The sequence below is a fragment of the Chiloscyllium plagiosum genome, unplaced genomic scaffold (genome assembly GCF_037043375.1).
Source record: "Chiloscyllium plagiosum isolate Xiang-an unplaced genomic scaffold, Cpla_swu_hap1 HiC_scaffold_15, whole genome shotgun sequence".
NCBI lineage: Eukaryota > Metazoa > Chordata > Chondrichthyes > Orectolobiformes > Hemiscylliidae > Chiloscyllium > Chiloscyllium plagiosum.
In genome coordinates, this window is record NW_028270153.1 from 6,191,755 (window position 1) to 6,768,470 (window position 576,716).

Consider the following 576,716-nt stretch of genomic DNA (forward strand, 5'->3'; position numbering starts at 1 on the left):
ACACATTTTCAGCTCTGATCTCCAGCATCTGCAGTCCTCACTTTCTCCTAGTCTGACACTCAACTTGTTAAAAGAGTCTAAATTCTTTAGTGACTGCTGCATGGCCCACCTGAAAACTTTAGCCCACTTTGGTTTTATAAAGAACAATTTGTTGAGCTGTGCACCCTAACCTGACCTTAAATTTGGATGTTTTCCACATGTTTTTCATATTTTTCTCTCCTGGTTTGATGACCTCCCATCTTTTAGTTTTCCCTTTGCCTGTAGTAGGAATGAAGCACAATTTCTGACTGTCACTCCATTCTCTTCCCTTTTGTTTGATTTCAAATTTTTCTCTATCCCATCCTTTCCACCTTATTGATGAGTTTAATAATATTGACACCTCTTTTTGTCCTTTCTACTGGTTCTGGTTGAAATGTTGCTCCATGACACAATTCTTTCCAATCCTGATAATTGATGTGAGTTGCAGAGAAATGGAACTCCTCTTTCCTACATTCCTTCAATCATATGATCTGTTTATCTCCAGGTTAATTTGCATGTAGTTCAGATATCTTAAGAGGTCATGTTCTTTACAGGAGCACCTGGTTCCTGGAGATCTCCAAACAGGACCCACTTGCCTCCCCTTCCCAATCTTATTGCTTCCAATATGGTCCTCATTACTTCTGCCACTTCAAGATGCCACTCAGCATGACATCTCCTGGGTAACAGCCTTTGTGGGAGTCCTAAACAGACAAACATGAGGTTGGAAGAACACAGCAAGTCAAGCAGCATCGGGAGGTGGAGAAGTCGATGTTTTGCGTGTAACCCTTCTTCTGGATCCTAATGAAGGGTCTCAACGTGAAATGTCTACTTCTCCACCTCCTGATGCTGCCTGGCTTGCTGTGTTCTTCCAGCCTCATGATTGTCTGCATTAGATTCCAGCATCTGCATTTTTTAAAAACTCTAACCTGTTGCTACTAGCCTCTCTTATCAAATTCCCAACAGCGACCATATCATATTTCTTCTCTTCTTTTCTCACTCGGTTGAACAGTTTCCTGCCTCCAGACAATCTAATCGTCTCTCTGAAAATGACCCAAGTTTGGAGCAAACTGTACAGATCTGACTCCCACCTGCTTTTTTATCAGTGTCTCCAAACTGCACTGCGAGTCAGAGAGATGTTGGACAGACATATCATACAGATTTTGTATTAATTGCAAAATTATTCTTTATTCAAAAGAAGTCTTCATTTTCATTTGTTGGTACTAAAGCAGTCTGTATTGGCTTTGTGTATCAAAAGAAAAAAAATTTGGAATTTGACATTTCCTGTAGGTGGCATGGTGTCTCAGTGGTTAGCACTGCTGCCTCACAGCAGCAGGAACCCAGGTTCGATTCCAGCCTTGGGTGACTGTCTGTGTGGAGTTTGCACATTCTCCCTTGTATCTGCGTGGATTCCTCCAGGTGCTTCGGTTTCCTCCCACAGTCCCAAGATGTGTAGGTTAGGGTGGATTGGCCATGGGAGATTACCCAGAGTGTTCAGAGATGTGCAGGCTAGGTGGACTATCCATGGGGAATGTAGAGTTACAGGGATTCGGTGGGGCCCTCTTTGGAGGGTCAGTATGAAATCGAAGGGCTGAATGGCCTGTTTCTACACTAGGGATTCTAACAGCAGTTGCAAAAAGTAAAGGCATTTCTTACTCGGGCAGGGGACTATGTACGTACATTGAGACAATGAGAAGGTCTGGATACTGAAAGGAGCCTGGTTATACCTCAGCAAGAGGACCTCAGGCAGTGGCCATTCCCCACTGCTCCTTGGTGGCTGCTAGCCCAAACTTCAGTGCGTCCCTCAGCACATAGTCCTGGACCTTACAATGGCAGTATATGCAAACAAAGAAACCATGTTAATGCCCGGAATCTGATCTGACTCTAAATTAGAGAGCACAGGCAGTTCACGTTGAGTTTCTCCAGCATCCTGTGGGTTTGCTTCTAGCAGTGCCCTTTATTTTCAGGCACCTGCACACACTGGACCCCCCTCTCTGTCAGCACTGAGGGTGTCCATACACCCCAGCTGCAGCAGCTCACTACCACCTCTGCAGGGCAATTAAGGAAGGGCGATAAATGCTGGCCTGGCCAGCAACAGCCAGGTGCCCCGACACAGCCTTCTCTGCGAAAAAACTCTCCACTTCACCCCCCCCCCACTTCACCCCCTCCACTTCACCCTCCCCCCACTTCACCCCCCCCCACTTCACCCCCTCCACTTCACCCTCCCCTCCACTTCACCCCCCTCCACTTCATCCCCCTCCACTTCACCCTCCCCCCACTTCACCCTCCCCTCCACTTCACCCCCCCACTTCACAACCCCCACTTCATCCCCCCTCCACTTCACCCCCCCACTTCACCCCCTCCACTTCACCCCCCCACTTCACCCCCTCCACTTCACCGCCCCACTTCACCCCCCCCACTTCACCCCCTCCACTTCACCCCCGCCTCCACTTCACCCCCTCCACTTCACCCCCCTGTCCACTTCACCCCCCCCCGTCCACTTCACCCCCTCCACTTCCCCCGCCCATCAACTTCACCCCCCCACTTCACCCCCCCACCCCCCTCCACTTCTCCCCCTCCACTTCACCTCCCCCCTCCACTTCACCCCCCCTCTTCCCTCACCTCATCCTGTTCCCAGATCCCATCCCTCTTCCTGTCTCCTGCTCCGTTCAACCCTTCCTTATGAACACCTCAGCAGGTTTGTAGCATACCCGGTCTGGGGCAGTGGCTGCACTGATAGACTTCCTCTCTGTGCTGCCCGATTCGCTGGTTCTCTCCAGCGGCTCACAGTTTGGCTTGTCCCGGCGTTAGCAGCCGGACCTCCCCCCTCCCCACCCACCACCCCCTCCTCCCCAGGAGCTGTCAATCAGAGGGGATGGGGCAGAGACCGGCTGCTCGCTGCCTCGGGAGTTACTGGTTTATCTGGATCCAGATTACTACCAGGAGCTGAGAGCAAGGGCGAGGAGGGAGCTATGGCCATGATCAGGGCCCTGGGGCTGCTGGTAATCTCCCAGCTCCTGCTAAAGGCCGGAGCCCAGGTAAGGTCCGACTGACTCAACCGGTTACATTAGGGAGCCTCTGCTGGGAAAGGGGACAACAGGGAGGGGCAGTGGAGGGGCAAATCCACTCAGGGACCGCCTGACCCCAGAGGAGATCCTTCACCTTAAACAGCCCACCTGTACCTGAATCCATCTGGATCTGTATCCACCTGGATCTGCAGGTGGACTCTGAGTAGGTTTACTTCTGGGCTTTAAGGGGCAGATCCGCCCGGGTGCTGGGGTGGGGAGGGGGGAGTGTGGGAGAGGAGATGGGTTGATGTTGATTTTCCCCCACTTTCACCCCGCTCAGGGTCCCGGAGGGGTTTGCTGTCTTGTTGGGACGGTATTAGTTTCACTGCGCTGTTTCCCCAGTCCCTGCGATGGGTGAGGACTCGGGATGGTTTTCCAGGGCAGACTGGGCGTGTGTGTGTGTGTCTCTCTCTCTTTTTGTCTTGTCTGTGTGTCTCTCTCTATGTGTGTGTCTCTGTGCCTGTCTCTCTCTCTCTGTCTCTCTGTGATTGTGTATGTGCCTGTGTATGTCTCTCTGTGACTGTATCTCTCTGTGACTGTACGTCTGTGTTTCTCTGTGACTGTGTCCCTCTGTGCCTGTGTGTCTCTCTGTCTCTGTCTCTCCTCTCTGTGACTGTATGTGTATGTGACTGTGTTTCTCTGTGTGACTGTGTCTCTGTGACTGTCTCTATGTGACTGTCCCTCTTTCTCTCTCTCTGTGACAGTGTGTGTCTCTCTCTCTGTGTCTCTGCCTGTGTGTGTGTGTGTGTGTGTCTCTGTGTCTCTGCCTGTGTGTGTGTCTCTCTGTGTCTCTGCCTGTGTGTGTGTGTCTCTCTCTCTCTCTGTGTCTCTGCCTGTGTGTGTGTGTGTCTCTCTGTGTCTCTGCCTGTGTGTGTGTCCCTCTCTGTGTCTCTGCCTGTGTGTGTGTCCCTCTCTGTGTCTCTGCCTGTGTGTGTGTGTGTGTGTCTCACTCGGACAATGCCTGCTTTGTTGCCGGGGTCCCTGCTTCCTCTCGCTGTCGGAATGTGAACCATTCGGTCTGACCGCATCCCCCACCCCCGGGGGCTGCTCAGACACACAGCCCCGGGCTCCAGGGTGTTAGGCATCAGAACCTCCAAAACCCATGCACCGGGCCACACCGGGAGGAGGTGTGGGTGTGTGTGTGTGTGTGGGGGGGGGGGGGGGGGGTGATCTGTTGTTAGAAGGATGTCCTTCAGCCGGTCGTGCCTGGGGCTAGCCCATCAGCGGTTTCCCGAGCCCCGCTCTCCGTGTTCATCACTTCGCATTTCAGAGTTCGCTGAAATCGGTTCGCTGCTGAGGCTCCAGGGAGAGGGATGGAATGGGGATAGTGATTTGGGATTGGATAGGGATAGGGACACGGATGTGGAAGGGGACATGGGAATGGGGAAGGGGAACAGGCATGGGGAAGGGGACAGGGATGGGGACAGAGACATGGGGATGGGGAAGGGGACAGGGATGGGGAAGGGGACAGGGATGGAGACAGACATGGGGAAGGGGACAGGGATGGAGACAGAGACATGGGGATGGGGAAGGGGACAGGGATGGGGAAGGGGACAGGGATGGAGACAGACATGGGGAAGGGGACAGGGATGGAGACAGAGACATGGGGATGGGGAAGGGGACAGGGATGGGGAAGGGGACAGGGATGGGGACAGGGTCTTTACCCGAACCTGTGGGTGACAGGCGAGGAGCGGGGCTCTGGGGGGGAGAGGGGTGGCATGTCGCAGGAAATCCCCGGGATCCGCCGCGGTTTCTTGTGGGAGGGACACGGTGAGTTTGGAGGGGGTCAGAAACACTGAGGGAATACCCCCTTCCCCCACCCCCACAGCGGGTGGGAAACCTATTGGCTTATGGTATTGCTCATGGTGTTTTTTTGGCGATCAATTCTTTCCATTAAAATCGGAATCGCTCATTTTCCTCCATTGACACCCCCTCCCCCCAAAGCCCCGAGCTGACCCCCCCCCCAACTCCGATACCGGACCCACGAGTCGCAGATACCGAGTCCGATACCTCCCCGATATCCAGTCCTCAAGTCCCGTGATACCCAGCCCGATATCCCGCCGGAACCCTCCAACACCCAGCCCGGCAGCCCCTCGATATCATCTCGATACCCGAGAGCAGCCGACACTGAGCCCGAAATGTCCCGATAGTCAGTCTGCGATATCCAACTCGATATCCTGCCCGGGATCCCTGCGATACTCAGATCGATGCCTCTCCGATAACCTACGATATTCAGATCGATACCTCTCCGATACCCTGCGATATTCAGATCGATACCTCTCCGATACCCTGCCCGGGTGATCCCCGATATCCTGCCTTGAATCCCCGATACCAATCCCGGTGAGTTTCCGATACCCAGTTTCAGGAGGTCTCGATACTCAGCTCTGGGAACATCGCGATCCTCCCCTCCCGATTCCAACCGCGGGGCACATACGGGGGGAGGAGTGGGGGTCTCCGGCTGGACAGAAAGACTTTGCCCACTCCGCCCGCCCCCCCCCCCCCCCCCATCACTGAGCCCGTCCCCCAGGGCAGTGTGGAATCTTGCTGTGCATTGTAAGTGGAGGCTGCTTCCAGGGTGTGGGAAGGGTCCTTCCCCGTACCTTGGTTCCTGTTGATTTTCCTTTCACCTTCTCATTGCCCAGGAGCTGATTGTAGAACCTTTCGGACCGAGTGGGCCCGCGGGACCCCCGGGCAAGGACGGGATTGATGTGAGTAATTGGGAGAGTGAGAGAGAGGGATGGGACTGAGGGAACCGAGTCCCCCTTCACCCGCTGCCGATTTTTAAAAATTATTTGTTTTTTAAAAACTATCAAATAGAACAGACCTGTGACAAACTACAGAGAGAAGAAAAAAGTAATACGTTTCACGGTCCGGAGTGTTGTGCCCCGGGAGAGGATCGATGAAGTTGTTTTGAGAGGTTGCAAAGTTAGAGTTCCGTATGAACTGATAGATGTGCCTGGTTTGGAGGGTGGTTGGGGGGAGGGAAGGGGAGAGATGTAATGACAGTTGTCCACCTACAGGAGTCGCTTACCACCAGGGCAACCCCCATTTACCCCGTCCTCCTAGTCTTGAGGGGGTAACTCAAATTAACACTGCAAAATGCCCCAAAAGAGGGAAGCAGTTTGATTGCAGTAAGGGGGTGGAATCACTCTCAGAATGTAAGTAAAAGGGCAGCTGGAGATTAGACAGAACCTTCCACACTCAACAGGACTGCGGCTATCACCCAAAGGTAGACCCAACTCAGTCTTAATGTCTTCAAATAACTGAGCAATCACACCACCATGGGATGGAGGATTTCAATGTCCACCACCAAGAGTGGCTCAGCAGCAGCCCTGCTGATCGAGCTGGTCAGGTCCTAAAGGACATCGTTGCTGGGCTGGGTCTGTGGCAGGTGGGGAGGGAACCAACAAGAGGAACATATTTGACCTCATCCTTACCAATCTGACAACTGCAGATGTATCTGTCCATGACAGTATCGGTAAGAGTGACTACCACACAGTCCTTGTGGAGATAAAGTCCCACTTTCACACTGAGAATACCTTTCACTGTTCTGTGTGGCACTATCACCGTGCTAAACAGGACAGACATTTTTGTATGACAAACCAGGACAGGACTTGCACGGTTAATTGTAGAGCCCTCTGGAGTGTTGTCATAGACACTGAGCAGTGCAAGTACATAATCCCTGGAAAGTGGCATCACAGGTAGGCAGAGTGAAGAAAGCATTGGGCATGCTTGCCTTCATAGGTCAGAGCACTGAGAACAGGAGGTAAGACCTCATGTTACAGCTGTGCAAAACATTGCTAAGGCCACATTTGGAGTACTGCAAGCAATTCTGATTACCCTGCTATAGGAAGGATGTTATCAAACTGGAAGAGGCGCATAAAAGATTTCCAAGGACGTTACTGAGACTGGAAAGTTGGAATTATATGGGGAGGCTGGGATTTCTTTTCCCCTGGAGGAGTTACAGAGATTAATAAAATGAACATTTCAAAGAAATTTGGACAGGGACAAGGATAAGGAAAGTTTAGAGGGATATAGGCCAAATACTGGCATGTGAAACTAGTTCAGTTTAGGAAATATGGTCAGCATGGATGAGTTGGGCTGAAGGGTCTGATTCCTGCTGTATGACTCTAAGACTATTACTTCGAACAGATCTAGCAACTCAAGACTGGGCATCGATGAGGTGCTGTGGCCCATCAACAGCAGCAGAACTGTGCTCCAGCACAATCTGTAACCTCATGGCCTGGCATATTCCCCACTCAACCATTGCCACCAAGCCAGGAGATCGACCCTGGTTCAATGGAGAGTGCAGGAGGGTTGTCAGGAGCAGCACCAGGTATACCTGAAAGTGAGGTGTCAACCTGGTGAAGCTACCAAACAGGACTACTTGCATATCAAGCAGCTAGTGATAGTCAGCCCTAAGCAATCCCAGAACCAATGGATCAGATCTAAGCTCTGCAGTCCTGCGACATCGAGTTGGTCAATTAAATGGGGATGGACAATTAAACAACTCATTGGAGGAGGAGGCTCCACAAATATCCCCATCCTCAATGATGGAAGAGCCCAACACATCAGTGCAAAAGATAAGCCCAAAGCATTCACAGCAATATTCAGCCGGAAGTGTTAAGTGGGATGATCCATCCCGGCCTCCTCCAGTGGTCCCCAACATTACAGATACTAGTCTTTAGACAATTCAATTCACTCCACATGGTATCAAGAAATAGTTGGAGACACAGGATACTGTCGAAGAGTGTGATGCTGGAAAAGCACAGCCGGTCGGGAACATCTAAGGAGCTGGAGAATCTACGTTTCAGGCAGAAGCATGAAGAGCTTATGCTCGAAACATCGATTCTCCTGCTGTTTGGATACTGCCTGACCTGCTGTGCTTTTCCAGCATCACACTCTTCAACTCTGATCTCCAGCATCTGCAGTCCTCATTTTCTCCAATACTAGATACTGCAAAGGCTATGGACGCTGACAATATTCCAGCAATAGTAATGAAGACTTGTCCTCCAGAACTTGCTGCTCCCCTAGTCAAGCTCTTCCAGTACAGGTACAACGTTGACATCTCTCTGACAATGTAGAAAATTGCCCAAAAAGCAGGACAAATCCAACATGGCCAATTACTGCCCCATCAATCTACTCTCAATTATCAGTAAAGTGATGGAAGGTGTCATCAACAGCGCTATCAAGCAGCACCTGCTCAGCAATAACCTGCTCAGTGACGCCCAGTTTGGGGTCCACCAGAGCCACTCAGCTCCTGACCTCATTACAGCCTTGGTTCAAACATAGAGAAAAGAGCTGAATTCCAGAGGGGAGGGGAGAGTGACAGCCCTTGACATCAAGGCTGCATTCGATCAAGTGTGACAATAAGGAGCCCAAGCAAAACTGGAATCAGAAGTGGGGATGTTCGCTGATGATTGCACAGTATTCAGCACCATTTGTGACTCCTCAGCTACTGAAGCAGTCTGTGTCCAAATGCAACAAGATCTGGACAATATCCAGGCTTGGGCTGATAAGTGGCAAGTAACATTCACGCCACACAAATGCCACGCTATGACCATCACCAAAAGACGATCTAACTACAACTCATTGATATTCAATGGCATTACCATTACTAAATCCCCTACTGTCAACATCCACAGGATTACTTTTGATTAGAAACTCAGTTGGACTCACCACAATAAGCAGGTCAGAGGCTAGGAATACTGCAGCAAGTAACTCAACTCCTGACTCTCCAAAGTCTGTTGACCATCTACAAGGCACAAATCAGTAGTATGATGGAATAACCCCCATTTACCTGGTTAGATGCAGCTCATATACAACATAAAGAAGCTTGACACCATCCAGGTCAAAGCAGCCTATTTGATTGGCATCACATCCACAAGTATCCAGTCCCTCCACCACCGATACTCAGAAGCAGCAGTGTGTACTATCCACAAGGTATTCTTGTAGAAATTCATCAAAGATCCTTAGAAAGCACCTACCAAACCCATGACCACTTCCACCTCAAAGGGCAAGGGCAGAAGACATATGGGAACAGCATCACTCCCTGCAAGTTCCCCTCCAAGCCATTCACCATCCTGACTCAGAAATACTGTAAGTAATCTAATCTAATTAATCTAATCTATATCGCCGTTCCTTCAGTGTCACTGGGTACAAACTCCTGCAAGTTCCCTCTGTAATAGCATTGTGGGTCTACCTACAGCACAGTGGGTTAAGAAGGCAGCTCAACACCACCTTCTCAAGGGCAACCAGGGATGGACAATAAATGCTGGCCTAGCCAGCAACACCCACATGCTGCAAATGAATTTTTAAGAATTCCTTAAATTCACAATCATCCCAGTGAGGAATTATTTCCTGATCTCAGCTCAAAATGAGAAACTGCCATGGTTCAGTGGGTGAGTCGAGGTAAGCCCAGCAACCAATTAATCAGAGAGTCAGTGAGCACTGAAAAGGCCTTTTAGGCCCATTGAACCTGTACCATCTTATCGACACTAACCCCACTTTCCAGAACATGGTCCATAGCTTTGAATGTCATTAAATTTCAAGGGCTTATCCACATACATTTTGAAGGTTATGAGGCATCCTGCCTCTCATTCAGTGCAGTCAAATTTCATTAAAGGAGATAACTGGTGATAGTTTAACCTGAGGGTCAGCACATTCCAGGTGAAGGGAAAGGTTGAGAAGGAGAGTCCTTCATGGTAACTTCAGGCAATGCTGTTAGCATCACGAACCAGTCATCCAGCCAACTGAGCTAGCCAACTCACCAACAGCATGGGTTCAATTACTGCACCAGCCGAGGACTCACCTTCTCAAACCTGCCTGAGGTTTGGTGACCCTCAGGTTAAGCTCACCTCCAGCCACCTCTCTCTAATAAGAGAGCAGCGCTATGGTTCTCTGGGATTATGGTGATTCTACCTTTAGCTAGGTGCTGTAAAATTGCCATCCATTTTCTTTTTGTTTGCAAGAGAGGAGTACCATTAAAGTTGGCAGGTTTAGTGATGGGACATTCGAGTTATGCTGAGCAATGTCTTTTCCCAAAACTCAGCTCCTGCATTCTGGATTTCCCAGCCAAGGGAAACATGGTCTCGGTGTCTGCCCTGTCACACCCCTCAAGACTTTCAGTGAGGTCACCTTTTGTTCTTTGAAACTCCACGGCGTATAGTCCTCATCTCTTCAATCCGAAAGTGCAGTCATACCCAGTTATTCTTTCTTCATGAACTGGTCATAAAATGGAGGCTAGTGAAGATTGAATGAATGAGTGAATGAATTGAATGAGCTTTATTGTCACATATACTCAATGAGTGCAGCACCATCTTTAGTTACAAGACCTTAGAGATTAGAGTAACAGAATGTCCAGCATTGCAAAAAAAGAAGTTCAGAACAACGGTCTTCCAAACCAGACCACACTGCACGTAGCCTCCAGTCCACACCGGGCCCTGGCTTCAGACTGTGCCAGGCTTCACCTTAAGGATGATGAGGTTGGGAGATTGCTCCAGGCTGTTATGCTGAGCTGAGGACACCCTGGGAGGCTGCTACACCAGGCTGGGAGTTGCTGCGGGCCAGGAATCATCGCCAGAGACTGGGAGTTGTTGCCAGAGGCTGGGAATCGTTGGAGACCAGGAGAGAAGAAGAAAAAACCCAATAAGAGTAAATAAAGGAGAAGAAGAATATGCAGGGTGGATGACCTCTAACTGGAGCGTCCTACCCTGCCACCATCTTGAAAATCCGATTGGATCAATATTGAATGAGAATGAGCACAAACCATGACCTTGCTTTTCTCAAAAATTATATCCATTCCAATGAAATCTGGTGTCTATAATACTCAAATGCCTTAATCTAATCTCGAGTTTTTAATTTATTGAAAACACTCCCTCAAGACCAAATATTTTCAAGTTAAAATTCCAGTCACCCACTTCTGGCCCTGGGAATCTTCAAATTCCAAGTTGGACTTGAATGTGTATAATCTGCAATAAACGTCAAATCCCCTTCACAACTTGCCAAACCCATCAGCTTGAATGGTATTCCCTTGTGAGTAAAAGACAATACTTTGCATTCTTATAGCCCCTAACTCGAGGTTGGAAGCCTCACAAACTTTCAAAGGTATTTTGATGAGCCCTTGAAAATTCATAACATTCAGATCAATAGAAAGTGGGATAAGTGTAGTTGGTGGGTACAGACTAGATGGGCCAAAGGGCCTCATGGGGCTGTATGAGAATGACTAACTGGTTGCTTGGGCTTACACAGACTCACCTATTTAACCTCAGTGTGGGAAAACATTCAGAAATGATAACCTGAAACAAAACTGGCTGTCACTTGAACAAATGCAGATGAATTAAAGAGGCTATGTTCAAGATAAATTATATTTCACAAGTTTGATAGATTTTTCAGGTGAGGTGACAGAGGGAGTTGATGAGAGTAGTAGAGTTAATGTCATATATGAGGACTTTCAAACAATGTTTGATGAAGTGAGATTGAACAGACAGGTGTGTGTGTGTGTGTTGAAGCCCAAAGAATAAGAAAGATAGAAGCCTTATACTGCAGATGCTAGAAGTCTGAAATAAATACAGAGAGTGCTGGAGGAAGGGAGGCGATAGCCTAGTAAATTATCATCAGGTTATTAACCCAGTGAGCCAGGGAATGTTGTAGGGACCTGGGTTTGAATCCTGCCACAGCAGACAGTGATAGTTGAATTCAATAAAAACCTGTCTAGTTTACTAATGTCCTGTAGGGAAGGAAATTGCCACCCTTACCTGGTCTGACCGACATGTGATTGCAGTGACCCACAGCAATGTAATTGACTCTCAACAGCCCTCTGGGTGGCCATGATGGAGCTGCTGTTGCTGGACTGGGGTGGACAAGTTCAGAGGTCACATGACACCAGGTTTATTTGAAATCTCCTCTGAAAGCTTGTGACTTCAGGCCCTCTGGGTAATTAAGGATGGGCAATAAATGCTGGCCTAGCCAGTGATGCCCACATCCTGTGAAGGAATTAAAGAAACTCAGGGGGTCTGGTAGCATCTGTGGAGAAAGGAACAACATTAATGTTTTGAGACAAATGACTATAACTTCAGAACAGCAACATATGCTTTTGACAGAGGGAGAGGGAGAGCAAGAGAGCAGATGGCGTAGAGGTCCCATGCAGGTGACAAAAGGATTGTTAATAGTGTGTGAAACAGAAAAAGATATATAAAAAAGGTATGAAAGTGAAAAGGTGTGAAAAAGAGAAAATGGGTCCTGTCTGCTAAGGACAAAATAAACAGGACACAAACAAGGTAACCCATGGCACCAGTACTGGGGAAGGAGGGAACTGTTCCAATGAGTTTGGGCTCCACTTGGATCATGCTGGGTCCAGAGTCCTGGTGAATTGCATATCCATGGCTAGAAACTAAATAGTTTTGGGGGGTGGGGTGCAGTATTGTGGTGGTGGTAAGTTCGTTGCCTGGTAAATGATGGCAAAATTACATTGGGGGAGGGCTCAGCAGAGGTTATTAAAGTTTCCAGAACAAGTAACAGCACAGAGAGTGTGGGAAGGGTCAGGAATTTAACTTCAGGCACAGCAGGTATTGGGTCAACCATGAGGAAGGGAGCAGTCAACACAGGACTGAGGGCATTCTACCTAAATACACACAGTATACGAAACAAGGTAAAGGAGTTTGTAGCGCAGATTGGAATTGGCAGGTATGATTTTGTAGGGATCACAGAGACATGGCTGCAAGGGGACCAGGGTTGGGAACTAAATATCCAAGGATACACATCCTATTGAAAAGACAGGCAGATGTTCGGGGTGGGGGAGGCTGGTGGTGTGGGGGGGGCTTGCCTTGTTAGTAAGAAATGAATTATATTGTTAGCAAGAAGTGATATTGAGTTGGAAGGCATAGAATCTGTGTGGGTAAAGTTGAGGAACCATAAAGGGATAAAGACCCTGATGGGAGTTATGTACAGGCCTCCACGATGGCACAGTGGTTAGCACTGCTGCCTCACAGAGACCTGGGTTCAATTCCCGCCTCAGGCAACTGTCTGTGTGGAGTTTGCACATTCTCCCTGTGTCTGCGTGGGTTTCCTCCGGGTGCTCCGGTTTCCTCCCACAGTCCAAAAAATGTGCAGGTCAGGTGAATTGCTAAATTGCCCCTAGTGTTAGGTGTAGGGAAATGGGTCTGGGTGGGTTGCTCTTCGGAAGGTCGGTGTGGACTTGTTGGGCCGAAGGGCCTCTTTCCACATTGTAAGTAATCTAATCTAATAGTACTCAGGATTTGGGGAAGAAAATCAATCAGGAGATAGAAAAGGCATGTAAGAAAGGCACTATTACTATAAGTACAGTAGACTTCAATGTGCAGGTGGACTGGGAAAATCAGATGCTTGTAGATCTTGGGAAAAGGAATTTCTAAATATCTACAAGATGTTTCTTTGGAGCAGTTTGTGGTAGAGCCCACGAGGGAATGGGCAATTCTGGGTTTGGTGATGTGTATTGAGGCAGACCTGTTTAGGGGAAGGAACCCAGAGGGGGCAGTGACCATAATATGATTGGATTCACCCTACTGGTTGAGAGAGAGAAGCTGGAATCAGATGTGACAGTGTTACAATGGAGTAAGGGGAACTATAAAGACATGAGTGAGGAGCTGGCCAGAGTTGATTGGAAGGGGAGCTGAGTAGGGAAGGCAGTGGGGCAGCAATGGCAGGAGTTTCTGGGGGTAATTCGGGAGGCATGGCAGAAATTCATCCCAAGGAAGTAGAAACCTCCTAAGGGGAAGATGAGGTGACCGTGGCTGACAAGGGATGTCAGGGACAAGATAAAAGCAAAAGAGAAAGCTGACAAGCCTACAGGTGGATAAATATCCGGGACCAGATGGACTGCACCCAGAATTCTGAAGGAGATCACTGAGGAGATTGAAGAGGCATTGGTGATGATCTTTCAGGGATCATTGGAGCCAGAGAGGGTGCCAGAGGACTAAAATATGGCTAATGTAACACCCCTGTTTAAAAAGGCAGTAATACTGAAGACTGGGAACTATAGGCTGGTTAACCTGACCTCAGTTGTTTATAAGACATTAGAATGATTAAGGATGAGATTGCGGAGTACTTGGAATTGCATGGTAAAATAAGGCTGAGTCAGCATAGTTTTGTCAAGGAGAGCTTATTGCCTGACAAATCTGTTAGAATTCTTTAAGGAGGTAGCAAGCAAATTAGACAAATGAGACAAATATGATTTATTTGGATTTTCAGAAGGTCTTTGACAAGGTGCAGGAGGCTAATAAATAAGATAACAGCACACAGTGTTTGAGCAAAATACTGACATGGATGGAGGTTTGGCTGACTGGCAGAGGGTAGAGAGTGGGGATAAAGCGGTGTTTTTCAGGATGGCAGCCAGTGACTAGTGGAGTTCTGCAGGGGTCAGTGTTGCAACCCTAATATTCATATTAACGATCTGGATGAAGGATCTGAGGACATTGTTACTATGTTTGTGGATGATATAAAGAAAGGTTGAGGGACAAGTTATGTTGAGGAAGCAGGGAGGCTGCAGAAGGACTTGGTCAGACTGGGAGAGTGGGCAAAGGAGAGGCAGATGGAATACAATGTAGGAAAGTGTGAGGTTGTGCACTTTGATAGGAGGAAGAGAGGCATAGACTATTTTATAATTGGTAAAGGCTTTATAAATCTGAAGCACAAAGACACTTGAGGGTCATAGTTCAGGATTCTCTTAAGGTTAACATGCAGATTCAGTTGGTGGTTAGGAAGGCAAATGCAATGTTGGCATTAACTTCAAGAGCAGAGAAGAACTGTTGAGGCTGTATAAAGCTCTGGTCAGACTGCATTTGGAATATTGGGAGTAGTTTTGGGCCCTGTATCTAAGGAAGGATGTGCTGGCCTTGGTGGGGGTCCGGAGGAGGTTTATAAGCATGATCTGGGATAAAGGGTTTGTCATATGAGGAGCGGTTGAGGACTCTGGGTCTGTACTTGATGGGATTTAGAAAGGTGAGGTGGGATCTGATCGAAACTTACAGAATACTGAGAGGCTGAGATAGAGTGGATGTGGAGATGATATTTCCACTTGTAGGAGAGACTAGGATCTGAGGGCACAGCCTCAGAGTGAAATGATGACCCTTCAGAAGAGCGGTGGGGAGGAATCTCTTCAGGTAGTGAATCTATGAAACTCATTGCCTCAGAGGGCTGTGGAGGCCAAGTCATTGAGTTTCTTTAAGACAGAGATACAGAGGTACCTCTATTATCTGGCATTCAATTATCTGAATTTCGGATTATCCAGCAAGATTGCAAGGTCCCGATGCTTGGCTACACTGTTATCCAGCATTCAATTATCCAGAATTTGATTAACTGACCAAAATACTCCCCACCTGTGTCATTTGGATAATCAAGGTTCCTCTGTAGATAGGTTCTTGATTGGTAAAGGAGTTAAGGGTTACAGAGAGAAAGCAGGAGAATAGAGTTGAGAATGATATCAGCCGTGGTTGAATAACAGAGCACGCTCAAGGGGCCAAATGGTATAAATCTGCTCCTATATCGTATAGTCTTATGGTCTAAGGTGAGGGTTGTGTGGAGGAGGATGGGAGCCTGTGGTGAAGGACAATGCAAAAGAAATGGGGAGCCATCATGCGGTCAATTTCTGAAGTCATGTCATAAAAAATATAGTAACAACATTGATGTGAAATAGATTGAGTGATAGGAAATAATTGTTCATAAGAGGGAAGGAAGGTATATCATGGGTTCCCTGGAGGTCAGCATTGTCTTGATCCACATAAATGTTCTAATAAAGGCTCCAGAACTGGACCCAAAATGTTAACTCTGTTTCTCTCCATATATGCTGCCAGACTCTCTGAACTTCTCCAGCAATTTCTGTTTTGTTCATGTCTAAATCAATGTGTGCTGTGCATAACTGCTAAGTCAGTAGCTGATACAAAATCTGAAAGTGTTGTGAACTGAGATAGTGATAAATTTCAAAAGGATATAGACAGTTTGATCAAAGGTACGAACTGAGGAAGCTTAATGCAGAGAAATGTGAAGTGATCCATTCTGTCAGGAGGAATAAGGAAAGGCAATATAAAATCAAATTTACAAATCCAAGGATAAAGGCAAATTACTGAGGATGCTGGAATCTGAAATCAAAAGAGAAAATGCTGGAAAATCTCAGCAGGTCTGGCAGCATCTGTAAGGAGAGAAAAGAGCTGACGTTTCGAGTCTAACTGACCCTTTGTCAAAGCTTTGTCAAAGGGTCAGTTAGACTCGAAACGTCAGCTCTTTTCCCTCCTCACAGATGCTGCCAGACCTGCTGAGATTTTCCAGCATTTTCTCTTTTGGTTACAAATCCAAAGGATGCTGGAGCAGGGATAACTGGGTAAATATGTTCACAAATTGGTGAAGGAGCAGGACAAGGAAATGATTCAAATAACATTTGGGATCCTGGATTCTCTGAGTCATGGAGTACACAGGAACACAGGGATAACAGTAGAACATTCAGCCCCTCAAGTCGGCTGCACCATTCACCGAGATCACACCAGATCTTCTAACTCAGTGGCATGTTGTCTCAAACACTTGGTATCCCTTGATGTCTTTAATTTGTACGAATCGGTTGATCTCAGTCTTGAACATACTCAGTATCTGAGCCTTTACAGGCTCCTAGGGTAGAGAATTACAATGATTCATTACCCACTGACTGAAAAAAGACTCCAACCTTATTCCTAAATGGCCTGCCCCTCATTTTGAGACTGCATGCCCTGGTTATAGACACCCCCACACTTCCCCATTGTAGCCAGGATAAACATCCTTCTGCATTTTCCCTGTCAAACTCTGTAAGAATGCTGTATGTTTCAATAAGATCATGTCTCATTTTTCTCAACTCTAGAGAATCTGACCCAGTACCCAGTCTCCTCAATCTCTCCTCTATAGGACAGTCCCACTATCTCCTAGGATCAGCCTGGTGAAACCATCCTTCCTTTTGTAAGAGACAAAAACTGTACTGAATACTGCAGGTGCAGTCTCAAGCAGGATCTATGCAGTTGCAGCAAGACATAGAGTCATGGAGTCATCCAGCCCAGAAACAGGCCCTTCGGTCCAACCATGCTGGTCATAATCCCAAACTAAACTAGCCCCACCTGTCTGTGCTTGATCCAATAACAGGTCTGTTATTAGAGAGGAACAGTTAGTTTCTCAGATAAGAGGAGAGCAGATTAAGGAGGGAAGTCATTCATAGTAACCTCAGCTGCTATGGGAATTGAGCCCATACTGGAGCAGGGGGGAATTCCTGCAGTATAAACCAGCTGTTCGGTCAACTGAGTGAGTCAACCCCAATGCCAAGAATGAAAAGGTTGGGCAGGAGGGTCTTCTACTCGCTGGAGCTTGGAAGAAGAGGCAACTTGATTGAAGCAGATACCAAGGGGCCTGTCGAAAGGTTGGTTCCTCTTGTAGGAGAATCTAGAATCTGGGATCACCATGAAAAATAAGTTTTAAGACAAAGATGATGTGAAATATTTCTCTTCTCATGAAATGCTTCTCTTTGAAACTCTATTTGGAAACATGGCAAAGTCACGACCAGGTGACAAGCCCCACCTGCTAAATAGCAGGTTTAGAATGACCATACCCTGAGTGGTCCTTGTTAAACAGGGTCTGTACAAACCCAGTCTGTCCACCATTGGAGTCTCAGTGAAAATTCTTTACACACTTGCAGAGTGACACAGACAAACTGCACATTACCAAACTGTGTCCAGTCTCCAGACTAAATGGCAGATTAATCACCGGTGAACTGTGGAAGCTGGATCACTGAGTATATCCAAAGCTGTGGTAGACGGTTTTTTCAATGTATGAGCAAGTTGCGAGTTAAAGGGAAAGGTCATTATTAGATTGACCATGAGCTTAGTGAATGGCGGAGCAGGTTTGAGAGGCCGAATGGCCTACTCCTAATTAGTACGTTGTTGTGATATTAAGAAAGTAATGTGGGATGAACTGAGGTGGTCAGGAACCTCTCCTCAACCCACCAACATTGAAAGGGTTAAAGCTGCCCTGCGTTTCATGATAAAAATGGATTGCTCCCAGTTCACACGTTAATATTGTGTGAATTCCACCCAGCTGGCATCTCTGCAGGATTCCGTACCTCTGGCAACAGTCCAGTGTATAGCCCTGTTCAAAATCAGAGGCACAAACACAAAACCTGACTGTGTATGAAGCCTCACACAGGAGCCAAGGAAATAGGGAGGAGGCTTGGGAAGGGGGATTATTCAGAGTGTTCAAAGAGCCTCCTCCTGTCATTTCTACAGGTATTTTTCTTGAATTATAGCTCCTTGGGAGAGAACATCCTTCAATCATTGATGGAATATAACAGCTAAGCCACGCTAATAGTACAGTGAATACCACTGACAGCTGATTATTTCATGTTGGCCTTGTAAGTGCTCACCTAATAAATGGAGTGACTCGTAGTAAGTTATTGATGGGCAAGCAACACAGAACCAGAACCTAGATTTTGAGTTTTAATGTGACAAGTCTGTGTTTCCTTCTAGTTCATTCTGCTTTATTTGAAGAGTTCATGGAAGGGAAGTTATAATGTTCCTAGTTGAGTCTCACTGCGAAATTCCTATTTGCAAAATAGACCTTTTGAAGTAGTCTTGTTTATTCTGGAAAGCTCATATTCAACTTCCCCTCCTCTGTGTGAAAGAAATACTCTCTGTTCTGAGAGTACAAGGGCCATACTTTAATGGGTAATTCCAGGCACGGTGCAGTCTGCAGCAGACCAGAACAGAACCGTGCAGTGGGGAGCTGGGGATTAACCACAATCCCACAGCTGTGTCACGGACGATCATCAGTAATCTGCTGATCACAAGAACAACAACGAACTGAGAGAGAATTATCCGCAAAGACTGAGACAGTCTGGGCAGTTTTCTCTGGAAAACAGGAGACTGAGGAGCGATGTGTTCTATGTCTTTTAAATGACCAAGGTATGAAATGGCCAGATGAGGAGAAGGTGTGGCAGTGACTGAAACCAAGGAGCTGGAGATACTTGAAATCATTAATAAAGAATTTTTATCCAGAGACTGATGAGAATGTGGAACTAGCACAGGGGGTGGGTTGAAATGAATAATACCTTTTCATTCAGTCCTGGACAATGATTATGATCGGCATTTCTGAACTTTCTAATGAAGTCAGTTAACAGCCGGAGATCCACCTTCCTGTGGACCTGGAGTCACATATAGAAGACAGGCAAGGACAGCAGATTCAGTAGTTGTTAGACATTAGTGAAACCAATGTTTATTTTTAATGACAATTTCATAGTTACTAATTCAGGTTTTTTGTTAATTGATTTAATTTAAATTCCACCAGCTCCCACGACGGGATTTGAATACACACACACCCGCGCATGCATGCACAAACACGCTCACATGTGCACACATACACCCTCATGCACACGCACACACACAAACTCACACGTGCACACATACACACACTCACATGCACAGACACTCACAAACACATATGCACAAAAACACACCACTAATTCCCACATAGATGTGGCTAAGGGGAATGTAGAGACATATTTAAGTGAAAGTTTGATAAACACATGAAGGAGAAAGGTCTGGAAGGATATAGTGATAGTGCGAGATGAGGGGAAACAGGATGAGGCTTGTGTGAGAATAGACACAAATATGGATGGTCCGTATTTTGTACATATCTACATGTTTTTAACATAATCCAGTTAAGCTTGTTTTGTTGGGTAGTTAGTAGCCAGCTTTTAAAAACACTATGGAGCTGTGAAAGACCATTGCTTGGTTACTCATTGTGAGAGAGATTCCCACTTGAACAGAAAAGTGTTTGTTAGCCCAGTGATGAACCAGTTTATGATCCCTATGGTTTGCAGATTGAGTATTTGTGATACTGATATAATTGAGAAGATGTGATGTGATGGAGCGATTACAAACCAAACAGACTTTGGAGAAGCTAAGAAACTGATAAGCAGTAATGACTTGCATTTATATAACACATTTAAGACAGTAAAACCAGCTAAGGCACCTTCGGAAGCAAAACACAACCCCAGTCCTGGTAGGGAGACATTAGAACTGGTGACCACCTCCACAATTAGTAAAGAAACACACAAAATCAGAAATTTCTACAAAAACTCAGCAAATTTGGCAGCATCTGTGGAGAGAGGAGCAGAGTTCACATTTTGAGTCCTGTCGCCCTTTGGGGAAATGGATCTCAATGAGGAATGCTTTGACTCAAAGAAACACAAATAAGAAACACATCTGTGTTCCTGTGCATGTTATGGAAGACTGTATTCTGAGCAATGCTCACAGAGGAAGTCAAAGAGATCATCTGATGCAGAGCTCTGCCTGGAATCTGCTGGTGTAATTGGGGTGTGTGGCAGGTCTAAAGCAATGAGATGGGAACCTCCAAATAGCTGCCTCCTAAAGCAACCACGATGTTAGACTGTTAGAGTCGGAGAAAGTGAGGACTGCAGATGTTGGAAATCAGAGTCAAAAAGTGTAAAGCTGGAAAAGCACAGAAGGTCAGGCAGCGGCCAAGAAGCAGGAGAGTTGACATTTTGGGCAGAAGCCTGCTAGAGGGCTTATGCCTGAAATGTTGACTCTCCTGCTCCCCAAATGCTGCCTGACCTGCTGTGCTTTTCCAGCACCACCCTTTTTGACAAACTGTTAGACAGCAGATAAGTCAGAGGCTTGTAGAACTCAAGAAGGTCCAGAGATTGGGGGGGGGCGGGGCTGGGGGTGGGGCGGCACAGGGATATTCAGAAACAGGGTGAGAATTTTCAAATGAAGACCTTGTTTGACCAGAAGCCAATGTGGGTCAGCGAAGGGAGGGCTGAAGGGAGAGAGAAATATGGAGTGAGTAAGAATGCAGGCACCAAGCTTTGGATTACATCAAATTTATGACCAGTTTAATGTGGTAGGCTGTCCATGAGAATAGGCGAAAGTGAGGACTGCAGATGCTGGAGATCAGAATCAAGATTGGAGTGATGCTGGAAAAGCACAGCACGTCAGACAGCATCTGAGGAGTAGAAAAGTTGACATTTTGGGCAGAAGCCCTTCATCAGGAATGTTTAGATCTAACATCGACTTGGGTCAGGGTTCCAGCTGTAGATGAGCTAAGGTTAGAGGCAGAGCTAGACAATCTGACAGGGATGGAAATAACCAGAATTTGTGTGGCTGGAGTATGTAGCCAGACTCCCTCTCCTCGGGTTCAAATATGTCACCAAGGTTTCGTTGTCCAACATAGTTCTCACCAGAAGGTTTCCATATTTTCCGTAACAGTTAGTTAATCGTGTGTAATATGATGTCTTTGTGGGGCTTGATTAGCTCAGTTGGCTGTACAGTTGGTCTGCAATGCTAATGTCATGGGTTCATTTCCCACACTGTCTGAAGTAACCAGGCTGTGACAGATTGGACATGAGAAAGGGATGACGATATCTAGGGCCAGGCCAGGGTGGGGGTAACAGGCAGACAGCTGATACTGTCCAGGAGTTTTCAAACTTTGTGCACTGGAGTTTTCGGATAGAGTGCACTGTGTTTTATTTTGCTGCACTATCATGCAGTCTGACTGTAGTAGTGGCTCCCTGTTCCATGGTGAGGAAATGACCTACATTTATAGAGAACACAGAACATAGAACATAGAAAAGTACAGCACAGAACAGGCCCTTCGGCCTACACTGTTATGCCGAGGATTAATCCTAATTAAAATAAAATAACCTTACCTATGCACCTCTCAATTCACTGCTATCCATGTGCATGTCCAACAGGCGCTTAAATGTCCCTAATGACTCTACTCCCATCACCACTGCTGGCAACACATTCCATGCAGCCACAACTTTTTACAGTCAACCAAGCTCCTTTTGAGATATCGTCATTGGAGCAGCCACTTTTATCCACCGCATGGTCCTACACACAGCAAGGAACTAACCAACTGGATAGTCTGCTTTCAGAGTTTCGGTTGCAGGAGTCAAGGCACTGAGATGGGAATGTTTCCTTCGATGGGAGAGAAGCAGAGTGGGCAGGATCTTGCTTTAACATTAGAATGATAAATTACAGATTGGCCTCTGCGAAGTGATGATAAAAAAGATTGATTCTAACTGTTGTCAGCCTGAGTTCCTTGAAATTCTAACAGATGATGGCAACAAAGGGACCTGATCGCTTGATCTCGAATTGTACTCCACAGGAGGGTTTCAGCTGTTTGACCAGTTACAGATTTCAGAGGGGAAATCTAAAATAATGCAACAACACTGATCACCTGCTGGTAATATAAGGTCTGTTAAGAATGTTGAAGGATGTTAGACAAGTGTTCGAAAACAAACTGAATGAAGCAGACTTACAAATGGCACCTCCAGTAGTGCAGCATTGCCTCAACACTGCACTCGGAACTTTGGTCGAGACTTTGTGCACAAATCTCTGGAGTGGGATTGGAGCCTGCACCTTCTGCCACAGAGCTGAGGGATCTACACAAACAGCTGAGGGATCGACCCACTGAGCTGAGGAATCTACCCACTGAGCCGAGGGATCCGCCAATTGAGCTGAGGGATCCACCCACTGAGCTGAGGGATCCACCCACTGAGTTGAGTGATCTATCCACTGACATGAGGGATCTACTCACTGAGCTGAGGGATTTACCCACTGAACTGGGGGTTACCAACTGAGATGAGGGATCCACCCAGTGAGCTGTAAGGATCAACCCACAGACTTGAGGAATCTACCCACAGAGCCAAGGGACCTACCCACAGAGCTGAGGGGTCTACCCACCGGCTGGGGACTTACACATTGAGCTGAGGAATCTATTCACCAAACTGAAGGATCTACATATTGAGCTGAGGAATTTACCCACTGAGTCACGGGATCTACCAATTGAGCTGAGGGATCTACCCACTGAGCTGAGAGATTTACCTGCTGAGCTGAGGGATCCACCCACCGAGCTGAGGGATTTACCCACCGAACTGAGGGATCTACATATTGAGCTATGGAATTTATCTACTGAGTTGAGGGATCTACCCACTGAGCTGAAGGATCTACCCACTGAGCTGAAGGATCTACCCACTGAGCTGAAGGATCTACCCAGTGAGCTGAAGGATCTACCCATGGCTGACATGTTTCTCAACTCCATCCTCCTGCCTTCTCCCTATAATCTTTGATCCGCCCCTTACTACTCATCCACAGACTCCCCATCCTCAACATCCTGGATTTGCCAGAATTGAGCAGAAATCCAACTGAACCAGCTACATAACTACCTGGACTACTCTGCAGTTAGTGATTCACAGACCGACTCTCCAAAGCAGTTCCATCATCGACAAGGCACCTGTCCAAGGTATGAAGAAATAGACTCCATATATCTGGAAGGGGGAAACTGCAACAGGACTCAAATCATTCACCTGACACCCCATCCCCAACCTTTCAACAATTACACTGCAGCAACACATCAAGGCTCCAGAGACAGCACCTTCCAAACACATGACCCCATCCATTTGGAAGGGCAAGGTACATGGAGGAACACCACATGCCAGTTCCCCTCCAAGCCACTCACCATTCTGACTTGGAAATATATCTTTCAGCATCACTGGGTCAAAATCCTGGAATTCCCTCCGTAAGGGGCATTGTGGTTCTACCTACAGCACAGGGACTGCAGCGGGTCAAGAAGGCAGCTCCCGCCCACCTTCTCAAGGGGCAACTAGGGACAGGCAATAAATACTGGCCCAGCCAGCGACACTGATGTCCCACATCCCAATACAAAATAAAGGAAACACTTGAGTTCTGAGCTGTGAACTCCCACAGCCTGGTGACACATCCTACAGGTAGAAGCCCTACAGTGTGGAAGCAGGTGTTTTGGTCCATCAAGTCCACACCAACCCTCCAAAGAGCATCCCACCCAGACCCCCTATCCTGTTCCTGTAACCCTGCACTTCCCAGGGCTAACTCACTAGCCTGTACAACCCTGGATACTACGGGCAATTTAGCATGGCCAATCCATCTAACTTGCATATTGAGTCAGAGAGATATACAGGACAGAACCAGACCCTTCAGTCCAACTCATCCATGCCAGCCAGATTTCCTAGATAAATTTAGTCCCATTTGCCAGCATTTGGCCCATATCCCTCTGAACCCTTCCTATTCATATACCTATCCAGATGCCTTTTAAATGCTGTAATTGTACCAGCCTCCACCACTTCCTCTGGCAGCTCATTTCATACACGCATCACCCTCTGTGTGAAAATGTTGCCCCTTAGGTCCCTTTTATATCTTTCCTCTCTCATCCTAACCTATGCCCTCTAGTTCTGGACTCCCTCATCCCAGGGAAAAGATTTATAAGGATGTTGCCAGGGTTGGAGGGTTTCAGCTATAGGGAGAGGCTGAATAGGCTGGGGCTGTTTTCCCTGGAGCGTTGGAGGCTGAGGGGTGACCTCAGAGAGGTTTATAAAATCATGAGGGATAGGATAAATAGACAGGGTCTTTTTTCCCAGGGTGAGGGAGTCCAGAACTAGAGGGCATAGGTTTAAGATGAGAGGAGAAAGGACCTGAGGGGTAATATTTTCACACAGAGGGTGGTGCATGTATGGAATGAGCTGCCAGAGGAAGTGGTGGAGGCTGGTTCAATTACAACATTTAAAAGGCATCTGGATGGGTGTATGAACAGGAAGGGTTTGGAGGGATATGGGCCAATGCTGGCAAATGGGATTAAGTCAGATTGGGATGTCTTGGTATAGTTGAGTTGGAAGGATCTGTTTCTGTGCTGTATGACGAGGCCTTTGATATAAAGTAATTGGTGCACCTCATTCTCTCATCTATATATCAGTACACACCAAGGGACACATCTTCCTGTGCTACTTGAAAAAACTGGATTCAAGTTTGTGAAAGGCAGATGATCTGGCCCCACAGTTGTTCAGAGGAGAAGCTCTTTGCAGGTGAGGCCAGCACTTGTTGTCCATTAGATTAGATTAGATTAGATTAGGTTACAGTGTGGAAACAGGCCCTTCGGCCCAATAGGTCCACACCGACACGCCGAAGCGAAACCCACCCATACCCCTACATTTACCCCTTACCTAACACTATGGGAAATTTAGTATGGCCAATTCACCTGACCCTGCACATCTTTGGACTGTGGGAGGAAACCGGAGCACCCGGAGGAAACCCACGCAGACACGGGGAGAATGTGCAAACTCCACACAGTCAGTCGCCTGAGGCGGGAATTGAACCCGGGTCTCTGGCGCTGTGAGGCAGCAGTGCTAACCACTGTGCCACCGTGCCGCCCATTGCTCATTGCCTTTCGATTGAGTGCCTTGCCAGAGCTGGTCAGATGCCAGTTAAGAGTAAACTGCATTGCTGTGGGTCTAGAGTCATGTGTAGGCCAAACCAGATAAAAGAGAGGATTTTCCTTCATGAAGGGAGATTATTGAACTGGATCGGTTTTCGATGACAATCAGCAGAAATTTACACCATCATGTCATTTCCCCTGTTTCAATAGCAAATTTTATTCATTGAATTTAAATTCCACCAGCTGTGATGGAGGGATTTCAACCCACCCTCCCAGATTATTAGCCTCCAAAATCCCCATTAAGTGACATTATCACTATGCTGCCATCTCCTCACTGCAATCTATAAACTTTCTATCCATCGTCACATCACGATATCCAAATCCTAACACTTAGAGAGCCAATATTTATCTCTGAACCAACAACACTAAGGCAAACAATCATTCAGGAGCACCGCGCTTGAGTGTTGCTGAAAAAAGACACACTTTGTTGAAGTTTTTCATCTTGTCATCTTCAGGATGTTTGAAAGAATGACCAAAGTAAATGTGAATGCTTCAGTAAAATGTGTCTTTTTCCAGCTATCACTAAAACAGATGAACTAATTATTTCTTTTTGGGATCTTGTTGTGCTGAATAGGCCACTGAGTTTCTTTCCCCGCGTTAGTATTCATTAATTCCTTGTCCAACATCCATCAGGAGGCTGGAGTGGTAATGTTTGCTATTCAGAGCAGGTATTAATACTGGTTGGAGTGACTCTGTACTTTATTCCTCCTTTTCTTTTGCATAAAATTCTCTTTAGCCAATTGCCTGCTTCTAGTCTAACAAGGTGTATTTTATATGCCTCAAAATTATACAGAGAAGACACTAGTTTCTATATTTGTAAAGCTTTATTTATAGTGCTTTAAAAAGTCAAGTCCTTCCTTCTGCTGTCTCCCAGCTCCTTCTGCAATTCGTTTACCATCCCTGGAGTCCACACCCAGGATTAACCAATCAAGCCCAGTGTGCATCAATAAGCCATCCTGACACCCTCTCCTGATCCATTTTCCTAATCATTCTGGCTTTCAGGAAATGGAGGAGTTTTCCAGCATTGTGAATGATTATTTCACCCAGAAAGACTATTCCTTGGTCTGGGAGAATCACTGAGGAGGAATGTTCTGGAGAAAGTCCAGGGTCATGAAATTAAGAAAATGGAGCACAGAAACGATGTGCAAGTCGCTGTGGAACATCTCCCCTTCTGTTTTGGAGTGTGTGGATGGTTTGGTTAAATAGATGGGCATGCGTTGTCACTTAAAGAGACTACCTTGCCCACCAGTCACTTGGAAACTCATGCAACCTGGAGTAATATCATAAATGATTTCCCTTCGATGGCATATTGTAATATGGAGGGAGCCTAATAATTCATTATTAAGGTTATTCGTCATTTCCATTTTTTGTGCCAAAATCCCAATTTGATCTGATTTGATTTGATTTATTATTGTCACATGTACCTAGGTACAGTGGAAAGTTTTGTTTTGTGTGCAGTACAGACAGATCATACAGAGTACATCAGGGTAAGAAAACAGAGCAATGAATGCAATGTTACAGCTACAGAGAAGGCGCACAAAGAACGAGATCAACATTAGATTTAATGTTTGAGAGGCCCATTCAGAAGTCTAATAACAGTGGGGAAGAAGCTGTTACTGAATCTGTTGTACGTGCATACAAACATTTATATCATCTGCTGCTGGAAGAGGGTGGAAGAGAGTATAACTGGGTGGAACCTCAAGTCCTGTTCACCTATCTCCCTTCTGCTTGCTGACCTACATTGGCCCCCAGCCCAGTAATGGCTGGATTTTAAAACTGGTCCTTGTTTTCCAAATCCCTCTGAGGCCTGTCTCCTATCTGTCTCTGTGCTTCGCTGAGCTCTGAAACCCACCACAATCTCTGCATTCCTCTGAATCAGGCCTCCTGCACACTCCTGATTTGAATTGTCCCATTGTTGGTGGCTGTATTTCCAGCTGTCTTCACCCAAAGCTCTGAGGGACCTAGGTGTCCTTGTACACTAGTTGCTGAAGGTAGGCAAGTAGATACAGCAGGCAGTAAAGAAGGCAAATGGGATGTTGGCCTTCATTGCGAGAGGTTTCGAGTCCAGGAGCAGGGATGTGTTGTTGCAATTATACAGGGCCTTGGTGAGGCCACAACTAGAATATCACGTGCAGTTTTGGTCTCCTTTTCTGAGGAAGGATGCTCTCGCTCTCAAGGAAGTACAGCGAGGATTTCCCAGGCTGATTCCAGGGATGGTGGAACTGATGGATGAGAAGAGATTGACTCATTAGGCTTCTTTTCACTGGAATTCAGATGAATGAGGAGGGATCTCATGGAGACTTATAACATTCTAACAGGACTAGACAGGGTAGATGCAGGAAGGATGTTCCCGGTGGTGGGTTCCAGAACCAGGGGTCACAGTCTGAGGATTCAGGGGAGACCATTTAGGACGGAGATAAGGAGACATTTATTCACCTAAAGTGTGGAGAGCCTGTGGAATTCATTACCACAGGAAGTAGTTGATGCCAAAACATTGAATGTCTTCAAGAGGTAGCTAGATATAGCACTTGGGGCAAATGGGACCAAAGGTTATGGGGAGAAAGCAGGATTAGGTTATTGAGTTGGACAGGTAAAAACAATGACTGCAGATGCTGGAAACCAGATTTCTGGATCAGTGGTGCTGGAAGAGCACAGCAGTTCAGGCAGCATCCAAGGAGCTTCAATCAGCCATGATCGTGATGAATGGTGGAGCAGGCTCGAAGGGCCGAATGGCCTCCTCCTGCTCCTTTTTTCTATTTTTCTATGTTTCTATGTTTGTTTTCGTAAACTTCACCACCTCTGTACCTAACTCTATCAATCTCAATCAAGTCAAGATCCAGTCTCCATGATCTTATGAGGGACAGGGTGCCAGAAAGCCTTTGAGTAAAGATATGCTCATCTGTTGCATCAGGATCAAGAGTGGGATCATTATAAAAAGAGACACATACCTGCAGGGAGTTTCACTGACAATCCCCAAAAATCCAAAGCATAAACAAAATCCCTGTTTAAAATTCTCCAATATATTATACAGAGTTACAAACAAATCCAGAGTGTTCACCAAAGAAAAAAGTTCTTTCTTTATCTAGTGAATGGTTAGAATTTGGAACTCACTTTGGGGTAGATAGTGTAGATGCTTTCAGAAGGAAACTGGATAAGTCCATGAGAGAAGAGGAATTAAAAAGGGAAACTGAAATGTTGGGAGGTGGTCAATGGAATAGGAGGAGGCCCAAGTGGAGGATAAACAGTGGTACAGGGTAGTTGGGCTGAATGGCCAGGTTTAATGCTGTACATTCCAGCTAATGAAGACTTCCTTTGGTATTCACTATCTGTACGTTCTCATTGCAGAATTTTAAAAATTTAATTAAAAAGTATTAAATTTAAATAAGGGCAATTACGAAAGCTTGAAAGCAGAGCTGGCTAAAGTGGGTTGGCAAATTAGGTTAAAGGTCGGCTCAATACAGGTGCAATGACAGACATTAAAGGGGTTATTTCAGAACACACAGAACAGATACACATTCCAAAGAGAAAGAAAATTTTCAAATAGGGACCCATCACCTTGGTTAAACAAGAAACGTTAAAGATTATATTGAACTAAATGGAGTTTAAAATCAGAATCCGGACAAATATGAGGTGATGCATTTTGCAAAGGTCAAGTGCAGGTGGAAATTATACAATGAATAGCAGAACCCTTAGGGGTATTGATATGCAGAGGGAGCTGGGTGTGCAGGTCCACAGATCACTGGAGGTGGCAGTGCATGTAGATAAGGTAGCAAAAAAAGGCATATGGCAGGCTTGCCTTCTTTGGAAGGGGCATTGTGTATAACGATAGGCAAGTTATGCTGCAGCTTTATAGAACTTTAATTAGGCCACACTTGGAATATTGCGTACAGTTCTGGTCATCACACTACCAGAAGGTGTGGATGCTTTGGAGAGGGTACAGAAAAGGTTTAGGAGAAAGTGAGGACTGCAGATGCTGGAGATCAGAGTCGAGAGTGTGGTGCTGGAAAAGCACAGCAGGTCAGGCAGCATCTGAGGAGCAGGGGAATTAATGTTTTGGGCTTGATTCCTGATGAAAGGCTTATGCCCGAAACATTGATTCTCCTGCTCCTCGGATGCTGCCTGACCTGCTGTGCTTTTCCTGCACCACATTCACAACTAGAGAAAAGGTTTTCAAAGTCTGTGAGAAGATTTGTAGCTCGGGTGCTCATTGTTGTGGTTCTGTTCGCCGAGCTGGGAATTTGTGTTGCAGACGTTTCGTCCCCTGTCTAGGTGACATCCTCAGTGCTTGGGAGCCTCCTGTGAAGCGCTTCTGTGATCTTTCCTCCGGCATTTGTAGTGGTTTGAATCTGCCGCTTCCGGTTGTCAGTTCCAGCTGTCCATTGCAGTGGTCGGTATATTGGGTCCAGGTCGATGTACTTATTGATTGAACCTGTGGATGAGTGCCATGCCTCTAGGAATTCCCTGGCTGTTCTCTGTTTGGCCTCTAGGAATTCCCTGGCTGTTCATATATTTGGTTGTCACCCAGAGATGGGTGACAACCAAATATATGAACAAATCAACGGCATACCCATGGGCTCACCCATCTCTGGTCTCATAGCAGAAGGATAATGCAAAGATTAGAACAGTCTTACCGCAAATTCAACCCAAACTCTGGGATCAGATATGTGGATGACGCCTTTGTAAACATTAAAAACACAGAAATAGAAAACACACACCGGATCATCAACGCCACACTCTCAGGAATCAGATTCACTAGAGAGGAAGAAAATGACAACCAACTCCCATTCCTAGACGTGATGGTACAGAGAACACCGAACGGAGAATTCACCACAAAGGTATACAGGAAAGCCCCACACACAGATCAAGTCCTGAACTACGAAAGCAACCACCCCAATACACACAAAAGAGGTTGCATCAAAACACTGTTCAAAAGGGCCACAACACACTGCAGTACACCAGAACTGCAAAAAGAGGAAGAAGAACACCTATACAACGTATTCGCCAAAAACAGATACCCCCGCAATTTCATCAACAGATGCCTAAGGGAAAGACAACGGAATGAGGACATGCCACAACCCAAAGGACTAGCCACATTACCATACATCAAGAGCATTTTCGAACTGACAGCCAGACTACTGCGACCACTAGGACTCCTAACAGCACACAAACCAACAGCCACTCTCAGACAACAACTCACCAGAACGAAGGACCCATTACCCAGCATGAGCAAAACCAATGTAGTGTACAAAATCCCATGCAAGGACTGCACAAAACACTACATAGGACAAACAGGAAGACAGCTAACGATCCGCATCCATGAACACCAACTAGCCACGGAACGACACGGCCAGCTATCCTTCGTAGCCACATATGCAGATGACAAGCAACATGAATTCGACTGGGACAACACTACTATTACAGGACAAGCCAAACAGAGAACAGCCAGGGAATTCCTAGAGGCATGGCATTCATCCACAGGTTCAATTAATAAGCACATTGACCTGGACCCAATATACCGACCACTGCAGCGGACAGCTGGAACTGACAACCGGAAGCGGCAGGGACAAACCACTACAAATGCCGGAGGAAACATCACAGAAGCGCTTCACAGGAGGCTCCCAAGCACTGAGGATGTCACCTAGACAGGGGACGAAACGTCTGCAACACAAATTCCCAGCTCAGCGAACAGAACCACAACATAGAAAAGGTTTATTAGGATGTTCCCTGGTATGGGGGATTTTAGCAATGAAGAAAGTTGGATAGACTGGGTGTGTTTTCACTGGAATGCAGGAGACTGAGGGACGACCTGATGGGAGTTTATAAGACTGTGAACGGCATGGATGGAGTGGAAAGGATGAGGTTTTTTCCCAGGGTGGAGGGGTCAATTACTAGGGGACACAGGTTCAAGGTGCCGAGGGGTGTTTATAAGAGATGTGCAAGGCAAGTTTTTCCCACAAAGGGTGGTGAGTGCCTGGAACATGCTGCCAGAGGAAGGGGTGGAAGCAGACACAATAGCAGTATTCAAGAAGCACCGGGACAAATACATGAATAGGAAGGGAATAGAGGGATAGGCATCCTGTAAGGGAAGACAGTTTTAGTATGGAGGGGCAAAATGTGTCAGCACAGGCTTAGAGGGCCGAAGGGCCTGTTCCTGTGCTGTAATGTTCTTTGTTCTTTGTTTTTCGTAAAAGAAAAAAGAAGCATCTAATTGTGAAAAGACATGTGGCAGTTCAGAAGGTTGGACAGAATATGGATAAAGCAAAGATAACCACAAAAAAGAGAGAAAAATCAAATATGAGAGAAAGCTAACCAGAAATAAAAGAATGATTGTAAAAGTTTCTATAATTATTTAAAGAAGAAGAGTTAACAAAGTAACCATTGGTCCTTTGGAAACTGAGACTGGGGAACTCATGATGGAAAATAAGGAAATAGTGAATGAATCGTACAGGTATTTTTTATCAGTCTTCACTATAAAGATACTGTGGAGGTGCTGGTGTTGGACTAGGATGGACAAAGTCAAAAGTCAGATGATACCAGGTTATAGTCCAACAGGTTCATTTATCATCACCAATTTTTGGAGCACTGCTCCTTCATCAGGTGGAGTGATTTCAAATAAACCTGTTGGACTATAACCTGATGTTGTCTGACTTCTGACTGGCACTATGTCGGATTAAATTAACATCCTAGAATCGATTATAAATTAGAAAATGGAAAGAAGGGAGGAAGAAGTGTAAATTGTCAGAGCTGCAGGCTGGGTCCTGATGTTCCTAGGGCCATAAAAGAAGTGACTAGTGAGGTAGTTGATACAATGGCTTTCACTTTCCACATCTCACTTGATTCGGGGATGGTCCCTAAACGAAAGTGAAAGGTAACTCATTTAGTCAAAAAGCCAGGGAGAAAGGAAACAGGAAACTGTAGACCAGTTAGCTTTTGTCAAAGGGAAAATGTTAGAAGCTATTACCAAATAAATTAAAACAGGGCACTATATCCACATGGGGATATGTTCAAGATAATCTGGAAGAGTCAACATGGTTTTAAGAACAGGAAATCACATTTGACCAATAGATTGAAGTTCTTTGAGAAAATAGCACATGGGGAACCAGTGGATGTCCTAAGATTTCCAGAAGGTGTTTGATAAGGTTCCACATAAAAAAATTACTGTGGAAGCTTGCACAAGTGGTAATATATTGACATGAATAGAAGATTCAAGATTAGAGTGGTGCTGGAAAAGCACAGCAGGTCAGCCAGCATCTGAGGAGCAGGAAAATCGACGTTTTGGGCAAAAGTCCTTCATCAGGAAATAGAAGATTGGCTGGTTAACACTAAGCAGAGAGTGAGTCTTTTTCAGATTGGTAAGATGTCACGAGTGGTATACCACAGGGATCAGTGCCATGTCCTCAACTCTTTACAGTTTATGAAAATGATATTGGTGAAGTGACAGAGGTACGGTTGCTAAATTCGCTGCTGACAAAGATAGATAGGAAAGGAGGTTGTGAGAAGGACGCAAGGAGGCTACAAAGAAGATATTGTTTGGCTGAGAGAGTGGACAAAGATGGGGTAAATGGAATATAATGTGGGGAAAATGTCAAATTGTCCATTTCAGCAGGAAGAATAAAAAGAAGCATGTTATCTAAATAATGAGAGGTTACAGAGTTCTGAGATCAGAGCGATCTGGGTCCTTGTGCATGAATCACAAAAGGTCAGTCCATAGGTACAGCAAGTAATTGGGAAAGTTAATATTACAGTCTATCGTGGGGGTGGTTCAATACAATAGTATCATGCATCAGTTATACAGGAAATGGTGAGACCACATCTGGAGCACAGTGTACAGTATTAGTCTCCTCATTTAAGGAAGAATATATATATAATTAGTGGAGGCAGATCAGTAAACCTTTACTGGACAAATAGCTGGAATGAGCAGATAGTTTTATGAGGAAACATTGGAGAGACTCGGCATGTAAATGCTGTAGTTTGGAAGCATAAGAGGTAACGGATTGAAATGTGTAAAATCCTGAGGGGACCTTGACAAAGTCAGTGTGGAACTGATGTCTCCTCTATGGAAGAATCAGGAACTACAGGTTTCTAGTTTAATAATGAGGGGGTCACCATCTGAACTGAAATTAACCAAAAGAAAAGTTCTGGCAGACCGTCTAGAGTGCGTGTTACTGAAAAGGTGGTGGAAGCGGGTCCCTGGGTGTTTTTACACAGGAAGCCAGGTTGCAGTCCAACAAGTTTGTTTGAAAATACAAGCTTGTGATTTCAAATAAACCTGTCGGACTATAACCTGGTGTTGTGTAACTTCTGAGACTTAGTCCTCCTCAGTCCAACACTGGCGTCTCCACACCATGGATATTTCGAAGGCTGAGGAAGGGGAGATTCCCGCTAGGCAAAGGGAGTGGCATGTTAAGCAGGAAGGTGGATTGGAGGTTACAGTCTTCCTGAAGCACGTGTGTGGGGCTGAATGGCCTCCTCCTGTTCCTGATTCTCGCCGGTTTGTAATAAAGTTCAATGTTTCCACCTGGAACTGACGCTTGTTTCTTTTCTGGTGAACAGGGTGAGCCGGGACCAGCGGGTTTGCCAGGCCCTCCGGTAAGTTTTGGTCCATTGGTTTGAATAATTCAGAGAGCAGAGCCACCGAGCTGTGCATACTCGTGGCAGCTTGTCATTCCATGGCCCTGTCTGCTCTGATGTTCCTCTTCTTTCTCCTCAGGGTGTACCAGGGGAACCAGGAGACCCCGGGAGTCCTGGACCTCCTGGCCTTGCTGGCCTTCCAGGAATCGATGTGAGTCAAGCCTTTTAGGTTCTCACCTACTTCTTGATTTCTAAACCCACAGCGTGTTGTAAACAATCAAATCTCCACTCTCCCTGCATTTCCCCCAAATATCATAAAGGCCTGCACAACAAAGGGAGTGCATTTGGAGTATAGGCGCTACAGCAATGTAAGGAAACATAGCACACACTTTGCTAACAGGGAGATCCCAGAAACAGTAATTGGGATTCATGTGAATTAGGAACAGGAGGAGGCCATTCACCATTCAATAAAGTCCTTGATCTGAGAGTAATCTCAGCTTCCCATTTCTGTCTAACACCGACACCCTTTGCCTCCCTTGTCAGTCAGGACTCCACCTATCTCGGTCTTAGACCCCACCTTCATCATTCTCTGGGGCTACACCGCAGATCAGCCACGATATCATTGAATGGCAGAACAGGCTCGAGGGGCTGAATGGCCTACTGCTTTTCCTATGGAAGAGAGTTTTAACACCCAGGACTCTCTGAGTGAAACAGAATTCTCATTGTTGCCATCTCCAAAGAGATGACCCCTCATTTTAAACCGGGTCCCGGTTCCTTGTCTCTCCCACGAGGGGAAATGTCCACTCAGCATCCACCCTGTAAGGTCCTCTCTAGATCTTATACATCTCAAAGCGATCCTGTTCCTCAAACCATGAGGAAGAGGAGACTGGATCCCTGGTAAGCGAGAGCTGAGAGGTTACTGGGGGAAGGTGGGAATGGGAGAGAATCAGCTCAGCTCTGATCTTGTCGAGTTCAGATGTACGTTCAAGAAAGATAGTACCGTTGGCAGTGCAGCACCCCACATTGTCACCCTGGAGAGTCTTGTACTTATAATCATAGAATCCCTACAGTGTGGAAACAGGCCATTTGGCCCAACAAGTTCACACTCACCCTCTGAAGAGGCTTCTACAGTAGCCCCAGAGAATGATGAAGGTGGGGTCTAAAACCGAGATAGGTGGAGTCCTGACTAACAAGGGAGGCAAAGGGTGTCGGTGTTAGACAGGAATGGGAAGCTGAGATTACTTCCTGAGATCAAGGACGTTATTGAATGGTGAATGGCCTCCTCCTGTTCCTAATTCACATGAATCCCAATTACTGTTTCTGGGATCTCCCTGTTAGAAGGTAGAAGAGGCTTCTACCTCCTGCCCAAAATCCACAAACCTGACTGCCCCAGCCGACCCATTGTCTCCGCCTGCTCCTGCCTCACCGAACTCATCTCTGCATACCTCAACACGGTCCTGTCCCCCTTAGTCCAAGAACTCCCCACCTACGTTCGGGACACCACCCATGCCCTCCACCTCCTCCATGATTTTCGCTTCCCCGGTCCCCAACGCCTTATCTTCACCATGGACCTCCAGTCCCTGTACATCTCCATCCCCCTTCACGAAGGACTTAAAGCCCTCCACTTCTTCCTTTCCCGCCGTACCAACCAGTACCATTCCACTGACACCCTCCTTCGACTGACTGAACTGGTCCTCACCCTGAACAACTTCTCTTTCCAATCCTCCCACTTCCTCCAAACGAAAGGAGTAGCCATGGGCACCCGCATGGGCCCCAGCTATGCCTGCCTCTTCGCAGGATATGTGGAACAGTCCATCTACCGCAACTACACTGGCCCGACCCCCCACCTTTTCCTCCGCTACATCGATGACTGTATTGGCGCAGCCTCGTGCTCCCACGAGGAGGTTGAACAGTTCATCCACTTCACCAACACCTTCCACCCCGACCTCAAATTCACCTGGACAGTCTCAGATTCCTCCCTCCCCTTCCTCGACCTTTCTATTTCTATCTCAGGCGACCGAATCAACACGGACATCTACTACAAACCGACTGACTCCCACAGCTACCTGGACTACACCTCTTCCCACCCTGCCCCCTGTAAAAACGCCATCCCATTCTCCCAATTCCTTTGACTCCGCCGCATCTGCTCCCAGGAGGACCAGTTCCAAAAACGTACAACCCAGATGGCCTCCTTCTTCAAGGACCGCAATTTCCCCCCCAACGTGGTCGACGATGCCCTCCACCGCATCTCTTCCACTTCCCGCTCCTCCGCCCTTGAGCCCCGCCCCTCCAACCGCCACCAGGACAGAACCCCACTGGTCCTCACCTACCACCCCACCAATCTCCATGTACAGCGTATCATCCGCCGTCATTTCCGCCACCTCCAAACGGACCCCACCACCAAGGATATATTTCCCTCCCCTCCCCTATCAGCGTTCCGTAAAGACCACTCCCTCCGTGACTCCCTCGTCAGATCCACACCCCCCACCAACCCAACCTCCACTCCCGGCACCTTCCCCTGCAACCCCAGGAAGTGCAAAACTTGTGCCCACACCTCCCCCCTTACTTCCCTCCAAGGCCCCAAAGGAAACTTCCATATCTGCCACAAATTCACCTGCACCTCCACACACATCATCTATTGCATCCGCTGCACCCGATGTGGCCTCCTCTATATTGGGGAGACAGGCCGACTACTTGCGGAGCGTTTCAGAGAACACCTCTGGGACACCCGGACCAACCAACCCAACCACTCCGTGGCTCAACACTTCAACTCCCCCTCCCACTCCACCAAGGATATGCAGGTCTTTGGACTCCTCCATCGCCAGACCACAACAACACGACGGTTGGAGGAAGAGCGCCTCATCTTCCGCCTAGGAACCCTCCAACCACAAGGGATGAACTCGGATTTCACCAGTTTCCTCATTTCCCCTCCCCCCACCTTGTCTCAGTCAAATCCCTCAAACTCAGCACCACCTTCCTAACCTGCAATCTTCTTCCTGACCTCTCTGCCCCCACCCCACTCTGACCTATCACCCTCACCTTGACCTCTTTCCACCTATCGCATTTCCAACGCCCCTCCCCCAAGTCCCTCCTCCCTACCTTTTATCTTAGCCTGCTGGACAAACTTTCCTCATTCCTGAAGAAGGGCTTATGCCCGAAACGTCGATTCTCCTGTTCCCTGGATGCTGCCTGATCTGCTGCGCTGTTCCAGCAACACATTTTCAGCTCTGATCTCCAGCATCTGCAGACCTCACTTTCTCCTCTGAAGAGTAACCTACCCAGACTCATTCCCCTACCCTATTACTCTACATCTCCCCTGAGTAATGCACTTACCCTTCACATCCCTGAACACTGTGGGCAATTTCCCATGGCCAATCCATTTAACCTTCACATCCCTGAACACTGTGGGGCAATTTAGCATGACCAATCCACCCTAACCTGCACATCTTTGGACTGTGGGAGGAAACCGGAGGAAACCCATGTAGATAGAACATAGAACATAGAACAGTACAGCACAGAGCAGGCCCTTCAGCCCACGATGTTGTGCCGACCATTGATCCTCATGTATACACCCTCAAGTTTCTGTGACCATATGCATGTCCAGTAGTCTCTTAAATGTTCCCAATGACCTTGCTTCCACAACTGCTGCTGGCAACGCATTCCATGCTCTCACAACTCTCTGTGTAAAGAACCCGCCTCTGACATCGCCTCTATACATTCCTCCAACGAGCTTAAAGCTATGACCCCTCGTGTTAGCCATTTCTGCCCTCGGAAATAGTCTCTGGCTATCGTCTCTATCTATGCCTCTCATTATCTTATACACCTCAATTAGGTCCCCTCTCCTCCTCCTCCTTTTCTTCAATGAAAAAAGTCTGAGCTCAGTCAACCTCTCTTCATAAGATAAGCCCTCCAGTCCAGGCAGCATCCTGGTAAACCTCCTCTGAACCCTCTCCAAAGCATCCACATCTTCCCTATAATAGGGCGACCAGAACTGGACGCAGTATTCCAAGTGCGGTCTAACCAAAGTTTTATAGAGCTGCAACAAGATCTCACGACTCTTAAACTCAATCCCCCTGTTAATGAAAGCCAAAATACCATATGCTTTCTTAACAACCCTGTCCACTTGGGTAGCCATTTTAAGGGATCTATGTACCTGCACACCAAGATCCCTCTGTTCCTCCACACTGCCAAGAATCCTATCCTTAATCCTGTACTCAGCTTTCAAATTCGACCTTCCAAAATGCATCACCTCGCATCACCCAGGTTAAACTCCATCTGCCACCTCTCAGCCCATCTCAGCATCCTGTCAATGTCCCACTGCAGCCTACAACAGCCCTCTATACTGTCAATGACACCTCCAACCTTTGTGTCGTCTGCAAACTTGCTGACCCATCCTTCAATCCCCTCATCCAAGTCATTAATAAAAATTACAAACAGTACAGGCCCAAGGACAGAGCCCTGTGGAACACCACTCTCCACTGACTTCCAGGCAGAATATTTTTCTTCTACTACCACTCGCTGTCTTCTGTTGGCCAGCCAATTCTGTATCCAGACAGCTAAGTTCCCCTGTATCCCATTCCTCCTGACCTTCTGAATGAGCCTACCATGGGGAACCTTATCAAATGCCTTGCTGAAGTCCATAAATGCCTTGCTGAAGTTAGCATTGCTTCCCCACAACACCAGGGACCCGGGTTCGATTCCAGCCTCAGATGACTGTCTGTGTGGAGTTTGTTCCTTGTGTTTGTGTAGATTTCCTGCGGATGCTGTGGTTCCCTCCCACTGTCTAAGATACGGGGAGAATGTGTAAACTCCACACAGACAGTCACACAAGGCTGGAATCGAACCTGGGTCCCTGCTGCTGTGAGGCAGCAGTGTTAACCACTGAGCCACTGTGCCACCCAACTATCTCCTGGTGGATTTGATACAGACAATAAAATGTAACATTTTCTCTTGCTGGTGGAGTCTAAGACAAAGGTGCGTAAGCTACAGATCCAGGTGTAGAGGGGTGAGGTTACCTCTCTTCATACAAAGGCCAATGGAAGTGTGGTATTCTCTCTCGAACAGAAAAACAAAGCTCGTTTAATTAATTGATGGATATTTGCTGGACAAAGGAATAAAAAGATATGAAGCTGTGGGGTGGCATGCTGGCTCAGCGGTTAGCATTGCTTCCCCACAACACCAGGGACCCGGGTTCGATTCCAGCCTCAGATAACTGTCTGTGTGGAGTTTGTTCCTTGTGTTTGTGAGGATTTCCTGCGGATGCTGTGGTTCCCTCCCATGGTCTAAGGATGTGCAGTTTAGGTGGATTGGGAAATTACCCACTAGTGTCCAGGGATGAGCAGTTTAGTTGTTGGAAATGCAGGTTTACCAGGATGGGTCTGGGTGGGGTGCTGTTCACAGGGGCAGTGTGTTCTCAGTGGGCTGAATGGTCTGCTTCCACTGTAGGGATTCTATAATTCTCAGCCTGGAGTGCACCTGACGAAGGGGCAGTGCTATGAAAGCTTGTGGTTTCAAATAAACCTGTTGGACTAAAAACTGGTGTGTGACAGTGAATGCAGACTGTGAGTGGAGCATATAACTGGGGATGTCACAAGGTATTGGGGACAACCTACCCCACCTCGGACAAGAAATACACAAAGTTATCGAGAACATCAGAGACCAACCCTGCAACTTCAGTGTCTGGGATTGCCACAGTTAGAGAGAGTGATTGTTCCTCCAGCTCAATGGGGAGCTGCTGCTCAGTGACTGTGTGTTATTTAATGACTCTCTCTGCTGACTCTCACTTCCTGTGAAGGCTCATTAATGAGACGAGGGTGGACGGTTCTTAATCAGATTAGAGCAGAGCTAGTGTTGAAGCAACAAACTTTACTGGGCAGAAACAAGTCAAAGCAGTGAACGCTGGAATTAAACCATACGCCAGCAAGAAACAGCTGGATGATTTGGGTTGAGGTCTGTAAGACCATAGCACATAGGAACAGGAGGAGGCCATTCAACCCCTTGAGTCTAATCTGCCATTCAACAGGATCATGGCTGATTTAACATTTCTCATGTCCACTTTCCTGCCCTTTCCCCTGAATTCACTGACTGATCAAGAATCTGTCTCAGCCTTAAATGTACACCAGGACTCTGCCCCACCCCCACCCCCCCACTCCAACTCTCTGTGGCAAGAAGTTCCAAAGACACACAACCCTTTGAGAGAAGAAATTCCTCCTCATCTCAATCTTAAATTGGTGCCCCTTTATTCTGAGACTATACTCTCTGGTCGTAATCTGTCCCATGAGGGGAAACATCCTCTCAGCATTGACCCTACCAAGCCTCTTCAGAATCCGATATGTTTCAATAAGATCACCTCTCATTCTTCTGAACTCCAAGGAGTAGAGTCCCAACCTGTTTCACCTTTGCTCATAAGACAATCCCTCCGTACCGAGGGTCATCCTAGTGAACCTTCTCTGAACTGCCTCCAGTGAAACAATATCTTTCCTTAAATAAGGGACCAACGCTGCTCTCAGTGCTCCAGATGTGGTCTCACCAGCCCCTTGTACAGTTACAGTAAGACTTCCCTTCTCTTATACTCCAAACCGCTTGAAATAAGGCCCAACATTCCACGACCGTTCCTGATTACCTGCTGCCCCTGTGTGCTGGCTTTCTGTGTTTCGTGCACAAGTCCCCCCAAGACCCTTTGTGTTGCACATTTCTGTTGTTTCTCCCGGTTTAATTTGTTCTTTTGTTCTTCTTTCCAAAATGAACAACTTTGCGTTTTCCGACATTTTATTCCACTTGCAAAATTATTGCAAAATTAATCTCTCAATATCTCCTTGTAAACTGTTTGTATCCCTCTCACAACCTATTTCCATCTATTTACTGTCGTCTGCAAATTTAACTGAAGTCCATTCCCTTCCTTCCTCCCAATCATTAGTATATATTGTAAACAGTTGTGATCCCAGCACTGATCCCTGTGGAACCCACTGGTCACAGGTCGATAAACCTGAAAAAAAGACCCTTATGCCCACTCAGTGTTTCCTGTCCATGAGCCAATTCTATGCATTAAAAGAATGCTGGAAATCTCCGTTTGGGAGGTGGGAGGTGGTGACATAATGGAACTATCACTGATAATCCAGGATCCCATGATAATGTTCTGGGGACCTGGGTTTGAATCTCAGCATAGCAGTTAGTGCAATCTGAATTCAATAAAAATCTGGAATTATAGGAAAATAATCTAATACTAGCTGATATCAATGGTTCTTTCAGCCTTTTCGGGAAGGAAATCTGCTATCCTTACCTAGTCTGGTCTAAATGTAACCTCCAGACCCACAGCAACGTCTTTAACTGCTCTCTGGCAATAAATGCTGGATTAGCTAGTGATGCCCACAATGAATAAAAAAGTACATATTATCAAAAAGAACTTCATTCTACAGTACCTTTCCTGATATCAGGATGTCGCAAAATGCTACATCTATTCATGAGGCATGCAGTTGTAACTTTCCACCTCTAGCACATCAGGACAAACACAAGAATGCCAAATTTCAAATCTCTTTGAAATTTGGTATTCTTGCAGCTGTTCTGATCTGTGCAAAACGGAAAGCTTCAATACTATTTCCCTTTCAGTAGCAACACCCAGGTTCTGGGCAGTTTTCTGTTTTCATTGTATTCATTAAGAGTTTAATATTACTATCAGAGCATTAGGAATATTCTTCTACTCTTCTTTGAAATAACAAGCAACATAAAATCTTTTACATTCAGGTTAGTTGGGCCTCAGTTTAACAACTCTGCTGAAAGCTGGGTCCTCCAACAGTGCAGCAATCCCTTTGTATGGCTCAGAGAGGGTCAGCCAAGTTTGCACACTCAGGGCTCTGGAGTGAAACTTTAAATCCACAACTTCCTGACGATGATATGACTGGGCAGTGACTGAGCCAACAGGCAACAGCCAGAATTTAATCACCTGGGCGGAAATGTAAAACTTTGTTAACAAAGTCAATCCCACACACAAATACTCTCTCTCACACACACAGACTCTCTCTCTCACTCTCTCTCTCTCACACACACACATATTCACTCTCGCTCACACATACTCTCTCTCACACGCACACACTCATTCACACTCTCTCAGACTTACACAGACACATTCTTTCACACACACACACTGTCTCACATACACTCATACTCTCTCACACGCACTCATACTCTCTCACACTCTATCTCATATACACGCATCACACACACTCACTCATACTCTCTTACTCACACACTCACACACATACTCACATGAACAAATTCTGCTAACACACACACTCACACTCATGCACATGCATACACACTCATTCGCAGTTGCACACACTCACATGTTCAAACACATACTTACACAAAGACACTAACACATACACAAACACAGTAACACACACACAAACACACACGAACACAGGCATGTGCACACAAACACATCACTCACACTCATACTAACACACACATAACCTCACACATGCACACTCACTCACTCACACAAACACACACACTAGCACACATTCTCACTAACATATGGATTCAATGCCTACTCACATGAAGTTAAAAATCACACAACACCAGGTTATAGTCCAACAGGTTTAATTGGAAGCACACTAGCTTTCAGAGCGTTGCTCCTTCATCAGGTGGTTGTGGACAATGCAGCAACCACCTGATAAAGGAGCGTCGCTCCGAAAGCTAGTGTGCTTCCAATTAAACCTGTTGGACTATAACCTGGTGTTGTGTGATTTTTAAATTTGTACACCCCAGTCCAACACCGGCATCTCCACATCATGACTGCTCACATGAAGGCACACTCAACACATACACTCTCTCTCTCTCTCTCACACACACACACACACACACACCACACACGCACACACACAGAGACACACACACGCGCATGCACACACACACACACACACATACCACACACACGCACACACATACCACACACACGCACACACACACCACACACACACGCACAGACACACACGCATACGCACACATACCACACACAAACCACACACACACACACACACACTCAGATTACAGAGTGACTCTTCACCCTGTTACTGCAGCAGTCTGCAACTGTATAAGGAATCATCTTGAATTCCCGCTCAGCAGATCCGTGAAGGTTTTTGTGTATAGTGTTCCTCACTGAGCTATCGTGAAACACAGACTGACAATCACACCAGGTAGCATACTTACAAGACTATGGGTGCTTGTCAGACTACACTTTCCTTAACACAACGTACCTTGTGCTAATCCGCCTGAGGCCATTAGTCTAGAGGGAGTTGAGAGGCCACTTTACAAATCTGGGTACACCAGATAAAGGTTGGGTCAACTGTGATGCCATACACAGTCAAATAGCTACCCTGATATAAGACTCTTTGAATAAGGTACTGGAGTGGCACAAAGACAAAGAATCAAGGTCCAATCTGATTGACATTTAGCTCTGATCCTTCTTTCTTCGTTGATTTGGGTTGCAATGCCATTCCAAATATCTGTAAAAATCTCTAACTCATTATTTATTAACTTGGGAAAATTAAGCGAACAGCAAGGACCGATAGACAGGAGTCCACAAAGGATGAGCATGGCCTATGGGATAAATCCCCATCTTTACCCGATATATTGCCATCTATTAGTCTGATGAAATAATTCCAAATCAAGAAGCAGAATCTTGAAGTTGGAGCTATTTTGTCCATGGATTCCCCTGCAAAACCCCCAACTCCTGTAGCTACTTTCACTACAGTTCTTCACACCCCACATCCTGCAAGGACTCCAACCCATTCTCCCAGTTCCATCGCCTATGTTGTATTTGGATAATGCCACCTTCCAAAACAGCACTGCTGACCAGGCTTCCTTTTTCCATTATGGTGGTTTCCTGCCCACTGCGGTTGGCAGGGCCTTCAACTGTATCTGACCTATCACCCGCTCTTACACCCTTGCCCCTTCCCATCACTCACAACAGTGTGATCAGGTCCCCCTTGTCCTCACTTCTCATCCCACCAACCGTCACATTCAATGGATCATTCTCTGCCATTTCAGACAACTCCAGCAGAATGCCACCACCAAACACATCTTTCCTTCACACCCTCATCTGCATTTCACAGGGATCGTTCCCTCCAGGTCACCCTAGTCCATTCCTCGATGACCACCAACACCATCCCCCCCCTTCCCATGTAAAAGCAGAAGGTGAAACCCCTGTCCCTTCCCCTCCTCCCTGTTCACCATCCAACAGCCTAAACAGGCTTTCCAGGTGAAGCAGCATTTCCCCTGGACCTCCTCCCAATCTTGTGGATTGTATTAACTGCAACCAATGTGGCCTCCTCTACATTGGAGAAAGTGAGGACTGCAGATGCTGGAGATCAGACCTGAAGAAGGGCTCATGCCCGAAACGTCGATTCTCCTGCTCCTTGGATGCTACCTGACCTGCTGCGCTTTTCCAGCAACACATTTTCAGCTCTACACTGGAGAAACCAAACACAGACTGGGTGACCACTTTGCAGAACACCCCCGTTCTATGCGTAAGCAGGGCCCTGACCTTCCCACAGCATCCTGCTCACATGCCCCACGTGTCTGTCCTTGTATGCTGCGGTGTTCCAGTGAATCCCAGCACAAACTGGAGGAACAATATCTCAGCTTCAGACCAGGCACTTTACAACCTTCTGGGCTTAACATGGAGATCGACACCTTCAAATTGTGAACCCATTCCCATTCCTTCCATCTCTTTTAGCTTTCCTTGTTCTATTCTCTGTCATGATGTCCTCTCTCTCCCCTCACCCCCACTCCAGTGGGACAGTCTGTCCTTTCCAATCTGACAGTTAGACACACCATTGCTCTGCTGTTCTCAAATTCCAATCATTTAGTTTGAACTATCAACATCCTTTCTCCTCCAGAACCCCTTCACTGCCCCCATGCCCCTCCTCCAGATATTGCAGAAACGCTGTCCCCTCCACACTTCACTCCGAGCCTGATGTAGAGTCATCTCGCTTGCTCTCACTCCATGGATGTTTCACATCAGCTCTGAATATGGCTGATATGTTTCTCAACCCCATTCTCCTGCCTTCTCTCCGTAACCCCTTCATCCCATTACTCGTCAAGATCCTATCTATCTCTGCCTTGACCTCCCAGCCCTCTGCAGTAATGAGTTCCACAGTGTCACCACCCTCTGGCTGAAGAAATTCCTCCTCATCTCACTCCAAAGGTCGTCCCTTCACTCTGAGGCTGTGCCCACGGGTCCTAGTCTCTCCTACTTGTGGAACCATCTTCTCCATATCCACTCTGTGATAGTTTCAATGGGGTCCCTCATCCTTCTAAACTCTATTGAGTCCTTCTGGTATTCCAAATAGATCATGTCCATTGGCTCCCTTTTGTCTAACCTGCTCGCTATCTCCTCAAAGAATTCTACGGGATTTGACAGGCATGATCTCTCCGTGACAAAGTCGTGCTGACTCTGCCCTGTGCACTTCCAGCGCTCCACATGCTTATCCTTAATAACGGAGTGGAAAGGGGCTGAATGGCCTACTCCTGTGCCTCTGTGGGGGTGGCTGTTCTTGGGGGCATTGAGCCAAACTAACAGCTTGTTTTGTTTCAACAGGGTCTGCCTGGTCCGGATGGAACTGCTGGTGCTGATGGAGCCCTTGGTGAAAGGGTGGGTTCCAGCGAAGATTGTTAAGTCTCCAAGTGGTTTGGAGACTGAGCTCCAAATGGCATTGGGGGGAGGGGAGAGGGTCCGGAAGAGATTCTGACTATGACGGGGGGTAGCTGGTGGTTCAGGAGGGGTGGGAGAGGAAATATTTATGGGGGGAGCAAGAGGTTCTGAATGCCTGTAGTTTTATTTCGAGCTTCCTTGCTTCACTCTGATTGAGATGTTCCATAGTTTGTTTTAGAGGATTATTTGAACTACACTCCCTCTCTCCTCGTGGATCTGCCCACTTGGGAATGATCCTTCGGTGGAAGGGCCAGGGTAAATCCCGCTTTAATGGGTGGGGTTCAGAACTATGTGTGGCAGAGAGGTGAATAGAGGAGTTTGCTTAAATCTGCAGGAGCCTTTGTAAAAACCACATTTAATTTTCAGCTGAGTGTCATCAGGAGAGCTGCACTGGGAGGGGGCAGACTGCGAGCCTGGGAGGAATGAGAGGCTGTGAGGGGTGGGGGTGAACTGGAAGAGGGCGGGGGAATATGACAGGGTGGGAAGTAGTGAGTGAGGGGTTGGGAGTCAAAGTGGAACAAGGGAAGCAGTGAAGAATGAGACGGCTGTGCAGGAAGATAGACAGAGAGAAGGCTGAGAGTGGGAGGGGGTAGGTATCAGGATAGAAAGGCTGTCGGAGAGAGCTGGGTGGATGTTGTGGGGAAGATCATCTTGACCAAGAGATAAGGCTCATTCATTAATTCACTGAAGATAGCTCTGAGGTCTCGACAGCTCGTTCTGTATTTACTTGGATGGAATCAACTGATCCAGACGTATTTCCAGAATAGAGAAAGGCCAATCATCTTTCTGTAGGGAGAGAAAAGCCCTTTGAGGATTAATAGGCCCCTGGAAAATGATAAACAAGACGCAGTTTCCAGTGCGGAATTCCAAGACTGCAGCCATTATCTCTGGCCAATCTTCTGCTACCTCAGCAGTGACCCTCCGACAGTGCGGTGCTCCCTCAGCACTGAACCTCTGACAGTGCAACGTTCCCTCAGCACTGACCCTCCGACAGTGCGGCACTCCCTCAGCACTGAACCTCTGACAGTGCAGTGCTCCCTCAGCACTGACCCTCCGACAGTGCGGTGCTCCCTCAGCACTGAACCTCTGACAGTGCAACGCTCCCTCAGCACTGACCCTCCGACAGTGCGGCACTCCCTCAGCACTGAACCTCTGACAGTGCAGTGCTCCCTCAGCACTGACCCTCCGACAGTGCGGTGCTCCCTCAGCACTGAACCTCTGACAGTGCAACGCACCCTCAGCACTGACCCTCCGACAGTGTGGCACTCCCTCAGCACTGACCCTCCGACAGTGCAGTGCTCCCTCAGTACTGACCCTCCGACAGTGTGGCATTCCCTCAGCACCGATCCTCTGACAGTGTGGCATTCCCTCAGTACTGACCCTCCAACAATGCGGCACTCCCTCAGCACTGACTCTCCGACAGTGCGGCACTCCCTCAGCACTGACCCTCCGACAATGCGGCACTCCCTCAGTACTGACCCTCCGACAGTGCGGAACTCCCTCAGTACTGACCTTCTGACAGTGCGGCACTCCCTCAGCACTGACCCTCCGACAGTGCAGCACTCCCTCAGCACTGACCCTCCAGCAGTGTGGCACTCCCTCAGCACTGACCCTCTGACAGTGCAGCACTCCCTCAGCGCTGACCCTCCGACAGTGCGGCACTCACTCAGCACTGACCCTCCAGCAGTGCGGCACTCCCTCAGCACTGACCCTCTGACAGTGCAGCACTCCCTCAGCACTGACCCTCTGACAGTGCAGCACTCCCTCAGCACTGACCCTCCAACAGTGCGGCACTCACTCAGCACTGACCCTCCAATAGTGTGGTGCACTGTTTGAAAACTGTAAGTAACCACCATTCATCAAGGTGGAATATGTCTGAGTCAGGGATGCCATGCCCTGGTGCTGTATTGTAGTATTGGGTTATACGATGATAAATATTTTCTATTTTGTTCACAGGGAGACCCCGGACCACCAGGACCACCAGGCGTGTCCAGATTAACAGTGAGTAAACATCTCACCAAGAAAGCATTTTGACACTGTATTCTGCATTGATGCATCTTGACTTTTTCTCAACACATAAATTCTAACGCTTGGAGTGATAACCAGCAGAATTTGTCAATATTGTGTATTTGGGCTTATTCATGTTGAATCTATTTGAGGAAACCTCATTGTGAAAGAGAAAATAGCAGATTAAGAACATAACAGTTTTGTGTGTGACCTCTCACCATCTCCTCCTCTCATGTCTCTCTTTAAGAATGTTACAGCTCTCTAAACTGGCAATGTGAATCTGTGTGTTGCGTTGGAGCATTACCTGTTCCAAATCTAAACCCTGGGGTGTGCTGGACAGGGGAGTTATGACAGGCTTGTCTCAGCTCTCCCCAGGCCACACTCAACGTGTTTATTTTTTAAAAAGGGTTCTTTAACAGCTGAATACTTGGCTTCTTCAGAAATGCCAGTTATGCTTTCATAAAGATTTATCCTTCAGCATCTGAATAACAGCACTGCAGTCACGCTCACACAGAGTTCCTCAGGCTCAGATTGCAATTACAGACAGAGCATGTGATTCTGAGTTCTTTCTTAAACCCCAGGTCAGAGGTTGAAATAATGCAGGGCTGTAATTGTTTTTGGAAGCAAAGAAAAGATTCCAGTCAAGAAACAGAAGTGGAACCCTGTCACAGTTCCTCAGGTAGAGGGTTCAAGGCTGGTTTGAGTGTCCTGTACGTGTGCTTTAGGAATTTCGGGTCTTTTCTGCTCTGGGTATCGATGCAGCTGTCCCAGAATCTTGTTCAAACGCACATCAGAAACTGTCTCTGTCGTGTCAGCTTGTTAAACACAGAAATAGTTTCTGGTGCTTTGCTCATTGTCCAACGCTGAAGATCGATGTCACTGATCCACAAATCATCTTGATAAAACACTACAGCCTTTCACACGCCTTCCTTCGAGATTCCGAATTTGGACGTTAGGAGGTTGTCCAGCATTCTGAAATAAAAACAGAAATGCAGCAGGTCTGGAGGCATTTGTGGAGAGGAACAGAATGAATGTTTTGAGTCCAGTTGAACTGTTCTGCAGGATTGAAAATGCAGACTTTTTCATTAGTTGGAGAAATGTGGCCTCGTCAAGATTTGTCCAGATATGAAAATTAACCCAATGGTCTTATACTTCGATAATTTAGCAAAGAGGGAAATGAAAGGTCACCTGACCTCTCAACTCCATTTTGTGTTACGTGAAAGTGACCATTTAGTATCACATGTATTTTTACAAAGCAAAAATGGAAATGTTTGATAAGACACCATGTCATGGCAACTAAGTTAATGACAGGAGTCATAAATAAGAAGAAAAAAGTGAAAGTTCATCACAGTTCATTTAACAGCTCCTGGTTTCAAGGTATGCTGGGAAACCGAGCTGAGACCAGTATGCCAGGCCGGGCTGAGACCACCACACAGGGCTGGACTGAGACCAATACACAGGGCTGGGCCGAGACCAATACTCAGGGCTGGGCCGAGACCAATACACATGGCTGGGCCGAGACCAATACACAGGGCTGGGCCGAGACCAATACTCAGGGCTGGGCCGAGACCAATACACAGGGCTGGACCGAGACCAATACACAGGGCTGGGCCGAGACCAATACACAGGGCTGGGCCGAGACCAATACACATGGCTGGACCGAGACCAATACACAGGGCTGGACCGAGACCAATACACAGGGTCGGGCCAAGACCAATACACAGTGCTGGACCGAGACCAATACACAGGGCTGGACCGAGACCAATACACAGTGCTGGACCGAGACAAATACACAGGGTTGGGCCAAGACCAATACACAGTGCTGGACCGAGACCAATACACAGGGTCGGGCCAAGACCAATACACAATGCTGGACCGAGACCAATACACAGTGCTGGACCGAGACCAATACACAGGGCTGGGCCGAGACCAATACACAGGGTCGGGCCAAGACCAATACACAGGGCTGGGCCGAGACCAATACACAGGGCTGGGCCGAGACCAATACACAGTGCTGGGCCAAGACCAATACACAGGGCTGGACCGAGACCATTACACAGGGCTGGGCCGAGACCAATACACAGGGCTGGACCAAGACCAATACACAAGGCTGGGCCGAGACCAATACACAGGGCTGGGCCGAGACCAATACACAGTGCTGGACCGAGACCAATACACAGGGTTGGGCCAAGACCAATACACAGTGCTGGACCGAGACCAATACACAGGGTCGGGCCAAGACCAATACACAATGCTGGACCGAGACTAATACACAGTGCTGGACCGAGACCAATACACAGGGCTGGGCCGAGACCAATACACAGGGTCGGGCCAAGACCAATACACAGGGCTGGGCCGAGACCAATACACAGGGCTGGGCCGAGACCAATACACAGGGCTGGGCCGAGACCAATACACAGGGCTGGGCCGAGACAAATACACAGTGCTGGACCGAGACCAATACACAGTGCTGGACCGAGACCAATACACAGGGCTGGGCCAAGACCAATACACAGGGCTGGACCGAGACCAATACACAGGGCTGGGCCGAGACCAATACACAGGGCTGGACCGAGACCAATACACAGGGTCGGGCCAAGACCAATACACAATGCTGGTCCAAGACCAATACACAATGCTGGACCGAGACCAATACACAGTGCTGGACCGAGACCAATACACAAGGCTGGGCCGAGACCAATACACAGGGTCGGACCAAGACCAATACACAATGCTGGACCGAGACCAATACACAATGCTGGACCGAGACCAATACACAGGGCTGGGCCGAGACCAATACACAGGGTCGGGCCAAGACAAATACACAATGCTGGACCGAGACCAATACACAGTGCTGGACCGAGACCAGTACACAGGGCTGGACCGAGACCAATAGATTAGATTAGATTAGATTACATACAGTGTGGAAACAGGCCCTTCGGCCCAACAAGTCCACACCGCCCCGCTGAAGCGCAACCCACCCATACCCCTACATTTACCCCTTACCTAACACTACGGGCAATTTAGCATGGCCAATTCACCTGCACATCTTTGGACTGTGTGAGGAAACCGGAGCACCCAGAGGAAACCCACGCAGACACGGGGAGAACGTGCAAACTCCACACAGTCAGTCGCCTGAGGCGGGAATTGAACCCGGGTCTCTGGCGCTGTGAGGCAGCAGTGCTAACCACTGTGCCACCGTGCCGCCCACCAAAGTGCTGAGACCAATACACAGGGCTGGGCCGAGACCAATACACAGGGTTGGGCCGAGACCAATACTCAGGGCTGGGCCGAGACCAATACACAGGGCTGGACCGAGACCAATACACAGGGCTGGGCCGAGACCAATACACAGGGCTGGGCCGAGACCAATACACATGGCTGGACCGAGACCAATACACAATGCTGGACCGAGACCAATACACAGTGCTGGACCGAGACCAATACACAGGGCTGGGCCGAGACCAGTACACAGGGCTGGGCCGAGACCAATACACAGGGCTGGGCCGAGACCAATACACAGGGCTGGACTGAGACCAATACACAGGGCTGGGCCGAGACCAATACACAGGGCTGGGCCGAGACCAATACACAGGGCTGGACCGAGACCAATACACAGGGTCGGGCCAAGACCAATACACAGTGCTGGACCGAGACCAATACACAGGGCTGGACCGAGACCAATACACAGGGTTGGGCCAAGACCAATACACAATTCTGGACCGAGACCTCCACACATGGCCAGGCCGAGACCAGCACTCAGTGCCGGGCCGAGGCCAATACACAGTGTTGGACCAAGACCAGCACACAGCGCCGGACTGAGACCAATACACAGGACCGGGCCGAGACCAATACACAGGGTATGGCCGAGACCACCACACAGTGCCAGGCCGAGACCAGTACACAGGGCCGGGCCGAGACCAATACATAGGGTATGGCCGAGACCACCACACAGTGCCAGGCCGAGACCAGTACACAGGCCCAGGCGAGACCAGCACACCATGCTGGGCCAAGACCAGCAAACAGGGCTGGACCGAGACCACCACACCGTGCTGGGCCGAGACCAGCACATTGGGCCGGGCCAAAACCACCACCCCGAGACAAGACCACCACACTGGGCCATTGTGAAGCAAGGACAAGACCTCCATGTTGGGCCAAGACCACCACGCCAGGCTGAGTCCATCGCACCAGGCTGAGACCACCCCTTCTGGACAAGGCTGCCACACCGGGAGAATGCCCCGCCTGGCACTGGGCTCATACCATCTTGCCAGGCTGTTGGATGCCACCTCATCGCTAGGCCTGGGCTGGGAGAAGACCCATTCTGCTGAAGTTGTTTAAAGAAGGTAAGATACTGTAATAAACAGAATTATTAAAAACAAGCATCAAAAGAGAAACAAGTAAAGCAGATGAAGTAGAGGAGCTCCGACTCCTGGGCTGAAGATCCCACACACTACTCTGCTACTCCTTCAGTGATGTTGGTTGAAGGCTAAACATTGACCAGAACAGTAAGGAGTTGTGCTCTGGGATTTTTGAGAGTATGTGGCTGCTCTGTTTAACAATGTCATCTTAAAGGAGGTACATGTGACGGTGCAGTACCTCCTCAGCACGGCCCTGTGAGTGTGACTCCAGATTACACACTCACTGCTACAGAGAGAGACTTAAACACACGGAGTTTTAAAATTGGAAATGGATACACTAGAGCTGACTTCGTCTGAACAGTTCTCTGTGGCAGTTCTTAAATGTGGAGCAGCGTGAAATCAAATGGAATCTGAGACTAGATTCCTGAAGGTCTAACTGAGAATGGTCGGGACTGAACCAGCCTTAAATTCTTCCCACGGGGCAAGGGAGAGCCCAGGCTGGTTTCCTGTCCTTAATCAATCCCTGCTGAGCTGTGCTGGAAGGTGAGGTTAGCTGGAGGTAAGTTCTGCCTTCGTTGTGAAGCCTGCCACGGTACATTAGTCACCCTTTGGGCTCTCACGTGAAGGGTAAAGTGAGAGGCAGGAGGTGACAGGAGACACTGTGTCAGTAATATTGAGGAACAAGGTGTCAGTAATATTGTGGTATATCAGCAATCAGTTATACTGGGAGACACTGTGTCAGTAACATTTCGTTTGTGGTTCACTAGACCGTAAATAGAACATGAGGTAGACAGAGGGTAGGGGAAAGTGAGGACTGCAGATGCTGGAGATCAGAGTTGAAAAATGTGGTGCTGGAAAAGCACAGCGGGCCAGGCAGCATCCGAGGAGCAGGAGTATCGACGTTTCAGGCATAAGCCCTTCTTCAGGAATGAGGCTGGTGTGCCAAGCGGGCTGAGATAAAGGGTAGAGGGGGGGAGCGGGAATTTGGGGGAGGGGCGCTGGGAATACGATAGGTGGAAGGAGGTGAGGGTGAGGGTGATAGGCCGGAGAGGGGGTGGGGGCAGATGATCGGGAAGAAGATTGCAGGTCAAGAGGGCGGTGCTGAATCCCAGGGTTGGGACTGAGATAAGGTGGAGGGAGGGGAAATGAGGAAGCTGGAGAAATCTACATTTATCCCGTGTGGTTGGAAGGTTCCTAGGCGGAAGATGAGGTGCTCTTCCTCCAGGCGTCGTGTGGTCAGGGTCTGGTGATGGAGGAGGCCAAGGACCTGCATGTCCTTGGCGGAGAGGGAGGGGGATTTAAAGTGTTCAGCCACGGGGTGGTTGGGTTGATTGGTGCGGGTGCCCTTGAACCCTGCCCCTCCAATCGCCACCAGGACAGAACCCCACTGGTCGTCACCTACCACCCCACCAACCTCCGGATACATCGTATCATCCTCCGTCATTTCCGCCACCTCCAAACAGACCCCACCACCAGGGATATATTTCCCTCCCCACCCCTATCAGCATTCTGGAGAGACGACTCCCTCCGCGACTCCTTCGTCAGGTCCACACCCCCCACCAACCCAATCTCCACTCCCGGCACCTTCCCCTGCAACCGCAAGAAGTGCAAAACTTGCACCCACACCTCCCCCCTCACCTCCCTCCAAGGCCCCAATGGATCCTTCCATATCCGTCACAAATTCACCTGCACCTCCACACACATCATTTACTGCATCCGCTGCACACGATGTGGCCTCGTCTACATTGGGGAGACAGGCCGCCTACTTGCGGAACATTTCAGGGAACACCTCTGGGACACCCGCACCAACCAACCCAACCACCCCGTGGCTGAACACTTTAACTCCCCCTCTCTCTCCGCCAAGGACATGCAGGTCCTTGGCCTCCTCCATCGCCAGACCCTGACCACACGACGCCTGGAGGAAGAGCACCTCATCTTCCGCCAAGGAACCTTCCAACCACACGGGATAAATGTAGATTTTTCCAGCTTCCTCATTTCCCCTCCCTCCACCTTATCTCAGTCCCAACCCTCAGATTCAGCACCGCCCTCTTGACCTGCTATCTTCTTCCCGACCATCTGCCCCCATCCCCTCTCCGGTCTATCACCCTCACCCTCACCTCCTTCCACCTATCGTATTCCCAGCACCCCTCCTCCAAATTCCCGCTCCCTACCCTTTATCTCAGCCCGCTTGGCACAGAAAGTAGACAGAGGGTAAACCTGAACAGGGAATACTTTATTATATGTCCCATTAGCTCCACAGTTAGTTTTATACTGTCCCTGTAGCTCCCACCTCTGACCCCCACCTCTTAAAGGGCAACCCACACATCCAGCAACATACAGAAAGCCCCACCCCCTTTATTTCAATGCTCCCCTTAACATTGGCTGGAGCAGTGGGGTGTGCCCGAGGTGGAGTCATGGTGATGGAGGGGGCTTTGGGCAAGTGCAGTACCCAGCAGTATCGATGCCACCTGCATTGGCAAAATCCAGTGAGAACTCAGTGGTGAGGGCGTCGCTGGAGGCAATTTGGCATCAAAGCTTGATAACTTTCATTCTAGCTGCGGGGGGCGGTGAAAGGAACACATGCCCGACCACCAGGCCCATGCCCGATGGTGGGGCACTTAACAAGAAGGTTTGTAAAAGTGGACACTTTTTCTTTACTTTTTGTTCTTCCACCTTTGTATTCTATGTTTGGGTTTATGTTGTTGTGTTCAAGATGGAGCTAGAGAGTGGGGACACTATACAACAGTTTTCATTGTGTTTTGTAACAAGATACATGTGACAACAAATGAATGTAATCAAATATATATGTCTAACAGCTGTAATGATTATAGCAGCATTGGAGCTAACATTATATATTGTCAGGAACATTTACAAAAAAAAACACAGGGAAGAAGAAATCGATCCTTCCATAATCCACGCTGATATTGTCAGCTTCTTGGGGGTGGTGTCTCCTTATCTCAGGAATCTTTTCCGGTGCAGCTCCCCGGGTTTCGGGAAGTTCCTGTTGTTCTGCAGGTCCATCTCTCTCTGATTGGCAGTTGTTGCTCTGTAACGTTGCTGCTGCTGTCTCCCTCATGGATACAACCCTGGCTCACAGACACATGACCCAGTCACGACCCCCAACCCTGTCTGGGACTGGATCGGTATTCTGAGGGACCTACCCCCCCGCTGGTCCCCATGTCCCTCCAGACCAGGTCACCCCCAGTCTGCATTGTACCTCACAACGGTCTTTTTTTGGAGCCACCACCAACGCTGGGTTCCATTTCCCCTAGGTCTATAATTCCAGGCCAACACAGTCTCTCCTCTTTGGAACACCCTCGACCTTCTGATCATCTATCCTTCTTACTCTCACTGTACCACCTCTGTGGTCTCTTGCAGTAAATGAAACGTGGTTCTCGGTTGGCGGTTGAACATTAAGGACGCAGACGAGCACTGCGTCACTGTGTGTAGTGTGTTCCTGTATGCATTGAGGAACTTGTTGATTCACCGTCCTAGTGAACCTGCCCTGTGTGAGCCCTTTAAAACCTGCTCCAGGATTTGTACAAGTCTCTCCAGCCAGATGTTTGTCACAGGGTGACACTGAGCCAATGTCATGTAGCTGGTTCCGTGACTTTCCAGATGCTGCTCGAATTCGTGTGCCACAAACTGTGGACCATTGTCACTCATGGCCTGTTCAGGGTTCCTGAACTCATCAAATCCTGCAACCAGTCGGCCTATTGTTGTTCCTGCTGGTACTGACTTCAGGTCTTCAGGGTAGCCAGTACAGGGCTCCACAATCACAAGCGATATCTGTCCCTCTACCAGTCCCACAAGACTGACATGTGTCCGCTGCCATGGTGACTGAGGCCATTGAAGGGGCAACAACAATGGCACCTTCCTTAATAATGCACAGGCTTCCCATGATCCCACTCTCTCCTCATTCAATCACCAATGCTCCTGGCTATCTCTTTCCTTCACACCACTCTGGGGTGCCTTGGGTGCACTTTCCTCTGAATGGGAGAGTGATAACAATCTCACTCCCCACATTAAACACCGACCGATATGGACATCTCCCACCCCTGGACGGGGAAGTGAGTAATTCTGGGTGGTTTCCATCATTGGGCTCTTCTCTTTCAGGACCAAGGTTCAAACCCCAGTTGTTCTGACTAGTGTTTAGGATCTGATTTGTTCACACAGGCACCTTGCCTTCCCAGGAAATGTACATAATTTTCAGATTCCAGCCAGGAACATCCTTATTTCCTGAGCGTGGTAACCTCAGTAAAGCATCTAATTGCTATACTCCTCTCCCTGTCACTATCTGAACCAGTGGATAAAGCCAGGGCCCATCTCTGCCAATGTGCTGCCCCCATTGATGGGGTTGGGGGTGTAACCCCAAAAATGGAGGTTCGGGGCCTTTGGTCAGTCAGTAGCACAAAATGTCTGGTGGAAAAGAAATGGGAGAGCTTCTTAATACCGAACACAATGCCCAATCCTTCCTTTTCCACTTCTCCTCCTTCTGCGTTAGTGACCTCAGTGTGAATTCAATGGGCCTTTCCTTTCCGTTCAGTAAGGTGTACAGTGCTAACCCCATCAGGCAAGGCATCACACACTAACTGGAGTGACAGCTTCAGGTCACAACGCATTAACACTTGCCACCTTTCTAGAGCTTGCTTCCCTTCCCAGTAAACTTCCTCACATTCCTGGGTCCACTTCCATGGCTGCCCTTCCCACGGCAACTAATGCAGGGGTTTTAGCATGGTTGCCATTGTAATTTACTCTCTCAAGAACAATCTCAGTTGTGGCATATTTTCAGGTGTCGGCCCCTTCACGACAGGCTCTATTTCCCAGGCACCTTGTGTAGTCCCTCACCATCCCAGGTAATCGATGGAGTCTTTAAAACTGTTGTATTTCTACTTTTTACTTGCATTCCCGCAAGGGTTTCTCCTCTTCAGAGGATCCAATATCTAAACTATTGCCCAGATAACCTTGGATTCCTGGTGATCCATTCAGGGTTTGGTCTAAGGTTCTCTGGAACATAGCCAGTGCTGGCATGATGCCAAAAGGAAGCCATTTGGAGTCGAACTGTCCCCTGTGTGCGTCACTGTCATCAGTGGAAGCCGAGACAGCCCCCATCTGAGGTAGGCCTGAGACTGATCCAGTTTTGGGAATTTCTTGCCCCCCGTCACTGAATGGGTCCTCAATGAGTGGAAGTGGGTAGTGATCCACACTCAGGCCTGTGTGGTTTGACTGTGACCTTAAAATCACCACAAGTCCTAACCGTTCCACCTGGGAGTGGCCCATTCACCGGTGATTACTGGATCCAGCATTCCCAGGTTCAGCAGCCATTCCTGTTCTGCTTCCCCTTTAGGCCGGATGGTGTACAGTACTGGATACACCTTCAGACTCCTTAGAAGACCCCGCTGCTTCAACCAATTTCTGCTGTTTTCATTTTCCCCAGAGTTCCCTTGAAGACATCTTTCTGCCTGTCCAAATTCTGTCACAAACTGGTTTTTGAATCTGCCAGCCGAGTGCCCACACTCCAATCTTCTGTCACCAGGGGTGTCTGAATAATGCAGGGTAGTTGTCTTCATTATGTACAGTGACAATTTGGCACACTGGTCCCTTCACTGGATTTTACCCTTGCTTTCAGTGAGAGCCCTTGTTCCGTGTATGTTCACAGTGTAAACGTTGCAGGTTTCAGTGGCAGAGTCTTTAGATTTTCCCGATATATTGATTCAGGAATCAGCGACATCGCTGTGCCTGTATCTCCTTCCATCTTTACTCTCTTACCCTGTAATAGGGGCGGAACCCAGTAACAATTAGCTTCACCCTGTACTAACAGGATATTTAACTGAAACTCAGCTGATTCAGGGCCTTCAGCATCTCTCACAGAGCCCCAGTCTACCCCCTGGCTACCCGCATGTACCTTAAACCTTGTCTTCGGGGTGCTTTCTCTCTGATCCCCTTCACTTGTTTGGGTCATACCCAGCAATGTTGGGCGATATGACCCACTCCCTTACATCAGCGGTACTGAGCTTCACAAATCCAACACAATGCCTCCTTGTGGCCCCTCATGCCACATTGGCAATATTCTACAGCTGGTACTACACTCTGCCAGATTTCTGCTAATCAACGCACCCGGGCATCATCTATCAACCACGTTGTTCTGCTGGTCAGCTCCATCAAGGTGGCAGTTTTGAAAGACAGCTCTGTCCTTCTTTGTAACTCCGATTAGATGGTTTTGTGTACGGAGCCACAAACCAAACAGTCCCACAAGGCATCTTGGAGGAATTCGCTATGTTCCAATAATCTCGATGGCAAAGTGGCTCAGTGGTTAGCAGGGACCCAGGTTCGATTCCACTCTCGGGCGACTGTCTGTGTGGAGTTTGCACATTCTCCCCGTGTCTGTGTGGGTTTCCTCTGGGTGCTCCAGTTTCATCCTACGATCCAAAAATGCGCTGGTTAGGTGAATTGGCCATGCTAAATTACCTATACTGTTCAGGGATATGTAGGTTAGATGCATTAGTCAGGGGTAAATGTAAATAGGGTAAGGGGAATGGGTCAGGGTGGGCTACTCTTTGGAGGGTTTGTGTGGACCTTTTGGGCTGAAGGGCGTGTTTCCACACTGTAGGGATTCTAGGAAGGATGATGGATGCTAGGAACTTCATTCAGACAGCCACAGATTGGATGATGGACTCTCCCATTTATGAAAATGGCAATGTTCCATGATCATTTATGTTTTTGGTGCTGAATAACTCCCTGGCATTTCACTTAGTTCTTGGAATGTCATCTCCACAGGGTTCCCTGGTTGCACTGGACACCTTGAAACTCGGAAGATCTTATTCCCAATGGTACTTAAGAAAGCCAGTACCATTCTGTCTCAGTCATCTTATTCACCTTAAAATACACATCAAAATGTTTGATGTGCAGTGTCCAACATTCAGTCTCATCTGGATGTAGGTTTGCTCACTGAGCTGGAAGGTTTGGTTTCAGATGTTTTGTCATCATACTAGGTAACATCATCAATGAGAATCTGGACGAAGCACTGATGGCATGGCCCACTTTCTGTTTATATGTTCGGGTTTCCTTGAGTTGGTGATGTCATTTCCTGTGGACATCACCAACCCAAGGAAACCTAAACACATAAATAGAAAGTGGGCTACACCACCAGTGCTTCATCCAGATTCTCACTGAAGATGTTACAAAGTATAGTGACGAAATGTCTGAGAACGAACCTTCCAGCTCAGCGAGCAAACCTACGTCCAGAACCTCAAACTGAGCTACAAATCTTCGCAAAACTCGATTCAGTCTCTTCACCAAATGCTCCCATTGCGGTAAATTGGCCAGCCGTGGTTTTTCCGCCGCTCGGGTCTAGTAACCATTTGCAGCCTGGGTCTCTTCAGTGAATACTGTCTGCTCCAACCACTCCCTCACTGGCTGTGCTGACATACTGTCCTTCCCTGTTGTTAACTGCAGCCCAAGTCCCTGCACAATCACTTCCCTCAACATTAACTCCACAATATCACACCGTTCTCGGAGTCCAGGCAAAGCCTATTGTACTAACAAAAAGAAACAGTGTTCACACACACTTAGAAACCAATCCCACCCTCATCACCAGGTAGTACGTTTGTGATTCACTAGAACAGTAATAAACTAAAGGCAGGCAGAGGGTACACTTGAGCGAGGAATGTTTTTTGTGCATCCTGTCAGCTCCATGGTCAGTTTTAGACTGTGACCCCTCCCCTACCCCCCAACTCCTGCATTTGTGTCACCTGACCTGCTCTCTTAAACAGCAACACATACCCAACTACATGCACAACACAAGGTGTCAGTAATATCCTGGCACATAATGTCAGTGACACTGTGGAAAACCAAGTCAGTAACTTTGTAGACACAGTGTCACTTGTATGGTGGGACTCCATGTCAGTAATATTGGGGAACATGATGCCAGGAATATTCTGGATCATAATGTCAGTAATCCTGTTGGATATGATGTCAGTAATAATACTGACCATAACATAATTAATATTGTGCAACATTCAGTAACATTGTCAAAAATCTAGTCAGTAATATTGGGAATATGATGACAGTGGGACAAAGTGAGGGCTGCAGATGCTGGAGACCAGAGTTGAAAAATGTGTTGCTGGAAAAACACAGCAGGCCAGGCAGCATCCGAGGAGCAGGAGAATCGACGTTTCGGGCATAAGCCCTTCTTCAGGAAACGTCGATTCTCCTGCTCCTCGGATGCTGCCTGGCCTGCTGGGTTTTTCCAGCACCACATTTTTCAAATATGATGACAGTAATAATATGTAGTGCTGTATCAATAATAATGTCAGTAATAGCATGCAGCATGATTTCAGTAATATTGTGAAGCAAGTTGTCAGTAACTTTGTGGACAATGACATCATTAACATTGTGGAACACTGTGGCAGTAATATTGTGGAATATGATATGAGAAATATGGTGGGACATGAATTGATTAATATTGTGAAACGTGGTATTAATGTGACTGCAAAATAAAACTGGAGCACCTGGCAGACACAGGGAGAACTTGCATACTTTGCACAGACAGTCACTCAGGCCTGGAATCAAACCCAGGTTCCTGGAACTGTGAGACAGCAGCACTCACTACTGCATCACCAGGCCATCACGTCAGTAATAGTGTGGGACATGATGTCGGTGATAGTGGGGAACACTGTGTCAGTAAGGTTGTGATACACAATGTCGGTAATATGGTGGAACATGATGTGAGTAATATTCTGGGACATGATATCAGTCATACTGTGGAAACAAAGTGCCATTAATATTGTGAGGCATGGTGCCAATAAAACTGTGGATATAGTTAAAAATCACATGACACCATATTATAGTCCAACAGGTTTATTTGAAAGTACTACCTTTACTACCTGATGACTACCTACCTGATGAAGAAGCAGTGCTCTGAAAGCTAGTGCTTCCAAATAAACCTGTTGGACTATAACCTGGTATTGTGTGATTTTTAACACTATCTACCCCAGTCCAACACCAGCCCCTCCACATCAATAATATTGTGGGGTGTGGTTTCAGTAATATTGTGGAACTTGAGGTCAGTGATATTATAGAATATGATGTCAGTAATGTTAATAAGGTGGAGCATGATGTCAGTAATATTGTGTAACATAGTGACAAAAACATTGTGAAGCATGGTGTCAGTAATGTTATTATTTAAGGTGTCAGTAATATTGTGAAACATGCTGTTAGTAATATTGTGGAGCATGGTGAGAGTAATATTATGATACATGGCATCAGTAATATTGTGAAGCACGGTGACAGTAATATTGTGAAGCATGGCGAGAGTAATACATAGTGACAGTAATATGACAATAAAGGATAAAAAGCTCTGACTATCCATTCTATCCATCCTGCTCATAATTTTATAAACTTCTATCAGGTCACCCTCTCATCCTTTGATGTTCAAGTGAAAATTAACCAAGCTTGTCCAATCTTTCTTCGTAACTGATACCCTCCAAACCAGGCAACATGCTGGTAAACTGTTTCAGTGCTCTCACCAAACCCTCCACGTCCTTCTGGTTGTGTGGCAAACAGAACCACATGCAACTTTCCAAACGGGGCCTAACTATAGTCCTATACAGCTGCAAGAGAACTTGCCATACCCTGACCAAAGAAGGCGAACATCCATCACTACCTTATGCACTTGTGTTGTCACTTTCAGGGAACTGACCCCTTTATGGCCACATTCTTCTGAATATTAATGTACTAATGTTCTGCCATTTACTGTTTACTTCCCTCTTGCTTAGGGTCTTTATAAGTGCACCACCTTGCATTTGTTCATAATAAATTCCTTCTGCTATTTCTCTGCCCAAGTCTATATCCTGCTGTATCCTCTGGCAATCCTTCTCACTATCCACAGCCTCCCCCAGTCTTTGTGTCATCCACAAACTTACTAATCAGAGCACCTACAACCTTCTCCAAATCATTAAAAACAACAAGAGTCCCAGCACTGATCCCTGTGGAACATCATGATCACAGATCTCCAGTCTGAAAAACATCCTTCCACTGCTCCTCTCTGTTTTTTCAAGACTCAGCCAGTGTTGTATCTATCTTAATAACTTACCACAGATCCCATGTGACTTAACCTGTTATATCCGCCTTGTCAAAGGCCTTGCTAACATCTCTATGGACAACATCTACCACCTTGCCCTCATCAATCATTTTTGTCACTTCCTCAAAAAATTGAAAACAGCCCTCCTCCAGCACTGAGCCATGCTGCATATCATTAATAACTCCATATTTTTCCAATAGTGAGCAATTCCTGTCCCTAAGAACCATCTCCAATAATTTCCCTATCGCTGACATAAGACTTAACAGTGTGTAATTTCCTTAATTATACTTGTTATCTTTCTTAAATGAAGGAACAACATTGGCTATTCTCCAGTGCTCTGGAACCTCTCCTATGACTAAAGAGGAGACAAAGATTTCGTGCAATGGCCCAGCAATTTTCCCCCAACCTCGCTCAGCATTCTGGGATTGATCATTTCAGGTCCAGGGGTCTTGTCCATCTTCCTGCTTTATAAAGAAAACCTAACACCTCCTTTCCTATATCGATGTGCCCTAGAATATCAACACACTCCTTCTGAGACTCACCATCCACCATGTTCTTCTCCTTTGTGAATAATGATGTGAAGTATTTGTTAAGGACCTCACCCACTTCCTCCAGCTCCTTGAATAAACTCCCTCCTCTGTCCTCAAGTGAATCTACCCTTTCCCTAGCTACCCTCTTGCTCTTTATATTTGTGGAAATGCCTTGAGATTTTCTTTAATCCTTTTTGCAAACTATATTTCATTTCCCTTTTTAAATCTCCTAACTCCTCTTTGAGTGTTTTCCTGCTTTCTCTGTATTCTTCGAGAGCTCTGCCTTCATTTCCCTTTTGCTTTTTGACTAAAATCTCTCAATTTCTTTGTCATCCAAGATTCCTTAATTCTCACAGGAACATACTGCCCCTGAACTTTAATCAATTGGCCAGGTGTGGATTTACCCTCAACATTTCTGATCTACATTCCCCAGTTCCTGTCTAATATTGTGGTTGTTTAGCACTTTCATCCACTCATCCTTATCCATAAGTAACTGAAGAGTTTCAGAACTATGGTCACTGTTCCTGAAATGCTCCCTGACTGAAACTCAGTCATCTGACTGGGCTCATTTCCCAATTCCAGGGGGAATGGTATGGCCCCTTCTAGAGATGGAAGATTTACATATTGTTTCAAAAGACCAACCTGGACACACCTAACAAATTTCACCTCCCCATCCAAGCCCTTAGCACTAAGGAAGTCCCAGACAATATAGGGGAAGTTAAAATCACCCAACTCAAGAAGCCTGTTGTTTTCACATTTTTCCATAATCTGTCCACATATCTCTCATATCGCTCCTCTACCACCTGTTGGTTCTTGGGAGTCCTATAGTACAATCCCATCAAAGTGTTTGCACATTTCCTATTCCCGAGCTATACCCAAATGGCCTTACGGATAAGCCCTCCAAGGTGTCCTCTCTCTGTACAGCTGTGATATTCTCCCTAGCATGTAACACGTTCCCTCAACTCTTTTACATCCTTCTGTATCTAGCCTGAGACAGCTAAATCCTGGAATGTCAAGGTGCCAGCCCTGTCCGTCTCTCATCCAAGTCTCTGTAATATATCTACAAAATCATTGTTCCACGTATTAATGTAAGCTGCAAGTTTATCCACTTTACCACTAGAACACTAGAACAAATGCACTTGAGAGGTCCAGCAACCTCTCCCTCTCTGTTCTTCCTCTTAGTCTTACTGGCTTTAGCCTCGGATGTTTACTTGCTGACCTACTGTTCTGGTTGGAGAAAGTGAGGTCTGCAGATGCTGGAGATCAAAGTTGAAACTTTATTGCTGGAACAGCACAGCAGGTCAGGCAGCATCCAGGGAACAGGAGATTCGACGTTTCGGGCACAGGCCCTTCTTCAGGAATGAAGAAGGGCCTGTGCCCGAAACGTCGAATCTCCTGTTCCCTGGATGCTGCCTGACCTGCTGTGCTGTTCCAGCAATAAAGTTTCAACTACTGTTCTGGTTGCCAACCCACTGCCACTCCTTTCAAGTGGCACTAGCAAACTTCACTGCCAGGATATTGGTGCTCCTCGAGTTTAGGTGCAATCCATTCTCCTTGTACAACTCCCACCTGCCCAGGAAGACATCCCAATGATCCACGTACCTGAAGGCCTTCCAACTCTTCAGCCACGTATTTAACTGTACTATCGTCCTATTTCCTCACCTCACTTGCACGTGCTACACTAAGTAATCCTGGGATTATAACCACCGAGGTCCTGCTTTTCCTACCTGAACTCCATTAGCAGGATCTCATTTCTCTTTTTGCTTATATTGTTGGTACCAATATGGACCACAACCTCTGGCTGCTCAACCTCACACTTCAAGACATCCTGTACTCAGAGCTATTCTTGACCCTGACACCAGGGAGGCAAAACTCAATCCTGGAGTCCCCCTTGCAGCCACAGAAATGCCTATCTGTATCCCTGACTATAGGGTCCTTATCATCGTTTACTACTCATCCTCACTTGATAGAATCCCTACAGTGTGGAAGTAGGCTATTTGGTGTATTGAGTCCACGTTGACCCTCTGAAGAGCATCCCACCCAGACCCCTTCCCTATCCTTGTAACCCTGCATTTCCAGCCTGCACATCTCTGGATACTATGGGCAACTTAGCATGGTCAATTCACCTAACCTGTACATCTTTGGGCTGTGAGAGGAAACACAAGCAGGCACAAGGAAAATGTGCAAACTCTACACAGTCACCCGAGGATGGCATGTCAGCTGGGACCCTGGTGCTGTGAGGCAACAGTGCTCAGCATTGAGCACCACTCGACCCTCCCTGTTGTGGAACAGAGGCAGTTGTGCTGCCACTGACCTGGCTGCTGCCTGAGACCCTATTTTAGGATGTTCCTGTTTGAGAAGGGAATGATCACGTTTTCTGTCTGTGTGACCAGCTTGCTAAATGTCCTATCTATGACATCCTCAGACTCATGGATTCTCCACAGTGAGTCCATCCGCATTCCTGGTGCTCCATTCAAAATATCAGGAGCTGCAGCTGAATATACTTTCTGTACACTTAGTCCATGGACGTCTCTCTGATTTCCCACATATTGCAGGAGGCAGATTCCGTGGAGCTGAGTTCTTCTGCCATTGTGAATCCTATCGACTAATTCAACCTTATCCACTGTAGACAATAATTCAGGAACTGATCACACACCTAAACCAGTAGTCACCAAACTCAGGTCTCTCACTCTCTCTGTCCATTCCTCACAAAATACAATGAAAAAAGTAAGTACCTTATCTCTCTGTGGACACTGTTCACTCAGTCTGCAAACCCTGCTTCCTGAGCAGGAAAGCCTTTGTCACTGTTTGAGCCATAAGATCACCTCCGGAGCAGCAACGTTAGCCTCAGCTCCTGGATCCACACACCCTCCCCCACCTCAGGTATTTATCCTGTTGTTTATCCCCAGGTTCACTGGTGTCAGTAATATTGTGCAACTTGGGTTGAGTAATATTGTGGAGTATGGTGTCAGTAACATTGTGGAGCATGATATCAGCATTATTGTGGAACAGAGATGAGGGTGGATGGAGAACATTTCCAAAGAAATGGAATAATGGAAGTGGAATAACTGGATCATTAGAATTTGCTCATTGTTGTGTTTCTCTTTCTTGATTCACAGGAGCCGGGGAGGATTGGCGATCCGGTAAGCAGTGTTTCATTTCCTGTGGCTCTCACTAGGCAGAGATTGCAGGGTTAACAGCTGTAGGTTACATCCTATTCAAGACAAAAGAGCGATTAGTTCTGTGTCACACAGGCGCAATATTTATCACCTAGAATCACCAACAGGCCTTAGCTCCACTGATAGTATTCCCAGCTCATCTTCCCCTCACCCCCCCCACCGATTACATACCCTCCCACTCCTTCGTCCCTCATGTCTTTATCCAGCTTGCCCTTAACTGCAAATTATTCTGCACTGCAAACATTTTCAACTATCTGGAACTTTCCAACCCTGTCAGTCAATGAATCTACAAGATGGCAATGCCAGGAGTTTATGCTCAACTTCAGGAGTGGAGGTGGGGGCAGGGGAGCTGCAGATAAAGAGAGCTTCACCTGACGAAGGGGCAGCACTCAGAAAGCTTGTGATTTTCAAATAAACCACTATAACCTGGTGTCCTGTGACTTCTGACTTTGTCCACCCCAGTTCAACATCGGCACCTCCACATTATCATTGTAGTGAAGGCTGATACAAAATACCTGTTCAGTTCTGCAGCTCCCCTACCCCACCTCCATTCCTGAAGAAGAGCATTACCATCTTGTAGATTCATTGACTGCCATTTCCATTCTGAATTTCCAAATTTCATTTCTGTAAGTTCAGTGTTCACTTTGTTAATTCTTCTCTTTTTAAAATAATTATACAAACTCTTAGTATCTATTTTATTTTCTGGCTAGCTTTCTCTTATACTCCAATTTTCCCTTTTTAGCAATTTGTTTGGGTCATTCTTTGCTATCTTTACACCTTCTGATGTGGTACCTATCTTTTCACAATGATATGCTTTTTCCTTAGGTTTGATATAATCTTTAACATTTCCTCATTAACCACGATGATGGGCCCATATTCGGAGCTTTTCTTAATCCTGGGGTTATATCTCTTCTGTGTGTGTTGAAATATCCTTTATTTGTCCCTGCATCTCCATTGTGATTCCTTTAACCTAATTTGCCAGTTCACTTTAGACAGCTCTGTTTTCATGCCCTCATAAATCCCCTTATTTAAATATTTTAAAATGGTGTTAGAACCACTCCTCTCTCTCTCAAACTGAGTATAAAATCCAATCATATTTTGTCCCTGCTACCTAGGGTAGTATTCCTGATCAAATCATTAATCAATCCTATCTCACTGCACAACACTAAGTCTAGTACATCTTGCCCTCCAGTTAGCTCTGAACAGGCTAACCACAAACATCACATTATACACATCAGTTTCTTGTGTGAGAACACTAGCTCACCAGCTATTCAGCTGCTTCAGTCTCTTCATTGTTGCTTAGAAATGCAGTATAGATTTTTACAGTATAGAAGGAGGTCATTCGGTCCACTGTATCTATTTTACTCAGATTCTTCCCATATTCCTTGAAGCCGTTTGCCAACATACAGTGTTTGTTAATCCAGAGTTCAAGGCCAAAGTTCTGAAGGAATGGGTTCAAATCCCCACATGGCAGCTGCTGGAATTTTGAATTAAATTACTAATTCTTCAATCAAAAACTAATCTCCATGATGCTGACCATGCAGTTACCATGAATTGTTATGGTTAACAATCACACAGCACCAGGTTATACTCCGAAAGGTTTATTTGGAAGTGCAAGCTTTCAGAGCGTTGCTCCTTCATCAGGAAGCTCCGAAATCTTGTACATCCAAATAAACCTGTTGAAGCATAACCTGGTGTGGGATTTTTAACCTTGTCCACCCTATTCCAACACTGACACCTCCACATCATTAATTGTTATAAAAACTCAATGATTCAGGAATGAGGCAAGGAAATTTGTTATCCTTCACTGGTCTGGCCTATCTTGGCTGCAGACCCACAGCAGTACAGTTGACTTTCACATGGAGTTTTCTTAAAGCATTTAAAAAACAGATGAGGGTGTTGCTGGGTAGACTAGCACTTATTGTCCATCCCTAATTGCCCAAGAGTCAACCACATTGGTGTGGGTCTGGAGTCACACTTGGGCCAGAGCAGGTAAGGAGGGCAGTTTCCTTGAAGTATATCTGTGAACCAAATGGAATTTTCTGACAATGAGTTCATGGTCATTGTTAGCTTCTTAATTCCAGATTTATGTTGAATTCAAATTCTGCCATCTGCTACAGCAGATTTGATCCCACATGGCCAGAACATTACCTGGGTTCTTGGCTTAACACTTTGGTGATAACAATACTAGGTAGCCATCATCCCTTGCAATCCATTGGGCCTGACAAGTCAAAATTGGACCTTGGCTGTGGTTGAAAGAATGGATTTCAGTCCAGTACTTCACAACGAGAGAACAGATAGCCATGAAACTGAATGAGTTTGCCGGAACAAGAGACACGTTCCTGAGTAAGTCTCTTTCCTGATGTCCCGAATGGATTTAGAACGGCATTATGAGAGGGGTGTTCGGGAATGAAATTAATTGGGCATACTGTGGAGAATCGTTGTACTGAGCTTTCTCATCAATGCACCTGAGTGTGGTCTGACTTGAGTTATTTGCCTGTAACCTCCATAGGGGTCTCAAGGAGATGTTGGACTGCCAGGTGCCCAGGGCCCACAAGGACAACGGGTAAGTCAGCAACATCATAGAACATACAGTAACAGTTCACACATTCTCAATATCACAGAGTGTACAGTAACAGTTCACTCATTCTCAATATCACAGAACATACAGTAACAGTCCACACATTCTCAATATCACAGAACATACAGTAACAGTTCACACTTTCTCAATATCACAGAACGTAGAGTAACAGTTACTCTACATTCTATGATATTGAGAAAGTGTAAACTTTTACTGTATTTTCTGTGATATTGAGAATGTGTGGACTGTTATGGTATGCTCTCTGATATTGAGAATGTGTGAACTGTTACTGTACACTCTGTGATATTGAGAATGTGTGAACTGTTCCTCTACGTTCTATGATATTGAGAATGTGTGAACAGTTACTGTATGTTGTATGATATTGAGAATGTGCGAACCGTTACGGTATGTTCTATGATATTGAGAATCTGTGGACTGTTACTGTACGTTCTGTGATATTGAGAAAGTGTGAACTGTTACTGTATTTTCTGTGATATTGAGAATGTGTGGACTGTTACGGTATGCTCTCTGATATTGAGAATGTGTGGACTGTTACTGTATGTTCTATGATATTGACAATGTGTGAACTGTTACTGTACGTTCTGTAATATCGAGAATGTGTGAATTGTCACTGTATGTTCATTATATTGAGAAAGTGTGAACTGTTACTGTATGTTCTATGATAATGCGAATGTGTAAGTTGTTACTGTATGTTCTGTGATATCGAGAATGTGTGAATTGTTACGGTATGTTCTGTGATATTGAGAATGTGTGAACTGTTACTGTATTGTCTGTAATACTGAGAATGTGTGAACTGTTACTGTATGTTCTATGATATTGAGAATGTGTGAACTGCTACTCTACGTTCTGTGATACTGAGAATGTGTGAACTGTTCTGTATGTTCTGTGATACTGAGAATGTGTGAACTGCTACTGTACGTTCTGTGATACTGAGAATGTGTGAACTGGTACTGTAAGTTCTATGATATTGAGAATGAGTGATCTGTTACTGTACATTGTATGATATTGAGAATGTGTGAACTGTTACGGTATGTTTTATGATATTGAGAATGTGTGGACTGTTACTGTACGTTCTGTGATATTGAGAATGTGTGAACCGTTACGTTATGTTCTCTGATATTGAGAAAGTGTGAACTGTTACTGTACATTCTATGATATTGAGAAAGTGTAAACCTTTACTGTATTTTCTGTGGTATTGAGAATGCGTGGACTGTTACTGTATGTTCTATGATATTGAGAATGTGTGAACTGTTCCTCTACATTCTATGATATTGAGAATGTGTGAACTGTTACTGTACACTCTGTGATATTGAGAATGTGTGAACTGTTACTGTACATTCTATGATATTGAGAAAGTGTAACCTGTTCCTGTATTTTCTGTGATATTGAGAATGTGTGAACTGTTACTGTATGTTCTGTGATATTGAGAATGTGTGAACTGTTACTGTACACTCTGTGATATTGAGAATGTGTGGACTGTTACTGTATGTTCTGTGATATTGAGAATGTGTGAACTGTTACTCTATGTTCTATGATATTGAGAATGTGTGGACTGTTACTGTATGTTCTGTGATATTGAGAATGTGTGAACTGTTACTGTATGTTCTGTGATATTGAGAATGTGTGGACTGTTACTGTATGTTCTGTGATATTGAGAATGTGTGAACTGTTACTCTACGTTCTGTGATACTGAGAATGTGTGAACTGTTCTGTATGTTCTGTGATACTGAGAATGTGTGAACTGCTACTGTACGTTCTGTGATACTGAGAATGTGTGAACTGTTACTGTATGTTCTGTGATATTGAGAATGTGTGAACTGTTACTGTATGTTCTGTGATATTGAGAATGTGTGAACTGTTACTGTACGTTCTATGATATTGACAATGTGAGAACTGTTACTGTACATTCTGTAATATCGAGAATGTGTGAATTGTCACTGTATGTTCATTATATTGAGAAAGTGTGAACTGTTACTGTATGTTCTATGATAATGCGAATGTGTAAGTTGTTACTGTATGTTCTGTGATATCGAGAATGTGTGGACTGTTACTGTACGTTCTGTGATATTGAGAATGTTTGAACCGTTACGTTATGTTCTCTGATATTCAGAAAGTGTGAACTGTTACTGTACAGAACATCACAGAACATACAGTAACAGTTCACACATTCTCAACATCATAGAACGTAGAGGAACAGGTCACACATTCTCAATATCACAGAACATACAGTAACAGTTCACACATTCTCAATATCAGAGAGCATACCGTAACAGTCCACACATTCTCAATATCACAGAAAATACAGTAACAGTTCACACTTTCTCAATATCACAGAACGTACAGTAACAGTCCACAGATTCTCAATATCATAGAACATACCATAACGGTTCGCACATTCTCAATATCATACAACATACAGTAACTGTTCACACATTCTCAATATCATAGAACGTAGAGGAACAGTTCACACATTCTCAATATCACAGAGTGTACAGTAACAGTTCACACATTCTCAATATCAGAGAGCATACCATAACAGTCCACACATTCTCAATATCACAGAAAATACAGTAAAAGTTTACACTTTCTCAATATCATACAACATACAGTAACCGTTCACACATTCTCAATATCATAGAATGTACAGTAACAGTTAATACATTCTTAATATCACAGAACATACCGAACAATTCACACATTCTCGATATCACAGAACATACAGTAACAACTTACACATTCGCATTATCATAGAACATACAGTAACAGTTCACACATTCCCAATATCATAGAATGTACAGTAACAGTTCACACTTTCTCAATATAATGAACATAAAGTGACAATTCACACATTCTCGATATTACAGAACGTACAGTAACAGTTCAAACCTTGTTAATATCACACAACATACAGTAACAGATCACACATGCTCAATATCATAGAACGTACAGTAACAGTTCACACATTCTCAATATCACAGAACATACAGTAACAGTTCACACATTCTCAATATCATAGAATGTACAGTAACAGATCACTCATTCTCAATATCATAGAACATAGAGGAACAGTTCACACATTCTCAATATCACAGAGTGTACAGTAACAGTTCACACATTCTCAATATCATAGAATGTACAGAACAGATCACTCATTCTCAATATCATAGAACTTACAGTAACAGTTCACACATTCTCAGTATCACAGAACGTACAGTAGCAGTTCACACATTCTCAATATCATAGAACATAGAGTAACAGTTCACACATTCTCAGTATCACAGAAAATACAGCAACAGTTCACACATTCTCAATGTCATGGAACATGCAGGAACTGTTCACACATTCTCAGTATCGTAGAATGCAGAGTAACAGCTCACACATTCTCAGTATCACAGAACATACAGTAAAAGTTCACACTTTCTCAATACCACAGAACGTACAGTAACAGCTCACACATTCTCAATATCAGAGAACGTACAGTAACAGCTCACACATTCTCAGTATCACAGAACATACACTAATAGTTCACACATTCTCAATATCACAGAAAATACACTTACAGTTCACACTTTCTCAATATCATAGAATGTACCGTAACAGTTCACACATTCTCAGTATCATAGAATGCAAAGTTGCAGTTCATATTCTCAATATCATAGAACATACAGTAACAGTTCACACATTCTCAATATCACAGAGTGTACAGTAACAGTTCACACATTCTCAATATCACAGAATGTAGAGTAACAGATCACACATTTTCAATATCACAGAGCGTACAGTAACAGTTCACACTTTCTCATTATCACAGAGCGTACAGTAACAGTTCACACATTCTCAATATCACAGAACACACAGTAACAGTTCACACATTCTCAATATCGTAGAACATACAGTAACAGTTCACACATTTGCGATATAACTGAACATCAAGTAACAGTTCACAGATTCTCAATATCATAGAATGTACAGTAACAGTTCACACATTCTCAATATCATAGAACTTACAGTAACAGTTCACACATTCTCAGTATAACAGAACATACAGTAACAGTTCATACTTTCGCAATATCACAGAGCGCACAGTAACAGTTCACACATTCTCAATATCCCAGAACACACAGTAACAGTTCACACATTCTCAATATCATAGAACACACAGTAACAGTTCACACATTCTTAATATCATAGAACTTACAGTAACAGTTCACACATTCTCAGTATCACAGAACATACAGTAACAGTTCACACATTCTCAATATCATAGAACATACATTACCAGTTCATACATTCTAAAAATCATATTATGTACAGTGACAGTTCACACATTCTCAATATCATACAACATACAGTAACAGTTCACATGTTCTCAATACCACAGAGTGTACAGTAATAGTTCACACATCCTTAGCATCATAGACTGCACAGTAACAGTTCACACATTCTCAGTATCACAGAACATACAGTAAAAGTTCACACTTTCTCAATACCACAGAACGTACAGTAACAGCTCACACATTCTCAATATCAGAGAACGTACAGTAACAGCTCACACATTCTCAGTATCACAGAGTGTACAGTAACAGTTCACACATTCTCAATATCACAGAACATACAGTAACAGTCCACACATTCTCAATATCACAGAACATACAGTAACAGTTCACACTTTCTCAATATCACAGAACGTAGAGTAACAGTTACTCTACATTCTATGATATTGAGAAAGTGTAAACTTTTACTGTATTTTCTGTGATATTGAGAATGTGTGGACTGTTATGGTATGCTCTCTGATATTGAGAATGTGTGAACTGTTACTGTACACTCTGTGATATTGAGAATGTGTGAACTGTTCCTCTACGTTCTATGATATTGAGAATGTGTGAACAGTTACTGTATGTTGTATGATATTGAGAATGTGCGAACCGTTACGGTATGTTCTATGATATTGAGAATCTGTGGACTGTTACTGTACGTTCTGTGATATTGAGAAAGTGTGAACTGTTACTGTATTTTCTGTGATATTGAGAATGTGTGGACTGTTACGGTATGCTCTCTGATATTGAGAATGTGTGGACTGTTACTGTATGTTCTATGATATTGACAATGTGTGAACTGTTACTGTACGTTCTGTAATATCGAGAATGTGTGAATTGTCACTGTATGTTCATTATATTGAGAAAGTGTGAACTGTTACTGTATGTTCTATGATAATGCGAATGTGTAAGTTGTTACTGTATGTTCTGTGATATCGAGAATGTGTGAATTGTTACGGTATGTTCTGTGATATTGAGAATGTGTGAACTGTTACTGTATTGTCTGTAATACTGAGAATGTGTGAACTGTTACTGTATGTTCTATGATATTGAGAATGTGTGAACTGCTACTCTACGTTCTGTGATACTGAGAATGTGTGAACTGTTCTGTATGTTCTGTGATACTGAGAATGTGTGAACTGCTACTGTACGTTCTGTGATACTGAGAATGTGTGAACTGGTACTGTAAGTTCTATGATATTGAGAATGAGTGATCTGTTACTGTACATTGTATGATATTGAGAATGTGTGAACTGTTACGGTATGTTTTATGATATTGAGAATGTGTGGACTGTTACTGTACGTTCTGTGATATTGAGAATGTGTGAACCGTTACGTTATGTTCTCTGATATTGAGAAAGTGTGAACTGTTACTGTACATTCTATGATATTGAGAAAGTGTAAACCTTTACTGTATTTTCTGTGGTATTGAGAATGCGTGGACTGTTACTGTATGTTCTATGATATTGAGAATGTGTGAACTGTTCCTCTACATTCTATGATATTGAGAATGTGTGAACTGTTACTGTACACTCTGTGATATTGAGAATGTGTGAACTGTTACTGTACATTCTATGATATTGAGAAAGTGTAACCTGTTCCTGTATTTTCTGTGATATTGAGAATGTGTGAACTGTTACTGTATGTTCTGTGATATTGAGAATGTGTGAACTGTTACTGTACACTCTGTGATATTGAGAATGTGTGGACTGTTACTGTATGTTCTGTGATATTGAGAATGTGTGAACTGTTACTCTATGTTCTATGATATTGAGAATGTGCGGACTGTTACTGTATGTTCTGTGATATTGAGAATGTGTGAACTGTTACTGTATGTTCTGTGATATTGAGAATGTGTGGACTGTTACTGTATGTTCTGTGATATTGAGAATGTGTGAACTGTTACTCTACGTTCTGTGATACTGAGAATGTGTGAACTGTTCTGTATGTTCTGTGATACTGAGAATGTGTGAACTGCTACTGTACGTTCTGTGATACTGAGAATGTGTGAACTGTTACTGTATGTTCTGTGATATTGAGAATGTGTGAACTGTTACTGTACGTTCTATGATATTGACAATGTGAGAACTGTTACTGTACGTTCTGTAATATCGAGAATGTGTGAATTGTCACTGTATGTTCATTATATTGAGAAAGTGTGAACTGTTACTGTATGTTCTATGATAATGCGAATGTGTAAGTTGTTACTGTATGTTCTGTGATATCGAGAATGTGTGGACTGTTACTGTACGTTCTGTGATATTGAGAATGTTTGAACCGTTACGTTATGTTCTCTGATATTGAGAAAGTGTGAACTGTTACTGTACAGAACATCACAGAACATACAGTAACAGTTCACACATTCTCAACATCATAGAACGTAGAGGAACAGGTCACACATTCTCAATATCACAGAACATACAGTAACAGTTCACACATTCTCAATATCAGAGAGCATACCGTAACAGTCCACACATTCTCAATATCACAGAAAATACAGTAACAGTTCACACTTTCTCAATATCACAGAACGTACAGTAACAGTCCACAGATTCTCAATATCATAGAACATACCATAACGGTTCGCACATTCTCAATATCATACAACATACAGTAACTGTTCACACATTCTCAATATCATAGAACGTAGAGGAACAGTTCACACATTCTCAATATCACAGAGTGTACAGTAACAGTTCACACATTCTCAATATCAGAGAGCATACCATAACAGTCCACACATTCTCAATATCACAGAAAATACAGTAAAAGTTTACACTTTCTCAATATCATACAACATACAGTAACCGTTCACACATTCTCAATATCATAGAATGTACAGTAACAGTTAATACATTCTTAATATCACAGAACATACCGAACAATTCACACATTCTCGATATCACAGAACATACAGTAACAACTTACACATTCGCATTATCATAGAACATACAGTAACAGTTCACACATTCCCAATATCATAGAATGTACAGTAACAGTTCACACTTTCTCAATATAATGAACATAAAGTGACAATTCACACATTCTCGATATTACAGAACGTACAGTAACAGTTCAAACCTTGTTAATATCACACAACATACAGTAACAGATCACACATGCTCAATATCATAGAACGTACAGTAACAGTTCACACATTCTCAATATCACAGAACATACAGTAACAGTTCACACATTCTCAATATCATAGAATGTACAGTAACAGATCACTCATTCTCAATATCATAGAACATAGAGGAACAGTTCACACATTCTCAATATCACAGAGTGTACAGTAACAGTTCACACATTCTCAATATCATAGAATGTACAGAACAGATCACTCATTCTCAATATCATAGAACTTACAGTAACAGTTCACACATTCTCAGTATCACAGAACGTACAGTAGCAGTTCACACATTCTCAATATCATAGAACATAGAGTAACAGTTCACACATTCTCAGTATCACAGAAAATACAGCAACAGTTCACACATTCTCAATGTCATGGAACATGCAGGAACTGTTCACACATTCTCAGTATCGTAGAATGCAGAGTAACAGCTCACACATTCTCAGTATCACAGAACATACAGTAAAAGTTCACACTTTCTCAATACCACAGAACGTACAGCAACAGCTCACACATTCTCAATATCAGAGAACGTACAGTAACAGCTCACACATTCTCAGTATCACAGAACATACACTAATAGTTCACACATTCTCAATATCACAGAAAATACACTTACAGTTCACACTTTCTCAATATCATAGAATGTACCGTAACAGTTCACACATTCTCAGTATCATAGAATGCAAAGTTGCAGTTCATATTCTCAATATCATAGAACATACAGTAACAGTTCACACATTCTCAATATCACAGAATGTAGAGTAACAGATCACACATTTTCAATATCACAGAGCGTACAGTAACAGTTCACACTTTCTCATTATCACAGAGCGTACAGTAACAGTTCACACATTCTCAATATCACAGAACACACAGTAACAGTTCACACATTCTCAATATCGTAGAACATACAGTAACAGTTCACACATTTGCGATATAACTGAACATCAAGTAACAGTTCACAGATTCTCAATATCATAGAATGTACAGTAACAGTTCACACATTCTCAATATCATAGAACTTACAGTAACAGTTCACACATTCTCAGTATAACAGAACATACAGTAACAGTTCATACTTTCGCAATATCACAGAGCGCACAGTAACAGTTCACACATTCTCAATATCCCAGAACACACAGTAACAGTTCACACATTCTCAATATCATAGAACACACAGTAACAGTTCACACATTCTTAATATCATAGAACTTACAGTAACAGTTCACACATTCTCAGTATCACAGAACATACAGTAACAGTTCACACATTCTCAATATCATAGAACATACATTACCAGTTCATACATTCTAAAAATCATATTATGTACAGTGACAGTTCACACATTCTCAATATCATACAACATACAGTAACAGTTCACATGTTCTCAATACCACAGAGTGTACAGTAATAGTTCACACATCCTTAGCATCATAGACTGCACAGTAACAGTTCACACATTCTCAGTATCACAGAACATACAGTAAAAGTTCACACTTTCTCAATACCACAGAACGTACAGTAACAGCTCACACATTCTCAATATCAGAGAACGTACAGTAACAGCTCACACATTCTCAGTATCACAGAGTGTACAGTAACAGTTCACACATTCTCAATATCACAGAAAATACAGTAACAGTTCACACTTTCTCAATTTCATAGAATGTACAGTAACAACTCACACATTCCCAATATCATAGAACGTACAGGAACAGTTCACACTTTCTCAGTATTAAAGAAAATACAGTAACAGTTCACACATTCTCAATATCACAGAGTGTACAGTAACAGTTCACACATTCTCAATATTACAGAAAATACAGTAACAGTTCACACATTCTCAATATCATAGAACGTACAGCAAACATCTCACACATTCTCAATATCATAGAACTTACAGTAACAGTTCACACATTCTCAGTATCACAGAAAATACAGTAACAGTTCACACATTCTCAGTATCATAGAATGTACAGTTAGAGATCACTCATTCTCAATCTCATAGAACATACAGTAACAGTTCACACATTCTCAATATCACAGAACGTACAGTAGCAGTTCACACATTCTCAATATCATAGAACATACAGTAACAGTTCACACATTCTCAGTATCACAGAAAATACAGCAACAGTTCACACATTCTCAATGTCATGGAACATGCAGGAACTGTTCACACATTCTCAGTATCGTAGAATGCAGAGTAACAGCTCACACATTCTCAGTATCACAGAACATACAGTAAAAGTTCACACTTTCTCAATACCACAGAACGTACAGTAACAGCTCACACATTCTCAATATCAGAGAACGTACAGTAACAGCTCACACATTCTCAGTATCACAGAACATACACTAATAGTTCACACATTCTCAATATCACAGAAAATACACTTACAGTTCACACTTTCTCAATATCATAGAATGTACCGTAACAGTTCACACATTCTCAGGATCATAGAATGCAAAGTTGCAGTTCATATTCTCAATATCATAGAACATACAGTAACAGTTCACACATTCTCAATATCACAGAGTGTACAGTAACAGTTCACACATTCTCAATATCACAGAATGTAGAGTAACAGATCACACATTCTCAATATCACAGAGCGTACAGTAACAGCACACAGATTCTCAGTATCACAGAGCGTACAGTAACAGTTCACACTTTCTCATTATCACAGAGCGTACAGTAACAGTTCACACATTCTCAATATCACAGAACACACAGTAACAGTTCACACATTCTCAATATCGTAGAATATACAGTAACAGTTCACACATTTGCGATATAACTGAACATCAAGTAACAGTTCACAGATTCTCAATATCATAGAATGTACAGTAACAGTTCACACATTCTCAATATCATAGAACTTACAGTAACAGTTCACACATTCTCAGTATAACAGAACATACAGTAACAGTTCATACTTTCGCAATATCACAGAGCGCACAGTAACAGTTCACACATTCTCAATATCCCAGAACACACAGTAACAGTTCACACATTCTCGATATCATAGAACACACAGTAACAGTTCACACATTCTTAATATCATAGAACTTACAGTAACAGTTCACACATTCTCAGTATCACAGAACATACAGTAACAGTTCACACATTCTCAATATCATAGAACATACATTACCAGTTCATACATTCTAAAAATCATATTATGTACAGTGACAGTTCACACATTCTCAATATCATACAACATACAGTAACAGTTCACATGTTCTCAATACCACAGAGTGTACAGTAATAGTTCACACATCCTTAGCATCATAGACTGCACAGTAACAGTTCACACATTCTCAGTATCACAGAACATACAGTAAAAGTTCACACTTTCTCAATACCACAGAACGTACAGTAACAGCTCACACATTCTCAATATCAGAGAACGGACAGTAACAGCTCACACATTCTCAGTATCACAGAGTGTACAGTAACAGTTCACACATTCTCAATATCACAGAAAATACAGTAACAGTTCACACTTTCTCAATTTCATAGAATGTACAGTAACAACTCACACATTCTCAGTATCACAGAATGTACAGTAACAATTCACACATTCCCAATATCATAGAACGTACAGGAACAGTTCACACTTTCTCAGTATTAAAGAAAATACAGTAACAGTTCACACATTCTCAATATCACAGAGTGTACAGTAACAGTTCACACATTCTCAATATCATAGAACTTACAGTAACAGTTCACACATTCTCAGTATCACAGAAAATACAGTAACAGTTCACACATTCTCAGTATCATAGAATGTACAGTTAGAGATCACTCATTCTCAATCTCATAGAACATACAGTAACAGTTCACACATTCTCAATATCACAGAACGTACAGTAGCAGTTCACACATTCTCAATATCATAGAACATACAGTAACAGTTCACACATTCTCAGTATCACAGAAAATACAGCAACAGTTCACACATTCTCAATGTCATGGAACATGCAGGAACTGTTCACACATTCTCAGTATCGTAGAATGCAGAGTAACAGCTCACACATTCTCAGTATCACAGAACATACAGTAAAAGTTCACACTTTCTCAATACCACAGAACGTACAGTAACAGCTCACACATTCTCAATATCAGAGAACGTACAGTAACAGCTCACACATTCTCAGTATCACAGAACATACACTAATAGTTCACACATTCTCAATATCACAGAAAATACACTTACAGTTCACACTTTCTCAATATCATAGAATGTACCGTAACAGTTCACACATTCTCAGTATCATAGAATGCAAAGTTGCAGTTCATATTCTCAATATCATAGAACATACAGTAACAGTTCACACATTCTTAATATCACAGAGTGTACAGTAACAGTTCACACATTCTCAATATCACAGAATGTAGAGTAACAGATCACACATTCTCAATATCACAGAGCGTACAGTAACAGCACACAGATTCTCAGTATCACAGAGCGTACAGTAACAGTTCACACTTTCTCATTATCACAGAGCGTACAGTAACAGTTCACACATTCTCAATATCACAGAACACACAGTAACAGTTCACACATTCTCAATATCGTAGAACATACAGTAACAGTTCACACATTTGCGATATAACTGAACATCAAGTAACAGTTCACAGATTCTCAATATCATAGAATGTACAGTAACAGTTCACACATTCTCAATATCATAGAACTTACAGTAACAGTTCACACATTCTCAGTATAACAGAACATACAGTAACAGTTCATACTTTCGCAATATCACAGAGCGCACAGTAACAGTTCACACATTCTCAATATCCCAGAACACACAGTAACAGTTCACACATTCTCGATATCATAGAACACACAGTAACAGTTCACACATTCTTAATATCATAGAACTCACAGTAACAGTTCACACATTCTCAGTATCACAGAACATACAGTAACAGTTCACACATTCTCAATATCATAGAACATACATTACCAGTTCATACATTCTAAAAATCATATTATGTACAGTGACAGTTCACACATTCTCAATATCATACAACATACAGTAACAGTTCACATGTTCTCAATACCACAGAGTGTACAGTAATAGTTCACACATCCTTAGCATCATAGACTGCACAGTAACAGTTCACACATTCTCAGTATCACAGAACATACAGTAAAAGTTCACACTTTCTCAATACCACAGAACGTACAGTAACAGCTCACACATTCTCAATATCAGAGAACAGACAGTAACAGCTCACACATTCTCAGTATCACAGAGTGTACAGTAACAGTTCACACATTCTCAATATCACAGAAAATACAGTAACAGTTCACACTTTCTCAATTTCATAGAATGTACAGTAACAACTCACACAATCTCAGTATCACAGAATGTACAGTAACAATTCACACATTCCCAATATCATAGAACGTACAGGAACAGTTCACACTTTCTCAGTATTAAAGAAAATACAGTAACAGTTCACACATTCTCAATATCACAGAGTGTACAGTAACAGTTCACACATTCTCAATATTACAGAAAATACAGTAACAGTTCACACATTCTCAATATCATAGAATGTACAGTAACAGATCACTCATTCTCAATATCATAGAACATACATTAACAGTTCACACTTTCTCAATACCACAGAACATACAGTAACAGCTCACACATTCTCAATATCGGAGAACATACAGTAACAGCTCACACATTCTCAATATTACAGAAAATACAGTAACAGTTCACACATTCTCAATATCATAGAACGTACAGCAAACATCTCACACATTCTCAATATCATAGAACTTACAGTAACAGTTCACACATTCTCAGTATCACAGAAAATACAGTAACAGTTCACACATTCTCAGTATCATAGAATGTACAGTTAGAGATCACTCATTCTCAATCTCATAGAACATACAGTAACAGTTCACACATTCTCAATATCACAGTAAATACAGTAACAGTTAACATATTCTCAGTATCACAGAACGTAAAGTAACAATTCACACATTCTCAATATCATAGAACTTACAGTAACAGTTCACACATTCTCAATATCATAGAATGTACAGTAACAGATCACTCATTCTCAATATCATAGAACATACATTAACAGTTCACACTTTCTCAATACCACAGAACGTACAGTAACAGCTCACACATTCTCAATATCAGAGAACGTACAGTAACAGCTCACACATTCTCAGTATCACAGAACATTCAGTAATAGTTCACACATTCTCAATATCACAGAAAATACAGTAACAGTTCACACATTCTCAATATCGTAGAACATACAGTAACAGTTCACACTTTCTTAGTATTAAAGAAAATACAGTAACAGTTCACACATTCTCAATATCACAGAGTGTACAGTAACATTTCACACATTCTCAATATTACAGAAAATACAGTAACAGTTCACACATTCTCAATATCATAGAACGTACAGTAACAGCTCACACATTCTCAGTATCACAGAGTGTACAGTAACAGTTCACACATTCTCAATATCACAGAAAATACAGTAACAGTTCACACATTCCCAATATCATAGAACATACAGTAACAGTTCACACTTTCTCAGTATTAAAGAAAAGACAGTAACAGTTCACACATTCTCAATATCACAGAGTGTACCGTAACATTTCACACATTCTCAATATTACAGAAAATACAGGAACAGTTCACACATTCTCAATATCATAGAACGTACAGCAAACATCTCACACATTCTCAATATCGTAGAACTTACAGTAACGGTTCACACAATCTCAGTATCACAGAAAATACAGTAACAGTTCACACATTCTCAGTATCATAGAATGTACAGTTAGAGATCACTCATTCTCAATATCATAGAACATACAGTAACAGTTCACACATTCTCAGTATCATAGAATGTACAGTTAGAGATCACTCATTCTCAATATCATAGAACATACAGTAACAGTTCACGCATTTTCAATATCACAGTAAATACAGTAACAGTTAACATATTCTCAGTATCACAGAACGTAAAATAACAATTCACACATTCTCAATATCATAGAACTTTCAGTAACAGTTCACACATTCACACTATCACAGAATGTACAGAAACAGTTCACACATTCTCAATATCATAGAACTTACAGTAACAGTTCACACATTCTCAATATCATAGAATGTACAGTAACAGATCACTCATTCTCAATATCATAGAACATACATTAACAGTTCACACTTTCTCAATACCACAGAACGTACAGTAACAGCTCATACTTTCTCAATACCACAGAACGTACAGTAACAGCTCACACATTCTCAATATCATAGAACTTACAGTAACAGCTCACACATTCTCAGTATCACAGAGTGTACAGTAACAGTTCACACATTCTCAATATCACAGAAAATACAGTAACAGTTCACGCTTTCTCAATATCATAGAATGTACAGTAACAGCTCACACATTCTCAATATCACAGAACTTACAGTAACAGCTCACACATTCTCAGTATCACAAGATGTACAGTAACAATTCACACATTCCCAATATCATAGAACATACAGTAACAGTTCACACTTTCTCAGTATTAAAGAAAATACAGTAACAGTTCACACATTCTCAATATCACAGAGTGTACAGTAACATTTCACACATTCTCAATATTACAGAAAATACAGTAACAGTTCACACTTTCTCAATATCACAGAATGTACGGTAACAGTTCTCACATTCTCAATATCATAGAACTTACCATAACAGTTCTCACATTCTCAATATCATAGAACATACAGTAACAGTTCACACTTTCTCAATATAATAGAACTTACAGTAACTGTTATCACATTCTCAATATCATATAACGTACAGGAACAGTTCACACATTCTCAATATCATGGAACATACAGGAGCAGTTCTCACATTCTCTGTACCACAGAATGCACAGTAACAGTTCACACATTCTCAATATCATTGAACATACAGTAACTGTTATGACATTCTCAATATCATATAACGTAGAGTAAAAGTTCACACTTTCTCAATATCACATAACATCCAGTAACAATTCACACATTCTCAATATCATAGAACATACAGCAAACAGCTCACACATTCTCAATATCATAGAACTTACAGTAACAGTTCACACATTCTCAGTATCACAGAATGTACAGAAACAGTTCACACATTCTCAATATCATAGAACTTACAGTAACAGTTCACGCATTCTCAATATCATAGAACATACAGTATCAGTTCACACATTCTCAATATCACAGAAAATACAGTAACAGTAAACATATTCTCAGTATCACAGAACGTAAAGTAACAATTCAAACATTCTCAATATCATAGAACTTTCAGTAACAGTTCACACATTCGCAGTATCACAGAATGTACAGAAACAGTTCACACATTCTCAATATCATAGAACTTACAGTAACAGTTCACGCATTCTCAATATCATAGAATGTACAGTAACAGATCACTCATTCTCAATATCATAGAAGATACAATCACAGTTCACACATTCTCAATATCACAGAATGTACAGTTACAGTTCACACATTCTCAATATCATAGAACATACAGTCACAGTTCACACATTCTCAATATCATAGAATATACAGTAATAGATCACTCATTCTCAATATCATAGAACTTACAGTAACAGTTCACACATTCTCAATATCACAGAGCGTACAGTAACAATTCACAGATTTCCAATATCATAGAACGTACAGAAACAGTTCACAGATTCTCAGTATCACAGAACGTACAATAACAGTTCACTCATTCTCAATATCATAAAACGTACAGTAACAGTTCACACATTCTCAATATCATAGAATGTACAATAACAGTCCACACATTCTCAATTTCATAGAGCATACAGTAACAGTTCACACATTCTCAATATCATAGAACATACAGTAATAGTTCACATATTCTCAATATCACAGAACACACAGTAACAGTCCACACAATCTCGATATCATAGAACATACAGTAACAGTTCTCACTTTCTCAATATCACAGAACATAGAGTAAGAGTTCACACTTTCTCATTATCATAGAGTGTACATTAACAGTTCACGCATTCCCAATATCATAGAACGTGCAGAAACAGTTCACAGATTCTCAGTATCACAGAACGTACAATAACAGTTCACTCATTCTCAATATCATATAACGTACAGTAACATTTCACACATTCTCGATATCATAGAACATACAGTAACAGTTCACACATTCTCGATATCACAGAATATCCAGGAACAGTTCACGCTTTCTCAATATCATAGACCGTACAGTAACAGTTCACACATTCTCAATATCATAGAAGATACAGTAACAGTTCACACATGCTCAATATCATAGAACATACAGTAACTGTTATCACATTCTCAATATCACAGAACATACAGTAACAGATCACACATTCTCAATATCATATGACATACAGTAACAGTTCACACATTCTCAATATCATTGAACACACAGTAACTGTTATGACATTCTCAATATCATATAACGTAGAGTAAAAGTTCACACTTTCTCAATATCACATAACATCCAGTAACAATTCACACATTCTCAACATCATAGAACATACAGTAACAGTTCACACATTCTCAATATCATAGAACTTACAGTAACAGTTCACACATTCTCAGTATCACAGAAAATACAGTAACAGTTCACACATTCTCAGTATCATAGAATGTACAGTTAGAGATCACTCATTCTCAACATCATAGAACATACAGTAACAGTTCACACATTCTCAATTTCACAGAAAATACAGTAACAGTTAACATATTCTCAGTATCACAGAACGTAAAGTAACAATTCACACATTCTCAATATCATAAAACTTTCAGTAACAGTTCACACATTTGCAGTGTCACAGAATGTACAGAAACAGTTCATACAGTCTCAATATCATAGAACTTACAGTAACAGTTCACACATTCTCAATATCATAGAATGTACAGTAACAGATCACTCATTCTCAATATCATAGAAGATACAATCACAGTTCACACGTTCTCAAGATCACAGCACGTACAGTTACAGTTCACACATTCTCAATATCATAGAACATACAGTCAGAGTTCACTCATTCTCAATATCTTAGAATGTACAGTAGTAGATCACTCATTCTCAATATCATAGAACTTACAGTAACAGTTCACACATTCTCAATATCACAGAGCGTACAGTAACAATTCACACATTTCCAATATCATAGAACGTACAGAAACAATTCACAGATTCTCAGTGTCACAGAACGTACAATAACAGTTCACTCATTCTCAATATCATAAAATGTGCAGTAAAAGTTCACACATTCTCAATATCATAGAATGTACAATAACAGTCCACACATTCTCAATTTCATAGAGCATACAGTAACAGTTCACACATTCTCAATATCATCGAACATATAGTAATAGTTCACATATTCTCAATATCACAGAACACACAGTAACAGTACACACATTCTCAATATCATAGAATGTACAGTAACAGTTCACACATTCTCAATATCACAGAGCGTACAGTAACAGTTCACACATTCTCAATATCATAGAACATACAGTATCAGTTCACACATTTGCAATATAACAGAACATCAAGTAACAGTTCACACATTCCCAATATCATAGAACGTACAGTAACAGTTCACACATTCTCAGTATCACAGAACATACAGTAACAGTTCACGCTTTTGCAATATCACAGAGCGCACATTAACAATTGACACATTCTCAATATCGCAGAACATACAGTAACAGTTCACACATTCTCGATATCATAGAACATACAGTAACAGTTCACACATTCTTGATATCACAGAGTATACAGTAACATTTCACACATTCTCAATATCATAGAACGTACATTAACAGTTCACACATTCTCAATATCATAGAATGTACAGTGACAGTTCACACATTCTCAATATCATACAACATACAGTAACAGTTTACATGTTCTCAATATGACAGAGTGTACAGTAATAGTTCACACATCCTCAGCATCATAGAATGCAGAGTAACAGTTCACACATTCTCAATATCATAGAACTTACAGTAACAGTTCACACATTCTCGATATCACAGAACATCCAGTACCAGTTCACACTTTTTCGATATCACAGAGTGTACAGTAACAGTTCACACATTCTCAATATCATAGAACGTACATTAACAGTTCACACATTCTCAAAATTATATTATGTACAGTGACAGTTCACACATTCTCCATATCATACAACATACAGTAACAGTTCACATGTTCTCAATATCACAGAACGTACAGTAACAGCTCACACATTCTCAATATCAAAGCGCGTACAGTAACAGCTCACACATTCTCAGTATCGCAGAACATACAGTAACAGTTCATACATTCTGAATATCACAGAAAATACAGTAACAGTTCACACTTTCTCAATATCATAGAATGTACAGTAACAGCTCACACATTCTCAATATCACAGAACTTACAGTAACAGCTCACGCATTCTCAGTATCACAGAATGTACAGTAACAATTCACACATTCCCAATATCATAGAACGTACAGTAACAGTTCACACTTTCTCAGTATTAAAGAAAATACAGTAACAGTTCACACATTCTCAATATCACAGAGTGTACAGTAACAGTTCACACATTCTCAATATTACAGAAAAAACAGTAACAGTTCACACTTTCTCAATATCATAGAATGTACAGTAGCAGATCACACATTCCCAATATCACAGAACGTAAAGTAACGGTTCACACATTCTCAGTATCACAGAATGTCAGTTCACACATTCCCAATATCATAGAACCTACAGTAACAGTTCACACTTTCTCAGTATTAAAGTAAATACAGTAACAGTTCTCACATTCTCAATATCACAGAGTGTATAGTAACAGTTCACACATTCTCAATATTACAGAAAATACAGTAACAGTTCACACTTTCTCAATATCATAGAATGTACAGTAACAGATCACACATTCTCAATATCATAGAACATACAGTAATAGTTCACACATTCTCAACATAATAGAACTAACAGTAACAGTTCACACTTTCTCATTATCATAGAGTGTACATTAACAGTTCACGCATTCCCAATATCATAGAGCGTGCAGAAACAGTTCACAGATTCTCAGTATCACAGAACGTACAATAACAGTTCACTCATTCTCAATATCATATAACGTACAGTAACATTTCACACATTCTCGATATCATAGAACATACAGTTACAGTTCACACATTCTCAATATCATAGAACTTACAGTCACAGTTCACACATTCTCAATATCATAGAATATACAGTAATAGATCACTCATTCTCAATATCATAGAACTTACAGTAACAGTTCACACATTCTCAATATCACAGAAACAGTTCACAGATTCTCAGTATCACAGAACGTACAATAACAGTTCACTCATTCTCAATATCATAAAACGTACAGTAACAGTTCACACATTCTCAATATCATAGAATGTACAATAACAGTCCACACATTCTCAATTTCATAGAGCAAACAGTAACAGTTCACACATTCTCAATATCATAGAACATACAGTAATAGTTCACATATTCTCAACATCACAGAACACACAGTAACAGTCCACACAATCTCGATATCATAGAACATGCAGTAACAGTTCTCACTTTCTCAATATCACAGAACATAGAGTAAGAGTTCACACTTTCTCATTATCATAGAGTGTACATTAACAGTTCACGCATTCCCAATATCATAGAACGTGCAGAAACAGTTCACAGATTCTCAGTATCACAGAACATACAATAACAGTTCACTCATTCTCAATATCATATAACGTACAGTAACATTTCACACATTCTCGATATCATAGAACATACAGTAACAGTTCACACATTCTCGATATCACAGAATATCCAGGAACAGTTCACGCTTTCTCAATATCATAGACCATACAGTAACAGTTCACACATTCTCAATATCATAGAATATACAGTAATAGATCACTCATTCTCAATATCATAGAACTTACAGTAACAGTTCACACATTCTCAAAATCACAGAAACAGTTCACAGATTCTCAGTATCACAGAACGTACAATAACAGTTCACTCATTCTCAATATCATAAAACGTACAGTAACAGTTCACACATTCTCAATATCATAGAATGTACAATAACAGTCCACACATTCTCAATTTCATAGAGCATACAGTAACAGTTCACACATTCTCAATATCATAGAACATACAGTAATAGTTCACATATTCTCAATATCACAGAACACACAGTAACAGTCCACACAATCTCGATATCATAGAACATACAGTAACAGTTCTCACTTTCTCAATATCACAGAACATAGAGTAAGAGTTCACACTTTCTCATTATCATAGAGTGTACATTAACAGTTCACGCATTCCCAATATCATAGAAAGTGCAGAAACAGTTCACAGATTCTCAGTATCACAGAACGTACAATAACAGTTCACTCATTCTCAATATCATATAACGTACAGTAACATTTCACACATTCTCGATATCATAGAACATACAGTAACAGTTCACACATTCTCGATATCACAGAATATCCAGGAACAGTTCACACTTTCTCAATATCATAGACCGTACAGTAACAGTTCACACATTCTCAATATCATAGAAGATACAGTAACAGTTCACACATGCTCAATATCATAGAACATACAGTAACTGTTATCACATTCTCAATATCACAGAACGTACAGTAACAGATCACACATTCTCAATATCATATGACATACAGTAACAGTTCACACATTCTCAATATCATACAATGTTCAGTAACAGTTCACACATTCTCAGTATCACAGAAAATACAGTAAGAGTTCACACATTCTCAGTATCATAGAATGTACAGTTAGAGATCACTCATTCTCAACATCATAGAACATACAGTAACAGTTCACACATTCTCAATTTCACAGAAAATACAGTAACAGTTAACATATTCTCAGTATCACAGAACGTAAAGTAACAATTCACACATTCTCAATATCATAGAACTTTCAGTAACAGTTCACACATTCGCAGTATCACAGAATGTACAGAAACAGTTCATACAGTCTCAATATCATAGAACTTACAGTAACAGCTCACACATTCTCAATATCATAGAATGTACAGTAACAGATCACTCATTCTCAATATCATAGAAGATACAATCACAGTTCACACGTTCTCAAGATCACAGCACGTACAGTTACAGTTCACACATTCTCAATATCATAGAACATACAGTCAGAGTTCACTCATTCTCAATATCTTAGAATGTACAGTAACAGTTCACACATTCTCAATATCATAGAATGTACAATAACAGTCCACACATTCTCAATTTCATAGAGCATACAGTAACAGTTCACACATTCTCAATATCATAGAACATACAGTAATAGTTCACATATTCTCAATATCACAGAACACACAGTAACAGTCCACACAATCTCGATATCATAAAATGTGCAGTAACAGTTCACACATTCTCAATATCATAGAATGTACAATAACAGTCCACACATTCTCAATTTCATAGAGCATACAGTAACAGTTCACACATTCTCAATATCATCGAACATATAGTAATAGTTCATATATTCTCAATATCACAGAGCGTACAGTAACAGTTCACACATTCTCAATATCATAGAACATACAGTATCAGTTCACACATTTGCAATATAACAGAACATCAAGTAACAGTTCACACATTCCCAATATCATAGAACGTACAGTAACAGTTCACACATTCTCAGTATCACAGAACATACAGTAACAGTTCACGCTTTTGCAATATCACAGAGCGCACAGTAACAGTTCACACATTCTCAATATCGCAGAACACACAGTAACAGTTCACACATTCTCGATATCATAGAACATACAGTAACAGTTCACACATTCTCGATACCACAGAACATCCAGTACCAGTTCACACTTTCTTGATATCACAGAGTATACAGTAACATTTCACACATTCTCAATATCATAGAACGTACATTAACAGTTCACACATTCTCAATATCATAGAATGTACAGTGACAGTTCACACATTCTCAATATCATACAACATACAGTAACAGTTTACATGTTCTCAATATGACAGAGTGTACAGTAATAGTTCACACATCCTCAGCATCATAGAATGCAGAGTAACAGTTCACACATTCTCAATATCATAGAACTTACAGTAACAGTTCACACATTCTCGATATCACAGAACATCCAGTACCAGTTCACACTTTTTCGATATCACAGAGTGTACAGTAACAGTTCACACATTCTCAATATCATAGAACGTACATTAACAGTTCACACATTCTCAAAATTATATTATGTACAGTGACAGTTCACACATTCTCCATATCATACAACATACAGTAACAGTTCACATGTTCTCAATATCACAGAACGTACAGTAACAGCTCACACATTCTCAATATCAAAGCGCGTACAGTAACAGCTCACACATTCTCAGTATCGCAGAACATACAGTAACAGTTCATACATTCTGAATATCACAGAAAATACAGTAACAGTTCACACTTTCTCAATATCATAGAATGTACAGTAACAGCTCACACATTCTCAATATCACAGAACTTACAGTAACAGCTCACACATTCTCAGTATCACAGAATGTACAGTAACAATTCAAACATTCCCAATATCATAGAACGTACAGTAACAGTTCACACTTTCTCAGTATTAAAGAAAATACAGTAACAATTCACACATTCTCAATATCACAGAGTGTACAGTAACAGTTCACACATTCTCAATATTACAGAAAATACAGTAACAGTTCACACTTTCTCAATATCATAGAATGTACAGTAGCAGATCACACATTCCCAATATCACAGAACGTAAAGTAACGGTTCACACATTCTCAGTATCACAGAATGTCAGTTCACACATTCCCAAAATCATAGAACCTACAGTAACAGTTCACACTTTCTCAGTATTACAGAAAATACAGTAACAGTTCACACTTTCTCAATATCATAGAATGTACAGTAACAGATCACACATTCTCAATATCATAGAACATACAGTAATAGTTCACACATTCTCAACATAATAGAACTAACAGTAACAGTTCACACATTCGCAGTATCACAGAATGTACAGAAACAGTTCACACATTCTCAATATCATAGAACTTACAGTCACAGTTCACACATTCTCAATATCATAGAATATACAGTAATAGATCACTCATTCTCAATATCATAGAACTTACAGTAACAGTTCACACATTCTCAATATCACAGAGCGTACAGTAACAATTCACAGATTTCCAATATCATAGAACGTACAGAAACAGTTCACAGATTCTCAGTATCACAGAACGTACAATAACAGTTCACTCATTCTCAATATCATAAAACGTACAGTAACAGTTCACACATTCTCAATATCATAGAATGTACAATAACAGTCCACACATTCTCAATTTCATAGAGCATACAGTAACAGTTCACACATTCTCAATATCATAGAACATACAGTAATAGTTCACATATTCTCAATATCACAGAACACACAGTAACAGTCCACACAATCTCGATATCATAGAACATACAGTAACAGTTCTCACTTTCTCAATATCACAGAACATAGAGTAAGAGTTCACACTTTCTCATTATCATAGAGTGTACATTAACAGTTCACGCATTCCCAATATCATAGAACGTGCAGAAACAGTTCACAGATTCTCAGTATCACAGAACGTACAATAACAGTTCACTCATTCTCAATATCATATAACGTACAGTAACATTTCACACATTCTCGATATCATAGAACATACTGTAACAGTTCACACATTCTCGATATCACAGAATATCCAGGAACAGTTCACACTTTCTCAATATCATAGACCGTACAGTAACAGTTCACACATTCTCAATATCATAGAAGATACAGTAACAGTTCACACATGCTCAATATCATAGAACATACAGTAACTGTTATCACATTCTCAATATCACAGAACGTACAGTAACAGATCACACATTCTCAATATCATATGACATACAGTAACAGTTCACACATTCTCAATATCATACAATGTTCAGTAACAGTTCACACATTCTCAGTATCACAGAAAATACAGTAAGAGTTCACACATTCTCAGTATCATAGAATGTACAGTTAGAGATCACTCATTCTCAACATCATAGAACATACAGTAACAGTTCACACATTCTCAATTTCACAGAAAATACAGAAACAGTTAACATATTCTCAGTATCACAGAATGTAAAGTAACAATTCACACATTCTCAATATCATAGAACTTTCAGTAACAGTTCACACATTCGCAGTATCACAGAATGTACAGAAACAGTTCATACAGTCTCAATATCATAGAACTTACAGTAACAGTTCACACATTCTCAATATCATAGAATGTACAGTAACAGATCACTCATTCTCAATATCATAGAAGATACAATCACAGTTCACACGTTCTCAAGATCACAGCACGTACAGTTACAGTTCACACATTCTCAATATCATAGAACATACAGTCAGAGTTCACTCATTCTCAATATCTTAGAATGTACAGTAATAGATCACTCATTCTCAATATCATAGAACTTACAGTAACAGTTCACACATTCTCAATATCACAGAGCGTCCAGTAACAATTCACACATTTCCAATATCATAGAACGTACAGAAACAATTCACAGATTCTCAGTATCACAGAACGTACAATAACAGTTCACTCATTCTCAATATCATAGAATGTACAATAACAGTCCACACATTCTCAATTTCATAGAGCATACAGTAACAGTTCACACATTCTCAATATCATCGAACATATAGTAATAGTTCATATATTCTCAATATCACAGAACACACAGTAACAGTACACACATTCTCAATATCATAGAATGTACAGTAACAGTTCACACATTGTCAATATCACAGAGCGTACAGTAACAGTTCACACATTCTCAATATCATAGAACATACAGTACCAGTTCACACATTTGCAATATAACAGAACATCAAGTAACAGTTCACACATTCCCAATATCATAGAACTTACAGTAACAGTTCACACATTCTCAATATCATAGAACGTACATTAACAGTTCACACATTCTCAAAATTATATTATGTACAGTGACAGTTCACACATTCTCCATATCATACAACATACAGTAACAGTTCACATGTTCTCAATATCACAGAACGTACAGTAACAGCTCACACATTCTCAATATCAAAGCGCGTACAGTAACAGCTCACACATTCTCAGTATCGCAGAACATACAGTAACAGTTCATACATTCTGAATATCACAGAAAATACAGTAACAGTTCACACATTCTCAATATCACAGAACTTACAGTAACAGCTCACACATTCTCAGTATCACAGAATGTACAGTAACAATTCACACATTCCCAATATCATAGAACGTACAGTAACAGTTCACACTTTCTCAGTATTAAAGCAAATACAGTAACAGTTCACACATTCTCGATATCACAGAGTGTACAGTAACAGTTCACACATTCTCAATATTACAGAAAATACAGTAACAGTTCACACTTTCTCAATATCATAGAATGTACAGTAACAGATCACACATTCTCAATATCATAGAACATACAGTAATAGTTCACACATTCTCAACATAATAGAACTAACAGTAACAGTTCACACATTCGCAATATCGTAGAACATACAGGAGCAGTTCTCACATTCTCTGTACCACAGAATGCACAGTAACAGTTCACGCATTCTCAATATCATAGAATGTACAGTAACAGATCACTCATTCTCAATATCATAGAAGATACAATCACAGTTCACACATTCTCAATATCACAGAATGTACAGTTACAGTTCACACATTCTCAATATCATAGAACTTACAGTCACAGTTCACACATTCTCAATATCATAGAATATACAGTAATAGGTCACTCATTCTCAATGTCATAGAACTTACAGTAACAGTTCACACATTCTCAATATCACAGAGCGTACAGTAACAATTCACAGATTTCCAATATCATAGAACGTACAGAAACAGTTCACAGATTCTCAGTATCACAGAACGTACAATAACAGTTCACTCATTCTCAATATCATAAAACGTACAGTAACAGTTCACACATTCTCAATATCACAGAGTGTACAGTAACAGTTCACACATTCTCAATATTACAGAAAAAACAGTAACAGTTCACACTTTCTCAATATCATAGAATGTACAGTAGCAGATCACACATTCCCAATATCACAGAACGTAAAGTAACGGTTCACACATTCTCAGTATCACAGAATGTCAGTTCACACATTCCCAATATCATAGAACCTACAGTAACAGTTCACACTTTCTCAGTATTAAAGTAAATACAGTAACAGTTCTCACATTCTCAATATCACAGAGTGTATAGTAACAGTTCACACATTCTCAATATTACAGAAAATACAGTAACAGTTCACACTTTCTCAATATCATAGAATGTACAGTAACAGATCACACATTCTCAATATCATAGAACATACAGTAATAGTTCACACATTCTCAACATAATAGAACTAACAGTAACAGTTCACACTTTCTCATTATCATAGAGTGTACATTAACAGTTCACGCATTCCCAATATCATAGAGCGTGCAGAAACAGTTCACAGATTCTCAGTATCACAGAACGTACAATAACAGTTCACTCATTCTCAATATCATATAACGTACAGTAACATTTCACACATTCTCGATATCATAGAACATACAGTTACAGTTCACACATTCTCAATATCATAGAACTTACAGTCACAGTTCACACATTCTCAATATCATAGAATATACAGTAATAGATCACTCATTCTCAATATCATAGAACTTACAGTAACAGTTCACACATTCTCAATATCACAGAAACAGTTCACAGATTCTCAGTATCACAGAACGTACAATAACAGTTCACTCATTCTCAATATCATAAAACGTACAGTAACAGTTCACACATTCTCAATATCATAGAATGTACAATAACAGTCCACACATTCTCAATTTCATAGAGCAAACAGTAACAGTTCACACATTCTCAATATCATAGAACATACAGTAATAGTTCACATATTCTCAACATCACAGAACACACAGTAACAGTCCACACAATCTCGATATCATAGAACATGCAGTAACAGTTCTCACTTTCTCAATATCACAGAACATAGAGTAAGAGTTCACACTTTCTCATTATCATAGAGTGTACATTAACAGTTCACGCATTCCCAATATCATAGAACGTGCAGAAACAGTTCACAGATTCTCAGTATCACAGAACATACAATAACAGTTCACTCATTCTCAATATCATATAACGTACAGTAACATTTCACACATTCTCGATATCATAGAACATACAGTAACAGTTCACACATTCTCGATATCACAGAATATCCAGGAACAGTTCACGCTTTCTCAATATCATAGACCATACAGTAACAGTTCACACATTCTCAATATCATAGAATATACAGTAATAGATCACTCATTCTCAATATCATAGAACTTACAGTAACAGTTCACACATTCTCAAAATCACAGAAACAGTTCACAGATTCTCAGTATCACAGAACGTACAATAACAGTTCACTCATTCTCAATATCATAAAACGTACAGTAACAGTTCACACATTCTCAATATCATAGAATGTACAATAACAGTCCACACATTCTCAATTTCATAGAGCATACAGTAACAGTTCACACATTCTCAATATCATAGAACATACAGTAATAGTTCACATATTCTCAATATCACAGAACACACAGTAACAGTCCACACAATCTCGATATCATAGAACATACAGTAACAGTTCTCACTTTCTCAATATCACAGAACATAGAGTAAGAGTTCACACTTTCTCATTATCATAGAGTGTACATTAACAGTTCACGCATTCCCAATATCATAGAAAGTGCAGAAACAGTTCACAGATTCTCAGTATCACAGAACGTACAATAACAGTTCACTCATTCTCAATATCATATAACGTACAGTAACATTTCACACATTCTCGATATCATAGAACATACTGTAACAGTTCACACATTCTCGATATCACAGAATATCCAGGAACAGTTCACACTTTCTCAATATCATAGACCGTACAGTAACAGTTCACACATTCTCAATATCATAGAAGATACAGTAACAGTTCACACATGCTCAATATCATAGAACATACAGTAACTGTTATCACATTCTCAATATCACAGAACGTACAGTAACAGATCACACATTCTCAATATCATATGACATACAGTAACAGTTCACACATTCTCAATATCATACAATGTTCAGTAACAGTTCACACATTCTCAGTATCACAGAAAATACAGTAAGAGTTCACACATTCTCAGTATCATAGAATGTACAGTTAGAGATCACTCATTCTCAACATCATAGAACATACAGTAACAGTTCACACATTCTCAATTTCACAGAAAATACAGTAACAGTTAACATATTCTCAGTATCACAGAACGTAAAGTAACAATTCACACATTCTCAATATCATAGAACTTTCAGTAACAGTTCACACATTCGCAGTATCACAGAATGTACAGAAACAGTTCATACAGTCTCAATATCATAGAACTTACAGTAACAGTTCACACATTCTCAATATCATAGAATGTACAGTAACAGATCACTCATTCTCAATATCATAGAAGATACAATCACAGTTCACACGTTCTCAAGATCACAGCACGTACAGTTACAGTTCACACATTCTCAATATCATAGAACATACAGTCAGAGTTCACTCATTCTCAATATCTTAGAATGTACAGTAACAGTTCACACATTCTCAATATCATAGAATGTACAATAACAGTCCACACATTCTCAATTTCATAGAGCATACAGTAACAGTTCACACATTCTCAATATCATAGAACATACAGTAATAGTTCACATATTCTCAATATCACAGAACACACAGTAACAGTCCACACAATCTCGATATCATAAAATGTGCAGTAACAGTTCACACATTCTCAATATCATAGAATGTACAATAACAGTCCACACATTCTCAATTTCATAGAGCATACAGTAACAGTTCACACATTCTCAATATCATCGAACATATAGTAATAGTTCATATATTCTCAATATCACAGAGCGTACAGTAACAGTTCACACATTCTCAATATCATAGAACATACAGTATCAGTTCACACATTTGCAATATAACAGAACATCAAGTAACAGTTCACACATTCCCAATATCATAGAACGTACAGTAACAGTTCACACATTCTCAGTATCACAGAACATACAGTAACAGTTCACGCTTTTGCAATATCACAGAGCGCACAGTAACAGTTCACACATTCTCAATATCGCAGAACACACAGTAACAGTTCACACATTCTCGATATCATAGAACATACAGTAACAGTTCACACATTCTCGATACCACAGAACATCCAGTACCAGTTCACACTTTCTTGATATCAAAGAGTATACAGTAACATTTCACACATTCTCAATATCATAGAACGTACATTAACAGTTCACACATTCTCAATATCATAGAATGTACAGTGACAGTTCACACATTCTCAATATCATACAACATACAGTAACAGTTTACATGTTCTCAATATGACAGAGTGTACAGTAATAGTTCACACATCCTCAGCATCATAGAATGCAGAGTAACAGTTCACACATTCTCAATATCATAGAACTTACAGTAACAGTTCACACATTCTCGATATCACAGAACATCCAGTACCAGTTCACACTTTTTCGATATCACAGAGTGTACAGTAACAGTTCACACATTCTCAATATCATAGAACGTACATTAACAGTTCACACATTCTCAAAATTATATTATGTACAGTGACAGTTCACACATTCTCCATATCATACAACATACAGTAACAGTTCACATGTTCTCAATATCACAGAACGTACAGTAACAGCTCACACATTCTCAATATCAAAGCGCGTACAGTAACAGCTCACACATTCTCAGTATCGCAGAACATACAGTAACAGTTCATACATTCTGAATATCACAGAAAATACAGTAACAGTTCACACTTTCTCAATATCATAGAATGTACAGTAACAGCTCACACATTCTCAATATCACAGAACTTACAGTAACAGCTCACACATTCTCAGTATCACAGAATGTACAGTAACAATTCAAACATTCCCAATATCATAGAACGTACAGTAACAGTTCACACTTTCTCAGTATTAAAGAAAATACAGTAACAATTCACACATTCTCAATATCACAGAGTGTACAGTAACAGTTCACACATTCTCAATATTACAGAAAATACAGTAACAGTTCACACTTTCTCAATATCATAGAATGTACAGTAGCAGATCACACATTCCCAATATCACAGAACGTAAAGTAACGGTTCACACATTCTCAGTATCACAGAATGTCAGTTCACACATTCCCAAAATCATAGAACCTACAGTAACAGTTCACACTTTCTCAGTATTACAGAAAATACAGTAACAGTTCACACTTTCTCAATATCATAGAATGTACAGTAACAGATCACACATTCTCAATATCATAGAACATACAGTAATAGTTCACACATTCTCAACATAATAGAACTAACAGTAACAGTTCACACATTCGCAGTATCACAGAATGTACAGAAACAGTTCACACATTCTCAATATCATAGAACTTACAGTCACAGTTCACACATTCTCAATATCATAGAATATACAGTAATAGATCACTCATTCTCAATATCATAGAACTTACAGTAACAGTTCACACATTCTCAATATCACAGAGCGTACAGTAACAATTCACAGATTTCCAATATCATAGAACGTACAGAAACAGTTCACAGATTCTCAGTATCACAGAACGTACAATAACAGTTCACTCATTCTCAATATCATAAAACGTACAGTAACAGTTCACACATTCTCAATATCATAGAATGTACAATAACAGTCCACACATTCTCAATTTCATAGAGCATACAGTAACAGTTCACACATTCTCAATATCATAGAACATACAGTAATAGTTCACATATTCTCAATATCACAGAACACACAGTAACAGTCCACACAATCTCGATATCATAGAACATACAGTAACAGTTCTCACTTTCTCAATATCACAGAACATAGAGTAAGAGTTCACACTTTCTCATTATCATAGAGTGTACATTAACAGTTCACGCATTCCCAATATCATAGAACGTGCAGAAACAGTTCACAGATTCTCAGTATCACAGAACGTACAATAACAGTTCACTCATTCTCAATATCATATAACGTACAGTAACATTTCACACATTCTCGATATCATAGAACATACTGTAACAGTTCACACATTCTCGATATCACAGAATATCCAGGAACAGTTCACACTTTCTCAATATCATAGACCGTACAGTAACAGTTCACACATTCTCAATATCATAGAAGATACAGTAACAGTTCACACATGCTCAATATCATAGAACATACAGTAACTGTTATCACATTCTCAATATCACAGAACGTACAGTAACAGATCACACATTCTCAATATCATATGACATACAGTAACAGTTCACACATTCTCAATATCATACAATGTTCAGTAACAGTTCACACATTCTCAGTATCACAGAAAATACAGTAAGAGTTCACACATTCTCAGTATCATAGAATGTACAGTTAGAGATCACTCATTCTCAACATCATAGAACATACAGTAACAGTTCACACATTCTCAATTTCACAGAAAATACAGAAACAGTTAACATATTCTCAGTATCACAGAATGTAAAGTAACAATTCACACATTCTCAATATCATAGAACTTTCAGTAACAGTTCACACATTCGCAGTATCACAGAATGTACAGAAACAGTTCATACAGTCTCAATATCATAGAACTTACAGTAACAGTTCACACATTCTCAATATCATAGAATGTACAGTAACAGATCACTCATTCTCAATATCATAGAAGATACAATCACAGTTCACACGTTCTCAAGATCACAGCACGTACAGTTACAGTTCACACATTCTCAATATCATAGAACATACAGTCAGAGTTCACTCATTCTCAATATCTTAGAATGTACAGTAATAGATCACTCATTCTCAATATCATAGAACTTACAGTAACAGTTCACACATTCTCAATATCACAGAGCGTCCAGTAACAATTCACACATTTCCAATATCATAGAACGTACAGAAACAATTCACAGATTCTCAGTATCACAGAACGTACAATAACAGTTCACTCATTCTCAATATCATAGAATGTACAATAACAGTCCACACATTCTCAATTTCATAGAGCATACAGTAACAGTTCACACATTCTCAATATCATCGAACATATAGTAATAGTTCATATATTCTCAATATCACAGAACACACAGTAACAGTACACACATTCTCAATATCATAGAATGTACAGTAACAGTTCACACATTGTCAATATCACAGAGCGTACAGTAACAGTTCACACATTCTCAATATCATAGAACATACAGTATCAGTTCACACATTTGCAATATAACAGAACATCAAGTAACAGTTCACACATTCCCAATATCATAGAACTTACAGTAACAGTTCACACATTCTCGATATCACAGAACATCCAGTACCAGTTCACACTTTTTCGATATCACAGAGTGTACAGTAACAGTTCACACATTCTCAATATCATAGAACGTACATTAACAGTTCACACATTCTCAAAATTATATTATGTACAGTGACAGTTCACACATTCTCCATATCATACAACATACAGTAACAGTTCACATGTTCTCAATATCACAGAACGTACAGTAACAGCTCACACATTCTCAATATCAAAGCGCGTACAGTAACAGCTCACACATTCTCAGTATCGCAGAACATACAGTAACAGTTCATACATTCTGAATATCACAGAAAATACAGTAACAGTTCACACATTCTCAATATCACAGAACTTACAGTAACAGCTCACACATTCTCAGTATCACAGAATGTACAGTAACAATTCACACATTCCCAATATCATAGAATGTACAGTAACAGTTCACACTTTCTCAGTATTAAAGCAAATACAGTAACAGTTCACACATTCTCGATATCACAGAGTGTACAGTAACAGTTCACACATTCTCAATATTACAGAAAATACAGTAACAGTTCACACTTTCTCAATATCATAGAATGTACAGTAACAGATCACACATTCTCAATATCATAGAACATACAGTAATAGTTCACACATTCTCAACATAATAGAACTAACAGTAACAGTTCACACATTCGCAATATCGTAGAACATACAGGAGCAGTTCTCACATTCTCTGTACCACAGAATGCACAGTAACAGTTCACGCATTCTCAATATCATAGAATGTACAGTAACAGATCACTCATTCTCAATATCATAGAAGATACAATCACAGTTCACACATTCTCAATATCACAGAATGTACAGTTACAGTTCACACATTCTCAATATCATAGAACTTACAGTCACAGTTCACACATTCTCAATATCATAGAATATACAGTAATAGGTCACTCATTCTCAATGTCATAGAACTTACAGTAACAGTTCACACATTCTCAATATCACAGAGCGTACAGTAACAATTCACAGATTTCCAATATCATAGAACGTACAGAAACAGTTCACAGATTCTCAGTATCACAGAACGTACAATAACAGTTCACTCATTCTCAATATCATAAAACGTACAGTAACAGTTCACACATTCTCAATATCATAGAATTTTCAGTAACAGTTCATACATTCTCAATTTCATAGAGCATACAGTAACAGTTCACACATTCTCAATATCACAGAGCGTACAGTAACAATTCACAGATTTCCAATATCATAGAACGTACAGAAACAGTTCACAGATTCTCAGTATCACAGAACGTCCAATAACAGTTCACTCATTCTCAATATCATAAAACGTACAGTAACAGTTCACACATTCTCAATATCATAGAACTTTCAGTAACAGTTCACACATTCTCAATATCATAGAATGTACTTTAACAGTCCACACATTCTCAATTTCATAGAGCATACAGTAACAGTTCACACATTCTCAATATCATAGAACATACAGTAATAGTTCACATATTCTCAATATCACAGAACACACAGTAACAGTCCACACAATCTCGATATCATAGAACACACAGTAACAGTTCTCACTTTCTCAATATCACAGAACATAGAGTAAGAGTTCACACTTTCTCATTATCATAGAGTGTACATTAACAGTTCACGCATTCCCAATATCATAGAACGTGCAGAAACAGTTCACAGATTCTCAGTATCACAGAACGTACAATAACAGTTCACTCATTCTCAATATCATATAACGTACAGTAACATTTCACACATTCTCGATATCTTAGAACATACAGTAACAGTTCACACATTCTCGATATCACAGAATATCCAGGAACAGTTCACACTTTCTCAATATCATAGACCGTACAGTAACAGTTCACACATTCTCAATATCATAGAAGATACAGTAACAGTTCACACATGCTCAATATCATAGAACATACAGTAACTGTTATCACATTCTCAATATCACAGAACGTACAGTAACAGATCACACATTCTCAATATCATATGACATACAGTAACAGTTCACACATTCTCAATATCATACAATGTTCAGTAACAGTTCACACATTCTCAGTATCACAGAAAATACAGTAAGAGTTCACACATTCTCAGTATCATAGAATGTACAGTAACAGTTCACACATTCTCAATTTCACAGAAAATACAGTAACAGTTAACATATTCTCAGTATCACAGAACGTAAAGTAACAATTCACACATTCTCAATATCATAGAACTTTCAGTAACAGTTCACACATTCTCAGTATCACAGAATGTACAGTAACAGTTCACACATTCTCAATATCATAGAATGTACAGTAACAGATCACTCATTCTCAATATCATAGAAGATACAATCACAGTTCACACGTTCTCAAGATCACAGCACGTACAGTTACAGTTCACACATTCTCAATATCATAGAACATACAGTCAGAGTTCACTCATTCTCAATATCTTAGAATGTACAGTAATAGATCACTCATTCTCAATATCATAGAACTTACAGTAACAGTTCACACATTCTCAATATCACAGAGCGTACAGTAACAATTCACACATTTCCAATATCATAGAACGTACAGAAACAATTCACAGATTCTCAGTATCACAGAACGTACAATAACAGTTCACTCATTCTCAATATCATAAAATGTGCAGTAACAGTTCACACATTCTCAATATCATAGAATGTACAATAACAGTCCACACATTCTCAATTTCATAGAGCATACAGTAACAGTTCACACATTCTCAATATCATCGAACATATAGTAATAGTTCACATATTCTCAATATCACAGAACACACAGTAACAGTACACACATTCTCAATATCATAGAATGTACAGTAACAGTTCACACATTCTCAATATCACAGAGCGTACAGTAACAGTTCACACATTCTCAATATCATAGAACATACAGGATCAGTTCACACATTTGCAATATAACAGAACATCAAGTAACAGTTCACACATTCTCGATATCATAGAACATACAGTAACAGTTCACACATTCTCGATACCACAGAACATCCAGTACCAGTTCACACTTTCTTGATATCACAGAGTATACAGTAACATTTCACACATTCTCAATATCATAGAACGTACATTAACAGTTCACACATTCTCAATATCATAGAATGTACAGTGACAGTTCACACATTCTCAATATCATACAACATACAGTAACAGTTTACATGTTCTCAATATGACAGAGTGTACAGTAATAGTTCACACATCCTCAGCATCATAGAATGCAGAGTAACAGTTCACACATTCTTAATATCATAGAACTTACAGTAACAGTTCACACATTCTCGATATCACAGAACATCCAGTACCAGTTCACACTTTTTCGATATCACAGAGTGTACAGTAACAGTTCACACATTCTCAATATCATAGAACGTACATTAACAGTTCACACATTCTCAAAATTATATTATGTACAGTGACAGTTCAAACATTCTCAATATCATACAACATACAGTAACAGTTCACATGTTCTCAATATCACAGAACGTACAGTAACAGCTCACACATTCTCAATATCAAAGCGTGTACAGTAACAGCTCACACATTCTCAGTATCGCAGAACATACAGTAACAGTTCATACATTCTGAATATCACAGAAAATACAGTAACAGTTCACACTTTCTCAATATCATAGAATGTACAGTAACAGCTCACACATTCTCAATATCACAGAACTTACAGTAACAGCTCACACATTCTCAGTATCACAGAATGTACAGTAACAATTCACACATTCTCAATATCATAGAACGTACAGTAACAGTTCACACTTTCTCAGTATTAAAGAAAATACAGTAACAGTTCACACATTCTCAATATCACAGAGTGTACAGTAACAGTTCACACATTCTCAATATTACAGAAAAAACAGTAACAGTTCACACTTTCTCAATATCATAGAATGTACAGTAGCAGATCACACATTCCCAATATCACAGAACGTAAAGTAACGGTTCACACATTCTCAGTATCACAGAATGTCAGTTCACACATTCCCAATATCATAGAACCTACAGTAACAGTTCACACTTTCTCAGTATTAAAGAAAATACAGTAACAGTTCACACATTCTCAATATCACAGAACACACAGTAACAGTCCACACAATCTCGATATCATAGAACATACAGTAACAGTTCTCACTTTCTCAATATCACAGAACTTAGAGGAAGAGTTCACACTTTCTCATTATCATAGCGCGTTCATTAACAGTTCACACATTCCCAATATCATAGAACGTGCAGAAACAGTTCACAGATTCTCAGTATCACAGAACGTACAATAACAGTTCACTCATTCTCAATATCATATAATGTACAGGAAGAGTTCACACGTTTTCAATATCATAGAATGTACAATAACAGTCCACACATTCTCAATTTCATAGAGCATACAGTAACAGTTCACACATTCTCAGTAACATAGAACATACAGTAATCGTTCACATATTCTCAATATCACAGAACACACAGTTACAGTTCACACATTCTCAATATCATAGAATGTACAGTAACAGTTCACAGATTCTCAATATCACAGAACATCCAGTAACAGTTCACACCTTCTCGATATCATAGAACATACAGTAACAGTTCACAAATTCTCAATATCACAAAACATACACTAACAGTTCACACTTTCTCAATATCATAGAACATACAGTAACAGTTCACACATTCCCAATGTCATAGAATGTACATTAATAGATCACATATTCTCAGTATCACAGAAAATACAGTAACAGTTCACACATTCTCAGTATCATAGAACATACAGCAACAGTTCACACATTCTCAATATCACAGAACATAGAGTAACAGTTCACACATTCTCAATATCACTGAAAATACAGTAACAGATCACACATTCTCAGTATCATAGAACATACAGTAACAGTTCACACATTCTCAATGTCTCAGAAAATACAGTAGCACTTTACACTTTCTCAATATCATAGAAGGTACAGTAACAGTTCACACATGCTCAATATCATAAAACATACAGTAACTGTTATCACATTCTCAATATCATATAACATACAGTAACAGTTCACACATTGTCAATATCATACAATGTTCAGTAACAGTTCACACTTTCTCAATATCATAGAATGTACAATAACAGTCCACACATTCTCAATTTCATAGAGCATACAGTAACAGTTCACACATTCTCAGTAACATAGAACATACAGTAATCGTTCACATATTCTCAATATCACAGAACACACAGTTACAGTTCACACATTCTCAATATCATAGAACGTACAGTAACAGTTCACACATTCCCAATATCATAGAACCTACAGTAACAGTTCACACTTTCTCAGTATTAAAGTAAATACAGTAACAGTTCTCACATTCTCAATATCACAGAGTGTATAGTAACAGTTCACACATTCTCAATATTACAGAAAATACAGTAACAGTTCACACTTTCTCAATATCATAGAATGTACAGTAACAGATCACACATTCTCAATATCATAGAACATACAGTAATAGTTCACACATTCTCAACATAATAGAACTAACAGTAACAGTTCACACATTCGCGATATCGTAGAACATACAGGAGCAGTTCTCACATTCTCTGTACCACAGAATGCACAGTAACAGTTCACGCATTCTCAATATCATAGAATGTACAGTAACAGATCACTCATTCTCAATATCATAGAAGATACAATCACAGTTCACACATTCTCAATATCACAGAATGTACAGTTACAGTTCACATTTTCTCAATATCATAGAACGTACAGTCACAGTTCACACATTCTCAATATCATAGAATATACAGTAATAGATCACTCATTCTCAATATCATAGAACTTACAGTAACAGTTCACACATTCTCAATATCACAGAGCGTACAGTAACAATTCACAGATTTCCAATATCATAGAACGTACAGAAACAGTTCACAGATTCTCAGTATCACAGAACGTACAATAACAGTTCACTCATTCTCAATATCATAAAACGTACAGTAACAGTTCACACATTCTCAATATCATAGAACTTTCAGTAACAGTTCATACATTCTCAATTTCATAGAGCATACAGTAACAGTTCACACATTCTCGATATCATAGAACATACAGTAACAGTTCTCACTTTCTCAATATCACAGAACATAGAGTAAGAGTTCACACTTTCTCATTATCGTAGAGTGTACATTAACAGTTCATGCATTCCCAATATCATAGAACGTGCAGAAACAGTTCACAGATTCTCAGTATCACAGAACGTACAATAACAGTTCACTCATTCTCAATATCATATAACGTACAGTAACATTTCACACATTCTCGATATCATAGAACATACAGTAACAGTTCACACATTCTCAATATCACAGAATATCCAGGAACAGTTCACACTTTCTCAATATCATAGACCGTACAGTAACAGTTCACACATTCTCAATATCATAGAAGATACAGTAACAGTTCACACATGCTCAATATCATAGAACATACAGTAACTGTTATCACATTCTCAATATCACAGAACGTACAGTAACAGATCACACATTCTCAATATCATATGACATACAGTAACAGTTCACACATTCTCAATATCATACAATGTTCAGTAACAGTTCACACATTCTCAGTATCACAGAAAATACAGTAAGAGTTCACACATTCTCAGTATCATAGAATGTACAGTTAGAGATCACTCATTCTCAACATCATAGAACATACAGTAACAGTTCACACATTCTCAATTTCATAGAAAATACAGTAACAGTTAACATATTCTCAGTATCACAGAACGTAAAGTAACAATTCACACATTCTCAATATCATAGAACTTTCAGTAACAGTTCACACATTCGCAGTATCACAGAATGTACAGAAACAGTTCATACAGTCTCAATATCATAGAACTTACAGTAACAGTTCACACATTCTCAATATCATAGAATGTACAGTAACAGATCACTCATTCTCAATATCATAGAAGATACAATCACAGTTCACACGTTCTCAAGATCACAGCACGTACAGTTACAGTTCACACATTCTCAATATCATAGAACATACAGTCAGAGTTCACTCATTCTCAATATCTTAGAATGTACAGTAATAGATCACTCATTCTCAATATCATAGAACTTATAGTAACAGTTCACACATTCTCAATATCACAGAGCGTACAGTAACAATTCACACATTTCCAATATCATAGAACGTACAGAAACAATTCACAGATTCTCAGTATCACAGAATGTACAATAACAGTTCACTCATTCTCAATATCATAAAATGTGCAGTAACAGTTCACGCATTCTCAATATCATAGAATGTACAATAACAGTCCACACATTCTCAATTTCATAGAGCATACAGTAACAGTTCACACATTCTCAATATCATCGAACATATAGTAATAGTTCACATATTCTCAATATCACAGAACACACAGTAACAGTACACACATTCTCAATATCATAGAATGTACAGTAACAGTTCACACATTCTCAATATCACAGAGCGTACAGTAACAGTTCACACATTCTCAATATCATAGAACATACAGTATCAGTTCACACATTTGCAATATAACAGAACATCAAGTAACAGTTCACACATTCCCAATATCATAGAACGTACAGTAACAGTTCACACATTCTCAGTATCACAGAACATACAGTAACAGTTCACGCTTTTGCAATATCACAGAGCGCACAGTAACAGTTCACACATTCTCAATATCGCAGAACACACAGTAACAGTTCACACATTCTCGATATCATAGAACATACAGTAACAGTTCACACATTCTCGATACCACAGAACATCCAGTACCAGTTCACACTTTCTTGATATCACAGAGTATACAGTAACATTTCACACATTCTCAATATCATAGAACGTACATTAACAGTTCACACATTCTCAATATCATAGAATGTACAGTGACAATTCACACATTCTCAATATCATACAACATACAGTAACAGTTTACATGTTCTCAATATGACTGAGTGTACAGTAATAGTTCACACATCCTCAGCATCATAGAATGCAGAGTAACAGTTCACACATTCTCAATATCATAGAACTTACAGTAACAGTTCACACATTCTCAATATCATAGAACGTACATTAACAGTTCACACATTCTCAAAATTATATTATGTACAGTGACAGTTCAAACATTCTCAATATCATACAACATACAGTAACAGTTCACATGTTCTCAATATCACAGAACGTACAGTAACAGCTCACACATTCTCAATATCAAAGCGCGTACAGTAACAGCTCACACATTCTCAGTATCGCAGAACATACAGTAACAGTTCATACATTCTGAATATCACAGAAAATACAGTAACAGTTCACACTTTCTCAATATCATAGAATGTACAGTAACAGCTCACACATTCTCAATATCACAGAACTTACAGTAACAGCTCACACATTCTCAGTATCACAGAATGTACAGTAACAATTCACACATTCTCAATATCATAGAACGTACAGTAACAGTTCACACTTTCTCAGTATTAAAGAAAATACAGTAACAGTTCACACATTCTCAATATCACAGAGTGTACAGTAACAGTTCACACATTCTCAATATTACAGAAAAAACAGTAACAGTTCACACTTTCTCAATATCATAGAATGTACAGTAGCAGATCACACATTCCCAATATCACAGAACGTAAAGTAACGGTTCACACATTCTCAGTATCACAGAATGTCAGTTCACACATTCCCAATATCATAGAACCTACAGTAACAGTTCACACTTTCTCAGTATTAAAGAAAATACAGTAACAGTTCACACATTCTCAATATCACAGAACACACAGTAACAGTCCACACAATCTCGATATCATAGAACATACAGTAACAGTTCTCACTTTCTCAATATCACAGAACTTAGAGGAAGAGTTCACACTTTCTCATTATCATAGCGCGTTCATTAACAGTTCACACATTCCCAATATCATAGAACGTGCAGAAACAGTTCACAGATTCTCAGTATCACAGAACGTACAATAACAGTTCACTCATTCTCAATATCATATAATGTACAGGAAGAGTTCACACGTTTTCAATATCATAGAATGTACAATAACAGTCCACACATTCTCAATTTCATAGAGCATACAGTAACAGTTCACACATTCTCAGTAACATAGAACATACAGTAATCGTTCACATATTCTCAATATCACAGAACACACAGTTACAGTTCACACATTCTCAATATCATAGAATGTACAGTAACAGTTCACAGATTCTCAATATCACAGAACATCCAGTAACAGTTCACACCTTCTCGATATCATAGAACATACAGTAACAGTTCACAAATTCTCAATATCACAAAACATACACTAACAGTTCACACTTTCTCAATATCATAGAACATACAGTAACAGTTCACACATTCCCAATGTCATAGAATGTACATTAATAGATCACATATTCTCAGTATCACAGAAAATACAGTAACAGTTCACACATTCTCAGTATCATAGAACATACAGCAACAGTTCACACATTCTCAATATCACAGAACATAGAGTAACAGTTCACACATTCTCAATATCACTGAAAATACAGTAACAGATCACACATTCTCAGTATCATAGAACACACAGTAACAGTTCACACATTCTCAATGTCTCAGAAAATACAGTAGCACTTTACACTTTCTCAATATCATAGAAGGTACAGTAACAGTTCACACATGCTCAATATCATAAAACATACAGTAACTGTTATCACATTCTCAATATCATATAACATACAGTAACAGTTCACACATTGTGAATATAATACAATGTTCAGTAACAGTTCACACTTTCTCAATATCATAGAATGTACAATAACAGTCCACACATTCTCAATTTCATAGAGCATACAGTAACAGTTCACACATTCTCAGTAACATAGAACATACAGTAATCGTTCACATATTCTCAATATCACAGAACACACAGTTACAGTTCACACATTCTCAATATCATAGAATGTACAGTAACAGTTCACACATTCTCAGTATCACAGAACATACAGTAACAGTTCACGCTTTTGCAATATCACAGAGCGCACAGTAACAGTTCACACATTCTCAATATCGCAGAACACACAGTAACAGTTCACACATTCTCGATATCATAGAACATACAGTAACAGTTCACACATTCTCGATACCACAGAACATCCAGTACCAGTTCACACTTTCTTGATATCACAGAGTATACAGTAACATTTCACACATTCTCAATATCATAGAACGTACATTAACAGTTCACACATTCTCAATATCATAGAATGTACAGTGACAGTTCACACATTCTCAATATCATACAACATACAGTAACAGTTTACATGTTCTCAATATGACAGAGTGTACAGTAATAGTTCACACATCCTCAGCATCATAGAATGCAGAGTAACAGTTCACACATTCTCGATATCACAGAACATCCAGTACCAGTTCACACTTTTTCGATATCACAGAGTGTACAGTAACATTTCACACATTCTCAATATCATAGAACGTACATTAACAGTTCACACATTCTCAAAATTATATTATGTACAGTGACAGTTCACACATTCTCCATATCATACAACATACAGTAACAGTTCACATGTTCTCAATATCACAGAACGTACAGTAACAGCTCACACATTCTCAATATCAAAGCGCGTACAGTAACAGCTCACACATTCTCAGTATCGCAGAACATACAGTAACAGTTCATACATTCTGAATATCACAGAAAATACAGTAACAGTTCACACTTTCTCAATATCATAGAATGTACAGTAACAGCTCACACATTCTCAATATCACAGAACTTACAGTAACAGCTCACGCATTCTCAGTATCACAGAATGTACAGTAACAATTCACACATTCCCAATATCATAGAACGTACAGTAACAGTTCACACTTTCTCAGTATTAAAGAAAATACAGTAACAGTTCACACATTCTCAATATCACAGAGTGTACAGTAACAGTTCACACATTCTCAATATTACAGAAAAAACAGTAACAGTTCACACTTTCTCAATATCATAGAATGTACAGTAGCAGATCACACATTCCCAATATCACAGAACGTAAAGTAACGGTTCACACATTCTCAGTATCACAGAATGTCAGTTCACACATTCCCAATATCATAGAACCTACAGTAACAGTTCACACTTTCTCAGTATTAAAGTAAATACAGTAACAGTTCTCACATTCTCAATATCACAGAGTGTATAGTAACAGTTCACACATTCTCAATATTACAGAAAATACAGTAACAGTTCACACTTTCTCAATATCATAGAATGTACAGTAACAGATCACACATTCTCAATATCATAGAACATACAGTAATAGTTCACACATTCTCAACATAATAGAACTAACAGTAACAGTTCACACATTCGCAATATCGTAGAACATACAGGAGCAGTTCTCACATTCTCTGTACCACAGAATGCACAGTAACAGTTCACGCATTCTCAATATCATAGAATGTACAGTAACAGATCACTCATTCTCAATATCATAGAAGATACAATCACAGTTCACACATTCTCAATATCACAGAATGTACAGTTACAGTTCACACATTCTCAATATCATAGAACTTACAGTCACAGTTCACACATTCTCAACATCATAGAATATACAGTAATAGGTCACTCATTCTCAATATCATAGAACTTACAGTAACAGTTCACACATTCTCAATATCACAGAGCGTACAGTAACAATTCACAGATTTCCAATATCATAGAACGTACAGAAACAGTTCACAGATTCTCAGTATCACAGAACGTACAATAACAGTTCACTCATTCTCAATATCATAAAACGTACAGTAACAGTTCACACATTCTCAATATCATAGAATTTTCAGTAACAGTTCATACATTCTCAATTTCATAGAGCATACAGTAACAATTCACACATTCTCAATATCACAGAGCGTACAGTAACAATTCACAGATTTCCAATATCATAGAACGTACAGTAACATTTCACACATTCTCAATATCATAGAACTTTCAGTAACAGTTCACACATTCTCAATATCATAGAATGTACTTTAACAGTCCACACATTCTCAATTTCATAGAGCATACAGTAACAGTTCACACATTCTCAATATCATAGAACATACAGTAATAGTTCACATATTCTCAATATCACAGAACACACAGTAACAGTCCACACAATCTCGATATCATAGAACATACAGTAACAGTTCTCACTTTCTCAATATCACAGAACATAGAGTAAGAGTTCACACTTTCTCATTATCATAGAGTGTACATTAACAGTTCACGCATTCCCAATATCATAGAACGTGCAGAAACAGTTCACAGATTCTCAGTATCACAGAACGTACAATAACAGTTCACTCATTCTCAATATCATATAACGTACAGTAACATTTCACACATTCTCGATATCATAGAACATACTGTAACAGTTCACACATTCTCGATATCACAGAATATCCAGGAACAGTTCACACTTTCTCAATATCATAGACCGTACAGTAACAGTTCACACATTCTCAATATCATAGAAGATACAGTAACAGTTCACACATGCTCAATATCATAGAACATACAGTAACTGTTATCACATTCTCAATATCACAGAACGTACAGTAACAGATCACACATTCTCAATATCATATGACATACAGTAACAGTTCACACATTCTCAATATCATACAATGTTCAGTAACAGTTCACACATTCTCAGTATCACAGAAAATACAGTAAGAGTTCACACATTCTCAGTATCATAGAATGTACAGTTAGAGATCACTCATTCTCAACATCATAGAACATACAGTAACAGTTCACACATTCTCAATTTCACAGAAAATACAGTAACAGTTAACATATTCTCAGTATCACAGAACGTAAAGTAACAATTCACTCATTCTCAATATCATAGAACTTTCAGTAACAGTTCACACATTCGCAGTATCACAGAATGTACAGAAACAGTTCATACAGTCTCAATATCATAGAACTTACAGTAACAGTTCACACATTCTCAATATCATAGAATGTACAGTAACAGATCACTCATTCTCAATATCATAGAAGATACAATCACAGTTCACACGTTCTCAAGATCACAGCACGTACAGTTACAGTTCACACATTCTCAATATCATAGAACATACAGTCAGAGTTCATTCATTCTCAATATCTTAGAATGTACAGTAATAGATCACTCATTCTCAATATCATAGAACTTACAGTAACAGTTCACACATTCTCAATATCACAGAGCGTACAGTAACAATTCACACATTTCCAATATCATAGAACGTACAGAAACAATTCACAGATTCTCAGTATCACAGAATGTACAATAACAGTTCACTCATTCTCAATATCATAAAATGTGCAGTAACAGTTCACACATTCTCAATATCATAGAATGTACAATAACAGTCCACACATTCTCAATATCACAGAACGTACAGTAACAGATCACACATTCTCAATATCATATGACATACAGTAACAGTTCACACATTCTCAATATCATACAATGTTCAGTAACAGTTCACACATTCTCAGTATCACAGAAAATACAGTAAGAGTTCACACATTCTCAGTATCATAGAATGTACAGTTAGAGATCACTCATTCTCAACATCATAGAACATACAGTAACAGTTCACACATTCTCAATTTCACAGAAAATACAGTAACAGTTAACATATTCTCAGTATCACAGAACGTAAAGTAACAATTCACACATTCTCAATATCATAGAACTTTCAGTAACAGTTCACACATTCGCAGTATCACAGAATGTACAGAAACAGTTCATACAGTCTCAATATCATAGAACTTACAGTAACAGTTCACACATTCTCAATATCATAGAATGTACAGTAACAGATCACTCATTCTCAATATCATAGAAGATACAATCACAGTTCACACGTTCTCAAGATCACAGCACGTACAGTTACAGTTCACACATTCTCAATATCATAGAACATACAGTCAGAGTTCACTCATTCTCAATATCTTAGAATGTACAGTAATAGATCACTCATTCTCAATATCATAGAACTTACAGTAACAGTTCACACATTCTCAATATCATAGAACGTACAGAAACAATTCACAGATTCTCAGTATCACAGAACGTACAATAACAGTTCACTCATTCTCAATATCATAAAATGTGCAGTAACAGTTCACACATTCTCAATATCATAGAATGTACAATAACAGTCCACACATTCTCAATTTCATAGAGCATACAGTAACAGTTCACACATTCTCAATATCATCGAACATATAGTAATAGTTCACATATTCTCAATATCACAGAACACACAGTAACAGTACACACATTCTCAATATCATAGAATGTACAGTAACAGTTCACACATTCTCAATATCACAGAGCGTACAGTAACAGTTCACACATTCTCAATATCATAGAACATACAGGATCAGTTCACACATTTGCAATATAACAGAACATCAAGTAACAGTTCACACATTCCCAAGATCATAGAACGTACAGTAACAGTTCACACATTCTCAGTACCACAGAACATTCAGTAACAGTTCACGCTTTTGCAATATCACAGAGCGCACAGTAACAGTTCACACATTCTCAATATCGCAGAACACACAGTAACAGTTCACACATTCTCGATATCATAGAACATACAGTAACAGTTCACACATTCTCGATACCACAGAACATCCAGTACCAGTTCACACTTTCTTGATATCACAGAGTATACAGTAACATTTCACACATTCTCAATATCATAGAACGTACATTAACAGTTCACACATTCTCAATATCATAGAATGTACAGTGACAGTTCACACATTCTCAATATCATACAACATACAGTAACAGTTTACATGTTCTCAATATGACTGAGTGTACAGTAATAGTTCACACATCCTCAGCATCATAGAATGCAGAGTAACAGTTCACACATTCTCAATATCATAGAACTTACAGTAACAGTTCACACATTCTCGATATCACAGAACATCCAGTACCAGTTCACACTTTTTCGATATCACAGAGTGTACAGTAACAGTTCACACATTCTCAATATCATAGAACGTACATTAACAGTTCACACATTCTCAAAATTATATTATGTACAGTGACAGTTCAAACATTCTCAATATCATACAACATACAGTAACAGTTCACATGTTCTCAATATCACAGAGCGTACAGTAACAGCTCACACATTCTCAATATCAAAGCGCGTACAGTAACAGCTCACACATTCTCAGTATCGCAGAACATACAGTAACAGTTCATACATTCTGAATATCACAGAAAATACAGTAACAGTTCACACTTTCTCAATATCATAGAATGTACAGTAACAGCTCACACATTCTCAATATCACAGAACTTACAGTAACAGCTCACACATTCTCAGTATCACAGAATGTACAGTAACAATTCACACATTCTCAATATCATAGAACGTACAGTAACAGTTCACACTTTCTCAGTATTAAAGAAAATACAGTAACAGTTCACACATTCTCAATATCACAGAGTGTACAGTAACAGTTCACACATTCTCAATATTACAGAAAAAACAGTAACAGTTCACACTTTCTCAATATCATAGAATGTACAGTAGCAGATCACACATTCCCAATATCACAGAACGTAAAGTAACGGTTCACACATTCTCAGTATCACAGAATGTCAGTTCACACATTCCCAATATCATAGAACCTACAGTAACAGTTCACACTTTCTCAGTATTAAAGTAAATACAGTAACAGTTCACACATTCTCAATATCACAGAACACACAGTAACAGTCCACACAATCTCGATATCATAGAACATACAGTAACAGTTCTCACTTTCTCAATATCACAGAACTTAGAGGAAGAGTTCACACTTTCTCATTATCATAGCGCGTTCATTAACAGTTCACACATTCCCAATATCATAGAACGTGCAGAAACAGTTCACAGATTCTCAGTATCACAGAACGTACAATAACAGTTCACTCATTCTCAATATCATATAATGTACAGGAAGAGTTCACACGTTTTCAATATCATAGAATGTACAATAACAGTCCACACATTCTCAATTTCATAGAGCATACAGTAACAGTTCACACATTCTCAGTAACATAGAACATACAGTAATCGTTCACATATTCTCAATATCACAGAACACACAGTTACAGTTCACACATTCTCAATATCATAGAATGTACAGTAACAGTTCACAGATTCTCAATATCACAGAACATCCAGTAACAGTTCACACCTTCTCGATATCATAGAACATACAGTAACAGTTCACAAATTCTCAATATCACAAAACATACACTAACAGTTCACACTTTCTCAATATCATAGAACATACAGTAACAGTTCACACATTCCCAATGTCATAGAATGTACATTAATAGATCACATATTCTCAGTATCACAGAAAATACAGTAACAGTTCACACATTCTCAGTATCATAGAACATACAGCAACAGTTCACACATTCTCAATATCACAGAACATAGAGTAACAGTTCACACATTCTCAATATCACTGAAAATACAGTAACAGATCACACATTCTCAGTATCATAGAACACACAGTAACAGTTCACACATTCTCAATGTCTCAGAAAATACAGTAGCACTTTACACTTTCTCAATATCATAGAAGGTACAGTAACAGTTCACACATGCTCAATATCATAAAACATACAGTAACTGTTATCACATTCTCAATATCATATAACATACAGTAACAGTTCACACATTGTGAATATAATACAATGTTCAGTAACAGTTCACACTTTCTCAATATCATAGAATGTACAATAACAGTCCACACATTCTCAATTTCATAGAGCATACAGTAACAGTTCACACATTCTCAGTAACATAGAACATACAGTAATCGTTCACATATTCTCAATATCACAGAACACACAGTTACAGTTCACACATTCTCAATATCATAGAATGTACAGTAACAGTTCACACATTCTCAGTATCACAGAACATACAGTAACAGTTCACGCTTTTGCAATATCACAGAGCGCACAGTAACAGTTCACACATTCTCAATATCGCAGAACACACAGTAACAGTTCACACATTCTCGATATCATAGAACATACAGTAACAGTTCACACATTCTCGATACCACAGAACATCCAGTACCAGTTCACACTTTCTTGATATCACAGAGTATACAGTAACATTTCACACATTCTCAATATCATAGAACGTACATTAACAGTTCACACATTCTCAATATCATAGAATGTACAGTGACAGTTCACACATTCTCAATATCATACAACATACAGTAACAGTTTACATGTTCTCAATATGACAGAGTGTACAGTAATAGTTCACACATCCTCAGCATCATAGAATGCAGAGTAACAGTTCACACATTCTCGATATCACAGAACATCCAGTACCAGTTCACACTTTTTCGATATCACAGAGTGTACAGTAACAGTTCACACATTCTCAATATCATAGAACGTACATTAACAGTTCACACATTCTCAAAATTATATTATGTACAGTGACAGTTCACACATTCTCCATATCATACAACATACAGTAACAGTTCACATGTTCTCAATATCACAGAACGTACAGTAACAGCTCACACATTCTCAATATCAAAGCGCGTACAGTAACAGCTCACACATTCTCAGTATCGCAGAACATACAGTAACAGTTCATACATTCTGAATATCACAGAAAATACAGTAACAGTTCACACTTTCTCAATATCATAGAATGTACAGTAACAGCTCACACATTCTCAATATCACAGAACTTACAGTAACAGCTCACGCATTCTCAGTATCACAGAATGTACAGTAACAATTCACACATTCCCAATATCATAGAACGTACAGTAACAGTTCACACTTTCTCAGTATTAAAGAAAATACAGTAACAGTTCACACATTCTCAATATCACAGAGTGTACAGTAACAGTTCACACATTCTCAATATTACAGAAAAAACAGTAACAGTTCACACTTTCTCAATATCATAGAATGTACAGTAGCAGATCACACATTCCCAATATCACAGAACGTAAAGTAACGGTTCACACATTCTCAGTATCACAGAATGTCAGTTCACACATTCCCAATATCATAGAACCTACAGTAACAGTTCACACTTTCTCAGTATTAAAGTAAATACAGTAACAGTTCTCACATTCTCAATATCACAGAGTGTATAGTAACAGTTCACACATTCTCAATATTACAGAAAATACAGTAACAGTTCACACTTTCTCAATATCATAGAATGTACAGTAACAGATCACACATTCTCAATATCATAGAACATACAGTAATAGTTCACACATTCTCAACATAATAGAACTAACAGTAACAGTTCACACATTCGCAATATCGTAGAACATACAGGAGCAGTTCTCACATTCTCTGTACCACAGAATGCACAGTAACAGTTCACGCATTCTCAATATCATAGAATGTACAGTAACAGATCACTCATTCTCAATATCATAGAAGATACAATCACAGTTCACACATTCTCAATATCACAGAATGTACAGTTACAGTTCACACATTCTCAATATCATAGAACTTACAGTCACAGTTCACACATTCTCAACATCATAGAATATACAGTAATAGGTCACTCATTCTCAATATCATAGAACTTACAGTAACAGTTCACACATTCTCAATATCACAGAGCGTACAGTAACAATTCACAGATTTCCAATATCATAGAACGTACAGAAACAGTTCACAGATTCTCAGTATCACAGAACGTACAATAACAGTTCACTCATTCTCAATATCATAAAACGTACAGTAACAGTTCACACATTCTCAATATCATAGAATTTTCAGTAACAGTTCATACATTCTCAATTTCATAGAGCATACAGTAACAGTTCACACATTCTCAATATCACAGAGCGTACAGTAACAATTCACAGATTTCCAATATCATAGAACGTACAGTAACATTTCACACATTCTCAATATCATAGAACTTTCAGTAACAGTTCACACATTCTCAATATCATAGAATGTACTTTAACAGTCCACACATTCTCAATTTCATAGAGCATACAGTAACAGTTCACACATTCTCAATATCATAGAACATACAGTAATAGTTCACATATTCTCAATATCACAGAACACACAGTAACAGTCCACACAATCTCGATATCATAGAACATACAGTAACAGTTCTCACTTTCTCAATATCACAGAACATAGAGTAAGAGTTCACACTTTCTCATTATCATAGAGTGTACATTAACAGTTCACGCATTCCCAATATCATAGAACGTGCAGAAACAGTTCACAGATTCTCAGTATCACAGAACGTACAATAACAGTTCACTCATTCTCAATATCATATAACGTACAGTAACATTTCACACATTCTCGATATCATAGAACATACTGTAACAGTTCACACATTCTCGATATCACAGAATATCCAGGAACAGTTCACACTTTCTCAATATCATAGACCGTACAGTAACAGTTCACACATTCTCAATATCATAGAAGATACAGTAACAGTTCACACATGCTCAATATCATAGAACATACAGTAACTGTTATCACATTCTCAATATCACAGAGCGTACAGTAACAATTCACACATTTCCAATATCATAGAACGTACAGAAACAATTCACAGATTCTCAGTATCACAGAACGTACAATAACAGTTCACTCATTCTCAATATCATAAAATGTGCAGTAACAGTTCACACATTCTCAATATCATAGAATGTACAATAACAGTCCACACATTCTCAATATCACAGAACGTACAGTAACAGATCACACATTCTCAATATCATATGACATACAGTAACAGTTCACACATTCTCAATATCATACAATGTTCAGTAACAGTTCACACATTCTCAGTATCACAGAAAATACAGTAAGAGTTCACACATTCTCAGTATCATAGAATGTACAGTTAGAGATCACTCATTCTCAACATCATAGAACATACAGTAACAGTTCACACATTCTCAATTTCACAGAAAATACAGTAACAGTTAACATATTCTCAGTATCACAGAACGTAAAGTAACAATTCACACATTCTCAATATCATAGAACTTTCAGTAACAGTTCACACATTCGCAGTATCACAGAATGTACAGAAACAGTTCATACAGTCTCAATATCATAGAACTTACAGTAACAGTTCACACATTCTCAATATCATAGAATGTACAGTAACAGATCACTCATTCTCAATATCATAGAAGATACAATCACAGTTCACACGTTCTCAAGATCACAGCACGTACAGTTACAGTTCACACATTCTCAATATCATAGAACATACAGTCAGAGTTCACTCATTCTCAATATCTTAGAATGTACAGTAATAGATCACTCATTCTCAATATCATAGAACTTACAGTAACAGTTCACACATTCTCAATATCACAGAGCGTACAGTAACAATTCACACATTTCCAATATCATAGAACGTACAGAAACAATTCACAGATTCTCAGTATCACAGAACGTACAATAACAGTTCACTCATTCTCAATATCATAAAATGTGCAGTAACAGTTCACACATTCTCAATATCATAGAATGTACAATAACAGTCCACACATTCTCAATTTCATAGAGCATACAGTAACAGTTCACACATTCTCAATATCATCGAACATATAGTAATAGTTCACATATTCTCAATATCACAGAACACACAGTAACAGTACACACATTCTCAATATCATAGAATGTACAGTAACAGTTCACACATTCTCAATATCACAGAGCGTACAGTAACAGTTCACACATTCTCAATATCATAGAACATACAGGATCAGTTCACACATTTGCAATATAACAGAACATCAAGTAACAGTTCACACATTCCCAAGATCATAGAACGTACAGTAACAGTTCACACATTCTCAGTACCACAGAACATTCAGTAACAGTTCACGCTTTTGCAATATCACAGAGCGCACAGTAACAGTTCACACATTCTCAATATCGCAGAACACACAGTAACAGTTCACACATTCTCGATATCATAGAACATACAGTAACAGTTCACACATTCTCGATACCACAGAACATCCAGTACCAGTTCACACTTTCTTGATATCACAGAGTATACAGTAACATTTCACACATTCTCAATATCATAGAACGTACATTAACAGTTCACACATTCTCAATATCATAGAATGTACAGTGACAGTTCACACATTCTCAATATCATACAACATACAGTAACAGTTTACATGTTCTCAATATGACTGAGTGTACAGTAATAGTTCACACATCCTCAGCATCATAGAATGCAGAGTAACAGTTCACACATTCTCAATATCATAGAACTTACAGTAACAGTTCACACATTCTCGATATCACAGAACATCCAGTACCAGTTCACACTTTTTCGATATCACAGAGTGTACAGTAACAGTTCACACATTCTCAATATCATAGAACGTACATTAACAGTTCACACATTCTCAAAATTATATTATGTACAGTGACAGTTCAAACATTCTCAATATCATACAACATACAGTAACAGTTCACATGTTCTCAATATCACAGAGCGTACAGTAACAGCTCACACATTCTCAATATCAAAGCGCGTACAGTAACAGCTCACACATTCTCAGTATCGCAGAACATACAGTAACAGTTCATACATTCTGAATATCACAGAAAATACAGTAACAGTTCACACTTTCTCAATATCATAGAATGTACAGTAACAGCTCACACATTCTCAATATCACAGAACTTACAGTAACAGCTCACACATTCTCAGTATCACAGAATGTACAGTAACAATTCACACATTCTCAATATCATAGAACGTACAGTAACAGTTCACACTTTCTCAGTATTAAAGAAAATACAGTAACAGTTCACACATTCTCAATATCACAGAGTGTACAGTAACAGTTCACACATTCTCAATATTACAGAAAAAACAGTAACAGTTCACACTTTCTCAATATCATAGAATGTACAGTAGCAGATCACACATTCCCAATATCACAGAACGTAAAGTAACGGTTCACACATTCTCAGTATCACAGAATGTCAGTTCACACATTCCCAATATCATAGAACCTACAGTAACAGTTCACACTTTCTCAGTATTAAAGTAAATACAGTAACAGTTCACACATTCTCAATATCACAGAACACACAGTAACAGTCCACACAATCTCGATATCATAGAACATACAGTAACAGTTCTCACTTTCTCAATATCACAGAACTTAGAGGAAGAGTTCACACTTTCTCATTATCATAGCGCGTTCATTAACAGTTCACACATTCCCAATATCATAGAACGTGCAGAAACAGTTCACAGATTCTCAGTATCACAGAACGTACAATAACAGTTCACTCATTCTCAATATCATATAATGTACAGGAAGAGTTCACACGTTTTCAATATCATAGAATGTACAATAACAGTCCACACATTCTCAATTTCATAGAGCATACAGTAACAGTTCACACATTCTCAGTAACATAGAACATACAGTAATCGTTCACATATTCTCAATATCACAGAACACACAGTTACAGTTCACACATTCTCAATATCATAGAATGTACAGTAACAGTTCACAGATTCTCAATATCACAGAACATCCAGTAACAGTTCACACCTTCTCGATATCATAGAACATACAGTAACAGTTCACAAATTCTCAATATCACAAAACATACACTAACAGTTCACACTTTCTCAATATCATAGAACATACAGTAACAGTTCACACATTCCCAATGTCATAGAATGTACATTAATAGATCACATATTCTCAGTATCACAGAAAATACAGTAACAGTTCACACATTCTCAGTATCATAGAACATACAGCAACAGTTCACACATTCTCAATATCACAGAACATAGAGTAACAGTTCACACATTCTCAATATCACTGAAAATACAGTAACAGATCACACATTCTCAGTATCATAGAACACACAGTAACAGTTCACACATTCTCAATGTCTCAGAAAATACAGTAGCACTTTACACTTTCTCAATATCATAGAAGGTACAGTAACAGTTCACACATGCTCAATATCATAAAACATACAGTAACTGTTATCACATTCTCAATATCATATAACATACAGTAACAGTTCACACATTGTCAATATCATACAATGTTCAGTAACAGTTCACACTTTCTCAATATCATAGAACGTACAGTAACAGTTCACACATTCTCAACAGCATAGAACATACAGTAACAGTTCACAAATTCTCAATATCACAAAACATACAGTAGCAGTTCACACATTCTCAGTACCATAGAATGCACAGTAACAGTTCACACTTTCTCAGTATCATAGAACAGACAGTAGCAGTTCACACATTCACCGTATCAGAGCACGTACAGTAACAGTTCACACATTCCCAATATCATAGAATGTACAGTAACAGTTTACAGATTCTCAGTATCACAGAACGTACAGTAACAGTTCACCCATTCTCGATATCATAAAACATACCGTAGCAGTTCACACATTGTCACAATCATAGAATGCACAGTAACAGTTCACACATTCTTAATATCACAGAGCGTACAGTAACTGCTCACACATTCTCAGTATCACAGAACATACAGTAACAGTTCACACATTCTCAATATCACAGAATTTAGAGTAACAGTTCACTCTTTCTCAATATCATAGAACATACAGTAGCAGTACACATATTCTCAGTGCCATAGGATGCACACTAACAGTGCACACATTCTCAATATCATAGAACATACAGTAACAGTTCACACATTCTCAATATCACAGTGCGTACAGTAACAGTTCACACATTCTCAATATCATAGTGCGTACAGTAACAGTTCACACATTCTCAATATCATAGAACATACAGTAACAGTTCACACATTCTCAATATCACAGTGCGTACAGTAACAGTTCACACATTCTCAATATCATAGAACATACAGTAACAGTTCACACATTCTCAATATCATAGAACATACAGTAGCAGTACACATATTCTCAGTACCATAGAATGCACACTAAGAGTGCACACATTCTCAATATCATAGAACATACAGTTACAGTTCACATTCTCAATATCACAGAATGTAGAGTAACAGCTCACATATTCTCAATATCATAGAGCATACAGTAACAGTTCACAAATTCTCAAGATCACAGAAAACACATTAACAGTTCACACATTCTGAATATCATAGAACATACAGTAACCGTTCACACATTTTCGATATAACAGAACATCCAGTAACAGTTCACAGATTCTCAATATCATAGAACGTACAGTAACAGTTCACACACTCTTAATAGCATAGAACTTACAGTAACAGTTCACACATTCTCAGTATCACAGAACATACAGTAACAGCTCACACTTTCTCAATATCACAGAATATCCAGGAAAAGGTCACACTTTCTCAATATCATAGACGGTACATTAACAGTTCACACATTCTCAATATCATAGAATGTACAGTAATAGTTCACACATTCACAAAAATCTCAGAACATACAGTAATAGTTCACACTTTCTCAATATCATAGAATGAACAGTAACAGTTCACACTTTCTCAATAGCATAGAACATACAGTAACACTTCACACATTCCCAATATCATAGAATGTACAGTAACAGTTCACAGATTCTCAATATCACAGAACATCCAGTAACAGTTCACACCTTCTCGATATCATAGAACATACAGTAACAGTTCGCAAATTCTCAATATCGCAAAACATATAGTATCAGTTCACACTTTCTCAATATCATAGAACATACAGTAACAGTTCACACATTCCCAATGTCATAGAATGTACAGTAATAGATCACATATTCTCAGTATCACAGAAAATACAGTAACAGTTCACACATTCTCAGTATCATAGAACATACAGCAACAGTTCACACATTCTCAATATAACAGAACATAGAGTAACAGTTCACACATTCTCAATATCACTGAAAATACAGTAACAGATCACACATTCTCAGTATCATAGAACATACAGTAACAGTTCACATATTCCCAATGTCACAGAAAATACAGTAACACTTTACACTTTCTCAATATCATAGAAGGTACAGTAACAGTTCACACATGCTCAATATCATAGAACATACAGTAACTGTTATCACATTCTCAATATCATATAACATACAGCAACAGTTCACACATTGTCAATATCATACAATGTTCAGTAACAGTTCACACTTTCTCAATATCATAGAACGTACAGTAACAGTTCACACATTCTCAACAGCATAGAACATACAGTAACAATTCACACATTCTCAATATCATAGAACATACAGTAGCAGTTCACACATTCTCAGTACCATAGAATGCACAGTAACCGTTCACACTTTCTCAGTATCATAGAACAGACAGTAGCAGTTCACACATTCACCGTATCAGAGCACGTACAGTAACAGTTCACACACTCTCAATAGCATAGAACGTACAGTAACAGTTCACAGATTCTCAGTATCACAGAACGTACAGTAACAGTTCACCCATTCTCGATATCATAAAACATACCGTAGCAGTTCACACATTGTCACAATCATAGAATGCGCAGTAACAGTTCACACATTCTTAATATCACAGAGCATACAGTAACTGCTCACACATTCTCAGTATCACAGAACATACAGTAACAGTTCACACATTCTCAATATCACAGAACTTAGAGTAACAGTTCACTCTTTCTCAATATCATAGAACATACAGTAGCAGTACACATATTCTCAGTACCATAGAATGCACACTAACAGTGCACACATTCTCAATATCATAGAACATACAGTAACAGTTCACACATTCTCAATATCACAGTGCGTACAGTAACAGTTCACACATTCTCAATATCACAGTGCGTACAGTAACAGTTCGCACACTCTCAATAGCATAGAACTTACAGTAACAGTTCACACATTCTCAGTATCACAGAACATACAGTAACAGCTCACACTTTCTCAATATCACAGAGCGTACAGTAACATTTCACACATTCTCGATATCATAGAACATACAGTAGCAGTTCACACATTCTCGATATCACAGAATATCCAGGAACAGTTCACACTTTCTCAATATCATAGACCGTACAGTAACAGTTCAGACATTCTCAATATCATAGAATGCACAATAACAGTTCACACTTTCTCAATAACATAGAGCGTACAGTAACAGTTCACACATTCTCAATATCATATCACGTACAGTAACAATTAACACATTCTCAATATCATCGAATGTATAGTAACAGTTCACACATTCACAATATCACAGAACATACTGTAACACTTCACACATTCTCAATATCACAGAAATTACAGTATCAGTTCACACATTCACAAAAATCACAGAACATATAGTAACAGTTCACACTTTCTCAATATCATAGAATGTACAGTAACAGTTCACACATTCTGAATATCACAGAACGTACAGTACCAGATCACACATTCTCAATATCATAGAACTTCCAGTAACAGCTCACACATTCTCAGTATCACAGAACATACAGCAACAGTTCACACTTTCTCAATATCACAGAGTGTACAGTAACAGTTCCCACGTTCTCAATATCATAGAATGTACAGTAACAGATCACACATTCTCAATATCATAGAACTTACAGTAACAGTTCACACATTCTCTGTATCACAGAATGTAAAGTAACAGATCACACATTCCCAATATCATAGAACGTACAGTAACAGTTCACACTTTCTCTGTATCACAGAAAATACAGTAACAGTTCACACATTCCCATTATCATAGAACGTACAGTAACAGTTCACACTTTCTCAGTATCACAGAAAATACAGTAACAGTTCACACATTACCATTATCATAGAACGTACAGTAATTGTTCACATTTTCTCAGTATCACAGAACATACAGTAACGGTTCACACATTCTCAATATCATAGAGTGTTCAGTTACTGTTCACACTTTCTCAATATCATAGAATGTACAGTAACTGATCACACATTCTCAATATCATAGAATGTACAGTAACAGTTCACACAATCTCAGTATCACAGAATGTACAGTAACAATTCACACATTCCCAATATCATAAAACGTACAGTAACAATTCACACTTTCTCAATATCACAGAATGTACAGTAACAGTTCATACATTCTAAGTATCACCAAGCATCCAGTAACAGTAACAGTTCACTCATTCTCAATATCATATCACGTACAGTAACAATTAACACATTCTCAATATCATCGAATGTATAGTAACAGTTCACACATTCACAATATCACAGAACATACTGTAACACTTCATACATTCTCAATATCACAGAAATTACAGTATCAGTTCACACATTCACAAAAATCACAGAACATATGGTAACAGTTCACACTTTCTCAATATCATTGAATGTACAGTAACAGTTCACACATTCTGAATATCACAGAACGTACAGTACCAGATCACACATTCTCAATATCATAGAACTTCCAGTAACAGCTCACAGATTCTCAGTATCACAGAACATACAGCAACAGTTCACACATTCCCATTATCATAGAACGTACAGTAACAGTTCAGACATTCTCAATATCAGAGAATGCACAGTAACAGTTCGCACTTTCTCAATAACATAGAGCGTACAGTAACAGTTCACTCATTCTCAATATCATAGAACATACAGTAACAGTTCAAACATTTTCAATATCATAGAACGTACAGTGACAGTTCACACATTCTCAATATCATAGAACATACAGGAGCACTTCACACATTCTCAATATCATAGAATGCACAATAACAGTTCACACTTTTTCAATAACATAGAGTGTACAGTTACAGTTCACACATTCTCAATATCAGAGAATGCACAGTAACAGTTCGCACTTTCTCAATAACATAGAGCGTACAGTAACATTCACTCATTCTCAATATCATAGAACATACAGTAACAGTTCACACATTCTCAATATCATAGAACATACAGTACTGTTCACACATTCTCGATATAACAGAACATCCAGTACCAGTTCACACTTTCTCGATATCACAGAGTGTACAGTAACAGTTCACTCATTCTCAATATCATATCACGTACAGTAACAATTAACACATTCTCAATATCATCGAATGTATAGTAACAGTTCACACATTCACAATATCACAGAACATACTGTAACACTTCATACATTCTCAATATCACAGAAATTACAGTATCAGTTCACACATTCACAAAAATCACAGAACATATGGTAACAGTTCACACTTTCTCAATATCATTGAATGTACAGTAACAGTTCACACATTCTGAATATCACAGAACGTACAGTACCAGATCACACATTCTCAATATCATAGAACTTCCAGTAACAGCTCACAGATTCTCAGTATCACAGAACATACAGCAACAGTTCACACATTCCCATTATCATAGAACGTACAGTAACAGTTCAGACATTCTCAATATCAGAGAATGCACAGTAACAGTTCGCACTTTCTCAATAACATAGAGCGTACAGTAACAGTTCACTCATTCTCAATATCATAGAACATACAGTAACAGTTCAAACATTTTCAATATCATAGAACGTACAGTGACAGTTCACACATTCTCAATATCATAGAACATACAGGAGCACTTCACACATTCTCAATATCATAGAATGCACAATAACAGTTCACACTTTTTCAATAACATAGAGTGTACAGTTACAGTTCACACATTCTCAATATCAGAGAATGCACAGTAACAGTTCGCACTTTCTCAATAACATAGAGCGTACAGTAACATTCACTCATTCTCAATATCATAGAACATACAGTAACAGTTCACACATTCTCAATATCATAGAACATACAGTACTGTTCACACATTCTCGATATAACAGAACATCCAGTACCAGTTCACACTTTCTCGATATCACAGAGTGTACAGTAACAGTTCACTCATTCTCAATATCATATCACGTACAGTAACAATTAACACATTCTCAATATCATAGAATGTATAATAACAGTTCACAGATTCTCAATATCATAGAATGTACAGTAACAGTTCACACTTTCTCAATATCATAGAATGTACAGTAACAGTTCACACATTCTGAATATCACAGAACGTACAGTACCAGATCACACATTCTCAATATCATAGAACTTCCAGTAATAGCTCACACATTATCAGTATCACAGAACATACAGCAACAGTTCACACTTTCTCAATATCATAGAACATACAGTAACAGTTCACACATTCTCAATATCACAGAGCACACAGTAACAGTTCACACATTCTCGATATCATAGAACATACAGTAACAGTTCACACATTCTCGATATCACAGAACATCCAGTATCAGTTCACACTTCCTCGATATCACAGAGAGTACAGTAACAGTTCACTCATTCTCAATATCATATCACGTACAGTAACAATTAACACATTCTCAATATCATCGAATGTATAGTAACAGTTCACACATTCACAATATCACAGAACATACTGTAACACTTCACACATTCTCAATATCACAGAAATTACAGTATCAGTTCACACATTCACAAAAATCACAGAACATATAGTAACAGTTCACACTTTCTCAATATCATAGAATGTATAGTAACAGTTCACACATTCTGAATATCACAGAACGTACAGTACCAGATCACACATTCTCAATATCATAGAACTTCCAGTAACAGCTCACACATTATCTGTATCACAGAACATACAGCAACAGTTCACACTTTCTCAATATCACAGAGTGTACAGTAACAGCTCACACATTCTCAATATCAGAGCGTGTACAGTAACAGCTCACGTACTCTCAGTATCACAGAACAGACAGTAACAATTCACACATTCTCAATATCACAGAAAATACAGTAACAGTTCCCACGTTCTCAATATCATAGAATGTACAGTAACAGATCACACATTCTCAATATCATAGAACTTTCAGTAACAGTTCACACATTCTCTGTATCACAGAATGTAAAGTAACAGATCACACATTCCCAATATCATAGAACGTACAGTAACAGTTCACACTTTCTCTGTATCACAGAAAATACAGTAACAGTTCACACATTCCCATTATCATAGAACGTACAGTAACAGTTCACACTTTCTCAGTATCACAGAAAATACAGTAACAGTTCACACATTACCATTATCATAGAACGTACAGTAATTGTTCACATTTTCTCAGTATCACAGAACATACAGTAACGGTTCACACATTCTCAATATCATAGAGTGTTCAGTTACTGTTCACACTTTCTCAATATCATAGAATGTACAGTAACTGATCACACATTCTCAATATCATAGAATGTACAGTAACAGTTCACACAATCTCAGTATCACAGAATGTACAGTAACAATTCACACATTCCCAATATCATAAAACGTACAGTAACAATTCACACTTTCTCAATATCACAGAATGTACAGTAACAGTTCATACATTCTAAGTATCACCAAGCATCCAGTAACAGTAACAGTTCACTCATTCTCAATATCATATCACGTACAGTAACAATTAACACATTCTCAATATCATCGAATGTATAGTAACAGTTCACACATTCACAATATCACAGAACATACTGTAACACTTCATACATTCTCAATATCACAGAAATTACAGTATCAGTTCACACATTCACAAAAATCACAGAACATATGGTAACAGTTCACACTTTCTCAATATCATTGAATGTACAGTAACAGTTCACACATTCTGAATATCACAGAACGTACAGTACCAGATCACACATTCTCAATATCATAGAACTTCCAGTAACAGCTCACAGATTCTCAGTATCACAGAACATACAGCAACAGTTCACACATTCCCATTATCATAGAATGTACAGTAACAGTTCAGACATTCTCAATATCAGAGAATGCACAGTAACAGTTCGCACTTTCTCAATAACATAGAGCGTACAGTAACAGTTCACTCATTCTCAATATCATAGAACATACAGTAACAGTTCAAACATTTTCAATATCATAGAACGTACAGTGACAGTTCACACATTCTCAATATCATAGAACATACAGGAGCACTTCACACATTCTCAATATCATAGAATGCACAATAACAGTTCACACTTTTTCAATAACATAGAGTGTACAGTTACAGTTCACACATTCTCAATATCAGAGAATGCACAGTAACAGTTCGCACTTTCTCAATAACATAGAGCGTACAGTAACATTCACTCATTCTCAATATCATAGAACATACAGTAACAGTTCACACATTCTCAATATCATAGAACATACAGTACTGTTCACACATTCTCGATATAACAGAACATCCAGTACCAGTTCACACTTTCTCGATATCACAGAGTGTACAGTAACAGTTCACTCATTCTCAATATCATATCACGTACAGTAACAATTAACACATTCTCAATATCATAGAATGTATAATAACAGTTCACAGATTCTCAATATCATAGAATGTACAGTAACAGTTCACACTTTCTCAATATCATAGAATGTACAGTAACAGTTCACACATTCTGAATATCACAGAACGTACAGTACCAGATCACACATTCTCAATATCATAGAACTTCCAGTAATAGCTCACACATTATCAGTATCACAGAACATACAGCAACAGTTCACACTTTCTCAATATCATAGAACATACAGTAACAGTTCACACATTCTCAATATCACAGAGCACACAGTAACAGTTCACACATTCTCGATATCATAGAACATACAGTAACAGTTCACACATTCTCGATATCACAGAACATCCAGTATCAGTTCACACTTTCTCGATATCACAGAGAGTACAGTAACAGTTCACTCATTCTCAATATCATATCACGTACAGTAACAATTAACACATTCTCAATATCATCGAATGTATAGTAACAGTTCACACATTCACAATATCACAGAACATACTGTAACACTTCACACATTCTCAATATCACAGAAATTACAGTATCAGTTCACACATTCACAAAAATCACAGAACATATAGTAACAGTTCACACTTTCTCAATATCATAGAATGTATAGTAACAGTTCACACATTCTGAATATCACAGAACGTACAGTACCAGATCACACATTCTCAATATCATAGAACTTCCAGTAACAGCTCACACATTATCTGTATCACAGAACATACAGCAACAGTTCACACTTTCTCAATATCACAGAGTGTACAGTAACAGCTCACACATTCTCAATATCAGAGCGTGTACAGTAACAGCTCACGTACTCTCAGTATCACAGAACAGACAGTAACAATTCACACATTCTCAATATCACAGAAAATACAGTAACAGTTCCCACGTTCTCAATATCATAGAATGTACAGTAACAGATCACACATTCTCAATATCATAGAACTTTCAGTAACAGTTCACACATTCTCTGTATCACAGAATGTAAAGTAACAGATCACACATTCCCAATATCATAGAACGTACAGTAACAGTTCACACTTTCTCTGTATCACAGAAAATACAGTAACAGTTCACACATTCCCATTATCATAGAACGTACAGTAACAGTTCACACTTTCTCAGTATCACAGAAAATACAGTAACAGTTCACACATTACCATTATCATAGAACGTACAGTAATTGTTCACATTTTCTCAGTATCACAGAACATACAGTAACGGTTCACACATTCTCAATATCATAGAGTGTTCAGTTACAGTTCACACTTTCTCAATATCATAGAATGTACAGTAACTGATCACACATTCTCAATATCATAGAATGTACAGTAACAGTTCACACAATCTCAGTATCACAGAATGTACAGTAACAATTCACACATTCCCAATATCATACAACGTACAGTAACAATTCACACTTTCTCAATATCACAGAATGTACAGTAACAGTTCATACATTCAAAGTATCACCAAGCATCCAGTAACAGTAACAGTTCACACTTTCTCAACATCATAGAAAATACAGTAACATTTCATACATTCTCAGTATCACAGAACGTACAGTAACAGATCACTCAACCTCAATATCATAGAACATACAGCAACAGTTCACACATTTTCAATATCACAGAACATACAGTACAATTTCACACATTCTCAATATCACAGAATGTATAGTAACAGTTCACACATTGTCAATATCACAGAGTTTACAGTAACAGTTCACACATTCCCAATATTATAGAACGTTCAGAAACAGTTCATAGATTCTCAGTAACAGTTCACTCATTCTCAATATCATATCACGTACAGTAACAATTAACACATTCTCAATGTCATAGAATGTATAGTAACAGTTCACACTTTCTCAATATCACAGAGTGTACAGTAACAGTTCACACATTCTCAATATCACAGAAATTACAGTATCAGTTCACACATTCACATAAATCACAGAACATACAGTAACAGTTCACACTTTCTCAATATCATAGAATGTACAGTAACAGTACACACATTCTCAACATCACAGGACATACAGTAACAGTTCACACATTCTCAAGATCATAGAACATACAGTAACTGTTATCACATTCTCAATTTCACAGAATCTATAGAAACAGTTCACTCATTCTCAGTATCATATAATGTACAGTACCAGTTCACACATTCTCAGTATCATAGAATGCACAGTAACAGTTCACACATTCTCAATATCACAGAGTGTACAGTAACAGTTCACACATTCTCAATATCACAGAAATTACAGTATCAGTTCACACATTCACATAAATCACAGAACATACAGTAACAGTTCACACATTCTCAAGATCATAGAACATACAGAAACTGTTATCACATTCTCAATATCACAGAATCTATAGAAACAGTTCACTCATTCTCAGTATCAAATAATGTACAGTAATAGTTCACACATTCTCAGTATCACAGAATGTACAGTAACAGTTCACACATTCTCAATATCACAGAACGTACAGTAACAGTTCACACTTTCTCAATATCACAGAAAGTACAGTAACAGTTCACACTTTCTCAATATCGCAGAACATACAGTTACAGTTCACACATTCTCCATATCATAGAACATACAGTAGCAGTTCACACATTCTCAGGATCACAGAATGCACAGTAACAGTTCACAAATTCTCAATGTCATAGAACACACAGTAACAGCTCACACATTCTCAATATCAGAGCGTGTACAGTAACAGCTCATACATTCTCAGTATCACAGAATATACAGTAACAATTCACACATTCTCAATATCACAGAAAATACAGTAATAGTTCCCACATTCTCAATATCATAGAATGTATAGTAACAGATCACACATTCTCAATATCACAGAGTTTACAGTAACAGTTCACACATTCTCAATATCACAGAAAATACAGTAATAGTTCCCACATTCTCAATATCATAGAATGTATAGTAACAGATCACACATTCTCAATATCACAGAGCGTACAGTAACAGTTCACACTTTCTCAATATCATAGAACATACAGTAACAGTTCACACTTTCTCAATATCACAGAACATGCAGTAACAGTTCACACTTTCTCAATATCATAGAACATACAATAACAGTTCGCACTTTCTCAATATCACAGAGCGTACAGTAACAGTTCACACATTCTCAATATCACAGAAAATTCAGTAACAGTTCACACATTCTCAATATTACACAACACACAGTAACATTTCACACTTTCTCAATATCACAGAACATACAGTAACAGTTCACACTTTCTCAATGTCACAGAACATACAGTAACTGTTACCAGAGTCTCAATATCACAGAATCTACAGGAGCAGTTCACACTTTATCAATATCATATAACTTACAGTAACAGTTCACACATTCTCAGTATCATAGAATGCACAGTAACAGTGCAGATATTCTCGATACCAAAGAACATACAATAACAGTTCACACATTCTCAATATCACAGCACATACAGTAACAGTACACACTTTCTAAATATCATAGAATGTACAGTGAAAGTTCACACTTTCTCATTATCACATAACATACAGTAACAGTTCACATTCTCAATATCACATAATGTACAGTAACAGATCACACATTCTCAATATCACAGAGCGTACTGTAACAGCTCACACTTTCTCGGTATCACAGAACATACAGTAACAGTTCACACATTCTCAATACTTCAGAGTGTGCATTAACATTTCACACATTCTCAGTATCATAGAATGCACAGTAACAGTGCAGACATTCTCAGTATCACAGAACATACAGCAACAGTTGACACTTTCTCAATATCATCGAATGTACAGTAACAGTTCACACATTCTCAATATCATAGAACATACAGTAACAGTTCACACTTTGTCAATATCACAGAACGTAAAGTAACAATTCACACTTTCTCAATATCATAGAACACACAGAAGCAGTTCACTCATTCTCAGGATCATAGAATGCACAGTAACAGTTCACACTTTCTCAATATCATCGAACATAAAGTAGCAGTTCACACATTCGCAGTATCATAGAATGTACAGTAACAGTTCACAAATTCTCAATGTCATAGAACATACAGTAACAGTTCACACATTCTCAATACTACAGAGTGTGCATTAACATTTCACACATTCTCAGTATCATAGAATGCACAGTAACAGTTCACACTTTCTCAATATCATAGAACATGCAGTAGCAGTTCACACATTCGCAGTATCATAGAATGTACAGTAACAGTTCACAAATTCTCAATGTCATAGAACATACAGTAACAGTTCACACATTCTCAATACTACAGAGTGTGCATTAACATTTCACACATTCTCAGTATCATAGAATGCACAGTAACAGCTGACACATTCTCAGTATCATGTAACATACAGTAACAGTTCACATTCTCAATATCACAGAATGTATAGTAACAGTTCACACTTTCTCAATATCGTAGACCGTACAGTAACAGTTCACACTTTCTCAATATCATAGAGCATACAGTCACAGTTCACACATTCTCAATATCATAGAACTTACAAAACAGTTCACACATTCTCAATATCACAGAAAATTCAGTAACAGTTCACACATTCACAGTATCACAGAACATACAGTAACAGTTCGCACATTCTCAATATCACAGAACGTAGAGTAACAGTTCACACTTTCTCAATATCGTAGACCGTACAGTAACAGTTCACACTTTCTCAATATCATAGAGCATACAGTCACAGTTCACACATTCTCAATATCATAGAACTTACAAAACAGTTCACACATTCTCAATATCACAGAAAATTCAGTAACAGTTCACACATTCACAGTATCACAGAACATACAGTAACAGTTCACACTTTCTCAATACCATAGAATGTACAGTAACAGTTCACACATTCTCAATATCACAGCACATACAGTAACAGTTCACACTTTCTCAATATCATAGAATGTACAGTAACAGTTCACACTTTCTCAATATCATAGAACATGCAGTAGCAGTTCACACATTCGCAGTATCATAGAATGCACAGTAACAGTTCACAAATTCTCAATATCATAGAAAATACAGTAACAGTTCACACATTCTCAACATCATTGAACGTACAGTGACAGTTCACACATTCTCAGTATCATAGAATTCACAGTAACAGCTCACACATTCTCAGTATCACATGACATACAGTGACAGTTCGCTTTCTCAATATCACAGAACGTACAGTAACAGATCACGCATTCTCAATATCACAGAGCGTACTGTAACAGCTCACACTTTCTCGGTATCACAGAACATACAGGAACAGTTCACACATTCTCAATACTACAGAGTGTGCATTAACATTTCACACATTCTCAGTATCATAGAATGCACAGCAACAGCTCACACATTCTCAATATCACAGAACATACAACAACAATTCACACTTTCTCAATATCATAGAACATACAGTAACAGTTCACACTTTCTCAATATCACAGAACATGCAGTAACAGTTCACACTTTCTCAATATCATAGAACATACAATAACAGTTCGCACTTTCTCAATATCACAGAAAATTCAGTAACAGTTCACACATTCTCAATATTACACAACACACAGTAACATTTCACACTTTCTCAATATCACAGAACATACAATAACAGTTCACACTTTCTCAATATCACAGAACATACAGTAACTGTTATCAGAGTCTCAATATCACAGAATCTACAGGAGCAGTTCACACTTTATCAATATCATATAACTTACAGTAACAGTTCACACATTCTCAGTATCATAGAATGCACAGTTACAGTTCACACATTCTCAACATCATAGAACGTTCAGTAACAGATCACACCTTCTCAATATCACAGAACATACAGTAACAGTTCACACTTTCTCAATATCATGGAACATACAGTAACTGTTATCCCAGTCTCAGTATCACAGAATCTACAGGAACACTTCACACTTTCTCAATATCATATAACTTACAGTAACAGTTCACACATACTCAATATCACAGAACGTTCAGTAACAGATCACACTTTCTCAATATCATAGAACATACAGTAACTGTTATCACAGTCTCAGTATCACAGAATCTACAGGAACAGTTCACACTTTCTCAATATGATATAACTTACAGTAACAGTTCACACATTCTCAATATCATAGAATGTACAGTAATAGTTCACACATTCTCAATATCACAGAACGTTCAGTAACAGATCACACATTCTCAATATCACAGAGTGTACAGTAACAGTTCACACTTTCTCAATATCATAGAACATACAGTAACTGTTATCACAGTCTCAATATCATAGAACATACAGTAACAGTTCACACATTCTCAATATCACAGAGTGTGCAGTAACAGTTCACACATTCTCAAAATCACAGAACGTACAGTAACAGATCACACATTCTCAATATCACAGAGCTTACAGTATCACCTCACACATTCCCAGTATCACAGAGCGTACAGTGACAGTTCACACTTTCTCAATAAGACAGAGCGTACAGTAAGAGATCACACATTCTCAATATCACAGAAAACACTAACAGTTCACACATTCTCGATATAATAGAACATACAGTAACAGTTCACACATTCTCGATATCACAGAACATCCAGTAACAGTTCACACTTTCTCAATATCATAGAACGTACTGTAACAGTTCACACTTTCTCATTGCATAGAACTTACAAAAACAGTTCTCACATTCTGAGTATCAGAGAACATAAAGTAACAGTTCACACTTTCTCGATATCACAGTGCGTACAATAACAGTTCACACATTCTCGATATCATAGAACATACAGTAACTGTTCACACATTCTCGATATCACAGAACATCCAGCAACAGTTCACATTTTCTCAATATCATATAATGTACAGTAGCAGTTCACACATTCTCAATATCATAGAACATACAGAAGCAGTTCACACATTCTCAGTACCACAGAATGCACAATAACAGTTCACAAATTCTCAATGTCATCGAACATACAGTAACTGCTCACACATTCTCAATGTCATAGAACATACAGTAACTGTTCACACATTCTCAATACTACAGAGTGTGCATTAACATTTCACACATTCTCAGTATCATAGAATGCACAGTAACAGCTCACACATTCTCAGTATCACAGAACATACATTAACAGTTCACATTCTCAATATCACAGAATGTACAGTAACAGATCACACATTCTCAATATCACAGAACGTTGAGTAACAGTTCACACTTTCTCAATATCATAGAGCGTACAGTAACAATTCACACTTTCTCAATATCATGGAGTGTACAGTAACAGTTCACACATTCTCAATATCATAGAATGTACAGTAACAGTTCACACATTCTCAACATCATAGAACGTACAGGAGCAGTTCACACATTCTCAGTATCATAGAATGTACAGTAACAGTGCAGACATTCTCAATATCACAGAGTGTACAGTAACAGTTCACACATTCTCAATATCACAGAACATACAGTAACAGTTCACACGTTCCCAACATCATTCACACATTCTCAATATCACAGAACATACAGTAACAGTTCACACATTCCCAATATCATGCAACATACAGTAACAGTTCACACATTCTCAATATCACAGAAAATTCAGTAACCGTTCACACATTCACAATATCACAGAACATACAGTAACAGTTCACACTTTCTCAATATCATAGAATGTACAGTAACAGTTCACACTTTCTCAATATCACAGAACGCAAAATAACAGTTCACACTTTCTCAATATCATAGAACATACAGTAACAGTTCACACTTTCTTAATATCACAGAATCTACAGTAACAGTTCACACTTTCTCAATATCACAGAACGCAAAATAACAGTTCACACTTTCTCAATATCATAGAACATACAGTAACAGTTCACACTTTCTTAATATCACAGAATCTACAGGAACAGTTCACACTTTCTCAATATCATATAACTTACAGTAGCAGTTCACACATTCTCAATATCATAGAATGTACAGTAATAGTTCACACATACTCAATATCACAGAACGTTCAGTAACAGATCACACTTTTTCAATATCATAGAACATACAGTAACTGTTATCACAGTCTCAGTATCACAGAACGTTCAGTAACAGATCACACTTTCTCAATATCATAGAACATACAGTAACAGTTCACACATTCTCAATATCATGGAATGTACAGTAATAGTTCACACATTCCCAATTTCACAGGACATTCAGTAACAGATCACACATTCTCAATATCACAGAGCGTGCAGTAACAGCTCACGCATTCTCAGTATCACAGAAGGTACAGTAACCGTTCGCACTTTCTCAATATCACAGAGCGTCCAGGAACAGTTCACACATTCTCAATATCACAGAATACACAGTAACATTTCACACTTTCTCAATATCATAGAACATACAGTAACAGTTCACACATTCTCCATATCATACAACATAGAGTAGCATTTCTCACATTCTCAGTACCATTGAATGCACAGTAACAGTTCACTCTTTCTCAATATCATTGAACATACTGTCGCAGTTCAGACATTCACAGTATCATTGAATGCACAGTAACAGCTCACAAATTCTCAATGTCATATAATATACAGTAACAGTTCACACATTCTCATGATCACAGAATGTACAGTAACAGCTCTCACATTCTCAGTATCACAGAACATACAGTAACAGTTCACACATTCTCCATATCACAGAACGTAGAGTAACAGTTCACACTTTCTCAATATCTGAGAGCGAACAGTAACAGTTCACAGTTTCTCAATATCATAGAACATACAGTGTCAGTTCACACATTCTCAATATCAGAGAATGCACAGTAACAGTTCACACTTTCTCAATATCGTGGAACATACAGCAGCAGTTCACACATTCTCAGTATCATAGAACGCACAATAACAGTTCACAAATTCTCAATGTCATAGAACATACAGTAACTGTTCACAAATTCTCAATGTCATAGAACATACAGTAACTGTTCACACATTCTCAATACTACAGAGTGTGCATTAACATTTCACACATTCTCAGTATCATAGAATGCACAGTAACAGCTCACAAATTCTCAGTATCACAGAACATACAGTAACAGTTCACACGTTCCCAATATCATTCACACATTCTCAATATCACAGAACATACAGTAACAGTTCACACATTCCCAATATCATACAACATACAGTAACAGTTCACACATTCTCAATATCACAGAAAATTCAGTAACCGTTCACGCATTCACAATATCACAGAACATACAGTAACAGTTCACACTTTCTCAATATCATAGAATGTACAGTAACAGTTCATACATTCTCAATATCATAACACATACAGTAACAGTTCACACTTTCTCAATATCATAGAATGTACAGTAACAGTTCACACTTTCTCAATATCACAGAACGCAAAATAACAGTTCACACTTTCTCAATATCATAGAACATACAGTAACAGTTCACACTTTCTCAATATCACAGAACATACGGTAACAGTTCACACTTTCTCAATATCATAGAACAAATAGTAACTGTTATCACAGTCTCAATATCACAGAATCTGCAGGAACAGTTCACACTTTCTCAATATCACATAACTTACAGTAACAGTTCACACAATCTCAATATCATAGAATGTACAGTGACAGTTCACACTTTCTCATTATCACACAACATACAGTAACAGTTCACATTCTCAATATCACATAATGTACAGTAACTCATCACACATTCTCAATATCACAGAGCGTACTGTAACAGCTCACACTTTCTCGGTATCACAGAACATACAGTAACAGTTCACACATTGTCAATACTACAGAGTGTGCATTAACATTTCACACATTCTCAGTATCATAGAATGCACTGTAACAGTGCAGACATTCTCAGTATCACAGAACATACAGCAACAGTTGACACTTTCTTAATATCATCGAATATACAGTAATAGTTCACACATTCTCAATATCACAGAACATACAGTAACAGTTCACACTTTCTCAATATCATAGAACATACAGTAACTGTTATCACAGTCTCAGTATCACAGAATCCACAGGAACAGTTCACACTTTCTCAATATCATATAACTTACAGTAACAGTTCACACATACTCAATATCACAGAACGTTCAGTAACAGATCACACTTTCTCAATATCATAGAACATACAGTAACTGTTATCACAGTCTCAGTATCACAGAATCTACAGGAACAGTTCACACTTTCTCAATATCATATAACTTACAGTAACAATTCACACATTCTCAATATCACAGAACGTTCAGTAACAGATCACACATTCTCAATTTCACAGAGCGTGCAGTAACAGCTCACGCATTCTCAGTATCACAGAGGGTACAGTAACCGTTCGCACTTTCTCAATATCACAGAGCGTACAGGAACAGTTCACACATTCTCAATATCACAGAACACACAGTAACATTTCACACTTTCTCAATATCATAGAACATACAGTAACAGTTCACACATTCTCCATATCATACAACATAGAGTAGCATTTCTCACATTCTCAGTACCATTGAATGCACAGTAACAGTTCACTCTTTCTCAATATCATTGAACATACTGTCGCAGTTCAGACATTCTCAGTATCATTGAATGCACAGTAACAGCTCACAAATTCTCAATGTCATAGAATATACAGTAACAGTTCACACATTCTATGATCACAGAATGCACAGTAACAGATCACACATTCTCTATATCATAGAATGTACAGTAACAGCTCACACATTCTCAGTATCACAGAACATACAGTAACAGTTCACACATTCTCCATATCACAGAACATAGAGTAACAGTTCACACTTTCTCAATATCTGAGAGCAAACAGTAACAGTTCACAGTTTCTCAATATCATAGAACGTACAGTGTCAGTTCACACATTCTCAATATCAGAGAATGCACAGTAACAGTTCGCACATTTTCAATATCATAGAACATATATTAGCAGTTCACACATTCTCAGTATCACAGAATGTACAGTAACATTTCAATCATTCTCTGTATCATGGAATGCACAGTTACAGTTCGCACATTCTCAATATCATAGAACATACAGTAACAGTTCACACATTTTCAATATCACAGAGTGTGCAGTAACAGTTCACACATTCTCAAAATCACAGAACGTACAGTAACAGATCACACATTCTCAATATCACAGAGCTTACAGTAACACCCCACACATTCTCAGTATCACAGAGCGTACAGTGACAGTTCGCACTTTCTCAATATCACAGAGCGTACAGTAAGAGATCACACATTCTCAATATCACAGAAAACACAGTAAAAGTTCACACATTCTCGATATAATAGAACATACAGTAACAGTTCACACATTCTCGATATCACAGAACATCCAGTAACAGGTCACACTTTCTCAATATCATAGAACGTACTGTAACAGTTCACACTTTCTCAATGTCATAGAACTTACAAAAACAGTTCTCACATTCTGAGTATCACAGAGCATAAAGTAACAGTTCACACTTTCTCGATATCACAGTGCGTACAGTAACAGTTCACACATTCTCGATATCATAGAACATACAGTAACTGTTTCACACATTCTCGATATCACAGAACATCTAGCAACAGTTCACATTTTCTCAATATCATATAATGTACAGTAGCAGTTCACACATTCTTAATATCATAGAACATACAGAAGCAGTTCACACATTCTCCGTACCATAGAATGCACAGTAACAGTTCACACTTTCTCAATATCGTGGAACATACAACAGCAGTTCACACATTCTCAGTATCATAGAATGCACAATAACAGTTCACAAATTCTCAATGTCATAGAACATACAGTAACTGTTCCCACATTCTCAATGTCATAGAACATACAGTAACTGTTCACACATTCTCAACACTACAGAGTGTGCATTAACATTTCACACATTCTCAGTATCATAGAATGCACAGTAACAGCTCACACATTCTCAGTATCATAGAACATACATTAACAGTTCACATTCTCAATATCACAGAATGTACAGTAACAGATCACACATTCTCAATATCACAGAACGTTGAGTAACAGTTCACACTTTCTCAATATCATAGAGCGTACAGTAACAATTCACACTTTCTCAATATCATGGAGTGTACAGTAACAGTTCACACATTCTCAATATCATAGAATGTACAGTAACAGTTCACACATTCTCAACATCATAGAACGTACAGGAGCAGTTCACACATTCTCAGTATCATAGAATGTACAGTAACAGTGCAGACATTCTCAATATCACAGAGTGTACAGTAACAGTTCACACATTCTCAATATCACAGAACATACAGTAACAGTTCACACGTTCCCAATATCATTCACACATTCTCAATATCACAGAACATACAGTAACAGTTCACACATTCCCAATATCATACAACATACAGTAACAGTTCACACATTCTCAATATCACAGAAAATTCAGTAACCGTTCACACATTCATAATATCACAGAACATACAGTAACAGTTCACACTTTCTCAATATCATAGAATGTACAGTAACAGTTCATACATTCTCAATATCACAGCACATACAGTAACAGTTCACACTTTCTCAATATTATAGAATGTACAGTAACAGTTCACACTTTCTCAATATGACAGAACGCAAAATAACAGTTCACACTTTCTCAATATCATAGAACATACAGTAACTGTTATCACAGTCTCAATATCACTGAATCTACAGGAACTGTTCACACTTTCTCAATATCACATAACTTACAGTAACAGTTCACACATTCTCAATATCATAGAATGTACAGTGACAGTTCACACTTTCTCATTATCACATAACATACAGTAACAGTTCACATTCTCAATATCACATAATATACAGTAACAGATCACACATTCTCAATATCATAGTGCGTACTGTAACAGCTCACACTTTCTTGGTATGGCAGAACATACAGTAACAGTTCACACATTCTCAATACTACAGAGTGTGCATTAACATTTCACACATTCTCAGTATCATAGAATGCACAGTAACAGTGCAGACATTCTCAGTATCACAGAACATACAGCAACAGTTGATACTTTCTCAATATCATCGAATATACAGTAACAGTTCACACATTCTCAATATCATAGAACATACAGTAACAGTTCACAATTTGTCAATATCTGTATCACAGAACATAAAGTAACAGTTCACACTTTCTCAATATCATAGAACACACAGAAGCAGTTCACTCATTCTCAGTATCATAGAATGCACAGTAACAGTTCACACTTTCTCAATATCATCGAACATAAAGTAGCAGTTCACACATTCTCAGTGTCATAGAATGCACAGTAACAGTTCACACTTTCTCAATATCATAGAAAATGCAGTAGCAGTTCACACATTCGCAGTATCATAGAATGTACAGTAACAGTTCACACTTTCTCATTAACACATAACATACAGTAACAGTTCACACATTCTCAATATCAGAGAATGTACAGTAACAGATCACACATTCTAAATATCACAGAGCGTACTGTAACAGCTCACACTTTCTCGGTATCACAGAACATACAGTAACAGTTCACACATTCTCAATACTACAGAGTGTGCATTAACATTTCACACATTCTCAGTATCATAGAATGCACAGTAACAGTGCAGACATTCTCAGTATCACAGAACATACAGCAACAGTTGATACTTTCTCAATATCATCGAATGTACAGTAACAGTTCACACATTCTCAATATCATAGAACATACAGGAACAGTTCACACTTTCTCAATATCTGTATCACAGAACATAAAGTAACAGTTCACACTTTCTCAATATCATAGAACACACAGAAGCAGTTCACTCATTCTCAGTATCATAGAATGCACATTAACAGTTCACACTTTCTCAATATCATAGAGCATACAGTCACAGTTCACACATTCTCAATATCATAGAACTTACAATAACAGTTCACACATTCTCAATATCACAGAAAATTCAGTAACAGTTCACACATTCACAATATCACAGAACATACAGTAACAGTTCACACTTTCTCAATACCATAGAATGTACAGTAACAGTTCACACATTCTCAATATCACAGCACATACAGTAACAGTTCACACTTTCTCAATATCATAGAATGTACGGTAACAGTTCACACATTCTCAATATCATAGAACATGCAGTAGCAGTTCACACATTCGCAGTTTCATAGAATGCACAGTAACAGTTCACAAATTCTCAATGTCAAAGAACATACAGTTACAGTTCACATATTCTCAATACTACAGAGTGTGCATTAACATTTCACACATTCTCAGTATCATAGAATTCACAGTAACAGCTCACACATTCTCAGTATCACATGACATACAGTGACAGTTCGCTTTCTCAATATCACAGAACGTACAGTAACAGATCACGCATTCTCAATATCACAGAGTGTACTGTAACAGCTCACACTTTCTCGGTATCACAGAACATACAGGAACAGTTCACACATTCTCAATACTACAGAGTGTGCATTAACATTTCACACATTCTCAGTATCATAGAATGCACAGCAACAGCTCACACATTCTCAATATCACAGAACATACAGCAACAATTCACACTTTCTCAATATCATAGAGCATACAGTAACAATTCACACATTCTCAATATCATAGAAAATACAGTAACAGTTCACACATTCTCAACATCATAGAATGTACAGTAACAGTTCACACATTCTCAATATCACAGAGTGTACAGTAATAGTTCACACATTCTCAATATCACAGAACGTTCAGTAACAGATCACACTTTCTCAATATCATAGAACATACAGTAACTGTTATCACAGTCTCAATATCACAGAATCTACAGGAACAGTTCACAGTTTCTCAATATCATATAACTTACAGTAGCAGTTCACACATTCTCAATATCATAGAATGTACAGTAATAGTTCACACATACTCAATATCACAGAACGTTCAGTAACAGTTCACACTTTCTCAATATGATAGAACATACAGTAACTGTTATCACAGTCTCAGTATCACAGAATCTACAGGAACAGTTCACAGTTTCTCAATATCATATAACTTACAGTAGCAGTTCACACATTCTCAATATCATAGAATGTGCAGTAATAGTTCACACATACTCAATATCACAGAACATACAGTAACAGTTCACACTTTCTCAATATCATAGAACATACAGTAACTGTTATCACAGTCTCAGTATCACAGAATCTACAGGAACAGTTCACACTTTCTCAATATCATATAACTTACAGTAACAGTTCACACATTCTCAATATCATAGAATGTACAGTAATAGTTCACACATTCTCAATATCACAGAACGTTTAGTAACAGATCACACATTCTCAATATCACAGAGCGTGCAGTAACAGCTCACGCATTCGCAGTATCACAGAGGGCACAGTAACCGTTTGCACTTTCTCAATATCACAGAGCGTACAGTAACAGTTCACACATTCTCCATATCACAGAACGTAGAGTAACAGTTCACACTTTCTCAATATCTGAGAGCGAACAGTAACAGTTCACAGTTTCTCAATATCATAGAACGTACAGTGTCAGTTCACACATTCTCAATATCAGAGAATGCACAGGAACAGTTCGCACATTTTCAATATCATAGAACATATATTAGCAGTTCACACATTCTCAGTATCACAGAATGTACAGTAACATTTCAATCATTCTCTGTATCATTGAATGCACAGTTACAGTTCACACATTCTCAATATCATAGAACATACAGTAACAGATCACACATTCTCAATATCACAGAGCGTGCAGGAACAGTTCACACATTCTCAAAATCACAGAACGTACAGTAACAGATCACACATTCTCAATATCACAGAGCTGACAGTAACACCTCACACATTCTCAGTATCACAGAGCGTACAGTGACAGTTCGCACTTTCTCAATATCACAGAGCGTACAGTAAGAGATCACACATTCTCAATATCACAGCAAACACAGTAACAGTTCACACATTCTCGATATAATAGAACATACAGTAACAGTTCACACATTCTCGATATCACAGAACATCCAGTCACAGGTCACACTTTCTCAATATCATAGAACGTACTGTAACAGTTCACACTTTCTCAATGTCATAGAACTTACAAAAACAGTTCTCACATTCTGAGTATCACAGAGCATAAACTATCAGTTCACACTTTCTCGATATCACAGTGCGTACAGTAACAGTTCACACATTCTCGATATCATAGAACATACAGTAACTGTTCACACATTCTCGATATCACAGAACATCTAGCAACAGTTCATATTTTCTCAATATCATATAATGTACAGTAGCAGTTCACACATTCTTAATATCATAGAACATACAGAAGCAGTTCACACATTCTCAGTACCATAGAATGCACAGTAACAGTTCACACTTTCTCAATATCGTGGAACATACAGCAGCAGTTCACACATTCTCAGTATCATAGAATGCACAATAACAGTTCACAAATTCTCAATGTCATAGAACATACAGTAACTGTTCACACATTCTCAATGTCATAGAACATACAGTAACTGTTCACACATTCTCAATACTACAGAGTGTGCATTAACATTTCACACATTCTCAGTATCATAGAATGCACAGTAACAGCTCACACATTCTCAGTATCACAGAACATACATTAACAGTTCACATTCTCAATATCACAGAATGTACAGTAACAGATCACACATTCTCAATATCACAGAACGTTGAGTAACAGTTCACACTTTCTCAATATCATAGAGCGTAGAGTAACAATTCACACTTTCTCAATATCATGGAGTGTACAGTAACAATTCACACATTCTCAATATCATAGAAAATACAGTAACAGTTCACACATTCTCAACATCATAGAATGTACAGTAACAGTTCACACATTCTCAATATCACAGAGTGTACAGTAATAGTTCACACATTCTCAATATCACAGAACGTTCAGTAACAGATCACACCTTCTCAATATCACAGAACATACAGTAACAGTTCACACTTTCTCAATATCATAGAACATACAGTAACTGTTATCACAGTCTCAATATCACAGAATCTACAGGAACAGTTCACACTTTCTCAATATCATATAACTTACAGTAACAGTTCACACATTCTCAATATCATAGAATGTACAGTAATAGTTCACACATACTCAATATCACAGAACGTTCAGTAACAGATCACACTTTTTCAATATCATAGAACATACAGTAACTGTTATCACAGTCTCAGTATCACAGAATCTACAGGAACAGTTCACACTTTCTCAATATCATATAACTTACAGTAACAGTTCACACATTCTCAATATCATGGAATGTACAGTAATAGTTCACACATTCCCAATATCACAGGACGTTCAGTAACAGATCACACATTCTCAATATCACAGAGCGTGCAGTAACAGCTCACGCATTCTCAGTATCACAGAAGGAACAGTAACCGCTCGCACTTTCTCAATATCACAGAGCGTCCAGGAACAGTTCACACATTCTCAATATCACAGAACACACAGTAACATTTCACACTTTCTCAATATCATAGAACATACAGTAACAGTTCACACATTCTCCATATCATACAACATAGAGTAGCATTTCTCACATTCTCAGTACCATTGAATGCACAGTAACAGTTCACTCTTTCTCAATATCATTGAACATACTGTCGCAGTTCAGACATTCTCAGTATCATTGAATGCACAGTAACAGCTCACAAATTCTCAATGTCATATAATATACAGTAACTGTTCACACATTCTCATGATCACAGAATGTACAGTAACAGCTCTCACATTCTCAGTATCACAGAACATACAGTAACAGTTCACACATTCTCCATATCACAGAACGTAGAGTAACAGTTCACACTTTCTCAATATCTGAGAGCGAACAGTAACAGTTCACAGTTTCTCAATATCATAGAACGTACAGTGTCAGTTCACACATTCTCAATATCAGAGAATGCACAGTAACAGTTCACACTTTCTCAATATCGTGGAACATACAGCAGCAGTTCACACATTCTCAGTATCATAGAATGCACAATAACAGTTCACAAATTCTCAATGTCATAGAACATACAGTAACTGTTCACACATTCTCAATGTCATAGAACATACAGTAACTGTTCACACATTCTCAATACTACAGAGTGTGCATTAACATTTCACACATTCTCAGTATCATAGAATGCACAGTAACAGCTCACACATTCTCAGTATCACAGAACATACATTAACAGTTCCAATTCTCAATATCACAGATCATACAGTAACAGTTCACACGTTCCCAATATCATTCACACATTCTCAATATCACAGAACATACAGTAACAGTTCACACATTCCCAATATCATACAACATACAGTAACAGTTCACACATTCTCAATATCACAGAAAATTCAGTAACCGTTCCCACATTCACAATATCACAGAACATACAGTAACAGTTCACACTTTCTCAATATCATAGAATGTACAGTAACAGTTCATACATTCTCAAAATCATAGCACATACAGTAACAGTTCACACTTTCTCGATATCACAGTGCGTACAGTAACAGTTCACACTTTCTCAATATCACAGAACGCAAAATAACAGTTCACACTTTCACAATATCATAGAACATACAGTAACAGTTCACACTTTCTCAATATCACAGAACATACAGTAACAGTTCACACTTTCTCAATATCATAGAACATACAGTAACTGTTATCACAGTCTCAATATCACAGAATCTACAGGAACAGTTCACACTTTCTCAATATCACATAACTTACAGTAACAGTTCACACATTCTCAATATCATAGAATGTACAGTGACAGTTCACACTTTCTCATTATCACATAACATACAGTAACAGTTCACATTCTCAATATCACATAATGTACAGTAACAGATCACACATTCTCAATATCACAGAGCGTACTGTAACAGCTCACACTTTCTCGGTATCACAGAACATACAGTAACAGTTCACACATTGTCAATACTACAGAGTGTGCATTAACATTTCACAAATTCTCAGTGTCATAGAATGCACAGTAACAGTGCAGACATTCTCAGTATCACAGAACATACAGCAACAGTTGACACTTTCTTAATATCATCGAATGTACAGTAATAGTTCACACATTCTCAATATCACAGAACGTTCAGTAACAGATCACACCTTCTCAATATCACAGAACATACAGTAACAGTTCACACTTTCTCAATATCATAGAACATACAATAACTGTTATCACAGTCTCAGTATCACAGAATCTACAGGAAAAGTTCACACTTTCTCAATATCATATAACTTACAGTAACAGTTCACACATACTCAATATCACAGAACGTTCAGTAACAGCTCACGCATTCTCAGTATCACAGAGGGTACAGTAACCGTTCGCACTTTCTCAATATCACAGAGCGTACAGGAACAGTTCACACATTCTCAATATCACAGAACACACAGTAACATTTCACACTTTCTCAATATCATAGAACATACAGTAACAGTTCACACATTCTCCATATCATACAACATAGAGTAGCATTTCTCACATTCTCAGTACCATTGAATGCACAGTAACAGTTCACTCTTTCTCAATATCATTGAACATACTGCCGCAGTTCACACATTCTCAGTACCATAGAATGCACAGTAACAGTTCACACTTTCTCAATATCGTGGAACATACAGCAGCAGTTCACACATTCTCAGTATCATAGAATGCACAATAACAGTTCACAAATTCTCAATGTCATAGAACATACAGTAACTGTTCACACATTCTCAATGTCATAGAACATACAGTAACTGTTCACACATTCTCAATACTACAGAGTGTGCATTAACATTTCACACATTCTCAGTATCATAGAATGCACAGTAACAGCTCACACATTCTCAGTATCACAGAACATACATTAACAGTTCACATTCTCAATATCACAGAATGTACAGTAACAGATCACACATTCTCAATATCACAGAACGTTGAGTAACAGTTCACACTTTCTCAATATCATAGAGCGTACTGTAACAATTCACACTTTCTCAATATCATGGAGTGTACAGTAACAGTTCACACATTCTCAATATCATAGAATGTACAGTAACAGTTCACACATTCTCAACATCATAGAACGTACAGGAGCAGTTCACACATTCTCAGTATCATAGAATGTACAGTAACAGTGCAGACATTCTCAATATCACAGAGTGTACAGTAACAGTTCACACATTCTCAATATCACAGAACATACAGTAACAGTTCACACGTTCCCAATATCATTCACACATTCTCAATATCACAGAACATACAGTAACAGTTCACACATTCCCAATATCATACAACATACAGTAACAGTTCACACATTCTCAATATCACAGAAAATTCAGTAACCGTTCACACATTCTCAATATCACAGAAAATTCAGTAACCGTTCACGCATTCATAATATCACAGAACATACAGTAACAGTTCACACTTTCTCAATATCATAGAATGTACAGTAACAGTTAATACATTCTCAATATCACAGCACATACAGTAACAGTTCACACTTTCTCAATATCATAGAATGTACAGTAACAGTTCACACTTTCTCAATATCACAGAACGCAAAATAACAGTTCACACTTTCTCAATATCATAGAACATACAGTAACTGTTATCACAGTCTCAATATCACTGAATCTACTGGAACTGTTCACACTTTCTCAATATCACATAACTTACAGTAACAGATCACACATTCTCAATATCACAGTGCGTACTGTAACAGCTCACACTTTCTCGGTATCACAGAACATACAGTAACAGTTCACACATTCTCAATACTACAGAGTGTGCATTAACATTTCACACATTCTCAGTATCATAGAATGCACAGTAACAGTGCAGACATTCTCAGTATCACAGAACATACAGCAACAGTTGATACTTTCTCAATATCATCGAATGTACAGTAACAGTTCACACATTCTCAATATCATAGAACATACAGTAACAGTTCACACTTTGTCAATATCTGTATCACAGAACATAAAGTAACAGTTCACACTTTCTCAATATCATAGAACACACAGAAGCAGTTCACTCATTCTCAGTATCATAGAATGCACAGTAACAGTTCACACTTTCTCAATATCATCGAACATAAAGTAGCAGTTCACACATTCTCAGTATCATAGAATGCACAGTAACAGTTCACACTTTCTCAATATCATAGAACATGCAGTAGCAGTTCACACATTCGCAGTATCATAGAATGTACAGTAACAGTTTAGAAATTCTCAATGTCATAGAACATACAGTAACAGTTCACACATTCTCAATACTGCAGAGTGTGCATTAACATTTAACACATTCTCAGTATCATAGAATGCACAGTAACAGCTCACACATTCTCAGTATCATGTAACATACAGTAACAGTTCACATTCTCAATATCACAGAATGTACAGTAACAGATCACACATTCTCTGTATCACAGAACATACAGTAACAGTTCGCACATTCTCAATATCACAGAACGTAGAGTAACAGTTCACACTTTCTCAATATCGTAGAGCGTACAGTAACAATTCACACTTTCTCAATATCATAGAGCATACAGTCACAGTTCACACATTCTCAATATCATAGAACTTACAATAACAGTTCACACTTTCTCAATATCACAGAAAATTCAGTAACAGTTCACACATTCACAATATCACAGAACATACAGTAACAGTTCACACTTTCTCAATACCATAGAATGTACAGTAACAGTTCACACATTCTCAATATCATAGAACATACAGTAACAGTTCATACTTTCTCAATATCATAGAATGTACAGTAACAGTTCACACTTTCTCAATATCATAGAACATGCAGTAGCAGTTCACACATTCGCAGTATCATAGAATGCACAGTAACAGTTCACAAATTCTCAATGTCATAGAACATACAGTTACTGTTCACACATTCTCAATACTACAGAGTGTGCATTAACATTTCACACATTCTCAGTATCATAGAATTCACAGTAACAGCTCACACATTCTCAGTATCACATGACATACAGTGACAGTTCGCTTTCTCAATATCACAGAACGTACAGTAACAGATCACGCATTCTCAATATCACAGAGGGTACTGTAACAGCTCACTTTCTCAGTATCACAGAACATACAGGAACAGTTCACACATTCTCAATACTACAGAGTGTGCATTAACATTTCACACATTCTCAGTATCATAGAATGCACAGCAACAGCTCACACATTCTCAATATCACAGAACATACAGCAACAATTCACACTTTCTCAATATCATAGAGCGTACAGTAACAATTCACACATTCTCAATATCATAGAAAATACAGTAACAGTTCACACATTCTCAACATCATAGAATGTACAGTAACAGTTCACACATTCTCAATATCACAGAGTGTACAGTAATAATTCACACATTCTCAATATCACAGAACGTTCAGTAACAGATCACACATTCTCAATATCACCGAACATACAGTAACAGTTCACACTTTCTCAATATCATAGAACATACAGTAACTGTTATCACAGTCTCAATATCATACAACATGGAGTAGCATTTTACACATTCTCAGTATCATAGAATGCACAGTAACAGTTCACTCTTTCTCAATATCATTGAACATACTGTCGCAGTTCAGACATTCTCAGTATCATTCAATGCACAGTAACAGTTCACAAATTCTCAATGTCATAGAACATATAGTGACAGTTCACCCATTCTCAGTACTACAGAGTGTGCATTAACAGTTCACACATTCTCAGTATCATAGAATGCACAGTAACCGTTCACACATTCTCGATATCACACAACACACAGTAACATTTCACACTTTCTCAATATCATAGAACATACAGTAACAGTTCACACATTCTCCATATCATACAACATAGAGTAGCATTTCTCACATTCTCAGTACCATTGAATGCACAGTAACAGTTCACTCTTTCTCAATATCATTGAACATACTGTCGCAGTTCAGACATTCTCAGTATCATTGAATGCACAGTAACAGCTCACAAATTCTCTGGTGCGGCCGCATCTGGAATATTGTGTGCAGTTTTGGTCGCCATACTATAGGAAGGATGTGGAGGCACTGGAACGGGTGCAGAGGAGGTTTACCTGGATGTTGCCTGGTATGGAAGGAAGATCGTATGAGGAAAGACTGAGACACTTGGGGCTGTTTTCATTAGAGAAAAGAAGGTTTAGGGGTGACTTGATTGAGGTGTACAAGATGATTAGGGGGTTAGATCGGGTTGACAGTGTGAACCTTTTCCCGCGTATGGAGTCGGGTATTACAAGGGGGCATAGCTTTAAATTAAGGGGGGGTAGATATAGGACTGAAGTTAGGGGTAGGTTCTTCACTCAGCGAGTCGTAAGTTCATGGAATGCCCTGCCAGTAGCAGTGGTGGACTCTCCCTCTTTATGGGCATTTAAGCGGGCATTGGATAGGTATATGGAGGATAGTGGGTTAGTATAGGTTAGGTGGGCTTGGATCGACGCAACATCGAGGGCCAAAGGGCCTGTACTGCGCTGTATTCTTCTATGTTCTATGTTCTATGTTCTAATTCTCAATGTCATAGAATATACAGTAACAGTTCACACATTCTCATGATCACAGAATGCACAGTAACAGATCACACATTCTCTATATCATAGAATGTACAGTAACAGCTCACACATTCTCAGTATCACAGAACATACAGTAACAGTTCACACATTCTCCATATCACAGAACGTAGAGTAACAGTTCACACTTTCTCAATATCTGAGAGCGAACAGTAACAGTTCACAGTTTCTCAATATCATAGAACGTACAGTGTCAGTTCACACATTCTCAATATCAGAGAATGCACAGTAACAGTTCGCACATTTTCAATATCATAGAACATATATTAGCAGTTCACACATTCTCAGTATCACAGAATGTACAGTAACATTTCAATCATTCTCTGTATCATTGAATGCAGTTACAGTTCACACATTCTCAATATCATAGAACATACAGTAACAGTTCACACATTCTCAATATCACAGAGGGTGCAGTAACAGTTCACACATTCTCAAAATCACAGAACGTACAGTATCAGATCACACATTCTCAATATCACAGAGCTTACAGTAACACCTCACACATTCTCAGTATCACTGAGCGTACAGTGACAGTTCGCACTTTCTCAATATCACAGAGTGTACAGTAAGAGATCACACATTCTCAATATCACAGAAAACACAGTAACAGTTCACACATTCTCGATATAATAGAACATACAGTAACAGTTCACACATTCTCGGTATCACAGAACATCCAGTAACAGGTCACACTTTCTCAATATCATAGAATGTACTGTAACAGTTCACACTTTCTCAATGTCATAGAACTTACAAAAACAGTTCTCACATTCTGAGTATCACAGAGCATAAAGTAACAGTTCACACTTTCTCGATATCACAGTGCGTACAGTAACAGTTCACACATTCTCGATATCATAGAACATACAGTAACTGTTCACACATTCTCGATATCACAGAACATCTAGCAACAGTTCACATTTTCTCAATATCATATAATGTACAGTAGCAGTTCACACATTCTCAATATCATAGAACATACAGAAGCAGTTCACACATTCTCAGTACCATAGAATGCACAGTAACAGTTCACACTTTCTCAATATCGTGGAACATACAGCAGCAGTTCACACATTCTCAGTATCATAGAATGCACAATAACAGTTCACAAATTCTCAATGTCAGAGAACATACAGTAACTGTTCACACATTCTCAATGTCATAGAACATACAGTAACTGTTCACACATTCTCAATACTACAGAGTGTGCATTAATTTTTCACACATTCTCAGTATCATAGAATGCACAGTAACAGCTCACACATTCTCAGTATCACAGAACATACATTAACAGTTCACATTCTCAATATCACAGAATGTACAGTAACAGATCACACATTCTCAATATCACAGAACGTTGAGTAACAGTTCACACTTTCTCAATATCATAGAGCGTACTGTAACAATTCACACTTTCTCAATATCATGGAGTGTACAGTAACAGTTCACACATTCTCAATATCATAGAATGTACAGTAACAGTTCACACATTCTCAACATCATAGAACGTACAGGAGCAGTTCACACATTCTCAGTATCATAGAATGTACAGTAACAGTGCAGACATTCTCAATATCACAGAGTGTACAGTAACAGTTCACACATTCTCAATATCACAGAACATACAGTAACAGTTCACACGTTCCCAATATCATTCACACATTCTCAATATCACAGAACATACAGTAACAGTTCACACATTCCCAATATCATACAACATACAGTAACAGTTCACACATTCTCAATATCACAGAAAATTCAGTAACCGTTCACACATTCACAATATCACAGAACATACAGTAACAGTTCACACTTTCTCAATATCATAGAATGTACAGTAACAATTCATACATTCTCAATATCATAGCACATACAAGAACAGTTCACACTTTCTCAATATCATAGAATGTACAGTAACCGTTCACACTTTCTCAATATCACAGAACGCAAAATAACAGTTCACACTTTCTCAATATCATAGAACATACAGTAACAGTTCACACTTTCTCAATATCACAGAACATACAGTAACAGTTCACACTTTCTCAATATCATAGAACATACAGTAACTGTTATCACAGTCTCAATATCACAGAATCTACAGGAACAGTTCACACTTTCTCAATATCACATAACTTACAGTAACAGTTCACATTCTCAATATCACATAATGTACAGTAACAGATCACACATTCTCAATATCACAGAGCGTACTGTAACAGCTCACACTTTCTCGGTATCACACAACGTACAGTAACAGTTCACACATTCTCAATACTACAGAGTGTGCATTAACATTTCACACATTCTCAGTATCATAGAATGCACAGTAGCAGTGCAGACATTCTCAGTATCACAGAACATACAGCAACAGTTGACACTTTCTCAATATCATCGAATGTACAGTAACAGTTCACACATTCTCAATATCATAGAACATACAGTAACAGTTCACACTTTGTCAATATCACAGAACATAAAGTAACAGTTCACACTTTCTCAATATCATCGCACATAAAGTAGCAGTTCACACATTCGCAGTATCATAGAATGTACAGTAACAGTTCACAAATTCTCAATGTCATAGAACATACAGTAACAGTTCACACATTCTCAATACTACAGAGTGTGCATTAACATTTCACACATTCTCAGTATCATAGAATGCACAGTAACAGCTCACACATTCTCAGTATCATGTAACATACAGTAACAGTTCACATTCTCAATATCACAGAATGTACAGTATCAGATCACACATTCTCTGTATCACAGAACATACAGTAACAGTTCGCACATTCTCAATATCACAGAACGTAGAGTAACAGTTCACACTTTCTCAATATCGTAGAGCGTACAGTAACAATTCACACTTTCTCAATATCATAGAGCATACAGTCACAGTTTACACATTCTCAATATCATAGAACATATAATAACAGTTCACACATTCTCAATATCACAGAAAATTCAGTAACAGTTCACACATTCACAATATCACAGAACATACAGTAACAGTTCACACTTTCTCAATACCATAGAATGTACAGTAACAGTTCACACATTCTCAATATCACAGCACATACAGTAACAGTTCACACTTTCTCAATATCATAGAATGTACAGTAACAGTTCACACTTTCTCAATATCATAGAACATGCAGTAGCAGTTCACACATTCGCAGTATCATAGAATGCACAGTAACAGTTCACAAATTCTCAATGTCATAGAACATACAGTTACTGTTCACACATTCTCAATACTACAGAGTGTGCATTAACATTTCACACATTCTCAGTATCATAGAATTCACAGTAACAGCTCACACATTCTCAGTATCACATGACATACAGTGACAGTTCGCTTTCTCAATATCACAGAATGTACAGTAACAGATCACGCATTCTCAATATCACAGAGCGTACTGTAACAGCTCACACTTTCTCGGTATCACAGAACATACAGGAACAGTTCACACATTCTCAATACTACAGAGTGTGCATTAACATTTCACACATTCTCAGTACCATAGAATGCACAGTAACAGTGCAGACATTCTCAGTATCACAGAACATACAGTAACAGTTCACACATTCTAAATATCACAGAACATACAGCAACAGTTCACACTTTCTCAATATCATAGAGCGTACAGTAACAATTCACACATTCTCAATATCATGGAAAATACTGTAACAGTTCACACATTCTCAACATCATAGAACGTACAGTGACAGTTCACACATTCTCAATATCAGAGAATGCACAGTAACAGTTCACACTTTCTCAATATCATGGAACATACAGTAGCAGTTCACACATTCTCAGTACCATAGAATGCACAGTAACAGTTCACATATTCTCAAAGTCATAGAACATACATTAACATTTCACACATTCTCAATACTACAGAGTGTGCATTAACATATCACACATTCTCCGTATCATAGTATGCACAGTAACAGCTCACACATTCTCAGTATCACATAACATACAGGAACAGTTCACATTCTCAATATCACAGAATGTACAGTAACAGATCACACATTCTTAATATCACAGAACGTAGAGTAACAGTTCACACATTCTCCATATCATCGAGCGTAAAGTAACAGTTCACACATTCTCAATATCATAGAAATTACAGTAACAGTTCACACATTCTCAATATCATAGAACGTACAGTAACAGTTCACACATTCTCAATATGATAGAACATACTGTTGCAGTTCACACATTCTCAACATCATAGAACGTACAGTGACAGTTCACACATTCTCAATATCAGAGAATGCACAGTAATAATTCACACATTCTCAATATCATGGAACATACAGTAGCAGTTCACACATTCTCAGTATCACAGAATGTACAGTAACATTTCAATCATTCTCTGTATCATGGAATGCACAGTTACAGTTCACACATTCTCAATATCATAGAACATACAGTAACATTTCACACATTCTCAATATCACAGAGTGTGCAGTAACAGTTCACACATTCTCAAAATCACAGAACGTACAGTAACAGATCACACATTCTCAATATCACAGAGCTTACAGTAACACCTCACACATTCCCAGTATCACAGAGCATACAGTGACAGTTCGCACTTTCTCAATATCACAGAGCGGACAGTAAGAGATCACACATTCTCAATATCACAGAAAACACAGTAACAGTTCACACATTCTCGATATAATAGAACATATAGCAACAGTTCACACATTCTCGATATCACAGAACATCCAGTAACAGGTCACACTTTCTCAATATCATAGAACGTACTGTAACAGTTCACACTTTCTCAATGTCATAGAACTTACAAAAACAGTTCTCACATTCTGAGTATCACAGAACATACAGTAACAGTTCACACATTCTCCATATCATAGAACATACAGTAACAGTTCACACATTCTCGATATCATAGAACATACAGTAACTGTTCACACATTCTCGATATCACAGAACATCCAGCAACAGTTCACATTTTCTCAATATCATATAATGTACAGAAGCAGTTCACACATTCTCAGTACCACAGAATGCACAGTAACAGTTCACACTTTCTCAATATCGTGGAACATACAGCAGCAGTTCACACATTCTCAGTATCATAGAATGCACAATAACAGTTCACAAATTCTCAATGTCATAGAACATACAGTAACTGTTCACACATTCTCAATGTCATAGAACATACAGTAACTGTTCACACATTCTCAACACTACAGAGTGTGCATTAACATTTCACACATTCTCAGTATCATAGAATGCACAGTAACAGCTCACACATTCTCAGTATCACAGAACATACATTAACAGTTCACATTCTCAATATCACAGAATGTACAGTAACAGATCACACATTCTCAATATCACAGAACGTTGAGTAACAGTTCACACTTTCTCAATATCATAGAGCGTACTGTAACAATTCACACTTTCTCAATATCATGGAGTGTACAGTAACAGTTCACACATTCTCAATATCATAGAATGTACAGTAACAGTTCACACATTCTCAACATCATAGAACGTACAGGAGCTGTTCACACATTCTCAGTATCATAGAATGTACAGTAACATTGCAGACATTCTCAATATCACAGAGTGTACAGTAACAGTTCACACATTCTCAATATCACAGAACATACAGTAACAGTTCACACGTTCCCAATATCATTCACACATTCTCAATATCACAGAACATACAGTAACAGTTCACACATTCCCAATATCATACAACATACAGTAACAGTTCACACATTCTCAATATCACAGAAAATTCAGTAACCGTTCACACATTCACAATATCACAGAACATACAGTAACAGTTCACACTTTCACAATATCATAGAATGTACAGTAACTGTTCATACATTCTCAATATCATAGCACATACAGTAACAGTTCACACTTTCTCAATATCATAGAATGTACAGTAACAGTTCACACTTTCTCAATATCACAGAACGCAAAATAACAGTTCACACTTTCTCAATATCATAGAACATACAGTAACTGTTATCACAGCCTCAATATCACAGAATCTACAGGATCAGTTCACACTTTCTCAATATCACATAACTTACAGTAACAGTTCACACATTCTCAATATCATAGAATGTACAGTGACAGTTCACACTTTCTCATTATCACATAACATACAGTAACAGTTCACATTCTCAATATCACATAATGTACACTAACAGATCACACATTCTCAATATCACAGAGCGTACTGTAACAGCTCACACTTTCTCGGTATCACACAACATACAGTAACAGTTCACACATTCTCAATACTACAGAGTGTGCATTAACATTTCACACATTCTCAGTATCATAGAATGCACAGTAACAGTGCAGACATTCTCAGTATCACAGAACATACAGCAACAGTTGATACATTCTCAATATCATCGAATGTACAGTAACAGTTCACACATTCTCAATATCATAGAACATACAGTAACAGTTCACACTTTGTCAATATCACAGAACATAAAGTAACAGTTCACACTTTCTCAATATCATAGAACACACAGAAGCAGTTCACTCATTCTCAGTATCATAGAATGCACAGTAACAGTTCACACTTTCTCAATATCATCGAACATAAAGTAGCAGTTCACACATTCTCAGTATCATAGAATGCACAGTAACAGTTCACACTTTCTCAATATCATCGAACATAAAGTAGCAGTTCACACATTCTCAGTATCATAGAATGCACAGTAACAGTTCACACTTTCTCAATATCATAGAACATGCAGTAGCAGTTCACACATTCGCAGTATCATAGAATGTACAGTAACAGTTCAGAAATTCTCAATGTCATAGAACATACAGTAACTGTTCACACATTCTCAATACTACAGAGTGTGCATTAACATTTCACACATTCTCAGTATCATAGAATGCACAGTAACAGCTGACACATTCTCAGTATCATGTAACATACAGTAACAGTTCACATTCTCAATATCACAGAATGTACAGTAACAGATCACACATTCTCTGTATCACAGAACATACAGTAACAGTTCGCACATTCTCAATATCACAGAACGTAGAGTAACAGTTCACACTTTCTCAATATCGTAGAGCGTACAGTAACAATTCACACTTTCTCAATATCATAGAGCATACAGTCACAGTTTACACATTCTCAATATCATAGAACTTACAATAACAGTTCACACATTCTCAATATCACAGAAAATTCAGTAACAGTTCACGCATTCACAATATCACAGAACATACAGTAACAGTTCACACTTTCTCAATACCATAGAATGTACAGTAACAGATCACACATTCTCAATATCACAGCACATACAGTAACAGTTCACACTTTCTCAATATCATAGAATGTACAGTAACAGTTCACACTTTCTCAATATCATAGAACATGCAGTAGCAGTTCACACATTCGCAGTATCATAGAATGCACAGTAACAGTTCACAAATTCTCAATGTCATAGAACATACAGTTACAGTTCACACATTCTCAATACTACAGAGTGTGCATTAACATTTCACACATTCTCAGTATCATAGAATTCACAGTAACAGCTCACACATTCTCAGTATCACATGACATACAGTGACAGTTCGCTTTCTCAATATCACAGAATGTACAGTAACAGTTCGCACTTTCTCAATATCACAGAGCGTACAGTAAGAGATCACACATTCTCAATATCACAGAAAACACAGTAACAGTTCACACATTCTCGATATAATAGAACATACAGTAACAGTTCACACATTCTCGATATCACAGAACATCCAGTCACAGGTCACACTTTCTCAATTTCATAGAACGTACTGTAACAGTTCACACTTTCTCAATGTCATAGAAGTTACAAAAACAGTTCTCACATTCTGAGTATCACAGAACATAAAGTAACAGTTCACACTTTCTCAATATCACAGTGCGTACAGTAACAGTTCACACATTCTCGATATCATTATACATACAGTAACTGTTCACACATTCTCGATATCACAGAACATCCAGCAGCCGTTCATACTTTCTCAATATCATAGAATGTACAGTAACAGTTTACACCTTCTCAATATCAGAGCGCGTACAGGAACAGTTCACAGTTTCTCAATATCATAAAATGTACAGTAATAGTTCACACATACTCAATATCACAGAACGTTCAGTAACAGATCACACTTTCTCAATATCATAGAACATACAGTAACTGTTATTACAGTCTCAGTATCACAGAATCTACAGGAACAGTTCACACTTTCTCAATATCATATAACTTACAGTAACAGTTCACACATCCTCAATATCATAGAATGTAGAGTAATAGTTCACACATTCTCAATATCACAGAACGTTCAGTAACAGATCACACATTCTCAATATCACAGAGCGTGCAGTAACAGCTCACGCATTCTCAGTATCACAGAGGGTACAGTAACCGTTCGCACTTTCTCAATATCACAGAGCGTACAGGAACAGTTCACACATTCTCAATATCACAGAACACACGGTACCATTTCACACTGTCTCAATATCATAGAACATACAGTAACAGTTCACACATTCTCCATATCACACAACATAGAGTAGCATTTCTCACATTCTCAGTACCATTGAATGCACAGTAACAGTTCACTCTTTCTGAATATCATTGAACATACTGTCGCAGTTCAGACATTCTCAGTATCATTGAATGCACAGTAACAGCTCACAAATTCTCAATGTCATAGAATATACAGTAACAGTTCACACATTCTCATGATCACAGAATGCACAGTAACAGATCACACATTCTCTATATCATAGAATGTACAGTAACAGCTCACACATTCTCAGTATCACAGAACATACAGTAACAGTTCACACATTCTCCATATCACAGAACGTAGAGTAACAGTTCACACTTTCTCAATATCTGAGTGCGAACAGTAACAGTTCACAGTTTCTCAATATCATAGAACGTACAGTGTCAGTTCACACATTCTCAATATCAGAGAATGCACAGTAACAGTTCGCACATTTTCAATATCACAGAACATATATTAGCAGTTCACACATTCTCAGTATCACAGAATGTACAGTAACATTTCAATCATTCTCTGTATCATGGAATGCACAGTTACAGTTCACACATTCTCAATATCATAGAACATACAGTAACAGTTCACACATTCTCAATATCACAGAGTGTGCAGTAACAGTTCACACATTCTCAAAATCACAGAACGTACAGTAACAGATCACACATTCTCAATATCACAGAGCTTACAGTAACACCTCAGACATTCTCAGTATCACAGAGCGTACAGTGACAGTTCGCACTTTCTCAATATCACAGAGCGTACAGTAAGAGATCACACATTCTCAATATCACAGAAAACACAGTAACAGTTCACACATTCTCGATATAATAGAACATACAGTAACAGTTCACACATTCTCGATATCACAGAACATCCAGTCACAGGTCACACTTTCTCAATATCATAGAACGTACTGTAACAGTTCACACTTTCTCAATGTCATAGAACTTACAAAAACAGTTCTCACATTCTGAGTATCACTGAACATAAAGTAACAGTTCACACTTTCTCGATATCACAGTGCGTACAGTAACAGTTCACACATTCTCGATATCATAGAACATACAGTAACTGTTCACACATTCTTGATATCACAGAACATCCAGCAACAGTTCACATTTTCTCAATATCATATAATGTACAGTAGCAGTTCACACATTCTCAATATCATAGAACATACAGAAGCAGTTCACACATTCTCAGTACCATAGAATGCACAGTAACAGTTCACACTTTCTCAATATCGTGGAACATACAGCAGCAGTTCACACATTCTCAGTATCATAGAATGCACAATAACAGTTCACAAATTCTCAATGTCAGAGAACATACAGTAACTGTTCACACATTCTCAATGTCATAGAACATACAGTAACTGTTCACACATTCTCAATACTACAGAGTGTGCATTAATTTTTCACACATTCTCAGTATCATAGAATGCACAGTAACAGCTCACACATTCTCAGTATCACAGAACATACATTAACAGTTCACATTCTCAATATCACAGAATGTACAGTAACAGATCACACATTCTCAATATCACAGAACGTTGAGTAACAGTTCACACTTTCTCAATATCATAGAGCATACTGTAACAATTCACACTTTCTCAATATCATGGAGTGTACAGTAACAGTTCACACATTCTCAATATCATAGAATGTACAGTAACAGTTCACACATTCTCAACATCATAGAACGTACACGAGCAGTTCACACATTCTCAGTATCATAGAATGTACAGTAACAGTGCAGACATTCTCAATATCACAGAGTGTACAGTAACAGTTCAAACATTCTCAATATCACAGAACATACAGTAACAGTTCACACGTTCCCAATATCATTCACACATTCTCAATATCACAGAACATACAGTAACAGTTCACACATTCCCAATATCATACAACATACAGTAACAGTTCACACATTCTCAATATCACAGAAAATTCAGTAACCGTTCACACATTCACAATATCACAGAACATACAGTAACAGTTCACACTTTCTCAATATCATAGAATGTACAGTAACAGTTCATACATTCTCAATATCATAGCACATACAGTAACAGTTCACACTTTCTCAATATCATAGAATGTACAGTAACAGTTCACACTTTCTCAATATCACAGAATGCAAAATAACAGTTCACACTTTCTCAATATCATAGAACATACAGTAACAGTTCACACTTTCTCAATATCACAGAACATACAGTAACAGTTCACACTTTCTCAATATCATAGAACATACAGTAACTGTTATCACAGTCTCAATATCACATAACATACAGTAACAGTTCACATTCTCAATATCACATAATGTACAGTAACAGATCACACATTCTCAATATCACAGAGCGTACTGTAACAGCTCACACTTTTTCGGTATCACACAACATACAGTAACAGTTCACACATTCTCAATACTACAGAGTGTGCATTAACATTTCACACATTCTCAGTATCATAGAATGCACAGTAACAGTGCAGACATTCTCAGTATCACAGAACATACAGCAACAGTTGACACTTTCTCAATATCATCGAATGTACAGTAACAGTTCACACATTCTCAATATCACAGAACATAAAGTAACAGTTCACACTTTCTCAATATCATAGAACACACAGAAGCAGTTCACTCATTCTCAGTATCATAGAATGCACAGTAACAGTTCACACTTTCTCAATATCATCGAACATAAAGTAGCAGTTCACACATTCTCAGTATCATAGAATGCACTGTAACAGTTCACACTTTCTCAATATCATAGAACATGCAGTAGCAGTTCACACATTCGCAGTATCATAGAATGTACAGTAACAGTTCACACTTTCTCAATGTCATAGAACATACAGTAACAGTTCACACATTCTCAATACTACAGAGTATGCATTAACATTTCACACATTCTCAGTATCATAGAATGCACAGTAACAGCTCACACATTCTCAGTATCACAGAACATACAGTAACAGTTCACATTCTCAATATCATAGAATGTACAGTAACAGCTCACACATTCTCAGTATCACAGAACATACAGTAATAGTTCACACATTCTCAGTATCACAGAATGTAGAGTAACAGTTCACACTTTCTCAATATCTTAGAGCGTACAGTAACAGTTCACAGTTTCTCAATATCATAGAACGTACAGTGTCAGTTCACACATTCTCAGTATCAGAGAATGCACAGTAACAGTTCGCACATTTTCAATATCATAGAACATATAGTAGCAGTTCACACATTCTCAGTATCACAGAGTGTACGATAACATTTCAATCATTCTCTGTATCATGGTATGTACAGTAACAGTTCACACATTCTCAATATCACAGAGTGTGCAGTAACAGTTCACACATATTCAAAATCACAGAACGAACAGTAACAGATCACACATTATCAATATCACAGAGCTTACAATAACACCTCACACATTCTCAATATCACAGAGAGTACAGTAACAGTTCACACATTCTCAGTATCACAGAGCGTACAGTGACAGTTCGCACTTTCTCAATATCACAGAGCGTACAGTAAGAGATCACACATTCTCAATATCGCAGAAAACACAGTAACAGTTCACTCATTCTAAATATAATAGAACATACAGTAACAGTTCACACATTCTGGATATCACAGAACATCCAGTAACAGGTGACACTCTCAATATCATAGAACGTACTGTAACAGTTCACACTTTCTCAATGTCATAGAACTTACAAAAACAGTTCTCACATTCTGAGTATCACAGAACATAAAGTAACAGTTCACACTTTCTCAATATCACAGTGCGTACAGTAACAGTTCACACATTCTCGATATCATTATACATACAGTAACTGTTCACACATTCTCGATATCACAGAACATCCAGCAGCCGTTCATACTTTCTCAATATCATAGAATGTACAGTAACAGTTTACACCTTCTCAATATCATAGAATGCACAATAACAGTTCACAAATTCTCAATGTCATAGAACATACAGTAACTGTTCACACATTCTCAATACTACAGAGTGTGCATTAACATTTCACACATTCTCAGTATCATAGAATGCACAGCAACAGCTCACACATTCTCAGTATCACAGAACATACATTAACAGTTCACATTCTCAATATAACAGAATGTACAGTAACAGATCACACATTCTCAATATCACAGAACGTTGAGTAACAGTTCATACTTTCTCAATATCATAGAGCGTACAGTAACAATTCACACTTTCTCAATATCATGGAGCGTACAGTAACAGTTCACACATTCTCAATATCATAGAATGTACAGTAACAATTCACACATTCTCAACATCATAGAACATACAGGCGCAGTTCACATATTCTCAGTATCATAGAATGTACAGTAACAGTGCAGACATTCTCAATATCATAGAACATACAGTAACAGTTCACACATTCTCAATATCACAGAACATACAGTAACAGTTCACACATTCCCAATATCATAGAACATACAGTAACAGTTCACACATTCTCAATACTACAGAGTGTGCATTAACATTTCACACATTCTCAGTATCATAGAATGCACAGTAACAGTGCAGACATTCTCCGTATCACAGAACATACAACAACAGTTGATACATTCTCAATATCATCGAATGTACAGTAACAGTTCACGCATTCTCAATATCATAGAACATACAGTAACAGTTCACACTTTGTCAATATCACAGAACATAAACTAACAATTCACACTTTCTCAATATCATAGAACACACAGAAGCAGTTCACTCATTCTCAGTATCATAGAATGCACAGTAACAGTTCACACTTTCTCAATATCATAGAACATGCAGTAGCAGTTCACACATTCTCAGTATCATAGAATGTACAGTAACAGTTCACACATTCTCAATATCAGAGAATGCACAGTAACAGTTCACACATTCTCAATATCATGGAACATACAGTAGCGGTTCACACATTCTCAGTACCATAGAATGCACAGTAACAGTTCACACATTCTCAATATCACAGAACATACAGTAACAGTTCACACATTCCCAATATCATAGAACATACAGTAACAGTTCACACATTCTCAATATCACAGAAATTTCAGTAACAGTTCACACATTCTCAATATCACAGAACATACAGTAACAGTTCACACTTTCTCAACATCATAGAACGTACAGTGACAGTTCACACATTCTCAATATCAGAGAATGCACAGTAACAGTTCACACATTCTCAATATCATGGAACATACAGTAGCGGTTCACACATTCTCAGTACCATAGAATGCACAGTAACAGTTCACACATTCTCAATATCACAGAACATACAGTAACAGTTCACACATTCCCAATATCATAGAACATACAGTAACAGTTCACACATTCTCAATATCACAGAAATTTCAGTAACAGTTCACACATTCTCAATATCACAGAACATACAGTAACAGTTCACACTTTCTCAATATCATAGAATGTACAGTAACAGTTCATACATTCTCAATATCATAGCACATACAGTTACAGTTCACACTTTCTCAATATCATAGAATGTACAGTAACAGTTCACACTTTCTCAATATCACAGAACGTAAAGTAACAGTTCACACTTTCTCAATATCATAGAATGTACAGTAACAGTTCACACATTCTCATTATCATAGAACATACAGTACCAGTTCACACATTCTCAATATCATACAACATACAGTAGCAGTTCACACATTCTCAGTATCATAGAATGCACAGTAACAGTTCACACTTTCTCAATATCATAGAACATGCAGTAGCAGTTCACACATTCTCAGTATCATAGAATGGACAGTCACAGTTCACACATTCTCAGTATCACATAACATACAGTAACAGTTCACATTCTCAATATCAGAGAATGTACAGTAACAGATCACACATTCTAAATATCACAGAGCGTACTGTAACAGCTCAAACTTTCTTGGTATGACAGAACATACAGTAACAGTTCACACATTCTCAATATCACATAATGTACAGTAACAGATCACACATTCTCAATATCACAGAGCGTACTGTAACAGCTCACACTTTCTCGGTATCACACAACATACAGTAACAGTTCACACATTCTCAATACTACAGAGTGTGCATTAACATTTCACACATTCTCAGTATCATAGAATGCACAGTAACAGAGCAGACATTCTCAGTATCACAGAACATACAGCAACGGTTGATACATTCTCAATATCATCGAATGTACAGTAACAGTTCACACATTCTCAATATCATAGAACATACAGTAACAGTTCACACTTTGTCAATATCACAGAACATAAAGTAACAATTCACACTTTCTCAATATCATAGAACACACAGAAGCAGTTCACTCATTCTCAGTATCATAGAATGCACAGTAACAGTTCACACTTTCTCAATATCATCGAACATAAAGTAGCAGTTCACACATTCTCAGTATCATAGAATGCACAGTAACAGTTCACACTTTCTCAATATCATAGAACATGCAGTAGCAGTTCACACATTCTCAGTATCATAGAATGGACAGTTACAGTTCACACATTCTCAGTATCACATAACATACAGTAACAGTTCACATTCTCAATATCAGAGAATGTACAGTAACAGATCACACATTCTAAATATCACAGAGCGTACTGTAACAGCTCAAACTTTCTCGGTATGACAGAACATACAGTAACAGTTCACACATTCTCAATATGACAGAATATACAGCAACAGTTCACACATTCTCAACACCATAGAACGCACAGTGAAAATTCACACATTCTCAATATCAGTGAATGCACACTAACAGTTCACACATTCTCAATATCATAGAACATACAGTAACAGTGCAGACATTCTCAGTATCACAGAACATACAGTAACAGTTCACACATTCTCAGTATCATAGAATGTACAGTAACAGTGCAGACATTCTCAATATCATAGAACATACAGTAGCAGTTCAACATTCCCAATATCACAGAAAATTCAGTAACAGTTCACACATTCACAATATCACAGAAAATTCAGTAACAGTTCACACATTCACAATATCACAGAACATACAGTAACAGTTCACACTTTCTCAATATCATAGAATGTACAGTAACAGTTTAAACATTCGCAATATCACAGCACATACAGTAACAGTTCACACTTTCTCAATATCAGAGAATGTACAGTATCAGTTCACACTTTCTCAATATCACAGAACGTAAAGTAACAGTTCACACTTTCTCAATATCATAGAATGTACAGTAACAGTTCACATATTCTCAATATCATAGAACATACAGTACCAGTTCACGCATTCTCAATATCATAGAACATACAGTAGCAGTTCACACATTCTCAGTATCATAGAATGCACAGTAACAGTTAACACTTTCTCAATATCATAGAATGTACAGTAACAGTTCACACTTTCACAATATCACAGAAAATTCAGTAACAGTTCACACATTCACAATATCACAGAACATACAGTAACAATTCACACATTCTCAATATCATAGAAAATACAGTAACAGTTCACACATTCTCAACATCATAGAACGTACAGTGACAGTTCACACATTCTCAATGTCATAGAACGTACAGTAACAGTTCACACATTCTCAATATCATAGAACATACAGTAGTAGTTCACACATTCTCAGTATCATGGAATGCACAGTAACAGTTCACACTTTCTCAATATCATAGAAAATGCAGTAGCAATATCATAGAACATACTGTTGCAGTTCACACATTCTCAGTATCATAGAATGCACAGTAACAGTGTAGACATTCTCAGTATCACAGAACATACAGTAACAGTTCCCACATTCTCAATATCACAGAACATACAGCAACAATTCACACTTTTTCAATATCATAGAGCGTACAGTAACAGTTCACACATTCTCAACATCATAGAACGTACAGTAACAGTTCACACATTCTCAATATCATGAAACATACAGTAGCAGGTCACACATTCTCAGTATCATAGAATGCACAGTAACAGTGCAGACATTCTCAACATCATCGAACATACAGTAACAGTTCACGCATTTCCAATATCACAGAACGTAGAGTAACAGTTCACAAATTCTCAGTATCATAGTATGCACAGTTACAGTTCACACATTCTCAACATCAGAGAACTTACAGTAACAGTTCACACTTTCTCAATATCACAGAACGTAAAGTAACAGTTGACACTTTCTCAATATCATAGAACGTACAGTACCAGTTCACACATTCTCAATATCATAGAACATACAGTAGCAGTTCACACATTCTCAGTATCATAGAATGCACAGTAGCAGTTAACACTTTCTCAATATCATAGAACATGCAGTAGCAGTTCACACATTCACAGTATCATAGAATGCACAGTCACAGTTCACACTTTCTCAATATCATAGAATGTACAGTAACAGTTCACAATTTCTCAATATCACAGAACGTAAAGTAACAGTTCACACTTTCTCAATATCATAGAACGTACAGTAACAGTTCACACATTCTCAATGTCATAGAACGTACAGTAACAGTTCACACATTCTCAATATCATAGAACATACAGTAGTAGTTCACACATTCTCAGTATCATGGAATGCACAGTAACAGTTCACACTTTCTCAATATCATAGCACATACAGTTACAGTTCACACTTTCTCAATATCATGGAATGCACAGTAACAGTTCACACTTTCTCAATATCATAGAATGTACAGTAACAGCTCACACTTTCTCGGTATCACACAACATACAGTAACAGTTCACACATTCTCAATACTACAGAGTGTGCATTAACATTTCACACATTCTCAGTATCATAGAATGCACAGTAACAGAGCAGACATTCTCAGTATCACAGAACATACAGCAACGGTTGATACATTCTCAATATCATCGAATGTACAGTAACAGTTCACACATTCTCAATATCATAGAACATACAGTAACAGTTCACACTTTGTCAATATCACAGAACATAAAGTAACAATTCACACTTTCTCAATATCATAGAACACACAGAAGCAGTTCACTCATTCTCAGTATCATAGAATGCACAGTAACAGTTCACACTTTCTCAATATCATAGAATGTACAGTAACAGTTTACACATTCTCAATATCACAGCACATACAGTAACAGTTCACACTTTCTCAATATCAGAGAATGTACAGTATCAGTTCACACTTTCTCAATATCACAGAACGTAAAGTAACAGTTCACACTTTCTCAATATCATAGAATGTACAGTAACAGTTCACATATTCTCAATATCATAGAACATACAGTACCAGTTCACGCATTCTCAATATCATAGAACATACAGTAGCAGTTCACACATTCTCAGTATCATAGAATGCACAGTAACAGTTAACACTTTCTCAATATCATAGAATGTACAGTAACAGTTCACACTTTCACAATATCACAGAAAATTCAGTAACAGTTCACACATTCACAATATCACAGAACATACAGTAACAATTCACACATTCTCAATATCATAGAAAATACAGTAACAGTTCACACATTCTCAACATCATAGAACGTACAGTGACAGTTCACACATTCTCAATGTCATAGAACGTACAGTAACAGTTCACACATTCTCAATATCATAGAACATACAGTAGTAGTTCACACATTCTCAGTATCATGGAATGCACAGTAACAGTTCACACTTTCTCAATATCATAGAAAATGCAGTAGCAATATCATAGAACATACTGTTGCAGTTCACACATTCTCAGTATCATAGAATGCACAGTAACAGTGTAGACATTCTCAGTATCACAGAACATACAGTAACAGTTCCCACATTCTCAATATCACAGAACATACAGCAACAATTCACACTTTTTCAATATCATAGAGCGTACAGTAACAGTTCACACATTCTCAACATCATAGAACGTACAGTAACAGTTCACACATTCTCAATATCATGAAACATACAGTAGCAGGTCACACATTCTCAGTATCATAGAATGCACAGTAACAGTGCAGACATTCTCAACATCATCGAACATACAGTAACAGTTCACGCATTTCCAATATCACAGAACGTAGAGTAACAGTTCACAAATTCTCAGTATCATAGTATGCACAGTTACAGTTCACACATTCTCAACATCAGAGAACTTACAGTAACAGTTCACACTTTCTCAATATCACAGAACGTAAAGTAACAGTTGACACTTTCTCAATATCATAGAACGTACAGTACCAGTTCACACATTCTCAATATCATAGAACATACAGTAGCAGTTCACACATTCTCAGTATCATAGAATGCACAGTAGCAGTTAACACTTTCTCAATATCATAGAACATGCAGTAGCAGTTCACACATTCACAGTATCATAGAATGCACAGTCACAGTTCACACTTTCTCAATATCATAGAATGTACAGTAACAGTTCACAATTTCTCAATATCACAGAACGTAAAGTAACAGTTCACACTTTCTCAATATCATAGAACGTACAGTAACAGTTCACACATTCTCAATGTCATAGAACGTACAGTAACAGTTCACACATTCTCAATATCATAGAACATACAGTAGTAGTTCACACATTCTCAGTATCATGGAATGCACAGTAACAGTTCACACTTTCTCAATATCATAGCACATACAGTTACAGTTCACACTTTCTCAATATCATGGAATGCACAGTAACAGTTCACACTTTCTCAATATCATAGAATGTACAGTAACAGCTCACACTTTCTCGGTATCACACAACATACAGTAATAGTTCACACATTCTCAATACTACAGAGTGTGCATTAACATTTCACACATTCTCAGTATCATAGAATGCACAGTAACAGAGCAGACATTCTCAGTATCACAGAACATACAGCAACGGTTGATACATTCTCAATATCATCGAATGTACAGTAACAGTTCACACATTCTCAATATCATAGAACATACAGTAACAGTTCACACTTTGTCAATATCACAGAACATAAAGTAACAATTCACACTTTCTCAATATCATAGAACACACAGAAGCAGTTCACTCATTCTCAGTATCATAGAATGCACAGTAACAGTTCACACTTTCTCAATATCATAGAATGTACAGTAACAGTTTACACATTCTCAATATCACAGCACATACAGTAACAGTTCACACTTTCTCAATATCAGAGAATGTACAGTATCAGTTCACACTTTCTCAATATCACAGAACGTAAAGTAACAGTTCACACTTTCTCAATATCATAGAATGTACAGTAACAGTTCACATATTCTCAATATCATAGAACATACAGTACCAGTTCACGCATTCTCAATATCATAGAACATACAGTAGCAGTTCACACATTCTCAGTATCATAGAATGCACAGTAACAGTTAACACTTTCTCAATATCATAGAATGTACAGTAACAGTTCACACTTTCACAATATCACAGAAAATTCAGTAACAGTTCACACATTCACAATATCACAGAACATACAGTAACAATTCACACATTCTCAATATCATAGAAAATACAGTAACAGTTCACACATTCTCAACATCATAGAACGTACAGTGACAGTTCACACATTCTCAATGTCATAGAACGTACAGTAACAGTTCACACATTCTCAATATCATAGAACATACAGTAGTAGTTCACACATTCTCAGTATCATGGAATGCACAGTAACAGTTCACACTTTCTCAATATCATAGAAAATGCAGTAGCAATATCATAGAACATACTGTTGCAGTTCACACATTCTCAGTATCATAGAATGCACAGTAACAGTGTAGACATTCTCAGTATCACAGAACATACAGTAACAGTTCCCACATTCTCAATATCACAGAACATACAGCAACAATTCACACTTTTTCAATATCATAGAGCGTACAGTAACAGTTCACACATTCTCAACATCATAGAACGTACAGTAACAGTTCACACATTCTCAATATCATGAAACATACAGTAGCAGGTCACACATTCTCAGTATCATAGAATGCACAGTAACAGTGCAGACATTCTCAACATCATCGAACATACAGTAACAGTTCACGCATTTCCAATATCACAGAACGTAGAGTAACAGTTCACAAATTCTCAGTATCATGGAATGCACAGTAACAGTTCACACTTTCTCAATATCATAGAAAATGCAGTAGCAATTCACACATTCTCAGTACCATAGAATGCACAGTAACAGTGCAGACATTCTCAGTATCACAGAACATACAGTAACAGTTCACACATTCTAAATATCACAGAACATACAGCAACAGTTCACACTTTCTCAATATCATAGAGCGTACAGTAACAATTCACACATTCTCAATATCATGGAAAATACAGTAACAGTTCACACATTCTCAACATCATAGAACGTACAGTGACAGTTCACACATTCTCAATATCAGAGACTGCACAGTAACAGTTCACACATTCTCAATATCATGGAACATACAGTAGCGGTTCACACATTCTCAGTACCATAGAATGCACAGTAACAGTTCACACATTCTCAATATCACAGAACATACAGTAACAGTTCACACATTCCCAATATCATAGAACATACAGTAACAGTTCACACATTCTCAATATCACAGAAATGTCAGTAACAGTTCACACATTCTCAATATCACAGAACATACAGTAACAGTTCACACTTTCTCAATATCATAGAATGTACAGTAACAGTTCATACATTCTCAATATCATAGCACATACAGTTACAGTTCACACTTTCTCAATATCATAGAATGTACAGTAACAGTTCACACTTTCTCAATATCACAGAACGTAATGTAACAGTTCACACTTTCTCAATATCATAGAATGTACAGTAACAGTTCACACATTCTCATTATCATAGAACATACAGTACCAGTTCACACATTCTCAATATCATACAACATACAGTAGCAGTTCACACATTCTCAGTATCATAGAATGCACAGTAACAGTTCACACTTTCTCAATATCATAGAACATGCAGTAGCAGTTCACACATTCTCAGTATCATAGAATGGACAGTCACAGTTCACACATTCTCAGTATCACATAACATACAGTAACAGTTCACATTCTCAATATCAGAGAATGTACAGTAACAGATCACACATTCTAAATATCACAGAGCGTACTGTAACAGCTCAAACTTTCTTGGTATGGCAGAACATACAGTAACAGTTCACACATTCTCAATATCACATAATGTACAGTAACAGATCACACATTCTCAATATCACAGAGCGTACTGTAACAGCTCACACTTTCTCGGTATCACACAACATACAGTAACAGTTCACACATTCTCAATACTACAGAGTGTGCATTAACATTTCACACATTCTCAGTATCATAGAATGCACAGTAACAGTGCAGACATTCTCAGTATCACAGAACATACAGCAACGGTTGATACATTCTCAATATCATCGAATGTACAGTAACAGTTCACACATTCTCAATATCATAGAACATACAGTAACAGTTCACACTTTGTCAATATCACAGAACATAAAGTAACAATTCACACTTTCTCAATATCATAGAACACACAGAAGCAGTTCACTCATTCTCAGTATCATAGAATGCACAGTAACAGTTCACACTTTCTCAATATCATTGAACATAAAGTAGCAGTTCACACATTCTCAGTATCATAGAATGCACAGTAACAGTTCACACTTTCTCAATATCATAGAACATGCAGTAGCAGTTCACACATTCTCAGTATCATAGAATGGACAGTTACAGTTCACACATTCTCAGTATCACATAACATACAGTAACAGTTCACATTCTCAATATCAGAGAATGTACAGTAACAGATCACACATTCTAAATCTCACAGAGCGTACTGTAACAGCTCAAACTTTCTCGGTATGACAGAACATACAGTAACAGTTCACACATTCTCAATATGACAGAATATACAGCAACAGTTCACACATTCTCAACACCATAGAACGCACAGTGAAAATTCACACATTCTCAATATCAGTGAATGCACACTAACAGTTCACACATTCTCAATATCATAGAACATACAGTAACAGTGCAGACATTCTCAGTATCACAGAACATACAGTAACAGTTCACACATTCTCAGTATCATAGAATGTACAGTAACAGTGCAGACATTCTCAATATCATAGAACATACAGTAGCAGTTCAACATTCCCAATATCACAGAAAATTCAGTAACAGTTCACACATTCACAATATCACAGAAAATTCAGTAACAGTTCACACATTCACAATATCACAGAACATACAGTAACAGTTCACACTTTCTCAATATCATAGAATGTACAGTAACAGTTTACACATTCTCAATATCACAGCACATACAGTAACAGTTCACACTTTCTCAATATCAGAGAATGTACAGTATCAGTTCACACTTTCTCAATATCACAGAATGTAAAGTAACAGTTCACACTTTCTCAATATCATAGAATGTACAGTAACAGTTCACATATTCTCAATATCATAGAACATACAGTACCAGTTCACGCATTCTCAATATCATAGAACATACAGTAGCAGTTCACACATTCTCAGTATCATAGAATGCACAGTAACAGTTAACACTTTCTCAATATCATAGAATGTACAGTAACAGTTCACACTTTCACAATATCACAGAAAATTCAGTAACAGTTCACACATTCACAATATCACAGAACATACAGTAACAATTCACACATTCTCAATATCATAGAAAATACAGTAACAGTTCACACATTCTCAACATCATAGAACGTACAGTGACAGTTCACACATTCTCAATGTCATAGAACGTACAGTAACAGTTCACACATTCTCAATATCATAGAACATACAGTAGTAGTTCACACATTCTCAGTATCATGGAATGCACAGTAACAGTTCACACTTTCTCAATATCATAGAAAATGCAGTAGCAATATCATAGAACATACTGTTGCAGTTCACACATTCTCAGTATCATAGAATGCACAGTAACAGTGTAGACATTCTCAGTATCACAGAACATACAGTAACAGTTCCCACATTCTCAATATCACAGAACATACAGCAACAATTCACACTTTTTCAATATCATAGAGCGTACAGTAACAGTTCACACATTCTCAACATCATAGAACGTACAGTAACAGTTCACACATTCTCAATATCATGAAACATACAGTAGCAGGTCACACATTCTCAGTATCATAGAATGCACAGTAACAGTGCAGACATTCTCAACATCATCGAACATACAGTAACAGTTCACGCATTTCCAATATCACAGAACGTAGAGTAACAGTTCACAAATTCTCAGTATCATAGTATGCACAGTTACAGTTCACACATTCTCAACATCAGAGAACTTACAGTAACAGTTCACACTTTCTCAATATCACAGAACGTAAAGTAACAGTTGACACTTTCTCAATATCATAGAACGTACAGTAACAGTTCACACATTCTCAATATCATAGAACATACAGTACCAGTTCACACATTCTCAATATCATAGAACATACAGTAGCAGTTCACACATTCTCAGTATCATAGAATGCACAGTAGCAGTTAACACTTTCTCAATATCATAGAACATGCAGTAGCAGTTCACACATTCTCAGTATCATAGAATGCACAGTCACAGTTCACACTTTCTCAATATCATAGAATGTACAGTAACAGTTCACACTTTCTCAATATCACAGAACGTAAAGTAACAGTTCACACTTTCTCAATAACATAGAACGTACAGTAACAGTGCACACATTCTCAATGTCATAGAACATACAGTAGCAGTTCACAATTTCTCAATATCACAGAACGTAAAGTAACAGTTCACACTTTCTCAATATCATAGAACGTACAGTAACAGTTCACACATTCTCAATGTCATAGAACGTACAGTAACAGTTCACACATTCTCAATATCATAGAACATACAGTAGTAGTTCACACATTCTCAGTATCATGGAATGCACAGTAACAGTTCACACTTTCTCAATATCATAGAAAATGCAGTAGCAATTCACACATTCTCAGTACCATAGAATGCACAGTAACAGTGCAGACATTCTCAGTATCACAGAACATACAGTAACAGTTCACACATTCTAAATATCACAGAACATACAGCAACAGTTCACACTTTCTCAATATCATAGAGCGTACAGTAACAATTCACACATTCTCAATATCATGGAAAATACAGTAACAGTTCACACATTCTCAACATCATAGAACGTACAGTGACAGTTCACACATTCTCAATATCAGAGAATGCACAGTAACAGTTCACACATTCTCAATATCATGGAACATACAGTAGCAGTTCACACATTCTCAGTACCATAGAATGCACAGTAACAGTTCACATATTCTCAATGTCATAGAACATACATTAACATTTCACACATTCTCAATACTACAGAGTGTGCATTAACATATCACACATTCTCAGTATCATAGAATGCACAGTAACAGCTCACACATTCTCAGTATCACATAACATACAGTAACAGTTCACATTCTCAATATCACAGAATGTACAGTAACAGATCACACATTCTTAATATCACAGAACGTAGAGTAACAGTTCAGACATTCTCCATATCTTAGAGCATAAAGTAACAGTTCACACATTCTCAATATCACAGAAATTACAGTAACAGTTCACACATTCTCAATATCATAGAACGTACAGTAACAGTTCACACATTCTCAATATCATAGAACATACTGTTGCAGTTCACACATTCTCAACATCATAGAACGTACAGTGACAGTTCACACATTCTCAATATCAGAGAATGCACAGTAATAATTCACACATTCTCAATATCATGGAACATACAGTAGCAGTTCACACATTCTCAGTATCATAGAATGCACAGTAACAGTTCACACATTCTCAACATCATAGAACGTACAGTGACAGTTCACACAATCGCAGTATCAGAGAGTGCACTGTAACAGTTCACACATTCTCAATATCATGGAACATACAGTAACAGCTCACACATTCTCAGTATCACAGAGGGTACAGTAACAGTTCACACTTTCTCAATATCACAGAGTCTACAGTAACAGTTCACACTTCCTCAATATCATAGAACATACAGCAACAGTTCACACATTCTCAATATCATAGAACATACAGTAACTGTTATCACAGTCTCAATATCACAGAATCTACAGGAACAGTTCACACATTCTCAATATCATATAACATACAGTAACAGTTCACACTTTCTCAACATCATAGATCGTACAGTAACAGTTCGCACATTCTCAATATCATACAACATAGAGTAGCATTTCACACATTCTCAGTATCATAGAATGCACCGTAACAGTTCACTCTTTCTCAATATCTTAGAACATACTGTCGCAGTTCACACATTCTCAGTATCATTGAATGCACAGTAACAGTTCACAAATTCTCAATGTCATAGAACTTACAGTAACAGTTCACACATTCTCAGTATCACAGATTGTGCAGTAACAGTTCACACATTCTCAATATCACAGAACACACAGTAACAGTTCACACATTCTCAATAGCACAGAACATTCAGTAACAGATCACATATTCTCAATATCACAGAGCGTACATTAACAGCTCACACATTCTCAGTATCACAGAGGGTACAGTAACAGTTCACTCATTCTCAATATCATATAACGTAAAGTAACAGCTCACACATTCTCAATATCATTGAATGTAAAGCAACAGTTCACACATTCTCAATATCACAGAACATTCAGTAACAGATCACATATTCTCAATATCACAGACCGTACAGTAACAGCTCACACATTCTCAGTATCACAGAGGGTACAGTAACAGTTCACTTTCTCAATATCACAGAGTCTACAGTAACAGTTCACACTTCCTCAATATCATAGAACATACAGTAACAGTTCACACATTCTCAATATCATAGAACATACAGTAACTGTTATCACAGTCTCAATATCACAGAATCTGCAGGAACAGTTCACACATTCTCAATATCATATAACTTAGAGTAACGGTTCACACATTCTCAATATTATAGAATGTACAGTAACAGTTCACACATTCTCAATATCATAGAACGTACAGTAGCAGTTCACACATTCTCAATATCATAGAACATACAGTAACAGTTCACACATTCTCCATATCATACAACATAGAGTAGCATTTCACACATTCTCAGTATCATAGAATGCACAGTAACAGTTCACTCTTTCTCAATATCTCAGAACATACTGTCGCAGTTCACACATTCTCAGTATCATTGAATGCACCGTAACAGTTCACAAATTCTCAATGTCATAGAACTTACAGTAACAGTTCACACATTCTCAGTATCACAGAGTGTGCAGTAACAGTTCACACATTCTCAATATCACAGAACACACAGTAACTGTTCACACATTCTCAATTTCATAGAACTAACAGTAACAGTTCACACATTCTCAATATCATAAAACATACAGTAACAGTTCACACATTCTCAATATCACAGAGTGTACAGTAACAATTCACATATTCCCAATATTATTGAACGTACAGAAACAGTTCACAGACTCTCAGTACCAGAGAACGTACAGTAACAGTTCATTCATTCTCAATATCATATAACGGACAGTAACAGCTCACACATACTCAATATCATAGAATGTATAGTAACAGTTCACACATTCTCAATATCACAGCACATACAGTAACAGTTCACACTTTCTCAATGTCACAGGACATAAAGTATCAGTTCACACTTTCTCAATATCATAGAACATACAGTAACAGTTCACACATTATCAATATCACAGAACGTAGAGTAACAGTTCACACATTCTCAATATCATAGAACATACAGTACCAGTTCACACATTCTCAATATCACAGAACATACAGTAGCAGTTCACACATTCTCAGTATCATAGAATGCACAGTAACAGTTCACACTTTCTCAACATCATAGAACGTTCAGTGACAGTTCACGCATTCTCAATATCAGTGAATGCACAGTAACAGTTCACACATTCTCAATATCATAGAATGTACAGTAACAGCTCACACCTTCTCAGTATCACAGAACATACAGTAACAGTTCACACATTCTCAATATCATACAACACCCAGTAACCGTTCACACATTCTCAATATCACAGAACGTGGAGCAACAGTTCACACTTTCTCAATATCATAGAGCGTGCAGTAACAGTTCACACTTTCTCAATATCATAGAACATACAGTAACAGTTCACATATTCTCAATCTCATAGAACGTACAGTGTCAGTTCTCACATTCTCAATATCAGAGAATGCACAATAACAGTTCACACATTCTCAATATCATAGAACATAAAGTAGCAGTTCACACATTCTCAGTATCATAGAATGCACACTAACAGTGCACACATTCTCAATATCACAGAACATTCAGTAACAGTTCACACATTCTCAATATCACAGAGTGTACAGTAACATTTCACACATTCTCTATATCATGGAATGCACAGTTACAGTTCACACATTCTCAATATCATAGAATGCACAGTAACAGTTCACACTTTCTCAATATCACAGAGTGTACAGTAACATTTCACACATTCTCTGTATCATGGAATGCATTGTTACAGTTCACACATTCTCAATATCATAGAATGCACAGTAACAGTTCACACATTCTCAATATCACAGAGCGTACAGTGACACTTCACACTTTCTCAATATCACAGAGCGTACAGTAAGAGATCACACATTCTCAATATCACAGAAAACACAGTAACAGTTCACACATTCTCGATATCAGAACATCCAGAACAAGTCACACTTTCTCAATATCATAGAACGTACTGTAACAGTTCACACATTCTCAATATCATAGAACTTACAATAACATTTCACACATTCGGAGTATCACAGAACATAAAGTAACAGTTCACACTTTCTCAATATCACAGAGCGTACAGTAACAGTTCACACATTCTCAATATCACTGAATACACAGTAACAGTTCGCACATTCTCAATATCATAGAACATCCAGTAGGAGTTCACACTTTCTCAACGTCATAGAATGTACAGTAACAGTTCACATTCTCAATAACGCAGAGCGTAAAGTAACAGTTCACACATTCTCAGGAACAAAGAATGCACATTGACAGTTAACACATTCTCAATATCATGGAACATACAGTAACAGTTCACACATTCTCAGCATCTTAGAATGCACAGTAACAGTTCACACATTCTCAATATCATAGAACGTACAGTAAGAGCTCACACATTCTCAGTATCACAGAACATACAGTAACAGTTCACACTTTGTAAATGTCACAGACTGTACAGTAACAACTCATACATTCTCAATATCAGAGAGCATACAGTAACAGCTCACATATTCTCAGTATCACAGAATATACAGTAACAGTTCACACATTCTCAATATCACAGAAAATACAGTAACAGTTCACACTTTCTCAATATCATAGAATGTACAGTAACAGTTCACACATTCTCAATATCATAGAACTTACAGTAACAGTACACATTCTCAATATCCCAGATATACAGTAACAGTTCACACATTCTCAATATCATAGAACTAACAGTAACAGTTCACACATTCTCAATATCATAAAACGTACAGTAACAGTTCACACATTCTCAATATCACAGAGTGTACAGTAACAATTCACATATTCCCAATATTATTGAACGTACAGAAACAGTTCACAGACTCTCAGTACCAGAGAACGTACAGTAACAGTTCACTCATTCTCAATATCATATAACGTACCGTAACAGCTCACACATTCTCAATATCATAGAATGTATAGTAACAGTTCACACATTCTCAATATCACAGAACATGCAGTCACAGTTCACACAATCCCAATATCATAGAAAATACAGTCACAGTTCACACATTCTCATTATCACAGAAAATACAGTAACAGTTCACACATTCACAATATCACAGAGCATACAGTAACAGTTCACACTTTCTCAATATCATAGAATGTACAATAACAGTTCCCACATTCTTAATATCACAGCACATACAGTAACAGTTCACACTTTCTCAATGTCACAGGACATAAAGTAACAGTTCACACATTCTCAATATCATAGAACATACAGTTACAGTTCACACATTCTCAATATCATAGAACATACAGTAGCAGTTCACATGTTCTCAGTATCATAGAATGCACAGTAACAGTTCTCAAATTCTCAATGTCATAGAACATACAGTAACAGTTCACACATTCTCAATACTACAGAGAGTGCATTAACATTTCACACATTCTCAGTATCATAGAATACACAGTAACAGCTCACACATGTCAGTATCACAGAACATACAATAACAGTTCACATTCTCAATATCACGGAATGTACAGTAACAGATCACACATTCTCAATATCACAAAACATACAGTAACAGTTCACACATTCTCAATATCACAGAATGTAGAGTAACAGTTCACACTTCCTCAATATCATCGAGTGTACAGTAACAGTTCACACTTTCTCAATATCATAGAACATACAGTAACAGTTCACACATTCACAAGATCATAGAATGTACAGTAACAGTTCACACATTCTCAATATCACAGAGTGTGCAGGAACAGTTCACACATTCTCAGTATCATAAAATGCACAGTTACAGTTCACACATTCTCAATATCATAGAACGTACTGTAACAGTTCACACTTTCTCAATATGACAGAACACACAGTAGCATTTCACACATTCTTGATATCAAAGAGTGTACACTAATAGTTCACACATTCTCGATATCACAGAACATCCAGTAGCAGTTCACACTTTCTCAATATCACAGAGCGTACTGGAACAGTTCACACATTCTCAATATCACAGAGCGTACAGTAACAGTTCACACATTCTCAGTAGCATAGAAGGCACAGTTCTCAATATCACAGAGCATACTGTAACAGTTCACACATTTTTAATATCATAGAGCATACAATAACAGTTCACACATTCTCAATATCACAGAGTGTACAGTAACAGTTCACACATTCTCAATATCACAGAACGTACAGTAACAGTTCACACATTCTCAATATCACAGAAAATTCAGTAACAGTTCACACATTCACAATATCACAGAACATACAGTAACAGTACACACTATCTCAATATCATAGAATGCACAGTGACAGTTTACACATTCTCAATATCACAGGACATGCAGTAGCAGTTCACACATTCTCAGTATCATAGAATGGACAGTCACAGTTCACACATTCTCAATATCATAGAACATACAGTAGCAGTTTACACATTCTCAGTATCATAGAATGCACAGTAACTGTTCACAAATTCTCGAAGTCATCGAACATACAGTAACGTTCACACATTCTCAATATCATAGAACATACAGTAACAGTTCACACTTTCTCAACATCATAGAATGTACAGTGACAGTTCACACATTCTCAATATCATAGAACTTACAGTAACAGTTCACACATTCTCAATATCATAGAACATACAGTAGCAGTTCACACTTTCTCTGTATCATAGTATGCACACTGACAGTGCAGACATTCTCAATATCATAGAACATACAGTAACAGTTCACACATTCTCAATATCACAGAGTGTACAGTAACAGTTCACACATTCTCAGTATCATGGAATGCACAGTTACAGTTCACACATTCTCAATATCACAGAAAATACAGTAACAATTCACACATTCTCAATATCACAGAAAATATAGTAACAGTTCACACATTCTCAATATCATAGAACATACAGTAACAGTTCACACATTCTCAGTATCACAGAAAATACAGTAACAATTCACACATTCTCAATATCACAGAACATCCTGTAACAGTTCACACATTCTCAATATCATAGAACATACAGTAACAGTTCACACATTCTCAATATCACAGAACGTACAGTAACAGTTCACACATTCTCAATATCATAGAACATACAGTAACAGTTCACACATTCTCAATATCACAGAACGTACAGTAACAATTCACACATTCTCAATATCATAGAACATACAGTAACAGTTCACACATTCTCAATATCATAGAACATACAGCAACAGTTCACACATTCTCAGTATCACAGAAAATACAGTAACAATTCACACATTCTCAATATCACAGAAAATACAGTAACAGTTCACACATTCTCAATATCGTAGAACATACAGTAAGTTCACACATTCTCAATATTACTCGGAAATTCTGTGTCTTGATGTTATGATTCTGTTATAACCTATATGTCTGACTACTGGTTTACTTCAGTGAAATTACATTTTAATTGCCATCATTGTCATTTCCAACCACACTCAAGAAGGTCAACCCCATCCAGGACAAAATAGTCCTCTTGCTTGGCACCATCTTAAACATTCACTCCCTCCAGCAGCAACACTCAGTCACAGCAGTGTGTACCATCGATAAGATGCATTGCAGCAACTCACCAAGCTCCTTCGAAAGCACCTTCCACAGCCTCAGACCACCCTACTCTCACAGTCAATTAAACACTTTTTAAAGACAGCAGCAGGTTTGGGCACAGCCAGATCCCATTAGCATCAGTGTATCATAACCAGATCATTCTTTTAGTGATGCTGACTGCCGATAAATATCGGCATGGATGCCAGAGAGAACTCAGTTGTCCACCTTTGAAGCAATGCTGAGAAACCTCCCTGTCCACCCAACTGGGCAGGTGGGGCATGGTTTTAACATCTCACCCAGAAGGTGGTACTTCCTCAGCACAGTGCTGGGGTGGCCAGGGCTGATGCTGAGCTGACAATCCTCCTGACCGCATTCAGAGGGGTGAGGCCTGCAACCCTGTGAGTTTTGACTGTCCAAAGAGCAACACTGAGCCTCAACCATTGACATCTCTGTCGTCACCCAGTGAGCATCAGCAGGAACTGGAGTGAGCGCCACCCATCTCCAGGGCTGATACTGCAACTATTTCGTCCAAGTATTGAGATAAATTGTATTTCAGGTTGAGGTTCTGGATGTAGGTTTGCTCGCTGAGCTGGAAGGTTCATTTTCAGACGTTTCGTCACAATACTAGGTAACAACTTCAGTGAGCCTCCAGATGAAGCACTGCTGATGATTCCTGCTTTCTACTTATATTCAACATATAAGTAGAAAGGAGGAATCATCAGCAGTGCTTTGCCCGGAGTCTCACTGAAGATGTTACCTAGTATGGTGACGAAACGTCTGAAAATGAGACTTCCAATTCAGCAAGCAAACCTACACCCAGAACTGTTTATTCCACTTGGAATAATAGGAGGTGCTCTCCTCAGCTGTGTTGTATACCAGCCCAGGGTCATTCCTGATTGATTTGAGTTGATTTATTCATTTGACGTTACCAAGGTAGAGTGAAAAGTATTGTCTTACGTGTTTTAACGGCAGATTGTACTGTACAAGTGAATTAGGGTAACAGGACAGAGTGCAGGGTTACAGCTGCTGACAAGATGCAGAGAGAAATCAACATTAACATTAGAGAGGTCAATTCGGAAGTCTGATAACGGTGGGGAAGAAGCTGTTCTTGAATCTGTTTGTACGTGTATACGACTTTCACAGCAGTCCCCATTAGTCAGGTCACAGCCAACTCAGTTCCAACACTGCACGTCACACAATGCTAAAACCTTTACCTTTTTGGCGGTGCTCATTTTCCCTGTATTCTTCAGGGTGAAGATGGTCTACCTGGACTTCCAGGACCACCTGGACCTCCCGGACCCCCGGTAGGTACAACACCAACTCAGCTCTCATCTAACCTTTGTTTGGATCAGAGGGAGAGACGCGAGCAGGAAGATGTTAGAAAGTTTCCATCAGCACATTGGATAAAGATAGATTTACTAACGGGGGTTAAAGTGGAATGAAGATCAGGTCTGTCTGACAGCCAATGGGAGCTCTCTTCCACCAAGGGATTCCTGTCCCTGAACCGAAGGGGGAGAACAATCTGAGCTGTCTACAGTCTGACATCAGTCAGCTACCTCTCAGATAGCATCATGTTCAGAAGGTCTCCTCTAGCCTCAGTGTTGACCCACTGAAGACGGCTGCTCCGAATCAATCCTCAGGGATGTTTCTTGGAAGATGTCCAACCCCGTTGTTGGGCATTCCAATAGTGACTGAGATGATTCAGCTCATTGGACCAATGACTGTTCTTTGGTAGAACTATCCAATTAGTCCTTTTGCTCTTTGCAAATAGCCCTGCAAAACGTTTTCTTTTCAAGTATTTATGCAAGTCCCTGTTTGAATTAATGTTTCACTGTAACTTACTGAGAGAGGGGAGGGGTGAATTTAAACATCAGTACCATCTCAGGGTGTGATAGTTACCTGACATACAGTGTGAGGTGAGGATACTGGTGGAGGGCCAGGCTCCATAGTGAACATTTGGCTTCAGGAGGAAACGGGGGGGGAATTGGTGGAAGACAATACTCGAGGGGGAAAATGGACTTTGTCAGAAGCTTTGTCAAATGAAGCCAATAAGAAGGAAAACTGGGATGATTGTGAAAGACATTGGAATTTGCCAAGAACTCATTTGCAAAACACTGGAAATAAGCAACGTCACTCCCTGTTAACTGCAGCAATTAATCTTATTCCATGTAATTAAGCCACAATTTACTGCTAAAAGTATTTGTACTTTCAATTTTGCAGGGTGAGCCTGGTCTTTACACAGGAGAAGGAAGTGGTGACTTTTCTGTAAGTTTTCCAGCACCTTTTTGAGTTCAGTGTCTCCATGATAATCACATACTGCACTGTTTAAATCACGTAAGGTTTAACACAAAAGAGCTGCTGATGTTGAAGTCTTCAGAATCGAAGAAAGGAGGACACTGTATTTGTATAGCACCATGTGTATTCTCAGGACCTCTTACACTGATCCACAGCCAATGAAACGCTAAGAAAGAGCAGCCACTTTTATTGGAAATGTGGTAATCAATTTGCACACAGCAACGTCCACACCTCAGCAACAATGTAATTGTCCCGTAGGATGTTTGTGGTGCAATGGTAGTGTCTCTATCTCTGGGCCAGAAGGTCTGGATTCAAGTCCCACCTGCCCCTGAGGTGTATTATAAAGTGTGTTTTACTAGCATTGATTGAGGTTAGAAATTAAAATCCCTGGTGCTTCATGATCACTAATGTCTGCCTGAGGAGGTAGGTGCCTGGGAGACACAGCAGCTCCTGCCCAGTCCTGCTGTCTAACATTCAGCTGAGAACAGCTGCTCAACTCTCTGGAGTGAAACTTGAACCCACCATCTTCAAGCTGTAAAGGTGGTACCCACCCAGACTAGGTTCAGTAGACACAGTGTACACAGTGAGGAAGTCCTGCCAGACAGGGTGACACACGTCTATGAAACACACATGCAACACAACAAGATACCTTGCTGTTGGAAAGAATGCTTCTCCATCAGCTACAGGCCATTCCCTGTCTTCAGCTATTCCCTGTCTATTCCTGTATCTGTCAAACATTGCTATTGTATCCACCTCCACCACTTCTCTGCCAGAGCATTCCAGGCACTTACCACCCCCTGTGTAAAAACACCTGCCTCTCGCATCTTCTTTCAACCTCCCCCCACCCCTTTACCTTAAATCTCTGTCCCAGAGTAATTGACATTTCTATCCTGGGACAAAGACTCTGACTGTCCATTCTATCCATGCCTCTCATAATGTTATATACTGTACTGCTATCAGGCCACCCCTCATCTCTCAACATTCAAGTGAAAACAAGCTTAAGTTTAACCAACCTCTCCTCATGGCTAATACACTCCAAACCAGGAAGCATTCTGGTAAACTGTTTCAGTGCCTTTTCTGAAGTCTCCATAGCCTTCTGGTAGTGTGGCAACTAGAACCGTATGAAGTATTCCAAAAAGTGTGGCCTGACTAAAGTTCTATACAGCTGCAACTTGCCTTGCCAATGTTTATACCCTATGTCCTGACTGATAAAGATGAGCATGCCATACACCTTCGTGACCACCTTATCCACTTGTTTTGCCACTTTCAGGGAAAGAGTTGGCTTCACTCAACAGTGCAAATCAGCTGTCCGGCCAACTGAGCCACCCAGCACCCGCCCAACTTCACTACAGTTATTTTCTCCTCAACTGTTCAGAATGTTATTCTATAGAAATGGAGCCAGCGGGACTTGAACTCAGGGCTCCTAGAATCAGAGGCAGGGACTCTAGCACTGCACCAAGACAACCACTAAATATAACAGGAGATTTGTGAGGGATTAGCAAACATTAGGGGGGCATTAATGGACATTGAGAAAATATTGGTGAATTAGGCAAATGGGGTGTCCGTATTCTAACATTGATATCAAAACAAAACCCTGTACATGCTAGCAAACTGTAAAAATAAACAGAGTTCTGGAGAGAACAGAAACTCAGCAGGTCTGGCGTCATTTGTGGAGAGAGAAACAGAGTTAATGTTTCTGACGAATAGTCGATGACCTGAAAAGTCATGATTGTTATTTCAGTTCTTGATAAAATAACAGTGATGTGGAGGTGCTGGTCGTGGATACGGTCAGAAGTCACACGACACCAGGTTATAGTCCAACAGGTTTATTTGAAATCACAAGCTTTCGGAACGCTGCTCCTTCGTCAGCAGAATTGATTATTAGGATAAACCTAATTGTCTGTGTGATAACCCAGTCAGCATGCACGCTGTAATCAGCCTCCTCCGTGTGACTGGGAAAATGGTATGTGGGTTAGTCTAACAACAAAGACGGAGGCCTTTCACTCTACCGTTCTTCCACTAGCTCTTTGAAAGAGTCCATGCTCTCCCTTACCCTCCGCACCTCAACACTTTTCCAATCATCAACGTATCCATCAACTCCCAAAAGGCCTTTACTAAAGTTCCATACTAAAGGTTATTGATTAGTTTTAAAGCTGTGGGGGAATTTGGGCTAAATCCTAGGAATGTTTAAAAAAACTGGGTGAAAGGGAGGATTGAATCCAATGAGGAGTGTATCCAAGTGAGGGAGATACTACATTTGGTACCCGAGGTTTGTTCTCTTTAATCTACATTAATGTGTTGGATTCAGAAACTTATTGCAAAGTAGTCAAGTTTGTACCAATGGAATCAGAGGCGTTGGTTTGGAGATTACAAAATGAGCTAGAGAGGACATTGTACATTGGTGAAACAATGGCCGTGCCCTTTGGAACAGACAATGGTAAAGACCGAAACAAAAGAGAAAGGAATTGGTATTACACACACACTCTCTGACTAGTGTTGAGAAGGGCATAGATGAAGCTAAAAGACCTTTATTCCACATTATGATCCAAATGTATTGAGCTAAAAATCATACACCAGCTTATAGTCCAACAGGTTTATTTGGAAGTACCAGCTTTCAGAGCGCTGCTCTTTCATCAGGTAGTTCATGGGGCAGGATCATAGGACACAGGTTTGTTCAATACACCATATCAGTTGTATGACACTTTGATGTTTTACTGTAAATTCTTTGCCCTATGATCCTGTCCCACTAGTTACCTGATGAAAGCCTGTCCTTCCAACTAAACCTGTTGGACTGTAACCTGGTGTTGTGTGCTTTTTTACGTTGTCCACCCCAGTCCAACACCGGCACCTCCAAGTCACATGGATTGAGATTGTCCAAGTTCATTTCCTATTGGAAACCTAAAACCAGAAGAATGATGGGAGGATCATCCTGTCTGACTCCAGAGGCAAAATGTGCACTCCTCATTTTCAAAAGTCATCATTTAGAATCCCGACAGTGTGAAAAGAGGCCATTCAGTCCATCAAGTCTGCACCAACCTTTTGAAGAGCATCTAAACCCAGTAACACTGCATGGGATTTTTAACCATAGTTAACCCACCTAACCTGCACACTACTGGGCAATTTTTAGCATGGCCAATCCACCCAAACCTGCACATCTTTGGACTGTGAGAGGAAACCCACACAGATATAGGGAGAACATGCAAACTCCACACAAACAGTCATCCAAGGCTGGAATTGAACCAGGGTCCCTGGCATGGTGAGACAGCAGTGCTAACCACTGAGCCACTTTTCATTAGACAGTAAGAATGTATAGACTATTGATTACTGATATTTATTGGCAAAGGATATAAATTGATCATTCATAATGGTATTGATAATTGATCTTGATTAATTGATCAATGATATGTATAGAAGATTAATATCAATGAATTGCAAATATAAATTGATAATAAATACTGATCAATCTCTGATACTGATTAATTACTGATATTGATGAGAGCTGATATTGATTGATACTGCTTGGTGGCTGGTATTGGTTGATCAATGATACTGATTAATAATTGATATTGATGATGTCTGATATTGATCAATAATATCCTCTTTTTGCTCATTTCTAGTGCCCGGCTGTCTGCCCTCCTGGTCCTGCTGGTCCTCCGGGAATGCCTGGCTTCAAGGTACGATCAGGCTGTTCATAATCGATCCAGATCACTATTAGGTTACACTGACTGCACCACCTGAGAACTATCCATTAAAACTTGTGTAGCATTGTTTAAGACTAGGGAGAGAAACCTTACGGGAAACAGACTTTCCAACAATTCTAGAAGGAGAGGGATAGCTCTGCTGTTAATTCACCACATTGAAGGTGACCGCAATGATATTCTGAAAACCTAGAATCCTAGAAACCTGCAGATTCTTCCTTGTCCTCCCTCCCCAGTGAAAATGCTGATGGAAATAGCTGGAGGATGAACTAATGGAGGGAACAAATGTAATGCAACTAGGCATAGATGAGATAGTGGTAATGTCATGGACTTTTAATCACAGGAGCTGGTGGAACTTGTGTTGTATTACTAAATTTGGAATGTAAGGCTAATTTTATTCACCATACCCAGGACAACTATCATAGAGTCATAGAGTTGTACATCACAGAAACAAACCCTTTGGTCCAACCAGTCCATGCCGAACATAATCCCAACTAAACTAGTCCCACCTGGCTGCTCCTGGCCCATATCCCTCCTATTCAAGGAACTTTCCAAATGCCTTTTAAACCTTGTAATTGTACCCACATCCACCACTTCCTCAGGAAGTTCATTCCACACATGAACCACTCTCTGTGTAAAACATTTGCCTATATGTCTTTTTTAAATCTATCTCCTCTAATCTTAAAAATGTGTCTCCTAGTTTAGAAATCCCCTGTCCTAGGGAAAGACAACCACCATTATAAAATCCAATTGGTTCAACAATGTTCTATGGGAAAGGAAATCTGCTATTCTTAACCGGTCTGACCTCCATGTGACTCCAGACCCACGTCAATGAGTGGTATCTTAACTGCCCTCTGAAATAACGCTAGCAAGACGCTCGGCAATTAAGGATGGGGAACAAATGCCAGCAACAGCGGCACTGGGTAATAGAATATAAAAGCAACACTCTCCAGAACATGGAGTAGATGGGCCCATTCCCTTTGGAGAATGAAAGACATATAAAAACCTTGAAGATCTAGACAGGATAAATTCTGAGAGTTTGTTTATCCTAGCTGGAGATTCTAGCGTAGGGGTATAATGTCAGGACACGAGATCACTCACAGGGGGCTGAGGTGAGAAGTAGTTTCAGAGGGTTGTGATCCTTCGGTTTTCTCTACCTCAGCAGGGATTGCATACACAGTTATTCATTATATTCAAGACTGGGATCAATAGGTTTTCAGACACTAAGGCAGTGAAGGGTATGGTGATAGGAGGGGAAAATGATTTGAGTTTGACAATCCACTATGATCTCACTGAATAGCAGAGGAGGTTCAATATATGGGTGGCTCATTCCTCCTGCTGACACTTTTGCCGTTAAGTTATAGGAACATAGGGAATAGGACCAAAAGAAGGCCCCTCTAAGCTACTCACATAGATTATCGTTGAACTTCTATCTGAATGCCATTTTCCTGCACTATCCTTTGAGGTTAATATGGCCAGTTCTACTATCAGCCAGGCCCAGATCAATAGACAATAGACAATAGACAATAGGAGTAGGCCATTCTGCCCTTCGAGCCTGCACCACCATTCAATATGATCATGGCTGATCATCTTTAATCAGTATCCTGTTCCTGCCTTATCTCCATAACCCTTGATTCCACAATCCTTGAGAGCTCTATCCAACTCTTTCTTAAGTGAATCCAGAGACTGGGCCTCCACTGCCCTCTGGGGCAGAGCATTCCACACAGCCACCACTCTCTGGGTGAAGAAGTTTCTCCTCATCTCTGTCCTAAATGGTCTACTCATATTTTTAAGCTGTGTCCTCTGGTTCGGCACTCACACATCAGCGGTAACATGTTTCCTGCCTCCAGAGTGTCCAATCCTTTAATAATCTTATACGTCTCAATCATATCCCCTCTCAGTCTTCTAAACTCAAGAGAATACAAGCCCAGTCGCTCCAGTCTTTCAGTGTAAGGTAATCCCGCCATTCCAGGAATTGACCTCGTGAACCTACGCTGCACTCCCTCAATAGCCAGAATGTCTTTCCTCAAATTTGGAGACCAGAATTGCACACAGTACTCCAGGTGTGGTCTCACCAGGGCCCTGTACAACTGCCGAAGAACCTCTTTGCTTCTATACTCAATCCCTCTTGTTATGAAGGCCAGCATGCTATTAGCCTTCTTCACTACCTGCTGTACCTGCATGCTTACCTTCATTGACTAGTGTACAAGAACACCCAGATCTCTCTGTACTGCCCCTTTACCTAAATTGATTCCATTTAGGTAGTAATCTGCCTTCCTGTTCTTGCCACCAAAGTGGATAACCATACATTTGTCCACATTAAACTGCATCTGCCATGCATCTGACCACTCACCTAACTTGTCCAGGTCACCCTAACATCCTCATCACATTTCACCCTGCCACCCAGCTTAGTATCATCAGCAAATTTGCTAATGTTATTACTAATACCATCTTCTATATCATTAACATATATTGTAAAAAGCTGCGGTCCCAATACTGATCCCTGCGGTACCCCACTGGTCACTGCCTGCCATTCTGAAATGGAGCCGTTTATCACTACTCTTTGTTTCCTATCAGCCAACCAACTTTCAATCCAAGTTAGTACTTTGCCCCCAATACCATGCATCCTAATTTTGCTCACTAACCTCCTATGTGGGACTTTATCAAAAGCTTTCTGAAAGTCCAGGTACACCACACCTACTGGATCTCCCTTGTCCATCTTCAGAGTTACATCCTCAAAAAATTCCAGAAGATTAGTCAAGCATGATTTCCCCTTCATAAATCCATGCTGACTCAGACCTATCCAGTTACTACTGTCGTAATTTCATCCTTTATAATAGACTCCAGCATCTTTCCCAGTATTATGGGACAGGGTTAGTATAAATGACATAAAGAGACTTGATTTAAGGGCAACACTCACAGGGAAGACTTGAGCAAACCTGGGCAGTGTTAGAGAGTCTTGCTTGTGGATTGGAAACTCTGTACATGGGGATGAATAAGGAGCTGAAACATCATTGTAGTTTGAGGTGCTGAGGAAGAATATACTCCCGTTTAAGTGGGTGTCCTCATTTCAACCAATTGACATTTCTGGGAAGAAAAGGGATAACAAGGGGTGGAGCATGGAACTAAGAAACAGAGATAGTCACCAATCACTGCCATTGGGAATTTAAGAGTGGCCTCAGCGAGTGTTTAGAACCAAGCTGTAGCTATGGTTCCTGCTTTCTGGTTGGATGGGTGGTAAGGGGCTGGGCAGCTATGGAATGGCATGGCAGTGAGAATGGCTATTCCTGGGTACACGGCTCAGGGGTAATGACCACAAGAAAACTGGCAGGAGTACGTCAGGTGCTGATGGTGCTCTAACCCTGACTACTGTTTGTATCTATTTTCTCCAGGGACACACAGGGCACAAGGGAGAGCGTGGAGAACCAGGCAAAAGAGGTGCCCAGGTAAATTACTGGCATTTTGACTGGCATGCCCTATTTTTCATGTTTAGTGTTTGCTCCTTGCGGTGTTGCACATGCTAACGATTGATTATTTGGAATTACAGGGGGATTCTGGACCTCCCGGCGTGTCAGGTATCCCTGGACCAATCGGATTACAGGTAGGAGCTGGCAGGGAAAGGGGAATATACAGGTGAGAGGTGGTTGTTGTACCGTTCACAGCCCAGGGAAACCCCACAGCTCAGAAAATCTGTGGAATGGCAGAAATATGAAGCAAACTTCCATCTCCCCTCTGGCCTCCATCCGCTGCTCTGTTTGATTGGTACAGGTTGGGTTTGAGAATTCCTGGCCTTTACCTTAAGCCCTGAAGCCCAATGGTTGGAAGGTGGAGGAAATGATGTCATCAGCATTGCCTTCCTTTCATCTTTTCAGAGGCTCACTCCCACCCCCACTGCCCCACCCGACCCAGAGCCCTGTTCCCCTGCAGCCTAACCCCCCCCTCAGGAGCCCGGAGAAACCAGCCCATAGCCAGTTCCTTATTGTGGTTAGTCCGTGCGTGTGCACAGGGGAGTGGAGGATATTTCCACTGACCTCACCTGTATCCTCAATCTGAGCCACTGCCTGTAACAATAACCTGCATTTATATAGAGCCATTAAGGAGTAAACATGTCCCAGGGCACTTTCACTGGAGCATTATCAGTCAGAATTGGGCTCTGTATGGAGATAGTAGGACTCTGACCAACTGACTGAACAAAGGCATGGATTTGAAGAAGTGATTTGAAGCAGAAAAGAAAGGAGGAGGCAGAATGTCAGTGTTGTTTGGGTGAAATGGGGAAGCAAATTTCAGAGCATAGAACATGAACAGGCATGGACACCAATGGTAACTGGCAGAAAATTAATGGTTGGGCATAAGGTCAGAATTGGAGGAGTGTCGGTATTACAGAGGGTTGTAGGAATGGATTGGGTTTCAGAGTTATGGAGAGTATGGTCGCAGCAGGATAAAATATTAAAATCTAAATGACGTCAGACCAGAAGCCAGTATAGACCAATGAACTGCTGACATAAACAAAATAATGGGAAATCTAACAACAACGTCTTGGACGTGAAGAATTGTCTTCTCTCTTTGTTGTACTTGGGAAGCATGGAAAAAAAAATCCCATCAACAATCCAGGGGGTTGTTATAATCCCTGGACAAATCAGACCACAGGGTGAAACCTGACTTGATCTTGACTTGAGTTTATTTTTGTAGTTTGGTTAATATGACAGTCATTCACTGAACATATTCACACGAGGCTGCCAATGTTCTTTAAACTAAAGGACACAAGGTTATTGTGCAAAAAAGCCAAATATATAAAAAAATGAGAAAATTAAAACCAAAAAAACTGTGGATGCTGTAAATCTAAGTCAAATTGCTGGAAGAGCTCAGCAGGTCTGCAGCATCTGTGGAGAGAAATCAGAGTTAACATAACAACATAAGAATGAGGAGCAGGAGTAGGCCGCCTGGCCCTTCCAGCCTGCTTCACCATTCAATAAGATTAGGGCTAATCTTTTCATGGCCTCAGCTCCACTTACCCGCACTCTCACCGTAACCCATAATTCCTTTACTGTTCAAAATTATCTATCTTAGCTTTAAAAGAATTTATTGAGGAAGCCTCAACTACTTCCCTGGGCAGGCAATTCTGTTGATTTAAAACTCTCTGGGTGAAGGAGTTTCTTCTCAATTCAGTCCTATATCTGCTTCCTCTAATCTTGAGGCTATGTCCTCTTGTCCTAGTTTTACCTGCCCGTGGAAACATTCTCTCTACTTCTAGCTTATCGATTCCCATCATAAGTTTATATGTTTCTATAAGATCCCCCCTCCCATTCTTCTGAATTCCAATGAATATAATCCCAATCTACTCAGCCTCTCCTCATAAGCCAACCCCCTCAACTCTGGAATCAACCCAGGTGAGCCTCCTCTGCACCTGCTCCAGTCCAATGCATCCTTTCTCAAATAAGGAGAACAAACTTGTACAGAGTACTCCAGGTGTGGCCTCACCAGTACCCTCTACAGCTGTAACATTACCTCCCTGCTTTCAAACTCAATCCCTTTAGCAATGAAGGACAAAATTCCATTTGCCTTCAAACTTACCTGTTGCACCTGCAAACCAACCTTCTGTGATTCATGCACAAGGACACCCAGGTCCCCCTGCACAGCAGCATGCTGCAATTTTTTACCATTCAAATAATTGGCCACACAGATGCTGTCACAGATGCTGCCAAACCTGCTGATCTTTTCCAGCAATTTCTATTTTTGACTAAAACAAAGTTAGAAAGATCTTAAGATAAAGAGCAAAAAGAAAAATTTGATTTTTTTTTCTCAGCAACATCCTTTACAGATGCTCAATCCCAGTAATGTATCCCTCCAATTTTAATTCTAATTTCTTGCTTAATTGGCTAGTTACAAGCATTTCCTTTGGCAACTTTTTTATATATGCTATACATATCATCCTGAGTTACACAAACACCAGCTACTTCACTTTTCTTTGTCCACCTCCTTATTTAAGCTGCTAAAACATTATTAAGACTGTTTTCCATGTTAGAAAGCCTGTTGAAAGCCGCATACTGAACAAACCTTCTGCTGAAATAAAACAATGAATTGCAGCTGCTGGAGATCTGAAACAAAAACAGAAATTACAATCCCCCTATTTATCTATCCATTTCACATCTCTCTCTCTCTCTTTCTCTCTCTATTCCTCTCTCTCTCTCTGGGCTCCATCTCCACCTATCTGTTCACCTCTCTCCCCCAGACCCATCTTCAGCATCAGTGTCATTTTTTCTGAGTTGCTGTCAGTTCTGCTGATTTGCCGGACTTGAGACATTAAACTCTTGCTTCTCCCCACTGATGCTGCCAGACCTGCTGAGTTTCTCCAACAATTTCTGTTTTTGTTTCAGCCCTTCAACTCTTTTGAAACTGATAACCCTTGACCTGACTTTCTATTTCTACATAAAGGTTCATCTTTGTACACATTTCATCAGTTAACTCCCCAGGTTTAGCTACATGCTTTCTTGGAAATGCTGTTTGAACTCACTGTTCAAAAATGACTTTCTGATCTCATTAAAAAAATGTATCTTCACAGATTTAAAAGCATTTATGTCTACTTTAAAATTGAATTTCCAAATGACAAAAATATATAATCAATCTTTATCACCATTGTATAGATTATTAAAGGGAAAAGGGATAGAATTGGTTATGGCTAAATGTACAATGTTAATTATAGTTGAGGCCAGTTGAATTATTTCCTGGGCTGGTCTGTTTACTTGAGCTTTGTCCTCATCTGGTTCAATCTCCTTGTTCCTGCTGTTATTGGTGTTTCCTTACCATGTTCTGACTCACGAAAAGCAATCAGTTTCTCCTTATTCAAAAGGAAGAAAGAACTTGCATTTCTGTAGCACCTTTTATGTACTCAGAACACTCCAAAGAGCTTTACAGCCAATTAAGTTCTTGTGCAATCAGTTTTGTATTAGCAGCCAATTTGCACACAGCCAGCAACATGACAATAAAAGCAATAATCTGTTTCAGTGATCTTAGTTGAAATATAAATATTAACCAGGACACCAGGGAGAAATTCTTTGCTTTGTTTTGAAATAGTGACTACAAGATATTTTACATCGACCGAGGAATTGTTGGGAATAGGAGCAGCAGGAAGCCATTCAAGCCCTCAGTGAAACCTCTATCTGTGTTTTCTGTGTTCAGTCAGAAAAACGACCCCTGAGTCAGTGGTCACTGTGTCTTGACAGCTGGACCCGAGGTGGGTTTGGCTCAGAAACAGGGCCTGATCTCCAATCACTGGAATACAACCCCTTCAGGTTGAATTCAGAGATAGGACTCTACCCTTGAGTTGCCATCACCCGTTTGGAACAATTGAAAATAGGACAAGATGTGAGAAAATAAAATTCTTACCAGAGAGAAATTATTGACACAAATTGTTAAAAATGATCAGGGTGTGACGCAGTATTGTGACGTTACTAAAATGCGTGAACATTTCTGGATTGGGAGGAAGAGGGTTTTATATCAGGATCTGTTCTCTTCACTCCACAGGGTCCTCGAGGATTGAGAGGCCTTCCTGGGAAGCCTGGGCCTACCGGTGACAGGGTAAGTGAAAAACTGGATTGGAACATTTCCCTAGACTGACACTTCATGGTCAGAAATTTGTCAACTTGATCAGCACTCCACCATTCATGCACGCATCTACATTCATAAAGCGCCTTTAATTAGTTAATCGGTGCTTCCCAAACTTTGTCCCAATGTGGATCCCATTTTGGGGCTTGAAAATTGTCATGACCCTCCTGTGAGAACTGGTGGGTGGGAGGGTGGGGGAATGGGGGGGATGGGGAATGAGGGGGCTGTGACAGCAAGGTTCTGTTAGAGGCAAAATGCAGCAATTATAATTCACTCACAGCTTCATAGCTCCCATTACTGCCTCAGAAACCTCCAACTGACCACCCACCGTCAACTTTGTAATAAAATGTCCGAAGGTGCTGCCCAGAAACATTGGTCAGTCAAAGTGTTCACATGACTTAAGTGGAATTGACACTTGAAATAAGACAGAGGAGCGTGCCTTAAAGGAGGAGATGGAGACAAGAGGTTTATATGGGAGGAGGGGGTTTTGGAAATACTTTGTCCTCCAAGGTGGCTGAATGTACGTCAGGGTGATGGTGTGCAGCAAGCAGCTCAGATTGTATGTACGTCACGGGGGGGTAAGCAGGAACCAGAGTAAGACCTTCCAAATGATGGATGTGGTGGTCACTCAGTACAGACCTACATCAGCAGCCAGTACCATGGCCTCAGCTCTCTCCTCACTGTTAGACTCCACATCATTGAGAAATGGTCCTTTCCTTTCTTGTCACTGATTGTCCTGTCTTTCTACAGGGTCCCACAGGATTCCATGGACCAGTCGGTCCTCCTGGTCCTCCTGGCAAAGTTGTAAGTATTAGATCACTGCTATAAATCCGATTCTTTCCAAACAACGATCTGGATTTCCTGACTTACCTTTAGCTTATGGTTCTGCTCGCCACATTACCAAAAGGATGTGGATGCTTTGGAGAGGGTGCAGAGGAGGTTCACCAGGATGTTGCCTGGTGTGAAGAGAGGTTGAGTAGATTAGGATTATTTTCATTAGAAAGATGGAGGTTGAGGAGGGACCTGATTGAGGTCTACAAAATCATGAGGGGTATAGGCAAGAAGCTATTTCCCAGAGTAGGGGACTCAATTACTCAGGGTCACAAGTTCAAGGTGAGAGGGGAAACGTTTAAGGGAGATATGCGTGGAATGTTCTTTATACAAAGGGTGGTAGGTGCCTGGGACACGTTACCAGCGGAGATGGTAGAGGCGGGCTTTAGCGGTTCTTGAGAAGGTAGGGGGTGAGCTGCCTTCTTGAACTGCTGCAGTCCATGTGCTGTAGGTAGACCCACAATGACTTTGAGAAGGAATTCCAGCATTTTGACCCAATGACAGTGAAGGAACGGCAATATATTTCCAAGTCAGGATGGTGAGTGGCTTGGAGGAGAACTTGGATGGGGTGGTGTTCCCATGCATCTGCTGCCCTTGTCATTCTAGATGGTAGTGGTTGTGGGTTTGAAGGGTGCTGTCATAGAAACGTTGGTGAATTTCTATAGTACTAATCAACTGACCTGCTTTTTCCTCGATTATGTCAAGCTCCTTGAGTGTTATTGGAGATGAACTCTCCCAGACAAGTGTTCCATTGCACTCCTGACTTGTGTCTTGTGGACAGGCTTTGGTTAGTCAGACCAATTTACTCACCACAGATCTCCCAGTCTCTGACCTGCTCTCGTAGCCATTGTATTTATATGTTAATCCAACTCAGTGTGTAGTCAGTGGTAACTGCAGGATATCGACAGTGGGGGATTTAGTAATGGTAATGCCATTGAACATCAAAGGAAGATGCTAGATTCTTTCTTGCTGAAGATGGTCATTTTCTGACATTTGTATGATGCAAGTATGACTTGCCACTCATCACCTCAAACCTGGATATTGTCCAGAACGTGCTACATTTGGACTCCTTCAGTATCTGAGGAATCACAAATGATGCTCAACATTATGTAATCATAAGCAAACATCCCCACTTCTGACCTTATGATGAAGGGAAGGTCATTGCTGAAGCAGCTGAAAATGGTTGGGCCCAAGACACTCCCCTGGAGAACTCCTGAGAGATGTCCTGGAGCTGAGATGACTGACCTCCAACAACCACAACCATCTTCCTATGTGTCAGGTATGGCTCCAATCAGTGTAGAGTTTACCCATTGATTCCAGTTTTGCTCGAGCTCCTTGATGCCACAACATAGATTTAGGCCTGAGACTGGATCCAGAGAGACATAATTCTTCAGTAGATCCTGTTTCCTTAACTCTCGAATGGCCGATGTTTCAGGGTAAGAAGATGCCAAAGAAAAAGATGCAAAGGCACTTTGTAATTTTCATTGAAGTGCCGGAGCACTGACATTAATCACTGAGTTATCCTAGCAACAACCTGTCCATCAAGCTGAATAATCCTTTCAACATTAATGATGAGGCAGAGAAGAGGTACTGAAGGAAGGAACAGGTAGCAATTCCTACATTTTGGAGCTCTGTACCTCATGGGAGGTCCTATCCCATCCAACCATAGGAACATTCCGGGTTAGAATCAGGCTGTTCAATTGAATGAAGACCTAAGGCTGAAACCTGAGTAGACAGCATCCTCAAATTGAAGGAAAGCTGAGGATGACTATGATGCCACACTTGGTCGAATGTAGCCTTGATGTCCCTCTCTCCTCCCCTCTGGAATTCAGCTCCTTTGTCCATGTTTGAGCCAAGGCTGTAATGAGGTCAGGAGCTGAGTGGCCCTGGTGGAGCCGAAACTGAGTCACTGAGCAGGTGCTGCTTGATAGCACTGTTGATGACACTTCCATCACCTTACTGATGATCGAGGGTAGACTGATGGGGCAGTAATCAGCCAGGTTGGACTTGTCCTGTTTGTGTACAGAGTCCCTGGGCAATTTTCCACATCGTCAGGTAGATGTTAGTGTTGTGATTGCATTGGAACTGCCTTAGTGCAGCAACCCAAAGATAATAGAAAATCAAGTACCAAAAATGAAGGAGGAATTTACAACCATCAGGATCACTGGAGAAAAATTACTGGGAAAACTAATGGGACGAAAGATAGACAAGTGTCCTTAGGCTTCACTCCTGCATCTGAAGAAATGCTGGTGTTGATACTGGATTTCCAGAAGATTCAGTTGTTACGTAGAACATAGAACATAGAACTGTACAGGCCCTTCGGCCCTCGATGTTGTGCCAACCTTTCATCCTACTCTAAGCTCAAACTAACCCACATACTCTTCATTTTACTATCATCCATGTGCCTATCCAATAGTCACTTAAATGTCCCTAATGTATCTGACTGTAATTTGTTCTTTTCTGAACTTCTGATTTCTTCTTTCTGAGTCAAAAAGTGCAAATAAAGCATTAATGCAAATATAATCTTAACCCTAACCCTAACCACCATTTAAGACAGGACGAAGACAGAAAACAGGAGGGAGTAGGCCAGTTAGCTCAACAGCTGTTGCTGGAAAATGCTGGAATCCATTACAAAGGTAGTTGTAGCAGGACATTTAGAAATTAATAACACTATCAGGCAGAGTCAACATGGTTTTGTGAAAGGGATATGATGTTTGACTAATTTATTACAATTCCTTCAAGGGGGGGGGGGGAAGTCGATAAAGAAGAACCAATAGTTTTTGTGTCTTTGTATTTACAAAGTTTTTATGAGGTGCCACATAAAAGGTTATTGCTCAAGATAGGAGCTCACAGTGTTAGGGGTGATATATTACTCTGGATATAGGATTGGCTAACCAACAGGAAATTGACTGATGGGAGAAGTGAGCCATTTACAGGTAACTGATGAAGTGCAACAGGGACCAGTGTTGGGGCCTCAGCTATTTATAAACTATGGTAATTACTTGGAAGGAGGGGCCAACTGGTTGGTAACCAATGTCGCTGATCTTACAAAAATACGTAGGAGAGTATGATATATAGGAGATATGAAGAGAGTGCAAGGAGGGAAATAAATTAGTAAAGTGACTGGGCAAAACAAATTGCCAAATACAGTGAAATGATCTAAGATTCTTGACTTATTAGGAAGAATAGACAAATAGAATATTACATAAGTGGATAGAGACTGCAGTACGCTACAATGCAGAGGGAACTGTGAATCCTTGTTCATCAATTATCTAGCATTCAGGTGCAGCAAGTGATTAAGAAGGTAGGTGGAGAGTCGAACTTTATGACAAGGGGATAAAGTATGAACATGAGGAACTCTTCCTTCAATAGGTGTGAGTTACAAAGAAAGGCTGAGACATTTTTCACAGGAGTGTAGGAGGTTGATGGGTACCTTATAGAGGTTTATAAAATAATGATGGGTATGGAGAGTGTTAATGGTAGATGTCTTTTCCCTAGAGTTGCAGATTTTAAGATGAGAAGAGAGAGATTTAAAAAGGATATGAGGGGCAAATCTTTTACACACAGGATGGTTCGTGTGTGGAATGAACTTCCTGAGAAAGTGGTGGATGTGGGTACAATTACAATGTTTAAAAGACATTTTGATAAGTACATGGACAGGAAAGGTTTGGAGGGATATGGACCAGGAGCAGGGGGGTAGGGCTGGTTTAGTTTGGGATTATGTTCAGCGTGGACTGGTTGGAGCAAACGGTATGACTCTATAATAGCACTATAACATTGGTGAGGGCATGTCTGGAGTATCGTGTACAGATTTGTCTCATTGCTTACGGAAGGATATACATGGTTAGATGTTCGGAGAATGCTCACTTGGCTGATGCTCAGAATGACGGCAATTGTTGTCAGGGGACATGGTGAGGAGATGGAGCTGACATTTATTGCTGTTTAGAAGAATGAGGTGAGATCATATTGCATGTACAAACTGCATGAGGAGGCCATTCAGCCCCTGAGCCTGTTCTACCATTTGATGAGGTCATGGCTGATTGAGTTGTAGTCTGAAACCCACCTTCGTGTCCTCCCCCACAGCCGGTTACTCCCTGGTTTTTCACAGATCTGTCCAACTCAGCTTTGGCCAATGCAAGAATCTAGCCTCCACTGCTTTCTGATGTAGATAGCCAACAACCCTTGGAGTATAGAACTCACCCTCATTCCCTCCAAAAGGGAGACCTTTTATTTTTAAATACTTATTTCTAGTCTCACTCTCAAGAGGAAACATCCTCACAGTCACCATCCTAAGCAGTGAATGTAGGCCTGATCTCTTTGTAGGCTAGTCTGTTATGCCAGGAATGATTCATACAATTATTATGGTGTAGAAAGAGGCCATTCGGCCCATTGTGTCAGCACCAGCACTTCAAACAAGCTTCATTCCAAAGTTCCAATCTCCTGCTTCTTCCCCATAACTTTGCAAATTATTTCTACCCAAATAATCATCCAATACCCTCTTAAATGCCTCAATTGAACCTGCCTCCACCGTATTTTCAGGCAGTACATCCTATACCTGAACTACTTGCTGAGTGAAAGCATTTTATTTTTCATACTTTACAAAGGACTGCCTTTAAGATAATTGCATCTTTTTTTCAAATAAGGAGGCCATCACTGCACACAGTACTCCATATGTGATCTTGCCAATGCCTTGTAAAACTACAGGAAAATGTTCCAACGTTTATGTTCCGTTCCCTGATGCCTCAAGGATATCAGAGGGTGCATTCTGAGAGGAAGTGTCCTCCCGTGGATGTGTGCAGAGCTAAGGAGCAATGTTTAAAAATCAACGGTCCCCATTTCAGAGAGAGTTAAGAGGTATTTCTTCCCTTAGAGATTTATCAGTGTTTGGAATTCTGTCCCGCAGAGAACTGTGGACACCAGGTCACCGAATATATGCAAGGCCAGGGGAGACAGATTTTTAATTGACAAGGGAGTCAAGGGTTAGAGGGGACAGGCAGGAAAGTAGAATTGAAGCCACATCAGCTCAGTCATGGTCTTTCTAACCAGGGGAGTAAACTTGAGGGTCGCGGCCTAATAATCAAAACAGAACATGCCAAAGCAATCAGCTGTTCAGACAGCACCCGCACAGAGAGACAGTGTTAATGTTTCAGGTCAATGACCCTTTACCAGAACTGAGGCAAGATAAAAATCAAATAGGCTTTGACAAAAGTGGAAGTGGACAGGGAGGAAGAACAAAGGGGTGATCTGTGACAGGGTGAAGGGCAGGGGAAGGTAAATGACAAGAGGGTAGAGGTTTTCAGTGACTTGCTTGGTTTTTCTGAGAAACTTCATTGGGACCGAATGGTATTTCGGAGCCCCATAGCTTTCGTTAAATGCCCTACTACATACACCCTCCAGATCAGCTCCTGTACACAGGGAGCAACTCACAACAAGGAACTTAATGTGCCCCATGGAGGAGTAAATTACTGCTGATCCTGGAATCTGTACTGAAAACAACAAATGCCAGAGATCACAGCAGGTCAGATAGCATCCATGGAGAGAGAACAAGGTAACGTTTCAGGTCTAGATGGCTCTTCATCAGAGCTGCAGGTCTGAGTCATCTAGATTCGAAACATTAGCTTGGTCTATCCTCATGGGTGCTGTCTGACCCTCTGTGATCTCCAGTATTTGTTGTTTTCAGTTCAACTGAATGTGCCCTTATGATATTTGGTTTCCTTGGCATGGATGCATTGTCTAAGGGAGATCATTCAAAGAATGTAGGTCTTACCTAACTGGTTCAACATTGGCGACAAATGATATCTTTAGTCTGGCCATGAAATAGGCCATTACCAAGGCCTGCAATTTAATTTGACCCCAAAATTACCAATTGCCACCTAACTTAGTGCTTAACTGGAATCCATGAATCCCACCTCTAGAAAAGGAGAACTCTATCAATTCTGCTCCTTTTTAATCACTGATTTTATATGGATGTTAGCTGACCTGTTTGGTTTCACTCCCAAGGGGAAATGATGATACAGTTCAAGGGCAGCAGATACATGGGATCACCACCCCCCTGCAAGTTCCCCTCCAAGCCACCCACCATCCTGATTGAGAAACGTAGCTCCATTCCTTCAGTGTCACTGGGTCAAAACCCTGGAATTCCCTCCCTAATAGTATTGTGGATCTATCTAAAGCACATGGACTGCAGCAGTTCAAGAAGGCAGCTCACACCCACTGTCTGAAGAGGAACCAGGATGAGAAAGGAAATAGTAGCCCAGCCAACAATGCCTATCTTGGGAAATGTGGGTTGGAAACAGCTATTTGAAGGGAAGTCCACATTTGATAATTGGGAAGCCTTCAAAAATAGGTTGAAAATAGAGCAGGATAGGCATGTCCCTTTGAAAACAAGGGATAGAAAGGCAAGATTTGTGAACCGTGGATGACAGGAGAAATCGTGCAATGCTTTGGAGAGGGTGCAGAGAAGGTTTACGAGGATGTTGCCTGGTATTGAAGGTGCCAGGTATGAAGAGAGGTTGAGTAGGTTAGGATTGTTTTCATTAGAAAAAAGGAGATTGAGGGGGGACCCATTTGAGGTCTATAAAATCATGAAGGGTATAGACAGGATGGATATAGATAAGCTTTTTCCTAGAGTGAGGGATTCAATAACGAGAGGTCACGCTTTCAAGGTGAGAGGTGAAAAGTTTAAGGGGGATACACGTGGCAAGTACTTTACATGGAGGGTGGTGGGTGTCTGGAACGCATTGCCAGCAGAGGTGGTCGAGGCAGGCGCGGCAGATTCATTTAAGGTGCGTCTGGACAGATGCTTGAGTAGGTGGGGAGCAGAGGGATACAGATGTTTCGGAATTGGGCGACAGGTTTAGAGAGTGGATTTGGATCAGCTCAGGCTTGGAGGGCCGAAGGGCCTGTTCCTGGGCTGTAAATGTTCTTTGTTGTTCTGTGTTCTATCTCCCGTGAGTGAATCAGACGGAAAGCAGCTCGATAGTACCTGCTCAGGGGCAGTTACATATTGTCAATAAATGAATCTAACGGCAGTATCCACATCCGATGAATGAGTTAAAGATATTTATTCTCAATAGCAGCTTCTCCTTTCCTCTGCAAGGTATCAGCTGTCTAATCAAAGCATTTTCAGTTTCAATTTTAGATGGAGAAGTATTTTATTTGAATATTTCATTATAGAATAGAATATTGGCCACCCTCTGTGTGCAGAAGTATTTCATTTGCTGAACATTTCTGAAATAAAAACCGAAATTTCTGGAGAAACTCGGCAGGTCTGGTAGCATCAGTGGAGAGAGAAGCAGAGGTTAGCATGTTGGGTCTGGTATGGTTCTTCTTCAGAATTGTAGCCTGCTCTGTACGTTTCTTAAATATCTGCAATAAAAGAGGTAATTTTATCCCCAAAATATGTAAACGCTTTATAACAGGAACTTCCAGGTTGCAATATCAGGAACAAAGTCCACAGAGGTATATGCATGTCTGTGTGAAGTTTGTGTGTGCGCGCGCGCGTGTCTGTGCATGTGTGTGTCTGTGTCTGTGTGTGCATGCCTGTATGTGTATGTGTCTGTTCTGTGTACGTGTATGTGTGTCTGTGTGTACATGTGTGTGTCTGTGTGTGCGTGCGTGCCTGTGTGTGTGTATGTCTGTGTATATGCATGTTTGTGTGCATGTGTATGTGTGTGTGTCTGTTGTGTGCGTGTGTGTCAGTATGAGTGTGTGTCTATGTGCATGTTTGTGTGTGCGTGTGCATATGTGTCTGTGTGGCACTTGTGTGTGTGTGCATGTGTGCATGCATGTGCGTGTGTGTCTGTGTGTGTGAGAGAGTGTGTGTATGTGTGTATGTGTGTATGTGGGAGAGTGTGTGTGTCTGTGTGTGCATGTGCACGCGCATGCATGTGTGTGTGAGTGCGTGTATGTGTATGTCTAAGTGTGTGTGTGTGTGTGTGTGTGTGTGTTGCAGTTGGAGTCCTGTCTTCGGTTTTGTTAATGAAATGTTTGGTGTTGTTTACAGGGAGATAAAGGTCCCAAAGGACACATTGGATTCCAAGGAACAAAGGGAGATCCGGTAGGTGAAAACCAAAATAATGATTATTATTGTTGTGGTGATTTTTCTAAGTGTTTTGCATTTCTTTGAAATCAATATCTCAGTCTGTTTCTTAATAAAACAAAAAGGGTATCATTAATATCAAAGAATGGTGTGGAATTCTAGGCAGCGATCTATAGACATGTGTAGATTAGATTACTTACTCACAGTGCGGAAACAGGCCCTTTTGGCCCAACAAGTCCACACCAACCCACAACCCACCCCCTTACATTTACCCCTTCACGTAAGGCTACGGGCAATTTAGCATAGCTAATTCACCTAACTTGCACATTTTCTTTTGGACTGTGGGAGGAAACCCACGCAGACACAGGGAGAATGTGCAAACTCCACACAGTTAGTCGCCTGAGGTGGGAATTGAACCCAGGCCTCTGGCACTGTGAGGCAGTAGGGCTAACCACTGAGCCATCCTATGACTGCAATTGGGAAAACACAAGGGCCCAGAATAAGAAGAGTGTAAGTATTTCAAAGGGTTGTAGGACTGAAAGAGATTACAGAGATAGGGACGGGTCAGGCCATGGAGCAAATTAGATGAGAATTTTAAAATGAAGATTTAGCTAATGTAGGTCATCTGATCAGGGCTCATTCCTGAAGAAGGGCTCATGCCCGAAACGTCGATTCTCCTGCTCCTTGGATGCTGCCTGAACTGCTGGGCTTTTCCAGCAACACATTTTCAGCTGTGATCTCCAGCATCTGCAGTCCTCACTTTCTCCTAGAAGATTTTAACCTACTGCAAATCCTCTTACAAGGATGTCTTCCTTGAAGATGCTCTCTTCCTCCCTCTACAAGGATTTCAGTGATTCCTGAAGAAGGGCTCATGCCCGAAACGTCGATTCTCCTGCTCCATGGATGCTGCCTGACCTGCTGCACTTTTCCAGCAACACATTTTCAGCACCTGATCAGGACCTACTGTGATGTAATACACAGGCATTTGAGATTTGGGTAATCTCAGTTTTATGGAGGTTTATGAAATGTTACCATTTGAAGGTGTAATCACTATTGCGATGTTGGAAAGTCAGTGTTTTAGAAAGCTGCACAAGCAGCGTTGTAATAATAATCAGATATTCTGCTTTTAAACCAGGGGCGATGGGGGTGTAATGGTCATGTCACTGCACTAGTAAGCCAGAGGACAATGACCTGGTGACATTGTTACCATCATGGGAGTTGGTGATGTTTGATTTCAGTTACTAAGTCATGGATACTAAAAGGCAGTTTTGTTAATCTCACTACCATTGACTTTTGCAAAAACCCATCTGATTCACTAATGTCCTTTCGGGAGGGAAACTGCTGTCCTTACCTGGTCTGGCCTCCATGTGACTCCAGACCCACAGCGATGGGGTTGACTCCTAAATGCCCTCTGGGATGGTCTAGCAAACCATTCATCTCAAGGATGATCAATGGGAATCAAGTGTCACTGCTGCCCAGAAACCTATGAAAAAAAACAGTGGGTTAGGAATGAGCCCATTCAGTTGGTTGAAGACCCACAGCAGAAACCCATGGTCCAGAGTAGATTTCAAATCAGAAGACAACTGACAATTAAGGATAATCTGTGCCCCAGGCTAGTTTCACTGTTATTCTTTAAAATGGTGGCTTGGGATTGTTTACATCCCCCTCCCCCCACCCTGAGTGGAGCAGGTTGAACATCAGTTCAACATCTCGACTGAAGGACAGTACCAGCAACAGTGCAGCACTCCCTCGGTGAGAACTGCACTGTTAACCTTGAGCTTTGTGCTTTGGAGTCAGTTCTAAAGCCACAAACTCTCGGACTCTGTGAGAACATAGCAGGCAGCTGCCTATGGCTGACATACACACAACTCCAGGTGCAGAGAACAACCTGAAAGAAGGACGAGAATGTTACAGGTGAGATATAATTACAGGGTATAGGGTGGAGGATGTGAAGAAAAATAGTCCGATCTTTGCCCTTGTTGAGTGGTATTAGTTTTGGGAAGTGAGTAACTTGGACAGCTGTGTGTTCTAGAATGAGCTGTTGCTGTCTAATCAAGGCTACAGTTCTGTCATTGTTGTTCAAATCACACAGAGACTCATTGTTGGAGAGAGCCGAGGCTGATCAAACAACATCCTGGGCCACCCATAAATGGCCTCAAACGTTTCACATCTTGGGAAAATCTGCCTGGAAAAGTGGGGGAATGAGTAGGTGGGAGTGGAAGGAAATGGATAACTCCTTTCAGGGAGCTAGCACAAGTGCGATGAACAGTCAGCTCCTGTACTATGACATTCAATGACATAATTATTCCTCATTAATATTGAGGAGCTTAAAAACACCAACAAATGAAGGGTTAGAGCAGGAATTGGGCATCGACTAATGATGTTCCCGAGAAAGCAGGAGAGCTCGGAGAGCGAGGGAGGGGAGGTGTTCCTGAGTGGTGCACGCATGTGCAGCTTGAATCAAGGATTCTGGCATCATTCTACAATATAAATGTAGCAATGCGTGTGCGTGTGCTGGGCCATGGAAATGAGCTGGTGTTTGCTCATGGGAAGAACAAACATGCAGAGTCTGTTAACTTGGACAGGCTGCAATGCTGCAACTTTATTTTAATGTTTGCTGGTGGGATGTGGGAGTCACAGGCCAGGGCAATATCTACTACCCATCCCTAATTACCCAGAGGGCCAGTAAGGAATTAGCCACATTGCTGTGGTTCTGGGGTCATATGTAGGCTAGACCGGGTAAGGATGGCAGTTTCCTTCCCTAAAGGGCATGAGGGAACCAGGTAGCAATCAACAATGGACTCAGGGTCATCATTAAACTCTTAATTCCAGATTTATATTAGATTCAACTTCACCACCTACCATGGTGGGACTTGAACTCAGGTTGCCAGAACATTACCTGGGTCTCTCATTTAATAGTCTAACGATAATAGCACAGTACTAACAATTACACCGCTCTGGCTGACCAGCAGATTCTCCTCCTTGCACTGCCTGCTGTATTGGAAGCAATGGCAGCTTCATAATCAACCTGTTCAGCTCCTTCCATTGAGCCTTGGCGTCAAACCCAGACTGTCAAACGCTACCCACTCACAAGACTGTGTAACTGCAGCATGGGATCCTGCTGTCATCGTGTTCCTACAGATCTGACCTCTTTACTGTTTGTTTATTAATCACGCTCGTATTGTAATCCTGACCCAGATATTGCTAAAGGGTTGAATATGAACTCTCTGCTCTCCTTCCAGGGCAAGATTGGTCCCAGAGGTCTGCCTGGAGTCGCAGGACACAAGGGTGAACTGGTAAGTATCTCATCGCAATACATCTCCTGGACGTTTAACACTGATTGATTTTGTTTCTCTTGTACTGAAAGATCCCATTCTTCAAGGATATTAAAAGCAATCTGATGTTCCATTCTGAATTTGCAGGGATAGATTTTGAGCCCATGTATAATTGGGACATGCGGGAGGGTGTAAGGGTGACTAGGAAAGGCTGGAGACCGGGTACGTAGGGCTCTGGGCTGGGTGGGGGGACGCAAGGACACCTGTGATTGAGCCTGAGCCTGAATTCCATAGCACCCTCCACATCACCCTCTACAGAAAGTGAGTCACTCTTTCTGCTGGGAGATGTTTGTATGAAAATCCTCTCCTCAGACCCTATCCCTCTCACTGGTGATGAAAATATTTTGTGAAAATGCTAATAGTGCAAAATATTAGAAAACTTCTGCTAACAGAAAGGATTGATAGAGTTTTTTGAAGAGTGAAAAAGAAGATTAATGAAGGCAGAGCAGTGGATGTTGTCTATATGGACTTCAGCAAGGCGTTCAACAGGGTCCATACGGTACACTGGTCAATAAGGTTAGATCACATGGAATCCAGGGAGACCTTACCGATTAGATACAAAATTGGCTCCAAAATAGGAAACAGAAGGTGGTGATGGAGGATTGTTTTTCAGACTGGAGGCTTGTGACCAGTGGTGTGCCACAAGGATTGGTGCTGGGTTCACTGTTTTTCATCATATATAAATGGTTTGGATGTGACTATAGGAGGAGTAGTAAATGAGTTTGCAGATGGCACCAAAATTGGTGGTGTAGTGGACAGCAAAGAAGGTTTTTTTCAGGGTGCCACAATGGAACAATCGGATGAGGAATGGCAGATAGAGTTTAATTTAGATCAATGTGAGGTGCTGCATTTTGGAATGGCAAATCAGGGCAGGAGTTATCCACTTAATGGTAAGGTCCTGGAGAGTGTTGCTGAATAAAGAGACTGTGGAATGCAGGTGGATAATTCCTTGAAAGTGGAGCTGCAGGTAGACAGGATAGTGAAGAAAACGTTTGGTATGCTTGCCTTTATTGGTCAGAGTATCGAGTACAGGAGTTGAGAGGTCATGTTGCGGCTGTACAGGACATTGGTTAGGCCACTTTTAGAATACTGCGTTATATACTGGTCGTGTTTCTATAGGAAGGATATTATTAAACTGGAGAGGGTTTGGAAAAGATTTACAAGGATGTTACTGGGACTAGAGGGTTTGAGTTCTAGGGACAGATTGGGACTGTTTTCCCTGGAGCATCGGAGATTGAGGAGTGACGTTATGGAAGGTTATAAAATTGTGAGGGGCATGGATAGGGTGAATAGACAAGGTCTTGTCCCCAGGGTAGGGGAGTCCTAAACTAGAGGACATAGGTTTAAGGTGAGAGGGAAAGATTTAAAAGGGACCTAAGGATCAACCTTTTCACACAGAGGGATGGTGTATGTATGGAACAAACTGCCAGAGGAAGTGATGGAGGTGGATAACAATTATAACATTTAAAAGGCATCTGGATGGGTATATGAATAGGAAGGGTTCAGAAGGAAAAGGGCCAAATGCTGGCAAATGGGACTAAGTCAGAATGGGATGTGTGCTTGCCATGGACAGGCTGCACCATATAATGGTTCGTTTTCATGCTCTGATAAAAAAATGGTGTGGCCCATGAAGAGAATATGCATTGGTGCAGTACCTCTAGTAATTGGCATACAAAGCCCAGCTCCCCTCTGCTATGAAATCTCACTGCACTTTTCGGTGTACTAAATCGAAACACAAGTACAGTTAATGGGCTGAATGTTTTAATATAGTCTCCTGTTGAAAACCCCCTTCCAAAGTGACTGATGATAATGCTGTGCATGACATTCACCCCTAAACTATTCAGTCACTTAAAAGCAGATGTGATCGTGAGTTGAGTTGATCCTGAAAGTATTAACAAATTGTTGTAATATTTCAGGGAATTCCAGGTCGGGATGGACGAGACGGAAATCCAGGAATCAATGGTGAAAAGGTGACTGGACAATTTTTGGCCTTCAAAAATTAATATTCTCGTTGTTAAAGGTGGATTAAAGACAACCAAGTAATTCAAAATGACAACAAGAAACAAGGAGTGTTGGTTCACTGAGCTGTGTCTCTTTGCCTTGGTGAAATAGTTTTCTTGTATTACAGGGCGAGCCTGGACGGAACGGGGCTCCTGGAGAGAAAGGTCCAGTGGGACAGCCAGTGAGTATCCTGCTCCTCAACAGGGTCACTGCTGATGTGCATTTTTTTTAAAAAATTGGTTCAAGAAATGTTAGTATCGCGGGCAAGGCCAGCATTCACTGCTCAGTGACATCCCTCAAACTGCTGTAGGCACCCCCATGATGTCCTTTAGCGAGGGAATTCCATGATTCGGATCCAGAGACACTGAAGGAACGGCGATATATTTCCAAGTCACGCTGGTGAGTGGCTTGGAGGGGAATTTGCAGGGGGTGATGTTCCCCTGTATCTGCTGCCCTTATCCTTCTAAAGGTCATGAGTTTGGAAGGTACTATTGTAGGAGTCTTGGTGAATCACTACAGTCGATGATATTCATTGCAGAGATTTGAGGTGGAAATGCAATTCACAGCCATGGTAACAGAGGAAAGGATGTTAACTGAGAGTGGGTTTGAAGAGGTTTAAAACTACGTCCCACAGTGCATCACCCTCTAAAACATTCTCCCTGTGTAAATATCTCCCTCCTGCCTTTTCCCTTACGATCTGACTCCTTGCTGGCATAGTTCAGTGGATAATTTACTGACCATCCCTTTGCTATGAGCTGTACATTGGAGAAAATCCCAGCAGAGCACAAACTGTTTGAAGACACACAATTCTCAGCACAAGCAGTGATGCAGAGAGGAAACTAAGCCTCGTTCTTCCTCCCCAATCTGGTCATACAGGCCTGCAGGAGAACCCCGAATCAGGAATCCAAATCATCGCCAAAGATCCCTCTCTGTCTCTGCAGAGAGGTGATTGGTTATTGGATAGAGGTAGAGGCACAGTCTGTATTATACTGGGCACACCCCTTTAATTATTTAGCTGGATTCCAGATGGTTGTTTGAAGATCCCATTGTTCTTTATTGATGTGGGGTATCTGATTTATGACTGGATGGTTAATCATTTGAATTTGTTCAAATTGAGTAACTCTAACATTTAATTGGCGTGGTGTGTTTTTGAGTTGAATCAATTTTGCTCAATACTCAGTCCACAGCTAATCAAAGGGAGAGAGGGGGCAATATCCTCCTTCACAGTCCAACTCCAAATTGGGTAGAATCATAAAACTCAGAAACAAGCCATTGGGCCTAACTGACTCCCAAAGCCTATCTACAAGGCACAAGTCAGGAGTGTGATGGAATAGTCCCCACTTCCCTGGATGGGGGCAGCTCCAACAACACTCAAGAAGCTTGACACCACCCAGGAGATTGCCTGACCAGAGGGGAGGCCATATTGGATTTGGTACTTGGTAACGAACCTGGACAAGTGATGGGCTTGTTAGTGGGTGAACATTTTGGTGATGGTGACCACAATTCTGTGACTTTCACCTTGGTTATGGAGAGAGATAGGTGCGTGCAACAGGGTAGGTTTTACAATTGGGGGAAGGGTAAATACAATGCTGTAAGACAGGATCTGAGGAGCATAAGTTGGGAGCACAGGCTGTCAGGGAAGGATGTCGTGGAAATGTGGAACTTTTTCAAGGTACAGATACGACGGGTCCTTGATATGTATGTACCTGTCAGGCAGGAAAGAGATGGTCATGTGAGGGGACCTTGGTTGACGAGGGAGGTTGAATGTCTTGTAAAGAGGAAGAAGGGGGCTTACATAAGGTTGAGGAAACAAGGTTCAGACAGAACATTGGAGGGATACAGGATTGCCAGAAGGGAGCTGAAGAAAGCGATTAGGAGAGCTAAGAGAGGGCATGAAAAATCTTTGGCGGATAGGATCAAGGATAACCCATTTTATGCGTATGTGAGAAACATGAGAATGACGAGAACGAGGGTAGGTCCGATCAAGGACGGTAGTGGGAGACTGTGTATTGAGTCGGAAGAGATAATTGAGGTCTTGAATGAGTACTTTTCTTCAGTATTTACAAACGAGAGTGACCGTATTGTTGAAGAGGAGAGTATGAAATGGACTGGTAAGCTAGAGGAGATACTTGTTAGGAAGGAAGATGTGTTGGACATTTTGAATAACTTGAGGATAGACAAGTCCCCCGGACCTGATGGGATATATCCTAGGATTATGTGGGAAGCAAGAGAGGAAATTGCAGAGCCGTTGGCAATGATCTTTTCGTCTTCACTGTCAACAGGGGTGGTACCAGGGGACTGGAGAGTGGCGAATGTTGTGCCCCTGTTCAAAAAAGGAAATAGGGATAACCCCGGGAATTACAGGCCAGTTAGTCTTACTTCGGTGGTAGGCAAAGTAATGGAAAAGGTACTGAGGGATAGGATTTATGAGTATCTGGAAAGACACTGCTTGATTAGGGATAGCCAGCACGGATTTGTGAGGGGTAGGTCTTGCCTTACAAGTCTTATTGAATTCTTCGAGGAGGTGACCAAGCATGTGGATGAGGGTAGAGCAGTGGATGTAGTGTACATGGATTTTAGTAAGGCATTTGATAAGGTTCCCCATGGTAGGCTTATGCGGAAAGTCAGGAGGCATGGGATAGAGGGAAATTTGGCCAGTTGGATAGAAAACTGGCTAACCGGTCGAAGTCAGAGAGTGGTGGTAGATGGTAAATATTCAGCCTGGAGCCCAGTTACAAGTGGAGTTCCGCAGGGATCAGTTCTGGGTCCTCTGCTGTTTGTAATTTTTATTAATGACTTGGAAGAGGGAGTCGAAGGGTGGGTCAGTAAATTTGCAGATGATACGAAGATTGGTGGAGTTGTGGATAGTGAGGAGGGCTGTTGTCGGCTGCAAAAGGACTTAGATATGATGCAGAGCTGGGCTGAGGAGTGGCAGATGGAGTTCAACCCTGCCAAGTATGAGGTTGTCCATTTTGGAAAGACAAATAAGAATGCAGAATACAGGGTTAACGGTAGGGTTCTTAGTAAGGTGGAGGAGCAGAGGGATCTTGCGGTCTATGTTCATAAATCTTTGAAAGTTGCCACTCAGGTGGATAGAGCTTGTAAGAAGGCCTATGGTGTATTAGCGTTCATTAGCAGAGGGATTGAATTCAAGAGTTGTGAAGTGATGTTACAGCTGTACAGGACTTTGGTTAGGCCACATTTGGAGTACTGTGTGCAGTTCTGGTCGCCTCACTTTAGGAAAGATGTGGAAGCTTTGGAGAGGGTGCAGAGAAGATTTACCAGGATGTTGCCTGGAATGGAGAATAGGTTGTACGAGGATAGGTTGAGCGTGCTAGGCCTTTTTTCAATGGAACGGAGAAGGATGAGGGGTGACTTGATAGAGGTGTATAAGATGATCAGGGGAATAGATAGAGTAGACAATCAGAAACTTTTTTCCCTGGGTACAACAGAGTGTTACAAGGGGATATAAATTTAAGGTGAAGGGTGGAAGGTATAGGGGAGATGTCAGGGGTAGGTTCTTTACCCAGAGAGTGGTGGGGGCATGGAATGTGCTGCCTGTGGGAGTGGCAGAGTCAGAATCATTGGCAAACTTTAAGTGGCAATTGGATAGGTACATGGATGGGTGCTAGGACAAATGTTCGGCACAACATCGTGGGCCGAAGGGCCTGTTCTGTGCTATACTGTTCTATGTTCTATGTTCTATGACAAAGCAGCCGCTTGATTGGCACCACAACCACAAGCATCCACTCCCTCCACCACTGACACTCAGTAGCAGCAGTGTGTACTATCTACAAGATGCACTGCAGAAATTTGCCAAATTCCAAACCCACATACATTTACACATAGAAGTACAAGGGCAGCAGATACATGGGAACACCAACCCCTGCAAGTTCCCCTCCGAGCCCCTCACTCTCCTGACTTGGCCTGGTACTTGTGTGGCATAAATGTTACTTCCCACTTGTCAACCCAGGCCTGGATATTGTCTAGATCTTGTTGCACTTGAACATGGACTGCTTCAGTACTTGAAGAGTCAGGAATGGTGCTGAACATTGTGCAATCATCAGTGAACATTCCCACTTCTGATCTTATGACGGAGGGAAAGTCATTGATGAAGCAGCTGAAGGTGGTTGGGCCTAGATCACTATTTATTAATCTTTCACACTCTGCATAGCCTTTTCTTTTTCAGTGAGTTTGTTTGTTGGGGTTATGTTCATTTTAATGCTTGTCTCTCATCGTCTACTTTAGGGATTACCTGGAAAGCCAGGACCTGAAGGGGCCAGTGGTGAACCGGTAAGCAGTCCCAGAGCCGTTACACTCATCCCATACAGTGCAGTCAATACACTACCTATCGCCAACCAGCCTGTTGAACAATCATCCCATCCATCAACAAAGCATGTAATACACACTACACAGGCTGTTGGCGATAAGCATTATGCCGAACAAAATATATTGGGTTAAGTGCTGGTCTTGACATTGGGACTTATGACTTGGCCACTTGATAAAAACTGCCCAATTTCCAAATAGGCTTCACTCCTCTGGATATAAAGACCAATATTCCATGAGGCTTTTTTTCCCATACTTGCTGTCCTTTTAACACTCTGTGTACTTGAACCTTGAATATCTTTAGATCTTCACAGTTTTTATCTTTTCACCATTAAGAAGCTATCAATATCTCCATATTCTATCTTTCATCCTCACTGCTTAACAGTATCACCTATCTTTGTGTCGTTGCTGTATTTGAGTACATGGTTGTCTTATTCCATTATCACAGAATCCCTGCATTGTGGAAGCAGGCCATTCAGCCCATCACATCCACAATGACCCTCAGAAGAACATCCCACCCAGACCCACCCTACCCCTGTAACCCTGTATTTGCCACCTAGCCTGCACATCCGTGGACACTATGGACAATTTAGCATGGCCAATCCACCTGACCTGCACATCTTTAGACTGTGGGAGGAAACCGGAGCACCTGGAGGAAACACACGCAGACATAGGGAGAATGTGGAAACTTCACACAGACAGTCATCTGAGACTGGAATTGAACCCAGGTCCCTGGTGCTATGAGGCAGCAGTGCTAACCACTGAGTCACCATGCCATATATGACCACTAACCACTGAGCCACGGCCCCATAATATAGCCTTGCGCGACACTGTTCGTCATATCCTGCCACTGAGACTATCTATGCAGTGTCCGTATTCTGGCTGAGCTGCCAGAGATAGTTTCTTAACCGTATCAATTATTTGCCTTTAGTTCAATGGCTTCAACTTCAGCCAAATGTCTCTTAAGAAAGACTTTATCAAATGCCTTCAGGAAGTCCAGGCAAATTATCTCCAAAGCTAATCCCTTGTTTCCTACTTCAGGCAAGTATCTCAATCACCAGACATCTCGTTACGAATCCATGGCAGTTTGGCCTGATTGGTGTTGCCTATCGTCCATGGACACATTTTAAAAAATGCTTTGTCCAATCAGCTGAAAAATTTAAAGATATCAAGCTATGGGCCAAATTCTGGCAAATGGGACTAGATTAATTTAGGATATCTGGTCAGCATGGATGAGTTGAACCAAAGGGTCTGTTTCCGTGCTGTGCAATTCTTTGACTCTATGACTGTATGCTCAGTCACCCTGACCCTAATTATAGATTTGAGTAATTTTGTGACAACAGAAATTGCTGGAAAAGCTCAGTAGCATCTGTGGAGAGAAATCAGAGCTAACATCTCAGGTTCGGTGACCCTTCCTCAGAACCTTCCTGAAGACTCTTCCTCTGGTCACTCGACCTGAAACGTTAACTCTGATTTCTCTCCCCGGATGCTGCTAGACCTGCTGAGCTCTTCTAGCAATTTCTGTTTTTATTTCTGTTATAACACGGGATTAAACCCCCCCATCCCCTGCTAATTTAAACCAGAAACCCAGAAAAGAGATTTAACCTATGTTGTAAATTCCAGAGGCAAGGAACTATTCCCAAAAGTCACTATTTAAAGTAAAAATTAACAACTTTATTTTTTAAAGTGTAACAGAGAATAATTAATTAACAACTATTTACAACTCTTTTCTCTAAACTATCTTTTACCTTCCCCTCTACAATACTAGGAGAAGGGCTTATGCCCGAAACGTCGATTCTCCTGCTCCTTGGATGCTGCCTGACTTGCTGCGCTTTTCCAGCAACACATTTTGCACCTCTACAATACTAGTCTGATAAAACCCCCAATTAAGATTTACCAAAATTCAAATTTCAAAACCAGCCAACTGTTGAATCTTCTCTTGATATCTTCCTCAGTCTTCTTTTCTCCTTCTTAGGGATTTCTGTTTCACAAGTAACTGATCGAAAAAGGTACCTTTAAGAGAGCTATTCTCCAGCAGTCTGTAGATGCTGGTGGTTTGGTAGTTCTCCCTCAACTGTTCAGGTTTTCCTGTTCTTAAACCCCAGAGCATCGGATTGTGTCATTGGCTTTTAATATTTTCAATATACTAAACTCAAACTGGATTGGAGTTTGGTTTTTTTAGGGGGTATAATTTAAATTGATCGGCCGCACTCGAATTTGATTTTGTATCCAGGCAACCAGCTACTCTAGCAATATTACATTGTAAATTTTCCAGCACTCTGTGTGCCTCTCTAAGTCCTTAATTCTCTTAAAGGTACAGTACACTTCTACACCTTCATAACATTGCTGATTTCCTACATCTGCAGTCCTTTCAGTTGTTATGATTCAGCGTATCTGTTATTTCCTTATTTTCATTGACAACATCACTATTATCAGCTGGCAGGAACTATTGTTTGAAAATTAAACATAGAATGTAATTATTTTGATCCAGAATTTGACAATTTAAATGATCTGATAATACAGTTTTTGTATGAACTTTTAAAATATTGCATAGTTTTAGATATTGTCTCCCTACATTTTTTCATATTGCTTTTTGTAGGTTGTTACTATCTGTTTAGTCATCCTTTTATGTTTGTTATACTTTTCCATATTGTTTGCTGCATTTATGAAAGTTGTCTCTTTTAGTTTAAACTTGTCTCTTGCTTCTTTAGTTATTCATGATGTTTTAACAATTAGAGTTCTTGTCCCTTAGGAATATAAACTAGTCACGTTATTTGTAAGCACCTTATATTTATTGATTATTTTTACCAATTTTTCAGTTTACTGCAGGCAGACTCTGACCTATCCCACTGAAGTCAGTCTTAGCTCAATCTAGATTGATTTGATTTTTCTTCATTTTAAACATGACATTGAACACAATCATGCTATAATCATAACTAGCTAAATTTCCCTGTCCTATTAAAACCCCGGTTAAGGGCCCTCTTGTAGTTCAGTGGCAATGTTTCTTACCCTGGCCTGGGTTCGGATCCCACCTGCTCCAAAGGTGTGTATTAACATGTCTGAACATGTTGATGAGGAAAAAGTAGGTTAACACCACAATTAAAATTATTCTGCTTCGACTGATCTCACCTCTGGATTTATTGGTCAATCATTTAACAGCCTGTATATAGTTCCTTTGGTTTTAAAAGCTGTCCTATTTCTCAATCCCTCCTATTTATTTCCTTTGCCTATATTCCAGCACCTTTAATCATTGAAGTGATTTTTTTTCCTTAATCACTAATGGTATTCCCACCCTTTACCATTTTCTCTTTGCCTGAAGCACAATTCTGACCTAATCTCCTCCCTTGCTCTTTATTTGTTTTTGAGCTTCCTTATATTAGCATTCCCACTTGTCTCCATCCCTGCCATTTACAGTTAAAACTGTCATTGCCCTATTTATGGTTTCCATCACGATCCTGGTCCCAGTCAGTTTCAGGTGAATCCATGTCCCAGTTCTGGTGTCTCATGAAATGGAATTCCTCCTTCCCATGTCAATCCTTCAGGCACATGTTCACTCTCTAAGCTGCTATTTCTGTGCCAAGTTGCACAGAACTCAGGTAAAAATGCAGTGCTATTATCCATTGGGGTCCAATTATTTAACTTAGCTTGTATTTCTCAGTGATATAGTGAAGGACAGAACAGGAGCCAATATTTATGGATATTTGTATATATTATTTGCAGAGATATAACTTTCAAATGGATATCCCTAGGTTCCTAATTATAGGAGTAGATGTGAATCCCAGCTAATGCCAATTAAATACAATTTATATAGATGTAACAAATGCCATTCTCTCTCTTTAAATAAAATGTAAAGTTTATCTGTTACAACCAAGATTCCAGATTCTGGAGAAAGTAACACAGTATAAGAATTCCTCCTCAGACCTCTAACATTTTTTTTTGTGCTTGCGTTTCTTTTTGTAAAACAATCACTTCATTATTAGTGTCAACAACGTATTTTGAGAGATTTACTGTCTATCTTTCATCAGTTTCAAGCTGACAAGGTTAGACCAAACCCTCTTCTTCCATTGTTCCCAGGCTGCACATTATTTAGATATACCATGTACTGCAGATCCTTTGGATAGAATTCCACTTGAAATACTTAACAAATGCTGGCTGCAGAGAAAGAATAGGAGATAATGCTTTGGGTTAATCAACCTAGCCGAGTAACTCTATTCTCTCCTGCCTGGCTATGTTTTATTGGTTTGATGTCACACAACACCAGGTTATAGCCCAACAGGTTTACTTGAAATCACAGCTTTCGGAGCATTGCTCCTTCATCAGGTGAAGTGACTTTGACTTTGTCCACCCCAGTCCAACACTGACACCTTCACATTGAGTTTTGTTTGTTCGTGGGCATTCCCGGCTGGGCCAACATTTATTGCCCATTTCTAATTAACTTTACCATGCCATTTCAAAGGGCAGTTAAGAGTAAATGCCATTACTGTAGGTCTGTATTCGCATGTTGACCAGACCAGGGAACAACAGCAGTTTTCCTTCTGAAAAAGGCAAAAATCAGTCAGATGAAGTTTTACAGGAACTGAATTTTTGTTAAATTTAAATTCCACCATCTGCCATGATGACCTCAGAACATTAGTCGGGGGGTTCTGGAGTGCAATCCCAGAGATGTTACCATCACACCACTGCCTCCCCACTGACACATTCCAGAATTCTCCTGTATAATTCACATTTCCAATGGAATCTGCATTTTTTTTTCTTTTGTAGTGGTTAGGAACGATTGTCTGTCTACGTGAGAGATCTCACACAATCCAGTAACTTAGACACCCGAACTGCTGAAGAGATTCCCTAACCTGGATTGCCAATCTTTTATGCAATCTGATAAGATCCATGAAATCCATGGAAGACCTCCTCAGGTACAAGAACCACTGGCAATGTTTACCTTCAGTGCTAAAAGTTAAAAGTCACACAACACCAGGTTATAGTCCAACAGGTTTATTTGGAAGCACTAGCTTTCGGAGCGCTGCTCCTTCGTCAGGTGGTTGTGAGCAGTGCTCCGAAAGCTAGTGCTTCCAAATAATCCTGATGGACTATAACCTGGTGTTGTGTGACTTTTAACTTTGTCCACCCCAGTCCAACACCGGCATCTCCAAGTCTTACCTTCAGTGCTGTACTGGCAGTCTTACCATGTCCCCAGTTTTAACACTCTGTTTATGATGCCCTCAATACTACCATCGTAACCGTCTCATTGGTAAACTAGATTCCTCTGAAGTCCCTATTGGATTTATTAACTTCAATTCAATACTTACGTCCAATTTTCACTTGCAGCTGGAGACAGTTTCTCTGTCTCTACTTTAATGACCCCCCTCATCGCAATAAAGATCACTATCAGGTCATTCCTCTCCTGATGTTTGGATGGTGTGAGGAAATCCTGTATCGGAGGGGAATGAGTAGGAATGTTTCCGATGGAAGCCTGTCTCTCCTCTGGCGTTACTCCATACGGTGATGTTGTTTTCTTTACTTGCAGGGAAGTCAAGGTCCAATGGGTGGTCCAGGACCCCAAGGACCTCCTGGGAGTGCGGTAAGTCTCTCAAAACTTGCAGTTCCCTGGCGAATGATTGCTCTACAGCACTCAGAACTCCAGTGCTGAAGATCCTCCTATAGTACACACAGCTGACAGTCAATGTTACAACATTGCCCAACTGGCTGGGATACTCTGGGTACGCCTGTACTGAGTGACTGCCCAATTTACCTGGACTGAGTCACTGTCCAGTTTGCCTGTCCTGTGTTATTCACTGGTTTACTGAGACTAATCACAGTCAGGTTTACCTGGGCTGATTCAGAGTTTGCTATACATGTGTAGGTTTACACACGTTGACTTACCAGGGTTTGTTTAGTTTGCTTGGCTGGATGGCTGCTTTACAATATGGAGTGATGCTAGTATGTGGGTTCAATTCCCACACTGACTGATGTTACCATGGACACGCTGTCTTTCCCAGTCTCTGCCTTGTCTGAAGTGCACTGACAATCATCTCCATATAACAGGAGAGTGAGATAATGGTGCCTTCACTGTGACTGATTTGTTACTGCTTTTAACAGAACTGCATCCCAGCTGGGTCCGTCTGTACAGATTGACTGTCAGGTTTGCCTGTACTGATTCACTGTTCTGATTGACTGTCAGTTTTTTCTGTACTGATCCAATGCTATGTGTGCCTGTACTGATTCACTAGTAACTACAACACAATCTTTGCTTTAATGGTTTAATTGTTTGATATTCATTTCAAAGGGACCTTTGGGAGACTCAGGAATGATGGGAGAACGTGGACCAAGAGGAGTTGATGTAAGTGAATGTAAAGAGAAAGTATCAAGGTTACAAGAGACCTCTGTCCATCTTGGTGTCTGTCCTGTGACTAGTAGCTCATTGCTTGAACGTTAATTACCCAATTGATCTTGAAGCTGCATTTCTGCCCTACTTTCTGAAGGTGGTGTTAGAATCAGAACAGATCTTGGAACCTCTGTGCACTTATTACCTACCTCCGATTATGCCCCAGGTTTCCTGAGGATTTCTTCACAGATAGAACTGGACCAGTTGCTGTAGTGGATGAGCCCAGAGCATGAGTGTTTCAAAGTACCAATAGCTCTTAGCCTCCTGTCTCTGTATCTCTGGCATTTCCCAATGTGATGAAGCTGGAGCAGCTACTGGGCTTCCCATCCCACTGAAGCGTTAGAGGGACAAACACAAAATCCCACCAAAGCTAGCAATCTGACGTTCAAACAGAAAAGGCTGCAACTCAAGCAGTGTGCCAAGAGAAACCGACTTAATACTTCAGGACAATGGACTTCTTGTCTAAATACATTCCAGGCTGAGATAGACAGATTTTCAATCAGAAATGGAATGACCAGGTTATGGGGAAAAGGCACAAAAATGGAGTTGAGGGTTATCAGATCGGCCATGACCTCTTTGAATAGCAGGGCAGGATCGATGGGCTGAATGGCCTACTTCTGCTCCTATGTCTCCAGCTTTAGCTAAAAAATGAGAGATAGAGCAGGTTTCCAACAAATACAGAGGCAGGGAAAGTAAAGAGGGGTGTAGGGAACAAAAAGGACAATCTAGGAGAGGGTGCAGTGCAGGAAAGATTAAATGAATAAAGGTAAGGCCAAAAGAGATGGGACTGCAGCAGGGAAAGCCACCAAAGATAGATCTAAAGGAGGTGTGAGTGGCAGCGACAGAATCAAGTATAGCCAATCACTATAAATCAGTGTGTGTCTCTGTGTCTGTGTTCTCACATGTTTGCATCAATGTCTGTCTGTGACTAAGTGGGTGTGTGTGCCAATGTCCATGTGTCTGTCTGTGAAAGAACTTCACAAAGGCTGGTGTCCCGTCACCAAGTCACCCTTTATTTATGCATGGAGAGTCATTGACCCTGATCCAGCCCCTTCAGAGCCAGCTCTCAGAGTGTACAGAACCTCTGACACTCCTGTTTATATCTGTCAGCCAGGGTTCCCTCACTGGATCAGATTAACAGCCCCAACCAGGGAACTCAGAGTCTCTGAGGTCCATCTCACTGACCTCGTTACACTCACTGCATCCCTCCTCCTCTGGGTCCAGGGGTACATGCTGGTTCTTTGTTCTTGTAGCTCCTCCTCCTGAGGTGTTTTAGTACCAGGCCAGGTTCCTTCCCCACTGCCTCAGATACAGACAGCGTGTAACACACAGTAGCTCACCTCTTGAACCCTGAGCATCTCGGGAGAAATGCATTTTGCTCTTCAGGCAGCAAAGGCATCAAGGCGATGACAGCCATGTCCACGTCAGATTCTGAGTTATCCTCAGAGACAGGAAGATCCCATGGAAAGGCTGTTGAGAGTTGGGGCACGTTTTGCTCCTTTAATGGAGTCAGACATTGGTATTCTGATGCCATGTCACACTCGCTCCCCGCACCCACCCCTTCCCCAAGGTCAGGGAAGATCAGGTTTAACCTGGTGTGGAATCTTCTCCCCAATAGCAACTCTGCTGGAGCTTTTCCTGTGGTTGCACGAGGGATGGTCCTATAATAAAATAGGAATTGGATAATTTGGTATCGAGTGAAGCTGAGGCTGTTTCTTTAAGCCTGCCTTCAAAGTTTGGACTGCTCTTCCTGCCAGACCATTGGATGATGGATGGTATGGAACTGTCCTTATATGTGAAATACCATTCGACTTTAGGAAATACTCAAATTCCCTGCTGGTAAACAATGGCCCATTGTCTGTGACCAACACGTCTGGGAGTCTGTGTATTACAAAAGATGTACATGGTTTTTCTGTCGTTGCCCCTGTGTTTGGTGAATGAACTCTCTGCACGGCCAGCCACTTTGAGTGAGCGTACACAATGACTGAGAACATGGAGCCATGAAAGGACCTGCATTGTCGCTGTGTAACCGAGTCCAGGGTTTACCCAGCCATTCCCATGGATGTGGGGGAGCTGCTGGCAGTAACTTCTGTCCTTGTTGGCACTCTGGGCACTGCCCCACCAATGCAGCCACATCTGCATCTAATCCTGGCCACCAGACATAACTTCTCACCAACATCTTCATTTTGGATACCCCTGGATGACCCTGGCGGAGCTTGGCCAGTATCTGGTGGCAATCTTTGCTCAGGACAATCACTCTCACTCCCCCATAACAATATCCTGTCCTTCACTGTGATCTGGTCTCTCTGGGTCCAAAAGGTTTCAGTTCTGGTTGTTACCGCCCTTTGGTGTTCCCCATCACCACCAGCTGGTTCAGTTTTGCCAGGACCGGATATTGTCAGCTGTGACTGGAAGTGTGTCCAGAAAATTTTAACCCATTACAGTCTCTTGCAGTGACGGTATCCCAGGGGTGTATCTGCTAATGGGAGGTGGCTCAATGCATCTGTATTCACTACTTGGCCTCCCAGACGATGTTCCAACTTGTAATTGTACACATTTAGTATGAGAACCCACCGCGGAATTTGACCTAAAGCTATGGACAGCACTGCCTTGGCCTCGAGAAGTCGACCTAGCAGGGGTTTGTGGTCCGTTATTATTATAAATTTACATCCGTAAAGCTATTGGTGAAAGTTCCTGACTCTAAATATGATTGTTAAACCTTCCTTCTCCATCTGGACGTGTTTACGCTCTTCATTAGCCAAAGTCCTGAATGTATTCGCTATTGGGTGCTTCTCTCCATTGGGCCACCTATGAGCTAGTACCAGCCCAATGCCATATGGGGAGGCGTCACATGTCAATACCACATCTCATTTGGGATCACAGTGTGCCAACACCTTCGAGGATGGTCACTGCTTCTTCACTTCCCTGAAAGCTATGGATTGGCTACGTGACCAATTCCAAGGCTGACCCTGTTTTAAAAGTTGATGCAAAGGTGTCAGGATGGAGGCCAGATTATGTATGAACTTTCCGTAATAATTCACCAGCTCAAGGAAAGTGCTAAGCTTCAGTACTGAGGTCTTCCAACAGGTGTAACCCAGTCTTGTTGGCTGTGTAGCCCAAGTACGTCACTCCGGGTGCCTGCAACACCCACTTTGGAGAAATGTTTAAGGACTATTCAAAGGTGGCTATGGCTCCTTTGATGGTTCCTAGACCTTCCTAAAAAGTTTCCAGGTATTTAATTATGATTTCACTCAGGCAGCCATTTTCTAACCAATCGAGGTGAATCTTTCTGAACCAATGTCACCCCATTGAGCTTGGGTCCCAGCCTTTTACTACAATCAGTGGTAACTGAACCAGCTGCTTCTCATACAAGACCAGAACTGAAGTAATACCCTTCATCTGTAGCGGTTCCCCGGTATAGGATCTCAGTCTGGCTGAGGTCTTGCAGAAATTTAGGGATTGGAGTCCAAAGCGAATCCTGTTAAAAACTGATTCTGAAGTGGCTGTGGTAGAATCAACCACCATTAGCACTGGGTGGCCATTTAACCAGATGTTTATTTTGATTGGTTCTGACCTGGATATTTTTAAGCAATTTATCTGTTCCAGGGTGTGCACTCTCCTAGATACCAGCTACTTAATTTAAGTCTAGTGGGACTTCTGCTGTCTCAAGTCTGCATACTGGCAGCAACTACAATGGTTTTCTGGCCCAGATCCTGAAGAAAATTGTAACCATTTGGCCGAGACTTGGCTTTATTTTAGGTTTTTGCTGTGGGCTGACCTAGAGTCCCTTTGATCAGGATATGTCCTGAGTGAGACTGTGGAATTGCATTCACTCAAGTGATGTTCCCCAAGCTCAGTCACACTGGCAAGGATATCCACTTCCATTGGAATACCCTCACCACTGGCTGCATTTCCCAATGATAAAGCCAGTGGTAATATCCAGTTGGAGTCCAGTTAGGCTTCAGCTAGTAGGAACTTCCACATTGTTACATCATTCATCCCATAATCCAAACAGTCTCTCAGCATCTCATTAAGGGTTAAACCAAAGTTACAAGCTTCTTGTCTTAACCTTGTCAAAAATCCCAATATGGATTCCCCTGGTTCTTGAACTGCTGATTTAAACTGAAGCATCTCAGAATTAGTTTGGGGTTGTAATGTTCCTTAACTAAATCTGTTAATCCTTGAAAGGTTTTAGTATCTAGTGCCTCAGGGAAAGTTACACTCTAATAACTGAAAAAGCTGCGGGTCCACAAGCTTTCAGGAGAATTACTCATTGCTTTTCATCTGCCCCAATGTCATTTGCCTGGAAAACATAACACACTCATACTGGACACAGTCTTCAACAGTAGGATTAAATGGGTCAAGCTTCCCAAATAACAGCATGATGCCAGCAATGTTTACCCTAACTCAAAGACCACTGTTGTGAGCGGATCTCTTCAGGATTGTGCTTTCCTCTCATTACCACTGAAATAACTCCACAGAGGCTGGCATCCTGTCACTAAGTCCCCCTTTATTTACACATGGAGAGGCTTTAACACTGATCCAGCTCCCTCAGAGACAGCTCTCAGAGTGAGCAGAACCTCTGACACACTTTATATCTGTCAGCCAGGGCTCCCTGATTGGGACAGATTAACAGCCCCAGTCAGGGAATTTATATTCTCTGAGGTCCACCTGGCTGACTCAGTTACAAACCCTACATTCAGTATTTGTGTTTCTGTGTCTGTGTGTGTCTTTCTGTGTGTGCATGGAATAGATACGTCTATGTGTGTATGCATATGTGTATGTGTGTATGAATATAGAAGTGCTTTAGAATGCATGTACAAATGCTTTGTTCATTCACAGGATGTGGATATTTCTGGAAACCTCAGCATTTATTCCCCATCCCTAATTATCCTTCAAATCCAACTGATTGGTCATTAAATGCTAGCCACATTACTGTGGTTCTGGAGTTACATGTAGGGCCAGACAGGGTCAGGTTTCCATCACCAAATGATGCTTGTATAAACATGGGTTATTACTCTAACCTGGGCGGTCACCATGATTCATTTAATTTTCCCAGCTGTCTTGTTGAAATTTACCTCCATTCTCCAGGTGATTACCCAGGTATTTCTGCTCTGCTATCACAATGCTACACTGTCCTAACATCTCACAGTCAAGTAAACACTTTCAAACTGCAGTCATTGTTAGAAATGAGAAATGGTGGAGCGATGTTAATAAAAGCTGGCCCTGAGATAGGAACCATTTCACACCAGACCAGGGGGGGGTCAGCATGGACCTACCAATAGTCAATACGACCATGTCACTGTTTTTACTGTCCTGGCACCAGCTCTGAATGCAATCCAATGATTTTCTGAGTTTGATGAGGAATGCCTGGATCTCCTCTTCCACTTCTTCTCCTTTTCTCCTACCTAACCCCTCTCTCTCTCTGTCACTGTCTTTCTAATCCTCAAGCTTTCACCGTTACACCATTTCCCTTTGCTTTCTCTGATCATTGCTACCTTTCCTCCTTATTTCATGCTTTATGGCCTCCTCACATTCTGCTCCTCCTTTTCTCTTTTGTTCTGCTTTATGTTTTCTCTCTCTCATTCTTTGATGTGTTTCATGCTCTATTCTCTCTCTGCCTCTTTCTGACAAAGCACTCCCTCAAACTATTCTGCTGTCCTCGTTTATTCATCCTCTGCTGCTATTCCCATTCTCATTCCTAGCTCTCCTTTCCCTTCTCTCACACACTGTCAGTCTCTCCCCATCCTCTGTCTCAATCTTATCCTATTTCACTCTCTTTCCCTCTTTCTCTCTCTTGCTATCCCTCCTCCTCCCAACTCCTTATTCCATTTCTCCCTTTCTCAATCTGTCTCTCTCTTCTCCATTTGCTGTACCCTGCTCTGTTGCTTCAGTTTCTCCTCTCTACTTCACCCACTTACTGTCATCTCCAAACACTTTCCAAAATGTATTTCTTTTCGTCCCGAATGTCTGTCTGTGCTGTCTGTCTTTCCCCATCCTCTTGTTGTTCTTTTTCCCTAACTCTCTCCCCTGACCTCTTTAGCTTCTAAACTTTTTGCACCCTCTTTCTCATTCCTTCTTTCTCTCCCATAAATTAAACAGAGAAGGACAAAGTTAAAAATCACACAACACCAGGTTATAGTCCAACAGGTTTCTCTGGAAGCTCTAGCTTTCGGAGCGACGCTCTTTCATCGGGTGGTCGTGGAGCAGAACCATAAGACACAGAATTCTCCTTTAATAGTTACAATTGAATCTGCTTCAATTAAAGGCAGCGAGTTCTAAATTATAAATCTCCCTTTCCACCTCTCCTTACATCTCTCTGACTCCCTCTGAGCCCTGGATAATGTGAGAAAGGTTTGGGCTGTCATGTCAGTTTATGCTATTATAGTGAACAGCTTCCTTAAAGAAACTGCCATTTCTGCCTGAAATGCATTTGACTGCCGGTTTTTCATGAATGCAGGATGTTAGAATGGTGAACTCCTCTGTTTAGTTCCCTCTCTCACTCGTATTCTCAAAGGCTCATTGTCCAACTTGTATACACAAGACTCAATGGTTCCCTGGAATATCCAGGGACTGACATTTGGGCAGCTCCACTGTGGGGGTTGGTTTTTCACTGGAATACAAGAGTCTCAGTGAGAACTGACAGAAACAGACCTCCATTCAGGATCCGGCATTCTGCTGGAACGGAGGGTTATGTCATGCAAGGTGAAGCAACTGGAAATTCCTTGCAGTATCAGCAGTGACCCAAAGGCGGTTCCTGAACACTCTGAGAGGCCCATCCTGAAGAACAGGGACATTTCCCTGTGTATGGCACATTCCATCCACTATGCTGTCCCCACAGCGCCCCACACGGGCAGAATCAGACAAAATTCAACATCAGGCCATAGGGAGTCATAACAGAACGGGGACCTAAGGTTTAGTCAAAGAGATAGGTTTTAAGGAGCATCGTGAAGGACAGTGGTGCTGAGTGCTCAGGGCCACGGCAGCTAAAGGTATAGCGGCCCATGATGGAGGGATTAAAGCTAATGATGCACCAAAGGCCAGGATTGTGGGATATCTGAGTACTCAGAGCATGGTGAAGCTGAAGGAGATGGAACCATCCCACAGTCACTCTGCTGCGAGTATAGGTTACAGGTTTAGTTATACCGAGTGCAAGTTTCCCAAATGGACTCGCTCCTGCACATCCAATGATGTGTTCCTCTTTTCCCTTCATATTGGCTGTTTTGGATGCTGGGCCAGCAGTTATTGCCCATCCCCGATTGCTCTGAGGGTCAACCACACTGCTGTGGGCCCAGTGTCACATGTAAACCAGACCAGGTAAAGACAGCAGTTTCCTTCCATTAGTGAACTAGATGGGGTTTGCCAACAACTGACAACAGTTATGTGGCCATCATTAAACTCTTAATTCCAGATTTTTATTGAATCTAATTGGCCATGATGAGATTTGAATTCAAGATCCCAGGGTGTCTCTGGATTGATAGTCGAAAAATAACACCACTAGGTAATCATCTCCTCTAGATTCATAATCACATGATTATAATTGGAAGACTGATGAAAAATTACATTCTCAGTGAACCTCACAGCAACACAAAGGGAGATGACATTTTTCAATCTAAATGCGATAAGAGGCCACAACTGGAACACCAGCAACTCACTGAGGCTCCTTGGCCAGCATGGCCAAAGCACAACTTGTACTATCCTGAAGGATAAGGACAGCAGATATATGGAACACTACCCCCTTCAAGTTCCCCTCCAAGCCACTCACCATCCTGACTTGGAAATATATTATTGTTCCAATGACAAGCATTCATTCAAATTAGAAGCACTCAATTCAATATGACCATGGCTGATCTGGTGACTCCACATTGGCACCAATACCTGAACACATCTTCACTCCTACCTGCTTACCACGAAGCTAGCTGCCTCTGCATTAACAATCTTCAAGGAGCCTGTTTCCACCACCTTTGTGGAATGCGATTCCAAAAGCTCTCGTATCTCGGAGAGAAAAAAATTTCATCATCTCTGTCCTAAGGACTGCTGTTTCAGTTCCTCCCTGTTAGCTCCAGGAGCAGGTGATGGCAGATGCAGAATGTGATGAGCCCAGGGTATGGGGGTGGGGGAGGTGGGTATAAAGTCAGAAGGCAGTATGTTTGTTGTGGTATCACCTGTGTACAAGTGAGGTTAAAGCCCTTTCGCTATTGGGTCTATATTTCCTTCACAAGTGTACTCGTGTACCTGGGAGTTTAAAAATCACCTTTCATAACCATGAACCATCCCAAAAGCCTTCACATCCAGTTAGGTAGTTTTCAGATGTGGTCAGTGCTGTAACTTGAGGTACACTGCAGGTCAATGTGCACTCGGCAAGCAGCACTCTTTGCTTGCTGGATACATTCTCAATGGACCTGTGAGTGTTTACATGCGTGTGTTCATGTGTGAGTGTTCATATGTGTGACTATTCATGTGTGAGTGTTCGTGCGTGAGTGATCATGTGTGTAAATGTTCATGTGTGTGCCTGTGCTAGCAGCTGTGTGGACTCCTGTTAATGTGCTTGTGTGTATAAGTGTGTGTATTCCTGTATCTCTCTTTCTTTTCCCTATTGGTGCTGTGGCCTGATTTCTGTCTGTTTTTGCTCTGATTTGTACAGGGGGAGATGGGACCTCCTGGGGGACGTGGAATCCGGGGTCGGAGAGGCTTCCAGGTAAGTAGAGGCCTTCCTGACTCACCAATGACCATGAACTGCAGTCACTATGGTAATATAGAACACATCACAGTCAGGTTACAGCCAGAAAGATCCCACAAATAACCATGTCATTAATGTTCTCAGTGATTTTAGTTGAAGATAAAGATTAGCCCTATGGAAAATTGTCCTGCTTTAGTTTGAGGTCATATCTGTGGGGTCTTTTACACCTACCTGACAGCATGGTGCTGGGAGTTGGTTTACTCTCATATGTGTAGGGCAGGGACTCTGAAAGTGCAGTGCCCCTGCTGGTCTGTAATGGGACTGTTTGTCTGGATCCTGTACTAAGGAGAATCCCATCCCTTCAATAACTAGCACTTGCTCCTGGATTGGGGCATGAACCAGTGAGACTCAGACTCGGGTGAAAGAGCTGGCATGAGGCTGGGCTAACAACCTGGTTGGGAGTGAGAGAGCAGGCTTCCCTGAATGGAATGGCAATGCTGGGGTCACAGGCTATGATGGCTACACTGTGTGAGGATGAATCTCTCCAATGTTCCCTCCCTATCGTGAATCCCAGCAGACTGGAACTGAGATAGAAAGCAGGGGCTGGTGGGCTGCTCCTGGCCACACACTGTTCCCAGTTGGCACAGCAGAAACCCAGCAGCCTGGTGTATCCGCACCCCTCCCAAGCTCTGCCTGCAGGTATCCAACAGCTCCCTGTGCATCTCAATGGTGCTGTCTTTATACTGAGCCTTGACTGAGCACGTATGATGGTGCGGATATTCCTTTAAGTCTGGCCATCATCTTGTCTTACACCCACTGAAACTGCCCAGGAGGAAGGCAGGAATATGAATGAAATTTTTACCTTCAGCCTTCCCCAGCCTCACCCCTCTCACTCCCCTGCAGTGTAGCCCACTCTCCTAACTTTGTACAGGTGGTGATGGCTTGGTGATATTATTGCTGGGCTGTTTACCTAGAGACTCAGATAATGTACAGGGGGCATGGGTTCAAAACCTACTATGGGATTTGAATTTCAATTTTTTTTTAAACATCTGGAATTAAGAGTCTAATAGTGACCGTGAATCTATTGCTGATTGTTCAGAGTTTCTTGAAAGTGGAGTCACAGGTAGATAGGATAATGAAGAAAGCATTTGGTATGCTTTCCTTTATTGGTCAGAGTATTGAGTACAGGAGTTGGGAAGTCATGTTGCGGCTGTACAGAACATTGGTTTATTGGATATTTGGAATATTGTGTGCAATTCTGATCTCTTCTTATAGGAAGGATGTTGTGAAACTTGAAAGGGTTCAGAAAAGATTTACAAAGATGTTGCCAGGGTTGGAGGATCTGAACTACAGGGAGAGGCTGAACAGGCTGGGGCTGTTTTCCCTGCAGCATTGGAGGCTGAGGGATGACCTTATAGAGGTTTACAAAATTATGAGGGGCATGGATAGGGTAAATATACAAGGTTTTTTCCCTGGGTTCGGGGAGTCCTGAACTTGAGGCCGTTGGTTTACGGCGAGAGGGGAAAGGTATGAAAGAGACCTGAGGGGTGTGGTGCGTGTATGGAATGAGCTGCCAGAAGAAGTAGTGGAGGCTGGTATAATTACAACATTTAAAAGGCATCTGGATGGGGATATGAATAGGAAGGGTTTGGAGGGATATGGGCCAGGTACTGGCAGGTGGGACTGGATTAATTTAGGAAATTAATGGACGGGTTGGGCCAAAGTGTCACCTCCTAGGAATTTGCATTACCATGATGTACAGACAGGGGGCGCTCCTCCCCAAGATTCTGTATTACCGTGGTGTACAGACAGGGGGCATTCCTCCCCAGGATTCTGTATTACCGTGGTGTACAGACAGGGGGTGTTCTTCTCCAGGATTCTGCATTACCGTGGTGTACAGACAGGGAGCGTTCCTCCCCAGGATTCTGCATTACCGTGGTGTACTGACAGGGGGTGTTCCTCCTCAGAATTCTGCACTGCCACGGTGTACAGACAGGGGCGTTCCTCCCCAGGATTCTGCACTGCCACAGTGTACAGACAGGGGGCGTTCCTCCCCAGGATTCTGCATTACCGTGGTGTACAGAAAGGGTGCGTTCCTCCCCAGTATTTTGTATTACCGTGGTGTACAGACAGAGGGCGTTCCTCCCCAGAATTCTGCATTACCATGGTGTACAGACAGGGGGCGTTCCTCCTCAGGATTCTGCATTACCGTGGTGTACAGACAGGGGGCGTTCCTCCTCAGAATTCTGCATTATCGTGGTGTACAGACAGGGGGCGTTCCTCCTCAGGATTCTGCATTACCGTGGTGTACAGACAGAGGGCGTTCCTCCCCAGAATTCTGCATTACCATGGTGTACAGACAGGGGGCGTTCCTCCTCAGGATTCTGCATTACCGTGGTGTACAGACAGGGGGCGTTCCTCCTCAGAATTCTGCATTATCGTGGTGTACAGACAGGGGGCGTTCCTCCTCAGGATTCTGCATTACCGTGGTGTACAGACAGGGGGCGTTCCTCCCCAGGATTCTGCATTACCATGGTGTACAGACAGGGGGCGTTCCTCCTCAGAATTCTGCATTACCATGGTGTACAGACAGGGGGCGTTCCTCCCCAGGATTCTGCATTGCCACGATGTACAGGCAGGGGGCGTTCCTCCCCAGGATTTTGCATTGCCACGATGTACCGACAGGGGGTGTTCCTTCCCAGGATTCTGCATTGCCACGATGTACCAACAGGGGGCGTTCCTCCCCAGGATTCTGCATTGCGATGGTGTACAGGCAGGGGCCATTCCTCCCCCAGGATTCTGCATTACCATGGTGTACAGGCAGGGGAAATTCTTCCCCCAGGATTCTGCATTACCATGGTGTACCGACAGTGGGCGATCCTCCCCCAGGATTCTGTATTACCATGGTGTACAGACAGGGGGCGTTCTTCCCCAGGATTCTGCATTACCATGGTGTACCGACAGTGGGTGATCCTCCCCCAGGATTCTGCATTACCATGGTGTACAGACTGGGGCGATCCTCCCCCAGGATTCTGCATTACCATGGTGTACAGACAGGGGCGATCCTCTCCCAGGATTCTGCATTACCATGGTGTACAGACAGGGGGCGAACCTACCCCAGGATTCTGCATTACTGTTGTGTGCAGGCAGAGGGCGATCCTCCCCCAGGATTCTGCATTACTATGGTGTACAGGCAGGGGGCGATCCTCCCCCAGGATTCTGCATTATCGTGGTGTACAGGCAGGGGGCGATCCTCCCCCAGGATCCTGCATTGTCGTGGTGTACAGACAGGGGGCGATCCTCCCCCTGGACTCTTCCTTACCATGGTGTACAGGGCAGTGGGCGATCCTCCCCAGGATTCTGCATTGCCGTGGTGTACAGGCAGGGGGTGATCCTTCCCCTGGACTCGGCATTACCGTGGTGCACACTCTGTCACCAGGGAAACGGTGCCTGTTCTGGTCATGAATGTCCTTGCTCATGTCCTTTCCATCCCAAGAGCCCTCAGCATTTCCACTGTTTTAAATTGGTGTGAGAAGTGAATTTGGAGGGTAGTCACATCGCTGTGCTTATTAAAATGTTGTTTTAACTCATTAGAATGAATGAATATTTGCTTCTAACCCATTTTTAAAGTTATTGAGGATTAACTTTGCCATTACCTTGAAGTATTATTTTCTACTGAGTCCTGATTGTCCTCCTGTCCCCACCTTGTGGTCCCAAGCACCATGCTCCTATCCCTAGTTTTCCTCTCCCTGCTGGATCTTTCTCGCTGTTTGTGCCTCTCCTCACTCTGCCTCTTCCCTTCTCCATATTGAACCGTTAAATCTATTATCTTACTTTCACTCTGCCTTCCATCCTCCCACTTCCATGTCTGGCCTTCCAGTCAGCACCCTCCAGCACCTATTCCTCTTCTCTCCCTCCACCCTTCTCTCACTATCCCCACTTTCACAACACTCCTGCTTTCCCTTTATTATCCTGCTCTCTCTCTCTCCTGATCTTGTCTTTCCTGCCTCTGTTCCTCTACTCCACTCTCACCCTATTAAATGTTTCTCTCCATTCGCCTTCTCTCCACTTCCCGGTCATAGCTCTTCCTTCTACATCTCTTGCCCTCTTCTATTCCCTTTCCCTCTTTTTATTTGAGGAGAAAGTGAGGTCTGCAGATGCTGGAGATCAAAGTTGAAACTTTATTGCTGGAACAGCACAGCAGGTCAGGCAGCATCCAGGGAACAGGAGATTCGACGTTTCGGGCACAGGCCCTTCTTCAGGAATTCCTGAAGAAGGGCCTGTGCCCGAAACGTCGAATCTCCTGTTCCCTGGATGCTGCCTGACCTGCTGTGCTGTTCCAGCAATAAAGTTTCAACTCTTTTTATTTGGCCTTTTTGTCTCCTATATCTCTCCCTTTTTCTCCTTCTCCCTTTCTTTCTATCCCTATTACATTCACACTTTCCTATCACTCCTCTTTTACTTCTCGCTCTGTCATCCTCATCTTTTCTTTCCTCCTCTTTCACCCTGTTTGTCCTCTCCTTCCTCCTTACATTCTCTGCCTCTCCCTCCCTCTCTTCCACTTCCCCATTCCTTCAACTTACCCCGGTCTTCCTGCTTTATCTCTTCCTCCCCAGCTTTTCCCACTTTTCTGTCTGCTCCTTGACATCTACTTTCATCTTTTTATCTCCTGTCCTCTCATCTCCGTGCTTGGGAAAAGCTCAACCTTTTGTTAATGCAAGTGCATTTCTTCCTCCAGGGTCGTAAAGGTGAAAGTGGTGAGCCAGGTGTCCCAGGACCTACAGGAATCCGTGGGGACTTTGGGGAAAGGGTGAGTGTTGTTGTTATTTAGTGAAGAAATGAACTCAGTTCTGAAGACACTCACCTCTTCGAGAACGTTCCAGTGTCAATTGAGATTGCACAATAATTGATCAGACTGAGCCTGTTCAACACCATTGAGCATCATTGAATCTTCCAACACAGAGACAGGCTATTCAGAAAATACCTCTGCACGTTCCCTGCAATGTTTCTCTTTCCAACTATTTACCCAAGCCTCTTTGGAAAATCTTCTGTTGATAAAAGGAAAGATCTGATAACAACTGCTGGGAATCAGAAGGAAAATTGACCATTATGTTATTTCCCTGGATCTGTTAGAGGAGCAGGGAAGCTCTCAGTACCTGACAAAGACCTCATTGTGAGGATTAATTGTCCTCGGGATGTGGTCCTTTTGATGGGACTGCTGTGAAATGCACACCCACTGCTGTCCTGTGATTGGTCACTGAATGATGAGGTGTAAGGGTACAGAAGGAGGCCATTGGCTTGATGTGTCTGTGTTCCTGAAAGAGCCATCCAATCAATGCGACAAGTTGTTACAGCTGAGGGTTGCCATCTCTGATCTGAGATATTCCTGGAGATCCCATCACGTTGATATCTACCCTGACATTCCAACATGTCCATTGCGGGGACTGCCCACCTTTCCCAGTGAAATGGTTTGAAAGCAGGTGGACTCTCTGTGCACTGAGTGGATGTCCTCATCACCATGATTCCTGGGGAGTGCAAGGCAGCTCCACTCCAGCCTGTATTTTCACTTGGTCAAAAATCACACCACACTGGGTTATAGTCCAACAGGTTTCATTTGAAAACACAAGTTTTTGGAGCTCTGCTCCTTCTTCAGGTGATGGTGAGAGAAGAGATATCGCACCCTCCCAGAGCTCTGATAGCTCAGTCTCACACAGTGCCTGCCCCATGTTCTGACTGCCTCACAGGCTTGCATTCAGAAACACTTTTGGATAAGCTATCTCCGGTTTGACCCAATCTTGATCTGGTGGTCCGAAGTTTACCTCTGATCCTGTCTAGATGTTTGAGAAGATGTGTCTGCAGCTCTCTGGCTCCTGATCAGGCTCCTGTGTTCCTGATTGCCAGGCCCTCCCTGGGTTCAGGCAACCTCTCTGTCTCCTCTCCTGTAGTCACATTCTCTGCTGGCACTGATTCCCTGTACTCTGTTCTTGAGCACAGGCACATCATTGTTTCCGTAAGGTTCTGTCCAGAAATGAAAACTTTCCCTGGGATTTTGATGGATTTACTCTCTCCCTTCTCAATGAACTCTTTGAGACCAGAGCTGTGGATGTTAGTCTACCTGACCAAAATAGTCTGCCATGTCTGAGCCTCAAAGTGAGTGCCAGTGGACAATTAAACTGTGGAAGGCTTTAGAGTTCGGTCTTTCTCCCTCTCCCCACTCTTTTGAGTGGGTACAGTCACATCACAGAATTACAGAATTGTCATTATGCAAAAAGAGGCCATTCAGCAGCAATATATCAGTGGGCTAGTAATCCTGAGGCCTGTACTGAAGAGATAAACTGGTGGGTTTTAAATTCAATGAATGAGTAAGTCTGTATTGTAAATAAACGATCCAGTTGGATGAGTTCATGGGGACCATGAATCTTATGGATTGTCATAAACACTCATTTGATTCATAAGTGAGTTTCAGGAAAGAAAATGTGCCACACAAGCTCACACATGACTCCAGACCCAAAGTTAACTCTGCTGGGAAAGGGTCCGAGGGCTTTCCTACCTCAGCCCTGTGTTTCTATCGGGGAAACCCAGCCTTAAAGGGACAGGCATGCAAACACAGTTCCACCTTCAACGGCCAGAGCAGCCTAGACTAAGGTCATTCATGAACGGGGGCAGCGGAAACCTTTGCCAATGAAGTTGGCAGATGCCAGCCTTACCAGTGAAGTTTACCTCCTATGAATAAGTAAAATAAAACGTGACTGTGTGGGTCTGTCGATTGAGATGCTGAGCCCAGGGTACTAAGGCTAATTAGCAACATTTGAAGTCACATAATGTTATGGCCAAGGATTTATACACCCCCATTCTTCACTGCTTCCTCTCTCAAGCCAGTTAAAGGAACACAACAAGCCTGTTACTTGGCTATAGTAAAGTTATTGGAGAACATAGAACATTACAGCGCAGGACAGGCGCTTCGGCCCTCGATGTTGCGCCGCCCTGTCATAATCTGAAGCCCATCCCACCTACACGATTCCATGTACGTCCATATGCCTGTCCAATGACGACTTAAATGCACTTAAACTTGGCAAATCTACTACCATTGCAGGCAAAGCATTCCATCCCCTTACTACTCTCTGAGTAAAAAAACTACCTCTGACATCTGTCTTATACCTATCTCCCCTCATTTTAAAGTTGTGTCCCCTCGTCTTTTCCGTTCCCATACTTGGAAAAAGGCTCTCCCTGTCCACCCTATCTAACCCTCTGATTATCTTGTATGTCTCTATTAAGGCACCTCTCAACCTTCTTCTCTCTAACGAGAACAGCCTCAAGGCCCTCAGCCTTTCCTCGTAAGACATTCCTTCAATACCAGGCAACATCCTAGTAAATCTCCTCTGCACCCTTTCCAAAGCTTCCACATCCTTCTTATAATGCGGTGACCAGAACTGTACACAATACTCCCAAGTGTGGCCGTACCAGAGCTTTGTACAGCTGCAGCATAACCTCCTGATTCCAGAACTCAATCCCTCTATTAATAAAGGCCAAAACACTGTATGTCTTCTTAACAACCCTGTCAATCTGGGTGGCAACTTTCAGGGATCTGTGTACATGGACACCGAGATCTCTCTGCCCATCTACACTCCCAAGAATCTTACCATTAGCTCATTAGCATTCCAATTACTCCGTCCAAAGTGTATCACCTCACACTTGTCCACATTAAACTCCATTTGCCACCTCTCAGCCCAGCTCTGCTTCCTATCTATGTCTCTCTGCAACCTACTACATCCTTTGTTACTATCCACAACTCCACCGACCTTAGTGTCGTCCACAAATTTACTAACCCACCCTTCTAAGCCCTCATCCAGATCATTTATAAAAATGACGAACAGCAGTGGACCCAACACCGACCCTCTGTTTTCTTTCAGCAAGCCAATTACTGATCCAAATTGCTATGTCTCCCACAATCCCATTCCTCCGCATTTTGTGCAATAGCCCACTGTGGGGAACCTTATCGAACGCCTTGCTGAAATTCATATACACCACGTCAACCGGTTTACTCTCATCTTCCTGTTTGGTCACTTTGTCAAAAAAGTCAATAAGATTCGTTAGGCACGACCTACCCTTCACAAAACCGTGCTGACTGTCCTTGATCAGATTATTCTTTTCTAGTTGGTTATAAATCCTATCTCTTATAACCTTTTTCAACACTTTACCAACAACTGAAGTGAGACTCACTGGTCTGTAATTACCAGGGTTGTCTCTACTACCCTTTTTGAACAGGGGAACCATATTTGCTATCCTCCAGTCCTTAGGCACTATTCCTTTAGACAATGATGATTTGAAGATCAATGCCAAAGGCTCAGCAATCCCTTCCCTTGCTTCCCAGAGGATCCTAGGATAGATCCCATCTGGCTCAGGGGACTTGTCTATTTTCACACTCTGCAGTATTTCTAATACCTCTTCCCTGTGAACCTCAATCTCTTCTAGTCTAGATGCAAGTATCTCTGTATCTTCCTCGCCAACATTTTCATTTTCTATAGTGAACACTGTCGAAAAATATTTATTTAGTGCTCCCCCTATCTCCTCTGACTCCACACACAAACTTCCCACTATTATCCTTGATTGGCCCTAATTTAACTCTCATCATTCTTTTATTCCTGACATACCTATGGAAAGCCTTCGGGTTAACCCTGATCCTATCCGCCAACAACTTCTCTTGTCTCCTCCTGGCTCTTCTGAGCTCTCTTTTTAGGTCTTTCCTGACTTCCTTGTAACCCTTAAGCGACCTAACTGAGTTTTCACATTTTGTCCTAAGCCGCCTTCTTCTTCTTGACCAGGGATTCCACTTCCTTAGTAAACCACGGCTCACGCGTTCTATATCTTCCTCCCTGCCTGACAGGTACATACTTATCTAGGACACACAGGAGCTTTTCCTTGAATAAGCCTAGGCTGAGGGACGTAACCTCCCAGAATTTTATCTCCTATTATTTTAAAAATTCTTGGATGGAGCGAGCTTGTTTAGACAGCCTTTTCTAATAAGTGAGGAACTCCGACTGGAAAAGAACATTGTTTATTGTTAAACAATAAAATAGGGTAACCTTGCAGGGTGTACATTGACTAGTGCCAGCCTGGGTCAGGCAGCTCTGTAGACTCACCCCTGGGTCTGCTTTGCACTGGCTCAGGTGATGAGTTCCATTGAGGCCATTGCCTGTTACACAGAGAATTCTCAACAAACTCCACAGGGAGATTCCCCACAGGTCCTGTCGGTGTTATCACAGCCTTCTGACCAGACTCTGGAACTGAGCGACAGTAAGTGTGAATCCCACCATCACCTCAATTTAACACAGTTCCTCAGTGAGATCAGTGGTTTAAGTAGATCTCCCTTTGAAGGGTAGCACATCGGCAGCTGTTCCTGTTAAGGCTACAGAAGACAAACTGGGCAAACTGAGCCATTATTTCCAATGTCAACTTAAAATTCAACATTTAGTTTTCAAATTTCTCTTTCATCACTACTTCTGGTTAAAGAAATAAATGTCCTTTTTTAGTTTTGTTTTTACATACCCACACACACATGCACATGCACTCTCTCGCTCTTTCTCTCTCCAGAACATTGCTGTGAGAATGTGCTGAAGTCTGCTCCCTTGTCCATGAGTAATCTGCTGTGTGACAAATGGCTGTGAAGATGGTGAGACTGATCCTTGCCTATCCCTCTGAGGTTGTGTCTTCCTCTGAGGGGGCAAATGACCTGAACAAGAGGGTAGAGTCGAGAGTGTGGTGCTGGAAAAGCACAGCAGATCAGGCAGCATCTGAGGATCAGGAAAATCGACAAGGGGAGGAGTTCGGGCAGGAGTTTCAGGCAAGAGCCCTTCATCAGGAATGAGACTGTGAGCTGAGGGGATGGAGAGATAAATGGGAGAGGGCTTGGGTTGGGGGGAAGGTGGAAGAGTGACCTGATGAAGGGCTCTTGCCCGAAACGTTGATTCTCCTGCTCCTCGGATACTGCCTGACCTGCTGTGCTTTTCCAGCACCACACTCTTGACTCTGATCGCCAGCATCTGCAGTCCTCACTTTCTCCTGCCTAAACAAGATGGTGACTGATGTCACCAAGGGAAGACTGTCCACCTCAGTAGTGGTTCACAGCTTGCACCAGTGGGGATGTGACAGGTTCCAGGGGCTATGTAAAAGCAGCAAGTCATGGAAATGTTGCTCAGGCATTCTGATTCAAAAAGTCCAATCGACAGTGATCTGTTGGCCTTTTCTAAACATTGATCTATGAGTGGGAGAGATGCCTTGACTTGTGTCATTCAATGTCCACAAAGTTGGTTTCTGGGGCAGAGATACTTTCCAAGGCAGGTGTGACTGAGGGCTGTTAAGACCAGGAGTTTGGTGCAGAGGAGGTTCACTGTAATGGTCCCAGGATTGAGTGACTGCATTCATACAGCAAGCTTAGAGAAACTGAAATGGTTCTTCTCAGAACAGAGAAGATTTAAAGAAGGGATCCAAATTCAGAAGGATTTTGATGGAGTAAACTGGCAGGAGGGTTGATAAGCAGAAGGCACAGAACCTAAAGTAAACTGCTGAAAGAATTAGATGGAAGATGGGAAGGATTTCCTCTATGGGGAGTGGGGGTAGTTTTAGTTCTTTCTAAGTGCCAACACAGACAAGATGGGCCAAATGGCTTTCTTCTGTGCTGCTAGATTCTCTGAACAGAAGTAAGTACGAACAATCGAACGAGGAGCAGAAGTTTAGCCCCTTGAGCCTGGTCCACCAATCCTGAAGCGAGGTTATTATCTGATCGAAGGTCCTCAGGGCAAGGGTGAGGTGACCATTGTGGTTGAGAGTGGGTTGGTCCCTCAGTCACATGCTAACAGTCAGTTCTCACCCCCTCAGTGACCAACTGTAACATTGTTTTCTCCATCGTTCTGGACGGTTTACAGCCGGCTGATGATCTGTTTCATTTTTTCTTTCCTCAGGGCCCTGTTGGAGCATCAGGTCCCAAAGGTAACCAGGTAAGGAAGCGATTGTATTCATTCCTACAGTCAGATTGCTTTCAGGCACTGAGCCCTTTGGCTGAGGTATTGTTGCTGCCAACTCTACATTCCTAGAGGATTCATCCTGTTATCTCTGTGCTGCAGCCTCGTCCCCTCTATCCTCCTGTCATTCTCAGGGGAGAATGTGGGTAAGTGGAGTTGAAATGTCCATCAGCCATGATTGAATGGCGGAGTGGACTCGATGGGCCAAATGGCCTTACTTCCACTCCTATGTCTTATGGTCTTATTGCCCCTGGTCTGTCGATGGTGTTTCTGGTTATACAGAGCTGAAAATGTGTTGCTGGAAAAGCGCAGCAGGTCAGGCAGCATCCAGGGAACAGGAGAATCGACGTTTCGGGCATAAGCCCTTCTTCAGGAATGAGGAAAGTTTGTCCAGCAGGCTAAGATAAAAGGTAGGGAGGAGGGACTTGGGGGAGGGGTGTCGGAAATGTGATAGGTGGAAAGAGGTCAACGTGAGGGTGATAGGTCAGACTGGGGTGGGGGCGGAGAGGTCGGGAAGAAGATTGCAGGTTAGGAAGGCGGTGCTGAATTCGATGGATTTGACTGAGACAGGGTGGGGGGAGGGGAAATGAGGAAACTGGTGAAATCCGAGTTCATCCCTTGTGGTTGGAGGGTTCCTAGGCGAAAGATGAGGCGCTCTTCCTCCAACCGTCATGTTGTTGTGGTCTGGCGATGGAGTCCAAAGAACTGCATATCCTTGGTGGAGTGGGAGGGAGAATTGAAATGTTGAGCCACAGGGTGGTTGGGTTGGTTGGTCCGGGTGTCCCAGAGGTGTTCTCTGAAACGCTCCGCAAGTAGCCGGCCTGTCTCCCCGATATAGAGGAGGCCACATCGGGTGCAGAGGATGCAATAGATAATGTGTGTGGAGGTGCAGGTGAATCTGTGGCGGATATGGAAGTTTCCTTTGGGGCCTTGGAGGGAGGTGAGGGGGGAGGTGTGGGCGCAAGTCTTGCACCTCCTGCGGTTGCAGGGGAAGGTGCCGGGAGTGGAGGTTGGGTTGGTGGGGGGTGTGGATCTGACGAGGGGGTCACGGAGGGAGTGGTCTTTACGGAAAGCTGATAGGGGAGGGGAGGGAAATATATCCTTGGTGGTGGGGTCCGTTTGGAGGTAGCGGAAATGACGGCGGATGATGCGCTGTACATGGAGATTGGTGGTGTGGTAGGTGAGGACCAGTGGGGTTCTGTCCTGGTGGCGGTCGGAGGGGCGGGGTTCAAGGGCGGAGGAGCGGGAAGTGGAAGAGATGCGGTGGAGGGCACCGTCGACCACGTCGGGGGGGAAATTGCGGTCCTTGAAGAAGGAGGCCATCTGGGTTGTGCGTTTTTGGAACTGGTCCTCCTGGGAGCAGATGCGGCGGAGACGAAGGAATTGGGAGAATGGGATGGCGTTTTTACAGGGGGCAGGATGGGAGGAGGTGTAGTCCAGGTAGCTGTGGGAGTCGGTCGGTTTGTAGTAGATGTCCGTGTTGATTCGGTCGCCTGAGATAGAAATAGAAAGGTCGAGGAAGGGGAGGGAGGAATCTGAGACTGTCCAGGTGAATTTGAGGTCGGGGTGGAAGGTGTTGGTGAAGTGGATGAACTGTTCAACCTCCTTGTGGGAGCACGAGGCGGCGCCGATACAGTCATCGATGTAGCGGAGGAAAAGGTGGGGGGTGGGGCCAGTGTAGTTGCGGAAGATGGATTGTTCCACATATCCTACGAAGAGGCAGGCATAGCTGGGGCCCATGCGGGTGCCCATGGCTACTCCTTTCATTTGGAGGAAGTGGGAGGATTGGAAAGAGAAGTTGTTCAGGGTGAGGACCAGTTCAGTCAGTCGAAGGAGGGTGTCAGTGGAAGGGTACTAGTCGGTACGGCGGGAAAGAAAGAAGCGGAGGGCTTTGAGTCCTTCGTGATGGGGGATGGAGGTGTACAGGGACTGGATGTCCATGGTGAAAATAAGGCGTTGGGGACCGGGGAAGCGCAAATCATGGAGCAGGTGGAGGGCATGGGTGGTGTCCCGAACGTAGGTGGGGAGTTCTTGGACTAAGGGGGACAGGATCGTGTCGAGGTATGCAGAGATGAGTTCGGTTGGGCAGGAGCAGGCTGAGACGATGGGTCGTCCGGGGCAGTCAGGTTTGTGGATTTTGGGCAGGAGGTAGAAGCGGGCGGTGCAGGGTTGTGGGACTATGAGGTTGGAGGCGGTGGATGGGAGGTCCCCTGAGGTGATGAAGTTATGGACGGTCTGGGAGATGATGGTTTGGTGGTGGGGGGTGGGGTCATGGTCAAGGGGGCAGTAGGAGGAGGTATCTGCGAGCTGGCGTTTGGCCTCAGCGGTGTAGAGGTCGGTGCGCCAAACTACTACCGCGCCTCTCTTGTCTGCTGGTTTGATAGTGAGGTTAGGGTTACAACGGAGGGAGTGGAGGGCTGCGCGTTCCGAGGGTGAGAGGTTGGAGTGGGTGAGAGGGGTGGGGGAGTTCAGGTAGCGGTTAATATCGCGGCGGCAGTTGGCTATGAAGAGGTCGAGGGCAGGTAGGAGGCCAGCACGGGGTGTCCAGGTGGATGGGGTGTGTTGGAGGTGGGAGAAGGGGTCGTCAGAGGGTGGGCGAGAGTCTTGGTTAAAGAAGTGGGCACGGAGGTGAAAGCGGCGGAAGAATTGTTCGATGTCACGCCGCGTGTTGAACTCATTAATCCGAGAGCATAGGGGAATGAAGGTGAGGCCTCTGCTGAGGACTGATCTTCTGATTATACAGCTTTTTCCAAAATTTGGTTAGAGAGCTCAAGCACTGAAAGAAATTTAATTTAAACGTGATCTTTCTGCTGGGCTGTTCTCAACATTATCCCAACTCTATCTTCAAATCCTGCAAAGTCCAGTTTTGGAAATGGTAAGGACGGCAGATGCTGGAAGTCAGAGTCGATAAAATATGGAGCAGGAAAGGTACAGCAGGTCAGGCAGCATCAGAGGAGCAGGAGAGTCGTTTCGGGTCAGGACCCTTCATCATGGGACACCAACGACAACATCACTTTCACTGATGCCACTGAACATGCCAATCCCGCTGATGCTGCCAAACATTATGCCAATCAAGTGATGACCGCTGACACCCACGTGACACATACCCATTTGAGAAGCAGTGTCCACCCCCACTCCCAACTCCAGCTGAACACTGAGCCCCAGCCCCAAGCCCTGCTGGTTATTGACCATTCCCCCCAGCCCAGACCTCCCCCTCACTGAGGGTGAACAATCAGTCCTCAGCAAAGAACTCCCCTTCATTCCCCTGCACCCACACATCAATAAAGTTTACACACTCCATGATGCTGAGGAGTCCTGATGAAGGGTCCTGAAGCAAAATGTCGACTCTCCTGCTCCTCCGATGCTGCCTGACCTGCCGTGCCTTTCCAGCTCTACATTTTGTTGACTCCAATCTCAGTTTGTTCTCTCTGAGGGAAGTCTCAGGGATATTCGGGTTCATTGTGAGAATATAATATCAACCAAAGCCTCTCTGAGGGAGTGTGAGGGAAATGGGTTTGTAGTTTTGGAGCTAAAGATCTCCATTGCCTTTTAGATTGAGCTAGTGACTTCATTTAATTTATAATTTTAATAGATTTGCCAGAATGATGACTAGACTCGAAGGATTAATTTGCAATAGAGATTTCACAAAGGTTGGATTATTTACGACATGGATAGGTGAAGGGTGGGTTGCTTGAACCTTTGCCTCCACCCTCTCCCCCTTTGGTTCAGGCACTTCCAACCTACATCCGTGACACCAACCCCACCCTCCATCCCTTCAGCAACTTCCAGTTCCCCGGCCCCCAGCGCTTGATCTTCACAATGGATATACACAACCATACCCCACAAGGATGGTCTCTGCTTCTTCCTCTCCAACAGACCCATCCATTTCCCCTCCACCAATACCCTCCTCCACCTCAATGAACTAGTCCTCACCCTCAATAACTTTTCCCTTAACTCTTCCCATTTCCTTCAAATCCAGGGGGTGTCCATAGGCATCCGGATGGGCCCCAGCTTTGTCGGCTATGTTGAACATCCCTCTTCAGTACCTACACAGGCACTGTGCCCCAACTCTTCCGTTGTTACATCGATGACTGTATCAGTGCAGCGTCCTGCACCCAGGCTGAACTGGAGCAGTTCATCGACTTCACCCACAACTTCTAGCCTGCCCTTAAATTCACTTGGTCCGTCTCAGACACCTCCCTCCCCTTTCTTGACCTCTCCATTTCCATCTCTGGTGACAGTCTCCAGTTGGACATTTACTATAAACCCACAGACTCTCACAACTACCTGGACTATACCTCTTCCCACCCAGTATCCTGCAAGAACTCCATACCCTTTTCCAAATTCCACTCGGATGAGGAGACATTCCACTCCTAAGCATCCCACCTATTTCGACCAATGTGCTTTTCCCACCTCTGTCATCCAGACAGCCCTCCACCACACCACCTCCATTCCCCACTCCACTGCTCTAAACCTCCCCCCTCCAAACGCAATAAGAAGAGTTCCCCTTGTCCTCACTTACCACTCCACCAGTCTCCACATCCAGCATATCATCCTTAAATACTTCCACCAACTCCAACCAAATCCCACCACCAAGAACATCTTCCCCTCCCCTCCCCTCTCTGCCTTCTGCAAGGACCGTTCCCTTCGACATCCTTGGTTTGCACCACTGTCCCCACTGACCCCCCCCCCGAGGTACCTTCCCCTGCAACCAGAAAAGATGCAAAACCTGCTGGTACACCACCCCCTCACCTACATCCAGGGCCCCAAACAGTCCTTCCAGGTGAGACTGAGGTTCACCTGCCTCTGCTCCAACCAATGTGCTCCCGATGTGGTCTTCTCTACATCGGGGGGAACCGAATGTAAACTTAGGGAATGGTTCACCGAGCATCTCAGCCGGGCCCACAGGAGCCAACCCGATCTCCCAGTTACCGGCCATTTTAGTTTCCCTTCCCACTCCCTTTCCAACATGACCGTCCTTGGCCTCCTCCATGCCACAGCGAATCAAACCACAAATTGGAGGAACAACCTCTGGAGGGCAGCCTACAGCCCAGAGGACTCAACATTGAGTTCTCCAATTTCAAATAACCCCTCTTCCCTTCCCCCGACTCCCTTCCCAGCCCCCCCACTCCCTTCCATTCCTCTTGGTCACCTACTGGATTCATCCCTCCCATCGACCAACCAAAAGGAGCTCAAAAGGACCATGGTGGTTGGGAGTCAGTGATCTCAGCCCCAGGACATCTCTGCAGGAGTTCCTCAGGATAATGTCCTAGGCCCAACCATCTTCAGCTGCTTCATCAATGACCTTCCCTCCACCATAAGGTCAGAAGTGGGAATGTTTGCCAATCATTGCACAATATTCAGCATCATTTGTGACCCCTCAGACACTGAAGCAGTCTATGATCGAAACCTGAACAATATCCAGGCTTGGGCTGGCATGGCAAGTAACATTCATGCCACACAAATGCCAGGCATTGTCCATCACCAATAAGAGACATCTATCTATCCCCATCCCTTTGTCATTCAATGGTGTTACCATCATTGAATTTCCCACTATCAATATTCTGGGGTTACTCTTGACCAGAAACTCAACTGGATTAGCTGTATAACTACTATGGATACAAGAGCAGGCAAGAGGCTAAGAATACAGCAACAAGTCAGCACGGTGGCACAGTGGTTAGCACTGCTGCCTCACAGCGCCTGAGACCCGGGTTCAATTCCCGCCTCAGGCGACTGACTGTGTGGAGTTTGCACGTTCTCCCCGTGTCTGCGTGGGTTTCCTCCGGGTGCTCCGTTTTCCTCCCACAGTCCAAAAAAGGATGTGCAGGGTCAGGTGAATTGGCCATGCTAAATTGCCCGTAGTGTTAGGTAAGGGGTAAATGTAGGGGTATGGGTGGGTTTCGCTTCGGCGGGTCGGTGTGGACTTGTTGGGCCGAAGGGCCTGTTTCCACACTGTAATGTAATCTAATCTAATCTAAAAAGTAACTCACCTCCTGACTCCCCAAAGCCTGTCCATCATCTACAAAGCACAAGTCAGGAGTGTGATGGGGCCTTAACAGCCCCACTTGCCTGGATGGGGGCAGCTCCAACAACATTCAGGAAGCTTGACACCATCTGGGACAAAGCAGCCGCGTGATTGGCACCACATCCACAAACATCCACTCCCTCCACCACTGACACTCAGTAGCAGCAGTGTGTACTAACCACAAGATGCACTGCAGAAACTCACCAAAGTTCCTCAGACTGCACGTTCCTAACCCAAGACCACTTCCATCTAGAAGGGCAAGGGCAGCAGATACATGGGAACACCACCCCTTGCAAGTTCCACTTCAAGCCACTCACCATCCTGACTTGGAAACATATCGGCATTTCTTCACTGTTGCTGGATCAAAATCCTGGAATTCCCTCAATTAGGACATTGCGAGTCTACAGCCCTTTCAGAATCAAACCAGAAAATTTGGCAGCGGGTCAACAAGGAGATGGAGCCTAACTGTCCCCCTGTCATATAAGCTACTGTCTATTTCCATAACTTGCCATCAGCCTTCAAGCAAGCAATATCAGCAGGGAGATTGAAGAAAGCATAGGTCAGCAGATTTTGGAAAAGTGTGAATGTACTAGGGTTGTTGTAATGGGTGACTTTAACTTTCCCAATATTGATTGGAACCTCCTTCGAGCAGATGGTTTGGAAGAAGCTGTTTTTGTAAGGTGTGTTCAGGAGGGTTTCCTAACTCAGTACGTTGACAAGCTGACAAGGGGAGAGGCCATTTTGGATTTGGTGCTCGGTAATGAGCCGGGGCAGGTATCAGATCTTGCGGTGGGAGAGCATTTTGGTGATAGTGACCACAACTGCCTCATATTCTACATAGCTATGGAGAAGGAGAGAAGCAGGCACAATGGGAGGATATTTAATTGAGGAAAAGGAAACTATGATGCTATCAGATGTGAGGTGGGAAGCATGGACTGGGAGCAATTGTTCCATGGAAAGGGCACTATAGACATGTGGAGACTGTTTAAGGAACAGTTGTTGCGAGTGATGCACAAATGTGTTCCTCTGAGACAGGCAAGAAGGGGTAAGATAAAGGAACCTTGGATGATGAGAGCCGAGGAGCTTCTCATCAAAAGAAAGAAGGCGGCTTACATAAGGTGGAGGAAGCAAGGGTCTTGCTCAGCTCTAGAGGATTACAGGCAGGCGAGGAAGGAGCTCAAAACTGGTCTGACGAGAGCAAGAATGGAGCACAAAAAAGACTTGGCAGGAAGGATTAGAGAGAATCCAAAGGCATTTTACACTTATGTGAGGAATAAGAGAATGATCAAAGAAAGAGTAGGGCCGATCGGGGATAGCATAGGGAACTTGTTTATAGAGTCTGAGGAGGGAGGGGAAGCCCTAAATCAGTTTTTTGCTTCTGTCTTTACTAAAGAAAAGGACCTTGTAGTGAATGAAACCATTGAGGATCAGGTAGGCATGCTGGAACAGATAGAGATTGAGGAAGATGATGTGCTGAAAATTTTGACAAACATTAAGATTGACAAGTCGCCAGGGCCAGACCAGATTTGTCCTCGGCTGCTTTGGGAAACGAGAAATGTGATTGCTTCGCTGCTTGCGAAGATCTTTGCATCCTCGCTCTCCACCGGAGTCGTACCGGAGGACTGGAGGGAGGCAAATGTAATTCCTCTCTTCAAGAAAGGAAATAGGGAAATCCCTGGCAATTACAGACTAGTCAGTCTCATGTCTGTCATCTGCAAGGTGTTAGAAAGGATTCTGAGGGATAGGATTTGACCGTCTGGAAGAGCATGGCTTGATTAAAGGCAGTCAACAAGGCTTTGTGAGGGGCAGGTCATGCCTCACGAATCTTATTGAGTTCTTTGAGGATGTTACTAGACAAGTTGATGAGGGTCGAGCGGTGGATGTGGTGTATATGGACTTCAGCAAGGCCATTCAGATAAGGTTCCCCATGGTAGGCTCATTCAGAAGGTCAGGAGGAATGGAATACAGGGAAATTTAGCTGACTGGATACAGAATTGGCTGGTCGACAGAAGACATCGAGTGGTAGTGGAAGGAAAGTATTCTGCCTGGAAGTCAGCAGTGAGTGGTGTTCCACAGGGATTTGTTCTTGGGTCTCTACTGTTTGTAATTTTTATTAATGACTTGGATGAGGGGATTGAAGGATGGGTCAGCAAGTTTGCAGACGACACAAAGGTTGGAGGTGTCATTGACAGTATAGAGGGCTGTTGTAGGCTGCAGCGGGACATTGACAGGATGCAGAGATGGGCTGAGAGGTGGCAGATGGGAGTTCAACCTGGATAAATGCGAGGTGATACATTTTGGAAGGTCGAACTTGAAAGCTGAGTATAGGATTAAGGATAGGATTCTTGGCAGTGTAGAGGAACAGAGGGATCTTGGTGTGCAGGTACATTGATCCCTTAAAATGGCCACCCAAGTGGTCAGGGTTGTTAAGAAAGCATATGGTGTTTTGGCTTTCATTACCAGGGGGATTGAGTTTAAGAGTCGTGAGGTCTTGTTGCAGCTCTATAAAACTTTGATTAGATCGCACTTGGAATACTGCATCCGGTTCTGGTTGCCCTATTATAGGAAAGATGTGGATGCTTTGCAGAGGGTTCAGAGGAGGTTTACCAGGATGCTGCCTGGAATGGAGGGCTTATCTTACGAAGAGAGGTCGACTGAGCTCAGACTTTTTTCATTGGAGAAAAGGAGAGGGGACCTAATTGAGGTGTATAAGATAATGAGAGGTATAGATAGAGTCGATAGCCAGAGACTATTTCCCAGGGTAGAAATTGTTAACACGAGGGGTCATAGTTTTAAGCTGGTTGGTGGAAAGTATAGAGGGGATGTCAGAGGCAGGTTCTTTACACAGAGAGTTGTGAGAGCATGGAATGCGTTGCCAGCAGCAGTTGTGGAAGCAAGGTCATTGGGGACATTTAAGAGACTGCTGGACATGCATATGGTCACAGAAATTTGAGGGTGCATACATGAGGATCAATGGTTGGCACAACATTGTGGGCTGAAGGGCCTGTTCTGTGCTGTACTGTTCTATGTTCTATGTTCTAAACAAACTACACTAGCTCTAATATTCTCTGAGCTATGTTTTATTTAACTCTGGGAATGCAGCTAACATTCTGTTCTTTAAGCATTAATTAACCTCGATTGTATTTACTATTTTACAGGGACTTGCAGGTTCTGATGGACTTCCAGGAGAAAAAGGAGAAATGGTGAGTTAAAGTCTACCATGAGCTCAGAATTTTTTTTTGATTTGGCAAGCCCTGTTATTCACAGATACTGATCACAGCTGACAACTCAATATCACCCTCTGCCATAGAGTAGCAATAATTGCTGCCAGCTCTCTCAGTTACATGGTCTGGTTACAGATTCACCTGCCTGTCCAGTCTGATCATCATCCGATAATTCACTGTGATATAATGAATATAAGGCCATCAAATGTAGGAGCAGTAGGAGGCCATCCAGCCCATCGAGCCTGCTCCATCACTCAGTAAGATCACAGCTGGTCTGATAAGCCTCAATTTCACTTTTCCGCCTTTTCCCCAGAACCCCGACTCCCTTACTGATTAACAATCTATCTCAAACCTGAATGCACCCAGTGACCCAGCCTCAACAGCCCATTGTGGTAAAGAATTCCACTGCCTCACTCCCCTCTGAGAGTAAGGTGACCCCCTTACTCTGAGATGATGCCCTCTGGCCCCGGACTCTCCCACAAGAGGGAAAGAACCTCTACACATTTCCCCTGTCAACATACAAGGTGCTGAATGCTACATATCAGTGAGTTATTTACAGTAAGGTGCTGCTGACAGTGAAATATTTGTGACATGCCAGTTATATTATAATAATGAGATGTAAATGGTTGTACAGTAATGAGCTACTGGTCGCAATATGATAATGAGATATTGCCAGAACAAAATTAGCCCATTCTGCATAGCCCTCATTGATCTGACCAAGGCTTTTGGCTCAATCAGGAAGTACTGGGGAGGATCCCGTGAAAGACTCGATACGAGCATAAGATGTACAGTTAATAAGTTTGCAGGTGACACCAAAATTGGAGGTGTAGTGGACAGCGACGAAGGTTACCTCAGATTACAACAGGATCTGGACCAGATGGGCCAATGGGCTGAGAAGTGGCAGATGGAGTTTAATTCAGATAAATGCGAGGTGCTGCATTTTGGGAAAGCAAATCTTAGCAGAACTTATACACTTAATGGTAAGGTCCTAGGGAGTATTGCTGAACAAAGAGACCTTGGAGTGCAGGTTCATAGCTCCTTGAAAGTAAATTGCAGGTAGATAGGACAGTGAAGAAGGTATTTGGTATGCTTTCCTTTATTGGTCAGAGTATTGAGTACAGGAGTGGGGAGGTCATGTTGTGGCTGTACAGGACATTGGTTAGGCCACTGTTGGAATATTGCGTGCAATTCTGATCTCCTTCCTATCGGAAAGATGTTGTGAAACTTGAAAGAGTTCAGAAAAGATTTACAAGGATGTTGCCAGGGTTGGAGGATTTGAGCTGCAGGGAGAGTCTGAACTCGCTGGGCTATTTTCCCTGGAGCATCAGAGGCTGAGGGGTGACCTTATAGAGGATTACAAAATTATGAGGGGCGTGGATAAATAGACAAAGTCTTTTCCCTGGGGTGGGGGAGTCCAGAACTAGAGGGCATAGGTTTAGGGTGAGAGAGGAAAGATATAAAAGAGACCTACAGGGCAACCTTTTCACGCAGAGAGTGGTACGTGTATGGAGAGGATGTGGTGGAGGCTGGTGCAATTGCAACATTTAAGTGGCATTTGGATGGGTATATGAATAGGAAGGGTTTGGAGGGATATGGGCCAGGTAATGGCAGGTGGGACTAGATTAGGTTGGGATGTCTGGTCAGCATGGACAGGTTGGACCAAAGGGTCTGTTTCCATGCTGTACATCTCTATGACTCTATGACTGTCTGTCCAGTGGAACTCGTCAACATCCTCCACCACCTTCACAACTTGATATCGGTGATGGTCCTTACCAATGGTAATATCAGAGAAGCCTTTCAGGTTAAGACAGGGGCCAAGCAGAGATGTGTCATCACCCTCATCCTTGTCTCCATCTTCACCATCACCATTCCTCATGTAAAAACCGAAATAACTGCAGACGCTGGAAATCAGAAACAAAAATGGCTGGAAAAGCTCAGCAGGTCTGGCTCACCTGTGGAGAGAAGTCAGAATTAACGTTTCGGGTCCAGTGACCCTTCTTCAGAAATGGAAAACTCACTTCTCAGGAAGGGTCATTGGACTCAAAAAATTCACTCCGAATTCTCTCTACAGGTGCTGCCAGACCTGTTGAGCTTTTCCAGCCATTTTTGTTTTGGTATTATTCTTCACCTTGTCAAGAACAAGTTTCCTATCAGTGTGGACAATGTCTACCCGATGGGGCAGAAATCCTTTCAAGCTCAACTGTTTGAAATCCAAGAGGAAAACAACACTGACCTCGCTTGTGGAACTTCAGTATGTGGATGACAGCGGCATCTTTGTTCTTTGAAGAGAATCTTCAAGCCTCCCATAACGTTATTGTGGACGCTTACTGAAGAATTGGTTTCAGCTTCGACTTCAAGAAGATTCACGTCCTTTACCAATTTCTGGTTCCATCCCAAATGTAGGTATAAGGCAGTTTTCCTTCTTGGAACTTGGCAAGCTCAGTTGGCTGGATGGCTGGTTTGTGATGCAGAGTAACGCCAACAACTTGAGTCCAATCCCCACACCAGCTGAGGTTACCACGACAGATTCTCCTTCTTAACCTCTTCCCTCACCTGAGGCATGGTGTCCCTCTGGTTAAACCACCACCAGTCACTTCTCTCTAATGAGAGAGTAGCTCTGTAGTCTGGTAGGACTATGGCTACTTTACACCCTTCTGAGTCTTCCACGTGGCCCCAAAACTTGGACTACATATTGACACCACCTCACAAACCTTAAGAACCACCATCAACATTGTTTGAGACATTGAGCTGGGAGGACAAGTGAGCTGACATCAGCAACATTGAAACAGTGAACAGCACCAGCACCAGGGCAATGATTATCCAAAACGTGCTTCTCTGGCCTGGCCATGTCGTTAGGACACCTGAGTTCCAATCGCCAAAGGACACCATCCTTCCCCAACTCAATGGAAGGTACTCAAATAAATGGAGGACAAAGGAAACATTTCAAAGGCTCCCTGAAGGCTTCCCTCAGGAAATGCAACAGAGGTGACATTATACATTAATGATGGACAAAGGAACTGAGGGCAGATGACACAACAATAGGTGGAGAGGCAAGTAGTATTGAGGAGGCAAAAAGGCTGCAGAAGGTGGAATGGTGGCTCAGTGGTTAGCACTGTTGCCTCACAGCACCAGAGACCCAGGTTCGATTCCAGCCTCGGATGACTGTGTGGAGTTTGGACATTCTCCTCGATTCTGCATGGGTTTCCTCCGGGTGCTCTGGTTTCCTCCCACAGTCCAAAGATGTGCAGGTTATAGGTGAATTGGCCATGCTAAATTGCCCATAGTGTTCAGGGATGTGCAGGTGGGGTGCATTGGTCAGGGGTAAATTTAGGGGAATGATTCTGGGTGGGTTACTCTTTGGAGGATCGGTTTGGACTTGTTGGGCTGAGGGGCCTGTTTCCACACTGTAGGGATGTCTATTTAATAAAGAAAGTTAATGGGCTAGGAGAATTGGCAAAGAAGTGGCAGGTGGAATATAATATGGGAAAGTGTGAGGTTGTGCACTTTGGAAGTAAGAATAAAGATATTGACTATTTTCTAAATAAGGAAAGGCTTCAGTCCCTTTGAAATGCAAAGGGACTTGAAAATCCTTCATCAGGATTCTCTTAATGTTAACATGAAGGTTCAGGTCGCAATTTGGAAAGCAAATGCAACGTTAACATTCATTTCAAGAGGGCTAGAATACAAGAGCAGAAATGTACTGCTGAGGATGTGTAAGGTTCTGGTCAGATCATATTTGAACATTGGGCCCGTATCTAAGGAAGATAGAGGGGCCCAGAGGAGCTATAGAAGAACAATCCTGGGGATGACGGACTTGTCATATGAGGAGCGGTTGAGAACTTTGGGGTCTATACTGGATGGAGTTTAGAAGGGTGAGGGAGCTCTCTTTGATAGATTTTGAATTCTGAGAAGCCTGGATAGAGTGGCTGTGGAGAAAATGTTTTCACTAGTGGAAGAGACTGGGACCTGAGGGCACAGCCTCAGAGTGAAGGGACGACCCTTTAGAACTGCCATGAGGATGAACTTCTTCAGCCAGAGTGCAGTGTAATTAAGGACCGCACTGCCACAAGAGGCTATGGAATTCAAGTCATTGAGTGCATTTAAGACAGAGATGGACAGACTGTTGATTAGTAAGGGGATCAAGAGTTACGGGAAGAAAGCAGGACAATGGGGCTGAGAAACAAAAATAGCCATGATTAAATGGCTAGCAGACCTGTTGGACTGAATGGCCTAATTCTATATCTTATGGTCTTATATCAATGTTTGGGAGACCCTTCCTCAGGAGAAACCAAATTGGAGGAAACTCCTGTCCAGAGGGGCCCAATACTTTGAGAACAGTCGCGATCGAGAGGAAAGATGGAAAATGATCCCGAGATAGGAATGACAATGAACTTGAGGCCAAGGACCAATCCAAAATCCCGGAAACACCCATCCCAATCTGTGGGTCGGAGATGGGGCTCTGGGATCAGGCTCATCAGCCACACCAGGCCCCACAGATCCCAGGACTAGAGACACGGAATTTCCTAGATCGACCCTCTCATTAGTGAGTGATTGTCGATGATTGCTGTAATCAGATCATGAGGTCCTGCTGGAATGTGAGAAGAGATAGATTGCTGGTTGCAGTAATATGATACTGAGTGACTGAGGGTGGTATCTGGGACATCTGTGCAAACAAAACCCAAATGGAGGCTGATGGAACTCATGAGGATGAGCAAAGTGCAAATTTGCCTTGAGGTCGCTGTGAACAGGGAAGTCTCACTTTGGAAAAGGCTTTGTCTTGAATGTTTCTCACTTTGGGGCTTTTCAGGAACGTTTGTGGGGACAGGCTTTCAGCTTTCTGCTCTTTCTGAGAGCAGTGGAATGGGAATCTCTACTGAGAGGCGGAGTGAAGGTTAGGACAACTAGAGTCAGGTTTTGCTATTGGCTCCCTTGTCATTCCCCCAGGGTCAATGGGTCAGACACACAGTGCATTGGCAGACTGAGGAGATAAAGGGAGACAGTGTTGTGCCACATGCAACACCAACCCTTCAGATGGTTTGGGTTCCTCAGCACTGCCTAATGCAATCTGTGTAGCAATAGCTGGAGGTGTGTGTGTGTGTGTGTGTGTGTGTGTGTATACACACTTCTCCCTTGTTCTGACATGGAACTTGAGGCCCTTTTTAGAATTTGACTTTTCTTTCTGTGAAGTGTTAGGGATACAGTTGCCTGGATATTCAGCTGGGTGTGGAATCACCTTTAGCCAGAGAGTGACCACAGTTACTGAATGCACCATAGCGATTGCCATCAGGACAGAGAGCTGTACTGATGGAAGACCTTTCCGAATTGAATCTTTAACCATCTTTGTTCTGCCCCCTTTTAGGGTCAGCCAGGACCACAGGGACAGAAGGGAGAGGTAAGCGTCATCAGAGAAATCAACTGGCAGCTTTGGGGACAGTAGGTTTAAAGTCAAGCGCCTCCTGATGAGCATTGCCACACCAACTACAAACCTCGCAAATGGTTCTGACATCATATTCAGGAGAAATGTTGTTTTTGGAACAAAGTCCACCTGTAACCAGGCGCGTGAGCTGCTCACTCAGTTACAGGCCCAGCTGACACTCACACTGGACTGACCATTGGATGGCAGATGGAAATGCTAAGTTGCCCCATTCTCCCCAAAGTTAGAAGTCACATGATGCCAGGTTATAATTCAACAGGTTTATTTGAAATCACAAGCTGCTCCGAAAGCTTGTGATTTCAAATAAACCAGTTGAACTATAACCTGGTGTGGTGTGACTTCTGACTTGGTCCAGCCCAGTTCAACACCGGAACCTCCACATCACTGCCACCATTCTCCCTGTGTTTACAGCAGACATTTCTGTCAGGCAGCTGTAAGCTGTAAAGGTCATGTCAGCAAACAGCCTCTCACTGGACCCAACAAAAAGGCAGAAACCAACAGAAAGATTGCTGGAGAAACTCAGCAGATCTGGCAGGACTTGTGGAGAGAGAAACAACAGAGCGAATGTTACTTGAGTCTGATGTCACTCTTCTTTAATGAAAAGACAGTATTCTTTGGGAGGGGGAGAAAGGGAGAGAGAAAGGAGCACAAGGGAAAGCATCCACTTGCACTTATTCAATTGGTCAGTTTGCAGCTGACAGTTATTTAACACTAACTTGATATCTGACCTTTAACCCGATCGTGTGCAACACGAGCCAAATTATTGATTCGTTTTTGTTTTTGTCTTCCTGATGTTTGCAGCCAGGAGTTCGTGGTGAGGTGGGGCCCAAGGGGAACCCTGGTCCAGCTGGGGTTCCTGGGACAGATGGTGTTCCTGGTCCTCCTGGGCCAGTGGGTATAGCCGGAGAGCGTGGCATCCCCGGAACTTCTGGAAAACCAGGTTCTCCTGTGAGTATTGTCTTGAGAAATCCCAGGGAATGGAACATGGGCAGTTTTAGCTGTAACTTTCCTGTTGGTCTTATGTTGTGGACAGTGAATCTGAGCCACTTCATGCAGCAACTTTCCTGGTAACTCTCCACCCCACACATACCTGACATGAGGCAGCTTCATGAGCAAGAAAAGATCATACAGCCCTGAAGGAGGCCATTCAGCCCATTGTGACATGATGAAGCTGTGCAATTAGACGTGGTCCCCTTTCTCTTGCCTCACACCTCTGTCTTTTCATCTTTATTTTCCACTTCACGTTTTTGTTTCCAAGTTCTACTCCTGTTTTCAAACAATTTGAATTCCCTGGTTTCCATCAAGTCTGGCCTCTTGTCCGTTTCCAGTGTTGTGCTGTTCACAACTGAAGGCTCAGCTGTCAGCCGCTTAGACCCTAAGATTCCCTGGCTCTCCACTATTCACTCTTTGAGTCACTTTAACTCTGTTGCCACCTTTTCTACAATAGAGATCAGAGTGGTGCTGGAAAAGCACAACAGGTCAGGCAGCATCTGAGGAGCAGAAAAGTCGACGTTTCAGGCAAAAGCCCTTCATCAGGAAGGGCATCATTTCCTGATGAAGGGCTTTTGCCTGAAACGTCAATTTTCCTGCTCCTCAGATGCTGCCTGACCTGTTGTGCTTTTCCAGCAACACTCTAATCTAGACTCTGATCTCCAGCATCTGCAGTCCTCACTTACACCTAGTTGATTTCAACCTTTTCTACTAGCCCTGTTTATGGCTCTGTGCCAATTATCTTTCTGCTAACTCTTCTGTGAAGAGCCTAGGAGCATTTTACAACACAAGAAGTGCTGTATAAATGCAAGTTGTTACTGTTTAAGTATTTATCCAGTTCATTTATAAAAGTTATTATTAAACCTAATTCCAGCATACTTTCAGGCAGTGCAGTTCATAACACAACAGTTCCCTGTTTAAAATCACCTCCCCCCACCAGCCCAAGCTACACTGTAGTTTAATTGCCAGTAATTTTACTGGAACAATCTCAGGAACACATTTTAACAACATCAGGCAGTTTGTTCTCAGCCCATTAATTCTAAATTCATCACCTTGTCAATCTCCCATCCCAGAAGATTCTGAAACTGCATCCCAACTGAATTTAAGTGGTCTCTTAAAACTGGGATGAATTTTCATGTTTGTTGATATTGACACTTTTCCCTGGTTATTATCAAGCTAACCCTGACAACTTCTCTCCAAATTGGGTTATAAATCTTCCCTTTGATGCTTCTTAATTTGTATTAATCTGACAACAGGTGATCGTGGGACAGCAGCACCCTAGTAGCTTGATTTAAACCATGTAACATACAGAGTAAATTAATAATATGCCAGAATGATAAGTTGGATGTCTGTATTATTAAATTACTTTTACATGGGAGGTCAGTTAGCTCATTTGGCTGGTTTGTGATGCAGAGTGACAACAACAGCATGGGTTCACTTTCCACAGTGACCGAGGGTACCATGAACGACTCTCCTCCTCAACCTCTCCCCTCGCCTGAGGCATGGTGACCTCCTTTGGTTACATCACCATCAATCCCCTCTCTCTAATGAGAGAATAGTGCTATGGTCTGGTAAGACTATGGAGACTTTATCCTTATTTACCAGATGTTCATATCACCTTGAGCCAATCTAAGTTGGTGGTGTGTATGACTCCATATTCCTCCTTTGATGATGCTGCTCCTTTAACATGTTATAGTGTCCTTGACTTTTGTTCAGAGAGGTCGTAAAAGACACAAACTCCGAAAAAGTTCACTGGACTGATTCTTGGGTAAGAGGGCTGTGCTGTGAGGGCATATCATATACAATCAATCCAGACTTGCTGGAGTTTCGGAGAATGAGGGGGGATCTTATTGGGTCCTATAGATTCTGAAAAAACTTGACAGGGTAAAATCTGAGAGGTTGTTTCCTGGCTGGAGAGCTCAGAACTAGGTGCATAATCTTGTATTGTTTAAGGCAGGTACATCTTCCTGAAGGCGACCAAGTCTGAACCTGATACTCCAGGAATATCCTGGCTAAAGCACTAAGCAATTGCTGCAAAAATTTCTCCAATCCTCTCACAATAAAGACCAATGTAATATTTACCTTTCTAATAGTTTGATGTACCTGTATACTAATTTTCTGTGGTCCTTGTACTAAGCCAAGCAAATCCCTGTAAACACCAATGTTATATACTTTCTTCCTAGCTAAAATATATCCTATTTTTCAATTTTTTGTACCAAAGTGAATAGCCTCATATTTTGTCAAATTATAGTCTATCTGCCACCTTCTTGCCTGCTCACTTCACCTATTTATAACTCTTTGCATTTTCTGTGTCTTCTTCAAAGCCTGTAGTCCCAAATAGTTTTGTCTCGTCAACCAACTTGGATCCATTACACTGAGCCGCTTCATCTAAGACATTAATATAGATTGCAACTAGTTGAAGCCCCAGCATTAATCTTTGTGGCATCCCAGTATTAATAGCCTGAAAATGACACACTTATTTCATTATAAAGTGAAGATTAGTCGCTCTCTGAGAACTTAAACCAAAAACCCAAAGAGGAGCATCTCACCTTATAATCTGAGTTGAAGGGTTTTAAGGCCAATTTGATTATGGCTAACAGATACTGCCTCAGGATAAAGGCTTTAAAGTTGAAAAGAAACACTTGTACAATGAAAGGGGAGTGGCCAGTTCTCCCAGCTCAGCTTTTCTCTGGTTTAGTTTGGTTTGGCTGTTCACTGAAAGCAGGCAGTCAGTTGTGAAGCTGCTGGACCCGAGAGAAGCAGGACCATGCTGACCCTCCCTGTCTCTGACTTCTCTCTTGTCAGACTCTGGGTTTGATTTTACCTTTTGTGCCAAGGAGTGTTTATCGGATTGTTGCAAGTATTTGGAACAGCATCATTAAATTTTTTTTCGAATAGATTAAGTTATTCAGTATTCTGTTCTCTTGTGTGTTTCAATCTTGCAAATAAATTCTGCCTTGTTTAAAACGAAGTGATTGGGCGAGCTGCATCCCTCCTGGAATATCGACGTTACACCTACTTAAAACACCCGAACCGACTTAGGGTCTGGGCTACTTTCTTGAAATATTTTGAGGAGGTCTGGCCTGGTCCATAACACTCCTTAGTTCTCTTTTCCAGATTTATGTTCATCAAATGATATGCTTTTTTCTCACTCATCCACAGGGAAAACTTGCAAGTGAGCAACAGATCCGGGAACTCTGTCACAGCCTGATCAGTGGTGAGTTTGTGATAAGGAAACATGGAAATGTAGAAAACAGGAGAAGCAATTGGCCACTCAAATAAACCAAAGAACTGTGAATGCTGGAAATCTGAAACAAAATCAGAAAGTGTTAGAGAGGTTCAGCAGAGCTTGCACCATCTGTGAAGAGAGAAACAGAGTTAACATTTCAATTCTGATTACCCTTCATCAGAAGTTGACCATTTGGTTCAATTAATTAATTAACCTTGCATAAGGAATATTCATCATTCCACACTCAGTTATGGTACATTAGTCAGTTCTCCCCCACCCCCAGATTGAAAGCAGTGTCACCTCCCCCACCCCCAGATTGTAAAATGAATATAAGTTCACACTTAGTGGGGTAACACATTTTCTTAAAAGTGAGAGAATCCTCTTTACTTAGAGACTGGTTAAAGTGTGGAACTCATTACAATGTGGAGTAGTTGAAGTCAATAGTGAGCTAAATATACATTGGAATATGGAATGTAATTTATAGTGTGAGATAGAATAAGCTGGGAGGACATTTGAATAGGGAATAAATGGTATCACAGGACAAATGAATGGCCTGTTTGGGTCCTGTAAATTCCATGTCATTTGTAATATATAAAGGTGTGAATACCTTAAATTTAAGTTTATGAATCAGCTTAGTCATCAGATGAATAATTGCATTGGAACACTTATTGTAATACAATGGGGATGAAATTGATCTCTGCCCGACTGATTTCTTTCTCGGTATGGTTTTCCATGATGTCAAGACAAAAGGCAAAAGTTGGAATACAACATAGAACTTGAGTTTCCTCCGCTAATTGATAGGATCACGCTTGCATTTGAATTGAATTGAATTGAATTGAACTTATTGTCACGTGTACCGAGGCACAGTGAAAAGCTTTGTGTTGTGAGCAATAGGAAGATCACAGAGTTAAGTAGCATCGATAGTAAATAATAGGTAAACAGCGGCAAAAACCAAAACACAGGTACAGGCGAATGTTAAGATTTTGTGAGTCTATTAAGTATTCTAACAACAGTAGGGTAGAAACTGTTTTGAAACCGGCTGGTGAGTGTGTTCAGGCTTCTGTACCTTCTCCCCGATGGTAGAGGTTGTAGAAAAACATTGCCAGGGTGGGATGGATCTTTGAGAATGCTGGTGGCCTTTCCCTGACAGCGGGCCTGATAGATGGATTTTATAGATGGGAGGTTGGCCTTTGTGATTGTCCGGGCTGAGTTCACCTCTCCGTAACCGTCTTTGATCTTGAATGGTACAGTTGCCATACCAGCTAGTGATACATCCAGACAGAATGCTCTCGATGGCGCACATATAAATGTTGGCAAGGGTATTCGCCGTCATGCCAAATTTTCTCAGCTGTCTGAGGAAGAAGAGACGTTGTTGGGCCTTTGTAACCAGTGCGTCCACATGAAGAGTCCAAGAAAGTTTGTTGTGGATGACCACTGCCAGGAGATTGACACTCTCCACTCATTCCACCTCTGTGCTGTTAATGTGTAGGGGGCATGAGTAACATCCCACCGAAAGTCAATAATGAGTTCCTTTGCCAGCATTGAGAGCTAGGTTGTTCTCAGTGCACCATTTTTCCAGGTCTTGCACCTCTGTCTGTAGTCTGTTTCATCGCCATCTGAGATTCGACCGACTATGGTGGTGTCATTAGCAAACTTGTAAATGGCATTAGTCTGGTATTTGGTGACGCAGTCATGGGTATACAGTGAGTACAGTAGAGGGCTGAGTATGCAGCTCTGTGGGGTTCCAGTGTTGAGTCTTAGGATGAAATATTGTCCCCAGTCTTCACTGATTGTGGCCTGTGAGTCAGGAAACTGAGGATCCAGTTGCAGAGAGTGGGGCTTAGTCCAAGATCAGTAAGGTTAGTAATCAGTCTCGAGGGGATAATAGTGGTGAAGGCTGAACTGTAGTCAATGAGTAGGATTCTTATGTAGCTGTTCTTGGTGTCAAGATTTTTTAGGGAGGAGTGAAGGGCAAGTGATATGGCATCTGACGTGGATCTGTTGCTCCAATAGGCAAATTGGAGTGGGTCAAGAGTAGTGGGGAGGCTGGAGGTGATTATTGCCATGACCAGCCTTTCAAAGCACTTCATGCCCACCGAAGTTAGGCCCACTGGGCGGTAGTCATTGAGACATGCTGCATGAGCCTGTTTAGGCACAGGGATGATGTTGGCCCTCTTGAAACAGGCCGGGACAGTGGCCTGCTGCAGGGAGAGGTTGAAGATGTCTGAGAAGACCTCTGCCAGTTGATCTGCGCCTGCTCTGAGTGCACGGCCTGGTATTCCGTCTGGTCCCATCGCTTTCCTTGGATTCACACAAAGGAAAACTGATCTGACCTCTGATACAGTGAGTGTTGGGATTGGTTCGTCAGGACCTGTCAGAATAGATGTTACCTCTCCATTGAAATTCTGCTCAAAGTGAGCATAGAAGGCATTGAGACGATTTGGGAGGGATGTGTCATCATCTGCTATCTTGTACTGTCTGTTTTTAGAACCTGTGATGTCATTCAGTCCACTTCAACTCAACTTTCCAGCTCTACCCACAAATCCCTTAATTCTTTTAAGGTTTCAATAACCAGTTGATCTCAGTCTTCAGTAGACTTTGTATCTGGGGTAGAGAATTTCAAACAAAGCAGGACAGGCAGCATCCAAGGAGCAGGAGAATCGACGTTTCGGGCATGAGCTCATGCCCGAAATGTCGATTCTCCTGATCCTTGGATGCTGTCTGACCTGCTGCGCTTTTCCAGCAACACATTTTCAGCTCTGATCTCCAGCATCTGCAGTCCTCACTTTCTCCTAGAGAATTTCAAAGATTCACAATTGCCTGAATTCAAAAAACTTTGTTTCATTTAAAATAGCCCTCCCTTTATCATCAGATTGTGCACCTCGTTCTGAGCTCTCCAGCCAGGAAACAACCTCTCAGATTTTATCGTGTCAAGTTTTCCCAGAATCTGCAGGACCCCAATGAGATCCCCTCTCATTCGCTAAAATGGCAGCAAATCTGTATTGGTTGTACATGATATCCTCTCACAGCGCAGCCCTCTTGCCCCAAGAATCAATCCGTTGAACTTTTTCTGCACCTTGTTTAAAGCAAAGTTAAAATTCACATGACACCAGTTTATAGTCCAACAGGTTTATTTGGAAGCACTAGCTTTCGGAGCACTGCTCCTTCATCAGGTGATTGTGGAGAATAAGATTGTAAGACACAGAGTTTATAGCAAAAGTTTACAGTGTAATGTAACTAAAATTATATATTGAAAAAAAACCCAGATTGTTTGTTAAGTCTCTCATCTTTTAGAATGACCATGTTGGTTTCAGTTCTTTCATATGTAAATCACAAACCGTTTTTAAAAAGTTACATTCTCAAGTGCACTTTAACAATTGGTGTCATGTTTGCCCAGATAAGGTGTTGAAGGTGTTAGCTCCCTGTGAGGCTTTAACCAATGTTAAATACTTTCTCTGTGAGGCTGTCTTTACCACAATGGTCAGACTGATTCTAATCTAAAAAACAGATTTACTGAATCTGACATGGATTCATGCAGTTTTTGAGCAAAGTAAAATGTAATTCTGCAAGTACAAATACACCACACAAATTTATATGAGTATGTGTACAAGTGAGTGTGTGTGTGTGTGAGTGGTGGGGGGAGTGATTATGAGTGTGTGTGAGAGGGTATGTGTATCTGGACCAACATGACACCAATTGTTAAAGTACTTGAGAATGCTTCCAATTAAACCTGTTGGACTATAACCTGGTGTTGTGTGATTTTTAACTTTGTACACCCCAGTCCAACACCGGCATCTCCAAATCATTTTTAAAAAAAGGTTTTGTGATTTACACATGAAAGAAGTGCAACTATCACTGTATTCTAACAGATGAAAGGCTTAACAGGCAATCAATTTTTCAATGTTTAATTTCAGTTACATCACACTGCAAATTCTTGCTATAAATTCTGTGTTAGGATTGAGCCCTCCATTATCACCTGATGAAGGAGCATCGCTCCGAAAGCTAGTGTGCTTCCAATTAAACCTGTTGAACTATAACCTGATGTTGTGTGATTTTTAACTTTGTTTAAGGTAAGTACTTCTTAGTCAAGAAGACCAAATCTGAATCTGTTAGTTGAGGAATACCCTGGCTAAAGCACTAAGCAATTCCTGCAAGAATTTCTCCAATCCTCTCACAATAAAGACCAATGTAATATTTACCTTTCTAATAGTTTGTTGTACCTATATGCTAATTTTCTGTGTTCCTTGTACTAAGACATCCAAATCCCTGTAAACACCAATGTTAAATACTTTCTCCCCAGTTAAAATATATTCTGTTTTTCAATTGTTCCTACCAAAGTGAATAGCCTCATATTTTGTCACATTGTAGCCCATCTGCCACCTTCTTGCCTGCTCACTTCACCTATTTATAACTCTTTGCATTTTCTGTGTCTTCTTCAAAGCCTGTAGTCCCAAATAGTTTTGTCTGGTCAACCAACTTGGATCCATTACACTGAGCCGCTTCATCTAAGACATTAATATAGATTGCAACTAGTTGAAGCCCCAGCATTAATCTTTGTGGCATCCCAGTATTAATAGCCTGAAAATGACACCTTTATTTCGTTATAAAGTGGAGGTTGACCTCCCTATGAGAACTATAACAAAAACTCTCAAAGAGGAGCACCTCACCCTATAACCTGTAAAAAGCAGATGAAAAGTGCTGTAACCTGATTTTCAACAACCTTCTAGGGGCTAATTAAAATAAATTCCTGACACTCACTTTAAAATGCACAGGTAATAATTTATTTTGCTAATTAATAGTTAACTATTAACAGAGCAATTAACAAACCAAATAAATCCCTTCTAACTCCTAACAATTTCTGAATAAAACAGGATTCTAATGGCATGCTGCTCCAGTAAATATATGTCCCACTCATATAACAAAAATAGAACCTAGTCTCTCGAAATGATAGTTGGGTTACGTGTTTTCCAGAATGTTCTGTGCCTTCTTCCGTTGTTTCTTCTGTCAGGAATGCCTTTTTCTAACGTTGGTACTGTTATTTTTAGATACATAGATGACTGTGAGAACCAATTTCTCTCTCGGGAGCTGAGGGCTGTTAGCAAGGGGTCTTTATCCAACTGCCCCCTTCTTTTATCCCCCTGATGACATATCAGTATATCTTATATAGGATTGGTCCTATACTGTCAAAACCATCAGATTTAACTGGAATAGGTTTTATTTTATATTTAAATGCCTGGTTCGCTTTGATTGGCTAAATTCAAAACCTGATATCTTAGTAAAAACTATTGCTTGGCCTGCTAACTGTAAACCTGTTAATACAAATGTTTCAGTTTGGGCTATCTGTGTACTGGCTAATTCAAACTGCTGCTCACAGACATCTATTTTAATCTCAAAGTGCAGAAGAAAACACCATCTTTTAGAGGGACCGTGCAACGCTTTTACAATTTTACAAACACCAAATTCTAACTTCCTGCCTCCCAATCTACAATTACTCTACCCAATTTTGCAACAATCTCTACTGATTTTGACCGTTTATTCTTTACTCACATTCATGTATTGGTCTTAAGTGCACAAGTCATAATTTTGTGTAATAACGTTTTATGTGGCTCCTCATTAAATGCTTTGTAAAAATCCAAATGTACCACACCTACAATTTCTCCTTTATCGACCCTTATGGTAACAGCCTTGATAGATGCCCAACATACCATTATCTTTATGCTGACCCCTTCTGATTAGTACCACTCTGATTTGTCAAGCAAATGCAATTTCCCCTTCATGAGACCATATGCTTAGAAATTATACTGCATAGAAGGAGACTATTTGGTTGATCAGAGCTGAAAATGTGTTGCTGGAAAAGCGCAGCAGGTCAGGCAGCACCCAAGAAATAGGGGAATCGACGTTTCAGGCATAAGCCCTTCTTCAGGAATGAGGAAAGTGTGTCCAGCAGGCTAAGATAAAAGGTAGGGAGGAGGGACTTGGGGGAGGGGCGTTGGAATTGCGATAGGTGGAGGGAGGTCAAGGTGAGGGTGGGGTGGGGGCGGAGAGGTCAGGAAGAAGATTGCAGGTTAGGAAGGTGGTTGATCATGCTTGGACCAGCTCTTTGGAAAACATATCCAAATAGTCTTACCCTCTATTCTTTATCAAAGTCCTGTAAACATGTACCCTCAAGCATTCAGCAATTACCTTTGTCAGTTATGGTAGTCACAAAGAAACCTGAAAGGGAATTCAGAAGAAACTTCTTCATCCAAAGTGTTATGACATGGGGTAAACCCACCTGCTTAACTGAAACCAGCAACACAGAAAGGATTTATCCCATACAGTAATCTGTGAAAATTTGAGAGGCAGTACAGTAAAAAGTAACAACTTTATTTCTTAAAGTATAACAGAGAATAATTAACTAACAACTATCTACAATTCCTTCTACAATACCTACCTTTTACTTTCCCTTCTACAATACTAGCCCGATAAAACCCTCAAATAAGATTTACCAAAAGTTCAAATTTCAAAACCAAGCAGCTGGCGAACCTTCCCTTTGTATCTTCCTCTTAGATTTTCTTCTTCTTTGGGATGTCTGTTTCACAGGTCACTGATAGATAATGGTACCTTTAAGAGAGCTGTGGTTTGGGCAGTCTGTACATGCTGGTGGCTTGGCAGTTCTCTCTCAACTGTTCAATTTTCCCCGATCTAATACCCCCAAAGCATCAGATTGTGTCATTGGCTTTTAATACTGTCAATATACTAAATTCAAACTTGATTGGAGCTTGGTATTTTTTGGGGTATAATTTAAACTGATTGGCTGAATTTGAATTTGTTTTTGTATCTGGGCAACCGCTGGACCAAATGTTACATTGTAAATTCTCCAGCACTCAATGTGCCTCTCTAAGTCCTTCACTCTCTTAAGGGTACAGTACACTTCTACACCTTCATAACAAAAAGGATTTAGATTAGATTAGATTAGATTACAATATATTACAGTGTGGAAACAGGCCCTTCAGCCCAACAAGTCCACACCGACCTTCTGACAAGTAACCCACCCATTTCCCTCTGACTAATGCACCTAACACTATGGGCAATTTAGCATGGCCAATTCACCTGACCTGCACATCTTTGGACTGTGGGAGGAAACCGGAGCACCCGGAAGAAACCCACGCACTCACGGGGAGAACGTGCAAACTCCACACAGTCAGTCGCCTAAGGCAGGAATTGAATGGTGAGAATGTGGATCTTGCTGCCACAGCAAGTGGTTGAAGGGGATAGCACAATTACATTTAAATGGAGAAAGTGAGGAGTGCAGATGCTGGAGATCAGAGTCAAGAGTGTGGTGCCAGAGAGTGGTGAATCCGTGGAATTCACTGCCAAAGAAGCCTGTGGAGGCCAGGTCACTGAATATATTTAAACAGAGATAAATAGATTCTTGATTGTCAAGAGGATCAATGGTTACGGGGAGAAATTGAGATAATGGGGTTGAAAAAACTTATCAGCCATGATTGAATGGTGGAGCGGATTCGATGGGCCAAATAGCTTAATTTCTGTCCCAGTATCTTATGATCTTGTGATTGGGCTATTAATCTGGTCCAGTTAGGGAGCCATGGCTGACATATATAAACAGAAGTGTCAGACACCCTGACACTCTGAGAGCTGGCCCTGAGGGAGCTGGATCAGTGTCATGGACTTGCCATGTACAAATAAAAGGTGACTTAGTAATGGGATACCATCTTCTTTCAAGTTATTTCAGAGAACACGTGTAAGATTTTAAAGAGAAGGATTTGCTACATTTATGCATATCTGTTTCAAAACTCTTACATCTACTTGCTTGTCCTATAAAAATATTCCAATATAGTAGAAATAATACAATAGTTAGAATGGCTTTGTGATAAGTTACACTCATTCCATACTCCTGCCAAGGGAGGCATTCTAGTGTCCCCACTGGCAGGAAGCTGTAATTACACATGATATGTGAACGAAAGGTTTTGCCGTGATATGTGAGCAAGTAGGAGTTTATGGATGGAGTATGCTCCCTATTTTACCCCAAGTCCTCACTACAACACCAGAGCTGGTGGAAGTACTGGTTATGATTTTACTAAATTCTCTTACTTCTGCAATGGTCCCAGTAGACTGAAACATTGCAAATGTAACACCACTAATTCAGGAAAGTAAGTTAGATATTGGGAAAATGCTGAAATCTATCAAATATGCGACCAAGGAAATTTTATCAGTGCACCTAGAAAACTATAATGTAACTTCAAATCGTCTATGCACATGGGAAAGGTGCCAGAGGTTAACCTAGTATCTTTATTCAAGAAGGTTGGTAAGGATAAAGCAGGGTACGATAGACTAGTGAGTCTAACATTAGTGATAGGAAAACAAAACATTCTGTATTCTGAGAGACAGAATTTATTTTCAATTAGTGGAGCAAGGATTAATCAAGAATCATCAGCATGGCTTTGTTAGGGAGAGATCATGTCTAACAAACTTGATTTGAGTTTTTTTGAGGAGATGACTAGGTCTGATTATGAAAGGCATAGATAGGGTCAATGGGAATAAACCTTTCCCCTCAGTAGTGGTTTTCAGGTAGGGGTTAGGAGACTTAGAGGGGATTTGAGGGTAAGTTATTTTATTAGGTGGCTGTCTGGAACTCAGTGCCTGAAAGGGTGGTGGATGTGGGAATCATTACAACTTTTAAAAAGTATTTAGATGAACACTTAAAACATCATAGCCTTATATGCTATGGGCCAAGTGATGAGAAATGGAATTATAGTATGTAGGCAGTTGATAATTAGCTTGGATGCAATTGGCCAAAGGGCCTCAAACTGTACTGTAATGTTCTATGACTCTATGAATAGACAGACTCTCCTTTGATCGAAATATTGATGAGGATAATGAGGTTGGTGTTGCACATATAGACTTTCAGAAGGAGTTTGACAGAGTTCCACAAACTAGACTTTTTTGCAATACTGTGATAGAGCAAATAAGAACAGCTGTTTCCATTAGGAGAAAGGTTGATAACAGATCTCAGGTATTTTAAAAAAAAACAAAGGTGACATGAGGAGAAAATACTTTATGTACTGAGTTGTTATAACCTAGGAAGAACTTCCCGAAAGGTGGTCAGAAGAGGTGCATAAGATCAGATGGAATGTGTAACAAAGATGCAGGCCATTCAGCCCAACAAGTGCAGGGGAGTCTTCATGTTTTACTCAAGCAACCTCCTATCATTCCAGAACTAAATATATTGTTGTGACCTTCTATTACATTCTCCCTTAAATACTTGTCTAGATTCCACTTAAATGTAGTTGAGAGTGTGGTGCTGGAAAAGCACAACTGGTCAGGTAGCATCAGAGGAGCAGGAGAATTGATGTTTCAAACATAAGCTCTTCATCCTGCCCCCTACCTGAAACCCACTACTGAGGGGAAAGGTTTATTCCCATTGACCCTATCTATGCCTTTCATAATCAGACCTAGTCACCTCCTCAAAAAAATTCAAATCAAGTTTGTTAGACCTAATCTCTCCCTGACAAAGCCATGCTGACTATTCTTGATTAATTCTTGCTCCTCTAAGACCTGGCCTCCACCACCTGGTTTCTGTGGTAATGGATTCCATTGATTCCCCACTCTCTGGCTGAAGAAGTTTCTCCTTATCTCCATTCTAAAAGAGTCTTCCCTTTACTCTAAGGCTGTGTCCTCGGGACCTAGTCTCTCCTGCCAATGGAAACATCTTCCCAACATTTATTCTGTCCAGGCTGTTCAGTATTGGGGAACTCACACCTGGTTGACCTTGTTATAATCTCTACAATCTCCAGTTTAGTTGTGCATGAGCTGTTAGCAGTGGACACTGAGTTCCTGATTCTATACATTGTGACTAGGATAGGAACAGTAATGAGATGGATTGCATTAACTAAGGTATAGAGGGGTTTCCCTGTGTTGTAAAAGAAGGTAGCTTTCTCTTTCTTATCAAGCATCCAGAATCTTCAGAATGGTTCCCTTTGGAGATCAGTGGGTGTTCAGTCACTAAGTCTATTCAATACTGAGATAATTGCATTTTGGACTCTAAAGGTAACTGCAGTTTAGGGGATTGACCAGGAAAGACAGAGAGTCATTCTACCAGAACAGGAGGAAGGTTGGCCTATTCAATGCCCATGTATAGAGCTGTTGTAGAAGATCAACAGGGCCTAGAGGACCTATTCCTGCCTCTATTGCCAATGTTCTGATTACATTACCCACAGTCAGTTGTCAAAGCTATTTCTTGTTTATATATTATTTGGTGGCAGAGTTTGGAGGAAGATTACAAATGCTCACCACATTGTATACCATTTTGGGAATGGGATGGGGCCTCTGTGTGCCTCTATCACCAGCATGAATCTGGTCAGCCGAATGACATGTTAATGTGCTATAACCTGTCTGTAAAAGCTTAAACTTCTGATTGGCTGGAGTACCTAGGAGCCAAAGGTACTCCACTTGCAACTTCACCATGCCTGTCAACTGGACAAAAAGGCACTGTGAATGTCACCAATTTACAACAGGAAATGCAGAGGCAATCAGCTGTGCCTGAAATCATGACTAAGATACACAATTAACATTCCCTTCAAGATGTTTACACATGTGCTTGCAGGGATTTATAGGATGTTGCAGGGTAAGGAAGGTTTGAGTTATAAAGAAAGGCTGATTAGGGTGGGACTTTTTTCACCGGAGGGTAAGAGCTTGAGAGGTGACCTGATAGAGGTTTATAAAATCATTAGGGGTTAAATAGTAGGTGTCTTTTCCCCAGGATGGGGGATTTAAAGACTAGCAAACATATTTTTAAAGTGAAAAGAGAGAGTTTTAAAGACATGAGGGGCAAATATTTTACACAGGGTGGTTTGCACAGGGAATGAACTTTCTGAAGAAGTTGTGGATGTGGGTACAATTACGACATTTAATAGACACTTGGATAAGTACATGAACAGGAAAGGTTTGGAGGGATAAGGGCCAAGATAAGGCAGGTGGGACTAGTTTAGTTTGGGATTGTGTTCAGTGTGGACTGTTTGAACCAAAGGGTCTGTCTCCATGCTGTATGACTCTATAAGGTATGTGGAGAATGTTTACTTGTGTTCTATGCACGGTTTAATATTGCGCAGAGGAGAAAGAACACCATTAAAATGTGTATCTGTTATTTTCCATGTCTAATTTGTGTCAGAACACACTGATGATTAAAAACTGAAGAAAATATTATTTATTTATCTTCATTCTTAATGTTGCTATTTTGAAAATGATGATATATTATATAATCTATGTCAGTGCATAGGTAAATTTCAAAATTTATGCCTCTTGAAGCTTTTGTGAAACTATTCTTCAATACTTAGGATTTCAAAATTAAATCAATCAGAAACCTAAGGTATCGAGTTTGGTTCCAAAATAGAACTAAAAATGTTTTTTTTTGCCAAATTTATTTTACAAAAATGTTGAATTTAATTCAAAAAATGAATATAGTTTAGAGTCTTTATTAAATTCTTGTGTTGCACAATTTAATCTGATACGAGGTAATGAAATCTCACATCCGTTGTTGCTCCTGGTTCCAAGAGGAACTTGCTTTGCTTGTCCTACCTTCCTTCAATCTTAAAAACCTGAGGTTAGTCAAGACCCAAAAGTTATGCTCATATCTAGGATAACACCTCAACATTTCTCCCACAGAATTTAGGATTAAGTGTAGTTCCTCTCTTGTAAGGTGAAATATATTGTATTGTACAGTAGATGTAACACCCTGAGGTCAAGGTTTGGTTTATCATCTCCTAACATATTATGTTATTTGCCAGGACTTTAAAACTGGGCCTCCTTGCTTTTCTCAGTTCCCATTCCTCCTACATTCTATTAAGCCTAACCGTAATACCCTTGAATCTAATTGTCTTTCCCACTCTTCCTCACCTTGATCTTTGACCCAATGATTCCAGTTTAACCGGAGCACCTGATGGGAATGGAGCCAGGAACATGAAATGGCCCAGGTAGCCATTACAGTGCAGTACGAAAAGAGCTATCAGAGAAACTAGCTTTTTTGCTAAACTGGTGCCCCATCTTCCCTCGAAGGAAAGCAGGCCAGTTCCCTGGGTGCCATGACCAATATTTAACTCTCAATGAACACCACCAGGAACAAATTAATCAGGGTTAGTCATCTCATTGCTGGGTAGTGGGTGTTACTGAATTGGGAAAAAAAGGTACCAGAATAGTGATTTAACCACATTGGCTGCAAAGCATTGTGGATATTCTGAGGCTCTGAAAGGTGTTGCATTAAGATCAGAGTGGTGCTGGAAAAGCACAGCAGGTCAGGCAGCATCTGAGGAGCAGGAAAATTGACGTTTCGGGCAAAAGTCCTTCATCAGGCTTTTGCCCAAAACATCGATTTTCCTGCTCCTTGGATGCTGCCTGACCTGCTGTGCTTTTCCAGCACCACTCTGATCTAAACTCTGGTTTCCAGCATCTGCAGTCCTCACTTTTGCCGAGGTGTTGTACTAATCCAAGTTCTTCTGGTTTGCATTATAACAGAAGTGGTGTCTAAATACTGAAAGATACCAGACATGTAGCAACATCTGAAATCATACAATAACAAGAACTGAGCTTAAACCTCTGACCAGAATGAAAGTTTAATTTAAGCGCATTGAATTTTCTTGTGGTTTATTTCTCCTTCTAGATCAGATTGCATTGTTAGCTAATAATCTGAGAAGGCCAATGGCCCCTGGAATGATAGGAAGACGTGGCCCCCCTGGTCTTCCAGGTCCACCAGGGCCAAAGGGCGGAGTTGGCCATCCAGGCAGACGAGGTCCACCAGGATTGACTGGACCATCTGGAGAACTTGGTGACACAGGCCCGCGAGGTAAGGCTGACTTTGGAGGTTTAACTTGACACAGGATTTGACCCATCACCAATTAGACTACACTAGCATATGCTGAACCTTCATGTGCATCACGGCGGCACGGTGGCCCAGTGGTTAGCACTGCTGCCTCACAGCGCCTGTAGACCCGGGTTCAATTCCCGACTCAGGCGACTGACTGTGTGGAGTTTGCACATTCTCCCCGTGTCTGCGTGGGTTTCCTCCGGGTGCTCCGGTTTCCTCCCACAGTCCAAAGATGTGCGGGTCAGGTGAATTGGCCATGCTGAATTGCCCGTAGTGTTAGGTTAAAGGGGTAAAGGTAGGGGTATGGGTGGGTTGCGCTTCGGCGGGTCGGTGTGGACTTGTTGGGCCGAAGGGCCTGTTTCCACACTGTAAGTAATCTAATCTAATCTAATCTAATCACTTAAAATATAAAAAATTATATGGCTAAGGGGCTACAATTGCTGTTTTGAGTTTGCCTTTGGGATGTGGGCATTTCGTTGGCAAGGCCAGTGTTTCCAATCCCTTGCCACCTCGAGAAAGTGGTGTGAACCTTCATCTTGAATTACTGCCATTCTTGTAGGAGTGGTGCTCCCAAACAATATTGGGTAAGGAATTCTGGATATAAATTTCCAAGATTTGAACGACCAGTGGTATATGTTCAAATCAGAAGGGACCTGGTGGTGATTGTGATTCCATGACTTTGTTCTTGTAAGACAATGAGAAACAGGAGTAGGAGTAGGCCATTTGGCCCCCTCAGCCCTGCTATCCCATTCAATACAATGATGATTGATCTTCAGCTTCAATACTACTTTCATACCCAATCCCCACATTCCTTAACCTCCCTGAGACACTGAGGATCTGTCTATCTCAACTTTAAATGCATTCAATAATGGAGCACTGATAATCCTCTGTGTTGAAGAATTTCAAAGACTTGTGACACTTTAAGTGAAGAAATATTCCATCTCAGAGTGTTCATCTTCTGAGTGTTCCCAAGTTCTAGATTCCCCAGCCAAGGACAACATTCGCTATGCATACTCTATCAAGACCCTTCAGAATCTTGCCATTCTATTGGTGGCAAAGGCTGTAGGGGGTGGAAATTCCATGGAGAGGATCAAGTGGCTTACTATTTCCCCAGTGGTGGAAGTAGAGAGTGGATATCAAACTTACTCAAGCTAACTGCTTCTCACATCCAATGGCCCAGAGGTGAAATTCTGAGACTGTTTGGAAGAAGTGAAGAATTGAGGCCCATTTTCCCCATTAAGCTTGAAGGTAGTCAAGATGCATCCAAATAGTATGTGACTGGTTGTGTTGATGGCCGATTGGATCAAAGGTGATGTAATGTTTTCTATCAGCATTTAGTGTCCACACTTCATGCCACTGAGTTGTTAAGGGAACATCAAAGGATCAGGAAAGATTTTGCTATGTTGTGTGTCATGAAGAGAGATTCATTCTGGATGAATCCAGCTTTAGGAAGCCATGAAAGCTGCCTCTAGGTTTGGTTGCTTGAGCTGATGCCAATAAGGTTTTCAATTTGCACACAAAAAGAAGACCATTCTGCCCATTGTGTCTGTGTTAACTCTTCCTCTACTCTGCCCTTTCCCCATCTAACTGTATTATTTTCTATTCAAGCATTTATCCAATTTGTCTTTGAAGGTTTCTGTTGTTTCAACATCCCTTCAAATCATAAAACATTTTATTTTATCTCCCTTTCTGGCAGCCAGAGGATTCCTGTTCAAACTGATGATGATTGCTGCTTTCACTTCCTTTTATTGAGTTTATAACAAAAGCAAAAATACTCTTGGAGAGATTAGCAAGAGCATTGGGTTGCGCATTGTAAGATTCCATGGAGCTTGGGTGAGAGTGTTCTAATGACAGGTCTACAAGTTTCCACACTCCACCAAGTTGAACACCTAGTGCCCTAGTGCACCACCTCATGTGGCAACCAACTACAATGGAATACAATTCAGAGTTGATCTGGCTGTATACTTTTCTCATCAGACACCCCACCTTGAAGCTGACTCAGTCCCAAAAGCTTCTAAATACAACCTGTGCGTGACATAGTAGGTGTTATCGTTGACTTGGTGGTAGTGCACATTCAGCCCTAGTCCGTGCTTGAGTCTATGCTCTTGAGTCTCCTGCAACTCCACATCATCTCACCCTATTACTTTCTCCTATTTCTTTCTCCCTCAGAGTTTAGGGCATCTATGGCATTCACTTCAACGCTTTGTGTGAAAGCCAGGAATTCCATTTTGGATTTTTTCTATATTTATAACCTCTAATTCTGCTCTCCTCTAGAAACAATCCTCTATGTCTACCTTATTAAATCCCATTATAAGTTTAAAGACTTCTCTTTTCGAGAGAACAGAACCCCAGCCAGTTCAATGCTCAGTTTCAGTAGAAACCATGAAGCATTCCACTGGAATTGCACCCTCTGGTGGTTGACTTTAAATAAGCATTGAGCATGATCTAGAACAATGCACCCTGCAGCACTTCATCCACTTCCACTGTAATAGGGAGCGAGCAAAAGGTAATTATTTCAAAATCAGTTTGGCCTAAAACAGATCTGTGACAAATTGTTCAATAACGTCAGACTGAAAATCATTATTTAGTTCACATTATGTGCATAGTATATTGAAAAGGAAGTTAACAGAGATTGAACAGACCTGTTGCTAAAGATCAGTTTATCGAAAGTGATATATCTCTTCATGACATATGAATATTAAATAGAAGAACATATATTTCAGAAAGCTGTTATAAATGTATGTTACACTTGAGAGCTCTATTGAATAATGAAGTGTTCACCCTGAATCTTACTTTTTTTAAATTCAAGGTGACCATGGTGTAAAGGGAGACAAGGGAGTTATCGGTAAATCTCTTGGTGGCTTAGTAGGACCTCAAGGGCCGGCAGGTATGCTACCAAATACTAGACATACTTTGTTTACAAACCTGTAATCCTACAATACAGACGAGTTGATGTTAAGACTCTGTGCTTTTTAAAATCATTAACTGTTTTGTACTTTGCATCAAAGAACATATTTGTAAGCTGATCATTCTGCTGCAGAATAATTTTAAAATTGAGTTTTTACTGTGTTGTGAACTATGCAAGTTATTACTTTTATTTGGAAGCTTAGATAAACGTTAATGCCTAACTCAGCAATGTTTTCCAGCCCTATAACCTACTAAGATCTCTGTGATCATCCAAAACTGGCCTCATGTGCTTTCCTAGTGTTTTCTTTGCATCACTGACAGCTGCCTGGGTCCTGAGCTCTGGAGTTACTCCCCTGAATCTCTTTGCCAGGAATGAGAATTAAACAACTGGTGATGAAGCACCTGGAATAATGATCCTTTAACATTTGTCAAACATTAATAGGTCCTCTGTCAAACAATTCATTTATCAAAGGTTTTAATTGAAACTGATTACAGTATTTCTCATAAAACAACACACAAATGCTTAAGTGTAGGCAGCAAAATATGGAAAATATGGTACGTGTTAATCTTCAGGGTAAAATTAATATTGATCTTCTTGGCAGGAGTTTCTGTGGAACAGATCAATGAAACTTAGGAAAGTTAGATGGAATGGGTGTATTGGAATGCCTCACCATTTCTATGAATGCTGTATTTTTAACAGTTGAATTCTGGTCTCCTTCCTATTGGAAGGATTTTGTGAAACTTGAAAGGGTTCAGAAAAGATTTACAAAGATGTTGCTAGGGCTGGAGGATTTGAGCTGTAGGGAGAGGCTGAACAGGCTGGGTCTGTTTTCCCTGGAGCATTGGAGGCTGAGAGGCTGTCTTATAGAGATTTATAAAATCATGAGGGGCATAGATACGATAAATAGACAAGGTCTTTTCCCTAGGGTGGTGGAGTCCAGAACTAGAGGGCATAGGTTTAGGGTGAGACGGGAAAGATATAAAAGTGACCTAAGGGGCAACTTTTTATGTGAGTGGAATGAAGTGGTGGAGGCTGGTACAATTACAGCATTTAAAAGGCATCTGGATGGGTAGATGAATAGGAAGAGTTTAGAGGGATGTGGGCCAAGTGCTGGCAAATGGGACTAGATTAGATTAGGATATCTGGTTGGCATGGACGAGTTGCACTGAAGGGTCTGTTTCTGTGCTGTACATCTCTATGACTCTTATGAACTAATGTTGAGATACAGTCAAGTCAGTGGATCTGGGGAGCTCAGTGAGAATGTATAATGATTGATCTCTAAAATAATCAAATAAGAAACAAAACTGTTATTGGTGTACAAAACAAAAAGATTTTGCTCAGGATCCAAAGCTTTCATTGGTTTCCATCTCCGATGGCAACAAAGAAACTGCAGGAATCAAGTGCCTGGGAAGAAGTGTAATGTTCACTGAGACGAAAGGAGAATCAGTGTCCAAATGCAAAGCCAAAGAAATGTTTGAAACACGATGGAAAACACTGTGTCAGAAAGAAAAGTAATATGCCCAGCTTGAGGTTGGATCTGAAACGTGTGTGAATGATGTTCTGTTTGGGTGAAATGTAAGAGTAACAGAGAACCCTGGATGTCTAGTAAATATTCAAGACTGCATAAGAAGGAAAAGAGAGGCTTTTAATAAATACAAAAGGATCAAAACAACTGACGCCCTAGTGGAATATAGAAGGTGCAGACGTGAACTTAAGAAAGCAATTAAGAGAAAAAAGAAGTTTCACAATAAGAACACTGATGGGAAAGATTTGGGAGAATCCCAAAATATTTTGTAAGTGTATTAAGGGGAAGAGAAACCAGCAAAACAGAGGGCCAATTAGGGACCAAAGAGGCAATCTCTTCATGGAGCTAGATGACTTTGGTAGCATATTAAACAAATATTTTCCATCTGTCTTCATGCTGGAGAAAGAAGGAGAAATCATTTTATAATTTTAGGGAAGTTGATGACTATGAGCTTCTTGGGCAGTTTGTTAGAGGGGGTGAGATGGAATTGTAGGTTTTGGCAGGCATAAAAGTGGACCAATCTCCAGGTCCAAATGAATTGTTTCCCAGACTGCTGTGGGAGGTGAGGGAGGAAATTATAGGGACTCTGACCAAAGTTTTTAATTCATCCTTGGTTATGGGGATGGGGGATGGTCTGGAGGACTGGAAGACAGCTAACGTGGTTCCACTTTTCAAGAAGGTAAACTCTGCTGCTTAAATCCTATCCGACACAATATGCTGCTCACTTTTCGCCACCAATCTCTGTCCCCACCTCACATACTTTAACTGGCCTCCTGTCACTCAGTACCTCAAAGCTGAATTCACATGCTTGTATTTTTATTCTTTAATGGTGACCGCCCACCCCACCCCCAGCCCATCTCTTTATTGTTTTCCAGCTTTACAAACATTTCTGAGAACACTGTTCCTTTGACTTGTGCATCAATGATAACCCTGTCCAGAACTACCTGGTTAGCTAACTTTGGAATCTCTCCACAAATCCCTTCTCTTTACCATCTTTTCTTTTTTCAAAGATAGTCCTTAAAAAATCATCACTTTCAGCTTGTGTGTCCATGTTTTGTTTGGTTAGAATTAGAATTCCTACAGTGTGGAAACAGGCCCTTCGGCCCAACAAATCTATGCCAACCCTTCAAAGAGTATCCCACCCAAACCCATTACCCTACACTTCCCCTTATTAATGCACCCAACCTACACATCCCTGAACACTATGGGCAACTTAGCATATCCAATTCACCTGACCTGCACATCTTTGTACTGTGGGAGGAAACAGGAACACCCAGAGGAAACCCACGCAGACACAGGGAGAATGTGCAAACTTCACACATACAGTTGCCCACAGCTGGAATTGAACCCAGGTCCCTGGTGCTGTGAGGCAGCAGTGCTAACCACTGAGCCACTATGCCACCCATAAATTTACCTTCTTGAAAAGCAGATCCACATTAGCTGTCCTCCAGTCCTCTGGCACCACTTCCCAAATGCCCCACCCCATCGCCACAGTCAGGGAGGAATTAAAAACTTGGGTCAGAGTCCCTATACTTTCTTCCCTCATCTCCCATAGCAGTCTGGGAATAGTTGTGTCTGCATGAATTGTTTTGGGGTTTTAGGAGCTGTATTGATGTTATTATTTCTTTGCATTGCTATCTTCTCACCTTGTAAGTCTGAATATGGAGGTCCCTCTAGCCTGTTAATTGACACAATTCCATTCTCTGTAACTTTGTGTACAAGAGTCAAACAGTCAGGGCAGGCAGGGACAAAGCAGAGAACAAGGTAGGACTGATAAATTAAACTGCATTTATTTCAATGCAAAAGGTCTAACAGGGAAGGCAGATGAACTCAGGGCATGGTTAGGAACATGTGTAAGGGATATCATAGCAATTACAGAAACATGGCTCAGGGATGGACAGGACTGGCAGCTTAATGTTCCAGGATACAAATGCTACAGGAAGGATAGAAAGGGAGGCAAGAGAGGAGAGGGAGTGGCATTTTTGAAAAGGGATAGCATTACAGCTGTACTGAGGGAGCATATTCATGGATATATATCCAGGGATGTTATTTGGGTGGAACTGAGAAATAAGAAAGGCATGATCACCTTATTGGGATTGTATTGTAGGCCCCCTAAGAGTCAGAGGGAAGTTGAGAAATAAATTTGTAAAGAGATCATAGCTATCTGTAAGAATAATAGGGTGGTTATGGTAGGGGATTTTAACTTCCCAAACATCGACTGGGACTGCCATAGTGTTAAAGGTTTAGATGGAGAGGAATTTGTTAAGCATGGACAAGAAAATTTACTGATTCAGTATGTGGATGTACCTACTAGAGAAGGTGCAAAACTTGACCTACTCTTGGGGAATAAGGCAGAGCAGGTGACTGAGGTGTCAGTGAGGGAGCACTTTGGGGCCAGCAACCATAATTCTATTAGATTTACAATAGTGATGGAAAAGGATACACCAAATCTAAAAGTTGAAGTTCTAAATTGGAGAAAGGCCAATTTTGACGGTATTAGGCAAGAACTTTCAAAAGCTGATTGGGGGCAGATGTCCACAGGTAAAGGGACGGCTGGAAAATGGGAAGCCTTCACAAATGAGACAACGTGAGTCCAGAGACAGTATATTCCCTTTAGCATGAAAGGCTGGTATATATAGGGAATGCTGGATGACTAAAGCAATTGAGGGTTTGGTTAAGAAAAAGAAGGAAGCATATGTCAGGTATAGACAAGATAGATCGAGTGAATCCTTAGAAGAGTATAAATGCAGTAGGAGTATACTTAAGAGGGAAATCAGGATGGTAAAAAGGGGACATGAGATAGCTTTGGCAAATAGAGTTAAGGAGAATCCAAAGGGATTTTACAAATACATTAAGGACAAAAGGGTAACTAGGGAGAGAATAGGGCCCCTCAAAGATCAGCAAGGCGGCCTTTGTGTGGAACCACAGGAGATAGGGGAGATACGAAACAAGCATTGGTGTTTTCTGTGGAAAAGGACATGGAAGATATAGAATGTAGGGAAATAGATGGTGACAGGCCAGGCAGCGTCCAAGGAGCAGGAGAATCGACGTTTCGGGCATAAGCCCTTCTTCAGGAATGAGGCTGGTGTGCCAAGTGAGCTGAGATAAAAGGTAGAGGGGAGGGAATTTGGGGGAGGGGCACAGGGAATACGATAGCTGGAAGGAGGTGAGGGTGAGGGTGATAGGCCAGAGAGGGGGTGGGGGCGGAGAGGTCAGGAAGAAGATTGCAGGTCAAGAAGGCGGTGCTGAATCTGGGTGTTGGGACTGAGATAAGGTGGGAGGAGGGGAAATGAGGAAGCTGGAGAAATCTATATCCATCCCGTGTGGTTGGAGGGTTCCAGCTATCGTATTCCCAGCGCCCCTCCCCCAAATTCCCTCCCCCTTTTATCTCAGCCCTTTTATCTCAGCCCACTTGGCACACCAGCCTCATTCCTGAAGAAGGGCTTATGCCCGAAACGTCGATTCCACTGCTCCTCGGATGCTGCCTGGCCTGCTGTGTTTTTCCAGCACCACACTTTTCAACTCTGGTCTCCAGCATCTGCAGTCCTCACTTTCTCCAAATAGATGGTGACACCTTGCAAAAATGTCCATATTACAGATGAAGAAATGCTGGATGTCTTGAAATGCATAAAAGTGGATAGATCCCCAGACCTGATCAGGTGTACTCAAGAATTCTGTGGGAAGCAAGGGAAGTGATTGCTGGGCGTCTTGCTGAGATGTTTGTGTCATCGATAGTCACAGGTGAGGTGCCAGAAGACAGGAGGTTAGCTAATGTGGTGCCACTATTTAGGAAAGGTGGTAAGGACAAGCCAGGGAACTATAGACCGGTGAGCCTGATGTTGGTGGTGGGTAGGTTGTTGGAGGGAATCCTGAGGAATAGGGTATACATGTATTTGGAAAGGCAAGGACTGATTAGGGATAGTCAACATGGCTTTGTGCATGGGAAATCATGTCTCACAAACTTGATTGAGTTTTTTGAAGAAGTAACAAAAGAACTGATGAGGGCAGAGTGGTAGATGTGATCTATATGGACTTCAGTAAGGTGTTCGACAAGGTTCCGCATGGGAGACTGGTTAGCAAGGTTAGATCTCACGGAATACAGGGAGAACTAGCCATTTGGATACAGAACTGGCTCAAAGGTAGAACACAGGGTGGTGGTGGAGGGTTGTTTTTCAGACTGGAGGCCTGTGACCAGTGGAGTGCCACAAGGATTGGTGCTGGGCCCTCTACTTTTCATCATTTATATAAATATTTGGATGTGAGCATAAGAGGTATAGTTAGTAAGTTTGAAGATGACACTAAAATTGGAGGTGTAGTGGACAGTGAAGAGGGTTACCTCAGATTACAACAGGATCTGGACCAGACGGGCCAATGGGTTGAGGAGTGGCAGAAGGAGTTTAATTTCGATAAATGCGAGATGCTGCATTTTGGGAAAGCAAATCTTATCAGGACTTATACACTTAATGGTAAGGTCTTAGGGAGTGTTGCTGAACAAAGAGACCTTGGAGTGCAGATTCATAGCTCCTTGAAAGTAGAGTCGCAGGTAGATAGGATAGTGAAGAAGGCATTTGGTATACTTTCCTTTATTGGTCAGAGTATTGGGTATAGTAGTTGGGAGGTCATGTTGTAGCTTTACAGGACATTGGTTAGTCCATTTTTGGAATATTGCATGCAATTCTGGTTTTCTTCCTATCCAAAGGATGTTGTGAAACTTGTAATGGTTCGGAAAAGACTTACAAGGAAGTTGCCAGGGTTGGAGGATTTGAGCTATAGGGAGAGGCTGAATAGGCTGGGACTGTTTTCCCTGGAGTGTCAGAGGCTGAGGGGTGACCCTATAAAGGTTTATAAAATCATGAGGGGCATGAATAGGGTAAATAGACAAGCTCTTTTCCTTGCGGTGGGGGAGTCCAAAACTAGTGGGCATAGGTTTACGGTGAGAGGGGAAAGATATAAAAGAGACCTAAAGGACAACCTTTTCACGCAGAGGGTGGTACGTGTATGAAATGGGCTGCCAGTGGAAGTGGTGGAGGCTAGAATAATTGCAACATTTAAAAGGAATCTGAATAGGTATATGAATAGGAAAGGTTTGGAGGGATGTGGGTTGAGTACTGGCAGGTGGGACTAGATTGGGTTGGGATATCTGGTTGGCATGGACGAGTTGGACCGAAGGGTCTGTTTCCCTGCTTTACATCTCAATGACTCTATTTCTCATTTATAGGGCCCCCAGGAGTCATGGGACTGAGTAAGAATGGGCGAGATGGAGCACAAGGGGACCCAGGCCCTCCAGGAGAGTTAGGACGACCTGGAAGAAATGGCGCTATGGGAACACCAGGAATCTGCGATACCTCGGCCTGCCAGGGAGCTATTGCAGCAGTAAAATCAGGGTCTCCTAAAAAGTCATGAAGAGTGTGATCACATAAGAAAATAAGAAGATAACTTGAAACGAAGCCCAGTTCCTCCTGAGATTGAGTGAATCGAAAGAGACAACAAAATCAAGGACAATTTATCAACATTTTGGCTCCTGATATCTAAATGTCTTATAAATATGTTTGAGAAGGTGCTAAAAACAGACACTTTGCTTTTTACCATATGTTCCTTCATCATTTTTCCAATTCTGTTTGAGATCTGTAAAGACTATCTGCCTTTTCTGGTTCGAATGTTCCGTTTTTTAAAATACTTATTTCTTTAGTTTGGCTCCTCCATTTGCTCTCATTGTTTCTTACAAAATACTATTAATTAGAAATGCTTACCTCAATTAGACACACCCTATTGTAATTATTGGTGTTACAACATCTGAACTGTGAGGGGTTACACTGTACATATGATATAAATCTAATGGTTATAGTGTTTTGTATAGTACCCTAAATTTAAAACCAGCAACTCTAAATTTCAGACATTTAAGTAACCAGTGTTATCGACAAATGAGATTTATAGTATTTGTGCCCACATTTTTTTCTCTTTCCTGAATGTTCATTTTTCCTAGTTTAATAATTTTTTTGTGGAAATTACAAGTTTTTGTGAATTCTAAGTAACAATTTATGGCTTGTTGTTACTATATTCTGTCCCATTTTGTAACATTTTCCATAAATTAATAAATCCCTGTCATACTCCTGCATCCACAATGAACGGTAACCAATTAGTATCCTTGATTTTAAAATAATATTTATTAATTGTGGGTGCCTGTTGTCTGTAAAATAAAGCTGTTACCACCATCTGTTGTAAGATAATGAATAAAGCCACTTTTCAGAAAAAAAGAAAACTTAACTCAGTCCCAGCAATTGACAATAAACTAAGTTCCAGCTCAGTCAAGAAGGCAGTCCTATGTATATATGAACATCAGCTTGTATATTAAGAGGAAGATGAGATTTTTTTTTAAGCACATCAAATTAGTGATCTGGAATTTGCAACCTGAAAGGGCATTGGAACCAGATTCAAACATAACTTTCGTAAGAAAGTCAAAAGAAAAATCAGTGGTGAGCCCAAGGACCGGAAAAGAAATTGATATCAAAAAGTGGAAAAAGCAAAATAGTACAATGGGGAAATGGAATGGGTTCACTGGATAATTTTGCAAAGGAGCTGAATCATGTTAAACACCAGAGGTTAAAAGTTACTTAGATACATTTCAGGCATGTACTTTTCTGGTCACAGTTTTATTTCAACTTACACCTTACAGGATGCCGACAAACTGTTCCTCATATGTAAAATATATATTCAAAAATATCTCTCCAGTTTTCACCCAACTATCCCTTAATAAACATATAACCGTAATCTGTTCCCGAGTTTAATTAAGTCTCAGGCATCTCTGCCAGACCCTCTGAAATGGTAATGGCACAGGCAATGGTTAAATGGCCTCCTGTTATTACTGGGAAAAGCTAGATATATTTTCTTGCTCTTTCTGTGACCTACCGAAGGAATACCAGTACAACAGAAAGTTGAAATGATAGTCCAAGACTGTGTGCTGGCTAAACCAAAGTCACTGACCCCCAGTATCATATTGTGTTAAAAAGCCATATGTCTTATTGACAGCTCCAGTGCATACTTTAAGGAAGTTCTTTATTTTGTATAGATGTCAGTAATCTTTGATAGCAAGGTGGCAGCCTGGGGAGAATATCTTGTAACAGCATACAACAGACTTTTAAATGGAACAGTCTACTGAAAAAAAACAGTACTGACGTATATGATATATAAATCAAACTTGAGTTTTCAATGTCTTCATTATAAATTAACCAAACAGATCACTTTTACTTGGCTGTATTACTATAACTCTTCCTGAATTAGAAGGTTATAGGTTCAAAAATTATTCTTGGTTCTGATTTTAACTCCGGGCAACAAGTTGGAAACTAATACAAAAGCAAAATACTGCAAATGCTGGAAATGTGAAGTAAAAGAAAGAAAATGCTGCAATTACTCAGCAGATTTAATAAACAGTAAGATAGAGTTAACATCTCAGATCTGTGATCCATCATTGAAAATTAACCATCTAGTGCAGAAATCAAAACCGAAAGACCTGCGATTGCTGTAAATCAGAAACAAAAATATAAATTATTCTAATTTCTCTTCACAAATCAAGCTTGGGCTATTTTAACCCTCAGTCCTGATGAACATAACTATTCCTGCCTATAATGAGGTAAATGAGATAGAGAGAGGTTGTTCTGGGGCAGAGAAGCTTGGCATGCAGAGTTCTAAATTGTAGCTTCAATAGGTGTTTATCTTCTTCCAGTGCTTCGCCTGCCCTTTTTATTGAATTGTCTTCATAAAGACAGTGCAGCAGTCACTTTTACCAGTATTAGCATGTTCACTTCATTTGCTACAGATTATTAAGGATGAGGTCAAGTGGATTTTCCCCTCTTGTTGCTTCTTTTGCCATCTGCTACAGGCCCAGTCTAGCAGCTAAGATCTTTAGGACACTGTTAGCTCAGTCAGTAGTGGTACTAAAGAGTTCTTGGTAATGATTAAAAGCTAGTTTCAATTCTGAACTGTGTGCTGTGAGCATCACAACTGAGAAAACACAGCGATTCTATGCCGCAGGTAAAAATAAAGGAAACCTCCATTTTTTCATTGGAAGCCAGCACAAGTGATACAACAGTCAAGAGGAAACAGGGCAATACCTTTTCAGCTATCTTGCAAAGCCAAACATCTCAAAATCAATTATTCACCTATTAACATCAGTGCTACTGGTATAACCCAAAGAAATGGTGCCAGCATCTCATTGTCTACTCTTCATGGAAGTGTGTGCTTTTTTAGAAAATATCATATTTGGACTCACCTCTCATTTCTAACGTGTATGCATGTTGTGTAGGTATTTCACCTTGCGTTTAAAATCATAGAATCCCTGTTTGGCCCATTGAGTCCAGACCACTCCTCTGAAGAACATCCCACCCAGACGAACATCCTATAACCCTGCTTTTCCCATAGCTAATCCACCTAGCCTGCATATCTGTGGACTATGGGAGGAAACTAGAGCATCTGAAGGAAACCCATGCAGACACAGGGAGAATGTGCAAACTCCAGGCAGTCACCCAAGGCTGGAATCAAACCAGAGTCCCTGGCACTGTGAGGCAGCTGTGCTAGCCACTGTGCCAGCTATAGTTTATCATAGAGTCCCTACAGTGTGAAAACAGGCCCTTCAGCCCAACATGTCCAGACCCACCCTCCAAAGAGTATCCCGCCCAAACTCGTTCCCCATTATTCTACATTTACCACAGATTAAAGCACCTAACTTACACATCCCTGAACACTACGGGCAATTTAGCATGGCCAATTCACCTAACCTGCACATAGAGTCATAGAGATATACAGCATGGAAATAGACCCTTCGGTCCAACGCGTCCATGCTGACCAGATATCCCAACCCAATCTCGTCCCACCTGCCAGCACCCAGCCCATATCCCTCCAAACCCTTCCTATTCATATACCCATCCAAATGCCTCTTAAATGTTGTAATTGTACCAGCCTCCACCACTTCCTCTGGCAGCTCATTCCATACACGTACCACCCTCTGTGTGAAAAAGTTGCCCCTTGGATCTCTTTTATATCTTTCCCCTCTCACCCTAAACCTATGCCCTCTAGTTCTGGACTCCCCAACCCCAGGGAAAAGACTTTGTCTATTTACCCTATCCATGACACTCAAAATTTGTAAACCTCTATAAGGTCATCCCTCAGCCTCCGACGCTCCAGGGAAAACAGCCCCAGCCTGTTCAGCCTCCCTATAGCTCAAATCCTCCAACCCTGGTAACATCCTTGTAAATCTCTTCTGAATCCTTTCAAGTTTCACAACATCTTTCTGAGGAAACCCACACAGACACACGGAATATGTGCAAACTCCACACAGGCAATCGAACGAGGCTGGAATTGAACCCGGCGGTGTGAGGCAGCAGTGTTAACCACTCAGCCCTCTTGTTAAGAAATCCTCATTAAATTTTTAAAAGATACAATAATTTGGTCTGGCAGAGATAATATCCACAGGGAAAGAATATCTTTTATCAACCTTGTTGCAGATAACCAAAAGGGCAATAAATAAAGGGAAGCTAGTTGATCCCTCCTCATGGGAGCATAACAATTTGGGGTATATTCCCTGGAGCTGTAAAGAATTGGGGAACGCAACCTGGGGACAGGTTGAGACAGTAATATTGGCGGACTTCTGGATGCTTTTGTGATTTCCCACATCTTGGTCAATTCAGTTTAATTCATTCTTCTTCTAAATCCGACTTTGTGGTGATTAGATACAACTGCAAGCTGGCTAGAGCATTTTAGAGGGTACTGATGCTACGTTAATAAGACCTGACATTGCTAAGCAGCGTCCTCGCTTTAATAAACAAAGATTGCCGGAAAGGCTCAGCAGGTCTGGCAGCATCAGTGAAGAGAAATCAAAGTTATCATTTTGGTCCCGATGACCCTTCCTAAGAACTGATGGCAGCTAGGAAAATGCTGGTCATATGTAGAATATAGGGTGGGGAAGGGGGTAAGGAGTAAATGATAGGTGGGGATAGAGCCCAAAGGGAGAGAATAACATTGGACAGACAAAGAAGTCTTATAATGATATGGCTGAATGAATAGCTGTTAAGAGAGACTGTTAGCAGCTAACAATAGGTAGTGAGTAATGGCAGACCAAGTGATACACCTCCTGATGCTGCCTGGCTTGCTCTGTTCTTCCAGCAACTTGTTTGACTACTATGTAATAACAAGGCCTGGTGTGTGTGGTAGGGGGCTAGGACATGTGGGAGTTCAGGCCTTAAAATTATTGAAATCACATTGAGTCTGGAGGGCTACAGGGTCCCCAACTGGAAAATGAGGTGTTCTTCCAGGTTGCACTGAGCTTCACTGGAGCACTGCAGCAAGCCTGAGACAGAAAACAGGGTCGGTCTGATAGTGGCAGACAACAGGAAGCTCAGGATCTCTTATGCGGGCAGAACATAGTTGTTCTGCAAAGTGGTCACCTAATCTACACTTCAGTGTAGAGGAGACTACATTGTGAGCAGTGAATGCAGTAGACTAGATTGTGAGAAGTGCAGGTAAAGGGCTGCTTCATCTGGAATGTGTGTTTGGGGCCTAGGATACTGAGGACAGAGGAAATAAATGAGCAGCTGTTACACCTTTGGCAGTTGCAGGGAAAGGTGCCATGGTGTGGGTGTTGGGAGTGAAGGAAGAATGGATCAGGGTGTAACACCTGCCCTTCTAGCTTTCCTGGCGGTAACCCATCTACCTGACTGTATCTACAGTATCCTGCATTCCTGAGACTGCCACCTATCACACCCCCCGGCTCCTGTCAATTCCTCACTGCCTTTAATCACTCCTCCACCAATCCATGCGTTCCAATAGGATTTGCAATCACACTTGCTGCAGTCATAATCATCAGGATCATTGAAACTCTCCCTAATCTCCCTCCTTCCTCCTCAGTATCCAAGGGCCCAAATAAACCTGCAAAGGTGAGGCAGCACCTTGCCTGTGCTGCTCAATCTAGTCTACAGCATTCACTGCTCACAACATGGTTTCCTCAACACTGGGGAAACGAAACATAGACTGGGTGACTGCTTTGTAGAACATGTACGTTCTGCCTGCAAAAGAAACCCTGAACTTCCAGTTGCCTGCCACTTTAACACACCACCCTGTTCACTGGGCCAACTTCTGTGTCTAAGGCTTGCTGCAGCGCTCCAGCGAAGCTCAGTGAAAGCTGAAAGAACAACTTTGGGACCCTGAAGCTCTTTGGACTCAATATGGAGTTCAGTAATTTTATGGTCTGAATTCCTCCATATCCTAGGCCCCTACCACACACACCAGGCCTTGTTATTACATAGTAGTCAAACAAGTTGCTGGAAGAACAGAGCAAGCCAGGCAGCATCAGGAGGTGTAGAAGTCAATATTTGGGATATAACCCTTCTCCAGGACTTGTTATCACAGTCTGCCATTACACACAACCTATTGCTGGACACTAACAGTCTCCATCAACAACTATTCACCCTGCCAGCCAGATAGTTATTGACTCATTTGTCCAACTGTTCTTCTCTCTTTGGTCTCTATCCCCATCTATTGTTTACTTCTTACCCCCCTCCCCATCCTATCTTCTGCATATAAACTGACATTTTCCCTAGCTACCCTCAGTTCTAAGGAAGGGTCACCGGTCCTTAAATGTTTGATTTCTCTTTATAGATGCTGCCAGATCTGCTGCACGTTTCCAGCAACTTCGTTATTGTTTCAGATTTACAGCATCCACAGTTCTTTCAGTTTTTATTTGGTATTTCCTCGCTTTCATGTGGATTGAGTGGACTACATTAGCAGGCGCAGTTTCCCAGGATCTTTATCGGGATGGACCAAAGGACATGTTTCCATGCTATACATCTCTATGACAATCAAATTTACTATTAAATGTAAAAAGCACATTTTTGTGATCTATTTTTCTGGAGTAATTACAAAGCTTCACTCAGCAAACTTTGAATTTGTGGAAATTTGTTTAAGAGAGCTCAAAAGGCTATTACTTGCTTATTAAGATACTAAATGATGCCAACTGCAGCTTGCAACTTTTTATATCGGAGGACCAGAGTGCATCACAGAATGCTGAAAGAAAGTTCGGTTTGTGTTTTAACAAATACCCCAGTTAAAAGGTCCAACCATACAGATGTGACTGCATTAATTGACATTATTACAACATAGAAAACAATGTGATATATTCTGATATCACTCCAGGGATAGGCTTAAGGGTGTAAAAACCAAATATTTATTTTTTCATAAGTTACTTTCTAGGACCACTGGAATTAGAAATGATAGAGAATCTATACCTCACTATTCATGTAGATTTGTTCAATTATGTCAGAACAATTTTTTAAATCAATTAAACATTCAAAATGTGAAATCTTAACCTGTTTCACATTGCTCTATATTACAATTCTAAAATCAGACTCAATAAATAACAACAAGATCTTTTTGGATGAATACCTTTATTAGCTCAAAAAGATAAAATACAAATAATTTGATTTAAAACTTAATGTAAATGATAGATCTTTCACATACCTGAATTTAATATACAATGAAACATCCCATTAGTATATTTGCCTTGTTATTTACACACTAAGTTGACAGAAAACCCTTCAAGGGTTTAATGTTTATATTTATTTTGAACATATTAACTAAGAGTTATGCGGTATAACAAATAAATATTAAATATACTTAAATCATATAGCACAGTGTACTTGTATAGTGTAAATTAAGAAACAGGTTTATTTTAAATGATTTGGTCATCCTTTATTTTACAGATCAATAGCACCTTCAACAACTAACTGGTCATCGAAATAAAACTGCAAACAGATTTCACTTAATGAATTAACTCTTTTTGTAGAGTAAGGGATCATCAGTGTCACTTAAGGTTTATCATTTTGTACTTTAAATATATTGCATAAATGTTAAAGCTTATATAGAATTTAACTATCAGTTTCCACCAAAAAGTACAGCACCCATCGTTCAGAATGGCAAAACATAACCCTCTTCACATGCTTTATTAAAGTGCTTCAGTCTTGTGAAAAAAAAAAGTGTTTTATAGTTTTCCCTCAAATTATTGTTGCACGCTTTGAAACCTTTTGGTACAGTAAAACATGCATATTACTGCATTCTGCTATTGCTCCTAAGAGTTTCACCAAGTAGCATTTTAGCTCCGCATTGTTTATCAATAAAACAGATATCTCTCTAACTGTACCTTCACTTTAATAGCAGCATTTAGATGAGGCGTTTTTCAGTGTTAATTACCATGGAAAACATTTTTAGCCAGTGAGCCAAAAATGTGTTTACACAAATTTAGACACCATACCATTGCAAAGATTATCCAACATCTCTGCTCCAACTGCATTCAATTTAAATGTCAAATATAGACAGGGAAAATGAAGTCACTTGTGATTTTTATATACTGTTTATTAAAACAGTTATACTATATATATTATATATATATCCCGTGCATGAAAACATTTTGACTGGTTTTACCTGAGTGGCCTAGTTAGGATAATATTGGAATTTCAATTAAGTCAGCTTTAAAGGTTGCTAACTGACTCACAGTTAAATTTCTCTAGTGGGCATTCTTATTAGTCTCAACCAGAAAAGCAAGAAATCTGAGCATGGGAGGGGTACATTTTTGTCACAAGCATTTGCATAGCCTGAAGAAGGAGCAATATTTAGGTCATCACACTGGTTAGCTTTGTTGACTGCTCATTTCCTCCAACATAAAAATTGAAAGAGGGGTGAAATAAAGTACAAGTAAAAGTTTAAATAAGAATAAAGTATTTCTTTCAGGGATTAGGGGAAGTACAAACAATTACAATAGTTCAATGGTGAAAATCATAGTGGATTCAACTTTTCTGCCATCATCTTTGATTTTACAGTGCAAGCTTATAGTTATGAACATTGGCAGAGATAAACACTACCAAGCCATTATGCTGGAATAACCAAGAATTTATGGTTATAGTTCTGTCTTTGGCTACATTTATCCATTTTCTGACCCCGAGACCCTGGGTTTTGAATTGGTGAATTGGGCAGACGTGTTAAACTTTGTGCCTCTCTTAAAGCTGCAACTTCACTCACACTTGAGTTCATTTACCTTCCATTACACCATGATTGTGTAAACTGGTAGTTACTAAGTGATCTACTGGTGCTTCTAATCTTGGTTGTTTCAGTCGTCTGCCAGTTTTTCCACAGAAAACACTCTCAAATTCCTTAAAGATAAAGAATATTTAAATATTTGCGATTTATTCTATCAATTGTATTTACATACACAATGTAACTTGATACTAAAAGCAATGAATTTTTAAGTCTAATTTAATATTATTGCTTTTTCCCTTGTAAATCCTGTTCATCTTTAGTGTTTGGTTGATCTACTTCAGTTGTGGAATTCCCATTCTATCGCGATGAGCCATATAGTCACTCATTAAAAGGCAGCAAGACTTAATAAGATGCTGATCTTTCAGAAAGGAGTATATTAGCCTATGCTTAAATGTTTTCTTCTTTACATAGCTCAGATTGTGACATGATCAAGACTATATTTGTTCCTTTTTCTCATGTTGTTGAGTATGGAGGCCAGGACTAGATTTTATCATTTTGAACCTTACCAATAATGAAGGGTGGCCCCACAGGTAGACTCCACTGTACGCTGGCATTCCTTTCTTAGAAATTCAGTCAAGCATTTGTCCAATAAAGGCTTCATACATATTTCTCTCACCTGGTTGAAAGCTTGTGTTGGGCAGGATGTTGATTGTGAGATAAAATGAATTGAATTGGATGCATGGAGACATGAGGATATAGAAGGTGAAAATGCCTATTACTTTCATGTTGGATTAAAATTTTCTTTTTTTTTATGTCATTCATGGAATATCGGTGCCATTGGCTGGACCAGCATTTATTGCCCATCTCTAATTGCCCTTGAGAAAGTTGTGGTATTTTGTTGAATCACTGCAATCCATTTGATGAAGGTACACCCTCAATGCTGTCAGGTAGGAAATTCCAGGAGTTTTAACAGTATCTTCAACCACTTCTTGATACCAAATGGAGTGAATCAAATTGGCTGAAGACTGGCATGTGTAATGTTGGTGACCTCAGGAGGTGGCCAAGATGGAACACTCATTCAACACTCCTGGATAAAACCTGTTGCAACTGCTTCACCCTTATACTGATATGATGGGCTCCCCCATCTTTGACCTTCCTCCTCCAGTGAGCTGTTTAATTATGAACTATTCACGACTGGATGTGTCATAACTCCAGAGCTTACATCCGAACCATTGGTGACAGTACTGTTTAGCCCTGTCCCTTGCTCCTTATGCTGTTTAATATGTAACTAGCCCTGTTTTGAATCTTAGAAGGTTGATACCTGACTTTTAGGTATGCCTGATCGTGTCATGCCCTCCTGCACTCTTCATTGAGCCAGAATCAAATTGGTGTCAAACCGTTTGACTTTTGTCTGTCTCCAACATGATTGATAGTGTGCATTTTTGGAGTTTTTGTAGGGTTATAGTTTAAGTTGTTTAATAGTAGATTAGTAATAACTTTAACAACAACACAGAACATAAATTAAGTAAAAACTGCTGAAGCTGCATATCAGAAACAAAAACAGAAATTGCTGGGAAAAACTCAGCAGGTCTGGCAGCATTTGTGGAGACATATTAGACTTAATATTTTGGGTCAAGTGACCCTTCCTTAAGTGTTATGCAATTAATAAAGCAATTTTTCTGTTTCAGAAAAACCCTGATGTGAAGTGTTTTCTACCTGAACAGCAGCCAGTCAAAAAACTGGTTATTTTTAGAGCTCAAATAGGGATGTTATATTTTTAGGTACAGCTAGTGGAACACTATTAACGGCACACTCTTCTCACTTAGGTTGTAACAACACTGATTGTCAAGGCTCAAATATTAACTTTGGCCATGTGGTGAGGGACTGCAACTCCAAGATCCATGGAATGACAGCATATTGAGAGTCACTGGTTTTAGGAGAAAAAGGAAGTATAGTTGGAAAAAATGTAACTTACCTTTTTTAATGTATCACCATGTTTTTCCTGAATATATTTGAGAAATGCAGTGGTCCATTGTAACGTTGTGGCTTTATCAGTTTCAGAATTGCAGAATGGAACAAGATAATTCAGCTCATCACAGCAAATACGTATTCTACGCCTGCAAATGAATCACAACAATTATTATTTTGAAAAAACACTTCATCTCTTCCCCATTGTTTACTGAAGACAGTGATTTTTTGAGAGTTACTATGAGAATCATATTTTGAAACTATCATATTGATAAAAAATACTGAAGTGTTTCAGTCAGTTATGCTTTAAAAATACATTCAATGCTAAAAATCACACAACACCAGGTTATAGTTTAGATTACTTACAGTGTGGAAACAGGCCCTTCGGCCCAACAAGTCCACACCGACCCGCCGAAGCGTATACCACCCAGACCCGTACTCCTACATTTACCCCTTCACCTAACACTACGGGCAATTTAGCATGGCCAATTCACCTAACCTGCACATTTTTGGATTGTGGGAGGAAACCGGAGCACCCGGAGGAAACCCACGCAGACACGGGGAGAATGTGCAAACTCCACACAGAGTCGCCTGAGGCAGGAATTGAACCCGGGTCTCTGGCGCTGTGAGGCAGCAGTGCTAACCACTGTGCCACCGTGCTGCCCACAGTTAAACCTGATGCTAACAGGTTTAACTGGAAGCACCAGCTTTCTGAGCGCTGCTCCTTCATCAGGAAAGCTAGCGCTTCCAATTAAACCTGTTGGACTATAACCTTGTGTTGTGTGATTTTTAACTTTGTACACTCCGGTCCAACACTGGCATCTCCAAATCATTCATCAATGCATTCACTTACTTTCAATGAACTATTAATCAGAGGTATTTGTAGGTTTCTGAACAAATCTGAGCACACACAATCTTTTATTTCCTTGCTACATTGTGAATTTTCTGAAATCCCATGACTTCTTTTACTCCAATACCTATTTCTAGGTTTTCTTGTAATAATTGTTTGACTTACTATACTTATGATCCACATTTCTCCTCAATAAGTACTTTACATTTCTCTATTGAAATTCATCTGCAATTTGGTAAAAAACAAGGACTGCATTTGTCTGTCCAGTTGCCTAAAATATCTAAATCTTGCAAAGCCTTTAGCTTCATCCTCTGGTGTAAACGTATGGGTAGAATGTATGCCTTCTGCACTGCAACAATTCTATGAAGAACATCATTTGCTCAAAAACGTTAATCTCAATGTTAAATGAGACATCTATCATACTGTTATTTTTCCTACCCCATTTGAGATTCACCTGCGGTCTCTCTCCATTCGATTATGTCTCTCTCTTCGCTGGCAGTTTAGTTCCTGTTGGTTGCCATGTGTAGGGCCAGGGGGAGTTGGATGTGCTGGTTGCCATTGCCCACCTTGAGGAACATTTGAGTTTTGGTTTTCTGTCATATTAGTGAGATCACTAAGGACTTTGTGGTCTGATTCTATGCTAGTTTGCCGTGAGCGATTACGACAACGTTTGTTTGTTACCTGCTTGCGTAAAGTTTCATCTGTGTGAGTGAAAAAAAATTATGGAACATTTTGTCTTCAATACTATTCGCTTCAAATACTATTCACCAGCAAACTAATGATTATTTAAAATATAATGGAAATTATACTTATTTGTCAGTGAAAATCTAATCTTGGTTGGAAAAGTGGATGAAATTTCACATGTTTCTGGATATGGTAATAGGGTTAATTACATCAAAAGTCATTGAATGGATACTGTGCAATTACATCACCGCATTTAATCACTCCTGAGCTAACTGAACTATAATCTGGATTATTGTGAAATAAAATTTGGCACCAGTATCATTACTTGCACGAATGGGAAACTGGATATCAGGAATGATTTGCAGCATGAAGAGGATGACTAGTGGATATTAAGGGAATCAAATCTCAGGCAGTTCAGTTTACATTCCTCCATCTATGGGGGGGGGGGGGTAAAAAAATACAACTTTGCTTCAGTGAACATTTAGTAACTAGGAAAGACTCCTTCTCCCAAAAAGGTAGCCAAGACTGCAGACTCAATGGTGCATTAATGAACTTAGATCACATGGGATTCAGGGTGAGCTTGCCAACTGGGTACAAAATTGGCTTGACGGCAAAAGACAGATGGTTATGGTGGAGGTTTGTTTTTTAGATTGAAGGCCTATGTTGCACAGCGATCGGTGATGGATCTACTTTTGTTTGTCATTTGTAAAAATGATTTAGAAGAGAATATAAAAGACATAGCCAGTAATTTTGCAGATGACACCAAAATTGATGGTATATTGGACAGGCAAGATTACAAAGAAATCATAATCAATTGCGTCAATGGGCTGAGGAGCTGCAGATGGAGTTTAATTTGCATAAGTCTGAGGCATTGCATTTTGGTAAAAGAAACAAGGACAGGACTAATTCAATTAAGAGTACATCTTGGGTAGCATTGTAGCCTAGGCGCCTAGGGGTTAGATTAGATTACATTCCCGACAGTGTGGAAACAGGCCCTTCGGCCCAATCAGTCCACACCAACCCTAAGAGTAACCCACCCAGACCCATTTCCCTCTGACTAATGCACCTAATCAACTTAGCATGGCCAATTCATCTGGCCTGCACATCTTTGTGATGGTGGGAGGAAACCGGAGCACCTAGAGGAAACCCATGCAGACATAGAGAGAATGTGACACTTCACACAATCAAATCAGTCGCCCGAGGCTGGAATCGAACCTGGGACCTTGGTGCTGTGAGGCAGCAGTGCTAACCAATGAGCCACCGTGTCGCCCCATGTCCAGTTCTGGTCGTGCTGCTATAGGAAGGATATAATTAAGCTAGAGTGGGTTTCGAAAAGATTTACCAGGCTGTTGCTGGGAATGGAGGGTTTGAGTTATAAGGAGAGGCTAGGCAGGCTGGGACTTTTTTCACTGGAGCATATGAGATTGAGGGATGATCTTATAAAGGTGTATAAAATCTTGAGGGTTATAGGTAAGGTGAATTGCAGTTGCTGTTTCCTTAGGGTTGGGGATTTCAATATTCGTGGACATATTTTCAAGGTGAGAGGAGAACAATTTAAAGACAAGGGGCAACTTTTTTTTTTATACACAGAGCGCTTTGTAATGGAATGAACTCCCAAAAGAAGTGGTGGATGCTGTACAGTTACAATGTTTAAAATACATTTGGATAAGTACATGAATGAGAAATGTTTGGAAGGATTGGGGCAAGAGCTGGCAGTACAGACTAGTTTAATTTGGGATAATGGTCAGCATGGACTGGTTGAACCGCAGGGTCTATTTCCGTGCTATATGACTCTATGAGTAGACTTTTTCACCATGAGAAGTGAATAGAAGGCTGAATATAATTAATGCAACTTGTCTTGCTTTCCTTGCCATGGCAGGATTTTTAAAACTCGCTGCACCTGGACTGATTGTGAAATTAGCACCATTCACATCTGCAGATCTTAACAGGGCAACTTGGCAATGCCTTCACAGATTGAGTTACTCCATCTGTACAAGGACACTTGCAGCTATGATGTTGCATTGAAGTGACACTCCCAATGACAGCAATAGTTTTATATGGCATTTAATTTTACATTTCCCCTTGCCATGCCGCAACATTATTTTAATTGGTCACTTTTTTTTTTATGGGCATAGCAAGTTGGAATGACAGAAAAGGCAATTCATGTACCACCTCCACTTCAAAAGACATCAAAAGAGGCAAAACTTGGGAGTCATAGATTTATTTAGTATGGTAACAGATCCTTCGGTCCAACCAGTTCACGCCGACCATGCTTCCAAACTAAAACTAGTCTCATCTGCCTGCACTTAGCTCATATCCCTGCAAACTTTTCCTATTTAGGAACTTATCCAGAGGTCTTTTAAATGTTGTAAATGTACTTGTATCAACCACCTTCTTTCCATACACAAATCACTCTACATGTGAAAAATTGCTCTTCATGTCCTTATTAAATCTTTCTCCTCTCACCTTAAGAATATGACCCATAGTTTTGAACTCTCCCACCAGAGGAAAAAGACCCTCGTCATTCACCTTATCTATGCCCCTCATGATTTTATAAACCTCAATAAGGTTATCCCTCAACCTCCTACGCTCCAGTGAAAAAAAAGTCAGTGAAAGATCGCTTTTAAATTATGCAAATCTAATTTGTCACCATATAGAAAAGTATGAACATATATATTTTCCTATGATGGGAAACCTACACTTAAAGTTCGAAATAATGTTGAATATTTTTCCTGCTGGCATACAGTGCTTCTTACAGTTATTGATAGTTGCAAGGTTTGTGAAGGTTTGTAGCTCAGGTTGAGGTTTAGGGTGTTGGTTTGCTGCTGAGCTGTAGGTTTGATATCCAGACGTTTCATTACGTGGCTAGGTAACATCATCAGTGGCGACCTCCAAGTGAAGCAAAGCTGTTGTCTCCTGCTTTCTATTTATATCTTTCTCCTGGATGGGGTTCCTAGGGTTTGTGGTGATGTCATTTCCTGTCCGTTTTCTGAGGGGTTGATAGATGCCATCTATGTGTTTGTTTATGGCGTTGTGGTTGGAGTGCCAGGCCTCTAGGAATTCTCTGGCATGTCTTTGCTTAGCCTGTCCCAGGATAGATGTGTTGTCCCAGTCGAATTGGTGGTTTTTTTCGTCAGTGTGTAGGGCCACGAGGGAGAAAGGGTTGTGTCTTTTTCAAAGTTTGAGAGAAGATTTGTAGCTCGGGTCCTCATTGTTGTGGTTCTGTTCGCCAAGCTGGGAATTTGTGTTGCAGACGTTTCATCTCCTGTCTAGGTGACATCCTCAGTGCTTGGGAGCCTCCTGTGAAGCGCTTCTGTGATCTTTCCTCCGGCATTTGTAGTGGTTTGAATCTGCCGCTTCCGGTTGTCACTTGCAGCTGTCTGCTGCAGTGGTCGGTATATTGGGTCCAGGTCAATGTGCTTATTGATTGAATCTGTGGATGAGTGCCATGCCTCTAGGAATTCCCTGGCTGTTCTTTGTTTGGCTTGTCCTATAATAGTAGTGTTATCCCAGTCGAATTCATGTTGCTTATCATCTGCGTATGTGACAATCATGAAGCTAGTGGACCTGTGCCTCACCACCCACTTCACCTCCAACAACATAATCTACAAACAAATCAACGGCACACCCATGGTTTCTCCGCTATCAGGATTCATAGCTGAAGCGGTAATGCAAAGACTAAACAAACAGCCCTACCAACCATCAAACCTAAAATCTGGGTCCGCTACGTAGATGACACCTTTGTCATCACAAAATGAAACAAGATAGAAGAGATATTTAACATCATCAACAACACCCTCACAGGCATAAAGTTACAAAGGAGGAAGAAACGGACAACAAACTTGCATTCCTGGATGTCACAGTCGAAAGAAAGGACAACACAGAACTACAAACCTGTTTATACAGAAAACCGACAAACACTGACCAAATACTTAACTACACCAGCAACCATCCCAACACACACACCAAACAAAGTTGTATCAGAACACTATTCCAACGAGCCACCACACACCGCAGCACAGACGAACTTCGGAAAACAGAGGAGAACCACCTATACAACGTATTCGAGAAGAACGGATACTCAAAAAAATACAGTCCGCAGATTCCTCAAGAACAAACCACAAAAAGCAGACCAAACACAGCCAGAAACCCTAACCACCTTACCATACATCAAAGAAGTTTCAGAAATGACAGCCAGACTACTAAGACCCTTCGGAATCCTAGTAGCACACAAACCCACCAACACTCTCAAACAAAAACTAACAAACTTAAAAGACTCACTACAACCCATGATCAAAACCAACGTCATCTACAAAATTCCATGCAAGGACTGCCACAAAACACTACGTCGGACAAACAGGAAGAAAGTTAGCCACCAGGATACACGAACACCAGTTAGCCACAAAAAGACACGACCCTCTCTCCCTCGTAGTCCTACACACGGATGAAAAAAACCCACCAATTCGACTGGGACAACACATCTGTCCTGGGACAGGCTAAGCAAAGACATGCCAAAGAATTCCTAGAGGCCTGGCACTCCAACCACAATGCCATAAACAAACACATAGATCTAGATGGCATCTATCAACTCCTCAGAAAACGGACAGGAAATGACATCACCACAAACCCCAGGAACCCCATCCAGGAGAAAGATATAAATAGAAAGCAGGAGACAACAGCTTTGCTTCACTTGGAGGTCACCACTGATGATGTTACCTAGCCAGGTAATGAAACATCTGGATATCAAACCTACAGCTCAGTGAGCAAACCTACACCCTAGTTATTGATAGTAAAATTAGTTGTTAAGGAATACTAGGACCCTTGCCTTTTATCAGTCAAAACAGAGATTATAAAATTAGGGAGATTATGTTGGAGCTGTACAGAACTTTGGTTAGATCCACAGCTGAAGTACTGTTTGCAGTTCTAGTCTCTGCCCTATAGCAAAGATGCGATCGCATTGTAGGGGGTACAGAGGAGTTTCACCAGGATGTTATCTGGGATGGAAGACTTTAGTTATGAAGACAGGCTGGATAAGCTTGGGTTGTTTTCTTTGAAACAGATAATGTTGAGAGGGGACCTGATACAGATGTATAAGAGTATGAGGGACATAGACAAGACAAAGTAAGCCGATTCCCTCTGGCGCAGGGTTAGTAACAAAGGGACACAATTTTAAGGCAAAAGGCATACCTTTTAGAGAGGATTTGAGAAAAAAAGAATTCATCCAGAGGATGCTGAGTGTCTGGAATGCACTGACTGAGAGGGTAGTTAAGGTAGGTAACCTCAAACCTTTAAAAAGCACTTGGGTGAGCAAGTACTTGAAATTTGGTAATATTCAAGGCTATGGACCTTGTGCTGGAAAATGGGACTAATGCAGTTAATGTAGCTTTGGTGGTACAGTTTTGAAGGGCTGAAGGCCTCTTCCATACTGTGTGGTTCTATGAAAATGTCTCTCATTCTGAACTGATTTGTTGTAGAAGCTACATTGATAACCTCAATAAAATTCTGTAACATGCCAAAGAAAACTAGGATCCTTAGCTACAAGAGACATTAGCCCAACATAAACAATCATCCTAATGCTTGCATAGTGTGTAATACCCTATCACAGTTGAATTTACTAATAAAAAAAAGAATCCCAATGCCACTTTTCCTGCTTATAATGCTGAGAAATAATTGTTCAAGCTTCAATGTGACCCCACAGGGAACAAAGGTATTAAACATTTTATTTTTGCAAATAGTAAAATTTCTTTACGAATAGGAAATATTTAGTTTAGCTAGTTAATTAACTCCTGCTGTTGCAGAAACTTTCATATTTCATTGGCAAAAAATTGCCTTGGTTTGATGTGTAATTTTGCTTAAATTGGCTAAGTACTGTAAATACAGATTAAACTTTAATATTGCATGTATGGAAAGGAGAGTAGCTAAAGTAAATGTTGGTCTCCAAAACACAGACAGGAGAAATTGTCATGAAGAATAAGAACTTGGCAGAGATCCTAAAATATTGAGAGTTAGAAAGCACAAATTACACACTAAAAAGGGGCACACAAAGGCACTAAAAAGTGAGGAACCTAAAGGTAATATGAAGAGACAAAAAGAATTGGAGAAATGTAAGGAACTAAAGTCTGAAACAATTGAGACCCTGATGGTCTACATCATAAGGTCTAAAAGAGGTGGCTACAGATATTCTGGAGGAAACCCCTCCATCCCAGAACTGTCCCAGCAGACTGGAAAATAGCTAAAGTAACTTTACTATTCAGAAAGTTGGAAAAAAGGGAGAGGCCAATTGGTTTGAAATCAGTAATTGGGAAAATACTGGAAGCCATTCTTAAGAACTTTTAACAATGCACTAATCATTATTGACTTTATTTAGTCATACAAAGTTTTACAAAAGGGAAACTATGTTTGACAAATACATTAGAAATTCGAGGATGTAACAAGAAGGATTAATAAAAGGGGCACTAGTAGATCTGATTATACTTCGATTTCTAAAAGCATACAATAAGATACATCACACACAAGATTAACATTCAAGATCAGAGCTCATGAGTTGCGGTTATATATTAGCATGAATTGAGCTGTTTATAGCAAAGATAGGATATGAAGACAAATGGGTAATTCAAATTCGCAGGTAATGACCATTGGCATTAGATTACTTACATTGTGGAAACAGGCCCTTCGGCCCAACAAGTCCACACCGACCCTCCGAAGAGCAACCCACCCAGACCCATTCCCCTACAACTAACACGATGGGCAATTTAGCATGGCCAATTCACCTAACCTGCACATTTTTGGACTGTGGGAGGAAACCAGAGCACCCGGAGGAAACCCACGCAAACATCAGTGGCAAGGCCTCAACTATTTGTAATAAGTATCAAAGATTTAAGACAAACAGACCAAGGATATTTATGCTCGAGACCAAGTATTTATATTTGATGATGATACAGTGCTGGGTGGGGATCTAAGCTGTGACAAAAGACAGAGAGAGATTGCAAAGAGTTGTAGAAAAGTTCAATGATCGGGTGATGAAACGTCAGGTGGAGCATAGACTAGGAAAATGTCAGTTTCTTCACTTTGATTGTAAGAATGGAAAGCGATTTTTTTTTAAAAAGGGCATAAAATTTGTAATAGGTGATGTTTAGAGATACTCGTAAAAAGAATATATATATTTTGACGTTTTCAAAGAATGAAGGCAGAGTGGTTAATGTTGTCTATGTGGACTTCTGTAAGGCAATGTTCTGTACAGTAGACTGGTTAGCAAGGTTAGATCACATGGAATAGAGGGAAAACTAGCTATACTGATAAAAAATTGGCTTTTAGGGTAGGAGACAGAGGGTGGTGGTGGACGGGTTGCCTCTCAGGCTAGAGGCCTGTGATCAGTGTTGTGCTGCAAGGATCAGTGTTCAGTACACTGCTTTTTGACATTTATATAATTGATTTGGATGCGAGCACTGGAGTATGATTAGTAAGTGCAGATGATACCAAAATTGGGGGTGTCGTGGACAGCGAAGAAGGTTACCTCAGAGTGCAACTGGACCTTGATCAGATGGGTGAACGGGCTGAGTAGTGGCAGATGTAACTTAATTTAGTTAAATATGCTGCATATTGGTAGGGCAAATATAGGCAGGTCTTATACACTTAATGGTAGGGTTCAGCTGAATGTTCGAGGAGAAAGTGAGTTCTGCAGATGCTGGAGATCAGAGCTGAAAATGTGTTGCTGGAACAGCGCAGCAGGTCAGGCAACATCCAGGGAACAGGAGAATCGACGTTTCGGGCATGGGCTTATGCCCGAAACGTCGATTCTCCTGTTCCCTGGATGCTTCCCGACATGCTGCGCTGTTCCAGCAACACATTTTCAGCTGAATGTTGCCGAAAAAAAGAGACCTTCGGGTGCACGTTCACAGCTTCTTGAAAGTGGAGTCAGAGGTAGATAGGATAGTAAAGAAGGCACTGAGGAGAGGATTTGGGAGATCATGTTCTGCGTGGCCACACCATCGGTTAGACCACTTTTAGAATACTGTGTTCAATTCTGGTCTCCCTGCTATAAGAAAGATGCCGTCAAACTTGAAAGGGTTCAGAAAAGATTTACAAGGATGTTGCCAGGGTTGAAGGGTTTGAACTACAGGGAGAGGCTGAATAGGCTGGGGTTATTTTCAATGGAGTGTCACAGAATTGGGGGGGGGGGGGGGGGGGGGTGTGTGTCCTTAGAGGTTTAAAAAAATCAGTAGGGGCATGGATAGGGTGAATAGTCAAGGTTATTTCCTCAAAGTAGGGGAGTCCAAAACCAGATGGCATAGATTTAATGTGAGAGGGGAAAGGTTTAAAAGGGACTTAAGGGACATTTTTCATGCAGAGAGTGGTGTGTGTATAGGATGAGCAGACAAAGGAAGTGGCAGAGACAGGAATATAATTACAACATTTAAAAGGCATTTGGATGGGCATATGAATTGGAAGGGTTTACAGCGAGCAAACTTACATCCAGAACCTTAACCTGACCTACAAATCTTCTCAAAACTCGCTAAGACCTATGGGCACAAATCTTCAAACTTGCTGAGGGTTTAGAGGGATATGGGCCAAATTCTGGCAAACGGGAATAGATAAATGTAGAACATCTGGTCAGTATGTACAAGTTGAATTGAAGGGTCTGTTTCCGTGCTGAACACCCCTATAACTGTAAATGGGCTAGCAAAGATTAGGATTTCCTGACTATTTATAATTAACCTTGAAATGAGTGGTTTGCTAGTTAACAACTGACCACAAATATGTAGGCCGCACCAGGCAAGGATGGCATATCTTCTTAATTGAAGTCAAATTCCACCATGGGTCAGATACAAACCCATGTCTCTAGAACATTAGTTTGGACCTCTGGATAATAAGTCCAGTGACATCAACGCAATGCCTTGGTCTTCCTAATTCGGAGATGCCGGTGTTGGACTGGGGTGTACAAAGTTAAAAATCACACAACACCAGGTTATAGTCCAACAGGTTTAATTTGAAGCACACTAGCTTTCGGAGCAACGCTCCTTCATCAGGCGATTGTGGAGGGCTCGATCGTAACACAGAATTTATCACACTGCAAATTTTTGCTATAAATTCTGTGTTACGATCGAGCCCACCACAATCACCTAATGAAGGAGCGTTGCTCCGAAAGCGAGTGTGCTTCCAATTAAACCTGTTGGACTATAACCTGGTGAAGTGTGATTTTTAACTTGGTCTTCCTAGAGTTAGTGCAGTAAAGGTTCATGACTAGATTGGTACTTAGAACAGCAGATCAAGTAAACTGGGCCTATTAATTTGTAAATTTTCAACAAGAGGGGAGTTCCTTGAAAAATCAGAAGAATCTAAAGGGTTTTGATCGAGCAGAGTTTGAAGACTGCTTCCCTCGACTGGGGAACCTAAAGCAAGGCTGTACAACCTGACATGATCTGATCAATTAGGACTGAGATGAAGAAAATGTATTCACTCAAAAGTTAAAAATATTTAAAATTCTCCATGACTCAGGGAATTCTCGAATTTAGGAGCAGGACTGGCTACGGAAAGGCTGTAGTCATGCCTGCGCACGGATCGGAGGTGTTCTACAAGCAGTCACCCAATCTATATTTGTTTTCTCCAATGTAGAGTAGGTCACATTGGGTGTAGTGAATACAATAGACCAGATTGAAGGAGGTACAGGTGAAATGGAAAGACTGTTTAGGCTCTTGGATGGTGAGCAGGGTGGAGATGAAGGGCAGGTGTACACCTTCTGCCGTTACATGGGAAGGTGCCGTGGGAAGGGGGTGGTGTTGTTGGTGGTCGAGGGATGGACTAGGGTGGAATCCAGACAGGGAGTGTGAGGGGAAGATGTGTGTGGTGGTGGCATTCTGCTGGAGTTATACAAAATGGCAGATAATTATCCTTTGAATGCAGTGGAATGAAAAGTGAGGACATAGGGGACCCAATCATGCTATTGAGAGTGATGGGAAGGGGCAGGGTGGAAGAGCAGATGATAGGTCAGATGCGGTTGAAGGCCCTGCCAACCACAGCGGGCGGGAAACCACCGTCATGGAAGCCGAGGCTGCAGTGCTGTTTTGGATGGTGGCATCATCCAAACAGTTATGACATAGGCTGGGAGAACGGGATGGAATCCTTGAAGGATTCTTTACCTTGTGGAGGATCAATGCCAACGCTCAGACATTTCTTCCTACCTCCCCTTGGACTGTGACCCCACATCTGGACATCAAGCCATTGTTGCCAGGACTGTCACTGACCTCATTATCTCTGGAGATCTTCCCCTCCCGTCTCCAACCTTATAAGAGCTGTTGAGAAAGTAGATGTGGAGGTCAGTGGCCTGGCAGTGGAAGTTTATTCCCCGAAATGGAATGTAGAGGTCAAGGAAAGGAAGAGAAGTGTTAGAAATGGACTGTGTGCAAGTTACAGAAAATGTGTAAATTGGAGGCAAAACGAACAAATTTCTCAAGGACCAGGCGGCACTGAAGTAGTTTTTTTATGTGACGAGAAAAGAGTTGAGGGAGGGGGCCAGTGTAGGACTGGAACAAGGATTGTTCCACCCACAGAGAGGCAGGAATAACTGGGATGCACAAGGGCGCTCTAGCCACTCCTTTGTCTTGGCAGAAGGGACATGAATTAAAGGGGGGCTTGTTTAATGAGAGAACAAGTTCAGCCAAGTGGAGGAGAGTGGTGGTGGATGGAGATTTTTCCAGTTAAGGAAGAAGCCAAGAGCTCTCAGACTATCCTGGTGGGAAATGAAGATATACAGGGATTTGACATCCATGATGAAGAGGAGGTAGTTTGGGCCAGGGAACTGGAAATTGTCAATATGGCGGACAGCATCAGAGGAATCGCAGATGCAGATGGACTGGGTCTGGACAGGGAGGATGGAGTCACGGTAGGAAGAAGGGAGCTCAGTGAGGCAGTAACAGGCTCATATGCTGGGTTTACTGGTATAGTCTGCTTTGTGGATTTTGTTTTGAAGTATCCCTACAGTGTGGAAACAGGCCCTTCGCACCAACAAAGTTCACACTGACCCTCGAACAGTAACCCATCCAGACCCATTCCCCTACTCTATTACTCTACATTTATCCCTGATTAATGCACCTAACCTACACATCCCTAAACACTATGGACAATTTAGCATAGCTGATTCACCTCACCTGCACATGTTTTGGATTGTGGGAGGAAACCGGAACACCCAGCGGAAACCCATACAGACACGAGGAGAACGTGCAAACTCCACACAGACAGTTGCCTGGGGCTGGAATTGAATCTGGCCCCTGACGCTGTGAGACAGCGGTATTAACCACTGAGCCACTGTGCTGTCCTTTTGGGAAGGAGGCAGAAGCAGGCTTGGGAAATTATAAGATTGGAGGTAATGTGAAGGGAAGATCTCTGTTGGTAATGAGGTTGGTGACAGTCTTGACAACAGTAGCTTGATGTTCAGATGTGTGGTCATGGTCCAAGAGCAGGTAGGAAGAAAGTTGGTACGGAGCTTCCACAATGTAAAGATCAGTTCGCTCGACTATAATGGCTTCACCCTTGACGGTGGGTTTAACGACAAGGGTGGAGCCATTGTAGTCGAGCGAACTGAGCTTTACCTTGTGGAAGCTCCATACTAACTTTCTTCCTACTTGCCCTTGCACCACGACCCCACATCTGAACATCGGGTTTGACGACAAAGTTGGGTTGGACCTGAGAGAATGAAGTGTGGAAATTTCAGAAGGACACAGGTTAGACTAGGTGCAGAGAAATTGAGATGGCTGATGTGATGCTGACAGTTGTCAATGAAGAGATCAAGAACAGGTGAGAGGCCAGAGAAGGAGTTCAAGTGGAGGGTGAATGCTGCAGGTAGGTGTTTGTGTGTGTGGATTCCTGCCTGAAGGAGTGAGTACAGAGATGGAAGCGGCAGAAAAACAAATTCTACATCATGGGGAGTCTGAATTTCATTAATGTAGGGGCGTAAGGAGGACAGTATATTCAGGCTCAGATAGGAAGGGCAGGAGGTATGCTGAAAACATGGCAAGGACTAGGATTTGCAGGACAAGGGGGTGACCTCTGAGGGACAGAGAAGGATGACATCGGAGGGCTGGAAAGGGATGGATGCTAAAGGACAGTGAGGGATCTGCACTGAGTGACAAGAGGGGTTGAGGTCCGAGAGGCGTAAAGGGAGGACAGCGCAGGACGGGTGTTGCAGTCCATAAGTTGCTGGAGCTTGCGAGCCTTGATGCCTGAAAGAAAAAGTCTTTTGTTGAAGCAATGGATGAGATGAAGGATGAAGGGAAACTGGGGAAAGCACAAAGTTAAAAATCACACAACACCAGGTTATAGTCCAACAGGTTTAATTGGAAACACTAGCTTTCGGAGTGCTGCTCCTTCATCAGGTGATAAAGGAGCCACCCGATGAAGGAGTGGCGCTCTGAAAACTAGTGCTTTCAATTAAACCTGTTGGACTATAACCTTGGTGTTGTGTGATTTTTAACTTTGTACACCCCAGCCCAACACTGACATCTCCAAATCATGTGGAAAGCACAGCCTTGAGAGAGGGTGAGTTGATGTTGCTTCAGAGTGGGATTGAGTTTGCACATATGATGGCATATGGCACTGATCGCAAGATGCGAGGGAACAGCAGTCTGAAGAACATTGTAAGTCCCTGGAGATACTTGCAATTTTGGGTGGATTCAAAACAAAGGTGAAACTTGAATTGAAATCCATGTGGGGTTTGTCTAAGTCGTTGACAGTCACTGTGAAAGGAAACATAGCTGTGAAAGCGTGGTTCGGAAAGTAATGAAAATTTACAGGGTGTAACAGAGCTGGAATTCCTGACGGAGAGACTAGCAAGACTTTTTTTTTTTTTAAGATTCCCTACAGTGTGGAAACAGGCCCTTCGGCCCAACCAGTCCACACCGACCTTCCGATGAGTAACCCACCCAGACCCATTTCCCTCTGACGAATGCACCTAACACTATGGGCAATTTAGTATGGCCAATTCACCCGACCTGCTCATCTTTGGACTGAGAGGAAACCGGAGCACCCGGAGGAAACCCACGCAGACACAGGGAGAATGCGCAAACTCCACACAGGCAGTCACCCGAGGCTGGAATTGAACCTGGGAACTTAGTGCTGAGAGGCAGCAGTGCTAACCACTGAGCCTCCGTGCCACCCCACTTCAGAGTGGGCATTCCTTGAAGACATGTCATAGAGTCATAGAGACGTACAGCATGGAAACAGACCCTTCAGTCCAACCCGTCCATGCTGACCAGACATCCCAACCCAAACTAGTCCCACCTGCCAACACCCAGCCCATATCCCTCCAAACCCTTCCTATTCATATACCCATCCAAATGCCTCCTAAATGTTGCAATTGTACCAGCCTCCACCACACCCTCTAGCAACTCATTCCATACCCTCTGCGTGAAAAAGTTGCCCCTTAGGTCTTTTATCTTTCCCCTCTCACCCTAAACCTATGCCCTCTAGTTCTGGACTCCCTGACCCCAGGGAAAAGACTTTGTCTATTTATCCTATCCATACCCCTCAAATTTGTAAACCTCTATAAGATCACCCTTCAGCCTCCGACACTCCAGGGAAAACAGCCCCAGCCTGTTCAGCCTCTCCCTGTAGCTCAGATTCTCCAATCCTGGCAACATCCTTGTAAATCTTTTCTGAACCCTTTCAAGTTTCACAACATCTTTCCAATAGGAAGGAGACCAGGATTGCACACAATATTGTAACAGTGGCCTAACCAATGTCCTGTACAGCCGCAACATGACCTCCCAACTCCTGTACTCAATACTCTGACCAATAAAGGAAAGCATACCAAATGCCTTCTTCACTATCCTATCTACCTGCGACTCCACTTTCAAGGAGCTATGAACCTGCACTCCAAGCTCTCTTTGTTCAGCAACACTCCCTAGGACCGTACCATTAAAGCGTTTTTACAAATATATTAAGGACAAAAAAAAAAGAGTAACCAGGGAGAGAATAGGGCCCCTCAAAGATCAGCAAGGCGGCCTTTGCGTGGAGCCACAGAAAATGGGGGAAGAAACTAAGTGAATATTTTGCATCAGTATTTACTGTGGAAAGGGATATAGAAGATATAGATGATGACATCTTGCAAAATGTCCAGATTGCAGAGGAGGAAGTGCTGGACGTCTTGAAACAGTTAAAGGTGGATAAGTCCACAGGACCTGATCAGGTGTACCCGAAAACTCTGTGGGAAGCTAGAGAAGTGATTGCTGGGCTTCTTGCGGAGGTATTTGTATCATCGATAGTCACAGGTGAGGTGCAGGAAGACAGGAGGTTGGCAAACGTGGTGCCACTGTTTAAGAAGGGCGGTAAAGACAAGCCAGGGAACTATAGACCGGTGAGCCTGACCTCAGTGGTGGACAAGTTGTTGGAGGGAATCCTGAGGGACAGGATGTACATGTATTTGGAAAGCCAAGGACTGATTCAGGATAGTCATCATGGCTTTGTGCGTGGGAAATCATGTCTCACAAACTTGATTGAGTTTTTTGAAGTAGTAACAAAGAAGATTGATGAGGGCAGAGCAGTAGATGGGATCTATATGGACTTCAGTAAGGCGTTCGACAAGGTTCCGCATAGGAGACTGATTAGCAAGCTTAGATCTCACAGAATACAGGGAGAACTAGCCATTTGGATACAGAACTGGCTCAAAAGTAGAAGACAGAGGGTGGTGGCGGAGGGTTGTTTTTCGGACTGGAGGCCTGTGACCAGTGGAGTGCCACAAGGATCAGTGCAGGGCCCTCTACTTTTTGTCATTTACGTAACTGATTTGGATGCAAGCAGAAGAGGTACAGTTAGTAAGTTTGCAGATGACACCAAAATTGGAGGTGTAGTGGACAGTGAAGAGGGTTACCTCAGATTACAACAGGATCTTGACCAGACGGGCCAATGGGCTGAGAAGTGGCAGATGAAGTTTAATTCAGATAAATGCGAGGTGCTGCATTTTGGGAAAGCAAATCTTAGCAGGACTTATACACTTTATGGTAAGGTCCTAGGGAGTGTTGCTGAACAAAGACCTTGGAGTACACATGGCGATCGATTAACACAAAATAGGAGAAAATTACTGCAGATGCCAGAATCTGTACTGGTAGCAGCCATGGAGAGAGACAGCAAGCTAACATTTGAGTCTAGATAACCCTTCAGAGTTGATGTGGAGTATGGAAGGGGCAGCATTTATGCAATGGTGGGTGGGTGGAGTGCTGGGGCAGAAAGGGTGTTGATAATCTAGATTACATTATCAGAATGTGAGAATGGCATAACCATGGTGTGTATAACTGTCAAACTGGAGAGAACAGGCAGTCCCACGGGAGTGTGGGGGGGGGGGGGGGGGGGGGGGGGGGGGGGGGGGGAGGGAAGAGAGGACATTGTGACAGAGAATGGAACAAGTAAAGCTAAAAGAAAGGGAAGGAACAGGAGTGGGTTCACAATCTGGAAGTGTTGAATTCAATATTAAGTCCAGAAGGTTGTAACATTTGAGGGGTCATTCACAAGTCTGATAACAGCAACGAAGAAGCTGTTCTTGAATCTGTTCAAAAGTGTATTCAAACCTTATATCTTCTGCCCAAATGGAAGAGGGTGGAAGAGAGTATAATTGGGGTGGAAGGAAGTCTTTGATTATGCTGGTTGCTTTCCCGAGGCAGCAGGGAGTATATATGGAGTAAATGGATGGAAGTTTGGTTTGTGTGTGGACTGGGCTGTGTTCACGATTCTCTGTAGTCATTTGCAATCTTGGGAAGACTGGTTGCTATACCATGCTGTGATGCATCTATAAAAATTGCTAAGAGTTGTCGTGGACATGCTAAATTTCCTTCGCCTGCTGAGGAATTAGAAGCATTGTTGTGCTCTCTTGACTGTTGCACCAATTTAGGTGGACCAGGCCAAATTGTTGGTAATCATCACTCCCAGGAACTTGATGCTTTCAACCTTCGCACCATTGATGTGTGCATGGGCATACCCTTCGCTTTGCTTCTGGAAGTCAGTGACAGCTCCTGCGTTTGCTGACGTAGATGGAGAGATTTCTATTTTCATACCAATCTCTTGCACGGAATCTCTTCCTCGTAGTCTGTCTCGTCGTTGTTTGAGATCCAACGTACAACAGTGGTGTTGTCAGCAAACTTGGAAATAAAGTTAGAACTGAATTTGGCCACACAGTCACAAGGAGTGAAGAAGGGGTTGAGTATGCAGCCTTGCGGGATGCCAGTGTTGACAGTAATGGTGGAGGTGTTGTCACCTCTGGGTCAAGAAGTCATGAATCTAGTTACAGAGGAAGATCTGAGATCTAGGTCTCAGAGTGTAGAGATTGAAATTATGGTGTTAAAGGCCAAACTGTAGTCAATAAGTAGGAGCCTGACATAGGTATCTTTGTTATCCAGATGTTCCAGGTATGAGAGTTGGGCTGGGGGATGGCGTCCACTGTGGACCTGTTGAGCCGTTGGGCAATTTGCAAAGGATCAAAGGTAATTTGGTAGGCTGAAGTTGATGTGTGCCATGACTAACCTCTCAAAGCATTGCATAACTATGGAGGTCAGAATCATTGGGCAGTAGTCATTGAGGCACACTGCATGACACCAGGACTGCTATTACAAAGAAAGGAACAACCTCTTGGAAACTTGGACATTCTGGAAAAATAATGCTTGGAAGTTTAATGTACAAGTAGTTAAAAAAGCTAATTACAGTGAATTGCCATCTTGTACATTTTGTTTTATTTGTGTTTTATATACATAAATTAGATTACTTAAAAAAAGGGAACGTCATCATTTAATATGGTTTTAAAGGGGTGCCTGAGACCTAATGGGTTGAAGGAACATGTGATGGATATATTAAGAGTTAATTGCATGTGAATTTGTTGTATAAATATGGGGTTTTAGTAAACAATGGGGTGAGAGCTAACTGAAATAAAACTCACTAAAACTGTCAATGAAGACACTGTTCAAAAAAAGTTATCTTCTTGTGTATAACAGTCAAAAAACACTTTCTCTCAAGGAACAGGTATCAGTTTGTAGCCCAGGGCCATATGTAATGCTTCTTCAGTAGAGATAATTTAATTTATGAGAAGTGGAGATTAAACCAGGAACCTTCTTTCAGCTTCATAGAGCAGCACAATTACAAGCTACAGAAAATAGTTGTTCTTCCTTAATACTTACCAATAAAAAGAAAAAATGTTCCCTGCAAAATTGTCCACATTTTCATGGATATAAATTATACGACAGCTAAATGTAAATAAAGCAGGTGTGTTTTTTTTACCTTCTACCTTAATCCAGACTTGCTCAGGTAAAGGTTTGCTTCTGTTGCAGTTACTCAGTGCCTGTCTGGCAGATTGGAGTTCCTGCTGGAAACATAAAGAGAATGTCCTTGGCAGGGCAAGCTCCTGAGGGCTGGCAGACTCTAGAGCATGTGCACCCTATTAAAGCCAATTAGATGAACCAGTTATCTGTCACCACATTAAACTAATAGCCACTAAAACATTATTAAGAACCATTTTTAATGTTAAGTGTAAGCTGTAATACATTGTCAGTGTTTCTGAACATTATAACATAATTAATGCCCAACTAGCGCTTTTAACCACCTTAAAATTATTAAAGATCTGAATTTTGATCTTGTATGCAAATTAAAAATAAATTCAGACAGCATTAGATTTATAATGTATGAGCAAACTGAGGCTTCCCACAATACTGTGACAGCTTTCTTAAAACAAAACAATGATATAATTGGGAGATGTCAGATACTGGCTGCACACGGTCTCAGTGACTGGAACAGGTGACAGTTAATAGTTAAATTTAAAAAGGTTATAATTTCTACATTGTGTGCAATTTAGCATCAAGTTCATTAAAAAAAATTACATGGCTCAACGACTAGCATGGGAGAATTGGGTTCTGGTTTGCAGGCCGCTGACATCAGTATTGGGGAAAGTGAGGGCTTGATCTACACCTGAACTGTACTGGGGCCAGCATAATTAGGGAAGCAGAGAGGGTTATAACTATATAGATTAGATTAGATTCCCTACAGTGTGGAAACAAATCCTTCGACCCTCCGAAGAGTAACCCACCCAGACCTATTTCCCTCTGACTAATGCACCTAACACTATGGGCAATTTAGCATAGCCGATTCACCTGACCTGCACATCTTTGGACTGTGGGAGGAAACTGGAGCACCTGGAGGAAATCCACGCAGACCCGGGGAGAATGTGCAAACTCCACACAGGCAGTCGCCAGAGGCTGGAATTGAACGTGGGACCTTAGTGCTGCGAGGTAGCAGTGCTAACTACTGAGCCACCATTGGGGCAAGCGATCAAACATGGAAATGTGACATTTCAGAGAATAGAGATATGGTGAGAGAGGAAAATAGTAATATGTCAATTGATGGTCAAGGAGTGAGAGGAAGAGGCAGAGACAAAACAAGACACATTTGGAATGCATAAACAATAAAGACTAGATGTTAGTGATATCAAAAAGATAAAACAAAAAATCCGGTATTTCAATGCTTGCAGCCTCCATTAAAAAAAACACAAATTGATCACATGCAATTAATTTAATAAATTAAATTTGATTGCTATTACAGCAACGTGGCTTTAAGATGACCAGGTATGTCCTGAATAATGAGGGATATATGACATTTAAGAGAAAAAAGGAAGTTAGGTAAAGGTGGAGTGGGAGATCTGTTAATCAAAGATCTGTTAATCATTGTGCAATAGTTAGAGATGAACTTGGTTCAGGAGATCAGCATGGAATTGATTTGTATAAAAATAGGAATAGTAGAGGAAAAACAAAATCACAAATGGGAGTGGTTCGCAGGTCTGCTGACAGTAACAGGTTGAAATATAAAAAAAAGGAAGGTTGGGTACTTACGGTAAAAGATCATCAGGAATTATGGGGTGGCTTTAATTGACTTATAAACTGGAAAAATCAAACTGGGAGTAGTAGCCTGAATAAGGAGTTCACAGAATGCTTTTGGATAGTTTCTTAGAACAGGATGTTTTGTAACTTACTAGACTTAGCATTGTATGTAGAAGTTACCATAAAATGATTGAATTATGCATCCAGTTTGGAAGGGAAATATTAGCTCCAAGAGTGCTATTTTAAACCTAAATAAGGGCAAGTGTGGCCATGAAAGCTGAGCTAGCTGAAGTGAACTGGCATACTAGACTGGAGACTCAAGCGAATATTTCGGAATACAGAATATGAGAGGTAATGCATTTCAGAAGTAGTAACAAGACAAGGAAGTACTCATTGAATGGCAAGACAGTAGGAATCTCAGACGAACAGAAACATCTTGGAGTGCATGTACACAGATCCCTCAAGGCAGCAGGACGGGGTGGCTAAGAGGTCATATTGAGCACTTGCCTTGATCAGTCGTAACATAGATTATAAGAGCATGAAGGTTATTTTGGAACAGTACAAATGTTTGGTTCACTCAACTGGAGAACTGCATATAGTTCTGAATGCCATAGTACTGGAAGAATATGATTCAGAGAAGGGGGTGCAGAGGAAATTCACCAGGATGTTGCCTGTGTTGGAGCATTTTAGTTACAAAGAGAAGCTGGATAAGCCTGGGTTATTTTCTTTACAGCAGAAAAAAAACTGAGGGGTACATGAGTGAGGTGTATAAAATTATGAGGGACATGAACAGGGTGGATAGGAAACAGCTGTTCCTCAGCTGAAGAGTCAATATGACAGGGGATAATTTTAAGGTGAACGACAGGAGATTTAGAAATGCGTTGTTTGCGAAGGCAATTAAGATGGGAAACATCACAAATTTTACAAGGTGCTTGGATGAGTCTTTGAAATGTCATAACATATAAGGCTATGGGCCAAGTGCTAGAAAGTGGAATTAGTGTAGGTACGTCGGCACAGGCTCAATGGGCCAAAGAGCCTCTTCTGCGCTATATGATTTTAATACTCAAAAGTTTTAAAAGAAAGATCCACTGTATGTTCAGGAAAGCATCAAAATTAAACAAAAAGCATATAACTGTGCAAAGAGAAGTGGAAGGTCAAGTGATTAGTCAGGATAAAGAGCAGCAGAAAATTACTTAAAGATTAGTTAGAACAAAGTCATTAGAATATGACAGGAAGCTAGTTATGAATGTTAAAATACAAAGCAAGAGTTTCTAAAAGTATTGTAAGAAATGAAAAAGAGCATGATTTAAATGGAGAAAAACTGCAGAAAGCTCCAACACAAAAGAAGGGGGGAGGAGGCTACTTGCGCACACAACACAAAACGAGCTCTCAGATGCATCAGTCATAAGGAAAGCTAATGGAATGTTCACAATTATTTCAAGGGGATTGGAGTATAAGAGTAAGGAAGTCTGACTGCAACTGTACAAGGTGCTAGAGAGACCACATCTGAATGTTTATGAACAGTTTTGGTCCCCTTATTTAAAGGAAAAATCATTTCATTGAGCTAGTTCAGAGACAGTTCCTGGTTTGGAAAGATTGCCTTATGAGCAAAAGTCAAACAAGTTGAGACTCTACTCCCTGGAGTTTAGAAGAATGAAAAGTAATATCATTGAAACATAGAATGCTTAAGGGGCTTAACAGAGTAAATGCTGAGAGGGTGTTTCTCTGAGAGGAGCATATAGTCTCAGAATAAAGGGATATCAATTTAAAAAGAAGATGAGGAGGAATGTCTTCTCTTACAGCGTCAAGTGTCTTTGGAACTCCTTGCCACAGAGAGCTGTTGGGACAAAGTCCTTGTGTATTCTGTTTTTCTAGATTCCCTACAGCATGGAAACAAACCCTTCAGCCCAACAAGTCCACACTGACCCTCCAAGGAGTAACCCACCCAGACCCATTTCCCTCTAACAAAAGCACCTAGCACGATGGGCAATTTAGCACGGCCAATTCATCCGACCTGCACATGTCGGGACTGTGGGAGGAAACTGGAGCACCCGGAGGAAACCCACGCAGACATGGGGAAAATGTGCAAACTCCACACAGTTGTCTGAGGCTAGAATCGAACCTGGGTCCCTGGTGCTGAGAGGTAGCAGTGCCAACCACTGAGCCACCAGAAATCAGGAGGGCAAAAAGGGGGCACAAGATAGCCTTGGCTAAGAGGGTTAAGGTGAAGAAAAAGAGGCTCTTTAAGTATATTAAAAGGAAAAAGAATAACTTCAGAGAGAATAGGACCCCTCAAGTACCAAAGTCGACATGTATGTGTGGAACTGCAGGAGATGGGCGAGGTCCTCAATGAATATTTCTCCTCTGTGACATGAAGACTTGGAAACTTGGGGAAGTTTGTGATGATATTTTGGAGACAGTCCATATCACAATTGGGGAAGTTGTCGGACATATTAGAATGTATGAAGGTGGAGAAATCTCCTGGTCCTGACCAGATATATCCAAGAATGCTGCAAAGTGCGAGAGAAGAAATTGCGGAGTCCCTGGTTAATATATTTGCAACATCGTTAGCCATAGGTAAGGTCACAGAAGACAAGAGGGTAGTGAATGTTGTGCCCTTATATAAGAAGGGCTGCAAAGAAAAGCCTGGGAACTCCAGACCACTGATCCTCACATCTGTGGCAGGTAAATTACTTGAGAAAATGCTGAGGCATAAGATATACATGCATTTGGAAAGACAGGGTTTGATTAGGAATAGTCAGCATAGCTTTGTGCATGGGAGATCATGCCTCAAATTTGTTAGAGTTCTTTGATGAAGTGCCCAGGAAGGTTGATAAGAGCAAGGTGGTAAGATGTAGGCCACATGGATTTCAGTAAGGCCTTTGATAAGGTTCCGCATGGTAGGCTGCTGTGGAAAGTTAGGTCACCTGAATCCAAGGAAAGCTGGCAAATTGGATTCATAATTGGCTTAATGGTATGGAAGCAAAGGGTAATAGTGGAAGGATGCTTGTTGGACTGGAAGTCTGTGACTAGTGGTGTGCCTCAGGGCTCGGTACTGGGCCCATTGCTGTTTAGATTAGATTCCATACAGTATAAAAACAGGTTATTTGGCCCAATATGTCCACACTGATCCTCCGAAGAGTAACTCATCCAGATCTATTCCCCTACTCTAAATTTACCCCTGACGAATGCACCTCATACAATGGGCAATTCAGCATGGCCAATTCACCTAACCTGCACATCTGTAGCCTGCGGGAGGAAACCGGAGCACCCGTAAGAAACCCATGCATACACGGGGAGAACGTGCAAACTCTACACAGTCGCCCAAAACAGGAATTGAACCCGGGTCCTTGGTACTGTGAGGCAGCAGTGCTAATCACTGAGCCACCATGCTGCCCATGGTCCACCTTGTTATCTGTATCAATGATTTGAATGAGAATGTACAAGGCATGTAAATCTGCAGATGAACTAAAATAGGTCGTATCATGGACAATCAGGAAGGTTATCAGAAATTGCAGCAGGATCTTGATCACCTGGGGAAGTGGGCCGGGAAATGGCAAATGGAGATGATATAGTTAAGTATTAGGTCTTGAATTTTGGAAAGTCAAATCAAGGTAGAAGTTTCATTCGAATGATAGGGCCTTAAGGACTATAGTGGAATAGAGGGACCTTGGAGTTCAGGTGCACGGTTCTCTGAAAGTGGAATCACAGGTAGATAGGGCAGTTGAAGAAGGCTTTTGGCACACTGACCTTCATCAGTCCGGGCATTTAGCATACAAGTTGGGAAGTTATGTTGCAGTTGTATGGATGTTGGGGAGGCCACACTTCATGTATTGCATTCAGTTTCGGTCACCTTGCTGTAGGAAAGATAATATTAAACTGGAAAGAGTGAAGAAGAAATTTACAAAGATGTTGTCAGGACTCAAGGGTCTGAGTTTTACAGAGAGGTTGAACAATCTAGGAGTTTTTCTAAAAATAGAGTGTTGGTGATGGGGGGGGGGGGGGGGGATCTCATAGAAGTGTACAAGATCAAGTTTATTGTATCTGGTGCTGCTGATGTAGCCTTTTCTACATTGGTGAGACAAAACGTAAACTAAGGGCACATCTCAGCCAGGCCCATATGGGCAGACCTGACTTCCCAGTCACCAACTATTTCAATTCCCCTTGCCACTCCCTCTCTGACATGTCTATCCTCAGTCTCCTCCAATGCCATAGTGAATCAGACTGCAAATTGGAGGAACAGCACTTAATCTTCCATCTGGAGAGTTTTCTAATTTCAAATAACCTTCCCACCCATCCCCCGACTCCCTTTCCAGCCCCGCTTCCTTCCTTCCATCCCGCTGACCGACCCACCCTTCTAGCTACCAACTGGATTCATTCCTCCTATCAATATAACAGATCGTACATATCACCTGTATTCACCTATCACCACCTCACCATTCTGTCCCTCCACCCACCCATAACCTTCCCCCCCTCATCTTTATCTGCAACTCTCACTAACCCCACCTCCATTCCTGAAGAAGGGTTACACTCGAAACGTTGGACTTCTCCATCTCTTGATGCTGCCTGGCATGCTGTGCTCTTCCAGGCTCCTGCTTGTCTACTTAAGATCATTACAGACATGGATAGTCTTTTTCCCAAGGTTGGGGAATCAAGGACTAGAAGGCATCAGCTGGTACACATATGGAATGAGCTGCCAGCAGAAGTGGTTGAGGCAGGATTAAACAACATTTAAAAGACATTTGGACAAATACATGGACAGGAAACGATTAGAACGATCTGGACCAAGTGCAGGGACATGGATTTACTACGGATGGATATTTTGGTCGGCAGGGACCAGTGTGAGTTGAAGGGTCTGTCTCCATGCTGTAGAACTTAATGACTCTACATTCAAACTGGAGATAAACAGATTTCTGATCAGTAGGGGAATCAAGGGTTATTGGGAAAGGCCAAGAAATTGGACATGATTATTGCTAGATCAGCATGATTTGATTTAGTGGCGGAATAGGCTGAAGAACCAATTATGGCCTTCTGAAAAGAGTGAAAAAAGTGAATATTTGTCCCCTTGAGAGTGAGAATGGGAAGTTAATAGATAAAGAAATTGTAAATGAAATGAATAAATATTTTGCTTCTTTCTTCACTATACAAAATACAAAGAAAATTCCAGTAACAGCTCCAAGTCAGGAGATAGAATCATAGAATCCCTCCAGTGTGGAAACAGGCCATTTGGCCCAACAAGTCCACACTGAACCTCCGAAGAGTAAAGCACCTAGACCCATTCCCCTACTATTCTGCATTTACCCTAGACTGATGCACCTAACCTGCACATTTCTGAACATGGGGCAGTTTAGCACGGCCAATCCACCTAACCTGCACATCTTTGGATTGTGGGAGGAAACCGGAGCACCTGGAGGAAAACAGGAACTTGTCGAAATTGCAATCACAAGGGAAGTGGTACCAAGTAAATTGATGGAATTGTGGGCTCACAAGTCTCTATTCCAGGCAGTCTTAATCTTAGGGTCTTAACAGAGGTTGTTAATGAGATAGTAGATGTATTGGCGTTAAATTTTTCAAAATACCTTAGAAAAGTTCCACTGGACTGGAAAGAAGCAAATATAAACCCTCTAGTCAAGAAGGGAGGGAGGCAGAAAAATAGGCTAGTTAACTGATGTCTTTCAAGGGAAAGATGTTAGAATTGATCATTAAAGAGATTATGGCAGTGCACTTACAAAAACACCAGGTAATTAGGAATACTCAGCATGAAATAGTGTTTCACCAATTTATTGGATTTGCTTGAAAGAGTAAAACATGCTTTTCAGAAAGGCATTTGCTAAGGCTCTATAATAAATACTATTGCGGAAAATGAAAGCTCATCGTTTGGGGGATAACATATTAGCATGAATAGAAGATTAGCTGGCTAAAACAGAACACAAATGGATCTTTCTTTGGCAGAATGTGACAAGTGGAGTCCTGCAGTAATCTGTGCTGGGACCCCAGTTTTTCTTTTACTCTTTACATCAATGGCTTATATGAGGGAATGATGACTTGATAGCTAAATTCTCAGGTGACACTAAGATAGGTAGGAAAGTATATGTGGAGAACACATAAGGAAGTTGCAGATAAACACAGATAGGTTGAGTAAGTGTGCAAACATCTGGGAGATGGAAGATAATGTGGGAAAATGTGAAGTTGTTCACTTTGGCATGAAGAATTAAAAATAAAGTAGAATATGACTTAAACGGAGAATGGTGTCGACTGTGGACCTGTTACAACAGTAAGGAAATAGTCGAGGATCAGGGCAATTTGGGAAGCTGGAGTGGATGTGTGCCATGACTAACCTCCCAAAGCACTTCATTTTGATGGATGTTAGAGCCACCAGGCAGTAGTCATTAAGGCATGTGCCTGATTTTTCTTTTGCAGCGAGATGATATTGAAGCCAGTGGGAACCTCAGGTCAGAGTAAGGAGAGGTTAAAGATGTCAGTGAATACTGCCAACAGCCAGTCTGCGCATAACCTGTGTGTATTGCCAGGGACTCCATCTGGGCCAGTCGCTTCTCATGGATTCACCCTCAAGAAGGCCCTTCTGATGTCTGCAGCAGTGACTATGGATAGAGGGGCATCAGAGGCTTTTGGGGCAGGTGATATTATTTCACTAACCTTCTCTTCAATACAAGCATAGAATGCGTTGAACTCATTGGGGAGGGATGTGTTGTTGCCAGCGATTCCACTCAACTTAGTTTTGTAGCCCATTATATCATATAAGCCTTGTCACAATTGATGATGGGTGTTTGTGTGGCTAGTCTGGGATTCTATCTTAGTCTGGTATTGTATCTTGGCAGCCCTAATGGCTTTGAGAAGGCCGTAACTAGATTTTCTGGACAGGTCAGGGCCACCCGACTTGAATGCCTCAGACCTGGATATCAGTAGGGAGTGGATCTCTCGATTTATCCATTATTTTCAGTTGGGGAACACTCCAATTAATTTATTTGGCATGCAGTCCTGTACAATGATGAAGTTTGTGACAATTGTAGCATACTCATTTAGGTTGGCGACTGAGGTCTTGAATATGGACTAGTCCACCAACTCAAAGCAGTTATGTTCGAACTCATCAGTTACCTCAGACTACACTGCCCGACATGATCTTCTTTCTTCAGATAATTTCACTTGCTTGCAAGAGCTCAGAATGACTGGTTCATATTTATAAAGTTTTTGACTTATTGATTAAAAGCCACAGCTTACAGAAACTGATGAAGAAAAATAAACTGACTTTCTTCAGTTGAGGTGTTTTTTTTAAATTGAGAGGAAAGAAACAGCACCTTCCTTTTCAGAGGTCTGATTACCTCTTACCGAGCAATCACACAGAAGATACTTAGGTATGTGGAAGCCAGTTATATAGTTGTTGGCATGCATAATTGGTCACCACTCAACAGACCAATTGGCTATTTGTTGCCAGCTGAATCTCACTCTGGACACATCATCTGACACCAGATCACGTGTTGTGACTTTTTTCCCCAAACTGATTGGACAAGTAGCAGTACAACGGCACTGACAATGTGTGTGTAACCTGCCTACTAAAAATAAAGCAGTAATCCTTTCTACAATCCTTGGTTTTGTAAACAATGCTCTTCCTATTTTAGGCCATAATCAGAAAATACACACAATTAAAAAGGTATGGACTTTACAAACTATAGTTTTCCTTCACTAGCACTGGTTGAAAGACCTGGAACTACTTCTTGAATAGCACAGTGAGCATATCCACAACACACAGATTGCAATGGTTTAAGAATACAGCTCATCACCCCTTCTCAAGGGCAACTGGGAGTGAACAATATATATTGGCTTTGCCAGCAACATTCTAATCCCATAAATGGGAAAAAAAAAAGTGGGCGCAATCAATCATCGAGAGATCATCGTAACAAAACACCAGTATTTCATTTTTTGATCCGGGTGAAAAACTAGACATCTTTTCTAGTGGTGATCAACTTAAGCATAGGAAATCAATGTCACAAAGTGGTCGCAGATGAGTTAGTGGATATGGCAGAATGACGACAACTGATGAGCATGACACACCATAACAGATGGCAGGCAGCAGTAACATTAAGGGGGAGCTTGTGGCATGGTGATATTGTCACTGGACTAACAATCCAACGGCTCATGCTAATTTTCTGAGAAAATGAGTTTAAATCTCACCACGATCAATGGTGAAATTTGAATTCAATTAATAAATCTGAAATGAATGCCAAGGAAGAAAACATTGTTTACTGTTGTAAAAACCTATCTTGTTTACTAATGCCCTTAAGGGGAGTATTATTCTTACCTGAAATAAAACCAAAATGCTGGATAAACTCAGCAGGATTGGCAGCATTTGAGGAGAGAAAAACAGACTTGTTTTGAGTCTGATATGACTATTCTTCAGAACAGAATATTGGATTTGCAACATTAATTCTGTTAGTCTCCAGTGAAGCTGCCAGACCCACGCATTTCTCCACCACTGTTTTTATTTGTGATTTCCAGTAGCTGCAGTATTTTGCTCTTATTGAAATCCTCACTTGGTCTGGCCTACACGTGATTTCTAACTACAGAAATGCAGTGGACTTAGCCACTCAGTTACATCAAAACTGATAAAATCTAAGAAAAGGATTCTGGGTACTCGAAGGAGGAGGATGGGAAAAACTATGGCTATAAGAGTTGCTCCTGTTTGAGGTATTTTCAGTGTTGGAGCTGATTTCCTTGAATTATAGGAGCAATAATTATTGTTTGATAAGCTGTTGCATTGCTTTAGAACTTTGGGGGGGCGGGGGGGGGGAAAGGGAGATCAAAACAACAGCACTTTAAAATGGAGGAAGACAAATAAAGGTGGTGTCCACATGGGATGTGAATCAAATGGATACATAAATCTGTGCTGCTGTCTGACCCAGCAGGGAATCTGAATAGCTGACTGATTTGCTGTTTGATTTCAAGTATCACTGGACATCGGAGTCATCTAAGAAAAATTAACAAACAGCAAAATTCACAGCTGGCCTTAGAGAAACTTGTTCAAAACAGGGAAGCAGCTAAATAACGTTTTAAACTGTCAACTGTACAGGATATTGTACAGGCCACTTTTGAAATACTGCATGTAATTTTGGTCTCCCTGTTATAGGAAGGATGTTGTGAAACCTGAAAGGGCTCAGAAAAATTGACAAGGATATTGTCAGGGTTGGAGGGTGTGAGGCTGAATAGGCTGGGGTTATTTTCCCTGGAGAAGCAGAGGCTGAGAGGTGACCTTATAGAGGTTTATAAAATCATGAGGGGCTTGGATACAGTGAATAGACAAGGTCATTTCCCTGGGGTGGGGGAGTCCAAAACTAGAGGGCACAGGTTTAAGGTGAGAGGGGAACGATTTAAAAGGGACCTAAGGGGCAACTTTTTCATGCATAGGGTGGCACGTGTATGGAATGAGCTGCCAGAGGAGGTGGTGGAGGCTGGTAAAAGTACAACATTTAAAAGGCATCTGGCTGGGTATATGAATAGAAAGGCTTTAAAGGGATATGGGCCAAATGCTGGCAAATGGGACTAGATTTATTTGGGATATCTGGTCAGCATGGACGAGTTGGAGCGAAGGGTTTGTTTCCGTACTGGACATCTCTATGACTGTAAAAGGAACAAAACGGAGTAACCCACACAGCAACTAAGCACTGGAAACATCACCAGCAAACCCTGTAAAGTTTCTCTTGCTGACAAAATTTAGCCAGACTGGGAGAGTTGACTTTAATTTCCAAGATCAAGAGGGGCACAACAGAAGCACTACTGAGTGAACTGGTGAAAACCTAAAGAACATCGTATCAGACTGCATTTGTGACACATTAAGGGATTAAGAGGGGGGAAAAAAAAAATCTATGTGATCTGGTCCTCGCCAATTTAACTGTCACAGACACAGCAATCCATGACAATATCGGTTGAAGTGACCACATTACAGTCCTTGAGGAGATTAATCCCAAAACACAAATTCCACAATGGATACCTTCTGTCATGTTGTATGCCATAACTACTAAATGGGATAGATTTCAAGTGGATCTAGAAACTCAAAACTGGGAATCCATGAGGTGCTGTTTATAGCAGCAGAGTTGCATTCAGATGTCCACTGGTCACTGTATAATGTTCAGCACCATTTGTGACTCCTGACAAATAACAAGTGATGCTGCACAACACTACTGGCAGACAATGACTGTCTATAATCACTGAATCCCCCATTATTAACAATCTGGGAGTTACCACTGCCCAGAAACTGATCTAGACTAGCCATATAAATGATGATGCTACAAGAGTAGGTCAGAGGCTAGGAATCTTGCAGTAAGTAACTAATGTTATGTCTGCGCAAAGCCTGTCCACTAGCCAGAAGAAGTGCAATGAAATACACCCCACTTATCTGGAGCTACACTAATCCAACAAGACTGAAGTTTGATGCCATTTGGGACAATGCAGCCTGCTTGATTGGCACCACATCCACAAACTTTAATTCCCTTCACCACTGATGCTCCATAGCATCAATGTGTACTTTCTACAAGATACACTGCAGAAACCCACCAAGGCTCCTCAGACAACGCTTTCTAAACCTATGATCACTTCCATCTAGCCAAACAAAGGCAGCATTGGAACACCAACATCTGCATATTTCACTTGATGCTATTCACTATCCTGACTTAGAAATATTATCACCCTTCCTTCAGTGTCACTGGGCCAAAATTCTAATGGCTTTTGGACAGCAGCGTTTCAAGAGGCAGCTTACCACCACCTTCACAAAAGCAATTAATGATGGGTATAGATAATGGCGTCCACATGCCATGATGAATAAAAAATACTTGTAACCTTAATGCTCAACACCACCTCAACTCTACCTGTACTATCAAACCAGGTTCCAAACTTAGTTCATTGAAAAGCACATAAGACATGCCAGAAGCAGCACTAAGCATACTGAAAGTAGCATCAGCCTGATGAAGGTACAATACTGAAGTTCACCAAGAGCAGTAGCAGGATGCATTAAACAGGGCAAAGCAATTACACAATCAGCAGATCTGCAGCCCTGCCTCATTCATTATTTCATTGTCCAACATTCACAAGTAACAGAAGAGGGTGCACCACAAATATTCCCAGAAGATCCCAACTGTCAGTGTATAAGACAAGGCTGAAGCAATTGCATTAATCTTCAGCTAAAAGTGTCAAGTGGAAGATCGACTTCTGTTTACTCCTGAGATCTTCAGCCAAATTAATTCACTTGATATGATATAAAAACACATTTAAAGACACTGGATACTTCAAAGGCAACGATTTAGAGTCACAGAGACGCACAGCATAGAAACAGACCCTTCAGTCCAACCCGTCCATGCCAGCCAGATATCCCAACCCAATCTAGTCCCACCTGCCAGCACCCAGCCCATATCCCTCCAAACCCTTCCTATTCATATACCGATCCAAATGCCTCTGAAATGTTGCAATTGTACCAGCCTCCACCACTTCCTCTGGCAGCTCATTCCATACACGTACCATCTTCTGTGTGAAACAGTTGCCCCATAGGTCTCTTTTATATCTTTCCCCTCACCCTAAACCTATGCCCTCTAGTTCTGGACTCCCTGACCCCAGGGAAGAGACTTTGTCTATTTATCCTATCCATATCCCTCATAATTTTGTAAATCTCTACAAGTTCACCACCTCAGCCTCCGACGCTTCAGGGAAAACTGCTCCAGCCTGTTCAGCCTCTCCATATAGCTCAAATCCTCCAACCCTGGCAACATCCTTGTAAATCTTTTCTGAACTCTTTCAAGTTTCACAACATCTTTCAGATAGGAAGGAGACCAGAATTGGACGCAATATTCCAACAGTGGCCTAACCAATGTCCTGTACAGCCGCATCATGACCTCCCAACCCCTGTACTCTGACCAATAAAGGAAAGCATACAAAGGCCTTCTTCACTATCCTATCTACCTGCGTCTCTAATTTCAAGGAGCTATGAACCTGTACTCTTTGTTCAGCAACACTCCCTAGGACCTTACCATTAAGTGTATAAGTCCTGCTAAAATTTGCTTTCCCAAAATGCAGCACGTTGCATTTATCCGAATTAAACTCCATCTGCCACTTCTCAGCCCATTGGCCCAGATCCTGTTGTAATCCGAGGTAACCTTCTTCGCTGTCCACTACATCTCCAATTTTGGTGTCATCAGCAAACTTACTAACTGTACCTCTTATGCTTGCATCCAAATCATTTATATAAATGAAGAAAAGTAGTGGACCCAGCACCAATCCTTGTGGCACTCCACTGGTCACAGGCCTTCAGTCTGAAAAACAACCCTCTATCACCACCCTCTGTCTTCTACCTTTGAGCCAGTTCTGTATCCAAATGGCTAGTTCTCCCTGTATTCTGTGAGATCTAACCTTGCTAACCAGTCTCCCACGGGGAACCTTGTCGAACGCCTTACTGAAGTCCATATAGATTACATCCACTGCTCTGCCCTCATCAATCCTGAGTTTTTTGAAAAAGTAACAATCAAGTTTGTGAGACATGATTTCCCATGCACAAAGCCATGTTCAATGAGCCTGAAACATTCTGGCAGTAGTACTAAAGTTGTACTCTGGAAATAGCCATGCCCCTGTCCAAGCTGTTCCAGTAGTTACAACATGGGTATATACCTAGTCATTTTGAAAACTGTCCTCTCCACAGAAAGCAGGATGTGAAGGTGCTGACCTTAATCAAGGCAGCATTTTACTGAGTGTGCCATCAAACAGACAGAGCAAAATTGGAGTCAATTGGAATTACCAGAAAACTCCCTGCTGGCTAGAATCGTACCTGACACAAGTAATAGTTGTTGGGGGTCAATAATCTCCATTCCAGAATATCACTGGAGGAGTTCCTCAAGAAAAAAAGTGTACGAGGCCCAACTTCTTTAGTTGCATCAGCAGTTATCTTCTGCCCTCAAAATTGAAAGTGGAGGTATCCATTAATGACTGCACAATGATGTTGAGCATTCCTGAAGGGCTTATGCTTGGAACATTGACTCTCTTGCTCCTTGCATGCTGCCTGACCTGCTGTGCTTTTCTAGTACCACCTTTTTAACTGACTTCTCCAGCATGTGCAGTCCTCAATTTCTCCCAATGGTGTTGCAGTACCATGGTGAATCTTTAGAGACTGAAGCAGCACGTGTCAGTGTGTAAGAAGACCTAGACAACATCCAGGCTTGGCTCAGAAAGGAACAAGTGGCAATAGTGCCACACATGTGCCAGATAATGATCCTCTTCAAGAGAGAATCAAATTATTTCATCATGACAGCCAATGTTATTACATCTCCAGTATCAAAATTCAGAGGGTTATCAGTGACCAGAAACTAGCCATATAAGTACTTTGGCTGCAAAGGCAGATCAGAGGCTAGAAACTCTGCAGTAAATAACTCACCTCCTGTCAACTTATTGCCTGTCTATCAACTATAAAGTACAGTCAGGAGTGGGATAGAAAACTCTGTACATGTCTGGATTTGTGCAGCTCCAACAACTCAAGAAGCTAAACAAGATCCAGGACAAACTAGCCCATTTGTCAACCCTGTCTACCATCTTCATCTTCAACATCAACTCTCATCCTCACCAATACATAGTGGTAAGCAAGGCATACCATCTACAGGATGCACTGCAGTGATTCAGTCATGCTCCTTTGACAGCATCTTTCAAACCAGTGATCTGTACTATCTAGAAGGAGAAGGCAGCAGATGCAAAAGTTCTCCTATAAGCCAACTACCATCCTGATTTGGGACTATAATGCTGTTGTTTCACAGTCACTGGGTCAAAATCCTTCAACTCCTTTCCTTCCAGTACATTTGGTATACCTACCTCTGATGGAATGCAATGGTTGAAAAAAGTGACTTCCCACTACCTTCTCAAGGACAATTAAGGATGGACAGTAAATACTGCCCACACCACATGAATGAATAAAAATAAGCTACAAGCAGCATAACAAATGTTTACATTGTTTACAGACGGCATTGAAGACGGTGTAAGAATTTTAAATATAGTATATAATGATAAATTTAAGATAACACTGTTTGGAAATATTAGCTCCAATTACAGTTCTCCTTGGTCTATATTTTGAATAAACACGAAAAATTTCTTTACATGGAGTACTGGAAATATCAAATAAGGAAACAATTTGTGGTGCGAGCAAACTGGCCCGATATCAGGCAGGTAATGTTCTTTCTGAGGCATTAACACCATGACAGAGATTGATATTTATAAATTCTTTACAGACCACTTTGAATCAATATTTATACATGCTTGTCATGACTTTCTTCTCTTTGTAAAGTGCACACTCTACTAGGTAACATAAGAATTACCAATGTTTGCAATAAAATGCTTTGTACTGATCACTCAAGGAGAAACAATCAAAACAAGTACTGATACTCCAAGAACAGTATTACAATGGAGAATACCATAGTTTATGTTATGTGAATGGAATAGATTTCTACTGAAATTGGGTGGAGAATTTTCTCTTATCTACATAATTGGTTAGAGAACTTTCTTACCTGAGTTTGACTAGAGCTAGTACTGCCAGTTGGTGTACATGTATTTGGTGTGTATAAAGGGTATGCAAACTGCAAAGCAGAAGGAGCTCCAGCCTTGCTCTTGACTAAAGTAGTACATTTGTTTTGTTGTGGATGGAGAGGTATCCCCATCAACTCTGAGGGATGCCGGATCAAAGCAACCAAACTACAGAACAATAAAGGGAAAACAGATAATAAATACATCTGTGCACTGTTACAGCATTTGCTATACTGCCTAATACAAGTCATCTAATGCCTCTGGTTCAAAAAAATTAACATTTTGCACAATTTTAGATTTGTAATTTTTAAAAGATGTGTTTACAGTGCAAACTCATCAATATGACTAAAAACATTTTGATGCCTGTTTATTTGCACCATAATCTTCGTGACAAGTAAAAGCGAGATTAGAATGGTCATTCCACCTATTTAATTAAAAGGACATGAAAATACTGTATATTATTTTTTTCTGCAGAGTTGGAACACAGCAAATCTTGATTCAGTGTTTACAATTCAATGTATTTTCCTTAAACCGAGATCTTAAAGGAAACCGGAGCTCAAGGCAAAATTGTTATAGTGGAGTAATTTTTAATTAAGATATAATTTAGTTTGCAAATACAAATGGCAGTGCTTAACTAAACAGTTGATGAATATAAACCTAATACAAACAAAATTGATAAGGTCTTCAACTATTCTGAATAAGAACACAAAATGTCTCTTTCACAGCAGTGGATATGCACTTGGTACTTGGGTATTTACATTTATTCAGCAGTAAGATTTTAATCAAGTTTCAAAAGGAAGTGATTACTTTGCTCTTTTCCTGGAATAACATTCATCTTATCTTGAAAACATTACACGGTGGATCTAAGTTGTCTGACAAGTTCTGGATCCTGATCTGTATTAACCTTGCTCAACATAATACTTAAAATAGTTAAGCACTTCCATTTCTAAAAAAGATTTTATTTGTAAATGTTTGGTAAGGAAATTGAATTTTGCTAATACAGAAAAAATTCCAATAAAGATTTATTGTTAGTGAGTGGAAATTTATTGTGCCACTTCTTAACATGGAACTACACCAGTCAATAAACTAGATGGCAGAAACCAATTTCATGAAGACTACCCATTTCCAATTATTCCAATTCATTAGACTTAACTCTGTCTATGATGAAAACAATAGGTTGTTTTTATGGGCAGGTTTTACAAAAGTTATTAAATCTAGTTATATAACTATTTTCTGAATTCCATGTAGATTTAATATTTCAATGTTGACTAGTTGAGAAACACACTTGTTAAATGTAACTCCAGAGTCCTGTAGCTCCTGTTGATCCTGGTTTTCATTTTGGATTGCATTAAATCTGTCTTCAAGACGAACTCTGGGTCCAGTTTTGCATCTTGACTCTTGTCCTGCCATCGAATTTTCCCCTAAATTTTTCTCCTTGTCTGAATTACCTGCCATGTCCCTGTTTTTCAATGTTAATCCATTAGGTCGGGCAGTTTCTGCAGAAGAATTTTGTGAGAATTTCTCCACATTTGGCAAACTATTACTGCTGTTTACAGGTAACGGAGGGTCATTCAAAAGCATCATTTTTAACTCTTGGAAATCAATATGCCCTAGACATTGACTATTACCCACATAGTGAGAATCTGAGGTTGGGTTTGTAGCACTTGTAACTGGGTATAGATTCTGGTTGGTAGAGCTGGCAGTTGAATAAGGAACTTGGTTAACTGAACTGGCTGTCGGAAATGGAGCCTGGTTGGCTAAATTGGTAGACTGGTACAAAGTAGGATTCAAACGAGTCTCCAGTTCACCCTCCACTGGCTGGGACTCCATGTGAGAGTAAAGGATATGCTGTAGTTGGGTGTATTCAACTTCACTCATATCAACGAGGCTAAGATCAGAGTTAGTGAAGTTCAGTCCGGGCTCCGTAAAAGGACACTCAGAGGCACAAGTGGTTGGGGGTGGATCCGTGGATCTGGAATCATGAGATGGGGAATGGGGGGGCTCTGGCGTAGCCTCAGATGAAAGCATCATCAATTTAAAAGTACTGGAACGTGATCTCCCCACATCTACAATAACCTTGGTAGCAAATAAAAAGGTGTCCTACACTTTGGTAATGAAGTCTTTACCCATCTAAGGCAAATAATATCCTCACAATCCGAACCAAATTTATACAGAGGGATAAACAAAATGAAGACTCACACTTTCCTACTCTGAAACACAAGCTTTAAAATTACTTTTAGGGCAAAAACACAATTCTTGGGGTATGGGTCCCTTATTAAGACTATGGTGAACTCACACAAACGTCCTGCATCACCTCCAGTGGTGACCAAACTGAGGGTCTCACTATCTACTCAATGGTTCTGAACTTCAGATACCCTTAATTTTAAAAAAATCAGCTCCTTCAGGGAGAGTGGGTGAAGGTCCAAATGATCCACGAGCTAAATGGGATAAACCCCACAGCACGAGTTCACACCCATATAACCGCGAGCTGTTTAAAAATACAAAACCACTTCACCGCCTCCCACTCCCACAACTGCCTCCGTATCAATACAACATTTACAATGAGCACCAGAGGGCGAAACAACAACAGCTAGGGAAAACAAATCTACAGGAACTAGTTTGAACACACGCCCAGTTGACTTTGCCCCCCCCTTTTTTATACGCGCGCCCAAAACCACCTCCCTACCCCCACCCACTCCAGCAGACCGCGAGCTGCCAATCCGCGGCTCCGAACGCGCACCACTGCGCCCCTCCCCCACACGACCCTCAACGCCGTTTGAAAAGGCGCTCAACCGCCGCCCAGCCCGCGCGCCCAGAATCCCCAACCCTCCAAACCCCCAGGCCACGCCCCCAATGCGCAGAACCCCGTCCTCAAAACCCCAAGGCGTGTACGCACTCGCACCTCGTCCCGCCCCATCCGCATCTGGACCCGCCCCTGAAACACCTGGCTCCACCGTTCACGCTCTTGACCCCCCCCCGACTCCTGTCACTTTTAAACCCTCCCTCACGAATGGCTCTGTCCCCTTCCAAGCCCCACCTCCGCCGGGACCTTTTCCATACTCACATCTCTGCTTCCACCCCTTCTCTCCGTCACCCTGCCCTTATGTAGGCATCGCTCCTTCCCTCGACAACAGCCATTCTAGACCCCGCCCCTCCACACGCGGCCCCTCCCCTCCCCAAACCACCAGGGACCAGCTTTTGCATTTCGCGCATGCGTCCGGCCTGCCTGAAGCGCGAGCGTCGAAGCAGTTCTGGCGGGGTAGTCGATGTTGTCCAAAATTAAACAGACCGTGCGTATCCTATATAATACATGAGGTAAAAGTATTCACATATCGGGTAAGGAGACTGGAAAAAAGGAAGCATGTAAACTTGACTTTCCCGTGCTCTCATGGTTGGATGTTTTTTGGACTAGATCCCGCCCCGACATTTCGGAGTAATCAGCGGGTTGACGCTAGTCTGACTGAGGGATTTAACTGAGTGTGTAAAACGTGTGTTTGAGCTGAAACACCGTGGTCCTTGTCATGCTGCTATGCCCAACGCAAACCTTGACAACTGGGCAAAACATCAAGGGAGCCCTTGGGGTATGTTCTGCCATTCAGTGCGATGAGGACTGACCTGCAACCTAACACCGTAGTACTTAACGCACTATGGTTCTCTTCATATCTTTAGGTCGCCAAAAATAAAACTGTCATTTCATATAGAATTCCAAACTTCTACTATCCCTTGCACGTGAATGCTTTTCCTAATATCACTAAAGAAAGTTTGGCTCTAATCTTTATATCTCCCAGTCTTAGATTCCCTCATCTGTAGTAAGGATTTCTGATCAATTCTCCTAGTTTCCCTTAAGGTTTCGTAAAGCAGCTCTCACTTTATATGGACAAGCTGAGACATTGTAATAAGGAAGGACAATTTATTATCAGCAGTAGCAGTATAGAGAAGTCATGCCCAAAGAGTCTGTGAGTACTGTCAGCCTTCTGGTATCTTATCCCAAACAGATTTCTTTCATGTTTGAAGTGTTTTGAGTGAGTCCCAGTGGAGTTGGGGTTTGCCCTTGTGCCATAATCACAATTTCACACTATCTAGCAATGGTCACAGCAGCTGAATGGTTAGCACTGCTGCCTCACAACAGACCTGAGTTTGATTCAAGCCTTGGGATGACTGTGTGTAGTTTGCATCTTCACTCTGTATCTGCATGGATTTCTTTTGGGTGCTCCAGTTTCCTCCCACAATCCAAAACCATGTAGGCTTGGTGGATTAGCTGTGGTAAATGCAGGGTTGTGCAGATAGGGTTGGGAGCTGGGTTTGGGTAGAATGCTCTTTGGAGGGTTAAGATTAGATTAGACTAGATTCCCTACAGTATGGAAACAGGCCCTTCGGCCCAACCAGTCCACACTGACACTCTGAGGAATAACCCACCCATTTAGCATGGCCAGTTCACCTGACCTGCACATCTGTGGTCTGTGGGAGGAAACCGGAGCACCCGGAGTAAACCCACGCAGACACGAGGAGAATGTGCAAACTCCACACAGCCAGTCGCCCGAGGTTGGAATCGAACCTGGGACGTTGGTGCTGTGAGGCAGCAGTGCTAACCATGCCAGTAAGGCTAATGTTGTTAATGATATTGTAGGTTTCTTCTAACATATTCCGTTCAGCCCAACAAGTGGGTAGTGAGGCACAGATCTACTAGTTTGAGAATGTTGTCCTTGCTGATGCAGTTGGTGCTGTCTGGTGTTTGTGCCCTTGGTTTGTCTAGTAGTGAGGTCAGTGTTTCTTTGGCCAGGTTGATGTTAATTATGTGAATAGGGCCATTACATCGAAGGAGACCATGACTTCATCCTCTTCTATCTTGGTATCTTTGTTCAGGAATGCTTGGGTAGAGTGGATGAAATGGTTTGAATTTTCTACTAGATATTTCAGTTTATTGGGGGGGGGGGGTGGAAGTGTTGGATGGGATTGGTGGGGGGGGTGGAGGTGTTGGATGGGATTGGGGGCGGGGTTGGGGGTGTTTTGGACGTGGTTCAGGGGCAGGTGGGGATGGGGTCGGTGTTGGATGGGTTTGGGGGCGCACGGGGGACAGGGGCTCTCATGCAGTGTGCTGCTCTAGTCTCCTGAACAGGGATCAGACTTAACAGAAAACTCCAGAGAGAAAGCATTGAATCAATTAACTGAATAATGAATTATCCAAACGAAATAGTGCCTGCCCATCTCATTCGGATAATCGAAGTTCCTCTGCATTGTGTTCTGTTTAGGATGACTGTCATGCGCCCTTTGTCTGCTGGTAGAATGTATGTAAGACTTCTGTAAGACAGGATCTATACAGTGTGCCAGACAAGATTAAAAAGCAACTTGAGGAGAGTGAGCGTTCCAGAGCCATGATTGGATTGTATTAAAGATTGGCAGTGAGTCCTTCCCTCTTCCTGATTTCCTTTCATGGATATTCTAACTGAACAAGTGAGACAGGAAATGCCAAAGTAAAAGTGCTTGCAGATGACACTAAGCACCAGAAGTGTTGTAGGCCCATGACAATATATGAAGAACTGGAGGGAAAGCCTCAGATGAGAAGATTAGTAGACTAAAGATCCAATATATGGACTATCAATTTGAGCCCAGGGAAGAGGATCAGAATTAAGGTATGAAGGTTATTTGTGAAGACTTGAGGAAAGTGAGTAGTTTCGAGTACAGTAGTCCCCCCGTACCTGCAGGGGATACATTCCAAGACTCAGGCTGCCTTGTATCTGGGCAGTAGTGGCAGGAGATGGAAATTAAATAACAGAATAGCTTTGGTTGGAGGACTTGGAAGAAATAGTGGGGAAAAAAAAATTCTGAAACTGAGAGGAAGTACTTACCTGCTCATGAAGTATGGATGTGTGGAGTGATAAGAAAGGACCAGCTCGGGAACCAGTATGTCAGAGGGTATGAAAAATATAGCTGAGAGAGATACAAATCATAAGGTTAACTGTTACAGACAGGAAATGAATGGTGAGAGGTGGAGATATGACTACCAGGAAGAAAAATGGAAAAGGCTTGAGATCACACAGAAGGATGTAATGGCAAAAGTCTTTACTTCAGGGGATTAGAAGTCATGCGGATGATTTAAAGGGCTGATGGAAAAGGATGATCAATCAGTGAGTAACATGGGAAAAGTTGAAAGAAGTGATGTCAATAATATCAGAGGGTAAAGTTGTTAAAAATAACATGTTTATCATGGCGACAAAAAAGGTTTAATTAACTAGACTTGATGTGAATATTTATCTGAACTCCTTTTTGATGGAATTACTAATCCATAGCCTCATCAACTGAGACAGTGTCTACTGCACTGCCTTCGGCTATCTTCTTGATCACCTCTTCAAAAAGACTCAACCAAATTTATGAGACGTGATTTCCCACACACAAAGCTATCCCTAATCAGTCCTTGCCTTTCCAAATGCATATGGATCCTTTCTGTCAGAATCCCCTCCTACAACTTACTCACCATTGATGTTAGGCTCACCAGTCTGTGGTTTTCTGGTGTTTCCTTGCAGCCTTTCTTATATAATGGCACAACATTTGCCATGCACCAGTCTTCTGGCATCTCACCTGTGGCTGTCAGTGATACAGACACCTTTGATAGGTGCTCTGTAATTTCTTCCCTAGCTTCCAACAATATTCTGGGATACACTTTTATTAGACTAGATTCCCTACAATGTGGAAACAGGCCCTTCGGCCCAACAAGTCCACACCGATCCTCCGAAGACCAACCCAACCAGATTCATTCCCCTACATTTACCCCTGCATCTAAAACTACGGGCAATTTAGCATGGCCAATTCACCTAACCTGCACATCTTTGGACTGTGGGAGGAAACCGGAATACCCGGAGGAAACCCATGCAGACATGGGGAGAATGTGCAAACTCCACACACAGTGTTGTCCAAGGTGGGAATTGAACCCGGGTCCCTGCCGCTGTGAGGCAGCAGTGCTAACCACTGAGCCACCGTGCTGCCCTTGATCAGGTCCTGTGGAATTATCTAACTTTATGCATTTTAAGACCTTCAGCAAGAACCCCTCTGTGATGTGGACTCTTCAAGTCATCACTTTTTGCTTCCATATCTTTCTCCATGGTAAATACTGACGAGAAATATTCATTTAGGATCTAATCTATCTCCTGTGGCTCCACATTGATCTTTGAGGGGGGAGGTTCTTATTTTTCCCTAGTTGCTCTTTTATGCTATATCTTCGAGGAGAAAGTGAGGACTGCAGATGCTGGAGATCAGAGCTGAAAATGCTGGAACATTTTCAGCTCTAAGCCTGACCTGCTGCGCTTTTCCAGCAACACATTTTCAGCTTTTATGATATATAATATATATACCGTACTCTAACCTAGTTAAATAAACTTGTAGAATCTTTTTATAGTCTCCTCAACCTTATGTGTCAAAGCTATCAAAAGTCCCCTCTTTGCCCTCCTGATTTCCCTCATAAGTGTACTCCTACACTCCTCAAGGGATTCCCTTATCCCTGTTGCCTATTCCTGAATATGCCTCCTATCAGCGTTGCTGATGACACCTGATGAAGGAGCGATGCTCCGAAAGCTAGTGTGCTTTCAATTAAACCTGTTGGACTATAACCTGGTGTTATGTGATTTTTAACTTTCCCACTTGTCAGACATCCCATTACCTGCGAACAACCTCCACCAATCAACTTTTGAAAGTCCCTGTCTAATGCCATCAAAATTGGCCTTGCCCAAATCCGAAGTTTAATTTGTGGACTAGATGTATCCTTTTCTCTAACTATTTTAAAACTCAAAGAATTATGGCCACTGGTCCCAAAGTGCTCCCTTACTAATATCTCAGTTACTTGCCCGACTTTATTTCCAAAGAGCAGGTCGAGGTGTGCCCCTTCACAAGTCGGCCATCTATATATTGATTGAGAAATTGGAATGAAGAAAGACTGAAGGAGGCTATAGCACAGAGGGATTTAGGAGTTTTCTTACATAAATCACAAGATGTTAACATTCAAGTTCAGCAGGTAATAGGGAAAGCAAATCAAATGCAGGCCTTTATTTAATAGGACAGAGAGCATTAAAACTGGGAAAACTATACAAGGCACTATTTAGATCATATATGCAATTCTGTGAACTGTTTGGTCCCCTTGTCTAAGGAAAGATATACTGGCATTTGAGGTAGTCGAGAGAAACGTCATTAGGTTGATCCCTGGGTAAGGAGGGCCCTCTTATGGGGAGAAGTTGAGTAAACTCTGGAGTTCAGAAGATTGAGACGCAATTTTATTGAAGCATACAAGATTTTTGAATTATTTAACAAGCTAGATGAGGAAAAATAGTTGCCCCTAGGATCAGTGAGCATAATCTCAGAGTAGGGCATTACCCATTTAAGACAGCAATAAGTGATTTCTTCTCTGAAGTTAGATGAATTTATGAAATTCTTTACTGTAGAAGCTGGATGATTAAATATATTAAGAGCAGAGATAAACATATTTTTAATCAGTAATTGAATCTAGGGTTATGGGTAAAAGGCAGGAAGGTGCAGTTGAAGATTATTACATCAGTGATGACTTCATTGAATGATGGAGCATTTTTGATGAGCTGAATGTCCTACTTCTGCTCATACCTCTTTTGATCTTGTACATAAATGAAAAACAGAGTTCTATGATTTGCACAATGTCAAGGGACTGCTCATGAAAGTGGGGAGGGAATGGGGCATTTTTGACTTTCTGATTCTGTTTAATCTTGTAGCATTGTGTAGAGACCACAAAGCAAATAGTGGAATTTCTAGTGTCTCAGTAAAAAAAATAGTTAGACCTGAAGTTCAATTACTATTTTGCTCTTATGAAATTCAGGAAGATTCTTCTGTAGCCAGAAACTCCAGGCCTGAAAAAACATGATTCTTCATGTCTCAGATTTTCAGCAAAGCGACTGTGAAGCCATGGCCTTGCACCTCAGATCACTATCCCAGTTCTAAATCACTGGCACCTTCTCCTGAATATAGGATCATTAGTTCAACCTGTTTAGTCAGATTAAACAGTTACTCAGCATCTATTCACTCAAGCCCTTTAAGAATTATATACATTAAATTCTTGGGTCGGTTAGCTAAGCTGGCTGGATAACTAGTTTGTGATGCAGAGTGATGACAACATCATGAATTCAATTCCCACACCACCTGAAGTTACGATAAAGGTCTCTGTTTATAAGAATGTCTCCCCTTGCCTGAGGTGTGGTGACCCTCAGGTTATATCACCACCATTCATCTGTCTTTAATGAGAGAGCAGCCCTGTAGTCTAGTAAGACTGATAAATTTACCTTACATATAAATTCCAAACTCCCTGTAATATAAGCCCATTTTACTCCAAACATCAAAGGATAGCATCGTCCCAGGCTTCAATCTAGTGCACCTTTGTTGCACTCCCTTTAAAGCAAGTACATTCTTTGGGAGACTGAAACTGTTTTAAAAAAAATCTATCACATCAAAGCCTAATGTAATTGTAGCAATACGTCCTTAGTACAGCCTTATAATCTATGTCTATGCCACAAGCCATTTACCATCATATCTATATATTACACCTGTGAGCCCTTCTGTCATAGACAAGATGAGGAGGTGAATTGAATGATTTTTGTTGTCCTCTTCTGTTCAAAAGAGGTGTTTTTAAAAAAATTCCTCTATTTTTTTCCCCTTTTAAATATGCTTCCCTAAATCCCATTTGTGAAGTCAAATTTAAAAAGATCCACATCGAGTTCTTCAGGGTTAAGACAAAATAGGGTATATTACTACTTTCAAAACTCAAGGAATGGTACGAGACGCATGTTCACACACACATCTCAAGAAAGAAGGAAAAACAAGAAGGTTCAAATTCCTTGCAGTCAGAAGTATCAGAACTAGTGTTCTTCATTTAGTGAGGTTGCTGCTTTAATGTCCAATTGAGTTTCCTTTAGTTGGCAGTGCAAAGTTGGTTTGGACATGGTTAAATTGACGAGGATATCGTCGTTGTAATTGGGGAAATGGTTCATTTCCCAGGTGAAACACAAATTTCTTTTCAGACTTTTGGGAGGTATTGATATCAGAGGCAGGTATTTAGCTAAGCCTATTGCTACATGTTCTTGTTGTTACAGCAGATTGATGGACAAAGGTTAAAAATGGTTCAAACAATCAACAATTTTAGTAGTGCACTTATGGCTTCAGATGGAGACACTCACTAACAAGATAAGCTTGATGTTCCTTTGTCAGAAACCATTGTGTTTTGTAGCAAGTAGTTGGAGACATTTGTACCAAGTCAAGCAATAATGGGTTTTGATGATCTCCTCTGTTCAGGACAAGCTGAGGTCGTCCACTAGTCATCTGTGTTAACTTGGCGAGAACACTCATATAATACGAGGCGTGTTGCAATCCATGAAGTGATAATTTCACTTTGTCCTGATAATTTCTTGAAATTTCTGGAAGCTATGAACCTGAGGATTCATTATTCAATAGCAATCAATATAAAATCCAGCCAAAGCCCATTTTAAAAAAAAGAGGCGGGGGGGAGGGGCAATGACCTAGTGATATTGTTGGACTGTTAATCCAGAGACCCGGATAATGTTCTGGGGACCCAGGTTTGAATCCAATTATAGCAGATGGTGTAATTTGAATTCAATTAAAATCTGGAATTTAGAGTCAGAAGATGACTGTGAATCCACTATTGATTGTTGGAAAAATCCATCTGGTTCACTCATGTTCTTTAGGAAAGTAAACTGCCAACCTTACCCTGGTCTGGTCTACATGTGACTCCAGTCCCACAACAATATTGTTAACTCTTAACTACTACCTGGGACAATTAGGGATGGGCAATAAATGCTGGCCTGGCCAATATCTCTCATATAGTCAATGAATATAAGACAAAAGTACAAAACTCATGTGTCGCTGAGAAAAGACGTTTTGCCAAAATGGATATTATGCAAGTGTACAGCATTTATGAAACCAACATTTATACTGCTTGAGTGGAAATTGCTGATTGGCAAGTGAACTCTGATTAATAGAGGTGTTGCCATAAAGAATGCATTAATTAATACTGATTGATAGTTTACAGATATGCTTTGTTAAATTTTAAACCAGGTAGGTTGACTCTACGTAGAACACAGAACATTACAGGCCCTTCGACCCTCAATGTAGGGCCGACCTGTGAAACTAATCTGAAGCCCATCTAATCTACACTATTCTATTTTCATCCATATGCCTATCCAATGACCATTTAAATTCCTTTAAAGTTGGTGAGTCTACCACTGATGCAGGCAGTGCATTCCATGCCCCAACTACTCTCTGAGTAAAGAAATGACTTCTGACATCTGTCCTATATCTATCATCCCTCACTTTAAAGCTATGTTCCCTCGTGCTAGCCATCATCATCTGAGGAAAACTGCTCTCACTGACCACCCTATCTAACCCTCTGATTATCTTATGTCTCAGTTAAGATCCTTCTCAATCATCTCTCTAAGAGTATGAGAGGGGTCCAGAGGAGCTATACAAGAACAATCTGGGATGAAGGGCTTGTCATATGAGGAGCAGTTGAGGATTCTGGGTCTGTACTTGACAGAGTTTAGAAGGATGAAGGGGCATCTGATTAATACTTTCAGAATACTAAGAGGCCTGGAAAGAGTGGACATGAAGATGTTTCCACGGGTGGGAGAGACTAGGACCTGAGGGCACAGTGTAAGGCTGAAGGGATGACCCTTTAGAACTGAGGTGAGGAGGAATTCAATCAGAGGATGGTGAATCTGTGGAACTCATTCCTGCAGAGAGCTTTGGAGGCCAAGTCATAGAGTGTATTTAAGATAGAAATAGATATGTTCTTGATTGGTAAGGGGATCAAGGATTATAGGGAGAAGGCAGGAGAACAGAGATGAGAAACATATCAGCCACGGTCGAATGGCAGAACAGATTTGCTGGGCCTAATTCTGCTCCTGTGTCTTGTGGTTAATGAGATCTATAGGGAACCTTGATTATCCAAACATGATGGGCAGGCACTATTTCATTTGGATAATCGATTATTCGGTTAATCGATTAATTGCCATTCCTCTGAGGCTCCTTGCTCACTGGTCATTATACTATACATGGGGCACAGGAGGACTCAGTAAATCAACCCCAGTTCTGTAATGGTCTCTGATCATGACATTTAATACTGAAAGTATTTATCTTTGGTCCAGTTTCTAACTAGAGATCAAGGCTGATTCTTTATATCGGATATTAATGTTTGTATTTAAGTTTTACTGTTCTGTCTGAATTAAATGATTCCACAATTTTATTAAACTATTGCCAATAATGTTTTGTCAGCAGATTCTGAGTTAGAATCTTATTGTGGTGCCAATGTAAACAAAATACTCCGGATGCTGGAAATCTGAAAATAAAAACACAGAAAATGTTGGAGAAATCAGCAGGTCTGACAACATGTATCAAGAGTGAAATAGAGATAATATTTCACGTCCAGTGTAACACTGCAGCTATTCTTCAGACTCAAATTTGACATACTTGAGAAGAATCACACTGGACTTGAAACAGTAACTGTTTCTTTCTCCAGAGATGCTGCCAGACTTTCTGAATTTCTTTTATTGTGCTGCTGTTACTTTAACCCATCTTTTCTCTTCTTAGATGTAAACTGCTCTGTTTATTTCTGCCTTTATTTTGTTTCAAATTGACAGACTTCTCCGTTTTCTGTATATTGTATTTGTTAAACATGTCTTTTATATCACTTTTCACAGAAAAGATCTCAGATGTTTTCTAATCAGGAGCAAAAAGAAGTTCAGCAAGTTGATTGGCAAACTTCTGCAAACAAAAGCAAAGCTCTTCAATTCTTGCTGCAGATGATTTTAAAGATGTATATGACATAGTAAGCAAAGATAAAAAGATTGTAAAATAGTATAATTCAAAATGTGGTTGGCTTTTAACTTCCTTCTGAACTGGCCAAGCAAGTCACTCAGTTCAAGGACAGTGAGGGATTACCAACGTCCAATGAAGTGAAAAATACATTTTAAAAAGTGCAGCAATATGGGGGAAGAAAACATCATACACAGATGTTTTTAAAAAATACTATATTTCCACATATGCCTTAATAGCTTTGGTAATCTGAAACTTGTCAATTACAGATTTAAAACTAATAATTGGGAAGAGAATTTGAAATTCTTGTTATCAGTTATGTGTCAAACTTGTATTCTAATTTCACTCTGACATGTGCAAGCTGTGTCCCTAGTCCTCGATTTCTGAACAAGCAAAAATTATTTCTATTATCACTTAGTTCCCTTTAATATCTTGAATCAAATAATACCATAATCTTCTACAAATTAGGAATACAACCTTATTTTGTGTGATCTATAACCTGTGGACTGCTGAACTCTTCCTTAGGCCACTATTTTCTTTCTGAGGATTGATGCCCAGAAGGGTACATTGTTGTCTAAGTGGTCAAGCCAGAGTTTTGTTTAGTCCCATAGAATTTGTACTGTGTAGAAACAAGCCATTTAGCCCAACAAGTCCACACCGGCCCTCAGAAGAGCATCTCACCCAGACCCATCCATCTACCTTTTCCCTGTAATCTTACATTTCCCACAGCTAATGCATCTAACCTATACATCACTGAACACTATGGGCAATTTAGCATGGCTAATCCATCTAACTTGCACGTCTTTGGACTGTAGGAGGAAACCGAAGCACTCAGTGAAAATCCACGCAGACACGGAGAACATGCAAACTCCACACAGATAGTTGCCCAAGAATGGAATCAAACCCAGGTCCCTGACGCTGGGAGATAGCAGTGCTAATCACTCAGCCACTGTGCTGCGCTTACAACACTACTACTCTAAATGCATAGGCCAGAATTATTTTCCTTGTATGTCTATGACATATAAATGATCTATGTACACAGACCCCGGAGTTTCTTTGGACTACCACTACTTCAATCCATTTAGAGGGTGAAAGTGGATATCTTGCTTATATTAAAATCCATTTGCAACAGTTTTGCCTTTGGATCTAATCTATGTATATACCTTAATTTTGTTTCACATACAATGCTTACGTGCTATATGTTTCTGTCCCTTTACAAAGTTGGGAATGTAGCTCTCTTTCCTTTCAACTAAATCATTAATAAATTGTGAACAGCTGAGACCCCAATAGAGATCTCTGTGTCGTACCATTTTATATTATTTGGCACTTAGAATATCTCCTGTTATTCTTACACTTGGTCTCTTGTGCTTGGCTAATTTGTTAAGTAGCTCACTAGTTTGCTTTCAGTTCTTATAACTTCTTACAGGACTTAAGTGTTGTGAGAAAAAAGACACATTTGTAGTGGTTCTGTTCGCCGCGCTGGGAATTTGTGTTGCAGACGTTTCGTCCCCTGTCTAGGTGACATCCTCAATGCTTGGGAGCCTCCTATGAAGCGCTTCTGTGATCTTTCCTCCGGCATTTGTAGTGGTTTGAATCTGCCGCTTCCGGTTGTCCGTTCCAGCTGTCCACTGCAGTGGTCGGTATATTGGGTCCAGGTCGATGTGCTTATTGATTGAATCTGTGGATGAGTGCCATGCCTCTAGGAATTCCCTAGCTGTTCTCTGTTTGGCTTGTCCTATAATAGTAGTGTTGTCCCAGTCGAATTCATGTTGCTTGTCATCTGCGTGTGTGGCTACTAAGGATAGCTGGTCGTGTCATTTCGTGGCTACAAGTGCCGGAGGAAAGATCACAGAAGTGCTTCACAGGAGGCTCCCAACAAGCACTGAGGATGTCACCTAGACAGGGGACGAAACGTCTGCAACACAAATTCCCAGCATGGCGAACAGAACCACAACAACGAGCATCCGAGCTACAAATCTTCTCACAAACTTTAAAGACACATTTCTTCAAAACATTATCTCTGGCTGTCACCTGTTCTATTGTTTTGAATCAAGTGCAGAGTATAGACATCTTTCTGTCTGAAAAGAACGGGGTCTTGTGTACTCACATGTGCAAATTCCAGTACATGTAAGTGTGGTACTGCAAGCCTGACTGACAATCTTGAATTCGTTTCTGGATTAGTGGTGTGGAAGAGCACAACAGTTCAGGCAGCATCCAAGGAGCAGCGAAATCGACGTTTTGGGCAAAAGCTCTTCATCAGGAATAAAGGCAGAGAGCCTGAAGTGTGGAGAGATAAGCTAGAGGAGGATGGGGGTGGGGGGAAAGTATCATAGAGTACAACAGGTGAGTGGGGGAGGGATGAAGGTGATAGGTCAGGGAGGAGAGGGTGGAGTGGATAGGTGGGAAAGGAGATAGGCAGGTAGGACAAGTCATGGGGACAGTGCTGAACTGGAAGTTTGGAACTAGGGTGAGGTGGGGGGAAGGGGAAATGAGGAAACTGTTGAAATCCACATTGATGCCCTGAGGTTGAAGTGTTCTGAGGCGGAAGATGAGGTGTTCTTCCTCCAGGCATCTGGTGGTGAGGGAGCGGCGGTGAAGGAGGCCCAGGACCTCCATGTCCTCAGCAGAGTGGGAGGGGGAGTTGAAATGTTGGGCCACGGGGCGGTGTGGTTGATTGGTGCAGGTGTCCCGGAGATGTTCCTTAAAGCGCTCTGCTAGGAGGCGCCCAGTCTCCCCAATGTAGAGAAGGCCGCATCCGGAGCAACGGATACAATAAATGATATTAGTGGATGTGCAGGGAAAACCTTGGACGTGGAAGGCTCCTTTAGGGCCTTGTATAGAGGTGGGGGAGGAGGTGTGGACGCAGGTTTTACAGTTCCTGCGGTGGCAGGGGAAAGTGTCAGGATGGGAGGGTGGGTTGTAGGGGGGCGTGGATCTGACCAGGTAGTCACGGAGGGAACGGTCTTTGCGGAAGGCGGAAAGGGGTGGGGAGGGAAATATATCCCTGGTGGTAGGGTCTTTTTGGAGGTGGCGGAAATGTCGGCGGATGATTTGGTTTATGTAAAGGTTGGTAGGGTGGAAGGTGAGCACTGGGGCGTTCTGTCCTTGTTACGGTTGGAGGGGTCTGAGGGCGGAGGTGCGGCATGTGGACGAGATGCGTTGGAGGGCATCTTTAACCACGTGGGAAGGGAAATTGCGGTCTCTAAAGAAGGAGGCCATCTAGTGTGTTCTGTGGTGGAACTGGTCCTCCTGGGAGCAGATACGGCGGAGGCGGAGGAATTGGGAATACAGGATGGCATTTTTGCAAGAGGTAGGGTGGGAAGAGGTGTAATCCAGGTAGCTGTGGGAGTCTTTGGGTGTGTAAAAAATGTCAGTGTCAAGTCGGTCGTCATTAATGGAGATGGAGAGGTCCAGGAGGGGGAGGGAGGTGTCAGAGATGGTCCAGGTAAATTTAAGGTCAACGTGGAATGTGTTGGTGAAGTTGATGAATTGCTCAATCTCCTCGCGGGAGCAAGAGGTGGCGCCCATGCAGTCATCAGTGTGGCGGAGGAAGAGGTGGGGCATGGTGCCGGTGTAATTACGGAAGATCAACTGTTCTACGTAGCCAACAAAGAGACAGGCATCGCTGGGGCCCATACATGTGCCCATGGCTACCCCTTTGTTCTGGAGGAAGTGGGAGGATTCGAAGGAAAAATTGTTAAGGGTGAGGACCAGTTCGGTCAAATGAATGAGAGTGTCGGTGAAAGGGTACTGTTGGGGACGTCTGGAGAGGAAAAAACGGAGGGCTTGGAGGCCCTGGTCATGGCGGATGGAGGTGTAGAGGGATTGGATATCCATGGTGAAGATGAGGCGTTGGGGGCCGGGGAAACGGAAGTCTTGGAGGAGGTAGAGGGCGTGGGTGGTGTCGAACGTATGTGGGGAGTTCCTGGACTAGGGGGGATAGGACAGTGTCGAGGTAGATAGAGATGAGTTCAGTGGGGCAGGAGCGTGCTGAGACAATGGGTCGGCCAGGGTGGTCAGGCTTGTGGATCTTGGGAAGGAGGTAGAACCGAGCAGTGCAGGGTTCCCGGACTATGAGGTTGGAAGCTGTGGGTGGGAGATCTCCTGAGGTGATGAGGTTCTGTATGGTCTGGGAGATGATGGTTTGGTGATGGGGGGTGGGGTCATGATCAAGGGGGCAGTAGGAAGAAGTGTCCTTGAGTTGGCTTTTGGCTTCAGCGGTGTAGACTACCACTGCGCCCCCTTTATCCGCTGGCTTGATGGTGAGGTTTGGATTGGCGCAGAGGGATTGGAGGGCTGCGCGTTGAGGGTGAGAAGTTGGAGTGGGGGAGGGGGGTAGACAGGTTGAGGCGGTCAATGTCCAAGTGGCAGTTGGAAATGAAGAGGTCGAGGGCAGGTAAGAGGCCAGCGTGGGGTCTCCAGGTAGATGCAGTGTGTTGGAGGTGGGCGATGGGGTCCTCGGAAGGTGGGCGGGAATCCTGATTGTGAAAGTAAGCTCGGAGGCGGAGGCGACGGAAGAATTGCTCGACGTCACGGCGTATATTAAATTCATTGATGCGTGGACGGAGGGAGATGAAGGTGAATCCTTTGCTGAGGACTGATCGTTCGTCCTTAGTGAGGGGGAGGTCTGGAGGGATGGTGAAAACTCGGAATGGGTTGGGAGCTGGGATCTAGTGTGGGTGTGGAGCTGGGAGTGGGGGCGGAACCTGTAACTGGAGTGGGTGTGGTGGTGGGGGGAATGGAGGTGGAGTCATGAGCAGGGGTGGTGTTCCCCTCTGGGTTCTGGGGGGTGGGGATAGTGACAGTGGGGTCTGTGAGGGGGGTGTGTCAGCAGAATACAGGTGAGTTGCGCTGGTGGGGAGCGGAAGTGGTGGTGACCACGGCAGTAGGGGTGGCGGAAGTCACTGAGCGTGTGGCATCAGCGATGATGTGAGGGGCGGAAGTGATAGCCCACACCTCCGCCCCCACCTCTATCCAAGGCCCTAAAGGAGCCTTCCACATCCATCAAAGTTTTACTTGCACATCCACTAATATCATTTATTGTATCCGTTGCTCCCAAAGCGGTCTCCTCTACATTGGGGAGACCTGGCGCTTCCTAGCAGAGCGCTTTAGGGAACATCTCCGGGACACCCGCACGAATCAACCACACCGCCCCATGGCCCAACATTTCAACTCCCCCTCCCACTCTGCCGAGGACATGGAGGTCCTGGGCCTCGTTCACAGCCGCTCCCTCACCACCAGACACCGGAGGAAGAACGCCTCATCTTCCACCTCGGAACACTTCAACCCCAGGGCATCAATGTGGACTTCAACAGCGTCCTTATTTCCCCTTCCCCCACCTCACCCTAGTTCTAAACTTCCAGCTCAGCACTGTCCCCTTGACCTGTCCGGACTTGTCCTATCTGCCTATCTCCTTTTCCACCAATCCACTCCACCCTCTCCTCCCTGACCTATCACCTTCATTCCCTCCCCCACGCACCTATTGCACTCTATGCTACTTTCTCTCCACCCCCACCCTCCTCTAGCTTCTCCACACTTCAGGCTCACTGCCTTTATTCCTGATGAAGAGCTTTTGCCCAAAACGTGGATTTCGCTGCTCCTTGGATGCTGCCTGAACTGTTGTGCTCTTCCAGCACCACTAATCCAGAATCTGGTTTCCAGCATCTGCAGTCATTGTTTTTACCCCAATCTTGAATTGGTGGTCAGCATAATTCCTCACATATTCAGGATCATCCAGCAAATGTCTAATTGTAGAGTCACCTCATGTTGGACACTGTATTATGAATTTGACAAGTGTGAACTGGTTGGCTACAGTCAGTACCTTCCTTGTTGCAAACAGCTGAAGGAATGTGCTGTTTGATACTATCTACCAGTGTTTGGGACAGACAGCCAGAATGTCTATTCAGCTTGGCAGCAATATCCTGTTAATAGCAGATACCATTCAATTTGCTTCACATAAATCAAACACAGTAGATGAAGGGAACAAAAACAGAACTTAAGTTCTGAATAAAGGTCACGGGCCTAAAATGTTAACTCTACTTTCTCTTCACAGATGATGCAGACCTGCTGAGTTTCTCGAGTGCTTTTTACTTTTGTTTCAGATTTTTGGCCTCCAAAGTTCTTTGTTTTATTGTAGATGAAGGAAAATAATTTCTCTTTGGGAGTGGAATGCTGGATTTAAAATCATGAAGCAGTCTCCGAGAAGAGACAGGCCATTTGGGACTAATGTGAGGAGGGTTTACTTCATTCTGAGGCTTGTGAATCTTTAGAACTTTTGATATAAGAGGGCTGTGGAGGCTCTGTCATTGAGAATGTTGAAGACAGAACTCGAAATTTCTGTATATTGAAGATATTGAGCAGTATGGGGATAATATGACTCTATCATCCAGGAAAATGGTGTTGAGGTAGAAGACCAGCTCTGATCGAGTTGAATGGTGGACAAGACTCAGGGACTGATTGACTGCCTCCTGCTCCTAATTATCATGTTTCTCTAAGTTTCAGTTTTAACTAACAGTTTCTTATGACATACTTTAATGAATTCATTTATGACATTTTATCAAGACTTTCTGTAATACTACTTCCAAGTTCTGTATTACCAGGTTATTTTTTCTCTGCAGTGACAGAAACAACTGGCACCTTCAACCATTCATTCAGCATTTCCTGGCTTCTAGTGGAATATTAAAAATATGTACCAAGGTATCTGTAAGAACCTCTAATTTTCCTCAGTACCTAGGATATGTTAAATGCTGTGTATTTCCTCATTTTTCTCTTTATTATAGCCAGAATCATCTCCATATGTCTAGTGCATTTGAATTTTACTGTTGCTTGCTGTACAGATAAAAACACTTTAAAGGTATCCCTTCAATTTTTCTTATTGACCATAGCCATCCTCTAAAATTCCACTTGAGACATCCTGCTAACATCCTACGGGTTCTGTGACTGATGTGCAGAAACTGTTTTATGATGTAGCTATCTGCGATTTTGCAGAAGATTTGTAGATCAAGTTTGCTTGCTGAGCTGCTGGATTTGTTCCCAGATATTTTGTGACCATGCTAGGTAATATCATCAGTGACCCTCAGATGAAGCGCTGGTGTTCTGTTCCGCTTACTGTTTATCTGTCTTGATCTGTTGTGGTGGGTGATATCACGACTGGTTCTTTTTCTGAGAGGTTGGTAAATGGGGTCCAAATCAATATGTTTGTTAATGGGGCTCCAGTTTGAATGTCAGACCTCCGAATTCCTGTGTGTGTCTTTGATTAGCCTGTCCCAGGATGGATGTATTATCCCAGTTGAACTGGTGTCCCTCTTCGTCTGTGTGTATGGATACTAGTGATTGTTGGCCATCTCTCTTGTTGGCTAGTTGGTGCTCCTGTATCCTGGTGGTTAGTTTCCCGCCTGTCTGTCCAATGTAATGTTTGTTCCAGTCCTTGCAGGGTATTTTGCATATGACGTGCGTTCTGCTGGTTGTTGGTACGGGGTCCTTTAAATTCATCAGGAGCTGTTTCAGTGTGGTGGTAGGTTTGTGCGCTACCATGATGCCGAGGGGTCAGAGATGTCTTTAAAGTATGGCAGGGTGGCTAAAACCTCTGGGCATGTTGTGTCTTCTTGTTTAGGCCTGTCTTGTAGGAATCAGCGAACTGCACTTATCTGTTACCCAGTGTTCCTGATAATGTTGTCTCAGAAATTACAACCAAATTAATCTGGCTCCTAGGCATCATGGTAGCCCATAAACCTACCACCACACTGAAACAGCTCCTGATGAATTTAAAGGACCCCTTACCAACAACCAGCAGAGCATCTTATTCAAAATACCCTGCAAGGACTGCAACAAACATTACATTGGACAGCCGGACAGGGAACTAGCCACCAGGATATATGGGCACCAACGAGCCACCAAGAGACAATGACCAACTATCACTAGTATGCAGACACACATGTGCAGGATAGGGAACTCTGCGACCCCCCATCAGGCACTCTGCTTCCCTTCCCAAGAACAAAGACACGGAGGAGTTCGTCCAAAACTATTTATTCAATTCTGCAGAACCGGGTGTTACCTCAATGGCTTCCCACGAGGCACACACACAGATTGTAATCCCCGCACGTTATATACATGTAGGAGTGGGCGGGGCCTTCTACTGTCTCAGCCAATGAGTGTTAAAGTTCCCCACTGTCCTCCTGATGTATGAGATTATTTGGTTATTCACCCAGCCAATCAGTGTTCGAGTTCCCCGCTTCTCCCTTATATGGATGATGACGTACAGCCGTGGTTGTGGGCGGTCCCTCAGCCACGAGGAAAGCTGTTTCCATTGTTCCATTCATGAAAATCTGGGGGAGTGTCTGCTCGTGCTTACTACAAGGTAGAGAAGACTAAAATGGTGGCTTTGTACTTACTATGTGCTTACTACAACAGTTAATGATTTAAAAATTACACCACCCCCTACAAATCCCCCGTGTCTTTTCTTACGGTTTGTAATTTTTAAACTGGGAGTTTCTTCTCCAGGGCATCCAATAGCTCCCGAGCTTGTTTATCAAGCTGCCCGTCTCTAATGCTACCCCCGCCCAAGAGGGATTCAGACTGTTCTATCTCGAGGTTCATCCTTTCGACCTGCCCATAAGGAATATCCCTCTTAGTAAGGGCGGTTTCGATCAGTCGCTGAGTTAACCCCCTGGCGCAGGGAATGATGCAACACCCGAGGGCAGTTAGTACCCCTGCCACCACTATACATGAGACGAGAAAGGAAACGACCACCCCCTTCCATTTACTGAACCAAGCTTCCAACCAACCCGTGAGGCCAGAATCAATGCCCGAGTTTTCGGCGAGTTCATCCGCCAATGTGGTGAGCCCATCCAGGGCGCGGGTGATGGACCCATCAGGGGCTATGTTGTTGGGGATGAAAGTGCAGCACTGAGTGCCTATCATGACACAAACACCCCCCTTCTCTGCTAACATCATGTCCAGGGCCAACCTATTTTCCCACGCCATTCTGCTAGTGGCGTCTAGTTGTTCTGCCATTCCCTTCACTGCATCCCGAGTATAATTAATGAACCTCTGCTGATTGTAGTAAATATAATTAATCCAATCCACGTTCTTATTGATGGTAACCCACCAGAACAGTGACGACTCAAAACCCGCCGCTATCTGGTTCCTAGCCTTGTATTCATCAGGAACACCCTGGGGACCCCTATGACATCTAAATATATATTATCATCAAAAGAGGTCTCCAAAGCCCTTAGTTCTTCTACTGGAACGGGGTTGCTATTGTTTTTCGAATGCCACGGTGAATGGGATGGCCAATTGAACGATTGCACAAGTGCCCGCCCATTTTTGGGGCAGGGTCGGTCGCAGAATCCTCCCACCACAGTACCACCAGAGGTCTGCCCTAGGCACATGAATGTGGGAGTAATTCCTGTCCCCGGTAGTTTCGTTGACCCGCCGAATTGATCCGCTGCACTTGTCAAATGTCCCCACATCATTGTCCCATTGCAGTCCCGTCCGAGAGACGCAGGCTTGGTGCGTACCCGTTACCCCTGTGAATGACGGAGGGCGGGGCGCCCCTTTAGACCTGACGGGAGGAAACTTCAAACTTAAGGCTCGACAAGTGGGGTCGTTCCAGGCCTCTCGGTCCTGGTACAGCCTTACCATGCAGTCCAAGGCTTGTGGATGTTTCTCCCATCCCAGCGGGAATGGGACCACCTGAGGGTTAGGACGGGCACCCGTAGCAATCACTCTTTTTCATGCTCCTTACCGTATATTTGACCCATTCCATCCAGGCATTCGCCTCCCCGTATCCCGTTTCTATTTCAAAGGTCCTTTCCAAGTCCATCACCTCAATTATCCTAACCTTTTCCTGCTCATCGGGGGTGGATGAGGCCCCAGACCCAGCTTCAATGACCGTGATGGTTGTGCAGCACAGCTGCAACCCCTTCTGTCCTGCCTGGCCCCCAACCCTAATACCCAGGATCGTTCCATTAAGGCTCGTCCCGTTGTTCCCCAAGGTCTTTATGGTCAGATAGAGTGGATTGCACTGATTCTGCTCACAATTCCGCCCAGGGGTGATGGGATCATGGACAATTGACACCATAGCCTGGACCCCGGGGGCCGGAGGCCTATTGATGCCTTCTTTGCCATGCAACTGTAATACTAACGTCTGACCCTGGAATCCCCTTTCTCTCTCTAGGTTACGCTTAGTCTGATTCAGTTCACTTTTAATCGCACAGGGCACCAACCCACATAGGTCTAAACTAAGTGTCTGTGTTGGCTTGTTGGCGGGAACGGAGATGGAGAGCCACCGACGGTCCTCTGCCTGTTTTTTTCCCAGAGGCCGAATTGGGTAACACGCACACTATGACCCAGCCGAAGGATAATGGCAAAGCAAGTTAACAATACGATTGACTGCATTTTGTTGCAACACTCGTGTCCGGCCGGAGGACACAGTCCTTTAAACTCGCCAAAGTCCAATTAGTCTGTTCTCAGGGTCTCTGTTCCTTAGATTCCTCTGTCAGAGAGGTTTGTTTGTCCTCCGTCGGTTGTGGCACCGGTCCCTTGATCCGAGTATAATGTGTCCAGCCCTTTTCGGCCGTGCGGACAGCCGTTTCGGTAGTCAAAAGTACTAGGAAGGGACCGTCCCAAGTTGTTCGAGGGTGTGTTGCTTCCAGCTTTTAATCAGGACCCACTGACCCGGCTTGATGGTGTGCACCGCAAACTCGAGGGGCGGCGTCTGTGCCAAAAGTCCCTGTTGGCGTAAACGAGATAGAGCAGACCCCAGAGCCACCACATATTTTTGCACAAACATGTCCCGAGACTCGAATAAGGGAGGTTCTCCCTTCGGCCCATGGAACGGGAGGCCAAACAGCGTTTCGTAAGGGGAGACGCCCAAATCCCGTCTTGGCTGGGTGCGAATTTGCAACAGGGCGAGGGGTAGGCATTTGGTAACTGTCTTCAGGCCCTGCCTCCCTTCCCAAGAGATGGGGTATTGGTGCACTCTGACGTCGGGGCTCTGGGGCTTTAATTTTACCTCCACAGGTCGAATTGCGAGCCCCCCCCGGTTCCCTTTGGCGACCCAAACCCTAGGGTCTATCTCTGTCAATCGGGACTCACTAAGGTATGACATGGTAATGGCTAATTCTTCCTCTTCTCCCACTTCTATTCGTAGTCCGAAACGGACTATTAAATCCCGTCCCAACAACCCATAGGGAAGGTGCGGGAGGTGAAGGAGTTCCACTTAGAGCTCCTCCTCCTCCAGCCGCAAGGGTTGTGGTTCAAATATTCTTGCACTGAAAACCCCACCCTTTACTCCTGAAATGTTTAATGTTTTAGCCTGGAAGCCAACCCCCCTAGGATGGAGGGGGATTGAGGACCTGCCGGCGCCTGTGTCAACTAAGAAAGTAACATCTTGTCTAAATGGGCCCACCCGTAAATTTACCAGGGGTTCTTGGTAGGCTCGTGTTCCGATCCTCCCCTGACTTCCCTAATCCATTTGTTCGCGCTCCATTTCATACATCCCTTCTCGCTCCCTTTTAAAATCGGGACAATCCCTCTTGAAGTGTCCCAGTTTCCCGCAATGGTAACATCCGGCCGCCTGAGGCCGTTCGATTCCATAAGATCCTCCTCTCCCACTTCTGCCCTTTCTCGCTCCTCTCCCTCTCCAACTTTCCCTCGACCTTCCTCTTTCCATCCCATAACCTTCTTCCCCCATTCCGGTGGATTTACAAGCTTCCCGTATGGCTGCCACCATCATTTTTGTCTTCTGTTTCTCCCTTATTACATCCCTCTGAATGTACACCTTCTGTGCTTCCCGTAATAATTCTGCAACATCTTTTTCAGCCCAATCCTCCACTTTCTGTAATTTCTTCTGAATGTCAGGCCATGACTTAGTCACAAAGTGCACCTTAAGCATGCCCTTGCCTATTTCCCCATCGGAGTCTAAACCTGAATACTTTCGCATGGACTCCCGCAAACGGTCTAAAAACTCACTCGGGGATTCATCCTTTTTCTGTCCAACTTCGAATGCTTTCGCTAAATTCCGCTGTTTAGGCACGCAGGTTTTGATTCCCCTGATTATAAGGTTTCTGAGGTCTGTCATATTAGCCCGTCCCCCCTCGTCATTATGATCCCACCGGGGGTCCTCTAAGGGGTACTTCTGCTCTCCACGCTGAGGGCCGTCCTGATGCTCCCTATCCCAAATGGCCATTGCACTATTCCGGATCATGACAATTTCATCGTAATTAAATAGTATTCTCATCATGGCCTGCAATTCGGCCCATGTGTATATACTGGGCCCCAGAAATTGATCTAATTGTGTTCCCACACTGACAGGGTCGTCCAGTAGACGGGGTAGTTCATTACGGAGTTGTCGGATATCCCCAGAATTTAAAGGTTGTACTACGAATCCGGTCCGTTCGTTCCCAAACGGCACCTCTCGTAAAGGGTTCATCTGTTCAACATTGTTAACCCTCTCAGCACCCAATCTCTCTTCTTGATCTCTCCGCATCTCAATTCGGGCTGATCTCCTAATGCCTGGGGTGGGCTCTTCTTCCCTTCCTGTGTCCCCCCCCCAGCAGGCTCTCCCTCACTGAGCATGACCTGCCGGGAACCGGGATTATCCGACGCAGGAGGGAGGTCCGCGCTGGACGCCTGGCCGTGCGCGGGTTGTACATACGGGGGCGGGGCAGAAGGGGGCAAACCGTCGGTGAGGACGTCCCAAGACTTCTGGGGCTTTCTCGGGTCTGTTTGGGGAATCAGAGGATAGAGACTCGTGGGGTCCCCGCAGTCACTCGCCAACCAGGCGGCGGCGTATTTGCTCTCTTCTGGGTCAAACGGTTGTTTTCTGTTAACATATATATTTAGGAGTTGACACACCCAGTCTTCATCAGACCCATACTCGGGCCAAACTACCGAGGGGGCGCGGATAGGTTCTTTGGTCCATATAAAACAACAATATTTTATCATAGTCTCTTTCTTTAAGTCCTTTATCCTACTGCTTTCCGTCCATAAACTCAATTTCCGACCTAGTGGACTATCGGGGGGTATTTCTTTTCCATTTACAGTCCTCCCTGACTTGTCCTTAGTGGACCTAAAAGTCTGATTTCCCATGGTCTATCTTCGGTCCTGGTCTTAAACGCCTAAAGCATTTTCACAGATAACCGTCAAAACCACAATTTCTCATGGTCTATCTTCGGTCCTGGTCGAAAACACTTAAAGCGTTTTCACAGATGACCGTCAAAACCACGTGGCCAACAAGGAAGAACAAAAGAAACTCTCTTACCTTGATCCGTGCACGGAGTTGTCTGGCCTTTTTAAATGTGTGTACCCCCGCGTATAGTCACTAACCGGTCGTCCCAACACTCGTCCGTGTGTTCCTTTTCTCGGGATCCAAAATTATTTTAATGAGCCGGGTCACTCTCTTGGCCGACGGCTGACGGACCAAGCCGATCCAGTGAGCAGTATAAATATATACCAGACGCGTCTTTTTGTATCAGACTTGATCCACGAGCCGAAGAGAGCCCCGGCAATAATTATTGCATCCCGGAAGAGCCCCCAATTGTGCAGGATAGGGGACTCTGCGACCCCCCATCAGGCACTCTGCTTCCCTTCCCAAGAACAAAGACACGGAGGAGTTCGTCCAAAACTATTTATTCAATTCTGCAGAACCGGGTGTTACCTCAATGGCTTCCCACGAGGCACACACACAGATTGTAATCCCCGCACGTTATATACATGTAGGAGTGGGCGGGGCCTTCTACTGTCTCAGCCAATGAGTGTTAAAGTTCCCCACTGTCCTCCTGATGTATGAGATTATTTGGTTATTCACCCAGCCAATCAGTGTTCGAGTTCCCCGCTTCTCCCTTATATGGATGATGACGTACAGCCGTGGTTGGGGGCGGTCCCTCAGCCACGAGGAAAGCTGTTTCCATTGTTCCATTCATGAAAATCTGGGGGAGTGTCTGCTCGTGCTTACTACAAGGTAGAGAAGACTAAAATGGTGGCTTTGTACTTACTATGTGCTTACTACAACAGTTAATGATTTAAAAATTACACCACCCCCTACACACAGACAAAGAGGGACACCCATTTGACTGGGACAATATATCCATCCTGGGACAGGCTAATCGAAGACATGCACGGGAATTCCTAGAGGCCTGGAATTCAAACTGGAACTCCATCAACAAACATATCGATTTGGACCCCATTTACTAACTCTCAGAAAAAGAGCCAGTAGTGATATCACCCACCACAACAGACCAAGACACACAAATAGCAAGCAGGACAGAACCCCAGTACTTCATCTGAGGCTCACTGATGATGTTACCAAGTATGGTGACAAAACAATTGAGAACACATCTACCAGCTGAGCGAGCAAATTTACAACTTGATGTAGCTGTCAATTATTCTCTCCCACTTCAGTTTAACTTGCCTAATAATTTAGTCAACATGAATTGTTCTTTCTGCCATTTCTTCATTTTATTAGCTTTGAGCAAATTATGGCAAGTCATCAAGTTCTATCTTAGCAATACATAAGTCTTCACATTATTTAGGTCTTTTTTATATGTCATTTTTAAATTCATTATGGCAAACAGTGTGCTTTTATGCTTCAGGTTTGTAGGCATTAGACAGACTATATCAGTAGAACCGTGATCATTTGGTGTCCCTATTTAAGGACCATTGTCAATGTATTGGAAGCAGTTCAGCGAAGGTATACTTGACAAATACTTAGAATGGTCAGATTGTCTTATGAGGAACGTTTGAACAGACTAGGCTTGAGTGCACTAAAGCTTAAAAGAGGAAGAGTCAACTTGATTATGCCACCTAAGAATCTTGATGGGATGCATGTGAAAAGGGTATTTCCTTTTGTGGGAGAATCTAGAACTAAAGATAACCATTTAAAAATAATGGGCAGTCTTTTTAAGATGGAGTTGAAGAGAATTTTTTTGTTTCTGGAGGTTGGGAATCGTTGCTTTCACTACCTATTGAGGAAAGTTCCAGAGTTTTCTCAGGTATTTTTAAGATAGAACTGGATAGATTCTTGTTAAGCCAGGGTGAGTGAAAGGTTATCAGAGATGGGCAGAAATGTGCAGCTGAGGTAACAGTTGAATGGTTTGAGGGGCCAAATAGCTTAATCTTTTTTCCTAACTTCATGTCTCAATATTAAGGCAGCATTGTTATGGACCAGGCCAGACCCCCTCAAAACATTTGAAGTAGCCCAGACCCTAACTTTGCTCGTTGTTTTAAGCAGGTAAAACACAGATATTCCAGGAGTGTTGCAGCTGGTCAAACCACTTAGTTTCAAACAAAACAGAATTTACTTTCAAGATTACCAAATGAAACACAAACAAAAGAGAACAAAATACAAAATAATTTAACCTATCTGAAAACCCACAGATTGTACCAATGTACCATCCACAGGGATCCGTGTTGGGACCACTGTTGTTAGTGATATGTATGCATGATTTGGAAGGTGTAGGTTGCCTTATTAGCAAATTTGCGGATGAGACTAAGATCTGTGGAGTAGCAGATAGTGAAGGGACTGTCGGAGATTACAGCAGAATATGGATAGACTGGAGAGTTGGACAGAGAAATGGCAGATGGCGTTTAATCTGGACATTTGTGAGGTGTTTTTTTTGGTACATTCAATTAAAGAGCAAACTATACAGTAAATGGAAATATCCTGGGGAAAATTGATGTACAGAGAGATCTGGGTGTTCAGGTCCATTGTTCCCTAAAGGTGGCAACGCAGGTCAGTAGAATGGTCAAGAAGGCATATGGCATGCTTTCCTTTATTGGACAGGGGATAGAGTACAAGAGTTGGCATGTCATGCTATAGTTGTATGAGACTTTGGTTCGGCCACCTTTGGAATACTATGTACAGTTCTGGGCGCCACATTACTAAAAGGATGTGAATGCTTTGGAGAGGATGTGTTAGGTTCTTTTCCTGATGTTTCACACACAAGATGCAATTCGCACACACCAATTTCTCAAACAATTAAAGTTTATTAAAGCCTGTACAAGCTAGGTGACCCGTTTGACATTCTTTGAAAGCATGCGAAGTCAAGTCAAAGAGGCCCCAAATAAAGGAAACGTATCCCCTTCATACAGGTCAGTTGGTAATGCTCACAGGTACTTTCGGCCATTCCCCCCCACACACTAACCACTTCTTACGCATGATACAGTGGTAGGATGAGTTGAGATTGTGGTGCTGGGAATCACAGCAGGTCAGGCAGCAACTGAGGAACAGGAGAATAAGCGTTTCGGTAAAACACCCTTTTGCCCGAAACGTTGACTGTCCTCCTCCTCGGATGTTGCCTGACCTACTGTGCTTTAATCTCCAGCATCTGCAGTCCTCACTTTCACCACAGTGATAGGATGAGGTCATCCTGGGAGATAATGTAAATGTAAATGCCCTGTAATCTTGGGGAATCATTATGCAAACTATTTCGTGACTCCATGATTCCCAAGATAATATAGGTGTGATATACTTCAGTATCGGGGGATGATCACTCAAATAAACCTCATTAGCATTTCTCAATGGAAGGTACGGAATGAGAGTTTAATTTGATAATAGCAGAATAGTAGTAAATGGCTGCCCAAATGAAGCATGGATTACAATGGAGAGTCATCTAAATTCTGGCATGCTATCTGTGATACAGAATGTTGCCCCCAACCACTTGCAGAATGTTCAGCTTCTTGGAGAAAGACAGTACAGTTTAACCCTCTGACATTACATTAATGCCCAGAAAGATATTAGAATTTAATCTTTTAACGTTGCATTTCACACTTTATCATTCCATGATAAGCACCTCAATGGCAGTACCAGCTTTCATAAGACTCTGACAGCCAGTATTTAAGCAAGTTATTGACACACAACATGCAATGATTATAACAATAAAAATTACTAGTCCAGGCAGTAGATAGAATCTGTAGGATCCTCCCACATGAAAAAAAAATTCACCAGTAAAGTTCTTAAATTTATAGTCCTTAGTGACAACTCCATTGCCTTCAAGTCGAGTGAAAACGAGCCAGTTATCCAAAATCTCCTTCAGTAAAGTCCAACGTAAAAACAAAATCCGGTCTGTCATTCTGCGTCACTCCACGGACAAATCTGAATTCTTGGATAAGGACGGTTAAATATTAACAAAACTGACGAGACTTCCATCCTTCCGGAGATGCTTCAGATGAAGGATACCAGCGCATCTGAGCATGAAGTGCAGCAGTTGCAGCAGCAGGCTAGGTGAATGCAGCAGTCTTTGCTACTTCAACATTCTCAGTTGTCTTGAAGTCTGTTACTCTGTTCACTATTTATGACAATATCAAGTTTTGTACAATCCATAAACTTCTAAATTGTACTGCCTAAACAATTCAGTAAATAATAAACAACAATCCAAATGGTCCTAAAATCAAATCCTTGCGTACCTCTATCAGGTTATTCAAAAATTATTTTCCTTTAACAAATTAATACTTGGCAAATGTGAAAGTTGTCAGGAAAAGTATTTCAAAAATCTGGAGCAGCAAGAAAGCAACAAAATGTCTCCTGTGCTCGAGCCATTGAAGAGGCTGTTTCAGTTTAGAATTAAATCTCAAATATTTGTGGGAAACAAATGCAGACTACATCAAAATATGTTCTCCAAATAGAGCTTCCCAAATAAAACAGTTGGAATTACAGTGGCAACTTTGGAAGAGATCAACATTCTTTGAATTTGTAATATGAAGCGGTGGGGTGAGTTGCAATGAAGTCTTAATAATAATTGAAAGAATTTAAACAGTTCGGCCGCAAGTTCTAATATTCGCTAAAATCTTAACACATCAAACTTAAAATGCACTCTTCTTTTTGTGAAACACTCTGCATTAAAAACACAGCAGCAAAGAGATTATAATACAATACTCTCATCTGTCTAAAACATGACTACTGACAGAATTTTTTTTTAAACAGGCGTTGTAGAATTTCAAACAACTCAGGGGCTCAAGGTCCTCAATCAATTTGTTTTAAGGTTGCAAGTTTGATAATTTTAAAAAGGACCTAATGTTGTATAATAATGTAAGAACAAAATCTGCCCTATTACATAGGTCACAAAACACTGAGATCCTAATTCAAATAAAGCAAAACAGTTACTTTGATATTTTCTGAACCAGTATTTTAACAAACCAAAATATTTAAATATCAAATGCTTTCGGTATGGTGTAATTTATATTGAAACTTCCTTTTTTGACCCAAGTATTAGTACAACCTTAATTTCAGCCTTTCTCTTTTTTTTGCATCCTCTCGTGAAATTACACTTATGAAAAGAGAAAACCCTCACAGCGGACCACATGGTGCTGCAGGCCAAGCCATTCCCGCCCCCAGAAGAGAGACTCGCCGAGTCAAGTCCACACACCAGAAACTGAGACTCACACAACAAAAATCCAGACAAAACTTCACTGGCAGTAAATGCACTTCACTGTCGGGATCTGAGTGGGCCAGTTCCACTTTCTCCCCCTTTTCCCAGTGACGTCATGTTCTCCTAAAAGTACTTCTAAGGGGAGGTGTGGGGATAAAGGCGATAATTTTAACAAGTACCAAAAGGTTTCTGGTTTCTAACTTTTTTTGTACGCTCTGGAGCCTCAAACCTCATGTCCGTAGGACTCCAAACTACTTTTTCCAGGGGATTTAACCCCCTTTTACCTAGAGGACTTGAACCCCAATTAAAACCCAGCTTCATGACTCGGTGTGCAAGTGTGCGAGTTACCTCAAAGATTCCGTCACCACAGAGTCCCAGGAGATGAGACGTTGACTGAGTGTTAAGTTTAGAAAGAGAGATCAAGGTGAATCTTACCTTGTGGGCCCATCCGTCTTATGCACCAATACTCAGACGATCACTTATTCAGTCCACCTGGAAGCTCCGAGTATGTTGAAATCCCACCGTTACCACCATATGTTAGGATCTTTTCTGGGAGTTTCTCACGAGATGCAATTCACACACCAACTTGTGCAAACAATTAAAGTTTATTAAGTCTGTACAAGCTGGGTGACCCCTTTGACACTCTTCGCAGGCGTGCGAAGTCAAGTCAAAGAGGCCCCAAACAAAGGAAACACATCTCCTTTATACAAGTCAGTTGGTGATATCACATGTACTCTGCCCACTCCCCCATGCTGCCCCAATAACCACATGTTACCTCAGGTACTATGATAGGATGAGGTCATCCTTGGAGATAATGTAAATGTAAATGCCCTAATTTTGGGGAATCATTATGCAAACTATTTCCTGATTCTGTGATTCCCCAAGACAATGTAGGTGTGATATACTTCAGTATTGGGAGATGGTCACGAAAACAAATTTCTTTGGCTGGGGAATGCCTATGAAAGCATTTCTGAATGGAAGGAACTGAATGAGAGTTTAATTTGTTAATAGTAGTAGAATAGTAGTAAATGGCTACCCAAATGAAATGTGGATTACAATGGATAGTCATCTAATTTCTGGCATGCTGTCTGTGAGACAGAATGTTGCCCCCCACCCACTTGCAGAATATTCAGCTTCTTTGAGAAAGACAATACAAGTTAACCCTTTAGCATTACATTAATGTCCAGAAAGATGGTACAAGTTAATCTTTTAACATGACAGGTGCAGAGGAGTTTCACCAGGATATTGCCTGGTATGGAGTGTGCTAACTATGAGGACAGGTTGAATACATTAGGAATACTTTCATTGGAAAGGAGGAGGTTAAGGGGGAGTCCTGATTGAGGCCTACAAGATCATGAGAGGTATACACAGGGTGGATAGCAAGAAGCTTTTTCCCAGAGTGGAGAACTCAATTGCTAGGGGTCATGAGTTCAAAGTGAGAGGGGAAAAATTTAGGAGAGATAGGCATGGAAGGTTCTTAATGCAGAGGGTGGTGGGTACCTAGAATGTGTTGCCAATGGAGGTGGTAGCATTGGGACCAATATCGTAATTTAAGATGGATCTAGACAGATACATGAATGGATAGGGAGCAAAGGGATACGGATCCATAGAAAATAGGTGGCATGTTTAGATAGAGGCTCTGGATCGGTGTCGGCTTGGAGAGCTGAAGGGTCTGCTCCTGTGTTATAATGTTCTTTGTTCTTCTTTCTTCTTTAATGATGCTGTTCCCTAAACTTGGAACAATCCCAATAAATATTCCTTGGCACAAAAGGTAAAATCAAACACAAGGTATTACAAGAGAGCGGGATATGGCAGCATGGAACACCCTCTTCTATGTCGGTATTTCTTGGATCAGCTGCCTCAAAACTGCCTGACAGCTTTCACTGAATAGCCAGACTGCCAAAACCAAATTAAACCAAAGAAAAGCTGAGCTGGGAGACCTGGCCACGCCCCTTTCACTGTACAATTGTTTTTGTCTAAAAACTTGAAAGCCTTTTGTCTGAGGCAATATTTGTTAGCTATAATCAATTTGGCCCTAAAACCCATCCAAGGCAGATCTTTTGGAAGCGCAGCTTTTATAGCCTCTCTGAAAAAACCCAAAGACAATGAAACCTCGCTGAAGGGGCAACATCTTCACACCTCTCCTTTTATGTAAAAAAAAGAACCATCAATATCCAAAGATGGCTTCATTTTAATACCCCTTAATCTTAATTTTTTAGTACACTACAACAAGGACAAAAATGGAATTGCGTAGATTAGATAGGCTTCCTGGACCTCTCCATCTCCATTAATGACGACCGACTTGACACTGACATTTTTTACAAACTCATCAACTCCCACAGCTACCTGGATTACACCTTTTCCCACCCTACCTCTTGCAAAAATGCCATCCTGTATTCCCAATTCCTCCGCCTCCGCCGTATCTGCTCCCAGGAGAACCAGTTCCACCACAGAACACACCAGATGGCCTCCTTCTTTAGAGACCGCAATTTCCCTTCCCACGTGGTAAAAGATGCTCTCCAACGCATCTCGTCCACATCCCACACCTCCGCTCTCAGACCCCACCCCTCCAACCGTAACAAGGACAGAACGACCCTGGTGCTCACCTTCCACCCTACCAACCTTTGCATAAACCAAATCATCCACCGACATTTCCGCCACCTCCAAAAAGACCCCACCACCAGGGATATATTTCCCTCCCCACCCCTTTCCGCCTTCCGCAAAAACCGTTCCCTCCGTGACTACCTGGTCAGGTCCATGCCCCCCTACAACCCTCCCATCCTGGCACTTTCCCCTGCCACCGCAGGAACTGTAAAACCTGCGCCCACACCTCCTCCCTCACCTCTATCCAAGGCCCTAAAGGAGCCTTCCACATCCATCAAAGTTTTACTTGCACATCCACTAATATCATTTATTGAATCCGTTGCTCCCGATGTGGTCTCCTCTACATTGGGGAGACTGGGCACCTCCTAGCAGAGCGCTTTAGGGAACATCTCCGGGACACCCGCACCAATCAACCACACCGCCCCGTGGCCCAACATTTCAACTCCCCCTCCCACTCTACCGAGGACATGGAGGTCCTGGGCCTCCTTCACCACCGGTCCCTCACCACCAGATGCCTGGAGGAAGAACGCCTCATCTTCTGCCTCGGAACACTTCAACCCCCAGGGCATCAATGTGGACTTCAACAGCTTCCTCATTTCCCCTTCCCCCACCTCATCCTAGTTTCAAACTTCCAGCTCAGCACTGTCCCCTTGACTTGTCCGGACTTGTCCTACCTGCCTATCTCCTTTTCCACCTATCCACTCCACCCTCTCCTCCCTGACCTATCATCTTCATCCCCTCCCCCACTCACCCATTGTACTCTATGCTACTTTCTCCCCACCTCCACCCTCCTCTAGCCTATCTCTCCAGGCTCACTGCCTTCATTCCTGTTGAAGGGCTTTTGCCCGAAACGTCGATTTCGCTGCTCCTTGGATGCTGCCTGAACTGCTGTGCTCTTTCAGCACCACTAATCCAGAATCTGGATTGGTTTCACAGGTCGATGCAACATCGAGGACCGAAAGGCCTGCACTGCACTGTAATATTCCATGTTCTATAACATCCCTACACATTACATTGACAAGTATCATGCAAACATGCACTACTTCTTTTTGTTTCAGTCTGTTTTACTCCAGCCACCGAATGCTTCCACTTTTCATTTAAGTCTCGATAATGTCTCGGCAATCATGTTTTATCATCCTGCTGCGTGTACAATTTTCAAATTGAACAGCTGTAACAACAAGCTCCATCTAAACTCCAGAATTTTTGTCCTTTTTTTTTCTCAACAAACTTCAATGGGTAATGGTCAGTGTATATGATTGTCTTAGATACATTACTGGTGACATGAACATTGAAATGTTGTAACTCTGCACCAAGCTCAAAGTCTCCTTCTTGACTGTTGAATATTTCTGATGATGAATGTTCAATTTCCTGGAGAAATACCTGATAGGTCTTTCCAATTTCTCGTCATCTTCCTGCAAGAGTACAGCACCGACACTTATATCGATAGCCACCTTGAATGGCTTTGCGTAATTAGGTGTGCCTAATTCTGGGGCAGTGATTAACACGGCTTTCAGGCTGTGAAATGCCTTCTGATAGTCTGCTGTCCACTGAAACTTCTTGCCTATCTTTCGCAATTCTGAGTGGAGCAACCATCGTGCTAAAATTTGGTACGAATTTTCGATAAAATCCAATCAATCCCAGGAATCAAAGTACTGCTCTTTTTGTCGATGGTATGGGAAACTCCTCAATTACCTTTGTTTTTGCATTCCATGTGGCTATTTGTCTATGTCCAATAACATGGCCCAGGAAGGTGACTTGGGCTTTGGCAAATTCACTTTTAGCCAGTTTTATCACCAAACCTGCCTTCTGAAGTTGATTGAACAAGTCTGATAAATGTTGCAAACGTTCCTTCTATGTGTCACTAAAAATCACCAGGTCACCTGTGACACAATTGTGTAATCCAACCTTATTGGTTAGTCTCAGAAATGTGGCCTGCACTTACTTCATACCAAATAACATGAGTTTAAACTGATATAGTCCATTCAGCGTTACGAAAGCCAAAATTGCCTTGGCTCATTCGGACAAAGGTACCTGCCAGTATCCTCTGATCAAGAACAATTTAGAAATATAAGTTGCTTGTCCCACCTTCTCAACACAGTCTTCCAAACACAGAATCGGATGTGCATTAGTCTTTGTAAGTGCACTGATTTTGCGACTGTCCACACATAACAATTGGGGACCATCTGGTTTTGGCACCATTACCATGGGTGAGCTCCAGTCACTTGAACTAACTTTGATGATGTCATCTTGAAGCACATGCCAACTTTGGAGGGTTACGCCTGTAAGGATGTTGCTTTATTCAAACGGCATCTCCTACTATCTACATCATGCATAATTAGGTTAGTACTTCCCACATATCTCCCCTTGTGATAGTAATAACTCTTTCAGGTCATTTCGATTTTCCTCTGAGAAGTAACTCAATAATTTATCCTAATATTTGACAACTTCCTCATGGTCCAATTCAGAAACCTCTGAACTTGGTTCTTCCTTCTATGTTGTACTCATTAACACAGTCTCCTTTGGCTTTCCTTCCCTAAAAATACCTTTTGAGCATATTCACATGACACATTCTGTGAGATTTTCTGCCTGGAGTCCTCATCAAATAGTTCACCGCATTCAATTTCCTTTTGACTTGATATGGTCCACTAAACTTTGCTTTTAACATTTCACCTATTACTGAATGTAACACTAACACCTTATCTCTGATAGCAAAATTGAGAGCTTTTGATTTCTTGTCTGCTTCCCGTTTCATTGTATGCTGTGATACTTTTAAATGCTGTCGAGCCAACTCCCCCGCTATATTTAAACATTCCCAAAAATTTGACACATAGCTCAAAGATGTGGTCTCTGAATTCTGACCTACCAATTTCTCCTTTAACAATTTTAACGGTCCTCTTACTTCATGCCCAAAAGCTAATTCAAATGGACTGAATTTGGTCGATTCATTTGGTGCATCTCTGATCGCAGAAAGTACAAATGGAATTCCCTTATCCTAATCATCTGACTAGTCTTGACTATAAGCCTTCAACATGGTCTTTAATGTCTGATGTCACCTTCCTAGCGCTCCCTCTGATTTTGAATGGTATGCAGTAGATTTGAATTGTTTTATTCCTCAGCTGTCCATAACTTCCTTGAATAATTTTGATATAAAGTTTAACCCTTGATCTGATTGTATCCCTGTGGGTAATTCATATCTGAAGAAAAATTGGAGTAACCCCTCTACAATCCTTTTAACTGTGATATTGCGAAATTGAATGGCCTCTGGAAATATAGTGGACACATCCATTGTTGTTAACAAATATTAATGTCCCACACAATCAATTAAGATTCTTGTAAAAGGTTCCTCAAGCGCAGGAACAGGTATTAAAGGTGCAGATTTTATTACTGCTTGTGGTTTTCCAATTATCTGACATCTATGACACATCTGGCAAAATTCAACTACATCCATGTACAGTCCAGGCTAGTAAAAATGTTTTTGTATTTTAGCTTGAGTTTTTCTCACTCCTAAATGACCCTCTAGTAGTAGCTCTGGCACCATTCGCAACTCCTCCTTTCTAAAACCCATTGGCACTATGACTTGATGAACTTCTGCCCATTTCTCATCTGTCTGAATATGTCATCGTCTCCATTTCCTCGTTAAGACATCATTTTTAACGTAATAACATTCAAGGATACACTCTGACTCTGTGTATGTCTTTTGATACAATTGCTTTAAATTTTCATCTTTCTGCTGGAACTCAGTTAATTTATCTGAGCTAAAAATGTCTGCTCTGTCATCGATCTGCTCCTAGATTGTCTCCACCTTCTGATCAAACAGGGTCTCTGCTAATTCTTCTCTGTATTCTTTGATCTCTCCTGTTTCAACTGGTGACGTTGTGACCTCATCACCATACAGTCAAGAAAAATCTCAGATGTGTCCTGCAATAATTCAGTTGTCTGAGTTCACATTGGCTTTTCAACCACAGTAGGCAGCACTCCTATCTGTGAACCAGCTATGTCATTAGCAAGGACAAATTGTATTCCTGGAGCTGAGAGTTTGTTGCCTTCTTTTATCATGACTTCTCCACTCACCACTGGACACTCTAACTTCACTTTGCATAGCTGAGTGCTTCTTGTCTCACTATGAATTCCTGTTACTAGCATTTTTTCAGAAGTACATATCTCCTCATCTTTCAACATCACAGATTTAGAGGATCCTGTATCTCTTAATATTGTAATCTCTTTACCTGCTGCTCCTAGCCAATGCGAATAAACTTTACCTTTACAAGTATATGGTTTGAGAAGATCTGGCACTTCCTCCTTAACCAACCTCCAACCAGCTTGTACATTCTGGTATAGCTTTCTCGTCTCCACTGTTCTTTCCGTTACCACTCCAATAAAATTCACTGGCTTGTCCTGTTTTCCTACATCTGGCTTCCCAGTGCTTTTCCTAACCCACCAACACTGATTTCATGTGGCCTACTTTATTGCAGTGAAAACACTGGAGCTTTTTAACTTCTCTTTCACCTTCAAGGGTTTCCTCTTTATGCTGTGGTAAGTTATCTTTATAATCTTCACCGAGATCTACCTTTTCTTTTCTCCAATTTCTATACCTCATGGATTGAAATTGATTTTGGAAACTAAACTTTGATTTATGGACCAACTCATAACCATTTCGGCTGCTAATCTTGCTGTTTTAACTCTTTGCTCTTCCACATGCATTCTCACTACTTCAGGAAGTGAACTTTTGAATTGCTCCAAAGTAATTGTCTCTCTAAGAATGTCATAGGTTTGCTCTAGTTTGAATGTCCTTATCCACATATCAAAATTACTTTGTTTGATCTTTTCAAACTCAATGTAGGTTTGACCTTCTTAGATTCTTGAATAGTTATCTGTAGACCTCTATCACAAGCTCATATGCACTTAAGATGGCTTTCTTCACCTCCTCATATGCCCAAGGTATGAGGCTTTTCAACTACTATCACTCTGATTGTGATGCAAATACTTCCACTAGCTTGACGTGCAAGTTTTGTTTGGATCAATAAAATCCACATGGCCACATGCCACCGCATTTGCTTCGATACCTTTTCAAATGAGATGAAAAAGGCTTCCACATCCTTCTCATCAAATTCAGGCAATGCTTGAATATATTTAAACATTTTCTCATCAGGCCTTTGGCTACCGTGTGTTTGCTCATCCTTACTCTCTTTCTCACTAAGTTTACCTTCAGCTTTCATCTCCATCCTTTTAAGCTGACTTTCCGTCTAAGTGCCACTTTCTGAAGTTCAAACTCACTCTCCTTCTTCTGCTTTTCTCTTTTTCTCTCTCTTTTTCTTTTGGTTCTGCTAAGCCAATTCTTCCTTTTTCTCTTTCATCTGCTTTTAATTGTGATTCAAACTGTTTCATTTCTGTTGCCCTTTCCTTGTCTTTTGCCTCTAACTCAACTTGTTTCATTTTCAATTAGATTTTAGCCATCTCTAAAGATTCTGATGGTATTTCCAGGAAATTTAAATGCTGAGTTATTGCTGTAATTATCTCTTCTTTCCTCACGGAAGGGGGCAACTCCAACTCCAGCTTGTCTGCTAGTTCCAGCAGCTTGGTCTCAATCACCTTTTGCAAAACCCTCAAAGGCACTTCTTCCACTCCCAGAAAACTCTTGGTGACTGAAAGAGCCATTAATATCCCAAGCAATGATTAAACCAATCGAAATCAACATCCGGAACAAAAAGCACCTACACTTACCACATGTTGCATTTGAGTCCAACAACCCTAATCCCAAACTGGAACTATAGAACAAATCCTGGACAAGCCCCCAATCTGTTATGAATTAGGCCAGACCCCTCAAAACATTTCAGGAAAGTAGCCCAGACCCTAACTTAGTTTGTTGTTTTAAGCAGGTGTAACATGGATATTCCAGGAGGGATCTAACCACTTAGTTTCAAACAAAACAGAACTTACTTGCAAGATTACCGAATGAAACACAAACAAAACAGAACAGAATACAGAATAACTTAACCTATCTGACAACCCAACAGATTATACTAAATTAATGATGCTGTTCCCAATACTTGCAACAATCTCTGTAAACACCCCTTGGCACAAAAGGTAAAATCAAACACAGGGTCTTACAGGAAAGAGAGAGCTGGCGGCATGGAACACCCTCTTCCATGTTGGTATTTCTTGGATCAGCAGCCTCAAAACTGCCTGACTGCTTTCAGTGAATAGCCAGACTGCCAAAACCAAATCAAACCAAAGAAAAGCTGAGCTGAGAGAACTGGCCACTCCCCTTTCACTGTACAAGTGTTTTTTTCTAAAAACTTGAAAACCTTTTGCCTGAGGCAATATTTGTTAACTATAATCAAATTGGCCTTAGAACCCATCCAAGCCAGACTTTTTGGAATCACTGCTACTACAACCTCACTTTTTAAAAAAAAACCAAGACCAACCAAACCTTGTTAAAGAAGCAGCATCATAACAGCATTTAGGCAAAAGGGCATTAAGAATTCCTCATAAAATGGAAACTGTTATAATACTCTAGAATTAGCCCCATGTGACAACCTGTATTTATATATTGTTTTTAATGTAGAAAAACCCCCCAGGTAGTTCACGGACTATGGCACTAAGTAACATAAGGAGACATAAGAAAACTTATAAGAAAGGCTTGAGTAAAGAAATACTTTTAAAGAGTGTTTTAATGGACAAAGGTAGAAATTCAGGGAGTTATCAAAAGGCAGTTCCAGAGTTGGCAGCTGAAGTCACTGTGCATTTTGAAATTGGCATAAGTAAGAGGTCAGATTTGGAAGAACGAAGAGAGCATGAAGACTTTACAAAGTAGAGGGGTGACACCAAGGCAGGAATTTGCATGAGTCTGTATGTGACATATCCGTATTATTTAATAAGGTTGCAATGAAGCTGACTCAATGAAGCTGAAGCTTTGGTAAAAGGTGTGATGTACTGGGAGCCAAAGGCCTAACTTACATCAGTACTAGCAATACCAAACTGACACCAAGGAAACCAAAAGAGAAAATGCTGGAAAATCTCAGCAGGTCTAGCAGCATCTGTAAGGAGAGAAAAGAGCTGATGTTTTGAGTCTTACTGACCCTTTGCCAAAGGATCAGCTTTGACAAAGGGTCAGTTAGACTCGAAACGTCAGCTCTTTTCTCTCCTTACAGATGCTGCCAGACCTGCTGAGATTTTCCAGCATTTTCTCTTTTGGTTTCAGATTCCAGCATCCATAGTAATTTGCTTTTATTTTGACACCAAGGAAAATTGTTATTGGAGGTAAATCATCTCAGCCCCAAAACATTGCTGCATGCTTTATTCAGGAAAATAGTGGCTGGAACAATTTCAACTGATTGTCATTGACTTTCATTGTAGCATTGAGTTTAGAGCTATTCTGCAGTGCTCAACTCCATTCACAATCTTACGATAATGAAGGAGTCTATGCCATTCTATAACAGCTCTTGGAAAACATCTAGGTTTACGTTAAGTTGCAGTAACATACCTGCTATAGAAGTTCCAAACGTTTATCGACTTAAGCAAGATAAAGGGTCGAGAATGTGATGCTGGAAAAGCACAGCAGGTCAGGCAGCTTCTGAGAAGCAGGAAAATCAATGCATTGGGCATAACCCTTCTTCAGGAATTAGGATTGTGGGCCAGGGGGCTGAGAGATAAATAAGATGGCGGTGGGATTGGGGGGAAGTTAGCTGGGAATGTGATAGGTAGTTGAAGGTGGGGGTGTAAATGGTAAAAGGTCGGAGAGGAGGATGGAGCGGATAGGTGAGAAGAAAGATGGACAGGTCAGTGGAATACAGGGAGAACTAGCCATTTGGTACAGAATTGGCTCAAAGATATGAGACAGAGGGTGGTGGTGGAGGGTTGTTTTTCAGACTGGAGGCCTGTGACCAATGGAGTGCCACAAGGATCGGTGCTGGGTCCACTACTTTTCATCATTAATATAAATGATTTGGATGTGAGCATAAGAGGTATAGTTAGTAAGTTTGCAGATGATACCAAAATTGGAGGTGTAGTGGACAGCAAAGAAGGTTACCTCAGATTACAACAGGATCTTGATCAGATGGGCCAATGGGCTGAGAAGTGGCAGATGGAGTTTAATTTAGACAAACGTGAGGTGCTGCATTTTGGAAAAGCAAATCTTAGCAGGTCTTATACATGTAATGGTAAGGTCCAAGGGAGTATTGCTGAACAAAGAGACCTTGGAGTGCAGGTGCATAGCTCCTTGAAAGTGGAGTCGCAGATAGGTAAGATAGTGAAGAAGGCTTTTGGTATGCTTTCCTTTATTGGTCAGAGTATTGAGTACAGGAGTTGGGAGATCATGTTGCGGCTGTACAGGACATTGCTTAGGTCACTGTTGGAATATTGCGTGCAATTCTGGTCTCCTTCCTATTGGAAAGGTGATGTGAAACTTGAAAGGGTTCAGAAAAGATTTACAAGGATATTGCCAGGGTTGGAGGATTTCAGCTTTAGGGAGAGGTTGAATAGGGGCTGTTTTCCTTGGAGCGTCGGAGGCTGAGGGGTGACCTTATAGAGGTTTACAAATTTGAGGGGCATGGATAGGAGAAATAGACAAAGTCTTTTCTCTGGGGTTGGGGAGTCTCGAACGAGAGGGCATAGGGTTAGGGTGAGAGGGGAAAGATATAAAAGAGATTAGATTAGATTAAATTCCCTACGGTGTGGAAACAGGCCCCCGGCCCAACAAGTCCACACCGACCCTCCGAAGAGTAACCCACTCCCCCCTCTGACTAATGCACCTAACAACTATGCACAATTTAGCATAGCCAATTCACCTGACCTGTCTAAGGGGCAACTTTTTCACGCAGAGGATGGTACATGTATGGAATGAGCTGCCAGAGGAAGTGGTGGAAGCTAGTACAATTGCAACATTTAGAAGACATCTGGGTGGGTTTACAAATAGGAAGGGTTTGGAGGGATATGGACCGGGTGCTGGGAGGGAGAACTAGACTAGGTTGGGATATCTGGTTGGCATGGACGAGTTAGTCTGAAGGGTCTGTTTCCCTGCTGCACATCTCTATGACTCTAAGAGGGCAGTTGGAGACTTGAGACTGGGAATAAGGTGGGGGGAGGGGAAATGAAGAAACTGGTAAAATCCACATTGATCCTGTGTGTTTGCAGGGTGTCAAGGTGGAAAATGAGTCGTGGTTAGGGATTGGCAATGGAGGAAGCCCAGGAACTGTATGTCTTTGGTGGAGTGGGAGGGGAAGTTGAAGTGTTCAGCCACGGGGCAGCGGGGTTGGATGGTGTGGGTGTCCCAGATATGTTCTCTGAAATGACCTGCAAGATGACCTCATGTCTCCCTGATAGATAGGAGACCACATTGGGTGCAACAGTTACAATAGATGACATGTATGGAAGTACACGTAAATTTCTGTTGGATGTAGAAGGATCCTTTGGGGCGTTGGAGGGGGGGAGGTGTGGGCACAGGTTTTGCAATTCTTGCATTGGCAGGGGAAGGTGTGGGGAATGGGGTGTGGGCTGGTGGGGGGCATGGATCTGACAAGGGAGTCACAGAGCGAATAGTCTCTCCGAAACACAGATAGGGTTGGGGAGTGAAATATATCCCGAGTGGTGTGGTCTGTTTGCAGGTGGTATAGTGGTGGACAATAATGTAATGTAACTGGAGGTTAGTGGGGTGGAAGGTGGGGACCAGGGGATTTCTGGTCCTGACTTTCCACCCCACCAACCTCCAGATACATTGCATCATCCTCCGCCACCTACAAACAGACCACACCACTCGGGATATATTTCCCTCCCCACTCCATCTGCATTTCGGAGAAACCATTTCCTCTGCGACTCCCTTATCAGATCCATGCCCTGTCACCAGCCCACACCCCACGCCCGGCAATGCAAGAAGTACAAATCTGCGCCCTAATTTCTCCCCTCACCTCCACCCAAGGCTCCAAAGGATCCTTCCACAGCCAACAGAAATTTATCAGTGCTTCCACACGCATCGTCTGCTGTATCCTCTCCATTATGGAGACAGGACGCCAACTTGCAGATCGTTTCAGAGAACATCTCTGGGACACCCACACCAACCAACCTCACTGCCCCGTGGCCGAGCACTTTAACTCCTCTTCCCACTCCACCTCCATCGCTAATCCCTAACGACCTGACACCTGCTACCACACAACATCATTGTGAATTTCACCAGTTTCCTCATCTCCCCTCCACCCACCCAAGTCTCCAACTCGGCACCGCCCTCTTGACCTGTCTATTTTTCTTCCTACCTATCCGCTCCACCCTCCTCTCCGACCTATCTCCTTTCCCCCTGCATCTTCACCTACCTAGCACATTCCCAGCTACCTTCCCCCAGCCCCACGCCTTTCCCATTTATCTGTCAGCCCCCTCGGCCTTCAAGCCCCATTCCTGATGAAGGGCTTTTTTTTAAGATGACTTCGTGTAGAAACAGGCCCTTCAGCCCAACAAGTCCACACCAACCCTTCGAAGAGCAACCCACTGAGACCCATTCCCCTACACTTACCCCTTCACCTAACACTACGGGCAATTTAGCGTGGCTAATTCACCTAACCTGCACATTTTTAGACTGTGGGAGGAAACCCACACAGACACGTGGATTTCCTCCACACAGAAAGTTGCCTGAGGCGGGAATTGAACCTGGATCTCTGGCGCTATGAGGCAGCAGTGCTAACCACTGTGCCACCGTGCTGCCCACTTATGCCTGAAATATCGATTTCTCCTGATCCTCGGATGCTGCCTGAACTGTTGTGCTTTTCCAAACACCACACTCTGGACTCTGATTTGCAGCATCTGCAGTCCTCACTTCTCTTCCCTTAGACAAGATAAAGCCCAGCCTGCCTGTCGTACTAAATCCATTATTATCAATGTTTTTAATTAACTAGAAACTTAATTGTACTAGCTATATGAGAAGCGTGACTACAGAAGCAAGACAAAGGCTGGGAATTCTGCAATTCTGGTTTTTTGACTCAAAGTTTCTTCAGCATTTGCAAGGCTCACATCAAAGAGTGTTCGTGTGTTTTCTCATTCATATGGATGAAGACATTGGAAATGATACAAGAAATTCAACATTATTCAGCTTAGAGTAATTTGATTGACCAGTGCTTTTCTCTTAGCGTCACATGGCAAAAGGCCGAATACCATGGCTAAAAGTATATGATTTACAGGATTTATTGCAGAATCTCATCAAGTTTACAACACCAAAATTAATTATTTCAGATGCCGGAAAGACAAAGTAAAAACTGGAAATGCTCAACACGTAGGGCAGTATCTGTGGAAAGAGAATTATTTCGGTTTGATGACCTTTCATCACAATTGGCAAAAGTCAGAAATGTACAGGGTTTTAAACAGGTAAAATGGGGGAGAGAGGAAAAAAACGCGGAAAGGTCTATGAAAAAAGATGGAAGACATTAAATAACAAAGGAGTCTGTTGTGCAGGTCCAAAGGGGATAGTAATGGAATTAAAGAAATGACAGATGAGTCTGGAGTAGATGTGACTACTGCCCACAAAACAAAAATAAGTAAAACAAGATCAAGATCTAACAGTTAAAGAAAAAGAACCAAATGAGGGCAAAGAATACAGTCTTAAGTTGTTCACCTCGGTGTTGAGGTGCAAAGTACCTCAATGAAAGATAATGTGCCATTCCTCTCACTTGTGTTGAGCTATATTCTTTATGTAATGCAGTACACTGGAGTGGTCAGCATAAAAACAAAGTGGAGAATTAAAATTGCAGGCCATTGGAGGTTCAGTATCATTCTTGTCGACTAAATTGAATTTTCTGCAAAATGATAATTCAATTTGCATTTGGTCTCCCTTAGATAGATAGGGAAGATTGCACTGTGAGCAGTTAATGCAGTGTTCTATAGTAATAGAAGTACAGATAAATCACAATCACCTGGAAGTAGTGCTTGGTCTGGGGTCTCAAATGGTGCAGGTGACAGCATATTTTCCCCTACTGCCTAATCTACTGAGAAAGAAAAGAACAGCAAATTGAGAAGTCATTAGTGACTTGGCTTTAGCATATATCGTTATTTGTTACGGTCTAGTATTCAATAGTTAAAATAGATCCCTTCCCTCTGGCTTCTCACGGCAGTTAGAGATAGGAATAATTTTGCTCACATCACTCAGATCTTAAGACCAAATACATTAGAATTTCATCCATTTCCCTTCCATTGATCACTAGGTCATTTAGTAAAGTTGAGCCAACACAAAATGTGACAGCAGTATACTATTAATCTCAAACCAGCTAGACCTCCATATTTTAAAATTCAATAATGGAATGACCCAAACCATTAAAGTGCTTCCCTAACTCTGTCCATGCTTGCTGACATGACTCCTTACATCAATAGATGCTTCTTAGAGACCTACCAGCCAATGTGGTTGTCCCCAGTTCCTCACCAATCCCTGTTCTAAGTGGACAATTGAACTCTCTCAACACCATTACTTTTGATTAATTAGATAGCTCATTGGCCCATATCCCTCCAAACCCTTCCTATTCATGTACCCATCCAGATGCTTTTTAAATGTTGCAATTGTACTAGCCTCCACCACTTCCTCTGGCAGCTCATTCCATACACGTACCACCCTCTGTGTGAAGACGTTGTCCCTTAGGTCTCTTTTATATCTTTCCCCTGTCGCCGTAACCCTATGCCCTCTTTTGCTGGACTCCCCCACCCCAGGGAAATGGCTTTGTTTATTTATCCTATTATTGTCCTTCATGAGTTTATAAACCTTTATAAGGTCACCCCTCAGCCTCCGATGCTCCAGGAAAAATAGCCCCAGCCTATTCAGCCTCTCCCTCTTGCTCAAATCCTGCAACCCTGGCAATATCCTTGTAAATCTTTTATGAACCCTTTCAAGTTTCACAACATCCTTCCGATCGGATGGCAGAATTGCACGCAATATTTCAAAAGTGGCCTAACCAATGTCCTGTGCAGCAACAACAACTCCCAACTCCCATACTCTATACTCTGACCAATAAAGGAAAGCATACCTTCACTATCCTATCTACCTGCAACTCTAAAGGAGCTATGAACTTGCACTCCAAGGTCTCTTTGTTTAGTAACACTCCCTAGGAGAAGGTGGGTACTGCAGATGCTGGAGATTAGAGTCAAGATTAGAGTGGTGCTGGATGCCATTCCTGATGAAGGACTTTTGCCCGAAACGTCTATTTTCGTGCTCTTCGGATGCTGCCTGACCTGCTGAGCTTTTCCAGCACCACTCTAATCTCAACATTCCCTAGGACCTTCCTATTAAGTGTATAAGTCCTGCTAAGATTTGTTTCCCCAAACTATTACATTTCTGTTTTTAATACTTAAAACTGTCCTTTGAGGAAAATATGTGAACATTTATTTTCTTTGAATTCCAGAATTTGAGATAATTTGGGTGTTCCTTCATGTTAATACATTACCTGATTTATTTTAAGACTTTCTTGAAGACTAAACAGGAAATGTGGTTGGCAGGTGGGGTGAAGCATTTTTTCTTAATATTGCAAAAATGGGACTTACATTTAGAATTAAAGTAGGTGCTAAGTACTAATAAGTGTATAAGACATCAAAATTACAATTTTAGGAGCAGAATCCAATGCAAACTAAATCTTAAATAATGCAGCTTCTGTTTTAATATATGCAGTAAAAGTAATTAAATATTGGTGGTACTTCTGAGTTAATTTATGGTGACCTCAATGTAGATCCAATTGAATTTCTTGTAATGAGGACTGGACGAGGCAGTGATGATATCACTAGACTCGTAATTCAGAGGCCTAGAGATATGATGTGGAGGTGCAGTGTTGGACTGGAGTGGACAGTCAGAAGTCACACAATTCTAGATTAGTGGTGCTGGAAGAGCACAGCAGTTCAGGCAGCATCCAAGGAGCAGCGAAATCGACGTTTCGGGCAAAAGCCAACACCAGGTTTTAGTCCAACAGGTTTATTTGAAATCACAAGCTTTCCAAGCGCTTTTCCTGAAGGAGCACACTAAACCTGGTGACATATAACTAATGACGGTTCAGAGATATGAATTCAATTCCATGATAGCATTCAATTAATAACTGTGGGAAATAAAACTGGCCATCAGAATTGGTGACGATGATAATTATCGATTGTTGTTACCCAATTTCTTTACTAGGATCCTTCAGGGAATGAAGCTATTCTGTTCTGTGCAATGTGGTTGAAACTCAATTGTCCCCTGAAATGACATTTGAAAGCGCCTTGGGCAACGGGGCATGGGTATCCCTCAAAAGAATAAAGGGGAAAATAAGTATCCAGGGTTACACATACGATAGAATCAGGGCAACTTTTATAAGTTGTTGTCAACAATTTCTAGTATATTCCGGTGTGGTTGGTTACCGCTAGTCAGCATTGGTAATGTGAAGGGAAAAGATGTGATGTATATTCGTGTGACCTTGGGTACAACGAGAGACTTTGGGAGCTTGCAGCTTTGCTCTCAGCGTGACCCCGCCCCTCAGTCACATGGGCTGGGGTCACGTGGGTAGTTCGTAATGGCGCTGTCTCTCCGGCGGAGCCTGCTCTCGGATTGAGGCAGCACTGCAAGCCGCGTGTCGGCTTTGAGCCGGGATTAGGCCAACGCTGTCGTTACCCCGGAGTGTCGTCGATAAACAGAAGACACAAACCATCTAAAGCCTTTCTGTTTCCCCGTGAGTAGCGCTGCACGTATGGTGGCCGGGGGGGGGGGTTAAGGCGCTGGGAGTTAGGCCCCAGGGTGCACGGTAGGCCGCGATAAAGCTCGACGTTCGAACGGCCCGATCCGCTTTGTTCCTGGAGTTGGAACGCTTATTTGGCCACCCCTGGAACCTGGATCCGGTTGTTTCGTCTCGTTGGTAGCTTGACCCGTCTGGGGTCGCAAGTTTAGCAAGGCTAAATCGTTGGGATAAACCCTTGGCTGTTCCAGTCACTCCCCTCCCCCCTCCATTTCCAGTCTCGGTGGGATAGTTGCTCGGATTTATAGTCCTTATGTTTTACTTATCTCTGATTAATCTGTAGCTCAGAATGCGACTGTGGATCAGATTAAATATGGCCTGTGTGCAGATATGATGAGGGGTGTTTAGCTTGCGCTTGGTCCTGTTGGACGTGGGTTTGGCTTATTTTATACCAGTAGGAAGCTGTCAAGGGATATACGTACAATGTCCCGGAGTTCGACATGAACACTTAGGCAAATATTTTTAGAGATTTACATAATCAGCTGACAAAGATTGCCTCCTCCTCCTCCTCTTCCTGAAATTGGCTAGGGGATAATGAGTCCAATGAACCAGTTCATGTGCCGATAATAGGAAAATAGTAGTCAAATTTTAAAAAATACTTCCTCAGGCAGCACCTGCGGAGGACAAAAAAATCATGTTGACTCTTGAGGTATTTGCGCACACATGCTGGTAATAGCTTGAGGAATTGTTGAAAAAGGCAAAAGACCTTTTTTCTTTATAAAAAGAGATGCATGGTAGAGAACCAAGAAAATTATGATTAATTTTAACTCAATCAACTTGAATCATGTTTCCATTTCAGGGCATCACACTTCAGGAAGGGTTTGAGGGATTTTAGATTCATGGGAAAAAATGGAGTTGCTGAGTTGTTCTCCTTTGTGAAGCTAGGTTTGAGAAGAGGGTTGATAGAGCTGTTCAAAAGTATAGATAATGCAAATAGAATTGATAGGGAGAAAGTGTCCTATTGATGGAATTGAGAATCAGAGAGCACAGATTTAGGCAACAAATGACAGGCAAAGTGATGTAAACACAGTGAATAGTTAAGATCTGGAATGCAGGGTTGGAAGCAGATTCAAACGTTTTTCAGAAGGGATTTGCACGAACATTTGAAAAGTAAGAAATTGCAGGGCTACAGTAAGAAAGGCTATGTGTGAGACTTGCTGACTTGAGAGGTGCCTTGATTGTGGTGGACTGAATTGCCTCCTGTGTTGTAAATTCTGATTGACTCAATTCTTACTGGACAATTTCATTGCTATCCCATGATTAACATATATATTCTGAAAGCAACATGGTCTGTTTATAATTATTGAAGTTGTAGGAATTAAAATATTTTGAACAGCAAAAGTATTTTCCAGGACTGGCTTGAAGCATCCAGTAGCTCTGTGCAATAATTCTGGATACTTGGGACATGGTTTATGCAGTCCCCCCCCCTAATTTTCAATTTAGTGTTATTCAGTATATCTGTTAAAACTGTTATGTTTCACTGAATATCTTGATTCAAATATACACATGCAACTAAATTATTTGTACATCTACATGTCTGTAAGCAACTATTTAGATCAGCTGACCATATCAAAAAGAGCAGCAGCTTAAGAGTTTAAATTATACTTAATTATTTCATCCATGCTACTAGATGCTGTATCCCTTTCAGGTATATCACTTAACCTGACAACAGAAATTGTTTTTGAGTATTTTAAATTTCAAGTAACTTTCACTGATCATCTATTAGTGTACTGCGGTGTGGTAAAACTGCAGCAGCATAACTCCTGTGACTAATACAGTGTGAGTTTTGCTCCCTAGTCAAGTTTCATATGAGCAATGATGGTATCTAGCTCTCTTTCAACACCAAATCACTCAATCTCTCAACTACTTCATTTGTAATGTTTTTTATTCATTCATGGAATGTGAGCTTTGTTCGCTAAGCCAGATTAATTGCCTTTAATATAGTGGTCATAGAGCACAGAAACAGGCCCTTTGACCCAAACTGGACCATGCAGACCAAAATGTCCATCCATGCTAACGCCATTACCCTGCACTTGTCCCATATCCTGCTAATCCTTTCCTATCCATGTATTTGTCCAAATGCCTTTTAAGTATTGCTAATGTACCTGCCTCAACCACTTCTGCTGGCAACTCATTCTATGTGTGTACCACCCTCTGTGTAAAAACAGTTGCCCTTCAGGTGAACTGCCGCCTTGAACCACTACACTCCATTTGGGATGGGTAGACCCACAGTGCCTTTAGAGTGGGAATTTCGGGATTTTCACCCAATGGCATTAAAAGAGCAGCATAATAGTTCCAAGCAAAAATGGTGAGTGGCTTGGAGTGCCAGTTGCAGGTGATGGTTTTACCATGTATCTGCTGCCCTTGTCCTTTTACTTAGTAGTGGTCATCAGTTTGGAAGGTGCTGTCGAAGAAGTCTTGGTGAATTTCTTCGTTGCATCTAGTTGATAGTACACACATTATAATGAGTGTTGATGGAGGTTGGTGAAGCAGGGGTGGAGTTGATTGTTTTCGAGATGGAGTTACTTGGTCTCGGTAATGGCACTGATGATTAGAAGCTCAACTTAAGAGCAAATATAACACTCACATTGCAAATTTGTTTATGCCTCAGACTGTTACAAGAGAGGGATGTGTTCAATAGCTAGGGAACAAAGTTTATGAGGAGACTGACATCAGTGGCTTTGACCTCTCTCAATTTGGGTGGAGAAAATTCCTATTCTTCAAGTTGTTGACCACTAACAGTCCTAAAGACTTTATGGTGCAACAGTTGACGAGCAGTGGGGAAATTCAAAGAAATTTCTCAAATGCTCAGCAGAAGTATATTCTGGTGACTAGGAAGGACTGTAAGAGGAGAGGTAATCTGCCATGGGTATTTAAGGAAATTAGGTAGGCTATCAAAGTGAAAGATAAGGTATACGAAGTGGCCAAAAGCAGCAGGAATCTAGAAGATTGTGAAAGCCACAAAAAGAACAATAAAGAAAGTAAGATAGAGTATGAGAAAAAACTAGCACAGAATAGAAGACAGATAACAAAAGTTTCTATCAATGTATAAAACGAAGAAGAGTGGCTAAAGTAAATGTTGGTCCTTTGGAGGATGAGAAGAGGCAGTTAGTTATGGGATATGACGAAATGGCTGAGGCATTGAACAGGTTCTTTGCAATGGTCTTGACAGTGGAGGATACTAATAACATGCCAGTAAGTGATGGAGACAAAGGTAGGTGAGGATTTGGAAACAATTACTATTACAGAAGAGTTAGTGTTGGGTAAGCTAATGAAACTAAGGATAGATAAATCTCCTGGCCCTGATGGAATGCATCCCAGGGTACTAAAAGAAATGGCAGGATAAATAGCAGTGGACTGGCAGTAATTTTCCAAAGTTTGCTGGACTCTGAGGCAGTCCTAGTAGATTGGAAAATAGCAAATGTGATGCCACTGTTCAAAAAGGGAAGTAGACAATAGATGGGGGGGAAATAGGCCAGTGAGCGTAACCTCTGTAGTGGGGAAGATTCTTGAGTCTTAGTGAGGTTTGCTTGCTGAGCTGGAAGGTTCGTTTTCAGATGTTTTGTCACCATACTAGGTAACATCTTCAGTGAGCCTCCGGGTGAAGCATTGGTGGCATAGCCTGCTTTCTATTTGTTAGGTAAAAACAAGACTGCAGATGCTGGAAACCAGATTCTAGATTAGAGTGGTGCTGGAAAAGCACAGCATTTCAGGCAGCATCCGAGGAGCAGGAAAATCGATGTTTCAGGCAAAAGCCCTTCAGTCCTTCATCTATTTGTGTATGGGTTTCCTTAAGTTATTGATGTCATTTTCTGTGGTGATGTCACCAACCCAAGGAAACCTAAACCCGTAAATAGAAAGCGGGCCATGCCACCAGTGCTTCCATTGGAGGTTCACTGATGATGTTACCTAGTATGGTGATGAAACGTCTGAAAACGAACCTTCCAGCTCAGTAAGCAAACCTACATCCAGAACCTCAATCTGAGCTACAAATCTTCGCAAAACTCACTAAGGATGCATGGTGTTAGAAGTATAGCATTAGCGTGGATAGAGGATTGGTTGACTTACAACAAGCAAAGAGTGGGGATAAATGAGTACTATTCTGGCTGGCATTCAGTGATTCATGGTGCGCCTCAGGGATTGGTGTTTGGACCACAATTACTTACAATTTACATAGATTTGGAGTTGGGGACCACGTGTATGGTGTCAAAATTTTGCTCATGACACTAAGATGAGTGGCAGTGCAAAGTGTGCAGAGGACTGTGAAACTTTGCAGAGAAACATAGATTCATTGAGTGAGTGGGCAGAGGTCAAGCAGATAGAATACAATGTTAATAAATGTGAAATCATACATTTTGGTAGGAGTAACAGCAAAATAGATTATTACTTGAATGGTAAAAAGTTGCAGCATGCTTATTTGCAGAGCAACCTGGTGTCCTTGTGGATGAATCGCAGCAGGTTGGTCTGCAGGTACAATAAGTAATTAGGAAGGCAAATGGAATTTTGTCCTTCATTACTAAAGGGGTTGAGTTATAAGCAGAGAGGTAATGTGACAGTTGTACAAGGTGTTAGTGAGACTACACCGAGAGTACGATGTGCAGATTTGGTGTCTTTGTTTGAGAAGGGGTATACTGGCTTTGGAGGGGGTGCAGAGGAAGTTCACTAGGTTGATTCTGGAGTTGAAGGGCTTGGTTTACGAGGAGAGGCTGAGATTGGGATTATATTCATTGGAATTCAGAAGAATGGGGAGGAATCTTTATCGAAACATATAAAATTATGAAGGGAATCTATAAAATAGAAATAGATAAGATGTTTCCATGGCAGGTGAAACTAGGATAAGAGGGCATGGCCTCAAGATTAGTGGAAGCAGGTTTAGCACTGAACTGAAAAGGCACGTCTTCACCCAGAGGGTCGTTAATCTATGAAATTCTTTGCCCAGGGAAGTAGTTGAAGCTACTTCAGTAATCCACTTTTAAAGCTAAGGTAGATAATTTCTTGAAAATGAAAGGAATTAAGGGAGATGGTGAAAACACAGGTAAGTGGAGCTGAGTCCACAAAAAGACTAGCCCTGATCTTATTGAGAGGTGGAGCTGGCTCAAAGAGCTGGATGGCCTACTCCTGCTCTTAATTCTTATGTTCTAAAGTTTGTTTTTAAATGCAGTATGCTTCAGAAAGCTATGTAGTGATATGCTAGCAGTACATTTGCTGAAATCTATACTTGTATAAATTCTCTGTTGTATTTTGGTTTAATATGGAATGAAATTGAGATTGTTTAGTGTGGCTGTGATAGTGATTTGCTATAATATTAGTATTGTTTTGCTCCAGCTGTTACCCAGTATGAAAATGCAATGTTACATTAGATTAAATTACATTTGGACTTTAAAACGTGGAAAAGGTGCACACTTGTCCTTGTAGTGCAGTAGTTTGATTAGATTAGATTACTTATAGTGTGGAAACAGGCCCTTCGGCCCAACAAGTCCACACCGATGTGCAACCCACCCAGATCTACGTAACACTACGGGCAGTTTAGCATGGACAATTCGCTTAACCTGCATTTTGTTTTTGACTGTGGGAGGAAACTGGAGCACCCAGAGGAAACCCACGCAGACATGGGGAGAATGTGCAAACTCCACACAGACAGTTGCCTAAGGTGGAAATTGAACCCGGGTCTCTGGCGCTGTGAGACAGCAGTGCTAACCACTGTGCCACCGTGCTTACCACTGGTTGTGACAGTTGATAGGATTCTGACTGCTGCCTGTGAATCTTCAGCTTGTAGATTATTTCTTTACTGTGTCAACATGATATTGCAGAGCAAATACAGTATTTGAAGCAGAGAGGTTCAGGTAGCAGACAGTCTTTCACTTAGTGACAAATTCAAATTGGTGTAGACTGGGACTTTTACCCTCCTAATAGTTGTCTACCTGTATTGTTTGTTTTTTTAACTTGAAGTTTTACTCCAGTGTTATATCTCCCAGTGGTTTCCTTTATTATATGTGGGGTGAATTTTGGATTTTAGTAGTTTCTGTTTTCGTTTTGGCAGTTAATGTGGTTTATATATAGGAAAGGCTAGACCTGTGTCTCTGGAGTTCAGATGAGTCAGAGATGACTTAATTGAAACATACAAGGTCCCAGGGGAATTTGATTGGGTGAGTGTGTAAAGGATGTTTTCTCTTGCAGAAATATCCAGAACTAGAGTTTATAGTTTAAAAATAAGGGGTTGCCAGTTTGAGAAAGATGAGGAAAACTAATATTCTCCCAGGGCATTTTGTCTTTGGAATTCCCTTTCTTAAAAGGCAGTGGATTTCAAACTCTTTGGTATTTTTAAGGCTGAAATAGACCAATTTTTATTAACTAAGGGAATGAAAAATTATTGGGGGTATGCAGGAATGTAAAGTTGAGGCTAAAATCACATCAGCCATGATCTTACTGAATGGCAGAACAAGCTCCAAGGTTCAAATGGCCTTGGTTGAATGTTCATATGCTGTCCAAAGTCATTTCACAGGCTGTACGGGGAATTTCATGCTACTTGTTTGATCACCGGCTGTAATTTTGACAAGTGTCGTAACTACTTTGCTTTTATTGCTTCTGAATTCAAAATATTTTTGGCCTTTAATTATGTTCCTGTCTTTTCCACTTGAGTCCAACAGTTGCATCATTATTCAAAACAACTTAAAATAATAAATGAGGCCAAGAGCATGTTTGTGATGCTCTTATTCTTCGGAATAGTCAAAGATTTTTTTTTTAGTTGATCGGGCTATTCAGGCAGTTGTGTACTTGCCCTATATTGGTCTTAGAGTCAGAGATCATATAGCACGGAAACAAACCTTTCGGGCCCCTTTGTCCATGTCGACTGGATTTTCTAAACTGGACTAGTCCCATTTGCGTGTGTTTAGCCCATATTCCTCTGTATTTCCTATCTGCGTACTTGTCCAAATATCTTCCTCAGGAACTTAGTGGTCATGACATCTGAGAAGGGAGCATATGATTGCCATACCCAATACCCAACAGGTAAGGGTTATCCTGCACAAAGTTCATGAGTCACACATTCCAAACTCCTTTCAATTTCTTTTTAAATCTTTAGGATTTATACTAATGGTATGTTCCAAGCATTTAATGAAGTTAGTACTTGTTATTATACTTACACCGTTCCTTTATTTCTCCTGTCGAGTACAGAGTTCATTGGAATAAGTAAAGAAATAATAGTTGTGCTACCTATGAATTGATAAGATCAGTGACCTATTCAGTGAAAACAGGAAGTGCTGGAAAGCTCAAGTCTGGCAGCATCTATGGAGAGAGAAAGTAAGTTAACATTTTGAGTCCAGTATTACTCTTTGGAACTGAATGATGTGAGAAAATAGTGTGGCTGCTAATGAGAGTAAGGGAGAGATGTCGCTGGATTATACAATACAAAGGAAGCCCATTGTGTCTGTATTGCCAAAAATATACTATGACCCATACCAGTCCCATTTCCTGACTCTAGGATCGTAGTTTTGAATTTTTTTTTGATTCTTCAAGTATTCATCCAAGTATAAAGGTTGAGGTTACCTGCCTCAACTCTTTCCCCCCCGCCAGGCAGTGCATGTCAGACCCTCAACATCCTCAAGGGGGAAACCTTTACCTCAAATCCCCTCTAAACCTCCTACCTTGGCTTTAAAAGAGTGTCTCCTTGTTCCTGACTGTTAACTAAGAGAAAGAGCTGCTTTCCATCCCCATTGTCTGTGCCTTCTATAGCCTTTTGCACCTCTGTCAGGTTCACCCCCCACGCACACACACACTCGAGTCTTGGCAGCATCTATGGAGAGAGAAAGTAAGCTAACATTTTGAGTCCAGTATTACTCTTTGGAACTGAATGATGCGAGAAAATAGTGTGGCTGCTAATGAGAGTAAGGGAGAGATATCGCTGAATTATACGCGCACACAACCTTCTCTTTGAAGGAAACTGCAGTAAATAAATGCAAAATAGTTGTTAGTAGTAAGTGAAGGGTAGTGCTCATTCTTTTGAGTTGAAATAAATGTTGAGTGGTGAAGACTAAAGTTCTAAGGTGGAAAGTAAAGTGCTGTGTTTCCAACTTGCAGTGGACTTTGAAGAAATACTGTAGCTTATTTATGACAGGCAAAGTTAGTGTCTGAGCAAAATAATTTATTGAAATGGAAGTTTGGTGTCATTCTTGCAGACAGTGTTGTGCAAACTTGCCAACCAGTCTACATTTAGTGGTGTTAATGGAGAGGCAATAGCTTTGTGAGCAGCGAATACTGTGGATTAGATCGAATGATATACGAGTAAACCACTGCTTCCCATGGAAAGTGTGTTTTAGGCTTCGGACAGGGAGGAGTAAAGGGTGTAGTTGTATACCTTCTGCTGTTGTATGAGAAGGTGCACTGGGTGAGTCAGCATGTCTGGAGATGATAGCACCATGTTAATATCTTTGGAGAAGTAATCCGGGGATCTGGGGGTATAGGTTCAAATTGCACCCTGGCAGTTAGTGGAATTTAAATGGAATGAATAAAATCTGGAATTAAAACTTTGTCTTATAAACCAAAGTCAACTATTGTAAAAACCCATCTGGTTCACTAATCCCCTTTAGGGAATGAAATTTCCATCCTTATCTAATCTGGTTTACCTGTGACTCCTGACCTAGAGCAATGTAGTTAACTGCTATCTAAAATTGACCTTGTGAACCACTTAGTTAAGGGAACTGAAGACAGGCAACAAATATCAACCTTGTCATCAATGTCCAAATACCAGGGAGAGTACACTTTTTAAAAGGCTGAATATATTGTGTTTAATTTGAATTCGTTCATGGTATGTGGGCAACATTTGCCAGGCCAGCATTTGTTGCCCATCCTTAGTTTCTCTTGAGAAAGTGGAGGTGAGCTGCCTTCTTCAACTGCAGCAGCCCATTCAGTGTATGTAGACCCAAAGTGCTGTTATGAAGGTAGTTCGAGACCTAGTAACACTTATTCAAGTGTGCAAGTCAGGATTGTGACTGGCCAAGAGTAGAGAGGGTCAAAAGATTTTCGGTAGTGTAGGATTGCAGTCAAGTGAAAATTTAAATAAATACTTTGGATCTCTCTTGATGAAGCAAAATGTGCTGCGGTAGCGGTAGGCATGGTAAAAGAGGTGGTGTTTCATACATAAAGAAGATTTAAGTTAATCAGGAGATGTATGGCTAGTATGTCTATACATAAAGTTGATAGGAGCAGATGGGAGACATTCTTGGCAGGAAGCAAGAATGGAAATTGGAGAGGTGTTGGCCATAGTTTTCCAATATTTTCTCGACTCAAGGTGGTGCCAGAGGATTGAACTGGCGAGTTTTGAGAAGATTTGCAGCTTGGGTTGAGATTCTAGAGGTAAGTTTGCTCGCTGAGCTAGAAGGTTCGTTTTTAGACATATCACCACCATACTAGGTAACGTCTTCAGTGAGCCTCTGGATGAAGCGCTGGTGATGTAGCCCGCATTCTATTTACTACGTGTTTGTTTCCGTGGGTTGGTGATGTCATTTCCGGTTTTTTTTCTCAGAGAGTGGTAAATGGGATCCAAGTCAGTGTCGTTGATCCAACCGGAACTCTATCAACAAACGCATTGACTTGGATCCTGTTTACCACCCCCTGAGAAAAAGAACTGGAAATGACATCACCACCAAAGGAAATGACATCACCAACCCAAGGAAACATAAGCACGTAAATAGAAAGCGGGCGACACCACCAGTGCTTCATCCGGAGGCTCACTGTAGACGTTACTTAGTGTGGCGACGAAACGTCTGACCATGAACCTTCCAGCTCAGTGAGCAAACCTACATCTAGAGGATTGAATAATTGTAAATAATAGGCCCTTCTTCAAACAAAAGTGGAAGGATCAGACCAGCAATTACAAGCAGTCAGTTTAACATTAGTCAAACAAGAGCAGAAATTGCTGGCAAAACTCTGCAGCCCTGTGGGGATAAAGTGGAGTTAATATTTCAAATGTGGTGACTCCTTATCAGAACTGTTAACCTTTTATTTCTTTAGATGCTGCCAGGGCTACTGAGTTATACCAGCAATTTCTGTTCTTATTTCAGATCTCCACATTGTTTTAGTTTAATCTTGGTGGTGGCAGAGCTTTGAGGAAAAAAAAATATTAGTCTCTTGTGTAGTTAAGGATAGCCAGCAAAGTTTTATGATGAGCTAAAAAGGAGGGTTGATGAGCGTAATGGTATTTATATGGTGTACACAGACTTCCAAAGGGCTTTTCATAAAGTGCTGGACAGCAGGTTTTTATGCAAAGCAGGAACACATGGAATAAAAAGGACAGAAGAACATGGCTGCAAAATTGGCTGAAACTGAATTTTACTTAAGGTACTGTGGATACAGGAAATCTGAAACAAATAGGATCCTGGAGAAACTCAGAAGGTCTGGCCATATATATGGATAGAGAAAGAGTTAAGGTTTCAAGTCCGATGTGACAACTTAAGAACGTAATTTAATCTTAATCTTCAGAACTTGTTAATTTAACAAGGTGTCTTTCACTGAAGTACAAACACCACACTGTAGTTTTGGTTTTAACAATAAAACAAGCTGATTACCAAATCAATGAAGATGAAATTGAATAAACTAAACTATTCACACAATATAATTTGAAAGACTTTGAAACACGTGGTAAAATATTCCATCTCTCCCAACCACACCCATTTATAGCTCTCAAAACAGAGTGAGTTTGCTTCTCTGTCAAATCTAAAGATTGGCTTGATGATTTCTTTTGATTCCTAGTTCTGAGTGTTTGATCCCCCTTTTCTTGAGCCGCACAACTGAGTTTAGACTTCCTCAGCTTAGAATGACCCCTTCAGAGTTCTAACCAAACACTTCTGGTCTGAAACGTTCCAACTGAACTCCTTACGTTTTGAGTAACTTATTCCTGAACAGTTCTAAACTATCTTCTTTAGGAGCACTTGTTTTACATATCTGACGTGCACAAGGACCTCTTGAAAACTGAAACCAAAAGGTTTTCTGTGTAGGTGTTCCCGAAGCAAAAAAAAAACACTCGATCCTTGAAATTGAAGGCAGCCTAATGCTCTTCATTGTGTAGTCTGTCCAACCATAAAAACTGTCCTATTGCAAATAATTACCAAATTGAACTCCAGGAACACACTAACTCATTTGAAAAAAAACTCCCAAAAACGCAAGTTGCACAGGAATAAGGCATTCATTCACATAATCACAACCTCTCCTCCAGCTAGTATAGGGTTTGCATTAATCTTGGAATTTTATAATATATTATTTCAGATTGATTCAGAGAATTGATGTGCATGTGCCACATGCTAAATCTAGATAGAAACCCTAGCCATTTATACACTTACTGAATTTTGATTGTATAGTGTGGTTAATGAAGTAAATCTGCATTGACCCATCTTGATATGACTTAGAAAACCGACACAATAATTGAATATGCCAGCCTTGGGATTTTACAATTCTGCAATTCATTTGGTAGTGGCATCCAAACTGTCTGTGCTTAGAATTCCAGTTTTAAACAAGAAGGGGTAGGGGCAATTCCATTTAGCTCCTATGCTTTCTCTGCTGTTTAACATGGTTATAGAGCATATATTACCTCCCCTTCACTTCTCTGCATTCATTCTATTAGATTCCAACTATCCATTAATCTTGAATATATTCAACAATGGAATTCCAAAGTTGCATAATGCTTCGAATCATTCCATTTCTCCTCCTCTTGATCAAAATGGCACAGTGTCTCACTGGTTTCCGACTATGCCCGCTAGATCTAGAATCTTCAGAGTGGAATAAACATTGAGAGGTGTGTAGGGTGAGGCAGATTTTAAAAAAAAGTTTGTCTGTGCATCCAAGGGACTTAAAGCTTTGTAGAGGTGTAAAACTAAGAGGTCTGAAGGTAGCTTTATTGATATTAAGGAAATTGTATAAAAGACAGAGTTAGAACTAAAAATAATGAATAGGTAACGACAGCAGAATGTTGTAGACATGTTAAGATGTCATGGATTGATTTTAAATGTACTAGGTTCTGTGAGTTAGTGAGCAACTGGGACTTAATTCTGCATGAAGTGGAGGAAGGTAAAATTTGAAGTTGAAGTTTGTGGAGATTGGGAGGATAGCTGCTAGACACTAAAATTAAATCGCGAGGTAAAAGTATCGATTGGGCTTTTGAAGCTGTTGAAGTTGGTAGTGTTTCTAAGGCGGACACGTGGTTTTGGTGAGAGTAGGTTTGGAGTTTCAAGTTTTGGGATGAACAAGACATTAAGGCTTCTCATGTGCTCAGTAAGTGATTGGGAAGGCGGGTAGATTGCATGCAAGGGAGTGCAGCTTAACACAAGGTTGAAGATGTTTCCATTGCTAAGAGAGATAGGACCTGAGGGCACAGCCTTAGAGTAAAGAGAAGACCTTTTTAGAACAGAGATAAGGAGAATCTTCTTCAGCAGCGAGAGGTAAATCTATGGACTTCATTGCCACAGAAGGCTGTGGAGTATATTTAAGACAAGATAGGTTCTTGAGTATCAAGAGTTAAGGGGAGAAAGCAGGAGAATGGGGTTGAGAAGCTTATCAACCAAGATTGAAGGCAGATCAGACTGAATGGTCTGAATAGCCTAATTTCTGCTCCAATATCTTATGGTCCTAATGGCTCTGATTTTCTGTACTTAGTTGTAGGGTATATTAACTCATCCACAACTAGAAATCTGAAGGGTACCGGGGATGTTAATGAAGTGGCAAAGCAGTGTTGTATGTCATCCCTGAAATACTGAACATCATTCCAGTGGATGTTCATACAGAGACATGATAGATCCTTGGAGAATTTAGGAAAAGCAAAGTGCAAGTAGGTAGGGACAAGCATAATTATCAAAGGATCTGTGTCTGAAAAAGTAAACTTCTAGCCACAGTGCACACCAAAAATAATGCCATTTGTCAGGGATAAAAAGTTTGACCAGGAATACTTGTACTTTGGCTTAATTTGAGTATTTCCAAATAATATTACTAATTTTTTTGGTATGCAGACATCCATGGTCTCTGCATTCTAGTGGGTTTGGAAACCAGAAGTTAATGCATCTGCATACTAATTTTCATGCAAGGAGCTTTGGAGCAGCTGCATAACGCACTGTTTAGATGGAACATTCCTTCCAAATGGGTAAAGGATATGAAGATACATATTATGGCTGATATATTTGTACATTCTGGAGAAGTACTTCTCAAACCTTTTCCCATTGGCCTTTTTTCGAGATTTGAAAATTGTTTAAACTCCTTTGTTAGAAGCTGGAGAACAGGGTGGGTGGATAAGACTGATGAGAGCAGGAGGAAGGGCTATCAGCGATTGATGTCTCAGAGCTCATGGTCCCCAGATTTCAACTCTTATCTCCACCCTAAGTTAGGAATTTATGCTCTAAGGCATTTAAACCAAGGATTTTGGGTAGCTGAAGTTTTTTAAAAAAAAAATGTAGTCTTCATTATTCCAGTTGTTATTTCTCTCAGCTTAACTTTTATTTGCCCTTCAAAATATCGTAGAGCTCACCGTTCTTTTATATATCATGCTTCAGGTAGAATGGCTAGCCGCTAACTCTATTGTTTAAGATTTTTCCTCCTGAGGTTTTTACACACTTGATGCAACTGCAACATCCCAACATTTGTGAACAAGCAACCAAATTTATTAAGCACAATACAGTACAATACAAGCTAGGTGACCCCCTTTGATTCTCTTCACAGGCATGCGAAAATGAGGCTCTGAACAAAGAAAGCACATTCCCTTTATGCAGGTCAGTTGCAATGCTCACAGATACTGTGGCCACATTCCCACAGTAACATGCCACTCAAGACAACCCCCAGTTGCTCACAGTTACCCAGGTACAATGGCAAGGTGAGATCTACCCTAATCCTGGGGAATCATTATGCAGATGATTTCTGGACTCCGTGCTTTCCCAAGACAATACGGGTATAACATGCCTCTGGCCAGAGAGCATTTCTGAATGGAAGAGATTGAATTGATGGTTTAACTTGACAGTAGCTTGGGAGTAATGTCTAAATGAAGTGTAAATTACAATGGATAGTCATCCGCATACTTTCATGGCTTTTGTCCCCACCCAAAGACAGTGCAGTTTAACCCTTTAATATCAAATGAATGTCTAGAGAATCGCAGGTATTGGTTAAAATGTCACATTCGAGTTTAATATCTTCTGATAGTGCATGACATTAGAAACCTGAAAGTCCATCACTCACGTCCAGGTTCCAAAATTGTGAACTGATCGGTCAATTTGTGTTAAATTAGTGACCCTCCTGTGTTGAAGATGACTAAGTTTTCTTCAACAATTTGTGGATTCAAAGTTTGGGTGAAGATTTGTAGCTCGGGTGCTCGTTGTTGTGGTTCTGTTCGCCGAGCTTGAAATTTTTGTTGCAAACGTTTTGTCCCCTGTCTAGGTGACATCCTCAGTGCTTGGGAGCCTCCTGTGAAGCGCTTCTGTGGTGTTTCCTCCGGCATTTATAGTGGCCTGTCCCTGCCGTTTCCGGTTGTCAGTTTCAGCTGTCCGCTGTAGTGGCCGGTATATGGACCCAATATACCGGCCACTACAGCGGACAGCTGAAACTAATTGATACTCAGTCTTAACAATGTTGTGCAGGAGAGAGATCCAGATTTACTCTAGTTTTGGTGAAAAAGGTGTTTCTGACATCACCTACCAGTGAACTGCAAATAGAACATAGAACAGTACAGCACAGAACAGGCCCTTCAGGTTGAACTCCATCTGCCACCTCTCAGCCCATCTCTGCATCCTGTCAATGTCCCGCTGCAGCCTACAACAGCCCTCTATACTGTCAACGACACCTCCAACCTTTGTGTCATCTGCAAACTTGCTGACCCATCCTTCAATCCCCTCATCCAAGTCATTAATAAAAATTACAAACAGTACAAATCCAAGGACAGAGCCCTCACCACTGACTTTCAGGCAGATTATTTTCCTTCTACTACCACTCGCTGTCTTCTGTCGACCAGCCAATTCTGTATCCAGACAGCTAAGTTCCCCTGTATCCCATTCCTCCTGACCTTCTGAATGAGCCTACCATGGGGAATCTTATCAAATGCCTTGCTGAAGTCCATATACACCACATCCACAGCTCGACCCTCATCAACGTTTCTAGTCACATCCTCAAAGAACTTGATAAGGTTTGTGAGGTATGACCTGCCCCTCACAAAGCCGTGTTGACTGCATTTAATCAAGCCATGCTCTTCCAGATGGTCAAATCCTATCCCTCAGAATCCTTTCTAACACCTTGCAGACAACAGACATGAGACTGACTGATCTGTAATTGCCGGGGATTTTCCTATTTCCTTTCTTGAGAGGAATTGCATTTGCCTCTCTCCAGTCCTCAGGTACGATTCCAGTGGAGAGCGAGATGCAAGTGGCGAAGTAATTGCATTTCTCGTTTCCCACAGCAGCTGAGGACAAAACTGGTCCGGGCCTGGCGACTTGTCAATCTTAATGTTTGACAAAATTTTCAGCACCTCAGCTTCCTCTATCTCTATCCGTTCCAGCATGCACACCTGCTTTCATTCACTACAAAGTTCGTTTCTTTCGTAAAGACAGAAGCAAAAAACTCATTTAGGGCTTCCCCTACCACCTCAGACTCCACACGCAAATTCCCTATGCTATCCCTGATCGGTCCTACTCTTTCTTTGACCATTCTCTTATTCCTCACATAAGTGTAAAATGCCTTTGTGTTCTCCCTAATCCATTCTGCTAAGCCTTTCTCGTGCCCCCTCCTGGCTCTCCTCAGACCATTTTTGAGCTCCTTCCTCGCCTGCCTGTAATCCTCTAGAGCTGAGCTTGTCCCTAGCTTCCTCCACCTTATGTAAGCTACCTTCTTCCTTTTGACAAGAAGCTCCACCGCTCTTGTCATCCAAGGTTCTTTTATCTTACCCCTTCTTGCCTGTCTCAGAGGGACATATTTATTCATCACTCGTAACAACTGTTCCTTAAACAGTCTCCACATGTCTATAGTGCCTTTACCATGCAACAATTGCTCCCATTCCATGCTTCCTAACTCCAGTCTAATTGTATCATAGTTTCCTCTTCCCCAATTAAATATTCTCACATTTTGCCTAATCCTCTCCTTCTCCATAGCTATGTATAATGTGAGGCAGTTGTGGTCACTATACAGGAAAGCCACACACACAGACCAAGTCCTGAACTATGAAAGCAACCACCCCAAAACACACAAACGAAGTTGCATCAAGACACTATTCAAAAGGGCCACAACACACTGCAGCGCACCAGAACTGCAAAAAGAGGAAGAGGAACACCTGTACAAGATATTCGCCAAAAACGGATACCCGTGCAATTTCATCAACAGATGCCTAAGAGAAAGACAACGGAACGAGGACATGCCGCAACCCAAAGGACTAGCCACAGTACCATACATCAGGAGCATTTCAGAACTGACAGCCAGACTACTGCGACCACTAGGACTTATAACAGCACACAAACCAATAGCCACCCTCAGACAACAACTCACCAGAACGAAGGACCCGATACCCAGCATGAGCAAAACTAATGTAGTGTACAAAATCCCATGCAAGGACTGCACAAAACACTACATAGGACAAACAGGAAGACAGCTAATGATCCGCATCCATGAACATCAACTAGCCACGAAACGACACGACCTGCTAGCCTTAGTAGCCACACACGCAGACGACAAGCTACATGAATTCGACTGGGACAACACTACCATTATAGGGCAAGCGAAACAAAGAACAGCCAGGGAATTCCTAGAAGCATGGCACTCATCCACAACCTCCATCAACAAACACATCAACCTGGACCCAAAATACCGGCCACTACAGCGGACAGCTGAAACTGACAACCGGAAGCGGCAGGGACAGGCCACTATAAATGCCGGAGGAAGCACCACAGAAGCGCTTCACAGGAGGCTCCCAAGCACTGAGGATGTCACCTAGACAGGGGACGAAACGTTTGCAACAAAAATTTCCAGCTCGGCGAACAGAACCACAACAAAATGCTCTCCCACCACAACATCTGATACCTGTCCCGGCTCGTTTCTGAGCACCAAGTCTAGAAAGGCCTCTCCCCTTGTCGGCCTGTCAACGTACTGAGTTAGGAAACTCTCCTGAACACACCTTACAAAAACAGCTCCATTCAAATCTTCTGCTCGAAGGAGGTTCCAATCAATATTGGGAAAGTTAAAGTCACCCATTACAACAACCCTACTACGTCCACACTTTTCCAAAATCTGCCGACCTATGCTTTCTTCAATCTCCCTGCTGCTATTGGGGGGCCTGTAGTAAACCCCTAACGAGGTGACTGCTCCCTTGCTATTCCTAATTTCCACCCATACTGACTCGGTAGGCAGATCTTCCTCGACAGTGGCAGCTTCTGTAGCTGTGATACCCTCTCTGATTAGTAGTGCTACACACCCTCCTTTTTTTTTCCCCCCCTCCCTATTCTTTTTAAATGCTTTAAACCCTGGAACATCCAGCAACCATTCCTGCCCCTGAGAAACCCATGTGTCTGTTATGGCCACAACATCATAGCACAAGGTACTGATCCATGCTCTAAGTTCATCACTTTTATTCCTGATACTCCTTGCATTAAAGCAAACACACTTTAACTGATCCCTTGGTTCCTTCCCAGGAAAATCCTTCCCACTAGCTGGTCTACCTCTTGCTATTGCCTCATCTGCATCAACTCTCACCTCAGGTATACAGCTCAGGTTCCCACCCCCCTGCCATACTAGTTTAAACCCTTTCGAACTACTCGAGCAAACCTTCGCCCAGGACGTTGGTCCCCTTCCAGTTCAGATGCAACCCGTCCTTCTTGTATAGGTCCCACCTTCCCCAGAAGGCATCCCAATTATCTACATATCTGAAGCCCTCCCTACACCAGCTGCGCAGCCACGTGTTAAGCTGCACCCGCTCCCTGTTCCTTGCCTCGCTATCTCGTGGCACCGGTAGTAAACTAGAGAACACTATTCTGTTTGTCCTGCTTTGCAGCTTCCATCCTAACTCCATGAAGTCACTCTCTATATCCTCAATCCTTTTTCTGGCTATATCAGAAGTGCAAATATGTAACACGATTTCTGGCTGTTCTCCCTCCCCTTTTAGAACCTTATACACCCGATCGGAGACGTCTTGGACCCTGGCACCAGGGAGCCAACATACCTTCCGGGAATCCTGATCCTGACCACAAAATCTCCTGTTGATTCCCCTAACTATCGAGTCCCCTACCACGAGTACTTTTCTATTCTGTCCCCTTCCCTCCTTTGCCACAGTATCAGGCTCAGTGCCAGAGAACTGACTACTATGGCTTTCCTCTGATAGGTCATCCTCTCCAGCAGTATCCAAAACGGTATACTTATTGCTGAGGGGAATGTCCACAGGGGATCTCTGCACTGTCTGTCTGTCCCTTTTCCTCCCCCTAACTGTAACCCATCTAACCTTGTCCTGAGCCTGAGGAGTGACCAACTCCCAGTAACTCCTCTCAATTACCTCCTCAGCCTCCTGAATGATCCGTAGTTCATCCAGCTCCAGTTCCAATTCCCTAACACTGTTTTCTGGAGCTGGAAATGTTACGACCTCGTGGTGTAAAGTTGGCAGAGTCACAGAAGACCATAGTGCTGCGCTTTCATTTGAAAGACACAACTGGTGGGGTTTAACCTGAGGGTCATCGTGCCTGAGACGAGGGGCAAAGTTGAAAAGGAGACTGTGTTTAATGGTGACCTCAGCTGCTGAGGGAATTGAACTAGTGCTGTTGGCATCACTCAATGTAGTAAACGAGCCATCTAGCCAACTGAGCTAACCGACCTACTGGGCATGTGTGCTGTCAATTGTCCCTCGCTGTTCCTGGAGTTGTATGAAATGTTAGTTATTTTTAAGGTATGCACAGTACCTCAGTTTACCTGACTTGGAAACCAAAGGTAACAGAAAGCACAGAGTAGATTTCTGCATTAAACAAGAATTAGTTAGTATAAGTATTTAGACTATAGCTACAGTAAACAAATATAAAACATTGATCTTTTTAACACTACTGCCAAAAATTCTAAATCTTTATAGAATTTCCTTACAGACAAATAAATCGGGGACATTGATTATTGATAGGTAGAACAGACCGGAAATTCTCTGCTTTCCCACTTTGATGTTGAGGTGATTCTTTGGCTAGTCATGCTTATGGTGTTGTCTTTCTCTGGAAGATTTCACTGGTTTGCAGGAAGTTCAGATTCACTTGGAAAATGTCTGCATAAATCCAAAAGATGTAGCTTACAACAACAATAGAAAGATTTGTTGTAAGTTTACACTCAGTTTCTTTTACTGCAGAGAACAGCCAGCTTCTGCTGGGGAGAACAAGTGCACATTCTTCTGCATCTTTCACTGTTTGTAATTTGTTTCCCATTCCAAAGTGCTGATTTACCTGAGGACCTATCAGCCTTACCTGTAAACAATTTCTCGGCACTCGATTGTCTGCACTTTGTAAGAATCCACAGTCACAAAAGCATAATACTGTGCCTCACTCTATTGCAAGCCCATAGATAACCTCACAATGCTGCACCTCTCTAGATTCCACCCTAAACATGTTAAAGAAGCCGTTGCCGACAGACAAGCCCTGTGTATACATAGGATCTGCTCAGATGAGGAGGAACGCAACAGACACTGAAAGATGCTGGAAGAAGCTCATAAGAACGGGACACAATGTTTAACTCATTGCCAGTTCTGATGTTTCACAATGAAAAACCACAATAATCTCCTCAGAAGACAGACGCAAGACACAACTGATAAAGTATCCTTTGTCATTCAATACTTCCCTGGATTGGAGAAACTACGCCATGTTCTTAGCAGCCTTCAGTGTATCGTTGATGACGACCATCTCGCCAAGATCATCCCTATGCCTCCACTTCTCACCTTCAAACAACTGTCAACTTTTAACAGGCCATCGTTTGCAGCAAACTGCCCAGTCTTCAGGATAGCATCGACCGCCACACCACACAACCCTGCCATGGCAGCCTCTGCAAGATATGTCAGATTTTTTGACATGGATATTACTATCACATCTGAGAACATCTCCCATGTACATGGCAGATACTCATGTGACTTGGCCAGTGTTGTCTACCTCATACGCTGCAGGCAAGAATGCCCTGAGGAACTGTTATTTGATGAGACCGTGAGACACTACGACAATGGATGAATTTACTCTGTGCAAAAATCGCCAGACAGGAATATTCCCTCCCAGTTGGGAAACACTTCAGCCTTCGATCTTCAGGCAAATCTTCAGGCAAAGCAGCCTTTGCAATACACAACAATGCAGAATCGCCGATCAGAAACTGATAGCCAAGTTCTACACATGAAGGTGGACTTGGTCTTGATATTGGATTCATGTCGTGCTAAATGCAACCTCATTGTCCTGTATCTGTAAAGTCTTCCTTACTGTCACATTCTGGCTATTGAGGGAGTGCAGCGTAGGTTCACGAGGTCAATTCCTGGAATGGTGGGACTACCTTACGCTGAAAGACTGGAGTGACTGGGCTTGTATACCCTTGAGTTTAGAAGACTGAGAGGGGATCTGATTGAGACATATAAGATTATTAAAGGATTGGACACTCTGGAGGCAGGAAACAGGTTTCCGCTGATGGGTGAGTGCCGAACCAGAGGGCACAGCTTAAAAATATGGGGTAGACCATTTAGGACAGAGATGAGGAGAAACTTCTTCACCCAGAGAGTGGTGGCTGTGTGGAATGCTCTGTCCCAGAGGGCAGTGGAGGCCCAGTCTATGGATTCACTTAAGAAAGAGTTGGATAGAGCTCTCCAGGATTGTGGAATCAAGGGTTATGGAGATAAGGCAGGAACAGGATACTGATTGAGAATGATCAGCCATGATCACATTAAGTAGTGGTGCAGGCTCGAAGGGCCTACTCCTGCACCTATTGTCTATTTTGATACCATCACCTTGACAAGGTTGTGGTCAAAGTGAGTACAATTTCACCATGAAAGAAACCCATAAACAGCTGGAGTACATATGGAGGGATATGGACCAATGGCAGGCATATGGGACTAGTTTTAAATAGTAAAAACTGGGTGGTGTGGGTAAGTTGGGTTGATGGGCCTGTTTACATTCTGTGATTCTGTAATCCACCTGAAATAGAAGATTCCGTTATATAATCAGAAGTTTGAGTACAGAATGCAACAGAGGTTTAATAAAGTTACATGACTGGATATTTTCTTTTCAAAAAACTTTTGTCCATCTGTATAATGCTAAAAGATAAGTATTTTTTCATTATTTTGAAATGAGGGTTGTACAGGCTGACTGAAATTATTGTAAAGAATATAAACTAAGCATCTGATGAATTGAACTTCTGTGAACAGAACCATCAATTGTGATTAGTTGTTGTCAATTCTGAGGAATTGCAGTTTTTGGATAGCCTTCTTTAGTGTTTTTGGTATGCTATAAGCATCAGCAATTCATTAGGATCGGTCTTGCTGAGACTGAGGAACAGGCTAAAAAATGAAAACTGTACACTTTCTATTTCGAAATGTTCTCCTTTAATTTCTGGATCAAGGTTTTGTACTTTATAAATTTGTTCACTGCTCTTCTATAATGCAGGTTGGGAGTGTCTGATCCAATGGAAACATTTACATTAAAGTTTTCACACAGCAGCTTACGATTACTCCCTGCTTAAAAAGTGTTCTTTACCTGAATCTAGCTGTCTGACTTACCAACTTAGAATATAGTAATCACTATGAATCAGTTAACAGATGCCTTTTTAATCAACAATTTTATTTCATTATGCTTCAACTTTACAAAACCTTGGTGTGGCCGCACTTGGGAGTATTGTGTACATTTCTGGTCACTGCATTGTAGGAAGGATGTGAAAACGTGAAAGCTTTGGAAAGGGTTTGAAGAAGATGTACTAGGTTGTTGCCTGATATGGAGGGCAGGCTGAGGTACTTAAGGCTGTTTTCGTTAGAGAGAAGAGGTTGAGAAGTGACTTAACTGAGACATGTAAGATAATCGAGGGTTAGATAGGATGGACAGTGAAAGCGTTTTTCCTCGGATGGAGATGGCTAGCATGGGGGGGGGGGGGACATAGCTTTAAATTGAGGGATGATAGATGTAAGGACAGATGTCAGAGGTGGTTTCTTTACTCAGAGTAATAGGGGTGTGGAAAGCACTGCCTGCAACAGTAGTAGACTCGCCAACTTTAAGGGCATTTAAATGGTCATTAGGTAGGCATGTGGATGAAAATGGAATAGTGTAGGATAGATGGGCTTCTGATTGGTTTCACAAGTCGGCACAGCATTGAGGGCCGAAAGGCCTGTACTGCGCTGTAATGTTCCATGTTCTATTAATGCCTATTTGCTTTTTCATGTACTAACGAGAGTTTAGCTTTCTGTTTCACATTCTCCATTATCTTCAGGATTTACTGGGCACTCTTTCTATGTCACAATTTTAAGTGGCTTTCCTACCATTTAGAATGAAACTGTGCATGCAGTTATTTGTATCAGGAATTCTGTTGTAAACGTTTTGCTATCAACACTGTTTGATGAAGTGAACCAGTTGACTCACTTAGTCCTTTTTTTAAAACTTGTGCTGCCATAGCCCAGGTTAAGAATTTAAAGAGAACTTTCAAGTTTAATTGCACATCTGCTGTGTACTTTGGATGTATTTTTTATTAAAATTTTATTTGAAGGCATTATCCTCTCCCAAATGTATGGGCTCAGATTGTATATTTTATTAGAACTATGGAAGTTAGTTGGCACCGATTGCTTCAGCTTTCTAACAGTTATTTCAAAATCCAGAAGGCACAATTTTCAAACTTATGCAGATAATGATTAAACTGAAAATAAGAATACCAACAATGTTGGAAACTTGAAATAAAAACAGAAAATGCTAGAAATAATCACAGGCCACGCAGCATTTGTAGAGAGAAAAAAACAGTTAACGTTTCTAGTTAATGACTTTTCGTCAGAATTGAAAGATTATCAATGTGATATGGTAATTCTGTTTCTTCCAGTGATTATATTGAGTTTTGGGTGTGCACCTGTTGTAATAAATACTGGGTACAACTTGTGTCTTCTGAAAATTTCAGGCAGTGTATCAACACGAGAGTAAGATTATCAGAGCCTTTCTCCTAATTGAAGTTCTATTTAAGAAAAAGATAAATAACTTCACTTTTGAAAGTACGCAAACTCAATCATCTATCTTTTGATGGTTTAGAAATGTGCACATTTCATTTAGTAATGCAGCTAGCAGAAATTGCTGAATTCAGATTTGTTTTTTGTGATAATGCTGTCAGATCCAGTACTTCTCTCTTTTGGTACCTGCTTGCCTTTACCATTTACTGGGCATAGACTTCATGCTTCTTTTCCTCTAACATCAAATATCAAATTGTTTCTGATTTACATCTGGAATTCTTTCAGTTTTTATCAGACATCCTGCAGTGAGTTAAAGCATTGCATCCAGCCTGAAATCCTGGCAGCAAATCCATCATACTAAAATTTTCTCTGTGAAATACCAGACCAAAGGTTGTGGCTACTACCATGTTGTCAAATGCTAGCAGTATCAGTAAGGTTTTATCCCCCACATGGTACAGTTCCCTTTTTGTTTTCTCTGTTCATTCACAGGATGTTGTTTTCATTGACTGGGCCAGCATTTATTGGCCATCCTGAGTTGTGCTTTAAAAGGTGATGTTGATTTGACTACTTGAACTTGTACAGACCATTTGTTATCGGTGTGCCTCCAGTGTTGGGGGGTGAATTCCAGGACTTTTGACAAACAAAAGAGAAGGTTAAATGAACATTGCTATGCCAGCTATACCACACAGGCCAGTGGTTAGCATTCCTTGAGCTAACAAAATAGTTTTCATCTGCTGCAAATTGATTTTATGTGGAATTTGAGTATTTACTGACCTGCATTTCCAACATTACAGTGACTAAATTCAGAAGTAATTCATTGCTTTGGGCAGTTTTGAGGTCATAAATGGTATTATATAGATCTCTACAAACTGTATAACTAAGTAAAATAAGGCTATATTTTTGACAGAGTAGTAGCCTGCGGAGGTTGAAAGGTGCCTGTCAAGGATTTCATGTGGTATAATCTGTACATTTAGACAATTTTAGCTCCTTGCTTGTAGTTTGGGAAGCTAAAACTTGGAAAAGGCTTGGAAAGACACTGGTACATAGAAAGACAAGGCATAATATGTATCTTATGGCTTTATGGCAGATACTAAAGACGCAATACATATGTAGCATGAGGGATGTAAAAAGTGCAGGGAGGTCATTAAAATGAACTTAAGAAAACAAAGGAAGTACTGGCAGTGGAAAGAAAAGGAAAAACCTAAATTTGTTTCTGTAAATACATGAAGAGCAAAAGAATAATTAGAGAACGTGTAGAGTCCATTAGGGACTATAAAGGTGATCTATGTGATGGCCTGCAAGACACGGGCAAAGTTCTCAAAGAACACTTTCAGTTTTTGCAGTAGAAAAGCATTGTGCAAGTATAGACATCAATGTATCAAATATTACTGGAGAGTAACACAGAGAAAGGAGGAGCTACCAGGTTTAACAGTGTTAAAAGTGGATAAATCCACTAGCCTGGATGAGATTTATTCCAGGCTGCTGAGGGAGGCAAGGGAAGGCATATCAGAAACCCTGGAAGTAATTTTCAAATCCCTTTCTCCACGGGTAAGGCATCGGAGGACTAAAGAACAACTAATGACCCCTCATTAATTTTCAAAAAGGGAGGAAAGGATAGGTGAGGAAATCACAGGCAGGCAGTCAGTCTAATGTCTGTGTTAGGAAAGTAGTTTTAAAGAATTGAGGGGTAGAAAATGTCGGCACTTTAAGAGATATGGATTAATTGGGAATGGCATGGATTTGTTAAGGGAAAATAGTGTTTGAATTTAATTAAATTTTTTGAAGTAATCAAACATATTGATGGCGGTAATGCATTTAATCATGTCTACATGACCTGCAGCAAGGCTTTCAGTATGTCTCTTGTGACAGAATGCTCAAGAAAATAAGAGCCCATAGGATCCAAGACACAATGACATTTTGAAACCAGATTTGGCTGAGACATTTAGCAGGGGGTGGTGATCGAAAGATATGTGACTGGAAGTCTGTTTCCACTGGAGTTCTGCAGGCTCGAGTGATAGGGGCCCATGCTGTTGGGTATACTTGGGTTTAGACTTGAGTTAAGCAGTGTGATTGAGAAGTTTGTGGTTGACATGAAAATTGGCAAGGTGGTAAATGGTGAGGAAGAGAGCTGTAAAGAGCTGGAGGACATCAATATTACTGATCAAATGGGTAGAACGGTGATGAATGGAAGTATGAGGTAATACAAATTAAGGTGGACTAACAAGGCTTGGGATCATGACATGTACAAGACCCTAGAAAGCATTAAGATCCAGGGACCTTCATGTGCATATTCAGGAATCCCTGAAGGTAGCAGGGCATGTAGAAAAAGTGGTTAAGGCATTTGGGATACTTGCCTTTATATTGCAGGAGCAGGAAAGATGTGCTGGAACTGTATAAAATGCTAGACGAAAGTGAGGACTGCAGATGTTGGAGATTAGAGTCGAGATTAGCGTGGTGCTGGAAAAGCACAGCAGGTCCGGCAACATCTGAGGAGCAGGAAAATCAACGTTTTGGGCAGGAGCCTTTTGTCAAGAATGAGGCTGAGAGCCTCTGGGGTGGAGGAATAACTGGGAGGGGGTGGGGCTGGGGAGAAAGTAGTTGAGCGTGCAGTAGGTGGATGGAGGAAGGGTTAAAGGTGAGAGGGTGGAGCGGATAGGTGGGAAGGAAGATTGACAGGTGGGACAGGTCATGAGAATGGTGCTGAGCTGGAAGTTTGGAACTGGGGTAAGGTGGGGGGAGGGGAAATGAGGAAACTGGTGAAGTCCACGTTGAGGGCTTCCCATCTATCCACTCCACCCTTCCCACCTATCCCAGATGGACCAATGGGCTGAGAAATGGCAGATGGAGTTTAATTTATATAAATGAGGTGCTGCATTTTGGGAAAGCAAATCTTAGCAGGGCTTCTACACTAAATGGTAAGGTCCTAGGGAGTGTTGCTGAACAAAGACCTTGGAGTGCAGATTCATAGCTCCTTGAAAGTAGAGTCGCAAGTAGATAGGGTAGTGAAGAAGGCATTTGGTATGCTTTCCTTTATTCGCCAGTGTATTGAGTACAGGAGTTGAGGTCATGTTGCGGCTGTACAGGACATTGGTTAGGCCACTTTAGGAATATTGCGTGCAATTCTGGTCTCCTTCCTATCGGAAAGATGTTGTGAAACTTGAAAGGGTTCAGAAAAGATTTACAAGGATGTTGCCAGAATTGGAGGATCTGAGCTACAGGGAGAGATTGACTAGGCTAGGGCTGTTTTCCCTAGATTGTCGGAGACTGAGGGGTGACATTTATAGAGGTTTATAAAATCATGAGGGGCATTAGGTAAATAGACAAAATCTTTTCCCTGGGGTGGGGGAGTCCGGAACTAGAGGGCATAGGTTTAGGGTGAGAGGAGAAATATATAAAAGAGACCTAAGGGGCTACGTTTTCATGCAGAGGGTGGAATGTGTATGGAATGAGCTGTGAGAAGAAGTGGTGAAGGCTAGTACGATTGCAGCATTTAAAAGGCATCTGGATGGGTATGGGCCAGGTGCTGGCAGGTGGGACTGCGTTGGGTTGGGATATCTGGTTGGCGTGGACAAGTTGGACCGGAGGGTCTGTTTCCATGCTATACATGTCTATGACTCTACGTGTGAATGGATTAAAACACAGAAACATAATTAACTAAAGGTTGGGATTTTGTTGTGATGCATTTAACTTAGATGTGTCCCACTGCCAAGAGGCAGCATTTGCTCTGAACTGGATTAGTTTCTCAAATGCTTCTGTGTGCTAAGCATTATTGGAATTTTAAAAGTCTGTGTAATTTTACCAGATGCCACATGTATCAACAATCATGGGATCAAGCTCCCCTACAAATTATGTACACTTTGTAGTGACACTTCAGCACAGCATTGTTAGACAGATGTGTTGTCTCTTGGATGAAATGTTGAATGTAGGTTTGTGTTTTGGTCAATCCCTGCCATTGAAAAGCATTAACTAACCACTTGTTTCATTTCTATTCAGAAATTGAAAGATCACAGTCTAAATTTTCAAGTTTGTTGTTTGTGGTGTTGGTGACGGTGATTCTCAACAGGATAACTTGATGCATTAACAATAATAATTGGCATTAACTGTAATTGCATTGAAAAAGCCAGTGTGTTTAAGTTTCTATTTATCTTGCACTCCTGCTATTGACTTACCTGTATTGATTTTCAAAAGAGAAGTTTTGAGTCACTTAAGAAATAGCACATTCTAGGAAAATCTGTAACAAGCCTGTTTCAAATTCTTTCAGTAGGAATATACATCACTGCAGCCTGCCTTCCCCTTCACAAATAATGTAACCATAGACTCATCGTAAGCATGTCCATGAGAAATTGAATTATAGGAATTAACAGCATAGAAAGAGGCCACTCAACATGCAGCTACCTAAACCTTGTGTTGAAGCTGCTCACTCATTTCTGTTTCCATAACAGTTCCCTGTACCTTTAGTGTGTCACCTTTCAGTTGCTATTCATTTCCCTTCATAATTATGCTGCTGCTGAAATGGCTACTTGAGCTGAAGTAACTCAAATTCCTGTTGGAATGCTAACAATTTTCCATTCACGTAATGATGCTTGAGTGTTTGTGGATATACCAATTAATCTGAACAGTTTTTGCTATTTGTCATAAGTTGAAACATTTTTGAGTTCTTCCTTTTGTTTCACAATCAAAAATTAACCTTTTAATCTTGTCACAATGCATTTCTAAACTTGAACACCATTACTCCCAGGGTCATCCCAAAAATCTAAAGACTTGATCAGATTATTCAAAGTCCCAAGTTTACCCCTCAGATGAACTTGGGTTCGCAGAAAGCACTGACCAGGTTTCTCTATTTAATAAGAAGCTACCACTGGTTGTAAAGAAATCAATTCTAACCACAGGCAAACAAAACTATTAGTAACACAAAACCCTACTAGCTAAAACTCTAACCCCCTCTTAAAGCCATTAGACACGTAGATAGACACAGGCAAACACTCATTTCCCTCCACTCATAGCATACATAGTTCAGTCACTCCAGTGCACCGGATTCGTTGAGGTATCCCTTTCATTATCAAGATCTTCAGATCTGATCACCTTATGCTTTTCAAGTTCTTTACTGTAGACCCAGGGCAATTGAAACTGATTGTTAAGTTTCATAATCACTGATTAGCGGTAACAGCTTGTAGCAAATGATGGAAGAGAACAGCTAGATATAAGAGGATGAGAATGCAAGTAGTAGGAGTCAGGAATAGGCCATCCGGCCCATCGAGCCTGCTCCGCCATTCGATAAGATCATGGCTGAGCATTTCGTGGACTCGGCTCCACTTACAACACACAATAACCTTTACTTCCTTTAATGTTCAGAAATCTATCTTTGCCTTTAAAAGTATTCAATGATGTAACCTCACCTGCTTCACTGGGCAAGGAATCCCACAGATTCACAACCCTTGAATCCTCCTCAACTTAGTTCTAAGTCTGCTCCCCCTTATTTTGAGGCTCTGCCCCCTAGTGTTAGTTTCACCCACCAGCGGAAACAACCTTCCTGCTTCTGTCTTATCTATTCTCTTCATAGAACATAGAACATTACAGCGCAATATAGGCCCTTCGGCCTTCGATGTTGCATTGACCTATAGTACCAATCTGAAGCCATTTTCACTATTCCATTTCCATCCAATGACCATTTAAATGCCCTTTATGCTGGCGAGTCTACTATGATGCAGTGCATTCCATGCTGCTACTACTGAGTAAAGTAACTACCTCTGACATCTGTCCTATATCTATCACACCTCAGTTTAAAGCTATGTCCCCTCGTGCTAGCCATCAATATCGGGGGAAAAAAGGCTCTCGCTGTCCATAATTTTATGTTTCCACAAGACCCTCCATCCCACTCCATTCTTTTAAATTCCTATGCATAGTCACAGGCTAATCAATGTCTCCTCATAAGCCAACTGTCTCAATTTCAGAATCAACCAAGTGTACCTCCTCTGCACCCCCTTCAGTGCCAGTACATCCTTTCTCGAGCAAGGAGACCAAAACCCCACACACTACTCCAGGTGTGGCCTCGCCAGTACCCTATGCAGCTGCAACCTAGCCCTGCTATTTCTAAACTCCACCCCAGAGCTTCCAGATTTTAGTATGTTTTTTTAAACAACAAAGAGACCCTTTCCCTTCTAATCTGGAGGTCTCTTAGCACCTGTCTTGTTTGTACACACTTGCCACCTACCAAGGTACCAATCAGAGTTGTCATGCTAATAACTCCTGACCTCCTCCACCTTGGTCCTGATTGCATAAACAAATCAGCAACCCATCTTGGGCAAAGCTTGCTCTGCACGCAGTCATGGAGCTGTTGGTGTCTTAGCATTATCCCTCGTCACTTGAACAAAGCAACAGTCAAAACGCAGCTCACAATGAGTTTCAGTAAATTATTTTTAAAAGTGCAGCAATTCCTTGCACAGTCTTTAGTTTAAGTAATCTATTCCCTATTTTGATCCACAGTCCAAAATAAAAATGAAAGATGTGGTATTTATAATGCTTTATAATTAGACTCATTCCTGGAGCACAGAAGCAGAATATTGCTGATGGTGGAAATCTGAGGTACCATTATCCCTTTCATTCCATGATCTACAGCTTTTCTCACAAGCCTGTTGTGTGTGACACTGTATCAAATGCCTTTTGAAAATCCAAATAAACCACATCAACATATCCACTTCAATTCTTTGTCTCCACATCAAAAAAAAGTCCAGCCAGTTAATCAAACACAATTTCTCTTTTCGAAGTCTATGCTGGCTCTTTCTAAACAGCCACCTTTTATCATGTAACTATCAATTCTCTCCTGAATAATTGGACCACTGAAGTTAAATTGTTATTGCTGGATTCATCCTTAGACTTTATTGGACAGGGGTGTAATGTCTGCAATTCTTGATCCTTTGGTGCCTTCCCAGAGTCTAGGAAAGATTCAAAGATGATGGCTAATGCCCCTCCAACCTCCATTCTCACTTCAACAATATGTTTGGATACTTCCTTCTCTGTCACTATGGCCTGGGTAGCAGCTGCTCCTTGGTAAAGACAGATGTAAAGTATTCATTTAATGTCCCAATTATGCCTCTTGCCTCCATATGTGAAACCACTTCTTGGTCTCCAATCTGCCTTACTCAAGGTTGATCAGGTTTGTGCACAAGGGAGGTTGATGTAGTTTATAAGGATTTTAGCCAAGCTTTTGACAAGGTACCATATAGGAGACTGACTGAAAAGTTTAAAGCGTGAGGAATTCCGGGAAACACGATGAAATCGGTCAGAAACTGGCTTAGTAATAGAGGACACAAAGTAGTGGTAGAAGGCTGCCCGTGTGACTGGAAGCCAGCCAGTGGTGTACCACAGAGATTAGTACTGGGACCCTTACTGTTTGTTATATACATAAAAAAATGATATAGATGAAAAATATGGGGGAAATGTTAACCATGCTTACAGACAACTACTCTACCAGTGTTGGTGTCAGTAATGAAGACGATGGCTTTAGGTTACTGGAAGATATAAATAAGTTGATCAGATGGGCAGTGGCAGATAATATTTAACCTTGATTGAAGTAATGTGCTCAGTTCTGGTCTCGCTGTTCTCTGAGAGATGTTGTGAAACTTGAAAGAGTTCAGAAAAGATTGACAACGATATTGCCAGGATTTGAGCAATGGGGAGCGCTGAATAGACTGGGGCTATTCTCTCTGGATGATCAGAGGCTGAAGAGTGACCTTATAGAGGTGAATAAAATCATGAGGGGCATGGATAGGGTAAATAGCCATGATCTTCTCCCCATGGTGGGGGAGTCCACAATGAGGGGCGTAAGTTTAAGCTGAGAGAGGAAAGATTTAAAAGGGACTTGAAGGGGAACTTTTTCATGTGTATGGATTGAGCTGCCAGAGATCGTGATGGAGGCTGATACAATTACAGCATTCAAAAGGCATCTGGATGGGTATATGAATAGGAAGGATTTAGAGGATGTGGGCCAAATGATGGCAAATGGGACTAGATTAATTTAGAATATCTGGAGGAGTTGGACCGAACGGTGTCTTTCCGAGCTGTCCATCTCTACGACTCTAGAAAATAGTGTGGTGTGATGCATTTCGGAAGAAGATACAAAATGAGGGAGTGTTTAATGAATGACAAGACACTGGGTAGCCCAATGGAACAGAGATCTTAGGTCCCTGAAGCTGACACAGCAATGAATAGGTTAAGAAGGCATATAGGTCATTTGCTTTCATCAGTCGTGGCATAGAGTACAAGAGCAAAGAGGTAATGTGTGAGTTGTCCAGAACATTGATTAGGTCACAGCTGGAGTAATGTATGCAGATCTGGTCACCTCACTGCAAAAGGATGTGATAGGATTAGAGGGAATACAGAGGAGGTTTACCAGGACGTTGCCTGGGTTGGAGCAACTGAACTACAGGGAAAGACTAAGTTTGAATTGCTTTCTTCAAAGAAGAGAAGGCTCAGGGGAGAGATGATTTCAGGTTGAGGGGGGTGGATAGAGTGTGTAGGGAACAGCTGTTGTATTCTAGTTTTTTTGCAGTTTTTCTCCATTTAAATAATTCTTGGTTCTTTTGTTCTCCATTCAAAAATGAAGAACTTCACTTTTTCCCGCATTACTATTTACCAACATTTTGCCCGTTTACTTCAACTTTCAGTATCTCTCTGTAAATTGTTTGTGTCCCTCTCACACCTTGCCTTTCTACCTATTTTTGTGTAGTCTGCAAGTATTTACATTGTATTGGCTTCCTTCCTCCAAGTTATCAATACATGTTGTGGAACCTCACTGGTCACAGGTCACTAACCTGAAAAATAATCCTTTATTCCCATTTGCTGTTTCCTGCTCATTAACCAATTCTCTATCTATGTCAATATACTGCCACCAATAGTGTGGGTTCTTAGCTTATGACTTAACCTTTTTATTGCGGTACAGTTGGTTCCGTGATAACACGCGTTTCTTCAATGCAAATTGGCTTTAATGCAATTGAAGTATTTAGACAGTTATTTGTAGAATGCGAACTTTCCTTACCTGTTATTGGCTATAATGTAATTCTGGCCCCTTTAGTTTAAATGGTGTGGCTATTGCATGATTTTCTTAGAACGCGCGATTGCACAAAACAGAACTATTGCATGTAGCAGAACTGACTGTACCTCGTCAAAATGCTTTCCGGAAGTCCAGATGAAATATATCTACTGATTTCCCCTCTATTCGCTTTGGTTCAGGCTTCTTCAAAAAAAAACTTTAATAAATTAGTCGGACACTATTTCCCTTTCTTTGAGCCATGCTAACTCTGCTTGACTAGATTATGATTTCCCAAATATTCTGCTGTTGCTCCCTTAACAATTGGTGTGTTTCTCCAGAAATAGATGCTAAGTTACTTGTCCTATAGTTGGCTAATTTTTGCCTCCCTTCCTGTTGGTGTGCTTGTAGAATTCATTGGAGTTCCTCCTTATGTTATCTGTCGTCTTTTCTCATGATTCCTTTTTGCTACTGCAATCTTTTCGTGATCTCCTCTGAATCTTCAGTATTCCTTTTCATTATTGGTTTTATTTTCTACCAGATATCTGTGTTGAGCACAACTTCTTCTTTGATTTAATTTCTGTCACCCCAGTAATCCATGGCGCTCTGGATTTGTTGCCCTTCTGTTTTGTTTTGAGGGGGAACCTTAAGTGTACTTGAACCATGTCCTCTTTGAAGTATCCATTCTTCATGATTTATTTCTCCTGTCAGTCATTGTTTATTCCAGCTTGGCCTGGTTCCATTCTTGCCCCATTGATGCTAATCCTCCAGAAATTAATTATTCATATTGTCCTTTTCTATCATCCTCCTAAACCTTAAGGTACAGTGATCACTGTTTCCTAAATATTCTTCCACTTGACCTATTTCACCCACATCATTTCCAAGAAACAGATGCCGTAGTGTATGCTTTTTAGTTCGACAGGGTGCATACTGCTGGAGGAGATCTTTCTGAGCACAATCTTGGAATGTTTGCCCCTCCCTTCTCTTAGTGCTATCACTGTTCCAGTCTACATTTGAATAATTAAAATCCTTAGTAATTTCTCTACAATGTTGCCGTCTTGATAAGTTCCTTGTATGTTTGTCCCTCTATGTCCTTTGACTAGTTGGTGGACTAGAGAATGTGAACAAGCAATATAATTGCACTCTTTTTGTTCCTTCACTGTAGCCAGATTGATTCCTTCCTTGAACCCCCCTGGGGCATCCTGTGGCGCTGCAGTGATTTCCTCAACCAATACTGCCACCGGTCCTCCTTTCCTGTTTTTTCTGAATACTTCGTGCTCAGGAATATTTAACATGTGCTTTTCCTTTAGCCAGATCTTTATTGCCATCACATCATATTTCCATATGATAATCGGTGCTTTGAACTCCCCAATTTTATTTACTGTACTTTGTGCATTCACATTCACCTGATGCTGATTTAGACTTCATTACTTTTTCCCTTACTCCGACTTCGTCTATTAACATTCTATTTTATATATTCGTGTTATCTATCTGTCCAATATTTTTGTTCTCTGGTATTTTAAAACAATTAGACACCTCAGTGGTTAATTTCACTGAGACGTTTATTTCCAGACTTATAAAAAACTGAACTGAAATGTTTAAACTGTTGGGCCTGGCCTTGGGAATATTTGCCAAGGCTTCTGGATTATCAATCGTGTAAGAATTAGGTAACAGACCTAGAGTATACTGACAACGTGGGTAGGAAGGGAAAGTGCTGCATGGGATCTCTCAATCTTAATGCTAGTATGAAATGAGAAAGGAATATTGATCAGAAGCAGCTAAATCTTTCACTAAATGATTATAAACTATTGCAATTGAGCAGGAAAATGGCAAAATAAATTATGTTTTCATTACATATAACAATCATTTGTCAAAGGATATACAATGAATAGAATTAAGCTGCATGTTGGAGAGGAATCTGACAATAATAGTTTATGATAAGCTACGAATCTCTAACTTTCATACATATCCTGTTTGTTTTTTGAACCTGGGTTGCTAGGTTGGACAGTAAGAGCTTTTTTTTCTGGATGATGATGGCTAGCATGAGGGATGTAGCTGTAAATTGAGGGGTGATAGATATAAGACAGATGTCAGAGATAGTTTCTCTACTCAGAGTAATAGGGGTCTGAAACGCATTGCCTGCAGCAATAGTAGACTTGCCAACTTTAAAGGCATTTAAATGGTGATTGGATAGGCATATAGACGAGAATAGAATAGTGTAGGTTAGGTCAGCTTTAGATTGTTGTGCCGACCTGTAGAACCATCGAGGGCTGAAGGGCCTGTACTGCACTGTAATGTTTTATGTTCTATTGATGTCCTGGAGCAATGTTATTGAATAGAAATCACTTATGGGCCATAGGTGTGGCTATTGTGAAACAGTGCCACATGTCCCAGTTTGAAGAAAACGCCCAGCATGTAATACAGGTCAAAGGTTTTCATGCAAATGTTTGCTTAACATTCAGTGCAGAACTTTGCAGAACGAGTCTTTTTGACAAAGCTTGTATTTCTGCCATAACTTTACCAGATGATGCAAATGTCAGTGCAGCATTGAAATTTTTTGTCCTGTAGTTGCCGACAGTATGTTAACGTCAAGTGTGCAAGTCCTATGTAAGTCTGCATTTTCAGCAATCAATCCAATAATGTATAACAGATAGTGCCCTGCTCTCTCCCAAACACTGAATGCTGCTTCTGCATGCTTTGGAGTTACTTGTTAGCTTATTGACCAGAAATGCACTACATTGACACTGGTTGGTATTTTATCTCCATACAAAATTGTTATTTCTCTAGTATTGAAGTCCATCCTTTTCACCATTGTTAAAAGATAACCAATAAGCGCACACATTCCTTTTTCAGTTTACCATCCAGTGTAGAGAAAGTTTTTAAACTACACCTGAATTTGCATTTTACTAATTGTAGAATTCCCACAGTGCAGAAAGAGGCCATTTGACCCATTTGAGTCTGCACCAACCCTGAAAAGACCATCCAATCCAAACCCAGCTCCCACTCTATCCCCAAATTCCCATTCTTAGAGTGGCTAATCAATTTATCCTGCACAACCCAAGACACTACGGACAATTTAGCCAAACCAGTCCACATAACTTTCACATCTTTGGACTGTGGAAGAAAAGTTTAGCAGAAACCCACACAGATGTGGGAAGAATAGGTAATCTCCAACTGCAGTCCCCAAGCTGGAATCGAACCCATGTCGCTAGTACTGAGCCAGTAGTGCTAACTGTTGAGCCACAGTGCTGCCCATTTGTTCAGATCACGTTGTACCTTTGATAAAGTAAGACATTCCGAGGTGCTTCACAGGCAGTTTATAAAGCAGAGTACGACAACTGATCCTCAGAAAAGGAGATATTAGGTCAGAGACCTAAAGCTTGGTCAAAAAGGTTGTTTTTAAATAGTGCTTTAAAGGAGGTAAGCCAGACAGTGTTGCTGAGAAATGTAGGGAGAGTATTTCAGAGCTTTGAGCCAAGTCATCTGAAGGCTTGGCAACCATAGTGGAACAGTTCAAATTGGGGATATATAAGGGAAGAACGGAGTCGCATAGATATTTCTGCGGAATTATAGTGCTGATGGAGATTATGGGAATAGGGAAAGGTGAGGCCATAGAGATTTGAAAGCAATGCTGAGAACTTCAAAATCAAATCATTGCTTGTTTAGGAGTCACTATAGGCTAGTAAGCAGAGATCTGATAGCTGAACAGAACTTATTGCAAGGAAAGATCCTGTTGACAGAGTTTTGGAGCAATCTGTTCTCCTTGTGCAACTCTCACCTGCCCAGAAAGACATCCCAATGATCCACACGCCTGAAGGCCTTCCAACTCTTCAGCCACGTATTTAACTGTACTATCGTCCTATTTCTTCACCTCACTTGCACGTGGTACACTAATTAATCCTGGGATTATAAACACCGAGGTCCTGCTTTTCCTACCTGAACTCCCTTAGCAGGATCTCATTTCCCTTTTTGCTTATATTGTTGGTACCAATATGGACCACAACCTCTGGCTGCACAATCTCCCACTTCAGAACATCCTGTACTCAGAGCTATTCTTGACCCTGGCACCAGGGAGGCAAAACTCAATTCTGGAGTCTCCCTTGCAGTCACAGAAATGCCTATCTGTATCCTTGACTATAGGGTCCTTATCATCGTTTACTACTCATCCTCACTTGATAGAATCCCTACAGTGTGGAAGTAGGCTATTTGGCTTATTGAGTCCATGTTGACCCTCTGAAGACCCCAGACCCCTTCCCTATCCTTGTAACCCTGCATTTCCAGCCTGCACATCCTGGATGCTATGGGCAACTTAGCATGGCCAATTCACCTAACCTGTACATCTTTGGGCTGTGAGAGGAAACACAAGCAGGCACAAGGAAAATGTGCAAACTCTACACAGTCACCCGAGGATGGCATGTCAGCTGGGACCCTGGTGCTGTGAGGCAACAGTGCTCAGCATTGAGCACCACTCGACCCTCCCTGTTGTGGAACAGAGGCAGTTGTGCTGCCACTGACCTGGCTGCTGCCTGAGACCCTATTTTAGGATGTTCCTGTTTGAGAAGGGAATGATCACGTTTTCTGTCTGTGTGACCAGCTTGCTAAATGTCCTATCTATGACATCCTCAGACTCATGGATTCTCCACAGCGAGTCCGTCCGCATTCCTGGTGCTCCATTCAAAATATTAGGAGCTGCAGCTGAATATACTTTCTGTACACTTAGTCCATTGAGACTGGACGTCTCTCTGATTTCCCACATATTGCAGGAGGCAGATTCCGTGGAGCTGAGTTCTTCTGCCATTGTGAATCCTATCGACTAATTCAACCTTATCCACTGTAGACAATAATTCAGGAACTGATCACACACCTAAACCAGTAGTCACCAAACTCAGATCTAGTGTCAGGCATAGGCTGGACTGGTAAGGATGGCAGATTTCCTGTCCTGAAAGGTATTAGTGAATCAAATGGTTTTTTTTTCTTAAATCTGGCAGATCATAGTTACTGAAAGTAGCTTTTTATTCCAGATGTTAATTGACTATGAATTTTTCCAGCTGTCATTGTGGAATTTGAACTTGTACTCTTGATAAGGTACTTTAAAATTAGTCAGGACACCACAGTATCTCTCCCGCTCTTCAGAATAATTGTAAAATAGTTTTGATCCTACTGAGAGGGCAGGTAGTGTTTGGTTTAACACCTCATTCTAAAAAATCAACATCTCTGTCAGCACAGCACTCTCTTGGTACTGCACTGAAGTGGAACCTAGATTTTTCTGTTTCCCACTGAAGTGGGACTTGAACCCACAAATTCTGACTCAGCATGACTGCACTATCCACTGAAACTCAGCCGACACTGTTTGGGATCAGGCCAAAGAATATTCATGTTGTTCTTGAACCACTTGAAACCTTTTGACCTGTATGACATTCAGGTCCTCTTGTGAAGTGGCAACTTTTTAGTCTTGCTGAAGCCACACCAGAGGGCATTTCAGATTTTCTTTTTCTCTCCTGGGATCTGACTGTGACTGAAATGAGCTACTTGCTTGATTGTAACTGAATAGCTAGGCCATCTGAGGGCAATTAAGAGTTAACAATCAAATTAGTAATAAACTTTCCATCTATTAATTTCTGGAACTCTGACTGGTAGATATCAAGGCTAGTTTGTGAATTGTGACCAGTAATGTAATGTTGGAGGTTCGGTTTTACTTTTTCAGTGGATTGTTTTAGATATTAAAACCTTGGTGATTTGTGTAATTCCGTGGTTAGTATATTATACGAAGCAATGAAATTCCCAATTGATGCAGAAGTGAATTAGATTAATCCTATTTTCTGGCCTTGAATATATTGGAAATGTTCAGATGCCCTTAGCTTCATAAATGTGGTAGCGTACCAAAAGTGAGAATTGTGGCACTGTGCAGTACATGAAATCTGAGTCAAATCAGGAGTACAGAACCTTTTGCTGAAGCCAGTGGAGTGTTGAAATTGATACATTGTATCTTTCAAGGATACAATGGTACTGATAATCCTCTCAGGTGAATCTAAAAGATATCCAGTATTTGCAGAAGATCTGGGACCATAGCATCCTGGGCCAATTCCTCAAGCAAATTACTAAAGATCAGATATCATGTTTTAATAATACTTATGGAACTTTGCTTAGTGCAGCCTAGTTGCTTAAGCTGCAGCAGCCCTACATTAAAGCAGTGACTAAGTTACAAAAGCACGCTGCTGTCTGTAAGTGTTTTGAGGTTTCCTGAAATTACGAAAGACTAGATATGAATACAAGTTACTACTTTTACATGACTATTTAATGCTTGTATTGTTTGGGCGATCTTTATTTCCTGGTAGAGAGCTGGCAAAAGTTGAGAATAAACAATTAACTTTTGTAATTAACACCATCATGAGTGAAAGAACAAGTTACTGACTTGCAGCAGTTTTTGAAGTTTTAGGTTTGGAGAACTAGTATAGTATACTGGCAGCACGGAGGCTCAGTGGTTAGCAGTGCTGCCTTGCAGCACCAGGGACCCAGGCTCAATTCCGCCCTCGGGTGACTGTCTTTGTGGAGTTTCTACATTCTCTGTGTCTGCATGGGTTTCCTTCCTCAGTACAAAGATGAGGAGGTTACACGTATTGTCCATGCTAGGTTGCCCATCGTGTCGAGGGATATACAGGCTAGGTGCATTAGCCATGGGAAATGCAGGGTTACTAGGGGGAATGGGTCTGGGTTGGATGCTCTTTGGAGGGTTGGTGTGGACTTTTTGGGCCGAATGACCTGCTTCCACACTGTAGGGATTCTATGATAATGCAGTTTTATGATGTTTTGATAATAATGGAGTGAAACTTGGAAACAATGCATGTACTTAGAGCAACGCTATTCTGTGCTGTTTATACGTGTGCTTCCTAATATACATGGCTTAGCATTTGTCATAATCATACCCTGTTTTCTTATTCTTCACAGCAACCAGAACACATTGTGGATCCTTTTATGGACATCTCAGATTCTGTAGGTCAGTATCTGCCCCAGATCATTTAAACCTCCCCGAAGAAAGCTCTTTAATCAGTAATCTGGACTTGTCTCAAGGTATTGACACCACATTGAAAATGCTGAGCGATAAGGATCCGTTGTTGCCATCATCCAGTGAACCATTCAGATTGGAGCTGCAAGCAGATGGTAGTGAGCAGTGCCAGCTAGACACAGCAGAAGGTATTTTAAATTTGTTACATATTGACAAAAGACCATAAGACATAAGAGTGGAAGTAAGGCCATTCAGCCCATCAAGTCCACTCCGCCATTCAGTCATGGCTGATGGACATTTCAACGCCACTTACCCGCACTCTCCCCGTATCCCTTAATTCCTTGCGAAATTAAGAATTTATCACTGTCTGCCTTGAAGACATTTAACATTCTGGTCTCTGCTGCACTCCGTGGCAGTGAATTCCACAGGCCTACCACTATCTGGCTGAAGAAATGTCTCCTCATTTCCATTTTAAATTGATACCCTCTAATTCTAAGGCTGTGCCCACGGGTCCTAATATCCTTGCCTGACGGAAGCAAATTGCCAGCGTCCACCTTTTCTAAGCCATGCATTATTTGTAAGTTTCTATTAGATCTCCTCTCAACCTTCTAAACTCTAATGAATGCAATCCCAGGATCCTCAGCCATTCCATACAAAAGTATGGAATGATCCAACTTAGAATCAGAGGTACAACTTGGAAACAGACCCTTCAGTCCAACTTGTCCATGCCAATCAGATATCCCAACCAGATGCCTTTTAAATGCTGCAATTGTACTAGCCTCCACCACTTCCTGTGGCAGCTCATTCCATGCACGTACCATCCTCTTTGTGAAAATGTTGCCCCTTAAGTCTCTTTTATATCTTTCCCTTCTCATCCTAAACCTATGCCCTCTAGTTCTGGATGCCCCCACCCCAGGGAAAATACTTTATCTATTTATCCTATCCATACCCCTCAGCCTCTGATGCTCCAGGGAAAACAGTCCTAGCCTATTCAACCTATCCCTATAGCTCAAATCCTCCAACCTGGCAACATCTTTGTAAATCTTTTCTGAACCCTTTCAAGTTTCACAGCATTCTTCCGATAGGAAAGAGACGAGAATTGGATGCAATATTCCTAAAGTGGCCTAACCAATGTCCTATACAGCCGCAATATGACCTCCCAACTCCTGTACTCCATACTCTGACCAGTAAAGGAAAGTATACCAGATGCCACCTTCACTATCCTATCTACCTGCGACTCTACTTTCAAGGAGCTATGAACCTGCACTCCAAGGTCTCTTTGTTCAGCAACACTCCCTAGGATCTTACAGTTAAGTGTAAAGATCCTGCTAAGATTTGCTTTCCCAAAATGCAGCACCTGAATTAAACTCCGTCTGCCACTTCTCAGCCCATTGGCCCATCTGGTTCAGATCCTGTTGTAATCTGAGATAACCTCCTTCACTGTCCACTACTCCTCCAATTTTGGTGTCATCTTCAAACTTACTAACTAATGACAAAAATAGTGGACCCAGCCCAAGTGGAGTACAGAATGTGCGGGGGGGGGGGGCCTAAAAAAAAGTGATTAAAGAGAAGAATGAAAAACACTGGCAGGTAAGCGTACAGAGAATCCCAAGGTATTCTATAAGTATGTGTCTTATGAGCAAAAGCTAAACAGGTTGGGATTCTACTCGGATTTAGGAGAATGAGAGTATATAATGTTAACGCCTTTGATAGGGCAAATGCTGCGAGGATATTTCCCCTCATGGGTGAGTTTAGGACCAGAGGCACCAACTTAAGGCTGAGATGAGGAGGAATCTCTTTGGACGGTTGAGAGGTTTTGTCACAAAGCTGTGGGGGCAGAATCCTTGTGTATATTTAAGGCTGAGAAAGATAGATTCTTGATCAGTAGGAGAATCAAAGCTATGAGGAAAGGGCAGGAAAGTGGACATGAGGAATGTTGACTGAGCCTTGATCGTATTTAATGGTGGAGCAGGCTTGAGGGGCTGAATGGCTTACTACTGTTCCTATTTGCTATGATCTAAGAAGATAACCAGGTAAAGAGTAGGTTCCATTTGAAACCCAGGAGTCAATCTGTGTGTAGCAAGAGGGCTTTGCTTGGGTGTTAAATGGGTAATTCACATTTATCTTTAGAGAGGGAGGATATATGTCCAGAATTCAGAAAGTGTAACTGAGGTTCTTGAGCACTGGAGGAGGTGCAGAGGAAATTAACAGGATGTCACCTGGGATGAAACGGTTTAGCTGTGAAGAGGCTGATAGCTTTGGTTGCTTTCTTTAGAGCAGAGATGGCTGAGAGCGGACCTGAGGTGTCTAAAGTTAAGGGGCATGAACAAGGTGGATGGAGGGTCACTAACAAGGGAGTATAATTTTAAGGTGAAAAAGGAAGTTTAAAGATCTCACATGAAGGCTGGTGAAAATCTGGATTGCACTATTTGGGAGGGTAGTTCAGGTGGGAACCCTCACAATCTTTAACAAGGGCTTGGGTGAGCTCTTTAAATGTCATAACATTCAAGGCTTGGGCCAAGTGCCAGAATGTGGGGCTAGTGTAGATTGAGTAAGTTAAAGGCTCTCTTCTGTACTAAATGATTCCAAGTTTAATCACCTTGATTTCCTATTCTCTTGATTTCACCAGAATTCAAAAGTCGATACGTTTTGGCCTTAAATATATTTAATGATGATGTCCCACAGCCCTCTGGTGTACATGATTGTAAAACATTCACAACATTCTGAATGAAAACTTTGCCACTTACCTCATCCTTAAATGAGTGATCCCTCATTCTGAGAATGTATTCTCTAGTTCTAGCCTTTCTGATTATATGAAATAACCTTTCAATGTTTACCCTATCAAGTCTCCACAAAATTCTGCATGTTTCAATCAGATCATCTCTAATTTTCCTGAACTCCAGAGAGTATTGGGTTAATTTGCTCAATGTCTCACCATCCAACAACCCTCTCATCCCAGGAATCAATGCAGTAAACCTTTGCTGAACCTTCTCCAAAGCAAGTAGTTCATTCCTTAGATGAATAATTAAAACTGCACACTAGTGTGAACTAATCAAAGTCCTGTATAATTACAAGACCTCCTTCCCCTTATACTTCACTAAAGGTTAACGTGCCATTTGTCTTCCTAATTGCTTTCTGTACCTCTATTTTAATTTTGTGCTGCTTGTCTGAGGAGAACCTAAACTTTGACCATTATACATAAATATTTCACACCATTTTAAAAGAAAAGTTTTTCTATTTACCCTACCAAAGTGAAAAACATAACCTTTCCTCATTCACTTTTTAAAATCCATAATACAGGTAGACAATCCTTTATCCGAAATTGTTGGGACCAGCTTACTTCTTACTGGAGGAGCAGACTAAGTAAAAACAGGCCTTGAGAGAGAATCCAGGCCTGCTGGTGCTGGACCATGTGTGCCCCCCCTCCCCCCCCCCCCCCCCCCCCCCCCCCCCCCCCCGCCATGTCGCATCTGAGTGACACGCATCAAGTGGGTGTCGACTTGTTAATGAGAAAAAACCATCACAAAAAAAATGGACTTTGGTGCTTTTTGGATTTTGGAACTATGGATAAAGAATCATCGACCTGTATTCACCTCAACTTTACTATTGTTTGTATTCGTGCATTCTACAATGTTTATTGTTGAAACATCTTAATTTTTGTGCTGAGGTCCATGTAGGTGCATTCAAGTATTTGCACTCATCTTCCTCAATCCACAAGGCTCCCAGTGTCCATTTATTAAATACAGAGTGCTCTGTTTGTACGCAATGATCTGAGGTGTGTTTGAAGTAAGCAAAATTGGAGAGGAAAGAAATGTTTCTAACTGTGAATGTATTCTGACCTGGCTGAATATAGTATTACAAAACAGCTGACAAATGGGACAGTTTTCTACCCTGTCTACCCCAGATCCACTGGAAATAATTGGATCTTCTGAACTGTTCCCTGGCCTGCCCTTTACTTGGAGTATTAGGGGCGTGGAATGTACTGCATGCAACAGTAGTAGACTTGCCAACTTTAAGGGCATATAAATGGTCATTGGGTAGACATTTGGACGAACATGGAATAGTATAGGTTAGCTGGGCTTCAGATTGTTTTCACAACTTGGCACAACATCAAGGGCCGAAGGGCCTGTACTGTGCTGTAATGTTCTATGTTCTGAAGTTCAGAAAAGCAAAATACCCAACCCGTGACACGTTTCCTCTGCATATTTAAATGAATTGACCTTTTAATGTGATGCATTGTAAACATGGAAGAAACAACTTCGGCAGGAAAATCTTTATCAGTATTCAAGATGTTAGTCGTACAACTACAGATTGTATGTATGTGTAAGCCAAAGTTTTAAACCAGGGTTCCTAAATTCTGCAAAGTTTAATGACAATTTCAGGTACCCAAGGACATAAATAGTTTAGGTATTATCACATCTTGAAATAAACCACAAAATAAAACATTAACATTTTTTATGCTGTACAATAATCATTTACATACTCTTCAATCATCACTCTCCCTTTAAAGTGGAACTACGGGTCTCGTAATCTGCTACACAGTAAACTCTGTTCGTGACGATGTGAGATTAACTTGTTTTATCTATCTGAAGTGGGAAATGAAAAGGCTTCAGTTTTCCAACAGCAATTGGAAAAACATTTGGCAGTCTTTGAGCATACCTCTGCTTTTCTTATTCATCTTGTCTAGACCTTCCAATCTTATTACACAGAAGTGGGTACTGCAGATGCTGGAGTTTAGAGTCAAGATTAGAGTGATGCTGGAAAAACACAGCAGGTCAGGCATCATCCGAGGAGCAGGAAAATCAGTGTTTCGGGCAAAAGCTCATCAGGAATGCCTGATGAAGGGCTTTTGCCCGAAACGTCGATTTTCATGTTTCCAATCTTATTGTCCCATCTAACTGCAACATGACACTAGAATCAACACCAAAGCAGATTCATTTGTCAGTGAAATGTACAAATATACAAGTTCAAAATTATTTTTAAAATTTTATCAAGAAAACTTTTTATTAAATTGAATTTGGAGAGTAAAGTGAAGAATGCAAGAAACAGAAGTTGGAGAAGACCACATATCTCATTATACCTGTCTTCTGTAGGATCATGGATCATCTTGAGCTTCAGTTCCACTTGTCTTGACAATCCCTGTAATATTTGGTTTCCTGAAGTCGCCAGAAGTCGGTTTACCTCAATTTTATAAGGGAAATCACAACCTTATGAGATAAAGAATTCCAAGGATACACATCCTTTGAGCAAAGAAGTTTCCTTTAACCTCAGTCCTAAATGACCGGTCCCTTACTCTGTGACTGTTCCCCATATACGAGCTTCTCCAGATGTGGAAAATGATCTGTGTCTGCCTTGCCAAGGCCCTGCTGTATTTTTTTAAAATTTCAGTCAAATCATAAGAACAGGAATAGACCATTCACCTGAACAAGCTGCTCAGTTAGATTTGGCTGGCTATCTGCCTCAATACAATGTTATTTTATATTCCTTAATATTATTGTATCACAATTTTTTTTTTTGTCTTGAATATGCTTCATAATCGAACATGCACAACCCTCTGGCAGTAAGAATTCCAAAGATTCACCAGTTATGGCGTGATAAAATTCCTCCTTATCTCTGTTAAATTGTCTACCTATCTCTGGACTCATCACACAGCATACGATCTGAAATCCAAATTGTGGTGTTTTGGAAGGATTTTGAGTTTCATTGAAATCACCTTGTTCTTCAAAATTCACTGTCTTGTCATAAGACATTTCTACCATCTCAAAGATTAATTTGGTGAATCTCCATTGTACTACCTCTGCGCCAACTATATAATTCCTTGGATAAGGAGACTAAAGCAGTACACAATACACTAGGCACAGTTTCACCCAGGTTTTACACCATTTCTGCTAGACATCTTTAACCCTGTACTCAAATCACTTTGCAATGTAAGCTGCCATACTGTTTGCCTTCCTAAATGTTTGCTGCACCACGTTAACTTTTAGTAACTTATGAACAAGTGCATCTAGGTCTTTTAAGTGTCAACATTTCCCAACCCCGGCCATTTAGAAATACTCTATCTTTCTGTTTAACTTGCTTACAGTTCAGAAAATGTAGACTTAATTTGTTTAGCCTTTCATCATAGGGTAACTGTCATCCCAATGACCCGGTGCTTTCTCTAGTTGACAATGGAGAACAGATTTATTGGGAGAAAGTCAGCAATTGCAATATATATTCAGGTTGGATTAATTCACTTAGAAAAACAAACTGAATTATCATACAACTTTTCAGTTGTAAAGTAGATTTTCTTTCAATGCCATTAAACAAAAAGCACGGTACTTGTTAAATGAGGGTGTTAAATGGGAGGTAAGTGTAATTAGTTTGTTGCGAAATAAAATCTTTACCACTTACGCTCAAATTTAGTTTGAAATGTTTACCAAATTCTGATGAGGGAAGAAGATGTATTGTGTTTCAAGCAAGCAGGAACCTACTCATATATGCTGGGAAGTTCTACAATCTACACCTCTAGACTATTCGGTCTCACCTGGTTTTCTACACTCCATAAACTCAGGAGAACAAACTCTTGTTTCTTGACTTTTATCCAATGCCAGCTGTATTCTTCTAACGTGGCAAATTTTAAAATGCTCAATTTTAAGTTCTTTGGTGTTCCACCCTTCTTTGGACTCTGTCACAAAATCAACCCTAAATTGCGTTCTTCTGCCTCTGGATCCTTGTCCATCCTCTCTTTGCATTGCCCTGCATAAGCTGGCTGTGCAATTAGCCCTTTCCATTATGAATGCTTACAAAGTTAAGAAATGAAATAAATGAGATCAAAACGTAAACAGTTGTTGACAGGAAATATGTAAGATAGATGTATATTAAATGGAAAAAAAAATTTTCTTACTAACATCCTGTAATGATAATTGAAAAATTGTTCAGGCTAAGTATTGACATAAATAGATTTTCATGATCTTTCACTTTGGTTTGATAACCGTAGAGCTAATGTATACATGTTGCCACCTTATCTAATATGTATCGGTTGATTCATAAATATCTTTACCAATTTGAACTTCAGGATGTAAAGAAACTGTTGAGCTCATATTCACGGATAAATTGTTAAGCATTTGTCCCAAATCCTGGGTATACTAGTAATCTTTGTTGAGTCAATTAATTTTAGCTAACATTTTTTTCTCTCAATGAACTGAAGTAAGGCATTGTTGAAATAACTGGTAAGTAACCCGACCTAAAATTCGTTGAGTGTTTACCTGAAATAGCACTTTTTAAATTGGCTGTTACATCGATATCACAGCACCTAAACATAACTTTGTCAAGAAGATGAATAGCTTGGTATTGATCTTGTTGTCTTTGAAAGTGATACAATTATAAATTATTAATTTGTCATTGTTGAAGTATGGCATTTGTATAAACAAGAGAATTGTTTGTTAAATATATTTTACCTGAGATTTGAGTTAATACAAAGAGTATTACTAATTTCAGCCCTAAGGTTAGGAGATGTAGGTGCTGTCATCACTGCGGTGGAGGAAGATGAACTTGACAGAGCATCTGGGCTTCAAGAATCTTCTCAGAATAGCAGTAACTCAGAGCCCAATCCAGTTCAACCCAATAGAAAGTCCCCCCGACTCCATACACCAGGTTAGTGAATGTAACTGAGAGAACGTGTGGCTTTAAGAACTGGATCAACTGTCTATGCTTTTTGTCTAGGCAAGAATTCAATTGGAAATGCATTATTTTCAATCTATATATATGAATGTATTGCTCATGTGTATTTAGTTCAGCTTTAATTTTGCATATCTACTGTTTTCTAGCAAAGTTGCTTCCTGATCGTTGACAGATTCATGTCTCAATCTTTTTTGAATAACTTTCTAATATAAGAAAGGTATTGTCCTTGTTGCTTATATTCCTGTGTCGGTCCAAACTATGGTGCTAAAAATTTACTGGACACAGGTGTGGGAGTAAATAATAGAGTACAGGCCCAGATTTGATTGTTGGATTGTATGGAGCATAAGAAATAGAAATAGGCCGCATGACGACTCCCTTTTTTTCCCTTCAATAAATTTGACTGAACTCCTGTGTGAATGTATGTATATCCTGTGTAATATGCGTTTTCTTGTCTTACCTCTTTATACCTTGGTGCCCAAGAACCTATGGATCTTGGTGTTGAATATACTCTAAAAAGAACATCTATAGACATCTGGGATAAAAAGAATTCCAAAAACACTCGACCTTTTGACAAGCTTGTCCTCATCTCACCCTTAAATGGTCAACTTCCAATCCATAAGACATTGATCCTTAGTTCTGGACCGTGCACCTCAATGAGGTCACTTCTTTATTCATCCTCTGATCGACAGAGGATGTAGGCCTATTCTAGTTGTTCTTTCCCTAAATTGGTTCTCTTGTCATAGGAACTAATATGAATCGTAATTTACCTTTTCAAAAGCAAGTTTATCTTTCCATTGGGGAAGGAGTGTCTTAGGCCCAATCATTTTGAGTTGTTTTATCAATGACTCCCTCCATCATGAAGCCAGAAGTAGGGATGTTTCACATGTTTTCAGAAATGCTGAAGCAGTATACATTCATATGGAGCAAGACCTGAACAATATCCATGCTTGGGTGGATCTGTGGCAAAAGCATTATGCTAGGCAATGACTATCTCCAAGAAGAGAATCTAATCCTTGCTAAAGGATTCTCAGTGGTGTTCCAATTGCTGAATTGCCCACAATCAATATCCCAAGAGTTGCCACTGACCAGAACCCAATCTGGACCAACCATTATAAATACTATAAGAGCAGGCCAGAGGTTAGGACTTCTGCAGCAAGTAACTCACCACCTGTTTCCTCAATATCCGCAAGGTATAGGTTAAGCGGTAATGGAATTCTCTCCACGTTTTTGGTTGACTGCAACTCCAACAATATTCAAAGCTCAACATTATCCAGGACAAAGCGACCATTTGGTTGGCACCCAATCCACTACTTAGCATGTACACACCAACTATTAACCATTGCAAAGTGGCAACAGTGAGGCAATAAGATATAACCCAGTAATTACTCAGGCTCTTTTAATGGCACCTTCTGAATATGACATCTGCAACCTTGGAGGATCAAGGGCAGCAGGTGAATGGGATCTCAACTGCTAGCAAATCCCTCTTCATGTTGCACACCATCCTGGCATGGCACTGTATCACAATTCCTTCACTTTTGCTAGGTCAAAATTCTGCCATAAAGCACGAATAAATTCCATTGCTTGCATTTTTTAAACCCATTTCACCAACTTATCAATATTACTCTGAAGCTGTGTTTCGTCTTCAGATTTATTTGTAATTTCTTTTGTCGTTTAATTTGCACATTGCTACCTTCTAGCCATTATAAACAAATTGTATGTGTTAAACAGAAGTAGTTACAGAGCAAACACTATAGGACATTGGTTGGAAGTGAGAGGCAATGTGAAATACATCTCCAGATATTTTGCTCTGTTCTAACCTGTTTTTAATTGATCCAGTTCCAAATCATATAATCTTCTTCAGTGGCTTGCTGTGTAATATTGTCAGATACTTTCTCACAATTCATTAGCATCTTATTCACTAGGTTTGTTCCATTATGTCAGTCATTGCCTCAAAGAAGGCTGCCACGTTTATGGAGCACAATGTTCCTTCTGAAATCTGTTTATTGCTGTTAATTCTTATTCTTCACATTTACCTTTAAGAAAATCTGTCACCTTTTGATGATTTCAGAGATTTTCACAAAAGCCATAGGACAGGAACAGAATTAGTCCATTTGGCCCATCAGGTTTACTCTGCCATTCAATTATGGCTGATATGTTTCTCAGCCTCATTTTCCTGCTTTCTCCACCTAACCCTCGGTCCCCATACTAATCAAGAATCTATCTATCTGTCTTAAATACATTGAATGACTTGGTCTACACAGCCCTCTGCGGCAATGCTCTCCATAGGTTAACCACCCGCTAGCTGAAGAAATCCCTCCTCATCTCAGTTTTAAAGAGTTTTCCCTCACTCTGGCTGTGCCCTCAGGTCCTGGAGTCTCCTAGTGGAAGCATCTTATCCATTCTATTCTCAGTATTCTATTAGTATCAATCAGATCTCTCCTAAACTCGTGCATAGACCCAGAGTCCTCAACTGCTCCTCCTATGACGAGCCCTTTATTCTCAAGATCATTCTTGTAAACTTCCTCTGGACCCCCTCCAGTGCCAGTACGTCCTTGCTTAGATTGCAGCCCAAAACTGCTGACAATATTCCAAATGTGTTCTTACCAGAGCCTTATACAGCCTCAGTAGTACATTTCTCCTGTTGTATTCTAACTCACTCGAAATTAACGCAAACAGATATTAAACTATAATTATCTATGTTAATTCTTGAAATAGTTATTTGTCCTCTTGCAGGTGTCCATAATCAATAGAATCCAGAAATATTTCTCAATCCTCCATTATTTATTCCTGTTTACTCTCTGAATCCTTAGATGGATCCTGACAGTGTTTTCCCATTTCTTTGGTATTATCTTATCTCGCCTTGCTTTTAATAAATTCTAAATTAACTTCATTATATAGAACACAGGTTATTAATAATAATTTGAGTGTCCCTGCCATTGTATGTTGTTAGGTGTTACTGAATAAAATGCTACATTAAAGGTGACAGTACAAGATAGGAGCTCATAGTATGAGGGGTAATGTATTAGCATGGACTGAGGATCATTTAACACTGAAGACAGAAAGCAATAGAAAAAGCTTTTTATGCATGAGTGGTTTGGATCTTGAATGAACTGCCTGAGAATGTAGTCAAGCTGGGTTCAGTCATGGCTTTCAAAAAGATGTTCCATATACACCTAAAATGAGAAGAATTCAGTGGTGATACAGTAAGGGCTCAGAGTGAAACTGGCTCAGCTGCTCATGAAGAGTGCTCCCAAAAACATGGTGGGCCAAATGGCTGCCATTCAATTGTGATTTTGCTCCAGATGCAGTAATTCAGATTTCTGGTGGGGCATTGGTCTAGATAACTGGTCCAGTAACAAAATCACTATGCTGTTGTCAGTTTGTTCCCAGCCATATTTACTAACGACAGCATAAATCTTGGAAGTCAGATTATATTTTTATATATAAATATGTACATATATAATGCACCTTCTCAATTTTCTACTATTTAAAAACACATTGATTTACAGTTATGTTACTGGGCTAGTAGTACTACAGTAATAGAGGCTGGACCGACCTCCCTAAAAATGAACAAGAAACCATTTGAGTTGTCAGAAAAATTCCCGAACTGCTTTGTTAATGCTTTAATGGAGTTAACTTCAGTCCTTACTGATCAGCCATCTTATGACTTCAATCTGTGTCATCATTGTGGTTGATTCTTAACTGTCTCCTCAACCAGTCAGTCATCCAGACACCTAGGAATGGAGAATCAACTGTTTATCTTAGCAATGATGCTCATAATTCAGAATTAAATTTTCAAAGAAAAACGTGCTGCAGTTGTGTTCTCTCTAAAAAGGTATTTCAGTTCTCTTGTACTTTGCCCTTCAGACACCATAGATTTATCCTTGAGTGTAATCTTGCAAAGCTCCATTGTTCACCATCTCTCACCGTATGCTATTCATTTGCAGGCTTCTGAAAATCCTTACTCCCCATCGTTATGTTACTTGTCCTGAGAGAAGCAAAGGATCCATTTCTATTTTGAAGTTTAAGGATGATACTGTATAATTTGGTTTGTAAAGTCATATTTGATTAGCTATAATGTAATTTCTACCCGTGTTTATTTGCGTTTTTACAGTAGCTGTGCTCGAGAGTAAAGATGAGAACAAAGAACAACCTGCAAGAATCATCCACCCGAGCAGTAAGGAATTTAAAAAGACTTGGGGATTCCGTCAGACAACTATTGCAAAACGTGAGAATGCTATGGATGCAGAGAACTCTGACACAGCTCTGAGTGAGAACTCTGACCATTTAACGCCCTTATTGAGAAGGAGCAGGCGACAGACTCAGAGATCTGCCAGAGTTCAGGAATTTATTTCAGCAGCTCAGAAGCGCTATCGCAAAATGTCAGGCCTTGATGATGGTGAATGTGGACCCATTGCAACTTCTGAGGCAGGAACTGGCTCTGATGGTAGTGCAGATGTAGATGAAAAGGGTGTTGGATCTCTAGACATGGCCACAGACAAGGGCTCTGCCAATGTATTTGGAAGAACAAATGAGATGGCTAACTCTGAAGATAGCAGCACCAACAGTGACAGTGATGAACTTACGCTGAAGGAACTACAGAATCAGTTGAGAAAGCAACGTGGTCAAGAGCAGCCTGATTCACCACAGAATGCACTCAAAGGACAGGAAATGTGCACTGAAGAAAATCAATCCAGAAAAGAATCAAAGTCTGCAGTCACTGCAAAAGCTAAAAAGAAAATAATAACTCCTGTAAAGAAAAGTACTAAAAGTGGTCCTCCTTCAAAGGAAAAAGAATCAAAATCACCATTAGATGTTAAGTCGGAGTCAGAAGATGATGAAAGTTCAACCAATCAATCAGACAATGAGTACAATGATCCAGATAAATTATATTGTATATGTAGGCAACCACATAACAACAGGTAGGTTCCTGGATTTGGAAAGTTGCGCATATTCAAAATATAAGATTAAAAGTCAACATTGAAGCAGCAGCCTAGTTTATACCCATTAATAAATTGCTGCTTCATTTAACTTTTCAATTCAATTCTATACAGTATACGTATTATTTTGTCTCATTGCAGTTGGTGCATATAGTGTTGTTAAGCAACTCAAACGCTTAACTCCAAAACTTTAACACCAGTCTGATGTCTAATGTTTATTGTCATTTTGTGAATACATAGGAAGATGATGCATATTCCCAGTTGCAGTATTGATATAAATAGATATTTTATGAGAAAAGGAGCGGAAATAAGTCATTTGACTCAAAGCCTTTCCACTATTCACCTGTATCATGACTGATCATCTGTTTTTTGTGCACGATTCCTTATTCCTTGCTATCTTTTAATCCAGAAATCTACTGATCTCTGCCTTGAATATATCCAGTGACTGAGCTTCCATGGCCTTTTGGGCTAGATAAGTTCAAAGATTTGTTGTCCTCTGAGTAAAAAATTAAGAAATTTCTCTTCAATTCATGCTAAGTAACTTGACTCTTGCTCTGAGCCTGCGTCCCCTGGTTTAGAAACCCCCTTCTGGGGAAATATGCTTCCCACACCAACCCAGGTGAGCCCTGAAAGTATTTCCATTGAATATTTCAATGGGATTGTCTCTCATTATTCTAAACTGTGCAGAGAATGTAGCTCAGGTTTGTTTGTTGCGCTCCCTCAATTCTAAGTAACTTTCCTTGGGTGAGGAGATCGGAATTGGGCAGAGTTTTCCAAATATTGTCACCAAGACACTATATGATTGTCGCCAAACTTCTTTCGTCCTGCATGTAGTGACTGTTGAGATTAAATGTTGAGTAGGACATTGAGAACCGAGAATAGTGTTATAAGACCTATTAATATCCACCTGAGGAGATTGACTTGACAGTCCAGTTTAACACCGAAAGGTTATGCCTCAGACAGTGTAGCAGTCCTCTGTTATGCTTGAGTACCCTATTTAAGAAAAAGATACTTAAAATTGCGTGTAGAACTGTTTATCAGTTGAAGTTTAAAACCAAGGTTGCAATGGGCGCTTCATCATGCCACATTCTTTCAACTCAAGGCTCAATTCCACAATTTTCAAGCATGTGCTGACTGTGGGCATGATATTGCAAAAAATATTGTCTCTTCATTGAACGGAGATTTCCTCTTGATTTTAGGACACAATGCTCTCTTCACAGATAATGAAATATTTTCACCAAGTAATCACCTATTGTAATATAGGAAACTAAGTCAAGACTTGATGCTTGGGAAGGATAATTTGAGACGTGGGCCAGTAGTTTAGAATGGGATGCTGTGGTGCAATTATAGAGTCATATGTCAAGACTTGATGCTTGGGAAGGATAATTTGAGACGTGGGCCAGTAGTTTAGAATGGGATGCTGTGGTGCAATTATAGAGTCATAGAAATGCACAGCATGGAAACAGATACTTCGGTCCAACTCGTCCATGCCAACCAGATATGCTAATGTAATCCAGTCCCACCTGCCAGCACTTGGCCCATATCCCTCCAAACCTTCCCTATTCATATACCCACCCAGATGCCTTTTAAATGTTGCAATTGGTCATGAATGGTGCTGAACCTTAACTGATGCCCAACCGTACTGGCTCCGAAGGAGATTGGGCAGAATTAGATACTTGGAGGAAATAGGAGAGGTGTTTGGGACCCACTCAGGATGTTGGCCAAGAGCTGGGAACCCAAGTGCCTTTCTACTGCAATAACCATTGGAGACTTAATTCACAAAGGCCACATCATTTACGTAAACTGATTAGCTTCAAATTTTCTATTACCCATGAAAGCTCATGGGCAGGTATTTTCATTGTAGGAAGTGGAATGCTGCAAAAAAGGCTTAGATGATCAGTTAAATGTACCATGCTCTAGGTTTGAAGGGATTCTGTGCCTGTTTTTGTCTCTTACTGACTCTTTGTGACATAAAAATAATTTGAATGAAGCTTTTGAAATCTATTATTTCTTTCTTTAAATAATTTCAAACAATTTTTAAACTGCCTGATAAATTTTAACAAAAGCATGCCATGTGCTGGTGAACGTTGAACTCGTTTTCAGATTTGTGTAACAGTTCCTTTTGTACATTTGAGTTGAAGGAATCACACTGCAGCTCAGAATGAAATAGTAAGTCAAAGAGAAAATGTTTTGTTTAAAATGCAATTTCTTTAAGCAATATAGCTTAGTCAAATAAGAACCTGGCTAAGGGTGCACTAGTATTATTGACACTGTAGTAGTTTATAGGACAAATAATATAGGTTGTTTTAGATCTTCAGTTTTTCAGTCTTTTTTTGGTTCTAAAGAGCTGGCCTGATTCAGATTTTTCTGCTTGCACATTCTATCTAGGCAGAAGAGATGAGTTAAGAATTGACAACTGAGGATGCTTTATTGGAACTGGGGGAATACTTAAATGTTAGTTTTAAAGTAAAAGATCAAATTACTGCATGATTTGTTTTTGGTAATAAAGCTGCAAGAAGGCTTCACTGATTTGACAACCACCTGATGAAAGAGCGGCGCTCCAAAAGCTAGTGCTTCCAATTAACCTGGTGTCGTGTAACTTTTAACTTTGTACACCCCTGTCCAACACTGGCATCTCCAAATCTTGTCTATAAGAAATATCGTTTCAAATCTATCTGAAGTATTCTTATTAATAGTTCCATTTTAGTTGGTGAAAAGTTCTCAGTCCAGCAAATCGTATAAACATGTAGAGACTTAGTTCTGCAAAGAAATCCGTTCAGGTCTTTTTACTTTTTTCTCAGTAGGCTTTACAGGTTTAAAAGTTTTCTTAGACTATGTACTGTTGTTTTAACATTTCCCAAAGCATGCCAGCATTTTTAAACAATTCGTTTTGGTAATGCTGTTCAACGTTTCTCACAGTGGAATGCTATAGAATTTAAATTACAAGTAATTTATCATATTTGCAAAATTAGTTTATTTATTTGGTATGTTTTATCCATGCCTGAAATGGTTTCTCATTCATGCAGTATTGTGGATGTGTAGTGTGCTTATTTTGAATTTATTGGCAGATTTATGATTTGCTGCGATCGCTGTGAAGAATGGTTCCATGGTGACTGTGTGGGAATTACAATGGCAAGAGGACGCTTACTGGAACGCAATGGGGAAGATTACATCTGCCCTGATTGTAGTCCATCTTCAGGCAAAGGCTCAGGAACCACAGTAATGAAATCTGGTCAACAGGAAAGTAAACCAGTGCTGGCGAGCAATGATGACCCCAGCTCAACAGTCGAGAAGCGAGACGGAAACGCTCCTACTGATCAGGGAATAAAAGGCAGGATTGAGAAAGCAGTCAATCCAAGTGGCAAGAAGAAAATTAAAATATTTAAGCCGGTATGCTGTTTTAAAATTGTTTATATGCATTTACGTGTTTTACAATCTGGGCATTTTATACTGCAAATATTGCTTCACCTCTAATGAAGTGTACATCTCGTTCACAATAGGAGTTTGTATGTTGTTTTACTTACTTCACAAAGGCCTGTCCACCTATCATTTTTCAAGAATTTTGACTTCCAGTTGATAGTGCATCACTTTTTCGGCTTTCTCTTCTTCTTTTGTGGGATCTAAGTTTGTTGACATTTGTCACCCTCCCTAGTTGCCCTTGAACTCAGTGGCTTGCTGGGCCATTTCAGAGCACAGTTAAGAGACAAACACATTGCTGTGGTTTTGGAGTCTCATTTAGATACAGATAAGGATGGCAGATTTCTTTCCGTAAAAGACACAAGTGCACAGTTGGGTCTTCCCAATTATCATTGACCGTTTGATGGATTTATATTCTAGATGTATTAATTGTATTTCAACTTAACCAGCTCTGTGGTGAGATTTAACCCAAGATCCCATTTCATTAGCCTCTGCTTCTGGATTGCCAATCTGGTGACATCCCAATATCAGCGTCTCCTGTTTCTTGACATAAATGTAACAGGGAAAAAAATGCTATCCTTAAACACACTTTTCGTAGACAATTTGAGAAACATTTCGCTTTTATATTTGTCAAACATTGCACCCTACTTGAAATTACAGTTCTTACCTGTTGCTTCCATTGGGTTCCTGTAGCCCTGTTTTGTTGCATAGTACCTTAATGTGACCATCTCTTGGCACTTGCCTCAATTTTTGCAGTTTTACAAATCCATTACCAGTAGTCAGTCTGATCCAGTGATCCCAGGACAAATCTGCATGAATTTCTAAAAGGATGCAGGGTGCACATCTTTGAATGGAGATTCTTCATTGTTTCTTTACCCTCCTGAGAGAAGAAATTTCTGGTCATCTCTGTTTTAATGGGTGACCTCCTCTTCTCAGATTGTTATGGACCAGGCCAGACCCCCGTAAAATATTTTAAGAAGGTAGCCTAGACCCTAGCTTTTCCTTATTTTAAAGGCAGATGTGAAATTGGGTGGTTCCAGGTCAACTGGTCAAACCACTTGGGCTTTAAGCAAAACACAATTTATTTAAATACTGTCAATATAAGGAGAGGTTGAGTAGGTTGAGCTTGTATTGTTGGAGTTTAGAAGAATGTGACAACTTTTACTGAAACAAACAGATTTCTTAAGTGGGTTGATGGGGTAGTTGAAACACAACAAAAGAAAATGGAATTTAGAATAACTGAAGTATTGGAAAACTTAACTAACCTGATATGGTAACTTAACTAATTAATTGTGTCAATACAGTAACATCCCTTAAACACTTCCTTGGCAAAAAAAGTAAATTCAAACACAAATTCTTACGATAGGACGGAATAGCTTCCAAAGAGATTTCAGAAGAATGTCACAGGAATTCTTGACTGAAGCTTGCAACTTGCCTGGAATCTCACATCTTGTGACTGCTACAGCTAAAACAAGCTAGAAAAACCTGACCTTGGAGAACTGGCCAGTCCCCTTCCATTGTTAAAGTAGCTTCTTCAGTATCTCTACCTTTATGAACTCTCTTAAAAAAAAACCAAGGACAAAATAACCTTTTTAAAGTGACAGCCATGTCCCATCTGTTTGTAGACAACCCCACAAGGCGGATCTGCCTCCATATCTACTTTATCAACCCATTTAAAAAATTGTTTCAATAAAGTTGTGTCTCATTCTTCTAAACACCAATGAGTACAAGCCCAACCTACTCAACCTCTCCTTTTATTAACAGGACTTCCGTATCTCGGATCATTGAACCTTTTGTTGACTGGCTCCAATGCCTGTATATCTTTGCTTAAATAAGGGGCTCAAAATTGTTCATAGTATTTCAGGTGTAGTCTGATTAAGTCTTTGTATGGTCTCAGCAAAAATTCTTTATTTTTGTACTTATTCCCATTGAAATAAAGGCCATCATTCCATTGGCTTTCCCTTTTACCTGCTGAATTTGTATGCTAGCTTTTTGTGACTTATGCAGGAGGACTCCCAAATCCCTGTGTTGTAATTTTCTACAGTTCCTATCCATATCGATAGTATTTGACTTCTCTGTTCTTCCTGTCAGTGTGTAAAATTAGATTTTTCCACGTCATATTCCATCTGGCCTTTTCTGTTCACTTAACCTGTCTATATCCCTCTTCAGATTCTTTACGTCACCCTCACCACTTGCCTGCCCACCTATTATTGCATCATCCACTATAGTACATTCATTTTCTTCATTTCTGTGACCCTCTAGTTTTATTTGCTACACTCTGAAAATGCCCCCAGATCCAAAGTTGTCTTCTATTAGTTAACCACTCGTCTATCCATGCTAATATACTACCTTCAGCACACCTGTCTGTTATTATGTAGTCTAATATGTGATATATTATCAAATGGCTTGTGGAAGCTCAAATATATTACATCTGCTTGTCGTTTGTTCTTCCTTGCTACCTCCTCAAGGAATTCAAATAAATCTGTCAGATGTGATTTCCTTCCTGTGAAGCCATGTTGTCTCTGCTTGATCATTTCTATTTCTAAATGTCCTTTATAATGCATTAACATTTTCTTGATGAGTAATATTAGGTTGACTGTACTTTAGTTACCTGTGGATTTTCTTTTTTGTTTCCCTTTTTTAAATAGTATTACGTTGACAGTCTCCCAATCCTCTATAACATTTCCAAAACCTAGGGACTCTTGGAAATTTGCTATCACTATCTTTGTAACTGCTACTTTTAATATCCCAGGATGCATCCCATCAGATCCAAGGAATGAATCGGACTTTAGCCCCATTATTTTCCTTAGAATGTTTTTCTCATGATAGCAATTGTTTATTTCGTCTTCTGTTGCCCCTTGATTATTGAGTACAGTTGGAATTAACTGTTTTTCTTTACACAGATTCTGTCAGACCTGATGAGTTTCTCCAGCATCTCATTATTATTTAATTGACCTGATTCTGGGTTTGACACTAACTTTGACAGATAGTAGAGCTGAGAGAGATATTTACTCAAACATATAGGTGCCGGAAGACTGGAGGTTGGCAAACGTGGTGCCACTGTTTAAGAAGGGTAAGGACAAGCCAGGGAACTATAGACCAGTGAGCCTGACCTCGGTGGTGGGCAAGTTGTTGGAGGGAATCCTGAGGGACAGGATGTACATGTATTTGGAAAGGCAAGGACTGATTCGGGATAGTCATCATGGCTTTGTGCATGGGAAATCATGTCTCACAAACTTGATGGGAGTTTTTTGATGAAGTAACAAAGATGATTGATGAGGGCAGAGCAGTAGATGTGATCTATATGGACTTCAGTAAGGTGTTCGACAAGGTTCCCCATGGAAGACTGGTTAGCAAGGTTAGATCTCTTGGAATGCAGGGAGAACTAGCCATTTGGATACAGAACTGGCTCAAAGGTAGAAGACAGAGGGTGGTGGTGGAGGGTTGTTTTTCATACTGGAGGCCTGCGACCAGTGGAGTGCTACAAGGATCGGTGCTGGGTCCTCTACTTTTCATCATTTACAGAAATGATTTGGATGCAAGCATAAGAGGTACAGTTAGTAAGTTTGCAGATGACACCAAAATTGGAGGTGTAGTGGACAGTGAAGAGGGTTACCTTCGATTACAACAGGATCTTGACCAGATGGGCCAATGGGCTGAGAAGTGGCAGATGGAGTTTAATTCAGATAAATGCGAGGTGCTGCATTTTGGGAAAGCAAATCTTAGCAGGACTTATGCACTTAATGGCAAGGTCCTAGGGAGTGTTGCTGAACAAAGAGATCTTAGAGTGCAGGTTCATAGCTCCTTGAAAGTGGAGTCGCAGGTAGATAGGACAGTGAAGAAGGCGTTTGGTATGCTTTCCTTTATTGGTCAGAGTATTGAGTACAGGAGTTGGGAGGTCATGTTGCGATTGGTTAGGCCGCTGTTGGAATATTACGTGAAATTCTGGTCTCCTTCCTATCAGAAGGAGGTTGTGAAACATGAAAGGGTTCAGAAAAGATTTACAAGGATGTTGCCAAAGTTGGAGAATCGGAGCTACAGGGAGAGTCTGAACAGGCTGGGGCTGGTTTCCCTGGAGCGTCGGAGGCTGAGGGGTGACCTTATAGAGGTTTACAACATCATGAGGGGTATGGATAGGATAAATAGGCAAAGTCTTTTCCCTGGGGTTGGGGAGTCCAGAACTAGAGGGCATAGATTTAGGGTGAGAGGGGAAAGATATAAAAGAGATCTATCAGGCAACGTTTTCACGCAGAGGGTGGTACGTGTATGGAATGAGCTGCCAGAGAATGTGGTGGAGGCTGGTATAATTGCAACATTTAAAAGGCATTTGGATGGGTATATGAATAGGAAGGGTTTGGAGGGATATGGGCCCGGTGCTGGCAGTTGGGCCTAGATTGGGTTGGGATATCTGGTAGGCATGGACGGGTTGGACCGAAGGTTGTTTCCATGCTGTACATCTCTGACTCTATATAATGCTTTTTTTGGATTAGTGGTGCTGGAAGAGCACAGCAGTTCAGGCAACATCCGAGGAGCAGCTATATAATGCTATTTGCATTACTTGAACTGTTTAGCTTCAATTGGAATTGAAGGTTTTATATTACACTTTAATCCCTTTGAAAAAACATACCATCGATTGACCAAGCTGGTATGAGCAGGCTTTCAAAAAAATAACGAAAGTTGCTTAGTCAAGCAGGAGTCCCTTCATCACAGCCACTAGCCCAACTCCATTGCCACTAATGTCTGTCCGATTGAAAGCATGAAAGTGATATGGGGTGATTTTCAAGTTTACATTGCACCAAGTGCTGTTAACTTTGGTTTCACTTTACATAAGTTCATCAGTGTCATTTATAGAGACTGTTTAAGTAGGCTATATGTGTTGGTACTCCTCAAGATTGCATTTGGTCATTTCAAGGGAGTTAGGGGCATTTCCTTTATAGTGGAAGAAACAGTGTTGTGTTTTTCTTTGCCCAGTGTTCTCACCACTCTGAGACATGCTGAACTTGAACACTCAGCTGGTCCTTCCTTCTGTGCTGTCTAAAAATAAATCATGTGGCATCGGGGATTATTAAAATGTTGTAAGTGAAATCAAAGCCCTGTAAGAACTTGACCAGCCAACACTGAGATGGGTCAGATGTGGACAGAACAGGCGCTGCCCCTGTAGGCCCATTCTTTTCTTATCCTAACTATTCCCAACCTACTGTTGCCACGCCCTTCCTACTTGTTCAAGCCCCCTGACTGCTCTCCATATTCCTATCCTCATTACTAACTCCCCTTGTCCTGTGCCTCCTGTAAAGCTGCCATTTTCCTGTCTGTTGTCATAAAATTTGCCAAAGAACACCCACTGATCTCAGACACAATTTATCCTCCAACCACCTGTCTATACCCTAAACTCCTCCTATCTTTTTCTCCACCTGCTCTGTCCTCTTTCTCTGTATTTCTCCTTCCACTTTCCCCCATACGCCCAACTCCCCACAGGTGTCAGTTATTTTTCTAATGTTTCCTAAGGTTACAGTCTTTTTAGCACTATGTCATTGTGTCTGCTTGTTGTTTGGAATATGTTGTAATATACAAACACATGATTGATATGTGGGTTGTTTTTGTTAGGCAGTGGAAATTCCTGCAGTGCCAAAATGTATTGGGCCTGGCTGTTCCAACCTGGCCTCTACTGACTCTGTGTACTGCAGCAGTGACTGCATACTGAAACACGCTGCAGCCACTATGAAATCACTCAACCAAGCAAAGGATCAGAAACAAAAGACAAAAGGAAAATCAAAGACTGAGAAGGTGACTTCATCCAAGTCCCTTGCAGAGGTAAAGTGAAACTTAAAACTATTAGTGAAATATAAGACTAAAACATAAATTATTGGCTCTAAGGATGTTTTGGTGAGAAATTTGATTCAGTTTCAATTATATTGCACAAAGCTAGTTTTTGAGGTAATAGTTATCATACTATGCAGCTCATTTGTGTTGCAGCATGGATTTCACAGCCAAGCGTAACCCCTTGTGTATGCCTATTTGAATTTTGTGCTTCAAGGTTCTTGTGATTGTGTGTACTTCATCTTGTAATCGACAAGTCTGGAATAGGAAGCCATTGCAAAAGGATGGTAGTCATGCTTGCTAAAGTAATATTGGTGCTTCTGCATCCTCTGAACACTTGTATGAATTAATACATTTTCTTTCTTGGAGAAAATCCTATGTTCATAAATAAACCAGTTGGATATATTAACATCAAATTTTGCTTTTTTAAGACAAAATTACATTTTGTCAACAGTCTTGATGAAATAAATTAAACTGTCCTGATGGGTTCAAGATGAAAACCTTTTGACCAATTGAAGAATACCAATTTAAGGAGAAAACAACATTATACATTATGAAAAGAGAATGCTGACTTGTTGGCAAGTGGTCTCTGGTTAAGCCATTCCCATGGAGAATATGCCAGTTAAGACTGACTGTCAGCTAACTATCAGGCTTGTTTAAATTTTAAAGCAGGCAGGTTGCTGGTCAAGCATTGTCCTGAGCATTAAACCAGCAAGTGGATGTCATCAGTTGTGTTAAAATAGGTGCAGTGTATGTATATGTTCTTTCTGCCGGCAAAGAACAGGGCCCAGTGCATTAATATATTTTCTAGCATGCTGTGCTGAAAAAACATCTGAAAATCTTAAATTGATTGTCAAACTAATTACTCTTACTCAGGATCATTCAACATGTCCAATTGTAGAATCGCATCTCGAGTTGGACACTTGCAAGGTTTGCCAGGTTCGCTGCCTGGATATCGTTAGTACCTTGTTTCAAACAGCTGAAGGAATTTACTGTATGATATCTACCAGATAGATACATGGCATTGTACCAGCATTGAAATTCATGTCATGCATTACACATTAGTGTGATCGGCAGACCATCTTCTTAGCTTGCGAGCAGCATCTAGTTAGTGACAAATTGTTGTACCCTGGTAAAAACTTGAGCACTTTTCAGTATCAAAATTACAGCCTGAGGACCCTTCATAAGTGTACCTGTTACATGGTGATACCTGTAAATGTTCTGATCAGGATAGCCTTTATCCCATAGGTTGGCTCAGCACTACTTTCAGCATTATCCTCCCATAGTGAGCAAATGGCTTGGGCCCAGTTTAAGGTTGTTGACAATTTTAATTTACAAAGCATGGTCTGGAACACTTGTGATGTGTAGACTGATCAGATAAGGTAGTCCTGCGGTCAACAGTGTTAAAGAACATCCTGTCTGATTCTCACCTTGAACATCTAGCTGAGTCATTTTTGACTGGAACGTGCAGCTGTGGATTCAAACATAGCAAGTGTATCATCTACATCGCAGGAATATGCAGAGTATATGAGATTATTTGACACTTCATTGAGTTCTCATGGATTCCTGCAAAGGTGTTTGTGAGAGCTTGGCCTTACTGGGGATCTGCTGGCAACATGTATCTATTTGGGCGTACATGATGTCCAAACTGAGCACAAATACTCCCTACTGAATTTATAAATTCAATGAATACGGATTCTCTCAATGGTGATAAGCAACACAATTGGCATGCACGGGACCTTCCCTAAGCTGTACAGCCACATCGTTCAAAGGGAACGTTGGTGGTGAGTCTACGTATACCATGATGTGTGCTGCACTGCAGACATCTATGGCCAACTTGAATGGTACATTGATGAATAAGCTAGTGATTTCAAATGAGCACATGAACACTCCATTGCTATCAATACACAAGTTTTGTGTGAATCCTTCACTGTACGAGGAAAACGTGCTCCAAACTGATTGTAGCAATTCACCCAACCATTTGGTCATTTCTTGTTTTGCAGATTGGTTCATAGCTGCACTAGGGTGTAAAAGAGCATCTTCTCCACCCTCAAGTTTCCCAACCTTTTTCCTGATGAAGGGCTTTGACCCAAAACGTCGATTTTCCTGCTCCTCTGACGCTGCCTGACCTGCTGTGCTTTTCCAGCAACACACACTCAACTCTAATCTCCAGCATCTGTAGTCCTCTCCTTGTAAAAGAACATTACTATTGTGTGCCTTGAGCCTTCCATCCATATGTGGATGCAGTGAGCTGTGAGGATGAACCCGATCATTTATATTATTCAGCAGCTAGTTGCTGTTAAACAATTCTAGGAAATGGTGTTTTTTTTTGTTTAGCTTCCTTTTGAGTAAGGTTGCCCAGTCATGCTGAGTGGCAAATAGTGAATACAACTCATCAGCAATGACACCAAGTTTAGGATTGTCAGTTGAGCTTGCAGACTAGCTTTTATTAGAAGATATACAAAGGGTCTTGTTTGTTGCAATGAGAAAAAGTGTGTGTACACTGCGCCTGTACGGGTGATAGTCATTCACTGCCTATTTCTCAGTGCAATGAAGGACCAATAAGGGATACATGCATGGTATAAACAAGCCTGGCATCAACTGATGTATTCTCCTTGGCAATGACTTTACTAATCAGAGTCCACTTTCCAAACAGCGTGCTCCTCTCAAATTGTTTAAATTTAAGGGAAAACTAAGATTTTTGTTTTTGTGAATTTCCCTGATCAGTACAAGATGAAAATCTCCAACAGAAGATTTGTTTTTCAGCATTTCTATAGTGCTGTGACCTAGGAAGTCAGCATTCAACTAAATAAGCTATATTTACCATGTCATAAATATTACAAAAGCACTTGCGGTTTTAAGTGGGGTAGCCATTAAGAACTTAAAAATGACTAAGTGCATAATATATACTAAAACAAACTTCAGTTTTATATCAGTTTTGTTTTAGAATTTGGATAGTAAGAGTTCAAATAATGTGGAAAATATATTCAAAGTTCAAATAATGCAGCTATGCAAGTGTATGAAAGTAACTTGCCAATAAATTAAGTTTTTTTAAGTTCTAATATTCTAATTTAACTTAGCTTTTTCCCCCTCTTTGATTTGTTTTTCGTGCTGTATAAGGGAATACACTTTGCATAATCTTACCTTTCATACATTTTCAATTTTCTTATGGCAATTCTTACAATTATGCCACTGAGGAAAACAAATACCAAATTCCTGTTAGTACCTGATCTTAGGAATTTCAGTAAATCTGAAAATATTGGACATGATAAATTTACTTCCATGTGCTCCTGTGGAGAATATCCCTTAAATATTGAAGGCTTTATGGTATAAAGAGGAAAGAATGAACAATTACCACCAAAGTCTGTAGTCAACAACTCCAGCTAAAATTTATTTCCATACAAGCAAGCTGTTTCTTGCTGCGTTCTATCTTAATTATGCAATGGATGGAAAATTGCTGGCGTCTGCTACTAAAATCAGTTGGTTCATTCACTAGTCCCATAGTCTGAAAGTTCACCTTCATATAATGCAAATAGTGGTTTTGTAATAAAAACGCACTGTGCTGAGAAAGCCTAGTCCATCCATAGTCAAACATTTTTGGGTGTTGACAAAGAACAAAGTTACAAGTTAAACTAGAAATCCTAGAAGTATGTATACAGTCGATCAACAGCGAGGATGTAGCTGATGCCATTTCAAATGTAACCTGTATGATGGACATTTCAGATTTGGTTTGTTCAAGAAAATGTTTAAAATTGAGATGATCAGAGCTGAAGGGTCAGTTGACTTTCAACATGTTTCCTTGGCTGTTGGATGATATAAGACTTTCTGTGAAATGATGCAGAACTGTACAAAGGACAAAACAATCTCATCAATAGAGGTTGAGGAGACCAGTGGAAGAGTTTCTTTATTAATTCACACATGGAGTTTGGACATTGGTGGCTGAACCAACATTTGTTGCCCTTGAAGAGATGGTCGTCAGCTGTCGTCTTAAGCCACTGTATCTCTGTGCTGTTCATAGTACCACAAGCTAACTCCATGCATAATGCAAAAATAAACAATTGAGGATAGAGAAAGGACCTTTAAGCAAAGCAAATTTGAAAATAATTTTCAACAAGGTTGAAGGTTCACTTGGTTAATGCTGGGAATGCAGATATTTTCTTATGAGGATATGTCAAGTAAGCTGGGCTTGTTAACATTGGAATTTAGGGAATGGGGTGAGATTTTATTGAAACATGTAAAGTTCTTTGAGGGCTTGACAGGATAGATGCAGAGAGGTTGTTTTCCCTTATGGGAGAGTCAGGACCAGAGGGCATAACCTCAGAGTAAGGTGCCACCTATTTAAGACAGGTGAGGAAGATTTTTCTGAGGGTAGTGAAATGGAATTCTTTACCTCCAGCTGTTGAGTTCTGAGTCATTAAGTATATTCAAAGCTGGGGTAGGGTTTTAATCAATAAGGGAATCCAGGGTTGTAGGAAAAAGACATGAAAATAGAGTTGAGAGTTCTCAGATTAGCTATGATCTTGTTGAACAATAGAGCATACTTAACAGGCTGACTGGTCTACTTCTGCTCCAGCATCTTATGGTCGATGTGTCTTTTATAGACTTATTGGTTGTAAAATGAGAAAAACATAGATCAACACCAGAGGCTTGAGTTTTCTGCCTGAACATTGAATAGGTCTTTAAAACTGAAATGAAGTTTCTTTTTTGTCCCATGGTGTAGACTAGTTGTTGGACATACAGGTGAGAGAGTGATACTAAACACTAAATTTGCAATCTTGATGTTGCACTTCTCGGATATTTCCAGAGTTTGGACTGTGTACTCCTGTTAAAAATTATCATGACATTAAAGTACTTGGAAACAATGAGAAAGAAAAAGATTTAATGATTGATATTTAATTAAGAGGGCGAGAAGAGTCATAAAATGAATAATAGCGTGACAAGAATTTGTGCTGTGACTTATTTTCTGTCTTAAAATATTTTGTTACAGGCAAGTTCGAAACCTCTAACATTGGGTCCAATCAAAGCTGAAGAATTAAATACGAAAGAATTTCCGAATAAAAAGTTGGTGGTATTGGTCCATAAGAGCCCCGTGCCGCCACAAAAAGAAACTGTGTCAAGCAATATTGCAGGGACTTGGACGATTGATCATAATTACAACGCTGTAAAACCTGAAAAGACTCTGATGTCCACTTCAGTTTTTTACAGATCGTGTATGTATCATCCAGTAATTTTCAACATTTGGTTTATTTTCCATTATTTCATTTCCCCCAACAAAAACAAACTGTCCAATTAGAACACAAGCAAAGTAATATGGATGCAGGAAATCTAAAATGATAGAAAATGTTGGAAATATTTGGTGAATGAAGCATCATCTGTGGAAAGAAACAAAGTTAACATTTCAAATATGTGCCCTTTTGTTACAACTGATCGATTATGATGTAAAGTTATTGACCTGAAACATTAATTCTGTTTCTGCCACCACACACAGTACCTGATCTGTTTAACATTTCCAGCATTTTCTGTTATTATTTCAATCTAACATGACTTAGTTGTTTCTATAGCTTTGAAGAATTGACAAATTTGGGTGATCTGAATGCATTCCTTATTTCTTATTATGGGCTTGTGCCTTCATTTTATATTGATCTGTTCTTTCCATAACTTGAGCATTGCTCCTCTTCACCAACTGAAACTGCAAAATGTGCTAATACCTCATTAAAAGACATGAAAATGATGGGTTAGGAGTAGGCTGTTTGAGCTTACTCTGCCATTTGGAAAGATCATTACTGATCTGACTACTCCAACTTCCCACATCCCCTCAGTTGCCTGTTACCCATTTGCCTTAAAGGTATTCAAAGACTCTGTGTCCACTGCATTTTGATGGAAGTGTGCCAAAGAATCGTAGCCCTCTGAGGAAAACCGTCTCTTCAGCTGTCTTAATGTGTGACCCTATTTTTTTAAAAACAATACCCTGTAGTTCTAGATTCACACATTGGGAACCACATGAAGAAGCATCCTTTCATTATACTCCTTGTAAGGTTCCCTGTAAGATCTTGTACATTTCAAAAATCTCTTGACTCTTGTAAGCTCCAGATATAAGCCTAGCTTGTCCAGTCTTCCTTCAGAAGACAACCTGACAATTCCAAGTTAGTTTCATAAATCTTCTCTGAGCTGTCTCTGATGAATTACATTCTTCCTTTAAAAAGGAGACTAGTACTATTCACAGTCTGCCTGATTTGGTCTCACCATTACCATGTGTAATTGAAGAATAAACTCTACTTTTATATTCAATTCTCCTCGCAACCACTGATACAGTACAACAGGAAGTAGGAAATCAGCCAACTGATCCCTATCAAAGTGCCATTCCTAGCAGATGGCAGGAGTTATATGAAGACAACATTGTTTAATCCCATCTGATTTATTTTTTTAACCTCATTTTAAAGGAGTAATGTATCTATAATTAGTATCTTCTGAGAAATCTTAGAAATCAGAGTAGTGTTTCAAATATGTAAATTTCGTGGAGAATTTTATTCTGTTTCTTTGGTGTTTTGGTTAACCAACATATTAGATAAACACAAAATGCAGTCTGATACTTAGCCTTCAGGAACCTTTGGACCAGGCCAGACAGTTTTGCACTAAGAGTTCTAGTGTATTGAAATACATTTTAAGTTTTAAAAACTTGACAAAGTGATTGCAGCAGTACTTTCAGTAGTTTTTCTTTAATAGTCATATGTTCATCGAATAGCAATAATAATTGTTGAATGCAGAGAATGAACAGAAGCTGAGCTGAGCACAACTTCTCATCGCCCAAGCAAGTCATTTGCACAGTTTTTTCAGAATGATGCAAGGGAATAGACATAGTTAACAACTGGCTTCAGATTTATCATAAGATGAAATTGCCAACCAGCAGGTTAGTATGAAGGTTGGTGCATGGTCAATGCAAATTACATCAAGTGGAAATTAATTTTTAGGTGGTAGTGAAATGATTTATTAATTTTTTAAATATAGAAACGAAAATGTTGTTACACATTTAATGTAGGGAGGATAAATATTCACCTAAAGAGCATTATAAGTCCACTGACAACTGAAGTTGATCTGGCTACTAGAGACAGCTCTGGCTACTGAAGAGGATTTCTGGTTGCCAAGGCACCGCTGCACCATGCCCTAAAGAAATTTATTGGTCTGGCCTTTGTGGGATTGATGGAACAAATTTTCATGGTAATTGGGACAAACAAGATATGTAAACATACACGCAGCAATTCTAACTGCAAACTCCCCTGACCCACCAAAGATGGTCTTCTCTCTATGGTTGGTATGAGGGGTCCAGTTTGTGTAACATACAGCATGATGAGGCCGTGGGTTATAACTAAGTGTAGAAATTTATAATAGGATAAAGTGTGCACAGATGTATTATTTCAATTGCACGTGTGCATGTTTAGTTTTTGTATGTATATTTAAATGTTATTTAGTATTAGTAACATAATAGTTTGGGTTTGGCGCCTGAAAATCAATAGGATGATATAATGCAACATCAGAAAGGGTTAAAGAAATTTTTTATTTCATTCTTCTGTTGTAATGGTTAGCTATCTGTTATTGGAAAAAACTGCAGTAGTCATACGCTGTGCTGCACACAAATGGATGTTGTTCATCTTTTAAAAAAAGAAGCAGCAATCCTGCTCTTGTCAACAGTTCGTACTGATCTTCACAAAGCTGCAGAAGAATGAGCACAGCCTGTCTTCAGAAGCCTAAGGCTGAATTTCGTTATAACAATTTTATTGCGTAATGCGTTTTGACCTTGAGTCGTCAGACACAGGTAAGGTATATATGGTATCCATGTTCAGTTCAATTAACTAATTAAGAGTCATAGTCATACAACACAGAAATAGACCGTTATGTCCAATCAGTCCATGCTGAACGTAATCCCAAAGTAAACTAGGTCCACCTGCCTGCTCCTGGCCCATATCCCCCCAAACCTTTTCTCTTCATGAACTTATCCAAATATCTTTTAAATGTTGTAATTGTGCCCATATCCACCACTTCCTCAAGAAATTCATTGTCTTTTTTAAATCTCTTCCCCCTCACTTTAAAAATGTGTCTGCTTGTCTCGAAATCCTCAATCCTAGGGAAAAGACACCTACCAGTAAACCTGTCTACAAGAGGTGGTGGAAATGTCATTACATTTATGCATCCACTGCAGTGTCGTGGAAACTTTGGATGTCTGTCACAGGAAGCTGAACACTTGTATATTGATTTTAACTTTATCAGAAAAATAGATGATATTACAGTACTCATGTTAGCAACTAAGTAATTTTATTTAATACACTCACTAAAAACCTCAAAATGATTGGTGAGAGCACTCTAAAGTGTAACATGCACCTGGGAATCTTTTCATGTGATTCCTAATTGCCATTTGACAATTCAGAGCCCAAGGATGGTTCCTAACAGAATTCCCTCTTTTTTTTCTTATCACGCAGCCAACTTATTTAAAAACACAATCCCTTGAAATTGTTATGCACATGTGGTTGAGCATATTAGGGTCTTTTCCCAAGGGTGGGAAGTTCAAAACTAGGGGGCATATTTTTAAGGTGTGAGGAGAAAGTTTTATGATGGTCATGAGGGGCAATTTGTTTATACAATACGGTTAATGTGTGGAATGCCGGAAGAAGTGGTGGATGTAGGCACAGTTACAACATTTAAAAGACATTTGGATAAACACATGTATACGAAAGGTTTGGAGGGATATGGGCCAAATGCATGCAAGTGGGACTGTTTAGTTTGGGAACATGGTGGATGTGGGCTAGTTGGACAGAAGAGCCTATTTCCATGCCCTATGACTGTGACTTAGCTAGCACACCTTTAGACCGTGGGAGGAAACTAGAGCGCCCAAAGGAAACCCAGGGAGAAAGTGCAAACTCCCCATAGATCATCAACTGAAGCTGGAATCGATCCCAGGTGCTATGAGGCAGCAATGCTAACCATTATGCCACCCTAACCTCTACAAAAATGTCTCGAACCTGTATGTTTCTAGTGAGCTTTACACATTAGTGAAGGCTATGTCTTTGAGGTTTGTGGGATTAGCTGCAGGACAGTGGGATAAGTTCTACACAGCATGACAGCCAATTGAAGAGCAACGTTGGGCATCTCTTGAAGAGCAGTGAATGTCCTAGGTGGTCCAGAGATCGGAAGACAACAACAGGAGCACTTGGGGTAAGCAGTCTGTCGCGGTTGGGAATAAAACTGAGAATTACTCACATACTTAAAGTTAGCAGAATTTATGTATTTAACTCTATGAATATCATAATTTGATCTGTTAAAATTGCTGTTAAACTGAGGAGAGTGTGAGTGAAAAGTGGGACTGGAGGTGGAATAGCTGCTAGCAGTAGTTAAGCAAAAGAATGGTGTCATAAATTATGAATTGAAAGGCTCAGGAATCCATATCAGAGTGTCAAAAAATCAATGATTATATTAGCATTATAAATTGCATATTATACTCAGTTGAACAATAGTAAAGGAAGTTAATTTTCAAATGAAGTGTTGTAGAGAAAAACAGTTTCAAATTTTCTGGAGACTAGGAGAATTTTAGAGATTGGATTAGCAAATTTCCTTTGCAGTATATCACTGGTATCAACATCTGTAACGTTATTTAATTGTGTAACTCCATAGCATTTTGATTTTTGTAAATTAACTAGATTGCAAGTTTTCTGTGCCCTACTGGAATTCAAAGCAGTTGCATTCTCCCAGAGGAAGAACAAAACAATGATGCAGGATTTCTCAACTCCACTTCTACGTTATTTGGATCACTTGGCCAAAAATTATTTTCAAATACATTTGTATTTCCTACTAACTACATGCAGTCAAAATTTTGGATTTGGTTTCATATGGTGACATAGTCAGCTATTAAAAGTTATAACTACTTTTTACCCTGCTTTCATTCCATTTGAACCTTTTTTGGTATGTGTATTTAGGACTGAATAAAATGTAATGAACCAAATAGACCTAAAGTTTTTGAACCTATTTATTTGAGATTAAAATTTTGTTTTTAAGCGAGTGGATAAACATAATCAAATTGAAGTATTTTTTACAGAATTCAAACATGAAGACTGTTCTTTTTAACCATTTCCACATAATTAATTTCTCACTGTTCCTCTCTGAAACTTGTACATGTGCTGAGGAAAAACGTATAAAAATTTAGAATTTTAAAATGCTTTCTGTTAATCCTCGGTAAATATTTCTAGGAAATAATAACCAATTGTACAGTTCTGTAATCAATCCAGAAAGTAATTTGACAGACATAAGTTAGAACTGAATATGTTTATGGCTTAGATCGTTCAGCCCAATGTGTTTAGGTCTCCTCTTGGCTAAATCCAAGTGAAGATAGTTTTATTTGCACCTTCCAGTCTTGTTGTTACCTTTTCATATTGTGCTTCTCCAATTCTGGCTTCAATTTTAATCATTCAATTATTGGTAACTGCACTTATGACTGTAAACTAGATTGCTTCCACAACCCCTTCACATTTGTCTCTCTCTTCCTTTAACTTGCTGCTCGATGTCTACATTTTTGAAGGCTTTTGTTGTTTGCCCTGTTATCTCCTGAAGTGATTCACAGTCAAATTGTTTGATACCGATCCCAAGTGCCTTGGGATGCTTTACAATGCTAACAATCCAATGTAAATGCAAGTTGTTGATTCAGATATTTATCTTCTATTCCAATTGTATCTGCCTCAACCATTCTGGTGAAACATTCTACCTTCCACCAATTTTCCTCACCATATCTGATTTCACTTTCTTGGTGGCAGTGGATGTCCTCTCATCACTAATTTTTCTTGGTGAAACTAGTCTTTCCACAGTAAACCTTTCCAAAGCCATAATCTGAAGGAAACTAGATTAAACCACCTGTAGCGGTATCACTGTATTTTTTTTCTCTCTTATTTCAAGTCTGTCTATAACTTCTCAACCCTTGTATAATTCTGGTGAACCAATATAGAATGAACTCTGACTTCAATGTATTTTCTAAAATTGAGCAACCAAATGATGACCTCAATATTCTTCGTTTTTGTCTAACTATTGATTTAGAACAAATTTATCATAAGCCCTCGATAATATGTTGTGGAACTGTAAACAAACCAAAAGGCTGTTAACATTTTAATGCTTTATCTACCTGAACGCAGATGTGTCTAAGCACCTGCTTGCTCTTCTGCATCATTCCTTTGTGTTTATATTTCCATTTCTTGTCTTCTCAAATTTCACTGCTGGTAGTGAGAGTTTGATAGTGTATTGATTTATGTTACTGAATTTGTAATCTTGAGGCCTGGAGTAATAATTCTGAGAACATTCCTATCTTTCCATGGCTGATGAAGGACTTCACTCTGGTTTACAAAATTCTAAAAATTTGAGTCAATAAATGCAAGTATAAGGTGTGGAATTACCATAAAGGCATAACAGGCACATAGAATCGATTTAAGAAATTAAAATAGCCATCCTATTCTTGGTTCCAGTTGCACACCAAAATGATTGCTTTTTAATTGCCCTCTGAAGTGGCCTTACAAGTTACTCAGGTATAACAACCTGTGCATGATTTTGTTCTAAATTCACAGTTCTGAAAATTGAATTGTTTCTGTCACCTTTCAACCAATTCTATTAAAACTATTTGCCCCTGAAGTCTTGTGACCCACATGCTATTGGTGAAGTTCTCTTTGTTATTAGCAAATTACAGTGATCAATTTGGAAACTGTAGAGATCAAAATTTGAACTTATGGGAGTCTATTTATAAAAGCCAATTAAACTTCATGTAAACGTATACTGTCGCATTGCAGAAAACTGCTCAAACTATCAAGGTATGTCTTTTAAAGGGGGAGGCAGTGGAGTTGTGATAATGTCACCGCACTAGTAATCTAAAACTCCAGGTTAATGTTCTGGGGATATGTGTTTGAATCTGGCCACGACAGATGATGAGAATTCCAATAAAATTGTAATAGAATTTGAATTGCAATAAAAATGGCAACCATGTAAGCACTGTTGATTTCTGTTAAAAACTCCTCTAATTCATTTAAGAAAGGAAATTTGTCCTTCTTGCCTGGCCGACACATAATTCTTAACTGTTTCGGATGGGCAATAATTGCAGGCTGAACCACCAATGTCCACATCCTGTTACTAAAATTAAGAATATTTTTAAAAAGTGGAACAACTGCATGGAAAGAGTTGAAGTGAAAGAGCACTTTGTTAAACCTTGTTAAATGTCCCATCCCTAATACGTTGATCATTGAGTTAGAATTACCGTAACATAAAACTTTGTCCAACATTCAGAAAGTTTCATTTTTGTAATATATTTAACAGAAAGAGTAGCATATTGAAATTCATTAAGTACTGACCAGGTAAATCATCTTATTGAGAGGGATAACCAAAAGCTTGATTGAAAAGAGGGATTTTTACCTTGGGGGAATTACAACTCGAGACTGAGCGCTTTACATTTAAAGTACTGTGAGAGTGCACTGTACTGAATTAGGACATACACAGATAATTTGCTTCCTGGTTTTGGCCGGTATTCTTCATATGGGCTCAACACCTTCCTCAGCACACTTGAAATTGGAGTTAATCACTTGGGGATTGTACCATGAAATCATGGGTATTAATATTGGAAGATCAAGTTCTGTCACAAAACTTTAAACCTAATCTATTTATTCAAGATTGCCCAGCAGTATCTATTTGATTTTTTAATAGCATATCTGCAATATATTGCAATCAGCTACTGCTTAAAAATAAACATTAATTTATTTAACTTTTTTTTGAGCACTGCAAGTACAGCATAACAAACGTATTTTGTCCACCATGCAGAATATTTCATTGCATCTCCATGAATCGTAAGTGGTATCTTTCATAACAGCTTTTGTTTTATTAAGAAGGATTCATTCCTGAGTATTCATTAAAACAAGTCAACACACCATCTGAAAACGCGATTTAAATTGGAATTAAAGCAGACTTGATGGGGGATAAAACACTTCCATTTGAGTTGTGGGTTACTTATAACAGGAGAGTAACCATCGATCTGCCTGTTTGCACAACAGTGTATTTATGTTGTCTTAAATATTTCTAAGACTGAAATACACACGAATGGAAGGAGTTTGATATCTTGCTGATAGTATTTGTATCTGTATTGGAGAATTAAATGAATTTCAAATTTACAAGTAGTTTCTGGAAAACCTTTGGAAATGAGAAGGTATGCAGGAGGCCTCCTGAATGTGTACCGATAGGTTAAGGTTTAATAAAATTATTGAAGATTTTCTGATAAAAAGACCTCTCTCTTTTGAGAGGATGGTGCATTATTTGCCTTCTATGTTGCCAAACATCTTGCGCTGCTTTAGTGAGCGATTCTGTTTTCAACATAATAGCACTGTCCATAATAAAATGGGTGTAATCTAACTTCGTGGTTCCTCTGTTGGGCTGGGCTGCTCTTATTAGCATTTATTGGCAAAAATTAGTTTTTTAAATTGATTTGTGAGACTTGAACGTCATTGGCTGGCCAGAATTGATAACCTCTCCCTATTTGCTGCTGTGAGCTGCCTTCTTGAATCACTGCAGTCCACTTGCTGTGGGTTGACCCACAATGCTGGTTAGGAGGGGATTCCAGGATTTTGACCCAACAGTTGTTAAAGAACAGTGGTATATTTCCACGTCAGGGTGTTCAGTGGCTTGCAGGTGATGGTGTTCCCAAAGACCTACTGCCCTTGTCCTTCTAGGTGGGAGTAGGGATTTTTGGTGAATTTCTGCAATGCATCTTGTAGATAGCACACACTGCTCCTACTGAGCACTGGTGGTGGAGGGATTGAATTTTTGTAGATGTGCCATTCAATGGGAGCTTTGGCCTGGATGATGTCAAGCTGCTTGAGTGTTGCTGGTGCTGCACCCATCCAGGCAAGTGGGGAGTATTCCATCACACTCCTGACTTAATCTTTGTAGATGGTGGATAGACTTTGGGGTGTAGGGAGGTCAGTTACTTGTCGCAGTATCCCTAGTCTCTGACCTGCTCTTGTAGCCACTGTTTTTGTAGTGAGTCCAGTTGAATTTTTGGTCTATGGTAACCCCAAGGATATTGATAGTGGTGGATTCAGTGATGATAATGCAGTTGAATGTCATGGGGAGGTGGTTAGAGTGTCTCTTATGGTAGGAAACAGTGAGGACTGCAGATGCTGGAGATCAGAGTCGAAGGATTCCTGATGAAGGGCTGTTGCCCACATTGTCGATTCTCCTGCTGGTCGGATATTGCCTGACCTGCTATGCTTTTCCAGCACCCCACTCTCTATTCTGTCTCTTATTGGTGATAATCATTGTCTAGCGTTTGTGTGGTGCAAATGTTACTTGCAACTTGTCGGCCCAGACCTGGATATTGTCCAGATCATGTTACATTTGAGCACGGACTGCTTCAGTATCTGAGTCATCGCAAATGGTGCTGAACACTCGCAATCATCAGCGGATATCCCCACTTCTGACATTATGACAGAAGGAATGTCGTTGATGAAGCAGCTGAAGATTGTTGGGCTTAGGCTACTACCCTGAGATGTCCTGGAGCTGAGATGACTGACCCTCCATCTTCCTTTGTGCCAGGTATGACTCTAACCAGTGGAGTGTTTGCCCCCAATACCCATTGATACCAGTTTTGCCAGGGCTCCCTGATGCCATACTCACTTAAAGGCGGCCTTGACGTCAAGGGCTGTTACACTCACCTCACCTCTGGAATTCAGCTGTCTTGTCTATGTTTGAACCAAGGCTGTACTGAAATCAGGAGCTGAGTGACCCTGGTGAAACTTACACTGGGCGTCACTGAGCAGGTTCTTGCTGAATATTTGATGTTTGTCACTTCAGCATTCAATCCTTGTCTCTTCAATCTCAAACTTTTTAAAAAGTAATGCCTTGGTATCAAATCTTTTAATAGCATACAAATAGTCTGATTGTGTTAGAAAACGTAAACCACTAGAAAGTTAACATTAGATTTGTGCTGAGAGCTAGATTGGGATAAACCAAATTGTTTGCTAGCATTTAGACTTTGAAATTAGAGAACTTCACTCTTGTCTGTCAGTTAGGATTGAATTCAAACCTAAGTCCTAGGATGGCAAACTCTACTAACTTGTACCACTTCAATTTTTGAAGTGTCATAGTCTGCCTGAAATGTCCTGAGTGGTGGAAGTCTGAATTAATTTTTTTTGTCATGAATGGTAGCCTAACATGATTTACTTGCAGGTTCAATTATTTGTGATAACTCTGATCATCTATTGTTTTGTTTCCTTGCTATTTACAATTGGTATGCTCGGGACTGCAGGTAGCACTCTCGTCTTTGAACCCCACAGCATAGACAGAAGCACATAATCTAGGTTGAAATCTCATTGCAGTACTGAGTGTCATGCTTTCAGAATCCATCTTTTGGGTGAGATATTAAAGTAAAGGCCCCTTTAGTCTTCTCCATTGGATCTCTAATGTGTTTTGAAGAGGAGGAGAGAAATTGTCCTGATCTCCTATCATCATAATTAAAATATGATCTGGCCACTATTTCAGTGAAACATAATAAGGGGCTACAGCAGCAAATGTACTTCATTGAAAGTGATCAGCTTGGGATATTCTGAAGTCGTGAAAGGCATTGCATAAATGGAACTTCTTTTACTGACTTAAACTCATAGAGATGTACAGTGCAGAAACAGTCCCTTCAGTTCAACTTGTCCATGCTGACCAGATATCCCAAATTAATCCAGTCCCCTTTGCCAGCACTTGGCCCCTATCCCTCAACCCATCCTATTCATATAACCATCCAGGTGCCTTTTAAATGTTATAATTGTATTAGCCTCTACTACCACCTCCGGCAGCTCATTCCATACATGCACTACCCTTTGTGTGAAAGAGTTGCCCCTTGGGTTCCTTTTAAATCTTTCCCCTCTCACCCTAAAACCTATGTCCTGTAGTTCCGGACTCCTCCAATCCAGGGAAAATGCCTTGTCTATTTACTCTATCCATGTTCCTCATGATTTTATAAACCTCTGTAAGGTCATCCCTCAGCCTCTGAGACTGTAGGGAAAATATCTCCAGCCTGTTCAGCCTCTCCTTATAGCTTAAATCCTCCAATCCTGACAACATTCCTGCACATCTTTACTGAACCCTTTCAAGTTTAACTACATCCTTCCTATAGGAGGAAGACCAGAATTGTGCACAATATTCCAAAAGTGGCCTAGCCAATGTCCTATACAGCTGCAACATGATTTCACTTCCATACAAAAATTGAAATGCGTTCAAATAATAATTTAGATTCAAGGAGATTTTTGAGATAAATCAACTGATTTACATCCAATCAGAATATCATCATGTATTATCTTGATCTGTCACACCAGTGATTTGTAATGAAAGTAAAATGTTTATGAAGCACAACTGTATACAAGCGAACAAAATGCAATGCCATATTTTTACAGTTTCTTTTAAGAGTTATTACACATGACACATAGTTCAGTTGACTTGTTAATTCTACATCCGAGGGCTATGAAAAATAATATCCATGAAATTGGTCATGTCAGCAAGTCACTTTTTATTGGCTAGTGTTTGGATGTCATTTATATCAAAGTAAATAAATACCATCTCACTTCATGCACATGTAAAAATACAAAACAAATATTCCTATGTCTTTACACTAATTTAGTTTCTCCTAACTTTCTAGCGCTGTTGCCATTCTGAAGTTGTTTTTGAATTTGATGCAAGAATTACTCAGGGAAGGAACTTTGCATTTTTAATCCTTGGTTGAGTATTACATGTTCCAACTTATGCTGGGCACACCCATGGAAGGCATTCCCAAGAATGTTCCTTCACACCTCTATATTTAAGATACCTGCTGATGTTCAACTGAACAACGTTGTTACTTTGACCAGCAAATGAAGAAAATTGTATCAAAGGAACTGAAGTCTGTAAATGAAGACAGGAACACAAGAAAAGTCACAGTCATGTTCAAGAAGAAAGATGGTCATAAATTGGGCAAAGAAGAGAAACTACATTCACCATTATGCTACTTTACTTTCAAGGCTTAGTAGTATCAGATTATGAAATAGAGACCAAAGACCTTACATTTGTTAACGTGCAGACAACAGGCTTGTATTCACAACTCAATTGGAAATAGAACAAAATTCATATAATATAGAAGGTATACTGAATTTTATATCTGCAAACATCTAAGTGATTATCAGTGCTCAATCTTTTCTGCTAACTCAGCCCTTGCATATCTTAGTGTATATTTCCTTTTTAGATTGGGGAAGTGGTTTATATTGCAGCATTTAATGATTGATGCAAAATTAGCTGATTGGATGGAGGCCAGGGTTTGCTCTTCAGGGAAAACATTGCAAACAAATTGACAAATATAAATTGTTGGAAACACACAGCTGGTCTAGTTTCACTTGGAGAGAGAGACCGTTAACATTTCAGGTCAATGACCTTTCATCCAAATTAGAATAGCATTTATTCTGAACTTGTGTTTCCTTAATGTAGAAATTTTGGCTCTTTCACTCTACACAATAATTTCATTTACATTGGATATTTCACTCAAGTTCAATATACTTTTGAGTTGATGTTTAGTTAAGTGCAATTCTGAAGCAGCAAAACCCAAGAACAGCAATGGGATAAACCATCAGCTACGTGTTTTTTTGTTGATAATGGGTGAAAGAACAACAGTGTATCCAGGGCATTGGGTGAATTCTGCACCTCTTCAAAATGGGTAGTGAAATCTTAAGATCTACCTGAGCAGTCGGAACAGGCAATCTTGGCTTGCCATTTGAAACATGGTGGCATCTCCATTACTGCATCAGTCTTTATGCAAAGAGAAAAGAAAAATAATTTAGGTGCTTGAGATATTCTAAAAGGTTGCTAAAATGAGACTTATATTGTGGCTTTTTCATCTGCAACTCATCAGAACTGAAACCCAAGAAAATCAACATTAGAAAAGCAACATTTTATACAGCTTGGGAAGCAGGTGCTGATTGGTCAGGCTGTGATCGCATGGAGATGCAGTAGGAACTGCTAACTGCCTTAATTAACTGACTAAATTCAACCCAGTCAGATGGATCCTAATTGGTTAGGGACTGGGGTGCAGCAGGGACTGGAAATCTCCATATCGCTTCAACGCTAGAGAACATTCAATGGTGTGGACATATGCTTTTTACCTACAAAGAACATGACAGTATTTGAAAAAAAATGTAGGTTTCAGCGCACATGTGAACCATGCTGATTGGTGTAATTCTTAGCCCACTCTAGATTATTTAATAAAGGTCCAAGAATCAAATGCAAAAAAATTAAAAAATAAATGTATTATGCAGGACACTTGATCATGTAGCAGATGTGTATTTTAAGGATCACTAACAATACTAAATAAAGTAATCTGCATTTTGTTGAGAGGTGGGTGTTGGCAATCAGGAAATCTATCTTCGGCTCTTGATCGGCTGATGGTCTGCATGCATCCACATGAATGGGCAGGCAGGACATGGGTACAACATTTTAAATAAAAGTTCCATCCTGCTACAAAACAATGCTTTCACTCTGATGTCCTATTGTATTTACCTACATTGTATCTGTGCCTTGATATGGGACTTATAAAAACTCCTGACTCTTGTGGACACTACAGTTGAGGATTATAGTTGCATGACAGTTTGAAAACCCCAAAATGTGGAGCTAACATTATTGACCGAAAGCAATAATTCATAGGCAAATGGCACTAAATAAGTCTGTCTTCATTTCCTTATGCCAATTATTGGTATTTCAATCCCTACCCTGACAACAATTCTCAAGAACCCTGCATGTATAATTAAGTTCCATCTATTAGAGTAATTTCTATTATATAAAGTTTTGTTTATCAATAGATTGAACCATTATAGAGAAATTTTGATCAGTCTGGAGGTTCAGTTAGTATTATTAATTCCAGTCCTCAGTTTGACCAATTTTCTAGTAAAATGTAGTTGAATTTCATTTCAACCTGCCCAAAAGGTCATCTTTTGACACGCACTGAAGTTGTATTAGATTCACTTATGAGGACAGTTAAAGACCTTTGAAATCTATTTATATTAATTTAAAATCTTCAGGCAGCTGTGTTGACTATAAGAGGAGGGAATACTGGTGATGTGTTCTTGCTCTGCAGAATTGTTTAAAACTTTATTGCATGTTTATTTTCAGGAGGCGAAACTGTAAATATTAGAATCAACTGTAATGGGAAAAGTACTGTACTTAGCTGTTGTAGTTGTGGGATTCGCTTCAGCTACAATTGACATTACAATTGTTCCTGAACTGAAATTTACAATGACATTACAGTACTCAACAACTACACTCAGGTTTGACATTCTTAGTTCATTGAGTACTGAGCAGTGCAAGTTGATTTAAGAAACGTAATGACTTCACAGTCATTGCTCAAGCTTGTGTTGATATGTTTTTCACACCCTCTGGGTGTCACTGAATGCTTTGCAGCTGCTGAATTAGTTATGAAATATAGGCAATATATTTCAACAGGCTGGAGCAAAAGCAAATTTTACACAGGTCCTGCAATTTTGTCTAGATAGTGTCATAAGTGTCTCTTACATCCAACTGAAAGTGTAGTCAGGGCCTCCGTTAAAAGAAAATGCCCCTCTCAATGTAGTACATCCATGGTGATGAACTGAAATGTCAGCTTGTGTGTGGATGTCTTTAAAAATTAAGCCTTTTTATTCCGAGAGATGCGACGATGGGATTCAGCCTGACTGGTTAGAAAAAGCATGAGTTGTCACTACACTTTACAGTGCAACAAATCCCTGAATTTAAAATTGGAAACAATATTAATGAACAGTTAGTTCAGTACGTAATACATGGCTTGAAGTGGGTGGTGGAGACAATGAAGGATGGATGAACACAGCATTGGGTGAAATAATATTTGCACCAAGCCTTGAGTTTTTAATTAAAGTAAAAATTAAATGCAGTTGAGCTGATCTTAATTAAAAAGCAAATTAAGCACCTCCTTTACAAGTAAAAGGTTTATCGACCAAGTGCTTTGTTTAATTTTGTTTATGTAGGAATTGAGGATTTTGGTGAACAATCTGGTAAACAAATCAGATTGTAATTTGAAAATTTGTACAGCAGGACTTATTAGTTTTAAGTGATTAGTCTTATATTCTTCCATGTATTAAGTTTGAGCAGTTTTGAAGACTGGTATTTTGATAATTAGTGAATAATTGCAAATTTTAGTCAATTGTTCCTGAACTGAAATTTACAACGATTCGAGATTTTTGTTGCTTTGAGCATTATTGTACAATGATACAGATAGATTAGATCGTCTAAGTATATCTGTTTTTGTGCTGTTGAAATGTGTTACGAACTTTTAGAAATTACAATGTGCGAATATTCCAGTTGGAAAAATTAGCACACTGTTGCACTATATTGCAGAAAGTACTAGCAGTACTTCTGAAACTGACTGTGTTTCTTTTCTACACTCTTGGAAAATGTATTACAACTTTTTTTTTTCCCCCCTCCAGTGATAGGTATAGGTGGTAAAATTCAAAGCCAGTTTTGAGATGCTTTGATTTGGTCTGCTAGGCTTTATGCCAGCGAGTTACATGCAATGGGACCCACTCAGGTTCTGTGGTAACTTGATGAAATCTACTTTTGAATGTAAATTCTAATTAGTTACAAGATTAGACTGAACAAATCAAATTTGTATTTGTACAGTGCATGCCTTAGTTCCTAATTTATAAATCATTTTCCCAACGAATCAGTACATCTGCAGCTTTTGATTCCCAGACTTTAGTATTCTAATCAATAATGTATATGTTCGTGAATCTTTTGTCCACTAGTGGAATTGAAGCATGTTTTTATCACAGCATTTCCTATAGTTTTGCATCCAGACAGTGATGTCAGTAATTTAATAGCATCTACTGCATTATTTTCACTGGAAATGTTTATTTTCAGTGACTCCAAAGGACAAGGCAGCTGACTCCAAGCAGACTGATTCTGAATCTCTCAATGAACAACCTCCTACAACTTTGCAATCTGCTTCCTCAAAGCTATCAGCTACAGCAACAAAGCAACCTGCTGGTTCAGTGGAACAGCGTGTTGTACCTAAACGATCTACTCCACAAACTGTATCTAAACAACAAACTGCATCTAAACATCAAACCTCATCAAAACATTCAATTTCAACTAAACAACAGACTTCAACCAAACAAAGCAGCACTGGGTCAGAATACCGAATACCATCCAAGCATTCTTCTTCTGCAGCCAAATACACTGTGCATTCATCTGAGCAACCTCCAGCTAGAAAATCAGCTGATAAACTACCAGTTCAACCTTCAGCTCCGGCTACAAAAAACACCAGCCAACTGTCTAACCCTCAGATTCGACATAACATCCGTCGGTCACTTAAGGAGATCCTCTGTAAAAGGTGAGGCACAGTTGATGTAAACTTTTTTGTGCAAAGGTGCTGATAGGGAAAAAAACAGATGAAATGTGTTGAATGTAGACGTGTGATTATATTAATGAAGCCAAAGCCATCTAAAAATTGCTCTGCTTTTCAATATATAAAAGATACATTTGGAAGATGCAATTTTGATAGGTTCATCTTTTTCACAACAAAACGAGAGCGCCAAATAACATGTTCATCATTTGCTCTAAAATAATTTTACATCTTGTATATAAAGGTTCAAAAAGTGATGGGGAAATTTAAAAGGCAAGAAACCTGTAACTGACCAATGTGAGTTTTTGACTATTTGTTTCTGGCAAAAGAAATGGTTATGCAAGAAATTGTGAATTTACAATCTGTGCAGTATTTTTGTCTAACATGTACTTTAGTGTTGGGTGGTCAAATTAAAAACCATGCTAATGTCTCTGCAGTTTTGGTTACTTAGGCACCTAAATGAAGGAAGTGCTAATTTTGATGTTTGTTTGCCATTTAGACCTAAGATACACATCTATGTTTACAGTTGAACTTAATACAATTTATGCATGATTTGGAGATGCTGGTGTCGGACTGGGGTGTACAAAGTTAAAAATCTCTCAACACCAGGTTATAGTCCAACAGGTTTAATTGGAAGCACACTAGCTTTCGGAGCGCTGCGCCTTCAGGTGGTTGTGGATTTATGCAGTCAGAGTTTTGCCAGAATGACTTTCATTATGTGTGTCAGTCTTGTCATATAAGTTGACTACTTGCAATATCCTGTTTCCCATGTTTTTCTGGTCAGTTCATTTTTAACACCTTTCAATCTCTGAATGAATTTCAGCATCCCAAGGTTACAGAACAAACACTTCAAATAATACAATGTAGAAGGACACTATTGTGACCATCATGTTTCTGTTGGCTCTTCGAGGGTGTTTTCATTCTCCTATTCTTTTTTCATAGCCTTGCACATATTTTCATTTCAAATGCATATCCAATTTTATTTTGAAACTTACCAAATCTGCTTCTAGCATCCTTTTAAGTAATATCATCTTACATTATAGAAGAGGCCCTTGGGTGGCATGTTGGCTCAGTGGTTAGTACTGTTGCCTCACAGCACCAGGAGTTTGGGTTCGATTCCACCCTGAGGTGACTGTATGGAGTTTGCAAGTTCTGCCCAAGTTTGCATGGGTTGCCTCTGGGTCCTCCAATTTCCTCCCACAGTCCAAAGGTGTGCACGTTAAATGGATTAGCCATGCTAAATTGCATCTAGTGTCAGGAAATGTGCAGGCTTAGATAGGTTAGCCATGGGAAATGCAGGGATAGGATGTGTTGTTAAGGAAGGGGGTATTTGGGTGAGATGCTCTTTGGAGAGTTGGTATGGATTGAATGGGCCAAATGGCCTGCATCCACACTATAGGGCTTTCGTGATTTGTCGGCCCATCATGTTTTGTACTGCCAAAAATGTATTACTTGCGCTAGTCCCACATTCACTCACTAGGCTGAGTACTTTTTGAAGGTTGAGGTGACCCACTGCAACAGCCTTTCTCGGCAGTGCAGTCCAGATCACACTTTCCTCAGGGCGGCACAGTGGCTCAGTGGTTGGCACTGCTACCTCACAGCACCAGGGTCCCAGGTTCGATTCCAGCCTCTGGTGACTGTCTCTGTGGAGTTTGCACATTCTCCCTGTGTCTGTGTGGGTTTCCTCCGGGTGCAGTCCACAGATGTGCAGGTTAGGTGAATTGGCCATGCCAAATTGCCCCATAGTGTTAGGTGCATTAGTCAGAGGGAAATGGGTCTGGGTGGGTTACTCTTCGGAGGGTCGTTGTGGACTGGTTGGGCCAAAGAGCCTGTTTCCACACTGTAGGGAATCTAATCTAAAAAAAATTGTCCCTAAATCTCCTGCCTTTCGCATCAAAATTATGCCCCTTGCTCTTGATCATTCAGTTAAAGGAAATAGCCGCTTTCTATTTCTCCTATCCATGCCCCTCTTATATGCACCAGTCTGGTCCCCCTCAACCATCTCTGTTGTAAAGAAAGCAACAAGCATATCCCATCTCTCTCTCTCTAGCTGAAATGTACCGTCACAGACAACATCTTGTTAAATCTCAGTTGGACTCTCTCCAGTGCAATGGCATTCATTTTATAGTGTGGTGACCAGAGCTGCATATAGTACTGCAGCTGTGGTCTAACCACCAAGTTCTGTACAGCTCCAACATGACCTCCCTGCTCTTACAATTTATGCCACAACTGATAAAGGCAAGCATCCAGTCTGCCATCTTTTCTACCTTATTAATCTGCCCTGAAACCTTCAGGGATCTGTGGGCCAATACACCCAAGATCCTTCTGTTCCTCTGAGCTTCCTAGTGTTTTGCTATTCATTAAGTACTCCCTTGTCTTGTTCCTCCTTCCAAAATGCATCACCTCACATTTCAGGGTTAAGTTCCGTCTGTCACTGATCTGACCAATCTGATCAATCCATTTATGTCTTCTGTAGAAAAATCTTTCTCCTCGATGTTAACCACCCAGCCAATCATTGTGTTGTCTGCAGACTTATCATCTCTCCCCCATTCTCATCCACATCATTCTCGAATCTCTCAAACAATTCGGGATCCAGCACTGATTCCTGTTGGAAACATTGCACGCCAGACTACAGTTTCACAAACTGCCTTCTGCCACCACCCTCTGGCTGCTATTACTGAGCCAGTTTTACCAGTTACTCTGAATCATATTTGCTTATATTTTTTCAGTTTCCCATGTGGCGCTTGTCAAAGCTGAAATCCGTATAAACTGCATCAGTTGCCTTACCCTCATCTAAACACATCCTCAAAAATTTCCTTCACTGTTTTCTCCCAATGCATTGTAACTCCTGATTCCTTTTTTTAATCGTTTTCTTGCAAAATCACCCTTTTATCTGGTCCTCTACCCCCAAAGACAAACTCTCCATCCAATCTTCCTTTGACTTAAAACAAAGCACTAAATAAAATAAATTACTGCGGATGCAGGTGCTAAGAGTCATACAGCTTGGAAACAGACCCTTTGGTCCAACTAGTCCACACCAACCATGTTGCCAAACTAAACTAGTCCCACTTGCCTGCATTTGGACAATATCCCTCCAAACCTTTGTTCATGAACTTATCCTAATGTCTTTTAAATGTTGTAACTGTCCCTGTATTCACCATTTTCTCTGGCAGTTCATTCCACACACAAATCACTCTCTAAAATAGTTGCCTGTCATCTTTTTAAATCTTTTTCCTCTCACCTTAAAATATGTCCCCTAGTTTTGAATTCACCCCCAATCTTAGGGGAGGAAGAAACCCTTCTCTAGGTTTCTCATTATTTTATAAACCCCTATAATGTCACTCCTCAACCTTCAATGCTCCAGTGGGGGGAAAAAAAGTCCCAGCCTATTTTTATAACTCAAACCCTTCATTCCCAGCAACAACCTGGTAATTTTTTTCTGAACCATCTCCAATGTAATAGTATCCTTCCTATAATGGGGCAACCAGAATTGCACACAGTACTCCAAAAGAAGCCTTACCAATGCCCTGTACAACCTTAACATCTGAAACAAAACCAGAAATAGCTGGCAAAATTCTGCAGATCTAGCTGTGGGAAGAAAGCAGAGTTAACTTCGAGTCTGGTGACTTTCAGATCTGAAATGTTAACTGTACTCCTCCCCACAAGTGGGGTTAGACCTGCAGAGTTTTACCATGTTCTGTTTTTTCTCCCTGTTGACCTTCTCTGTTTTATGGAGAGATCACCTGTTCGCATCATCTGTGTAACTGAAGCCTTTCGTCCCTTCCTGGTAAATCTCAAAGACATTGGCACCCTCTCCAAGACTATGACAACCTGCATAAAGTCCAGTGTATGCCAGATGTAGCTAACTAATGTTATAAAATGGTTTAGCATACATTCTCTGTTTTCGTACTCTTGTCTGTTTTTATAAACCAAAGATCTTGTGAATTTCTTTTTAACAGCTATCCTTGGCCAATCAACTTGAAAGACTTTCATGTGCACACTCCTAGTCTTCCTATTTCTTCAGTTCTTTTAAAAACTTTACCATGTATTTATGTTGCAGCTCATTCCTCCTATTAACATACATACCTTTATTATGACAAATTTCATCTGCTGACCCTCTCTTCATTTCACCAGTCCATATCTTCCTAAAGTCCATGATTATTCTCAATTTATTGTATTTCTGAGTTTTGTGGCATCTGCAAACTAATTAAATGTGTATGTGATTAAAGATCACAAAGTAATTACATATGTTGAAGTGCATTATCCTTGCAAAGTCATTTCGAAGGATAAGCAATACAAAGCTTGAGTATCTTGGAATGATCAAGTTGGAAATAGCCCCATGGTTATGGTACAAAATCAGACATTGCTGGTGGAACCCAGGTCTGGCAGCATCTGTGGAAAGAAATCTGTGGAAACATTTTGGCTCCAGTGACCCTTCTTCGGAACTGACGATAGCTTGGAAAAAGTTGTCTTATATGCAGAATTTGGGGCAAGGAAGGGAAGCGACGTTAAGGAGTAAACAATAGATGGCAATAGAACCCAAAGAGAGAACAACAGTTGAACAAAAGAATGGATAAGTCAATCTGGGAAAATGAATAGCTGTTAATGGGGACTATTAGTGCCGAACAATAGGCTTTGTGTTCTGGCAGACAATGTCAAAACAAGGCCTGGTATGTGGGGGTGGGGAAAGTGGGAAGGTGCTCAAGCTCTAAAATTGTTGAACTTGATATTGAGTCCAGAAGGTGATAGTGTCCCCAAGAAGAAAATGAGGTGCCTTTCTTCCAGCGAGCACTGCAGCAAGCCTGTGACAGACACCGCCCACGCCCTCCACCTCCTCCAAGACTTCAGTTTCCCCGGCCCCCAGCGCCTCATCTTCATCATAGATATCCAATCCCTCTACACTTCCATCCGCCATGACCAGGACCTCCAAGACCTCTATTTCTTCCTCTCCTGACATCCCCAACAGTACCCTTCCACCGACACACTCATTCGTTTGACTGAACTGGTCCTCACCCTTAACAATTTCTTCTTCGAATCCTCTCATTTCCTCCAGACCCCAGCTATGCCTGTCTCTTTGTCAGCTACGTAGAACAGTCCATCTTCTGTAGTTACACTGGCACCACTCCCCACCTCTTCCTCCTCTACATTGGCGCCACCTCGTGCTCCCGCGAGGAGGTTGCAATTCCTCAACTTCACCATCACATTCCACCCTGACCTTAAATTCACCTAGACCATCTCTGACACCTCCCTCCCCTTCCTGGACCTCTCCATCTCTATTAATGACGACCAACTTGACACTGACATTTTTTACAAAACCACAGAATCCCACAGCTACCTGGATTACACCTCTTCCAACCCTACCTCCTGCAAAAATGCCATCCCGTATTTCCAATTCCTCCGCCTCCGCCATATCTGCTCCGAGGAGGACCAGTTCCACCACAGAACACACCAGATGGCCTTCTTTAGAGACCTCAATTTCCCTTCCCACGTGGTTAAAGATGCCCTCCAAAGCATCTTGTCCACATCCCGCCCCTCTGCACTCAAACCCCACCCCTCCAACCGTAACAAGGACAGAACGCCCCTGGTGCTCACCTTCCACCCTACCAACCTTCGTATAAACCACATCATCCAAAGACATTTCCGCCACGTCCAAATAGACCCCACCACCAGGATATATTTCCCTCCCCACCCCTTTCCGCTTTCCGCAATACCGTTCCCTCCGTGAGTACCTGGTCAGGTCCACGCCCCCCAGAAACCCACACTCCCTTCCTTGCACCCTCCCCTGTCACCGCAGGAATTGTAAAACCTGCGCCCACACCTCCTCCCTCACCTCCATCCAAGATCCCAAAGGCGCCTTCCACATCCATCCAAGTTTTACCTGAACATCCACCAATATCATTTATTGTATCCGTTGCTTCCGATGCGGTCTCCTTTACATTGAGGAGACTGGACACCTCCTAGCAGAGCGCTTTAGGGAACATCTCCGGGACACCCACACCAATCAACCACACCGCCCTGTGGCCCAACATTTCAACTCCCCCTCCCACTCTGTCGAGGACATGCAGGTCCTGGGCCTCCTCCACTGCCGCTCCCTCACCACCCGACGCCTGGAGGAAGAACGCCTCATCTTCTGCCTCGGAACACTTCAACCCCAGGGCATCAACATGGATTTCACCAGTTTTCTCATTTCCCCTTCCCCCACCTCACCCCAGTTCCAACCTTCCAGCTCAGCACCATCCCCATGACCTGTCCTACCTGCCAATCTTCCTTCCCACCCTTCTCTCTGACCTGTCACCTCCATCCCCACCCCCATTCACCTATTGTACTCTATGCTACTTTCTCCCCAGCCCCCTCTCATTTATCTCCACTCTGCAGGCACCCTGCCTTTATTCCTGATGAAGGGCTTTTGCCCGAAACATCGATTTTCCTGCTCGTCGGATGCTGCCTGACCTGCCAGTCTAATCTAGACTGTGACAGATGTTGGCCAGGGAACAAGATGTTGTTGTTTAAGTGCAGGCACCAGGAAGCTTAGCATCTTTTTGTGGACAGAACGTGGATGTTCTGTGAAGCAGTCACCCAGTCTACACTTTGTTTCCCCATGTCGAGGAGCTCACATTGTGAGCAGTGAATGTAGTATACTAGATTGAATGAAGTGCTGCTTCACCTGGAAGGTGTGTTTGGGCCCTTGGATACTGAAGAGGGAAGAAGTAAACGAGCAGCTGTTAAGTATTTAGAGTCCACTGACTCTTCATTAGAACTGATGTGGTGTACTCAGAAGTGCATTTGGTAGAGGCAACATTAAGTTCACATATCAAGAATGTGCAAGAAATAAAATCAATTCATTAAGATGCTGAAGTACAATGGGTGCCAAACAGTCATACTTCAAAAAGAGCTAATAGAGCAGTTAAGAGGAACAATTAGAGTCATAGAGATGTACAGCATGGAAACAGACACTTTGGTGCAACTTGTCCATGTTGACCGGATATTCCAACCCAATCTATTCCCACCTGCCAGCACCTGGCCCGTATCTCTCCAAACCCTTCCTATTCGTATACCCAGATGCCTTTTAAATGTTGCAATTGTATAGCCTCCTCCACTTCCTATGGCAGTTCATTCCATACATGTACCATCCTCTGTGTGAAAACGTTGCCTCTTAGGCCTCTTTTTATATCTTTCCCCTCTCACCCTAAACTTATGTCCTCTAGTTCTGGACTCCAACACCCTAGGGAAAAGACTTTGTCTACTTTGTGGGCGGCACGGTGGCACAGTGGTTAGCACTGCTGCCTCACAGCGCCAGAGACCCGGGTTCAATTCCCGACTCAGGCGACTGACTGTGTGGAGTTTGCACACTCTCCCCGTGTCTGCGTGGGTTTCCTCCGGGTGCTCCGGTTTCCTCCCACAGTCCAAAAGATGCGCGGGTCAGGTGAATTGGCCATGCTAAATTGCCCATAGTGTTAGGTTAAAGGGGTAAATGTAGGGGTATGGGTGGGTTGCGCTTCGGCGGGTCGGTGTGGACTTGTTGGGCCGAAGGGCCTGTTTCCACACTGTAAGTAATTTAATCTAATCTAATCTAATCTTTATCCTATCCATGCCCCTCATAATTTTGTAAACCTCTACAAGGTCACCCCTCAGCCTCCGATGCTCCAGGCAAAACAGCCCCAGCCTGCTCAACCTCTCCCTATAGCTCAAATCCTCCAACCCTGGCAACATCCTTGTAAATCAATTCTGAACCCTTTCAAGTTTCACAACATCCTTCCGATAGGAAGGAGACCAGAATTGCACGCAATATTCCAACAGTGGCCTAACCAATGTCCTGTACAGTCGCAACATGACCTCCCAACTCCTGTACTCAATACTCTGACCAATAAAGGAAAGCATACTAAACGCTGCTTTTGCTATCCTATCTGCTTGTGACTCCACTTTCAAGGAGCTATGAACCTGCACTGCAAGGTCTTTGTTCAGCAACACTCCCTAGGACATTAAGTGTATAAGTCCTGCTAAAATTTGCTTTTCCAAAATGCAGCGCCTCACATTTGTCTAAATTAAACTCCATCTGCCACTTCTCAGCCCATCTGATCAAGAGAATTGTTAATTCAACATTTTAATAATTACCGAACAGCATTGATCAGATAAACATAAGCTAAATTCAGCTCTTTATCATCTGAACTAATGAAGGCTTGGGTAGTTGACAAGAGGATGCAGTTTATCACTTTTCAGGAGTTGCTTCTAGTTTACTGAATTATCACATGTAGTTCTTCATCTTTTTATTCTGTCCAGTATGTTGAGACTTAGCAGTAATTTCCAAACATCTCGTATGTGTATAGTTCTTCTCTTTCCTTAGAGAGGGGTATATACTTTTGTTATTAGGGCAATGATCATGTGTGTTTGTGCTTCCATGACAGGGTGAATGACTGTGATGACCTTGATGTAACCGAAGATACAATTGGAAAAATAGCAGTGAACATTGAGAAGGAGCTCTTCACCCTATTTCAAGATACTCACAGCAAGTACAAGAGCAGATACCGCAGTATTATGTTTAATTTGAAGAACCCCAGGAACCAGGTATCTCTTTATGCTTCTACATTTCAATGTTCAAACCTTTATCGGCATCATTTGATAATAGGCAGTATATTTTTGCTATGTCGGCATGGAAGGGTGGGACCGAAGGGTCTGGTTCCATGCTGTACATCTCTTTGACTCTATGACATGTGCTGGTGCTGTTTTTCTTCGAAACTGTATGTTTACATACCAAATCATCGACCATTGCCATATGTTTTTAACTTGTTTGCTTTTCTCTCATTCTGTTTAATAAAGTGGAGTGAATTTGTTTTGTAGGGTCTCTTCCGACGTGTTGTACGAGAAGAGATTGTTCCATTTCACCTGGTACGTATGAGTCCTGAAGAAATAGAATCGAAGGAACTCGCAGTTTGGGAAGAGAGAGAGAGCAGATCTGTAAGTATCGTATGTAAGCTAACGTTTAGGTTAAATTTCCTGTCCAAGGATATTCTTGATTTATTCGGAATGGTTAAAGGGTGATCATAATGCTAGGGTAAGTACACTTAAAAGTATGTGGTTGTATATCTTCGTGCATTTGTGAATTTATTTTTAGTATAATTTCATTTAAAGAATTCCAGTGCAGCCATGCTTTGGTTTATCCATTCTAGTTGGCAAGTCGCTCTGTTCATCTCCTACGATACTGCCTTATTTTGCTGTTTGTCACCAGCATCATTTTGCACAGGAAAACTCTACTCCATTCCCTGCACAATGTTGAGATCAGGTAGCATAAATGTTTGATGTGCACCCTTGAGTTTGGAAGGTTGAGGGTTGTTCCATTTGAGGTTTCTATAATAAGAAAAGGGTCCAGTAGATAAAGAGGAAAACCGTCCCCTGCAGTAAAACGCAGTAAAAAGATGGGGTGACAAAGAAAATCTATCTTATTTGGGAAACCTATCCAGAAACCCATTTAACGAAGAGAAATGGAATGGGAAATTTTCTCACATTTACCATTTCTATGGTATGTCATAACAAAACTAGACTAAAATAAAAAATTTTCTTTTTCTAATGAAAGTAAGATGGACAATAAAAAATACAGTTCTGATTTTTTTAAAAAATAAATATGGGATAAAAGTAAAAATTCAAAAATGATGAGGATAAAAGATTTTTTTGAAAGAAGTGTGTGATGGGCAACTTCTTTTAGAGTTGAAAGCTAGGCTGGAGTTTGATAGTCAATGAAGTATTGAAACTGTCAAGCACACAATACCAATTTCAACTGTATTTGTTATACTTAAGCAGTGACAATAAATTCAGCATAACAACATGTTACTGAATGACTGGATTGGATGGAATTTGATGTAGTTGATCTTGCATTTGTGACACTTGAGTGAAGCTGATATATAGTGTAGGACAATTTGAATACAGATGTAATTCATTTCCTATTTTAAAGTCACATGGAATGTAACACTTGGCATATTAAGATGTTATGTTCTTTATTGTGGAAATACAAAATTACTGCATTTGGGAAACATATACATAGCTGGATGGATCACTGGAACTTCTCTGCAGAACAGGTTGAGGAGCTAGAGCAGTAAAACCAAAGTACCAACACACCTCCACTGATGAAGTGTAATCATGTGTGCCTAGTTTGTGTAATCAGTCAGCATTGTGAATGTGGGCAGGAACTTAAAATTGGATATTTTGATAATGGGTGGGAAGGTTTTGTAGCTAATGTTGCCACAAATGAGGTTTTCAATATACACACAGAATGTTATTCTTGTTTTGATGAATTATTGGGAAAAAGGATCATGATCAAAATAATGAGGCAAGTTAATGATGTAATGGAGGTTTTGCACAAAACTAGCATAAAAGGGAAAGAAATTGAAGAAAAGCCCAAGGAGAACCCTGAATTGAAACCAAGTGTCATAACTCAACTTTGGGTCCAGCAACAACTGAAGTCATTGGCTAATAAAGTGAAGTAGGACCCACAAGAGGCTGGAGTGAATCTTAAAATTTTAACACTCCATTTATCGTGTTTTTGTTAACAAAGCACATGCCTGCTCCTTTTGACACAGCTGTGCACTGACTACATCACTTAGCATTAGAAATCTGAATTAGTATTTCTTTTTTAAACTGGGCAGTTTAATTCAAAACAGTGGTTCCAAATTAGTTTCAGTTAAATTAAATATCTTCAGTGTAAGTATTTGCCATGATGAATAAATATCCCAAACCACGTTCAGCTTGGTATTGAGCTGAGTGTTGAGTGAGGTATGACACAGTTGATGTTTTGTTTCCACAGGCACAAGATCAAAGTGAAAGATTGCAGCATGAAAGCAAAGGTTCAGTCTTGCTGGCAGCCGACAAACATGAAATAGATATGGAGGAGGCACCGCCTATGTCAGATGCTGATGTACGTATAAAACTTGAAATGAACCTAAAAAAAAAAGCCCTCATCATTTCCTACTCTTCAGTGGATGCTTTGCCTGCTTCGTTATTCCTAATCAGTGGTACCCATTGCAGGTTAAAGCAGCTCTTTCAGTATTTTGAAGTGTTGCAAACTGATATGTTGCTGCAATCGTCAATTCCTGTGTATAAAATGCACGTTGTCAGTCCTGCATTTCATAATTTCACCGTGTCTTTCTGTTCGTCTTCCCTCTCTGTGTGATTGATTGACACAATTATTCACTATTTGTCAAGTTAGCCACTTAAGAATTGTTGTGCTTCTGAAGAAAGCATTTCAAATTCCTATCCTTGCACCCAGGAACCACAGAGGAGGATTCTGTTTGAACGAATAACCACCAAACCTGTGATCTTTGAACTTATCTTTCAGAGGGGTGATGCGCTGTTGAGCCCTGGTGTGTCTCTTTTTTTGGGAATTAGAAGCTTGTGCCCAGACTAATACCCCATAGATTTGTCAAGGCATCGAGCTCCAAACTCCTATTTTGTTAAATAATGAACTCCTGATTTGGATGTAGCAGCTTGAGAGAAAAGTTCTGTTTAAAATCAGAATATAACAAAGCTGTCCATTCGAGATTTATTCCCTTCCTGTCCATTCTCCTGTCCTCGACCCATCAAAAGCCTCAGCTTTGTTCTAGTTTATTCAGATATCTGTCTGTCTTTTTCTGCCTTATATTTGTTACTAGATCACTGCCGTGCAAGTGCAAACTCTCTGGCTATAAACAGCGGTTAGTCTGCCTAAGTAGGGTACATGCTTGATATGTTATAGTGTCAACTTTGTTTATTGCCTAAATCTGTAACATCAGGCTAGTGGTCCCAACCTCTAGTGGCCACGTAGGGGAAAGGCACAGATTTTGACCCCAACCTTGAATAGAAGTGGGAAATCCAGATTCAGACGAACAGTAACAATGACATCTTTAAATGTAGATCAAGCTGTAATGGAGCAAGAAATTGTTAATCAACCAGTGTATTTCTATGTGAGAATTATGCAAGCAGAAGAAATGATCAAGTTCATGTAATGAGGTGACATGGGTTTGTACCTGGCTCATTCTCTGTTTAAGGTACTAGATTCCAAGCTAGTTCTGAGGAATCGATCTGGTGTTTAGTAATAATCAGAAACCGGATAGCCATTTGTTTTCTTATCTAAAGGTAAGATTTAGATTTCCAAGCATGCAAATACATGTCCAGCTGTGTCATCCGAATGTAGTGTGAGTATTGTAATCAACCTTGAATTTGACCCAACCTTGGATTCCTGATGAAGGGCTGCCGGCCGAAACGTCCATTTCTCCGCTTCCTGGATACTGCCTGAGCTGTGCTTTTCCAGCAACACACTCTCAACCTTGAATTATGTCTAAGTTTCTAACTAAAATCTTGACATTCTTACATAATAATTTAGTAATAATTTAAGTGAACACCTCTTAACAGTCATTTATGCAGACATCAACAGAATATTCTCAGATTTGGTAAATGAAAAATCTCTGGAGTTTGCTGTACAGCAACTACTTACATTTGTGCATAATCTTTAACATAGTAAAACGACTCAAGACATTTCGCCGTATAATCTAACATATATGGACACTGAGCCAGAGGAGGAGCCAATAGTGCAGGCAACCAATATTTAATCAAGGAGGTGGATTTTAAGTAGCTTTTTAAAAGAGCAGACAGAGGGTTGGGATAAGAATTCCAGTAGCTGCATTCTAATCCACTTATAGGGGCATAGAGATGTACAGTATGCGAACAGACCCTTCGGTCCAATTAGTCCATGCCGACCAGATATCCCAACCCAATCTAGTCCCATATGCTGTTTAATCTGGTTTCATATATGTTCAGTTATAGAGTCCTAGAACTGTACAGCGTGTCATCTCATCCTCTCCCAGGAAGGTTGATCACTTCTTCAGTATCTTTAGCTTATTCTGCCTTCTCCATTTGTGGTCTGCCCTCTTTCCCTTTTCTCTGATTATTTGCTGCAGTTGTTTCCAGTAATTTGTGTGTGGATTACACTGACTTAGTTCCTTAATTTCAAAATCATATTTATGATAATTGCTGGTCAATTTACTTGATTAATATAACCATTTATATTTAACTTTTTTGATCCTTTGTACAAAGATAAATCGATGAATAAAATATAAAAGATAATTGAAAAATTATGTGCTGCATATTACACAGGATGTGCATATAAGTAGTTTGCTTCCAGTGTGTATCATCAAAATTTGGATTTCAAGTTTCTTAAGTAATTTGAGAGCTTTGCCAGCCAATGATGGTTTTTGTCCTTTTTGAAAGGTTGGAATAGTAAAATTGGACCTTAAGGAACAATTATTGGAAATTCTGTGCAGTAATATTCCTAACATACTGCCTAATTCATTAGTGCATCATTGGAACCATTGCTGGTTAATATAGAGGCATAACAGAGAAAGGGCATTAAAAAGGAAAGACCAGACACTACACTTATTCCAACCAAAATAATAAACTGTTGCTGATTTGAACTGTAGATCATCACCCCAACCTCATTACTTCAAATAAGATGAAAGCCCTGAAACTATGGGACAAAATAGGGGGATATAGGAGTCATCAAGTTGGAGATTTCAACTTGCTAGAAAATAACTGTCTCTGATAATAGCGAGACTTCAATATGTGGAATCAAGGAAAAAAAGTTTTATATATTTTACATTGCAAGGTTTAAAGTAATTATAAAAACTCATGCTAGGTTACTACATTTTAAGAGAACCAACTTTGTGCTTTGGCTGCCTCATTGGTGTGCGCTGGCAGGTTTGAATATGACTTGGACATTGGAGGGACTGTGAAGTTCCTTCAAGGTGGCACTGGACCAATGTGTACCCTACAGTGTAAAGGCATCAACTTTAAATGTGCTTCTGACTGAACAACTCTGGCAAGCAACACACAAAGGAGGAAAAAAAGCATGAAAGGCCAGGAAGGAAGATTGCACCAAACTGAAACTAATTCAAACATGATAAGTCGATGACAAACAAATTTTGAATTTAATATAGCAACAGGAGTGAGACTTTTTTTAAAGAAGTCCAGAAAGAAAAGGATAAACAGGTACTGGAGTAGGACCCCTAAACACAGAATGAGGCATTACAACAAATGTTATACAGGCTCCCAAAGTATTTTGCTTTAATTTTTACTAAGCAGGACATAACAAATCCAAAAGAGAGTCAGAGGGTGTTGTTGAGGTGAGTTGTGACGCGAGTCCCATAGCTGTGGAAACTTAGAATGATCAATCTGTCTGAACAATAAAATTCACACAAGAATACTCGTAGGATCTCTGGCACAGATCTTCCAGAAATGACTTCCTGAAAGATGCTTGGGGATGAAACAGAAAGCAAGTGTCAATTTTCTTTTCAGAAAAGGAGCAATATGACCCAGGAATGCACAGACACTTGCACTTGCCTACCTTGGAAACTCATTAAAGATAAGACTGTGTAGCATCAGGATGGAAATAGTACACTGAAATCTCAACCAAAACTGGTCATGAAAGGGAGGACAAAGTGAATACGTTTGCTGTTTTTTTTTTTGAGGATCATGGGTATGCACCAATAGATGTGGTGCCCCTGAATTTGATCTGTTTGTATGGAAAGGCTGGCATTAATAATAAAGCAATGGAAATATTTTGTGCTAAGAACATGAAGGATAGTTAGAACACAAAGTAAGTAGACCAGGGATTGCTGTCAAAATTCCAGAACTATAATTTTTGTTTGGTAAAACTTTTTGATAAAATGAAGACTGGGTGCATTGCCATAACCAGGAAAAAGGAGTAAGCCAAAACACAAACTGGAAAAAGGTATTGTTCCCATCGATGGGATGCGATTAGTGCAGCCAAACAAAGTCAAATGTTTGTTTTCAACAGTTTGCTTTCTGGTTGGTTAGATAATGGTCTTTGCAATAGCATTATAATTCTGTCAGCAGTGAAGTGCAAGTAATAACTGTCTAATAAACAGTTATTTTTAACTTCATTCCATTTTGAAGTTTTATTTTATCCCCTGGACAGTTTGTGTGAATAATAGTTTAAAGTGGAAAATCAGCATTTATGCCACATGAGAATACAATGCTAATCAGTTGGCAGTTAGACTCTGGTAGTGGCATTGCCATAGAGAATATACCAGTTCATGATGGCACTTAATGACCAGGCATTGTTTAAACTTTGCACAAGGCAGATGAACTCTAATCAAGGCATTGGCGGAGAACTGAACCAGCAGATAGTGGTCATCTGTTTCATTGAATTGAAAGTTCTTCCAGTCTGCAAAAAGCAGGGTCCCGTGTATTAATATATGTTGCTTCCAGTGCATGCAAATGTGCCACATTGCAAACTAGACTGACACTCCTCAATTGATTATCAATATAAAACTTTACATACTCTTGAATATCCAGCAAATATTATCTAACTATAGCATCACATTTAATGTTGGACATTGTAATTTGATTTTTGCAAGTGGGCTGGCTAAGTACAGTCATCAGCTATTGCAAACATCCATTGGGACACATTTTTTGATAGTCTGCTAATTCTTGGAATATACAACTTACATACCTGGCATTGACATTGAAATTCATATATCATGTGACTCATTCGTGTGATAGACCAAAAGTCCTTTGGTTGTTATATATCAGTCATTATTAACTGTTGCATTCAACATGACTACAGCTCTACCAATCTCGGACCACTTAGCAACTAATCCATATTCTCTTCCCATACAGTATGTGTTAGTTCTCCCCTTAAAATTGTATTCTTGCAAATTGTCCTGATGAGTGCAAGATGAAAACATCCAACAATACTCAAGCTCATCCCTTCATGCTATTCATCTTTATTTGGGAGCTTTGGAACATTAGCAAAGTGCAGATGCTATCATGAACATTGTTTGCCATTTCTTTGCATCATAAACTTACTAATGTATTGATGCTGTTGCCTAACAAAAATCTTAACACCTCAATTCTGAAATTTTCAATTTACATTCAACCTCTCTGGCTATTTGGGGAGAGTTTCAAATTTCCACGTCCCTGACTGTGAGGGGATTCTACCTGGCATCATCCATGACTGTCTTGACTCTTAATTTTAAAACAACTCTCCTTATTCTTTGATTTCACCCCATCAAAGGAAATAGTTGACCTTTATCCACAAGATAAGGTCCTTGAATTGTAGATCTCAACTTGATTCTTCTAAGCAGTGGCCAATTATCTAGCTGATTGTCTAAATGCAGCTGTGCATGTAAATCCCCTAAACTTTAAGTCTGCTGCATGTTTTAACTAGGATCTTTTGAACCCAACTTTCACAGACATAGACGATGCACTATCTGTGGGAGAGTGCAGTCAGGGTTGAATAGACAGGGGAAGATGGGGTGCGTCCTTTTGTTTTAAAGCATTGCTGTCTTATTCTAGTAGATCCAGTTTGAATGTTAGTGAATTGGTGAGGTGGCAGGGAATTGGTGTGCAATTTATTTTGGGTCAAGTGTGATGCTGGAAAAGCCCAGCAGGTCAGGCAGAATCTGAGGAGCAGGAGAATCGATGTTTTGGGCAAAAGCTCTTCAGGGATTTATTTGACTACTTTGGGTGTTAATGGAGTACTCCGACTTCAAAAAGATATATGCAGATCTAAGTTCTGCAGTCTTGCCACATTCAGTCGTGAATGCTGGTGGAAGATTAAATAACTCATTAGAGGAGAAGGCTCCACAGATATCCTCATCCTCAATGATAGAAGAGCCCAGTACCTCAGTGCAAAAGATAAGGCTAAAGCTTTCATAGCAATCTTCAACAAGAAGTGCTGAGTGAATAAACCGTCTCAGCTTCCCGCAGTGGTCCCCAGCATTACAGCCAATTCATTTCACTCCACATGATATCATGAAATGGCTGGAGATGCAGGATACTGCACCCCTGACAACATTCATCTAATTGAACTGAAGGCTTGTGCTCCAGAATTTGCTGCACCCCTAGCCAAGCTCTTCCAGTACATTCACAAAACTGGCATCTACCTGACAATGTGGAAAATTGCCCAGCTATGTCCTGTATTTAAAATGCAGGTGAAATCCTGCCTGGCCAATAACCACCCTATTAGTCTACTCGTGATCATCAGTAAAGTGATGGAAAGTATCATCAGTGTGATCAAGCAGCGCCTGCTCAGTGATGCCCAGTTTGGATTCCGCTCAGCTCTTAATCTCGTCGCTGCCTTGGTTCAAACATGGAGAAAAGAGCTGAATTCCAGAGGTGATGTGAGAGTAACGGCCCCTAACAGGAGGGCTGCATTTGACCAAGGATGGCATCAATGAGTATTAGATAGCAAACTCTCAGTAGTTGGAGACCTATCTGACGTATAGGAAAGTGGTTATTGTTGTTGAAGGTCAGTCATCTCAGCTGCAGGAGTTCCTCAGGATAGTGTCCTAGGTCCAAACATCTCCAGCTGCTTCATCAATGACCTTTCCTTCTCCATAAGGTGACAAGTGGGAATGATTGCACAATGTTCAGCACCATTCACAACTCCTCAGATACTGAAGCAGTCCATGTTCAAATGCAGCAGGATCTGGACAAGATCCACACTTGGGCAAATAAGTGTCAAGTAATATTTGTGCCCCACAAATGCCAGGTCATGACCATCAATAAGAAACAATCTAGCCAACATATTCAGTGGTGTTACTATAACTGCATCCTCCACTATCAACATCCCGGGGGTGATCATTAACCAGAAGCTTAACTGGACTCAGCACCAGGAGTAGGTCAGAGGCTAGGAATACTGTGGCGAGTAAGTCGCCTCCTAACTCCCCAAAACCTGTCCTCCATCTACAAGGCACAAATCAGGAGTGTGATGGAATACACCCCATTTGCCTGGTTGAGTATAGCTTCAGTGACACAAAAAAAACTTTACATCACCTTGGACAAAGCAGACTGCTTTGGCACCACATCCACAAGAATCTGCTCCCACCACCACCAATGCTCAGTAGCAGCAGTGTGTACTATCTACAAGATGTACTGCAGAAATTTACCAAAGATCTTTAGACACCATTTCCAAATCCACAACCACTTCCATCTAGAAGGACAAGGCAGCAGGTATATGGAAACACCATCACCTTCAAGTTCCCCTCCAAGCCACTCCCCATTCTGACTTGGAAATACATCATTGTCGCTGAGTCAAAATCCTGGACTTCCCTCCCTAAGGGCATTGTGGGTCAATCCACAGCAGAGAGCCTGCAGCAGTTCAAGGCAGCTCATCCCCACCTTCACAAGGTCAGCCAGGAATGGGCAATAAATGCTAGCCAGCTAGCAATGCCCTCATCTCCCAAATGAATATTGAAGTCGATTCTAAAGTGCCACATTAAAGGTTACTCCAAAACAAAAGGGCACATGGTGTAGGATAACATTTTAGAATTGATAAAGGCTTAGTTGGCTAACAGGAAGCAGAGGGCAAGCCACAATGAGCTTTTCTGCTGTGCAGGAGACAAGAATGAGGCATAGTTAAAAAAAATCTTCCTTTTAAGCTATACATGAAGAGAATTTTTTTTCTCATAAGTTGTAAAACCATGGAGTTTTTTCTACAGAAGGCAATAGAGACTGAGTCATTGAATTTATTAAAGGCTGGATTGGATAGATTTTTGGTCAAGGATATTGAGGATTATTGGAGGGGTGTGGATACCAATAAGGAAAGAAGAGGTGATACCAAGCCAGAATCAGCAGATTGGGCTCAAGGGGTTGAATAGTCTTCTGCTCTTAAGCGGGTTAGAGTTTATAGTCAGGTCAGGTCCAAGGGGTTAAATTGGCATTGGAGGCTTCAGTTTTTTTTTTAGATTAGATTAGATTAGATTAGATTACAGTGTGGAAACAGGCCCTTCGGCCCAACAAGTCCACACCGACCCGCCGAAGCGAAACCCACCCATACCCCTACATTTACCCCTTACCTAACACTACGGGCAATTTAGAATGGCCAATTCACCTAACCTGCACATCTTTGGAATGTGGGAGGAAACCGGAGCACCCGGAGGAAACCCACGCAGACACGGGGAGGACGTGCAAACTCCACACAGTCAGTCGCCTGAGTCGGGAATTGAACCCGGGTCTCTGGCGCTGCGAGGCAGCAGTGCTAACCACTGTGCCACCGTGCCGCCCACAACACCGTTGTGTTGTTAGCTAGTTGTTAAACTGGGTTTTAATCTGTTTAAAATTCCTAGATTAAATTTTAATACAGATGTGTCATGGAGAGCCCCAGGGAGCATGAGAGTTACTCCTCATTAGTTCCTGTGCAAATTGTACATAAGAATTTCCCTAAAACACACGTGCATCTTCAGTCATATCAGACTCCTCAATTATGTCACCCCTTGACCTTAAAGGACTATAACCCTAACCAATGCCTGGAAAGTCTCAGGTGTGGCAGCATCTGTGGAGAAAAAAACCAGAGTTAAAGTTTTGAGTCCAGTGTGACATGACCTCATATTTGAAATCCATTGAACCATGGTACAGTATAAATGTGGTGAGTCTAGGTACAGAAACAAAGACTTAAGATTTCTTCCTTGTTTAGTTGTCATGTACAATAACCAGTTAAGGAGAAAGTGAGGACTGCAGATGCTGGAGACCAGAGTTGAAAGATTTGGTGCTGGAAAAAAACAGCAGGCCAGGCAGCATCTGAGGAGCAGGAGAATCGATGTTTCGGGCATAAGCCCTTATTCAGGAATTCCTGAAGAAGGGCTTATGCCCAAAACGTCGATTCTCCTGCTCCTCGGATGCTGCCTGGCCTGCTGTGTTTTTCCAGCACAACATTTTTCAACAATAACCAGTTTTCCTTTGTACATGAGAGGAGTCTCAGGTCTAACTATGCAAACGTTTCAATATAGCAGCCTTATGACTAATACAATCTCTTCTTCCACTCTCTCCACCAACTTGGCCTAACCCCATTCACATGAATATGAACAATACATATATTACATTTCAGACCTTCTCCTAACATATTGTTCAAGTGTAAAGGCAGCTGCCAAGAAGTACAGGTAAATTCCTCATGGGTAAGTAGGAAAACAGCATGCAGGCTTGAGAAACTAAATCTTAGGTTAAGCTATTAATTGTGAAAGGTGAGGAAGCCGTATCAGAGAATTAAGATGCTACTATATTGCCTTGTTCAAGTATCCTATCTCTTCTGTTATGAAAATAACTGTGGTTTTGGAGTCCTATCTATTGCACTGAATTGAATACAGTTAGATTCAATGAACTGACAATGAGCTGCAGTCATCAGGATTTTATCCACATTACAGGTGTTGATTTGAAATCTCCATGGCTTTTCTGAATAGTAGGGCAATTTGCAATAACAGGAATGGTCTCCTGTTGTTACTGGAAATATATATGTTGAACAAATCAAACACATTTTGATCTGAGTATAAATTGGGATGAACCATAACAGGTAATACCTGTGTTCTCGAGCTGGTACATCTTTTATGAACACACGGTGACACGGTGGTTAGCACTGTTGCCTCAGCGCCAGAGACCCGGGTTCAGTTCCTGCCTCAGGCGACTGACTGTGTGGAGTTTGCACATTCTCCCTGTGTCTGCGTGGGTTTCCTCCGGGTGCTCCGGTTTCCTCCCACAATCCAAAAAATGTGCAGGTTAGGTGAATTGGCCATGCTAAATTGCCCGTAGTGTTAGGTGAAGGGGTAAATGTAGGGGAATGGGTCTGGGTGGGTTACCCTTCAGCGGGTCGGTGTGGACTTGTTGGGCCAAAAGGCCTATTTCCACACTGTAAATAATCTAATCTAATCTATTCATACTTCGGGTATGTGCATCACTGGTAATTTTGTTGCCCACCTTTAAATGCTCAAAGAACTTGTTAGTGATGTGTTGAAATCTGTATGGTAATGATGCTTGTACAATGCTTCTAGGTGGGATGTTCCAGAATTTTGACGGATAAATATAGGAACTGAGGATATATGTTAAAGTTAAGATGGAGTGTGAGCCTTGGAGAAAGCTGTGTCCCTATGCATCTATTGTCCTTTGTTTTGTAAGTGATAGGAGTTAGAAGTTTAGGAAGTGTTAAGGAAGATGTCTTTTGAGTTGCTTCAGTGCAATCTGTGGCTAGCACACTTTGCAGACACAGCATGTTTGTGATAGAGGGTTGGATGCTTAGAATACTGCATCCTCATCTTCTAAAAATTAATTGCATTGTTATTAGATGTAAGATACTATTTGGGTTACGTCTTTGCTTTGCCAACAGGCTTGCAAGTTAACATCAGTAGTTTCACTGCAACTTAAATGAAGTTAGTAATGTGGAAACTTGACAATTGTCCACATGTTTTTCAGCCAGAGAGGCATAAAGGAGAACAACAACGTGTATAAATTTGCAAGCACGCCCATCAGAGTACGAGCAAGTGTTTTGTAGACAAAATGCTCCAGATAGGCAATCTTTTTCTGTTGCAGGGTTTTGCCCATACTGTAGACTCTGACCAAGTAACCTCCAGGTAGTATATCATGATCAGAGATCGAAGTGAGGCCTTGTAGGGACTTTTTAAAAACTCCATGTATGTGATACAGGTGATCCTGTCTAAGCCAATATTCATTTCCCATCTGAAACTACTCTTGAAGGTGGTGAACAGTTTTGAATGTTGCATTTATGAGGGAGAAAGGTAAAGTATACCTATGGTGCTGTTAAGGGTCTCCAGGATTTTTGACCCAAGGTAATTCCAGGATTTTGCTCTAACTTTGTGATCGACCTGTATCATAATTTGTTCGTGATGTGTATAATGCATGACCCAGTGCTAACATTTCTGCATTGGAGCATGGTAGGGATCCCAGTAAATGTTTAATTGTCTGGAAATTAGGTTATTGTCTGACTCTGGAAAAACCACAGAACATGTGGGAAACTGTGTATTCTTATTCACCCCTCCTACATTTACAAGAAGTGAGACAAAAAGTACCAATTCCAATGGTTTCTTTTCCCATCCATAGTTGCTTCACCTTTGACATTTTTCCAAATGAGGTGTGCTTGTATGGGCATTAAAGGACTCTGTCATTCAGTACTGCTGCTCTTTCTCAAGTAAACAGAGATTTCAGCTGATTGTGTTAACAGAAATGTAGAAGGGACTATTGATTTTCATTCAGAGTTCAACATTTTTTATTTCACATTCCCCTCCAGCGTAACTTTGTCTTGAATTCTTAAGGCAGCACAAACAATGAATAGTATCGAAATAAAGTTAAGAAATGGCAACACATCTTCAACAAAAACATGTAAGGTCTTGAGAGGACCCTATGCTGCACTGTGACCATTTATAGTGGAAGGAAAATGGATATTGTGTTGCATAGAAGGAAGCCACGAGCAAATAGTAGAAAGAAATCAAAAGGAAATTCTCAATTTAGCTGTCAATTCTTCTGGTCCCAAGAACCATGATTATGATTTTTAGTACTGCTCCCTTTTGAAGTACCATTTCAAGTATTCCATTCAACTGTTGCCCTTTTACAAGCACATTTTAATTGTGATCAATTTGCAGCATCAAGGATCAGAAGCTGAATGCACAAGCGACTAGGCCAAAGTGTTCCTCCACTTAGTTTCTGGGTGATGTGGAAATGGTATCTCTGTTCTAAATCATTCTCCATTTTTGTAATAGTGAACACATGATAGTGGACTGCAATATGGTGAATGCACATTGGTTACTCTCTGGAAAAACAATTACTGATGTGCTGTTGACATTTGCATTGTCAGATACCACCTATACTTTAATTGTCCTCTGGATGTTTATAGTACTCAGGACAATGAGAGGCCCACTGTCAAATTGAGTTCAAAAAACATACCTTGGAGCCTTTTTAGCTACCACCTACCAACCTTGCGGTGTGCAAATGATAGCTAGAGGGTTGACTTGGTCCAGTTTTCGCTTTTGCCCCTTTCATGCCCTGCCCTGCAAAAGACATGCACTTTGGAAGAGTAGTTGAGGTCCAGTTTGATTCTGATGAGCAATTTGGAGCAAAGTGCAGGTAAGTTATATTTTGAAATATGTTTTAAACAATGAAAATTTCTTTTTTTAGGTTGATATTTAAATTTTTGTAAGTTGAAGTCTTGTGCACTGATTTTGTGCACAGTACTTCAGGAACAAGTGCTATGTCTTACGTCTTTTGCTGCTTTGAGAACAGTCTCTGCAAAGATGCCAGGCTGAATGCCTATTATGGGTATCCTTCTATCCATCTGTCCATATTCTGATCGAATTACAGGTTTGCACCGTGACACCTTTAATGACCCCTTTAGAAAGCTATGTCTCCCTCTCAAAATGGTTATGATTATTGACTTCTAACTGAAATGCTGCTGTCTTCCACAACTGCCAAATGTGCATTTGGAGATGAATCTTTTATTCAGTCACAGGTAATCTTCTTCCTTGACCCAGATCTTTTCAGCATATATTCCATTAGGGACAAAAAGACACATGACTGAAAATAAATACAACAATCTGTCGATATTGTGGTGTTCCTTGATTCTTACTATTTTATGCACTTTTGACCTAGCTACCTACTTCCACAGGTGTCTATCAAACAGCTGGCATATTTTCAGCAAAAGTCTTCGATTCGGCTGGAGCTTCCTTGTTTTTGGCTCATGGCTGTCGTCCCCATCAGGGAGTAGAATAAGTACATGATGTAACCCATTGTTCAGGATACACCCAAATTTTCTGAGGTTTGTAGTTGATGATGAAAAATCCAGCATCTGGGCACTTCCACTATTTCACTACATGTCTAGCTGAAAGTAAAAAAAAAAAAAATTCTGGGCAGAAAAGGGCTTTTAAAATTATTGCATTCTCTCCTGTTTCCAGATGTATGAAAAAATATATTCAACATAGTGATGTTATTAGTATTAGCATGTTTTCAACTTGTAGCGCATTATTGCAAAATACTGCTACCTCTGTTAGCCTTGGTTTTCTTAGTATCATCTGCTAGTGATAATGAGGAGATGGTGGTAATGGCGCTCATTGCCATCACACCTTGCCCCATCGACCCTAAAGTTGATGCTGCTTTGCTGTATGACAGACAGTAGCTCTTCTGATAGGGTCCAGAGATTTCTGCACACTCATATCTTGAAGAAGAAGCAGAACCTTCCAATGTTTAACTAAGCTACATTGGTAGACACAGCATAACTACTCTGCAGCTTTGGAGCAAAATGCAGGCAAACCGCTTAAATGGGATCCTATTATTATGAAAAATCCACAATATCTAATGAAGATGCCTGGAGGGAAATTGAGCTGATTCTGAACAGAGATTAATTAATGGGTGTACATATAACTTCAGCACTATATTGACATGTAATCCATTTCTCAGAAAAGCTAATCCTACCTCTTTTTCTGCATCAAGGCCATGGTGATGAAGATTTTGTTACATTACTCTTAGCTGCTCTTACTTTCCTAATATTTTGTGTGCAGTGTAGACTATATGTTGTTTCAGATATCTCCTACGATAACATGGAGGAATAATATGACACGAAAGCTTCATGACGTGGTAATCTTCACTTCTACAGCTTCTCCAGGAAGATCCATTCTTGATACAGATGTGTGTGGATCATTGAGCAACATATGGCACAACTTTGGGGCAGCCTGTAATGTAAAATGTAGACTATAAGGACTGAGAATGCTTCCCATACAGTTATTGCTTCAGGGTCATGTCAGATATGAACAAAATGCTTCTGCAGTTAGTGCCTGTTATAACCTTACAGTACGTTTTGAAAAACTGATTAGAATCCCTGCCAGTGCCTCAAGTGTTACATCAAAATAAAGTAAAAGCATATTCAAAAATAAATATTTTCTAAAAAGGAATCTTATCTAGTAAAATGAGCTCTTTTGTGGATAAAAGTGAAAGAAACAACAAAACACAACTTTTGACTTTAAGACCACCTGGAGCTGACAGTAACAACCAACATTAAGTTCCCAACTTTTAAGGGACAAGCTTTAATTCTGGTTTGACTTACATAACCAACTCGTAAATTGGGGCTAAGATCATTCATGGACCACTGAACACATTAAATGAGATTTTTACATGCTAGGGATCCACTTGAACACAATAAAGAATAGTTAGGAGCAGGGGTTAGCACTGCAGAGTAACAGCGTGGATTTAATTCCTGAACTGGCTGAGGTTACCATGAGGACTTCATCTCAACCTACTGTCCTGGAGGTCTGTTAAATCTCCACCAGTTTCTGGTCCAATGGGTTTGTGGCAACTTTACCTTTTTACTAGTGGGCAATTGAGTTTGTCAGCATCATTAAAAAGGCAACATCTGTGAGCCTAATAAAAATTCTTCAACACAGTTCAGGAGATAGCTCAAGTTTGTCAATAACTACAAAATAGCTAGTTACCTTATCAAATCCAGTGCACAGCTTGAAATATCATTTTGTTTATTATAGGGCTGGGAAGAACTCAGACACATGCTATCTCAAAAGTAACAAGCTGAAAAGAATAATTATCCTTTCAAAAGTTTTAACTATTCACTTAGCAATGATGTCACACTGTGCAGACTGCAAAATGTTTATTCTGTAGACAGAGGCCCTTCACAGTAGGAACAACAACAAGGTAATTTTCAATTAGAATATTGAATGCTATAAATTTCAAACATAATGCAGTTTAGATTATTATGATCCGAAACAAAGGAGAGCAGCAAACTAGAGAGTTTAGTGTTTCTATTCCATCATTGTAAAATGGAATTCTGTATGTTTGATGAGGAAAAGAATGACACGAAAGTGACAGCTGTGCAATGACTTTTTTGTTTACAATAGAAAGTAGCTAGCAGTTTATTCTTGACAGAGGGGAGTTTGCCAGATCTACGTGGCTCGGGCTACACATTACTTCAGTCCACTCTAAATGGTTAACTTTGTAATGCCCCACTAGTGAAACAGACTAGTCACATGTCTGCTATAAATAACTCTGGTCATTTACAGCAATTACAGATGAATAATCTAGTCTTGCTCAGGTCATCGATGCGCTGAGAATATTTACTTGCAATTGAAATGTTTTAAAGTTAAATCAGTTGAGAAGTTCAGTCTAATATGAACATCCTTCTAGAAGAAGATTCCAATAACTTGCACAAAGTATATCACTTTTAATCTGTGAACATTTAATAAAATTTTGAAGCAGCTAGCAGATTGAAGAATGACTGCAAGTATTCCAGAATGCAAGATAGATGAATATTTTCATCATGACCTGTCCTGCCAACTTACATTCATCATGAATGGAGTGTAATTGCAAGCAAAGCAACTGTTAATACAGAACATGACCAATCTAAAATTAGATTAGAGCAGATTATTTGTGAGCTGGATTTTAAAATGACTTTTTTTAAAAAACCTGTGATGGGCAAAAAATTGGACCAAAGTATCCTAAAAGAAACCAAAAGCTCTGAATTGTTCTGACTACAGGACAATAAGTCTTGCGAATTGTATAGAGAAAATTATTTTGAAAAGAAATAACAAATGTAGTAGTTGGTCAGGATCCCAAAGAGAGGACAAAAACAGTATCTTTCATCTGAGAGTAGTAATTGAAAGATATCTGGAAGTGCAAGAATGTATAGATGTATGCTTTGTAGGCTGTGAATAGGAATTTGATAATCCACTACCAGGAAATAAGAAATGTTTAAACAAATTAGAAATTGAGAAGAGATGAAAGGATAACTCTGAATCTGTATTGGATCTTTGAGCAGTGATAAAATTTGGTAGTGACTTGTCAGACTGCTTTTCAATCGAAAGAGGAGGGCAACAGAGAGATGTTTAATATCCCTAAATCTCTTCAACTTGCATACTTAAGTAATCTTAAGAGACATAGTCGATCTATCAGGTTGCAACATTGGGTTGAATGTCAACTATTGGAGAAGCACAAATGACACAACTGATTGCAGGTCAAAAGGGGTGCTACAGAAAATTGTAAACAATGTGTAAGCAGGAATGTAGGATATAGATGAAGGACGAATGTGAAGACCACCAAGATAGTTGTGAAAAGATGCAACCTAACCCTGGAAGTAAAAATTGATGTAAATGAATAAGTAATGGAACAAGTGAAAACATTCACATAATTTAAACAGATTATCACAAGTGATGGGAGATGTGATTGTGAGATTTAAGAGAATTAAAATTGCCAAGATCAGCTTTTTCAGAACAAAGGATGTTTTAACATCAAAGAAGCAGAATCGAGATTTTGGAGAGGGAAGGTGGATGCATAGGGATTGCTGATATGCACATTGTGTTATGTTCCTCACAGCCATTAAAAATACACAAGGTATTAATGAGGTTTGGACACATGGGAGGGAGGGTGTTCTGTGTATCTGTGTAGAAAAACTAACGAGGAAATGGTTGTGGCAAATAGGAAGTTAATGCATAATATCAAGGAGATCAAGAAGCAATATTTTGGTGTCATTTGAGTAGGTGGCAGACAATCATTGAAATGAAAGATCAAAGGAAATGTAGAAGAGGGAAGTAAAGAAAATGGATGACCTATGTAATGGATTGGATAAAATTGATCTTTGCAAAATGTAAAAGGATAAAACTTGGAAATTCAGGCTGGTCAAGTTTCTCAGATGGAGTTGACAAACTGCAAATGGCTTCTTGCATTTCATGGAACTTTCTAGATAACTGCAAGAGTATGCTGACTTCTAATGTAGTTATTACCACTTCAGTAGACACTTAATCAAAGTGGACAAATTAGATACAAAACTGGCTTGATGGTAGGAGACAGAGGGTGGTGGTGGAGGATTCTTTTTCAGATTGAAGGCCTTTGACTAATGGTGTTCCACCAGAGTCAGTACTGGATCAACTTTTCTTATTTATATCAATGATTTGGATGAGAATATCGGAGGTATGGTTAGTAAGTTATAGTCATACAGCACGAAAGCAGACCCTTTGGTCCAACTAGTACATGCTGACTAACATCCCTAACTAATTTTCAAAAATTAATATGGATTCACCTCAATATTGGTGGTTTTGTGGGCAGTGAAGAAGATTTGTAATCTTTGTTAAGATTACAAAAGGATCTTGATGAAATGGGTCAACAGGCTGAAAAACGGCAGGTGGAGTTCAATCTGGATTAATATGAGGTATTATATTTTGGTAAACAAACAAGGGCAGGACTTTGTATTAATGGCAGAGCTCTGCCTAGTGTTGTTGAACAGAGAGACCCAGAGGTTCCCAGGTATGTTATTCTTTGAAATTCGTATCACTGGTAGACGTGGTTAAGAAGGCATTTGGCATGCATGCCTTCATTTCTCATCTTTGACTACAGGGGTGGAGATGTCACGTTGAGGTTGTACAGGATATTGGTGGGTCCTCTTCTGGGGTACTGTGTGCAGTTCTGGTTGTCCTGCTTAAAGAAAAAATGATAGTATTAAACTCGAGAGGGTTCAGAAGAGATTTACCAGGATATTGCTGGAAAAGAAGGGCTTGAGTTAGATGGTGAGGCTGGATAGACTGGGACTACTTTCACTGCAGCATAGGAAGTTGAGGGGTGACCTCTAGGAAGTTTATAAAATTGTGAGGCATTTTGATAAGATTAATAGCAAATGTCTTTTTCCCTTGTGTGATGATGTTCAAGACTAGGGAACATATTTTTTGAGGTGAGAGGAGCAAGAGTTAAAAAAAAAAGACATGAGACAACTTTTTTTTACACAGTGGTTTGAATGTGGAATGAACTGCCAGGGGAAATGGTGAATGCAGGTATAGTTACAACATTTAAATGGCATTTGAATAAGTACATGAATAGAAAAGGTTTGGAGGGATATGAGCCAAATGCAGGCAAATGGGACTATTTTAGTTTGGAAACAGGGTTGGTATGGACTAGCTGGATAAGGGGTCTGTTTCCATGGACACACTTGTTCTATAAAGAATAATCTACCCATAAGAGTGACCGTTTTTCAGTTTACTTTTAGACGCTTACCCTAGCACACTAAAATGCACATTGTTCATACAGTGGCAAAGCATTCCTATGTAAAGGATCTTCATTCTTCAGTATTTTGTGATAACTGAGAAAACAATTTAATAATTTTGAACAAAACTGGCTGCTGTGGAAACACAAAATGGAGGGAAATTTACATGGAGAGTGGAACTGTGGGTCACTGTGTTTTAAGCAAGATCTAGCCAGTAAAGTAAAAGATTTGCACGACAAGTTTTGATAGATATTTGGTAAAGATCTCTGCAGCATCATCAGAAATAACTATTAAAGAATTACAATCACATTATGCCTTCACTTTCAATCTAGTTTCTGTCCTGTCATCTCAGTAAAAGAGACATAGACCTAGGTCGCTAAAATATTTCATATGTATTTTGGTTTTAGAGGTTTGCAAATTTCTAAAACCCTATACATTATAGAAGAACTTCCTGTGGGTTTTACCTTGCCAGTTCCTTGCTGTTAAGATTTTTGTTCAGTTTAAACTATTCCATTTTGTTCTCTAACTGAACTTCTGGAGAACCCTTTTTGTGTTTATTTTCATTTACGTTTGCAACTGTCTTTCCACTTTTTTCACACCTTCCAGTTTTTTTTTCTCGCTAATTTCTCTCTTGCTGCTTTAAAATTGTTCAGTAAATAGATGCTGAGTTTTTGGTTGGGGCAGTGATACTGACTCTTGTAACAAATTGTCTACTGAAGTTTACATTATTTTAGATATCTTGAAAATAAGTTGTGTTCAGTTTAAATAAAATCTGTGTTTGGAAAATAACTGGGGGAGGTTTCAAGATCAGTGGTATATGCTGATTGACTTAATTCAATCTAGAACTACAGGTGTTTAGTGCAAGACAAAATTTGATACTTAGCAATGAACCCTCTAAATTTAAAAAGTTTGGGTGTTCGTTTATAGTTTCACCCTGAGATTTGTGGTTCAAAGAATTGTTTTCTGTAATTGTTCCTCAGGATATGCGGTCACTTGCAAAGCAAGCATTTATACCCATTTGTAGTCATTACATTGCAACTGGTCATATTGGGATGTCACTAGCAAAACAGGCATGCTGATGTGTTCTCGTTCACATTAATTCATGATTGTAGAAAAAAAGTAGGTGAAATTGATTAGAAATAATAAAAATGTTAAATAGTGCGTCCTAATGTGCTTTATTCCCGAAATATATATTTTTTGCACAGGAGGAGGACCATAGTTCCCAGTACTGGTTCTTTTCCTCATCCTGTAAATTTGTCCTATTCAAGTAGGAATTGATGTAGAGTTATAGATTTAGGTATAATTCTTAGGCTAAATGGATCAAAGGGAATAGGGAGAAAGTCAGAACAGAATATAGAGTTGGATGATCAGCTCTGATCATATTTGATGTAGAGCTGGTCTCTAACCTGTTCCTCCTGTTCTGTGATTCTGTTAAGTTAAATTTTGGAAGTTCGCTTTGAATCTGCTTTCACCATGGTATGTTCAAGATCATTGCGTTTTAAAAAATTGCAGTATAAACTGTTCAAATGTTCTGTGTTTTGCTGTCTGCTGTGCTTATTTGCTAGATATTGTAGTTGCAAGTGTTTCATTGTATTTTTACCATTGCCCAGCTTCTTTCATCCAGTTGAAGTTTATTTTTCTCAGGAGCAGGAAGATATCCGTCCTGCCCAGAAGACTAGCCATCCACTACCTGACATCTTCAGCAGCATGCTTAAAGACACAACGGATGAACACCGAGCTCACCTATTTGACCTGAACTGCAGAATCTGCACAGGTATACGGCACAAAAAACATTTTCAAGATTCGTCATGAACATTTTGATCAATGTAATACTGTACAACAGTTGTGTTGAGAGCAAAACCAGAATTAAGTAATCACTACTCATTAAATGCAAATAACTATACACAATAGACATAATCAGTGTTAGCAAGAGCTACCCAATTAGTCCTGCTCCCCTCTGCTCTTCCATGTAGACATGCAGATTTTTCCTTTTCAAATACCTATCCAGTTTCCTCTTGAAATTCACTATTGAATCAGCTTCCAGCACTGCTTTTAGGCATTATGTTCCACATCATAACTTGAAGTCCCAATATCGGCCACCCATGGAGGGACTAATGCAACTATATTCAATGTTTCACACATTGTCTACCACATAACAGAGCAGTCTTGCACTTCCAGTTGGATTGTAGGCTCATATTTTGTATAAATCTATTTTGGTTCATGGAGTATGATGGACAGTAATGTGCATAAATAACAATAGTCTGTAACATTGTAAAAATAATTTGTGATAAATGTAGGACAGAATCTTCTGGGTTAACATTTCTGGAAAAACCTCTCGTAGCAAACAGATTATCAGAAAGTTGGTATTTTGCCTCAAGTATTCCATTCATGACATTGAATGAACTGAAAATTGAGAGAGCAATACACACTGAAATTAGAGAGAAGCTGCCATTGTGCATGTCCTTGGTAAGGTGCATCCATAATATCCAATAATGGTTTATAGTTGATGCTCACTGTATAGTCAATCCAACTATCCCATTTCACAGCAAAGCAAGATGTACCCACTACATCTGTACCTTTTATCGAATGTTTAATTCATCATACAATCCCTACAAGTGGAAGCAGGCCATTTGTCCATCGAGTCCACACTGTCACTCCAAAGAGCATCCCACCCACCTACACTATCCCTACAACTCAGCATTTCCCATGCCTAATCCACCTAGCCTGCGCATCCTGGTACACTGAGCGATTTAGCACAGCCAATCCACCTAATCTCCACATCTCTGAACTGTGGTAGGAAACCAGAGCACCTGGAGGAAACCCACACAAACACAGACAATGTGCAAAATTCCACACAGACATTTGCATGAGGGTGAATTGAACCCTTGTCCCTGCTACAGTGGAAGAGCAGTGCTAACCACTGAGCCAATGTTCTGCCCACTACTGAGCTACTGTGCTGTCCAATGTGTTTGAGTTTTAGAAGCTTCACAGCCTTGAAACTTGTATCTACCCAACTAAATGGCTCCCAACGAATATGAAACATTAAGTAATAAATCTTGCTGACAACTAATTCCACTTTTTTCCCCTTTTTGCCTCTGTTCAATGTGACTAAAAGCTAACCAGCATGCATATGAACTTTAGTGAATTATGGAAATAATAAAATGGGTATAAATTCAGCCTATTCATTTTAGAGTTAATGCCAGTTAGCTGGAGCTTAAGTCATATCTGTAGTAAGATTAATCCCAAACCTTTAACCTTTTGCTACTTTGCTCCCATCAGGAAAAGTTCAAGTCTCAGAAGATGAACCAATGCCTAAGAAGCCGAAAGTGGTAACCAAAAAAGCAGAACCAAAAATGAAATCCAAGACTGATGTGAGGCGTCAGCAAGAACAAGGCAAAGCAACAGTGACTGTTTCAACACCAGAAGAGAACTCTGGTTCAATCCAAGGAATTACCTCTTTTCCCTCTCCATCAATAGTCACTACAGCTACAAATGTAGTTACTTCACAGCCTACTTCAGAATCTGTCAGCAACTCATTCATATCACCAGCCACTAATCCAACTGGAGTTGTCAGGACAGAGAGAACATCTGTCACTATAGCTTCTTTGCTTACCACCTCCATTGTCTCTAAGTCTACATTATCAGTGTCTTCAGTTGGTACCACAGGTTCCGAGAGAGTGATGGGGAGAACTTTCGTTGGTGGAAAGGAGGAAGAGGAAACGCCAAAATCTATTTTGGCATCTGCAACTCCTAAATCTATACTGACAAAAACATCAACAGCACCTGAGCAAAACTATACAGTATCAACAACATTAAGGTGTGTAAGGCCCATAAGGAGGAAAGATCTTTAACTGTCCAGAGTACCAGTCAGAACAACATTCCAGTTCGATTTACATGCAAAATAATCCCCAGGACAGGATGAAAGTTGGTCTGAGTGCCTTGTTAAACAGCAGTTCATCTGATAGTTTGTAAACATTATTGTGGATCTTAAATCCATTTTGGCAACTTTATTATTTTTTAAGTGCCAACTCATTACAGCATCAAGCTGATGCACATTCACACTCCGATTCATAACAAAGACTAGCAATAACCTTTGTCCCAAAAGGAAAGCGAGAATTGAACTTGACACGAGCAAGACATCATCATTGATTTTGTATAATATTTCAAAACTCATTTTGTCTCATTCACTGGAACTATCAAAAACCATTTCTTATCCTTATTCTTTCTCTCCCATCCTAAATTCCCATTATGACTAAAACATAACGTGAGATTTGAAGTATTTGTTGTGAGCAGTTGTTAAAATACTTCTGGACTTGCACATTTTTGTTTTATTACTTTTTCCAAGATATCCAACATTGGAATGGGAAGAGCCTTTTTAACCCTTTGACCCTATTCATTGAGATCATGGCTGATGTGTAACCTGTCTGCAGACTCATTTGCTCATATCCTTTAATACCTTTGGATATCTGATCACTGTAAGATTCAAAATTTAATTTTATTTGAGGAAAAATGTTAGAAACCTACAATTTCTGCTTACAAGTGTTTCTTACTCCCTGTTCTGAAAAGTCCAGCTCTTGTTTTTGGACTGGATCTCATCTGTCACTTTCCAGACCACAGAAGTAATCTCTTTCTGTAGCCCATCTGCCTTTTAATGAAGTGAAAAGTTAATCAGTTCACCCCTTAATCTCCTAACTTCTCTGGAATACAGCCATAGTTTGTATAATCTCCTCCTGTAATTTAACTTTTGGAGCTTAGGTATGATACTGATGAACTAAGCTGTGCTCCCACCAAAGTTGACGCATCTTTAGATGTCATGTTTAGAACAACACTCGTTACCCTCAGTCAAAATGTTGGACAATGTTGGGCACAATTGTTCTGACAGAGACATAGGCTTGATTGATTAGAAAGTGCAATAAGCGTAATAAACCATAACTGCCTTTGAGAAAAAGGGAATTTTGCATTGGTGAATCAAACTCCTGAAAATGCTCCCTCACAATCAGTGTACACTCCTGCACAGTTGGGAAGATTGAAGTGCATTTTGGATGTTGCCATTCCACATTGAAACAAATTTATCAAATGCCTCGTGACCGTTCCCAAGTTAAACTTGACCTCAACAATTTTTACTTTTTATCTTGATGCTGGGTAACTACCAACTGGACAAATGACTATCCAATTTTGTTCCAACAACAGCATCACTGTATTGTGCTAAATCAAAGAAAAGGAAATTTGAATATAATCAAAAATCAGTTTAAAATGATGATTTTTAGCAGGGTCTTAAGAATGGAGAGGCAAAGTAGTTTATGGAGGGAATAGCAGAGCTTAGGGTCATCACTGCCAAATGTAAAACACTGGGTGTACAGGTAAAATGCCACAAAAATGGAAAGGTTGGGAGAACTAGAAGGCTGGAAACAATTTGGGATGGGGTGAAGCAAAACTATGCCAGATTTAAGTTTAATATTCATAAAACTGAAGGACTGGGAGGGGTACAGGCAGAGTTTTGTTGTGCAGAGAATCCCAAAACTACTGTAATTCTTTCTCATGTTGGGTCTAGTGAGATCCAATCTATACTTTCAATTTAAAAAAAAAATTCAAAGTGTTGGAAATCTGGACCTCCCTCTTCCAAAAGGCTATGGCTCCTCGGCCCATTAGGGTTGTTCTGACAGGCAATTGTTAGCTCAGTTCAAATACAGTATCAGCTGAGGTCACCATGATGGTGTTTCAACCATGCCTCTTGCCTGGGAGGTAGTGACACTCAGGTTAAACTGACTACAAGTCAACTCTAATAATAGAGTAGCCTGTGGTCCCCTGGGACTGTGGCAGGTCTCACTGCATTTTCATAGATTTTGTTAGCTTGACTATTAATGTAGCAAAGAAATATGCGGAATTATAAGAGGCTTGAAGGGTAAATGCTGAGAGAATGTTTCGCCTCATGGGAGAGTCTAAGATCAGAGGCATAGTCTCAGATTAAAGTGGTGCCAATTTATGATTGAGGTAAGAAGTTTCTGCTGAGTATTGAGAATCTTCTGAACTCCTTGTCTCAGCTGTGCAGGCAGAATCTTTCTATATATTTAAGAGTGAGATTCTTGATCAGACAGTGAATTGAGTGTAACAGGGAACAGGTGGAAACGTGGAAGGAAGGCAGGAACGATTTTGGATCAGCCATAATCCTGTTGAATGGTGGAGCAGGCTCGAGGGGCTAAATGTTGTTCCTATTTCTTATGGCCTTAAAGGAGGTAAATGGACTTTAGGTACAGATCAAATATAAGTAAATGTTTCAAAGGACTGCACCACTGCTGCCTTCCCTCCTGGGTATGAAAATCAGTTCAATTAAAAGCCAGCAAAAGGAGTCCAGAAAATTGAAGACCTATGAGCTTGACATCCATTGCAGGTAAAGTTATTGAAACCCTAGCTGATACATTTGTAGATCCTTGAATGCTAACGAAGGTGGGAGACCGCAAAGCTAAATAGGATAATTCAGGAATTATACAGACAAGAAGCATCTGGGCTGGAGGAAATGAGGTTTGCACAATGTTTGATATTCCATCTCCATTTACTTCAGGAAGTAATATCAAGTAGGGTGCAGAAACCAATGTTACCCTGTTAGTCTTGCAATCAATGGGTTGAGTTAATATTCTACCTAATTGGTTTAGTGTGTGTGTGCTTCATGAATAGAATAGATTTCCTGCAGGGAAGTGGTGGAAGCGGTTATCAGTTCACATTGATTCATTCAGATATAAATGAGATATATCTTTAATGGTTCCAAAAGATCTTCAGTACTGAGCTTTTTCTACAGCCCTTTTAGGTTAGTTAATTGAGATTGACTACAATGTTTAGTCAACAATTCCATCACCATTATATCATGCCACTGTCAGGTTAATAATGGACAAACTATTTGGACTTTGGTTCAACAGTTATGTTCTGATCAACATCTGGAAAAAAAAGGCAGATCACCATATCGCTATATTATCATTCTACCTCATTGACTCTGAATTTTTTAAGTAAAGCAAAATGCATTTAGAGGGGTCATATGGACCTCAAATAAATATATGTTGGTATTGTTAATGTTGAGCATGTAACTTGAATGCTCCAACAAAGACTGAGTGAATGTCAGTCTTAAAGTTATAAGAAAATGGATTCTGGGTAAATGTTATATCCAAGGCATTTTGCGATGATGTCACCAGGTTTACCTAACTAATACCGTTCCTGTTCCAGGGTTTCAGAGGCAAAGACCCCAGCTGAATTGGACACTTCCCTGTTCCTGTCTCACCTCGATGCTATATGGAAGGGATTTATCAACATGCATGGTGTAGCAAAGTTTGTCACTAAAGCTTATCCAGTCTCTGGGTCGATTGACTATCTTGTAGAGGTATGAAACTCTTCTTATTAGATTTGATAAGAGAGGGAGGAATAAATGTTCTCCCCCCATTGCAGATGGCATTGAGTGATTGCTGATGTAAAATTCAACAAACAGCACATCATTGAATTGACCAACCTTTCTGTCTTGGGCCTAGATGGTGAATGTCCTTTAGACAAATGCCATGAACGACATCATTTTCAAGCTCCATCTTATACTGAGCCTGTGCTGAAAGCTCAATAGTTGAGCTTAGTTGCTTACTTAGTCTTGACAGTAAGCCTGAATATCGCAAAGTTCCCGTTTGCTGACTGAGGAAAATCCTGCAACAGTTTGGTGACGGCTAGACTAGAGGAACCTTCAGTCTGTACACATGGTCATGTTAAAACTAATTAAATATCCTGGTCTATTCTGCCATGAAGGATGGGAAGGTATGGGCTGGAGAGGAAATCTAATCTTACGTTAAGGTTTTAGGACCAATAAACAATTGGATATACTTTATTTGCATCTCAGAAAATTAAGATTCCTGAATCAGTGGAGCAAAAGAATATTTACTATTCTCTGCATGAGAATAGTGATAAATAATAATTGAATTCTGAACTATTTACCTTAGAAGGCTTTGGAAGCTTGGTCTTTGAGTATGCCTAATGTAGAGATTGATAGGTTTTTGATTACTAGCAGCTTACACGGTTGGAGTCAGTGAAAGGCATTGAAGTGTTTGATCAGCCATGATTGTAGTGAATGGCAGGATATCCTCAACTGATTAAATGGTCGACTTCTGTTTCTATATGAATAATTATGGAAACTGGAAGCTAAATTTGAATTTATTCACATTTTTCGGATCATAGAATCCTTACAGTGTGGAAACAGGCCCCTTTGGCTCAACAAATCCACACTGACCCTCCAAAGAGTATCCCACTCAGATCCACTCCTTTACCCTATTATCACCCCTGACTAATGCACCTAATCTACACATCCCTGAACATTAGGGGCAATTTGGCATGGTCAATTCAGCTAACCTGCACATTTGGATTGTGGGAGGAAACCGGAGCATCCAAAGGAGACCCACACAGACGGTCACCCAAGGCCGGAATCGAACCCGGGTCTCTGGCGCTGTGAGGCAGCAGTGCTAACCATCTTGAGCAAGGCAGTGTTTAGTGCACCTCAGTTATGTTTGTGATGACATAGAGTACAAGGTCTGTTAAGTAGTTGGGGTGATGAAAGTATGTCTTCATTGTGTCATTCAGCACCAACTTTAACTGTATTCAGCCAAGTAACTTCATGAAGTTGATATTTTCCTAGGTCCTTTCAAGTCTGTGATTAAATAATTTGTTTGGATTTCTCCAGAAAGGGCCTCCGTAGCTTAAGATTTTGATGTGTCTCTTTTGTTCTAAGTTTAAAACCAACCGGTTACAAAATAACCCCCAAAGTTAAAAGGAGAAAAGACATGGCTAGTGATACTTTTTTAAAAAGGTGGTTGTGAGGTTATTAATTTTCAGCTTGATTGGTTTCACCTTTTTCATTGCCCTCACCGTAGCAATTTATTTAAATACTGTGGCTATAAAGGCAAGACAGAGTGGGGGAATTCTGCGGTAAGTAACTTGCCTTCTGTTTCCCCATTCCTTGTCCACTGTCTGCAAGGCACAAGTCAACAATTTAGTTGAATGCTCCCCACTTACCTGGATGAGTGCAGTTCCAACAGCACTCGAGAAGCTCAACACCATCTCAGACAAAGTAGCTTTCTTGGTTTAACCCTATCCACTGCCTTTAAGCATACATTCCTTTCAGTACAAACACACAGTGGAAATACTCTGTAATGTCTACAGGATGCACTGCAATAATTCACCAAGGCTTCCTCAATTGCACCTTTCAAACTTGTAGCTTCAACCATCTCGAAGTACACAGGTAGCAAATCCATGGGGATACTATCACCTGCATGTTCACTTCCAAACCACTCGCCACCCTGACTAGGAATTATATTGCAGTTCTTTCACTGCCACTAGGTCAAAATCTTGGAACTCCCTTCCTAACAGTGATGTGGATGTCCCTGCACCTCCAAGACTGTAGTCCATCAAGTTGATAGCTCAGAACCACCACCTACAGGGCAATTAGGTATTAGCAATAAAAGCTGACTGAGTCAACGATGCCCACATCCCATGAACTGTCTGCTGTAACCTACCTTTTAGATTAGATTCCCTACAGTATGGAAACAGGCCCTTCATAGAGTAACCCACCCAGACCCATTCCTCATATTTACCCTTGACTAATGCACCTAACACTATAGGCAATTTAGCATGGCCAATCCACTGAACTTGCATGTCTTTGGACTGTGGAAGGAAATCTGAGCACCCGTAGGAAACCAAATAGACACTGGGAGAATGTGCAAACTCCACACAGACAGTCGCACAAGGCAGGAATCGAACCCAAGTCCCTGGCGCTTTGAGAGAGCAGTGCTAATCACTGAGCCACTGTGTCACCCCTATGTTGCAGAATTTATTTATTTTTTGTATGTTTAAAATATATAACTGTTTGCATGTATTTTTAGGATTTGCCAGATACAATTCACATCGGTGGCAGAATTTCACCCCACACAGTCTGGGATTATGTAGGAAAACTGAAGTCATCTCTTTCCAAGGTATAGTACTATAGTTTTGTCAACGTCATTGTTATAATGTTATAAATATTTTTGTATTGTTATAAAATTTATTATGTTCCATTACTTTTATTCCATCTATAAAGGAATTGGAGATTTCCAACTGTTCACAACGAGTATAGGAATAGGAAGGGTTTGGAGGGATATGGGCCGGATGCTGGCAGGTGGGACTAGATTGGGTTGGGATCTCTGGTCGGCATGGACAGGTTGGACCAAAGGATCTGTTTCCATGCTATACATCTCTATGACTCTATCTGTCTTGTAATTGTTTTACTTTTTCTATTGTAAGTAACACTTTTCAACTGATTCTAAAAACATCTATTCAACAATTTCTGGACCATTCTCTTCTGACCAGCACAGTAAGCCAGAAGCATTCTGTATGCATTATCTCTTCCACTGTTAGTAGCTTTGGAAAACTGTTACAGAGATTTGAGATTGTGATAGTATTGTTGCCTTTGTAATTGGAGATCACCAAAAGCAGATTTCTTGAATAAATTCTACAAAATGACCCAGTGCTAGGACTGTAAATCTACAGAAAAATTGTGGTTATGTTTCTGAAAATCCTGAGTGAAGTCCCACAAATTTTCCTGATCATCTCATGAACTTTCAGGACATGTGAGATTAGTGTGGCGGGCATAACTCTGCAGATCATGTGGGGGGGACGGGGACGGAATTGATTGTAAAAGACCTAACACTTCTGAACTAATGAGAGTCACATTTCTAAGACATCAGAGCTGTAGCTTTGGATTTTACCTGGATCTTGAATGCGAACACAGGTCTAGGAGAGAGAAACAGCGCACAGGTGAATCGGGGAGGTGGATCCAGAGAAGAGGCCACAACTTCAAGGTCAGGAAGGAGGAAGTGGCTACAGCTCCACAATTAGGAAGCCACACGTTAGATTGTGCAGGAAACAAGGTTGACAAAAATCTTGCGATGCCCAACAAGGTTACAAGCCTAATTAAATTACCAACATTACAGTGGAATAGTATTAAATAGAGTGACTTTAAACAAACATACTTTCAACCTTCCTGGATAACCACATGTAACAGCATGCTGGTTGGATTTGAAACTCCACTTTACAGCAGAATTTTTATTCTTGTGAACATTTAATCTCTGCCTTGCAGCTAAGATGCATTTTGTAGCACAGTTGGTATCTGTCACGATGTATAGGTGTCTGAAAGTAGTGAATCTATGAAACTTTTTGTAGCCAAATGGCGTAAAGTGAAGAAGCAATTACCATGAATTTATATGGGAAAACATTTTGTGTTCCCAGACCCATAAAAATCTACCAAAGCTTATCAAATAACACACAAAACCTGAAATGACACTAACACATAGTAAAAGCAAGAATATGATAAATACACAACCTTTATAAAGTAGAAATAATGTATGTAGAGTGTAGTTTCTCTCACCAGAATAGGGAAGACAGTGAGCACACTGGAAGGCTGAGGGGTAGTGGGTGGTGACTGTATGTTAAGCTGAGTTGGGTTGGGTGGTGAGTGGTATAGGAGAGAGAGTATTGGGGTATAGGAGAAGAGGGTCAACTATTAACAGTTCCAGGGAAGGCGCTTGGTGGAGCCACTCTTGCTGCACGTACTTTTTCGTAAAAGCAAAAATCCTCTTTTGGTTAGCGAAAACAAGTACTAATGTTGGTCTTTTATATAAGCGAATTGGCATAAAGTGAACATTTGAAAAGCAGGGAATGCCTATATCAGCTTTTATTTTTTGCTTAGAGTTGGAGTGTGTTAAGAACACTCTTAATAACAACATTCTCTGAATGTCCAAAATTCTAACCAGTTAAAGGAAAAAGCTAAAACTGTTGACTTTGGTTCCTCTGCAAGTTCCTGTTTGCGAACTTGTCTACATGCGTTGCAGCAAACATTCCCCCCCATCAGCAGTTACTGGTTCCTGAAGGATAGTAATTCTTGATATATGTTATGCTTGCAGTGTTTGACTGTATGATGATGCCATTGTGAATCTAAAATTAGGTGATTTTAGGAATTGATATCAAAGGAAATCTGGTAAAAATGCTCATGGATTCTTTAAGGGCTAAACTGTCATTCTCAAGTAATGATTAATAAGTGTGTATTTAGCTAATTAAGCTATTTGGTGATTTCCTGATACATTATTTTAAAATGGACCAGAAGATTTTTGTTTTATGAGATGAAACTTAGTGTTTTAGGTTTGGTGATTTTTAAATACAAAATATGACATGTTTTGATATAAAATATCCCAAACCACCTTGGGCATTGCTATGCAAATTGTATCAACTCTTAGAAATTTCTTTTTCCATTCAGTCCATTCCTTAAACAATTTGAAGTGCTTTAAGCTTTTAGAAGTTGCATCAAACCATGCTGAACTAATTCAGCTATTCTGGCTGTCATCCTATTTGGCCAATTGTGTGAGGTTATTGAGGGCCAGTCCAGGAACTGACCACATCAAAACCAGTTCATGAGTACTATTTAAGCTATAATCACAGTCACTTGTGGCTGGTTCACAGAATGCATTTTGCATAGAAAGCTACTGAAATTCATGAACCTTCAGCTATTAAAGATTTGCATCTCACATCTGCAGAGATGTACTCATTCAAAGGTAAGTGACTACATATGGGGACAAACTTTGCTGAGGCCTTTGAATTGCTTTATAATTGTAAGCCCAAAGTTTAAATGCAGAGGTGAAAGAAAATGTTGTTAGTTGGAGTACTGCAGATCGTAACGGGATGCCATGTTAAGGTGAGAAATAGGATAGAGCTATTTATGCAGAACCATATTAATTATTTTAGTCAATCAGATCATTGGAGAACCAGTTTCTGGCTGCAAGTTGCATGCATCTAAATTTTGCCTTACCACTTAAATCAGGAAGTGTCAATAGGATTTTATTTGGAAATTACTGCTTGTTATGAATGAAATAAGCAACTGACAAAGATCAGAGAGAAGATAATGCGGAATGGCTTTAAATTAATTCCTGTAGTTATTCATCTCAGCTTAGATGAGAGTCTTAAAAGTTTTGTTCCTGGAAGCTCTGCATTGCACATTTTATATAGGCAAATATTGCTAGTAAAAAGCTTGGACAGATTTGTATGTAATTGAAAAATATGTTCAAGGATTTGACTTTACAAGGCACACTCATGCAGGCAGTGCAGCTTGATAAGAAAATTGCGCAGCATGGCACATTTCTGTGTGTGCGCCCAAGCAGAGTTTGCCAGGCCAAAATATTTGAGGTACAGATCAATCATGATTTCATTAAATGGTGGAACAGACTTGAAGGGCAGGATGGTGGTCTCCTGCTCCTCTGGTTCTAAACTCTTGTGATTGTTGAAATTCGGGGGACAAGGGATTCCTTGAGGTGATGGAGCTACTTGTGACAGTTCCAGTCTGGCTTTTATTTTAAGTTTTTTTTTCCTTTTTTATTTCTGTTCCTTACCATGGTGAATGCAGGAGGTCTGTCTAATTCGGTTTCACCCAGCCACGGAGGAAGAGGAAGTCACCTACATCTCGCTGTACTCCTACTTCAATAGCCGGGGACGCTTCGGCGTGGTGGCAAATAACGCCAGACACATCAAGGACCTCTATCTAATTCCGCTTGCTGCTAATGACCCGATTCACTCCAAATTATTACCTTTTGAGGGCCCAGGTAAGAGCAGATTATTTAGACACATGAATAGCAAAATGCAAGTTGAACAATAACAAAAACAGCCATAGTTGACCTGTGAACACAACCACATATAGAACACACCCACACTGTACTGACACAAACGACATGGTATACCCATATGTCACTTTATAGCAGCAACATTTTTTTCAGGTGAAATTTTCCATTTAAAGGCATTTTCTCCTGTTTTCCATTGTCAAGAGTTTTTTTAACAACATTTATGAGAACTCTGTTCCCTTCTTTCGATGGTTTGAGGGATCCCGTTATACTCTATACTCCTCTACCCAGCATTTGAGGGAAGCTAGATTGAATGCCATTAAACCTAACTGAGAATGAGTATTTTGTCAATCAGATTTGAAGGATGGGAGCGGGTGTGTCACATGCTGAAGTGATGTGGCCTCAACTCTTCATAACCTCCTTCTATATTCCTCCAAACAATACTGATGGATTATCTTATGAAATGTCTAGAGTGCACAGATGCAGTTCCCAATGTTTTGTGGCATTTAAAAGACTAATATTCAAGCCATTAACATGTAAATAACATCTTTCCAATTCCTTGCAGTTATATGCAGAATCTATAAATCATGCACTTACACAATTATCTGATCACAATTGGTCGTACAGCAGTTAAAGGATTAAATAATCGAGAAGTCACCATTTGGTTTTGTGACTTCCTAGATCCACTCACCTAAATGAATTCTGAAAACAGTAAATTATCATTCGAAACTGTCATGTGGTTTTATAAAATGGAAGTTTTCAGTTCCAGCTGATGCTTTCATTTGCTGTGGGATTTGCGGAAGTGTTTGGTATTGTCAGTCCAGAAGAGAGTGCAATTAGCCTCCAGATATCTCTGCACATTAGAGTGAGTGCTGTTTACAATTCTTAAGAACATAAGAAATAGAGCAGAATGAGCAGTCTTAATTTCAAGATTTTGGTTTTTTTTGGCTCATACGAAAACAACTGGAGCAGCTTCATGACATAAAGGTGAGTCCATTCAATTTGAAATATCTGCCATGAGTGTGGCAGCCAACATCCCGGAAGAGGTGTAATTTAAGCATAGTTGCCTTGTGTTTCAGTTTATACTTGTATTAACTTTGAAAAATTACTTTATATTTACACAAGAAAAGAGTTTTTTTTCAGAAATTCCATCATTTTATAAGCTTTCACAGTACAGGACTTGTGACTTGTCACTGTGCCATAAATCTTTTTCAGATTTTTTGACACCAAGACTTTTCTGTGGGACTTCTTTTTAAATGATAAATTACCTGATTCTAGTACAGTGCAAATTCCGTAGAACTGGACTCAGTTATGACAGATTAATTGATATTAATTGCACTTTGCATTGAGGTAGTAGAATATTTGAGTTCGCTCAGTGCAACAGCTAGAATCCTCGACTACATGCCTCTTGCATTTATTTTAAAACCTGAAATTTTCTAAGATTTTTATTCGTTTCCTGTCTATACATACTATTTTGTGTCTCAAGTATGACCTTGAAAAATAGACAAAAGTTCAAAGTTAGACAAAAGTATAATTTTGGTGTTATTTGGAGGTGAAAAGTTCTCTGGTAATTTTAACTCTTTCTGCATCAGGGAATATTTATTCAGCTTCACTGCATGTTTAGGGTTTGATTTTTTAGTGTCTGTGGAGCTGATTTTTTTTACATCTGATAGTTTAATACCTTCATCTGTATATTTTGTGTACACTGCTTTTTTTTGTTTTCAGTATTGTAACTTCGTTTTTATCATTATTATTAATAAAGTTATTTCCAGAACATTGCAATTGGGATTCTTGAGTTTGAAGTGTTCAGTGAGGTTGAGTACCTGGCTCTATTTGGCATTCAATGGGTTTGAATCCCAGACTTTTGACAGCTTTTAAGGTTCAGTGCCTTATAACATGGGCATGCGATTCAGTAACTAGCACCAAGACAGGATCTGATGCAGTTTGGAGACTGCATATTTTTTCTTTGCAGCATTTGATGTGGGGGGTGGAGACTGCTCTGTGCTTCACCTTTGCATTGCTGGATGCCGAGTTTAGATCCTGGTCATAGTGAATGTGGATTCAGTGTTTGGAGGTAACATTTTCACGAACTGTGCTTAACACCAGGGAGGTTTTCTCCTGACTAATATTCATTTCACTTGTAATATCTGTTTCTAAAATGAAATTCCAGAAAATTGCCATTAGTACCACTTTCGAATGTTAACTTACGCAAATGTATAAATTGCAACAAAATGATATATTAACAAGGTATCCTTTTTGTCTTTCCTTGTATTCTGTTCTATTTTCTACCTTTTGTTTTAATTTCCTCTACAGCTATATAAGTATTATTTCATGATCCTCAATGGCTGCCAGTTTTCCCTTTCTCTTCTGATGTTCACTGATACTGCATTATTCACTAACTTCTGAGTCGAATTCAAAACTGATAACACTTGTCCCTTCAGGTTAGTTCGTTAAATTGCATTCATCTGAAACTGAGACTCTGAGGCTGGTGCTGTGCAATTGAAACTGGCACTCTGTCATTCAGAGTGCTGTAACAATTTTTAATATCCCGTTGGCTGTGATCAATTCCATTATCTATTTCATATGAGTAAAACTAGACTACATTTCATAGCTTTGAGCATTGCTTTACTCCTTTCCTTGTTGATATAACACATTAATATTTGGAAAATGACCTAAACCCATTCTGCTTGGACCTACCAACCTCCTCAGTATGCATAGTCTGTGGTACCAATTCACACTGTCGATTTGCTGTTACTTTAAACTTTAAGTTATTACTGTAATAGACCAGCAATGGTTTATTTTATACAATAATTAGTGATTTTCATTGTGTTCCTGGGTTAAAAGTACCACTTGCAATGCAATATTGCACCATAGATATTCAGAGTTGACCAATGTAGTATGGGATAGAAGTCACATATAGCAATAGTGCCCTTTTAAAAGGTAATTGGAATCTGAACTATCATCCTTTGTCCTCCAGCATCCCCGACCCCCATCCTCTACCCTCCACTACTGCATAAATGTTGCCCGCACCACACTTCACGTCAGCTCTGATGAAGTGTCCTTTAGACTCTGTTAACTTGCTTGCTCTCCATGGATGCTGCCTGACCTGCTGTGATCGCCAGCATTTTTCAGTTGGAAATTTATAACCTATCACAACCTAATATGATCATATTAGGTTTCAACAAAATTCAGTTTTGCAATTTAAAATGTTAGAACTTAGCACATCAATTTAGGGTTTACAGTCCAGAACCAAAATCACCAGCTTATCATCTTTTTAAAAAATGTAATGACAATTCAATCACCCCGTACAGTACAAAAGTATCAGAAATAATCACAATGAGAGTCTTTGTTTCCATGTCTTTAACTTTGTGCTTCTCATGAGAATTAGCAGTAAAATACAGAATTGAATTTATATGGCAATCTTAGGTAAAGATCTTAAGCTTTGCTTTAACTTATGTCCTCATTTAAAATTGAGGTTCCTCTTGTATTCCCAAGCAGGGAATTACTTTTAATGTGAGGTTGGTGTTATGTAGATAAATGCAGTAGTTAGTCTGCATAAAATATAATCCTACAAATTGAAAAGGTAAATGACTACTTAATCTGTTGGTTTCATGAGAATTCTGAATGGAACATGAGAACACATTGCTCTTCAAATATATCCACCTGAACCAATAGAACACCTGTAGAGAGAGTGGGATTTCAGTATTGACGCGTCTTCCAAAATCAATGCTATGTTGCCTCAATGCACTGGAACATCAACCTAGATTAGTGCTCAGAGCCTGCAGTAGGATTTGAAGCAGCAAGTTTTGTCGACCAAAGTGCTGCTGACTAAGATTAGCTGACATGCACAGGATCAGATGTTTTTGACCTCTGAGTCTCAGCATCAAAGGTAGTTGTCAGTTTTCTTTTACCACTGTGGGTTTTTTCATTATAATTCACACATTTTTAAATATGTAGTTTTTAAAGTAGCATTTTCTGCAGCTGGCTTTAAGTTTCAAAAGCATTTTTTAAAACTAATATCTTAATTTATAATCTGTAGATCTCATTGAGCTTACAAATCAGCAGTAAAGCAGCAAAGTAACTCTGGGTAGCTATCATTAGTAAGTTTGTTGTAACTTTGAAAACAGGACGGACTTCATTTTAGTTCATTTGAATTAACTCTCCAAGCCTAGACAGAAAATAGAATCCACCAAACTGATGAATTCTTGCTGCAAGACAAACTCCCAAATAATCACACATTCAATTGGAAGATTGGGTTCCATGGATTTTCAAACTCAGTCAGTGATTTTTAAATGTGAGCGATTCAAAAACAGGGCAAGAGTCCAAAATGACTGAGTTGATGATATCAGACAGGACTTAATTTTCATCCATGAGTGAGAGGCTTGGTTGTGAAAGACCTTTCAAAAATGGTTAGTGAAGCAGACTTCGAACAGTTTCCAGAAATATGTACAGACTGAGTTATTGAAAAATATTTTTCCACCTTAGTAAAACTTTGTCAGAACCCATAGTTCTAAATTAATATTATTCATGGTTTATAAAACCAAATTTAGTCAGCTGAACAAAATAGATTTAAAAGGTAAGTGCTTAGAAATTAATCTTAACTCCTCACCCCCATTTCCATCAAAATTTGAATCCTTCGTTCATCACATCAAGGCTCGGCTTCTGTGAATAGTTGTTTGCTTCAGCCCACCACAACAATAAATCCATGCAAGGTGGCTGCAGACTGGACCCCCACCCCCTCCACTTTCCCACCCACATGTTCATGAGATTGTTGACTTTGGGAGAGGAAATTATCTTATGTCATTGCACAGAGTAGGCCTATATTCTCGGGGGTTTAGAATAATTTGGAAATGTTAGAAATTCTTAGAGTAGATGGAGAGTCTCGTAATAGAAGAGATGTTGGCATGGTCTCAGAATAATGATTTATTCTCAATTCAATTTAACACGAACATTTTTTTCACCCAGAGAGCTGCAAATGCTTGGTAGTTGGGTACTCAAACAGGCATGTTTTTAATTTTAAATGGATATGGGGATTGGGTGGGAAAGTGGAATTAAGGTTGATGGTCATTATAAGACCATAAAACGTAGGAAAAAATGTAGGTCACTCAGCTATCAAGTCTGCTGCACCAGTGAGAAAATGGCTGATCAGATCATCCTCAACTCCACTTTCCTACTGTTTCCCTGTAATCCTTAATTCTCTCACTAATTAAAAATCATCCTAGCTCAGCCTTGAATGTATTTAACAGCCCAGACCCTAGAGCCATCTGCAGTAAAGAGTTCGAAAGATTCACTATTCTCAGAAATTCCTCATCTCTGTATTAAATGGATGACCCCTTATTATATGATTATGCCGTCTGGTCCTGGACTATCCCACAAAAAGAAACAATCTTTCCACATCAATTCCCCAAGAAACTTGTACGTTTCAATAAGGTCCCATCTCATTCTTCTAAACTCCAATGAAGATAGGCCCAATCTACTGAACTGAACCTCCATTTGAAAGAAAAATCCTCCATACCCAAGATTAACCCCATGAGCCTTTTCTGGACTGTCTGCAATACTCCACTTTATCTTTCATGAGATAAGGGGACCAATCTTCTTTGCCATATTCAAAGAGCAATAGACCATTTGGCCCATCATGTCTGCTCCACTCCCCAGTTAAATTGTGGTCAACAAGATTATTCTAAGCTAGCTTTTTGAGATTCATGCACAAGGATCCACAAATCTTTCTGCTGCAGCATTCTGTAGCGTTTCTCAAGTTAAATAATATCCAGCTCCTGTATTTTTCCTGCCAAAGTGCATAACCTCACATTCCCCCACATTATATTCCATCTGCTATGTCTTTGCCCACTCAGTTAACTTGTCTCTGTCCCTCTGTACATTGTGTTATCCTGACCACTTACCCATCAGTCTATGTTTGTATCATGTACAAACTTGGTAATAGAACATTTATTTTCCTCAACTAGTCATTGATATTTGTTTAAATAATTGTGTCCTCAGCACTAATCCTTGTGGCACTCCATTATAATCTCATTAAATGGCAGTGGTATGAAGAAACCTTATTGCTGTTGATGTTCCTCATTATTCCCTGCTTACAGGTTGACCTATCCTTGCCTATCATCTCCCCCCTGCGTTCAGTCAGGCTGTGTGCATGTTCGCTTGCTGGTTGCTGGATCATTTTGGCGTCTGCTTCTGTTACCGGAGTTCTTAACCGCCTACCTTCCATCTTCCCCATCTACTTACAGAAACCAGCTCTTCAATCATTGCATTCTTGGATTTCCTTCTCCATGGTATTCTGTAAAAATCACTGGAGGGTCTCCTTATATTTGTGAGACACTAGAACGGTGCAGGCTGGAGTTGTATATTCGTCTTGTGTGGGATTTTGTTTGAATTGGAGACTGGGTATTTGTGACCTGGAATGTACGACCTGAAGGGGAGGAAAGAAGATCATAGAGTCATAGACGAGTAACAACTTTCCCATGACTGTGGATAAAGTCTGGAGCTTTAGGAATAGAGAGGAGTGAGCCTAATAGAATAGTATATCTTTCCTATGCCCCAATAAAAGAGCCTGTGCCTAGGGTCGAATGAGCTGAATTCTATCGGTCTGAGGTATGCGTAACCTGCTCCGAGTTGGAAATAGAAGTTGTCAGCTACTGGTCTTGTGCATCCACCCGAACAGCGGATGTGATGGCCTCACAGCCATAGGAAAGCAGATGCATGGTAGCAGATCAGGCAGTGGTCACCGCGAGTGGGTAGAGGGAGCCGAAGCTGTCTACTGCTTTCGCCGAGAATCAAAGCCCGGGGAAAATGGTACCAAGATTCGGTTGTGGGGAGCTCCTCAGTTACCGCCCCAATTGGTCAGTGAGAGTAAGAGGGTTGGGACTAAGCGGCTATTGAAGGTGATAACATTGGGCTCGGGGTTAGAGGTGGAGAAAATTAGCGAATATGAGTGAATCCCTCTGGGTGTTTTTATCGTTACCTGTCAGACTCGCAGCTGCAGGACAAGCGGCAGATTTTAAGCAGTTTTTGTGTACGGTGTTTAATGAGAGGAGCTGTTTGCGCTGGTACTTTCACTTCGTCTCACTAAGAATCACCGCCGCTTTCACGTCCCTGAATCTTATTTCTCCATGTCCTGCAAATTATGCTCTTCCCACAAATACTTGTCCGGTCATTGTTTATAACAGAATCTGCCTGCTTTATTAATGTATTCATGGGTCCTGGGCGCCGCTGGCTGGACCAGTGTTGATGACCCAACCATAGTGCTCTCTGAGGGCATACTCCAGGACTGAGACCCAGCATCCTTTCCTTTCAGGCACTGCTTTCCTAATCGCATTTAAGAGGATGAAAATACTCCACCCTCCCAAGGGTTTTGTTTTTGTTTCTCAAAAACAACGGAGAGCAGTTTAATTCTTACGGTCTTCTATAAATGTCGCTCTTTTCAGCTGATTGGTTACTATCCCCATGAAGCTGGTGTCCTGTCCCAAACACTTCCGTCTTTACCGTCAATTAAAACTGGTAAATTATGAATGTAATCGGATTCTCTGATAACCAGCTTCAGTTATACAGCAACTTGAGATTGGAGGGAGTTGCCAGGAGAAAGATGTTCGGTTTTGGTGTTGGTCCTCTTCAGAGCACATTTGTACCAGTCACAGCCTCGCCTTCCAGCGGCCAGAAAAGCAGCTTTCCAGCAGGCAGTCTGACCAGGTATTCTCTCGCTTTTCACCTTCTATAAAGCATCATGACGGGAGCAGCGGTTTCACCGGCAGCTCTCAGATCTTGGTCTGTGCGTTTCCTAGTTTGTAAAACCACAACCTGCTGTAAAATATTAACTGACAGGAATCCTCGGCCACGGGCCGGGGACGGAGGCGAGTATCTGGTGGGAAGGCTGTGACTGGGGGCGGGGGTGACTTCAGATGATTTCTCTTTCAGCTTCCTTTGCTTGTTATTAGGAACCCGGTCCATGAGCCATGGGTATTGATTATACCCATCGCTTCCCCGCTATTCCACTCCGAGGAGGGAGGGAGAGAGGGAAACATAGAGTCTCATGGGCGTAGGCTAGGATCCCTGTTTAACTCTCTTCCTCCTTGTGCAGTTTCTTCCAATCTGTTCCCTGCTGGCATCAGTCAGCTCGATCCAGCATCCGGTCGGTTTTGTCACGGGAGTTTTTAGTTGGGTGTTTGGATTTGACTGTTCGTGCTCTGGTGGTCTTGCTGTAACTGCGGAAATGGACTTGGCGCTGTGTACCTTCGCTCGGTCTGTCTTTCCTGGCGATTTTAGGTGGTAGTTTCCCAGGGGAAACTTGTCTTAGGAAGAGGTAGTGATGTTGGTATCTGTGTGCGAGTGAAGTCAGAGCTCACTCACAGACACTATCCAGGGTGATGCTCAGGGGTATAAAGCCGGAAGTACTGAAACAGCTCATTAAAACACATGTGAAGAACTGTACCAATATTTGAAATCCGGGCTGCTGTCAGCCAGGAGACTTGTTACCGCGGTTTGTGGGAGCTTGCTGTGCTCAGGTTAGCTTGCCACGTTTGCCTACTTTACAACAAATCTGCCCCCCTTGGCATCATCTTGAAAAACAAAGATTGTGAAATATCTTGAGGCGATGAGTAAGTGGGCGTTCAGTCTCCCCGTTAAACCCTTCATCCTGCACAGGCTCTGCGTTGTTGATGTGAACTCACTCACTCACTCAGCCGTGTGGTCTGAACACTTGTGATTGAGGCTCCTCGCTGCACCAGCTGTGAAGACCGGTTTGAATCCACTCGATTCCGGATTGAAGTTTACCCGCACTCGGATTGGCACGGGTTTGAAACGGGAGGGAGCGACTGAGGAGCGTTCGTGTGCCTTCTATTTATCTGCTGTTTGCATTCACACCTGACCGGAACCAACAGTGCCCGAGCGCGTCACTGATTCCCACCTGAGTTTAAGGAGATTCTCAAGTCAAGCTTTCTGTTTAAATATGGTTATTTATATCGGTTATTAATTCAGTTTGAAAGGTGTAAGTCTCTAACAGGTTGATGTCCCAGCTGCAGAGTGTGGCTCCTGCGCTGAGACTTGGAGCCTTGTGTAAACGGTATACAGATAAGGAATGGAAACCGCTCGGATTGCAGTAGTCGGGAAGACTGTATAATCCCTGTTTTTCAGGGATGATCCGCAACTCCGCCTTTCACAGGAAAAAAGACCCCTCCCCTTCACTACGCACACTCTGTCCAACATTTCACACTCTATAGTCCCCCCGCCCCCGCCATCAACACTACCGCCACACTACACTTTGTTCATCACTGTTCCCATCACCAACCTCTCGCCCTCCATCATTCCCCACACTTCTCCAATCGCTCTCCCCAATCACTCTTTCCTCCCCCCCAACCTTCCCCAGTCACTCTTTCCCCTCCCTTTTCCCAGTCACTTTTTCTCCCCACCTTCCCCAGTCACTCTTTCCCCCCCCCACACCTTCCCCAGTCACTCTTTCCCCACCCCATCCCCAGTCACACTCCCCCCCCCCCCCCCCACCTTCCCCAGTCACTCTTCCTACCCCACCTTCCCCAGTCACTCTTCCCCCCCCCACCTTCCCCAGTCACTCTTTCCCCCACCCCATCCCCAGTCACACTCTTCCCCCCCCTTCCCTAGTCACTCTTCTCCCCCCCCCACTTTCCCCAGTCACTCTTCTCCCCCCCCCCCCACCTTCCCCAGTCACTCTTCCCACCCCAACATCCCCAGTCACTCTTTCCCCCCCACCTTCCCAGTCACTTTCCCCCCTCATCTTCCCCAGTCACACTTGGTACCCCACTTTCCCCAGTCACACTTCCCCCCACTTTCCCCAGTCACTCTTCTCCCCCCCACCTTCCCTAATCACTCTTCACCCCTCCACCTTCCCCAGTCACACTTACTACCCCACCTTCCCCAGTCACACTTCCTACCCCACCTTCCCCAGTCACACTTCCTACCCCACCTTCCCCAGTCACTCTTCCTACCCCACCTTCCCCAGTCACTCTTCCCCTCCCCCCACCTTCCCCAGTTACTCTTCGCTCCCCCCCACCTGCCCCAGTCACTCTTCCCTCCCCCCTCACCTGCCCCAGTCACTCTTCCCTCCCCCCTCACCTGCCCCAGTCACTCTTCCCTCCCCCCTCACCTGCCCCAGTCAATCTTCCCTCTCCCCCCCCACCTGCCCCGGTCACTCTTCCCTCCACACCCCCCCCCCACCTGCCCCGGTCACTCCTCCCCACTCTTCTCTCCTCCCCACTCTTCTCTCCTCCCCACTCTTCTCTCCTCCCCACTCTTCTCTCCTCCCCACTCTTCTCTCCTCCCCACTCTTCTCTCCTCCCCACTCTTCTCTCCTCCCCACTCTTCTCTCCTCCCCACTCTTCTCTCCTCCCCACTCTTCTCTCCTCCCCGTCACTCTGCCCCCCCCCAGTCACTCTGCCCCCCCCCCAGTCACTCTGCCCCCCCCCCAGTCACTCTGCCCCCCCCCAGTCACTCTGCCCCCCCCAGTCACTCTGCCCCCCCCAGTCACTCTGCCCCCCCCGTCACTTTGCCCCCCCCCCCAGTCACTCTGCCCCCCCCCCAGTCACTCTGCTCCCCCCCCAGTCACTCTGCTCCCCCCCCAGTCACTCTGCCCCCCCCAGTCACTCTTCTTCCCCCCCCCACCTTTCCCAGTCACTCTTCTTCCCCCCACCTTTCCCAGTCACTCTTCTTCCCCCCCCACCTTTCCCAGTCACTCTCCCCCCCCCACCTTCCCCAGTCACTCTCCCCCCCACCTTCCCCAGTCACTCTCCCCCCCACCTTCCCCAGTCACTCTCCCCCCCCACCTTCCCCAGTCACTCTCCCCCCCACCTTCCCCAGTCACTCTCCCCCCCACCTTCCCCAGTCACTCTCCCCCCCACCTTCCCCAGTCACTCTCCCCCCCACCTTCCCCAGTCACTCTCTCCCCCACCTTCCCCAGTCACTCTCCCCCCCACCTTCCCCAGTCACTCTACCCCCCACCACCTTCCCCAGTCACTCTACCCCCCACCACCTTCCCCAGTCACTCTACCCCCCACCACCTTCCCCAGTCACTCTACCCCCCACCACCTTCCCCAGTCACTCTACCCCCCACCACCTTCCCCAGTCACTCTACCCCCCACCACCTTCCCCAGTCACTCTACCCCCCACCACCTTCCCCAGTCACTCTACCCCCCCCACCTTCCCCAGTCACTCTACCCCCCACCACCTTCCCCAGTCACTCTACCCCCCACCACCTTCCCCAGTCACTCTACCCCCCACCACCTTCCCCAGTCACTCTACCCCCCACCACCTTCCCCAGTCACTCTACCCCCCCACCTTCCCCAGTCACTCTACCCCCCCACCTTCCCCAGTCACTCTTCCCCCCCCACCTTCCCCAGTCACTCTTTCCCCCCCCACCTTCCCCAGTCACACTTCCCCTCCTCCACCTTCCCCAGTCACTCTTCCCTCCCCCCACCTGCCCCAGTCACTCTTCCCTTACCCCTCCCCCATCCCGTCACACTTGCCTCCCACCCACCTTCTCCCCCCCTCCCCCACCATCCCCAGTCACACTTGCCCCCCCACCCGCTCCAGTCACTCTTCCCTCCCTCCCACCTGCTCCAGTCACTCTTCCCTCTCCCCCACCTGCTCCAGTCACACTTCCCTCTCCCCCCATCTGCCCCAGTCACTCTTTCCCCCGAACCTTTCCCACTCACTCTTCCCCTCCCAGCTTCCCCAGTCACTCCTCCCCCTCCCCCACCTTCCCCAGTCACTCCTCCCCCTCCCCCACCTTCCCCAGTCACTCTTCCCCTCCCCCACCTTCCCCAGTCACTCTTCCCCTCCCCCACCTTCCCCAGTCACTCTTCCCCTCCCCCACCTTCCCCAGTCACTCTTCCCCTCCCCCACCTTCCCCAGTCACTCTTCCCCTCCCCCACCATCCCCAGTCACTCTTCCCCTCCCCCACCATCCCCAGTCACTCTTCCCCTCCCCCACCATCCCCAGTCACTCTTCCCCTCCCCCACCATCCCCAGTCACTCTTCCCCCTCCCCCACCATCCCCAGTCACTCTTCCTCTCCCCCACCATCCCCAGTCACTCTTCCCCTCCCCATCATCCCCAGTCACTCTTCTCCCCCCCACCTTCCCCCCCCCTCCCCCACCATCCCCAGTCACACTTCCCCTCCCCCACCATCCCCAGTCACACTTCTCTCCCCCCCCCCCACCTGCTCCAGTCACTCTTTCTCCCCCCCCCCACCTGCCCCAGTCACTCTTTCCCCCCCCCACCTGCCCCAGTCACTCTTTCCCCCCCAAACCTTCCTCACTCACTCTTCCCCTCCCCCACCATCTCCAGTCACTCTTCCCCTCCCCCACCATCCCCAGTCACTCTTCCCCTCCCCATCATCCCCAGTCACTCTTCTCCCCCCCACCTTCTCCCCCCCCCCCACCATCCCCAGTCACACTTCCCCTCCCCCACAATCCCCAGTCACACTTCTCCCCCCCCCCCCCCCCCCACCTGCTCCAGTCACTCTTTCAGGAGAAAGTGAGGTCTGCAGATGCTGGAGATCAAAGTTGAAACTTTATTGCTGGAACAGCACAGCAGGTCAGGCAGCATCCAGGGAACAGGAGATTCGACGTTTCGGGCACAGGCCCTTCTTATTCCTGAAGAAGGGCCTGTGCCCGAAACGTCGAATCTCCTGTTCCCTGGATGCTGCCTGACCTGCTGTGCTGTTCCAGCAATAAAGTTTCAACCAGTCACTCTTTTCCCCCCCCCCCCCCACCTGCCCCAGTCACTCTTCCCTCCCCCCACCTGCCCCAGTCACACTTTCCCCCCCCAAACCTTCCTCACTCACTCTTCCCCTCCCCCACCATCCCCAGTCACTCTTCCTCCTCCTCCTCCCCGTCCCGTCACTCTTCCTCCTCCTCCTCCCCGTCCCGTCACTCTTCTCTCCTCCCCACTCTTCTCTCTTCCCCCCACTCTTCTCTCTTCCCCCCACTCTTCTCTCTTCCCCCCACTCTTCTCTCTTCCCCCCACTCTTCTCTCTTCCCCCCACTCTTCTCTCTTCCCCCCACTCTTCTCTCTTCCCCCCACTCTTCTCTCTTCCCCCCACTCTTCTCTCTTCCCCCCACTCTTCTCTCTTCCCCCCACTCTTCTCTCTTCCCCCCACTCTTCTCTCTTCCCCCCACTCTTCTCTCTTCCCCCCACTCTTCTCTCTTCCCCCCACTCTTCTCTCTTCCCCCCACTCTTCTCTCTTCCCCCCACTCTTCTCTCTTGCCCCCCACTCTTCTCTCTTGCCCCCCACTCTTCTCTTGCCCCCCACTCTTCTCTTGCCCCCCACTCTTCTCTTGCCCCCCACTCTTCTCGCCCCCCACTCTTCTCTTGCCCCCCACTCTTCTCTTGCCCCCCACTCTTCTCTTGCCCCCCACTCTTCTCTTGCCCCCCACTCTTCTCTTGCCCCCCACTCTTCTCTTGCCCCCCACTCTTCTCTTGCCCCCCCTCCCCAGTCACTCTGCCCTCCCTCCCCAGTCACTCTGCCCTCCCTCCCCAGTCACTCTGCCTTCCCCCGCCCCCCAGTCACTCTGCCTTCCCCCGCCCCCCAGTCACTCTGCCTTCCCCCGCCCCCCAGTCACTCTGCCTTCCCCCGCCCCCCCAGTCACTCTGCCTTCCCCCGCCCCCCAGTCACTCTGCCTTCCCCCGCCCCCCAGTCACTCTGCCTTCCCCCGCCCCCCAGTCACTCTGCCTTCCCCCGCCCCCCAGTCACTCTGCCTTCCCCCGCCCCCCAGTCACTCTGCCTTCCCCCGCCCCCCAGTCACTCTGCCTTCCCCCGCCCCCCAGTCACTCTGCCTTCCCCCGCCCCCCAGTCACTCTGCCTTCCCCCGCCCCCCAGTCACTCTGCCTTCCCCCGCCCCCCAGTCACTCTGCCTTCCCCCGCCCCCCAGTCACTCTGCCTTCCCCCGCCCCCCAGTCACTCTGCCTTCCCCCGCCCCCCAGTCACTCTGCCTTCCCCCGCCCCCCAGTCACACTTTCTCCTCCCCCCAACTTTCTCCACCATGTCCCCACCTTTGTTGCTCATCTCCTTTCCCTCTCACTCAACCCGTTTCCTCTCTCCATTTCTCACCCTTGAACCCCTTTTTCCACCCCCTACCCTATTACATGCACTCCACTCCACCCTTACACTTCTTTCTATCCCCTTGTCCCTCTTCTCCAGTTTCACTTTACTGACCTCTCGCCCCACCCCAACTTTCTAGTTCTCTCTTTTCTACTGTCCCTTAAAGCCAACTTGGATCTGCACTTTGGATTCTTGCACCCATTCAGTTGGGAAATTGCTCTATTACCTGAGACAGGAATTAACCCCTAGATCAGTGACTGGGGCTTCATCCACACTTCACTATCACCCTCTTAACCCAGCCACTCACTGCTTTGCTAGCCTTCCCACCATCTTCATCCATCTCTCCCTTACCCCTCAGACCTTTCGCCCACCCCTGAGCTGCCTACATCTTCCTCTCTACTCCCATGCTACAGCCTCTGTCCCCTCCCCCTCAGCCTCCACCCCTTACCCCCACCCCCCCGCCTCCACCCCTTACCCCCCCCCGCCTCCACCCTTACCCCCCCCCCCCGCCTCCACCCTTACCCCCCCATCTGTCTTCAGTGTTAACATCCCAGACTCCTACCTGTAGCTCCCCTCGCTACCGCTCACTCCCCTATCCCTTAGTCCCTATCCCTCAGCCCTTTATTCCTCCCACCAACATACACATACCCCCCCCCCCCCCCACACACACACACACCCACCCACACACACTAACTGGAGTTATTGTTTTCACAGCGTGGGCCGCTCTCGCAATAGAGCTGCCGCCGGGTGTGTGGGTATTGGTGAAGTTTTGTGTGGTCTCTTCACTAATCGGTTCTCTCCCTTTCTCTCTGTCTGTGTGTGTGGCAGGGTTGGAGAAGAGCCGCCCGAACCTCATCCTGGGCTTGGTGATCCGGCAGAAAGGGAAACGCCGTCCGCTGGAACCTGAGCCCGAGCCCGAGCGAGGGGACACTGCCCTGGCGGAGGACAAGAGGAGCCGGCTCGTTACTCGGGAGGAGTCCCCCGTGCCCCCGGTGCCAGCCAGCAGGGAGGGCAAGCCTGGCCGGGCTCCGTATGGAGAGGGGGCAGTGGCTGCCACTCCTCCGGGCTCTCCCCCGTCTGAAGCCGAGTCAGAAGCGCCGCCGGCCGCCTCCAAAGCCGCCGCGCCCCCGGCTCCGGGAAAGGTGGCCAACCCTCTGCAGCACATCCTCCAGACCCTCTTCGGGGGCAAGAAGAGTTTCGAGAAGGTGAAGGAGCCGAGCCCGGAGCCCGAGGCCCAGGCGGCGGGAGCAGGAGCAGGAGCAGGAGCAGGAGCAGCGCCCCTCCTGGATCCCATCGTGCAGCAGTTCGGCCAGCTCCAGGAAGACAAGCCCCCGGAGCCTGAGGATGATGACAACCGGCCGTACGACCCGGAGGAGGAGTACAAGCCCGAGGCGGACACCCCGTACGACCCGGCGGACGAGACCATCCTGGAGGAGGCGATGGTGCCCATGGCCGGGGAGGCGGGCACTGGCGAAGCCAAGGCCAAGGGCATGGAGCTGGGGCCAGAGTTGTACCTGAGCTCCTCGCTGCAGGAGCAGCAGAAGATGCTGGAGAGCCTGAACCAGCAGATTGAGGAGCAGACCCGGCAGGTGGAGGAGCAGGAGGAAGCTCTCCGCCAACAGAGAGCGGCGGTCGGAGTCTCTATGGCTTGTTTCTCTGTCTCCGATGCCCTGATGTCCCCTCCGGCCAAACCCGCCTCTTTCAAAGCCGAGCTCTTCGAGGTGCCCGAGCCCGGCGTGGGGCAGTTGCCAGGCCTGGAGTCCACTGGCCTCTCCCAAATGATCGACCAGAGCAGGGACCCCCGTCAGGCTGCCGTCAGGAGGCTGGCTCCTGGCCGTGCGACTGGGGAAGCTGTAGCCCTCCCGGTCGATCAGCCCGCCGCCACTGCACCTTACAATAGCCCCAGGCTCCAGGAGGTCGCTCCCCAGGAGCTCCCTGGCCCAAGCCAGCAACACGGAGAGGGGCCCAGCCCCAACCCGCCAAGCCTCTGGGCCAATGAGGAGCCCAGGGCAACGGTGGAGGCCCTTCAGCCCCCCTTGTCCCAGGAAGCATCCCCTGGGCAGGGCGGCCTCTCTCAGCCTTTCCCCCTGGTGGAACAGGCTCCTTCCCCAGCTCTCCAGCCTGCTCCCAAAGGCCTGTTACCCACTCCCACCCTGCCCCCGCTCCTAGGTCCCTCTTACCCTGGGGATCGGCCTGCCTTCCCCTCACCTCCACGTGGCTCCCAATCTTTTAGTAACTCTCAGGAGAATTTCCACCCCGGGAACATGCAGCAACCCCTGGGCCCTTTCCCAAATTTCCAACATCCCAACAACAGCCAACACCTCCCTCGGAAAGGATCGGATTTTATCCGGGAACCGGGACCTGCTTTCCAGAGCCACAAACTCATGCCCCTGTTCCCCAGAGGGGCTCCTGTTCCTCGATATCGCTTCTCAGGCCAGGGCTTCAACCAGTCTCCCCATCCTATGGGCAACCAGCCCCTACACCAAATGGGAAACCAGTCTCCCCATCCCATGGGAAACCAGCCCCTACACCAAATGGGAAACCAGTCTCCCCATCCCATGGGAAACCAGCCCCTACACCAAATGGGAAACCAGTCTCCCCATCCCATGGGAACCCAGCCCCCACACCCCATGGGACACCAGTCTCCCCATCCTATGGGAAACCAGGCCCCACACCCCATGGGACACCAGTCTCCCCATCCTATGGGAAACCAGGCCCCACACCCCATGGGACACCAGTCTCCTCACCCCATGGGAAACCAATCGCCCCACCCCATGGGAAACCAATCGCCCCACCCCATGGGAAACCAGCCCCCACACCCAATGGGAAACCAGCCCCCACACCCAATGGGAAACCAGTCCCCAGCGCAGCACGAATTGCACTCTGCTCCTGGCTCGGTTCTGAAGGACTCTGAGAGATTGGGGGGTCCTGGCCCAGATTCCCGGGACCGAGAGAGATCACGGCCATACCCCGGCAGGGGGCGGGACGGCCGGAGGGAACGGCCTGAGAACCGTTATCCGGCCGAGCGGTTCCGCAGGGGAGAGGAGAGGAGGAGAGATCGGGAATACGGACGGCCCTGGGAACGAGAACGTGGCCGAGCGTGGAACCGGGACTGGGAGCGGAACAGGGAGAGGGACAGGAACAGGAGCAGGAGCAGGGAGAGAGAGCACGACCGGGACAGGTACCGGAGGCGGGAGCGGGGCCGAGACAGAGAGCGGAGCAGAGACAAGGAGAGAGAGCGCGGAAGAGAGAAGGACCATGATAGAACTAAAGAGAGGGAGCGGCGAGAGGGCAGCGGGAAAGCCAGCGAACAGGACAAGGAGAGGGAGCGGCGAGAGGGCAGCACCAAGAACAACGAGCAAGAGAAAGAGAAGGGCCGAGAGGGCAGGAGCAGCGAGCAGGAGAAGGAGAGTGAGGACAGTAAGAAAGCGGTGGCGGCAGACAGCACGAAAGCAGCATCGTGAGGCCGTCTGCTGCGGTTCGGACACTCAGAGACTGCCCGGAGAGGGACAGACACTGGACAGTACCCTCCGCCCTGAACCACTTGCCCCAGTGCACGGTTCCACAATGTCTGTGGCTCACTACAAAAACAAAACCAATTGCGATGTTCTCATCGGGGCGAGTTCTCTTTAATCTTTCTGAAATGCGAACCTTCCCCCCCACCCCAAACCCCCGAGCAGGGGCTGGTTAAACTGCACTGACCCAGTAACATTGATCACAGCAATGAAGCCGAGCCGCTGGGTGCTCTCTCAATGTTCTTGTGCGGTATCTGAATATCCCCCATTGCCCCTGTCCGGGCTGGAGGATATCAGTCTTTGTTGACCAAGGTCTGACGGAACCTGTTATCAGTTAAATCCGAACCCAGCTCGGCTGTCTCATTGCGGCTGGTTGAACGGAAGCTGGAACCCTGGAAGGTGGTGGACAGAGTCAGCAGCCGCTGTGTGGAGAAGCGCGGGTTCAATGTTTCACATCAATGGCTTGACCATCCAACCTGTCCCTCTCCCCACAGGAGCTGCTCACTCTCTTCTGCATGCTGTGATTTTTGAAACAAAATTTAAACTCGTTTAGTTCCGTTTTTCTAGCCGCAGATTGGGTTGAAACGTGCGTTTTTCATAAACCTCGGAACGAATAATTCTACGCGGATTCTGAATGAAATGTTAACGCTGTTAAATTGATGGAAAATTGGTGGGGTGGGGGTTGTAATCGAGTTCTCCAGATCCACTCACGGGACGGGGAAATCTGGGGGAGAGCCAGCTTCTCATTGGTTTGTAATATAGTTTCTTTTCTAATTCACTGATCAATTTTTGTAAGGACTTCACAGTGTAACCATGAACTCCATGTGGTGTCCCTCTGTCCTGGTTGTGGGGCAGTCAATTCCTGAAGCAAGAGATTCCCTTTCCTGTCCCGGACTATCATCTTTGTTTCTGTTTTGTATTTCTGTCTATATTTAAAATAAAATAGACTGCACCTAAAAGGGAAGCTCAGGTAAAGACAGAAAGTTGTGTGTGTGGCGACACTGCACCAAGTGTAGGTCGCTACTTTTTATTAACAGGTTTGTAAAAAGTCTGCGAAGACGTGCAAATTTCCGCAGTTTATCTGCCGACAGGAATCTTCGAGACCCCGGGATTTGTGGTGGGAATGTGGTTCCAATTTCCTTCCACTATCACTTGGACTTCTACATTCTCCAGACCATTATCCGATATTCTACACCGAAAGCGAGTTATCATCAGTGTGCAAAAAGATTTCCCCCCAACTTTAATATTTACCGAATATTTCTGTCTTACCACTAGCTTTTCTAATCTTGTACAACTCGGGGTGAGTCACTGATTCAGTCGCGGAGCTCAAAGTGCATTTGCCCGCATTGTTTTTTTTTGTAATAGTATGTGTTACCGAAAACAGCAAACTATCACTGAATATAAACCGGATTTGATTTGCTTAAAGGGGCTAAACGAAAATGTACAGTACAATTAAAAGAAAAAACAAACAAAATTTTTAAAAATACGGCTGGAGTGTGATTTTACCCGGAGGCGGAATTGGGAGCTGGTTGGGTTAATTTTGGGGCCTTACCCGGAGTACCAGCGTGGCCATCTGCCCAAGAGACAGGTCTGGTTGGTCCAATCCAGTGTCAAGTTCATGAAGGGAGGAAATCCTGGATGCCCACAGAGGTAAACAGATTAAAGCAGGTGGCCTTTACTCTGCATCAAGACACTGGAGGAGATGTTGAGGGAAAGAATTCCAAAGGACAGTTAACTCTGCACCGCTGCAGATCCCCATTGCTGACTTTTAAGGTGATAAACTTGCAATTGTCCAAATAATGACTTTCTAATGATCTTGCTTCGCCTCCCCAAATCTCTTTGCTGTCGTTTTGCATCCTCCTCACAGCTCAAATTTCCCCCTCCTCTCTGTCACTCTCAAAATTGGAAATATTATACGTGGTTGCCAAATCCATAATTTAGATTGTGAACTGTTGGGGGTCAACCACCTACCCTGTAGCAACCCACTGGTCACAGCCTGCCAACCTGAGAGTATCCATTCAATTTCTGCTGTGTTTTCTTAACCAATCCTCATCACTAATATCCCACATGTTCTATTTTGTGTTTACTAAACTCCTACCTGGAATCTATCTTGACAATCCAAATACACATTTACTGGTTCTCATTTAATTTGCTGGGCTAAGACCATCTCAAAGCGAAAATCTCAGGTTTGTCAACATTTATGTCACTTTCATAAATCAAGTTGACTGTCCAGATTGTTATTTATTAAGTGTCCAGAGTCATAAAGCAGGTTATTCAGTACAACTTGTCCATGCCAATCAGGCATCCCAATCTGACTTAGTCTCATTTGCTAGCATTCAGCCCATACCTTCGAAACCTTTCCTGTCCAGATGCCTTTTAAATGATAACATTTAATCGTACTGCCTCTACTTCCTCTGGCAGCCTGTTCCATACTTGCATGATTCTCTATGTGAAAAAGTTACCCCTCAAGTCCTTTTAAATCTTGCCCCTCACCTTAAACCTATGCCCTCTAATTTTGGAATCCCCTACCCTAGGGGACAAAAAGACCTTGGTTATTCATCCTGTCTATGTCCCTCATGATTTTATACTCTTTCATAAGGTCTCCCCTCGGCCTCTAACACTCCAGGCAAAAAAAAAAAACAGTTTATCCAGCCTCTCTCTATAACTCAAACCCTCCAGTATTTTTATAATTGATCTAGTATTTTAAGAGGGTCTTGTGGCACAGTGATAATATCCTCTATTTCTGGGCCAGGAAGCCCAGGTTCAAATCCCACCAGCTCCAGAGGTGCATTCTAACATCTTTGAACAGACTGATTAAAAGAATAACTGGATCTAGCATTTTCCATAGTACTGATGTCAGGCTAACAGATTTATTGCTTTCTCCTTCCTTTAAGTAGTATAGCTATGTTTGCAGCCTTCCAATCTACTGGCATCATTTTAGAATCTATAAAATTTTGAAAGATGGTCAGCAACACATTTACTATTTCTGAAACCACCTCTCTGTGCTTGGATGCAGATCAGAGTCCTAAGATGCGTCAATTTCCAGTCCCATTCATTTATCCAGTATTCCTTTCTTCCTAATACTCTATTCGCTTTCCTCATTCTGATTAGTCTCTTGGACTTCTATTATTTCTGGTCGATTTCTTCTATCTTTCTTGAAAATAGACACAAAATAACTTTTTCTTTGCCATTTTCCATTATAATACTCCTGTCTCTGCCTATAATAAACCTACATTTGTCTTTGCTAATTGCATCTCTATTACATACCTATTGAAACTTTTACAGTTCATTTCTATGATTCTTGTATCATATTCTTATCTCCCTTTTTCAATTTATTTCTCCTGGACAACTATAAAATGGCAGAGCAGAAGTTTGCCATTGGGCCTATTAAGTCTGCTCTGCCATTCAGTGAGATCATGGGTGATCTGATAATCCTCAACTCCACTTTTCTCATAACCCTTGATTCCCTTACAGGCTTATCTCAGCCTTGAACACACGTAATAAACCAGCTTCAAAAGTCCTCTGCAGTGAAGAATTCCACAGATATAGCACAATCGGCCATTACGGAGACATGGATAGAGCAGGGACAGGAATGGCTGCTGCAGGTTCCGGGATTCAGATGTTTCAGTAAGAACAGAGAAGAAGGTAAAAGAGGGGGAGGTGTGGCATTGTTGATCAGGTACAATATTACAGTTGTAGAAAGGATGTTTAGGGACTCGTTAACTGAGGTAGTATAGGCTGAGGTTAGAAACAGGAAAGGAGAAGTCACCATGCTGGGAGTTTTCTATAGGCCTCCGAATAGTCCCAGAGATGTAGAGGAAAGGATAGCAAAGATGATTCTCGATAGGAGTGAGAGAGGAAGTTGTCATGGGGGACTTCAACTATCCAAATATTGACTGGGATCACTACAGCACGAGTACTATAGATGCGTCAGTTTTTGTCCAGTGTGTGCAGGAGGGCTTCCTGACACAGTATGTAGACAGGCCAACAAGGGGCGAAGTCACTTTAGATTTAGTACTGGGTAATGAGCCTGGCCAGGTGTTAGATTTGGAAGTAGGTGAGCACTTTGGAGACAGCAATCACCATTCTGTCAGGTTTACTTCAGTGATGGAAAGGGATAGGTGTACTCCGCCGAGCAAGAGTTACAGCTGGGGGAAGGGAAATTACGATGCAATTAGGAAAGACTTAGGAAGCGTAGAATGGGGAAGGAAACTGCAGGGGATGAGCACATTAAAAATGTAGAGCTTATTCAAGGAAAAGCTCCTGTGTGTCCTAGATAAGTATGTACCTGTCAGACAGGGAGGAAGATATAGAACGTGTGAGCCGTGGTTTACTAAGGAAGTGGAATCCCTGGTCAAGAAGAAGAAGAAGGACAAAATTTGAAAACTTATGTTAGGACAAAATATGAAAACTCAGGGCGCTTGAGGGTTACAAGAAAGTCAGGAAAGACCTAAAAAGAGAGCTCAGAAGAGCCAGGAGGAGACATGAGAAGACATTGGCGGATAGGATCAGGATTAACCCGAAGATATGTCAAGAATAAAAGAATGACGAGAGTTAAATTAGGGCCAATCAAGGATAATAGTGGGAAGTTGTGTGTGGAGTCAGAGGAGATAGGGGAAGCACTAAATAAATATTTTTCGACAGTGTTCACTATAGAAAATGAAAATGTTGGCAAGGAAGATACAGTGATACTTGCATCTAGACTAGAAGAGATTGAGGATCAGTGGTGCTGGAAGAGCAGAGCAATTCAGGCAGCATCCAACGAGCAGTGAAAGCGATGTTTCGGGCAAAAGCCCTTCATCAGGAATAAAGGCAGAGAGCCTGAAGCGTGGAGAGATAAGCTAGGGGAGGGTAGGGGTGGGGAGAAAGTAGCATAGAGTACAATGGGTGAGTGGGGGAGGAGATGAAGGTGATAGGTCAGGGAGGAGAGGGTGGAGTGGATAGGTGGAAAAGGAGCGAGGCAGGTCAGACAAGTGAAGGAGCGAGGCAGGTCAGACAAATGCGGAGCTGGAAGTTTGAAACTAGGATGAGGTGGGGGAAGGGGAAATGAGGAAACTGTTGAAGTCCACATTGATGCCCTGGGGTTGAAGTGTTCCGAGGCGGAAGATGAGGCGTTCTTCCTCCAGGCGTCTGGTGGTGAGGGAGCTGCGGTGAAGGAGGCCCAGGACCTCCATGTCCTCGGCAGAGTGGGAGGGGGAATTGAAATGTTGAGCCACGGGGCGGTTTGGTTGATTGGTGCGGGTGTCTCGGAGATGTTCCCTAAAGCGCTCCGCTAGGAGGCGCCCAGTCTCCCCAATGTAGAGGAGACCGCATCGGGAGCAACGGATACAATAACTGATATTGGTGGATATGCAGGTAAAACTTTGATGGATGTGGAAGGCTCCTTTAGGGCCTTGGATAGAGGTGAGGGAGGAGGTGTGGGCACAGGTTTTACAGTTCCTGCGGTGGCAGGGGAAAGTGCCAGGATGGGAGGGTGGGTCGTAGGGGGGCGTGGACCTGACCAGGTAGTCACAGAGGGAACAGTCTTTGCGAAAGGCGGAAAGGGGTGGGGAGGGAAATATATCCCTGGTGGTAGGGTCTTTTTGGAGGTGGCGGAAATGTCGGCAGATGATTTGGTTTATGCAAAGGTTGGTAGGGTGGAAGGTGAGCACCAGGGGCATTCTGTCCTTGTTACGGTTGGAAGGGTGGCATCTGAGGGCGGAGGTGTGGGATGTGGACAAGATGCGTTGGAGAGCATCTTTAACCACGTGGGATGGGAAATTGCGGTCTCTAAAGAAGAAGGCCATCTGGTGTGTTCTATGGTGGAACTGGTCCTCCTGGGAGCAGATACGGCAGAGGCGGAGGAATTGGGAATACGGGATGGCATTTTTGCAAGAGATAGGATGGGAAGAGGTGTAATCCAGGTAGCTATGGGAGTCGGTGGGTTTGTAAAAAATGTCAGTGTCAAGTCGGTCATCACTAATGGAGATGGAGAGGTCCAGAAAGGAGAGGAAGGTGTCAGAGATGGTCCAGGTAAATTTAAGGTCAGGGTGGAATGTGTTGGTGAAGTTGATGAATTGCTCAACCTCCTCGCGGGAGCACGAGGTGGCGCCAATGCAGTCATCAATGTAGCGGAGGAAGAGGTGGGGAGTGGTGCCGGTGTAATTACGGAAGATCAACTGTTCTACGTAGCCAACAAAGAGACAGGCATAGCTGGGGCCCATACGTGTGCCCATGGCTACCCCGTTGGTCTGGAGGAAGTGGGAGGATTCAAAGGAGAAATTGTTAAGGGTGAGGACCAGTTCGGCCAAACGAATGGGAGTGTCAGTGGAAGGGTACTGTTGAGGACGTCTGGAGAGGAAAAAACGGAGGGCTTGGAGGCCCTGGTCATGGCGGATGTAGGTGTAGAGGGATTGGATATCCATGGTGAAGGTGAGGCGTTGGGGGCCAGGGAAACGGAAGTCTTGGAGGAGGCGGAGGGCATGGATGGTGTCTCAAACGTCTGTGGGGAGTTCCTGGACTAGGAGGGATAGGACAGTGTCGAGGTAGGTAGAGATGAGTTCAGTGGGGCAGGAGCATGCTGAGACAAAGGGTCGGCCAGGGTGGTCAGGCTTGTGGATCTTGGGAAGGAGGTAGAACCGGGCAGTGCGGGTTTCCCGGACTATGAGGTTGGAAGCTGTGGGTGGGAGATCTCCTGAGGTGATGAGGTTCTTTAGAGACCGCAATTTCCCTTCCCACGTGGTTAAAGATGCCCTCCAATGCATCTCGTCCACATCCCGCACCTCCGCCCTCAGACCCCACCCCTCCAACCGTAACAAGGATAGAACGCCCCTGGTGCTCATCTTCCACCCTACCAACCTCCGCATAAACCAAATCATCCGCCGACATTTCCGCCACCTCCAAAAAGACCCCACCACCAGGGATATATTTCCCTCCCCACCCCTTTCCACCTTCCGCAAAGACCGTTCCCTCCGTGACCACCTGGTCAGGTCCACGCCCCCCTACGACCCACCCTCCCATCCTGGCACTTTCCCCTGCCACCGCAGGAACTGTAAAACCTGTGCCCACAACTCCTCCCTCACCTCTATCCAAGGCCCTAAAGGAGCCTTCCACATCCATCAAAGTTTTACCTGCACATCCACCAATATCATTTATTGTATCCGTTACTCCCGATGCGGTCTCCTCTACATTGGGGAGACTGGGCGCGTCCTAGCAGAGCGCTTTAGGGAACATCTCCGAGACACCAGCACCAATCAACCAAACCGCCCCGTGGCCCAACATTTCAACTCCCCCTCCCACTCTGCCAAGGACATGGAGGTCCTGGGCCTCCTTCACCGCCGCTCCCTCACCACCAGACGCCTGGAGGAAGAACGCCTCATCTTCCGCCTCGGAACACTTCAATCCCAGGGCATCAATGTGGACTTCAACAGCTTCCTCATTTCCCCTTCCCCCACCTCATCCTAGTTTCAAACTTCCAGCTCCGCACTGTCCCCTTGACGTGTCCGACCTGCCTAGCTCCTTTTCCACCTATCCACTCCACCCTCTCCTCCCTGACCTATCACCTTCATCTCCTCCCCCACTCACCCATTGTACTCTATGCTACTCTCTCCCCACCCCCACCCTCCTCTAGCTTATCGCTCCATGCTTCAGGCTCTCTGCCTTTATTCCTGATTAAGGACTTTTTCCCGAAACATCGATTTCACTGCTCGTTGGATGCTGCCTGAATTGCTCTGCTCTTCCAGCACCACTGATCCAGAATCTGGTTTCCAGCATCTGCAGTTATTGTTTTTACCTAGAAGAGATTGAGGTTCACAAGGAGGAGGTATTAGAAATATTGCAGAGTGTGAAAATAGACAAGTCTCCTGGGTTGGATGGGATCTATCCTAGAATCCTCTAGGAAGCAAGGGAAGAGATTGCTGAGCCTTTGGCATTGATCTTCAAATCATCATTGTCTACAGAAATAGTGCCTGAGGACTGGAGGATAGCAAATGTGGTTCCCTTGTTCAAAAAGGGTAGTAGAGACAACCCTGGTAATTACAGACCAGTGAGTCTCACTTCAGTTGTTGGTAAAGTGTTGGAAAAGGTATAAGAGATGGGATTTATAACTATCTAGAAAAGAATAATAAGATCAAGGACAGTCAGCACGGTTTTGTGAAGGTTATTGACTTTTTTGACAAAGTGACCAAACAGGTAGATGAGAGTAAACCGGTTGATGTGGTGTATATGGATTTCAGCAAGGCGTTCGATAAGGTTCCCCACAGTAGGCTATTTTACAAAATGCAGAGGAATGGGATTGTGGGAGACATAGCAGTTTGGATCAGTAATTGGCTTGCTGAAAGAAAACAGAGGGTTATAGTTGATGGAACATGTTCATCTTGGTGTCCAGTTACTAGCGGCGTACCGCAAGGGTCGGTGTTGGGTCCACTGCTGTTCGTCATTTTTATAAATGACCTGGATGAGGGCTTAGAAGGGTGGGTTAGTAAATTTGTGGATGACACTAAGGTCGGTGGAGTTGTGGATAGTGACGAAGAATGTAAAGAGACATAGGATGCAGAGCTGAGCTGAGAGGTGGCAAATGGAGTTTAATGTGGACAAGTGTGAGGTGATACACTTTGGATGGAGTAATTGGAATGCAAAGTACTGGGCTAATGGTAAGATTCTTGGGAGTGCAGATGGGCAGAGAGATTTTGGTGTCCATGTACACAGATCCCTGAAAGTTGCCACCCAGATTGACAGGGTTGTTAAGAAGACATACAGTGTTTTGGCCTTTATTAATAGAGGGATTGAGTTCTGGAATCAGGAGGTTATGCTGCAGCTGTACAAAGCTCTGGTGTGGCCACACTTGGGAGTATTGTGTACAGTTCTGGTCACCGCATTATAAGAAGGATGTGGAAGCTTTGGAAAGGGTGCAGAGGAGATTTACTAGGATGTTGTCCGGTATGGAAGGAATGTCTTACGAGGAAAGGCTGAGGGCCTTGAGGCTGTTCTCGTTAGAGAGAAGAAGGTTGAGAGGTGACTTAATAGAGACATACAAGATAATCAGAGGATTAGTTAGGGTGGACAGGGAGAGCCTTTTTCCAAGTATGGGAATGGCAAACGCGAGGGGACACAACTTTAAAGTGAGGGGAGATAGGTATAAGACAGATGTCAGAGGTAGTTTCTTTACTCAGACAGTAGTAAGGGGATGGAATGTTTTGCCTGCAATGGTAGTAGATTTGCCAAGTTTAAGTGCATTTAAGTCGTCAGTGGACAGGCATATGGACGTACATGGAATAGTGTACATAGAACATAGAAAAATACAGCGCAGTACAGGCCCTTTGGCCCTCGATGTTGCACCGATCCAAGCCCACCTAACCTCCACTAGCCCACTATCCTCCATATGCCTATCCAATGCCCGTTTAAATGCCCATAAAGAGGGAGAGTCCACCACTGCTACTGGCAGGGCATTCCATGAACTCACGACTCGCTGAGTAAAGAATCTACCCCTAACATCTGTCCTATACCTACCACCCCTTAATTTAAAGCTATGCCCCCTCGTAATAGCTGACTCCATACTTGGAAAAAGGTTCTCATGATCAACCCTATCTAAACCCCTAATTATCTTGTACACCTCTATCAAGTCACCCCTAAACCTTCTTTTCTCCAATGAAAACAGCCCCAAGTGCCTCAGCCTTTCCTCATACGATCTTCCTACCATACCAGGCAACATCCTGGTAAACCTCCTCTGCACCCATTCCAGTGTCTCCACATCCTTCCTATAGTATGGCGACCAAAACTGCACACAATACTCCAGATGCGGCCGCACCAGAGTCTTATACAACTGCAACATGACCTCAGGACTCCGGAACTCAATTCCTTTATCAATAAAAACCAGTACGCCATATGCCTTCTTCACCGCACTATTTACCTGGGTGGCAACTTTCAGAGATCTGTGTACATGGACACCAAGATCCCTCTGCTCATCCACACTACCAAGTATCCGACCATTAGCGCAGTACCCCATCTTCTTGTTACTCTTACCAAAGTGAATCACCTCACACTTACCTACATTGAACTCCATTTGCCACCTTCCTGCCCAGCTCTGCAGCTTATCTATATCCCGCTGTAACCTGACACATCCTTCCTCACTCTCAACAACTCCACCGACTTTCATATCATCCGCAAACTTGCTCACCCAACCTTCTAGCCCCTCCTGCAGGTCATTTATAAAAATGACAAACAGCAATGGTCCCAGAACAGATCCTTGCGGAACACCGCAAGTAACTGCACTCCAAGATGAACCTTTACCATCAACTACTACCCTCTGTCTTCTTCCAGCCAGCCAATTCCTAATCCAAACCTCCAACTCACCCTCAATGCCATATCTCCGTATTTTTTGCAGTAGCCTACCATGGGGAACCTTATCAAACACCTTACTAAAATCCATATACACCACATATACCACTTTACCCTCGTCCACCTCCTTAGTCACCTTCTTAAAGAATTCAATAAGGTTTGTGAGGCACGACCTGCCCTTCACAAAACCATGCTGACTATCCTTGATCACATTATTCCTATCCAGATGTTCATAAATCCTATCCCTTACAATTCTCTCTAAGACTTTGCCCACAACAGAAGTGAGACTCACCGGCCTATAGTTACTAGGGTTATCCCTACTCCCCTTCTTGAACAAGGGAACCACATTTGTTATCCTCCAGTCTTCTGGCACTATTCCTGTAGACAACGAGGACATAAAAATCAAGGCCAATGGCTCTGCAATCTCCTCCCTTGCTTCCCAGAGAATCCTAGGATAAATGCCATCAGGCCCAGGGGACTTATCTATTTTCAGTCTTTCCAGAATTTCCAACACCTCTTCCCTACATACCTCAAAGCCGTCCATTCTAATTATTGTGGTTCAGTATTCACATCGGCAACAATGTCCTGTTCCTGAGTGAATATTGCCGAAAAGTATTCATTCAGTGTCTCCCCAATCTCTTCAGCCTCCACACGCAACTTTCCACTACTATCCTTGACTGGACCTATTCTACCCTAGTCATTCTTTTATTCCTGACATACCTATAGAAAGCCTTTGGTTTTTCCCCAATCCTACCAACTAAGGACTTTTCATGTCCCCTCCTTGCTGCTCTTAGCTCTCTCTTCAGATCCTTCCTTGCTACCTTATAACTCTCAATCGCCCCAATTGAACCTTCACGCCTCATCTTTACATAGGCCGCCCTCTTCCCTTTAACAAGGGATTCCAGTTCCTTATTAAACCACGGCTCCCTCACACGACCCTTTCCTCCTTGCTTATCAAGGACACTCAATAGTTGCTCCTTGAACAAGCTCCACATATCAATTGCGCCCTTCCCTTGAAGCCTACTTTTCCAAGCCACCCATCCTAAGTCGTGCCTCACCGCATCATAATTTCCCTGCCCCCAGCTATAACTCTTGCCCTGCAGTGCACACTTATCCCTCTCCATCACTAGAGTAAAAGTCACCAAATTGTGGTCACTGTCCCCAAAGTGCTCATCTACCTCCAATTCTAACACCTGGCCTGGTTCGTTACCCAGAACCAAATCCAGTATGGCCTCACCTCTTGTTGGCCTGTCTACATATTGTGTCAGGAAACCCTCCTGCACACATTGGACAAACACCAACCCATCTAACGAACTCGAGCTATAGCTTTCCCAGTCAATATCTGTTTACAGGCACCCTCCTTTGAGATTGATGCCATGTTCCTAACCTCCCTACACTCCAGGTCCTGCACCCTAAAGCTACACTCTAGGTTCCCATGCCCCTGCAGAGTTAGTTTAAACCCCCCCCAAGAGCACTAGCAAACCTCCTCCCCAAGGATACTGGTGCCCCTCAGGTTCAGGTGTAGACCATCCTGTTTATAGAGGTCCCACCTTCCTCACAAAGAACCCCAGTTATCCAGATACTGGAATCCCTCCCTCCTGCACCATCCCTGTAGCCACGCATTTAACTGTTCTCTCTCCCTATTCCTCGACTCTCTATCACGTGGAATGGGTAACAAACCATAGACAACAACTCTGTTTGTTCTAACTCTGAGCTTCCAACCTAGCTCCCTGAAAGCCTGCCTAACATCCTCAGCCCTCTTCCTACCTATGTCGTTGGTGCCAATGTGGACCACGACTTTGGGCTGCTCCCCCTCCCCATTAAGGACCCAGAAAACACGATCAGAGACGTCAAGTACCCTTGCACCTGGGAGGCAACATACCAAACGTGAGTCTCTCTCGCCCCCACAAAACCGCCTATCTGTGCCCCGAACTATCGAGTCCCCAATAACTATTGCTCTGCTCTTCTCCACGCTTCCCTTCTGAGCAACGGGGACAGGCTCTGTGCCTGAGGCCTGAACCCCATTGCTTACCCCTGGTAAGTCCCCCCCCCCACAAGTATCCAAAATGATATACTTGTTCTTGAGGGGAACGGCTGCAGGGGGTCCCTGCACTGGCTGCTTCCTCCCAGTCCCCCTCACTGTCACCCATCTGTCTGCAATCTTTGGAGGTACTACTTCCCTAAAGCTCCGATCTATGACCCCCTCTGCCTCCCGAATGATCCTAAGTTCATCCAACTCCAGCTCCAGTTCCCTAACACGGTCTTGGAGGAGCTGGAGATGGGTGCACTTCCTGCAAGTGTAATCAGCAGGGACGTCCATGGCATCCCTCACCTCAAACATGTTGCAAGAGGAACATTGCACTGCCTTCACTGCCATCCCTCTAAAAGTAACCTTTTAAAAAAAAAGGTGTAGGTGGGATGGGCTTCAGATTAGTATGACAGGGCGGCGCAACATCGAGGGCCGAAGCGCCTGTACTGCGTTATAATGTTCTATGTTCTATGTTCTACCTCTGGCAAAAGAAAATCCCCCTCATCCACATCTTAAATGGTTGATTCCTTACTTTGCAGTTATGACTGGATCTCCTAGCCACAAGGGGAAGCAATCTTCTGCGCACAGCCAAGCTCTAAAGAATCTTATTTGTTTCAATGAGCATTTATGTACAAACCCAACCTGTTCAACTTCTCATAAGAAAATTCCTTCATACCCAGGGTCCACATAGCAAACCTTTTGTGTACTGCCGTTAATCCCAATACATCTTTGTTTAGATAAGGGAACCAAAATCATTCATACTCTTCCAGGTGTGGTCTGACTAGTGTTTAATTTTTTTTTGCAAGACCTCTCCATTTTTGTGCTACATTCCCTTTGACCTAAAGGCAACTAGTTAATTTGACTTCCCTTTTATCTGCTGGACTTCTTGTGATTCATGCGTAAAGATCCTCAAGCTCTTCAACGCTGTAGCTGGAAGCTGTCTTAACTTCCTTGGTTAACCATGATCAGTTTATACCCTTCATAGAATCCTCCTCCTACACTAGGATATATCTTTACCGTGAATCATGAACTGTTTTCTTAAACATCTGCAATTGTTCCTCAATTATCTGCTAAATTCCTTACCCTGTCCACTCCAAACAACTCTGCTCTCATCCGATGTAATTAACTTTATTTAACACAGTTGCTTCCAATCAAATCTTCTCACTCTGAAACAATATTAAATTCTGCTACATTATGGTCACTGTTCCTGAGGGGAATGTTTACTTGGGAGATTGCTTCATTGCACTTTACCAAATCCAAGGTCCCAAATACACATTCTAAATTCTTCCTCATGGTTACTTTTACGAATTTGATTTTCCTCGTGTACGTGAAAATTAAAGTCACCCTTATTAATGTATTACCATTTTTACATGCCCTCATAATCTGCTGATTTCAATCTGTCCTACAGAACAGCTGTTGCTGTAGTGAATAAAGACTACTACTACCACCACCAACTTCTTCCCTCCACCAATATGGATTCTACATAATGCAATCTGAGATTAATCCTTGTTTTCATACTTGTTCAACCTTGTGCTAACAAAGCTACCCCACAACCCTTCCCTTTCTGTTTGACCTTCTACATCCCCTGAATCTCCAAAATGCCAAAACATCAGACTCATTAACCTCTATGTGTGTTGTGAATTCATTTATCTGGTTTCAAGTACCACACATATTTAAATAAAGAGTATTAAGATTGTCCTTTATTGAATTAAACAAATTCTCCCAATCTTTGGGTTTACTTTGGCAACTTTATATGCATCCTTTGACCTATGCAATATTTAACTTCCTTTTTTTATTGTAATGAAATATATGTTTGTTCAAAATCACATGTTAATGCTTTAAAGACTAGCTATTGCCTGTCTACATCCATGCCTTTTTATGTAACTACTCAGTCAGTCAGAGCCAACCTACTCCTCAAAGCTCCCTCTATTTAGATTTCATTCCTTAGTTTCAGATTGAAGTACATGGTTTTCAAACCCAATGGAAAATCCTATCATATGGCCACTTTCATGAAATGAGGCCCATTATAAACAAGAAAGCTGGTTTATTTTGAATGTAATTATATGATGAACCAATTATCACTTTAACTTTGAATCCAATTAATTTCCATAGCTCCTTGTAAAAGAGACATTGCAGAAACTTTCACATTTATTGAGATGAACTCTGTTTTTAAAATAGTATCTGGATACTCATGCCTGCAGATTGACCATTTCACGTAGGGTTAGGAAGATAAGCCCATTTGAAATAGTAACAGGACCATTCAGCCTCTCTGCTATTCTATAGAATCGTGGCTTATCCCATTGTCCTCACATCCACTTTTCTGCTCTTTTCCCCCATAATCCTTGATTCACCAAAAATCTATCAAAATCAGCCTTAAACATAGGAACAGGATAAGGTCATTCGGTTCCTTGAGCCTGATCCACCATTCACTAAGATTATGATTAGATTCCCTACAGTGTGGAAACAGGCCCTTCGGCCCAACAAGTCCACACCGACCCTCCGAAGAGTAACCCACCCACATCCATTTCTCTCTGACTAATGCACCTAACACAATGGGTAATTTAGCATGGCCAATTCACCTAACCTGCACATCTTTGGACCGTGGGAGGAAACCAGAGCACCCGGAAGAAGCTCATGCAGATACGGGGAGAATGTGTAAACTCCACACAGTCAGTTACCCAAGGAAGGAATTGAGCCCTGGTCCCTGGTGCTGTGAGGCAGCAGTGCTAATCACTGAGCCACCGTGCCACTGCTCTGATTATGTCTGATCTGTGGCCTAACTCCGTATGCCTGTCTTAGGCCCAAATTCCTTTATACCCTTGTTTAATAAAAAAAAGCTATCTCAGATTTAACTTTAATAATTGAATTTGCATTGACTGATATTTAAATGTACAGAAGAACTCTGCTCTAAGATGTGCAGGTTCGGTGAATTGGCCATGCTAAATTGCCCGTAGTGTTAGGTGAAGGGGTAAATGTAGGGGAATGGGTCTGGGTGGGTTGCTCTTCGGAGGGTCAGTGTGGACTTGTTGGGCTGAAAGGCCTGCTTCCACACTGTAAGTAATCTAATCTAATCTAATCTAATATCCACAGCTCTTTGTGGTAAGGAGTTCCAAAGATACTTAACCTTGTGAGAGAAGAAATTCCCCCCATCTCACTATTAAATTGGCACCCCTTAATTCTAAGACTACGCCTTCTGATCTTCGACTCCCATGAGGGGAAATATCTTGTCTGCATTTACCTGTCAAGACCCTTAAGAATCTTATATGATTTAATGAAATCACCTCTCATTCTTCTAACCTCCAAAAACTATTTTCTCATCAACCATTTCAGAGATGTTATTACACACCTCTGGAGCAGGTGAGATTTGAACCTGGGCGTAGTCCCATGCTGTTTAGTCTTTGCTCATAAGACAATCCCATCACACCAGGGATCACTCCAGTGAACTTCCTCCAAACTGCCTCCAATAAAATAATATCTTAAATAAGTGGACCAAAACTGCTCACAGAACTCCAGATGTGGTCTAACTTGTACAGTTAGACTTTCCTATATGTATACTCTTAAACCCCTTGAAATAAGGGCCAATATTCCATTAACCTTCCCGATTACCTGCTGCAAGAAAATGAGAACTGCAGATGCTGGAGATCAGAGTCAAGAGTGCGTTGCTGGAAAAGCACAGCAGGTCAGGCAGCATCCGAGGAGGAGGAGAATCACCAGCTGTTCCAGCACCACACTCTCAACGATTCTTCTGCTCCTTGGATACTGCTTGACCTGCTGTGATTTTCCAGCACCACACTCTAGACTCCTGATGAAGGGATTATACCTGAAACGTCGATTCTCCTGCTCCTCGGATCCTGCCTGACCTGCTGTGCTTACTCTCGATGCTGATTACCTGCTGAACATTTGCTGGCTTTCTGTATTTCCTCCACAAGTATTCGCAAATCACTTTGTGTTGCTGATTTCTGCAGTATTTCTCCATTTAAACAATACTCTGTTCTTTTGTTCTTCCTTCCAAAATGAACAACTTCACATTATTCCATATTGTACTATATTTGGCAATTTTTTGACCCTTACTTAACCTCGCAATATCTCTCTGTAAACTCACTAAACTCTTAAAGCTGATTACTGACTATTCTAGCTGAGCTGCCAATCAAATGGGCCACCGTTTATGACTTTCTTACTTTCTGCATTGCTACATTACTTTCAGAGTGCAAAAACAGTGCATCTGCATTGCTACATTCAGGCTCTTTGGTCACCTCCTAAAGGGTTTTCTCCATCTCAGGCTTCAATCTGAATCATGAGAGTGTGTCTTAAATAACTTGACAGGTAGTTTGTTTCAGAGATCTGGGACTGATTCTTGCATAATACAAGCTAATCCAAAGTCTGTTCCAGGTGAAAGAGAATAAAAGAAGACACACACAATCTAATTTAGCTTAATGTGTTAATCGTGACACTTGGTGCTACACTTGTCTTTGACTCAGAAAGTCATGCATCCAAGTCCCAATCCTTGAGCTTCAAAACCAAGGCTGAAACTTAAGAGCGCTGCTGTGCCAAAGACGCACTGTCTTTCAAATGAGGCATTAAGAGGAATCCCTGTCTGTTCCTCAGGTGAATGTCAAAGTTCTCAAGCACTATTTTGAAGGAGAGCAAGGTATTATCCTTGGAATCCTGACCAATATTTATCCCCAAACTAACCACCAAGAGATTCTTGTGCTATTATTACATTATTGTTTGTGGGAGCATCCTGTGCGCTATTTGGCTGCTGTGTTACTGATGTCACAATAGCACTTCCTGTCGAGTTTTACTGGCTGCAGAACAGTTTGAGATATTCAGCAGTCATGGAAGGTATAATATAAAGGACAAAGAAAAAAAATTTACCGCCCAGGAACAGGCTCTTCGGCCCTCTAAGCCTGAGCCAATCCAAATCCACTGACTAAACCTATCACCCAATTCCTAAGCATCTGTATCCCTCTGCTCCCCACCTCATCTGTCCAGACACACCTTAAATGAATCTACTGTGCCTGCCTCTCCTACCTCTACTGGCAATGTGTTCTAGACACCCACCACCCTCTGAGTAAAGTACTTGACGCGTGTATCCCTCTTAAACGTTTCACCTCTCACCTTGAAAGCATGACCTCTCGTTATTGAATCCCTCACTCTGGGAAAAAGCTTATCTCTATCTACCCTGTCTATACCCTTCATGATTTTGTAGACCTCAATTAGGTTCCCCTCATAATCTCATTTTTTTAAATGAAAACAATCCTAACCTACTCAACCTTTCTTCATAGCTAGCACCTTCCATACCAGGCAACATCCTCGTAAACCTTCTCTGCACCCTCTCCAAAGCGTCCACATCCTTTTGGTAATGTGGCGACCAAAACTGTACACAGTATTCTAAATGCGGCTGTACCAAAGTCTTGTACAATTTTAACATGACCTGCCAGCTCTTAAACTCAATACCCCGTCCAATGAAGGCAAGCATACTATATGTCTTGTTGACCACTCTATCCACCTGTGCAGCAACCTTCAGGGTACAATGGACCTGAACTCCCAGATCTCTCTGTTCATCAACTTTTCCCAAGGCTCTTCCGTTTACTGTATAGTTCGCTCTAGAATTAGACTTCCGAAAATGCATCAACTCACATTTGCCTGGAATTGAACTCCATCTGCCACTTCTCCACCCAACTCTCCAGTCTATCTATATTCTGCTGTATTCTTTGACAGTCCCTATGCTTTCTGCTATTCCACCAATCTTCGTGTCATCTGCAAACTTACTGATCAGACCATCAATGCCCTCTTCCAGATCATTTGTGTATATCGCAAACAACAGTGGCCCTAGCACTGATCCCTGTGGAACACCATTGGTCACCTTTCTCCAATTCGAGAAACTCCCTTCAACTACTACTCTCTGTCTCCTGTTGCTCAACCAGTTCTTTATCCACCTAGCTAGAGCACCCTGCACACCATGTGACTTCATTTTCTCCATTAGTTTATCATGGGGTACCTTATCAAATGATGCAGAGGGAAGGCTTTCAATCTTTGACTTCACTTCAGTTAAAAGTTTAAATGTGTGGCGTTGGAAAAGTACAGCATGTCACACAGCATCCAAGGAGCAGGACAGTCAACATTTCGGGCATAGTCTCTCATCAGGAATGTTCGGGGTTGGGGTAGGGGGCTGAGAGATAAATAGGAGTGGGGGCTGGAAGAAGGTAGCAGGAAAGGCGATAGGTAGATGGAGGTGGGGAGTGATGGTGATAGGTCGGAGGGGAGGGTGGAGCAGGAAGATGGACAGGTTGGACAGTTGAAGAGGACAGTACTGAGTTGGAGGGTTGGATGAGGTGGGGGGAGGAGAGATGAGGAAAATGGTGAAATCAACATTGTTGCCGTGTGGTTTCAGGGTCCCAGGGTGGAAGATGAGGTGCCCTTCCTTCAGGCATTGGATAGCTTGGATTTAGTGATGGAGGAGGCCCAGGACTTCTTTGTCCTTGGGGGAGTTGAAGTGGTCAGCCACAGGATGGTGTGGTGGTTTGGTTCGTGTGTCCCAGAGATGTTCCCAGAAATGTTCCATGGGTTGGCGTCCTTTGAGAAGGTAATAAGAACAATGGGAGAAAACTTAATCTAAAGAACTTTGCAATCACAGGAAATCCCAAAGCTCTTTACAACTGATGAAGCATTTTGATGTGAAGGCAGATATTTGTGGTGAATTTCACCTGCAGCATCTACCATTCATAACATGATTTTTAAAATTGAATCTGACCCCACAGAAGCAGGACACCAAACCCATTGTGTCTGTCCCGACCATAGAAAGAGCTATCCAATTTTATCCACTTATCATTTCTCTACACCTTGGAGTGTTACTAACTCAAATATTATTCCAATTGCCTTTTGAAATATACTATTGCATCTGCTCCCACTGTTTTTTTGAACTGCATATTGTATATCAGCAGTTCTCTCATGGTTGTCTCTGGGTGTCCCTGAGAGAGCTAGGTCATCACCACGATCTGCAGCTCTCCCAAAAACTCAATCTTGCCCCAAGATTGGCTGAGCTCTTACCAAGTGTTGATTGGCAGTCAATGCTGTCAACATCATACCAGTAATGTGTCCTGTCTGATCAACAATTAATTTACAAGATTCAACATAAAAACTCAACTGCTAAGAATATTATTGCATTTACACTTATTAGATTGAATAATTAAGTGTTATCTCATGACTGCACGATGTTTGATTTATCATTTCCTCCCAATTCACCTCAGTATTCTTATAGATATTAGAGCCCACCTTTCTGTTTAACTTCTTAGTGCAGATTCGCAAGGAAGTTTCAATAGATTGAAAACAGTGATGACCTGGGAACATGGGAGATGTGGTCTCAGCTTGTAAGAAATGGTGAGAGTTTGGGGTATGGGGAATGAGAAGTTCTGGCATATAGAGATGGTGAGGGTCCTGAATATGGGAGTTGGTGGGCTATGTATCTGTGAATTCTCTAATGAACACTGCTGTGATTTTGTGTGAAACGTTGCTCTCGTTTAGTACAATCTGTTTATGTCATAGAGTCATAGATGTACAGCATGGAAACAGCCACTTCGGTCCATGCCGACCAGATATCCCAACCCAATCTAGTCCTACCTACCAGCACCCGGCCCATATCCCTCCAAACCCTTCCTATTCATATACCCATCCAACTGCCTTTTAAATGTTGCAGTTGTACCAGCACCCGGCCCATATCCCTCCAAACCCTTCCTATTCATATACCCATCCAACTGCCTTTTAAATGTTGCAGTTGTACCAGCCTCCACCGCTTCCTCTGGCAGCTCATTCCATACACGTACCACCCTCTGAGTGAAAAGATTGCCACTTAGGTCTCTTTTATATCTTTCCTCTCTCACCCTAAACCTATGCCCTCTAGTTCTGGACTCCCCCACCCCAAGGAAAAGACTGTCCATTTAACCTATCCATGCCCCTCATGATTTTATAAACCTCTATAAGGTCACCCCTCAGCCTCCAACGCTCCACGGAAAACAGCCCTAGCAAATTCAACCTCTCCGTTTAGCTCAAATCCTCCAACCCTGGCAACATCCTTGGGGAATTTACCATTATACCTGCAAAGATTTGCTTTCCCAAAATACAGCACCTCACATTCTCTAAGTGTGCAAATCTGGTGTTTGATTATTTCAGTGTTGGCTAATCAAATAAGAGGAAATTCATTGTGAATGATCTACATCTCTGTCTACCTCACTTGCTTTGTCTTTGTCACTCTCCACTATTTTTACCACCTGACAGACATGCATACTTAGAGTCATAGAGTCATAGAGATGTACAGCATGGAAACAGACCCTTTGGTCCAACCCGTCCATGCCGACCAGATATCCCAACCAAATGCCTCTTAAATGTTGCAATTCTACCAGCCTCCACCACTTCCTCTGGTAGCTCACTCCATACACGTACCACCCTCTGTGTGAAAAAGTTGCCCCTTAGGTCTCTTTTATATCTTTCCCCTCTCACCCTAAATCTATGCCCTCTAGTTCTGGACTCCCTGACCCCAGGGAAAAGACTTTGTCTATTTATCCTATCCATGCCCCTCATGATTTTGTAAACCTCTATAAGGTCACCCCTCAGCCTCTGGCGCTCCAGGGAAAAACAGCCACAGCCTGTTCAGCCTCTCCTGATTGCTCAAATCCTCCAACCCTTGCAACATCCTTGTAAATCTTTTCTGAACCCTTTCAAGTTTCACAACATCTTTCTGATAGGAAGGAGAGCAGAATTGCATGCAATATTCTAACAGTGGCCTAAACCAATGTACTGTACAGCCGCAACATGACCTCCTAACTCCTGTACTCAATACTCTGACCAATAAAAGAAAGCATTCCAAACGCCTTCTTCACTATCCTATCTACCTGCGACTCCACTTTCAAGGAGCTATGAACCTGCACTCCAAGGTCTCTTTGTTCAGTAACACTCCCTAGGACCTAACCATTAACTATATAGATCCTGCTAAGATTTGCTTTTCCAAAATGAAGCACCATACATTTATCTGAATTAAACTCCATCTGCCACTTCTCAGCCCATTGGCCTATCTGGTCAAGATCCTGTTGAAATCTGAGTTAACCTTCTTCACCTACAATGTCCACTGCACCTCCAATTTTGGTGTCATCTGCAAACTTACTAACGGTACCTCCTAAGAATGCATCCAAATCATTTGTGTAAATGACAAAAAGTAGAGGACCCAGCACCGATCCTTGTGGCACTCCACTGGTCACAGGCCTCCAGTCTGAAAAACAACCCTCCACCAGCACCCTCTGTCTTCTACCTTTGAGTCAGTTCTGTATCCAAATGGCTAGTTCTCCCTGTATTCCGTGAGATCTAACCTTGCTAACCAGTCTCCCATGGGGAACCTTGTCGAACACCTTACTGAAGTCCATATAGATCACATCTACCACTCTGCCCTCATCAATCCTTTTGTTACTTCTTCAAAAAACTCAATCAAGTTTGTGAGACATGATTTACCAAGCACAAAGCCATGTTGACTATCCCAAATAAGTCCTTGCCTTTTCAACGACATTGACTCTAAGACTCTATGTATATCCTGTCCCTCAGGATTCCCTCACTGGTCTATTGTTCCCTGGCTTGCCCTTGCCACCTTTCTTAAACAGTGGCACCACGTTAGCCAACCTCCAGACTTCTGGCACCTCACCTGTGACTATCGATGATGCAAATATCTCAGCAAGAGGCCCAGCAATCACTTCTCTAGCTTCCCACAGAGTTCTAGGGTACACCTAGAATTTGTAAAGACCCTTTGGATTCTCTTTAATTCCATTTGCCAAAGCTATCTCATGTCCCCTTTTTGCCATCCTGATTTCCCTCTTAAATATACTCCTACTGCCTATACACTCTTCTGAAGATTCACTCTATCTCTCCTGTCTATACCTGACATATGCTTCCTTCTTTTTCTTAACCAAACCCTCAATTTCTTTAGTCATCCAGCATTCCCTATACCTACCAGCCTTTCCTTTCACCCTGACAGGAATATACTTTCTCTGGATTCTCGTTATCTCATTTCTGAAGGCTTCCCATTTTCCAGCTATCCCTTTACTTGTGAACATCTGCCCCCAATCAGTTTTTGAAAGTTCTTGCCTAATACCGTCAAAATTGGCCTTCCTCCGATTTAGAACTTCAACTTTTAGATCTGGTCTATCCTATTCCATCACTATTTTAAATCTAATAGAATTATGGTCACTGGCCCCAAAGTGCTCCCCCACTGACACCTCAGTCACCTGCCCTGCCTTATTTCCCAAGAGTAGGTTAAGTTTTGCACCTTCTCTAGTAGGTGCATCCACATACTGAATCAGAAAATTGTCTCGTACACACTTAACAAATTCCTCTCCATCTAAACCCTTAACACTATGGCAGTCCCGGTCTATGTTTGGAAAGTTAAAATCCCCTACCATAACCACCCTATTATTCTTACAGATAGCTGGGTTCTCCTTACAAGTTTGTTTCTCAATTTCCCTCTGACTATTAGGAGGTCTATAATACAATCCCAATGAGGTGATCATCGCTTTCTTATTTCTTAGTTCTGATCAAATAATTTCCCTGGATGTATTTCCAGGAATATTCTCCCTCAGCACAACTATCCCTTATCAAAAACACAACTCCCCTTCCTCTCTTGCCTCCTTTTCTATCCTTCCTGTAGCATTTGTATCCTGGAACACTTGTATCCAATCCTGCCCATCCTTGAGCCATGTTTCTGTAATTGCTATGATATCCCAGTCCCATGTTCCTAACCATGCCCTGAGTTCATCTGCCTTCCCTGATAGACCCCTTGCATTGAAATAAATGCAGTTTAATTTATTAGTCCTACCTTGTCCGTACCTGCCCTGACTTTTAACTCTGTGATAATATCAATTTAACATGTTGATGTGACATGCTCAAATACTTTGCCTGACACCTGCGGTATCTATCAGAACTTCATTTCACTAATCGTGTTCAACATCTTGGATGGACCATGGAATCTCCCTTTCAGGGCTAGTCTCATGAAGTCAGTAACAATGCAACTTCACATCTCCCCTCCTCATTGTTCCCACTCCCCACCTCACCATTCCCCCACGCCAACCTCATCAAACCCCCCCAACCCAAACCTCACCCCAACCTCACCACCCCCAAATTCCCCACAACCAACGTCCATCTCACCAAACTCCCACCTCAACTCCCTCAACTCACACCTCACTATCCCCAACACAACTCCCCCAATCCCAAACCAAGTTTTCATATGCATTATTGTAAGAATATATGCATGCCACATTTTCATTTTCAGTACTGGTCTAATAACGCTGTACTGAATGGTTGTTCAACAGATGTTGAAGTTTTGGTTTGATTATATGTTGAGGTTTTCCCACTATGTGTTTTACAGAACTGTTACATGTGCTTGACAGATCTGTTCTATGTGTTTGACAGATCTGTTTAATGTGTTTGACAGAACTTTTCCATGTGTTTGACAGATCTGTTACATGTCTTTGACAGAATTGTTACATGTCTTACAGAAATGTTACGTGTGTTTGACGAAACTGGTCTCTGTGTTTGGCGGATCAGTTCTATGTGTCTGATAGATCTGTTCTATGTGTTTGACAGAACTGTTACAAGTGGTTGACATATCTGTTCTATGTGTTTGACAGAACTGATCTATTTTTTGACAGATCTGTTACATGTGTTTGACATATCAGTACTATGTGTTTGACAGAACTGTTCTATGTGTTTGACAGATCGGTTCTTTGTGGTTGACGGAACTGTTACATGTGTTTGACGGAACTTTTACATGTGTTTGACAAATCTGTTCTATGTGTTTGACAGATCTGTTACATGTGGTTGATGGAAATGTTCTGTGTGTTTGACAGATCTGTTCTATGTGTTTGACGGAGCTGTTACATGTGCTTGACAAAACTATTCAATGTGTTTGACGGATCTGTTCTATGTGTTTGACAGATCTGTTCTATGTGTTTGTCAGATCTGTTCAATGTGTTTGACGGAACTGTTCTATGTGTTTGACAGATCTGTTCTATGTGTTTGACAGAACTGTTCTATGTGTTTGACAGATCTGTTCAATGTGTTTGACGGTTCCGTTCTATGTGTTTGACAGAACTGATCTATGTGGTTGACAGAACTGTTCAATGTGTTTACACATCTGTTCTATGTGTTTGACAGAACTGTTCTATGTGTTTGACAGATCTGTTCTATGTGCTTTTGACAGAACTGTTCTAAGTGTTTGATAGATCAGTTCTGTGTTTGACAGAACTGTTCTATGTGTTTGACAGATCTGTTCTATGTGTTTGACAGAACTGTTCTATGTGTTTGACAGAACTGTTCTATGTGTTTGACAGATCTGTTCTATGTGCTTTTGACAGAACTGTTCTAAGTGTTTGATAGATCAGTTCTGTGTTTGACAGAACTGTTCTATGTGTTTGACAGATCTGTTCTATGTGTTTGACAGAACTGTTCTATGTGTTTGATAGATCAGTTCTATGTGTTTGACAGAACTGTTCTATGTGTTTGACAGAACTGTTCTATGTGTTTGAAAGATCTGTTCTATGTGTTTGACAGATCTGTTCTATGTGTTTGACAGAAATGTTCTATGTCTTTGACAGATCTGTTCTATGTGTTTGACAGATCTGTTCTATGTATTTGACAGATCTGTTACATGTGTTTGACAGGACTGTTCTATGTGTTTGACAGATCTGTTCCATGTGTTTGACAGAACTGTTCTATGTATTTAATAGATCAGTTCTATGTGTTTGACAGATCAGTTCCATGTGTTTGACAGATCAGTGCCATGTGTTTGACAGAACTGTTACATGTGTTTTACTGATCTGTTTTACGTGTTTGACAGAACTGTTCTATGTGTTTGACAGATCTGTTCAATGTGCTTTTGACAGAACTGATCTATGTGTTTGACAGAACTGATCTATGTGGTTGACAGAACTGTTCTATGTGTTTGAAAGATCTGTTCTATGTGTTTGACGGAACTGTTCCATGTGTTTGACACATCTGCAATATGTGTTTGACAGAACTGTTCTATGTGTTTGACAGATCTGTTCTATGTGTTTGATAGATCATTTCCATGTGTTTGACAGATCTATTCTATGTGGTTGACAGAACGGTTCTATGTGTTTGAAAGATCTGTTCTATGTGTTTGACGGAACTGTTCCATGTGTTTGACACATCTGTTCTATGTGTTTGACAGAACTGTTCTATGTGGTTGACAGATCTGTTCCATGTGTTTGACAGAACTGTTCCATGTGTTTGACAGAACTGTTCTATGTGTTTGACGGAACTGTTCCATGTGTTTGACAGAACTGTTCTATGTGTTTGACAGATCTGTTCTATGTGTTTGACAGAACTGTTCTATGTGTTTGACAGAACTGTTCTATGTTTTTGACATAACTGTTCCGTGTGTTTGACAGAACTGTTCTATGTGTTTGACAGAACTGTTCTATGTGTTTGACAGATCTGTTCTATGTGTTTGACAGAACTGTTCTATGTGTTTGACAGAACTGTTCTATGTGTTTGACAGAACTGTTCCATGTGTTTGATAGATCTGTTCTATGTGTTTGACAGATCTGTTCTATGTGTTTGACAGAACTGTTCTATGTGTTTGACAGATCTGTTCTATGTGTTTGACAGAACTGTTCTATGTGTTTGACAGAACTGTTCTATGTGTTTGACAGAACTGTTCCATGTGTTTGATAGATCTGTTCTATGTGTTTGACAGAACTGTTCTATGTGTTTGACAGAACTGTTCTATGTGATTGACAGAACTGTTCCATGTGTTTGATAGATCTGTTCTATGTGTTTGACAGAACTGTTCTATGTGTTTGACAGAACTGTTCTATGTGTTTTACAGATGAGTTCCATGTGTTTGACAGATGTGTTCTATGTGTTTGACAGATGTGTTCTATGTGTTTGACAGATCTGTTCTACGTGTTTGACAGAACTGTTCTATGTGTTTGACAGAACTGTCCGATGTGTTTGACAGATCTGTTCCATCTGTTTGACAGAACTGTTCCATGTGTTTGACAAAACTGTTCTATGTGTTTGACAGATCTGTTCTATGTGTTTGACAGATCTGTTCTATGTGTTTAACAAAACTGTTCTATGTGTTTGACAGAACTGTTCCATGTGTTTGACAGAACTGTTCCATGTACTGTCCCATGTGTTTGACAGATCTGTTCTATGTTTTTGACAAATCTGTTCCATGTGTTTGACAAAACTGTACCATGTGTTTGACAGATCTGTTCTATGTGTTTGACAGATCTGTTCTATGTTTTTGACAAATCTGTTCCATGTGTTTGACAGAACTGTACCATGTACTGTTCCATGTGTTTGACAGATCTGTTCTATGTTTTTGACAAATCTGTTCCATGTGTTTGACAAAACTGTACCATGTGTTTGACAGATCTGTTCTATGTGTTTGACAGATCTGTTCTATGTATTTGACAGAACTGTTGTATGTGTTTGACAGATCTGTTCTATGTGTTTGACAGATCTGTTCTATGTTTTTGACAGATCTGTTCTATGTTTTTGACAAAACTGTTTCATGTGTTTGACAGAATTGTTCCATGTGTTTGACAGAATGTTTTTTTCTATTTGACAGAACTGTTCTATGGGTTTCACATAACTGTTCTATGTGTTTGACAGAACTGTTCTATGGGTTTCACATAACTGTTCTATGTGTTTGACAGAACTGTTCTATGTTGGAAATGTGTTGCTGGAAAAGCGCAGCAGGTCAGGCAGCATCCAGGGAACAGGGGAATCGACGTTTGGGCATAAGCCCTTCTTCAGGAATGAGGAAAGAACTGTTCTATGTGTTTGACAGATCTGTTCTATGTGTTTGACAGATCTGTTCTATGTGTTTGACAGCTCTGTTCTATGTGTTTGACAGATGTGTTCTATGTGTTTGACAGAACTGTTCTATGTGTTTGACAGATCTGTTCCATGTGTTTGACAGATCTGTTCTATGTGTTTGACAGAACTGTTCTATGTGTTTGACAGCTCTGCTGTATGTGTTTGACAGATCTGTTCTATGTGTTTGACAGATCTGTTCTATGTGTTTGACAGATCTGTTCTATGTGTTTGACAGCTCTGTTCTATGTGTTTGACAGCTCTGTTCTATGTGTTTGACAGATCTGTTCCATGTGTTTGACAGATCTGTTCTATGTGTTTGACAGCTCTGTTCTATGTGTTTGACAGATCTGTTCTATGTGTTTGACAGAACTGTTCTATGTGTTTGACAGATCTGTTCCATGTGTTTGACAGATCTGTTCTATGTGTTTGACAGAACTGTTCTATGTGTTTGACAGCTCTGTTCTATGTGTTTGACAGATCTGTTCCATGTGTTTGACAGATCTGTTCTATGTGTTTGACAGATCTGTTCTATGTGTTTGACAGCTCTGTTCTATGTGTTTGACAGATCTGTTCTATGTGTTTGACAGATCTGTTCCATGTGTTTGTCAGATCTGTTCTATGTGTTTGACAGCTCTGTTCTATGTGTTTGACAGATCTGTTCTATGTGTTTGACAGAACTGTTCTATGTGTTTGACAGATCTGTTCCATGTGTTTGACAGATCTGTTCTATGTGTTTGACAGATCTGTTCTATGTGTTTGACAGCTCTGTTCTATGTGTTTGACAGATCTGTTCCATGTGTTTGACAGATCTGTTCTATGTGTTTGACAGATCTGTTCTATGTGTTTGACAGCTCTGTTCTATGTGTTTGACAGATCTGTTCTATGTGTTTGACAGCTCTGTTCTATGTGTTTGACAGATCTGTTCCATGTGTTTGACAGATCTGTTCTATGTGTTTGACAGATCTGTTCCATGTGTTTGTCAGATCTGTTCTATGTGTTTGACAGATCTGTTCTATGTGTTTGACAGATCTGTTCTATGTGTTTGACAGATCTGTTCTATGTGTTTGACAGCTCTGTTCTATGTGTTTGACAGATCTGTTCCATGTGTTTGACAGATCTGTTCTATGTGTTTGACAGATCTGTTCCATGTGTTTGACAGATCTGTTCTATGTGTTTGACAGATCTGTTCTATGTGTTTGACAGCTCTGTTCTATGTGTTTGACAGATCTGTTCCATGTGTTTGACAGATCTGTTCTATGTGTTTGACAGATCTGTTCTATGTGTTTGACAGATCTGTTCTATGTGTTTGACAGCTCTGTTCTATGTGTTTGACAGATCTGTTCCATGTGTTTGACAGATCTGTTCTATGTGTTTGACAGATCTGTTCCATGTGTTTGTCAGATCTGTTCTATGTGTTTGATGCAACTGTTCTATGTGTTTGACAGCTCTGTTCTATATGTTTGACAGATCTGTTCCATGTGTTTGACAGATCTGTTCTATGTGTTTGACAGAACTGTTCCATGTGTTTGACAGAAGTGTTCTATATGTTTGACAGAACTGTTCTATGTGTTTGCCAGCTCTGTTCTATGTGTTTGACAGAACTGTTCCATGTGTTTGACAGATCTGTTCTATGTGTTTTTGACAGATCTGTTCAATGTGTTTGACAGATCTGTTCTATGTTTTTGACAGATCTGTTACATGTCTTTGACAGAATTGTTCCATGTGTTTGACAGATCTGTTCTATGTTTTTGACAGATCTGTTACATGTCTTTGACAGAATTGTTCCATGTGTTTGACAGATCTGTTCTATGTGCTTGACAGAACTGTTCCACGTGTTTGACAGAACTGTTCTATGTGTTTGACAGATCTGTTCTATGTGTTTGACAGAACTGTTCTATGTGTTTGACAGATCTGTTCAATGTGTTTGACGGTTCCGTTCTATGTGTTTGACAGAACTGATCTATGTGGTTGACAGAACTGTTCAATGTGTTTACACATCTGTTCTATGTGTTTGACAGAACTGTTCTATGTGTTTGACAGATCTGTTCTATGTGCTTTTGACAGAACTGTTCTAAGTGTTTGATAGATCAGTTCTGTGTTTGACAGAACTGTTCTATGTGTTTGACAGATCTGTTCTATGTGTTTGACAGAAATGTTCTATGTGTTTGACAGAACTGTTCTATGTGTTTGACAGATCTGTTCTATGTGCTTTTGACAGAACTGTTCTAAGTGTTTGATAGATCAGTTCTGTGTTTGACAGAACTGTTCTATGTGTTTGACAGATCTGTTCTATGTGTTTGACAGAACTGTTCTATGTGTTTGATAGATCAGTTCTATGTGTTTGACAGAACTGTTCTATGTGTTTGACAGAACTGTTCTATGTGTTTGAAAGATCTGTTCTATGTGTTTGACAGATCTGTTCTATGTGTTTGACAGAAATGTTCTATGTCTTTGACAGATCTGTTCTATGTGTTTGACAGATCTGTTCTATGTATTTGACAGATCTGTTACATGTGTTTGACAGGACTGTTCTATGTGTTTGACAGATCTGTTCCATGTGTTTGACAGAACTGTTCTATGTATTTAATAGATCAGTTCTATGTGTTTGACAGATCAGTTCCATGTGTTTGACAGATCAGTGCCATGTGTTTGACAGAACTGTTACATGTGTTTTTCTGATCTGTTTTACGTGTTTGACAGAACTGTTCTATGTGTTTGACAGATCTGTTCAATGTGCTTTTGACAGAACTGATCTATGTGTTTGACAGAACTGATCTATGTGGTTGACAGAACTGTTCTACGTGTTTGAAAGATCTGTTCTATGTGTTTGACGGAACTGTTCCATGTGTTTGACACATCTGCAATATGTGTTTGACAGAACTGTTCTATGTGTTTGACAGATCTGTTCTATGTGTTTGATAGATCATTTCCATGTGTTTGACAGATCTATTCTATGTGGTTGACAGAACGGTTCTATGTGTTTGAAAGATCTGTTCTATGTGTTTGACGGAACTGTTCCATGTGTTTGACACATCTGTTCTATGTGTTTGACAGAACTGTTCTATGTGGTTGACAGATCTGTTCCATGTGTTTGACAGAACTGTTCCATGTGTTTGACAGAACTGTTCTATGTGTTTGACGGAACTGTTCCATGTGTTTGACAGAACTGTTCTATGTGTTTGACAGATCTGTTCTATGTGTTTGACAGAACTGTTCTATGTGTTTGACAGAACTGTTCTATGTTTTTGACATAACTGTTCCGTGTGTTTGACAGAACTGTTCTATGTGTTTGACAGAACTGTTCTATGTGTTTGACAGATCTGTTCTATGTGTTTGACAGAACTGTTCTATGTGTTTGACAGAACTGTTCTATGTGTTTCACAGAACTGTTCCATGTGTTTGATAGATCTGTTCTATGTGTTTGACAGATCTGTTCTATGTGTTTGACAGAACTGTTCTATGTGTTTGACAGAACTGTTCTATGTGTTTGACAGATCTGTTCTATGTGTTTGACAGAACTGTTCTATGTGTTTGACAGAACTGTTCTATGTGTTTGACAGAACTGTTCCATGTGTTTGATAGATCTGTTCTATGTGTTTGACAGAACTGTTCTATGTGTTTGACAGAACTGTTCTATGTGATTGACAGAACTGTTCCATGTGTTTGATAGATCTGTTCTATGTGTTTGACAGAACTGTTCTATGTGTTTGACAGAACTGTTCTATGTGTTTTACAGATGAGTTCCATGTGTTTGACAGATGTGTTCTATGTGTTTGACAGATGTGTTCTATGTGTTTGACAGATCTGTTCTACGTGTTTGACAGAACTGTTCTATGTGTTTGACAGAACTGTCCGATGTGTTTGACAGATCTGTTCCATCTGTTTGACAGAACTGTTCCATGTGTTTGACAAAACTGTTCTATGTGTTTGACAGATCTGTTCTATGTGTTTGACAGATCTGTTCTATGTGTTTAACAAAACTGTTCTATGTGTTTGACAGAACTGTTCCATGTGTTTGACAGAACTGTTCCATGTACTGTTCCATGTGTTTGACAGATCTGTTCTATGTTTTTGACAAATCTGTTCCATGTGTTTGACAAAACTGTACCATGTGTTTGACAGATCTGTTCTATGTGTTTGACAGATCTGTTCTATGTGTTTGACAGATCTGTTCTATGTTTTTGACAAATCTGTTCCATGTGTTTGACAGAACTGTACCATGTACTGTTCCATGTGTTTGACAGATCTGTTCTATGTTTTTGACAAATCTGTTCCATGTGTTTGACAAAACTGTACCATGTGTTTGACAGATCTGTTCTATGTGTTTGACAGATCTGTTCTATGTATTTGACAGAACTGTTGTATGTGTTTGACAGATCTGTTCTATGTGTTTGACAGATCTGTTCTATGTTTTTGACAGATCTGTTCTATGTTTTTGACAAAACTGTTTCATGTGTTTGACAGAATTGTTCCATGTGTTTGACAGAATGTTTTTTTCTATTTGACAGAACTGTTCTATGGGTTTCACATAACTGTTCTATGTGTTTGACAGAACTGTTCTATGGGTTTCACATAACTGTTCTATGTGTTTGACAGAACTGTTCTATGTTGGAAATGTGTTGCTGGAAAAGCGCAGCAGGTCAGGCAGCATCCAGGGAACAGGGGAATCGACGTTTGGGCATAAGCCCTTCTTCAGGAATGAGGAAAGAACTGTTCTATGTGTTTGACAGATCTGTTCTATGTGTTTGACAGATCTGTTCTATGTGTTTGACAGCTCTGTTCTATGTGTTTGACAGATCTGTTCTATGTGTTTGACAGAACTGTTCTATGTGTTTGACAGATCTGTTCCATGTGTTTGACAGATCTGTTCTATGTGTTTGACAGAACTGTTCTATGTGTTTGACAGCTCTGCTGTATGTGTTTGACAGATCTGTTCTATGTGTTTGACAGATCTGTTCTATGTGTTTGACAGATCTGTTCTATGTGTTTGACAGCTCTGTTCTATGTGTTTGACAGCTCTGTTCTATGTGTTTGACAGATCTGTTCCATGTGTTTGACAGATCTGTTCTATGTGTTTGACAGCTCTGTTCTATGTGTTTGACAGATCTGTTCTATGTGTTTGACAGAACTGTTCTATGTGTTTGACAGGTCTGTTCCATGTGTTTGACAGATCTGTTCTATGTGTTTGACAGAACTGTTCTATGTGTTTGACAGCTCTGTTCTATGTGTTTGACAGATCTGTTCCATGTGTTTGACAGATCTGTTCTATGTGTTTGACAGATCTGTTCTATGTGTTTGACAGCTCTGTTCTATGTGTTTGACAGATCTGTTCTATGTGTTTGACAGATCTGTTCCATGTGTTTGACAGATCTGTTCTATGTGTTTGACAGCTCTGTTCTATGTGTTTGACAGATCTGTTCTATGTGTTTGACAGAACTGTTCTATGTGTTTGACAGATCTGTTCCATGTGTTTGACAGATCTGTTCTATGTGTTTGACAGATCTGTTCTATGTGTTTGACAGCTCTGTTCTATGTGTTTGACAGATCTGTTCCATGTGTTTGACAGATCTGTTCTATGTGTTTGACAGATCTGTTCTATGTGTTTGACAGCTCTGTTCTATGTGTTTGACAGATCTGTTCTATGTGTTTGACAGCTCTGTTCTATGTGTTTGACAGATCTGTTCCATGTGTTTGACAGATCTGTTCTATGTGTTTGACAGATCTGTTCCATGTGTTTGTCAGATCTGTTCTATGTGTTTGACAGATCTGTTCTATGTGTTTGACAGATCTGTTCTATGTGTTTGACAGATCTGTTCTATGTGTTTGACAGCTCTGTTCTATGTGTTTGACAGATCTGTTCCATGTGTTTGACAGATCTGTTCTATGTGTTTGACAGATCTGTTCCATGTGTTTGACAGATCTGTTCTATGTGTTTGACAGATCTGTTCTATGTGTTTGACAGCTCTGTTCTATGTGTTTGACAGATCTGTTCCATGTGTTTGACAGATCTGTTCTATGTGTTTGACAGATCTGTTCTATGTGTTTGACAGCTCTGTTCTATGTGTTTGACAGATCTGTTCTATGTGTTTGACAGCTCTGTTCTATGTGATTGACAGATCTGTTCCATGTGTTTGACAGATCTGTTCTATGTGTTTGACAGATCTGTTCCATGTGTTTGTCAGATCTGTTCTATGTGTTTGATGGAACTGTTCTATGTGTTTGACAGCTCTGTTCTATATGTTTGACAGATCTGTTCCATGTGTTTGACAGATCTGTTCTATGTGTTTGACAGAACTGTTCCATGTGTTTGACAGAAGTGTTCTATATGTTTGACAGAACTGTTCTATGTGTTTGCCAGCTCTGTTCTATGTGTTTGACAGAACTGTTCCATGTGTTTGACAGATCTGTTCTATGTGTTTTTGACAGATCTGTTCAATGTGTTTGACAGATCTGTTCTATGTTTTTGACAGATCTGTTACATGTCTTTGACAGAATTGTTCCATGTGTTTGACAGATCTGTTCTATGTGCTTGACAGAACTGTTCCACGTGTTTGACAGAACTGTTCTATGTGTTTGACAGATCTGTTCTATGTGTTTTTGACAGAACTGTTCTATGTGTTTGATAGATCAGTTCTATTTGTTTGACAGATCTGTTCTATGTGTTTGACAGAACTGTTCTATGTGTTTGTTAGATCAGTTCTATGTGTTTGACATGGAAATGTGTTGCTGGAAAAGCGCAGCAGGTCAGGCAGCATCTAGGGAACAGGGGAATCGACGTTTCGGGCATTAGCCCTTATTCAGGAATGACACATCTGTTCTATGTGTTTGACAGATCAGATCCATTTGTTTGACAGAACTGTTCTATGTGTTTGACAGATCTGTTCTATGTGTTTGACAGAAATGTTCTCTGTGTTTGACAGATCTGTTCTATGTGTTTGACAGATCTGTTCTATGTATTTGACAGATGTGTTCCATGTGTTTGACAGAACTGTTCGAGGTGTTTGACAGATCTGTTCCATGTGTTTGACAGAACTGTTCTATGTATTTAATAGATCAGTTCTATGTGTTTGACAGATCAGTTCCATGTGTTTGACAGATGTGTTCTATGTGTTTGACAGATCAGTTCCATGTGTTTGACAGAACTGTTACATGTGTTTTACTGATCTGTTTTATGTGTTTGACAGAACTGTTACATGTGTTTGACAGATAATTTCCATGTGTTTGACAGATCTATTCTATGTGGTTGACAGATCTGTTCTATGTGCTTGACAGAACTGTTCCATGTGTTTGACAGAACTGTTCCATGTGTTTGACAGAACTGTTCCATGTGTTTGACAGATCTGTTCTATGTGTTTGACAGAACTGTTGTATGTGCTTGACAGATCTGTTCTATGTGTTTTACAAAACTGTTTGATGTGTTAGAAAGATCTGTTCTATGTGTTTGACAGATCTGTTCTATGTTTTTGACAGATCTGTTCTATGGTTTTGACAAAACTGTTTCATGTGTTTGACAGAAGTGTTCAATGTATTTGACAGATCTGCTCTATGGGTTTGACAGAATGTTTTTTCTGTTTGACAGAACTGTTCTATGGGTTTCACAGAACTGTTCTATGTGTTTGACAGATCTGTTCTATGTGTTTGACAGCTCTGTTCCATGTGTTTCACAGATCTGTTCTATGTGTTTGACCGAACTGTTCCATGTGTTTGACAGAAGTGTTCTATTTGTTTGACAGAACTGTTCTATGTGTTTGACAGATCTGTTCTATGTGTTTGATGGAACTGTTCTATGTGTGAGACAGAACTGTTCTATGTCTTTGACAGATCTGCTCTATGTGTTTGACAGATCTGTTCTATGTGTTTGTCATAACTGTTCAATGTGTTTGACAGATCTGTTCTATGTGTTTCACATAACTGTTCAATGTGTTTGACAGATCTGTTGTATGTTTTTGACAGATCTGTTACATGTCTTTGGCAGAATTCTTCCATGTGTTTGACAGATCTGTTCTATGTGCTTGACAGAACTGTTCCATGTGTTTGACAGAACTGTTCTATGTGTTTGACAGATCTGTTCTATGTGTTTTTGACATAACTGTTCAATGTGTTTGACAGATCTGTTCTATGTGTTTTTGACAGAACTGTTCTATGTGTTTGATAGATCAGTTCTATGTGTTTGACAGAACTGTTCTATGTGTTTGACATATCTGTTCTATGTGTTTGACAGAACTGTTCTATGTGTTTGATAGATCAGTTCTATGTGTTTGACAGAACTGTTCTATGTGTTTGACAGAACTGTTCTTTGTGTTTCACAGATCTGTTCTATGTGTTTGACAGATCTGTTCTATGTGTTTGACAGAACTGTTCTATGTGTTTGATAGAAGTGTTCTATTTGATTGACAGAACTGTTCTATGTGTTTGACAGCTCTGTTCTATGTGTTTGACAGCTCTGTTCTATGTGTTTGACAGCTCTGTTCCATGTGCTCGACAGATCTGTTCCATGTGTTTGACTGAACTGCTCTATGTGTTTGACAGAACGTTTGTATGTGTTTGACAGAAATGTTCCATGTGTTTGACAAAACTGTTCCATGTGTTTGACAGATCTGTTCTATGTTTTTGACAGATCTGTTTCATGTGTTTGACAGAACTGTTCCATGTGTTTGACAGATCTGTTCTATGTGTTTGACAGATCTGTTCTATGTGTTTGACAGAACTGTTGTATGTGTTTGACAGATCTGTTCTATGTGTTTGACAGATCTGTTCTATGTATTTGACAGATCTGTTCCATGTGTTTGACAGAACTGTTCGAGGTGTTTGACAGATCTGTTCCAAGTGTTTGACAGAACTGTTCCATGTGTTTGACAGAACTGTTCCATGTGTTAGACAGATCTGTTCTATGTGTTTGACAGATCTGTTCTATGTTTTTGACAGATCTGTTCTATGGTTTTGACAAAATTGTTTCAAGTGTTTGACAGAACTGTTGTATGTGTTTGACAGAACTGTTCTTTGTGTTTGACAGATCTGTTCTATGTGTTTGACAGAACTGTTGTATGTGTTTGACAGATCTGTTCTATGTGATTGACAGATCTGTTCTATGTGTTTGACAGAACTGTTTGATGTGTTTGACAGATGTGTTCCATGTGTTTGACAGAACTGTTCCATGTGTTAGACAGATCTGTTCTATGTGTTTGACAGATCTGTTCTATGTTTTTGACAGATCTGTTCTATGGTTTTGACAAAATTGTTTCATGTGTTTGACAGAAGTGTTCTATGTGTTTGACAGATCTGCTCTATGGGTTTGACAGAATGTTTTTTCTGTTTGACAGAACTGTTCTTTGGGTTTCACAGAACTGTTCTATGTGTTTGACAGATCTGTTCTATGTGTTTGACAGCTCTGTTCTATGTGTTTGACACAACTGTTCTCTGTATTTGACAGCTTTTTTCTATGTGTTTGACAGAACAGTTCTATGTGTTTGACAGCTCTGTTCTATGTGTTTGACAGATGTGTCCCATGTGTTTGACAGATCTGTTCTATGTGTTTGACAGAACTGTCCCATGTGTTTGACAGAAGTGTTCTATTTGTTTGACAGAACTGTTGTATGTGTTTGACAGCTCTGTTCTATGTGTTTGACAGAACTGTTCTATGTGTTTGACAGCTCTGTTCCATGTGCTCGACAGATCTGTTCCATGTGTTTGACTGAACTGCTCTATGTGTTTGACAGACCTGTTCTATGTGTTTGACCGATCTGTTCTATGTGTTTGACAGAACTGTTCCATGTGATTGAAAGATCTGTTCCATGTGTTTGACAGAACTGTTCTATGTGTTTGACAGATCTGTTCTATGTGTTTGACAGAACGGTTCCATTTGTTTGACAGATCTGTTCTATGTGTTGGACAGATCTGTTCCATGTGTTTGACAGAACTGTTCTATGTATTTGACAGATCTGTTCCACGTGTTTGACAGATCTGTTTTATGTGTCTGACAGAACTGTTCTATGTGTTTGACAGATCTGTTCTATGTGTTTGATGGAACTGTTCTATGTGTCAGACAGAACTGTTCTATGTGTTTGACAGATCTGCTCTATGTGTTTGACAGATCTGTTCTATGTGTTTGTCATAACTGTTCAATGTGTTTATCAGATCTGTTCTATGTGTTTCACATAACTGTTCAATGTGTTTGACAGATCTGTTCTATGTTTTTGACAGATCTGTTACATGTCTTTGGCAGAATTCTTCCATGTGTTTGACAGATCTGTTCTATGTGCTTGACAGAACTGTTCCATGTGTTTGACTGAACTGTTCTATGTGTTTGACAGATCTGTTCTATGTGTTTTTGACAGAACTGTTCTATGTGTTTGATAGATCAGTTCTATGTGTTTGACAGAACTGTTCTATGTGTTTGACATATCTGTTCTATGTGTTTGACAGAACTGTTCTATGTGTTTGATAGATCAGTTCTATGTGTTTGACAGAACTGTTCTATGTGTTTGACAGAACTGTTCTTTGTGTTTCACAGATCTGTTCTATGTGTTTGACAGATCTGTTCTATGTGTTTGACAGATCTGTTCTATGTGTTTGACAGATCTGTTCTATGTATTTGACAGATCTGTTCCATGTGTTTGACAGAACTGTTCGATGTGTTTGACAGATCTGTTCCATGTGTTTGACAGAACTGTTCTATGTATTTAATAGATCAGTTCTATGTGTTTGACAGATCAGTTCCATGTGTTTGACAGATGTGTTCTATGTGTTTGACAGATCAGTTCCATGTGTTTGACAGAACTGTTACATGTGTTTTACTGATCTGTTTTATGTGTTTGACAGAACTGTTACATGTGTTTGACAGATCATTTCCATGTGTTTGACAGATCTATTCTATGTGGTTGACAGATCTGTTCTATGTGCTTGACAGAACTGTTCCATGTGTTTGACAGAACTGTTCCATGTGTTTGACAGATCTGTTCTATGTGTTTGACAGATCTGTTCTATGTGTTTGACAGAACTGTTGTATGTGTTTGACAGATCTGTTCTTTGTGTTTTACAAAACTGTTTGATGTGTTTGACAGATCTGTTCCATGTGTTTGACAGAAATGTTCCATGTGTTAGACAGATCTGTTCTATGTGTTTGACAGATCTGTTCTATGTTTTTGACATATCTGTTCTATGGTTTTGACAAAACTGTTTCATGTGTTTGACAGAAGTGTTCTATGTGTTTGACAGGTCTGCTCTATGGGTTTGACAGAACTGTTCTATGTGTTGGACAGATCTGTTCCATGTGTTTGACAGAACTGTTCTATGTATTTGACAGATCTGTTCCACGTGTTTGACAGATCTGTTCTATGTGTCTGACAGAACTGTTCTATGTGTTTGACAGATCTGTTCTATGTGTTTGACAGAACTGTTCCTTGTTTTGAAAGATCTGTTCTATGTGTTTGACAGATCTGTTCTATGTGGTTGTCATAACTGTTCAATTTGTTTGACAGATCTGTTCTATGTGTTTCACAGATCTGTTCTATGTGTGTGACTGAACTGTTCCATGTGTTTGACAGAACTGTTCTATGTGTTTGACAGGACTTATATATGTGTTTGACAGATCTGTTCCATGTGTTTGACAGAACTCTTCCATGTGTTTGACAGATCTGTTCCATGTATTTGACAGAAGTGTTCTATGTGATTGACAGAACTGTTCCATGTGTTTGACAGATCTGTTCTATGTGTTTGACAGATCTCTTCTATGTGTTTGACAGATCTTTTATATGTGTTTGACAGATCAGTTCCATGTGTTTGACAGATCTGTTCTATGAGTTTGACAGAACTGTTCTATGTGTTTGACAGATCTGTTCCATGTGGTTGACAGGTCTGTTCTATGTGTTTGACAGACCTCTTCCATGTGTTTGACAGAACTGTTCTATGTGTTTTGACAAATCAGTTCCTTGTGCTTGACAGATCTGTTTGATGTGTTTGACAGAACTGTTCTATGTGTTTGACAGATCAGTTCCATGTGTTTGACAGATCAGTTCCATGTGTTTGACAGAAATGTTCTATGTGTTTGACAGAACTGTTCTATGTGTTTGACAGCTCTGTTCCATGTGCTCGACAGATCTGTTCCATGTGTTTGACAGAACTGTTCTATGTGTTTGACGGACCTGTTCTATGTGTTTGACCGATCTGTTCTATGTGTTTGACAGAACTGTTCCATGTGATTGAAAGATCTGTTCCATGTGTTTGACAGAACTGTTCTATGTGTTTGACAGAACTGTTCTATGTGTTTGACAGAACTGTTGTATGTGTTTGACAGATCTGTTCTATGTGTTTTACAAAACTGTTTGATGTGTTTGACAGATCTGTTCCATGTGTTTGACAGAACTGTTCCATGTGTTAGACAGATCTGTTCTATGTGTTTGACAGATCTGTTCTATGTTTTTGACATATCTGTTCTATGGTTTTGACAAAACTGTTTCATGTGTTTGACAGAACTGTTCTATGTGTTTGACAGATCTGCTCTATGGGTTTGACAGAATGTTTTTTCTGTTTGACAGAACTGTTCTTTGGGTTTCACAGAACTGTTCTATGTGTTTGACAGATCTGTTCTATGTGTTTGATAGCTCTGTTCAATGTGTTTGACAGAACTGTTCTCTGTGTTTGACAGCTCTGTTCTATGTGTTTGACAGAAATGTTCTATGTGTTTGACAGCTCTGTTCTATGTGTTTGACAGATCTGTTCCATGTGTTTGACAGATCTGTTCTATGTGTTTGACAGAACTGTTCCATGTGTTTGACAGAAGTGTTCTATATGTTTGACAGAACTGTTCTATGTGTTTGCCAGCTCTGTTCTATGTGTTTGACAGAACTGTTCCATGTGTTTGACAGATCTGTTCTATGTGTTTTTGACAGAACTGTTCAATGTGTTTGACAGATCTGTTCTATGTTTTTGACAGATCTGTTACATGTCTTTGGCAGAATTGTTCCATGTGTTTGACAGATCTGTTCTATGTGCTTGACAGAACTGTTCCACGTGTTTGACAGAACTGTTCTATGTGTTTGACAGATCTGTTCTATGTGTTTTTGACAGAACTGTTCTATGTGTTTGATAGATCAGTTCTATGTGTTTGACAGATCTGTTCTATGTGTTTGACAGAACTGTTCTATGTGTTTGATAGATCAGTTCTATGTGTTTGACATGGAAATGTGTTGCTGGAAAAGCGCAGCAGGTCAGGCAGCATCTAGGGAACAGGGGAATCGACGTTTCGGGCATTAGCCCTTCTTCAGGAATGACACATCTGTTCTATGTGTTTGACAGATCAGATCCATTTGTTTGACAGAACTGTTGTATGTGTTTGACAGAACTGTTCTTTGTGTTTGACAGATCTGTTCTATGTGTTTGACAGAAATGTTCTCTGTGTTTGACAGATCTGTTCTATGTGTTTGACAGATCTGTTGTATGTATTTGACAGATGTGTTCCATGTGTTTGACAGAACTGTTCGAGGTGTTTGACAGATCTGTTCCATGTGTTTGACAGAACTGTTCTATCTATTTAATAGATCAGTTCTATGTTTTTGACAGATCAGTTCCATGTGTTTGACAGATGTGTTCTATGTGTTTGACAGATCAGTTCCATGTGTTTGACAGAACTGTTACATGTGTTTTACTGATCTGTTTTATGTGTTTGACAGAACTGTTACATGTGTTTGACAGATAATTTCCATGTGTTTGACAGATCTATTCTATGTGGTTGACAGATCTGTTCTATGTGCTTGACAGAACTGTTCCATGTGTTTGACAGAACTGTTCCATGTGTTTGACAGAACTGTTCCATGTGTTTGACAGAACTGTTCTATGTATTTGACAGATCTGTTCCAAGTGTTTGACAGATCTGTTCTATGTGTCTGACAGAACTGTTCTATGTGTTTGACAGATCTGTTCTATGTGGTTGACAGAACAGTTCTATGTATTTAATAGATCAGTTCTATGTGTTTGACAGATCAATTCCATGTGTTTGACAGAACTGTTCTATGTGTTTTGACTAATCAGTTCCTTGTGTTTGACAGATCTGTTTGATGTGTTTGACAGAACTGTTCTATGTGTTTTTTCAGATCAGTTCCATGTGTTTGACAGATCAGTTCCATGTGTTTGACAGAAATGTTCTATGTGTTTGACTGAACTGTTCTATGTGTTTGACAGCTCTGTTCCATGTGCTCGACAGATCTGTTCCATGTGTTTGACTGAACTGCTCTATGTGTTTGACTGACCTGTTCTATGTGTTTGACCGATCTGTTCTATGTGTTTGACAGAACTGTTCCATGTGATTGAAAGATCTGTTCCATGTGTTTGACAGAACTGTTCTATGTGTTTGACAGATCTGTTCTATGTGTTTGACAGAACTGTTGTATGTGTTTGACAGATCTGTTCTATGTGTTTTACAAAACTGTTCCATGTGTTTGACAGAACTGTTCCATGTGTTAGACAGATCTGTTCTATGTGTTTGACAGATCTGTTCTATGTTTTTGACAGATCTACTCTATGGTTTTAACAAAACTGTTTCATGTGTTTGACAGAAGTGTTCTATGTGTTTGACAGATCTGCTCTATGGGTTTGACAGAATGTTTTTTCTGTTTGACAGAACTGTTCTATGGGTTTCACAGAACTGTTCTATGTGTTTGACAGATCTGTTCTATGTGTTTGACAGAACTGTTCTCTGTGTTTGACAGATCTGTTCTATGTGTTTGACAGCTCTGTTCTATGTGTTTGACAGAACTGTTCTCTGTGTTTGACAGAACTGTTCTCTGTGTTTGACAGCTCTGTTCTATGTGTTTGACAGAACTTTTCTATGTGTTTGACAGCTCTGTTCTATGTGTTTGACAGATGTGTTCCATGTGTTTGATAGATCTGTTCTATGTGTTTGACAGAACTGTTCTATGTGTTTGACAGATCTGTTCTATGTGTTTGACAGCTCTGTTCTATGTGTTTGACAGAACTGTTCTCTGTGTTTGATAGCTCTGTTCTATGTGTTTGACAGAACTTTTCTATGTGTTTGACAGCTCTGTTCTATGTGTTTGACAGATGTGTTCCATGTGTTTGATAGATCTGTTCTATGTGTTTGACAGAACTGTTCCATGTGTTTGACAGAAGTTTTCTATTTGTTTGACTGAACTGTTCTATGTGTTTGACAGCTGTGTTCTCTGTGTTTGACAGAACTGTTCTATGTGTTTGACAGCTCTGTTCCATGTGCTCGACAGATCTGTTCCATGTGTTTGACTGAACTGCTCTATGTGTTTGACAGACCTGTTCTATGTGTTTGACCGATCTGTTCTATGTGTTTTACAGAACTGTTCTATGTGTTTCACATAACTGTTCAATGTGTTTGACAGATCTGTTCTATGTTTTTGACATATGTGTTACATGTCTTTGGCAGAATTCTTCCATGTGTTTGACAGATCTGTTCTATGTGCTTGACAGAACTGTTCCATGTGTTTGACAGAACTGTTCTATGTGTTTGACAGATCTGTTCTATGTGTTATTGACATAACTGTTCAATGTGTTTGACAGATCTGTTCTATGTTTTTGACAGATCTGTTACATGTCTTTGACAGAATTGTTCCATGTGTTTGACAGATCTGTTCTATGTGTTTGACAGAACTGTTCTATGTGTTTGACAGATCTGTTCTATGTGTTTTTGACAGAACTGTTCTATGTGTTTGATAGATCAGTTCTATGTGTTTGACAGAACTGTTCTATGTGTTTGACAGATCTGTTCTATGTTTTTGACAGATCTGTTACATGTCTTTGACAGAATTGTTCCATGTGTTTGACAGATCTGTTCTATGTGTTTGACAGAACTGTTCTATGTGTTTTACAGATCTGTTCTATGTGTTTTTGACAGAACTGTTCTATGTGTTTGATAGATCAGTTCTATGTGTTTGACAGAACTGTTCTATGTGATTGACCGATCTGTTCAATGTGCTTGACAGATCCGTTCTATGTGTTTGACAGAACGTTTGTATGTGTTTTACAGCTCTGTTCTATGTGTTTGACAAAACTGTTCCATTTGTTTGACAGATCTGTTCTATGTTTTTGACAGATCTGTTTCATGTGTTTGACAGAACTGTTCCATGTGTTTGACAGATCAGTTCCATGTGTTTGACAGATCTGTTCTATGTGTTTGACAGATCTCTTCTATGTGTTTGACAGATCTGTTATATGTGTTTGACAGATCAGTTCCATGTGTTTGACAGATCTGTTCTATGAGTTTGACAGAACTGTTATATGTGTTTGACAGATCTGTTCCATGTGGTTGACACGTCTGTTCTATGTGTTTGACAGACCTCTTCCATGTGTTTGACAGAACTGTTCTATATGTTTTGACAAATCAGTTCCTTGTGTTTGACAGATCTGTTTGATGTGTTTGACAGAACTGTTCTATGTGTTTGACAAATCAGTTCCATGTGTTTGACAGATCAGTTCCATGTGTTTGACAGAAATGTTCTATGTGTTTGACAGAACTGTTCTATGTGTTTGACAGCTCTGTTCCATGTGCTCGACAGATCTGTTCCATGTGTTTGACAGAACTGTTCAATGTGTTTGACAGATCTGTTCCACGTGTTTGACAGATCTGTTCTATGTGTCTGACAGAACTGTTCTATGTGTTTGACAGATCTGTTCTATGTGTTTGACAGAACTGTTCCTTGTTTTGAAAGATCTGTTCTATGTGTTTGACAGATCTGTTCTATGTGGTTGTCATAACTGTTCAATTTGTTTGACAGATCTGTTCTATGTGTTTCACAGATCTGTTCTATGTGTGTGACTGAACTGTTCCATGTGTTTGACAGAACTGTTCTATGTGTTTGACAGGACTTATATATGTGTTTGACAGATCTGTTCCATGTGTTTGACAGAACTCTTCCATGTGTTTGACAGATCTGTTCCATGTATTTGACAGAAGTGTTCTATGTGATTGACAGAACTGTTCCATGTGTTTGACAGATCTGTTCTATGTGTTTGACAGATCTCTTCTATGTGTTTGACAGATCTTTTATATGTGTTTGACAGATCAGTTCCATGTGTTTGACAGATCTGTTCTATGAGTTTGACAGAACTGTTCTATGTGTTTGACAGATCTGTTCCATGTGGTTGACAGGTCTGTTCTATGTGTTTGACAGACCTCTTCCATGTGTTTGACAGAACTGTTCTATGTGTTTTGACAAATCAGTTCCTTGTGCTTGACAGATCTGTTTGATGTGTTTGACAGAACTGTTCTATGTGTTTGACAGATCAGTTCCATGTGTTTGACAGATCAGTTCCATGTGTTTGACAGAAATGTTCTATGTGTTTGACAGAACTGTTCTATGTGTTTGACAGCTCTGTTCCATGTGCTCGACAGATCTGTTCCATGTGTTTGACAGAACTGTTCTATGTGTTTGACGGACCTGTTCTATGTGTTTGACCGATCTGTTCTATGTGTTTGACAGAACTGTTCCATGTGATTGAAAGATCTGTTCCATGTGTTTGACAGAACTGTTCTATGTGTTTGACAGAACTGTTCTATGTGTTTGACAGAACTGTTGTATGTGTTTGACAGATCTGTTCTATGTGTTTTACAAAACTGTTTGATGTGTTTGACAGATCTGTTCCATGTGTTTGACAGAACTGTTCCATGTGTTAGACAGATCTGTTCTATGTGTTTGACAGATCTGTTCTATGTTTTTGACATATCTGTTCTATGGTTTTGACAAAACTGTTTCATGTGTTTGACAGAACTGTTCTATGTGTTTGACAGATCTGCTCTATGGGTTTGACAGAATGTTTTTTCTGTTTGACAGAACTGTTCTTTGGGTTTCACAGAACTGTTCTATGTGTTTGACAGATCTGTTCTATGTGTTTGATAGCTCTGTTCAATGTGTTTGACAGAACTGTTCTCTGTGTTTGACAGCTCTGTTCTATGTGTTTGACAGAAATGTTCTATGTGTTTGACAGCTCTGTTCTATGTGTTTGACAGATCTGTTCCATGTGTTTGACAGATCTGTTCTATGTGTTTGACAGAACTGTTCCATGTGTTTGACAGAAGTGTTCTATATGTTTGACAGAACTGTTCTATGTGTTTGCCAGCTCTGTTCTATGTGTTTGACAGAACTGTTCCATGTGTTTGACAGATCTGTTCTATGTGTTTTTGACAGAACTGTTCAATGTGTTTGACAGATCTGTTCTATGTTTTTGACAGATCTGTTACATGTCTTTGGCAGAATTGTTCCATGTGTTTGACAGATCTGTTCTATGTGCTTGACAGAACTGTTCCACGTGTTTGACAGAACTGTTCTATGTGTTTGACAGATCTGTTCTATGTGTTTTTGACAGAACTGTTCTATGTGTTTGATAGATCAGTTCTATGTGTTTGACAGATCTGTTCTATGTGTTTGACAGAACTGTTCTATGTGTTTGATAGATCAGTTCTATGTGTTTGACATGGAAATGTGTTGCTGGAAAAGCGCAGCAGGTCAGGCAGCATCTAGGGAACAGGGGAATCGACGTTTCGGGCATTAGCCCTTCTTCAGGAATGACACATCTGTTCTATGTGTTTGACAGATCAGATCCATTTGTTTGACAGAACTGTTGTATGTGTTTGACAGAACTGTTCTTTGTGTTTGACAGATCTGTTCTATGTGTTTGACAGAAATGTTCTCTGTGTTTGACAGATCTGTTCTATGTGTTTGACAGATCTGTTGTATGTATTTGACAGATGTGTTCCATGTGTTTGACAGAACTGTTCGAGGTGTTTGACAGATCTGTTCCATGTGTTTGACAGAACTGTTCTATCTATTTAATAGATCAGTTCTATGTGTTTGACAGATCAGTTCCATGTGTTTGACAGATGTGTTCTATGTGTTTGACAGTTCAGTTCCATGTGTTTGACAGAACTGTTACATGTGTTTTACTGATCTGTTTTATGTGTTTGACAGAACTGTTACATGTGTTTGACAGATAATTTCCATGTGTTTGACAGATCTATTCTATGTGGTTGACAGATCTGTTCTATGTGCTTGACAGAACTGTTCCATGTGTTTGACAGAACTGTTCCATGTGTTTGACAGAACTGTTCCATGTGTTTGACAGAACTGTTCTATGTATTTGACAGATCTGTTCCAAGTGTTTGACAGATCTGTTCTATGTGTCTGACAGAACTGTTCTATGTGTTTGACAGATCTGTTCTATGTGGTTGACAGAACAGTTCTATGTATTTAATAGATCAGTTCTATGTGTTTGACAGATCAATTCCATGTGTTTGACAGAACTGTTCTATGTGTTTTGACTAATCAGTTCCTTGTGTTTGACAGATCTGTTTGATGTGTTTGACAGAACTGTTCTATGTGTTTTTTCAGATCAGTTCCATGTGTTTGACAGATCAGTTCCATGTGTTTGACAGAAATGTTCTATGTGTTTGACAGAACTGTTCTATGTGTTTGACAGCTCTGTTCCATGTGCTCGACAGATCTGTTCCATGTGTTTGACTGAACTGCTCTATGTGTTTGACTGACCTGTTCTATGTGTTTGACCGATCTGTTCTATGTGTTTGACAGAACTGTTCCATGTGATTGAAAGATCTGTTCCATGTGTTTGACAGAACTGTTCTATGTGTTTGACAGATCTGTTCTATGTGTTTGACAGAACTGTTGTATGTGTTTGACAGATCTGTTCTATGTGTTTTACAAAACTGTTCCATGTGTTTGACAGAACTGTTCCATGTGTTAGACAGATCTGTTCTATGTGTTTGACAGATCTGTTCTATGTTTTTGACAGATCTACTCTATGGTTTTAACAAAACTGTTTCATGTGTTTGACAGAAGTGTTCTATGTGTTTGACAGATCTGCTCTATGGGTTTGACAGAATGTTTTTTCTGTTTGACAGAACTGTTCTATGGGTTTCACAGAACTGTTCTATGTGTTTGACAGATCTGTTCTATGTGTTTGACAGAACTGTTCTCTGTGTTTGACAGATCTGTTCTATGTGTTTGACAGCTCTGTTCTATGTGTTTGACAGAACTGTTCTCTGTGTTTGACAGAACTGTTCTCTGTGTTTGACAGCTCTGTTCTATGTGTTTGACAGAACTTTTCTATGTGTTTGACAGCTCTGTTCTATGTGTTTGACAGATGTGTTCCATGTGTTTGATAGATCTGTTCTATGTGTTTGACAGAACTGTTCTATGTGTTTGACAGATCTGTTCTATGTGTTTGACAGCTCTGTTCTATGTGTTTGACAGAACTGTTCTCTGTGTTTGATAGCTCTGTTCTATGTGTTTGACAGAACTTTTCTATGTGTTTGACAGCTCTGTTCTATGTGTTTGACAGATGTGTTCCATGTGTTTGATAGATCTGTTCTATGTGTTTGACAGAACTGTTCCATGTGTTTGACAGAAGTTTTCTATTTGTTTGACTGAACTGTTCTATGTGTTTGACAGCTGTGTTCTCTGTGTTTGACAGAACTGTTCTATGTGTTTGACAGCTCTGTTCCATGTGCTCGACAGATCTGTTCCATGTGTTTGACTGAACTGCTCTATGTGTTTGACAGACCTGTTCTATGTGTTTGACCGATCTGTTCTATGTGTTTTACAGAACTGTTCTATGTGTTTCACATAACTGTTCAATGTGTTTGACAGATCTGTTCTATGTTTTTGACATATGTGTTACATGTCTTTGGCAGAATTCTTCCATGTGTTTGACAGATCTGTTCTATGTGCTTGACAGAACTGTTCCATGTGTTTGACAGAACTGTTCTATGTGTTTGACAGATCTGTTCTATGTGTTTTTGACATAACTGTTCAATGTGTTTGACAGATCTGTTCTATGTTTTTGACAGATCTGTTACATGTCTTTGACAGAATTGTTCCATGTGTTTGACAGATCTGTTCTATGTGTTTGACAGAACTGTTCTATGTGTTTGACAGATCTGTTCTATGTGTTTTTGACAGAACTGTTCTATGTGTTTGATAGATCAGTTCTATGTGTTTGACAGAACTGTTCTATGTGTTTGACAGATCTGTTCTATGTTTTTGACAGATCTGTTACATGTCTTTGACAGAATTGTTCCATGTGTTTGACAGATCTGTTCTATGTGTTTGACAGAACTGTTCTATGTGTTTTACAGATCTGTTCTATGTGTTTTTGACAGAACTGTTCTATGTGTTTGATAGATCAGTTCTATGTGTTTGACAGAACTGTTCTATGTGATTGACCGATCTGTTCAATGTGCTTGACAGATCCGTTCTATGTGTTTGACAGAACGTTTGTATGTGTTTTACAGCTCTGTTCTATGTGTTTGACAAAACTGTTCCATTTGTTTGACAGATCTGTTCTATGTTTTTGACAGATCTGTTTCATGTGTTTGACAGAACTGTTCCATGTGTTTGACAGATCAGTTCCATGTGTTTGACAGATCTGTTCTATGTGTTTGACAGATCTCTTCTATGTGTTTGACAGATCTGTTATATGTGTTTGACAGATCAGTTCCATGTGTTTGACAGATCTGTTCTATGAGTTTGACAGAACTGTTATATGTGTTTGACAGATCTGTTCCATGTGGTTGACACGTCTGTTCTATGTGTTTGACAGACCTCTTCCATGTGTTTGACAGAACTGTTCTATATGTTTTGACAAATCAGTTCCTTGTGTTTGACAGATCTGTTTGATGTGTTTGACAGAACTGTTCTATGTGTTTGACAAATCAGTTCCATGTGTTTGACAGATCAGTTCCATGTGTTTGACAGAAATGTTCTATGTGTTTGACAGAACTGTTCTATGTGTTTGACAGCTCTGTTCCATGTGCTCGACAGATCTGTTCCATGTGTTTGACAGAACTGTTCTATGTGTTTGACAGACCTGTTCTATGTGTTTGACAGAACTGTTCTATGTGTTTGACAGATCTGTTCTATGTGTTTGACAGAACTGTTGTATGTGTTTGACAGATCTGTTCTATGTGTTTTACAAAACTGTTTGATGTGTTTGACAGATCTGTTCCATGTGTTTGACAGAACTGTTCCATGTGTTAGACAGATCTGTTCTATGTGTTTGACAGATCTGTTCTATGTTTTTGACAGATCTGTTCTATGGTTTTGACAAAACTGTTTCATGTGTTTGAAAGAAGTTTTCTATGTGTTTGACAGATCTGCTCTATGGGTTTGACAGAATGTTTTTTCTGTTTGACAGAACTGTTCTTTGGGTTTCACAGAACTGTTCTATGTGTTTGACAGATCTGTTCTATGTGTTTGATAGCTCTGTTCTATGTGTTTGACAGAACTGTTCTCTGTGTTTGACAGCTCTGTTCTATGTGTTTGACAGAACTGTTCTATGTGTTTGACAGCTCTGTTCTATGTGTTTGACAGATGTGTTCCATGTTTTTGACAGATCTGTTACATGTCTTTGGCAGAATTCTTCCATGTGTTTGACAGATCTGTTCGATGTGCTTGACAGAACTGTTCTATGTGTTTGATAGATCAGTTCTATGTGTTTGACAGAACTGTTCTATGTGTTTTACATATCTGTTCTATGTGTTTGACAGAACTGTTCTATGTGTTTCATCGATCAGTTCTATGTGTTTGACAGAACTGTTCTATGTGTTTGACAGAACTGTTCTTTGTGTTTCACAGATCTGTTCAATGTGTTTGACAGATCTGTTCTATGTGTTTGACAGATCTGTTCTATGTGTTTGACAGATCTGTTCTATGTATTTGACAGATCTGTTCCATGTATTTGACAGAACTGTTCGATGTGTTTGACAGATCTGTTCCATGTGTTTGACAGAACTGTTCTATGTATTTAATAGATCAGTTCTATGTGTTTGACAGGTCAATTCCATGTGTTTGACAGATGTGTTCTATGTGTTTGACAGATCAGTTCCATGTGTTTGACAGAACTGTTACATGTGTTTTACTGATCTGTTTTGTGTTTGACAGAACTGTTACATGTGTTTGACAGATCATTTCCATGTGTTTGACAGATCTATTCTATGTGTTTGACAGATCTGTTCTATGTGCTTGACAGAACTGTTCCATGTGTTTGACAGACCTCTTCCATGTGTTTGACAGATCTGTTCCTTGTGTTTGACAGATCTGTTTGATGTGTTTGACAGAACTGTTCTATGTGTTTGACAGATCAGTTCCATGTGTTTGACAGATCAGTTCCATGTGTTTGACAGAACTGTTGTATGTGTTTGACAGAACTGTTCTATGTGTTTGACCGATCTGTTCTATGTGTTTGACAGATCTGTACTATGTGTTTGACAGAACTGTTGTATGTGTTTGACAGATCTGTTCTATGTGGTTGACTGAACTGTTCTATGTATTTAATAGATCAGTTCTATGTGTTTGACAGATCAATTCCATGTGTTTGACAGAAATGTTCCATGTGTTAGACAGAAATGTTCTATGTGTTTGACAGATCTGTTCTATGTTTTTGACATATCTGTTCTATGGTTTTGACAAAACTGTTTCATGTGTTTGACAGAAGTGTTCTATGTGTTTGACAGGTCTGCTCTATGGGTTTGACAGAACTGTTTTATGTGTTGGACAGATCTGTTCCATGTGTTTGACAGAACTGTTCTATGTATTTGACAGATCTGTTCCACGTGTTTGACAGATCTGTTCTATGTGTCTGACAGAACTGTTCTATGTGTTTGACAGATCTGTTCTATGTGGTTGACAGAACTGTTCTATGTATTTAATAGATCAGTTCTATGTGTTTGACAGATCAATTCCATGTGTTTGACAGAACTGTTCTATGTGTTTTGACTAATCAGTTCCTTGTGTTTGACAGATCTGTTTGATGTGTTTGACAGAACTGTTCTATGTGTTTGACAGATCAGTTCCATGTGTTTGACAGATCAGTTCCATGTGTTTGACAGAAATGTTCTATGTGTTTGACAGAACTGTTCTATGTGTTTGACAGCTCTGTTCCATGTGCTCGACAGATCTGTTCCATGTGTTTGACAGAACTGTTCTATGTGTTTGACAGACCTGTTCTATGTGTTTGACCGATCTGTTCTATGTGTTTGACAGAACTGTTCCATGTGATTGAAAGATCTGTTCCATGTGTTTGACAGAACTGTTCTATGTGTTTGACAGATCTGTTCTATGTGTTTGACAGAACTGTTGTATGTGTTTGACAGATCTGTTCTATGTGTTTTACAAAATTGTTCCATGTGTTTGACAGAACTGTTCCATGTGTT

At 41.4% G+C, this 576,716-nt stretch overlaps 3 protein-coding genes and 1 long non-coding RNA gene across 9 annotated transcripts; 3 read left to right on the plus strand and 1 right to left on the minus strand.

Moving 5' to 3' along the window:
- Positions 1-2,897: 2,897 nt before the first annotated feature.
- Positions 2,898-290,194, plus strand: col9a3 (collagen, type IX, alpha 3). The gene is made up of 32 exons (XM_043710900.2): positions 2,898-3,053; positions 5,726-5,791; positions 33,942-33,977; positions 34,099-34,170; positions 45,559-45,612; positions 47,629-47,673; positions 65,768-65,791; positions 68,340-68,393; positions 190,277-190,330; positions 191,247-191,291; positions 194,939-194,995; positions 198,412-198,465; positions 198,567-198,620; positions 202,541-202,594; positions 203,372-203,425; positions 211,458-211,511; positions 214,736-214,789; positions 216,745-216,798; positions 216,957-217,010; positions 221,078-221,122; positions 226,677-226,730; positions 227,436-227,489; positions 236,179-236,232; positions 240,953-241,024; positions 247,173-247,208; positions 256,416-256,460; positions 261,841-261,873; positions 262,717-262,863; positions 266,068-266,122; positions 278,790-278,972; positions 281,803-281,880; positions 288,645-290,194. Exons 1-32 carry the CDS (start codon positions 2,988-2,990, stop codon positions 288,827-288,829), a joined length of 2,046 nt encoding a protein of 681 aa, XP_043566835.2. The 5' UTR covers positions 2,898-2,987; the 3' UTR covers positions 288,830-290,194.
- Positions 290,195-296,273: 6,079 nt separating this feature from the next.
- Positions 296,274-336,932, minus strand: LOC122560313 (transcription factor-like 5 protein). 5 transcript variants are annotated; one of them, XM_043710897.2, is made up of 6 exons: positions 335,625-336,932; positions 334,324-334,507; positions 318,195-318,276; positions 300,715-300,961; positions 299,418-299,559; positions 296,274-297,615 (listed from the first exon to the last, which is right to left on the minus strand). In XM_043710897.2, exons 1-6 carry the CDS (start codon positions 336,368-336,370, stop codon positions 297,493-297,495), a joined length of 1,524 nt encoding a protein of 507 aa, XP_043566832.1. In that variant the 5' UTR covers positions 336,371-336,932; the 3' UTR covers positions 296,274-297,492. The 5 variants fall into 5 exon arrangements, with proteins under 5 accessions (XP_043566832.1, XP_087850831.1, XP_043566831.1 ...); XM_087994705.1 differs by having other exon boundaries at positions 300,715-300,826; positions 318,195-318,279; XM_043710896.2 differs by having other exon boundaries at positions 318,195-318,279.
- A 484-nt stretch (positions 336,933-337,416) lies between these two features.
- Positions 337,417-348,449, plus strand: LOC148147604 (uncharacterized). Of its 2 annotated transcripts, none has more exons than XR_015759512.1 (2): positions 337,417-337,675; positions 347,056-348,449. It is a non-coding gene; the product is annotated as an uncharacterized LOC148147604 (long non-coding RNA). The 2 variants fall into 2 exon arrangements; XR_015759513.1 differs by having other exon boundaries at positions 337,417-337,654.
- Positions 348,450-421,948: 73,499 nt separating this feature from the next.
- LOC122560312 (death-inducer obliterator 1-like) lies at positions 421,949-526,763 on the plus strand. Its single transcript, XM_043710893.2, is given in 17 exon segments — positions 421,949-422,003; positions 422,006-422,191; positions 429,480-429,635; positions 433,777-434,584; positions 437,671-437,992; positions 443,624-443,830; positions 448,824-449,046; positions 464,771-465,242; positions 473,657-473,816; positions 474,090-474,206; positions 476,047-476,157; positions 495,685-495,814; positions 497,320-497,857; positions 501,253-501,406; positions 503,937-504,026; positions 507,482-507,677; positions 522,599-526,763. Coding segments are annotated over 17 exon segments (6,537 nt in total). The 5' UTR covers positions 421,949-421,972; the 3' UTR covers positions 525,235-526,763.
- The last annotated feature ends 49,953 nt before the right edge of the window (positions 526,764-576,716 follow it).

Coding starts and splice junctions, on each gene's coding strand:
- LOC122560313 (XM_043710895.2), bottom strand. CDS start 336,370: ATGATGCTTTCATCTGAGGCTACGCCAGAGCCCCCCCATTCCCCATCT. Junction 334,508..335,624: donor TCTGGAGTTACATTTAACAA/GTGTGTTTCTCA, acceptor ATTGTTCTGTAG/TTTGGTTGCTTTGATCCGGC. Junction 300,962..318,194: donor AGTCTGGATTAAGGTAGAAG/GTAAAAAAAACA, acceptor TCACTCACACAG/ATGAAACTTTACGCAAGCAG.
- col9a3 (XM_043710900.2), top strand. CDS start 2,988: ATGGCCATGATCAGGGCCCTGGGGCTGCTGGTAATCTCCCAGCTCCTG. Junction 34,171..45,558: donor CTGGCCTTCCAGGAATCGAT/GTGAGTCAAGCC, acceptor TTGTTTCAACAG/GGTCTGCCTGGTCCGGATGG. Junction 45,613..47,628: donor ATGGAGCCCTTGGTGAAAGG/GTGGGTTCCAGC, acceptor TTTTGTTCACAG/GGAGACCCCGGACCACCAGG.